The 443,311-nt window shown below is 39.9% G+C and overlaps 18 protein-coding genes, 1 long non-coding RNA gene and 28 other non-coding genes across 65 annotated transcripts; 38 read left to right on the forward strand and 9 right to left on the reverse strand.

Moving 5' to 3' along the window:
• Positions 1-12,371: 12,371 nt before the first annotated feature.
• Positions 12,372-13,442, reverse strand: hoxb5b (homeobox B5b). The gene is made up of 2 exons (XM_057826886.1): positions 12,851-13,442; positions 12,372-12,778 (listed from the first exon to the last, which is right to left on the reverse strand). The coding sequence occupies exons 1-2, from the start codon at positions 13,440-13,442 to the stop codon at positions 12,531-12,533; spliced, it is 840 nt and encodes a 279-aa protein (XP_057682869.1). The 3' UTR covers positions 12,372-12,530.
• An 827-nt stretch (positions 13,443-14,269) lies between these two features.
• Positions 14,270-15,889, reverse strand: hoxb6b (homeobox B6b). Its single transcript, XM_057826887.1, has 2 exons — positions 15,442-15,889; positions 14,270-14,532 (listed from the first exon to the last, which is right to left on the reverse strand). Exons 1-2 carry the CDS (start codon positions 15,887-15,889, stop codon positions 14,270-14,272), a joined length of 711 nt encoding a protein of 236 aa, XP_057682870.1.
• Positions 15,890-18,688: 2,799 nt separating this feature from the next.
• On the reverse strand, positions 18,689-65,971 carry ttll6 (tubulin tyrosine ligase-like family, member 6). 3 transcript variants are annotated; one of them, XM_057825984.1, is made up of 20 exons: positions 65,555-65,971; positions 56,743-57,013; positions 56,296-56,428; positions 50,533-50,668; positions 50,240-50,446; positions 47,076-47,222; positions 40,587-40,624; positions 40,404-40,522; positions 39,072-39,202; positions 38,842-38,998; positions 36,065-36,118; positions 35,828-35,913; positions 35,532-35,757; positions 29,226-29,404; positions 28,966-29,154; positions 23,407-23,542; positions 22,248-22,451; positions 22,114-22,179; positions 19,241-19,355; positions 18,689-19,124 (listed from the first exon to the last, which is right to left on the reverse strand). In XM_057825984.1, the coding sequence occupies exons 5-20, from the start codon at positions 50,377-50,379 to the stop codon at positions 18,931-18,933; spliced, it is 2,181 nt and encodes a 726-aa protein (XP_057681967.1). In that variant the 5' UTR covers positions 50,380-50,446; positions 50,533-50,668; positions 56,296-56,428; positions 56,743-57,013; positions 65,555-65,971; the 3' UTR covers positions 18,689-18,930. The 3 variants fall into 3 exon arrangements, with proteins under 3 accessions (XP_057681967.1, XP_057681965.1, XP_057681968.1); XM_057825982.1 differs by having other exon boundaries at positions 36,065-36,208; XM_057825985.1 differs by lacking the exons at positions 50,240-50,446; positions 50,533-50,668; positions 56,296-56,428; positions 56,743-57,013; positions 65,555-65,971 and having other exon boundaries at positions 36,065-36,208; positions 40,587-40,627; positions 47,076-47,213.
• A 217-nt stretch (positions 65,972-66,188) lies between these two features.
• On the forward strand, positions 66,189-96,570 carry calcoco2 (calcium binding and coiled-coil domain 2). 3 transcript variants are annotated; one of them, XM_057825990.1, is made up of 12 exons: positions 66,189-66,270; positions 66,575-66,624; positions 66,944-67,088; positions 67,201-67,303; positions 71,849-72,018; positions 91,237-91,362; positions 91,425-91,529; positions 91,598-91,714; positions 92,439-92,555; positions 92,638-92,800; positions 94,639-94,667; positions 94,831-96,567. In XM_057825990.1, the coding sequence occupies exons 3-12, from the start codon at positions 66,945-66,947 to the stop codon at positions 94,993-94,995; spliced, it is 1,239 nt and encodes a 412-aa protein (XP_057681973.1). In that variant the 5' UTR covers positions 66,189-66,270; positions 66,575-66,624; position 66,944; the 3' UTR covers positions 94,996-96,567. The 3 variants fall into 3 exon arrangements, with proteins under 3 accessions (XP_057681973.1, XP_057681971.1, XP_057681972.1); XM_057825988.1 differs by having other exon boundaries at positions 66,218-66,270; positions 66,534-66,624; positions 66,975-67,088; positions 94,831-96,570; XM_057825989.1 differs by having other exon boundaries at positions 66,250-66,270; positions 66,534-66,624; positions 94,831-96,566.
• trnar-acg (transfer RNA arginine (anticodon ACG)) lies at positions 66,219-66,291 on the forward strand. The gene has a single exon. It is a non-coding gene; the product is annotated as a tRNA-Arg (tRNA).
• trnaw-cca (transfer RNA tryptophan (anticodon CCA)) lies at positions 75,038-75,109 on the forward strand. The gene has a single exon. It is a non-coding gene; the product is annotated as a tRNA-Trp (tRNA).
• On the forward strand, positions 77,125-77,196 carry trnaw-cca (transfer RNA tryptophan (anticodon CCA)). Its single transcript has one exon. It is a non-coding gene; the product is annotated as a tRNA-Trp (tRNA).
• trnaw-cca (transfer RNA tryptophan (anticodon CCA)) lies at positions 77,397-77,468 on the forward strand. The gene has a single exon. It is a non-coding gene; the product is annotated as a tRNA-Trp (tRNA).
• On the forward strand, positions 77,661-77,732 carry trnaw-cca (transfer RNA tryptophan (anticodon CCA)). The gene has a single exon. It is a non-coding gene; the product is annotated as a tRNA-Trp (tRNA).
• On the forward strand, positions 77,933-78,004 carry trnaw-cca (transfer RNA tryptophan (anticodon CCA)). The gene has a single exon. It is a non-coding gene; the product is annotated as a tRNA-Trp (tRNA).
• Positions 78,197-78,268, forward strand: trnaw-cca (transfer RNA tryptophan (anticodon CCA)). The gene has a single exon. It is a non-coding gene; the product is annotated as a tRNA-Trp (tRNA).
• Positions 78,469-78,540, forward strand: trnaw-cca (transfer RNA tryptophan (anticodon CCA)). The gene has a single exon. It is a non-coding gene; the product is annotated as a tRNA-Trp (tRNA).
• trnaw-cca (transfer RNA tryptophan (anticodon CCA)) lies at positions 78,733-78,804 on the forward strand. Its single transcript has one exon. It is a non-coding gene; the product is annotated as a tRNA-Trp (tRNA).
• trnaw-cca (transfer RNA tryptophan (anticodon CCA)) lies at positions 79,495-79,566 on the forward strand. The gene has a single exon. It is a non-coding gene; the product is annotated as a tRNA-Trp (tRNA).
• On the forward strand, positions 79,767-79,838 carry trnaw-cca (transfer RNA tryptophan (anticodon CCA)). The gene has a single exon. It is a non-coding gene; the product is annotated as a tRNA-Trp (tRNA).
• trnaw-cca (transfer RNA tryptophan (anticodon CCA)) lies at positions 80,031-80,102 on the forward strand. Its single transcript has one exon. It is a non-coding gene; the product is annotated as a tRNA-Trp (tRNA).
• Positions 80,303-80,374, forward strand: trnaw-cca (transfer RNA tryptophan (anticodon CCA)). The gene has a single exon. It is a non-coding gene; the product is annotated as a tRNA-Trp (tRNA).
• Positions 80,567-80,638, forward strand: trnaw-cca (transfer RNA tryptophan (anticodon CCA)). Its single transcript has one exon. It is a non-coding gene; the product is annotated as a tRNA-Trp (tRNA).
• On the forward strand, positions 80,839-80,910 carry trnaw-cca (transfer RNA tryptophan (anticodon CCA)). Its single transcript has one exon. It is a non-coding gene; the product is annotated as a tRNA-Trp (tRNA).
• Positions 81,103-81,174, forward strand: trnaw-cca (transfer RNA tryptophan (anticodon CCA)). Its single transcript has one exon. It is a non-coding gene; the product is annotated as a tRNA-Trp (tRNA).
• Positions 81,375-81,446, forward strand: trnaw-cca (transfer RNA tryptophan (anticodon CCA)). Its single transcript has one exon. It is a non-coding gene; the product is annotated as a tRNA-Trp (tRNA).
• Positions 81,639-81,710, forward strand: trnaw-cca (transfer RNA tryptophan (anticodon CCA)). Its single transcript has one exon. It is a non-coding gene; the product is annotated as a tRNA-Trp (tRNA).
• On the forward strand, positions 81,911-81,982 carry trnaw-cca (transfer RNA tryptophan (anticodon CCA)). Its single transcript has one exon. It is a non-coding gene; the product is annotated as a tRNA-Trp (tRNA).
• trnaw-cca (transfer RNA tryptophan (anticodon CCA)) lies at positions 82,182-82,253 on the forward strand. The gene has a single exon. It is a non-coding gene; the product is annotated as a tRNA-Trp (tRNA).
• Positions 82,568-82,639, forward strand: trnaw-cca (transfer RNA tryptophan (anticodon CCA)). The gene has a single exon. It is a non-coding gene; the product is annotated as a tRNA-Trp (tRNA).
• On the forward strand, positions 83,131-83,202 carry trnaw-cca (transfer RNA tryptophan (anticodon CCA)). Its single transcript has one exon. It is a non-coding gene; the product is annotated as a tRNA-Trp (tRNA).
• Positions 84,640-84,711, forward strand: trnaw-cca (transfer RNA tryptophan (anticodon CCA)). Its single transcript has one exon. It is a non-coding gene; the product is annotated as a tRNA-Trp (tRNA).
• On the forward strand, positions 86,838-86,909 carry trnaw-cca (transfer RNA tryptophan (anticodon CCA)). Its single transcript has one exon. It is a non-coding gene; the product is annotated as a tRNA-Trp (tRNA).
• Positions 87,299-87,370, forward strand: trnaw-cca (transfer RNA tryptophan (anticodon CCA)). The gene has a single exon. It is a non-coding gene; the product is annotated as a tRNA-Trp (tRNA).
• On the forward strand, positions 87,580-87,651 carry trnaw-cca (transfer RNA tryptophan (anticodon CCA)). Its single transcript has one exon. It is a non-coding gene; the product is annotated as a tRNA-Trp (tRNA).
• Positions 88,732-88,803, forward strand: trnaw-cca (transfer RNA tryptophan (anticodon CCA)). The gene has a single exon. It is a non-coding gene; the product is annotated as a tRNA-Trp (tRNA).
• Positions 95,427-100,356, reverse strand: snf8 (SNF8 subunit of ESCRT-II). The gene is made up of 8 exons (XM_057825991.1): positions 99,999-100,356; positions 98,438-98,488; positions 98,183-98,321; positions 98,009-98,113; positions 97,864-97,936; positions 97,608-97,749; positions 96,278-96,352; positions 95,427-96,203 (listed from the first exon to the last, which is right to left on the reverse strand). The coding sequence occupies exons 1-8, from the start codon at positions 100,050-100,052 to the stop codon at positions 96,066-96,068; spliced, it is 777 nt and encodes a 258-aa protein (XP_057681974.1). The 5' UTR covers positions 100,053-100,356; the 3' UTR covers positions 95,427-96,065.
• Positions 100,357-100,719: 363 nt separating this feature from the next.
• On the forward strand, positions 100,720-117,472 carry msl1b (MSL complex subunit 1b). Of its 2 annotated transcripts, none has more exons than XM_057825986.1 (10): positions 100,720-100,817; positions 101,305-101,359; positions 103,721-104,327; positions 104,403-104,602; positions 109,170-109,489; positions 109,568-109,692; positions 109,763-109,830; positions 111,299-111,423; positions 111,501-111,573; positions 117,006-117,472. In XM_057825986.1, exons 3-10 carry the CDS (start codon positions 103,758-103,760, stop codon positions 117,094-117,096), a joined length of 1,572 nt encoding a protein of 523 aa, XP_057681969.1. In that variant the 5' UTR covers positions 100,720-100,817; positions 101,305-101,359; positions 103,721-103,757; the 3' UTR covers positions 117,097-117,472. The 2 variants fall into 2 exon arrangements, with proteins under 2 accessions (XP_057681969.1, XP_057681970.1); XM_057825987.1 differs by lacking the exon at positions 100,720-100,817 and adding an exon at positions 100,824-101,070.
• A 7,673-nt stretch (positions 117,473-125,145) lies between these two features.
• chmp2a (charged multivesicular body protein 2A) lies at positions 125,146-139,153 on the reverse strand. Its single transcript, XM_057826216.1, has 6 exons — positions 139,006-139,153; positions 134,512-134,679; positions 133,431-133,610; positions 133,224-133,354; positions 129,015-129,076; positions 125,146-125,734 (listed from the first exon to the last, which is right to left on the reverse strand). The coding sequence occupies exons 2-6, from the start codon at positions 134,677-134,679 to the stop codon at positions 125,613-125,615; spliced, it is 663 nt and encodes a 220-aa protein (XP_057682199.1). The 5' UTR covers positions 139,006-139,153; the 3' UTR covers positions 125,146-125,612.
• A 293-nt stretch (positions 139,154-139,446) lies between these two features.
• Positions 139,447-141,751, forward strand: mrm1 (mitochondrial rRNA methyltransferase 1 homolog (S. cerevisiae)). Its single transcript, XM_057826490.1, has one exon. It carries the CDS (start codon positions 139,596-139,598, stop codon positions 140,655-140,657), a length of 1,062 nt encoding a protein of 353 aa, XP_057682473.1. The 5' UTR covers positions 139,447-139,595; the 3' UTR covers positions 140,658-141,751.
• An 8,353-nt stretch (positions 141,752-150,104) lies between these two features.
• fbrs (fibrosin) lies at positions 150,105-178,144 on the forward strand. 2 transcript variants are annotated; one of them, XM_057826484.1, is made up of 18 exons: positions 150,105-151,812; positions 154,648-154,824; positions 154,971-154,997; positions 157,920-157,949; positions 158,291-158,339; positions 158,735-159,074; positions 163,281-163,504; positions 163,593-163,882; positions 163,969-164,013; positions 164,594-164,695; positions 168,896-168,979; positions 169,157-169,195; positions 171,852-171,923; positions 172,012-172,165; positions 172,470-172,550; positions 172,729-172,812; positions 174,599-174,821; positions 175,073-178,144. In XM_057826484.1, the coding sequence occupies exons 1-18, from the start codon at positions 151,507-151,509 to the stop codon at positions 176,628-176,630; spliced, it is 3,885 nt and encodes a 1,294-aa protein (XP_057682467.1). In that variant the 5' UTR covers positions 150,105-151,506; the 3' UTR covers positions 176,631-178,144. The 2 variants fall into 2 exon arrangements, with proteins under 2 accessions (XP_057682467.1, XP_057682468.1); XM_057826485.1 differs by lacking the exon at positions 169,157-169,195.
• On the reverse strand, positions 153,650-168,513 carry LOC130909718 (uncharacterized). The gene is made up of 4 exons (XR_009061789.1): positions 168,418-168,513; positions 164,718-164,819; positions 154,625-154,784; positions 153,650-154,281 (listed from the first exon to the last, which is right to left on the reverse strand). It is a non-coding gene; the product is annotated as an uncharacterized LOC130909718 (long non-coding RNA).
• Positions 178,145-178,907: 763 nt separating the features above from the next.
• On the forward strand, positions 178,908-218,326 carry srcap (Snf2-related CREBBP activator protein). Of its 3 annotated transcripts, none has more exons than XM_057825912.1 (32): positions 178,908-179,162; positions 180,492-180,568; positions 182,932-185,279; positions 185,715-185,951; positions 186,281-186,607; positions 186,835-187,027; positions 189,022-189,191; positions 189,462-189,555; positions 189,857-189,946; positions 192,956-193,129; positions 193,206-193,414; positions 194,021-194,198; positions 194,286-194,422; positions 197,246-197,415; positions 200,287-200,616; positions 200,691-200,877; positions 200,966-201,135; positions 201,500-201,684; positions 201,866-202,081; positions 202,216-202,374; positions 204,767-204,886; positions 205,141-205,458; positions 205,653-205,867; positions 207,974-208,290; positions 208,420-208,622; positions 208,692-208,861; positions 209,556-209,752; positions 211,399-211,513; positions 211,590-211,715; positions 211,937-212,113; positions 213,176-213,259; positions 213,606-218,325. In XM_057825912.1, exons 3-32 carry the CDS (start codon positions 183,141-183,143, stop codon positions 217,542-217,544), a joined length of 11,346 nt encoding a protein of 3,781 aa, XP_057681895.1. In that variant the 5' UTR covers positions 178,908-179,162; positions 180,492-180,568; positions 182,932-183,140; the 3' UTR covers positions 217,545-218,325. The 3 variants fall into 3 exon arrangements, with proteins under 3 accessions (XP_057681895.1, XP_057681896.1, XP_057681898.1); XM_057825913.1 differs by lacking the exon at positions 178,908-179,162 and adding an exon at positions 179,226-179,373; XM_057825915.1 differs by lacking the exon at positions 178,908-179,162 and having other exon boundaries at positions 180,494-180,568; positions 213,606-218,326.
• Positions 218,327-220,529: 2,203 nt separating this feature from the next.
• On the reverse strand, positions 220,530-236,938 carry stx4 (syntaxin 4). The gene is made up of 10 exons (XM_057825916.1): positions 236,711-236,938; positions 233,676-233,780; positions 233,492-233,591; positions 233,342-233,416; positions 228,218-228,288; positions 228,018-228,126; positions 227,863-227,936; positions 223,831-223,968; positions 223,650-223,760; positions 220,530-223,588 (listed from the first exon to the last, which is right to left on the reverse strand). The coding sequence occupies exons 1-10, from the start codon at positions 236,738-236,740 to the stop codon at positions 223,511-223,513; spliced, it is 891 nt and encodes a 296-aa protein (XP_057681899.1). The 5' UTR covers positions 236,741-236,938; the 3' UTR covers positions 220,530-223,510.
• A 4,067-nt stretch (positions 236,939-241,005) lies between these two features.
• arhgap44b (Rho GTPase activating protein 44b) lies at positions 241,006-344,620 on the forward strand. 7 transcript variants are annotated; one of them, XM_057825435.1, is made up of 24 exons: positions 241,006-241,286; positions 297,626-297,665; positions 297,737-297,856; positions 297,976-298,052; positions 298,128-298,239; positions 301,418-301,494; positions 301,582-301,699; positions 304,230-304,298; positions 304,360-304,441; positions 304,556-304,683; positions 306,950-307,061; positions 314,291-314,372; positions 314,449-314,529; positions 320,238-320,351; positions 324,177-324,268; positions 324,341-324,521; positions 325,292-325,309; positions 325,662-325,826; positions 329,031-329,087; positions 329,196-329,657; positions 332,909-333,015; positions 333,452-333,835; positions 334,005-334,041; positions 339,808-339,954. In XM_057825435.1, exons 1-23 carry the CDS (start codon positions 241,234-241,236, stop codon positions 334,010-334,012), a joined length of 2,739 nt encoding a protein of 912 aa, XP_057681418.1. In that variant the 5' UTR covers positions 241,006-241,233; the 3' UTR covers positions 334,013-334,041; positions 339,808-339,954. The 7 variants fall into 7 exon arrangements, with proteins under 7 accessions (XP_057681418.1, XP_057681415.1, XP_057681417.1 ...); XM_057825432.1 differs by lacking the exon at positions 334,005-334,041 and having other exon boundaries at positions 339,808-344,620; XM_057825433.1 differs by lacking the exons at positions 241,006-241,286; positions 334,005-334,041 and adding an exon at positions 285,779-290,835 and having other exon boundaries at positions 339,808-344,620.
• A 4,428-nt stretch (positions 344,621-349,048) lies between these two features.
• Positions 349,049-355,795, forward strand: LOC130909459 (nuclear distribution protein nudE-like 1-A). 2 transcript variants are annotated; one of them, XM_057825976.1, is made up of 9 exons: positions 349,049-349,097; positions 350,614-350,710; positions 350,905-351,058; positions 351,152-351,300; positions 351,383-351,519; positions 351,784-351,951; positions 352,060-352,154; positions 352,228-352,373; positions 354,719-355,795. In XM_057825976.1, the coding sequence occupies exons 2-9, from the start codon at positions 350,625-350,627 to the stop codon at positions 354,801-354,803; spliced, it is 1,020 nt and encodes a 339-aa protein (XP_057681959.1). In that variant the 5' UTR covers positions 349,049-349,097; positions 350,614-350,624; the 3' UTR covers positions 354,804-355,795. The 2 variants fall into 2 exon arrangements, with proteins under 2 accessions (XP_057681959.1, XP_057681958.1); XM_057825975.1 differs by lacking the exon at positions 349,049-349,097 and adding an exon at positions 350,058-350,200.
• On the forward strand, positions 349,698-349,770 carry trnar-acg (transfer RNA arginine (anticodon ACG)). Its single transcript has one exon. It is a non-coding gene; the product is annotated as a tRNA-Arg (tRNA).
• A 57-nt stretch (positions 355,796-355,852) lies between the features above and the next one.
• ascc1 (activating signal cointegrator 1 complex subunit 1) lies at positions 355,853-374,160 on the reverse strand. Of its 2 annotated transcripts, none has more exons than XR_009061755.1 (10): positions 373,034-374,156; positions 372,770-372,869; positions 372,583-372,680; positions 372,298-372,476; positions 372,026-372,159; positions 371,825-371,944; positions 371,623-371,747; positions 362,283-362,356; positions 357,896-362,077; positions 355,853-356,068 (listed from the first exon to the last, which is right to left on the reverse strand). XR_009061755.1 is itself a non-coding variant. In XM_057825974.1 (10 exons), exons 1-9 carry the CDS (start codon positions 373,146-373,148, stop codon positions 361,961-361,963), a joined length of 1,062 nt encoding a protein of 353 aa, XP_057681957.1. In that variant the 5' UTR covers positions 373,149-374,160; the 3' UTR covers positions 355,853-356,068; position 361,960. The 2 variants fall into 2 exon arrangements, 1 of the variants encoding a protein (XP_057681957.1); XM_057825974.1 differs by having other exon boundaries at positions 361,960-362,077; positions 373,034-374,160.
• anapc16 (anaphase promoting complex subunit 16) lies at positions 373,852-377,773 on the forward strand. The gene is made up of 4 exons (XM_057825977.1): positions 373,852-373,973; positions 374,181-374,325; positions 376,677-376,751; positions 376,821-377,773. The coding sequence occupies exons 2-4, from the start codon at positions 374,184-374,186 to the stop codon at positions 376,928-376,930; spliced, it is 327 nt and encodes a 108-aa protein (XP_057681960.1). The 5' UTR covers positions 373,852-373,973; positions 374,181-374,183; the 3' UTR covers positions 376,931-377,773.
• Positions 377,774-392,878: 15,105 nt separating this feature from the next.
• Positions 392,879-394,924, forward strand: ddit4 (DNA-damage-inducible transcript 4). The gene is made up of 3 exons (XM_057826412.1): positions 392,879-392,993; positions 393,550-393,712; positions 394,173-394,924. The coding sequence occupies exons 2-3, from the start codon at positions 393,553-393,555 to the stop codon at positions 394,643-394,645; spliced, it is 633 nt and encodes a 210-aa protein (XP_057682395.1). The 5' UTR covers positions 392,879-392,993; positions 393,550-393,552; the 3' UTR covers positions 394,646-394,924.
• Positions 394,925-403,415: 8,491 nt separating this feature from the next.
• On the reverse strand, positions 403,416-423,793 carry dnajb12b (DnaJ heat shock protein family (Hsp40) member B12b). 3 transcript variants are annotated; one of them, XM_057826974.1, is made up of 9 exons: positions 423,328-423,793; positions 419,654-419,828; positions 419,346-419,491; positions 415,858-416,025; positions 415,717-415,787; positions 414,541-414,650; positions 414,297-414,469; positions 414,065-414,217; positions 403,416-406,727 (listed from the first exon to the last, which is right to left on the reverse strand). In XM_057826974.1, the coding sequence occupies exons 1-8, from the start codon at positions 423,458-423,460 to the stop codon at positions 414,096-414,098; spliced, it is 1,098 nt and encodes a 365-aa protein (XP_057682957.1). In that variant the 5' UTR covers positions 423,461-423,793; the 3' UTR covers positions 403,416-406,727; positions 414,065-414,095. The 3 variants fall into 3 exon arrangements, with proteins under 3 accessions (XP_057682957.1, XP_057682955.1, XP_057682956.1); XM_057826972.1 differs by having other exon boundaries at positions 414,541-414,653; positions 423,328-423,789; XM_057826973.1 differs by lacking the exon at positions 403,416-406,727 and having other exon boundaries at positions 408,440-414,217; positions 414,541-414,653; positions 423,328-423,791.
• A 1,777-nt stretch (positions 423,794-425,570) lies between these two features.
• Positions 425,571-438,294, forward strand: scd (stearoyl-CoA desaturase (delta-9-desaturase)). Its single transcript, XM_057826725.1, has 6 exons — positions 425,571-425,737; positions 425,915-426,180; positions 431,658-431,788; positions 431,871-432,076; positions 432,346-432,578; positions 436,820-438,294. The coding sequence occupies exons 2-6, from the start codon at positions 425,943-425,945 to the stop codon at positions 437,017-437,019; spliced, it is 1,008 nt and encodes a 335-aa protein (XP_057682708.1). The 5' UTR covers positions 425,571-425,737; positions 425,915-425,942; the 3' UTR covers positions 437,020-438,294.
• Positions 438,295-443,311: the final 5,017 nt, after the last annotated feature.

Genomic DNA, 443,311 nt, shown 5'->3' on the forward strand with positions numbered 1-443,311 from the left:
TGCCATTGACGACGAGAGATGTCCACTCCATTTGATCGCTGCCAACCAAGGGCGTATTTGCATAGGGACGGTAGGAACATAACCAGGGCCAGAGTGGGACTCATTTTCAGCCAGGGGCGTAGGTTTGCATAGGGACGGTAGGGACAAAACACTACCAACTTTTTAGGTTGCTCAAATTGTCCCCACCAACTTTCAAGCAACCTCATTTGTGTTATATAATGACTTTAGTTATATAAGTCATTTCGATTATCTTCCCATATGTTTTAAATGTTGTAATTGACCCCACCATTTCTATTTTTTTTTTCATTTTGTTCAGACTTACATGTACCTCTTTTCACTTGCTGAATGTGCCGGTCCATTTTTTCCCCTCCTAAACGCACATTTGATTGGCTGATTAATTGATCCACCACCACACATTAGATATGAGAGATATTAGGGATATTAGAAGTTTTTTTTCAGCCAGCAGCCACTGTAAGAAATAAAAACATTAGGGCTGTCAAACGATTAAAAATTTTAATCGAGTTAATTACAGCTTAAAAATTAATTAATAGTAATTAATCGCAATTAATCGCAATTCAGAACCATCTATAAAATATTCCATATTTTTCTTTAAATTATTGTTGGAATGGAAAGATAAGACACAAGATGGATATATAAATTCAACATACGGTACATAAGGACAGTATTTGTTTATTATAACAATAAATGAACAAGATGGCATTAACATTATTAACATTCTGTTAAAGCGATCCATGGATAGAAAGACTTGTAGTTCTTAAAAGAAAAATGTTAGTACAAGTTATAGAAATTTTATATTAAAACCCCACTTAATGTTTTCGTTTGAATAAAATTTGTAAAATTTTCAATCAAAAAATAAACTAGCAGCCCGCCATTGTTGATGTCAATAATTACTTACACAATGCTCATTGGACCTGAAGCCTATAAAATCAGTCGCACCCAAGCGCCAGCAGAGGGCGGCAAAACTCCATAAAACACAACAAGTGAGCGTTTCACTGTACTGTCATTTAAATCTGTCTGAGCGGGGCATCTGCGTTAATTGCGTCAAATATTTTAACGTGATTAATTTAAAAAATTAATTAACGCCCATTAACGCGATCATTTTGACAGCCCTAGTAAAAATACGTCAATGTTGTGGAAGTGGGGAACACACCACTAATTTTGCTACTGAAAGTCTGACCTGCATCCGCGTTAGCATAACGTTAAACTGTGTGAATTTGCTAATCTGCAAAACTCGAGTAGGAAGCTGCTTAGAGAGAAGTATATGTGTTTTCTACTGTTAACGTTAAATTAACTGTGAGAAATGTAGTGAACCAAGGTTTACCCGCTTCTCCCCAATTACACTTTTTATTTAATTGATGTGGTCTTAAAGCAGCTTACAAAGGAGCTCTCTTTGTTTTTTGTTGTTGTTGAGTTTGGCTGTGCTTGTGGACAAAAGCAGTAGTGTTTTACCTGAAGGACAGCTCCATTTTTATTCATTTTTGTTATTCCCTGACAAAGAAGTTTCTTTCAGTTACAGTATAATTGATTTCTTTATCTAGACATTGTTGAGGGGTCTTGAGACAAATGTTATTTTTTTTTAATACCTGGATAGTTAAGAGATGATTAACAAACTTGTATTTATTGTGTATGTTAATATAATTTAAGTTATGTTCAAATAATGCAATTTAAATTTGCTCATAAAATCCGGACATTTTTTCTGGAAGTTTTCAAAATGTTTCTTTAGTAGTTTTTGAAAACAAAAGTTTTAATTGAACTGTGTAGGCTGAACCAATACACATAAAAGTTAGTATAAGTCAATACAGATTTATTTTGCACTGATCATTATGAATGTCCCGTCCCCAGCAAAAAGTGTACATGCAGGTTATGCCATATCGTCCCTACCAATGTTGAGACTAAACCTACGCCCTTGTTTTCAGCCCGGGAGTTTCATGCCACAGACCGGCCCACTTTTTACCATGACCTACCGCATTGAAATATCGTAATAATAATTGTGCTGCCAAGCGATTAAATTTTTTAAATCGCGATTAATCGCATGCTGTCAATTGTAAACTTGCGATTAAAGATGTCCCGATCGATCGGCATCGTCCGATCACGTCATTTTCAAAGTATCGGAATCGGCAAAAAAATATCGGACATGCCTTTTTAAAAAAAATTTTTTTTTTTTTTTTTTATTAAATCGTTTTCTTATTGTATTTAATATTACAGACAAAATGTCTAACACTCATCCAGAGTCTTTAGTTTTGGCTTAAAGTACGGCTATCAAATTTATCGCATTGACGCGGTAATTAATTTTTTAAAAATTAATTACGTTAAATTATTTCACGCAATTAACGCATGCGCTGCACGACCCACTCACGCATTATCGCGTTCGATCCTTAATGGCGCCGTTTTATCTATTTATAGAGCTAAAAGGCAGCGTAAAATGAGTAGAGTGAATTTTGGTAGTCTTTGAAGCCTTTTTTTAATTGGCTAAAGCCTTAAAATCCCTCTCTCAAAAATTAGAAATATCGTGAGAAGCAATGTGGGGAAGAAAGGTAGAGATTGATCTTTTTCTTAACACCCTATGTTATTTCCCAACGCAAAGAAGATATATCAATTGGTGCCACTACGCACAGTCATGGTTGCACTTCCCATCATGCATTTGGGCAGAACAGTTAAATGGCTACAGTATCATTTACTGAAAGCTCAACAAATACACTAGATGGCAATATTTAGTCACAATATACAAAGTCACATTTATCCTTTAAGAATTACAAGTCTTTCTATCCGTGGATCCCTCTCACAGAAAGAATGTTAAGAATGTAAATGCCATCTTGAGGATTTATTGTCATGATAAACAAATACAGTACTTATGTACTGTATGTTGAATGTATATATTCGTCCAAGTTTTATTCATTTTTTTCTTAATGCATTTCCAAAATGTATATGATCGGGAAAAATTATCGGAAATGATTGGAATTGAATTGGGAGCAAAAAAAAAAGCAATCGGATCGGGAAATATCGGGATTGGCAGATACTCAAACTAAAACGATCAGGATCGGATCGGGAGCAAAAAAACATGATCGGAACAACCCTATTTGCGATTAGTGTAAAATTATATATTTTATTTTTTAAATACACCTATTAGCACAGAGGTTGACCAATGTGCTTATCTTACATTAAATTTAGGCTTCATTAGAAACAAGAAAAGAGTTTTACTTTACACTTGTAGAGTGAACATGAATTTCCCCCAAATAACTTGTAAAAAGGCCTGAAAACGTGGATTGCACCCCAATCCTCCATCTTTTTGGTCCCCAAAATAGTGAGCTTAGCGAAGCCGCGACATAAGCACAAAGCCTCTGGAGCCAAGAGGTTTTAGTGGGGCTCTCATCAAAATTCTTTCATTCTACATATTCATTCACAGTCTACTGCATTTGTGTATTGCAGTAATGAATGACAATAGTGCCACATTTTGTTCTATAAAAGACAAAATTACGTTTTGCCGGCCAAGGGGATTTCACCCCGAGCCATTGTGTGCTTTTGCCTGCCTATAGGGCGTCTCGGGCGGCCAACACGCCGGTAGGTTCATCTGTACTTCTGTACTTTCATCCAAACATGCTCGAAAACAACCATAATGGGTCACGCCAACAGCCAGACGTGTTCAGGCTCATCACGCTCCCTCAACGTGCCTCATTTTGGCCATTAAAATCCAAAATTAAGTTTTACCAGGATCAAGTCAACAGGCTGATACTCCTTCCTAGAGCTGGCCGCATCGTGGGGTCTTGAATTCCAAACTACAGGATGCTAGAAGGACCATAATTTATTGCGCAAAGGGGGGTTGCATTAATGCCAATATTAACAAGTTTAACTGACAGCTTCATTAAAATGTGTATTAGGACCGGCCCAAACATCGGGTCGGCCCACCAGAAAGTGTCCCGGTCCTCCCGGTTAGTCACTCCAGGCCTGGACATAACACTTTTCAAGATGTTCACATTGTCCCCATCGACTTTTTAGCAACCTTATTTGCATTATATAATGACTTCAGTTATTTAGGTCATTTAGATTGTCTTCCCATATGTTGTAAGGATGGAATTGACCCTATCATTATTCAGTGAATTACAGTACTTTCATTATGTTCAGACTTACATTGACCCTTTTTCACTCACTCAGATTTTTTTCCCTCAAACGCACGTTTGATTGGCTGATGACTTAACCCACCCCGGCCACACACACACGCATTCACAGCTCGACAGAAATACATGCCATCTCCTCCGCCCCCTTGGAAGAAAAGGGATATTAGAAGTTTTTTTTTCCACCAGCAGCAGCCTCTGTAAGTAATGTAAAGAGATGTCAATGTTGTGGAGGTAGAGAGCACACCACTAATTTTGTTACTGAAAGTCACACCTTCATCAGAGTTAGCATAACATTAATCTGTGCGAATTTCTCGAGGAAGAAGCTGCTTTGAGAGAAATATCCTCCTGTATGTTTTCTACAGTTAACGTTAATTAAACTGTAAGAAATGTCGTGAACCAAGGTTACCCCCTTCCCCCAGTTTTGATTTTTATTCTATTTATGTTGTCTTAAAGCAACCCAAAGGAGCTTTTGTTTTTTTTTTTTAATTTGGCTGTGCTTGTGGAACGGTAGTGTTTTACCTGAAGGAAGGCTCCATTTTTATTTATTTTACTTTTTTTATTCCCTGACTAAAAGGGGTTTTTGGGTCATATTTAGTTTATTAAGACAAAAATATTGAGTGGTATTAAGACAAATGTTGTTGTTTTTTTGCATTCCTGAATAGATAGATCATTAAAAAGTTTGTGTTTCTTGTGCATGGTAATATAATTTGTGTTCAAATATTGCAATTTAAATTTGCTAATAAAATCCAGACATTCTGGAAGTTTTCAAAATGTTTCTTTAGTAGTTTTTGAAATCAAAGGTTTGAATCGAACTGAACCAATACATATGCACCACAAAACCCACTTACTCAAAACTGGAGGGAAAAAAAACCTTAAATCCCCTTGTTTTCGTGTAAATGTACTAGAAATAAGTGAAATTATCTGCCAGTGCTTCAAGTCAATTTTACTAACTTAGATTTCTTGAAATAATAAAATTATGACGTTATATCCTCCTTACCAATATTGAGACAAAACCTACACCCTTGCTACCAACCCTCACAGTTTAAATGGACTGAACGTCTATCACCATGCATAGAATTCAACATGACATCACAGGTGCCCCCACAGCCCCTATGGGTCACGTGATTAGGTGTGGTACTGTCATTTGAGACCACACTCAAAAGTAAACAAATCATATAACACTTTTAGTCTAAGTTTGTTCTTGTTGTTATTACAAAACTAGCAGGAGAAAAAACATTTTTCAAAGTGCTGTTTGCTAAGAAACCATGTTTGGTTATACTATCAATTACTATTTAATTACATTACAACAAAAGTAAAAAGTATATATTTTTAAAAATTAATTAATTAATGTTTCAGTGTGATTCATAATTATTCTGCTATTTGAGTGCTGTAATTCACTGTGTAATTATATACAAGAACTAGCTAATCATAGTACTCATGCACAATAGAATGTGGTCCAATCTAGTCATTATACAAGGATTGGACAAAATAATGAAAACACCTTTAAAAATCAACAAAAACAAATTTAATATGGTGTAGGTCCGCCTTTTGCGGCAATTACAGTGTCAATTCTTGGAGGTTTATATTCATACAACTTGCGAATTGTTTCCAAAGGAATTTTAAGCCATTCTTCAGTTGGAATACCCTCTAAATCTTTTAGAGACGATGGCAGTGAAAATCAACGTCTTAGTTGAATCTCTAAAACTGACCATAAATGCTCAATAATGTTAAGGTCTGGGTATTGTGCAGGCCATGCGAGATGCTCAACTCCTTTAGAATTTTCATCATGCCATTCTTTAACAATTATGTTCAATGATTATGATTCCAAAATGTTAGGTGTTTCCATTATTTTGTCCAACCCCTGTATGTATCACAGAAAAATGGAAATAAATAAAAATGTTGCAACGTTTTATAAGCAAAAAAGACAATATTTTCTAATGAAGTCTTTATAACCACTTCCTGGAATAAAGGGAACCATATTAAAAACACACACATTTTGCAAAGTTGAAGTTTAACTCTTCCTGAAAAATGGCAAAATACATAGATTTTTATTGTTTATGCTGTCAGTATAGCAATCAGTGAGTTTTAATTAAATATAATGGAAGAAAAATATATTACACTGAAAACATTAAAACTAATTTTTCCAATTAGTTCAGAAAGTCCTAAAAACATAAACATTAGAACCAATAAGATCTTTTCATTAACAATAAATTACACTCATTGCTAATTTTGATTGACACATTCAGACAGCTATCAAAACAGTTCTGTATATGATTATGAGAGTATTTCTATTCTGTGTCACATTAGGAAAACCCACCGAACGTGCAGGGGCAGTGCTGTTTCCAAAGTGTCGCCTGCACACTCCAACTGCTCGTGTGGAGTGCAGACGTGAATGGAGGAGGTGACAAATGATGCGGAGAACAATGGCTTCATTCAAGACAACTTTCACACACGCCATCTTTTGCACTCGTGGACCACAGGAGGCAAGGCAGCCAAACATACACCACTCTGAATCTGAGCAAGTAGGGGTGGAATGTGCAGCAAACTCATATCAAGATTACCTAGACGTAACTGCATTTAAACCTGTTTCAAAAGTTGACTGGATGCAAACGTATTATTATCAAAGTTAAATACAACTAAATTGTTGTGGATTTGAAAAACATATGCCACTGTAACAAAATAGTTTGAACAGCATAATATTCCCATTGTAAATGGTGTTGTACTTGTATAGCGCATTTCCACCTTTCAAGGCCTTCAAAGCGCTTTACACTACATCGCCATCCACCTAATGCCGAAGTTACTTTTAACGTTTTGGAAAACAAAAAACATCTAACCTGATTCCAATTTTCTGGATTTACCTTGAGTAATTCAGTCATTCTTTCGTCTACCACTAGGGTGAGCCCACATAGCAATACAGTGATCCCTCATTTTTTTCGGTTAATGGGGACCAGAACCCGCCGCGATAAGTGAAAAACGGCGAAGTTGTACGTATGTGTGTATGTGTGTATTTATTTATATATATATATATATACATATATATTTATTTATTTATAGATATAGATATATATATAGATATATCTATATACACATATTTTAATTAGGGCTGTCAAATGATTAAAATTTTTAATCGAGTTAATCACAGCTTAAAAATTAATTAATCGTAATTAATCGCAATTCAAACCATCTATAAAATATGCCATATTTTTCTGTAAATTATTGTTGGAATGGAAAGATAAGACACAAGACGCATATCTACATTCAACATACTGTACGTAAGTACTATATTTGTTTATTATGACAATAAATCAACAAGATGGCATTAACATTATTAACATCCTGTTAAAGCGATCCATGGATAGAAAGACTTGTAGTTCTTAAAAGATAAATGTTAGTACAAGTTATAGAAATTTTATATTAAAACCCCTCTTAATGTTTTCGTTTTAATAAGATTTGTAAAATTTTCAAACAAAAAATATCAATAATTACACAATGCTCATGGTGCTGAAACCCATAAAATCCGTCGCATCTAAGCGCCAGCAGAGGGCGACAAAAAACAAAAAAACACAATTAACAAATGGACATGACACTGTGCTGTCATTTTAATCTGTTTGAGCGGGGCATGTGCGTTAAATGCGTCAATTATTTTAACGTGATTGATTTAAAAATTTAATTACCGCCCGTTAATGCGATAATTTTGACAGCCCTAATTTTAATAAATGTTTTTTAAGCACTTAAAATGTAATAATTATGATAAGTTTTAAACATGTTACTGTCCCACCGAATTATTACAATAAAGTAGTAGAAAAATGCTTGGCTTTATTCAATGCTTCATTGAGTGAGTCCACTCAAATCAGCTGAAGCACAATGAGTTGCCACAGCCACTGTTTAACAAGTTAAACGATGATTGACGCACACGGCATTTTGAAGCTTTGGCTTACAAGCATCTGTAGCAAGATCAAACCCAAACATCTGTCAACATCGTTAACTTTAATAAGCAACCCCAGTGCACGGGTTGACAAACAAAGAGCAGGGAGATGGAGGGAGGGAGCGAGAGTGAGATTACACGATCGGCTCAGGACAGCTCATCTGTATTTTTTTTTTCTTTTTATTGAAAATAAAAATCCGCAAGGGACTGTGGGCACGAAGTTGCGAGGGATCACTGTAAGCAACACGATATTCTTATAAATGAAATTTTAGCTACAGTTCCACGCCTCGCGAAAATCGAAAATCCGCGAAGTAGAGGCGGGGCCTTTTAACAGCATTGGAAAGAGATACATGTTAGACATGTCCCCCCCAACAAAGTACGGTATAATTTCTAAAAAGAAGAAAAAAAATTGTATATGTGTATTTCAATAATTTTTTTAGCACTGCAAATGTAATAATTATGATGTAAATGAGATATATCTAAAAGATACAATTATTTGTACATGTACACATACATATATCTTAACATTTTCAAATAAAACACTTTTTTTTTATGTTGGAAAAAAATTTGCGGTGGACTGAGGGTGTGAAGTAGCGAGGGATCACTCTGTAGTAAATCTCTAAACATACAAGACTGCAAGAAATGTAATGCAATGAAACGTATGTTATTAAATCTGACTTCAGTTGATAAATAGTTGAATATGTGAACACGTATGTCTGATTTTACTCTAAAATTGAAATTGTTAATTTTTTTCTTGGCAGAACATCAAGCGACTCACATTACTCTTAGCTAAAAACTCACTTTGTGTCATTCTTTGTAACAAATTTATTCTGTTTGAGTCCCCTCAAGGTTAGCTGCTTTCATCATTTGAAACCTGCTTCTAAAAAAAAAAACACATATCAGCATGACTAATTGTAGTGATGTGAACCAGACTGTATTGAATATAAAGGAAGCATACCTTGATTTGTAAAACACTTTTTTTGTAATTACATGGAATTCAATTGCTCCGTGAGCAGTTGATTAAATGAAATGACGTCCTACAGGGAGCACATTGTGAAAATGTGTGCTGCTAAGTGTACAACAGGCACTTTCAAAATGGGTGAGTCGACGCTTATGACGCTTCCCAGTTGATCCCAATTATGTGTAATGTGGGACAATTGTCATGTACCAAATCCAGTTATGTCATAAAACTGAAATTATCATTATGAAAGCACTTGTAAATGGTTGAACCGTAATTTTCTATCATCTACACAAAAGAGAAAACAAAGTCAATTGCCTAAGTTGTATCAATTCAATAATTAGTGCTGATTTATTTGGGGGAAAAAAACTTGTTTTCATTGGCAGTCTGGTTTGGATTTTTGATTTTGTTAATCTAATGTCAACAATGAAAAAAATTTTTTATTTTTATTTATTTATTTATTTTTAACAGCTTTGCTTGCTACTGTATATCAATATTCACTTTTCCGCTGTATACATATTTCAACATACAGTATAAATTCTTCTACATGTAATGCTTTTGAACACGGGGTGTCAAATTCATTTTTGTCACGAGCCACATCATAATTATGGTGTCCCAGGGAGGGGCATTATGACTGCGGACGCTTAAAAATGTACGATTGCCTATTTCATTACATCCTCAAAACAAATTGATTGGTTTCTAGCTTTGAATTCAGAAGTCAGTAAAAAAATACTTTGCTCAACAGTTATTCCGTTCATGTGAAGAGTGACTTGGTAATAAATGCCTGCAGTAGCGCAACATTTTTAGGTGACAGTCCTCAATTTTTAATATGTTAGCAGGAAACATGTAATGGACAACACACGATTTGCTTTCGCCGGCCACACAAACTGATGCGGCGAACCAAATCTGGCCCCTGGGCCTTGAATTTAACAACTGAACTTTTGCATAAAAGCCCAAATATCATGTGTGATATGCCGTCCTATTATTGTTTTATGGTAATTTGGCATATTGAAATCACGTTTCTCTCCCTAAATGCGTCCAATTCAAATGTAAGTCAATTTTCATGTTCATGCTTTTTGTTTTAATTATAACAATGTTTGTAGACAAGTAATATACTACAAAAGGAAATCACGAAAAATAAACTTGAAATTTGCATCATTTCCCTTGAATTTTCCCCTCAACGAAGCAAAAGTCCTTCAATGATTGAAGACGACTACTTCAATCAAAGTGTGTTTGAACAAGCAAGCCAATTATCTCCAAAGACATCTCAAGTGTGTGGGATTAAAGTATTTCTACAGGAGCAGAGAAAGGGAGCGAAATGTTAATACAACATAGAGCCACAGCTTCTCTAACCTTCATGCACACCACCTTCCATCCACCCCCTTTTGCTGGCCAAGATAAGAACCTCGACCTGCTAAGTGAAAACCAAAAAACATCCATCATCCTGCAGACCGGTCTGAGGCGCCCTCTGCTGCCAGCGAGACCTCATTACATCACTTTATGTCCACGTTTCTGATCAATTAAAACTTATTTACTAAAATTAACGGCGATAGACGTACAATATATTCAACTGGGATGACTGGGAATAAATGATGTACGTTTTAGTGCCATTGACGGCGATTGGCGTCCAATCTGTTTTAACTGAGAAGAGCTGGCAGTAAAGGATAATGTTTCAGCGCCATTGACGGCGATGGATGTCCAATCAGTTTTGACTGGGAGGGTAGTGAATGAGTTAACTCCGCTGCTTCCACTTTTTTCATTATTATAATGAGAAAAATGTTAATGACCTACTGGAGGCGCATTTGTTTGATTGAATTATCTTTAATGATTACATTCAAATGATCAAATAATGAGGTACTTGTAAACACGAACTGTTTTTTTTTTTAATTATTGTTTTAACATTATTTGATTTTGAATTGAGTCGTATTGTGCAATCCTTATTTTGCAAAAAAAAAAAAAAAAAACATATAAAGAAGACACATGAAATATTAAGTGCATGGATCTTACCTGCAAAAAAACGCGCTGTAATAGTGCATAATAGTGCGTAATAGTGCATAGCTCCACATGTGACACTGCAAACCATGTAGGCAGCCTCGTCTCCTGACCCTCGAATGATCCCTTCGTCATGAATAATGCATGACATCCGGCAAAGCATTAGCCCTATCAATATGCAATAGTCGTTATATAGGACGGCCAAATTGGCACTTAATATAGTTATGAATATGTGGCAAATTTCCGGGGTTGAGTTCAACACATTTTTGCCGTTTTTATCTTAAAATGGGGGAAGGATCCAAACAGGCCTTGATGGGTGCAACTCAGAATCGGCCCGTGCACCACCTTTGGCCGCTCAGTGACTCGCCTAATGGGCATCAATCACCTCACTCAAATTTTCCATCCAAAAAAAATACACAATTTCCTAAAGCACATATACGCAAAAAAAATGTTATTTTCTTTTTTTTTGTTTGTAATGAAAGAAGTATTATCAGACCTATAAGAGGCCAAATAATTGCTATTTAGGAGTGGGAAAACGTGGATGCAAGCAGGATGTAACATGAAATGAAATTAGATGCGATTAAAAGGCAATAAAAACAGAAGCTCTCTCGATATTTTTATGGAAACATTGGGAGAGGGAATATGAGCGTCCGCGCACTGAGTGCTACCCGCTCGGTCCCCTGCACGCCGTTAAGCCGTCACTCTCATTCAAGCTTGCGTGAATTATACTGAACATTGTCTACTCCCCAAAACCATAAAAGCAACTTTATGGAGCTCACGTGACTTTGCACCGAGTCTTGTATGTCATATAGGGCCTTTACAATCTTTGCAAAGAGGGATTTTTACTTCTACTCGCTAAAGACAATCTCCTTCCCTTTTGGGGATATTTTTCCACCACAGAAACTTGGGGGAAAACACGCACCGAGACGCCTTCCTACCGCAAGGGTAAGTCATTTCATTCCTTTTATATAATTCTTAAATAAAAGTATAAGCAAACTCGTGCGTGAGAGAGAGAAACTTTTATTTCCAAGCGCTATGAGTTCACGTGTACATACAAAAAGCTTATTGGCGAGAAGAAAACAAAAGTTGACATCACTGCCTAAATCTGCACACACACACGCACGCACACACACTAAACAATCCGAGTATGCACAACAAGCCTTCTCAATGGGGCCCATGTTTACATTCAAATGGCAGCAGCTTCATTTTTCTATATCTTGACCTTTTTTTTTTCCTTAAAACACTCGAAGAGCTCAAGTTGAAAGACGTCCAAGAGAAAAAGACAATTATTAATATTTACATCAATATGACATAACACCTAGGCTACCACAAGTTAAGTCAAATGAACCACAAGATACTTTTTTTGTCTTCTATCACAATAGCATGCTGCAAGGTGCTGCGCTTCAGAGCTTTACGTGTACTTTTTTTTTTTTTTCATTATTATTATAATTATTATTATTAGAACGCTTTCACCTCTATAGCAGCGGCAGCAGAGGTGGGCCGGGGTCGGAGTGGTCTTGGCTCAGTTGTGGAAGGCGCTGGCGCCCGTCACCAGGCTCATGCTTTTCAGCTTATTGTCCTTCTTCCACTTCATCCTGCGGTTCTGGAACCAGATTTTGATCTGTCTCTCGGAAAGACACAGCGCGTGCGCGATCTCTATCCGCCTCCGCCGCGTCAGGTAGCGGTTGAAGTGGAACTCCTTCTCCAGCTCCAGCGTCTGGTAGCGGGTGTAGGCGGTGCGGGCGCGCTTGCCATCCGGCCCGGTCATATCTAAAAAGATCGATCGGGTCGTGATTATTTTTGAAATTAGAGACATTTTTTGGGGGGATAGAGAATTCTTACCGTGGCTGATGTGCAGCTTCCTCATCCATGGGAAGATTTGGGGCGCGTGGCATTCGTTGGAAGCGGGGGCGGATGAAGTAGCCAGGCTGGAATCCTGCGCCCGTTGAGCGGCGCCCGAGCCCGAGCTCGAACCGCGCTCGTCGGTCTCCGAAGCGACGGCGGTTGGGTCCTCGATGTCCGTGAATCCGCCGTTGTTTGCGCTCTTGTTGGCCGACGAGGTGGCGCTCCGCTCGCACGCCGGAGAGGGGCTCTTCACCTCCCGGGGGTCGCAGGAAGGCGGCGGCGGCGGAGCTTGCACCGACTCCGGGGACGACAGCGAGCAATTGGGCGTCTGGCGGTAACCGAAGCCCCGGGCGTCCGCCCCGAAGTGTCCTCCGCCGCCACCGCCCGCTCCTCCGCCTCCGCCGCCGGATGTGGCTCGGTTCACGGTTAGGTCCATGCCATTGTAGTTGTAGCCGAAGGACCCGGAATGCATGGTGCCAGGGTCTCTGAAGGAGCCGCTCACTGCGCCGTTAGTCCCATAATTTAGTAACTGATAGTCGGAGCCATTTGGGTAGCGCCCTGAGAACGAGTTTACAAAGTACGAGCTCATTTGCTTGCTTTTTTAAAGCCTCGATTTGTAGATCTTTGTCGCTATAATCCTTGTGTGCTTGCACGATTTATGGACGCAATCATGAATTATAAGCAATGAAGCCCTACTGTACTTTGCCAGGTATGCCTCCAAATATGGGAGCGCGCTCGGGAATCACGTGCCTTTGTTGACCAGTCGTAAATCCTCACTGATGACTTCAAGAGGTAATTCATGCTCCGCGCTTACAAATGATGACGAAATAATGGTCGTTAGGCTCCAGTCAATGGTGCCTCCCCGCCGCGCGTCGAGAACATCCGCGCGGGCCGACAGCGCCATCTCGCGGCCGGATAGAGAAGCGACAAAAATTGTCATTCCGGCCTCGGGAGTCATCCGTCATTCGCGGAAACAATCCTCTCACTCGTTTTCATCGTGTCATCATTATTATTATTTTTTTTTTTTTTTTTTAAATCAAAACGCTAACAAACTTTCCAACATTCATCAAAATCATGTTTTTATTTCCTATTTACATTTTTTTGTCCTGAACAAAATATTGCATCAAACACGATACAGCAATAAATAATGACATCATCGTAATAAGAGCAACGTTGAGATTTTATATACAAGCTGGAAGATCGAGAACGAGTACAACACGTGCACGTACTTGACTACAACACGACATATAGTTCAAAAAGCACTACAAATTTCTGTACATGTTTGCATAGTCGCTAAATCAAGACAAGAGCACACAGAAAGTTCTAAAAGCAGCTCTAGCACGCGACACATGGTTCATATCTACAGTATATTTTATACACGTCAATGTCCTTTTTTATTATTATTATTATTATTGTTTAACTCTTCTTCTCCGTCTGCTCCTCCTCTTCCTCCTCGGGCGTCTTTGGTGGATTGAGCAGCTTGTTTTCCTTCTTCCACTTCATCCTGCGGTTCTGGAACCAGATTTTAATCTGTCTTTCGGTCAGGCACAGCGCGTGCGAGATCTCTATCCGGCGCCTGCGCGTCAGGTAGCGGTTGAAGTGGAACTCCTTCTCCAGTTCCAGTGTTTGGTAGCGGGTGTACGTCTGGCGGCCCCTGCGACCACTGGTTCCGAAAGGGCCTAAATGGGGGGGGACACACACACGCACATAACATTTTAGTCGTGATTTTTCTTTTTTTTTCTCTTTTTTGGGTTTAACTTTGAACTGGGAGGTTCAAATAGATCGTTCAATCGCTGCCAGCCTCCCAGTTCAAATAAATCGAACGTCTATCGCAGTCAGTGGCAGCCAATGAGTTAAAAATAAGACAATTGAAATAGTATCACTGACGTCAGTGGAAGCCAATCAGATCAAAATAAGAACATTTTAATTATTTTATCGACGTCTATTGCCGTCAATGGCCAACGATTAGTTAAAATATGAAATTCTCATTGACATACATCACCGCCAATGAGTTAAAAATAGAATATTTTAACAGTCTCATTGACTTTCATCACCGCCAATGGCAGCCAATGGGTTAAAAAATAAAATGTGAACAGTCTCATTGACGTATATTGCCGTCAATGGCTGCCAATGATGAAAAAATAAGGAAATTTAACTGTCTCGTTGACGTTTATCGCAGTCAATGGCAGCCAATGAGTTAAAGGTTTCCTTGACGTCTATCGCTGTCCATGGCAGTGAATGAGTTAAAAATAAAATTTAATAGCCTGATTGACATATATGACCGCCATTGCAGTTATGAGTTTAAAAAAATTAGAAGAAATGGTATCAACATGCAGACAATTGAAAAAAAAAAAATGGCATAACAAATGGCATACACACACGTTGTGTTGGATCATATTAAATTTTTTTGCATGCATTTTTAGAATAACAATACTGTTATGATTGCACACGTCGTTCAAACTTAGTTTTTGACGTGTTTTAGTTGCACGCTTTCAACTACTTTTTTTTTTAACTTTTCGTGCAGTGCAAAACAACTATTTGTTTGGTTCTAGGCCCGAGTGCGTGCATGCGCGTCGGTTGCCACTCACCGACCGAGCAGGCGTTCATCCTCTGCATCCAAGGGTAGATGAGCGCGGAGGATTTGTCGTCCACGCTCATGCCGGTGCTTTGCTCCCCTACGCACTCGCTTTTGCGCTGCGCGTGCTCCTGTGCGCCAAAGAGCGGCGGCGGCGGCGGTGCGTCGTCGCGGCCGGAGAAGGCGCACGAACCCTCGGCGTCCTTGTAGAACCCCCCGGCCGGGTTGAAGTCGCACGGAGCGCCGCCGGTCGCCCGGCCGTAGATGGCCGTCTGTTGATAGTACGAGGCCGGGTAGACCTTGTCTTGCACCGCGGCGGCGCCTCCATAGGTGGCCGCGCCGGAGTAGTGCCTGAGCGGGTCGCTGTATCCCGACGTGTAGAGGGGGATCTGGCCCAGGAGAGAGTCCTGTCCTCCCGGCAGAGACACGGGGAAAGTTGAGTTGACAAAATAGGAACTCATTGGGTGGACAACGGGGCGCACTCCGGAGGAAAATGATTTGTTGTCTTTTATAGTCCAAGTGCTTTTGCCATTACTTTATCGGAGATTTGCCTTTTGCTGAGAGGAGGGGGGGTGTGAGGTGCCACTGAACACAGAGGGGAAGTGGACCATCTGATCCACCTCTGGCCAATCACCGGCGTCCGCGCGTGCACGACTGCACCCGTGGGGGGAGGTGGAGGAGGAGGTGGGGGGGTCTCCTTGCGCGCACCGCGGGTCCCGGGTGCCTCCAAATCAAGTCCGTCGCGTGGAAATGATCGTTAACGCAAGACGTGCTCATCATCTCGCCGAAGCCCAAATTTTCGTCCAAATCATCGTCATTAAATCAACAATCACTCAGCACGCCAATCATCCCCAATCGCGGTTTTGCGGGCTCGCCGATCAATGACATCATTAGTGACAACATGATTGTGTTTTGTTAGTTTTTGCCCTGATCAATGAGGCCAGATTGGAGTATAACATTATCATCCATTTCATTCTCAAATGAACTATTGTCAAGTTTAATCTTGCTTTCAATTCATCGCGCACGCATACATTTTCAAGCAAAAAAATATGACGTTGAACAATAAATAAGTCAGTAAGATGTTGAGGGAAATGCCACATGCAGTCTTAATGCTGTAGTATTAATAAGTATATAGGCCTACAACACAAGACTATTATAACGACGCAGCTTATTCTAAGCAATAAGAAAAAATATGAATATTGAATTTGCAGTGCAGGCCTCAGCAACCAAGATGGCGACTGTGCAAGCATAATCAAGTTTCACCTTCATCACAACAATCTACACCTTTTTTCTTATTATATTAATTCTAATATGTACTGTTAACCCACAATATCTCGATACTCATTTAACATTATTGCTTTCAAGTTTTATGATGTTTTTACATTATTATTTGACTTTATATGTCTTAATTTTCCTCCTGAACATTTAAAGTGCAAACTCTTTTTTTTATATTTCCAGATAACAGCTGTCTCGAATGCAGACTTTTCCATCGATTTTGAGCACAACACAAATATACCAACCACTATCTACCTTTACCCTGCAAAACCTAATGTTCGAATCTCATCAACAAACTGGACCTGAGCGTGCACGCTCTGCTCTGCAGCCAATTTTATGCACAAAACACATAAAAGACAGACAAATATACATGCAGGATGCCAACATGGCGGCCTTACCTCAGTGCCACATCCATCAGCCGTGCCATCGCGTGCCCCCCACCACTCGGATCCAGCGAGAAAGTCCAGTAGAATCCCACCATGCAAAGGCCGCCATGCCAAGTGCCCAGTCCACTCCGAGGCCCGAATTCTTCCATGGTCCGATTCATTTTGTGCGGGTGCTATTGCTTGTTTCTATAAGGAGCAGCTGCACAACGAGCTGTTGGGGAACAAGAAGTTGTCATTCCCGGCCGTGCACATGATCCCCAGCAGCCAATCGCCGAGCCGCCCGAGTCGTAAAACTTGCACGGCAAAGTTGTAAATTTTCATAAAGTGCAGCCCTTTATTGTGCGCCATTCTGAGATGCCTTTTAGCCCGGAAATAATATTGAATTGCGGAATCAAGACATCATAAAAATGCACTTTGATTTTATTTCAGCGTTATGGGAGGAGATCAAATCAGTCAGCAAGATGAAGTCTTGTGTAATATAAAAAAACAAAACAAAAATAAGACAGTAGTTTAAAAAAAAAAAAATGAGGTGTAACAAATATTCAATCCATATCCCAAATCCTTTTTAATCCTATCGTCACTATAATTAAAATTCATAGGCCAGAAATACTCATTTTATCTTGTAATTGTGCTTAATAAACATTCTCCCCTTTAAAACAATTTTATTTTTAAATTATTACCCAATTTAAATCAGTTTTATCTCCTAAATAAACACGTTTCAGTCTAAAAGATCATTTTTTTCTGCTTGGAATCGCATTAAATTTCCTCTTTCTAAATAGCTGACATTTTTTCTGTTAATAATTCTTCATATTTTGGACTTCCCATTTGTGTCAAATGTCTTTCCCAGCCGTCGCCCGGCATGAAAGAGGATTTCCGGAATTTACACGCGCAATAAAACCATAAATTCCTCTCACACATTCCACCTTTGTGTTGCTTTTCGTTCTAAGGCCGCCCCCCGAAAAACTTGGATAAAATCATAATAAAACGTTAGTTAAAAGTAAATAAAAAATAAAACAACGTGTCTTAGATTCAAGAGAAATTTAATTTATTTTAAGACATTATTTTATTCATGAAAATCTATTCTATTGACAAGAAATATATATTTTTTTCGTTTCCTCTTCATAGTTGAGTTAAAACAAAAGCTCATTTTGATTCCTTTTGCAAAAGAATACATTTTTAATAGTAAAAATTTCGTTTTAAACGTGACAATTTACTAGTCTGATCATTTTCTCGCTCCAGAACTTCAATATTTTATAATATTTAAAACGCACCATTTATTGTGGAGCCTTTAAATCTCGTGTTTTTACTGTTGAGGGCAATTTGTCGCGTTTTTGTTTTTGGAGTGCCAAAAAAAAAAAAAAAAAAAAAGCAGCTGACAAATGTTGGCAACTTTTATGGCCTCTGACAAAATGCTGCCACGTGCATTTTCATTTAATAAAAAGTGTGACAGAGAGAAAAAAAAATGCAATAAAACACATGAGAAAATGTTGTTTTAAATATAAACTACATTTATTAATGTAAAAATATATAGTTTTATTGCTTTCTTATACAGTTCCTTGCATTGAAAATACTCTTGTTTGTAAGATTTAATTGTTTTCATGTGAATCAACATTAGAAACAGGTTTGCTGAAGTTTAATTCCTACAATAATGACAGTAGCATTCATTTTATTTAAATAGGAATTTATTAATGTAATCCCAGTGAGATATTTTCGCCCTGAGTTCTTTTCTTGGCACAAATATTTAGTTAAAAACAATATAGATTAGTTTAAAATAAATCAAATCATTTAAAGAGATTTGATCACAGTTTCATAGTAAGCATGTGGTTTGGTGGCCCACACTGTCAGGGTCCTTCATCCTCCAGGGGAGGCAACCGGGTGAGGCGAGGGGGGCACAAGGAGGTGATCAGGAGCCCCGGTAAGTCCACGGGGTCTTGTTGCCCACAGGGACTACGTCTTTTGGAGATCCCTTTTACAAGGGGGACGCCGTCTTGAAGGGGCCGCGGGTCGGGGATCTTGACGTTTGGCAAGCAGTGACCTGGAATACAAGCACACAAAAAAAGGGGGTCAGTCAAATAGCCAAGTTCAAATAATTCATTCAAAGTATTTTGTTTCTGTGATGTCATCAGAGGAAAACAAAGTTAATATCCTCACCTGGACCAGGGATCATAATAGTACCAAGCGTCCATGCTTCGTGCTGGCGGCCTTCTGTGTCGTTTTGCAGGGAGGCTAGAGGATTGAAATTCTTACTCGAAGGCCTCCGCAAGCCCTGCAAGGACAATACGCTTTAATTAGAAAACAATCAGTATCTTAACCCTTAAACTACATGCGTGACCGCGGTTGTTAGAATAAGGCGACCTCAAAGAGTTTCATTTGTTATGTAACCAAGCTCAGAAATTTCCAAAGCAAAAACTATCAGATGCAAAGAACAAAAACTAAAAATACATCATTTGCAGGTGTTATTTATTTATATAAAAAACATTATCCACGTTCAAAAACATCTGTAAAAATTATCTTCAAAATCAGTGGTGTAAATACTGTACATTCTGCACACCCACACACATGAATTCTTAATGTCTCCCTTACTCAAGGCTCAGAAGACTCTCTTTTCAAATGAAGAAAAACATTAGCGAGCTCCAAAAGCCACGCCTGAAACACATGTAGCACTAGAACCCAAATTTATGGCCACATTTGTGGGAACCAACGGCTTGTGGGCCACACACGGCTTTGACGCACCATTCAAAAAACAGAAAAAAGAACTGTTGAAAACAAAACAATATCAGATGAACACCAAATATTTTTTGAACACTGTATAAAAGTCAATGTTATGCACAGGGGCGCTGCCAGGGATTTTGGGCCCCATGAAAAGATATCACCAGTGCCGGGACACACACACACACACATTTAGAGTATCAACTACGTAATTTCCTGCATTCTAGTGAATCTTTACACACTTATTTGTGCATTTTCTGCATTAATTTAAGATAAAAATATATTTATGTTAACATACAGCCTATAGAGCAGAGGTCCCCAAACTTTTTCCTATGAGGGCCACATAACTTTTCCCTTCTCTGATGAGGGGCCGGGGTCAGTTTGTAACAGAAAAAGTGTGACGATTGCAGGAGTGCCTAAATGTAAAAAAATATTGTTTTTCAGAAAGCCACAATCAAATAACCCTTTCTGGATTCTTCACGGAACAAAAGTAAATAAAATAAAAAATATATATAATAATAATAAACAATAATTATAACACTATAGATAATAACTAAATAACCTTCTCTGAGTTCTTCACAGAAAAAGGCCAGGAAATAAATAAAACTATTGAGAAAATAAAAAAAATATTCAAAATGCCCTCTGGTATTGTTCAGGGGGCCGGACCAAATGTGGAGATCCGGCCCGCGGGCCGTAGTTTGGGGACCCCTGGTATAGAGCAATAATGAATAGACTAATATCATCTAGAAGAAATGTACTGAAGGCCATCTTTTACAATCTAAATATATTTTTATTAGAAATATTCTCAAAGCAAATACCATAATGAATGACTTAGAATAATTGTTTTAACTATACTACAGTATACATTACAGTATTACAACTGTTTTAGTATGAAGAGCTTGCTAAGGGTTTGCCTGCTGTACTGATCAAATGTAAGCTAAAAGTGGAGCAAACACTAGGTAGCAAACAATTACAGTATTTCATTATGGAGTAGGCTTAGCCCCATCTGGAAACTCGCGATCTCCACTATAGGCTACAGCTCCAAAGCGAGGTCTTTGGTTAACAAACTAAATTCAATTGATGTTAAACTAAATTGAATAAATTCTTGACAAACTGGATTCAAGCCGATTTCAAAAGAGAAAATTGCCACACCAACTTTCAACATCTGTAGATACCAAAAAATGCCGTCAATATTTGGAATTCATGTTTTTGAATAGGTGAATGTTCAAATTCAAATTCACTTTATTTGTCCCCGAGGGGCAATTAAAATGTCGCTCATTGAGGCCGGAAAAATCCCGTATTTCTTACGGAGTGAGCTGGGACCTCGCTCGGAGCTTTGTAATAGACATCGCGACCAAACCATTTCATGAAAATACGGGGTTTGGGTGGCAAGTGCTCTCTGGGTGTTTACTTTTTGCCAAAAACAAAGAAAAATAACCCCTTCATTTTATTCCTATTAAAATTTTTAAATTATAATGATTAATATTTAAATTTGCAAACGATTACCTAATGTTCTAATTTTCTTTGTGGGCCCCATCACGGCATGGGCCCTTAGAATCGATATCACTTTTCACCCCTATACGGCGCCCCTGGTTATGCATATTAACATCGATCCTATGAAAGCTTTAATTCACCCAGTTTCAATTGTTTTAATTGTTTAACACATGTACATTTCATGTTTTTACTTTTACTTCCATACACAAAAGAACTGTCATTTATGTATAACAATATCTATATTAAATGTACTATACGTCAATCTGTTATACATCACTATTAACAATATACTTTCAAATTTGACCTCATGTTTAGACATATTTGATAATTATTTTACATAAAGAAACATGCAACTTAATCTTTTCATTTATTATTATTTAGATTACATTCAATGTCCTTTTAATTCATTCTCACTGCTGCTTTTGTATTTGTTTACACCTTCGTATGTACATTATTTATCTATATTAATGTCAACACACTAAATTTCATAGTCCATAATACAAATACATTTAACATGGCCTCTTTATTCAAATTGCTAAAAATGGAATCATTCTTTAAATATTTTTTAGATTAAAGGGACTTCAAACAATGTACATGTTCAAAAATGTATTCATTACAGTAAATGTTTTTGATATCAGTGACTTAAAACTATGTGTGTTGCGTTTAAGAATGCAACAATTTTTTTAAAAAAGCTTTTTTTTTTAAACCTGTATTTGTTCCATGGCTTTGAATAATAAACTGGTGATGTAAGATTGTAATTATAACGTGGGATTTATTAAGTGCCTTTTTTGTTTTTTTTGTTGTTGTTGTCAGTCACTTACCTGTCTACATGTTAGAACATAGGGCAACTCCTTGGTCTTTTCAGAAAATGGCGTCAAAGGCTCCAGCTGCAAGAAAAAGTCAAGGTTAGCCAAGGTTGCCATATTGGTGATGCGTTCGCAGTCAAGCGAGTCACCATTGAAAGTTTCCCCGCGGCCGGCAGCCCCTGCTGGCGTGGGGTCATGTCGTCACAGGCCTCCGGATGCAGCAGCTGGCGGATGTGCTGGGCGAGCCCGAGGTCCACTAGAAGCTTCTTCCTCTGGATCAGCGCATTGACCCGTGCCTCTTCTTCTTTTTCTTCATCCTCCTCTTCCAGCTCACAGATTTTTACTGAGGAAAGCTTGAGGAGCAAAACAAGTTTGAGTTGATGGGCCGAACTGTGGGCGGATGTCGTGAAATGAATGAAACGTGTGCAAAAAAAATAGAATTTGTGACCACAATACACTCATTTGTTACAAAATCTAAGCGGTAAATTGAAAATTATTCCAATGAATTTGGACATCTGGTCGAATAAATGCTCAGAATACCCATATCTAACCACAATGAATTTGTGCGGAAAATACAAATTTGCGGCCACATTATGCTAAAATGGCAATGAAAATATCTCAATTTGAGAACAAAATACCATTTGTTTTAAGTACAACAAAACATTCACATGAAATAGTCAACTATGACCACAAAATACTAAATAGTAGGTTTCTGTGCCCAGAAAATAGGCAAATAGTAAGCCCAAAATACTACTTTATGTCCACAATATTCTACTACTTAATAAGTATATATTCACAAAATACTAATTTAGAGCCAAGAAATTCTAAATTGAGGCCACAAAACCCATTTAACGTGTAAATTATGTGTCGTACATGCGCACGGAATTGATACAAAAATCACGTGAAATACGTTGACCTGCTTGGACATGAGGGTGAACAAATGGGGGCGGCAGTCGTGAGAAACTGCAAAGCACGATGTCCTCTAATTTCTCGTTTCTAGAGAAGGTGCACTCCCTTCTCTAACCCAGCCATCCAGGACTGATAATATTATTCCAAATTAAGTGTTTCACGACCTCAAATGATCTTTTTTTTTTTTTGCACGTTAGCGCTCTGGACACAATTACATTTTTTCCCCCCTTGTGTCATGCATGTCTGGGGCTCTAAACATTTGCATGCTGCGGCACTAAACGTGTGTAAGCATCATCTGGCTCATTTGAATGCAGCCAGTGGGGTCAAAGAGGGGACCAACAATCCATCCTGAGACAAAGGAGCGTCGGGACGCCCTCTCGCGGCTGCTTCGGGGCTTACCGTGTGGGTCGAGGCGGCTCCGTGGTGCGCCGTCCGTGGTTTGATGCGTTTGGAGCGCTCCCCTGCTGTTTCTCCTTGTGAGAAGCGATTCCGAGTGCCGGGATGCTGCTTTTCACGCAGTTCCTGCAGTTGCTGCCTATGCACACGTAGCAAATTGCTGAGTTTACTAACAGTATTTTTTAATGTAAAACAAGATGATAATTAGGGGTGGGAACCTCCTAATACTATACGAATTATCAAACAACAATTTCTGCCGGTAATCTTTCAAAAAAAGAACATGCCGAGTAAACACCGCTGCTATGGAACTTGCAGTAACGACTCTAGACATTACGACATATGAAGGATTAGAGGTGTGCAAAATTTCCGATTCTTAGATTATTCGCGATTCGGCCGTGGAAGATTCGAGAACGATTCACAAACATCCAAATTCCGATTATTGAAATATGCGAAGTAAAGCGGAAGTACACAACACTCAGCGCGCCGCGCCGCGTGGTCTTCGGGAGGAACGGAGCGAGAGTAGCTAAACGTCATGCTTCCCATTACCCGGCCCCTCGGGTAATGCCAATGCTCAACTCACGGCTCTAGCTCAACTCATGCAACGAGGTAAAAAAAAAAAAACACAACGACATACCTGACTGCTGCCGAAAAGCTGCTAAAAGTGTAGCTACATGATGTTACGGTAGATATCATTTATATAGGACTAGATGCACTATAGATTTGGAAGTGTTAGCAGCACATCTAAAAAAAGCTAGATGCGGGCGTTATAAACGGCCGCCATCTTAAAGCAGTACACTTCCCTGCAAGGCTGTTGTAGCGAACCTTCCAAGCAAACCAAATTAACTTTTTATCTAAAATACTCCTAAATCGGTAAAATATTGACTTGAATCTATCTTTAAAATAGTTTTAAAACTTTCACATGTCGAAAGTAGACAAAAGGGAAATTATGGAATAACGGGAGCAATTTTAACAAATTTAACGGCTGATTCACAACATTAAATTAATTGAATGTAGTTTAAAGCTGCTGATACAGAATGGGGACTGGAGTTTTTTATTTAATGTTATTTTTTAATATTTGTTTACTGCTATATGTTAACTTGATACTGAAATAGTGTGGTTTAGCCTGAGAGTATTTTTGAACAATTTTGGAACTAATGTACAAAACATTAAAAAAAAAAAAAAGGAGGGGGGTGCATCAATAATCGTTTTATAATCGAATCGAAACCTCTGATCGTAATCGAATCGTTAGGTGCCTAAAGATTCCCAGCTCTATGAAGGATGTTTTCTTCATATGTTTCCTGAAGCCAAAAAACTCAGAGAAAAAATGTGAACAATGGATTAACTTGTTCGGACGTCCAAAAGACCAGTCCAACGCCAGCAAGGTGAAAGCCATTCACCTTCATATGCAGTAAACAATTTGTTGGGGAACATGGTCCTACAGACGACAATGCTGATCCATTGCCTGCCACAGCCTGCCCCGAAGAGGTAAGCCATTTTGATATTTTTACTTATTTTTTAGCATGGCGTTTTGCCGTGCTGCTTCTGTCTGACAATACATGAAATGAAAAAAATTTAAATTGTATCTGAATGCCACTGTTGTTACCTTTTCTGTTGAAAAAAAAAAAACTTTGGTAAGGGGGACGTGTAAATAAATTATAGAAATCACTATTTGCTATTAATGAAAAAATTAAAAGTGTTCGTTGGCTGTCACTGAGTAGCATTTGCGATCACTACACAAAAATAGCAATATAAATTACCCCTAAGAACGGTCAGAGATTGCAAGACGACCAGAGGATATAATATATAAGAAAGACAGGGCATATGGTGGTAAAGGATGACAGGAGAATGTCATTGTCAGTGGCGTAAGGTAATTTACACAAGAAAAAGGTGTCGATAAAAAAGCTACCTCTGGATCAGGTCGGCTCTTTTTCCCGTCTTTTTCATCCCTTGACACTCTCAAGCCAACTCTTTAACTGAACATTTGTATGTTCTTCCACATCTTTACGAGTGAATTTGGCACCAGGGACATACTTTTCGGACACAATTGGTAAGTTTAACTCCGTAAACATCTCGTTCGTCCACTATTTACATTCATCTATCATGAGGGACAAACGCAAGCTTGACCCCCCCAAACAGCAGTTGCTAACGTCATGAATATTAATGAGCAAAGGTGACGTGTTACGCGGTACGCTATTCCTTCTACCTGGCGAGACGCCCAACACATGCGCTCATCGGTTAAAAGCAGATTTTTGTTTTTATTTAGTCTTTTATTACCTTTTCATTGCCTCAAAATACGTTTTGCATGTGTTTGCCTCTCATACTTTAAGCGTAGTGTTTTCTTGTGGTAGGTTTAGAGCAGATTGTTGATCTGTTGACCACATTAGTTATGTAACATATTTAAACTAGGGGTGTCAAACGATTAAAATTTTTAATCGAGTTAATTACAGCTTAAAAATTACTTAATCGTATTTAATCGCAATTAATCGCAATTCAAACCATCTATAAAATATGCCATATTTTTCTGTAAATTATTGTTGGAATGGAAAGATGAGACACAAGATGGATACAGTATATACATTCAACATACATAAGTACTGTATTTGTTTATTATAACAATAAATCAACAAGATGGCACATTCTGTTAAAGCGACCCATGGATAGAAAGACTTGTAGTTCTTAAAAGATAAATGTTAGTACAAGTCATAGAAAATTTATATTAAAACCCCTCTTAATGTTTTCGTTTTAATAAAATTTGTTAAAATTTCAAACAAAAAATAAACTAGTAGCCCGCCATTGTTGATGCCAATAATTACTTACACAATGCTCATGGGTGCTGAAGCCTATAAAATCAGTCGCACACAAGCGCCAGCAGAGGGCGACAAAACTCCGAAAAACACAACAAGTAGACATTTCACTGTGCTGTCATTTTAATGTTTGAGCGGGGCATGTGCGTTAATTGCGTCAAATATTTTAACGTGATTAATTTTAAAAATTAATTATCGCCCGTTAATGCGATAATTTTGACAGCCCTAATTTAAACCACTCTTATTTTATATTACTACATTTAATTATTTTCTTAAAGTGCCTGTGACACAAAAAAGCATGTTTATTTCATAATGCACGCGGTATTTTATGCTCCTGAATGGAATGGACCACTTGGATATGTGAAGAAGCGATCGATATATTTATTCAATTCTTTTAATCCCGCGCTATGACTTCCGGCTTTGGTCTTGCATTAAGTGACGTGTACGGAGGAAGGAGTCCTATTCACTATACAGCCGTACTATTGTATGAGGACTAAGGATTCAGCTGATTTTGTGGATTAATTTGTTTATTTTTCACATCACGCCAGCCAAACGGCTGCAGAAAAATCTTGCTGTACAACAGAGAGGCTTGTAATCCTTTTTGGGGTTTCAAAAGGTTCCCATTCACCGGTGGATATTGGCCAAAACAAGCCCTACGACTTTGGGACCATGGGACTTATGATGAAGTGAGTAAACATTGTGTATTGTATTACGTCAAATATTGGGATCATTTTAATATGTAGGTTGCATTTTGTGGCTGACATGCTCCTTGTCCCCTCGGCCGACGACCGGCGGCTTGTCACACATCCCCCCGCCGAGGGAGCACTATACTCGGCTTATTGCCCTCTTCATGTGCCCGGCGTTCTGTCAAACTTTTCAACCAATCAGAAATTTCAACTTTGTGTTGAAAGTAGCCACGAATACAGCGATTACAAAGTAAACACTACAAACTTTCTTTAAATAAAGGACTAATAACGTTTGATCATGGATGGGCATGTAAAAAGCTCTCCTCATACACATATTGTCATGTTAGCTGCATAACAACTGCAGTCGCCCCCCTATGAATCTTTCGCTGTTTATGACTTCGCCGTGTAGTAAAGCATTATTTTGCCATATTAGTGTTAACCATTTGGCAGCTACACGCTCGTCCGACATCAGCCGGTTTGTCCGGCGGTACTTGTCCAACTGCTTCCCCGCAAACGAGCCCGGTGCCCTCAGCAGGGGAACGACGAGCTCTAACTTGTTTGCCGCCGGGTGGGTTGCTGATCGGCGCAGACAACCAACAACCCAGTCGTCATGTGAAATGATCCGGGCTAGTTATGTGTGATTTTCCGCTTCGAAGACTTTGAAACATCACTCGGTACAGGTTAGCATGTCGGCTAGCTGTCACGCCTCTTGGTTTGTTTACATTCTCCGAAGCCAGGGAAGGGAAATGACATAAGCCCGACTTAGGTGGCATAAAATATCGTTCGGGAGGTGCGACAGTAAAGGTGAAGTCGACAGTTTTGACCATTATGGAGTAATTTTGCCATGTCATCCTGAATAAATGCAATTTTATTATTTCATATTCCATTTAGCACAAGACTGTCATTTGTCATGACCGTGCCATTTATTTAGCTATTGGGGAAAAATACTTGGATAAAAAGAATATCCTGTAAAAATATTGGAGTACAGAGACTGAAACAATGACATTTTGCGGCTCTGTTTGTCACGTTTTCCTCGTTCTGAATAATTCCCCCTCAATGGGCTGAATAGTAAAACCGATTAGCCCATTCTCCCGCTGACGTAATCCACCTATTGGGGATGCTAGAGCCCAATAATGGTAGGCGTGGCTAACCGGCAGATTAAAAGACTAATTTCTCGTCATCTGCGCTTTGCTAAATTATGGTATATAGTCGAATCGTCTCAAAATATGTTTCTAATTCATATAATAATGTTATTTAAGACTTTTTTTCTCCTGTCCTATGCACTTTAAGGCAACTTTAGTATGTTCTTTTTTTTTTTCTTTTTTTGGGTTAGGCTGGGGTCTGTATGCATCTAAAAAAAAAAAACAGCTGAAAGCGCACGGTACACACACACACACACTTTGGGTGTCGTTTTCGCTTCCTGTAGCACATCTCTCATCAGGTCTCATCCCATCTTTCCTTTTCACTTTGCTTTTGTTGCTCGTTTTGTGAAATATCTACAGTGCTGTCATGCTTATTACTGTTCCCCTCAAGTTCAAATTGAAAAGGTTAAACACATGACATGTTTATGTCGCTACAGTCATACTCTGGAACCATGTGACGTCACCGCCCTGCAACGTCAACAACAATGGCGACCTACTAGTTAAACGAATTTTACAAACTGTATAAAAACGAAAACAACAACAGGGGTTTCAATATCAAATTATTTTAACTCATAAGAACTTTTATCCCTTTCGAACTACAAGTCTTTCTATCCGTGGAACCCTTTTAAGAGAAAAACAATCATTTTCATTTTTGAATGATATTTATGATCTGAAGCTGCGAATAATTATGTTTTTTTTTTCACTTTCGGGACTAATTCAATTAACCAGATTGTTTTTTATTTTATTTTTCTGATAAAATGCAAGCCTTCGATCGAAAAACATTTAAAAGCACAAGTGTAGTAACTGCACCAATATTATGATTGAGATACTAAAGGTAAAGTTTGATTTTGTTTAAAGCAGACTGTTTCTTTTGAAAATCCCAGAAGGGATCAAAACAACGGTATTGACAATTTTTTAGGCGTTCATTACCTGGCACACTCCTGTCGAGCTCTGGAAGCTTCCGTAGCCTGCACCAGCGAGCTTTCTTGCCTGAAGAACTTGGTGTAATTGTCTCCGTCCTCTCTGGGGAAGATTTTCCTGAAGCCTCCCAGATTTTTGCTCTCGTACTTCTCCGTCTGTTTGACCGAGGCCGCTTGACTCTGGTGCAGCTCCTCGGATCTGGGGGGAGACCCCATTCGCATGACTTGACTGAAGTCAGACTTTCGGAACTAATCTTTGCCGCGTCTTACCTTGCCGCTCGCGAGCGGTTCTCCTGCAGACGTTCCTTGGCCCGCCTGCGCTCCTCCTTGGTGATTTTGCTCCTGTTGCAGGCGTTCAGGTTGATGATACCAAGCGTGTCCAGCAGGAGAGCGTCCTTGACCTCGCGATCCAGCGGCGAGTCGGTCGTAAAACTCGGCGAGTGGTTCACCTGCCGACAGTGCTCAAATTAGCATGACCATAAATTTCGGACTATAAGATGACATCTTTTTTCTCTCCTTTTGAACCCTGCAGTTTCTGCTAATTTATGTTTTTTTTTATGACTAAGAAGCTTCAAGTTTCCTTGTTGCACAGCTAGCAGATCTTTCAATCATTTTGCTTAGTGGATATCAGCGTCAGAGTGGCATTGGTAGTTTGCTTGCTAGTAACCCTGGGCGATAAAACGATAATAATAATTATACATCATATAACCTTTATCAACAGAAACAATAAAAACTTTCGATAAAAGTCGATAGATCTAAACTGTAAGTACACCACTCGAACACCGGAGAAGAGGGGCGCTGCTGAGATGTAACCTTTAAAGCAATGGCTGTCTTGAGTGTTTATTTGCCATATTTTTGAAACTGAACATTTTCTTTTGTCTATTTATTTTCTTGACATTGTCAGACACCTTAATCTTAAAACTTCATGCACTAAAGGCTTTAAAATGTTGCTGAGTATAAATTAAAATTAGTATGTCTCTTCATGGGTAAATTTTTGTGATTGCATGACTTGACTATGCCTCAGATTTTGTGCAATGTTGTGCATTTTGATTACCTCATGTGCAATGTTGTGCATCTTATTAATTTGTAATTTTATGCAATGTTCCGTATATTTGTGAAATAATGTGTAGCAGTTTGTCACCATGCAAGTATCTTTGTTCTGACATTAAAGATTGGTTAAAGCAGTCTGGTTTTGTCAACTTACGCTCAGTGGCAAAAATCAGACTTAAAATTTGAAAGAAAAAAATTTTGCTAATTTTCGATATCGACTGATAAGAACATTTTTATCGTGATTACAATTTTTGTCATATCGCCCAGGCTTACTTGCTAGTTTATTCTCCATCAACACTCTGAGTTTCCGAGTGTTGCAGCGCATGCTCAGAGTGCATTTTTGATCGAAATTGTTGTTAGGATATGGCATTCCCAAGGTGGGTTATTTACAGGTATAGTGCCTTGCAAAAGTATTCGGCCCCCTTGAATCTTGCAACCTTTCGCCACATTTCAGGCTTCAAACATAAAGATATGAAATTTAATTTTTTTGTCAAGAATCAACAACAAGTGGGACACAATCGTGAAGTGGAACAACATTTATTGGATAATTTCAACTTTTTTAACAAATAAAAAACTGAAAAGTGGGGCGTGCAATATTATTCGGCCCCTTTACTTTCAGTGCAGCAAACTCACTCCAGAAGTTCAGTGAGGATCTCTGAATGATCCAATGTTGTCCTAAATGACCGATGATGATAAATAGAATCCACCGTTGTGTAATCAAGTCTCCGTATAAATGCACCTGCTCTGTGATAGTCTCAGGGTTCTGTTTAAAGTGCAGAGAGCATTATGAAAACCAAGGAACACACCAGGCAGGTCCGAGATACTGTTGTGGAGAAGTTTAAAGCCGGATTTGGATACAAAAAGATTTCCCAAGCTTTAAACATCTCAAGGAGCACTGTGCAAGCCATCATATTGAAATGGAAGGAGCATCAGACCACTGCAAATCTACCAAGACCCGGCCGTCCTTCCAAACTTTCTTCTCAAACAAGGAGAAAACTGATCAGAGATGCAGCCAAGAGGCCCATGATCACTCTGGATGAACTGCAGAGATCTACAGCTGAGGTGGGAGAGTCTGTCCATAGGACAACAATCAGTCGTACACTGCACAAATCTGGCCTTTATGGAAGAGTGGCAAGAAGAAAGCCATTTCTCAAATATATCCATAAAAAGTCTCGTTTAAAGTTTGCCACAAGCCACCTGGGAGACACACCAAACATGTGGAAGAAGGTGCTCTGGTCAGATGAAACCAAAATTGAACTTTTTGGCCACAATACAAAACGATATGTTTGGCGTAAAAGCAACACAGCTCATCACCCTGAACACACCATCCCCACTGTCAAACATGGTGGTGGCAGCATCATGGTTTGGGCCTGCTTTTCTTCAGCAGGGACAGGGAAGATGGTTAAAATTGACGGGAAGATGGATGCAGCCAAATACAGGAACATTCTGGAAGAAAACCTGTTGGTATCTGCACAAGACCTGAGACTGGGACGGAGATTTATCTTCCAACAGGACAATGATCCAAAACATAAAGCCAAATCTACAATGGAATGGTTCAAAAATAAACGTATCCAGGTGTTAGAATGGCCAAGTCAAAGTCCAGACCTGAATCCAATCGAGAATCTGTGGAAAGAGCTGAAGACTGCTGTTCACAAACACTCTCCATCCAACCTCACTGAGCTCGAGCTGTTTTGCAAGGAAGAATGGGCAAGAATGTCAGTCTCTCGACGTGCAAAACTGATAGAAACATACCCCAAGCGACTTGCAGCTGTAATTGGAGCAAAAGGTGGCACTACAAAGTATTAACGCAAGGGGGCCGAATAATATTGCACGCCCCATTTTTCAGTTTTTTATTTGTTAAAAAAGTTTAAATTATCCAATGAATGTTGTTCCACTTCACGATTGTGTCCCACTTGTTGTTGATTCTTGACAAAAAAATTAAATTTCATATCTTTATGTTTGAAGCCTGAAATGTGGCGAAAGGTTGCAAGATTCAAGGGGGCCGAATACTTTTGCAAGGCACTGTACATGCGGTATAGTTAGCAAGAAGAGGACACTTTGTGCCACAATAGATAAACGATTAAAGGCCAACCATGGGTGGTTAGATATATTTTAAAAGAATGGATGTCTACAGCTTGGTAGTGACGTACCTCTCCGTAGCCAGTGACGATTAAGCTAGCCGCTCAGTCAGATTTTCTTTAACACTCTGGAGTTTTTCGACCAAGGATTTGTAATGAAAATACCGTTTGACAGATTTAATTAAAAAAAAAAAAAAAAAACATAAAAAAAAAGAAAAAAAGATATCCACAGTTTATTACAATTAAGCCGAGCGTATTGGTAGCAGAATTAGTTAGACAACAATTATGGGGATTTTATCACCGAAAAAGGCCCGCTCCAATTTGATTCATAATTAATGCCATTACAGAAGAACAAATTAACTCTTAAAGCGGCAAAGTCGCCAAATTGCGACAAGCAACATTGCTGACTTTAATAAGCCAGAGCTGCAAATATGGTGCCTTGTGTAGTTACTACTATGCACCAAAAGATGGCAGACATTTGCCATCTTTTGAGGCTAACGATGGCACCAAGTTCAAGTAGTAACTACTCGAGGCACCATATTTGCAGCTATGACTTTTAATGTGCATCAAAAGATGGCAGATGTCTGCCATCTTTTTGATGCAAAGTAATAATAAGTACTTGAGGCACCATATTTGCAGCTCTGGCTTGTTAGTGAGTCAGCACTGGTGCTTGTCACAATTTTTCAACTTTGGCGCTTAAAGAGTTAAGGTTCTCCATGAGTTGCTTCTTATAACCCCTTCAGACCTAAGCATGCTGCTGAAGGACATGACACGTCCGTGTCTCTAAACCAATAACTACACTGAATTTATTGCTATTTCCACTTCTGGGAGATGATTGGATAAAACTTTACCCATCAAAATCAAATCATGAGGTTTGGCACGCCCTCTTTGCAATTTTTCTGACTCTTTGAAAATGACTGACAAGCACAACACAACAAAAAGGATACCGCAAAGTGCTCATCTCTCATTAAAACACATTAACATCAACATTAGAAATATCCCTGATAAAAAAATTGCACTTTGTTCTAAAAATCAGCGCAGATTTTTTTTTTTTTACCCAGCAGAAAAAATTTGGTCTAAATGGTTTACAAGGACGTCTAAATTTTGCCATGATGTAGCTGCTATGCTAGGGCTAGCACTAACTTCAAGAATGCACTGAATTGAAGCACTATAGGGATTTAAACAGAGGTGGGGAGAGTAGCCGAACATTTTACTCAAGTAAGAGTAGCGTTACTTAAAAATAATATTACTCAAGTAAAAGTACTCATACTAAAAAATTTACTCAAGTGCAACTAAAAAAGTATTTGGTAAAAAGATTACCCAAGTAAGGAGTAACATTGTGAGTAACTGCTCACAATGTTAGATTTTTTTTTTCTTTAACAATGGTATTTTTTTCTCAGCACTAAATTATTTATATGAAGGTATGAACTTTATTATACTGTACTATAACATATTACATAATCACACTAAACCAAAGAATTACAAGAAAAGTCCTTGCATTCAGGCAAGAGAAAAAAATCTATAGAAATGAAGCACCATTCGTCCAAAGAGCATGAATGCCCTCTAAAAGGATCACATCTCCAGTTTCCATGGTCAGTCGGTGCAAAATAAAATCTGGGAGCGAGGTTGTCACATGCCGCCGTCGGGAGCGTTGATTTATGTTAGTTCACATCCTGTTTTATTTTGGTGGGTTCCTTTTGTTGCTCTATGTTCACCTTTGTCAGTCTTGTCTTGCTTTCTCCTCAATCACCTGAGCGCCCACACTTTTGTATCGTTAGCCCTAGGTTTTATATTCCCTTCTTGTTCCTTGTCTTGTGTCAGTGCGTCTTTCTTGTGAGAAAAGCTGCAGGAAGCTAATACACCGTCTTCAGTAAGTTTGTTGTTGTCACGTTTTGCCCAAGTCTACATTGCCGAAGATCTCATGTTGCTACTTTGATTTCCTTGTACTTTGAAGCTGACCTGTGTTATATGCCAGTAAAATAAAACTGTCATTGAAAACTGCATTTCTCCTGTCATCTCTTGCATTTGAGTCCAGATGTGTGTGCTCCCCTGTGACAGAGGTAAAAATATGCGCTTTCGAGTCATGTTGACGGCAGCACTCTATGTCAAACACTTATTTTTTTACGGTGCTTTAAGGATGCCACGTGATTAAACAGGCTGGCGTGATCATAGAACGAAAAGCTTAAGTCTGATTGGAATAATGGAGTTGCGTGAATATTGATGCGACGTCTCATTGATGAAACTGGTAGAGCATCTGTTTGCATCTCAGGCAAAAAAAAGTAAAATTTAATATGTAGATTAAGGAGGAAAAGTAATTACTAGTGTAGCCCAAAGTGGCGGAATAAGAGTAGCTCCTTCACAAATCTACCCAAGTAAAAAGTATGGCTTAGTAAAACTACTCTTAGAAGTACATTTTTCTCAAAAAGTTACTCGAGTAGATGTAACTCGTTACTAGCCACCTCTGGATTTAAAAGACTGTCCAATGCAAGATGGGAAGATAAAAGCGAGTTTTTTTTTTTTCACAAATCGTAGTACCCAGAGTAGCTCTACCAACTTCACCAATGAGACGTCGCAACAATAATTACATGACTCCATTATACCAATCAGACGCAAGCTTGCGGTTCTACGATCACGCCAGCCTGTTCAATCACGTGGTGTCTTTAAAGCACCATTAAAAATGATTTGACAGAGTGCCGCCCTCAACACGACTTGAAAGCGCAGATTTAAACCTCTCTACCAGTTTTTCCGCCGATTGACCACGGAAAAACGGAGATGTGATCCTTTTGATTTCATAATAGTAATTATGAAAACTTCACTATTCAAATAGAAACTATTTTGTCCACTAGAGGGCAGTCATGCTCTTGGGACGAATAATGCTTCATTTCTCATTTTTTTCTCGGTGGAATTCAATTTTTTTTGGTTTTGTTTTGTATTGTTCTTTGGCTTAGTGTGGTTATATGTAATGGGTTATAGTACAGTACAATAACAGTTCATTACTTCATATAGATAACTGTGCTGAGAAAAAATACCATTGTTGAAAAAAAAAATGAAAATAAAATGTAAGCAGTCACAATGTTACTCATTACTTGAGTATTGTTTTCAAATGCTTGAGTACATTTTTTTGGATGATAACTTCTACTTGAGTAATATTATTTTGAAGTAACACTACACTAACATTTTTGGCTACTCTACCCACCTCTGATCGTATACTTGTTTCTAAAGATAAGTGATTTTGTTGTTTCAGACTGGCAGTGAACACACCAGTAGAACCTGTGACATTGTATGGCTGCATTTATCAGCGAAATGCATATGAATCAGGAGGACACAATTCGGTTTGTTAATTTGGTTACTAACTTTTATCCATCTAATCTGTGTAACAAGCTTCAATTTTAATATCCAGTTCTAAAACGTGGACATGCAGTCTTCTGTAGTAGAGGCGTGTCTGTACCTCAAGCAGCCAAGGTCGCAAGCTATGATCCAACAGGACGTCAAACCCAAGGATCTCAAAGCAGGCACTGGCACTGGTGTGGTTAGGAAAACAAGTGCGGTAGTTGTGCTTGAGGACGGGATGCACGGCGATAAGCGTCTTGATGATCATGTCCTCGATGTCGCCCCACAGCTTGTCCGCGTCGGCGCGAACTGCTTCCAGCTGCCGAATGAGCGTTGTCAACTTCCTGGAGGAAGCGGAACTGATTATAAACTTTTCTCACTTAGTTTTGCTACGACATTACCAAGGCGACGCACCGCTTGCTGCCTGTGTTGTCATCACGAATGAAGTTCTCCTTGTTCTTGTTGATGGAGTAATTTGTCAGGTGCATGCAAATTTCATCCTAATGAAGATTACCGAGGCTGTGAATGAATATATTTCCATGCCATTGACAATGATAGAAGTCCAATCAATTTTGACAGTGAGGGCTGGCAGCAATTATCACCGTCAACGGCAGCCAACGAGTCAATCATTTCACTCTCAACTTTTCTCACCATGTTGCTCTGAGTTGGTTCCGTGTACTTGGTAGTGCAGAAACGGGCCAGCCCCTCATTGAAGAGAAAAATCCTTAGCGGGTCACATGATGTCACCAGCACGTAGATTCGCAAATCAAACTTGTAGCCGTCCAGTACCAAAGGCTGAATAAATACGGTGAAAATTTAAGTTCAATTTATAATTTCACCCAAAGGTAGTGTTGCACCCATACTAGTATCGGTACCGGGATGACACATTCTTCTTCTGTGAATTCAAATGAGTTTTATCACTAGCAGACGTCCAATCTAGGCCTGTCGTGATAACAAATTTTAGTAGGTGATATATTGTTTTATAAATTATTTCCAATATGATAGCCATTTTTTAATAATATACAGTTGTGGTCAAAAGTTTACCTACACTTGTGAAGAACATAATGTCGTGGCTCTCTTGAGTTTCCAGTTATTTCTACAACTCTGATTTTTCTCTGATAGAGTGATTGGAACAGATACTTCTTTGTCACAAAAAACATTCATGAAGTTTGGTTCTTTTATGACTTTATTATGGGTGAAAACAAAAAAGTGATTAAATCTGCTGGGTCAAAAATATACATACAGCAGCGCTAATATTTGGTAACATGTCCCTTGGCCATTTTCACTTCAATTGGGCGCTTTTGGTAGCCATCCACAAGCTTCTGGCAAGCTTCTGGTTGAATCTTTGACCACTCCTCTTGACAGAATTGGTGCAGTTCAGTTAAATTTGATGGCTTTCTGACATGGACTTGTTTCTTCAGCGTTGTCCACAAGTTCTCAATGGGGTTTAAGTCAGGACTTTGGGAAGGCCATTCGAAAACCTTAATTCTAGCCTGATTTAGCCATTCCATTACCACTTTTGATGTGTGTTTGGGGTCATTGTCCTGTTGGAACACCGAACTGCGCCATAGACCCAATCTTCCAGCTGATGACGTTAGGTTATCTTGAAGAATTTGAAGGTAATCCTCCTTCTTCATTATCCAATTTACTCTCTGTAAAGCAACAGTTCCATTGGCAGCAAAACAGCCCCACAGCATAATACTACCACCACTGTGCTTGACGGTAGGCATGGTGTACTTGGGGTTAAAGGCCTCACCTTTTCTCCCCCAAACATATTGCTGGGCATTGTGGTCAAACAGCTCGATTTTTGTTTCGTCTGACCACAGAACTTTCCTCCAGAAGGTCTTATCTTTGTCCATGTGATCAGCAGCAAACTTCAGTCGAGCCTTAAGGTGCCGCTTTTGGAGCAAGGGCTTCCTTCTTGCACGGCAGCCTCTCAGTCCATGGAGATGCAAAACACGCTTGACTGTGGACACTGACACCTGTGTTCCAGCAGGTTCTAATTCAGCTTTTTGGTGATTCTCGGTTGAATCTTCACGCTCCTGACCAATTTTCTCTCAGTAGCAGGTGATAGCTTGCGTTTTCTTCCCGATCGTGGCAGTGACAAAACAGTGCCATGCACTTTATACTTACAAACAATTGTTTGCCCTGTTGCTCTTGGGACCTGCAGCTGCTTTGAAATGGCTCCAAGTGACTTTCCTGCCTTGTTCAAGTCAATGATTGTTCAAGTCAATAATCACTCACAAGAAATTGATAATTCGTGTTGCTGTATGTATATTTTTGACCCAGCAGGTTTGATCACTTTTTCTGTTAACCCATAATAAAGTCATAAAAGAACCAAACTTCATGAATGTTTTTTGTGACAAAGAAGTATCTGTTCCAACCACTCTATCGGAGAAAAATCAGAGTTGTAGAAATAACTGGAAACTCAAGAGAGCCATGACATTATGTTCTTCACAAGTGTATGTACACTTTTGACCACAACTGTATATAAATCACCCATTCAAATGCAATGAATTGTTATTCTTAAATAAAACACAAACCATATAAAAAAAAACAAATTTTTAAAGGGAAAAAAAACAATGCATAACAAGTCAGTTGAAAGCTAGCTGCAGAATATGAAATAAGTGAGAAACCCAACACCATTTTTGTTCTCTGCCAATTAGAGCCCATCAAAAGTGTATATTTGATCCAAAATGGCTGTCATCCTGTCCTACAATGTGTGCATGTTAGCAATTTGAAGCCAAATAATGGATTGCCAATTAGATTTTTCATAATGGGTGTCATTTTAAACCTATTCTTAGTGTAGAATATGTAGTATGTGAGATTAACTCCAGAAATCTTAATTTACATGTGTAACATGACACTTTTAATCTGAAATGTTCACCGAAACTACAGGGTGTTGCAAAATGGTTGGCCCCATTTGATAGGCCAATAATTTTGACAATTTTCGTTGTAATGACCTCAAATTTTCACAGCTTGCGTAGAAATGTTTCAAGTTTTTGTGTGTAACGTTTGGCATTTCTATCTCTTCAGGTTAAGAAATGCCGTTCACTTCAAAAGAAAAGGCATTTTGCGTGTTAAGAGTATGGTCGGACTCAGTCACCGAAGACAGTGCAGCATGCGTTCTTCACAAATTTTGCAAAGAAGGCACCAACTTCAAAACAAATTAGGACTTCGGAAATTACAGCCTGAAAAATTACCACTGTCATTTACCATGCAATTAATAGACTTATTGCATATCGCGACAGGCTTAGGACTCCAATCTATTTGAAATGGGAGAGCGACAGCATCGTTCATTCGCTACCAACCCTCACACTTCAAATGGATTGGATGTCTAGCGGCGTCAATGGCAGCCAGTGAGTATGTAGTAATTTAGTAATAAAATATTTTTTTTACTTTTTTTTACTCAAAGTATAATTACCCACTTTGGAAATATAGAGCTGACAGATCATGTGTTCTCCAGGTTGAATGTCTTTACTGGACCTAGTGATGAAGATACCCCGTCCTTGAGAGCCAGTGTCAGGTTTGCAGATGAACGTGGCATGCTTTTTTATACGTGTGTACGCCTGTAAGTCGCAATAGCTTGAAAAGACAATTTGGAGTAAATACATAAAGTGCAGTTGATTTTGAGTTGTTTAGATGTTTAGAAACTTACTCTGCGGGAAGGCACCACGTCCTGGGAAAGATCTTGTAATCTTTGGGAAAAAGCTTCAGCATTCGGTTCAAGTTCCTGGCCAGGGTGTCTTTACGGCAGATCTCGATCATCCCGGGGAAGTGATTGATCTTCTGGAACACAGCAAATACGCACGTCAGGGTTCCTTTCACTGGACTACAAACATGGAGGATGTTACCAAAACTAGAAGCTACAAATCATTGGTGGTTCTGAACTGGGGTTCGATTGAAGGTTAAGAAACGCAGATTGTAAGCTGACTAAATCCAGGCAACGTGGGGTTTTGGACCAGGTTTTTGCACTGGTTTGCCCTCAATATACAGGCTTTATTCCATTTCTTTCAACTGCTAGCCCCCTATCTAATGGGAGATGAAATCGGTTTGCTCAGTGGAAGGTTGACCTACACTCGGTATGAGGACGTATAACAGACTTACAGACAGCGTGAACTGCGTAGATAATTAAAAAAACATTTGAGTCATTTTACACAAGGGCGTAGGTTTGCATAGGGATGGTAGGGACATAACACTACCAACTTTTCAGGATACTCAGATTGTCCCCATCAACTTTTAAGCAACCTTACAGTATTTGCATTATACAACGACTTCAGTTATATAGGTTTTTTAGATTGCTTCCCATATGTTATAAGGATAGAATTGTGCCTACAATGATTAAATGAATTATTTTCATTATGTTAAGACTTACAATTACCCCTTTTTACTTGCTGAATGTGCTGCTCCGTTTTTTTCCCCTCAAACGCACATTTGACTGGATGATGACTTCTGTCATTTTTTGCATACTATCCTCATTAAAATATGAAAACCTATAAATGTTTGGGTGGTTTTAGTTAAAGCAGACACTTTGTTTCATCTGTGTGATTTTGACAAAGATCCGATCACATCTGATGGTGGTTTTATGCAGAAATGTGAGAAATTACAAAAGGTTCAGATCCTTTTCATACCACTGTATGTGATGCAAGGATCCGACAATAATATGAGAATGTAGACATGAAAACAAAAGGAAAAGTGTGAAATTAAATTAAATTCATTTAATTTACCAATGTGAAAATCAACAGCAAAAGATACAATTATTTGTAGTAAATAAGAAATCTGCAAGACATTTGAACAGGAATTCTCTTAGATGTTAGCTTGGTAGGTTTTGAATTTGTAAAAAAAATGGCTTCATCAGGAAATACCGAAGGGTTTGGTTGAATGCGCCTGTGAAACTCGTGGGGTTCGGTACCTTTAGCAAGGTTAAGAACCACTGGGCTAAACCAATCGTGAACTTTAACTTTTTCACAACTTTTCTGGCCTGGATTACCTGATAGTGCTTCATGGCTTTCACCCTCTCTAACGACACGGAGCAGTCGGACCACATCAGCGTCCAGTCGTCTCCTTCCTTCGCCATTTTGAGGCCGTAGCGACGAACAGCGCGCCGCACTAATATCCAAAATGTACATGTTAGAACAAGAAAAGAAGAATGTGTTCAATTGCCTGTGCTTACCGCTTTCATACTTGCAGTTGGTCAAGTTAACCCAAATTCATCTGGAAGAGAAGAAAGGACACAAACGGACAGAACAGCCTCTCTTCCATTGCCACGATGAGTACATGTACACGGCAGCGATAAAGTATTCACACTCTTATTGGTAATCTTATTACAAAATGGATTTCATTAATTTTTCTGACTCAAAATTCAACAAAAAAATTATTTAGGTGGAGTAACATCTCTAGGATGATCCATTAACTGATTTTCTGCTAAATTCTAAGACTTTGAAAAGTTACGTGCATAAGGTCTTTCCTACAGTTTCCTGCCTAAATTTCAACATGTAAAGTTTTGACCTCTGAGCTGATGGAGAGGCACTGTTTAAGTGACTAGGTCCATTTAGCATTGAAGCTAAGAAAGTGCAAAGAAATGTAGGCTGAACTTAAGCTTCTTGTGCAGGCCATATTCAATGATACTGTCATAATTTGCCACGAGACAATAAAAACTGGGCCCCAGTTTGGATACCCTTGTTATAAATATATTATTTTGTGAGTAGGATTTGGAGCAGGAAAACAGGGTTTCTACAGGCACGAGCAAATCTCATTTAATCATAAGCAGAGTTTAAGGGGGGCGCAGGGGGAACAGCCCCCCCGGTGGTCCATGGTCATTGCATGTCATTGACTTTCCTATATATTTAAAAGTTGTAAAGCAAGAAAACAAACAACAAAAATGAATGAAATGAACATAAAATGATATTTTTATAAGGGGTCTAAATTATTTTTCGAACAGATCATGTGACTAGCACCTTAGACGGTCATTTGCTTTGCATATCATTTTCCAAAAAAATTTTTTTTAATGGGGAGGGCAATTTTATTTTTTACAAATGATTTTTTTTCTTTGATTGAAAATATTTTTTTATAATTGAAGCAACTTTTTGGGGGATTGAATAATTTAGACAGAAATGCCCTACCCATAATATGGCCCAAACACAAAAAGAATTGCTAAACTCAAAACTTTTTTCATGAAAAATGAAGCGTTGAAATGCAAATTTTTGAGTCTCAAATATTTTTTCGCATTCAAAAACTTTTTTTCTATGATTCAAATTTTTCTTTTTTTGATTGAAGTGATTTTTTAAAATATATATTTTTTGTATGAAGCAACTTATTTTTTGATTGATTAATAATGACACAAATGTCCTGGCCAAAATGTGGCCCAAACACAAAACAACATTACTTCAATCAAAAAAGCTGCTTCAATTAAAAAATAATAATTTCAATAAAAAAAAAAAAATCAAATAGAAATAGCTTTCAGATGCATTTTTTGAATTTCAAATTTATTTTTGCATTCAAACACATTTTTTTTTTTTATCGAATATTAAAGACACAAATCTACCTCCATATGGCTGCGCCCAGGGGATACAATTTTTCACTGAGGTAACTACATTGGCACGACACCGGCGGGTGTACCATATTCAATGGATGATGATCTTGGTGAAAAGTATAATTGTCTTGCCAGCAGCCTGATTCAGAATTCCCCTCAAGAATGATGGGAAACAAACAAACAAAAACAAAAAAACGCTAATTTTCAACTTACTATTATAAATATTCTTGTAAATTAACTTTATTGCTGACACTGCGTTTTGGGGTCATCAAAATGTTGTGCCCCCCCGCTCCATAAGTCAAACTCCGCCTATGCATTTAATGCTTTTTAATGCCACTTTAAATCAATTTAATGCCCATGCCCAACTGCAGGTAGTTTCACACATACAAATTGTGAGTTGTCCGATAATGACTTTTAACCGATATCACCCAACTCCAAAGATCGAATATCGACATCAAATTGATGAGTGTTGCAGCTATTGATTATTTTGATAGTCGATTAATCCATCAACAAGTTAGTTCGAGTAATCGAGTAATCGGATTAGGAACATATAATGCGTTGCAGAATCAATTTTAGGAAATGTAAAACAAAGACTTGCTAGGACTGCACTTTCAAAAGAGCATTAAATGCAAATACAAAAAAAAAATCCTTTCCTTTCTTCAAACTATGCAGAATTGCACTTTCATTTAAAAATATATCTAAGTGCTTGAGCTTAGCTTCAAACGATATTAAAAAATGAGGATCTACGTACAACAAGAGAAAAATTGGCTAACTTGCATAGCAAAAGTCAGATAGCTTAAATGCTATAAAATGCTAACTTTTTTTTTCAATGCTTTTAACAAATCTTTCAAACACATATTCCCTCAAAAAACGTCTAAATATTCTAAATGTCTAAATGAACTAAATTATGAATGAATGGTCTACAAGTTATGGCATATTCACTGTTGCCACTAGAGGGCAGTGTATCCACCCAAATCAATAAAACTAAATGCAAATACTTTCAAAACAAACGATTACAACACCCCTCTAATTAAACGAATACTCGAAGCAGCAAAATTAGATTCAAAGCTTTTTTTCTAATCGAATTATTCTAGTTAATCGATTGATCGTTACAGCACTAAAACTGATCCTGAGATATGCGGTCGTAGACTTAACATATTATGGCTAATCGTATTGTGATGCCCTCTAGATATTTTAATAATGATAAATGTAACAACTTCGAGATTTTCCAATAAAAATTCAGTGAAAAACAAGGGAACAAATTCGACTGAAATTGAGGAAAAAGTGGCGAAATTGCATTACTATATTTATTGTTGAAAACAAAATAGTGCAAACATCAGTTTTTTAGATCAAGTGCAAAGTGCAAATAAGGCACTGCCATATCACATATGACTCGCACAGTGCTTCTGGCTCAAAATAACAACAAAAGCACACAGCTTTAGTACAGTGAATGAGGTACGTAATGAATTTATAATTCATTATATTCAAATCATTTATTTTTGCTGTGACCAGCCCTTGAATGAAGGCACAGGGCTTCTACATTCACTTTGAAGGCAACATGCATGTTGGCCCAAAATCGATAATGAAAAGCCGATGTCGATATTATCCGATATCGTTTTAAAATGTACCGTATTGGCCCTGATTATAAGACGAACCCCTGTTTTTCAAGACTCAAGTTTGGAAAAAAGACGTTTTGAACACCAAATTAATTTTTACAACGAAAATAATTACAGTACATCTGAAAGAAATGATTATAACAATATATTTGACAGAAAAAGCATGTTATTTTCCCTCATCCAAATCTTAATATATGAACATTTAAATATATTAACAGAAGTGCAATCACATTCGTAAATGAATGGATTCTGGTTTTGGAAATGTAAATAGACCAATCTATTGTGATAAAACAACAAAATTGCAATAACTGCATTAACCATCAAAGTGAAGTCTAACTGTAACTGTAGTCTTGAAACAAATCTGAATAAGGAAAAACATTGCAATAAAATAATGCAAACCATTTAAACTTGAGAGCAGCGGAGATCTGTCATGACAGAACATCGCTTCAATGATATCTGGCGCCATCTAGCGTCGCGAATGGATATATTGTCTAGACCGCGAATATAAGACGACCCTCACTTTTTCAATCTCATTTCTATGCAAAAAACACCGTCTTATATTCGGGCCAATAGAGCCTACCCACCAACGTCATAAAACCACGTGCTCGCTGTATGGTTCCGCCCACTTGTCCGTCATTTTGTCTCTGTATTAGCATTGGTTTCAATTGATCGAGGAATTTAAAATGCATTTCATGGAAGACCCGGTGCTTTCTGATGCCGTAAACTCACTGGATGTGTTGCATAAAAGGCGTTTTGTAGAAAAGCTTCGTTCTATACAGTGGCCAGATCCATATTTGATGCCTAAATCGATGATTTTTGACTGGCTGCCTTCACCGTCTCTGCCTGACCCTGATATTTACAACTATCTTGTCCACACAAAATCAGCCTATTCTCACGAAAGTTTGAAAAACTTTAAGAGCTTGGAGGCTTATAAATGCTACGTTGCTGGTTGGGTGAAACAGGTCCTCGTACACGAAAATTCGGCAGGAATCTTGTGCTCGGAAGGTGAGTTACGAAATTTTCAATTCAAAATCTTTTGTTCTTGCTAACATCCACTGTCAAGTCTAATGTATTTCATGTCATTTGTCAATGGAGCTAGGGCTTTTAATGTTTATATGGTTTAGCGATAGCACTCACTACATACATACGTGTATGTTGTCGGCGATTAGCCTAGCAATGATCTTAATTGTGGTTGTCAGCCCAAAACCCTCTAAATATATATTAAATGCATCTTACCAGATATAAAATGACTACTACATAATCTGTGGTAATCGTTTGGAGCCCAGTTTTCTTGTCGAATTGCAGCAGCCCATCTCACTCTCTCCTCTCCGTGTCTCTCGGAATCCGGTAGAACTTCAAGTCTCTCCGTCTATCTTCTCTGTTATTGCAACCGACCGCCACACACGCCTTCACCATTTTGATTATTAATGTTAACGAGCAGAAAAACACGTCGTAAATAGGAGGAATGTACGTAGCCGTAACAGGTCAACACGATGTGTTGCCGGACAAGTGGGCGGCACCAGTCAGGAGAGCGGAGTTGTGACGTCACGTGGGTAGGGTCTATACGGTATTTATCGGCCGATATTATCGGACAACTCTAATAAATTAGGTTTTAAAACAAGTTTCTTTAAACGTCAAGTTTACATCATTTTTAATAACTCGAATTTTTAGTTCAATGCTCTTTAAAGTGCTTGTGACACGAAAAAGCATGTTTATTTCATAATACACGTGGTATTTTATGCTCCTGAATGATATGGACCGCTTGGATGTGTGTGGAAGCGATCGCTATATTTATTTAGTTTTTTGAATCCCGCGCCAGGAAAATGAGTGACTTCCGGCTTCGGTCTCGCATTGAGGAGGAGGGCGCTGTGACGTGTACGGTAGAAGACGTCCTCTTCACGCTACAGTGTACTGTTGTGTATGAGGACGAAGGATTCAGCTGATTATGCGGATTAATATTTTTATTTTTTGCATCACGCCAGCCAAACGGCTGCAGAAAAATCATTCTGTATGCGGGAGAGGCGTATGCGCCTTTTTGGAGTTTCAAAAGGTTCCCATTCACCGTGGATATTTACTGTGGGACCATTGGACTTACAAGGAAGTGAGTAAACATCTTGTTTTGTATTATGTCAAATACGAATACAGTGATTACAAAGTAAACACTATAAAATTCCTTTAAATAAAGGACTACTTGCGTTTGATCATTGATAGGCATGTAAAAAGCTATCCTCACGCTCATTAGCAGTTAGCTGTTAGCACGTTAGCTACACAACAATTCCAGCCACCCTCCTCCAGGGAACGAACTGTAAATTGCTCTCCGCCGGGCGGTTTGCCGATCCGCAAAGAAACTCGACAACCGGGTCGTCATGTCAAATAATCCAGGCTAGTTATGTGTGATTTTCCACTTCGAAGACTTTGAAACATCCCTCGGTTCGGGTTAGCATGTCGGCTAGCTGTCACTCCTTCTGGTCTGTTTACATTCTCCGAAGCCGGGGAAGGGAAATGACATATGTCCGATTTAGGTGTCATAAAATATCGTTCGGCAGGTGTGACAGTAAAGGTAAAGTCGACTGTTTTGACCATTATGGAGTAATTTTGCCATGTCGTCTTGAATAAATGGATTTTTATTATTTTATATTCCATTTAGCACAAGTTATTTGTCTTGACCATGCCATTTATTTAGCAATTGGGGAAAGTACTTGGGTAAAAAGAATATCCTGTAAAAATATTGAAGTAAAGAGACAGAAACAATGACATTTTGCCGCTCTCTTCGTCGCGTTTTCCTCATTGTGAATAGTTCCCCCTCGACGGGCTGACTGGTCCTTCTCAAGCCATTTATATAGCTATTGGGGAAAAATACTTGGATAAAAAGAATATCCTGTAAAAATATTGAAGTAAAGAGACAGAAACAATGACATTTTGCCGCTCTCTTCGTCGCGTTTTCCTCATTGTGAATAGTTCCCCCTCGACGGGCTGACTGGTCCTTCTCAAGCCATTTATATAGCTATTGGGGAAAATACTTGGATAAAAAGAATATCCTGTAAAAATATTGGGAGTAGAGAGACTGAAACAATGACATTTTGCAGCTCTCTTCGTCTCGTTTTCCTCGTTCTGATCAATTCCCCCTCAATGGGCTGAATAGTAAAACCGATGAGCCTAGTCTACCGCTGACGTCATCCACCTGTTGGGGACGCTAAAGCCCTATAATTGTAGGCGTGGCTAACCGGCAGATTAAAAGACTAATTTCTCGTCATCTGCGCTTTGCTAAATTGTTGTATATGGTCGAATCGTCTCAAAATATGATTCTAATTCACATAATAATGCCATTTAAGACTTTTTTTCTGGTGTCGTATGCTCTTTAAGGCCTGAATTTGGACAAATCCATTTAATGACTTCTAATGCTTTTTAATGACTCGCATAAACCCTGGAACAAGAGAATACTGTATAATGTAATCCAAGTAAAGCATTCTGAGCTGTGTAGAGCATAATAGTCTCTATTAAGGAAGTATAATACCTCCTTTTGTGCCGCTTCTTCCTCTTGTGGATATTCATTGGTGTGTACTCTGTCGTGCTTTGGGTTTTGGTGATGCCTTGTGCCTGTCCTTCTTTCTCTTCTTCTTCATCATCATCTTCATCTTCTCCTCCATGTGACTGACTCATCCTCAACACACAAATGTGACAAATTTGATTTTACAAGCCCTGCAATGAGTTTGATATGTTTCCAATCTGACAGTGTCGGATGAGTATTCATTTAAGTAATTTGTTTATTTGTAGCCCCAAAAATTTCCCTTAAAGGGAACCTCGGACTTAAAGACTTGTAGGATCTAATAAGCCACAATTGTTCTCTTTTACCAAAACATTTACTAAAACACATAAAATACTACTTTTGATTTAAAAATCTATTTAGTACATGTTTTGACCTACGAAGGGCGGCATTTTTTATGCGCGTAATGGACGTTCGGGGTGATGACGTAGTTTGTCACTCACTAGACCAAGGGTCTAGTTGGCAAAACAAAATGTTGAAAGAGCCACATTGGACCAAAAAAACAACAACAACAAAATGTCTGGAGCCGCAAAAAATTAAAAGCCTTAAATAAGCCTAATAATGAAGGCAACACATGCAATATGTATCTGCATTAGCTATATTACCCTGCTATCAAGTCGGCTAAAAATACATAATGAGCCTTCATAATTTAATGTTTATTTTCCCTGCAGTGCATCCAACACACCACGTGACTACTCTGTTGTATGATGCCATCTCAAGTTTGACTTCATGACAATATTAATGAATTGTTTCATTGCTTTCATGAAATTATAGAAACGCAATGAAGAAATCTGATTTTTGATGTCGTTTATATTTTTGAGGTTTTGAAAAACAACAAAATGGAACGTGCATAACATGCCTCTTATCTGGGCATGTCTTTGATTTTCTTTATTATCTCGGTTTTGTTTTGGAAGTCTGCAAATTGGTGTTCTGATATGTTGATGAATGTCTCCTTCATGTACTCACCATCTGTGAACGGTTTTCCATGCTTTACTATCTACCGGGTTGCAACAAAACATGCAGCAGTAGTGGAGTTTAGAGATGCAATCCACTTCCTAAATCTATTTTTGCGCTCCTCTAAGTTCTTCAGAAGTAATGGAATCACACTTTTTCTCTCATTCCCAACTGGGTACTCGGCTGCTGGTTTGTTTACAATAGCCACCTGCCTGGTAACGCGCCCTGCAGATCAGGCGTTGCAAGCTATGACACAAATCTTCCTTGACAGAAATGTTCAAATATAATATTTATTCTACACATTTTTACAGCAATGGAAAACATTAAGAATGTTTGTGTCATTTTTGTCCTCCTACAGTAACCATATCAAAACACAAAATATATTTCCCTTAACCATTTTTTTCAATTTTCAAACACTTGACAAAATGCTCCAGGGAGCCACTAGGGCAGCGCTAAAAAAAACGCATGCGGCTCTCAAAACACGGGTTGCCGACCCCCGCACTGGACGAACACATTCGGTCTGCAATTCCTTCTACGGGGCCAGACGTCCAACGCATGCGCTCACCGATTGAAAGCAGGGAGTACTTACTATTTGTGTTTTCATTGAGTCTTTTATTACCTTTTTATTGCGTCAAAATAATTTTTGCATGTGTTTCCCTCTAATACTTTTAAGCATTGTATTTTCTTGTGGCAGCTTTGAAGCAGATTGTTGTTCTGTTGACCACATTAGTCACGTAGCATATCTAAACCACCCTTATTTGATATTAAAATGTTTAAGTATTTTCTTCAGACATCTTTAGTATGTTCTGTCTGTATGCATCCAAACAAAACAATCTGAAACCGCACGGTAGTACTTTGGGTGTCAAATTCACCTCTTGTAGGACGTTTCGCCAATGTAACACATTTTGGTATTTTTTCCCCCTACTCTCGTCTCGTCTCATCCTGTCTTTCCTGTTCATTTTGCTTTTGCTGCTCGTTTTTTGAAATATCGACAGTGCTGTCATGTTCATTAATGTTCCTCTCAGGTTCAAATTGAAAGGGCTGTACAGATGACATATTTATGTCCATACACGGAGATTGGGGGGGGGGGGGGGGGCTAACCCCCAACCCCCTCCCGGTGGACGATAATGTCACTGCATGTAATTAACTTTCCTTTAGATTAATTTTAAAATGAACACTTTGCCGGTAAAGCAGTTTCTATAAAGGTTTTAAAGCAATAAAACAAACAACAAAAATGAATGAAATGAACAAAAAAATATTTTCATAATGGATCAAAATTATTTTTCAAATACATCATGTGAATACCATCTTTAAGACAGCCATTTGCTTTGCTTAGCCAAAACCACCTGATGACAAATTCTGGCTGGAATATTCAGTCAAAAAGGATGCGGCGTCTACTTCTTTACTAGGTAATACAGAAAAACGCGCGTGCGCACACACACAGCAAGGATGCCAGTATGTACGAGCATTGGACTAAGCTACTTTTCGAGCATATATCTTGTAAGTTAATTTTATTGCTAACACTGCGTTTCGGGGTCATCGTCAAACTCCGCCTATGTTTATGTTTATAGTCATAATCTGGAAGCCTGGCAGCGTAACCATGTGATGTCAACGCCCTGCAACGTCAACAACAATGGCGACCTAGTGGTTAATTTTACAAATTGCATAAAAACGAAAACATTAAGAGGGTTTCAATATCAAATTATTTTAAATCATAATGATGTTTATTTTTTAAGAACTACAAGTCTATCTATCCATTGATTCCTTTAAAATGTAGAGGAGGAGATAAGCAGCAAAACAATAACTGGAATAAGTGGAAAGGCCCATGTACACCAGATGCATGATCGTTGCGGTTCCGGTCCGGTTCAGTGTTGACTGCGTGCTCGGGTTCAAATTGAAAGGGTTGTATAAACGACATGTTTATGTCGCTACAGTCATACTTTGGAAGCCCGCTAGAGTAACCATGTGACTTCACCGCCTTGTGACGTCAACAACTATGGCGACCTACAAGTTAAACTAATTTTACAAATTGTATAAAAACGAAAACATCAAGAGGGGTTTTCATATCAAATTATTTTGACTCGTAATAACTTTGATCTTTTAAGAACTACAAGTCTTTCAACCCGTGGATCCCTTTAACAATGAATAAATTTACTTTAAAGAGAAATTTGTTTTCTTACATTGAATCATTAATGGAGGCTAGGCGGGACGTTAGGGGGGATTGCAGGTGCATGGTCAGCCATGTAGGCGTGCAGGGTGTCTGTGTCGGTATCCGATGTGGATAATCCTCAGCGTCGTTCTGGCCCGGATCAGCCAGCATGATGACATTTGCTGGCTTTAGTTACAAGGCAGGATTTGTGTTACCGCTTCACCTTCAAGACTTACAGCTGTTTGGGAGGGGAAAAAAAAAACAAGATTTCAGCATCCAAGTGACTTTAATTCAGCATCCTGCATGTGTTTCTCAGTGGCTCACCTTTGTCTGCATGGCCGACGCCAGAGAGGATGCCAAAATTGCACAAGATAAACCCATGAGCCACAGTCTCCAGGAGAAATTGAAGCAAACGTCATGTTGTCATGGGGAGCGTGGTCTAGACGGCCATCTCTGCCATCTGGGGAGCAATTACAAGGTGTCAGAAAACATCACGTGACAGGGGATACACCTGATGATTCCTCACTCAAAATGAAGCTGATTCTTTACTGATGAAGTTATTAAGCGTGGATTGTCACATGAATGACTAAACCAAAATTCTATTTCCCCCATCTAATTGGATTTTGACTTGTCAGTTTATTTTGTCTCGCCAGAATAAGTTACCAAAGTTTTTAGTATTTCAGCATTTGCTAACATGCCAAACAATAATAAAATTCATGCTCTTTATGAAACTTTGAAACCGTTATAAATGGCTGCATTAATCTAATTCCATTTGTTTTTGAGTTAGCCAGTCTTCCCTGAAACAACTCCAGTTGGTTTAAAATGCTGCAACTGACAACTTAACTGGAACACATAAAAAGGAGCCTGTGTACTTGAAACAAGGGAGTAGGTTTGCATAGGGACGGTAGGAACATAACCCTACCAACTTTACAGGATACTGAAATTGTCCCCACCAGTGTTGTTAATAACGGCGTTAGAATATAACGGCGTTACTAACGCCGTTATTTTCTTCAGTAGTGAGTAATCTAATTAATTACTTTTCTCAACGCCGTTACCGTTACTGAGGCGGGAAAGGCGTGCGTTACTATACAGTGCCTTGCAAAAGTATTCGGCCCCCTTGAATCTTGCAACCTCTCGCCACATTTCAGGCTTCAAACATAAAGATATGAAATTTAATTTTTTTGTCAAGAATCAACAACAAGTGGGACACAATCATGAAGTGGAACAACATTTATTGGATAATTTAAACTTCTTTAACAAATAAAAAACTGAAAAGTGGGGCGTGCAATATTATTCGGCCCCTTTACTTTCAGTTCAGCAAACTCACTCCAGAAGTTCAGTGAGGATCTCTGAATGATCCAATGTTGTCCTAAATGATGATATAAATAGAATCCACCTGTGTGTAATCAAGTCTCCGTATAAATGCACCTGCTCTGTGATAGTCTCAGGGTTCTGTTTAAAGTGCAGCGAGCATTATGAAAACCAAGGAACACACCAGGCAGGTCCGAGATACTGTTGTGGAGAAGTTTAAAGCCGGATTTGGATACAAAAAGATTTCCCAAGCTTTAAACATCTCAAGGAGCACTGTGCAAGCCATCATATTGAAATGGAAGGAGCATCAGACCACTGCAAATCTACCAAGACCAGGCCGTCCTTCCAAACTTTCTTCTCAAACAAGGAGAAAACTGATCAGAGATGCAGCCAAGAGGCCCATGATCACTCTGGAAGAACTGCAGAGATCTACAGCTGAGGTGGGAGAGTCTGTCCATAGGACAACAATCAGTCGTACACTGCACAAATCTGGCCTTAATGGAAGAGTGGCAAGAAGAAAGCCATTTCTCAAAGATATCCATAAAAAGTCTCGTTTAAAGTTTGCCACAAGCCACCTGGGAGACACACCAAACATGTGGAAGAAGGTGCTCTGGTCAGATGAAACCAAAATTGAACTTTTTGGCCACAATGCAAAACGATATGTTTGGCGTAAACGCAACACAGCTCATCACCCTGAACACACCATCCCCACTGTCAAACATGGTGGTGGCAGCATCATGGTTTGGGCCTGCTTTTCTTCAGCAGGGACAGGGAAGATGGTTAAAATTGACGGGAAGATGGATGCAGCCAAATACAGGAACATTCTGGAAGAAAACCTGTTGGTATCTGCACAAGACCTGAGACTGGGACGGAGATTTATCTTCCAACAGGACAATGATCAAAACATAAAGCCAAATCTACAATGGAATGGTTCAAAAATAAACTTATCCAGGTGCTAGAATGGCCAAGTCAAAGTCCAGACCTGAATCCAATCGAGAATCTGTGGAAAGAGCTGAAGACTGCTGTTCACAAACACTCTCCATCCAACCTCACTGAGCTCGAGCTGTTTTGCAAGGAAGAATGGGCAAGAATGTCAGTCTCTCGATGTGCAAAACTGATAGAAACATACCCCAAGCGACTTACAGCTGTAATTGGAGCAAAAGGTGGCGCTACAAAGTATTAACGCAAGTGGGCCGAATAATATTGCACGCCCCACTTTTCAGTTTTTTATCTGTTAAAAAAGTATAAATTATCCAGTAAATTTTGTTCCACTTCACGATTGTGTCCCACTTGTTGTTGATTCTTGACAAAAAATTAAAATTTTATATCTTTATGTTTGAAGCCTGAAATGTGGCAAAAGGTTGCAAGGTTCAAGGGGGCCAAATACTTTTCCAAGGCACTGTACGTTGCGATGTTTGTTGACTGACGCGAGAAAAGTCTGAAAAAGACGGACGCACGGAGACAAGAGAGCAGAGCAGGAGTGGGGAGGAAGCAAGGGAGTGTGACGCCGTTGCAAACGCGATGCTACTATGCTAGGTGGCTCCAATAATACCTGACTGTAGCCGATAGTATGGAGATAGAATAGTGCCAAAAGAAGTGAGGTTGTTAAATGAAAATTATCCCTGTAAAATGACCAATTTTAACTAAGAAACACTTGTATTTCCAAATTTTGCGTTGTAAAATAAACATGAAAAAACTCGAAGGAATAAATTGTTCTACAAGTTGTTTTTTTCTGTTTGCAAGTATTTTTTTCTTTGTTCTACAGGTGTTTTTTCTTCACTACGGGTTAAAAATTACCAATTACAAGTGCACAGGTTTTGTCACATTCTTGTCGAGTTTTATGAGCCAAAAAAGATACTCGTAACCTAGTTTTAAAATAAAAAAATAAAAAAAACGGTAAAATGACAAATTTTAACTTGTAGAACAAAAAAACAACAACTTGTATTTCCAAATTTTGCGTTGTGAAATAAACATGAAAAAAACAATGTAAAAAAAACATTCTACAAGTGTTTTTTTTTTTCGTTTACAAGTGATTTTTTTGTTCTACGGGTGTTTTTTCTTTGCTACAGGTTAAAAACCACCAATTACAATCTCACGAGTTTTGTCTCCCCCTTGTTGCGTTTTCAGAGACAAAAGTCACTTGTAACCACAGACGAAAAAAACTATTTGTACATCGAAATAATCTGTTGTAAAACACAAACACAAAAATATCATTCAAAGTCGTGGTCAAAAAAAGACGTTAAGAACACAATCTAGTGAATAGTTCTTCACGACCAGGTGTGAGCAACCATCAGCAAGCATAGACAAAACTCGTGAGGTTGTAATTGGTGGTTTTTAACCTGTAGTAAAGAAAAAACACCCGTAGAACAAAAAAATCACTTGTAAATGGAAAAAAAACACTTGTAGAAAATTTTTTTACATTGTGTTTTTTTCATGTTTATTTCACAACGCAAAATTTGGAAATACATGTTGTTTTGTTTTACAAGTTAAAATTAGTAATTTTACAGGTATAGGTTACGAGTATCTTTTTTGACTCATAAAACTCGACAATAGTGTGACAAAACTTGTGCACTTGTAATTGGTAATTTTTAACGCGTAGTGAAGAAAAAACACCTGTAGAACAAAAAAAATACTTGCAAACAGAAAAAAACAACTTGTAGAACAATTTATTCCTTTGAGTTTTTTTCATGTTTATTTTACAACGCAAATTTTGGAAATACAAGTGTTTTTTTAGTTAAAATTGGTCACTTTCAGGGATAATTTTCATTTTACAACCTCACTTCTTTTGGCACTATTCTATCTCCATAGATAGCTTACAAACTACGCCTACATGATGCTTCGGTAGATATCACATATACACAGAACTAAATGCAAATGACAGACACGGCGACATTAGCAACATATATAATAAAGAACTAGATGCATTGGTAAACAGCCGCCATCTTAAAGCAGTGGACTTCTCATGAAGGCTCTGTTGTAGAGAACCTTCCTGGCGAACGTAAGTCACTTTTTATCTAAAATGCTCCTAAACCGGCAAAACTTAAATCTATCTTTAAATGATGAAACAGTTTTGAAACTTACACATGTCAAAGATAGACGGAAGTGAACTAATGCAATAACAGGAGCAATTTTAACAACTTTAACGATTGATTCACAACATTAAATGACTTCCACACATAGCAAAGGTTATTATCTAGTTATCGCAATATCCGCAACACCCCTGTGTCTAGTTAAGATTAGGGTAAAGAATTGGGCTAGGGCCAATTGTCCCAAAAACCCTTTAACATTTAGATTGTGTGACCAGTTTTTTTTTTTTTTTTTTTTTTTTTGGGGGGGGGGGGGGGGGGGACATGAAAATTATCCCCCGTTACTTTGTCAAGTAACTAATTACTTTTACATTCAGGTAACTGAGTTACTAACACAATTACTTTTTTGGAGAAGTAGTTTGTAACTGTAATTAATTACTTTTTTAAACTAAGATTAACAACACTGGTCCCCACCAACTTTTAAGCAACCTTATTTGCATTATACTGTATAATGGCTTCAGTTATACAGGTCATTCAGATTGTCTTCCCATATGTTGTAAGGACAGAGTTGACCCGACCGATATTAAGTGAGTTAAAGTATATTAAGTGAATTACAGTACTTTCATTATGTTCAGATTTACATTTACCCCTTTTCACTTGCTGAATGTGCCAGTCCATTTTTTCCCCCAAACGTGCGTTTGATTGGCTGATGACTTGACCCCCTCCCCCCCACACACACCTATTCACAGCCCAACAGAAAGTTGAAAAGTAATGTAAAAAGACGTCAATGTTGTGGAGGTGAGGAACATACCAATAGTTTTACTACTGAAAGTTCGACCTGCATCAGAGTTAGCATAACATTAATCTGTGTAAATTTTTCAAACTCGAGGAGGAAGCTGCGTTGATAGAAATATCCTCCTTTATGTTTTCTACCGTTAATGTTAATTAAACTGTGAGATATGTAGTGAACTAAGGATTACCCCTTTGTAGATAGTTAATTGATGATTAAAAAGGTTGTATTTATTGTGTATGTTAATATAATTTGTGTTCAAATATTGCAATTTCAATTTGCTAATAAAATCAAGACATTTATGCTGGGAGAGTTATCTGAATGTTTCTTTTGCAGTCTTTGAAAACAAAGGTTTGAATCTAACGGTGTATCGCCTGAACCAATACAAATGAAAGTTAGTATAAGTCAATAGATTTATTTTGCATTGATTATTTAGCCTATCAATTAATTAGATTCCTTTTGGTGAAAAATGTAGCTCTGACACCCGTTCCCCAGTCTGTTTGGTTTTATAAATGTCGCGTCCCAGGCTAAAAGTGTACGTGCAGGTTATGCTGTTATATCGTCCCCACCAATGTTGAGTCCAAACCTATGCTCTTGACTTGAAATGCCATATTAATGTTATGATTTATAATCAATGCCATTACAGAATAAATTAATTCTTTAAGGGGCCAAGTTGCAAAATTACTACAAGCAGCATTGCTGACTTTATTAAAACAGAGCCACGAATAATCTCCAAATAGTCCAACCCCCACTTTTTACAGTGCTCTATAAATAAAAGTTTTTTTTTATTTAAACATCTTTTTGGAGGGAACGTGTTTTTGCATCATTTTTCAAAATATAACATTTGTTGCTAAGTGTTTGGTAGTGGGAAAATACAGTAGTACTCTAAAAAATGGTAAATCCTAGCAAGAAAAGTGTTCAATAAGCAGGTTTGTCAGTAACCTCAGACAGAACACTCACCAGAGATATAGGTAAGGGGAACTCCAAACTTCAGTCACTTCTTTTCAACATTTGAAGCTTATCTTCATGCAATTTAATTTCAATGCACGTCCCCACTCGATGTAGTTTTAAGAAAAGTCCAATGTTGGCTTGGCTGTGTTTCAAAAACACGTTATAATCAGCATTACCATCCTGTAAAAATGCATGAAAATGTGCATCCCTTGCAAAATGCACCTGTTGGATTATCAGAAATAGAAAGTGTAGCTAAAATCACCACAAAGTTAAAAACAATTTCGCACATACGTCCTATAATGAAGTTGTAAGCTTTTTTTTCGAGTGAAAAGGTTGACGCTGCAGTTTACGACTTCCTTTCATGTTGTCATGGAAACCAAACGCTACCCCGTCACCGAGGCGACAACAAAATTTGTTGCTAACTAGTTAGCTCTAATGTCAGCAAACGTCACGAACCTGTTCTTGCAGAGTGTGCTTCCGGAAGAACCGCTGCTTCGTCGTGGGTTTTTTTTTTTTTTTTTTTTTCCGGCTTCGGCGTCTCTGTTCTTGACTTATGAGAGTCAAACACCAATGCGTTGACAGTCAAATCAAATGGGAGTTTCACACTCATGGCCGCTTCTGCCCTTAGCCAATCAGCAACACGGAAGTGCTGGCCTTCTCAACTCTGATTGGATGTTGGCTTGCTCCTTGCTGATTGGTAGTTGCCTCCTCTCGTTGGTCTCGTTAACTGATGGGCGGAGACGCTGTTGAAACTAATGTGAATATGATCACAGTATGTGTAGACCCATTTGTGAATCCAAAATAAAAATATATTATCCAATTTCTTTTTTAATATTAAATGTTATTACTCTGCTCCTATTATTTTTTTCATGTCTAAGGAAACTTTTTTAAAAAATTTTATCGTAAACGTATCATAGTTTTACTGTTTTATTTAATTAGTAGTTTAATTAGTAGTAATAAGTTATTCACTTAATTAAACAAAATGAACAGTAACTTAAATTGGATTACACTAAGTTGACCATACAAAAGTAAATGAACATAATAAGTAATTTAGGTAAAATATTCCAAAGTAAAACAATATAGTGATCCTTCGTTTTTCGTGGTTAATGACCCACTTACTTACTTATTTACATGAATTTATTCATTTTTGTGTGTGTGTTCAATGTATTTATTCAGATTTAACAGCATTGGAAAAACAGATATGACTTGATTAACTGAGCAGATCATCACTGGGGGCCATTTTCATGATGTACTCTTGGAGGGATATAGTTTCCTCCTGGATAGTGGCTCCGAAGCTCACTAGTCCACCCCCCTCCCCCTTTCCGCTTTGTGTCGAGCCTCAGGATGCTGGATTTAGGGTGAAACCCTCCGTGCATTGTAAGGAGCTTCCTTATCTTGATGTCGGCATCTTTTCCAGTGACCAGGATATGAAGCCAGCAGGCTATCTGATTACTGGTAGGGCATAGCTGTTAATGGCCTGGATCTTATTCTTGCCATTCAGCTGACTCTTGAAGACCTGCCTCACCCTCAAGTCCTCAAGAGTCAGGACCTGCCTCACGCTCAGGTCCTCAAAGAGGCCCCTGAGACAGTCCAGCAAATCACAGCAGGGGGTAAGATGCTGGCAGGCAAGGCATACATGGAACGACATAACCAGGTAGTAGGCATACAGGAACATCTGTGCCGAGTACGGACTGGAGACCCCAGAGTCAAGGTGGGCAACACCTCCAAAGGTGGTCGAGAACAACTGAGCCAAGATCCTGTGGGAGTTCCAGATTCAGGCAGACAAACCTGTAATGGCCAACCAGCCTGACTTGGTGGTGGATAAACATCAGAAGACTGCAGTAGTGATACAGTGCCTTGCAAAAGTATTCGGCCCCCTTGAATCTTGCAACCTTTCGCCACATTTCAGGCTTCAAACATAAAGATATGACATTTAATTTTTTTGTCAAGAATCAACAACAAGTGGGACACAATCGTGAAGTGGAACAACATTTATTGGATAATTTAAACTTTTTTAACAAATAAAAAACTGAAAAGTGGGGCGTGCAATATTATTCGGCCCCTTTACTTTCAGTGCAGCAAACTCACTCCAGAAGTTCAGTGAGGATCTCTGAATGATCCAATGTTGTCCTAAATGACCGATGATGATAAATAGAATCCACCTGTGTGTAATCAAGTCTCCGTATAAATGCACCTGCTCTGTGATAGTCTCAGGGTTCTGCTTAAAGTGCAGAGAGCATTATGAAAACCAAGGAACACACCAGGCAGGTCCGAGATACTGTTGTGGAGAAGTTTAAAGCCGGATTTGGATACATAAAGATTTCCCAAGCTTCAAACATCTCAAGGAGCACTGTGCAAGCCATCATATTGAAATGGAAGGAGCATCAGACCACTGCAAATCTACCAAGACCAGGCCATCCTTCCAAACTTTCTTCTCAAACAAGGAGAAAACTGATCAGAGATGCAGCCAAGAGGCCCATGATCACTCTGGATGAACTGCAGAGATCTACAGCTGAGGTGGGAGAGTCTGTCCATAGGACAACAATCAGTCGTACACTGCACAAATCTGGCCTTTATGGAAGAGTGGCAAGAAGAAAGCCAACAATGCAAAACGATATGTTTGGCGTAAACGCAACACAGCTCATCACCCTGAACACACCATCCCCACTGTCAAACATGGTGGTAGCAGCATCATGGTTTGGGCCTGCTTTTCTTCAGCAGGGACAGGGAAGATGGTTAAAATTGACGGGAAGATGGATGCAGCCAAATACAGGAACATTCTGGAAGAAAACCTGTTGGTATCTGCACAAGACCTGAGACTGGGACGGAGATTTATCTTCCAACAGGACAATGATCAAAACATAAAGCCAAATCTACAATGGAATGGTTCAAAAATAAACTTATCCAGGTGCTAGAATGGCCAAGTCAAAGTCCAGACCTGAATCCAATCGAGAATCTGTGGAAAGAGCTGAAGACTGCTGTTCACAAACACTCTCCATCCAACCTCACTGAGCTCGAGCTGTTTTGCAGGGAAGAATGGGCAAGAATGTCAGTCTCTTCATGTGCAAAACTGATAGAAACATACTCCAAGCGACTTGCAGCTGTAATTGGAGCAAAAGGTGGCACTACAAAGTATTAACGCAAGGGGGCCGAATAATATTGCACGCCCCACTTTTCAGTTTTTTATTTGTTAAAAAAGTTTAAATTATCCAATAAATTTTGTTCCACTTCACGATTGTGTCCCACTTGTTGTTGATTCTCGACAAAAAATTAAAATTTTATATCTTTATGTTTGAAGCCTGAAATGTGGCGAAAGGTTGCAAGGTTCAAGGGGGCCGAATACTTTTGCAAGGCACTGTAGATGTAGCAAACCCGAACGATAGCAACATCAGGAAAAAAAAGAACACGAAAAGCTGGAGAAATATCAAGGGTTGAAGGAAGAGTTGGAGAAAATGTGGGGAGGGAAGGCAACAGTGGGGCCAGTAGTGATCGGGACACTAGGGGCAATAGCCCCCAAGCAAGGAAATACATATAAACATATGCTTGTAAATATTTATACATATATACAGGTATATATAAATGGCAGAAAACACTCAGGTGGCTTGAAGTTCTGCCGCTATGAGGCCCCCAATTTGGCCAAATTTCAAAATGTGTGCTATATGCATGTGTGATGCATCACTGGAAAGCTTAAAATCTCCATTTTCTGGTGGAAGGAAAATTTGAGCAGGAGGGCATTTTCTGACACCTGAAAAGTAGTTCAAATCAGGTGAGTTAAAAATACACATTTTTGAGATCTTTGAAATTTTCTTCAAGTTTCTCACTTAAAAAAGGTTTTGAACACCCATCCTGGTACATAGTAAATAACAAACACTTCAAGAAACATTTTGTAACAGAAACTTTATTTTATCTATTTGTGTGCGGCCGTGGCGTAGTTGGTAGCTCGAGTTGTCCTTGGACCGAAGGGTCAGCGGTTCAATTCCTGGCTACAACTGCCCACTGTCAAGGTGCCCTTGGGCAAGGCACTGAACCCAATGGGTTGGCAGCGCCTTGCACGGCAGCAGCACCACTGGTGTGTAAATGTGTGCGTGAAAGGGTAAATGTGTGCTAATGTAAAGTAATCATGTAGATAAATGTGCTATATGAGTACTGTCCATTTACCATTATATCTTAAAGATGTTTTCTCCACTCATTGTCATTTCATAGTGGTTGGGTGAAAGGACACATCGACTTGTATGAAAAAGAGATGTAACCGTTACCACAGGGCCGTGCCATGCTTCTTTGACAGAACAAATTCTGTGCAAAAAATATTTCCAGTGGAATTACGGGGGTTAAATTCCAACACCATAATATTTTAATTTTTGCAAGTGGGCTTTTTAAATAATTTTCAATTAAGAATGTGAATGCATTGTTGCACCTCTAATTCATTGAGAAGTTATTTGTGTTGCTTAAAATGAAGGCTTTGTAGGTTAAAAACGTTCTGCAGTTATTTCTGCTAACCGCTAGATGTCAGTGGATGCCTGTTGAACTTTTGATTTTACCAATTCTATTCTGCCCCAAAAAAGCAGTGTTGTAAAAGACAAATACTGTAGTGATATTATGGTAAACTAATGAGTGTGCTACATCGCAATCCTGTTGTAAGATGCTCCATTTAAAGTAAATTAAACCCCAAGAATGATGTCCGGCCATTCTTTTTAGAAGGTACAGCTAAGTTCCCGTGATTGCTTTGACTGAGGAAAACAAGTCTACATAATTCACACAAATCAACATACAGTATTCAGGTGAGTACATAACACATAATATAACACATAATTGTGTTTAACCTCGAAGCTTACGACCTTGGGGTTTACAATTTAACCATCTAATGTATCTAATACAGCGATATAATCCTATAATAAGCAACCCAAACAGCAAAACAGGTCGAAAAGATAATGGATAGCACGCTAGTAATTCAGGTTAGGGTTTGTCAGTCCGGATCCTGACTCCGCTAAATCGAGGCACGAGCATGAGCGAACATAATGAATGATGCCCCGATTTTAACGACATAACATTTATTTAACATTTTTAAATAAAATACTGTATTATATATTCTTATAATTGAAAAAAATCTGAGATGGCCGGAGGGCGCGAAGTTTGAAGCGCAAAGTAGCGGGGGATCACTGTACTGCTATTTTCATTTTGTCATGTTTTTTTTTTTTTTCGAATGAGATAATACGTGAAAAAAACTAAAAATGTTTTACCTTAATGAAATATTTTTTAAAAAACACCAAAAAACTTTCAAACAGGTCGCGAGATACTGCTGTAAATTGATTTAGAATAATTCCACAGAGCAGTACGAACAAAAAGAGTTTGTCTCCCCCTAAAGGCAGTTGTTGCGATACAGGCAAAATACATTGCATTGGGCTCGCGGCGCAAATAGCTCTCAAAAGTTGGTTCGATTCCCAGTCATGGTAAAGGCAAATACAGTACATTTTACATACATCTAATGAATAATAGTAAATAAATAAAAGGGATTAATTTGGAAAAAAGTCACTGACCACTGTGCTTTTAAAACAACAGCCTAACTCAGGCAAGTAGATATACTGTATGTATATTAACTAGGCTAAACTATGGTCATTGGTCTTATAAAATACAAGGACACTGAGTATTTTTTAATAACAGGTTAGTAGCCTTAAATTTTAAATAATCTCACCATTTTCAATGTTTTCGTTCCGTCTGAAAATTTCAAATATCTGTCTGGTTGTTGCTGTTTTTGTGAAGCAATCTGAGGAACATGGAACGCTGTTGGCTGCCACTTCATTGAGAAACTCGGAACATCATCAGCTGTTTTTTCAAAAAATGGTCCAGCTTTCCCTGAGGAGTTACTGCACATATGAACGTAAATGTTGGTTGCCACTTTAGCATTCATGAAAGAACTCTGATTCTCCAATAATACATGACTGCAACCGACAACCACTACAAACAATGCCCATTTGTTACAAACTACACCCACGTTGCTACAAACGACACCCACATGTTGCTACAGTAGATATCACATCGATATAGACCTAGATGCGAAATGACAGACTCGGCGGCGTTAGCACATATATAGACCCTACTCACGTGATGTCACAGCCACGCCCCTGCGCCATGTTGTCCGGATACTAGTCATGTTAATGCATTAGCGCTTCGTAAATTCCTCCTATTATGGCGTGTTTTTCTGCTCGTTAACATTAATAATCAAAATGGTGAAGTCGTGTGTGGCGGTCAGTTGCAAAAACAGAGAAGATAGACGGAGAGACTTGAATTTTTACCGTATTCCGAGAGACCCGAAGAGGAGACCGAGATTGACTGCTGCAATTCGACGAGAAAACTGGGCTCCAAACAACTACCACAGATTATGTAGTAGTCATTTTATATCTGGTAAGATGCATTTAATATATATTTAGAGGGTTTTGGGCTGACAACCACAATTAAGATCATTGCTAGGCTTATCGCCGACAACATACACTCAGACGTTGTGAATGAACTACCTGAAAATATATAATTATAAGGGGATAATCAGACAGTTGTCATACAATTAATTTACAATTTAACTATTGAGGTCAAAAGCCAAAAAATAAATTCAACTAGGGACAATCTGGAGTAGTGCTATCGCACTTCATATTTATTACGTATTATATATGTATATAGTGAGAGTGCTATCGCTAAACCATATAAACATTAAAAGCCCTAGCTACATTGACAAATGATATGAAATACATTAGACTTGACAGTGGATGTTAGCAAGAACAAAAGATTTTGAATTGAAAATTTCGTAACTCACCTTCCGAGCACAAGATTCCTGCCGAATTTTCGTGTACGAGGACATGTTTCACCCAACCAGCAACGTAGCATTTATAAGCCTCCAAGCTCTTAAAGTTTTTCAAACTTTCGTGAGAATAGGCTGATTTTGTGTGGACAAGATAGTTGTAAATATCAGGATATCAGATGTCAGGCGAAGCCAGCGGGTCGAAAAACATCGATTTAGGCATCAAATACGGATCTGGCGAATGGATAAACTGAAGCTTTTCCACGTAACGCCTTTTATGCAACGGATCCAATGAGTTTACAGCGTCAGATAACACCGGGGCTTCCATGAATTGCTCTATAACTTGCTCGACTAATTGAAAACAATGAGAATAGGTCTGAAAAAGAGGTACAATATGGCGGCCGGAAACAGCAACACGCCCATTTTGTGACGTAGGTGAGTAGGGTCTATAGAGAACTAGATGCGATATGACAGACTTGCTGGAATTAGTAAACAGCCGTCATCTTAAAGCAGTAGACTTCTCTGAAGGCTCTGTTGTAGTGAACTTTCCTAACGAATCTAATTACCTTTTTAATCTAAAATACTGCTAAATTGGCAAAATCTTGACTTGAATCTATCTTTAAACGATAAAACAGTTTTAAAACTTTCACATGTCGAAAGTTGACAGAACAAAAGGAAAATTATGGAATAAGGGAATGGAATGGAATTTTAACAACGTTTGATTCACAACATTCAAAGGTTAAAATCGAGTTATCACAATATCCACAATACTCCTGTGTCTAGTTAAGTTTAGGGTAAAGAATTGGGCTAGGGCCTATTGTCCCAGTAAACAGTAAACGAATTCTTCGCGCCACCATACCAATAGCAGGCGTGGTTTGGAGGGGCGTAGAGGCTGCGAGCGAGTAATAGACCCTACCAACGTGACGTCACAACTCCGCCCTCCTGACTGGTGCCGCCCAATTGTCCGTCAACACATCGTGTTTACCTGTTACGGCTACGTACATTCCTCCTATTTACGGCGTGTTTTTCTGCTCGTTAACATTATTAATCAAAATGGTGAAGGCGTGTGTGGCGGTCGTTTGCAATAACAGAGAAGATAGACGGAGAGACTTGAAGTTCTACCGGATTCCGAGAGAACCGGAGAGGAGAGAGCGAGATGGGATGCTGCAATTCGACGAGAAAACTGGGCTCCAAATGATTACCACAGATTATGTAGTAGTCATTTTATATCTGGTAAGATGCATTTAATACATATTTAGAGGGTTTTGGGCTGACTACCACAATTAAGATCATTGCTAGGCTAATCGCCGACAACATACACGTATGTATGTAGTGAGAGTGCTATCGCTAACCCATATAAACATTAAAAGCCCTAGCTCCATTGACAAATGACATGAAATACATTAGACTTGACAGTGGATGTTAGCAAGAACAAAAGATTTTGAATTGAAAATTTCGTAACTCACCTTTCAAAGCACAAGATAGATTCCTGCCGAATTTTCGTGGACGAGGACCTGTTTCACCCAACCAGCAACAAAGTATTTATAAGCCTCCAAGCTCTTAAAGTTTTTCAAACTTTCGTGAGAATAGGCTGATTTTGTGTGGACAAGATAGTTGTACATATCAGGGTAGCTAGCAGATGTCAGGCAAATACGGCGAAGACAGCGGGTCGAAAAACATCGATTTAGGCATGAAATATGGATCTGGCAAATGGATAAACTGAAGCTTTTCCACATAACGCCTTTTATGCAACGCATTAAGTGAGTTTACGGCATCCGAAAGCACCGGGTCTTCCATGAAATGCATTATAAATTGCTCGATCAATTGAGACCATTGATAATACAGACACAAAATGACGGACAAGGGGGCGGAACAATACAGCGATCACGTGATTTTGTGACGTCGGTGGGTAGGGTCTATAGACCCTACCCACGTGACGTCACAACTCCGCTCTCCTGAATGGTACCGCCCAATTGTCCGTCAAAACATAGTGTTAACCTGTTACGGCTACGTACATTCCTCCTATTTACGGCGTGTTTTTCTGCTCCTTAACATTAATAATCAAAATGGTGAAGGCGTGTGTGGCTGTTGGTTGCACTAACAGAGAAGATGGAAGGAGAGACTTGAAGTTTTACCGTATTCCGAGGGATCCAAAGAGGAGAGCGAAATGGACGGCTGCAATTCGACGTGAAAACTGGGCACCAAAAAATCACCACAGACTATGTAGTAGTCATTTTATATCCGGTAAGATGTATTTAAGATATACTTAGAGGGTTTTGGGCTGACAAATAACCACAATTAAGATCATTGCTAGGCTAATCGCCGACAACATACACGTATGTATGTAGTGAGAGTGCTATCGCTAAACCATATAAACATTAAAAGCCTTAACTCCATTGACAAACGACATGAAATACATTAGACTTGACAGTGGATGTTAGCAATAACAAAAGATTTTGAATTGAAAATTTCGTAACTCACCTTTCCAAGCACAAGATAGATTCCTGCCGAATTTTCGTGGACGAGGACCTGTTTCACCCAACCAGCAACGAAGTATTTATAAGCCTCCAAGCGCTTGAAGTTTTTCAAATTTTCGTGAGAATAGGCTGATTTTGTGTGGACAAGATAATTGTAAATATCAGCGTAGCAGATGTCAGGCAGACAGGGCGAAGACAGTGGGTCGAAAAACATCGATTTGGGCATCAAATATGGATCTGGCGACTGTATAGAACGAAGCTTTTCCTCATAACGCCTTTTATGCAACAGATCCAGTGAGTTTGCGGCATCAGAAAGCACCGGGTCTTCCATGAAATGCATTTTAAATTCCGCCATCAATTGAAAACAATGCTAATACAGAGTCAAAATGACGGACAAGTGGGCGGAACCATACAGCGAGCACGTGGTTTTGTGACGTAGGTGGGTAGGGTCTATAGTCGAGGTTCATTCTTTGAAATGCCAGCCAATAGCGTCAATAGCGTTCTCCCATTTCTTTGGCATGACAGCCAATAGCGTTCTTGGTTGTAAAATGGCCGCCAATAGCGGCTCCCGATCTGATTGGCTGTCATTCCCAAAAGTTCCCGACCTGATCATGTGATCGGAAAACTGTAGTGCTTTCGCTTCGGATGCGCCAAACCCAGTTTCCAACGGGCTAGTGGCGCAATGGATAACGCGTCTGACTACGGATCAGAAGATTCTAGGTTCGACTCCTGGCTAGCTCGACTATTTTTATATTTTAACCGGATAATCTACGTAGTGGACTTCGCGCGGTGTTATCTGTCGAGAGGATAAAGTTCACGTTTTCCTTCCCACTAGACTACCCACTCAATTTTGTCTTTCTGACCATAATATTTAAGCACAGTAGATGTTAAAATACTGTTCGTGTAAACAAAACTACAAGACACTACTTATCCACTTTCTCTTTTTTTATTGTGGCTATTTTTCTCTCAATGATACGTGATAGCACAAGTCACGCATCTCTTGTTGTCCTTGAATGCACCACAGTGGTTGAGTTTCACTTTACTCGTCGAGCGAAGTGGCAACAAAGAAAACATGTAAGTTACCCCCTCACACAAGCATTACGTTATTATTTTAAGTCTTGTTGTGATTCTTATCCGGTTTTTATTGTCGCCGTGAAGCTAAGTGACAAGCCAGACCATTTTCTTAAAGCTGACTGAATGGTGGAAGTAGTTTAAAGAGGGCAGCTCGTTGAACGCAGGCGTTTATTTTGTAAACAAGCACAGACTAAACTCCAAAAAGCAGAAGACGACGGGGGAAAAGTTTGAAAAACAGAAGTGACATGCACGGTGACACCTGTTGTCTTCACTCACCCAAGGCTGATACTGTATTATATATATTTTCGTTTATTTTCAGCATGAACAACTCCACTCCCGCCTTCTCCCAGGTGGCGTTCAGGGACGTCCCGCACTCGTACCTGCCAGCAACCTCCATTAGCTGCTGCTACACTCTGGCTGCTCACTTTCTGCCCAGACCACGTGATTGGGTGGGCATCTTTAAGGTAGAAATGTAACATTTCTTAAAAGCATATAGAACGACACCATAGGAATATGTTTTCAAGCATTTGAGGGCGCCCTCCATTTAAAATTTTATTTTCACTTTTATTTATCCAGGTGGGGTGGAGCACAACCAAGGACTATCACACCTTTGTATGGGTGGAGTCTTGCGGGAACTCTAGCCAAGAACAGTCATCGATTAGATATGCCTATTTTAAGGGTGAGACACCTTGTTTTGATTTGATTGTTAACTCTTCGGGCCCAAGTACACCGCATGCGTGATCATTGTGTTTCCGGTCCGACTTCGGTAAAAAATAGCGCCGGAGCCAATCCGTTCCCATTATATCCTATTGTTCAACGCATACCGGCTGCGTCATATTAGGCTCGAGCGTATGACGTGGCACTCGCAAGGTTTCCGCCGCTATCGCCATTGTGGAAGCGAGAAACATAAACAGTGAGGCATTTCAACACAGGTCGCTCTTTAAAAATGGTTGGAAATTATTGTGCGATAAAGAATTGCAACAACCGATCGAATAGAAAGGAGAATGTACAGCTCGACGGAACACCATTGAGTTTCTTCCGGATCCGTACATGGAGAAAATGCGAGGGAAAGGTCATATCTGAACTTACCAAACGTCGAAGAATGGCATGGGTGGCCTCGATCAGAAGGAAGGGCATAACGTTTGATTCTCCAGTTACACACTGAGTTTGCTCTATGCACTTCCACTCCGGTATGTTAATTTCGTTTTTTTACGCAAATTTCAGTAACTTTACGCCCTAACTCGGCCTGTTGTTAGCTATAGCTACAGCTAAACAACTAGCATGCATACATGTGTAACCCCTGTGTCAGCGCCGCCCCGCGTTCCTCTCCCACCTCTGACTAGGCCGGGACGCGAACCCGCACGGCAGGGAAGATCGGTAACCACTGCGCCAATAAGCTTGAGCCAACGGCACAGCCGCTAGCGTCCTTACATGAAGGAATCGGCAGGGAGGTTTCCACGCTCTACATGGACTTGCGTGTACCCGTTACACTCACCCCCCGAAACCTTCGCTGCCGATCCGGGTTCACGGCACCATTGTAACCCCTGTGTCAGCGCCGCCCTGCGTTCCGCTCCTACCTCTGACTAGGCCGGGACACGGACCTGCGCGCCACGACGCTTCCACACAGCAGGCAAGATCGGTAACCACTGCGCCAATAAGCTCGAGCCAACGGCACAGCCACTAGCGTCCTTACATGAAGGAATCGGCAGGGAGGTTTCCACGCGCCACATGGACTTGTACCCGTTACACATGCGCATTGTCTTCATAAGATATAATTACTGTCGTTGCTTAAATGAAAAAGCTGTAATATTTTGACGTGAGAGAGTGGCAAAGAATTTGTACACAGGCTACATTTTATGCAACAAAAAATTTGTACATCCGTGGTCACAGACTAATGTAAACACACATTGCCTACCTTTGCTAGAAACATGGTGTTGCCGTTTGCTATGGTCATAATGTGAAGATCCTGCACCCATCCGCAGCAAAACTGTTCGTAGCTTTGTAGCGATTTGTAGTTTCGGAATTGCTGATGAGTGTAGTAACATACACCAAACACTAAATACAGCATGATGTCCATTTCGCGTAGTGGTGGAAGCTTGTCGACATCTTTATTCTTGCTCGTGAGGGTCAACATTGTTCACATCCTTAAAATTGCTCACATATCTGTCCTTCGCCGTGGTAACAAGTTTGTCTCTGTATCGAACTGGCAAGTTTTCCCTATATTTTTCCATCTTTGGCACTCGTAGTTCAATTATATTTGCCGTTAAGTTTAAATGTCCCGTGATGCAGACGTGCTTCCGCAATGGCTGCGTTGTCGCAAATCTCGCACGATCCCGTGCTGCTGTGACATAAACGCTCGAGCCTAATAGGCTATTTTCTATTTCTGCCGGACATGCATCCGACAAAATGGGCGGAGCTGGGCCTGGACGTAACAGCCCAGGTGCCTAATCACGGTTTAAACATGAGCGAAGATGGATGATGAGCGCTTCATCATGGAGGTGGAAACCCACAAAATCATTTATGATGCAGCAGATCCTTTCTATGAGGACAATATAAAAAAGGAAGCTGCAAGGTGTCCTATTATGTGTTTTTCTGGCAATGATATCAAACGCACGAGGTGCTGACAACTTTGAGCGGGAAAAAAAAAAAAAAAGCAGCGTATCTGGAAGTGGTTCCACCGTAGAAATTCTTGTGCCCGGCGCACACACAATGTCGGTTTGTATAGAGTCGAGGGGGAAAAGTACGAAAGAGAATAAAGAGACACCCACAAGTTTCGACCTGGTGGTCTATTCAAGACGTTTCTCTTTCTTTCCTACATTTCACTTGACTTTTCATAGAAAAACCAAGTTTGCGCTGGGCACAGGAATCTGCAGTGTTGAGACACCAATTCCAAGTACGCTGTTTTTTTAGTTAGTGTAGTATATAATTCGCTATCCATTTTATAAATATTACATATTATTTAACAGTTGTTTATAACAGCTCTATGAGATGTTATGTGCCATAATTTTTAAATGTGCACAAAGAGATAAACCCACCGACACAACCAAGGGCATAATAGAGCCCCGCCCCCCTTCCCCCCCACACACGGAGCCCTGATCTCATCATGATGCAGTCAATCTGGAATTAAAAGACAGATATAACTAAAATATCAATATGCAAAGAAAATATGTGCTCTCTCTCTGCTTCTCTGACTCCGTGTGTTTATCGTTGTTTTAAATGGTACATTATCGCGCGCGATCACGCGAGAGCTCAAGGGGGGACGCAGTTGGCGGACCACAGCCGTGCGCAGCCAGTATGATTTGCCTGTTTTTGACGTACTGCGTGGCACGCAGTCAACACTGAACCGGACCGGAACCGCAACGATCATGCATCTGGTGTCCATGGGCCTTTCCACTTATTCCAGTTATTGTTTTGCTGCTTATCTCCTCCTCTACATTTTAAAGGAATCAATGGATAGATAGACTTGTAGTTCTTAAAAAATAAACATCATTATGATTTAAAATAATTTGATATTGAAACCCTCTTGATGTTTTCGTTTTTATGCAATTTGTAAAATTAACCACTAGGTCGCCATTGTTGTTGACGTTGCAGGGCGTTGACATCACATGGTTACGCTGCCAGGCTTCCAGACTATGACTATAAACATAAACATAGGCGGAGTTTGACGATGACCCCGAAATGCAGTCTTAGCAATAAAATTAACTTACAAGATATATGCTCGAAAAGTAGCTTAGTCCAATGCTCATACATACTGGCATCCTTGCTGTGTGTGTGCGCGTGTGTGCACGCGCGTTTTTCTGTATTACCTAGTAAAGAAGTAGACGCCGCATCCTTTTTGACTGAATATTCCAGCCAGAGTTTGTCATCAGGTGGTTTTGGCTAAGCAAAGCAAATGGCTGTCTTAAAGATGGTATTCACATGATGTATTTGAAAAATAATTTTGATCCATTATGAAAATATTTTTTTGTTCATTTCATTCATTTTTGTTGTTTGTTTTATTGCTTTAAAACCTTTATAGAAACTGCTTTACCGGCAAAGTGTTCATTTTAAAATTAATCTAAAGGAAAGTTAATTACATGCAGTGACATTTTCGTCCACCGGGAGGGGGTTGGGGGTTAGCCCCCCCCCCCCCCCCCCCAATCTCCGTGTATGGACATAAATATGTCATCTGTACAGCCCTTTCAATTTGAACCTGAGAGGAACATTAATGAACATGACAGCACTGTCGATATTTCAAAAAACGAGCAGCAAAAGCAAAATGAACAGGAAAGACAGGATGAGACGGGACGAGAGTAGGAAAAAAAAACTGTGTTCTGCTGAAATGTGCTACATCGGCGAAACGTCCTACAAGAGGCAAATTTAACACCCAAAGTACTACCGTGCACTTTCAGCTTGTTTTGTTTAGATGTATACAGACAGAAAATACCAAAGATGCCTTAAGAAAATACTTAAACGTAGTAATATCAAATAAGGGTGGTTTAAACATGCTACGTGACTAATGTGGTCAACAGAACAACAATCTGCTTCAAAGCTACCTCAAGAAAACACAATGCTTAAAAGTATGAGAGGGAAACACATGCAAAAATTATTTTGAGGCAATGAAAAAGTAACAAATGACTCAATAAAAACACAAATAGTAAGTCCAAGCCGCTTTTAACCAATGAGCACATGTGTTGGACGACTCGCCGCATAGAAGGAATTGCAGTAACACGGTAGAATTCGTCGAGTGACTGAAAATCTACGTCATCACCCCGAGCATGCATTGCACGCTTAAAACATGGCGCCCTCCATAGGTCAAAACATGTACTAAATATAATAGATTTTCAATTCAATGGCAATATTTTATGTGTTTCTAATAACATATTTTAGTAAAACAGAACAATTGTGGCTTATTAGAGCCTACAAGTCTTCTGTGGTTCCCTTTACGTTCAAGTTCTTTAAATTCTCCAAAGTGATTACAAATAGTTCTCCTATCAAAACATGTTTTTCCAGGAGTTAGAAATATAAAGGGAATGTGGTCTACATGAATCTATACTAGTACTGTTTTAAGTAAGTCTCACTGACACAGCCTTAAAAATAATTTTGTATCTCCCAACAAAAAATGTTGATCGCCCTTTACTGTTAGAATAAGCAATTGACAACCTCCTATTATAGGCCCATAACAGTTTAAAAAAAACATTAAAAGCTTGTTTTATTGCTCAATGGTTGATGCTCTTCATGTTAGATTACTACCTGCCAAAGGACGAATTGGACTTTTACCAGTTCTGCTACGTGGACAGCTCAGGTCAAGTTTGCGGTGCAAGCACACCGTTTTGCTTCAAAGCGCCAGACAACGAAGACGGGCAAAGTGCAGCAAACGGCTGTGACAACGACCTGCTGTACATTACTACACAGGTAAATAAACACACACACAGTAGATCAGCTTCAACAATATGATCCAAAGTTTTCAGACACAAAATGTGGATACAGCTTCCACTCTTCTGGACTTTCATGGAAAAACTGTATTTGTGCTATGTGAATTTGACTTTGAATTCCATACTGTATATTTTGTTTTGCAATGAAAATGTTATGGCATCAAGAAATCGAAGTGTAAATGTAATAAATTCTTGTCCATCATCCATTTCCAATACCGCTTATCCTTTAGGACAGGGGTGTCCAAACTTTTTGCAAAGGGGGCTAGATTTGGTGTGGTAAAAATGTGGGGCGCCGACCTTAGCTGACATCCTTTAAGTAGAACAATATATTTAATCAAATTTTAGCAAGCCATTCTTTGTCTCACATTTGCTTTATTTATTTTTTTTTATTAATAATTTCAAAAATCTCGCAACTAGCTTTTGTGGCGTTCTCTTTCGACTCTCGGGCTCTTGTGAAATACTGCAGCTGTAAAATTAAACTAGCTTCAAGTTGCTTGAATTTCTCGCTACGAATCTTCTCTGTAATCTTGTCGTACATGTCAGCGTGTCTTGTTTGGTAATATCGCCTCACATTGAACTCTTTAAAAACAGCGACAGTCTCTTTGCGAATGAGGCAGACACAGTTGATGCGTATTTTAGTGAAGAAATATTCCAATTTCCACCTATCCTTGAAGCGTTGGCCATCGCAGTCAACTTTCTTTTTTTTGTTGTTGTTGTTGATTGTCGTTATTTTAGAAAATTGGGAATAAAGGGTCACCCGGGGTGATGTTGTTTAGAGTGGTGCTGCCTTTTAGTGGGTAAATGAGGAGCAGCATTTTGTGTGTAAGCTACTTCATATGCTGGTAGCAGTACTGCTGACCAATTTTTTAAGCCTGTATGCGGGCCACACGTTATTGATTTTATGACAGAGGCTGGGGGCCGGATGACATTTGACAAAGGGCCGCATTTGGCCCCCGGGCCAGACTTTGGACATGTCTGCTTAGGGTCATGCGGCGCTGTAGCTTACCCCAGCTGACTTTGGGCAAAAGGTAGACTACACCCTAAAGTGGTTGCCAGTCAGTTGTAGGGCACTTGTGGAGATATCTAATCATTCCTGCCCATCTTATTTCATCTGATCTCTTTTTGCCTCTCATTTTTAGCTTAGAATATAGCCTTTTTTGTTACAAAATGTGCCTAGCTGAGTCCAAACACATTGTGGAACAATGATAACACATCAGACTCCATATCAGACGATTGTGTGTTCAAATTACATTGGGGTCCAGGTGTCCTTCAGATTCATCTCTTGCCCATAAAGTCAATGCTAATGGTTCTCCCCTAAGGTGACTAGGAGCATGCTTGGTGAGATGGAGCTATTTAGATTGATTGAGGATCTGTGTCTAACCTCCAAGATTTTTGTGATATGCTCATCTTTTATGATGCTTAAATTTTAGATAGTATTTATTTTTTTAAGTAGAATGACTGATACCAGTACCTTGTGGTGCAATGATAGCGCATCTGACTCCAGATCAAAAGGCCGCGTGTTCAAATCACATCATGGTCAAAGGATCCTTCAGGTGCATTTGCTCCCTCAATAGTGCATGGCTCTGGGTATTCCATGAGATGAGTAGGAGCTTTCTTGGTAACATGGGGCTATTGTGGATCCTTCTCTGACCTCTGAATCCAGATCAGAAGTTTAGGTTTTCAAATCAAATCAGTGTCATTGAGTACCTTGGTTACATTCCCTACCCATACAGTAAGTCGTCAGGATTCTCCCCGAGGGTGATTAGGAACTTTCTTATCTTAGTGAGATGGAGCTATTGCACATCCTTTTCTTACCTCTTAAGATTTCTTTTGTTATGGTAATCTTTTATAGTACTTAAATTTCAGATAGTATTTGTTGTGTTTTTTAAAAGCAGAAGTACTGGTAACAGGACCTTGTGGCACAACGGTAGCGTGTCTGACTCTAGATCAGAAGATTATGTGTTCAAATCACATCAGGGTCAAGGTGTCCTTCAGGTTCATTTCCTGCCAATAATGTGAATGGTCATTTTTTAATAGGTAAACCTGAATAGTAGTACGTCTGACTCCAGATCAGAAGGCTGTGTTTTCAAATGACGTCAGGGTCATCGAGTGCCTTGGTGCCATTTCCTTACCAGAAATTGAATAGATATTGTTCTTCAGAAGGGAAAGTAGGAGCTTTCCTAAAATTAGCGCTCTTTGGATGTATATTTTTTATGAAAATCTCATGGAAAGATGGACCTCTTTACATCGATAGAACGCTTATAGAAAGAAGCTTATGTTTCTTGTCTATTGTCTAATTAAGAATTCTTTCTCTTTTAGCTTCTCATTTGCATCTTAAAATTAATAATTTTGTGTAAAATGTGCTGTTTACTGTATCAAGAACTTGTGGCGCAAAGGTAGGGCGTCTGACTCAAGATCAGAAGGTTATCTGTTCAAATCACATCAGGCTCAAGGTGTCCTTCAGGTGAATCTCCTCCCCATGCAGGTCATTGTTCTCCCCTTGGGTGACTAGAAACTTTCTTGGTGCAATGGCAGCATTGAGGCACCTTATCTGACCTCTTAAAATTAATTATTTTATTGTAAGCTTTTGTGGTACTTAAATTTCAGATGGTGTTTGTTTTGTTTTTTAAAATTAGAGCCACATTTCTTGGTGCAATGTTAGCATACTGAGGAGCCTTCTCCCACATTGTAAGATTTATTTTCTGATGCTAATCCTTTGTGGGACTTAAATTTCAGATCTTACTTGTTTTGTTTTTTAAAAGTAGAGATAAGGGTAATTTCGTCAGTGGCAAGGTGTCCTTTAGGTGCAATTCCTGCCCATACAGTGAATGGTTGTGGTTCTCCCCTAGGGTGACTATGAACTTTCTTGGTGAGATGGCACTATTGAGAAGTCTTCTCTGCCCTCTTAGGATTTCTTCTGTTATGTGAATGTTTTGTGGTACTTAAATTTCAGATAGAATTTGTTTTGTTTTTTTAAAAGTAGAAATGCTGGGTGACAGGACCTTGTGGCGCAATGGTAGCGTGTCTGACTCCAAATCAGAAGGTTATGTGTTCAAATCATGTCAGGGTCAAGGTGAATTTTCTGCTCATAGAGTGAGTGGTAATTTTTTAAATTAGAAAACCTCAACCCAAAACCTTGTGATGCAACGGTAGTGCGTCTGACTCCAGACCAGAAGGTTGTGTTTTCAAATCTTATCAGGGTCATTGAGTGCCTCGGTTACATTTCCTGATCAGAAAGTGAATGAATATTGTTCTTCAGAAGTGAGAGTAGGAGCTTTCCCAAAGTTATCGCTCTTTGGATCCATATTTTTCATTAAAATGTCTTGGTTAGATTGACCTCTTTACATAGATAGAAAGCTAATGTTTCTTGTCTATCATCTAATTAAGAATTCTTTCTCTGTTAGCTTTTCATTTGTATCCTAAAATTAAGCAAATTGTAAAATGTGCTGTCATCTATGTCAAGACCTTGTGACGCAATGGTACCGCGCGTGACTCCAGATCAGAAGGTTACGTGTTCAAATCACGTCAGGGTCAAGGTGTCCTACAGATGCATTTCCTGCTCAAAACGTGAATGGGCATCTTTCTCCCCCTCGCTTGCCTAGGAAATTCTTGTTGACATAAACCTACTGAGGAACCTTCTCTCCTATCTAAAGATTTCTTTTTTGGTGCTGCAAGGTGTCCTTCAGGTGAAACTCCTGCCCATACAGGTCATGATTCTTCCCTAGGGTGACTAGAAACTTTCTTGGTGCAATGGCAAAATTGAGGCTTCTTCTCTGACCTCTTAAAATTACTTTTTATGGTAATCTTTTGTGATACTTAAATTTCAGATGGTGTTTGTTTTATTTTTTTTTTAAATTAGAGGCACTGGTAACAGGACCTTGTGGCGCACTGGTAGCGCCTCTGACTCCAGATCAGAAGGTGATGTGTTCCAGTCACATCATGGTCAAGGTGAATTTTCTGCTCATAGAGTGAATGGGAATTTTTTAAAAAGGAAAACCTCAACCCAAGACCTTGTGACTCCAGATCAGAAGGTTGTGTTTTCAAATCACATCAGGGTCATTGAGTGCCTTGGATACATTTCCTAATAAGAAAGTGAATGAATATTGTTCTTCAGAAGGGAGAGAAGGAGCTTTGCCAAAGTTATCGCTCTTTGGATCCAAATTTTTCATTTTTCATTCAAATGTCTTGGTAAGATGGACGTCTTTACATAGATAGAAAGGTAATGTTTCTTGTCTATCATCTAATTAATAATTCTTTCTCTGTTAGCTTCTCATTTGTATCTTAAAATTAAGTAAATTGTAAAATGTGCTGTCATCAGTAGCAAGACCTTGTGGTGCAAAGGTGGCGTGTCTGACTCCAGATGAGAAGGCTACGTGTTCAAATCACGTCAGGGTCAAGGTGTCCTACAGGTAAGTTTCCTGCCCAAACAGTGAATGGCCATGTTTCTCCCCTTGGATGCCTGCTCTTGGTGACATAAACCTACTGAGGAGCCTTCTCTCACATCTTAAGATCTCTTTTCTGATGCTAATCTTTTGTGGGACTTAAATTTCAGATGGTGTTTGTTTTGTTTTTTAAAATTAGAGCCATTACAGACAGGACCTTGTGGCGCAATGGTAGCGTGTCTGACCCCAGATCAGAATCTCGTGCCCAGGCAGGTTTTGGTTCTCCCCAAGGATGACTAGGAACTTTTTTGGTGCAATGGCAGTATTGATGAGCCTTCTCTGACCTCTAAAAAATTCTTTTGTTATGGTCATTTTTTGTCGTGCTTTAATTTCTGATCGTATTCATTTGTTTTTTTTTAAGTAGAAGTGCAGGTAACAGGACCTTGTGGTGCAACGGTAGCGCGCTTGACTCCAGATCGGAAGGGTATGTGTTCAAATCACATCAGGGTCAAGGTGTTCAGGAGAATTTCCTCCCCATGCAGGTCATGGTTCCCTCCATGGGTATGTAAGAAATTTCCTGGTGTGATAACAGTATTGAGGAGCCTCAGCTCTGAAAATTTCTTTACTTATGGTAATCTCTTGTGGTGCCTAAATTTCAGATGGTGTTTGTTTTGTTTTTTTAAAATTAGAGGTAGTGGTAACAGGACCTTGTGGCACAATGGTAGCGCGTCTGACTCCAGATCAGAAGGTTATGTGTTCAAATCACATCAGGGTCAAGGTGTCCTTCAGCTGTTTCTCCTGCCCATGCAGGATTTGGTTCTCCCCGAGGACGACTAGGGACTTTGTTGGTGCAATGACAGTATTGAGGAGCCTTCTCTGACCTCTTAAAACTTCTTTTGTTATGGTCATCTTTTGTAGTACATTAATTTCTGATCGTATTCGTTTGGTTTTTTAAAAGTAGAGGTGCAGGTAACAGGACCTTGTGGTGCAACGGTAGCGCGTCTGACTCCAGATCGGAAGGGTATGTGTTCAAATCACATCAGGGTCAAGGTGTTCAGGAGAATTTCCTGCCCATGCAGGTCATGGTTCCCTCCATGGGTATGTAAGAAATTTCCTGGTGTGATAACAGTATTGAGGAGCCTCAGCTCTGAACATTTCTTTACTTATGGTAATCTTTTGTGGTGCCTAAATTTCAGATGGTGTTTGTTTTGTTTTTTAAAATTAGAGGTAGCGGTAACAGGACCTTGTGGCGCAACGGTAGCGCGTCTGACTCCAGATCAGAAGGTTATGTGTTCAAATCACATCAGGGTCAAGGTGTCCTTCAGCTGTTTCTCCTGCCCATGCAGGATTTGGTTCTCCCCGAGGACGACTAGGGACTTTGTTGGTGCAATGACAGTATTGAGGAGCCTTCTCTGACCTCTTAAAACTTCTTTTGTTATGGTCATCTTTTGTAGTACATTAATTTCTGATCGTATTCGTTTGGTTTTTTAAAAGTAGAGGTGCAGGTAACAGGACCTTGTGGTGCAACGGTAGCGCGTCTGACTCCAGATCGGAAGGGTATGTGTTCAAATCACATCAGGGTCAAGGTGTTCAGGAGAATTTCCTGCCCATGCAGGTCATGGTTCCCTCCATGGGTATGTAAGAAATTTCCTGGTGTGATAACAGTATTGAGGAGCCTCAGCTCTGAACATTTCTTTACTTATGGTAATCTTTTGTGGTGCCTAAATTTCAGATGGTGTTTGTTTTGTTTTTTAAAATTAGAGGTAGCGGTAACAGGACCTTGTGGCACAATGGTAGCGCGTCTGACTCCAGATCAGAAGGTTATGTGTTCAAATCACATCAGGGTCAAGGTGTCCTTCAGCTGTTTCTCCTGCCCATGCAGGATTTGGTTCTCCCCGAGGACGACTAGGGACTTTGTTGGTGCAATGACAGTATTGAGGAGCCTTCTCTGACCTCTTAAAACTTCTTTTGTTATGGTCATCTTTTGTAGTACATTAATTTCTGATCGTATTCGTTTGGTTTTTTAAAAGTAGAGGTGCAGGTAACAGGACCTTGTGGTGCAACGGTAGCGCGTCTGACTCCAGATCGGAAGGGTATGTGTTCAAATCACATCAGGGTCAAGGTGTTCAGGAGAATTTCCTGCCCATGCAGGTCATGGTTCCCTCCATGGGTATGTAAGAAATTTCCTGGTGTGATAACAGTATTGAGGAGCCTCAGCTCTGAACATTTCTTTACTTATGGTAATCTTTTGTGGTGCCTAAATTTCAGATGGTGTTTGTTTTGTTTTTTAAAATTAGAGGTAGCGGTAACAGGACCTTGTGGCGCAACGGTAGCGCGTCTGACTCCAGATCAGAAGGTTATGTGTTCAAATCACATCAGGGTCAAGGTGTCCTTCAGCTGTTTCTCCTGCCCATGCAGGATTTGGTTCTCCCCGAGGACGACTAGGGACTTTGTTGGTGCAATGACAGTATTGAGGAGCCTTCTCTGACCTCTTAAAACTTCTTTTGTTATGGTCATCTTTTGTAGTACATTAATTTCTGATCGTATTCGTTTGGTTTTTTAAAAGTAGAGGTGCAGGTAACAGGACCTTGTGGTGCAACGGTAGCGTGTCTGACCCCAGATCAGAATCTCGTGCCCAGGCAGGTTTTGGTTCTCCCCAAGGATGACTAGGAACTTTTTTGGTGCAATGGCAGTATTGATGAGCCTTCTCTGACCTCTAAAAAATTCTTTTGTTATGGTCATTTTTTGTCGTGCTTTAATTTCTGATCGTATTCATTTGTTTTTTTTTAAGTAGAAGTGCAGGTAACAGGACCTTGTGGTGCAACGGTAGCGCGCTTGACTCCAGATCGGAAGGGTATGTGTTCAAATCACATCAGGGTCAAGGTGTTCAGGAGAATTTCCTCCCCATGCAGGTCATGGTTCCCTCCATGGGTATGTAAGAAATTTCCTGGTGTGATAACAGTATTGAGGAGCCTCAGCTCTGAAAATTTCTTTACTTATGGTAATCTCTTGTGGTGCCTAAATTTCAGATGGTGTTTGTTTTGTTTTTTTAAAATTAGAGGTAGCGGTAACAGGACCTTGTGGCACAATGGTAGCGCGTCTGACTCCAGATCAGAAGGTTATGTGTTCAAATCACATCAGGGTCAAGGTGTCCTTCAGCTGTTTCTCCTGCCCATGCAGGATTTGGTTCTCCCCGAGGACGACTAGGGACTTTGTTGGTGCAATGACAGTATTGAGGAGCCTTCTCTGACCTCTTAAAACTTCTTTTGTTATGGTCATCTTTTGTAGTACATTAATTTCTGATCGTATTCGTTTGGTTTTTTAAAAGTAGAGGTGCAGGTAACAGGACCTTGTGGTGCAACGGTAGCGCGTCTGACTCCAGATCGGAAGGGTATGTGTTCAAATCACATCAGGGTCAAGGTGTTCAGGAGAATTTCCTGCCCATGCAGGTCATGGTTCCCTCCATGGGTATGTAAGAAATTTCCTGGTGTGATAACAGTATTGAGGAGCCTCAGCTCTGAACATTTCTTTACTTATGGTAATCTTTTGTGGTGCCTAAATTTCAGATGGTGTTTGTTTTGTTTTTTAAAATTAGAGGTAGCGGTAACAGGACCTTGTGGCGCAACGGTAGCGCGTCTGACTCCAGATCAGAAGGTTATGTGTTCAAATCACATCAGGGTCAAGGTGTCCTTCAGCTGTTTCTCCTGCCCATGCAGGATTTGGTTCTCCCCGAGGACGACTAGGGACTTTGTTGGTGCAATGACAGTATTGAGGAGCCTTCTCTGACCTCTTAAAACTTCTTTTGTTATGGTCATCTTTTGTAGTACATTAATTTCTGATCGTATTCGTTTGGTTTTTTAAAAGTAGAGGTGCAGGTAACAGGACCTTGTGGTGCAACGGTAGCGCGTCTGACTCCAGATCGGAAGGGTATGTGTTCAAATCACATCAGGGTCAAGGTGTTCAGGAGAATTTCCTGCCCATGCAGGTCATGGTTCCCTCCATGGGTATGTAAGAAATTTCCTGGTGTGATAACAGTATTGAGGAGCCTCAGCTCTGAACATTTCTTTACTTATGGTAATCTTTTGTGGTGCCTAAATTTCAGATGGTGTTTGTTTTGTTTTTTAAAATTAGAGGTAGCGGTAACAGGACCTTGTGGCACAATGGTAGCGCGTCTGACTCCAGATCAGAAGGTTATGTGTTCAAATCACATCAGGGTCAAGGTGTCCTTCAGCTGTTTCTCCTGCCCATGCAGGATTTGGTTCTCCCCGAGGACGACTAGGGACTTTGTTGGTGCAATGACAGTATTGAGGAGCCTTCTCTGACCTCTTAAAACTTCTTTTGTTATGGTCATCTTTTGTAGTACATTAATTTCTGATCGTATTCGTTTGGTTTTTTAAAAGTAGAGGTGCAGGTAACAGGACCTTGTGGTGCAACGGTAGCGCGTCTGACTCCAGATCGGAAGGGTATGTGTTCAAATCACATCAGGGTCAAGGTGTTCAGGAGAATTTCCTGCCCATGCAGGTCATGGTTCCCTCCATGGGTATGTAAGAAATTTCCTGGTGTGATAACAGTATTGAGGAGCCTCAGCTCTGAACATTTCTTTACTTATGGTAATCTTTTGTGGTGCCTAAATTTCAGATGGTGTTTGTTTTGTTTTTTAAAATTAGAGGTAGCGGTAACAGGACCTTGTGGCGCAACGGTAGCGCGTCTGACTCCAGATCAGAAGGTTATGTGTTCAAATCACATCAGGGTCAAGGTGTCCTTCAGCTGTTTCTCCTGCCCATGCAGGATTTGGTTCTCCCCGAGGACGACTAGGGACTTTGTTGGTGCAATGACAGTATTGAGGAGCCTTCTCTGACCTCTTAAAACTTCTTTTGTTATGGTCATCTTTTGTAGTACATTAATTTCTGATCGTATTCGTTTGGTTTTTTAAAAGTAGAGGTGCAGGTAACAGGACCTTGTGGTGCAACGGTAGCGCGTCTGACTCCAGATCGGAAGGGTATGTGTTCAAATCACATCAGGGTCAAGGTGTTCAGGAGAATTTCCTGCCCATGCAGGTCATGGTTCCCTCCATGGGTATGTAAGAAATTTCCTGGTGTGATAACAGTATTGAGGAGCCTCAGCTCTGAACATTTCTTTACTTATGGTAATCTTTTGTGGTGCCTAAATTTCAGATGGTGTTTGTTTTGTTTTTTAAAATTAGAGGTAGCGGTAACAGGACCTTGTGGCGCAACGGTAGCGCGCCTGACTCCAGATCAGAAGGTTATGTGTTCAAATCACATCAGGGTCAAGGTGTCCTTCAGCTGTTTCTCCTGCCCATGCAGGATTTAGTTCTCCCCGAGGACGACTAGGAACTTTGTTGGTGCAATGGCAGTATTGAGGAGCCTTCTCTGACCTCTTAAAATTTCTTTTGTTATGGTCATCTTTTGTAGTACTTTAATTTCTGATCGTATTCGTTTGGTTTTTTAAAAGTAGAGGTGCAGGTAACAGGACCTTGTGGTGCAATGGTAGCGTGTCTGACTCCAGATCGGAAGGTTATGTGTTCAAATCACATCAGAGTCAAGGAGTCCTTCAGCTGTTTCTCCTGCCCATGTAGGATTTGGTTCTCCCCGAGGACGGCTAGGAACTTTGTTGGTGCAATGGCAGTATTGAGGAGCCTTCTCTGACCTCTTAAAATTTCTTTTGTTATGGTCATCTTTTGTAGTACTTTAATTTCTGATCGTATTCGTTTGCTTTTTAAAAGTAGAGCTGCAGCTAACAGGACCTTGTGGCGCAATGGTAGCGCGTCTGACTCCAGATCAGAAGGTTATGTGTTCAAATCACATCAGGGTCAAGGTCTCCTTTACCTGAATCTCCTGCCCATACAGGTTATGTTTCTCCCCTAAGGTGACTAGGAATTTTATTTCCTTATGGTAATCTTTTGTGGTACTTACATTTCAGATGGTGTTTGTTTTGTTTTTTAAAATTAGAGGCAGTGGTAATAGGACCTTGTGGTCCAATGGTAGCGCATCTGACTCCAGATCAGAAGGTTATGTGTTCAAATCACACATTCATAAGACATCTGCCCCTTAATGACTGCTTTTTTTCGGCTACTTAAAATTCAGATTGCATTTTTGTTTTTTTTTTTAAGAGAGAAGGTGATACCAAGACCTTGTGGCGCAATGGTAGCGTGTCTGACTCCAGATCAGAAGGTTGCGTGTTAAAGTCACGTCAGGATCAATGAGTCTTCCATTTGCAATTCCTAGGTGGAAAGTAGATACTTCTGCACCAAATAGTGGGACTTCATTGTTAATATGTATTGTTTTAGGTTGATAGAAACATAATGATCCTGGTCTCACATCTGATTAAGACTTCTGCCCCTTCGCGACTACTGTTTCATGCTTACTTAAAATTCAGATTGTCTTTTTTGTTGTTGCAAAAGCCTTACCAAGACCTTGTGGCGCAACAGTAGCGCGTCTGACTTCAGATCAGAAGATTGCGTCTTCAAATCACGTCAGGGTGAATGAGTCTGTGAAATGCACTTGCTTGTTGGAAATCAGATGTACCCATTACTTCCAAAGAACAGAAAGGGACTTTCTTGTGTAGGTGATCATTTTAGGTTTGTTGAAATGCAATAATCCTTGTCTGATGGCGAATTGTTTCCTATTATCCTTACCTTTTAGCGTACTTAAAGTTCTGCTATATTTTTAAATGGGAAACTGTTAGAAAAAGACCTTGTGGCGCAATGGTAGCGCGTCTGACTCCAGATCAGATGGTTGAGTGTTCAAGTCATGTCAGGGTCAATGAGTCTTCCATTTGCGATTCCCAGGTGAAAAGTAGGTACTTCTGCACCAAATAGTAGTACTTCTTCGTTAATATGCATTGTTTTAGGTTGACAGAATAATAATCCTGTTCTCACATCGGATTAAGACTTCTGCTCCTTTATGCCTATCTTTTTTTTTGGGGGGGGGGGGTACTTAAAATTCAGATTGTCTTTTTCGTTGTTGCAAAACCCTTGCCAAAACCTTGTGGGGCAACAGCAGCGGGTCTGACTCCCGATCTGAAGGTTGGGCGTTCAAATCATGTCAGGGTCAATGACTCTGTCAGATGCAGTTCCTTTTTGGAAAGTAGATGCGTCCAGTACTTCTGAAAAACAGATAGGGACTTTCTTGTGTAGGTGCATTACTTTAGGTTTGTTGAAACGTAATAATCCTTCTCTGATGGCAAATTCTTTCCCATTATGCTTACCTTTTGGCGTACTGAAAGTTCTGCTATATTTTTAAATAGGAAACTGTTAAAAAAAAGACCTTGTGGAGCAACAGTAGTGTGTCTGACTCCAGATCAGAATGTTGCGTGTTCAAGTCACACCAGGGTCAATGAGTCTACCATTTGCAATTCCTTGGTGGAAAGTAGATACCAAATAGCAGGACTTTTTTGTTAAGATACATCGTTTTAGTTTGATAGGAATGTAAAGATTCTGGTCTCGAATCTGATTAAGAATTCTGTCCCTTTACGGAGTTTACGCTTACCTTTTTTGGCTTCTTAAAATTTAGATTGCCCTTTTTTCTAAATAGAGAAACTAAAGCAATGACCTTGTGGCGTAATGGTAGCGTGTCTGACTCCAGATCAGAGGGTTGCGTGTTCAGATCATGTCAGGGTCAATGAGTCTGTCAGATGCAGTTCCTTTTTGGAAAGTAGATGCATCCAGTACTTCTGAAGAACAGATAGGGACGTTCTTGTGTAGGTGCATTACTTTAGGTTTGTTGAATCGTAATAATCCTTGTATGATGGCAATTTCTATCCCATTATGCTTACCTTTTAACATACTTACTTTGAAGATACACCATGTCAGGTTGATAGAAAACATAATGACCCTGGTCTCACATCTGATTAAGAATTCTGTCACTTTACGCTTATCTTTTTTGGCTTCTTAAAATTCAAATAGATTTTTTTTTTTTTTCCCCAAATAAAGAAGTTAACACCAAGACTTCGTGGCGAAGTTTGCGTGTTCAAATCACGTCAGTGTCAATGAGTCTGACAGGTGCCGGTCCTTTTTGGCAAGTAGATGCGTCCAGTACTTCTGAAGAACAGATAGGGACTTTCTTGTGTAGGTGCATTACTTTAGGTTTGTTGAAACGAAATAATCCTTCTCTGATGGCCAGTTCTTTCCCATTATGCTTACCTTTTAGCATACTGAAAGTTATGCTATATTTTTAAATAGGAAATTGTGAAAAACAAAAGACCTTGTGGCGTAATGGTAGCGTGTCTGACTCCAGATCAGAAGGTTGCGTGTTCAAGTCACGTCAGGGTCAATGAGTCTACCTTTTGCAATTCCTAGGTGGAAAGTAGATACTTCTACACCAAATAGTGGGACTTATATTTTATGATTCATCGTTTTAGGTTGATAGAAACATAATAACCCTGGTCTCACATCTGATTAAGACTTCTGCCCCTTAATGACTGCTTTTTTTTTTTTGGTCACTTAAAATTCAGATTGTCTTTTTTGTTGTTGCAAAAGCCTTACCAAGACCTTGGCCGCAACAGTAGTGCGTCTGACTCCTGATCTGAAGGTTGCGTGTTCAAATCACGTCAGGGTCAATGAGTCCGTCATTTGCATTTTCTAGGTGAAAAGTAGATACTTCTGCACCAAATTGTGGATCTTTTTTGTTAAGATACGTCGTTTTAGTTTGATAGGAATGTAAAGATTCTGGTCTCGAATCTGATTAAGAATTCTGTCCCTTTACCTTTTTTTTTTGGCTTCTTAAAATTCAGGTTGACCTTTCTTTTTGTTTTTCTTTGCTTTTTTTCATTTTGTGGCACAATGATAGCGCATCTGACTCCAGATCAGACGGTTGCGTGTTCAAATCACGTCAGGATCAGTTGCCACGTTTACATGGAGCCAAATATTCCAATTACAATCGGAATATTTGTTCAAACCGAATAAATGTGTTCCATATAAACACCTCATTCGGAATGAACAGGCCCAAACCGAATGGAATTTCATTCCGATTCACAGGGGTGGAATATTCCTTTTCCCAAACCGATTAGAAGTAAAATTATATCATGTAAACAGGGAAGCGGACTGGTGTCTAGTTGCGTTCTTTCTGCACATGCTCCGTACTGACGTGGTGACGTCACTTTGTGACGTAAGTAACGTCACTTGCAACATGGCTTCCAAGCACAGCGCACCTAATTGGAGTCCGGCGGAAAGATTGTATTTAATTCAAACTTTAAAAGAATTGCTCGCTTAAACGGGCGTAAAACGAGGAACAGTGAACTATTTAAAAAAGTTCACGAGAGGTTACCGAAGCCGGAATAGACCGGAGCGTTGACCAGATTAGAAACCGGTGGAAAACCGGCTACTACAAGGCAAAAGAGCAAAACAGCGGAAGCGGATACAACCCCACAAACACAACAAGTGGGTCAAAGTTAAAACAGCAGCACTCCGACGATCGATCTCCATGTTTTGCAACGTGACGCTTTGTTTTGATTAATCTGCGCATGTCACACGGCAGTTGTCAAACGTCCTTTCGGAATAAAGGCAGTCACATGTAAACACTGGATCGGAATAGATGAAGTGACATGTAAACAGCTGATCTGAAATTTCCATTCCGAATGATTTGAATCGGTATGAATAAAAGTCAGCATGTAAACGTGGCTAATGAGTCTGTCGGATGCTGTTCCCTGTTGGAAAGTAGATGCATCCAGTACTTCCGAAGAAGAGTTAGGGAGTTTCTTGTGTAGGCGCATCGTTTTAGGTTTGTTGAAACGTAATAATACTTGTCTGATGGCGAATTATTTCCGATTATGCTTACCTTTTAGGGTACTTAAAGTTCTGCTATATTTTTAAATAGGAAACTGCTAGAGAAAGACCTTGTGTCGCAATGGTAGCGTGTCTGACCCCACATCAGAAAGTTACGTGTTCAAGTCACGTCAGGGTCAAAGAGTCTTCCATTTGCTGGAAAGCAGATACTTCTGCACCGAATAGTGGGTCTTCTTTGTTAAGATGCATCAATTTAGGTTGATAGAAACATAATGATCCTGGTCTCGCATCTGATTAAAACTTCTGTCTCTTTATGAATACCTTTGTTTGGTTACTTAAAATTCAGATTGTCTTTTTTGTTGTTGCAAAAGCCTTACCAAGACCTTGTGGTGCAACAGTAGCGCGTCTGACTCCCGATCTGGAAGTTGCGTTTTCAAATCTCGTTAGGGTCAATGAGTCCCTCATTTGCATTTCCTAGGTGGAAAGTAGATACATCTGCACCAAATTGAAGGACTTTTTCGTTAGGATACATCGTTTTAGTTTGATAGGAATGTAAAGATTCTGGTCTCGCATCTGATTAAGAATTCTATCCTTTTACACTTACCTTTTTTGGCTTCTTAAAATTCAGATTGCCCTTTTTTTTAAATATATATATATAAAGGAAGGCGATTCCAAGACCTTGTGGCGCAATGGTAGCGCGTCTGACTCCAGATCAGAAGATTGCGTATTCAAATCACGCCAGGGTCAATGAGTGATAAAGCATCTGGTCTTGTGACTGATTAAGAGTTCTGCCGCCACACTTACCTTTTTGTCTACTTAAAATTCAGATTGTCTTTTTTTTTTTTTTTTTTTTTTCAAATAGTAAAACTGATACCAAGACCTTTTGGCCCAATGCCAACGCGTCTGACTCCATATGCAAAGGATGCCTGTTCGCATTTCCTGGGTGGAAAGTAAATACTTATCCACCAAATAGCAGGACCTTTTTATTAAGATACATTGTTTTAGGGTGATAGGTATGTAAAGATTCTGGTCTCGCATCTGATTTCGAATTCTGTCCCTTTACGCTTAACTTTACCTTTTCTGGCGTCTTAAAATTCAGACTGCCCTTTATTTTTAAATAGGAAAGCCAATACCAAGACCTTGTGGCGCAATGGTAGCGCATCTGACTCCAGATCAGAAGGTTGCGTGTTCAAATCACGTCAGGGTCAATGAGTCTGTCAGATGCAGTTCTTTGTTGGCAAGTAGATGTGTTTGTTGCTTCCAAAGAACAGATAGGGACTTTCTTGTGTAAGTGCATCATTCTAGGTTTGTTGAAACGGAATAATCCTCGTCTGAAGGCGAATTCTTTCCAATTATTCTTACCTTTTAACGTACTTAAAATTCTGCTATAATTTTAAATAGGAAATGGCTAAGAAAAGGCCTTGTGGCGCAATGGTAGCGTGTCTGACTCCAGATCAGAAGGTTGCGTGTTCAAGTCACGTCAGGGTCATTGAGTCTTCCTTTTGCAATTCCTAGGTGGAAAGTAGATACTTCTGCCCCAAGTAGTGGGACTTCTTTGTTAAGATACATGGTTTTAGGTTAATAGAAACATAATAATCCTGGTCTCACATCTGATTAAGACTTCTGCCCCTTTCCGACTACCCCTTTTTTTGGTTATTTAAAACTCAGATTGTCTTTTTTGTTGTGGCAAAAGCCTTACCAAAACCTTGTGGGGCAACAGTAGCGCGTCTGACTCCCGGTCAGAAGGTCGTGTCTTCATGTCACGTCAGGGTCATTGAGTCCCTCATTTGCATTTCCTAGGTGGAAAGTAAATACTTATCCACCAAATAGCGAGACTTTTTTGTTAAGATTAATTGTGTTAGGTTGATAGATATGTAAAGATTCTGGTCTCGCTTCTGATTAAGAATTCTGTCCCTTTATGCTTACCTTTTTTGGCTTCCTAAAATTCAGATTGCCTTTTTTATTTATTTTTTATTTTTATTCTAAATAGAAAAGCTGATACCAAGATCTTGTGGTACAACCGTAGCACGTCTGACTCCCGCTCAGAAGGGTGTGTGTTCAAATCACGTCAGGGTCAATGAGTGTCCTTCAGGGTCAATGAGTGTACTTGGTGGAATGTAGATGCATCCAATCCTTCCCTACAACAAATACGGACTTGATTGTTGCTGGATTGTTGCTTTTTTGAAACGTAATAATAATCCTTGTCTGATTATGAATTCTCTCCCATTATGCTTACCTTTTAGCGCACTTCATTTAAAAAAAAAAAAAATTCGTTTTAGAATTACGATTTGCCATATGCGAAGGATGCGTCTTCAAATCATCTCAGGGTCAATGAGTCCTTCATTTGCATTTCCTGGGTGGAAAGTAAATACTTATCCACCAAATAGCGGGACTTTTTCGTTAAGATACATTGTTTTAGGTTGATAGGTATGTAAAGATTCTGGTCTCGCATCTGATTTAGAATTCTGTCCCTTTACGCTTATCTTTTTTGGCTTCTTAAAATTCAGATTGCCTTTTTTTGTTGTTTTTATTTTGTTTTGTTTTTTTTAAATAGAGAAGCTGATACAAAGACCTTGTGGCGCAACGGTAGCGCGTCTGACTCCAGATCAGAAGGTTGCGTGTTCAAATCACGTCAGGGTCAATGAGTCCTTGGGGCACATATCCTTGGTAGAGAGTAGGTTCATCTAGTCTTTCCCTAGAACAAATTGGCTCTGTCTTGTTAAGGTGCTTCATTTTAAGTTTTTTGAAACGTAATAATCCTTGTCTGATTATGAATTCTTTCCTATTTTGCTTACCTTTTAGTAGTTTGCATTTTCTGCCTAGAACATGCATACTTTCAGTTGATCCATTGGAAAACTCGGAACTTTCCCAAATTCTTTCCACCTCCTTGGAACTCTACTACCAACTAAACATCGTAGTAAGGTGGCACTCTTTAGCTTCATAAAAAGCTAAGGATTCGTGTCCATCTTCTGATGACGAATTTAATCTGGTTTTCTGCTTATCGTTCAGGATACTTAAAAATAGATTTTTTGAAGAAAGAGGAGGATAATCAACCAAAACCTTGTGTTGCAAAGGTAGCGTATCTGACTACTGATCTGAGAGTTGTGTGTTCAAATGACATCGGGGTCAAAGGGTCCTACGGGTAGTGTTCCTGACCAGAAGATGGATTTTTATTCCCAAGAAGACTGTTTTTGTTTTCTTTACTTCAAACTTGTATGGTAATTACGTCTCAGACCTGTTTTTCTCTTTACTGATAGTAGGGGTTATAGATCCCAGGACAGTATAAAAAAAGTCTTAAATAGCATTATTATGTGATTTAGAATCATATTTTGAGACAATTCGACTATATACAACAATTTGGCAAAGCGCAGATGACGAGAAATTAGTCTCTTAATCTGCCGTTTAGCCACGCCTACCATTATAAGGCTCTAGCGTCCCCAACAGGAGGATGACGTCAGCAGGGTTATGGTTTCATCTGATTTAGAATTCAGCCCATTGAGGTGGAATTATTCAGAACGAGGAAAATGCGACTAAGAGAGCCGCAAAATGTCATTGTTTCAGTCTCTCGACTCCATATATTTTTACAGGATATTCTTTTTATTGAAGCTTTTTTCCCCAATTGCTAAATAAATGCGATGCTCATGACAAATAACAGTCCTGTGCTAAATGGAATATGAAATATTAAAAATGCATTTATTCAGTCCGACATGGCAAAATTACTCCATAATGGTCAAAACTGTCCACTTCTTGCACCTCCCAAACTATATTTTATGCCACCGGAGTTAGTCCGGCATTTGTCATTTCCCTGCCCCAGCTTCGGAGAGCGTAAACAAACCAGGAGGCGTGACAGCTACCGACATGCTAACCCGAACCTAGTGATGTTTCAAAGTCTATTCTTGGCTTTCGAAGCGAAAAATCACTCAAAACTACCTGGGATCATGTCACACGGCGGCAGGGTTGTTGATTGTCTTTGCCGATCTGCAACCAGCCTGGCGGCAAGCAAGTTACAGCTCGTCGGACTCGTTCCCCTGCTGCGGGAAGGAGAGCTTGTTTGCCGTGGAAACAACAGGAAAATGACTGCCGAACAAACCGGCAGACGTCGGAGTTGCACGTAGCTGCCACATAGTCAACACGAATATGGCGTAAATTCATGCTTAAAAACTCGGCAAACACGTAAACAGTGAGAGAGCGGCGTACAGTTGTTGTGTGTAGCTAACAAAGAAGGATGTGTCTGAGGAGAACTTTTCTACATGTCCGTCCATGATCAAACTCAAGTAAATATTCCTTCATTTAAAGAAAGTTTGTAGTGTTTGCTTTGTAATTGCTGTGTTCGCGGCCATTTTTAACACAAAGTTGCAATTTCTGATGGGGTGGAAAATTTGACAGAACACCGGGCACACGAAAAGGCGAGGGGGTGTCCGACAAGCCGCCGGTCGTCAGCTGAATGGCATTCTCGGTGGACAAGGAGCATGTCAGCCACAAAATCCAAGCCACCTCAGTATTAAAACGTGTACCATGATCCCAGTATTTGACATCATATAAAACACGATGTTTACTCACTTCCTCGTAAGTCCAATGGTCCCACAGTTGTCGCACACTTTTTTTGATCCCGGGGTGAGCGGGAACTTTCTGAAACCCAAAAAGGCTCACACGCCTCTCCCTGGTGCAGCTACAAAAGCCTGTAGCTGTTTGGCTGGCGTGATGCGAAAAATAAATGAATTAATCTGTGAAATCAGCTGATTCCGCAGTCCATCTGCATGCTATTAAGGAATGCAGAATTGTGAGATGCTGACCTGGGTGAGGTCACATTCGCATTCGTCCTAAAGCCGAGACTGGAGCTGGAAGTCACTCATTTTCACGGCGCAGGATTCAAAAATTGAATATATAAAATGATCGCTTCCACACACATCCAAGCGGTCCATTTCATTCAGGAGCATAAAACACAGCGTTGAAATATGAAATAAACATGCTTTTAGGTGTCATACGCACTTTAAGTGCAGCATAGCATATTAAGTATTCTCTCAGTGCTCTATATTTCTTGATCTGTTCCACATGTGAATATTTTGTGACCTAGGAACAAGTGGAGGAAAGTGATCGAGAGAAAGCAACGCTGAGGGAGGAGGTGTCTCGCATCCGACAGCAAAATGAAGAGTTGGAAAAAAACTTGCTGGAAGAGAGACGTGAAATTGGTTTCTTGAAGGTTTTTTTAACACGACCTGTATGGTGATGTTTAAGTTCATGAGTTGACTCTGAGCTTTACAGGAAAAACAAGATGAACTCGTGTCAGAACTTCGTCAGATGAAGGAGAAGAACGAGAGTCTTCTGCGCACTATGCAGGAGCAACAAGAAGAAATCCAGCGCTTGAAAGTTAGATTTGCCGTCATGTTTGTAGAAGCTTGTGGCAATGTTAACATTGTACTTCTTCTCCTGTCTAGGAAGAGATGTTGATCCACATGACCAATCAGGTGGAACTCCAGGAACAGAATCTTGCTGAGAGCACACCGTCTATCCCAAATTCAAGCGATGAGAACGGACTACTCCTACCTTCTGAGGTACAAAAGAGAGAAAAAAAAAGTGTCTGCATGTGCCTAGACATTAACTGGGGATCACGCAACTTCATAGGAATTGGTGTCTGTATTAGTGCTGCAACGACTAATGGATTAACTCGAGTAATTCGATTAGAAAAAAGCTTCGAATCAAATTTTGCTGCTTCGAGTAATCGTTTAATTAGTGGGGTTGTAATGGTTTGTTTTGAAAGTGTTTGCATTTAGTTGTATTGATTTGGTTGCATACACTGCCCTCCAGCGGAAACAATGAATATGACATCACTCATTTAGCATGGCTGAATCCAGCTGCTCCCTGTTTAGATCAACATGAGGTAAGTTTTTGTTTGAGCTAATCTGTTTTTTTTTAATCATTCGTAATTTTGTAAGTATTTTTTTGTGGGAATATGTGTTTGAACGATTTGTTTAGAGCGTTGCAAAAAAATGTTAGCATTTTATAGCATTTAAGCTAGTGGACTATTGCTATGCAAGTTAGCCAATTGTTCTTTTGTTGTACTGTACTTTGATTCCATCATTTAAATTTGTATACTATTTGTGTATAAGCTTAGGTATTTAAATTTTTTTATGTTCCTAATCCGAATACTCGATTATTCGAACCAAGTAGTTCATAGAATAATCGACTACTAAAATAATCGGTAGCTGCAGCCCTAGTCTGTATAGTGTTGTATAATCATGATTCATGATATTCCTAAGTTTCTTATCGGTCTTCCAGCTGCAACTTAGGGAAGCTCACTTTGTGATCGCCAACAAAGATGCCATCATCGAGGAGAATAAGAACTATACATCTATGCTGAAACGCCACAATGAGGAGCTTGTTCACGAGAACCAAGTAAACAATATCACTAGTATGATGCATTTAGAGTGATATGGCGTTTTTTAAATACCAACATTGGCATCCATTTTATCTCTAGGAGCTCTCATATAAGATTGAGGAGCTATGCCAAACTTTGCATGACTTTGAAACATCTACGGCCACCCACCCAGAGCACCAAGAGGCCACTGCGACACACAACAGTGGCACAACCCAGCCGGACACACTAGTAGAGACACATGACTCGTCGTATGACAGCACAGGTCAGTGTACGGATACGTTTAGCCATAGACTTCATAATGGGACACACGGGGCTCGGGGCCGATTCATAGGAGGCCTATCTCCGTCAAAGCTTACCGAGTGGAAACACAGCGAGCTTTTTATGTTAAAAATTCTTGTGAATAAATGCTTAAATCCCTGAATTCTTTATAGATATGGACGTAAGACAGTCTCGATTCTTGGTTAAAAGCAAAAAGAAACAGGCATTTAGCATTTATTTTACGTAAATATGTTGAATGTGCTGCGAGTCTTTAAGCCACTGTGACGCCGCCTTATCACCACAAAGAGCTTTTTACGTTGAAAATTCTTGTGAATAAATGCTTAAATCCCTGAATCCTTTATAGATATGGACGTGAACCAGTCTTGATTCTTGGTTTAAAGCAACAACAAAAAAACGGGCAGTTAGCATTTATTTTACGTAAATATGTCGAATGTGCTGCTAGTCTTTAAGCCACTGTGGCGCCGCCCTATCACCACAAAGAGCTTTTTACGTTGAAATTGTTGTGAATACATGCTTAAAGTGCATGTGACATGAAAAAGCATGTTTATTTCAAAATACACGTGGTATTTTATGCTCCTGAATGATATGGACCGCTTGGATGTGTGTGGAAGCGATCACTATATTTATTTAGTTTTTTGAATCCCGCACCATGAAAATGAGTGACTTCCGGCTTCGGTCTTGCATTGAGGAGGAGGGCGCTGTGACGTGAACGGGTGAAGGCGTCCTCTTCACTAAACAGCCGTACTGTTTTGTATGAGGACTAAGGATTCAGCTGATTTTGCGGATTAATACGTTTATATTTCGCATCACGCCAGCCGAACGGCTGCAGAAAAATCTTGCTTTATGAGGGAGAGGCGTGTGTGCCTTTTTGGAGTTTCAAAAGGTTCCCATTCACCGTGGATATTGGCCAAAACAAGCCCTACTACTGTGGGACCATTGGACTTACGAGGAAGTGAGTAAACAATTGTTTTGTATTATGTCAAATACGAATACAGCGATTACAAAGTAAACACTACAAACTTTCTTTAAATAAAGGACTACTTACGTTTGATCATTGATAGGCATATAAAAAGCTCTCCTCATGCACATTAGCTGCACGTTAGCTGCACAACAACTGCAGCCGCCCTCCTCCGGGGAACGAACTGTAAATTGCTCTCCGCCGGGCGGTTTGCCGATCTGCAAAGACAATCGACAACCCAGTCGTCATGTCAAATAATCCGGGCTAGTTATGTGTGATTTTCCGCTTCGAAGACTTTGAAACATCACTCGGTTCGGGTTAGCATGTCGGCTAGCTGTCACGCCTCTTGGTTTGTTTACATTCTCCGAAGCCGGGGAATGGAAATGACATATGTCCGATTTAGGTGTCATAAAATATCGTTCGGGAGGTGCGACAGTAAAGGTGAAGTCGACAGTTTTGACCATTATGGAGTAATTTTGCCATGTCGTCCTGAATAAGTGCATTTTTATTATTTCATATTCCATTTAGCACAAGACTGTTATTTGTCATGACCATGCCATTTATTTAGCAATTGGGGAAAATACTTGGATAAAAAGAATATCCTATAAAAAATATTGAAGTAAAGAGACAGAAACAATGACATTTTGCAGCTTTCTTCATCGCGTTTTCCTCGTTGTGAATAGTTAGAGCTAGTGCTAGAGCCCTATAATGGTAGGCGCGGCTAACCGACAGATTAAAAGAAGGTGTGGAACGTGGGTGGGGAATCTGTCCTGTCAATGTAGTTATGAAGTCTATGGTTTCGCTTTAGCATTGTTGTTGTAATTAATATTGTTTGTCGTCTGATTTTGTCTTGCTTTTTACAGTGAACATTGAAGAAGAAGAGGATGATCAGGTACAGAAATAAGCTTGAAATTAGTAGAATAATTGACTATCAAGTAAGATGGAGGCAAAGCATGTTTTATCAGACTCAGCTCTGATCTGACATGGTCAGCTGTGGGCCAATGAGGTGGTTTTTGCCCATATGTCTGACAGCACTGCATGTACTTTCACCCCAGCCGGTACTTATGTGCTGCTACTGCCTTGAGCGCTTCCCGGGAAGTACGCGGGCGGAGGTGGAACATCACGAGCGCAATCACCAAGTGTGTCCCTTCTGCACGCTCATCTGCGACGACATGGAGCAGCCCATCTTCGAAGACCATGTCTACAGTCACGAGATGTGACAGTGTAAAAAAAACAAAAAAAAACGCAAGTGCCCTTAATGAGCGGTTTAAATGTCAAAAAGAGAGGCTGGTTCATTTTAAGCCAGTATTCCTTATACTTGCAAATTAGCTATCTGCAAACAATTTCACTTTTCCCCAGAGGTTTTGACATTAATGGTTATTTTTGGAAGCGGCTGTAAATTTACAATTACACAAGCCACTGATTACTTCACATGGTAGCGAAGCGTCCTTATGTGAAAATGTTTCCCAAAAATGTGAGTGGTGTATATATTTTTGTGATATACTGTCCTAGAATGTAGAAAGTAAGGACTCGGTACAGTATGAAGGCTTACTAAGTGTATGTCACCTCACACAAATTGTTATTTTCCCCAATAAATGGCATACAGCAGCTGGGCTTGGTGAAGACTTCAAGAAATCACACTCACAAGTCAAGTCTTAGTTTTATTGATACAAGGTATCATGTCAAAATTTTGGAATTAAGAAAAAAGGCTCAACTGTTCTTAATGAAGTTGACATTTATATAAAGACAATAAAGTGTTCCACTATTGGAGTGTGATTAAGCTTTTTTGTTGAAAATGTGGTTTTACAGTATACAAGCAGAGAGACGCAGTAATATGTGCAAGAAGAGGCAAAGGTTTCCAGCTAAACGCCATTATTAGCTATTGTTCCAGTTGAGGAGAGAATGTATGCCTGTGACTGTGTATTCCATTTCATGTGCTAAGTAAATGTTTGTGGAAGTTTTACAATTATAACATTAATGCTTCTGGTAGGCCACTTATGGTGTTTCACAATGTTTGCAATAAACTAGCCATCTTTTATTAGTCAAAGTCACATGGTTGGTTTAAATATTGAGTGTTTAAATAAGACAGAGACCAAATATTTTTTTTGTATCTGGTCTCTTTCTAGACCATATAACATATTTTGGGTGTTCGCACTTGATTGCATATTTTCACTACTAGCAGATATGTCTGAAACAGACATGTTTTGTTCAGTCACAATTGTCCTTAAACCAAAACACGCCACCTGGCGATGGCACAATCTGGACTAAGGTCTCCCCGTCCAAGTTCAGGTCACGGGCTCATCTGATTGGCCTCCTCAGGTGTGACGTCCCGGGACGTGAGCTCGGAGAAGAGGGCGGGAAGCCAGTACTGCGGCTCGCCTGACGCCTGAGAGTCCAGCCATGCCAGGCCCTCTTTCAGCAGGTGGTCCTGACAATGACAATACACATTTATCATCTTAATTTTAGCCTTTTTCTGGCTTGAACGTTATTTAATAAACTCACCAGGACGTGACTTGCTCTTTCCTTTTCCCACTTGAGACTGTCCTTTATTTCGCTCACTGTTACGTAGCCCTTCTTCTACAAATCAATGAGTCAGAAATGTTTTTTTCCCTTTAAAGGGAACCTTGGACTTAAAGACTTGTAGGCTCTAATAAGTCTTGTAGTGCATTTAGCTGGTGTAACACATTTTGCCAGATTACAGTTTTTTTTTCATCCCGTTTTTCCTGTTAATTTTGCTTTTGCTGCTCGTTTTGTGAAATATAGAGGTGCACGATAATTATCGGTCCAATAATAGGAATTATGACGTCATCCCAATAATTTTGGCACGGTGTTGAATTGGGATGTGTGTGTTTGTTTCCACTCCTCTTTTACCAGTATGCAAAGTTTTGTTACTTTTCTAGAGGCCCTATTTTTCCATTACTGAGTGATGAACCTTACTATGGCAATTCCAATTAGCATATGTTTGCATTTTACAGTGTTATGTTTACAAGTTCCTGAGAGGCCTTTTCGTTATTGATAGGCGGCTGTTCTATAATTGCCAGGTTAAGAAAGTTTCATGGACCAAGACGACAAAAGTCTCCTGCTGCACCAAATGTTTTATCTGCTGACAAAGCACAATATCTGTTGGGTTTATGTTTGTTTTAGATCAGTAGTCATTGTTCAGGGGGACACATCCTCAATGATATTGACTGATTGATTGTGATCGACTCAAATTATATTTATTTGAAAAAATTAATATGGGCACTTTATTTGAAGTCAAAACTGTGCTAGTCTTTGTTTTGTTCATTATAATAATGTTCATGTCATCATGGAAATTCTGGTTCTGTCAAAGGCAAATATATGCTGAATCAACCTCTAGTATTTTTTACCTACAGGTGTTCAAAAACTCAAGTGAATATACATTGAAAAATTAGATATTTATATTATCGGTTATCGTATCGGTATCGGCTTTGAGGAGCAAGAAGTTACCGATATCGGTTTTAAAAAATGGATATCGTGCACCCCTAATTAAATATGAACAGTGCTGTCATGCTCATTAATGTTCCTCCTGGGTTCAAATTGAAAGGCTTGAACAGATGACATGTTTATGTCGCTAGACTCATACTCTGGAAGCCTGGCAGCGTAACCACGTGACGTCACCAACAATGGCGAGCTACTAGTTAAACTAATTTTACAAATTCTATAAAAACGAAATCATCAAAAGGGGTTTCAATATCAAATTATTTTAACTCATAATAACGTTTATCTTTTAAGAGCTACCAGTCTTTCTATCTGTGGATCCCTTTAAAGTTAATGACAAAAAGCTTTTGTTATATTATTGTTGTTGGCTTACCTCCGCAAGCTGCAGGACCACCGTGTGGTCCATGTTAAGCTCTGCTGGGACAGACTGAACCAAATAGGAGCCGCCCACTGGAATCATTCCAAAACCATTGCCCATGACTTTGAGTTTCTTGATCGCGCGCACCAAGTCATCCCTGCGGAAACACGTGACACACCCAAGCGCTTTAATCATGCAAGTTGGTAGATATGGAAGGATTTTTTAAGTAATTCCAGGCATTCATTTTTTAATTTTTATCTTAAAAACTTACTGGCTGACATCTTGAGCATATTTACCACGTCCCTTCAGCACCCTATGATGGAGTTCATCCAAAGTGATGAGTCCTGTCGAAAAACAGCTAAAGTCTGTCACTCCGGGGTCGATAAATGGGGATTCTTAATTCTTATATCACCAACCTCCATTTCTGTGTTTGAGAGCCAAGCAAACCTCGATAATCTGCACACCAAGCTCATAGTAGAAATCACCCACGCCCAGCATCTCTGACCAAAAACCTTTGCCAGCTGTCGACAAAACAAACTTGTATTACGAAACCCGAGATTGTTTTAAACATTTTTTTTAACGGCTCTCACAAGCAAGTGGGTCAACTCCAATGGTGGCACACATCTCCTGAAACTGTACCCTGAAGTGGGAGCTTTTACGGATTTCCTGTTTGTGTTTGCTGGCAAACTCCTCCAAATTGGACTTGAAGGTGTCCAACTGCTTGGACATCTAAAATGGAAAATAACCAACATTAAGCTTTTTAAAACAAAAAAAAAGGCAAAAACGTCATGACACAAGTGTGACAAAGTTAGGGGAAAAAAAATAAAGCCAGTTAGTGAGCTTGCCTGAACTATCTGATCTTCAGCAAGAAGAGTTCCTCTCTCTTTATATTTGGCCTGAAAACAATACAAACATAAAATTAGTTTAAAATCTATTACCAAATGTGTCCTTTAAACAATATTAAACTATCTGAACTCATTCGGCCCCTATTTTTTCAAAAGGTGGGTGGGGTGTAGGCTTATCTGATGTAAATTCCAAGCATAATTTATTGGCTGCCATTAACGGCGATAGATGTCCAATTTATTTTGACTGGGAAAGGTTGACAGCGATTGAACTCTGCAAGCCCTCACAGTCAAAGTGGATTGAACATGAATCTTTGTTAGTAGCAGGTTATGTACCACTAATGGCACTCGCTCAGATAAGACGCGACTGAATCAAAAACTAGTTTAGTTGTATTTAACATTCATTCTTGCGGTTTAATTTTTTTTAGCTTAAGAGTGATCCCTTGCTACTTCACGCTTCAAACTTTGCGCATTCAGTCCATCGCGGATTTTTTTTTCCAATAAAAAATGCACGAGTTGTCCCGAATCTATCGCGTAGTCTCACTCTCCCTCCCTCCCTCTCTCTCTCTCTGCTCTTTGTTTGTCAGGCAGTGAGTGCACTGGAGTTCCTTATTACGGTAAACGATGATTGACAAACGTTTAATGTTTAAAGTTCGGTTCTCTGGCAAGATCAAAGCACTGCATGTACCAATCATCATTTAACTGGTTTAACAGTTGCTGCGGCAACTCAGTGTGTTTGAGCAGCTTCAGCAGATTTGAGTGGACTCACTCAATGAAGCATTTAATAAAGCAAAGCATTTTTCTGCTTTATTGTTGTTGAAAAATAATTAACATAAAAAAATAACAGTAACATGTTTAAAACTTATAATTATTACATTTGAAGTGCTTAAAAACAATTTGTTGATATATATATATATATATGTGTGTGTATTTATTTATTTATTTTATTTTATTTTATTTTAATTATACTTTGGGGAAAAACATGAAAGTTTTTTTTTATTATACTTTGACTAAAAACTGAGAAAACCCATGTCTGTCTATATATATGTTGTTGCTAATGCTAAATATGAATACATTAAACACACACACACACACTGACATGACCTCATGCTGCTGTTGAATCTTTGCTGTACATATGTCCAAAACTGTGTCAATGTTTACACTTGGTACTGATGGGTATTTATTTTATGGGGTTGCACTTTGCACTTTACCAACTTAGCTGTATGAGCTGGATGGATGCTCCAAACAAAGTTTCGTTGTGCTTTTTTGTAACAATGATAATAAATATTCTGAATCTGAATTTTACAGACACACAAAAAAGCGCTACTTCGCAGTTTTTCCACTTATCGCGGCGGGTTCTGGTCCCCATTAACTGCGAAAAACGAGGGATCACTGTAATGTGGTTAATATTCTATTTGAACGTTGGTTACGTTTATTTTTAAGTTGACTACAACGCACATGCAGTTTGCTTTTTAGTTTATTTTTGTAGTTTATATCTTACTTAAACATATTTTTCCTATCAGTAAATATTCATATAACGCAATGAAATTGAGTTATTTCTTACCTCTGTTAGCTTCTTTTTAGCGATGGCACCAGCACCGACGCCTCTCCGGGGCATTCTAAGTTTAAGTAACAAAGTGATAACGATGAAAATGATAAGTGACAATTAATTTGAACAAAAATACAGCTTTTGGCGTTACGAAGGAAGCTAAACCGCATAAACTACGTTTACATCAATGTAACCGAGCTGTTTTCTCACTTTTCACCGAGCTACGCAATAATTTAAAAACGTTAGCTCTCACGGAATATTCTAACCGATGTATTTCAATTTAAAGTGCGATTAAAATCGATATTTTTCAGAAAAATAGCTTCGAGTTGAAGACCGACGCGCTACTTCCGTGTAAGCGCTTCCATTTTGATTGTTTGTGGACTAAAAGGCGCCATTTTCGTGAGACTGCATCCTAGAGGCTCGGCGAATATTGCAACTCCATTTTCATGAGTCATTGTAGGTAAGTTCAAATGAAAATGTGAATTATTGAGGGAAAAACAAATTACACGCGTTTGTCAATTTTTTTTTTATTCCTTTAATGATGAAATATGTGGGGTTTTGAAAAGGAAAGTGGAACTAAAATATAAATAGTGGCACTTCAAATGTGTTCACAGTCGAACCGTCCTGTATAAAGTACCCGAGTAATGCATATTAAATGTAAGTCAATTTTCAACCTTATTCTAGATAAACAAAGCTTTTCTGCGATATGTCCTCACGGAAACCTCAAAGCAAGACATGGCCATCTTACTCATCGCGCATGCGCACAATTGAACACTTTAAAACGACTTGAGGAGGGAACATGACGAGCGTTGTTGGACTTCAAATATAGCCCGCGTAAGCTCAAAATCACACGTAGTGGGGTTTTAAAGAAATGTCAGCGGTAATTTTTGACGTTAAAACGTGCTCGGTGCGGCGAAATCGCTTTAGGCGCGCGTTTTTGTGTTCGCGGCTAAGCTAACAGGCTAGCCACAGGAGCTAGGTAGCTGTTATTGTTTTTTTTTTCACGGCGAGCTAAAATGGAGGTTGCTTTACTGCCACTCCCGGGTCCTTGAACGTCTCCTCGTACTTGGGGTTAATCGTCGCTAAAGTGAGTAGGTAGTCTCTGAAGTACTGTAGTTTCTGCGTGTTTGTGTGTCGTGTGTACGCTTGTGTCGCTTGGCTTGGAATTTCAAACCCCGGCGTGTGACTCGTATGAAAAGTAAAGAATTGCACAGGCTTGACGTGAAGTAACAATATGAAGGCGAGCGTATTTGTTCACACAAGACACGACATTGTGTCTGTCACAAACGATTCCGTGACTTCACGTGTTTTGTGTTTGCAGGATTTGTCTTGGCTCCAATTGAAACGGGGTGGTACAATTCTGACCAGTCGCACAGGTGCGTATGACCCACACTTTTAGACACTTAGAATTGACATGTGTTTTACAGATTTTAACACTTTAATTTTCTCTTTTAAAAAACTTATTTTACGGGAATATCTGCCCCCCCCCCCCCCCCCCATAAAAAAATAGAAATGTTGATGGTGATTCTCCATTCAATTGGTGTGAAAATACAACTCTCCCACCCTAAAACGTTTGTAACTAACTATCAGTGATGCAAAAATGGTGGCAAAGCAGTTATTTTCCAATTAGATAAAGCTAAATGATGCTTCTTGGCTCACTTCAATCTAGTTCAGACTTTTTTTTAAAGCATATCCTGAAAGACAGGACATTCTCATGGATAATTTAAAGTCTTTGTTAAACTTAAAAGCATAATTAATGACATTTGAAAGCCTTGCAAGCACAGAGAACGGAGGAACTCGACACGGTAAGGTTGAGACAATATTTTTATGTTAGATGCAATACTTCTGGTTATGGCCTCCAGGGTTTCCCCTAGGATTTATTGAAGCTGTGGTGGTGGTGGGCTGCATCATAGTCGGACACCGTTCCGCGGGGAAATTGTTTCATTTCATGACAAATAACATTTTCCCAAGAAGAACCATAACAGAGACCTATTTGCAAAGTTTGCATCCTTTCTGCACTTGATTTTCCTGGATTTAAAAAAAATTAAGGGCTGTTTCATGAAGGAAATCAGCAATTGATGGTCACATTTATAGTCAATGTGAGGCATGCTTCCAGTCCCCCTGCAGCCGGTTCCTCAGGTCTGTCTTCACCTGCACAGAAATACATTTAAAAAAGCGATCTAGGAAATGAACACATACAAGCATCTCAAATTGACATTGTACAGTAGACTAAATGTATTACTCTGTTCATTGCAGAGAAATCTCACTCACAGTTCACTGTTGAGATGGGCACTGTCAACGCAATGGCCGACTGTTGGCTCAAGCAAGGGTACAGCCCTCCCCATTCATCAGTCAGGGATGCCATCATGCTAACCTGGTCCATATTCTGAAACACATTCAATTGATTAGCCATTAAGTCTACACTGTTTCAATCCCATGTTTTCACAGATTACATTAGTTCTAATTTAAATTGATTTGACCTAGTGTCTTTGTGGGAGTTACTTTTTTTCAAAGTTACTCCCTAGTGCAAACTCATATTAAAATAATAATGATTTGTTTCAATGAGATGAAAAATACTTACGTATTTCGCCATCTGTTTTGTAATTTTTTTTGTAATTTTATGCCAATTTCCAAGCAATGAACCTTTTTCAACACTAACCTAAGTTAAAACAATACAATTATCATTGAGAAAAATAATAATTGCACAATTCTTAATACTCACCTTGATTTGTGTGGTACAGCCAGGACTGTTTGCTTAGTTCTCCTCCTCTGGATTTAGTGGGCCTTCCTGATCTCTCATCTCCAGCTGTGATCTTTCCTCATTCAGTTTTTGAAAACGTTATCTCAACATTAAAATACAACGCTTGCCATACCCATACTACCCATACTATTTATACTCCTCGGAACGTGAGAGCTAAATACCATCGGAACCTGGGAGTGTGAGCCTCATGCTCCAAAATATTTAATTAGCACCCTAATTAGATATTTCAGAACGGGACGGTCAACAACATCACAACAATGTCTTTTTTTTTTTAACCTGTAAACTGACCCTCCTCTTCAGGAACTTTTCTCTTTCCAAATACTCATCTGAAATTACGAGTGACGTCAGTAACGAACAAATGCTAGGCTAGGACACGACAATTCAGGTCAAAGGCTTAAACCAGAATTACATGAATTAAATTGAAATACCTTTCTGAGGATTTTTTCCTTAACTCCGCACCGACGAACACAGGCGCACGTCGACAACCGGAGAACGATGCGATTTTCAAAATAAGGTGTGTAAAGGAACAATTTGTATTTGACGTGCTTGGTTTCAGACTACCTATGGCAAATAGTGCGTAAATAATAAGATGTATATATACTTTTAGATGTCATTTTGAATTATACAAATTAAAAATTAGAATATCTTTAAATCTTAAAAAAAAAAAAAAAAAAAAAAATCATTTGTAATGCGTGGCGGCTTTTATTTTTGTGTGGCGGGGCACCACAATAATTTCTGTATAGGGGAAACCCTTGCCTCCAATAACACTCCCTAAGTTGAATGTTATTTTTTTCCTTTATCCATTTTTAAACACATAGTATGTAAATGAGTGTCTTATGCAGGGTAGATGTGGGTCAGATCGTGTGTTTTTTTTTTTTTTTTTTTATTGCGACGTTAGAGCCCGCTGGGTCATGAAATTAGGCAAAAATGACAGCAATTTTTAAGAAGAATAAACATTTGTTTGTTTAATCTTTAGGGGGCAGCCAGCCACGGTCACATCATGATCAGTTGCCATGAGCATGAGAGCCTCCCCGGGTCCGCATTTGGGATCAAAGCCCAACGCTGACGCCATAGGCGGGACATTCACTTTGCTTCCCTTGAGCCTCAGGAGGGAGTCCCGTGACTCGCCCTCGGATGCTCCAGACAAGTTCCGCTGGGCCGAAAAGATCCCGAGCAGGTCCGAGCGCTCGGAGCAGACTTACATGAGCGGCGACGTCTCGGAAGTCGTCGAAGCAGACCGGGCCGCCGCCGCCGTGGGGGTTCTGCCCCCTGTCGGACCAATGGGGGGTGAGGGAACACCGGTGAAAGGCAAATCCTTCTCCGTGGACAGCATGGAAAACCCTCAAATGGCGCCGAACAACAATACCCCCAAGGATGCCGACGGCGTCCTCGGCGCCGCATCCATCGAAGTGTCGTCCGAGGGCAAGTGGAAGAATCTCCGCAAGAGCCCCGCCAACCCGCACACGCAGGCAAACTGTCTACGGCAGATCCTGCTGTTGCAGCTGGACCTGATTGAGCAGCAACAGCAGCAGCTCCAGTCAAAGGACAAGGAGATCGATGACCTCAAAGCAGACAAGGAGACGGTATGGACAACAAATTTTGCTTTTTACAAGCGTCCCTCTCAGGTTGTAAGTAGTTTTTTTACTCTGATTGTGAAGCTTCTGGCACGTATCGAGCGCATGGAGCGGCGCCTGCAGCTTACCAAAAAGGACCCACCGCGTGACAAACGCCTCTTCCAGCCCCTGGAGCCGTGGACCCCAGACAAGGACGACATGTGGGACCTGGAAGTGGAGGAGAGCCCGCAGCCCAACCCAGTCGCCATGATGCCCTTAAATCGAGGGAGCAAAGGGCAAAAGAGGTAAAAGATTGGGATGTCTCGATCACATATATTTTTGGCATGTCAGTCTTGAGTCACCTGGTTATGAAGATCCAATGTAACATTGAGGAAAAAAAACACATCCAAATGCTCCCCTTCCCCAAATTGAACGAAGCCATCCACACATTATGGCCACATAAAAGGGTTATTTGTACAGGAAAGCAAAAAATCAACAAAATTCCCTTTTCGGGAAATAAGTTGTGTAACACAAAGTAACGTTACTTGCAATCAAATTACATTAATATTTATGTTTACGTAAACTGAAAGTTTAAAAAAAAAAAAAGGTCAATGTTTGTTTCAGTAGAGTTAATATATTATTTTTGCAATATCATGATACCTCTGGATTATTGAAGCCCTTTCCTCATTCACAACTATTAACAGACATCAATAAATTTTAACCTGGAAGGTTGTTTGGTTGCAGTTTTATCGATTAAGTAATCGATGAATCTATCAATTAGATAGTTCGACTAATCTGTTTTGGAACATTTAATGCGTTGCTGAATAAATTTTAGGAGATGTAAAACAAAGGGTTGCTAAGATTGCACTTCCAAAAGAGCATTCAGTGCAAATACAAAATAAATTCCCGAGTGTTTCTTCAAACTATGCAGAATTGCACTTTCATTTCACAAAAGCAATAAATGCATTTAGAAATAAATAAAAATGCCTTAGCTTGGCCTCAAACGGTATTTAAAAAAAAATAATAATAATAATTCAAGAGAACAATTGGCTAACTTGCTTAAAGCTTAAATTTTATAAAATGCTAACTTTTTTATTGTACAATGCTCTTAAAAATCATTCAAACACATATATCCACAAAAATGTGCTAAATATACCTATAAGCTAACTTATGAATGCACAGAAAAACAATATTGCAAATAAAACCCTACACTGGTTAAAGAGAGCAGCTAAATGAGTTATGTCATATTCACTGTTGCCACTAGAGGGCAGTGTATCTACTTAAAGAAGTAAAACTAAATGTAAACACTTTCAAAACAATCCTTTACAACACAACTCTAATTAAACGAATCCTTGAAACCGCAAAATTTGATTTTAAGCTTTTTTTCTAATCGAAGTAATCGAGTTAATCGTTGCAGCAGTAGAAGGTCTGCGTTGAGTGATCATGTTTCACTGCCATTGACGCCAATACACGTCCAATCCAATTTGACTCTGCTCTACACAACATAATCCATTGAACGTATAGTACGGTCAATGGCAGCCAATGAATTAGTACTCTATTCCAATCCTTAGAAAATGACCTCATCGATACAGACTTGGATCATGTGATCCGATCGGGGGCATCCCTAGTTAAAATCATGCTTTGCTTTTTCTGTTAAAATTGCATTTGACTCTAGACTACTTTGAGCTGAATTTAAACACTGTTTAACTCATTCACTCCCAGCCATTTTCACCGGAGCAACCCCCTTGGCTCCTGGCCATTTTACTGGATTTTGACTGATTTTGCAAGGCCCGCAGATAATTCTGTTCTATTGCTATATAACCATGGAACCCACCAAAAGAAATATTACTCTCTTCTTTCGGCAGAGAAAAAAAAGTTAATATCTTTTTCCATTCTTTAGAAATCAGCATTAGAAAATGGCTTAGTTTGAGCAATTTTCCAATTTCTGATGACAACAGAAATTGAGCTTTTTGTAAAAGCATACACTTCAAACATTACTTTGACTTTAACACAGCTATTTTTTGCTTTCGTGACATCCCAAACATCTGAATAATGTTTTCCTTCTACAAAATAACATAAAAAAAACAAGACAAATGGAGCTTTTGATAGCAAAGTAACAATTTACAATTTGAACTGAGAGATGACGCTGTTGTGGCCGCGGCTGTATCTGCAGACGGGTGACTTTTTCCCTCATCACCGCCTGATAGATCATCAAGATATAAAAAGTGTTTCTTTTGTAGTGACTAGACATGTGCCGGTTACCGGTTTCACGGTTTACCGTGGTGTGAAAACGTCGCGGTTTCAAAACCACTAAAATTTTCCGTCATACTTTAGTACGGTATTGGCTATTTTTCATGTGCTAAAATGCAGCCGAAGTGGCTTGGTGCGGCAGCGCTCACCCTTCCCCTGTTTGTTGCCGTGAGTGTCAGTGACGCTATTCTGCTAAACAGCCAGCAAACCCAAAAACACACCCTCCAAACACAAGGCGTACTTTTCTTCAATTTATTGAGCTCTCAAATCGTGGTGAAATATACAAATGAATACATTTAAAACGTTGTACAATTCGATTTTTCCACGTGTGATTAGGTTCAACAGGATAGCAGTAGCACCATTAAAAAGTTCGCGAAAAACAAAACACACATTTTCCTTTCAAATTCAATATACAAACTAACTAAAACTTACAAAGACGAATGTTAGGCTAGGCTAAGCTGGGAGAGCAGCTTCGTCGAGGTTTTATGTCTCACAGCCGCTGAGTGAGAAACAAGCTTGAATGAAGGGAAAAAGAAAAGGATCGCGTCAAAGATCGCTAATTGAGAAAGGTCTCACGCCTCACTTTTTTTTTTTTTTTTTTTTTTTTTTCTTTTTTTTTTTTTTTAGATGAAACCTTTCCTCAACAATATTTACATTTTAACTAATTTATAAAACTTATACATTTTTAACTAACTTAACTTTAATTAACGTATGAATTCTTTGTTCTTTTTAACACAAAGGCATGGCATCATGTACACCAGAGTTGACACAGTGGCTGAAAATGGCGAAACTTCATTTGAGCTTCCCCCCCCTCAAAAAAAGTCATACAGTATATATTTTTATTTAGAAGTGTTTTTACTTTTTTATAGCAATTATCTTGTTCTTACTCTAATATTGAGCAACTTGAGCTGTGGCTGTGGGTATAGACCCTACCCACGTGACGTCACAACTCCTTCCTCCTGACTGGTGCCGCCCAATTGTCCGTCAACACATCATGTTTCCCTGTTACGGCTACGTACATTCCTCCTATTTACGACGTGTTTTTCTGCTCGTTAACATTAATAATCAAAATGGTGAAGGCGTGTGTGGCGGTCGGTTGCAATAACAGAGAAGATAAACGGAGAAGACGGAGAGACTTGAAGTTCTACCGGATTCCGAGAGACCCGGAGAGAAGAGAGCGAGATGGGCTGCTGCAATTCGACGAGAAAACTGGGCTCCAAACGATTACCACAGATTATGTAGTAGTCATTTTATATCTGGTAAGATGCATTTAATATATATTTAGAGGGTTTTGGGCTGACAACCACAATTAAGATCATTGCTAGGCTAATCGCCGACAACATACACGTATGTATGTAGTGAGAGTGCTATCGCTAAACCATATAAACATTAAAAGCCCTAACTCCATTGACAAACGACATGAAATACATTAGACTTGACAGTGAATGTTAGCAATAACAAAAGATTTTGAATTGAAAATTTCGTAACTCACCTTTCCAAGCACAAGATAGATTCCTGCCGAATTTTCGTGGACGAGGACCTGTTTCACCCAACCAGCAACGAAGTATTTATAAGCCTCCAAGCTCTTAAAGTTTTTCAAACTTTCGTGAGAATAGGCTGATTTTGTGTGGACAAGATAGTTGTACAGTTCAGGGTAGCTAGCAGATGTCAGGCAAATACGGCGGAGACAGCGGGTCGAAAAACATCGATTTAGGCATCAAATATGGATCTGGCGAATGGATAAACTGAAGCTTTTCCACATAACGCCTTTTATGCAACGCATCAAGTGAGTTTACGGCATCCGAAAGCACCGGGTCTTCCATGAAATGCATTATAAATTGCTCGATCAATTGAGACCATTGATAATACAGACACAAAATGACGGACAAGTGGGCGGAACCATACAGCGAGCACGTGATTTTGTGACGTCGGTGGGTAGGGTCTATAGTCTAGGTTCTATTTATTTTAATTTTATATAAAATATTTGTTATTTTTTGTTTATCTATTTTCACATTATATTCATGTTCCAATTTGCAAATATGTTTTGAAAAAAAATCCTGTTCAATGGAAAAAAAAAATTTTTTTTCTATTTTTTTTTTAAAACCCATACATCTCAAAATTTTGGAGCTATAATTGCAATACCGTGATACCGTGAAACCACGGTATTTTTGCTCATGGTTATCGTACTGTCAAAATCTCATACCAGCACATGCCTAGTAGTGACCACTACCTCATAACAGAATTCACCTAGGGAACTTGTGTGGGACATGTCCCTTGTGTTTTTACATCGTTCTCCACATTTTTCTCACGCTTCTTACTTTTTCCAACTTTTGTTTCTTGACTATTTGTCTTCATTCATTTCCTTTCGTGGTCCGATATGAGTTCTTACCAAATGTGCTATTGCCTTCCAGTGGCCACTTTTATTGCTTCAAAATGGATTTTGAGCGTTGTGCTTTGGAGCAAAGTTGCATCAGAACCTAGAGTTGTCTCTTGGGGGGGGGGGACGGAAGACGTATAAATACGTTTTTGGGACACTGAAACAATTAAAAATAGAACTTATTTATACGTTTTGGGGAGCAAATGAGTTTATCAATTTCTCCAATTTTTTTAACCACGCCACAGGAAGTCCTGCTTCGGAGAATCCAAACTTCAGAAGTCACGTGGCAAAACCTCAAAGTTGAGTCCTCACAAGCCAGAAAGTCGGCCGGCGTCCCCGTCTCAACGAGAACTGCGCAGCAAGGAAGCGCCGGAGAAGAGCGCCCCCACCAGGCCGCCCTTCAAAGAGGAAGCGACGGAACTGAGCTGCCAGATGGATGACCTCCCCTTCCTGTCAACCACGGAGATGTACCTGTGCTGCTGGAACCAACCGCCCGTGTCGCCGCTGCGCGAGTCTTCTCCCAAAAAGAAGAACGAGGACGACGATGAAGAGGAGGAAGCGGCCAGTGAGTGGACATGTAGTTGACGATGAGAATCCGATTTGCGTTTTGGAAGTCTTAACCTTTTGCCGTTACGTCCTTCAGATGCAGCCAACACGCACTCCATGATCAACTTCCCTTTCCCATCTTCGTGCCGCCTCTCCGTTCCGTCGTGGCGGGAAAATGCCATTGAGCCGTTGACTGAAGATTTAAATTTTGACGCACAAGAGGTAAGAGGGCGGAAAGTTTGAACGCGAGTCTAAAAAATGACTAAACTCGATGTGCGTCTCATCCATCCAGCCGTTGGATGACAGCGTCTTCCTCAAGCGACACGCAAAGTTGGAACTGGATGAGAAGAGGAGGAAGAGGTGACAATTTATTTTTGTATTAGTCCAATCAATTTTGACTGGGTGGGATGGAAGCGATCATTTGCCTATTGGTGTTGGTGGTGTTCACCAAATCTTGCAAGAAAACTATTTGTTCATATGTCAAAAATATATTTGTTTCACTGAAAAAAGATTTATCATTTAATGAAGACATAAAGGTCAAACTTTGGCAAGACAAAAGTTTTGTCGCCTACAGAAAGTAGTGTGAAAATTGAACAAAAAATATACTTCAAATACAAAAATGTTACATAACATAAGCGAATTAAGTAGTGGTGCTGTGAGATCCAAATTTAATATTTTGTGTAACTTCCATGGGCTTGAAGGACTGCGTCCATGCGGTTCGGCATGGATTCATACAATTTATTGATGAAGTCATCAGGAACATCAAAGAAAGCAGTCTTGCATGCCTCCCAGAGTTCATCAACATTCTTGGGTTTCGTCTTCCATGCTTCCTCTTTCACCCTACCCCAGACATGCTCAATGATGTTCTTTCTGGTGACTTGGCCGGCCAGTCCTGGAGGAGATTGATCTTCTTTGCCTTGAGGACCTTTGAGGGAGAGATTGAATTTTGTGATGGAGCACCATCGTGCTGCAGAATTTGTCCCTTTTTATGGTTAGGAATGTAAGAGGCAGCTAAGATTTGTTGATATTTCAGACTATTTATGTTGCCTTCCACCCTGCAGATCTCTCGCACACCCCCATACTGGGTGTAACCCCAGCCCATGATCTTGCCACCACCAAACTTCTGTTTTCTGAGTGAATCTCGGATCCATGCAGGCTCCAGTAGGTCTTCTGCAATATTTGCGACGACTGGTGAAATTCAATGGAAGATTTATCTGAAAAATTCACCTTTTGCCACTTTTCCAGCATCCATCCTTTTGACAGGCTGTGGGCCTTTGCAAATGCCACGTGGTTTTTTAATTGTCTTTTGTTTAATGTTGGTTTCTGGGCACTGATTCAACCATGGAGGCCATTTCTAGACAGAATTCGACAGACTGTTCTGGTTGACACAGGGACTTCAGGTGACCAGGTCTCGTGGAGCTCATCTGCAGTGGAAAAGGGGCTGGCTTTGGATTTTTCAGCCAACAGCCGGTCCTCCTGAGCAGTTGTCTTGCCGAGCAGTTGTCTTGCGGGGTCCTGACCTGGGCTTGTCAAAACTGTTTTTACCTCCAAAATGTTTAATTTTCATTGAAATGCACCATATGTTTGTGTTGTGTGGTGATTTATCACGCCCCTGGTTCACTGGTGTTGGAAAAACTAGTTGCCATTCCACATCATCGATTTAAGAAATATCAGAGCCATAGAGTGATGAAGTGTATTTTCATAATGTATGACAATTCACAGAAGGAATTATATTTTTGGCAATATATCGTTATAAACTACAAGACGTTGGTACAACTCTTATTTTAAAGGTTCGTATTTCTCCCATGGTTGTTGTTTCCACAATCAGGTGGGACATCCAACGGATCAGAGAGCAACGCATGTTTCAGCGCTTGCAGCAACGCATGAACAGGAAGAAAGTCATACCAGAGTCTGAGCCTGAGCTGTCGTCGTTCTACCCAGAAACTGAAGACGGTAACAACATTTTCCATTATAATAACCTATGATACTTTTGTAAATATCAACTGAATTATTTTTTTTTCACCTTCTAGTGGAAGCGATCATGATCACGCCCTTCTTGCCAGTGGTCGCATTTGGTCGCCCGTTGCCCAAACTCTCACAAGAGTAAGTTTTGAACTTGAAAAAATGCGGGATAAATTTAAATGAGTATATCACTAGGAGACGTCCATCTACTGGAACTGGGAGGCCTCCCAGTTCCAGTAGATGGACGTCTAGGTCGTCAATGGTAGCCAATGAGTTCAGCAGTCGCTAACCAATATTTTCTAACAAAATAGTCAGCTACTATCATTGACTAAGCTTTCTAAAGATTGGCTGAGTCTTTATAAATTACCAAAATCAGAATTATCGATCTACATCAATGTATCATTATAAGCTTTTTATTTTTTTTTATAATAAAGTACTTATAGAACATGCTTTCAAGGGTTACAGCTATCGATTATTTAAGTAATCGATTAATCTATCAATTAGTTCGAATAATCGAGTAATCGGATTAGGAACATTTTAATGCGTTGCAGAATAAATTTTAGAAGATGTAAAACAAAGGCTTGCTAGGGTTGCACTTTTAAAAGTGCCCTAAATGCGAATACAAAATAAAATTGCCTGCTGTTTTTTTCCCAAACGATGGGGGATTGCACTTTCACAAGAGCAATAAATACATTTAAAAATAAAATACCTGATTTTAGCCTCAAACGGTATAAAAGGTTTAATGAGAATTGAAGTACAACAAAAGAACAATTGGCTAACTCGCTTAGCTAGAGTCCGCTAGCCTAAGTGCTTTAAAATGCTAACGCATAGACTTCATAACATATCGACGGGGCCGATTAATAGGGGGCCTATCTCGTTCAAAGCTGACCGAGTGGAAACACAAAGTGCTTTTTACGTTGAAAATTATTGTGAATAAATGCTTAAATCCCGGAGTTCTTTATAGATATGGACGTAAAAGTCACGATTCTTGGTTAAAAGCAAAAACAAAAAACTGGCAGTTAGCATTTATTTTACATAAATATGTCGAATTTGCTGCTTGTCTCTAAGCCACTGTGGTGCCGCTTTATCACCACAAAGAGCTTTTTACGTTGAAAATTATTGTGAATAAATGCATAAATCCCTGAATTCTTTATAGATATGAATGTGAAAGTCTCGATTCTTAGGATTTATTTCACGAAAATATTGCGAATTATGACGCCAATGCCGTAGCGGTTCATATCTCCCATTGATTTTTTTTCACAACGTTTCAAAATGCCTGTGTGGTCCGAAAAATATAATTTCCGTGAATCCTCGAACAAATCACTCCCGAGACATTCCTTCCTGTTTGTATGCGGTACAGCTTTCCTACTTTTGCAAAATAAATCTGGCGTTGGATTGCTGCATGTGTTTGAGAATAACTGCGACCGACTGAAGCGGAGTGTTGGGCTGCCCCCTACTTGAAGGCATGAAGCAGTGTCTGTGGAATGTGTCCCATCGATATCATTATGAATTCTATGGCTTAGGTTTTTTTTTTTTTTTTTTTTTTTTTTTTTTTTTTTTTTTTGCAATGCTATTAACAAATCGTTCATATATTCCCACAAAAAGCTGCTAAATATGCTCCTAAATTAAATAATTAATGCCTAAACAAACAAAAAACAAAAACTTATGTTGTTCTCAACAGGGGAGCAGCTAGATTCAGCCATTTTAGAAAAGTTATGGCATATTCACTGTTGCCACTGGAGGGCAGTGAATCCACCCAAATCAATAATACTAAATCCAAACACTTTCAAAACCAACCATTACAATAAACGAATCCTCAAAGCAGCAAAGTTTGAGTCTTATCAAATTACTCAAGGTAATTAATCGTTGCAGCACTAATGCTTTCCAAGATGCCTACAACACAAAACTTGTATTGCAGTGAGCGATATGAAAAGTGTTGGCTAAAATGGCCACCATACAACTTCCAATCAATGTCAAAATAAAAGTATGAATAAAATCAATGTCAAAATAAAAGGGAATTAAAAAATAGCTTAAAGTGCCTATGACAGCATAAAAAAATCTTCAATAGCATTCGTATGTGAATTAGAATCATATTTTGAGACGGTTCGACTATACACAACAATTTACTGAAGCGCAGATGACGATAAATTTGTCTTTTAATCTGCCGTTTAGCCCCGCCTGTCATTATAGCGCTCTAGCGTCACCAGCTGGATGATGATGTCAGCTGGGTCACGATTACATCTGATTTAGAATTTAGGTTATTGAGGGTGGAGATTCAGAACGAGGAAAATGTGACACAGAGCAGCAAAATGTCAGGATTGTTTCCATCTCTCCAATATTTTTTTACAGGATATTCTTTTTATCGAAGTATTTTTTCCCCCATTTGCTAAATAAATGGCATGGTCATGACAAATAAAGAGTCCTGTGCTAAATAGAATATGAAATATTAAAAATGCATTTATTCAGTGTGACTGGGCAAAATTACTGCATAATGGTCAAAATTGACTTCTTCCTCTCCCGAATGGTATTTTATTCCACCGGAGTTAGTCCGGCTTTTGTCATTTCCCTGCCCCCGCTTCGGAGACGGAGAAAAGAGCGTAAACAAAACAGGAGTCGTGACAGCTAGCCGACATGCTAACCCGAACTGAGCAGCTTTTCCAAGTCTTATTCTCGCCCAGTGTTGTTAATTTTGCTTTAAAAAAGTAATTAATTACAGTTACAAATTACTTCTCCCAAAAAGTAATTGAGTTAGTAATTCAGTTACCTGAATGTAAGAGTAAGTACTCACTTGACAAAGTAACTGGTGTTACTTTTCAGGGTTTTTTTTTTCTCATTCAAAAAAAGAAATAGGTCACACAATGTGAAGTTTAAAGGGTTTTTGGGACAATTGGCCCTAGCCCAATTCTTAACCCTAAACTTAACTAGACACAGGGGTATTGCGGATATTGCGATAACTAGATAGTAACCTTGGCTATGTTTGGATGTCCTTTAATGTTGTGAATCAAACGTTGTTAAAATTGCTCCCGTTATTGCATTAGTTCCCTTCTACTTTGGACATGTCATTATAAAACTGTCAAGTCAAGATTTTGCCAATTTAGCAGTATTTTAGACAAAAAGTTGCTTAGGTTCGCTAGGAAGTAGGGCTGGGCGATATGGCCTTAAGTACGTATCACGGTAAATTGAACAGATTTACCTCAATAACTCTAAGTGACGATAAATTCGCCCAAGCGGACTGTTATATAACTTGAAAATCTGAATCATCGCATGAAATACAAATGAACCATTTCTCTTTGATTTATTTACCAGCTTTCAATTTAATATATTTAACAATTGTACATGCAGGCTAAACATTAACTATATAAAAAATTCTTGTTAACAATAATTCAAGTATGAACATTTATAATGGCTTGTATGACTTGAACAATATACTTAATAAAAATCAAAACGACAACTGGGCAAACATGTCATTGTAACACAAATGACTTACAGCTTGAGCAGTACACTTCAAACAGACAACTTATTGTTAATGGCTCTGTGACATAATTACTCATTTTCCTTCAAGGTTTCAGGGTGAGCATTTTTTTCATACATGTAGCCCCCCCACACACACACACAAACATTAAAAAATATATTGCTCTTATTCCAATGAAACATTTCAGAATTTATGATGGCAATAATGCCACGGAATACAGCAAGCACATACAGAAAAATAGCTGTGGCCAATAAACGGTCATATTATAGGTTTCACTGTTGGATTGTACTTTATGCTGAATGCTTTACCATCATAAAAGCCATTAGAAAAATCACACACATACAAAATAACGCAACATACTAACTGCGAGATGCAGTTCGTGCCCAATCCACTCATTAAGTTCAGCCGTTTCGGCAGGGTTAGAGCCACTATCCGACTCAATCATGGTCATTTGTAGCGTTAGCCGCTAGCGTTAGCCTGCGGCCTGGCGACCAGTAGACAGTGGGTGCCCGAGCCCAAGCTGAGGATAGTGGGCTATTGGCAGCCACACTGAGAGGACCGAGGGGGTGGAAGTGACATGGTGTGTGACAAGCTGCCAGTCGTCGGCCGAGTGGCCTTCTCAGACAAGGAGCATTGTCACCTACAAAATGCAAGCCACCTCCTTTTTAAAACGTGTGCCATGATCCCAGTATTTGACATAGTACAAACCACGTAGTTTACTCACTTCCTCGTCGGTCCAATGGTCCCACAGTCGTCGGACTCGATTTGGCCATTCTCCGCGGTGAACTTTCTAAAACCCAAAAAGGCTCAAAAGACTCCCTGGTGCAGCAACAAATTCCTGCAGCACATTGTGCTGGCGTGATGCAAAAAATAAAAGAATTAATCCGCAAAATCAGCTGAATTCGCAGTCCATCTGCATGCTATAAATCAATGGCTATATTGTGAGACGGTGACCCGGGTGACGTCACATTCGCATTCTTCCTCAATCTAGGAAGTCACAAATTTAAATGGCGGGATTCAAAAAATTGAATAAATAAATCGATCGTTACCACACACATCCAAGCGGTCCATTTTATTCAGGAGCATAAAATGCTAGAGGTGTGCAAAATTTCCGATTCTTAGATTATTCGCGATTCGGCCGTGGAAGATTCGAGAACGATTCACAAACATCCAAATTCCGATTATTGAAATATGCCAAGTAAAGCAGAAGTACGACACACTCAGCGCGCCGCGCGGTCTTCGGTACGCAATTAGGGACGGAGCGAGAGTAGCTAAACATCATGCTTCTCATTACCCGGCCCGTCGGGTAACGCCAAAGCTCAACTCATGCCACGAGATAAAAAAAAAAAGCAACAACAACTTACCTGACTGCTGCCGAAAAGCTGCTACAAGCCACATTATGTTACGGTAGATATCATTTATATAGGGCTAGATGCTTTATAGCTTCGGTATCGTTGCCAGCACAGCTACAAAAAACTAGATGCGGGCGTTAGTAACGGCCGCCATCTTAAAGCAGTACACTTCCCTACAAGGCTGCTGTTGCGAACCTTCCAAGCGAACCTAATTAACTTTTTATCTAAAATACTCCTAAATCGGTAAAATATTGACTTGAATCTATCTTTAAAATAGTTTTAAAACTTTCACATGTTGAAAGTAGACAAAAGAGAAATTATGGAATAACAGGAGCAATTTTAACAACTTTAACGGTTGATTCACAACATTAAATTAATTGAAAGTAGTTTAAAGCTGCTGATATAGAATGGGGACTGGAGTTTTTTATTTACTGTTATTTTTGTATATTTGTTTACTGCGATATGTTAACTTGATACTGAAATAGTAGTTTGGTTTAGCCTGAGAGGATTTTTGAACAATTTTGGAACTAATATACAAACAAAATTTAAAAAAATAAATAAATAAATAAAAAAGGAGTGGGGTGCATCAATAATCGTTTTATAATCAAATCGGAGCCTCTGAATCGTAATCGAATCGTTAGGTGCCCAAAGATTCCCAGCTCTATAAAATACCGCGTGAAATACAAAATAAACATGCTTTTTGCTGTCATGGGCACTTTAATGCCACATTATTTTTTTCACCCCTTCAGGAATTTTGAGCTGCCCTGGCTGGACGAGCGCAGCCGCTGTCGCATCGAGGTGCCCAAGAAACACACTCCGCACCGGACGTGTCGCAAGTGAACGTCACTCCCGCTCGGCTCTACGCGGTCCGGTCGCGTGCGCGCGTCTGTTGCTTTCTGCGTGGAAGGAAACTAAAAGCGTCTTCCCGGCCGGCCGCGGAACACACATATCACTCGTTGTCGTGCGGTGTGAAACGGTAACTCTGTTCCCATCTTCAAATAACTGTTTAACTGCACTCAGCGGACACCATCAATAAACTCCTCACGTCGGACAACTTGAAACCTCCCGACTCTGCTTTGGTGAAGAAATGTCCAAACATAACTGTAGTGCTGTGTTTGTCGCGCAACCATCCACGAATGGATCAATGTGCTGTCTTTGCACTCGGTGAAAGCATGTCGGGGGGCCTTGATAAATAGGTTTTATTTTGCAAAAAGTCGGGGGGGGGGGGGGGGGGGGGGAGAATAAGACTGGTCCTGTTGTTTCTGTTCCTTCGGTTTAATTTGTTGGCTTTTATAGCACTCGCAAAGGTCTGTGCGAAACAAAATATCGGGCAGTTCTAAGAAGTGCACATCAAAAGGTTCATCGTAAAATTTCACAGAGTCCTATTTTTTTGTGAGTAGTTGCATGGGTTAAAAGACATTGGAAACGATGGTAGCATGGCTTAAACCCTCGATGGAGGATTTTCCTCTTATTTGGTGATAAGAGGGAATATTGACAACTAGTGAATGTGTATACATTGACGTCCTCTGAGCCGTTAGTTGATATCAGGGGTTTGTTTTTAGGAGCAAAAGTTCTTAGCTTGTATTTCTAACATGCTGCCATGCTCTTCCTCCGCAGTTATTTTAGTTTTCACGATGCAACAGCTTCAAGCGCTATACTGTAAAAGTGCGTAGATGTTGGCTGGAAACTTTCTCTCCTCTGTACATAGCGGTCACAAACAAATGTACATAAAACATGGCTGTTATTTTTTTATTATTTAATGTTGAACGTGTTCATACATTCAAAATTCAGAATGATTGTATGTTGACAAATTGAAAGTTGCATTTTCTTTTTGGAATAAAAGACCTTCTCTCTGCTTTGTTACTTTTAATTATCATTTTTATGTACTTGTATATTTCCGACTGCGAAGGGTGGATATGTTTGAACCGAGAAGTGTTGCCATGGCAACACGCCAAACCTGGTCGTCTCAGAGTTTGATCTTGCTTAACCCCAGAATTCTAATTAACCACGCTATATTTAAACAGCACTCCTCCACGGACGTGTCCTCCTGAAAATGACAGCGTACCTGGACGACCCATACGACATTGGCGCGCGGATTGTGAGGGGCTCTCTTTGGAGGGCACGGGTTTTTGGAGACCGCCAGAATCCGCTGGCGTACCTGGAAAATGTTCTCCATGAAAGATAGATTTTCAGCTGTGGGAATTCTTTACCTGTGCCAACTGATTGAGGCGGACGTCACTAATGTAACCCGCCGAAGTCAGGCCCTCACAACCGCGCAGATTGTGTGCCTGTCCGTGCGCTCTTTCGCCAGGGACAATATATGCATTCCATCGGTGATGCTGAATATCTGCGTGAGAACACTGTATGCCGCGCGATTCGGAGTGGGGTGTGGAAACGCTTCAAATTGATTGTTGAAATCGCTGAATGTAAACGAATGCAGAGCTTTGCTCTCATACAAGAAATATAACTAACTTTTCCAGCGTTATTTTGTTGTGTAAATGCATTCATAATAATCATAGAAATATGTAGACTATTTAAACATTGAGAAAACTTGCGTTTTTTTCTGCCAACTCGAAGAGATTAAATGTCAAATCCACTAATAGGACAGACGCACAAATATAAAAGATATGTTTATTGAATATGCATCTTAGTCTTGTTCAACTGAAAATTCGTTACAAAAGACGGGCTTTAGTTTACGCAACAACGCATGGCATCCCCGCATTTCCTTCTTTTCCTGAGTCCTCACAAATATAAAAAAAATTTTGGGGGCGTTCAGGCTCAGGCCTGCAAATCAGGTTAATTGATCGGGGTCGGGTCGGGCTGGATTTTTTAGGCCCAAACTAAAAAAAAAAGGACATACGTATTGATACAGTCAATGGGACTAAACATACAATCATCCTACTTCATGTGGTGATGCGCGATGAATTATTTTTTACTGTTAACGTGCCAAATCGTATTTTATTGTCCTGACAGCAGGCTTTATTTCTTTGTGTTGAGGTGATTATCGAGGTTTGATTGATTAAAAATTTGCTTGATTGATTGATTGAATATTTGCTTGTGCTCATATATACCATAAATAATACATATTGCCATATTTTTCTTACTAATATAACCAGTAAATGATTATTGCTTGCTATACCAGGTTGTAGTATAATGCTTAAGTGTTACAAAGAGTAAAATAGGGTCGGGATGACAACTGCCTTGCTTCATGGCCGCATCATTGCGTAACTAGACCTTCCGAGGCATCTTCAGCACCTGGCGTCTGGACTTTCGTCTAGACCTTCGAGGACATCCGAGGACATCTTCCATGGCCGCAGCGTTACATAACTGAAGTGTCTGGGTCATTTTGACTGTTTACATGATTGTTTACATGAGCCCTTGCTTACACAAGTGTATTTACTTAGTTCCACCTACATGCACACACATATCCAAAGTGTATTTACTTAGTTCCACCTACATGCATACACATATCCAATCGAAAACCACATGGGTGTCTCCAGCTTGCTCTCCCCTCCCTCAGGGCGACATCCAATTTTTAGGACAAACTCCTAAATAAAATACCAAGGAGGAGTTTTTTTCTTTAGATCAATTTTGGTGACTGCCACGAGTCACTCTTTTTGGTCTCCTTGGCCAAGAAAACTGAGTGTCTTCTCTCCTTATTTTTGGGTAATTACAATGTCTACCTAAGGATCTATTTTTGAACTTGACACTTTGCATGGACATAAGTAAACTGGCATATTGACGCATTCACAAATCACACGATCTGTAAATTTGCTGTCAACAGACCCGTCGCGCTATACTTTCCGAAGCGGTGTTGGATTTCGCGGTGAGGGTAGATTTTAATTCCTCATAACTCCGCATGATCATCGCGCATTCCTCCTCTGTGAAGTAAGGTGCCCGTGCCATCGTCACAAGTAGTGTTTGACTCTGGTCTCGGCCCCCTTTTATGTGAACGTGCAGTAACCCTGACTGGGTTGACACAGGTTCGACTAATCAACCTCATAATCAGAGGTGTAGCAAGTGTCCCCGGGGGCAACAAGCAACATGGGGCCCTTCGAGCGTGTGCAAGTCAGTTGGACAGTTGGAATTGGAGCACCATTTCTTGAAGTAGTCACATGAATAATGAGGTGGCGTGTGAAAATCAACATTAAACAACTCGGCAAGGACTTTCCAGAGAGTACTTGGTGAGTCACTCGTTAAATAATCATGTGGTGTTAATAGCTGATTGGACTTTCTTTAAAATGTATAATCTACATGACATGGATATTGCTGATTGGGAATTGATAACAGAATTGTAAATATTCTGCCAAATGATTCCATGGTATTGATACATGCCCTACACTTGTCGCTGCGACAGTGCAGTAAAGCTGCGTGTGCTAAATCTGTTGGCCCCTGCTGGATGGGGGCCCTAGGCAATTGCCTGGTTTGTCTTATTGGATGCGACGCCTCTGCTCATAATCAGCGTCGTAGCATTGATTGACCACAAACTAGACAACCAGGTTTTGTCCACTCCGATTACCCGCAGGTAAACTGGATTACTTCTGGGGAAGTTGAACTCCGTTCGTAGTATTGACCACTGGACCTTGAAATGCTTCTTACGAAGCCACTCCTTTGTCGCCCTAGCTGTGTGTTTGGGATAATTGTCATGCTGAAAGACCCAGCCACGTCTCATCTTCAATTTCATTTTCACTCAAAATCTCTCGATACATGGCCCCATTCATTCTTTCCTTTACACAGATCAGTCGTCCTGGTCCCTTTGCAGAAAAACAGCCCCAAAGCATGATGTTTCTATCCCCATGCTTCACAGTGTGTATGGTGTTTTTCGGATGCAATTCAATATTCTTTCTCCTCCAAATACGAGAACCTGTGTTTCTACCAAAAAAGTTCTATTTTGGTTTCATCTGACCATAACACACTCTCCCAGTCCTCTTCTGGATCATCCACATGTTCTCTAGCGAACCGCAGACGGGCCTGGACGTGTACTTTCTTCAGCAGGGGGACACGTCTGGCAGTGCAGGATTTTAGTCCCTGGCGGCGCATTGTGTTACTGATAGTAGCCTTTGTTACTGTGGTCCCAGCTCTCTGTAGGTCGTTCACTAGGTCTCCCCGTGTGGTTCTGGGATTTTTGCTCACCGTTCTTATCATTTTGATGCCACGGGGTGAGATCTTGCATGGAGCCCCAGATCGAGCGAGATTATCAGTGGTCTTGTATGTCTTCCATTTTCTAATAATTGCTCCCACAGTTGATTTCTTTAGTGTTTCACCTATTGTAGATTCAGTCTTCCCAGCCTGGCGCAGGTCTACAATTTTCTCTGGTGTCCTTCGACAGCTCTTTGGTCTTGGCCATAGTGGAGTTTGGAGTGTGACTGACTGAGGTTGTGGACAGGTGTCTTTTATACCGATGAGTTAAAACAGGTGCCATTAATAGAGAGGTAGAGCCTTGTTAGAAGAAGTTAGACCTCTTTGACAGCCAGAAATCTTGCTTGTTTGTAGGTGACCAAATACTTATTTTCCACTCTGATTTGGAATTAAATTCTTTAAAAATCAAACAATGTGATTGTCTTTTTTTTTTTTTTTTTCCCACGTTCGTGAGGTTTACTCATGTTGACAATTACAAGCCTCTCTAATCTTTTCAAGTAGGAGAACTTGCACAATTGGTGGTTGACTAAATACATATTTGCCCCATTGTATTAGGGATGTCCCGATCGCATATGTTTGCATCTGGGTCACCCAATGGTGAGAATCTGCCGATCCAGAGTCACGATAAGTTTTTTTATTTAGTTTATTTGAACTAAAGTTCCAAATAAGTTTTTTTTTTTAATGTGTTTGAACTAAAGTTCCAAACATGTGACAATACTGTACTTTCTCTTCCCCTTTTTCCGGGAGTGTTGGAGTATAAAACGTATATATTTCTGGATCTTTTGGTAATGTCATTGTATTTCTCAACTATTCGGTTACTTTTTAGCCCTTAAAAAGTTTCTAAAAAAAAAAAATTCGCCTGAACGATACTGAAAAAAATTGCTATATATATATTGCCAGGGCTCCACACTTTTTGCATTGGTGCCTAAATTTTCTTAAGGTGCACCAGCACAAAATATAGGTGCACCCACATTTTCTATCTTTCACGCCATACTTTTAATCATCTAAACCGCTTACAAGGGTCGTTGGTAGAGATGCCGATCGATCGGGTCCGATCACGTCATTTTCAAAGTATCGGAATCGGCAAAAAATATCGGCCATGCCTTTTTTTAATATATATTTTAATTAAATCGTTTTCTAATTGTTTTTAACGTCACAGACATAATATGTTACACTCATCCAGAGTCTTTAGTTTAGGCTGAAGGTAGGGTTATCAAATTTATCCCCATAACGGCGTCAGTTAGTTTTTTTAATAAATGTGTCACGTTGAAATATTTAACGCAATTAATGCATGCGCTGCATGACCCTCTCACTCATTGTCGCGCTCAATCTGTATTGACACCGTTTTACCTATACAGAGAGATAAAAGGCAGCGCAAAATGAGTTGAGTGAACTTTGGCAGCCTTTGTAGCCTTTTATTAATTGGCTAAAGCCTTGCAATCCTTCTCCCTATGATTAGAAATATCATGGGAACTAATGTGGGGAAGCAAAGTGGCAATTGATCATTGTCTTAACACATTGTTATTTCTCAACGCAGAGAAGATATAGCAATTGGTAGCACGTTGCACAGTCATGGTTCCACTTCCCATCATGCATTTGGGATGGCCACAGTATCATTTACTGAAAGCTCAACAAATACACTAGATGGCAATATTTAGTCACAATATACAAAGTCACAAGTCTTTCTATCCGTGGATCCCTCTCACAGAAAGAATGTTAATAATGTAAATGCCATCTTGAGGATTTATTGTTATAAAAAAACAAATACAGTACTTACAGTTGTGGTCAAAAGTTTACATACACTAGTGAAGAACATAATGTCATGGCTCTCTTGAGTTTCCAGTTATTTCTACAACTCTGGCAAGCTTCTGGTTGAATCTTTGACCACTCCTCTTGACAGAATTGGTGCAGTTTATTTAAATTTGATGGCTTTCTGACATGGACTTTTTTCTTCAGCATTGTCCACAAGTTCTCAATGGGGTTTCAGTCAGGATTTTGGGAAGGCCATTTGAAAACCTTAAATCTAGCCTGATTTAGCCATTCCATTACCACTTTTGATGTGTGTTTGGGGTCATTGTCCTGTTGGAACACCCAACTGAGCCCAAGATCCAATCTTCGGGCTTGAAGAATTTGAAGGTAATCCTCCTTCTTCATTATTCCATTTACTCTCTGTAAAGCACCAGTTCCATTGGCAGCAAAACAGCCCCACAGCATAATACTACCACCACCGTGCTTGACGGTAGGCATGGTGTACTTGGGGTTAAAGGCCTCACCTTTTCTCCTCCAAACATATTACTGGGCATTGTGGCCAAACAGCTCGATTTTTGTTTCGTCTGACCACAGAACTTTCCTCCAGAAGGTCTTATCTTTGTCCATGTGATCAGCAGCAAACTTCAGTCAAGCCTTAAGGTGCCACTTTTGGAGCAAGGGCTTCCTTCTTGCACGGCAGCCTCTCATTCCATGGAGATGCAAAACATGCTTGACTGTGGACACTGACACCTGTGTTCCAGCAGCTTCTAATTCTTGGCAGATCTGCTTTTTGGTGATTCTCGGTTGAATCTTCACCCTCCTGAGCAATTTTCTCTCAGCAGCAGGTGATAGCTTGCGTTTTCTTCCTGATTGTGGCAGTGACAAAACAGTGCCATGCACTTTACAAACAATTGTTTGCACTGTTGGCGCTTGGGAACTGCAGCTGCTTTGAAATGGCTCCAAGTGACTTTCCTGACTTGTTCAAGTCAATGATTCGCTTTTTCAGATCCATGCTGAGCTCCTTTGACTTTCCCATTGTAGCGTTTGTGGGCGTTTGCATCCAATGAGCCCTATTTAAATGGCCTCAGAGAAGTCAAAATTGCTAATTCGTGTTGCTGTTTGTATATTTTTTACCCAGCAGATTTGATCACTTTTTCTGTTAACCCATAATAAAGTCATAAAAGAACCAAACTTCATGAATGTTTTTTGTGACAAAGAAGTATCTGTTCCAATCACTCTATCAGAGAAAAATCAGAGTTGTAGTAATAACTGGAAACTCAAGAGAGCCATGACATTATGTTCTTCACAAGTGTATGTAAACTTTTGACCACAACTGTATGTACTGTATGTTGAATGTATATATTCGTCCGAGTTTTATTCATTTTTTTTCTTAATGCATTGCCAAAATGTATATGATCAGGAAAAATTATCGGGAATGATTGAAATTGAATCGGGAGCAAAAAAAAGCAATCACTAAAACGATCGGGATCGGATCGGGAGCAAAAAAACATGATCGGAACAACCCTAATTCAGACACATATTCCCACAAAAAAACAGCTAAATATATTTATAAACTACATTACGAATGCATTAAAAAAACATAAGCTCAAACAAAAGCTTATGTTGGTCTTAACAGGGAGCAACTGGATTGTCCCATGCGAAATGAGGCAGACAAGCGGGCAGTGTATCCACCCAAATCAATAAAAATGCAAACACTTTCAAAATAAACCATTACTATGCCACTTTAAACGAATACTCGAAGCAGCAAAATTTAATTCGAATATTTTTTTCTAATCGATTACTCGAGTTTATCGATTAATCGTTGCAGCACTACTTGAATGTCCATCTTTAAGTGCTATTGACGGCGCTAACCCAGTCAAAATAGATTGGATGTTTAGCGCCGTCAATGAGTTAAGACTGCCTTATAATTATATAAAAAATGTGCATGAAAGTGTTCTTGGTTTATTTTCTACTACATTAACGACCTACCACATTTGTTAATTGTGGAAAAAAAAGTTTTATTATGCAACAAAAACACCATTCATCTCGAGGCGTATAAATGACTTCTTCATGGACAACTTTGCTGAAAATGGAACACAAATGAGTGACAGTATAATATATTTTGGTTGCTTTACTAAAATAAGCGACCTTTTCTGTGAACCATGTAAACAGCATGTTAAGCCACAAATTCAATGATGTGCAGAGCTCATATCATTTATAAAAATCTTTTCGATAACTTACACGGGTTATTAGTCATTAGTGTTAGTTGAAACTGTAACAAAATGCGAGGGATGGACACAATGTGTCTCAGCATTGTCAAAAAGGGGACAGGACTTCAGGTCCTACCGAGGATATTTAATTTTGATAACATACCCATATCAAATGAAACACCGCAGAAAGAAAAACCCATACACCGTCAAGGCTGACGTTCCTTCGAGAAAAGACGTGAAGTCAGCGCGTATTTGCGTTCAGTCTTTGCGCAGGTTATTGAGTCGTTCCTCCAGGTCGGCGTCTGCGTCAGCCAGAGCCGCTTGAGGTTCGTTTTGCTTCTTGCCCGCCACCGAGAGGCTTCCACCAGTTGATGGGAGATCTGGAAGCAACACAGTGGATTCTCAGAGGTAGTCGTGACTCTTAAGTGGACGCTTGCAGGCTAACAGATTCAGTTTTGCTGGCCCAAGAACTCAAACCAAGCCAGACACTTGACTGTCTGAAATGAACAAACGTTTATTCGCTGCTACCCACCCACTTCAAATGGATTGGACGTCTACTGCCATCAATGGCAGACAAATACCGTATTGGCCCAAATATAAGACGGTGTTTTTTTGCATTGAAATAAGACCGAAATAGTGGGAGTCGTCTTATATTCGGGGTCTAGACATTATACCCATTCACGACGCTAGATGGCGCCAGATATCATCGAAGCGAATGCTGAACTTGAGGAGTAATGTTCTGTCATGACAGATCTACGGTGGCCGAGAGGTGTCTGGCAAAATGCAAAGTCCAAACACTTTGCAAACAGAAAAAGCACGAACCCCAATTGCAAACGCTTTGCAAAAGAAAAAAAGCACGACTGCAAACTGCCACAACACGATCCCCAATTCCTAAAGCGCGATTGCAAATTGGCAAAAGCACGAACGCCAATTGCCACAACACGACAGCAAATGGCTCGCAGCACGACCGCAAAAGGCTCGCAAGACAATTGCAAAGATGATGACCCAGAAGTTAAAAAAATAATAATAAAAAAGACGTCATTTTGTATATTGCTATATGTGCTTTGTGACCATCTCTACGGGCCTCCGTAAAATTGCCCCACCACCCATCAGATGCAAATTTATATAAAAATGATGTTAATCGTTTGTGCTGCAACGGTTTTGTAGATACAGTATTATGCTTTTATTGAGATATTTATTACGGGTGGGGATGTCACTCATAGCTTTTTCTTAGCTTAGCTCCCGCAGCTAATGGAGCGTACCAACTCTCTCAATAACAGAGGGGTGTCTTTACAACTAGCACGAACAGACCACAAAAAAATTCAGGTCCATTTTGCGGTAAATTGGGGGGCTTGAGATATTAATGTCGAGTGATGACGTCCCTCTAAGCCCCTCATTTACTGCAAAATGGTTCCAAATTGTTGCCATTCGTTTGTGCTAGTTGTTAGGACACCCCACTGTTATTGAGAGAGTTGGTACGCTTCATTAAAATAATAACATAACAATGACATCCCCACTCGAAATTAATAACTCAAGAAAAGCATAATACTGTATCTACAAAACCGTTGCAGCACAAACGATTAACATCATTTTTATATAAATTTGCGTCTGATGGGGGGCAACTTTACGGAGGCCCGTAGAGATGGTCACAAAGCACATATAGCAATATACAAAGTGACGTCTTTTTTATTTATTTTTTTTAACTTCTGGGTCATCGTCTTTGCAATAGTCTTGCGAGCCTTTTGCGGTCGTGCTGCGAGCTATTTGCTGTCGTGTTGTGGCAATTGGGGTTCGTGCTTTTGCCAATTTGCGATCGCGCTTTAGGAATTGGGGATCGTGTTGTGGCAGTTTGCATTCGTGCTTTTTTTCTTTTGCAAAGGGTTTGCAATTGGGGTTCGTGCTTTTTCTATTTGTAAAGTGTTTGGACTTTGCATATCGCCTGACACCTCTCGGCCACCGTACAGATCTCAGCTGCTCTCAAGTTTAACCAGTTTGCATTATTTTATTGCAATGTTTTTCCTTCTTCAGATTTGTTTCAAGACTAATCAAAGTTAGACCTCACTTTGATGGTTAATGCATTTATTGCAATTTTGTTGTTTTATCACAATCGATTGTTTATTTTAGGGCTGTCAAACGATTAAAATTTCTAATCGAGTTAATTACAGCTTAAAAATTAATTAATCGTAATTAATCGCAATTCAAACCATCTATAAAATATGCCATACTTTTCTGTAAATTATTGTTGGAATGGAAAGATAAGAAACAAGACGGATATATACATTCAACATACGGTACATAAGTACAGTATGTGTTTATTATAACAATAAATCAACAAGATGGCATTAACATTATTAACACTCTGTTAAAGCGACTTGTAAAAGAAAGACTTGTAGTTCTAGATAAATGTTAGAACAAGTTATAGACATTTTATATTAAAACCCCTCTTAATGTTTTCGTTTTAATAAAATTTGTAAAATTTTCAATCAAAAAATAAACTAATAGCTCGCCATTGTTGATGTCAATAATTACACAATGCTCATGGTGCTGAAACCCATAAAATCAGTTGCACCCAAGCGCCAGCAGAGGGCGACAAAACACCAAAAATCACAAGTAACAAGTGGACATTACACTGTGCTGTCATTTTAATCTGTTTGAGCGAGGCATGTGCCTTAAATGTGTCAAATATTTTAACATGATTAATCACAAAAATTAATTACCGCCCGTTAATGCGATAATTTTGACAGCCCTAGCTTATTTAGATTTCAAAAAAAGAGGCCTAATTTACGAATGTGATTGCACTTTAGTTTACAGATATTAAGATTTGAATGAGGCAAAATAACATGCTTTTTCTCTCAAATATATTGTTATAATCATTTGTTTTGGATGTACTGTAATTATTTTCTGTATAAAAATTAATTTGGTGTTCAAAAAGTCTTTTTTCAAACTTGAGTCTTGAAAAAGAGGGGGTCGTCTTATAATCAGGGCCGTCTTATATTCGGGCCAATACGGTAATTGAGTATTGATACTTTTGCAATCAAATAACGTATCCGGATAATACATTTCAGCATAGATACTACAAAATACTGAAATGGTGATATATCGTGATACTTTGTATCCCAAAAGGTTATCGATATGCTCCTGTCAAGAATCGAGATATCGTTATAAAAAGGTGTAATTTAAAAAAATTAAAATAAAAAGGCTGCCATTGAAAATGGGTCGTGACTGGGTCTTCCAACATGGCAATGGCCCAGAATAACCAAGGAGTGGCTTCGTAAAAAGCATATCAAGGTTCTAAAGGGGCCTAGCCTGTCTCCAGACCTAAACCCAATACAAAATCTTTGGAGGAAGCTCAAACTCAGTGTTTCTCAGTGACAGTCCGGAAAACTGATGGAAAAAGGGAAGATCTGTGTGGAGCAGTGGTGCAAAATCCCTGCTGCAGTCCGTGCAAACCTGGTGAAAAGTTACCGCAAACGTTTGATCTCATACGCTGCGATTTCTAGGTTTATTTTTTTTAAGATAATCGCTCAATGCGGACAAGCACCTACCACGAAAACTTCATTTTTAAGTGGGAGAACTTGCAAAATCGCAAGGTGTTCAAATACTTATTTGCCTCACCGTAGTATTAATTTTATTTTTTTCATAAATCGTGGCAACACTTACTTGATAGTTCGTCGCTGAGGTTGAGACCCAGTTCATCCAGGACTTGGGAAACGATGGAGTCGCTGTGGGAAACATGACACAAAAAATGTCAGGAAACAAGGTTATGCCGTTTATAGAAATTAAATATAACTGGCATGTAAATAAATGTAAACGTCACCACCATGTTGAATGTCTCAAAATTGAGCGAAGTGTTATTTTATTAGTCACATCTTTTTTAATAGTTTGGCTGGTCCTGTGACTTATACAATTACATATTTTAAAATATGCAATTTCACAAGTTTTTAAATGTTATTTTTAGGGCTGTCAAACGATTAAAATTTTCAATCGAGTTAATCACAGCTTAAAAATTAATTAATCGTAATGAATCGCAATTCATACTATCTATAAAATATGCCATATTTGTAAATTATTGTTGGAATGGAAAGATAAGACAAGACGGATATATACATTCAACATACTGTACATAAGTATTGTATTTGTTTATTATAACAATAAATCAACAAGATGGCATTAAAATTATTAACATTCTGTTAAAGCGACCCATGGATAGAAAGACTTGTGATTCTTAAAAGATAAATGTTAGTACAAGTTATAGAAATTTTATATTAAAACCCCTCTTAATGTTTTCGTTTTAATAAAATTTGTCAGATTTTCAAACTAAAAATAAACTATTAGCTCGCCATTGTTGATGTCAATAATTACACAATGCTCATGGTGCTGAAACCCATAAAATCAGTCGCACCCAAGCGCCAGCAGAGGGCGACAAAACACCAAAAAACACCAGTAACAAATGGACATGACACTGTGCTGTCATTTTAATCTGTTAGAGCGGGGCATGTGCGTTAAATGCGTCAAATATTTTAACGTGATTGCTGTAATTTTCCAAATATAACGCTCACTCCCCCCCCCCCCCCCCCCCAAATCGACTTGTAAAATCATGGTGTGCATTATAAACGGGTACATGGATGGAGACAGAAATATATATATAAACTAGGGGTGTCAAACGATTAAAAATTTTTATCGAGTTAATTACAGCTTAAACATTAATTAATCGTAATTAATCGCAATTCAAACCATCTATAAAATATGCCATATTGTTATGTAAATTATTGTTGGAATGGAAAGATGAGACACAAGATGGATATATACATTCAACATACGGTACATAAGTATTGTATTTGTTTATTATAACAATAAATCAACAAGATGGCATTACCATTATTAACATTCTGTTAAAGCGATCCATGGATAAAAAAACTTGTAGTTCTTAAAAGATAAATGTTAGTACAAGTTATAGAAATTTTACATTAAAACCCCTCTTATTGTTTTCGTTTTAATAAAATTGTAAAATTTTCAATAAAAAAAATAAACTAGTAGCCCGCCATTGTTGATGCCAATAATTACTTACACAATGCTCATGGGTGCTGAAGCCTATAAAATCAGTCGAACCCAAGCGCTAGCAGAGGGCGACAAAACTCCGAAAAACACAACAAGTACACATTTCACTGTGGTGTCATTTTAATGTTTGAGCGGGGCATGTGCGTTAATTGCGTCAAGTATTTTAACGATTAATTAAAAAAAATATAATTACCGCCCGTTAACGCGATAATTTTGACAGCCCTAATATAAACCGATTTTTTTAATTGACACGGCCACGTTGTGTTGAAGAAACGTATGCGGCGATCCGTTGCCGACCATTACGGTACGTGACGTTACCATTAGGGATGGGAATTGATACGATTTTTACGATTTCGATTCCATTATCGATATTGCTTAACAATTCGATTCTTTATCGATTCTCTTATCGATTCTAATTTCGGGAAAAAGAAGAACAAACATTTTGATTGGCATCAAGCTTACAAACTCACAACGAGGTCAAAAGAGGCCCAAAGCCTCAATGTTAACTGTGGCAATAAGTGGCAAATGCACAAGAATGTATAACATTTTACTGAAACATTTTTCTAATAGAAATAAAAAATATTGGTATATTTTGGCATATAGGTCGTTGTTCTGCCTTTGGCAATGTCCCCAAACTTTTTCTTTACTTTTCCCTTCTCTGATGAGAGGCCGGGGTCAGTTTGTAACAGAAAAAGTGTGACGATTGCAGGAGTGCGGAAATGTCAAAAAATTATTGTTTTTCAGAAAGCCACAATCAAATAACCCTCTGTGGATTCTTCAAGGAACAAAAGTAAATAAAATTGAAATAATAATACAATATAATAATAATAAAAAAACTATTAATTAAATAGATAATAACCAAATAACCCTCTCTTGAGTTATTCGCTGAAAAAGGCCAGGAAATAAATAACACTACTGAGGGAGAAAAAAACAAAAAAAATTCAAAATGCTCTCTGGAATTGTTTAGGGGGCCGGACCAAATATGGAGCCGCGGGCCGTAGTTTGGGGACCCCTGTTTTTATTTACCAGTATATTGAAATGCATGCCTTTTAGTTTTTATGGCGCTTTCACGCTCAAGTGGTGGCGCCCTTGCGTTTCCTCACGCGAAGAAGAGGGCACTTACACGCGAAGAAGAAGAAATGCCGCATCCAAGCGAGTGAGCGAGTTAGTGAGAAAGGGAAACACTGCCACGAGCCTACGTTCTTTGTTAATGTTTGTAAAACATCTACAGAGCCAACGCCTGTATGTATCATCTTCTGTGTTGTTGTTGTGCGTTTCCACTCGCGATCGGACACTTAAATCCAGTTATGTAGTGGTTTAAACGATGTGCTAATGCTAGCGAACGCATGCTAACTGTTTGTTATTACTGTGTTAGCAGCTAATCATCGCTGATTTACGTTGATGCAAACTTGATTGTTATTGGGGACGAAATTGATTTGTTTAATTTCTATTTTTAATTTCAAGTGATGGTTGAATAAAGTGAGCAAATTATTATACCAACGTCTTCTGCATCGTCATTTGGGAGTTTAGCTAGCTGTATAGCCAGGACTGAGCCTTAGCGTCTCGGTGAGGACAGTGCAGTCTATTCCCTCCCGATGCAGTTATTTCCATCTCGCAATGACTGCAAGTCGCTTTGTTGTAATTTTTCCTCGTGAAGTGAAGACACACTCTCGAGCGTTCGAACCTACGTGCTGTCATTGTTATGTTTACGGCGGCAATGCTCGTGCTAAACTATCGTAACCTTTCATTTTCACCTCTTTCCTGGTGAAGTGTAGCCAAACTTTGAAGCGAGTGGTTCTTGGCGCCATGCTAGTTTGATGCGTCTGGACAACAAGACACGTCACGACGCAATATGCGTCTTTAGGGATCGTTAAGGCTTTTTTATTGTGATGTCGAGGCCTCGAAACACTCGGAACCGGTTCCGAATTGGAATCGGATTTCGATTCCCATCCCTAGTCACCATTTTGTTTCGGTAATACTTCACTCTGATCGGCCGAATGATTTCGTCTGTGTTAAATTCTGCTTTTTTCACTTTTCATAAAGCACATAATTTAGTTTCTTGAACTCATTTGAGTCAACGTTTATTGCAGCTCCGCAACTTGGACCATAACAAACGTAACAACACAGACTTCCTGTGTCCGTCAACTATATCTGTCCCTCGGGAAACTCAAACCCAAATAACAATAGTTCCTATTGTTACTGTCGTGTCGACAGCGATGAGCTCTCTCGGATTTCCGACTTACGTTCTTTAATTTTACCGTATCAATCCATGGAAGAAACATTTGTTCATCATGATGAAACGAGCAAGTTACTGTATATAGCAGCCTTTAAAAGAAAAGTCACATCTGTTTTATTTTCTCCTAGATTCTGGTAAGTTGGAGAAGTTGTCAAATCATATTATTACCGTAAATATTGTCAGTTTATGGTAATGTTTTGAACTACCAATGTGCTATGCTTGTGCTGTGTTTCACCAGTCAGTAAAATGACATTTCTGTATCCGTACACGAGCTCTGTTTTCTTGTATTCTTTTATTTATTGGTGCTAAAATTAGGGTGCGCGTTATAAACGGGTACAATAATTATCCCTAGATTTTACAAGTAAATTTGGGGTGCGTATTATACACGGGTGCGCCTTATATTCGGGAAATTACGGTAATTTTGAAAATCCATTACCGCCCGTTAACGCGATAATTTTGACAGCCCTAGTTATTTTACTCAAGTACGGTAATATAGGAGATGTCCACTTGAATGGTAATGATTCCAACAAGACTACATTTTCCACAATGCAACTCTAAACGTTGCGGCGCCCCACCTCTCTTCCTCATCATCCTCATCCCCCATGGCGTCATCGATAGCGTCGTTCATCATCTCCTCCTTCATGTCCATGATCTCACTCTGTCGTTCAAACTCCATCATGATCTTCTGGATTTGAGGCAGTTTGAGCTGTCGACAAATGTGCACACGTATTCCGTTGAAGCTAACTTTTAGCAAGAAATAGAGCCCGAGAACGGAAGCGAACCTGTCTGTTCATGGTGGCCATGGCTTTGGTAACGCCCTTCATGGCCTGCGCCATGCTGTTGTTGGATTTGAGGGTTTGTATCTTCAGACTGACGGCTTGAATGTTGGCCTTCATCATGATGAACTTCTTCACGTAGCGTCTCGTGCGCACCAAGTCTTTGGCCATGATCTTGACGGCGTCCTGCACGCATTGTGATCACATGCTCAGGATTTGTTTTGTTTTCTTCCCCGAGTAGATTTTACTTGGGGTGTGACAAAATATCGAAATGGTGATATATCATGATACTTTGTATTCCAAAAGGTTATCGATATGCTACTGCCAAGAATCGAGATATCGTTTTAAAAAAGTGTCATTGTCTAAAAAATAAATAAATAAAAATGAAGCAACAAGTTGCTACCAAAATCTTCCACCATAATAGTGTCTCAGTTAACTCTAAGGCTGCATTGACGGTGCTTGACGCCCAATCCATTTAGACTGGGAGCGTTCGTTTATTCCAAACCAGAGCATTCACAGTCATTCTGTCCGATTTTCAGGTCATTTACAGGTCATTTGCTGCTCATTTTAGAGCATTTACAGGTCATTTTCTGTTGAGTTTGAGTCACTGCCTATTTATTTGGGTGATTCCCAGGTCACTTCCTGTTCTGTGACTCAAATTAAACTGGTAAAGACCCATAAAATACCCCAAAATCAACAGGAAGTAACTGAAAATCAACAGGTAAATGACCTCAAATGGCCCAAAAATACCTCATTGCCTGGCATTGGCTGCCACTACCGGCCATAGACGTTCAATCCGTTTGAAGTGGGAGGGATGGCAGCGAATGAACGACTGTTCATTCGCTGCCACCCTCCCAGTTCAAATGGATTGGACGTCTACTAGTCATAAACTCATTCCAATTCACAGTAGAAGCTTGGTTTTCTGTTTATTAGTAGTTTGCGGAATATCATAGAATGATTTCCTGACAAATGTATCGATAATCGTTGTCTCGCCATATCGTCAGATCGTCATTATCGTGAACTTTGTATCTCAAATCGTATTGTATCGTGAGGTACCAAGAGGTTCCCACTTCTAGACTTTACGCACCATTTGTCCCTGTTTGGCCATTTTCTTGATGTCAGCGATGATCTTCTTCTCTTGCTGCTCCAGTTTATTTCGCTCTCTGTCCAGCTCTCTCATGGCTCGGTTTAGCGCTCTCTGGTTCTGCCTCAGCATCTCCTCCGGGGTCTTTCTCTTCCCAAATAGGAAATCCATCTATTTGGAGGAAAAACGGGGAAATCCATTCATTTTTAACAACATTTATTCTCATTAGAGCAGTCCTTCTCAAATAGCAAAGCAATACTGGGGGGGGGGCGCATGTGATCTCGGGGAACATACGTTTTTGCCATACTAAAATAAAGTGTAATTGCACATGCACTCAGTGGGTGGCAGTGGCGCTCTCATTTTCATAGTGCGCACAGTATTTTTTCACCAAACAAAAGCAAACAGTAAAGAGCAGGAGATATGAAGCGCTTAGAACAAAGCGACACAATGAAAAAATATTTGACAGGGATGTCAGAGATGTCTCCCAAAAGCTAAGACAAGGAAATATGACAAAGCGTATGGCTACTGTGGGAGACGAGGAAAAACTACCATGTTTACTGTGTCTAAAAATGTTGGCAGCGGACAGCATGAAGCCAAATCAAATAAGACGCCACTTAAAGGTATTAGACCCAAATCACATTGATAAGCCGCTTTATTTTTTTTTCAGCGATAATGTGCCGAATATTGGTAACAATCGTCCAGCTTGTGTTACATCAAAAAACAGCTAGCGAGCACTGTTTACATCATATAAGGTGGCATACCAAGTTGTTCAGTGCAAAAAAAATACCACAGTGTAGCAAAGGAGCTGATACTGCCTGCAGCAAAAATAAAAACTGTCCCTCTGTCCAATGACATTGTCGTTTTTGTTTATCTATTTTTATTTTTTTTCGGTCAAATTGTTTGGAATATTGTGCACTGAGTTAATGATGCTAATCAATTTTGTATTTATTTCTATTGATTTTATTACATTTTATTTATAAGTATGAAATGATTAAAAAATGTACCTTGAGTGTACGTTTAGAGTTTGGATGTGACTTTTTTTTTTAATTCAGGCAAGTCTCTAAGTCTTTTCTGTTACAAACAAAACAATGTTAATACATTTTATTTTATTTTATTTATTTTTTTTTTTTTTAAACCTGTCCTGTTCAGCTGTTTGACACAGAGAATGGAAGTCTAAGTGCCCGGATTCTGAACAGTTTTAATGTTTCACATGGAGAGTCTGACATACTCCCATTGTGATCATTCAAAATACCTTTTTATTATGACAAAGCAGCGAACAGGAAGGGATTATGGGGGGACAGAAGAAAAGAAATACAAGATAAGAAAGAAAAGAAACACATACACAAACAACAACAAGAAATACATTGAACATCTAAACTAGTTACTAATATGCTGGTGCTATCGTCAGCGAGATGTATTTCCGGTTTACACCATGTGGGGGCCAATTGGCCAGTGAAAGAGGAGAATGGGGGTGGGGGTGTCTATAAGACTATCAGCTAAGTGATTGAAAGGGGTAGAGTGTACACAAATCAGTTCTGTGATCTAGAACCCAGTAATCGTGTGAATCTCTTATGAGTGTAAGCCCGTTGGCGACCAACCCTACGCCGCCGCATCGCCAATCCCGGCACCGGAACCCCCAACCCGAGCATGCCCTACCACATCCAGCAGCACGCAAGCCCCACCGGGCACGCGACAGCCACGCAGACGGGCGGAGAAACCGCGCAGGCGCCAACCCAGGGCCACGGCCCCCACCCAGCCAGCCCGGGGGGGTGGGGGGGCCATGCGCAGCCCATCCCTCCTCCCGCGTGCCCATCAACCGGCCTTCAGGGATGTTAATACATTTTAATTAAGTTAATAAACTTTATTGTAAGTCGATCTATATCAGTTTTTTTCTTTAAGGTTAATGTAGATATAGCTTTCCTTTCATTCACATAAATATTTATCTGTTCATTTCACATCGTCACAATCACAAACATAATTATTTGTAGTCTCATAGCATTGTGTCTGTCTATGATGTGAATACCGGAGACGAGTATTGTTTTGGTTGCGAGGGTTGTCGTGTCGAAGATTACTGATTAGTCTGCATTCTTTTGAGTAGTGTTTTCCCACTGTTTGTGTAATGACAAATATCAACTGTAACATCCTAAAGGTTCACGGCAGATCTACATGGGGGCACCTGCGTGGTGCTCTCGGGGACATTTGTCCTGGCCGGCCAGTTTTTAACTACTTTTTCCTTAATAAGTGTATATATCTTAAATGATTATTGCTTTCTTTTTGTTCCTGAAATGTGTGTCGTCATCTCCTGTTTGTTAAGAGAATAAAAGAAACAGTAAAAGGAGAAAATCAACTCTTTGTCCTTTATTAACAAGGACATAATGTTATGCAGAGGTGTACTTTTAATAATTTTATAGACTAATGATATACTATTTACATAGCGGCAGAGTTGAGGGGGCGAAATGTTTACGTCTTTCTGGGGGCCGTGTGGGGGGTGGGGGGTATAACAGATAATAATTGAGACACACTGCATTAGAGTGAAACTAAGGGTACACGTGCGCATATTTATTTTTGGTAACAACGTTTCGTGATAGGAAGGAGGCCCATACTAGGGCTGAACGATATTGGAAAAAACACATTTGTGGTGGTATGAAAAAATATCTTAATCTTTTGGAATTTCCCACATTTCTGCATAAAATCCCCATCAAATGTGATCGGATCTTTGTCAAAATCACACAGATGTAAAAAAAAAAAAAAAAAAGTGTGCGATTTAACTAAAACCACCCAGACATTCATAGGTTTTCATATTTTAATGAGGATAGCATGCAAACTATGACAGAAGGGGGAAAATCCCTCCACCTAAAGAGACTTAAAGGGCAATTAAAACCAATTTTTACCAAACAATTTAAGTCAGGTCTGTGCCCAATCACTGTGGTTCAAAGCTGCTCTGCCCATTATAAAACACACACCTGGTAATAATTGTCTTGATGAGAAGCATTGTCTTGGCTCGATCAAGAGAGATGTCTGAACACCTGCGATCAAGGATTGTTGATTTGTATAAAGCTGGGAAAGGATACAAAAGCATCTCTAAAAGTCTCTCAATCCAGAGTCAGAGAAGTTGTCTACGTATGGAGAAAGTTTGGCACTGTTGCTTTTCTCCCTGGGAGTGGCCGGAAAAAAATGTTGGTCATTTAATGTTCGCAAAAAGGCACTTGGATACTCCACAGAAGTTTTGGCAAAATCTCTTGTGGACTGGTGAAATCAAAGTCGATTGGTTTGGGAGTAACACACAACGTCATGTGTGGAGGAAAAATGGAACAGCTCACCAACATCAACACCTAATCCCCACCGTGAAGCATGGTGGAGGGAGCATCATGATTTGAGGCCGTTTTACTACCTCAGGGCCTGGACAATTTGCAATCATTCATGGAAAAATAATTCAAAAGTTTATCAGGATGTTTTGCAGGAAAACCTAAGGTTGTCTGTCAGACAGTTGAAGCTAAAAAGAGGATTGATGCTGCAACAAGACAATGACCCAAAACACAGAAGTAAATAAACTTCAGAATGGTTTCAGAAAAACAAAATACACATTCTGGAATGGCCAAGTCAAAGTCCAGACTTGAACCCCATTGAGATGCTGTGGCAAGATTCATCCCAGGAATCTGACTGAACTACAGCAGTTTTGTAGAGAAGAATGGGCCAAGATTAGTCCTAATCGATGTGCTAGACTGATCCGCAGCTACAGGAAGCATCTGGTTGAAGTTATTGCTGCCAAGCATATTAAATGTGATGGTTCACTTACTTATTTTTCCCCCCTTCTGACATTGTTTGCATACTATCCTCATTAAAATAGGAAAACCTATTAATGTTTGGGTGGTTTTAGTTAAAGCAGACACTGTTTTTTCATCTGTGTGATTTTGACAATGATCAGATCACATTTGATGGTGGTTTTATGCGGAAATGTGACAAATTCCACAAGGTTCAGATACTTTTTCATACCACTGTACATAATCTCTGTATCCACTTCTTGTGACATTATTGTTCACTGGTGTGGCGACAGATTATATGGTAAATATGTGACTTAAAAATATTAACATTAGTTTTATATTTCATTGTTAGTTGCCTGTTAACATGATCTTATTGTCTTATGAGAGGGAATTTTAAGCCAATTTTAACCATGAAAAAACCCTCCGTAACTCATTGGCTGCCAATGGCAGCGATAGACGTCCAATCTATTTTGACAGTTATCGAATAATCGGTGCCAAGCGCCTCCCCAGTCAAAATAGATTGAACGTCTATCGCTGTGAATGGTATTGAAAGATGATCATTCACTGTCAATTCCTTCCTAGTTCAAATGGATTGGACGTATACCGACGTCTTTGAATTAAAAGTTCACTTTAGTTTTAATTTAATGGACGTGTTTTTGTGTCCGTCATTGCTTCTCTGACACATCAAATCCACCTCCACGGCTTGCATTAGCCGTCATAAAGTTTCTCAACTCACCTTGATCCGCGCTCGTTGAACCAGCACTAAAATCCAGACGACAAACGACGTTTATTGGGATTGCCTCTCAGATAAACCTCTCAAACGACGATTTTTGTTTTCCTGTCGACACTTCCGCGTTAGGACGGTTTCACTTCCGGGAAGTGATTTAATCGATTACGTCACAGCGTGACACCATCCGTATCGGCCAGAAATACCGAACGTGACGTAAAGAGTCAATGGTATGCTTCAAAATAAAGGCTGTATGAATTATTAGAGGTAGTCAAAGTAGCATTATTTTTGTATTGCAGACAGCGCTAATTTACTGTAAATTGTAATAGAAAATGTTTTATTCATCAAAATTCCCAAATTACGTGTTCGAGGCGCCATTTTGAAATTTTTGTTTATTATTTTGTAGTCCAAACCGCTTGTGATCCTTTCATCGTTTCAGCAACTCGACCTTCCAGATAAACGTGGGGGTAAATGGTATTGTCTTTGTTTTGTTGTTTTATGGCAATAATAATTCTTGAAGATAATGTTTCGGTATTTGACTAAATCGTCGTGGCTTAAAGGACTTAATTAAAACTTCAGTATAAGTTGCCTCGTACAATATGAGTTTTCTCAATCATGCTTCTAAGCACAAGATGCTATTTATTAGGTTGTTGCGATTTCCAAAGAGTATAAACTCACAATTTGCCCACAATTATCACAAAAGAGTGAATAACATCAAATGGTCCAGCAAATCTAAAGTGTCAGGAGGAAGGAACCCAGATGAGGAAACATCACTGTACAAAACTCAGAATTCAAGAAGGGTATCAACAGAACTTCAGAAGTTGGCTCACGATGACTTTTCGTCCAAGTGGGACAGGCCTGCAAGACTTAAGCCATCCTCGGAGGCTTCGGACAAATATGAGATAGTGTTTGGTGTCTCTCCATGTCTCCTTGCTCTCACCCAAGCTCGCAGGAAGGCACTGAAGCTGTTTGTGAAAGATGGTGAGCCCTCACACAGGTCCTCGCTTATCAGAGTATGCGAGGAAGCGCACAAGCGACAAGTTCCAATCCAGCGGGTTGGTAAAAAAGACCTGGACAGGATGTCTTCAGGTCGGGTTCATCAAGGGGTTTGCCTAGAAGCCACACCACTAAGCTACCTGACAGAAGACTCGACCCCGAGTTTAAACTCTACACCTCTCTGGCTTGTTCTGGACGGGATTCAAGACCCAATGAATCTCGGAGCCGTCTTACGCTCGGCGTATTTCCTCGGCGTGGACCGAGTGGCCAGCAGCGTCCATAACAGCTGCCCTTTGACCCCGGTGGTTAGCAAGGCCAGCGCTGGCATCATGGAGGTGATGGGTGTGTACGGGTACAAAGACCTGGAAAACATGGTCCGGGTCAAGGCAAGCCAAGGTTGGCGGGTGGTCGGTACAGTGGGGGCCGAGGCGCGGGAATCCAGCGTTCCTGTCACGCCGTGTTCAAATTTGCGGCTGACTGCACCCACGCTGTTGCTTATTGGAGGAGAGGGTGACGGATTGTCTCAGAAGCTTCTGGAGTTGTGTCAGATGCTTGTGACTATTCCACCAGGGAGACAACTGCTACTTGGCGTGGAGTCGCTTAACGTGTCCGTGGCTACAGGAATCTTGCTTCACTCGCTGTTGGCCTCATCCAGACCTGCATGACACGCCAACATTTTCAGCTGTGTGGAAATGTAAACTGTACAACAGGTTTTGGCAAACCTTTTGTGCTCAATTGCCTCATTTGAAAGGGACGGACGGATAGGCCAGATCAGGTATTGATTTGTGCCTTTTGAAAGGTGATGGTCTGATGATCGACATCATGCGCGCCGACTCGAGCTAATGTTTGCCATTTTCAGCGATTATACAATGCTCCTCGCATGCGTTTTCATTTTGTTTTTATTTAATAAACACCTAAAAATGTACAGTATGTTATAAAGGGATTTTTTTCCCTGCGTCAAATCAATTGGCGGCTATCATGAGCACTCGATGATGCTCTCGACTCGGATAATCATAATAGAAAATCACATTTTCAATATTTTTTAAAAACTAAGAAAATGTTACATGTGTGAAAATTAAGTGAAATTGGTTATTTTGATAAGAACAAAAAAAAATTTTTTTTTTCATTTTTATTTTCATTAACTCTTGTCAAAATGTGTTTTTTTATAGGGTATTATAATAAAGGCTAAAAAATGCGGATATGCAATATGAATGTTTTATCCTGTTGTACTGTGTTTTTATTCTCACACAACAGTTGATGTATTATTTATGTGTGTTTAGTGCCTTGTGGTCGATTATGTGCATATGTACAGTACATTCTAAGTGTGTATTATTCATATCGACTTGAATAGTACACAAGAAGGTATCTATCATGACCCAGTTAATTTCAGAGTAAATCAGCGTGTGGCAAATTCGCCTTCGATGAACATTTCTTTTTATGCATAAGTCCAAAAATGTAAGTGACTGCAGAATAGCCCTTCTATGTTTTTTTTAATAGATTACATTTTATTGATTGTGATCCAACAACAAAAAATACCCCCATACATTGTTATGACTTGCTTATGTCGCCCGACTGACCAAATTCAGGATTTAAAAATGTTAGTGTTTAAGGAGAAATCTAACATTTTTATTCTGGCTTGAATGTAAATTTCGTAATTTTTCGTACCGTAATTTTCGGACTATAAGCTGCTACTTTTTTACCTCATTTTGAATCTTGTGTCATTTAGTCCAGTGCGGCTTATTTGTTGATTTATATGTTTTGATAGGGAACACTTTATTTGACAGCAATGTCAAAGGACTGTCATAAGAGTGTCATAATTAAGACATGACACTATCATGGGCATTAATGAATGCTTATGACCGATGTCATTAAGTGTTATCCGGCAAATTATGTCACTAACTCCATATATGTCTTTTCGGTTCTTTTACATCAATTCTTAAGTGAGATAATATGCCTGATGACACAAAATGACATGCGTTATAAGCATTTATTAATGCTCATAGCAGGGTCATTTCATAATTATGATGGTCTAATGACACAACTGTCAAATAAAGTTACCGAGTATCATAACTAACAATTGATGAAACTACTGAAACAGTAACTCTCCAAGGGGACGGTCATGGCCAAATGAAGCTTCTTGAAGCAATTAAGCTTTACATTTAATCAGTTCAAAACTTCATGGTGGTTCATTTGGTCTTTAGCTTATGATGCCCTTGTCAAATAAAATATTACCGGTTAATATCTTTTGGTGTAAATATCCCATAATACAGGGAAGACAGCTACGGCTTATAGTCCAGTGCGGCTTATCTATGAACAAATGCCGTTTTCGTGTCAAATTGGTGGGTGGCGGCTTATTGTCAGGTGTGCCTTATAATCCGAAAATTATGGTAATTGAAATTGTATACACTGTAAAAAATTGCTGTAAATTTACGGCCGATTTTGAACACTAAAATACCGTTTTTGTGTTAAACAGTTAATTACTGTAGTTAGCAATGCATTGTGGGTAATTAGCAATGCATTGTGGGTTACCAACATTAAAGCAACAAGACAAATGCTGTAAACGGTATGTTAATGTTTCAATTACATAACACTACCGTATTTTTGGGAAACTGAGTTTTGACTGGAAATTTGGAGCATGGTCAGTAATCTGACATCTTTTACATTGTGACAATATAGACTGTTTTTTTTTTTGCCAATTTAAATCCTGGAGGACCTAATTACCCATAATTTGGATGTCGGAGACTCTTCAGAGGATGACTTTAGATGGCATATGCTGCTATTCAGTGCTTGTTTTTCAACTTATATTCGGATTTATGTGTACTAATTTATAAACGGTAAGTTAATTAAGTCTTACTCATATTACCTAAAATATTTTATATTAAACTAAAGTTCTGAGGATTGCTGGATAGCGATATATAATATTGATGTTTATCCATCTGAAGTGCAAGTAGAGGGCAGTTTTGTATTATTTTGCAAAAGATGCAGATGAGTGAATTTTTTGGGGAAATAAATAAAAGGTGTCTGCCAGTGAGCGGTTAAAAAGGCAAAATCCGAGTGTCTCATATGTATCCAACAGTGGAGTTACAATATGATAAAATTTATTTTTAATTATTTCTCTATTTATATTATTATTTATTTAATAAATTTAGTATGTTTATGTTTTGATAATGTTAGTAGTTTTAAATTTTGATGTTGCAAATGTTAGCTAAATGCATTAGCGTTAGCTGTAGCGAATGATGTATGGGAGTTGAGCGTCAGACTACAACACAATCACATCGACGCAAACACCAGACTGGATGTTTTGTTGGCCTATAGCAAGAGTGGCCAACCCTGGTCCTCGAGAGCCGCAATCCAGCATGTTTTCCATGCCTCCCTCCTTTAAAACACCTGACTCAAATAATCAGGATTGTTATCAGGCAACTGCAGAGCTTGCTGATGAGCTGATCATTTGATTCAGGTGTGTTGAAGCTGGACTGAAGCTCTCTAAGACCAGGGTTGGCCACCCCTGGCCTATAGGTTATATTATTATATTATTTGGCGTCGCCTCCATTCTATTCTTCTCATATATGTTTCTTGTTGTATCCCCACTCTGATCTAAACTGGCCCCTCTCCAAAAATTGTAGTATTCCATCACCCTGAAGGCTGATTTATGCTTCTGTGTAGCGGTGACGGCGGACCTATGCCATAGCCTGACGTGCACCTCCAAAAAGTCCTGACTACACACATCACGTCAACGCGCTTGACGTAAACGTCGAAGGACTGTGATTGGTCCGCTCAGAACATTGTTTCTGGTTCAGCACAACAACAACAACATTTTCAAACATTCGCAAATGACTTCTGTGTCGCCTACGCTTCAACATTTGTATTGACAACATTTGTTGTTTAATATTATTCAGCTGCAGCTGCAAATGCACACGTTCCATCTTCATTGCCATTGCTGTCAGTAGCCACGTTTACATGCTGACTTTTATTCATACCGATTCAAATCATTCCGAATGGAAATTTCACATCATGTCACTTCATCTATTCCGATCCAGCGTTTACATGTGACTGCCTTTATTCCGAAAGGACGTTTGACAACTGCCGTCTGACATGCGCAGATTAATCAAAACAAAGCGTCACGTTGCAAAACATGGAGATCGATCGTCAGATCAGCTGCTGTTTTAATTTTTCGAGTGGAAACAAAACTTCAGAATGATACGCCGTTCATTTCAAAAGTTGTGTGAGTGCGCTGTGTGTGTGCTTGGAAGCCATGTTGCAAGTGACGTTACTTACGTCACCAAGTGACGTCAGTACGGAGCATGCGCAGAAAGAACGCAACCAGACACCATTCCGCTTCCCTCTTTACATGATATAATTTTACTTCTAATCGGTTTGGGAAAAGGAATATTCCACCCCTGTGAATCGGAATGAAATTCCATTCGGTTTGGGCCTGTTCATTCCGAATGAGGTGTTTATATGGAACACATTTATTCGGTTTGAACAAATATTCCGATTGTAATTGGAATATTTGGCTCCATGTAAACGTGGCAAATGACCGGTGGAAAATTAAAGGAATTCGACAAGAGTCCCCCAAAACCACACAAAGACAAAGCCACACCAATCTAGTGGTATGGCGGTGAATTACTGTGGAAATGGCACTGGCTGTGACAAACTTCACACATCACACATGAGACCAATGTTTACATTTGTAGTAAATAAGACAGGTGCTTTTTTTATTTTATTTTATTTTATTATTATTTTTTTTTTTTACAAACTCTTACTTCTTCATATTGAAGAACCCATGCGAAGAATGGGAGTATTATGGACAATGATTTTTCACACATTGTAAAGTCGAACCCTGATAAACATCAACAAATAAGCATTGAGCAGACAACTAGGGCGTGAACTGGAAAATCACCGGCATGCAAGCACTATGGAAACGATGCACAGCTGGAAGAGATTGGCCAATCAACCCATGAGCAACCCAGAGCTATAAAAGCATGAAAGGAAGTTGGCAGCCTGGTTTGGCTATTGACACTTGCAGTCCTGTGCAGCTGGAGACGTTGGCAAAAGATAACCAGAGAGGCAGCCGATAAGCAGCAGAATTAAAAGATGAAATGTGCCAGCAGCAGCCATTAGCACATGGCTTGACTCACCGGTGGAAATGTTTGGAGAATTGTAGTATATTGTTTAGGGGTAATTTGGGATTTGTCCTTGACCGATCACCACTTCCTACCCAGCCTGCCCTGCTTGACCCGACTACGCCAGAGTTCCAGCTCAATCAACTTGCTCAGCCTGTCCTGCTTGACCAGACTATGCCAGCACTCCATTGAGCTCAACCTGTCCTGCTTGACCCGATTACGGCAGATCTTCAGCCTGACCTACACGACCCGACTGCACCATCTCTCTGGTTCCTGTCCGTTTTCACTGCCTGCCAACAGGATGAAATAAAACCTGTTCTGTTTCGCACCTGACATCAGCATTTTTTTCTGTACTAGACTGAAATTTATGCATTAATAGACTGTAGTCATTTTCCCAAATACCGTTAAAACACAGTATATAGTTAAAAATGCAGCATACTGCAGCTCCTCAGCTGCCTGCTGTTTACTGTGAATTCTGGTAATACAGGAATACTACTACTGTTAAATATTTTTACATTACCAAGACAGTAAAATAAGTCTGGTAATAGCAACCCTGCTAACGGACGTATACTGTATTTTCTATAAATACAGGAATCAACCGTTTTTCTGGATTACGAACTTTTACTGTGAAACATTTATACATTACCAAGACTGTAAAATAACAGTCTAGTAATGGCAATCCTGCCGACAGACTTTTACTGTATTTTCTATAAATACAGGAATCAACAGTTTTTCTGGATAACGGACTTTTACTGTGAAACATTTATACATTACCAAGACTGTAAAATAACAGTATATAAATGGCAACCCTGCTGCCAGCTCTTTACCGTTATTTTACACTGAAATTTTTTACAGTGTACGTATCATAGAGCAGGGGTGTCAGACTCACTCTCATTGGCGGCCCATGTTTATGGCAATTAGATTTCATTTTGGCCGGGGCAGTTTTTGTTAAATAGTTAAAGTCACAGGCACTGAAAGATCAACATTCAGAGCTAATCCTTCCTGAAGGGAATTGTACATATGTCGTTGTCAATGGCAGGCAATGAGTTAATTTTGCTTCACTTCCTTGTAATTTTAAGATACTTTCGGGTCACTACCTGTTCATTTTGGATAATTTCCTGGTTATTGTTCGGGCATTTCCGGACTGCTGCCTCTTGATTTGGGGCATTTCCAGGTTACTTCCTGTTGATTTGGTGTCACTTCCTTGTTAACTAATTCCTTGCCATTGACAGCACTGGACATCCAATTCATTTTGACCGGTAGGGGGCGAATGAATGAATGTAACTGCGGACACGAAAGTGAGCCAAGTTAAGTGGTGTACGCACTCGATCAAACAAATCGACATTATTTTATGGTGCCAATGTCAAAATATAAGCTTGTTATTTTTCTATGTACAGTATAAATGAGCTACAACATACCTACCAGGCCGAACCCAATGGGCTAGATTGGACCCCCTGGCGGACTGCTTTCGTTCCACGGTCCTTACATTTGACACCATTTTAGAGTACTGATTTTGCGAACTAAATGTAATGCAAATTAAGTTTATATTTTTTCAAGAGGCTGGAACCAATTAATGGTCTTTAAATCAGTTGTAATTGTGAAATGATTTGGGATTTGAGTGTTTGAATTAAAAATGAGGTCAGGAAACAAAGTGAACTCATTTCTCAAAGTATCAATCAATTTGGAATCACTTACCACAGCCACAACATGTCTCAGTACTACTACATCCTCACGGTAACTTCTATATCGACTTAGTTTCCTATATAGTAGAAAGTTAGAAACTATTGATAGTGAGTTTATACAGTGGTATGGAAAAGTATCTGAACCTTTTTGAATTCCTCATATTTCTGCATAAAATCACCATCAAATGTGATCTGATCTTAGTCAAAATCACACAGATTTAAAAACAGTGTCTGCTTTAATTAAAACTACCCAGACATTTATAGGTTTTCATATTTTAATGAGGATAGTATGCAAACAATGACAGAAGGGGGGAAGACAAGTAAGTGAACCCTCTGCCGAGTAAGGAGACTTAAAGAGCAATTGAAACCAATTTTTACCAAACAAAAGTCAGGCGTGTGCCTAATCCCTGATGAGTGGTTTAAAGCTGCCCTGCCCACTATAAAACACACGCCTGGTAAGAATTGTTTTGATGAGAAGCATTGTCTGATATGCATCATGGGTTGATTAAAAAGAGCTGTCTGAAGACCTGCGATCAAGGATTGTTGATTTGTATAAAGCTGGGAAAGGACAAAACCATCTCTAAAAGTCTGGATGTTCATCAATCAACAGTCAGAGAAGTTGTCTACAAATGGGTAGAGTTTGGCACTGTTGCTTCCCTCCCAAGGAGTGGCCGTCCACCAAAGATGACGCCAAGAGTTCAGCGCAGAATACTCAGAGAGGTAAAAAAAAAAAAGAACCCCACAGTGTCTGCTAAAGACTTACAGAAATCACTGGCACAGTCCAATATCTGTGCACACATCAACTATGTGTAAAACTATGGCTAAGAATGGTGTTCATGGGAGGACTCCACGGAGGAAGCCACTGTTGCCTAAAAAAAAAAAATATTGTTGCTGGTTTAATGTTCGCAAAAAGGCACTTGGGCACTCCACAGAACTTTGGAAGGAGCATCATGATTTGGGGCTGTTTTGCTGCTTTAGGGCCTGGACAACTTGCAATCATTAATAGAAAAATAAAAGTTTATCAGGATGTTTTGCAGGAAAACCTGAGGCCGCCTGTCAGATAGTTGGAGCCATAAAAAAAAAAAAAAAAAGGATGGATGCTCCAACAAGACAATGATCCAAAACACAGAAGTAAATCAACTTCAGAATTGTTTCAGAAGAACAAAATGCACGTACTGGAGTGACCAAGTCAAAATCCAGACTTGAACCCCATTGAGATGCTGTGGCATGACCTAAAGGCAGCGATTCATGCCAGACATCCCAGGAATCGGACTGAACTACAGCAGTTTTGTAGAGAAGAATGGGCCAAGATTAGTCCTGATCGATGTGCCAGACCAGCTGCAGCTACAGGAAGTGTCTGGTTGAAGTTATTGCTGCTAAGGGGGGGGCACAAAATATTAAATGTGATGGTTCAGTTACTTATTTTTCCCCCTTCTGTCATTGTTTGCATACTATCCTCATTAAAATACGAAAACTATTAATATTTGGGTGGTTTTAGTTAAAGCAGACAGTTTTTTCATCTGTGTGATTTTCACAAAGATCAGATCACATTTGATTGTGTTTTTATGCAGAAATGTGAGAAATTCCAAAAGGTTCAGATACTTTTTCATATTACTGTATATCGCCTTATCACCTGATATTTAAAATGGTCAATGATTTTGTTTTTCAGAACATGATGTGACAAACATGAGTTTGCTCTGTCTTGTTTTCACTCTCTGCAAGGACACTAGTAACCTGCACACAGTGTGGAGACTGGAGAATAACATTGTTTGATACTGCATACTTTGGCATCAATTTGGTCCAAGTAACTGCAGAGCGAGTATTGCTAATACAGAGACTCTTAATTATTTACTGTAGATGACTGAACAAATTGCTGAATTAATTTTTCATGACCTTCAGTGTTTCTATGATGCTAAATATACAGTACAGTACATGTTGTGGCAGGATGGAAGAAGATCAAAGATGAGCAAATGTTCATTCTAACCCACTAGGAAGTGACCCGAAAATGCCCATATATGGTAAATGACTGAAAATCTATGGGAAGCGACTTGGAAGTGGGAAGTGACCAACGCCCTTTGACAAGGGCGTAGGTTTGGTCTTAATATTAGTAGGAAAGATATAACATCATAACCTGCATGTACACTTTTTGCTGGGGACGAGACATTAATAAGGCCAAACATATTTGGTGAATGGGGGTCAGGGCCACATTTCTCACCAATATGAACCTAATTAATTGATTGGCTAAATGATTAATGCAAAATAAATCTGTACTGACCTATACTAACTTTCACACTGCAAATTTATAACGTCTTAATCTGATATATTTTTTTAAAAACCAAGTCAAATAATTTTCTCCCAACTTTTTTTGAGTGTTAAAAGCTAATTAACAGATTAATGCGTCAGATTCTTCCACTTTAAGTAAATATTACTATTTGTTCGTATTGAGCCCATACAGCTAAAAGTTGGTCATCTTTCACCAAAATCAAAAAAAAAAAAAAAAAAAAAATTCAAATAATGTTTTGAACAATATTCTTGAATTAAGAACATTTCTGATAAACAAGTTTTTCTTTTAAGATGAAATATACGAACTTTTTGCTTAAAATAAGTCTAAACCCTAACCCTAAGCTTATTTTCAACTAGCTGTTAATTAATTATTTCAAGAAATCTCAGTGAGTAAATTCGACTTAAAGCACTGTAGTAGTAGCAAAATTAGTGGGGAAAATTAGTGGAGTGTTCCCCACCTCCACAACATTGACGGCTTTTTACATTACTTACACTGGCTGCTGCTGGCGGGAAAAAATTCCAATATCCCTGGTCTTTGAAGGGAGCAGGGGAGGCGACATGTATTTCTGTCCGGTTGTGAATGGGTGTGTGTGTGTGTGGGGGGGGGGGGGGGTTCAAGTCATCAGCCAATCAAACGTGCGTTTCATGGGAAAAATTGACTGGCACATTCAACAAGTGAAAAGGGGTCAGTGTAAGTGAACATAATGAAAGTACTGAAATTGATTTAATAATGGTAGGATCAATTATATCCTTACAACATATAGGAAGACAATCTAAATGACCTATATAACTTGAGTCATTATATAATGCAAATAAGATTGCTTAAAAGTCGGTGGGGATAATTTGAGCATCCTGAAAAGTTGGTAGTGTTATGTCCCTACCGTCCCAATGCAAACCTACGCCCTTGCCCTTTGACATGGGAGAGCAAAGCATCTCCGCGCAGTTTCTCCAGAAATTGAATTTTCTAGTTGATAGAATGTTTTCGTCCACACGATGGCAGTGTCCACGAACACAGGCGGCATCAGGCACCCATCGCACGGAGGAAGAAGATTTGCGCACACAATGCACCGCACGACTGACAAGGATTGCGTGTCCCCGATGTCCACGATACATTTACAATTTCGTGGAAAAGCGTAAAAAAAGGAAGCGCCGGGGGACGCGGCGTATACCCCCCACGTGTTTATCGCACTCTGGATTGGGCCAGGACACGGAATCGTGAGCAGGGGGCGCCGGTGACCGGCTCAACTTGTGCTAAACAGTGGATCTAAACAGTGAAGGCTGCACGGAGGAGCTGCCCAGCCCGACGGGGTTTGGCCTGGTCGACACCCTCGTTTATGGAAATCGACACCGGGGCTTTCACTAATGGGCCTTGACAATTTTCTTCCAAGCGATGGAGGGGCCGCAGAAGCGTTTTTGTGCGTGAAGGACTAATATGACATTATTACACGAGTGATTGTCAGGAGTGATTTCACTTCCTTGCAGTTTCTTATGGAAGAAAAAAACAGCTGGATCAGCTAACGCTAACTTAGCTGTGGTGCTAACGTTACGTCTTTCTTTTGATAGGATACCGACACCTTCACTTTCTCCCACTAACATTTCGACTTTTGAGGGGAGAAATAATTCGTGGAACATTACTGGTCCGCACTATTAATCGACCGGGTGTTAGTAAAAATGCGGTTTTATTCTCATGTTGAATATATTGTGATGTTTTCGAGTTAGCCCCGTTCTTGCTATCTGATTTAGCAAATGCTAATTAGCTGGAGTCAACCCGAACCAAGTGCTTGGCGAGCGGTCGAGATAAACGCGTGAATTGAAGCACACTTGGCTCCTTATATTTGAAATTTGCGAGCGAAAAGTGTCGTTTTGACATAGAAGACGATGTCACGACAGCCATTGAGCTAGCGGTCCACTATTTGGCGTCTGGGCCTTAACTAGCTTACCGTGACATTTTGGGTTCGGACGCTCAAATAAATTGTCAGCAATTTGTTGACGGTCATGTTAAATGTTGATGGCCGGCTTTTTAGCACTAAACCCACGTGAGAGCATTTAACTGTTTTTTATCAATCTGAGCAAGCGCTGTTGTCCTTTTCTGTTGACATGCTTTTGTTGACGAGCTAATATTAGCCGTAGAGAAGATGTCCTGATCGCGGCAGTGTTTTTGACTTCCATCGTGGCTTGTTACAAAATACTGAAATGACACTCAAATTCCGACGAAAGAAGGGCCCTGACGCCAATAGACTCTTGTCAAAGGAAGGAAAATAGTACAAGAGGTTGGTTCAATTAACGCCATTTTAAGTGGGGCTCCGAGCGAGGGCCCGGGCGGGGGGGCTGGTGTCATCTCTTTGCGGTTAGGTGCCACCTTCCACCGGACCGTGGCTTGAACTAAGTGCCTTTTGGCGACAGAAAAGAATAAAAACTTGGAGGACATGGAGGGCCCGAGCCGAAACACTGGGTCCAGGCAGAGCCGCCGCTCCCGTTCCCAGCGCAACAGGGAGCGGCGGCGGAGGAGAGTCAACCTGGCAGCCGAGGAACGGGCCACGTCCCTCTCGTCGGGCTCCGACCGGGAACATCACGGGAACAACAGCGTCCTCGGTCCGGGGGAGAAAGAGGGTCGGCCTAGTTTCGGCCGACATAGACCCCCTCGTCGGAGGAAGAGGGAGTCAGTGTCCTGCGAGGAAGACATCATTGATGGCTTTGCAATTGCCAGCTTTGTCAGCGTGGAGGCTTTGGAGGTAAATTGTATTTCCAAAACTATGTACTAAGCAAGGGTTTGGTCTTAAAATTGGTCGGGACGATCGAACAGCATTACCTACATATATAATTTTTGCTGGGGACGGGATATTAATACGACCAAACGGACTGGGTGATCGGGGGTCACGGCTACATTTCTCACGAATATGAACCTAATTAATTGATAGGCTAAATCAGGGGTCCCCAAACTTTTTCCTGTGAGGGCCACATTTCCCTTCTCTGATTAGGGGCCGGGTCAGTTTGTAACGGAAAAAGTGTGACGATTGCAGGAGTGCCTAAATGTAAATATATTGTTTTTCAGAAAGCCACAATCAAATAACCCTTTCTGGATTCTTCACGGAACAAAAGTAAATAAAATAATAATAATATAATAATAATAACACTATTAATTAAATAGATAATAACCAAAAACCCTCTCTGGGTTCTTCACAGAAAAAAGCCAGGAAATAACACTATTGAACAAAATAAAAGATTGTTCAGGGGGCCGGACCAAATGTGGAGGTGGGCCGTATCCGGCCCGCGGGCCGTAGTTTGGGGACCCCTGGGCTCACTGATCAATGCAAAATCTACATTGATTTATACTAACTTTCAAGTGTATTGTTTCAGGTGATACACCATTTGATTAAAACTTTTCAAAAACTGCTAAAGATACATTTTGAAAACTTCCAGAATAAATGTCTAGATTTTATTAGCAAATTGAAATTGCAATATCTGAACATAAATTATATTTAGACACACACACACAATAGATACAAACTTGTTAATAATCTCAACTATCCCCCCCCCAAAAAAAATTCTTAAGACCACTCAACATTGTCTAAATAAATAAGTTAAATATAACTGAAAATAACTTCTTGAGTATAACAAATAAAAATGGAGCCTTTCCTCAGGTAAAACACTACTGCTTTTGTCCACAAGCACCACCAAACTCAACAAAAACTGAAAACTTTTTTAACCCATAAGGACCCGCGCACAGTGTCGTAAAATCATGATCTCCCGGTTGCCTGCAGTTGGAATAAATGACATTTCTGTGAAGAAAAAATTGCAAGAAGGTAATGAATCCAGTTGCGACTAAACAATAGCATATGACTAAGCCGTGTGGCTTAGTCTTGGGGGGGGGGGGGGGGCGTCATGCCAGTGAGAGAATGCCGGGCCAATGTTCTTTATATCCTGGTAGCCTCCCTTTTTTTTTCCTCCTCGGACAAAACACGAAAGCGTTAGCATAGACTTCTGTATCATATATGGGGAAAGGAGGAAGTAACGTATGCCATAAAGAAGTAAGCACATTTGTAGTTTTTTTTTGTGTGGCAGGGTTCCTGCCACCCTCCTCATAGTTATTTAGTGCCGGTGAAAGCGATAGACCCCCTCAAACTATAAAAGAGGTGTCATTCAACTAGTTGCCAGTCAACATGTCATAAATGTTATGAAAATATTTTAAAAAGGTTGAAAAGTTACCTAGCGTTGCTTTAACTCATTGTTTTCCATTGTCAACGATAGACGTCCGATTCAATTAAACTGGGAGGACTGGCTGGGAATATTCATGTTTCAGTGCCATTAACAGGGTTAGACGTCCAATCCATTTTGACTAGGATAGGCTGACAGCGACCAAAAGACTGGAACACTGGATGAATAACAGTCACAAAAGAGGACATTCTTGACAATATGAATGGCTCAAACACTTTTTATGGATTTAGATTTTTATCTCTTATTTTGGGACCAAGGAGTTGTACAAAAATACTAATATATTTAACAATTGGAACTAGGATATGTACATTCCCATGTTTAGAGAAGGTGAAATCGATCACCTGTATTAGTGTATTCTAGGTTTTTTGAAATTTTTGCCTGAAAGTTCATTCCTCTTAACTTCTTAAGAGTAATGGATGTGTGCGTGCGAGTGTGTTCATCTCTTCTCATCACACCCATCATTCCTGAACTCCTCAACTCTGACACCCTAACTTGCTTGGAAACGGCAATCCACTTTGTCAGGCCACTGATGGCTTGTGGAGAGGCCTCAATTATTCATGCACTCATTCCGGGAGGTGTTGATAAGCTGCCAAACGGCTTCGTAAGAAGAAGAATGCTTGTGAAATGATCCGCACCAGTTTGTGTATTTGTGTGTTGAAGTGGGAGTGTCACTTTCAGGGGACTTAAGCTAATCACTTTTTGATTTTATGTGTCAAAAGTCTCTTAATTGTTTTGTTCCCATTTGACTGCTTAGACGTAGTGGTCGTTATCATTAGCCTGAAACCACAAGTACTTTATTGACCAATACATAAAGAAGAGCGCTGTAAAAAGTTGATTGATTTGGACAGATTGGTGGGCGGAGAAGGGTTACTGCCTGTCACTCTTGATGCTAATTATGGCCAATCAGTGTTACCGTGGAGACCGGTTCAAACACAGGCTGGGCTGAGGCTTCATCAGCTGCTGTTCCACTAGTCAGTGGGATGTTTCTGAGCACAACCAAATCCATAACAAATGATCAGTCTAAACTAAAATGCTTCTCAATGTAGGACTTCATTTATATTGAAGGAAAAAAATGACCTGAAGCTGAAGTTTTTTTTTTTTCACTTGCATATTTTGGACAATTTTTCATCAAGCGCCTAAGTGTTTTTTTTAATTTCAGTTGCAACAGCAAGTTAAAAATGAAAGACTATTATGCTATTAGGCTCACGACAGCTACGCTATTGTACATCATGATGATGGTTTTTCTTGTCATTGTTCGTTGTAGCAACATCATAATGGAAAAGATAATGATTCAGCCTCTACTTTGTCTTTATTTCTCCTTGAGCTTACCCCAGTGAATTTGTTCCCCTCAGATGGACTGCTCTATGAAGCCCAGCCAGCACAACGACATGCTGGGAAGAAGGAACAAGGGCAAGAGGGGTCCAGAGGAGAATGGCAGGGGGCCGCTGTCCGAGCCGGAGGAAGGCGTTCCGCACAGCTACTCCAGCAGCTGTTGGAACAAGAGTAGGAACAAGAGTAGGAGGATAGAGGTGAGACACATCTTTTGGGCTTTGGTGTCTTGTCAGCTGAGTTCACGGTATCCACTTTGACTTTAGACTGTTTTAAAAGGTTACTCAGCAATTAAAACTACACTCTTAACTATTGTAACTGACATAATCTCTATTTTCTGGTCTAGGGACATCCATTGGAGACTGGCTATATTGTAAGTAGCATTTTTAAGCTGCGTTCAGACCGGACACGTTTTTTCCCCTCATCGCGCAAGGTTTTCCCATATAAAGTCAATGTTATCACGCGTTGATGCGCGACCAGTAGTTCGACCAGAAAGGCCGTGCCACCGCGATGTTGCGCGTTCAAATCGTGAGCCGCAGGAAAGATGTCCGAACTGATCTGTCTGCGACGGCATTGAAGCAGCCAATCAAGTATGTTTTCTCATTCACGTGACTTCAGTTGCTGAAGCGGTCCCAGAACCTTCGTCAACATCCAGTTAAAAAAAGTCCAAAGAAAGAAAGAAAAAGAAGAAATTAGACTACGATATTAGTAAAAAATATTAGGAGATAAAAATCGCAATACTACGATAATGAAGTCATACATTGTAATATTACGAGAGAAAGGTCAAAATATTATGAGCAAGGGCGTAGATTTGCATAGGGATGGAAGGCACATAACACACCAACTTTTCAGGATGCTCAAATTGTCCCCACCAACTTTTAAGAAACCTGATTTGCATTATACCTAATAACTCCAGTTTTATAGATAATTTCGATTGTCTTCCCATGTGTTGTAGGGATAGAAATAACCCTACCATTATCAAGTGAATTATTTCATTATGTTCAGACTTAGATGTACCCCTTTTGCTGAATGTGCCAGTCCATTTTTTTCCCTCAAACACACGTTTGATTGGCAGATGACTTGACCCCCCCACCCCATACACGCACGCACACACACGCAGCCCCGATAGAAATGCATCATGTCAAAAACATGCCACCTCCGCTGCCCCCTTCGGAGGAGGGATATTAGATTGTTGTTTTTTTTTTCTGGCCAGCAGCAGCCACATCAATTTTATAGAGTTGGGGAACACACCACTAATTTTCCTATTGAAAGTCCAACCTGCATACAGAGTCATAGCATAACATTAAAAGTGTGTGAATTTCTTAACATGCAAAACTCCTTATTTTCTTCTATTTTCTCTATTTTCTTTTCTTATTTATGTGCCGTCCCAAGCAAAAAGTGTACATGCAGGTTATGCTGTTATATCATCCCTACCAATGTTGAGACCAAACCTACTTCCTTGATTATGAGATTGAAGTCGTAATATTACAAGAATTACCTCACATATTGTAAAAATAAAGGATTAAAATTGTAATATTACGATGTTACAGTCACCTTGTTGCATATTTTAACATTATGTGAACCGGAAGTTGTTTTGTTTCACGAGCTGTGTCTTTTACCAACGTAAGGTTTTTATCAAGACAAAACTAATTTTGGCGTAATAATAGGAGATTGAAGCACCCAAAAAAGTATCAAAATTATGAGATTCAAGACAGAATATCACTAGGCATGTGCCGGTATGAGATTTTGACGGTATGATAACCTTAAGCAAAAATACCGCGGTATCACAGTATTGCAATTACAGCTCTAAAATGTGTTATTTTGGTATGTATCGGCTCAGAATTTTTTTTTCCCATTGAACAGGATTTTTTTCCACAACATATTTGCAAATTGGCAGATGTTTACAATGGCGGAAGACTATAGACTTTTAGTCAAGTTGGCTAATGGTAGAGGGGAAACTAGTTAGCCGTCTTGGCATGCTAACTAGCCACGTTGTCTGCCTCGTTAACAGGCTTGCATTATAGTATTTTACCATCGCTAGACACCAAACCAGGTGGTGGGAAACGTACATGACAGCATTTACTTACCTTACATTTCGTGAAAGTGACCAATGATGGTCACATAGATGCGAAATCATGTTGGAGGTGTTGCCTGCACGTCGGCGGACCTTCCGACTCTAAGCCGTAACCGTCTTTTTCTTTTCGGTAGCCGAAGTAGTCCCATACGAGCGACTTTTGTCTATTTTTGTGTGGGGAAAAAAGCTCAGGTGTACTAGTAGTGTCTGACAGACATAGGACAGAGCAACAACTGGAAGGGATGGGGAGCACTACAGCTCCAAGCCACAGATTTATCGCTACACTTTTGGGACCTCAAAAATAGCTAATACCGTATCTACGGTATGACAGAAAATTTTAGTGGTTTTGAAACTGTGACGTTTTCATACCATGGTAAACCTTGAAACCGCTAACTGGCACATGCCTAAATATTACTTATATTTACCGTATTGGCCCGAATGTAAGACGGTGTTTTTTTGCATTGAAATAAGACTGACAAAGTGGGGGTCGTCTTATATTAGCGGTCTAGACATTATACCCATTCACAACACTAGATGGCGCCAGATATCATTGAAGCGATGTTATGTCATGACAGATCTCCGCTACTCTCATGTTTAACCAGTTTGCATTATTTTATTGCAATGTTTTTCCTTATTCAGATTTGTTTCAAGACTACAGTTACAGTTAGACTTCACTTTGATGGTTAATGCTGTTATTGCAATTTTGTTGTTTTATCATAATAGATTGGTTTATACACATTTCAAAAATCAGAAGCCATTCATTTACGAATGTGATTGCACTTTAGTTTACATATTTAATTGTTCAGAACTTCAGATATTAAGATTTGAATGAGGCAAAATAACATGCTTTTTCTCTCAAATATATTGTTACAATCATTTGTGTGGATGTACTGTAATTATTTCTGTATAAAAATTAATTTGGTGTTCAAAAATTCTTTTTTTCAAATTTGAGTCTTAAAAAATAGGGGGTCGTCTTATAGTCAGGGCCGTCTTATATTCGGGCCAATACGGTACATTATGTGAACCGGAAGTTGTTCGATGTACGCGAAATTCCAACTTTTGGCAACGTAAAGGTCGGCGTGAACACAAAACAGCATTTGGCGACGGGTGTAGGGTGAGCAAACGATATGGCGCGATAAAACATGTCCGGTCTGAGTGCAGCTTTAGACAATCTGATCTGTGTATTGCATCTGACATATTCCCCTTCTTTTTTTGTTTCAGTGTGACACTGAGAGTGATGCTGGAGACAAGGTATGCACTGCAATTCTTCACCTGTTTTCTAAGCTAACATACTGCGGTTAATTTACAAGTTGAATTCGTTCCCTGACCAAACGCAGAATTCAATTTGCGTGTACATCGAATCAGTTTTCTCAAATGAAATTTCATTAAACCACTCCACATCCTAAAAAGCACCACCATTTTGTTTGGTTTTAATCAAGGAAAATTGTAATGTGCTTACAAATTTTTTTGGGGTAATTGTGTTGAGTCCTTTGGAAGTTTTGTATTGGAACATTCTTTAATATTTGAGTAATTCAGTTATTCCTAGTGTTTTCGGCATTCAGTTTAATATATTTTGTCTTTTTCTCTGCCAGGCCTCTGACCATGACATGGATCCAGTATTCACAGTCAGCACTAGAAAAGGTAAGTGTATCATTAAATTCTACACCCACGCCACCTGACTGAAATCAACACCAAAACCATTACCTGATTAGTGAGGTTAAATTTAGATCTGACAAAGACATTTGTAGCATAGCAGGGACTTTTTTCTAAAACAGGAAACTGCCATGTATTTCCATGACTAGATTCTTATCATCTGATAAACTGGTTTGCCTAATAATGTATTTGATGATTTGTCCAGTATAACCTTTACTCTATTTTTAAAGTGTACCTTTGTGTAAGTTTTGTGTCCTGTGTGCTGTAAATGAGTTGTACGACAGTTTAGTTAACTGTTTTTAAAAAATGTGCTTGATGAATTTTGGTTCGATTTGGAAAAGACGTTTGATGCTCGTAGTCATTTAAAAATTTGTTTTCAATAGCTATTGAGCCTCCACCCTCCACCATGGGCAAGAGCTGCCCGGGCATGCCGGTGCGGAGTGGCATCCAGCGCTTGATGGTGACGCCCAGAGTCTCTGGCCTGGAGCGAAGTCAGGAGAAAAGCCTGGAGTCGCATTTCCCAGAGGCCGTTTCGTCTTCTACCTCTTCCCCCTCGTTCCCGCGCCTGCCTTCCTGCTCCCCGGCCTCAGCGGCAGGGCCGGTCCCCAGGCCAGCTGCCATCAACGGTAATGGCGGCCGCCACCAAAACGGCAGTCCCCCGCTGTCCAAACCGAAGCCCTTCCTCAGCTTGCCAGGACGGCCGTCACACTCCCTTTACAACAGGTTTGTCATTTTTATTGTCAAAAGCAGGGTTTCCATCCACCTATTTTGATTTGTATTTTTAAATATATATGGCGGAAAACCCTCAGGTGACTTGAAGTTCCGCTCTGAGACCCCCAATTTGGGATTTTATGGGTGAAACTTGGTAATATAACAAGGGTCGCAATGCAGAAATCAGGGAGTGGTCGAGATTTTCTTTTTCAAATACTTACCCTTTTAAACTTTTTAAAAAAAAATTTCTTTGTTTGGATCAATTATTTATCATCTAAAATATCGGGGAAAATGCGACAGTAACAAAAAAATACTGTTCAGCGATAGTTATGAGTAGAGCTGGGAATCTTTGGGCACCTAACGATTCGATTACGATTACGATTCAGAGGCTCCGATTCGATTATAAAACGATTATTGATGCACCCCCCTCCTTTTTTTTTTTTTTTTTTAAATAAAGTTTTGTACATTAGTTCCAAAATTGTTCAAAAATACTCTCAGGCTAAACCAAACTACTATTTCAGTATCAAGTTAACATATAGCAGTAAACAAATATACAAAAATAACATTAAATAAAAAAACTCCAGTCCCCATTCTGTATCAGCAGCTTTAAACTACATTCAATTAATTTAATGTTGTGAATCAACCGTTAAAGTTGTTAAAATTGCTCCTGTTATTCCATAATTTCCCTTTTGTCTACTTTTGACATGTGAAAGTTTTAAAACTATTTTAAAGATAGATTCAAGTCAATATTTTACCGATTTAGGAGTATTTTAGATAAAAAGTTAATTAGGTTTGCTTGGAAGGTTCGCTACAACAGCATTGCAGGGAAGTTTACTGCTTTAAGATGGCGGCCGTTTACTAACGCCCGCATCTAGCTTTTTGCAGATGTGCTGCTACCGCTACCGAGTCTCTAATCCATCTAGTCCTATATGAATGATATCTACCGTAACATTATGTAGCTTAGCTGTACTTGTAGCAGCTTTTCGGCAGCAGTCAGGTATGTTGTTGTGTTTTTTTATCTCGTGGCATGAGTTGAGCTAGAGCCGTGAGTTGAGCGTTGGCATTACCCGAGGGGCCGGTTAATGAGAAGCATAATGTTTAGCTACTCCCGCTCCGTTCCGTCCCGAAGTCCGCGCGGCGCGCTGAGTGTGTTGTACTTCCGCTTTACTTGGCATATTTCAATAATCGGAATTTGGATGTTTGTGAATCGTTCTCGAATCTTCCACGGCCGAATCGCGAATAATCTAAGAATCGGAAATTTTGCACACCTCAAGTTATGAGGTAGATATCCGTGACCAATTTACCGACGCTATTTTTTCCATTTGTTTAAAAGTTTAAAATATGCGAGTAAATACTTTTATAAAGTTTTTTTTTAAAAATAAATATTAGACATATAAACATTTTGAATATAATTACTTACCTTCCTTTATGGCTGGGTTGAAACAAAAACGGTTGCATGGTGTCTGTAAACGGGGGTCTTCAGGGTAAAACGGATACATTAAAAATAGTTTGGGGGGTTAATGCGCCATGAAACTGCCATAGCAGCATATAGACATATAGTTCTATCAAACACAACAGTTCTTTTGGCTTAAAATACAGCAGTTTATTTTAAAGAGGGGTGCAAGAGAAGAAACTGCTTTTTCAGCCTTCTCTGTATTTTCCGCCATATATATTAGTGTTGTTTTTGGCAGCCCTTTTAATTTTTGTCTTAGTCTGTTGAACGAAAATACTTATTAGTCTTAGTCATATTTAGTCATTTCACAATGTGTTTGTCTAGTTCTAGTCGACGAAATCATGACAATTTTGTCTACTTTTAGTCAAGTTACTCGAAGTTTTGTCTGTAAAATTCAAAAGTTTTAGTCCATAAACAAATGTTTCCAACAACTTCAAATAAACGTAGACAGAGGAGCACATAATTTAGCATCTCCAAGAACAACACAAACTTGGTGATGATAATGCACACTCAACAGGACAAGCATTACATTCTTTTTCATTTAAGCCATGAACTTTATGTACAAAAAAAAAAAAAAAAAGGGGTCTGGGCCTCTAAGAGGATTCTCGCCATGCTAAATGTAATGCTAACGCGACGAGTTACATTTAGTGTGTGATGATTACTCAGCACAGACCTTTAAAAGCTAAAGCAACATTGCAAGAGAAACAAATTTTACTATGTGTTTCCAAATTAGAAAGATGGAGCTCAGCCTAGCTTAGAAGCACATCCTAACACCAGTGAGAATGACCGGTGGGGTGGCGCACCACATGTCACATGAGTGACATGAACCAAACACTGCTACGATGCAAGCTGATGTACTCCATTTACAATATGAGCATTTTTGTCTCGTCAGACGAAAACTGAGAAGGGTCTCCTTCTCTCCTTATGTTCTCGTCTCCCTAGCCACATTTTTAGCTCGTCATCATCATGTTCATCGACGAAATATTTTTGTTATCGTCATTGTTGATGAAAATAACACTGATATCTATATCTATATCTCTCTATATATATATATATATTTACATATTTAAAAAAAAAAGATGGGAACTAGTTCAAGAATTTTGAAAAGGAAAAAAAAAATGCTGAGTATGAGTTTAGCGCCGATTGTGCTAGTAGAAGAAAAAAATGGTGGCGGATAAGGAAATATGATACACACAGGTCATAAACTGTAGTATTTTAAATGCTGAAATGTTTCAGCCAGAGTTTGAAATGAAATGCTGTTGGCCAACCTCCTCAAAGTCCTTGCATACGCTCATAGAAAAAATGGAGAACGATGCGGTGGTCTACTCTTAATGACATTCTCTTATGACATCTTTCGATGGCACACATATCACACAAAAGATGATAAATGGAAACAGGTGTGAATCAACATTTCTTTAGAACATTTTGACTAAATTTGCTGAAAAACTATAAACTTTTGAATGGAAACACAACTCATGTTCACGTAGTGTATAAGTAAATTTTGTAAAAGTCGAGTTGTGGCAAAAAACAAGTTGCGTCTCCTTGAGATTTCAAGCATGTATAGTCAAGCCATGACCTTGACTAAGCTAATCATAAGTCATGTCCCACAGTCTTGCCCAGTCACAGCATATTTGTACACATTAGTCTCTTAGCTCTAAATATCTGTGCCCATGTGTAGTCGTCTAACACAGTCACATCATTTCCAAAGTCTTATACAGGGTCCTTTAGTATCTGTTATTCTTCTTTAACACAAAACCAACGTCAAGCTAAGTTAATGTTTGAGCAGCTAGGTTTGAGCTCAACTGTGAAATTAACATAGCTCACATGTCAAAGTTTCATCTCTTCCAGTTATGGTCAAATGAGTTCAAATTCAAAAAGTAACTAGTTGTACTAATTACTTTTCCACCAAAAATAATTCAATTGGCACCCAGATTACTTTTTCATAAATGGAAACAGTTGCTTGGTAAAATAGTTCAATTTCCAGTTTTTGAGCGAATTTTACTTTGTATTAAGTAGAACTGCAATAATAACTGGTACAGATTGTTGACTAATTGAATTTACTTGATTACTCTTCAGTATGTGCTTTTAAATTAAAGAGGCGGACATCATGTGGCTGGCTGAGCAAGTAAGCTGTCTGTAAAAAACAAAACAAAACAAAAAGGGCGGTTGGCACGGGTTTATAACTCTGACATCACGTCATTTTTGATCCGCATCGGCTGGCACATTCTTTTGGTCAGATCGTGTTTTGTTTCAGAGCCGGTTGTATGAGTGTTTCCGACGTCGTACCTGCAGCCAATTCAAGTTCATCAAAACTGTACAGTATTTAAGCGATCCAAGAGAAGAGTGCCGAGATATTAACTTGCTGGGCGCCATTCGACACCTTTAATTTTGCCATTTCCAGTTTGCCATGTTGATAATTGTGATGTTTTGGTCTTACTGCAAAGAAAGAGGAAATGACGATCGGCCCGCCATGATATTTAAGTCTTCAGTCTCCTTGGTGTGACCTGGGAATCAAACGCGTGCTTTCACACATGCCTCGTTCCGGGAAAGTCCCGGACATAATACTAAGACGCGACCCATTAAATATCCGCATAATCATCCGGGTCAGTCGACCCGGGAAATCTCTTTCACACACAAGGCTACCCATTTAAATCCAGGATTTTACGGTGTTCAGGAAAATGTGAAAAGGGCTTCAGTCATGTCAATGATGGGTAAAGTAATTGTGACTGGAGCCTCTGTAAAAATTTTTTTTTTTTTGCTTCCAGGAGCAGCACTCCAGTTAAGCCAACATCTGTTGCATCGTCTTCATCTTCCATGCGCCCCCCAACGCCCTCCTCCAGTGTCTCTATGTCCTTCATTCGGGGCGCAGGGTCCTCTGGGCCCCTCCGACCTCCTTCTCGGGCCAACGCGGGTGCTTTGTTCACTTCTTCACCAGGCCTGCCTCCCCCTCCACCTTTACTACAAGGCCCTTCCCACTCATCGGCTGCAGGTACAGTGAACAAAGCTATCTTACTTTGAAAACAAAAATCAGGAGCTTACTTGACATATTTTCCACAATGTAATGCAATCCACCATAGATCAGGAAATGCTGCGGCAGAATTTAAACTTCCTGAACTCGCAAGAGCGCGAAGGCAGGCGTAGCGCTCCGGGAGCCGAAGGTAGTAACGCCACCGTGGGTCGCTCCACGCCTGGCGGGGCGTCTGCGTCAAGTTCCACGCCAGGATCGACGGGCAGGACGTCGCAGAACCAGCCCAGTGTCCAGCCGCTGGCTTACCAGTTCCATCAGCACAACCACCAGCACCAACATACGCACACGCACCAACATTTCACGCCCTTCTTACACCCACCCGCTGCTGCACCGCCCCTGGTAAGGAGTATCCGTTGCCGTATGTTAAATGTTAGTCAGTCTGGAATAATGACTGAATCCCAAATTTGTGTTGTTTAAATCTTTAGTTCGATAAGTACCCAGGCAAAATGGAAGGGCTGTACCGGCATCCTGTAAGTATCCCCGATGATCATGATGTCATGCAAAAGTATTTGCCTGCATCCTGATTGGTTATTTTATTGGATATTTATCACTTATAAGTGGTACTGATCTTGAAGCTTATTTTAATATACAGGTCTTAATGCACAAATTATTTTTTTGGGTCATATCTGATCTTTTTGTGTGACCATTGAGACTTTTTTTTTTCTATAGCACCCGGAAAAGTAGTGTTGCACCGATACCAATCGGAAACCCGGCCGATGCCAATACAGTATCGATACCACGCTTTAAATTTTTTTTTCATACTAAATTACTGTATACTCACTTGACTAAAGTAAATCCGCTGCCACTGTCCCAGTTGTCATGGATTGGCCGTCTAATAGTGATAAACTACCGTAAGTGGTGGCAGGATGCATCTTGGACAGAGGAAGAAAACCTGTCAAGACTGTTAATTAATAAGTAGTAAATGCCTATCTGGTATTAAAAGTCTATTTGATGATACAAACAGACAAAAGTGGCACATACTTTTTATGGCCCAATATATTCTGGTGCTGCTTGGTTGAATCTTCCATTTGTCTGTGTCTGTCATGACAGTTCTTCCCACAATACCCGCCACCACCCTCAGTGCCCAATATCCAACCTGTGATTCCTCCCACCGGGCCATTTAGCTCGCTGCAAGGAGCATTCCAGCCAAAGGTGAGAAGAACGTTGTTCATACCTGCTGTGAATCTGTTCTGAGTGATGTGATCCGTAGTGGGCGGTTACTCCTTTAGCTCTCATGAATGCACTGGAGGAATCCGGATGATTGTTCATATCCGGTCTAGAAGAAAACATACGGTATCGGTTTGGGATTTTTCAGCTTGTTGAACATTTTGTTTCTGTTCGTTTGGTCGGTTTGAGTAGGTTTCGGTCACGTGTTTTAGCTCTTCTCATTTAGTTTTGCTCAGATCTTGGCAAAATAATTTTGTCTTGTAAGCACATACCTTGGATAAAGTTTCCTTCATTTCCATAAATCAGTGATTCTGTACCATGTAAATGTAAATAGTAGGGCTGTCAAACGATTAAAATTTTTAATCGAGTCAATCACAGCTTAAAAATTATTCATTCATTCATTTTCCATGCCGCTTCATCCTCACGAGGGTCGCAGAGTTGCTGGAGCCTATCCCAGCTAACTACGGGCAGTAGGCAGGGGACACCCTGAACTGGTTGCCAGCCAATCGCAGGGCACAAGGACACATACAACCATTCACGCACACACCCATACCTACGGACAATTTAGAGTATTCAATCAGCCTACCATGCATGTTTTTGGGATGTGGGAGGAAATCGGAGTTCCCAGAGGAAACCCACGCAGGCACTGGGAGAACATGCAAACTCCACACAGGAAGGCCGAAGCCCGGGATTGAACCCTTGATCTCAGAACTGTGAGGCAGACATGCTAACCACTCAGCCACCGTGCCGCCCAGCTTAAAAATTAATTAATCGTAATTAATCACAATTCAAACCATCTCTAAAATATGCCATATTTTTCTGTAAATTATTGATGGAATGGAAAGATAAGACTGATATATACATTCAACATACTGTACATAAGTGCTGTATGTGTTTATTATAACAATAAATCCACAAGATAGCATTAACATTATTAACATTCTTTCTATGAAAGGGACTCACGGATAGAGAGACTTGTGTTTCTTAAAAGATAAATGTGAGTACAAGTTAATAGTAATTTTATATTAAAACCCCTCTGTATGTTTTCGTTTTAATAAAATTTGTATGATTTTCAATCAAAAAATAAATAGCTCGCCAGTGTTGACTTCACAACGTAAGAGACCTCTGATAGTTTTTATATTGTGACAAAATATTGCCATCTAGTGTATTTGTTGAGCTAAACGAAATGTTTGAATAGAGTTTGACCAAAGTCTTGGGTATTATTTTGCATAGCTATTTTGATTGGGAAGGTTAGTTCTCTTTGCATTGAGCGCTTTTCTTTTTGTGAACATTAATTTTTTTGAGAGATGGGACTATCATTTTTGTTGTGCTTTCAGTAAATGATACTGTAGCGACTTAACTGTTCTGCCCAAATGCATGATGGGAAGTTGGGCAACCATGACTGTCAGTGGTAGCTGCAAATGGTATATCTTCTCTGCGTTGTGTTCAAAACAGGGTGTTAAGAAAAACTTTATCTCCTGTTGTCCTTCCCCATGTCACTCGCCACAATAGATATAGTTGTTGTGGAAGAGATGCCAAAGCGTATGCCAATAAATAGCGTGGCCCCAATGAATGCCTGTGTCCACTCCACTCGCTTGTCTCTGCCTCTTAGCCCTCAATATACAAAAAACGGCGCCATTGTAGTCTGTTTGCGGCAATGCATGAGTGGGTCGTTCCGCACATGCGTTAAATGCGTTAAATATTTTAACGTGATTAATTAAAAAAAATAATTACCGCCCGTTAACGCGATAAATTTGACAGCCCTAGTAAATGGACAACCCTGTCTTTGGTAATGTTTTCGAACAATTGAGTGTCTGATTGCTTTTCACTGGGTTCTTTTGTGATAGAAAAAGCAATGTGAAATTAATCTGCTGTTTTTGCGGTTAAAAATATATAAATATATTAGGGATGTACCGAAAGCAAAATTCTTGGCTGAAACAGAAAACCGAATATTAGAAAACACATGGCCAAAAACAAAACAAAAACAGAAAGGCCGAAAAATACACATGTACTGTATATAATCCATTTTTAATTTCATTAAAAAATACATATTTTATTTAATTATTTTCGGATTGGTGCCCTTTGTCTTGGTATTGGTTCTACAACTCAGGAGGCTCTAGGATTTTTTTGCACCCCATCAGAAATCGGAACTCAGGGCAGGTTTGGTACACTCGAAAAATGGGTCTCACGCCTCAAATTGCTAAGCTAAATGAGATCTCGATGTATGTTTGTGTGGAACCGTAGTTCAAAACAACAAAAAGCTATTCCCTTTACCCCAAAAATAGTAAAGCTCTCCTACTCCTTAAAAAAAGACTCAGAGTTTTCTTGTGCAACAAGTGGAATCAATCGAGAGCCAGGCGAGTGGGCAAAGTTCTAGCGGTGACGAAGCTGAGCGAAGTCGCTCCCGGCCGGATTAAACGGCGACTGGCAGAGAGAGTGTGGAAGTCGTAGGGAAAAAAGTGACAAAAAGAGGAAGTGGTCGTGCTATAAACGTATTGTACTAAACCACAGTAAATGCACATGTATGCATTTAAATACAACTTGTATACTCCAAACGACTCACACACAGGCTCAAATGCACTGTACTCAATGTGATGAGTGACATCAATTAAAGGCAATTTCAGAATGAGTGTGTAGCAGCGATGAAGCAAATTTTATTTTCCTTCATTTAATAATTTATGTATTTTTTTGATTCCTCAAAACACTTCCATTGCGGACAATTTTGGCTATGGGCCAATAGTGTTAGCTCGCCATGTTTTGATTACGTCATCACAAGAGGACTCAGGCTCTTAACACTTTTTGGTGGTAAACTTTCGGCCTTTTAACCGAAAATGCAATTTTAGCTATTTTCGGTCGAAAGTTTTTGCGCCAAAATTTTTGGTCACATTTTTAATATATACATATAAGTTGACACCACTTGCACTGATTTTTTTGTGTAGGTGACCTATGTTTACTGCCATGCTGTAGTATAAGCACTGTGTGTTAACTGGGATTTTTAAAAATTATTATTACAGTTTTTATAAACATTTTCTGCTCAAGTTTGTTAGAATATAGAATATGCTTTAGTGTGTGTTTTAATAGGTTTACGTGTGTTTCAAGTTTTGTTGTGTTACTTTAAAGCTTTGATTGTAATAAAGACATTTTAAAGGGATCCACGGATAGAAAGACTTGTAGTTCTTAAAAGATAAATGTTATTATAAGTTCAAATAATTTAATATTGAAACCCCTCTTGATGTTTTCGGTTTTATACAATTTGCAAAATTAGTTTAACTAGTAGGTTGCCATTGTTGTTGACATCGCATGGTTACGCTGCCGGGCTTCCAGAGTTTGACTCTAGCGACATAAACATGTCATCTGATCAACCCTTTCAATTTGAACCCGAGAGGAACATTAATGAGCATGATAACCCTGTCGATATTTCACAAAACGAGCAGCAAAAGCAAAATGAACAGGAAAGACGAGGCGAGAGTAGGAAACAAAAAAGTAAAGACGCCTTAAGAAAATACTCAAACATAGTAATATCAAATAAGGTTGGTTTGAATGTACTACATGACTAATGTGGTCATCAGATCAACAATCTGCTTTAAAGTTACCGCAAGAAAACACAATGCTTAAAAGTATGAGAAGGAAACCCATGCAAAAAGTATTTTTGAAGCAATGAAAAGGTAATAAAAGACTCAATAAAAACACAAATAGTAAGTAGTCACCACTTTTAACCGATGAGCGCATGTGTTGGACGTCTTGCTGTGTAGAAGGAACTGCAGTAACCCGGTAGTATTCGTCGACTGACAGTGACAATCTACGTTATCACCCCGAGCATCCGTTGCGTGCTTAAAACATGGCTCCCTCCATAGGTCAAAACATGTACTAAATCGTATAGATTTTTAAATCAATCGCAATATTTTATGTGTTTCTAATAACATATTTTAGTAAAAGAGCAAAATTGTGGCTTATTAGAGCCTACAAGTCTTTAAGTCCGAGGTTCCCTTTAAAAAAATCTTTTTTTATTTATTTTTTTTTTTATTTTTTTTTTAATATGGCTTGTGTGGTCATATTTAAAGATTTGTGGGTGGTCTGGAATGTAATCTACCAGCCCTGCTATTAGTTTTAGTGCAAGCGTAGAAGTGAAAGGTTTGCATTATCCTCGTCTACATTTAGTGTCTGACAGCTTGTCTTTTGCGACAGCCTCTTGTCCCTCAGGGAACCGGTCCGGATCTGAGCACTCGCCTCGGGGTTGTGCCTCACCACCTGCAGCCCAAAGATCACCGGGTAAGAAGGCCTTGTTTTCAAGTCAGTCCCGTCGCTTCTAGAGTGACTTTTCAACATTTTGAATAAAACGCCATTATTTATCAAGCCAGGTTTTGGTTCAATGAAGTCAAAAAGTCTTTTCTATTTAGAGTGACAGATGTGGATTAAAAATGGATTTACAACTGTTTTCTCTCGTAGCTAACTGATCCATTTGGGACTTCGTTGAAAATCAGTAATGTAAGCACAAACAGATGTTTTGAATGCACTGGCTCAGTTGATCTTTCTCACTGCTTCATTTACACCGCACTAACCCCACGTTGGCTCACTAATGCTCGTTCAGTGGCCTTGCACACCACTTAGATATTCATATTTCATTATGCTTTGTCTTCTTCTGTCTCCACTTTGGCCGCTTTCACTTGTAGTAGAAAACACAATTTTGCGAGATCACTTATAAATGTGTATTGAGTTCTAGTGAGTTGGCCAGGGGTGGGCAAAGTATGGCTTTGTGCCACATGCGGCCTACACTGTTTTCATCTGCCCCACTGAGCATTTACTTAATATTTGTTGCATTAATTTAGCAGTTTAGCAGAAGTTGATTAAAATGCTTATATGTACAGTGGGGAGAACAAGTATTTGATACACTGCCGATTTTGCTGGTTTTCCCACTTGCAAAGCATGTGGAGGTCTGTAATTTGTATCATAAGTTCTCTTCAACTGTGAGGGACGGAATCTAATACAAAAAAACAGAAAATCACGTTGTATGATTTTTTAATAATAAATTTGCATTTAATTGCATGAAATAAGTATTTGATACATCACAAAAATCAAACTTAAAATTTGGTACAGAAACCTTTGTTTGCTATTACAGATACCAAACGTTTCCTTGTTTTCCTTGACAAGGTTTGCACACACTGCAGCAGGGATTTTGGCCCACTCCTCCATGCAGATCATCTCCAGAGCCTTCAGGTTTCGGGGCTGCTGCCGGGCAACACGGACTTTCAGCTCCCTCCATAGATTTTCTATCGGATTCAGATCTGGTGACTGGCTAGGCCACTCCAGGACCTTAAGATGCTTCTTACGGATTCACTCTTTAGTTGCCTTGGCTGCGTGTTTTGGGTCGTTGTCATGTTGGAAGACCCAGCCACGACCCATCTTCAGGGCTCTCACTGAAGGAAGGAGGTTGTCAGCCAAGATCTGGCGATACATAGCCCCATCCATCCTCCCCTCAATACGGTGCAGTCGTCCTGTACCCTTGGCAGAGAAGCAGCCCCAAAAAATGATGTTTCCTCCATGTTTCACAGTTGGGATGGTGTTCTTGGGGTTGTACTCATCCTTCTTTTTCCTCCAAACACGACGAGCCGAGTTAAGACCAAAAAGTTCCATTTTGGTGTCATCCGACCACATGACCTTCTCCCATTGCTCCTCTGGAACCTCCAGATGGTCAGTGGCAAACTTCAGACATGTCTGGACATGCACTGGCTTCAGCAGCGGGACCTTGCGTGCACTGTAGGATTTTAATCCATGACGGCGTAATGTGTTTCCGATGGTTTTCTTAGAGACTGTGGTTCCAGCTCTCTTCAGGTCATTGACCAGGTCCTGCTGTGTAGTTCTGGGCTGATCCCTTACCTTCCCCAGAACGAGGCAGATTGACCGTCAACTTGAACTTCTTCCATTTTCTAATAATCGCTCCAACAGTTGTTACCTTCTCACCAAGCTGCTAGCTTATTTTCCTGTAGCCCATCCCAGCCTTGTGCAGGTCTATTATTTTATCCCTGATGTCCTTACACAGCTCTTTAGTCTTGGCCATTGTGGAGAGGTTGGAGTTTGTTTGTTTTGAGCATGTGAACAGGTGTCTTTTATACAGGTAACAAGTTCAAACAGGTGCAGTTACTTCCGGAAATGAGTGGAGAGCAGGAGGGGTTCTTAAAAAAGAACTAAGAGCAGAAATATTTACTAGTTGGTCATGTATCAAATAGTTATTTCATGCAGTTAAATACAAATTTATTATTTAAAAATTATACAATGTGATTTTCTGGATTTTTGTATTAGATTCCGTCCCTCACAGTTGAAGAGAACTTATGATACAAATTACAGACCTCTACATGGCTTGCAAGTGGGAAAACCAGCAAAATCGGCAGTGTATCAAATACTTGTTCTCCCCACTGTATGTGCTAGTGATGTTTTAAATGCGCAAATTTACTTTGATTATATGTTTGATTTATTGTTAATTAATTTAGTCACTGCTAATGAATCATGCTTCAGTGCGGCAATAGACACCAAATCCATTCTGAGTGGCAATGTTAGAATCCCTAGATTAATTGCAAAATTAGATTAATAGCAAAAATTAGTCAAAAGATTAAGCTTTCAAATTCAACAATTAGTCACAAAATACTTCCTTAACTCATTCACTCCTAATTATGTTTCAGTGCCATTCATGCCGATGGATGTCCAATCCAATCCAATTGGATCTGGACGTCTATCGCCATGAAGGGCTGCCAGTGAGTCATTTCATGCAATATGCTACTCATATATAATTTTACTGAGACTAGCATTAATAATGTGTTTTTTTAAATAAACTTAATTTACTTAAAATGTATGTAATATTACTAATAAATCATGTTAATTATCATGGTCTTCGGAAAAGACCAGGTAGCGTATTTAATTATAAATTACACAAAAAATCATGTATTTTACATAAATATTCAAATTTAATTGTTATGATATATATTTGTTTGACCTGGCCCACCATTTTAAAAATAAGTGTAGCCATCGGGAGCTATAGCTTGCCCACCCCTGTCCTGAATAGGCTGACCATAACGCAAAAAGTAATGTCTTGGCTAATTTGGTTTAGTCATTGAGTAACACATCAAACATGTATTTTTGTGGTGTGCAGAAACCTGGAAAGTGGTGTGCTATGCATGTATATGTGGCCTGGATGATCCTGAGCCATCAGAAGAAAGTAAAGGTAGGCATCTTTACAGGAGAAACACTTGTATATCGCCTCCAAAACAGATTTTTGATTTGTGTTTTATGCTCCTGTTTTTTTGAATTAGCTGATGCAGGCTGATCCTCATAAGTTGGACTTCCGCAGTGACCTGCTGGCCCGTCTTCCTGGAGCAGGTGGACTCGGCCCCATGGGGCCAATTGGAGGGCCCTTACCTCCAAGTCACGACCTGACCAGACCTCCCAGTCTTTTCTCAGCGACAGGTGCAACCAGTCAAACAGCATTTGTATTTTTTATACACAGACGTTGACCAACAACTGAGCGAGTTAACATGCAAGAAGGTTGTTTTTGTATCGTGAATTGACCACGAGTGGATAGTTTAAAAAAAAAAAAAAAAAGATTTCGTGTTATTTGACCAACACAGATTGGTTTAGAAAAGAGTCTATATACTTGAGTTTAGCTTTCTTACCGACAATGAAAGTTGGAATTTGTGACACATCAGTTGAAAAATATTTTCATAAGCGCTGTGAATGTTGCCGTCATTAGACTCATGTTACCTCCCTGCAGGTGGAGTCAATCCGTCCTCAGCGCCTTTCATCGCCCCTTCAGCACCACACTCGTCTTTCCTCGGCCCAGCTGCACATTTGGGTGAGAGAGGTTCCTCAATTCGACACCGTTTCTCTGAGTTGCTCATTATAAACATTCTCGGGCTATTTGGTTTGCATTGCAGGCTAAATAAGTGAAATCGAGTTAGCTTCAGCATAGAAAGACTGCAGAGAGGAATTCTACAAAGTAGTTTTAATGAAAATGGTTGTATATATTTCAGGTCCATATGGTCGATCTCCACCCTTTACCCCTCTGGGACCCCTCGATTCTGGTGCCTTTGGGGGACTCGGAAGCCCAACACTGGGTCAGTCTCAATGTGTCCCTATTGTTTCTAATATTTGGCTTCTGCTTGACTCTAATAAACAAATCACACCGGGCTCAATTTGACAAACATTAAGCATTAGGAGTTGCATCACATAATTGCTGTTTTGTATTGGCTCACTCGTAAGTTGTGACACATATCAATGTCATATACAACATGCTCACGTTTAAGTCATTCGCATTTCTTCAAAGAAGAGACCTAGCGTCTAGTCTAGGCTAGGTTCATATCGCAGGTCTTCATGCACAATTCCGATTTTTTTGTCATATGTTTTTTAGGCGTGCCCGCTTAGACTGCCTATGTCTATTCTGCCCGTTCAAGTAGCACGCATTCGCACTAATTCGCAGTCCAAGACGCGCTGAGCAACTGACCCGCATGCGCAGGAACATCATAACAAATGACTAAGCATGACGCACACACAGACATACAGTATGCCCAAACTCCCGGCCGTGTAAGCAATCTTGAAATATTGCTAATTTGGAGCACAGAGAAAATGGAGCATTCTCGGGCTTCTCCTTCCCCAAAAGCCATGTTCAAACTAGAAGCTAACTACGGCTGCAGCTATCGAATATTTTAGCAATCGACTAATCGACTGAAAATTCTATCGATTAATCGAGTAATCGGATAAAACATTTTTTTTTTAGGTAAAGAGCAATTATAAATATACATGAGAAAAAAAGACATTTAATCCGATATTGAACCATTTTCAGTCAATCAATGTCTTCATTTCCGATGTACATTGTTGAAAACAGCCAAAAATTGCATCTCAGATGGAACTAGAAAAAAAATCACTTTCACTCAAAAAAGTTAAAATCTTATTTAAAAAAAAACATATTTCTTACCTTAAAATGTAATTACGCTTGATAACACTCACACACTTGAAAGCTATGTGTTTTCCCCACGTGTTTCAATTGAATTTCCATTTGTGTCAAGCCATTTTTAAGTTCTAGTTAAGTTTTAAGTTAGTCTAAACTGTAAGTAGTGATAGGATTTTGAGTTTTTGCAGTGTTCAAAATAAATGTATAATACCTGCCGGCAAAACGTGATGCTTGGAACTGGCAAAATTAAACGATTCCTCAAAGTGAATAAAATTACTCGGATCAGTTTTTAAACTCGAGTTGCTCGAGTATTCGTTTCAGCTCCAGAGCTAACGCTAGCTGCACCGCTACTGTAGTGCCCTGTCTCTGTCGCTCTTTTCTGTCGTAATTGCTGCATAAATTCGGATTCGGGAGACTTGAGAGTTCAGACCGCTTCTACATTCTGGAAAAATGTGGCCCGGATTGGATTTAAACCACATACGAAAGTGACCCAGACCGGATTTGAAATGGTCCACTTCTATGCGACTTGTCACGTTCAGACCTTCAAGTTAATGCCTCACTCGAGTCGGAAAAACACGAAAAATTCGGATTCGTGCATTAAGATCTGCAGTATGAACCTAGCCTAAGTCTCTACGTCTATGTAAGAGCTACGTCGCTCCCAACTGTAATTAACTGTAAAACCAAAATGAACCTGCTGTTATATCTAAACTCCAAAATCTTGAACCAAACTATTTCTTTAATTTTTTTTTACTTTGTCACGATTTAATGAAAACACCATAGATGGGCAAATAAAAATGAATATGGATGTTTCAGTAATTATGAGCTGTCAAACATCTGCTAGTTTGCTAACAATAAATGCTGTCTAGCTGGAATGTGAACGATGAAATGTGATATAATCGCGAAAACTATCAAAATGATGTGAATAAAAGTAACAAAGAAACTTTGGTTGGCAGCGGGCTCCATGTTTGGTCCTAAGGACTCACCCGCCAGCGTCGTGGGAAGCTTGTCCAATGCTCCCAACCACCACGATTCGTGGAACCGCCTCCACGGCACAACGTCGTCAAGCTTCCCAGCGGGGCCTAGCTGGGCCAAAGGAGGCGACAAGCGGGATGAGCGGGATCGTTCCAAGGATGGAGAGCGAAGAGATGTACCCCACATTAAAGATGAAAAGGACAGGTAAGATTTAACAATCTCAACACAGTAGTTGAATGCTATTACCTCACGATTTTCGTGGTATTTTTTAGCCAATTAGGTTTCAAAATGGAGTGCTGTAGTAAATTTGCAATTTATTATAAAGTCCTGAGGGGCTTGGGCGATTTTAAGATCAAGATTGTAGATAGGTAAATATTGAGGCTGATTACAGTTGTCAGCTGTATATAGTGTGGTCCCAAAATTATGGTATTAAGTGTGAACTTCATGTTTTGCAGAGACAACATACTGTATGGCCGTCCTCCTGTGCGGATGTCTCCTGTGGCGCCCTCCTTCAAGCCCCGTAGTAGCACACCTATTTCCCACATCAACGGCCACAGCAGCGCCCTCGGGGGTAGTGGAGGGCCTGTCGAGGACTTGACTCGCAGTCTGAACAGAGACAGAGAACGCGAGCGTGACCGAGATGGGGACAAGAGGCCACCGCCGACAGTATCTTCTCGGGGGCTTCCCATCGGCTCTTCCTCTTTGGCAGACAGGGACAGACCAAGATCTTCCTCGTCCTCTGTGCTCAATACCCCCCCGCCAACCGGCCGCTCGGCCCAATCACCTCTGGACCTTTATTCCCGCCCACTCGGACCGGCGGCACATGCCCATCACAACGAACACTCCCAAAGAGACGGCAGCCTTCCCACATCTTCAGCGGGTTCCGCCTCGGTCACTTCTTTATCTCAGGCTAAGAAGTCTGATCGGACCACCACACCAGTCTCCAAGCCCTCCTTGCTCCTGGCGCCGGTTAAAGTGAAGGAGGAGCGCAAAGAGGAGCCAGAGCACATCCCTATCTCACTCCCGCCACCACCCCCCAACAACACCTTCGATCGACCTAACAGCCACCCACATAACCACAGTTCTGGAACCCCCTCATCCTCTCTCTCACTGACTCCTACCCCGGGGGGTGCCCTCCCTCCACCCACTCCCAATCCACCTTCCCACCTTTCCTTGCTGGATCGTACCCGGGCTATCGAAGCCTACCTTGGTACTGCAGCAAGCTCCGGCTTGGTAGTGGGTCCGGGGGCGGAACGTTTCCCCCACGGGACCCCACAGGGACCCTCGCAAGGTCCACACAGCTTCACTTGGGATCCCTGGCGGGAGCAACATCGAAGGGAGGCTATGGCGCTCCGGTCGGACCCGCACCTCACCCTGCGTTCTGATCCCCACCTGGCGCGAATCCTTCAGCACCAGCGCCTCCTGGAGGCGGAAAGGGCAGCGGCCGTTGCGGCGGCCGCGGCTGCACCTCACCACCCTTCCACGTCCACCGCCTCCAACCAGGCGGTCCGCCAGGAGCTCGCCCTCATGGCCCACCACTTTGACCGATCTCACCAGCTAGGACCCCCAGGAGGGGGCCTGATGGACGAGGAGCAGCGTGCACAAATCCTACGTGAAGACTTTGAGCGGGCGCGCTTCTTTGGCATGCACCCCCACCTCCCACACAGCTCCCACCTTTCTAGCCCCTCTCATGCTGCTACCGCTGCTCACCTGGAACAGTTGCACTCTGGCCTTCTGTCCCACCACCTGCCTCCGGGGGCCGCCGCCGCAGCCGCCTCCCAGCATCACGCCTCTCTGTACTCGCGTCTGGGCCCACTTAACGCACATCACGTGCCCAACGGCATCTTGGCAAAAACACCCGCCGGTTTAGTGGGCGCTCTGTCAATGGGGGCGCCGCCCCCTCTCATTCCGTCCATTACCAGTCAGGCGTCTACGCCGCCCCGTGGATCCAGACTGTTGGGCCCGGGGGAGTTGACGCTCTTCGGCGCGCATAAAGATGGAGATTCCAGATAGTACAGGTTGAAGGAGATGAAATGTCAGGATCACTGTGCTGCTCGCTAATGAAGTCGCTCACACAAAGTAGTCCCAGCAAGCGCTGCCAAGCTGCTGGGGAAGATGCAAGACTCACCGAGGTGTTGCCAGTGCAATTTAGACGAAATTATGGAAAGTCAGTTGAGCATGTATCCTCAAAATCCAGGTTAAGATCCATGTACTAATACACTTTTACACTCACTAGTTAGACAGTTTAGCCCACTCTTAGGCTATCAAATAAATGTTCAAATGGAAGCATTTATTCAATATTCTACCAGTGTTGTCTAACTAGTGAGGAGAAAGTGTACTAATAGTACTTAACCCATAAGATGGATATTGAATAAACGCGCTAACTGCAATCCATGCTACATTGTTTGCATTTTACTGGTTTTAATTTTATGTGGGCAGTAGGTTACTGCAGTGCCGTCAGTGTTGGCGCACTTTTTGTTGACTTAAAAAAAAAAAAAAAAAAAAAAAAAAAAAAAAAAGGCTTTTTTGGGGGGGGATCGGCAATGACTTCCAGAGGCATGTGCACCTGAAAACGTGTTGAGAATTGAGATTCTCGTTGGGTCGAGTTGCATCGTCCGAGGATGTGTAGACATGCAAATGTTCAAGTGACGCCATGTGTTTGTGTGTCCGTTTGTCATCGTGAAAGGACAGTATTACAATGAGACCAATTCATGAGTTAGTAAGCATTGTACCTCAGTTTCTTGCTTTATCCAAAAATCCGAAAACCCCAAAGCTTCAGCATCACGGAACATGACATTCATCCTTTTTCAGTTTTTGGCCTTGTTTTGTTCCCTGAGGATGGAAGGCGAAATGAACTGTGCAACGCCGTGTTCACTCACAGCGCTTTTAGAGCTTCCTCTGTTTCCCACTCTCCTCTGGACTATACGAGCAGGACCAGATTATAGTAGTCTAGACAAAATGCCTTTGTAATTATTATTCTTAACATTATCTTCTATAATAATAAATATATTCACTGTTATGTTATTTGTCATTGTTTCAGGTATGCACCAGTACTCTCCGCCCAGGTAGGTGCCCATCATACAAAAGGCTTGCTTCAGTTCACATTAAAGGTTAAAATGCTGGTGAAGAACAGCCTTTGGACTCTTCAAGGAGCTCATCTATGCCTTTACTACGCTGACAGGGAGATTTGACTGTGCCCTTGCTTTCTCTGTGCTATCCATTTGGGACAGTGTAAGACCTTGTACAGTAAGATTTGGAAACTTGCTTACAAAAATAAGTTATATACATGGATGAGCAGGACATCTGAACTGAAAAAGGCATACATGGACATCCGCAGTGGACATACTGAGAGGGAAAGACTGGGTCGATTATTTTAATATGACCATTTTATACCTTTCCAATCCCTCCCCTAGAGACCACAAAGATTAATTATTAAATGAACTGTTGTCTACTCTCGTGTGGGTGTTTTGTTGTGCTTTTGTAAATGGGATTCTTTAACTGATTGGCTGCCATTGATGGTGCTAGACGTCCAATCCTTTTTGAATGGGAGGGTGGCAGTGCTCTTTCCCTGCCATTTTGAGTGGGAGGGTTGGCAGTGATATCTCCCTGCCACTCAAAATGAATTAGACGTCTAGCGCCATCAATGGCAATGTAACTGGAGCATTCACAACCAGGCCTGCCTTTCAATGAACTCTGCGTCTCCAATCGTCAATAGCAGCCAATGAGTTAATGAATAAATCGGGGATGTAGGTTGAAGGTTTATGTCAAATTTAATATATTACATATACACATTTATTCCTCCATTTGATATGGAAGTGTATTTTTAAGAAATATGAACAATTTGGAAGGTTTAATACATAGGTATATATATGTGGCTAGAATATGATGCGATTAAAAAAATATATTGGAATGGGGAAATAAGGTAATTCCAGGATTTTTTTTTTTTTTTTTTTTTTTTGTCAAAGTGAAAGTATAAGTCCTATTTTTAAGCAATTCCGGGACAGTTTTTCTTTTTTCTGTCTTTTTTTTTTTTTTTTTTTTGGTCAAAAAAGTGTAAGTCCTATTTTTAAGTAATGAGAACGCATGGTGACAATGACATGGCCGGTCGTATGGTGCTATTTCACATCCTTAGTAGAATTAAAAACAAGCCATATTTATTTAAATAATCGCGTTGGTTAAATTAGTGCACATACTATCTGATATTTGTCTTTTATAGGCGGTAATTCGGTAGCAAACTGGCCGACATTTAAAACGTCGCGCCGGTGGAGTTATCGCGAGAGTTGCCGTGTGTTGTGTACTTTGCGAGGAGCCGCTGTGCTCCACCATTTCGCTGCGCTAAGTCTCCTCCCCGCGACCGCTACATTCTGCGACGAAAGACACTCTCTCCCGGTCCGTAATTTAACTTCTTCATCGAGGCCGAGCGCTACCTCGTTGGGTACCGGGAGGGAGTTTGGACCGCCAGCATCACGGATTGAGTGCGATTTTACACGGATGACGACTCCTTCAACGAGAATTTAGTAAAAGAAAACTGGTCGGAAAATTCAGGTAGGTGGGAACTTAAGATGGCGGCTTTTGAAAGGGTGGGGGCCAAGAGGAAGTCATGGGAGACATGAGGGGGGCTCTGACTTACGACACAACACTAGCACACTGCACATTGTTTGGTTTCGTTCTCGTGAATGGTAGTCCGCATTTATATGCAACTACGACCGGACATAATTTGATACGGCGTGGTTTGAATCGGATCTCCAATTGAACGGTAGTTATTTAATTAAATAACATTTGAAGTGCCATGTCTTTGCGGTCGCTGTTTAAGAACTAACAGTGGAATTGCGCGATCCCCCCTAATCGCCCCGTACAAAATTATAAAATGTGTATGAACATTTGTAACACAATTTTTATTTTTCATAATAACTTAATATAAATATTTGGCATGTATATTCATACGGGAAAAAAATTAAGTTTTGTTTTTGATAAAACCATTTCACTCCCCGCGTACTGACGTCACGAACGATTGTTCCCCATCTGTGGTACATGCACAAGCGGCTTTTAATGGCACTTTTTCAGCAACCGTGGCCCACTTCAAAGCTACTTGTCACGTTTGAAAGCAATAAATGAAAAGCATTACATAATCTGGGTGGGATTGCGGCGCCTGCGCGTCTCACGAATTTAGCGGACTAACTCCTGGTAGCTTGCTCGTTTAGCTGCCTAGTGCCACCCTAGCACTGTTGTCGTACGACGCTTGCTAGCTAACCAGCTAGTCGCGTTAGCAAAACCGGCTTTGCGAAAACACAAATTTCATGTTCTCTTTTATGACGGCGAAATGGGCTTTTCTTTGAATGGGTTTTCTTTCAGATACGAAAATACTGTCGCGACGTGTCTGTTCTTTTCATTTAAGCTAGCAGTGATCGCGTAACCACCGAGCATAGATGGAACTGGCTAAATGCAGATTCCACAGGAGATGTCTTTGTAATTAAGATATGGCTAGTGGTCGATGGTCCTTTTTTTATTTAAAAGGAACTCATATGAATGAGTGGAGGCCAACACACTGGCTAGCCGGCTTGTGGCGTGAGAGAGCGCGTGCTGCGGACGTCTTCCTGTGGGCGAATGCAGCAAACACAAGTTCACTCTTTTTTTCCCTTCTTTTTTATTTATTTTTTTTACTGCTGCTGCAGGATGCACTCCATACACAAGCTCAGCATACTGGAGCAGCAGCGGCTAGCTAGCCTGCTCATCACCTCGCACCTTGTGACATTCATGAGATGACTTTACCGATCTGTTCACTCAGTAACTTTTCACATCGTGTCCATGTAGCGAACACCAGTCAACAGCTTCTGCTTTGCATTAATAAAGTTCCTTGTTTATTTGCTTTACAAGAACATGTGGAGGGGACCCTAATTTCAGCATCCTGGAAGTAGAAAGCACAGAGGATCTGTGTCTCACTCCACAGACAGGTGAGAAGCTAAGTATTGTGGCACAAATGTGATCATATGTAACTACAGTCTACTCCTACTATAGTCTGCCATTGTAAGCGTTCCTGACATATTACAGATTTTAAGTGAGACTATGCAGACACATGAAGTTCATCCCAGTCATGTTGGAACAAGAAACTGGCTCTTCGGTCCGTGTACCTTTTTGACCATTCGTTCTTGCTTCTAATTTTGGAAACCAAAAACTGAAAAAAAAGTCCAATTTTGTTTTTTGTTTTTATGTATGTTGACACAAAAAATGAGAAATGAATCGTCTCCCGTTTCCCAATTAAAAACTGCTAATTCACTAACGGAAAACAAGCCTTAATCCGTTTTCCCAATGTCAGTTTATTGGACTGAAGTCGAAAACAAAATACAGTGGTACCTCGACATACGATCACTTCGACACACAATCTTTTCAACATCCGACGTAAAATTTGATTCGCCGTTTGTTTCTACATCTAACGACATGCTCAAAATACGATTAATGCCAGCGCTGCAGTTTCTTTGTTGTCCCCTAAGACGGGCGCACGGTGGATTTTCTTGTGAGCGAAATCAACATGAGTTCCAAGAATGTTGAAAAATATGAACGTGGTGTGCGCGTCTGTGAACTGGCTGGACAATACGACCGTAGAATGAAACTGTTCGCCAGTCTTTATAAATTAAGGTGACAATAAATAAGATTCAAACATCGCCAAAAAATTGCCAGGTTCATCAGGTTTTTAAGCATTTATTTCAGAACTAGTGCAACACGCCTACTGTCCGCTGCAGCTGAACATGAAAAGTGAAAGTCAAAAGTCACCACGCAAAACATTTTCGCCTCATTAGAATCATTTTCCCTATTATTACGGTATTGCTATTATTATATTATTCCTATTTTTATTCATAATTTATTTGTTCTGCTCTGTGTAATTGCTATTTGCAATAGTACCAGCAGTATAAATTAAGGATTTAGTGTAGGTTTTAGGGCTGTGGAACGAATTAATGGAATGATAATGTATTCTTATGAGAAAAATCCTGCTCGAAATACGACCATTTTGACGCGCAAACAAGGTCCTGGATTGGATTAACTTCGTATGTAGAGGTACCACTGTATATCCAATATTTGTGTTTTACATGACGTGACCCAGAAGACGATTTTGTTCTTTAAATATTATGCAACCGCAGCAGGGTCTTGTTTGTCTTGTTGACAAAAAAACAGCGTCTTCCGGGTCAAGGCTAATTGTAAAAGCATACTTGGTGGAAAACAAATATTATTAAAGCATTTTGTTTTTTGACTTCAACGAACATTGGAAAAACGGATTAAGGCTCGTTTTCCGTTATTGAAATACAAGTTTTTAATCAGGAAATGGGAGACTATTCATTTCTCTTTTTTTGCTAAAACAAAACAAAAAAAAGAATTGGGCTCATTTGCCGTTTTGTGTTTTCCAAAATTAGAAGGAAAACGGACCAAAAGGTACACGGACCGTATCCTCAAACTCTTCCCACAAAGTTGGAAACATAGAATTGGCCAAAATATTGTCCCAGTGAAAATAATACTGAACACATTAGCATTTTGGAAAATTCCATGCTTGTACCTAGTTGTAACAGCTCGGAATGAAAATGTGCTACAACTTTTAGCAATACTGTATCTGTTAGCATTGGCGTACTGATTTTATTTTGATCATTTGGTGGTTACTCCCAGATCAAATTGATTGGCTGTCTATCGCTGTCAATGCAGTGATTGAATTCATATATAATGTCCAGTACAGCTGTTTTATTTGTCAGTTCAAGATTGACTTAGTACCTGCCCCCCTTCTACCAAGCTCACCAATCACAAGCTACATGCTACTTCTGGATAAGTCGTGCCAAGCTGACCAATCAATAGCAGCCTGCTTCTAGTCTTCCGTAATGTTAACGTGTTTTGAAACGGCTTTAGAAGAACTAGAGGCGAAGTTAGTGGTTTTAATACCCCCCAAAAAACAGCACGTCTGTCATTTGGTAGTTTAGCCGATTTAAGGCTTCAGCCGTCAGAGATGCCAAGTGTTCTGGTTACACTGTATTTTGTTGCAAGCAGTGCCTATATATTCTGCTGGAACAGATAAGCTGGAAATGATCTGGAGAAAATGTTTTGCTCGTAATGTTATAATATAGCAGTATGTATTGTCATCTAGATAAAAAGTCACTCTTAAAGTATAAAGGTAGATTATTTTTGTCCTTATTGATTGTGATTGAGTGAGCTCTGTCGTTTAACTAATTTTAACCGATTTTGCGGGTGGGTTTGGAATTTATCCCTTGCGTAAAATGGTTCACATGGGAAGTCCTGCGTTTTCCTCACTGAGTCATCACTTTGTTCTTGGGGCCTCCAGGTGCAACGTGTGGAAACAGCGAGGAAGGAGGCTGTGGGGAGGCGGCGCTGCGGCAGCGAGCCTCTCCGGCTGTGGATGTGCTGGGTGGCAAGCCCCAGGCCGCACACAATGTGTCTGGGGAGTCACCTCGGCATGTCCCGCAGCCGGCCGCCGCTGCCCCCCGCCCGCTCCGTCCCTTGCCAGAGAGTGTCCACTCGGCATTCCCGGTCATGGAGACTGCTTCTTCCCTGCAAATTAGCAGCAATGCTAACATCTGTGTCTCGCATGGTGAGCGCATTCCTAGGATCGATGGCGTCAACTCGTCCAACACTGAGGACTTTAGACAGCCACAAAACGCCAGCGAGTTCCGAGGATTGCAACGTGGCTCTCTTATTGTTTCTAAAGAGACAAACCTCTCCAATAGCGAAAAGTGTCATATTCAGTCCCCGCAAGGAGGCGCTGTACTTGTGGTTGGTCGGCAACAGAGTTTGGAGTGCAACTCTGGAACTGAAACAAACTTGGAATTCACCGGTGATACAGTTGCACCACAAACTGGGATTGACTTCACCGCATCATCCGTCTCAAACTCAACAGAACACGGAGCTCCGCAAAAGTCCGATCGAGCGTTGTCTGCATCCGCGACAAGGAACTGCAGTGAACAAATTAACCTGCCGCGAGCCCTCAAAGAGGTCCGACAGGATGCTGTGGACGTTAATGAGATTGAGGACGCCTCAAACGAAACGATTCCTCTCTCGGCTGAAACACTTGAGATTTCAAACGCAGGAGGGCCTGGATCCGGTTCTTCACATACACCGGTGTTGTTGAACAGCACCGCGCACGCACAGACCGGCTGCATAGTTGAGGATTCTAGTAACGCTTCCCCCAAGTCCTCCACTCCTTTCTCTGTGCTCGATTCGGGCCTACTTGTGTCCTTGCAGGCAGAGTCAGAACCATCTCAACCATTAACGGAGACTCCCGTGATTTCTGAACTGGTGCATTCTGCTGACTCACAGGAAATCGTAGTGGTCAGCGAGGCTGCGCATCTCGGGGGCGGTTGGTCAAATGTGCACCTTAAGCAGAGTTACCTCCTTCAGCGCGCCGACGGTAGTGTGTGCGAGGCCGCCATCGTAACAGAGCACACGCAGGGCGAGGCCAAGTTATACGAGGAGAGCGTGCAGGCCGATATGGATTTGGACACGCAAAACGTGGAAGTGTACCAATTCTGCAGCCTGGTAGAGGAGGTGGCTGAGGAAACTGTGTGCGTCAGTACCAGCGTACAGATACCTCACTCTCCGGGATATGAGGTCAACCTGTTCAATGCTTTGTTGGACTCCTCTGAGGACCTTGAATCCCACCTAGAACCTACTATCCACACTATTACTGACACTGACACGGTCATCATTTCCCAGCAGGAACATGATGAAGTTCAAGAACAGGTTTGTTCCAACAACAATGTCCACAGTCTCTCCGTAGCTACAGTAGGACAACATCTGCTACTTGACACCAGCTCCAATCAGGTTTGTTTGCTGGAGGTAGACTCGTTCCCCCTGGAGCAGACTTCGACACAAGTCTTGAGCGCTTGTCAGCAGGTAAGCGAAGACAGACTTGTAGTGGAGGGACACGCTGCTCTTTCCTCGCTCGTATCGCCGGTAGATACTGCTAAATGCCAGCAGGCGGAAGTTTCCAACACCACGCTGGAGGCCTGTGTTTCCCCTTCTGAAGGAACCAAAGAACCTCCTTCTGAAGGTCCATCCCAGCGTGCCTCTGTTTCCACAGGAGCCCATCAGGAGGCTTTTATCGCTCACACTGTTGGAGGTAATAATCCAAAGTTGCTGCTCATCCAACCAGGAACAGCATCCCTCTTGAAGCAAGCAACCTCATTGCTCAAGCAGAACGCGGACTCAAAACCTGTCGTCAATCAGAGCGCTCCGACGTCGGGCGAGTGCCTTGCTGTCGATCCTTCACTCACAGCCAAGAGTGGTAGCTCAAATGGGACTACGCCTACTGCTGGGCAGATTGTGGCAGCTTCGCGTTGTAACCAATCAGAGGCCTTAAACGTCGTTAGGACTTCAAACTCGACGCCTCGCACCTTTGATGAAGAAAGCGCCGTCACGGGGTCTTCCTCCAGCGCCGTGGACTTGGCAGCACAGCACGACTCCCCCTTTGAGGAAGAAGACGAGGAGGAAGAGGAGGGGGAAGAAGATGAACCGGAGGAGGAAGAAGAAGAGGAGGAGGAAGAAGATGAACCCATGGGGGACGCGGACCCCGCTTCAGGACAGGCCAGTGAAGAAGATAACAGTGAAGAAGACGGCAGTGAAGACGATGCAGAAACACCAGGAAAAATGACAACTCCAAGCTCGTCACGCAAGGTAAACTTTCTTGACAAAATGTAAATTTTCCTACTGTAAGTTGTACAAAAAAATGATTAGACTCTTTTTGAGTGCTTGATTTTTGGTACGAGACAAATTCATGATTTGTGTTTAAAAAATAGTTAAATATTTGATATAATGATTTCCTCAAACAAACGTGGAAAAACCTAGATAAACACAAGTACAACATGCAAACTTAACATAGAAAGATTTGAACCTCAAACCTACTTGCACACTGTGGAGGCACGCAGAAAAAATGAAATTCAGTATTGCAATATTCAGTATTAATCATAACAGGCCTTGAAATATACGGTATGTTACAAAAATCCACAACTTAAATTTAAAAAAAGAACAAATTTTGGAAAAGAATGTCAAGAAGAACGTTTGCCAAAACTCTCGTCCAACTGCTTCACCCGTCTTCTTGATCTCTGGCAGTGGCTAACAGATGGGGTGTCACCCTCCACCTCTTCCTCCTTCCTCGAACCATCACCCGGTGGTGACTGGGCCGGCTCCCGCCTCGACAAGTCATCACCTCTGCGGGGGTCTCATGGCAAGTTTGTGTCCCCAACCTCGTTCGGGGGCTCCACTTCTTTGTCGTCGCCATCCGATCACTCTACGCCACAGCGGCAGCGTGGCGAGCGGCGTTCCGACATGGCTGAGTTGGCCAAACACGTGAGTGGATTAGACCATTATACTGCACCGCACATTTGCCACTTTATTATGATTATATGTAGATAGTGTGTGTGTGTGTATATATATATATACACAGTAATAAATAACCAACAGGACATATAGAGGGATGATGGGAAAGATTAGGGTATGACAGGGTGAAGTGAGTGCCCTAATTATAAGAAGTGTGAATATGAAATCTTTTTTGTCTGCCATGTGAAATGAAAACGAGGCTTTCAAGTAAGTTTGTTTACTGATCAAATTAAATTTGTAAGTCAAGGTTGTGCTTAATGTCACTGCTCTTTGGCTGAATGATTGCGGTTGTATCGTAGGAAGCCGATATAGAGAACCGAAGCCAAGCGCTGAAGCGAGAGGGATTTTGGTCTACCAAGCGCCTCAACCGACTGACTGAGCCCCCGCGACCCAAAGTGCACTGGGACTACCTGTGCGAGGAGATGCAGTGGCTTTCTGCCGACTTTGCCCAGGAGAGGCGTTGGAAGAGGGGAGTAGCCAGGAAGGTGGTTCGGATGGTGATGCGTCACCATGAGGAAGTGAGACAAAAAGAGGAAAAGGCCAAGAGAGACGAACAGGCAAAAATCAGGAGAGTCGCGTCATCTATTGCCAAGGAAGTCCGAGCTTTTTGGAGCAGCGTGGAGAAGGTACGAGATGGTCAAACATTTATTTATTTAGAAACAAGCTGCACAGTTTGTTTTGAATCAGTGAGACTGTTTTTATTAGTATTTTTTTTAAACTAACAGGTTCTGCAAAATTTAATGTCACGAACTTGAACACAGGAAAATGGGATACACAGACATAGGAAATAATAAAAAATGTACAATAATCTGAAAAGGGTTAAAAAGGCTTGCGTCTTGATTGTCTCCTGAAGGTGGTGCAGTACAAACAGCAGTCTCGGCTGGAAGAAAAGAGGAAAAAGGCTTTGGACCTCCAGCTGGATTTTATTGTCGGTCAGACGGAGAAATACTCGGACCTTCTAAGCAAATCTTTGGCGCCCGCTAGCCGGCCTGAATTAGTCCCATCTCCCTCCAAGACATCTGGACCCTCCACAGCGGATGAAGAAGGTGAGAAATGTTTTTCTTGTAAAACAAGGGCTGAACGATTATTACATTTTAGTTCCTTTTTTGTGCTTTATGTTAAAAAAACAAACAAACAAACACATCCATCGCTTAGCCAGAGATAAAAACTCCCAGTGTCTGTTGACATTGTGAGCTGGTCTCCCACATGGATATTGTCATAGTTAAACATCACTGATACTTGAAAATAGATGTTATAGCCATTTATTGTAATGTACTTTTTAGTTCATTGTCTGAACTCTAGTAAAGTATATTGAGCTGACAGACAAAAGTGGCACAACAGGCCCAGCACCAGTTCCCGGCACATCTTGGCATAGACTCAAAACCCATCAAACCTGTTTGACTGTGCCTCTGCCACTACACTGTTACTCACACGTCACAAGGCTCTACATTAACTTTTCTACTGGTTGCCCTAACTAGGCCTACATCAAATAATTACCCCCCCCCCCTTTTTTTTTTTTTTTTTGTAAAGGAAAGCGCACGCTGCCAAATAGTTGTCTTATGGGCCTGTCTCACTGGCAGAGATGTTGCTGCGAGTTAAACTAGGAAGACCAAAAATTGCTTGCACTCTCACAGATTTGAAGCTCATACAACTTTTTTTTAAAAACAATTTTTGGCAACCAATTCACCAAAAAGCTACTAACATAGGTCTATATACAGTACAGGTAGTCCCCGGGTTATGAACGAGTTCCGTTCCTATGCTTACGACGTAACCCGAATTTCGACATAAATCGGAACGAGCCCTTTTATTACCCCTAAACACACCCTGAATCTCAAAATAGCTAATAAAAATATGCATTATATTAAGGCTGCAACTATTGATTATATTTTAGTCGTCGATTAATCGATGAACTAGTTAGTTTGAATAATCAAGTAATCGGATAAAGAACATAAAAAATTAAAATACCTGAACTGAGCCTCAAACAGTATAAATAAATGAGGATTTAAGTACAACAAAACAATAATTGGCTAACTTATACAGCAAAAGTCCGCTAGCTTAAATGCTATAAAATGCTAGCCGTTTTTTTTTTTTTTTTTTTTTTTTTTTTTTTACAATGCTCTTAACCAATGGTTCAAACACATATTCCCACAAAACACTGGTAAATATAACTATAAGCTAAAGTACGAATGCATTAAAAAAACATGAGCTCAAACAAAAACTTAGCTTATGTTGGTCTTAACAAAGAGCAGCTGGATTCAGCCGTGTGAAATGGGTTGGATCATATTCACTGTCGCCACTAGAGGGTAATTTATACACCCAAATCAATAAAACTAAATGCAAACACTTTCAAAACAAACCATTACAACGCCACTTTAATTAAAAAAATACTCAAAGCAGCAAAATTTAATTTGAATCTTTTTTCTGATTGAATTACTGGAGTTAATCGATCAATCGTTGCAGCACTACATTATACGTCATCGTACTGTCATCCCCAAGACATTTGAGTTAAATCCTAGTTAGACAGTGAGCTAAGCTGTAATCTTTCCCCTCTCTCGATCTCTCTCTCGGCTGTGCAACTTCTTTGTGTGCGCAAATACGTTCTTCTTTGTGTGTACATGCGCTCTTACTCGCGTGCAGAAGTACCACCTGGTTTACGCTTCCTGCACCAAAATAAAAGCATGTATCACAAAATAAAAGGCAACATTATAATCAAATACACATTCCGCCAAAGGGCAGGACAGTCATATTAATAAAATAAAGTACAAAATAAGATACTGTGAGGTACAATAAGGTACTGTTTGCGCGACTTAAAAAAAAATAAAAAATACTGGAGTCGAAATAGCAGATAAGACTCCGGCGTCGTAAAGTTGAAATCGCGTAAGTCGTCTACGTCGTAACCTGGGGACTACCTGTATATCCATACCATACCTGTTTTAAACCAGTCAAACACTACTGTGCTGCTGATCCAATATACTATAAAAGGGAAATTGTGTGTTTTTTTGCCTGGAGGACATGATAGATATTAGGTGTCTTCATGCAGATAGAGACTTTGAGCCTCCATGTGAGGAGGAGGATGATGAAGAGACCATCGAGGTGGAAGAGCAGCAGGACGGCAATGATGCTGAGAGCCACCGAAGGGAGATTGAACTGCTGAAGGAAGAGAGCATGCTTCCCCTGGACCAGCTGCTCAGCACGCTACAACAGACGCAGGTACAATGCCCATCAGTGACCACCATTTTTCACATGTTTGAGCCCCCCGTCTCTGTAAAGTATTGATTTATTCAAATGTTGTTCTAAAACTCTGTGGCAGTCTGTTATAAGGAGATACCCTTGATTATTTAAAGTTGGGCAGAATTAAAGAACACAATATGGTTTAATGTGGCCTGGGGTTATCCATTGACCGCTCCTGCTTTAAAATGAATCACTTATTGTCTGAGTGCTTTAGTGTATCCTTAATGACTGAATGATGGGGTTGCACAGGAGTCAGTCCCAGATGATGAATGTGCCCATGAATCGTCATCATCAGAGGAGCAAGAAGAGGAAGATGGAGAGTTTGCTGCCAATGAAGAAGATGGTGAGATTACGTGCAATATTAATTGTGTCACATTGTGGAAAATGTGTCAAGTAAAAAGAGCATAACTTTCAATCCAGTCCAATAGCTTCAACCACAGTGCCAGGATTGGTAGTCATTTGCACCCAGGGAAATAACCACATTCACCATTTACCATGTCCTTGATCAGATTTTTTAAATTGCACCTTTTAATCGTATAGTTAAAATTTTTGTGATTGAAGGTTTTATATATGCCATATACGCACTGCTTGCACATGAGAACATCATAATCAGCAGTATAAAATTTTCTTGTTTTGGGTTTCAGCTGAAGATGAAGAGGACACCATCGCAGCCCAGGAGAAGGTGGAAGGAGATGTGGATCATGCAGAAGAATTGGATGATTTAGCCAAAGAGGGTGTGTTCACTTTTCTATTTACTTATGCGCCTATTCTGATTGCATCAAATTACACTAGGGATTTGGTTTGGGTGATTTGATTCAAATGGCTACCAGTGTTGTCAGTATTGCGCTACTAGTAACTAGAGCTGAAACGAATACTTGAGCAACTCGAGTAACTCGAGTTTAAAAACTGATCCGAGTAATTTTATTCACTTCGAGGAATCGTTTAATTTTGCCAGCTCCAAGCATCACGTTTTGCCCGGAGTACTTTTAATGCGGGACAATGCGCTGACATCACGTCCGTAGAGGAAGAAGCACAAATTAAAAAAAAAAAAAACCTTACTGCAGCCAACAGCTGCTACAAACTACGCCGACGTTGCTAAAAACTACGCCCGCATGATGCTAGTGTGGTAGCAGGTAGTGTCTGATGCGTCTCATAGATATCGCATGCATTTAGGACTAGATGCGAAATGGCAGACTCGGCTGCGTCTGGGCAGCGTTAGTAAACAGCCGCCATCTTTAAGCAGTAGACTTCTCATCGCTAATAAATATAACGTTACTGTCACTCGCTCACGTAGACGTAACGTTAGCCCTTCGGAGGGCTAGGTTTCTATTGATTATGACCACTGTCGATGCGTGGCTAACGTGTCTTAAATACAGGCTTTATTTAAACTGTAAAAACACAGCGCTGTAGAGTGATGAGGGTGTAAGATTAAAACATAATAAAGCTAACTGTCAGTTTTAGCTCAGTAGTCATTGCTGAATAAAACACCAAGTAGCACTGGTCCCTAATGTGCTCCAATACAGCAGGTATCATACATTTATTTTGAACACTGCTAAAACTCAAAATCCTATCAGTACTTACAGTTTAGACTAACTTAAAACTTAACTAGAAGTAGAACACGTAGCTTTCAAGTGATGTGTGTTATATCAAGCGTAATTACATTTTTAGGTAAGAAATATGTTTTTTTTTTTTTTTTTTTTTTTTTTTTTTTTTTTTTTTAAATAAGATCTAGAAGTTTTTTGAGTGAAAGCAGTGATTTTTTTTTTTCTAGTCACATCTGAGATGCAATTGTTGGCTCTTTTCAACAATGTACATCGAAAATAAAGACATTGATTGACTGAAAATGGTTCAATATTGGATTAAATATCGTTTTTTCCTCATGTATATTTATAATTGCTCTTTACCTAAAAAAAAAAGTTTTATCCGATTACTCGATCAATCGATAGAATTTTCAGTCGATTACTCGATTACTAAAATATTCGATAGCTGCAGCCCTACTAGTAACGCATTACTGTAATCTAATACTTTCTTTCACTAATGAGGAATCTAACGCGTTTTTCAGAACCAGTAATCTGATTAGTTTCCTTAGTGTCTGCGTTACTATTTTGTTATTGCCTCATAATGTATGTAAAATTAAGAATTTTGTAGTCCTGTTCGAAGCGCATTTTTAATACAAAATGCTAGAAATGTTCCCGGTAGTTTGTTTCCATGGCAACTGCTCACAGCTACTTCCTGTTTTGGTGTTGAGTCACACGCGCTAAGTGTGTTGGGACTGAGAAATGCGTGGGCCAGGCTGCCAGCGCGGGGGCATGCTTGAGCCAAGTATTGAGATGTGCGAGGGAATGTTGATCTGTCTACATCCATGAATGAACATTTTTTTTCTGTCATTCTGGACGGTATCAGCGATAGGTTGGACCCTCTATATGCGCGGCCGTTTCGTAGCTTTGCCGTTACAACGACGGGCAGTCATCGCAACATCAGTTGGTCAGCATTGTTTACATCAGATTCGTGTTTATTTACATTTAGATTTATGCCTTGAGGTGATGTGTTCGTTTAGCATCTTTGGGATGTGTTGCAAGTCCGATTGAGTGTAAAGTGCTAAGTTGCAGCCACGTTTTGTGGCCAAATTGACCACATGTGCGTACGGGTTGTGCGTACGGGTTGTGTGCACGCATCCACACCCGCCCCCACCTTTGTGTTTATTGCACTGCAATTCATTTGTGTGTTGTTGATTATTATGCAGTCAATTTGCATTGTTTTACATTGGCACTGATATGCTGTTAATCCTAACCCGAAATTCAGAATTTTTGACTTTAGGCTAAATCTTCGAGTTAGCGGGTTTAATTAGTCGATGGAGTTGATTTCAACAAATTCCATGCAGTTTGTCAGTTATTTGGTAGTTTCAGGGCTCTGGAGTGGCTGAGCTAGCACGGGTCAATGGTGGTTGAAATCAAATCCATCGACTAATTAAACCTCCGCTAACTCGAAGATTAAGCCTTGTTTAGCACTGCATATCCATAACTGTCTATATATTTCAATCCATTTGCTTTCCATTCCTCTTGTGCATTATTATTATTATTTTTAATTTTTTAATTTACGTAATTTTTTTTATTCTATTCATGATTAAATGCGATTTTTATGTATAATTTTATTTCCTATTTCGATTGTATTTGTTTTTACGTCCTATTGATTTTAATGTGATTTTTATGATCTTCATGTGATGTAAAGCACTTTGAATTGCCTTGTGTTGAATTGTGCTATATAAATAAATTTGCCTTGCCTTGCCTTACGTAAAAAAATATGATCTTCCCCTTTAAATTATCGGAAAGTTACATGCAATGATATTATTCCGTTGTCATTCTTATGTTGAGGCGGCAAACGGAGAAGAACTGATAAAAAGTAACTGATTACTTTTAAAGTAACTGTTACTTTGATAATAAATTAATCAGTATCTAGATTACTTTTTTGAGGCGCAATCAGTAATAAAAATTTTCACGTAATCTGTGACAACACTGATGGCCACTTAACAGAAAGAAGGGGAACAAAAGCCATATTATAAAAGAATGTCAGATTTATGATGCATCACAAACATATCAAAGCTTTAATTTAGACAAAATTGTTTCACGTTTTTAGAATGTTTTTTTTTTTATTATATAAATATGTACTTTAATTTAATTACTACTTCGTTGACTATCAAAACACTCTATTTAGTGTCTGACTTTACATGTTGACTCCCTCTGTAGGAGATATGACCATGGAGGAGCTCCTGGAAAAGTATAAAGGCGCGTACGCCTCTGACGCCGAGGAGCCCTCTGCCCCCGGCTCCAAGGTGAGCTCGGAATGGGAGGCGTCCGGCGATGAAGAGGATGACAGTGACGAAGAGGACAGTGATTTGGAAAGCAATACTTCCTCCTCAGGTATTGGCAAGGTTCTTGGCGTGAATCGGCTAACAGCATTGTGGCTCGCTGATGCTAACCAAGTGCATTTTGTTAGCCTCTCCAAGGGAAAGTGATGAAGAGGAGAACAGTGAGAAGGATGCGAGTGAAGAGGATGACGGCGCAGATGAAGGGATGGAGGTGTTGCTCAAAGAGGGAGACCACAGTCCGTCCTCGTCCGGCTCGCGGCCAAAGAAAGAAATCAGCCACATTGCAGCCACTGCAGAGAGCCTGCAACCCAAAGGCTACACATTGGCCACCACTAAGGTGAAACCTGCTTTCCTGAACTTTGCTGCACCACTCCCTCTGTTACTCATCTGAACGGAACCCAGGAAATGCAAGTTAGGTCACACCCATGCCTTGCGATTGAGCTGGCCAATCACGAAACAAGGCGGTTCTTATCAGGGGGAAAAAAGGGAACAAGGTTTTTAAGCCACCTACAGTTCAGTAAACTGATGTGAGGGGAACGGGATAAAGTATTGCATTACCTATTTTAATGCAAAGTGTCACCTAGGTTTATGTACATACAATCAAGTTTACAAACATGGAAAATGAATTTGAATGAGAGACCACTTTAAGTGAAGCTAAAACTTCCCCGTGAGTTGTTCCTCAATCTTTAACTGAAACAAGACACATATTTTGCATCATGTCTTGCCGACAATACATATAACAAAAAGTACATTAACTCAAATAATGATTTTTGTGCCAGTTTACTCACAAAATTTACTCACCTCCGTGTAAAATTATGGATGTTGTGAAAGCTATTGAAAAAGCACTGACATGGAGTTCTTATATATAGATAAATCAAACACTGCTGTACTTTATCAGTGAAAGTGCAGATAATTATTTGAAGACCTCTTGTCTGTCATCAAGGTCAAAACACCCATCCCGTTTCTGCTTCACGGCACCCTCCGAGAGTACCAGCACATCGGGCTGGACTGGTTGGTCACCATGTTTGAGAAAAAGCTCAACGGAATCCTGGCTGACGAAATGGGTTTGGGCAAGACCATCCAAACAATTGCGCTGCTAGCTCACCTTGCTTGCGAAAAAAGTAATGTTGACCTAGTCTCACACATGCTTAATATTTATTCTTTAATCCTTCTTGATGATGTTCTGATGGTTGACATGTGGAATGCAGATAACTGGGGTCCTCATCTGATCATCGTCCCTACCAGTGTGATGTTAAACTGGGAGATGGAGCTGAAGCGCTGGTGTCCTGGCTTTAAAATCCTTACCTACTTTGGCAGCCAAAAGGAGAGGAAGCTGAAGAGACAGGTAACGTCTTTCACAGTTGGCAAGGGAAAAATATTGGTATTAGGTACATAGTAGTAATTGATTTTCCCATATGTGGTTATGCACCCTTAAGTGAACAGTCCTCTCAGTTCAAATGGACTGGACATCTATGTCAATAGCAATGAAACATTATCATTCACTACCAGCTCACCCAGTTCAAATGGATTAAACGTATTTCACAATCAATGGTAGCCAATTAGTAAACTGTTTTTTGTATATATATATATATATACTTAGCATATGATTGTGTTTCATGGTGATTAGATGTGGCCCCTTCACATCACTGAAGTGTCAACAAGAAGTACCAGTGATTTAGAGTTTAGTGGATTTTTATAATGTACCGTATTGGCCCGAATATAAAACGGCCCTGATTATAAGACAACTCTTTTTCATCAAAACTCAAGTTTGAAAAGACTTTTTGAACACCAAATTAATTTTTATACAGAAAATAATTACAGTACATCTAGACATGTGCCGGTTACCGGTTTCACGGTTTACTGTGGTGTGAAAACGTCGCAGTTTCAAAACCACTAAAATTTTCCGTCAGACCGTCGTACGGTATTCGCCATTTTTCATGTGTCAAAAATGCAGCCAGAAGTGGCGTGGCGCGGAAGCGCTCACCCCCTCCCGTTTGTTGCTGTGTGTGAAAGTGACTATCGGCTAAACAGCCAGCAAACCCTAAACAAATACTCCAAACATAAGGCATTCTTTTCTTCAATTTATTGAGCTCTCAAATCGTGTTAAGTGGAATATACAAAATGAATACATTTAAAACGTACAATTGTATTTTTCCATGTGTGAGTAGCTAAACACATTAGCACTATGAAAAAGTTCGCCAAAAACAAAACACATATTTTCCTTTGAAATTCGATATACAAACTAACTAAAAGCTTATAAAAGACGAATGTTAGCCTAGGCTTAGCTGGGAGAGGAACTTCGTCGAGTGTGACAGCCGCAGAGTGAGAAAACAAGCTTGATTCACTTGAATGAAGGGGGGGGCATAGCATCAAAGATCGTTAATTGAGGAAAGATGATCTTGCCCTAAGCACAAATCCACGTTCGCTGGATCAAGCAGAGGTCTCACTCCCAATGATTTTTTTTTTTTTAGATGAAACCTTTCCACAACAATATTTACATTCTAACTAATTTATACATTTTTAACTAACTTATTAACTTTTGAATTCTTTGTTCTTTCTAACACAAAGGCATTACATGTAGACTAGAGTTGACACAGTGGCTGAAAATGGCAAAACTTCACTTGAGCTTTTCAATCCTCAAAAAAAATTATGCAGTATAAATTTTAAAAAATTTTAATCAGAAGTTTTTACTTTTTTTATAGAAATTATTTTGTTCTTGCTCTAAACTTGAGCAACTTGAGCTGTGGCTGTGAGTATAGTCTACGTTATATTTTAATTTTATTTAAAATATATTTTGTTTTTTATTGATAATTTATTTATTTGAACAATACATTCATATTCCAATTTGCAACTATGTTCTGAAAAAAAATCCTGTTCAAAGGAAAAAAGTTTGTTTTTTTTAACTCATACATCTCAAAATAACACATTTTGGAGCTATAATTGCAATACCGTGATACCGTGAAACCGCGGTATTTTTGCTCACAGTTATCGTACCGTCAATATCTCATATCGGCACATGCCTAAGTACATCTGAAACAAATGATTATAACAATATATTTGCCTCATTCAAATCTTAATATCTGAACATTTAAATATGTAAACTATAATGCAATCACATTCGTAAATGAATGGCTTCTGGTTTTTGAAATGTAAATAAACCAATCTATTGTGATAAAACAACAAAATTGTAATAACTGCATTAACCATCAAAGTGAAGTCTAACTAACTTGAAACAAATTTGAATAAGAAAAAACATTGCAATAAAATAATGCAAACTGGTTAAACTTGACAGTTGCTGAGATCTGTCATGACAGAACATGACTTCAATGATATCTGGCGCCATCTAACGTCGTGAATAGGGAGAGTAGCTGAGATCTGTCATTGCAGAACATCGCTTCAATGATATCTGGTGCCATCTAGCGTCGTGAATGGGTATAACGTCTAGACCGCGATTATAAGACTACCCCCTCTTTTTCAGTCTTATTTCAATGCAAAAAAACACCATCTTATATTCGGGCCAATACGGTATTAATAGCATTGACAATAATTACGATAAAAGTATTTTATGATGATACATAATTTACTCTCATTTTGGTAATATATACAGGTAGTCCCCGGATTACAACGTACACGTCTTACGCGATTTCGACTTTACGACGCTGGAGTTTCGTCCGCCATTTTGTCTCTGTTGGTGTTTTATTTTTATTTTTTTAATAAATACAAATGCTAACGTATTTACAATTCTCATTGCAAAGTTGCTCACAGATAACGGCACAAACTGTGGCTCTAAACTTAACTGCAAATGCATACACAAGCATATATGAGCTGAAACAACTTACAGCTTGATGTGGGCCAAACCAGAGCGCTGATATCCTTTATGGATGTCAGACGTCTGAGTCTGCTCTTCTGTCGTACAAGGCGACAGTCCAGCCAGACCCAATGCTGCTACCAGAGGGCAGTTTATCATCCATAATTAAACAAAATACAATACTTTTGGACTTTTTGGATAGTTACTCTGAGATTTAGGGTTACGTCGCCAGCGTAGGTACTGAACTCGTTCGTGACCCTGGGATTACCTGTATAGCGTAGAACCACTTATAACCCCAAACAAAGAGGCGGGAAGCCCAGTTTGACAACCCCTGTTCAAACCACTTTTCTTATTTGTCAGGGTTGGACCAAGCCCAACGCTTTCCACGTTTGCATTACTTCCTACAAGCTGGTGCTGCAGGATCACCAAGCCTTCCGGCGCAAGTCTTGGCGTTACCTGATCCTGGACGAGGCTCAGAACATTAAGAACTTCAAGTCGCAACGTTGGCAGAGTCTGCTGAACTTCAACAGGTCTCTAAAGCTGTCTAAGTGTGCGCGTTTACTAGAGAAAGCGCATTAGTCATGGGGTGTTCAATAGTTTCCTCCCTGTTCATGGTGTCTTATGACAAGGAGGCCTATTTTCCCTGCTGTTGTTGAATTTCCATGTTGACCAATTGAGATCGTCTTTTAAAATCTAGTATAAACTTGAACCCAAGTTAGCAACTTCTTATCTGAATGCTTAGAATTTCGATGTTCTGTCCCCCGTCATGCAAATGTCTAGAGGTCTTTGTCAAACATGTTAGATATAGCCATGATTTTTATATTCATGAAAAAGTACTGTATGTATATTAGTAATGCCAACATTGAACATATCATTTTAATTTTATGATTCTGCAAAGTTGTCGTTGAATGACTGATCAGATGATCTAGATGCTGAGACTTATGTGTACTTTTTATTAGTAGCAGAAATTCAATTTTAGACACTGCTCTGATTCTTTGAAGGTTGCAATTTAAGATTTTTTTTGGGCAACTTAACATATCAGAAAGAATAGCATAATTGTATTGTCACCTAATTTTTAGGGCTGTCAAACGATTAAATTTTTTTAATCGAGTTAATTACAGCTTAAAAATTAATGAATCGTAATTAATCGCAAATCAAACCATCTATAAAATATGCCAAATTTTTCTGTAAATTATTGTTGGAATGGAAAGATAAGACACAAGATGGATATATACATTCAACATACGGTACATAAGAACTATTTGTTTATTATAACAATAAATCAAAAAGATGGCATTAACATTATTAACATTCTGTTAAAGCGATCCATGGATAGAAAGACTTGTAGTTCTTAAAAGAAAAATGTTAGTACAAGTTAGAGAAATTTTATTTCAAAACCCCTCTTAATGTTTTCGTTTTAATAAAATTTGTAAAATTTTCAATCAAAAAATAAACTAGTAGCCCGCCATTGTTGATGTCAATAATTACTTACACAATGCTCATGGATGCTGAAGCCTATAAAATCAGTCGCACCCAAGCGCCAGCAGAGGGCGGCAAAACTCCATAAAACACAACCTGTCATTTAAATCTCTGAGTGGGGCATCTGCGTTAATTGGGTCAAATATTTTAACGTGATTAATTTAAAACATTAATTAACCCTATAAGGTCTGGGCCTATTTTGTCTGATTTTGCATGCCTTTGAAGTTGCCTTTATATTTCAAAGAAAGAATTGTTTACGATGGCCTGGTTTGGTCCCTTTTTTTGTGACACCTTGAACTTCGTCCAAACTATTGTTTCCTTCACTGACCAATTATAAATCATCATTTTGGGCCCAAAAAGACCAAAAATTCCAAAATCGTTTTGTCAAAATTTTTAATACTAATGTCCAATTGACAACCAAACATGCGTAACGAACCGTTTTGAAACTTTGTAATATTTATTCAACATGTTAGGATGAACATTCAACCAAAAAAAAAGAGAATAAATAGTCTTATATTTGACAATTCAACATAAACAACAGGTATAGCCATAGGCGTTTTTTGCCTTTATACATGCTCTAGTCAAAAGAGGTTATATACAGCAGACCAAACAGTGAAGAACAGTGAAAAAATATATACCATCTAACACAAAAAGTGTTTAGAGGCCATCTCTTTATGAGTTTAGATATTGCGGCCCATCACCTGATGAAAACTATGTACACACTTTCATTGTCACTATAAATGTACATGAAAAAAAGTCAGTATTTATGAAAATAATAAAGTATAAAATAAAAATATATACAGCAATAAATAATAATGGAAATCTATATGTATGACAATAGAAAGAATACCATAGCTGAATATGTGCTACATCCCTAATCTTCATATAGAAAGAAGAACACCACAAATTATAAATTCCTGCCTGGGATACCCGCAGTGCACGTACGACTTTGATCTGATATGCACATTTTATTATTATATACACAAACACACTTATATTGCATTAAAATTAACTTTGTCTTGCAATATCAAAAACTTTTTCAGCATAAAAAAAAAAGAGTGAGTTGGCTTACCTCTGCTCGTCGATGGCGTCACCCACGTGTTCAAATCCGTCACTATCTTCACTCGAGGACTCTTCCGAAGAAGACGATGATGACGAATTTGGATCATCCTCTTCCACAAGTTGATCAAAAAGCACAATTGCTTGCGCTAAATTTAGTTTTCCGTTCATTGTCAAAGTCACACAGTCGCTGCTCGATCCAAACGGCCGTCGCTCGCCACCTCGCTGCTTCAGAACACTCCTCCTCGTTCGGTAGAACCTCGCACGGCAGTTATATTTATAAAAAAAGGCGCATTTTGTGCTTCCACTGTGACTTCGAAAGGGTTCGTTTGATTTGTGGTTTTTTTCATGGAGGTTCCGTTTTGAAAAATGACAAGAAATTATGGAAATATAAACATAAACAAATGATCCATGCAGCGTTTTAATGTTTTTTTGAGAGGAAAATAAAACTATAAAACTTAAATGACAATATCTCACGTTCTAGTTGGTCGATTGACTTCAAATAATAACGAGAGTAAACCGCAACTTCCGCACTTTAAAACGAGACCAACCAACGGCATGTGGGTGACGCAATTAAAACGTGAGGGCGCTTCAAAGACGACGTGCGCTGAGGACGCGCCGGCGCGTCCTTCGACTCTCAAGGTTTAACGCCCGTTAACGCGATAATTTTGACAGCCCTACTAATTTTACTTTTTTTAAAAGCCTTTACATCACGTTCTTTTACATACTGTTTAGAAAACACTTGTAAGTTGTATACAGTATTTCTTTAGTTCATTTTAACTATGCCTATTTTGTGAACCTTAATTTGGATATTAAGAATTGAATGTGTGTACCTGATGATTGTCTTTTCGTCTGGATTGCAGCCACCGGCGTCTGCTGTTAACCGGAACCCCTCTGCAGAACAGCCTTATGGAGCTGTGGTCACTGATGCACTTTTTGATGCCGCACGTCTTCCAGTCACATCGAGAGTTCAAAGAATGGTTCTCCAATCCACTGACGGGCATGATTGAGGGCAGCCAGGAGTATAACGAAGGCCTGGTCAAAAGGCTCCACAAGGTTCTCAGGCCCTTCCTACTCAGGAGGATCAAGGCCGATGTGGAGAAGCAGATGCCCAAAAAATACGAGCATGTGGTGCGCTGTCGCCTCTCCAAGAGGCAGCGCTACCTCTACGATGACTTCATGGCGCAGGCCTCGTGAGTGAAGTACACTTTGACAACTTTTTCCATTTCTACGTCCTCTCACGTCCATACCATCTCTTTGCTCTCAGGACCAAAGAGACACTGGCCAGTGGGCACTTCATGTCAGTCATCAACATCCTGATGCAGCTTCGGAAAGTGTGCAACCACCCTAACCTGTTTGACCCTCGACCCATCCAGTCACCATTCATCACAAAGCCAATTGTTTTTCATACTGCCTCCCTGGTGCTGGACGCCCTGGAGGTGTCTCCTATGAAGGTTGGCATCCTTCACATTAAAAAAAATGATAGATACTCGACATTTACAGCTGTGCTGGAATCATTTTTTTCACCCTTTTTCTCCACAGCGCTGTGACCTTTCAATGTTCGACCTTGTTGGTTTGGAAGGGCGCGTCACACGCTACCAGGCGGACGTCTTCATACCAAACCGCAAGATCAGCCGGCAGCTCATTCAGGAGATTGTTGAGTCTCCTGAACCGCTGCCAAGACCTCGAGCGATCCGCATGAAGGTCAACAGGTACATATTCATGTTACGAAGAAAAGCAGGGTTTTTCCTGCGTTGTATAATTTTGGAGGCAGCAGCGTCTGCCTAATTTTAGGTCACTCTTGATTCTTACTGGCGTCATGAAAAATCGTTTTCTGGCCAGTGTTGCACTAATTGTTATTTTTCACTGCAATTGTGGTTTTCGAGGTTGCACTGTATCGAAAACAGTTGGAACTTACTCTAAAAACAATCCAAGATTTCAAAAAGTTTTCCCCACATTCTCCTAACAGATTGTCTTATAGTGTATCGGACATTGAATGTTATTTTGTTACTTCTGTGAATCGGCAAATCTGTTTGATCAAAAATAAAGATGAAATCTTTGTATTTAATGTTTCAGGATGATGCACCCGCCTCCTAAAGGTGACAACCGCTCAGTGGTTAACAAACCCACTTGCTCAGTGCCACCTGCCACTCAGACGTCCAAACCTCCGAGCCCAGAGGCCACAACGACGTCTGTGCCTACGCCCGTGCCTGCACATGCACCCACACCTTCACCTGCACCCTCGCCTGCTGTTCAACAAGGTATTTTTATACATGGAATGACTTGCCATTTTGTTTTCCTAGCTCATGATGGGAGCAACTCACTTGGTCACAACCTTTGGGAGAACCTTTTTTTTTAAAGGCTGATAATAGATGTATTTTTATGCCTGCAAGTTACGTAGAAATTGCTTTCAGTTGATTGAATTTTATTTTCCTGTTATAGTTGTGTGTTCAGTGACAACCACACCCCCTCCTCGCACCGCTTTACCCCCTGGTGCTCAAACAGCCGTGAGATCCAGCGTACCAAAGCAAGTACTGACTGTGCGCCCTCCCCCTGCTCCGTGCACCACTGGCATTCCCGCTCATCCACCCCCCAACCCCGGAAGCATCATGCCCCAAAGGGTTCTGCTGAGTCCAGACATGCAAGCGAGACTCCCCTGTAAGTCTTTGAATTTGTACTTTAAAATCTTAAACTTTTAAGCATTTAGCTACAGTGTGTCCTATGAACAAAACATATTCAACTCTCATTTTACACCGCTATTTTATGAGATAATTTTCTTACTTCTGTCCAAGCTGGTGAGGTGGTGAGCATAGCTCAGCTCGCCTCATTGGCGGGGCGGCCGATTTCATCATGTCAGGGGAGTAAACCAGTCACCTTCCAGCTGCAGGGTAACAAACTGACCCTCTCGGGAGCACCTATACGCCCAGCACCGCCTCAACGTGCTGTTCAAGGTATGTTATTTGGTGTTGTAATATTGATAAATAGTTGCTCATTTTTAGTGATTTAATACGGTTTTCCACTTTGTCCACATTGGGACCTGTAGTTTACGATTGACAATTTGACAAATACTTATATGTTCAAATTAATGAGTTAACATTTACGGTAATTATTCCAATGGTATTATAACCATAAATTTTGCACTGTAGAGCACACCTGACGAAAGCTGTGCCACCCAAATTTCATATGCAGCCGTCTTAAGGGCAGCCAAATAGTGCCACGGATGTGTTTAGAGCCAGGCTGAAACCACTCATCTTTTGGAGTGCTTGATGAAAATGGCTAGCCGTGTGAATGCGCTAACATAGTACAAGTAACATAGTAGCTTTTTGTTGCAAACTGTAGCTATACTACTACTAAAAAAAAAAAAAGGCCAATCGCGCCATTTTTCAGAGCATCAGAATCAGGTGAAAAGGATCAGGTTTTTAATTAAAAAAAAAAAAAAGAAAAAAGTTTATATTTTTAAAGGCTAAAAACTAACAACGTAATCCAGAAATAATGGTCAAAAGAAACAAAAAATATAGAAGGGGGACTACTGTAAAAATTAAAGTACTGTAACAATTTTGAAACTTTTGTTCCCAAAAAAATCTGTCGGATGGGGATTCTCAAAATCAGGGGACTCATGTGCAAAAATATGCGTTTGGGACATCCCCACTCACCACCCATGGTTAGCCTTAAATTGTCCTTTTGTACTACTACCAGCAGTAGTCACTTTTATAACTCCTGTCAGCGACATGCTTTTGCCAATTAGTTTAAAAATTCTATGCAGGTAGTCCCTGGGTTACGACGTACTCAATTTACGTGATTTCGACGTTATGACGCCGGGGTCTCACCCACCATTTTGTGTGCAGTCTTTTTTTAAAGTCTCGTAAACAGTACTTTATTATACCTCACAGTATGATTTTTTTACTTCTTCAAAACGACACGTTTAAATAAAACACTTAGCACAAAACAGTGTGTTTAAACATCCATCTAGTCTGATCAATTTGTTAACTTTAGTAGATTAAATTAGCCTAATTTTCCGAACAAAAGTTTGCCATCTTAATTGTTACGAATGCTAACTTACCGTAATTTCCCGAATATAAGGCACACCCGTGTATAATGGGCACCCCAAATTTACTTGTAAAATCTAGGGAAAATTATTGTACCCGTTTATAACGCGCATCCTAATTTTAGCACCAATAAATAGAAGAATGCAAAAAAACAGAGCTCGTGTACAGATACAGAAATGTCATTTTACTGACTGGTGAAACACAGCACAAGCATAGCAAATTGGTAGTTCAAAACATTACCATAAACTGACAAAATTTACGGTAATAATATAATTTGACAACTTCTCCAATTTACCAGAATCTAGGAGAAAACAAAACAGATGTGACTTTTCTTTTAAAGGCTGCTGTATAACTTGCTCGTTTCATCATGATGAATAAATGTTTCTTCCATGGATTAATACGGTAAAATGAAAGTGAGAACGGAAGTCGGAAATCCGTGAGAGCTCATCGCTGTCAACACGACAGTAACAATAGGAACTATTGTTATTTAGGTTTGAGTTTCCCGAGGGACAGATATAGTTGACAGACACAGGGAGTCTGTGTGCTTACGTTTGGTATGGTCCGAGTTGCGGAGCTGCAATAAACGTTGACTCAAATGAGTTCAAGGAACTAAATTCTGTGCTTTATGAAGAGTAAAAAAAGCAGAATTCAACACAGTCGAAATCATTCGGCCGATTAGAGTGAAGTATTACCGAAACAAAATGGTGACGTCACGTACTGTAATGGTCGGCAACGGGTCGCCGCATACATTTCTTCAACACAACGTGGCCGTGTCAATAAAAAAAAAATCGGTTTGTATATATATTTCTGTCTCCATCCATGTACCCGTTTATAATGCGCACCATGATTTTACAAGTTGAAAAAGTGCGCGTTATATTCGGGAAATTACGGTAATTTACCATTCTAATAGCAAATCGCTCACACACAACTCCACAAATGGTAGCTCCACACCTAATTACAGATGCATACACAAACATATTAGCTGAAACAACTTACAGCTTGCTGTGGGCCAAACCTGAGCGCAGTTGTCCTTTATCCATGTCAGACGAGAGTCTGCATCTGTCTTACAAGGTGACAGTCCAGCAAGACCCAACACTGCCACCAGAGGGCAGTGTATCCTCTATCATTTAATAAAATACAATACTTTTGGACTTTTTGAATAGTTATTTTGAGATATACAAGTATTTAAAGGGTTAGTTCTTACTTACGCGGAAATTCGGGTTATGTCGCTAGTGTAGGAACAGAAGTCGTTTGTAACCCAGGGACAACCTGTACTAACCGATTTTGCACCCTGCAGGTAACGTGATGCACCTGTTGTCCACCGGGGGGCAGCATCATATCATCAGTCAGGCAGCCCAGGTGACAGTTCAGAGCCCGGCAGCAGGTCACAGACTACCTCCTGGTGCTTCAACTCAAGGTGTCAGCCTCATCCCGTTTGTCCAAAGCAGGGTTTCTCAAACTTTTTTATGCCCAATGATCACTTACAGGGGAGAAATTTGTCCAAAGTTGCTTAGTTATATGAAGCTACATCACAATCCATTCGGATTGAACAACTCATGCACTCTAGTTTGAGAAGCACTGGTTTACTTTTACGTGTACTTACATTTGTTGACTTATAAAAATACTTACATTTTTTGACTTATACAAACACTTAATATCATTTCTCCTCAGTGGCACCCTCCTCCGTGGTGAGCACTCCCGGGGTGGTGAAGATCGTCGTGCGTCAGGCAGCAGGCAAGGAGGGGGGCCCTGTGCCCACCCTGGCCGTGGCCCCGTCCCCTCGTGTGGCGTCCTCGCACCCTCACCCAAATGCTACCCCTGTCCGAAATGTGGCCACGCAGCAGGTCGCCCAGCGCACCCCCGGTCCTGCCACTGCCCACTATACTCTAGCCCCTCCTAGAACACCCAGCTCCACCCCCAACCAAGCCCAGCCCCCGGTCCCAATCCTCAAAATAGTGCAGCCTCCTCCGCCTTGCACTGAGCAGCCAGGTGAGACAACTGGAGTTCTTGTCTCCTAGATTGGCATGAGCAGAAGTGGGTCAGAACCAGAAGTAGCTGTCTGGGTGAAACGTGAAGGCAGCTTATCTTTATTCCTCTTACCCCCATCCTCATTTTCCCAATCCCAATAATTTGAATATGAAGGTCTCCAGTCCTGCTTATTCTTCTCCTTCTGTCCTCTTCAGCTCCAGCAGAGGCAACGACGTCATGTTCTACTTCCAAGCCGGCAGCCCATGAAAGCACCAGCAAAGACACTAGCATCACAACCACTACTGTCACACCAACTGCCAGCACCAGTCAGACTCCAGTTGTAACAAAGGGAAAACCCAGTGCTGCTCCGAAAGCCCAGCCTCCTCCAAAGATGAAGCCTCGTCCAGTTCCCCGCTCTCCTTTTTACATGGTGAGTTCAGTCAAATTTAAACATATCCCCACTATTGATATCCCGATCTGATTATCAGTATCGCCGCCCAATTTAGCCATTCTTGGCAAATCGGACAGTAATCGCGTTTGGTCACAAATGGGATCTGATCCAGAGGTGTTCTGAGTACCATCGTGGTTTTTGGCTGCTATGATTCAAACCACTCGGCAAATATGTCCACTGAGTGAGGGCCAAGTGGGTGCAGGTTTTCTTTCCAAACCAATGAAGAGGACATCTTTTGACCAATCTGATCTCTTACATGGGTAGTCAGTTAAACTTTGTCAGGTGCTGCTTGTTTCAACAGAAAATTAATTGGTTAAACTGTTTGCGCGGTATCGATTGGAACAAAATCCAGCACCCACTTGGCCCTTTGTTGAACTGGTTTGTCACCTATGATCTAAACAAAACAAGCTGAAAGCACACCGTAGTACTTTGGGTGTCAAATTTGCCCTTTTGTAGGACGTTTTGTAGGTTTAGCACATTTTGGCAGGACACCGGTTTTGTCATACTCTTGTCTCATCCTGCCTTGCCTGTTCATTTTGCTTTTGCTGCTCGTTTTGTGAAATATCGACTGTGCCGTCATGCTCATTAATGTTCCTCTCGGGTTCAAATTAAAAGGGTTGACCAGATGACATGTTTATGTCGCTAGAGTCAAACTCTGGAAGCCCGGCAGCTTAACCTTGTGACGTCACCGCTCTGCGACATCAACAACAATGGTGACCTACTATTTAAATTAATTTTACAAGTTTTATAAAAACTAGGGCTGTCAAAATTATCGCGTTAACGGGCGGTCATTAATTTTTTTAATTAATCACATTAAAATATTTGATGCAATTAACGCACATGCCCCACTCAAACAGATTAAAATGACAGCACAGTGTCATGTCCATTTGTTACTGGTGTTTTTTTTGTCGTCCTCTGCTGGTGCTTGGGTGAGACTGATTTTATAGGCTTCAGCACACATGAGCATTGTGTAATTATTGACATCAACAATGGCGGGCTACTAGTTTATTTTTTGATTGAAAATGTTACAGATTTTATTAAAACTAAAACATTGAGAGGGGTTTTAATATAAAATTTCTATAACTTGTACTAACATTTATCTTTTAAGAACAAGTCTTTCTATCCATGGATCGCTTTAACAGAATGTTAATAATGTTAATGCCATCTTGTTGATTTATTGTTATAATAAACAAATACAGTACTTATGTACCGTATGTTGAATGTATATATCCATCTTGTGTCTTATCTTTCCATTCCAACAATAATTTACAGAAAAATATGGCATATTTTATAGATGGTTTGAATTGCGATTAATTTTTAAGCTGTAATTAACGCGATTAAAAATTTTAATCGTTTGACAGCCCTGTAGTGGACCGACATACACGCGGACACTGGTGTTTCAACTTAGTTAAAAATTCCATTTAATAAAGTCACAAAACAACAGTTTAACACAAACCTTGGGCCCAACATAAAAGAGGCCAACATAACAAAAGGCTTCAACCAAACCTGACCTGACCTCTAGACACATCTGTGTGGCTGTTTAAATCAGGGCGGACTCTACTAACGACCACCTGAAGGAGGTATGACAAATTAACCAAACATTTTCAACTTAATACAACAACAACAGATGGAAAATATACATATATTCAAACAATAACTAATGTACATTTAAACGAACAGTGAAAACTTTACTCCAAACAATCATAATTAAATCAACTTAACTCCTTCAGAATGGTAGGTGCCAGATCTTCCACAGCTGTGGTCATTAACTCAAATTGGCAAATAAAATCTAATCGGCATTCAGACAAATATTAACTAAAGTGTGCACCCATTAGAAAATACATGTCCAAAAAAATATTACATAAATAATTAAATCTTGAAACACTAAATTGTGGTGGTAGTGGTAGCCACCACAAGCCCTAATAAAAACTAAAACATCAAGAGGGTTTCTATACCAAATTATTTTCACTCATAATAACGTTTATCTTTTAAGAAGTACAAGTCTTTCTATCCGGGGAGCCTTTTAAAAAGGGTCGTCCATATCCTGTCCTGACGCTTCCTTTTTATCTATTTCTCGTCTTTTAGCCATCACTGGCAGAAGCCCTCAAGAAGCAGCGTGAGAACAAACTGGATTTCATTTTCCGGGTCAACGAGCGTCACTCTGCCGCAAAGCCAGTGTTCGGCAAGGAGGTTTTGAATTTCTTGACGTTCTTGCCTGGGCCCCGGCCTTCGCCTGCCTCCCCACGTGCCACAGTGGCCGAGTGGGGACGCTCAGGCCACGGCAGCTGTCTTGTGTCACAGTGGCGACACAGGCTCGACTTGTGGTGTCACAGTCATTCGGTGGGAAACGCTATTCACAGCATTGAAGAAAGGTTGATGCTGCTATCTGACATCGTGGATCGGTGAGTTTGATTCCACTTGTGTGGCTTCTTATATAAACATCGCTCCAAGCGGACTACTTTAACTTGGACGACTTGTTTCATAAAGGCATCAGTAAAATAGTAAAAATAAAAATTCGTCTTTACCATCAGGTTTACATTTGCCATCCCGCCAGTGGAGGCCTCTCGCGTCACCATGCACTGCTGCCATCCTCCTCCCTCTCAGAGCCACAAGGAGGCGTTGTTCTCCTCTGCCTTGTCAACCCACATAGCACCGCTTACTCGCAGCCTCCATCGCATCCAGTGCAATATGAGGACCCAGTTCCCAGATCTCAGGCTAATCCAGTATGATTGTGGTAAGGAGTTGGTACAGCAGGGAGGAATTGCGTTGTGGAAAATGGAATACTCACACAATCTTTCTTCAGGGAAGTTGCAAACCTTGCACCTGCTTTTACGAAACCTGAAGACTGGCGGCCATCGAGTGCTTATCTTCACACAGATGACACGCATGTTGGATGTCTTGGAACAATTCCTTAATTATCACGGGCACATCTACCTGCGGCTGGATGGAAGCACCCGGGTAGAGCAAAGACAGGTCAGTGCTGGTGTCTCTCAGACAAGTCTTGCCCATTTTTTTTAAACAAGTACAGTATCTGCCCCAATATAAGACGGCCCTGATTATAAGAAGACACCCTCTTTTTCAAGACTCAAGTTTGAAAAGACGTTTTGAACACCAAATTAATTTTTATACAGAAAATAATTACAGTACATCCAAAACAAATGATTATAACAATATATTTGAGAGAAAAAGCATATTATTTTGCCTCATTCAAATCTTAATATTTTAACATTTAAATATGTAAACTAAAGTGCAATCACATTCGTAAATGAATGGCTTCTGGTTTTTGTAATGTAAATAAACCAATCTATTGTGATAAAACAACAAAATTGCAATAACTGCATTAACCATCAAAGTGAAGTCTAACTGTGGCTGTAGTCTTGAAACAAATCTGAATAAGGAAAAACATTGCAATAAAACGATGCAAACTGGTTAAAATTGAGAGTAGCTGAGATCTGTCATGACAGAACATCGCTTCAATGATATCGGTGCCATCTAGCGTCGTGAATGGTTATAATGTCTAGACCGCAAATATAAGACTACCCCCTCTTTTTCAGTCGTATTTCAATGCAAAAAACATATATATAAATATATACAACTTATATTCGGGCCAATACGGTAACTTGAAAGAAACACGTTTCTTAACATAAACATTCTTCTTCTCTTCCAGGCCCTGATGGAGCGCTTCAATGCCGATCGGAGAATATTCTGCTTCATTTTGTCAACTCGAAGCGGCGGAGTGGGAGTGAACTTGACGGGTGCCGATACAGTGGTGTTTTATGACAGCGACTGGAACCCTACCATGGACGCTCAAGCCCAGGACCGGTGCCACCGAATCGGACAGACCAGAGACGTTCATATCTACAGGTACACCAACTGTTGCCCTCACTTACAGTATGGTCAGGCTTGAATCATAGCTGGAGTTTGACTTCTGGGGCAGGGTGGGCACCACATGCTGATGACCCTGAAACGCAGTGTCAGCAATAAAATTAACTTACAAAAATATTTATAATAATCCGTTGAAAATGAGCGTTTATTTGTTTCATTCTTGAGAGGAATTCTAAATCAGGCTTCTTAGGAAAGATATACCAAGATGCCAAGATTGTTATCCATTGAATATGGTATGCCCGGTGTTGTGCCAATGTAGTTACCCCTGTCAAAAATTGCATCCTCTGGGCGGAGTCACTGCGCTGCACCGATTTGCTTGATTTCTGTGTTTTGGTGATGTAGTTATCTACGAGGTTTTAAAACATGGCCAATCCATCAAAAAAAAACTTTTTTTCTGTCGTATATCATAACAGACGTACTGAACGTAAAACAATGTTTTACTGTTTTACTCGTAGGATGACCTAAAGTTTTTAATACTGTAATTCAAGTGTTGTATGGAGTTTGTCCAGTTTAATAACAGTCAATGTCCAAAATGTATAACTGTGGTTCTTTTCTGCGTTCAGTTAATAACTCGTAACTAATGTGTGTGTGTGCTCCCGCGGCCGGGGAATACAATTTTTTACGGGGGCAACTACATTGGCAAGACACCACCAGTGGTGGCTCCGTTGTACAATTAGCGTCTTTAGTGGGGCAAATTGAAACACCGCTCACAATTTTGGCTGTGCTCTGTGGCATTTCATGGTCCTCATTTTCCAATCCTTAGTTCTTGCTCAGTAGTTGTTGTCGCGTTTGAAAGCTTAGGTTTGAAAAAATTTCGTATATCCATCTGGCCTCTTCGGTCCTTGGGTGGTTTTGGCTAAGCAAAGCAAATGACCGTCTAAGATGCTAGTCACGATTTGTTTGAAAAATAATTTTGACCCATTATAGAAAATATCTTTTTTTGTTCTTTTCATTTTTTTTTTGTTTTGTTTTGTTTTATTGCTTTTAAACTTTAATAAACAATGTTTTACCTGAAAACTTAATTTTAAAAATCATATATAGAAAAGTCAATGACATGAAATGACACTTTTCAGCCACCGGGAGGGGGGCATTCCCTGCACCCCTTTAAACTCTGCGAATGGCTTGAATCTCAAATTGCATGTTCTTGCAAGGTTCTATTTCATCCCTACTCCCTTTGTTGTAATTAGGTTTTTTTTTCCCCTCTCAATTTTAGTTCATTTTTAGAGTGGATTTGCTAGTTTTTATTTTCATGTATCTTGAAATGCATTTTAGTTGTACTGCTCTTATTAGTTTTAGTTTTGCTTTTAGTTTTTCATACTTTAGGTTATTTACTAGGACTAGTGCAGGATTCACCTAAATGAAATAGAATGTGATCAACGAAAATGTTAAAAACATGCATTCATTTGTTTTGAATGTTGTCATTTTAAGTGTGTATCTGGAGATAAAACACGAAAACAAGGAGATTAATGTATTTATTTCAATACATTTTTAGTTATCTCAATATACAACATGTTTTCAGGTATCTTTTTTTTGTTTTTGTTTATGTATTTCTGTAATAACCTTTTTCGTAAATGACAATAACCTTGGTAAACACACGTAAACCCTTTTTTAAATCTCATTTTCAGGCTAATCAGCGAACGCACCGTGGAGGAGAACATTCTGAAGAAAGCCAACCAGAAGAGGATGCTGGGAGATATGGCCATTGAAGGAGGAAATTTTACTACTGCCTTCTTCAAGGAGGTACACATTTCTGCCCACGCAGCTGATTGATGTCCAACCTGAGACCCTTTTAAATTTCACCTTTGTCGTTCCTCAGCAAACTATCCGTGAGCTTTTTGATGTCAACGATAGCGAAAAGAGGGAGCCGGCCGTGGAGGTGTCAATGCCTCACACTGAGGATGAGGAAGCCAGCAATAAGCAAAGCACCACTATTCTGGAGCAGGTTAGCTTAGAGATTCTTAAAAATAGGAGCGCCACCTTGAGGATTGTGGGGGGAAATTATATCATGAGGGCCACATAATACACCATATGTTTAAGGGATTAAATCAGAACTGTTTGAATTTGCTTTCCCTTTTATGCAAAACCTTCCTATAAGACAAAATTCTTGCATTAATACAGTCACTTAGTAATTTTGCTTACAAAGAAGTTCTGTCTGCCTTGCAGGCCCTTTGTCGTGCAGAGGACGAGGAAGACATCGTGGCTGCCTCTCAGGCTAAAGCCGAGCAAGTCGCAGAGCTGGCAGAGTTCAATGAGAACATTCCATTGGATGATGCAGGCGAGCAGGAAGAAGTGGAGGAGCTTTCAAAGGCAGAGCAGGAAATAGCTGCTCTGGTGGAACAGGTAAGTTATAACGCAACACGGATTTATTTCACTTCTGCTGCCTTCCATTGAATTACACCAGTGTGTAATCTAAGCCACGGCCATCTGTAATTTTTCTGGAGCAGAAGTATTCTCATACCAGAAATTTTCTTCGATCGGGGGGGGGGGGGGGGGGGGTCATGAGTTTTACCTCCGCCAGCCATCGTGTAGCACAGCTGACTTACTGACACTGAGCAACAAACGGGGGAGGGTTTTGCCTCGCAGCTGCAAGCCAGGGATTTTTCCATGCATTTTTGGTACATAAAAAAAGCTAATACCGTAGGGATGGTACGATGAAATTTTTTTTTGCTGTCTTGAAATGGTGACGTTTTCATACCATAGTAAACCTTGAAACCGGTAATCGGCACATGTCTAATCACAATTAGGGCTGTCAAACAATTAAAATTTTTAATCGAGTTAATTACAGCTTAAAAATAAATTAATCGTAATTAATCGCAATTCAAACCATCTATAAAATATGCCAAATTTTTCTGTAAATTATTGTTGGAATGGAAAGATAAGACACAAAATGAATATATACATTCAACATACGGTACATAAGGACTGTATTTGTTTATTATAACAATAAATCAACAAGATGGCATTAACATTATTAACATTCTGTTAAAGCGATCCATGGATAGAAAGACTTGTAGTTCTTAAAAGATAAATGTTAGTACAAGTTATAGAATTTTTATATTAAAACCCCTCTTAATGTTTTCGTTTTAATAAAATTTGTAAAATTTTCAATCAAAAAATAAACTAGTAGCCCGCCATTGTTGATGTCATTACTTACACAATGCTCATGGGTGCTGAAGCCTATAAAATCAGTCGCACCCAAGCGCCAGTAGAGGGCAGCAAAACTCCATAAAACACAATTAACAAGTGGGCATTTCACTGTACTGTCATTTAAATCTGTCTGAACGGGGCATGTGCGTTAATTGCGTCAAATATTTTAACGTGATCAATTTAAAAAATTAATTACCGCCCGTTAACGCGATAATTTTGACAGCCCAATCACAACATTAACTTTTGTGCCTTCAGCTCACTCCTATTGAACGCTATGCCATGAACTTCCTGGAAGCCTCCTTAGAAGACGTCTGCAAAGAAGAACTGAAACAAGCTGAGGTAAGTAACCTATGAGCAGATGTATAGGACCTTAAAAATACTTAACGTGAGCACTCGTCAAACTCAAGGTGGGCCAGATCTGGACCAATTTTCACAAATTTGCCACAATTTTCCCCAAATGGCCATGAAAGAGCAACTGTAACTATGGTGCGGCCTCCGATAAAAACAAGTTGTAAACTGAATTTTGTCACTGGCCGCACTGTAGGTATATTTTCACTTAAGACATGTACCAAGTAGTTGCCTCTGCCACTTATAGTGACATTGCTGGCCACATCTTGCCCTGGGGCCTTGAGTTTAGCAGCCCTAAACATGAGCTAACTACATGTGATTATTTCTTTGTGTTCAGGAACAAGTGGAGGCTGCCAGAAAGGGTCTCGACCAGGCCAAAGAGGGAGGCCTCAGGCTGCACGCGTCATCTGACGAAGATGAAGTTACATCTGCTCGAGCTTCCGCAGAGCCCGCTCAGCCTGCTCCCGCACGACGTGGACGTAAACCCAAGCCTAAAGACAAGGTGAAGGTTGTCACCTCGACAAGGATAAGTGGTCGGTTGCGTGGGGCCTCGCCTGAAATGGAGCCCGAGCCCACAACACACAGAGAAGTGCCTGAAAGAGCCCGTGCTGGTCTTAGAGGGCGCGCCGCCGCCAAAGACTCTAGTACCCCTTCTCGTACAGACCCTCCAAAGATCCCAACAACCAGGGTTCCGGATTCCTCCAATTGTTCGAAAGCCTCGTTGTCTCCTGCCAGAGACCAGCAGGCCAACATAATCAAGCCTCAGGCTGCCAGTCCAGTGGCTTCTTCTCCATTAACGTTACCCACTGGAGGGAAGCAGCAGAGCGTGGCTGAGATGGAGAGCAAAACCCCCAAGAGAGGCAAAGAGGACAGCAGGATGCCAGAGTCCTCGCGAGAATCTGTCTGTCCAGCGGACCATGAAGTAAAAGATGATGAGGCTAAAGACCAAAGTGCCATGTCTCCACCCTCCACCAGCTGTCGCTCACCTCGCAAGCGCCAATCAGCCGACGGAGAAGTCCTGAAAGGTCTGGTTGACGATTCGCCTTTAGCAAAAGTCTTGCGAAAACTTCCGGGTCGGCTCGTCACTGTAGTGGAAGAGAAGGAGCCAAGGAAGAAAAGGAGTCGAAGTAGTGGAGCAGGAGCTACTTCAGAGGAGGTGTCCGTGGAGGAGAACTCAAGCGAGGAGCTAAATAAAGATGCTCAGTCTTCGGTTGCTGACAGCAGCTCTACGGACCCATTGACCAAATCTTCTCAAGACCAAGACTCCATCCAGAGTCCACCTGTGAACTTTCAGCCAGTCAGAGCTTATCCTCCATATTCCCCTCCCCATCTATCTCCCGACATGCCCGTACTGAGAAATCTTCCTGTCCGCCGCAGACTTGAAACTGAATCTCGTATGGCAGCTCAGCTTGGAGAGCAGCTGCAGCTTCGAGGGAAGAATCAGCACAAGAAAACAGACACGCCAGTGGGCAAAGAGACCTCTGCGGCTTCTTCTGAGGGCAATGCCAATTCCCCCGAGACGCCCACGAAAAGAAAAAGGGGCCGGCCCCCTAAGTGTCCACTCAAGGTCCCTGATCTCAACGCGGCGTCTCCTCCTCCCACGCAACCTATCTCACCATGTGAGGACGGAAGCCTTTCCCCAAAACGCAAGCGGGGTCGTCCACGTAAAGACTCTACGTCGTCTCCAGACTTTGTTTTTGATGGACTCAAATCTAAAAAAGAAAGTCCTGCTTTGGATGTATCCAGTGAATCCAATCCTGATGTTCGTGAAGATACACTGAAATCAGAGGAAACAGTTCAGAACATCCTGCCTACCAAAGCCGAAGGAACTAACTCAAAGACCGCAGACTCTGAAGCGCCGACAACTAACACTAATAAAACATCCTATTCTGTATCAACTTCAGCAGTCCAAGCAGATGATAAAGCAGAGCCTCCAGGGGCCTCCCCTAGTTCTATCTTTGTCCCATCCTCTGACCAAGACACCACGTTGGAAACGCAACACCAGATACCTACTGTGCAAAACCCTGAAAGTGTGACAAGTCTATCTCAATCTGTCATCGACACCTTGTCACCTCCTCTAGCACCAGATCTTTCTAGACCATCTGATTCTCTATCTGAGGCATCAACAGAGCAGGACTCTACCAAAACGAATTCTAGTGCCCCAATAGCTGCTTGCTCGCCATCTCCACCAACATCAGAACAGGACAGAACAATCCCATCAGCAGTGGAGATCATAGAGTCGCCCGTAGAACTTCCTGCTGAACCAAGTGCTGTTTCTCCTCTGTCAACCGACACTACGCAACCCTCCAACCACGATTCAGTCAACTCCTCAAGTTCAGTGGAAGCGCCTTCTAAAAAGACTGAGCCAGTCCAATCTGAGCCACTGGTGAACGCAATATCTCCGACACCTTCTCCCACCTTAACACCCACCTTAGCGTCAACACTCAGCAAACCAGTCACAGCCACAGAATCCAGTGCCGCCTCCGATGAACCCACCTCTGTTGCTTCACCCAACAAAGTTTCTGAACTAATCACTCCATCTTCTACCACAAGTAGCACAACAACCACGGAAGTACCAACGAGCTGGCCCCAAACGGAAGTATCGACTGCATCAGCCATGACTGCACGTGTTCCCATAACGCTAACAGAAAACTCAAGTGCGGATGAATCCTCCTTGAAAGAGTCCATAAAGATCCCCTCAAATACAGTGTCAAACCCACCGGCATCTGAAAAGGGTCTGAGCCAGACAAACCAGATGGAAGTAGACTGTGTTCAAGTTAATGAGGACATGCACCTGGACACCAAACGAAGAAAGGTGGAGATTTCCGCTGAGGGCCAGCCTGTCGTGAATGAAAACCAAGTGGCAAAGGGGGACAAAAGTGACTCTCATCCTGAGCAGGAAATCAAACCACCGAGAGAGGAGACTCTCGTGCAGAAAAGAGCTCTCAGTCGTCAGAGCAGCCAAGAGTCTGCTCGCTCATCGTCGCCCTCGTCCGGTTGCTCCACGTCCACCCTTACTCGTCACGCCCACCATAAGAAGACGTACGAAAACAGGCATCCTACTAAAAAACGGCGCGTGGACGTCACCTTGGACGAGGCAATAGCGGACAAACCGGAAGAGGATGGAAGCCAGAAGGACAGCAGTGCCAAGTTGTCTCAACAGAGTTCTGCTTCAGGGTCTTCCTCGTCCTCTTGCGACTCAGACAATGATAAGAGGGGGATGTTGCATGGTTTGATTCAGCAGCTGCAAGACCATGACCAAAACCAAGATGAAGTTAGGGAGCAGAGTAACAGACGTCGGGGAAGAACGCATGCTCTCAGCTCCGAAAGTAACACCAATACATCAACCGGTGGCGACTCTGGCAGCGACACGTCGTCTGTGAGAATCACCAGGCGAGTAGCAGGCTCTTCCAAAGACAAGAGAGCTCCTGCTAACCGCACACCCCCAAGGCCACCCGAGCCCGAAGTCCTGGGGAAGCGGTGTTCAGCACTAAATGCGGCCGCTAAGCTTCTCGCCATGAAAGGAAGGGTGGACACCCCTGGTCATACGCCCCGCAAGGACCACGCTTCTAAAACCGGAGGGAACGCTGCTGCATCGTCAGCGTCCCTTGACCAAAAATCTAAAAATAAAAATGAGCCGGTTTCTCCTCAGAACAATTCTGTTACCAAAAATAAAAGTGAGTGCAAACCCTTGACGCCCATTACGGCGAGTCGCCCAGTGTCTCGTTCTACCAGGCAGTGCCCGGGGTCCCTCGCGCCTCCCCTGGAGGGACCTGAGTACAGACGGTCCAAAGCTGAGGAAAAGAATAAGGCGGCAAATATGAGCGACAAGGAGGCGACGCAGGGCCTGAGCACCTGCAGCAGTGACGGTGACATAGATGGCGGAAAGTCTGACGGTGGGGTGGACTACAGTGCCGGAGGGACGGACAGTGGGCGTCCCCACAGTAGCCGGAGTCGAAGCAGCAGCGACAGCAGCCGGCGGGCCCGCAGTGTCAGCTCACAGAACACTGACCGCAAAGGGGCCAGCTCTCGTGCGGCTTCCTCGGGCAGCGACCAAGACCGCAGTGCCGAGCGGGGCGCCGAGGACCAGCAGGACTCCCGAAAAGGCGCCCGCAGGTCTCGAAAGCTGATTCAGGAAGCGGCGGGTACTCCGGGGGCAGAGGGCACACCGGACCGCATCCTGAGGAGCGTGGCGGCAGCGGCGGCCGTTCAGGCCCGGTCCCCGGCGGCCAGCACGCGTTCCTCAGCCAACCAACAACGCCACAACAAGACATGAGCGCCAAACCATTGAAGCGTGAGGTGTCGTAACATAGCGCTCCGGACCTTCGGGGTTACCGCACGAGCCCAGGGACCTCCCGGCATCTTGGGCCCCCTCCCCCTCCTTAACACACGCAGCTGGCCGGGGGGCGGCTCAGGGGGGCCGGACTGGGTAGAAGAGATCCACGTGAGAGCAGGCTGAGGCTGGGCGGCCGAGTGGAGGTAAAGCAGATACGTGGTGGACTGACATCCTTTCAGGACTCAAGAGGAGTCTTGCAAAGATCGCTGCTAGCTGGAGCTTCTTTGCTTTCTCTTGGTTCTTCTTATTTGCACATCTCACTTCTTTTTTCTTTCTTCCATCATCGGTTCATCACATCACAACAACGATGCGATGCGGTCCCAGCGGCCCCCGAGACGAAGTTACTGTAGTGTTTCTAGTGTATCAGTGCCTCTTGAAAGGGTTCGGACCTGACCTTGCCTTGTGAAGCACTTGATTCTGGAGTGTTGAGCTTCTCTTCAGTGCTGTGAAGAAAAGTGCGCCCCCCGTTACTACCACCAAAAAAGAAAAAATGAACGATCAAGGAACTCTGATTTTGTGCTACCAAATTGTTTTACGTATTACGTCTTTGTTCTGTAAAATATTAACGGGGACAGAATATCTGTATGGTCCACCGAAGTTGACCAGCATTGAATTTAATTTAGGTGCGGGATTGAAGGTGGTTGGGGCAGCTGGTGGCTCTTCCGATTCTGGTGATGGTCTTTTTTTTTTTTTGTTTTTTTTTTTTTTTTTTTTTTTTTTTTTTTTGTTCCTGGTCTATTTGTTGCATTCCTTCAATCCCTTGTAATAATTCCACATTGTTTTACTTGAACAATTAAGACAATTGCTATTGAATAAAAAGACCAAAAAATGATTGGACTTGTGTATGTACTAAGAATTTAAACAGGGTAGGATTTAGATGAGTTTAACATATTCCCAACGTGATTTCAGGCAATTTTAACAGTATTTAGAAATAAAAGTTAATGTGCTTTTATAAAAAATAAAAAAATCAATAGTTAAGCAATTTCAAAATGTCAAATATACTAGTTAAGTTGTTTTACCAGATTTTATATGAGCCCTTTTATTGTTTTATAACCCATACAGGATACTCATTTAACTCATTGGCTGCCATTGACGTCACTATATGTCCAATCAATTTTGACTGGAAGGGGAATGTTCATTTGTCCCTCCCAGTCAAAATAGATTGGACGTCTTGTGGCGTCAATAGCACTGAAAAATGCGTCAGTCCTCCCAGTTTAAATGAATTGGATGTCTCTCATTGTAAAATACATACAAAAAACAGATAAGGAAAAGTATCCAGTGAAAAGAATACTCAAGTAATGAGTAACATTTTGAGTAACTGCCCTTTTTTTTTTTTTTTTTCCAAACAATGGTATTTTTTTTTGCTCTCAGCACAAACTTATCTATATATACCGTTGTTATAATGATACTGTACAATAACCCATTACATAATCACAATAAGCCAAAGAAAAAAAATCATTAAATGGAAGAGAAAAAATTGGTAATGAAGCATTAGTCCAAAGAGCATGAGTGCCCTGCCCTCTAGTGGAGAAAATGGTTCCTAGTTTGAATAGTGAATACTGTAGGTCCTTCATAGTTACTATTATGAAATTAAAAGGATCATATATCCGGTTTCCGTGGTCTTTCGGTGCCAAATAAAAACTGGGAAAGTTTTAAATCCGTGCTTTCAATTCACGTTAAGAGCAGCGCTCTACAGTTGTGGTCAAAAATTTACATACACTTGTGAAGAACATAATGTCATGGCTGTCTTGAGTTTCCAGTTATTTCTACAACTCTGATTTTTCTCTGATAGTGATTGGAACATATACTTCTTTGTCACAAAAAACATTCATGAAGTTTGATTCTTTTATGACTTTATTATGGGTTAACAGAAAAAGTGATCAAATCTGCTGGGTCAAAAATATACATACAGCAACACGAATTAGTAATTTCTTGTGAGTGATTATTGACTTGAACAATCATTGACTTGAACAAGTCAGGAAAGTCACTTGGAGCCATTTCAAAGCAGCTGCAGGTCCCAAGAGCAACAGTGCAAACAATTGTAATTATAAAGTGCATGGCACTGTTTTGTCACTGCCACGATCAGGAAGAAAACGCAAGCTATCACCTGCTGCTGAGAGAAAATTGGTCAGGAGGGTGAAGATTCAACCGAGAATCACCAAAAAGCAGATCTGCCAAGAATTAGAAGCTGTTGGAACACAGGTGTCCGTGTCCACAGTCAAGCGTGTTTTGCATCTCCATGGACTGAGAGGCTGCTGTGCAAGAAGGAAGCCCTTGCTCCAAAAGCGGCACCTTAATGCTCGACTGAAGTTTGCTGCTGATCACATGGACAAAGATAAGACCTTCTGGAGGAAAGTTCTGTGGTCAGCCGGAACAAAAATCGAGCTGTTTGGCCACAATGCCCAGCAATATGTTTGGAGGAGAAAAGGTGAGGCCTTTAACCCAAAGTACACCATGCCTCCGTCAAGCACGGTGGTGGTAGTATTATGCTGTGGGGCTGTTTTGCTACCAATGGAACTGGTGCTTTACAGAGAGTAAATGGGATAGTGAAGAAGGAGGATTACCTTAAAATTCTTCAAGATAACCTAACGTCATCAGCCCGAAGGTTGGGTCTTGGGCGCAGTTGGGTGTCTCACTAAGATCATTTCTCTTAAATCTAGCCGAATAATTTTTCTCCATCTTATTTTGAATGTTAAAGACTAGTTCAAAGATTAATACGTCAGATTACTCTACTTACTTGGAGTAAATATAATTATTTGTTCTTATTAGCTCAATACATCTAAAAGTTGGTAATTTTTTTTACCTGAATTCAGAAGAATTTACTTTCAAATAATATTATGAACCATATCTATTCTTGAATAAAGAACATTTCTAACAATCTGATTTTCTTTTTATCAAACGTACTAGCTCTTTGCTTAAAATAAATCTTTTAAGTTTGTTTTCAAATAGCTAATTATCAACAGTTGATCTTTTTCAAAACATTAACTATTTTCTTTTAGCCATTCTCTTATTTTCTTTTAAGAGCGTTCTACAAGTTTCAATTTAGCTCAATAATCTATTTTTTATCTCTAATGAGATTCCATTTTAAAATTCATATCCTAAATAGTACAAGGGAAAGGCTGGAATATTCCCAGCTGCAATTACAACCTTCCCTTATAATTTGGGCAAAAACCCAGCGGATGCCGTCGAGGACCCCATGTTGCAAATAGGGGCCACCGAAGGGCCGCACTCCTCATGTTGAAAAACTTCCATTTTTTTCCGATTTTGCACAATAAACTGTAAGCTCTTTACAAACAGTTCCCTCGCTTATCGAATCTCGTCTCACACGCCCAAAACTTTCTCAACCCTACTTTCTCAGATCCTTCTTGTCACTCCGGACGTCCACCAAACAACCAAACACATTCGCCACCCATCTTTACTTAGACTTACGGTTACCTCTGTCCTCAATACAACTTACTCAAACCTTCAACATCACAATTCACCAATTATCACTATGGACATGACAAGTGCACTTCCTCTTTCTTTTTGTGCTTGCTTTCTCTTCGCCTTCTCGTTCACTTTGCTCAGACCTTCTTTTTCTTTGAGTTTCCCACACTGAGAGGACTTTGAGCTTGTCCTCTATTCTTTCTCTGCACTTATTTTGAGTTTTCAATCGTTATTCTGTCTGCGCCGAACGTTTAATTATTTGTTGCCGTGCACGGACTTTGCAAGTTCGATTTTGTTAATTTTTCGTTTACGCGTGTTTTTATCTCCGGTTCTAGGCTGAATTTTTGTCACTTTTGATCTTTTAACAGTTCCACGACCCGCTTTCGGACGATATTTTGTCTTTGTCACACAAAATACCGTGCGTGTGTTAACCCTTTGTACGTCAAGAGTTAATATTACGCAACACTTTTTAGACCTTTAAAACGTACGTAATTTATCGCACAATAGTTCCCGGAACTATCAGTGGGTTGATTTCAACTGTTTACTTTGCGCCGTTCTTCCCTCGAACTAATCTTATAAGTCCCTGACTTATAACTAAATGTTATCAACACCGAAAGCGTCAACTCTGGACAAAAATATGGTCCAACCTTAATCCGTCCCTCCCTGGTTCGGTTGGGACCTGTCACCGGCGATCCGGGTCGTCGCAGGAACAAACTGACGGCCGGTCCAGTCACGTAAAGGTGTCGTTGTCCGGAGACGGCCCGTTGGTCCCGCTACGACACGGATGTGAGGTCCCGGGCTTCGGCACCAGAGAAAAATGTTAGGTCTAAACTTAATACTTGAACTAAGAAAACAACAAAGACCTAGGAAGGGACGGAGGAAGAATCAGACTTGAGACGGAGATACGTTTTTACGCTGACGGCCGTCAGGAGGAAGGTTGATGCGGAGCGAGTGGCTCACAACAAGCTTCTCTCCCTTCCCCCTGAGGAGCGCAGCCTTTTATTGACAGAGTTTCAACATACATGTGTGAGTTTCACATCTTAAGAAATAGTTATCTTGAGAGATTGGTGCGGGCAGTTATTTGTCTTGTCTCATTGTGTTGAAACTTTATGGTCAGCAATAGAAACCTAAAACAGGAAATGTGCCCCTCTGGGTCATGCTGGCATCTGTCCTTCAGTTGAATGCGACCTTCCGCGACACATTCTTTCTTTTGTAAGGCTTTAAGACTGTTAAATAAGACTGTAGTTATAACTATTAGTTTTAAACACACATTATTAACCTTAGCGTGCAAAAGCATTAAAGCACATCTTACAGAAAACAGCTGTGAATGGCCACAGCCGGATTTTTTAGGGATTTTATGGGTGAAACATGGTCATATAACAAGGGTCGTGATTTTCTTTTTCATGTTTTTACCCTTTTAAAAGTTTTTTTTTTTTCAATTTTTCTTTGTTTGGATCGATTCTTTTATTATCTATAATATTGGGGAAAATGCGACGGTAACAAAAAATACAATTAAGCGATCGTTATGAGGTAGATATCCGTGACCTTTTTACAGACATTTTTTTCCATTGTGACGTAATTTGTTTAAAATATGTGAATGTTTTTTAAAACCAAATATTAGAATCAATGATTCTAAACTAAAAATGACAGACATTTCAAATAATTTCTGAACTTTTTGAGGCTGGGTTGAAACCGAAGCGGTTGCACGGCGTCTGTAAATGGGGGTCTCCAGGGTAAAACGGACAAATTCAAAATAGTTCGGGGGCTTAATGCGCCATGAATCTGCTATTGCAGCATATAGACATATTGTTCTATCAAACACAACAGTTCTTTTGGCTTAAAATGCAAGAGCAGAAACTGCTTTTTCAGCCTTGTCTGTGTTTTCCGCCATATATATTTTTTCAGGAAGTTGGCAACCCTTTTTTAAATACCTTAAACTACATTTTTTTCAAATGAATTAAAAATGTGAATGGCATTAAAAATTTTTTGAAGAATTTTAAGAGCCCACACATGAGGAAAGAAAGTTTCCATTATAGTGCATGAAACAATTTAAGAAGACTTTAATGTGCTTAAGCATCTCACAAGTTCCGAGTTTTCAAATGATAAATACAAAAACTGGTCCGTGGTGCTGTTAAAATCCAAAGGATAGGTGAAGGGGGTACAAACATTTGTATTTATTTACACTGCATAGTTACACAAAGGCAGCTTGCTTTAAAACGTCATGTTTGTGAAAGCACCATATATTATGTACAAAGAGTTATAAAAGAACCCCCTTTTGTCCTATTAATACGGGACAAATTTTTCCCGAGTACTGAACAATATGGCTCCAGTCTTAAGGGGGCGCTGCTGCAACAGTCTTCTTGAATAATCGGACATTTTTACAGGATGGCGCAACACCAGGAAGGCCGACTAAAGTGTTAGCGAGGCAAAAGTGAGACGCCGGGCACATTCCCAACTGGCCCGGATTTACATGAGATGCGTCAGGAGAAGGTGGCGGCCAGCGAGATGGCGAGAATGATGATAACCACTGCTAAACAGATTGCGATCCAGATCTTTTTCTGCGTGAGAAGATCAGAAAATCAGGCGAGCGTGGCCACAAATGACAACTTAAAACGTTACCTTGCGTGCTTTTTGCTGATACGTAACAGCTTTCTCCGTGTTCTCCTTGGCTCGTTCCACGTAGTTGGACGACTGCTTGATGTTGTGTTCAATCTGGTCAACCATCTCTCCCTGTGAGATTGTAGTTAAATGTTCTTCTGTACGCCATTTTAAATGCGTCGCTGAATTACGATTGTAATACCTGAGCTTCCACCTCCATGGCCAAGTACTGAAACATATCGTGAAGATCTTTAATACTGCGTTCCAGCTTGAGGATCTCGTCGTGCCGCGACTCGATCTCGTTCAGCGCTTGTTTGGTGGCTTTGGCGTCACTGAGGATCTGCCGACACAAGTACACATCTTCAGGTTAGGAGTACAGATAAAAATCGGAATGTTTGCCATTAACAGGGTTCCCCCAGGATTGATAAATCTAAATTCAAGACTTTTAAGACTCTTTTTAATGCCATTTCAACTGAAAATTAATACTTTTCTCGCAGCCATTATTTAGATCATATTGAATCATATTAAATAAAGCACTGAACATCAAATTTAACCTCAATTACTATGTGTGTTTAACAAAAGAATGCACATGTATTGAAGATATTATTAAAACACATTTAAAGTAACATAATGAAGCCTGTCAGAATTTTTTTTAAACACACACGCACACAACAATTATGGACAAAAAGAGGAGGACGACAGGACTCCCACCAGCCATCTTCTGTAACAGGCTCTCATCTTCTGTAACAGGCTAGCCGCTAGTGCACCTGCCAAGACCCCAGTGAACATGGCTAACTCGAGTTAAAACGGCGAAAGTCACATTTATTCGAAAGGCAAAGCGAAATGTTTAAGCAGGTCCACTGCCTTCGCATGACCCATAAACTGCAACCTAAAGTATCTGGATGTAACTTGAGCCCCTATCATATACGCCAAAACAACGGGAATATCTCGGGACTTAACCGTGCAGCAGTTGTGTGTGAAAACAATTTCCCGTGTCGATTGACATGGGAAGCAGTGTGCGTGAAAGCAGGCGTTAAATTCCCAGGTCACAGCAGATGGCTGATGACTTAAATATCATAGTGGCGGCCGATGTAACTTCCTCCCTCCCTCTTCGCAGTAAGACGAAAATCAGTAAACAAACATCGCAATTATAAACATAGCAAGCTGGAAACAGCTAAATTAAACTGAAAACATGACCAAAATTAAAATGTCAATTGTTACGTCGGGTCGGGCCAGGGTACTTTCTCGCTAACTTTTTGAAATAACTATATATTAACGGGTGTATGAATGATAAACTAAGGAATACTTGTTATAAAATAAATAATTTGGATAAAAAAAAGAAGGCGCTGTATATGGTCATTGCAGAGCCAGAGCGTGCCTATAGCTACGCCCTTTAAAATCTTCCCCTCTGCGAGTCCGCAAAACCGCATCAGTTTATTTATATTTAACAAACTTTTCCAGCGTTATTTCGTTGTGTAAATAAATTAATAATGATCATAAAAATATGTAGTCTATTTAAACATTAAGTAAATGTGCGTTTTTTTTCTGCCGACTGAGAATTCGTTACAAAAGACAGGCTTTTATGCAGACATCGTCACAAATGTTATCACACAAAACGCGGGTCGGGCTTTAATACCCGCGGACCAGGTTGGGTCGGGCTGGATTTTTAGGCCTGATTTTACCTCTAAAAGTTTTGATGAGCTTAAATTGTCTGCAGTTACAAAGTCGGGAATGCTCCCTCCGGGAAAAAAAAAGTACGATTTGACCAACATTATGTTTAACAAACTTTTCCAGCGGTATTTCATTGTGTAAATGCATTTATAATGATCATAAAAATATGTAGTCTATTTAAACATTAAGAAAATGTGCGGGTTTTTTTCTGCCAACTGAAAATTTGTTACAAAAGACAGTTACGACATCGGGAACGCTCCCTCTGGAACAAAACGCAATATGACCAACATTGTGGCAGCGGATGCCGACCAAAAATGATGTAATATCTGAAACAGATCACCAATGGACTCATTTGAAGTATATGAATGGTGGTCTGTTTTGGTGTTCAGAATCCACAATACTACTGCCTGCAGGGTTTTCGTTCCACCGACAAACGGACGCATTCCCGATGCAGAGGTGGATGGATTCTCCGTTTTGAGTTGCATTTCGATTTGTAGTGCAGTGCATCGTAAAAATTCTATGCGTCATATTCGTTATTTGAAAAAAAAAAAAAAAAAAAAAAAAAACTTTGTCACGGATATAATTTAGGTTGCACTGAAATGTTCTTGAAAATTAAGACCACGGTGAAAAAATTCCAGACTTACAACAGCTAATTTAATACTTTTAATACCTTTAATAATGGAAAACTAAATTCAACGCTTTTTTGATACTTTTAATAACCCGCGGGTACCATGGTTAACGATGCTCGACGTCCATTTGAAGTGGATCCTCTTACTTCAAATGAATTGGACATCCACTGCTGAAACTCATTAAAGTGCCTATGGCACCAAAAAGCATTTTTATTTCATATTTCACGTGGTATTTTATGCTCCTGAATGAAATGGACCGCTTGGATAAGTGTGGAAGCGATCGTTTCATTTATTCAATTTTTGAATCCCACGCCATGAAAATGAGGGACTTCCAGTTCCAGTCTCGGGTTGAGGACGAATGCGAACGTGACTTTATAGCATGCAGATGGACTGCGGAGTCAGCTGAGTTTGTGGATTAATTTGTTTATTTTTTCGCATCATGCCAGCCAAATGTGCTGCAGGGTTTTGTTGCTGCACCAGGGAGAGGCGTGTGAGCCTTTATGGGTTTCTAAAAGTTCCCCTTCACCCTCAGAGAATGACCAAAACAAGTCCGACAACTGTGGGACCACTGCACTTACGAGGAAGTGAGTAAACACCGTATTTTGTATTATGTCAAACACTGGGATCATGGCACACGTTTTAATACGCCGGTGGCTTGCATTTTGTGGCTGACAATGCTCTTGGTCCACAGAGAATGCCACTCGGCCGACGACCGGCGGCTTGTCGCACACCCCCCTCGGTCCTTCGCGTGCCCGCCGGGAGAGCGCTATACTCCGGTTATTGCCCTCTTCGTGTGCCCGGTGTTCAGTCAAGTTTTCCACCCCATCAGAAATTGCAACTGTGTTAAAAATGGCCATGAATACAGCGATTACTAAATAAACACTACAAATTTTCTTTAAATAAAGGAGTATTTACTAGTGTTTGATCATGGACAGACATGTAGAAAAGTTCTCCTCAGACACATTCCGCAATGTTAGCTGCACAACAACTGCACGCCGCTCTCTCACTGTTTACGTCTTTGCTGTGTAGTTAAGCATTATGTAACGCCAAAAGCATGTTGACCAAGTAGCAGCTACGCGCTCCTCAGCCGGTTTGTACGACTGTCATTCTCCAGCTGTTTCCCTGGCAAATGAGCTCTTCTGTCCGCAGCTGGGGAATGACGAGCTGTAACTTGCTCACCGCCGGGCGGTTTGCAGATCGGCAAAGACTATCGACAACCCCGCCACCGTGTGACATGATCCGAGGTAGTTTTTGTGTGATTTTTCGCTTCGAAAGGCAAGAATAAGACTTTGAAACATCACTCGCTTCGGGTTAGCATGTCAGATAGCTGTCACGCCTCCTGGTTTGCTTACGCTCCCCGATGCCGGGGCAGGGTAATGACAAAAGCCGGACCAACTCCGGTGGCATAAAATATAGTTCGGGAGGTGCAAAGGTTGAGAGTTTTGACCTTATGGAGTAATTTTGCCCTGTCGTACTGAAAAAATACTTTTTAATATTTCGTATTCCATTTAGCACAAGACTGTTACTTGTCATGACCATACCATTTATTTAGCAATTGGGGAAAAATACTTCGATAAAAATATCTTGTAAGAATATTGGAGTAAAGAGACTGAAACAATGACATTTTGCAGCTCTCTTCGGCGAATTTCCTTGTTTTGAATAATTCTAAATCATATGAAACCATGACCCTGCTGACATCATCCTCCTGTTGGGGACGCTAGAGCGCTATAATGACAGGCAGGGGCTAAACAGCAGAATAAAAGACTAATTTCTCATCATCTGCGGTTTGCCAAATTGCTGTATAAAGTCGAATCGTCTCAAAATATGATTCTAATTCACATAATAATGCTATTTAAGACTTTTTATCCTGTCGTAGGCACTTTAAAATTCACAAGAATATCGCAAATTTTATCATAATGTACTCAAATGCTCACATTTTGCGTGAAAACGTCTGTCTGGCCGCTTTCCAGCATTGAATCCAGCTCCTCGTCGGTCACCGTTGTTCCAGCTAGCAAAAAAAAAATAAAAAAATAACTTGATCGGTACATCCGGTCGCCATTTTTCTTCCTGCAACTGCGATGCCACTCACTTATCTTGAGTTGTCTCTTTATTCTATCCACGTTGATTTCTCTGTACTGCACCTGGATGGTGTTGCAGTGGCCCATCAGCTCTACAAACCCTCGGGAGAGGACGGCGTGCTGTCACGGGCACAAAAATAAGGGCGTTCAGGTCGAGAAGCAAGTCAAGAAACTTGAGATTTCTAAAAAAAAAAAAAAAAAAAAACTCCACCTGAGTGCGCTGCATTCGAGCGTTGACGGATATGTATTTACCGTCATCTTCTCCCTTCTTGGGCTCGATGCCTGTGTTGGATTGACAAACGGTCAAACTCACAAAAATGTGTTCAAGTATCGTTAAAGGAGCTTTCGCGAACTCCGCATGTCAGGCGGCAATTGACCAAGCGCATGTCGTAGCAATCAGAGGTGGGTGGTAACGTCTTAAATTTACTTGTGTAACTTTTTGAGAAAAAAAAAAAGAGCCCTGTAATTTTCGGATTATAAACTGATATTTTTTTCCCTCATTATTATTTATTTGTTGATTTATTTGGGTTAATAGGTAACACTTTATTTGATGCCGGCAACATAAGACTGCCATAAAATTGTTATTATGACATGACCCTGTCATGGGGATTAACAAATTATTATGACAGATGTCATTAAGTATCATCCGGCAAATTATGTCAATAACTCCATTTATGTCCGGCTCGGATCTTTTACATCCATTCTAAAGTGAGATAATTTGCTGGATGACACAAAATGACCTCTGTCATAAGCATTCATTAATGTGCATGGCAGTGTCATGTCATAATTATGATGGTCTTATGACAGTTTTATGGTGCCATTGTCAAATAAAGTGTTACCAAATACCATAGCTAGCTAATAATGAAAGAACTGGAACAGTAACTGAAGTAATTAGTACAGACCATGAATTTTGATTGGTATTTAAATCTGTAGTGCTGCAATCAGGCTAGGAGGCATGTTGGACGACAACAGTGTTGACAGCAGGTGGCAGTATTGGTTGACTGTCTCCCTAAGGGAGCAGTGATGACCAAATGAAGCTGTTTGAAGCAACGAAGCTTTGCAGCCAACAGCGTACCGCACGAATGCTATTTTTAGACCGCAAGGCTGCGTGACGTCACCATCCTAAGGGGGTCAACATAGAAGCGCCCTCGCATACAACCCATGTTAGTACTGCTTGTTTTCTGCCGGTAATCTTTCATAAAAGAACATGCCGAGTAAACACTGCTGCTATGGAATTTGTAGAAACGACTCTAGACATTATGAAATATGAAGAATGTTTTTTTCATACGTTTCCCAAAGCCCCAAAAAATGTGAACAATGGATCAAAAAATGCGGATGTCCAAAAGACCAGCTTAACGCTAGCAAGGTGAAGCTATTCACCTTCATATGCAGTAAAAAATTTGTTGGGGGCCTACAGATGACAATGTTGATCCATTGCCTGCCACAGCCTGCCCCGAAGAGGTCAGCCATTTTGATATTTTTACTTATTTTTTAGCGTGGCGTTTTGCAGTGCTGCTTCTGTCTGACAATGAATGCCCTGAAAAAAATTGATATATCTTACTGCCACTGTTGTTACCTTTTCTGTTGTAAAAAAAAGCAACTTTAGTAAGGGGGAGGGTGTAAATAAATTATAGAATTAAGATTTGTTATCAATAAAAAAAAATGTGTTTGTTGGCTGTCACCGAGTAGCATTTGCGATCGCTCCGCAAAAAACGCAAATTATATATTACCCCCAAGAACGGTCATAGACGTAAGACAACCAGAGGATATAAAATATAAGAAAGAAAGGGCATATGATGGTAAAGGATAGATTGTTGAAACAGGAGAATGTCATTGTCATTGGCGTAAGGCAATGCACACAAGAAAAAGGTGTCGATAAAAAAGCTCTGGATCAGGTCGGCTCTTTTCCAGCGCCTTGACACTCAAGCCATCTCTTTAACTGAACATTTGTATGTCCTTCCACATGTTTACTAGTGAATTTGGCATCATGGACATCATTTTCGGAGAGAACTGGTAGGTTTAGCTGAGTGAATATCTCGTTCGTACACTATTTACATACATCTAGCATGAGGGACAAACGCAAGCTTGACCCCCCCCTACCCCCCAGCAACAGTTGCTAACGTCATGAATATTAATGAGCAAAGGTAACGTGTTCTGTGCGGTATGCTATTGGTTCAAAGCTTCATGGTGGTTCATTTGGTTTTAGTCTTATGATGCAGTTGTCAAATAAGGTTTTACTGGTCAATATATTTTAGTGTAAATATCCCATAATATAGTGAGGACAGCTGCAGCTTGTAGTCCAGTATGGCTAATCTACGAACAAATGTCATTTTTGTGTCAAATTTGGTGGGTGGCGGCTTATAGTTAGGTGCGCCTGATAGTCTGAAAATGACAGTAGTTTTACTAAGCCATACATTTTACTTGAGTAGATTTGTGAAGAAGAAATGCTACTCTTACTCCACTACTTTATGCTACACAAGTCGTTACATTTTTCCCCTTATTCTACTTTTTTTGGCTAGCGATGCCAACATAAGCTCTACCAGTTTCACCAATGAGACGTCGCAACAATAATCACATGACTCCATTATAACAATCAGACTCAAGCTTGCTATTCTATGATCACGCCGGCCTGTTCAATCACGTGGCGTCTTTAAAGCACTGAAAAAAATGAAGCATTTGACATGGATTGTTGCCCTCAACATGTCTCAGAAGCGCTGATTTTCACCTCCCTCAGTTGTTATTTGGCACCGACTGACCACAGAAAATTTCATAATAAGAACTATGTAGGAACTATTCACTATTCAAACTAGGAACTATTTTCTCCACTAGAGGGCAGGGCACTCATGGTCTTTGACAAATGACGCTTCAGTTCTGATTTTTCTCTTGCTGGGATTAAATTGTTTTTTTTTGTTTGCTTTTTTGTGTGTGTGTGGGGGGGGGGCTTAATGTGTTTTTTAAATAGGTTAGAGTAAATTTAATGATAACAGTTCAAATAGATAACTTTCGGCTGAGGAAAAAAAAATACCAATTAAAAAAAAAAAAAAGTCAAACATAAGCAGCTACTTACAATGTTACTCATTACTAGAGTATTATTTTCACCAAATATTTTTTTCTAACACTTGAGTACATTTTTTGGATGACTGCTTTTACTCTTACTTGAGTCAGATTTTTGGCTACTCTACCCATCTCTGCTCATGACCATTGTCACTGTAACTACTGAAACAGACTTTGCAGAACAAAGAAAAAATGTCCAGCGACAGCAAAAAAGTCAAGACAATCACAACCAAGATAGCTCAATTTATCATATTGGATTATTTATGATACAGGGTCGCCCCAAAAAAACTTAATCCAATAAAACCAAGAGTGAGGGAAGAAAAATAATATATTGATAGTAATTTTAACCTTAAGACATGCAATTTAAGGAACGATTAATGAATTTTCATCTAAAAATGATGTCCTTTAAATGGCGTCCTCCTGCATGAATACATTCTTGGAATCTGCTGTTGAAAACAAAAAAAAGGAAAGTTTTTGTATTGGCTGTAGCGTTATCGGCTACCTGATAAAATCGGGCGATAAAAGCATTTCAAAATTATATTTGACAATATCAATATCCGTTTTTCATTATCGGCCAATATGAATGTTGCCTTCAAAGAATGTAGAAGCCTTCTGCCTTTGTACAAGGGCTGGTCACAGCTTATCACAGCAGTTACGCTTATTGACCATTAGATGTCTCTAAACTAAGATGCTTGCGATTTGTTATGTGAGCAGACGATTTGACCTGGCATCAAAATACAATTAGCCATAATATGTTAAATCCACGATCAGTATCAGATTTGGAGTTAGACAATATCGAGTTATCAGTTGAAAAGCCATTATTGGACAACTCTAATTGGCAGACATGACCAAGTGGGCAGCACTGCGAGACAGTGATCTTGAGCAAGTAAAAAATCTGCCATTTTAGTAACCATGGGTGAATTCGGGATGAAATTCACAGTATCCCAGCTCAGATGAGGAATCAACCAGAAATCTCAACAGCAAATTCCTAGAATGCATTCGGCTCTATTTAAAGATCATTTCTGAAAAATCTAAATTGCACCATTTTTTTAAATGCCATGTTTTAGATTTGAATTAAATAAATTTTTTTCTTCCATCCCTATTGGGTTTATTGGATTGTTAAAAAAATCCCGTTTTTTTTGGGGTTTTTTTTGGGGGGTGGGGGGGTCTCCCTGTACAAGTTTATGTAAAAGTGGTGCAACAGTGAATATGACATAACTCAGTTAACATGGCTGAATCCAGTTGCTCCCTGTTAAGACCAACATATGGTAAGTTTTTATTTGAGCTACTGTTTTTTATGTATTCATAATTTACATTATAGGTATATTTTGCAGTTAATTCTGGGAATATGTGTTTGAAGGATTTGTTAAGTGCATTTTATAGCATTTAAGCTAGTGGACTTTTGTTTTGCAAATTAGCCAATTGTTCTTTCGTTGTACTTAGATCTTCATTTGTCTTTTATACCCTTTTTTTTTTAAATGAAATTGCAATTCTGCATAGTTTGAACAAACTCAGGAATTTTATTTTGCATTTAATGCTCTTTTGAAAGTGCAATCTTAGCAAGCCTTTGTTTTACAACGCCTAAAATTTAGTCTGCAACACATTGTTCCTAATCAGATTATTCGAACTAACTAGTTGATTAATCGATTACTAAAATAATCTATAGTTAAAGCCCTAAAAAACAAAATACTGAAATTCTACACAGCTTCATAACTAAAGTTCAACTTGTTAGGTTTTTGATTCCTGAGCTAATGGGAAGTGACTACCTCCATCTAGTGTTAAAGTTAAGATGTGCAAAAGAATATAGGCTGAACTCAAGCTTCTTGTGCAGGCCATATTCAACCATAGTTGGCCTGCAGACCGTTGTTCTGACACCCCTGTATCCCAACCTTGTGCTTGCTGTACATGTGTTGAAATTGTATGCTTTTGCCTAGATAGTTGTCGTTTCCCTTTTGCTGCAAATCTTTATATTTTGAATAACCCTCCGCTTCATATTGTAAATTCTTATTGCTCCATAATAAATCACTAACACACTTCGGTAAACGTCTCCCTGACATGGCTTGTGCCGTTAGAATCACGAAGCTTGACAGACTAACAACAGTACTAACTGAGGGATGGGGGGTGTTGGAAAAGGTCCTATCAGTGACCGAATTGCTCAAACTGACTGCTTTTTGCCAACTGTCAAGCCGCGAGTTGAACTGAATCATCCGTGAATGTTTTGAAAAAATGTCTGACATATCAACTCGACATTAATCTCCAAGACTTCAAGTGCAACATTTACTCTTTAGCTTCCTCTGGATTTGACCGGCCAGCGTCTTGATTTCGTCTCGGAGCGTCTGCAGCTCCTTCTTCATGGCTGCAAAGACGACGATGACGTCACGCAGTGTTCATTTGACACATGTCGCACAAAAACAAAACAAGCTGGTCTCACCTTCCTCGGGTAAAGCCACGCCCAGGACCGTTTTTTGCTTGTTCTCAAGGTCACTAACCATTCTCTTGAGGCTGTATAAACCCTCGTGGATTTCTTGAACCTGTGTGGTGAGGTGATACATTTTTATCCAATCGTCACATTAACGTTCTTCCCATTTTGTTAAATTAGCAAAAGTCATTTTCACCTTTTTAAAGAAGCTCTCATTGTCCTTCTCCTCCTTGGCTGAAGAGCTTCCAGGTCTGATCATCAGAGATTTGCCCTCATCGTCCTCGTCCGAAACGTCGCCTTTCTGCACATGTAGAAATTCAAAAGACAGCCAATGAGTTGATTTTGAAACTGTTGAATGGAGATCAACACATGCATGTATGCTGTTTGGCATAATTACTCTTAAAAACAACTTTATTTACATGGTTTGTGTTATTTTTTTTGTAATTTCCTTTTTAACTATGGTGCCATCTTTTAGAACACAAAAATAGTGGTGCTTTTTTAGGGATTTGTGTATGTTTGAGTCCCTCCTTGTCTTGTTGTGGTGCATTCTTGGTTAACATTACACGAAAAACAGTACACAGCACAGGTGCCACTGTTTTCCTTCCCACATACAGTGCTGGCCAAAAGTATTGGCACCCCTGCAATTCTGTCTGATAATGCTCAATTTCTCCCAGAAAATGATTGCAATTACAAATGCTTTGGTAGTAATATTTTCATTTATTTTGCTTGCAACGAAAAAACACACAAGAGAATGAAAAATACATTAAATAATTATCATTTTACACAAAACTCCAAAAATGGCCAGGACAAAAGTATTGGCACCCTCAGCCTAATACTTGGTAGCACAACCTTTAGACAAAACAACTATGAACAACCGCTTCCAGTATCTATCAATGAGTTTCTTACAATGCTCTGCTGGAATTTTAGACCATTCTTCTTTGGCCCACTGCTCCAGGCCTCTGAGATTTGAATGGTACTTTCTCCAAACTGCATTTTTCAGATCTCTCCACAGGTATTCTATGGGATTCAGGTCTGGACTCACTGCTGGCCACTTTAGAAGTCTCCAGTGCTTTCTCTCAAACCATTTTCTAGTGATTTTTGAAGTGTGTTTTGGGTAATTGTCCTGCTGGAAGACCTCTGAGGGAGACCCAGCTTTCTCACACTGTGCCCTACATTATGCTGCAAAAATTGTTTGGAGTCTTCAGACTTCATAATGCCATGCACCCGGTCAAGCAGTCCAGTGCCAGAGGCAGCAAAGCAACCCCAAAACATCAGGGAACCTCTGCCAGGTTTGACTGTAGAGACAGTGTTCTTTTCTTTGAAGGCCTCGCCCCCCCCCCCCCCCCCCCCATGTTGATACCTTTTCCCAAAAAGCTGTACTTTTGTCTCATCTGACCAGAGAATATTCTTCCAAAACGTTTTTGGCTTTCTCAAGTAAGTTTTGACAAACTCCAGTCTGGCTTTTTTATGTCTCGGGGTCAGAAGTGGGGTCTTCCTGGGTATCCTACCATAGAGTCCTTTTTCTTTCAGACACTGACGGATAGTACAGGTGGACACTGTTGTACCCTCGGAATGCAGGACACCTTGAACTTCTTTGGATGTTAGTCGAGGTTCTTTATCCACCATCCGCACAATCTTTTGGTGAAATCTCTCGTCAGTTTTTCTTTTCCGTCCACATCTAGGGAGTTTAGCCACAGTGCCATGGGCTTTACACTATTTGATGATACTGCGCACAGTAGATACAGGAACATTCAGGTCTTTGGCGATGGACTTGTAGCCTTGACATTGCCCATGCTTCCTCACAATTTTGCTTCTCAAGTCCTCAGACAGTTCGTTAGTCTTCTTTCTTTTCTCCATGCTCAATGTGGTACACACAAGAAAACAGGACCGAGGTTGAGTCAACTTAAATCCATTTTAACTGTCTGCAAGTGTGATTCAGTTATTGCCACCACCTGCTATGTACCACAGGTAAGTAACAGGCGCTGTTAATTACACAAATTAGAGAAGAATCACATGATTTTTCAAAGGGTGCCAATACTTTTGTCCGGCCCATTTTTAGAGTTTTGTGTAAAATGATAATGATTTAATATTTTTTAACATTCTCTTTTTTTGTTTTTTCATTGCAAGCAAAATAAATGAAAATATTAATACCAAAGCTAATTGAGCATTATCTGACAGAATTGCAGGGTTGCCAATACTTTTGGCTCGCACTGTAGCACACAAATGTGATTATTTAACCCCTTCATGTATGAATTGTTTTATTTTTCTTCCATTAAATGTTTATTACATTCATATAGGTTGGGGTATAAACCTGCGGCCCACGGGACAGTATTTTGAGGCCTCCATTTGACCTCCAATTGTAGTATTAGCGTTGCCCGCACGCACTTTGCGACGGGCAAACAAATATCGATAAATCCAAATAAAATTAATTAATTGAAGTATGAATTTTTGGGAGGGAAAGTAATTATTTAAATGGTAACTTACAAGCCATGTGTAAGAAAAAAAAATCATTCATATTAAAATAACTTTTAAAAATTAAAACTCAAAAAAATAAAACTGTAACAAATTGAATAAATGGAGAAATTCAAATAAGTGGCATTTTTGTATTTTGGTCCGGGAGTTTTATTTTATTTCATTTTATTTTTTGATAAATCTCTTGTGACTTCACATAGCTTAACTCTGACTGCCATTGACGGCAATAGACGCCCAATCTATTTTAAGTGGGAGGGTAATTTTGAATATCAATTTTTATCATTTAAAAACTACCAAAACACATTTTATGCCTCCAATGATTAAAGTCGATGCTTTGCTGTAAATAACATATATGCACATTTACTATGCAAGCAATATATATGTACATATATATATATATATATAATATCGTGACAGGCAGTACAAAAGCAGGAGTTAACAATTATGCAAACAACCACATTTTGTGACATTTGTGTTTAGTGGTACACGTTTTTTCCTGAATAGTAGAAGAGGCTCGACTGCCCCCTTACTTGCACATCCTCCAGCGGAAGTCGCCGACACAACAACGCCCAAATCGAGCGTGGAGACCCCCAACCAAGTGTCAAGTTATCTCACAGACATTTTCAACACAATTACATTCACTTTCTACAGAAAGTTTCCACAGATGACAAGTGCCATTTACGTCCGTTACTAGTCAGGATGCTAAAAAGCAGGCTAACATGCTAAAGCTACATGCTACAACATAATCTTGACACTTACGTTCCCCAATTCTTTCGTTCGATCCCGCATTGTTTTCGGCTCCTAACGGAAAACAGTCAAGCCGGAGACACCGCAGTCGCCCACCAAAGTGTGTCGACTTGTCAACGGGCTGCGAAGACGTCAGCGCTGAAAAGGTGAAAAGTTTGTGTTTTACTTTAGTTGTCATTCAGCAAGTTAACTTGCTGGGATCGTGTTGCTTCTTCTTCTTTCTCTCTGTCTTCTCCAGAGGGGCAGAGGCGGAATTTTTACTCATAAGCGCCCTCTAGCATGCATTTGCAGATTGCAAATGAAATACAGCTCATTGACATGCAGGTCAAAATACTGTATATATCACAAAAGAAGAACATTTATTTTACTGTCTGACATAAAGTGGAAGAACATTTATACACCTCAGTGTGCAAATGAATAAAGATACTTTATGTCTAAATATATTAATTTTTGAAGAGTAGCAATTTAATTTAATATAATTTCTGGAGGTGGGTAGAAATGTGTTAATTTACTTCTTAGAGTAGTAATACTTTTTACTTTTGCTTGAGTAGATTCATGAAAAAGCAACACTACTCTTACTCAGCTACTTTGGACTACGCTAGTGTTTACATTTTTCTTCTTTAGTCTACATATCGACTTTATTTTTGCCAGAGATGCCTACAGTGGCTGTCTCAGTTTCACCAATGAGACGTAGCAACAAAAACCACATGACTCCATTATACCAATCAGAGGTAACAATGTTTTTTCTCCACTAGAGGGCACTCGTGCTCTTTGGACCGGTGATGTTGCATAGTGTTGTTCTGGTCTGAATTTGATGAGTTTTGTGTCGTCCTTTGGCCTAATATGGTCATGTGATAGGTTATAGTACAGTATAAGAATAACAGTTCATATTGATGAAGTTGAAGTGAGAAAAAAATACAGTAATCGCTCGTTTTTCATGGTTAATGGGGACCAGAACCCGCCGCGATAAGTGGAAAAAATGCGAAGTAGCGCCCTCCCCCCCAATTTTTTTTTTTTGGGGGGGGGGGGTTTATGTGTGTTCAATGTATTTACTGTATTCAGATCTAGCAAGTATAATAAAATAAAAACGTTTATGGATATGTATATTTTAAAATGTTTTGTCAGCACTTCAAACGTAACAAATATGATAAGTTTTAAACATGTTACTGTCCCACCGAATTATTTTTAAACAAAAATAAAGTAGAAAAATGCTTGTCTTTATTAAATGCTTCATTGAGTCCACTCAAATCCGCTCAAGCTGCTAACTTACACACATTGAGTTGCCACAGCAACTGTTTAAAGGGCCCACGGATAGAAAGCAAAATGAACAGGAAAGACGGGATGAGACGTTGTCTGGCTGGACAGCGCTTTTACGTGACAAAAATAAGGTAAGCCGTCATTAAACATCTCAGTAGAGGCAAACTGCATCTATGTTTTCGTGTGATGCAACAAATAATCAAACTGCGGTGTGTCACTGAATACCCGAATCATATGTAAAGCACACAACAGCTCTAGATGCTAACTATCTCCTTAATAATATTGGAATAAGTTGGATCACACAATAGTTTATCTTGAAGATCTGCAAATATTTTTTGACATCACTCTCCTGCTCTGTCACTAGAGCAGGACAGTGCTAGCTGCCACTAGCGAACCTGACACATTTACGCTACTCGTTTCATCCCGTCTTTCTTGTTCCTTTTGCTTTTGCTGCTCGTTTTGTGAAATATCGACAGGGCTGTCTTTCTCATTAATATTCTGCTCGGGTTCAAATTGGAAGGGCAGAACTGACGACATGTTTATGGAGTTAAAGAGTGACACTGCGTGGCCATGTGACGTCACCGCCCTGCGACGTCAACAACGATGGCGACCTACTAGTTAAAATGATTTTACAAATTTTATTAAAACCAAAACATTAAGAGGGTTTCTAATTAGGGCCTTCGAACGATTAAAATTTTTAATCGAGTTAATTACAGCTTAAAAATTAATTAATCGTAATTAATCGCAATTCAAACATATATAAAATATGCCATATTTTTCTGTAAATTATTGTTGGAATGGAAAGATAAGACACAAGACAGATATATACATTCATACGGTACATAAGTACTGTATTAGTTTATTATAACAATAAATCAACAAGATGGCATTAACATTATAAACATTCTCTTAAAGCGATCCATGGATAGAAAGACTTGTAGTTCTTAAAAGATAAATGTTAGTGCAAGTTATAGAAATTTTATATTAAAACTCCTCTTAATGTTTCCGTTTTATTAAAATTTGTCAAAATTTTCAATCAAAAAATAAACTAATAGCTCGCCATTGTTGATGTCAATAATTACACCATGCTCACTCATGGTGCTGAAAGCAATAAAATCAGTTGGACCCAAGCGCCAGCAGAGGGCGCCAAACACCAAAAAACAAGTACCAAGCGGACATTACACTCTGCTGTCATTTTAATCTGTTTGAGCGCGGCATGTGCGTTAATTGTGTCAAACATTTTAACGTGATTAATTAAAAAAAAACTACCGCCCATTAACGCGATAGTTTTGACACCCCTAGTTTTAATATCAAATTATTATAACTTGTACTAACATTTATCTTTTAAGAATTACATGTCTTTCTATCCGTGGTACCCTTTAACAAGTTAAACGATGATTGACGCATGCAGTGCTTTGAAGTTTATGCTGTCAAGTGTCTCTAGCAAGATCAAACCTTAATGTCTGTCAATCATCGTTAACGTTAATAAGCAAATAAACAGCACAAACAGACATTGTAAGCAGTAACTCACAATGTCACTCACTACTTTAGTATTCTTTTCAACAAATACTTTTTTAAACTTTTACTTCAGTAAATTTTTGGATGACTACTTTTACTTTAATATTATTTAGAAGTAAAGATACTCTTCTTGAGTAAAATGTTTATGGCAGAAAAAGCAGTTTCTGCTCTTGCAACCCTCTTTAAAATAAACTGCTGTATTTTAAGCCAAAAGAACTGTTGTGTTTGATAAAACAATATTTCTATATATGCAGATTCATGGGGCCTTAAGCCCCAAAACTATTTTTAATTTGTCCGTTTTACCCTGGAAACCCCTGTACACAGACGTCGCATATCCGCTTTTGTTTCAACGCAGCCATAAAAAGAAGCTCAGTAATTATATTTATTATTCGAAATGTCTGTCATTTTTAGCTTTGAATCATTAATTGAGGTCTAATATTTAGTTTAAAAAAAAAACTACTTTGAAATATTATTCACTTGCATATTTTAAACTTTTAAACAAATTACATAACAATGAAAAATATGGTGTCTGTAAAAAGGTCACGGATATCTACCTCATAACTATTGCTTAATTGTATTTTTTTGTTACCGTCACATTTCCCCCAATATTTTAAATGATAAATAATTGATCCAAACAAAGACAAATTGGGGGGAAAAAAACGTTTAAAAGGGTAAATACATGAAAAAGAAAATCTCGACCACTCCTCGATGTCTGCGATTTCTGCATTGCGACCCTTGTTATATGACCGTGGTTCACCCATAAAATCCCCCAGAAATCCGGCTGTGGCCATGTACAGCTGTGTCTTCACACTCGGTGATCCATGCTACATGGAGCTTTTGGATCGAAAAAAGGTAAGTGCACGATAATATCTCGTTAAAATCGTGGCGTCTTTAATTATGCTCTCTCATGCTCTCACGTCTAGTTAGGGTTTTGCTGTTTAAAAAAACGTTGTTGTTGTTTTTTTTTTTTTAAATGCCCTTCGTTCAAATATTTTCTTCCCCTAGAAAATTGAGATTTTAAGCTTTCCAATGATGTATCACACATGCATATATGACAATTTTGAGTTTGGCCAAATTGGGGGTCTCAGAGCGGATCTTCAAGTTACCCGAGTGTTTGCCGCCTTATTTACTCTAGACACCTCTGTTTATTTGTTTGTTCATTTTCTTTAAAAAAAAAACCTAAGAAGTAAAGTTCATTCTTTCACTATATTTTTTTGTCAGAGCAGTTTTTAATTAGCTGCCATTCAAGGCGAAAGCCGTCCAACTGATATCAACTGGGAGAGGATGGCAGGATGAAAAATGCTATTGTATACACACTTACGTAGTTTCTTAACAGATCTTTTAGGACACGTTTTATATTCTAAATAACGATTTATTAAGATCAATTTTAAATATTTTATTTGTGTTATGTAAAGCAAAAGTGGATTTTTTTCGGTTTTCGGAGAATAAGATGAAACGAACGTATGTATTTGATAGACTACATTTCCCACAATGCAGCGGGGCGTTAGCGTCACGCGAGTGAGAGAGGGAGAAAGAGAGCTGTCAGTGGCCGAGCACGGACGCGCAAATTCGGTCGACAAGCTCCACCGACACCAAGTTCGGGAGCAGCGAGCGAGCGTGCGAGGCGGGCCACGGATACACGCTGGCCGGCCGGCGTCGTCGCCATGAAGGCAGCACCGCTCGCCCGGCGTGGATGTTCCGGCGGCCGACGTCATCCATGAGACCCGCGGAGCTCTTGTGGCGTACGAGAAGACGACAAGATGAAGAAGCAGTTCAACCGAATGAGACAGCTGGCCAACCAAACTGTGGGCAGGTAAGGGGAGGAATGGAATGGCTGGATGGAGGTCACGCTCGCTGGTGATTGATGGCGTGGACGCGCACGCACAGGCGCGGACATGATGCCCGTGGAGCATTGGGCGCCACCCCCTTAAACCCCCGCCCCGCCCCCCAGGCACCCTGCAGTGATGAGGCGGGGGTGGGGTGGTGGTGTTGGTGGTGGTCTATGGCATGGCTGTCACGTATTGATTTGACAATCATCATCTAGCAATCTGTCAATCTAAACAACATTCCTAATTAATCTCCCTTTCATAGACTGTCATTCAAAAGTAGGCATGTCTGTTTTCTGGACTGAATGAATGTATTTCATATTGTCATGAAGGCTTTTCCAGATTGTCATACTGTTGATTCTGTATCATCGTGGTGCATATTGTTTATTTAAGCCGTGTTTATTTTGTGTTTTTGTAAGCATCTGCAGACAAAATGCCTTTTTTCTTCTAATGACTTCCAGAAAAGCTTTTTTAATCCTGGACTTGAACTAGGCGTCCAAGTATTTAGCGGCCATACCGGTTAAACGCAAAGACATGTGAGACATCTCAGATGTGATTAATCCTGCTTAAATCCTCAAAGTATGCCAACTCTTTCCATTTTTTGCTCTTCTTCATCTTGCCTTTTCTTCTCGTTCCTGGATCACGAGATAGATAATCGGTTATAAACGCTGTACACTATGTTGAGCATGTGGTCATCTATCTGGGTTGGATTTGAGAGTAATTGAGCATTCTTCCTATTTGTTACATTATGCTTTTCTGCCATACTTCTTGGAGATATGCAAAATTAGCTCATTTGGCGTGTACTTGGTAGGAGTGTGACAAAATATCGAAATGGTGAGATATTGTGATACTTTGTATCCCAAAAGGTTATCGATATGCTCCTGCCAAGAATCGAGATATCGCTTTGAAAAGGTTTCAATGTCTAAAAAAAAAAAAGTAAATAAAAATGAACCAACAAGTTGCTACCAAAATTTTCCACTATAATAGTGTAGGGCTGCAGCTATCGATTATTTTAGTAGTCGATTAATCGATGAACCATTAGTTCGAATAATCAATGTAATCGGATAAGGAACATGAAAAATAAATTACCTGAGCTGAGCATCAAACAGTATAATCAATAAATAAATGAGGATCTATGTACAACAAAAGAACAATCAGCTAACTTACATAGCAAAAGTCCGCTAGTTTAAATGCTATAAAATGCTAACTTTTTTACAATGCTCCTATCAAATGGTTCAGACACGGATTCCCACAAAAAAAGGCTAAATATACCTATAAACCAAATTACAAATGCATTCAAAAAAACATTAGCTCAAACAAAAACTTAGCTTATGTTGGTCTTAACAGGGAGCACCTGGATTCAGCCATGTGAAATGAGGCAGACTAGAAGGCAGTGTATCCACCCAAATCAATAAAACTAAATGCAAACACTTTCAAAATTATGGGGCGCCGTTTGTAAAGCAGCACATGCTGAAAATGACGACAACATTTTCTCACATTTTGCGCCACACAGTGTTTGAAATGTGGTGTGAAAATTTTAGAGTCACCTTTTTTGCACATTTAAAACATTATTTAGCAACTTAAATATTTATTTTTAAATAAGAAGTTTTGGACCTGATTTTTTAAATCCAGAACTAAATATTTAATTTATATCTTAAATTTATGTCCTATATCCTAAATGTTAAATCAGGAAACGGTTGGATTTAAATATTTAGCTTAATATGCAAATTCACATGACTGGAGACCGGAAGTAACAAAATAAAAGCTGGAGCACACAAAATACTCTTTAAATAGTTTCTCCTAAATGTGTATTTTACCTTTATATTGTTATTATCACAATGACTCATGTCCAACAGCCGACCGACTGCCACCGTTTAGTAGGTTTTATTCATTTTCAATAACGTAAACAGTCTGAGCTGCTCTAGCTTTTATTTTATTACTTCCGGTCTCCAGTGAATTTGCATATTAAGCTAAATATTTAGTTCCAACTGTTTCCTGATTTAACATTTAGGATATAGGATATAAATTTAAATCAGGTCTAAAACCTCTTATTGAAAAATAAACATTTAAGTTGCTAAATAACGTTTTAAATGTGCAAAAAAAATTTAATTTTCAGCATCTGCTCCTTTACAAACGGCGCCCCATACAAAATAAACCATTACAATGTCATTCAAATTAAACGAATACTCGAAGCAGCAAAATGGAATTCAAATCTTTTTTTCTAATCGAATACTCGAGTTAATCGATAAATCATTGCAGCACTATAATAGTGTCTCAGTTAATTCTAATGCTGAATTGACGGTGCTCGATGCCCAATCCATTTAGACTGGGAACGTTCATTCATTCGAAACCAGAGCATTCACAGTCATTCTGTCCGATTTTCAGGGCATTTACAGGTCACTTGCTGTTCATTTTAGGGAATTTACAGGTCATTTTCTGTTGAGTTTGAGTCACTGCCTATTCATTTGGGTGATTCCCAGGTCATTTCCTGTTCTGTAACTCAAAATGAACAGGAAGTGACCCATACAATACCCCAAAATCAACAGGAAGTAACTGAAAATCAACAGGTAAATGACCTTAAAAGGCCCAAAATTACCTCATTGCCTGGCATTGGCTGCCACAGACGGCCATAGATGTTCAATCCGTTTGAAGTGGGAGGGATGGCAGCGAATGAACATTTTCATTCGCTGTCACCCTCCCAGTTCAAATGGATTGGATGTCTACTAATGATAAACTCATTCCAATTCACAGCAGAAGCTTGTTTTTCTGTTTATTAGTTGTTTGTGGAATATCCTAGAATGATTTCCTGACCAGTGTATCGATAATCGTTGTATCGTCAGATCATCGTTATCGTGAGCTTTGTATTGCGTATCGTATCGTGAGGTACCAAGAGGTTCCCACTCCTAGTACTTGTTCATAGGACCTTTTGGTGCTGAAGTGGTTAGTAGTTGATATTTACATGGTTTGTGTATATAGGAGCTTTGAAATACCGCAACATTAACGTGTAGTGTGACCCGCAACCTCAAGTTACACAGAATGTGTCTTTTCAGAGATAGGGCTGTGTGCTGTATCATTACTGCTTAGCTGTTTCCAGACATGCAGAGTGACCTGGCGCACTTGTTAGGTGTGGACCACAAGTGGGTTTTTGTGGTTTTGCGTTACAGACGTCAATGTCAAACGTCAAATTCAGACATTTAACAATCTCAGGATGTTTGACATTAGGCTTAATCTTCAAGTTCAGAGGCGTAGCAAGGGTCCCCAGGCAACAAGCAACATGGGGCCCTTCGAGCGTGTGCAAGTAAGGGGGACAGTTGGACTTGGAGCAATAGCATATTTATTAAAAGTCTAATAAAGCCTCACTCTCTTTTTAGGACACTCAAAGTGCCCCCCCCCCAATTGCATTATTATTCATTCACTCCACACTCAGTGGATGTAAGCTTATATTGTAACCACAGCTGCCCGGGGGGAGACTGACACCTGAAAACATTCCCAGATGAAAATGTGTGCGTATGTTGATTCTAAACACTGATTTTATGTTGTAGATAACATCTTTATGTATGAAGAAACGCTAGCATACTGCAATGCTGTTAGCAAACGCTAACAAGCTAGTTACAAAGAGTCAAGGCAGTTAATTGGTTTAGGACATAAAAATACTACAACTACAACTAGTCTGCAGTGCTTCTACTACATTAGGACATAAAACTACAGTAACATAGTACATTCACCGCTGTCTTGCTTCCTTTTTTCCTCTTCTGCTTTTTTTTCTTTCTTTTTTCGCTTCCAGAAGGATAACTTTTCTTCATTTTGCCAATTAAGAAATGGGCAGATCCCCGCCCATTCTCACTCTGAGTCACGTGACACACATACATACTCGCGCAGTATAATGAACGCAAAGGTGGTGGTGGTGGTGGTGGGGGGGGTGCGCGCTGCGTGCACGTGCGGTCATCTTGGCCATAAAAGTGGCGAAAACTAAGCACTTTACACACTGACTCATATGTATGTACTTACATTCGTTCATGGACACACTCAGATTACTCTCTGCTTGAAATGCGCACTTTACGCCTATTCTCGCTCCCAGAATACAAAGTGCTTGTGACATAGGACAATAACAGGACTGGTTGCTATGGGAACGTACGCATATCCAAGGAACCTTGCGAAAAGGAGTATTAAAATTGCTAATAAAATCGTTTAGGATTATTTTAGATGCATATATATCATATATTTCTTATAGAGTATTCGATGAGGAATATGATAGACCCATTAATAGACTTTTTTTTAGAAAAATCACCATTTCTTTAAGTAGTCACATGAATAATGAGGTGGTCTGTGAAAATCGACGTAACACAATTCGGCAGGGACCTACCAGAGAGTGCTTGGTGAGTCACTCTTTAAACAGTCATGTGGTATTTATCGCTGATTGGTCTCACTTTAATATGTGTAATATAAGTGACATGGTTAGTGCTGACTGGGATTGATAACAGAATTGTTCGATAATCTGCTAAATGATTTCATGGTATTGAAACACTCTCTACACTTGACGGTGTGACAGTGCAGCAAAGCTGTGTGTGCTAAATCTGTCGGCCCTCTGGGGGCCCCTGCTGGCTGGGGGCCCTAGGCAATTGCCTGGTTTGCCTAATGGGACACGATGCCTCTGTTCAAGTTAGCAGGAGTTTAGTTAGTTGGTGGAGTTAATTTCAACAAATACCGTTTAATTTGGAAGTTATTTCTTAGTGTCAGGGCTCCAGAGTGGCTAAGCTAGCGCGAGTCAATGGCACCATTACAGCATGCCAATAAAAAAAATGATACAGCTCTATGAACAGATCCAACATAGTCAAATAAATTCAAAACACAGATCGTTGTTTCAAAACACCCATGCATCCAAAACAATGTCACACCAAACTGCCGTAATTTATTTCATTCTGCAGGAATATTTTTTTAAGATGGGTAATACGACCCATATAAAGTGGAGTGCTTCAGTCACTCGTTCTCACGCTGCATTCAAGGAAGCTGGGAAGTTGGATTTATCCCCCTCGGAGGGGACCAGATGCAAGCTTAAAGCATTCCAAGTGAACGTAAGCAGCAAAGATGGGTTGCTACAAGTTGCTTTTTATTTTGGTCTTCAAAAGACATTTTGACCTCCAGCAAACCTGACTTCTCATAAGCGATCAAATAGTGGAGGCGTACTAATGATTTTTTTCCAGATCAGAAATTCGAAACTCTGACTTCCCACCTTCTTCGAATGCAGCATTAGTCTGCTGAGTAAACTGACGGCTGCAACATGGCAAAATGTGGATTTTGAAGCTGTGGAAACCTACAGAAGAAACGGGCAAAGGAAAGTTTCCACTAATTACCTATGAAGGAAAAATATAAACTCGTCACTTGCTGCTGGCTATGACATAAAAAATCAGCGGTGAAAAAAAAAACGATGTGATATCACTCCGCCCTGCTCCTCTGCAGAGCTTCTGGATTACAAATGTTGGTGTTCATACTGCAATTATTGACATGCAATGGTAAATTTTAATTACTTTATCATGAAAACATAGCCAACACTATTGATTGCATGGGTCATCGATGATTTTTATGTGTGCATATGTTGTTTTTTTATTGGCATGCTATAATGGTGCCATGAATCGCACTAGCTTAGCCACTCCGGAGCCCTGAAACCAATAAATAACTTGCAAAAGAAACAGAATTTGTTGAAATCAACCCCACCAACTAACTAAACCCCCGCTAACTCGAAGATTAAGCCTAATGTCAAAAATCCTGGACTTCAACTTTAAGATCGAGCAGCTGTCAGATTGCTGTCTTTCCAGTTTATCTTACTAGATGTTTTTTACTTACTGCTTGTCCAAACTTAACACTACAGTGAAGAACAAGGAAATAATGTCAATTACTTTGGCGTGCACTGTAGTCATATGATAGATGGCGACATCATCTACAGTGGGGCAAATAAGTATTTGGTCAGCCACTAATTATGCAAGTTCTCCCACTTGAAAATATTAGAGAGGCCTGTAATTGTCAACATGGATAAACCTCAACCATGAGAGACAGAATGTGGACCCCCCCAGAAAATTACATTGTTTGATTTTTAAATTAATTATTTGCAAACCATGGTGGAAAACAAGTATTTGGACTATACCAAAAGTTCATCTCAATGCTTTGTTATGTATCCTTTGTTGGCGATAACGAAAGCCAAACGTTTTCTGTAACTCTTCACAAGCTTTTCACACACTGTTGCTGGTATTTTGGCCCATTCTTCCATGCAGATCTCCTCTAGAGCAGTGATGTTTTGGGGCTGTCGTTGGGCAACACTGACTTTCAACTCCCTCTTCACCAAGTGGCGTCAAAATAATAACAAGAACGATGAGCAAAAATCCCAGAACCACACGGGGGGGCCTCGTGAATGACCTACAGAGAGCTGGGACCACAGTAACAAAGGCTACTATCAGTAACACAATGCGCAGCCAGGGACTCAAATCCTGCACTGCCAGACGTGTCCCCCTGATGAAGAAAGTACACGTCCAGGCCCGTCTGCGGTTTGCTAGAGAGCATTTGGATGATCCAGAAGAGGACTGGGAGAATGTGTTATGGTCAGATGAAACCAAAATAGAACTTTTTGGTAGAAACACAGGTTCTCTTGTTTGGAGGAAAAAGAATACTGAATTGCACCATACCCACTGTGAAGTATGGGAGTGGAAAGATCATGCTTTGGGGCTGTTTTTCTGCAAAGGGACCAGGATGACTGATCTGTGTAAAGGAAAGCATGAATGGGGCCATGTATCGAGAGATTTTGAGTGAAAATCTCCTTCCATCAGCAAGGACATTGAAGATGAGACGTGGCTGGGTCTTTCAGCATGACAATGATCCCAAACACACAGTCAGGGCAACAAAGGAGTGGCTTCGTAAGAAGCATTTCAAGGTCCTGGAGTGGCCTGGCCAGTTTCCAGGTCTCAACCCCATAGAAAATCTGCGGAGGGAGTTGAAAGTCCGTGTTGCCAAACGACAGCCCCAAAACATCACTGCTCTAGAGGAGATCTGCATAGAAGAATGGGCCAAAATACCAGCAACAGTGTGTGAAAAGCTTGTGAAGAGTTACAGAAAACCTCCGTTATTGCCAACAAAGGGTACATAACAAAGTATTGAGATGAACTTTTGGTACTGACCAAATACTTATTTTCCACCATGATTTGCAAATAAATTATTCAAAAATCAAACAATGAAATTTTCTGTTTTTTTTTTTCCACATTGTGTCTCTCATGGTTGAGGTTTAACCATGTTGACAATTACAGGCCTCTGTAATATTTTCAAGTGGGAGAACTTGCACAATTAGTGGTTGACTAAATACTTCTTTGCCCCACTGTGTCTGCGCCTCTGAAGCGCTTGTATTCAGACGTCTACTGTCAATGATCATTTTTACCAGGTCGCTAGGTGATAATCTCGGAGTTAAGTGAGCTGGCAGATTCTGTTCACATGTCAGCGGAGATATTAATGGATTTTCGTAAGACATAGAGAACCATATTCTTCACTGCCACCTGCAGGGCTGGAGAGGAACATTATCAACTATACCTCAGATTTTACTCAACATCATGTATTTCCTGCTACCCGGGTAGGCCTGCACAATATATCGTTTTAACATTGCCATCGCCATGTGTGCATAAGCAAGAGTCACATCGCAGGACGTGCAATTGTTTTTTATTTTTTTAACATGTAAATTTATGTTTTACTTCATAAAAGCAGTAAGTGTGCAGATCCTGGATTCCTTTTATATGCAGCAAGCCTGGATTAAGTGGCATTATATAATCTAAGAATCCGAATGACGTGATGGTAAATCGGGCCGATTGTGTCATTTTTCAGAGGAAACTGATTGGATTTTTAATGAAAAAAATATATTCATGTTTTTCTGCTTCATGCTCATACAGCGCCACAGCCTCTCATCCTCCCTCCTGCTAAGGCAGTGCGACCAAACAGTTTTTCTTGGTCACCAGTGCAGCCGGCGTTTGGTACCTAATGTTAACGATGATTGACAGGCTTGTAGCTTTGATCTGGCCTGAGAAGCCTCGGTAGCTCTATGGTCAAATGTGTTAATCATCGTTAAACTTGCAGCCCAGTCGAAAGTGTGCTGTGCCAATTCATTCATTCAGTCATTCATTGTGTAAGTGAGAGGCTGTTGTCGGCAGCATGAGCGTCAAAGCGTGGGTGAAATTGAGTGGACTCCCTCATATGAATATTCTGAAGTGATTAAGGGTGTGATTAAAAGTATGGCGTTAAAGGTGATGCAATGAAAAAAAAAATGTTCTGGTGCACCTTAAGAAAAAAGTTAGGTGAAACCAATGTAAAAAGTATGTGTGGAGCTTTGGCAATATACTGTATATTGCAATGTTAATTTTTTCTAACATCATTTAGGCCAGTGCTTCTCAATTATTTTCTGTTACGCCCCCCCAAGGAAGACGTAAATGTTTCGCGCCCCCCCCCAACTCTCTGCCGCCACTGTAAATAGTATCATTCGTCTATATTACTATTATAAGTACGCCTCAGCCTAACATTGTGTCCTTTTTTTTCTATTAAAGAAAAAAAGTAACAGATCAACTTATAATAAAGTATAACTTTTTTTAACATTGTGTTGCTTGTAACAGAAAAGACTTAACGCGCATCAATTTGCCTGAAGTTAAAAAAAAAAAAAAAAAAAGTCACATCCAAACTGTAAAAATACACTCAAGGTACATTTTTGACCATTTGATGCTGAAAAATAAAATGTTAATAAAATCAGTAAATAATAACAAATTCAAATTGATTAGAAACATTTACTCTTCAGGACAACATGCCAAAAAAATTGACCGAAAAAAAACAAGACTGAATAGAAGGGGGGAAAAAAGTCTTTGGACAGAAGGAAAGTTTTTATTTTCGCTGATTCACCACAGTGCTCACTGGTTTACTGATATAACACTGACAAAGCGGGACGATTGTGACAATTGGCAATATTCGGCACATTTTCGCTGAAAAACAATCAAGCGGCTTATCAATGAGATTGAGGTCTAATGTCTTTAAGTGGCGTCTTAACTGATTTGGCTTCTCCGCTATAATCATTTTTAGACTCAGTAAACAGTGGTCTTTCCTCATTTCCCACTATATTAAAAGTCAAAGGCAAACGGCCCGAAAAAAGCGCATTCTCGGCGGCCGAGGGAGAACCGTAGGTGAGGGCGGTGGTCGTGACGATCCCAAGCCGAAAACGGCACTTCTCGGCCGGACACGTGAGAACCGAAGAAGACAGTGGGTCGCTGCGTGAATCCAGCTCTGCATGAGTCTCTTCCGTGTGCTCTTGCTTACTTCAAAAATACTGCACGCACTTTGAAAATGAGAGCGCCACTGCCACCCACGGAGTGGATGTGCAAGTACACTTTATTCTAGTACGGCAAAAAAAAAAAAAAAGCATGTTCCCCGAGGTCACTCGCGCCCCCCCTGGCATCGCTCTGCGCCCCCCTGGGGGGGCGCGCCCCACCATTTGAGAAGTACTGATTTAGGCCTATCCCAAACAGAGCTATTAGAGTTATCTGGTGAAAATTCTTCTATTTTTAATATCACAATATATCGCAAACCCCCCCAAAGATTGCAGTAATAGTTTTTTTCCAATATCGTTCAGGCCTATTCCCGGGTTATGCACTATCTAAGGACACGATTTGGCCCGCTTGTTGTTGGCACACGCGTCCCCCACAGAGTAAGAAAGTGGGTCGACTTGTCGCCTCTCATCGACCGACGAGTTCCGTGTTTGTTCAAACGTGAGCTGGGACCGCCGGCCTGCAGACAGTCTCACAGGCGCTGATTCAAGGCATGAGAAACGATATTAGCGAGACACACTGGCTGAATGAAAATGAAAATGGATGTAATCTTAACTTGAAAGCTAAGTGTTTTCTCTAATTGTGAGCCTAATACATGATAATGGATGGGACTCTTTTAGCTGTATATGCAATGACAAGCCTTTTTTTAAAGGTTGTCTCAGATCCGGTCACGTGATAGGAAATGTCATCATTCAAAATCATATCATTTTCATAGGATCGGAACTGGGTAAAAAAGATTGCTGCCAATCCCCCTGTCAAATTGGATTGGACATCTATTGCGCCAATGGCTAGTGAAATATGATCACTCAGTACCAGCCTTACCAGTTGAAATGGATATAATGTCAATAGCAGTGAATAGTTAAGGGCTACAAGCAACATAATAATCAAGAGGTTTAATGATATTGCAAAAAAACAAACAAAAAATATATAGTACTTTTTATACTCTATAAATACTTGTATTTACAGTACTGAAGTCCAGTGGCGACAAAAATACTCGGACCACTTTTCCATTTATAGAAATGTTTTATTTATATTTTATTCTTGTTGTTGCACAAATGGCACTGCTAAGACAGCATTGCACTATTTCAGTGTTGCAAATATTTCAGTCTAAGCAAGCTATAATTACTCACTTATAGCCCTAGACTATATAGTTTCCTATTTATTAATTTTTATTTCATGTTAATTAAATACAAATGTTTATACTGGAGCGCCGCATCAAATTTCGTTGTTCAAAATGTTCGTTTTGTTGCTGACAATGACAATAAAGACCTATTCTATTCTTAAAAAAAAAAAAAAAAAAAAACACCAACCAAGATAGCTCAGTTTATCACAATGGATTATTTTTATGTATGTTTATTCATGTAAAACTAAATATTTATACATGATTTGTTTACAGCCTTTTTTGTACTTCTCACTGCTTTCCAAAAAAACCCCACAAAACGACATTCAGGCTAGGTTCATACCGCAGGTCTTAACGCAAAAATCAAATTTTTTTCGTGTTTTTCCGACTCAAGTGAGGCATTAACTTGGCTGTCTGAATGGTACAAGTCGCATAGAAGTGGACCATTTCAAATCCGATCTAGGTCAGTTTCATATTTGTTTTTAAATCCGATCTACATTTTTCGAGAATGTGGCTGCAGTCTGAACTCTCGAGTTTCCGAAATCGGAATTCTGGCAGCCACTGATGACGTTGATTTGTTTTGCTTAGCAGCGGGTTAATTCACGCGAACAAGTAGTGCGGGAAATATAAACAAACATAGCTCAAGAGTTTCAACATTAATCCATGGATAGCCACGTCACAATTTAGGGTAGCATCAGAGGTCGGTACTAACACGTTACATTTACTCCGCTCCATTTACTTGAGTAACTTTTTGAGAAAAATTTACTTCTAAGAGTAGTTTTATTAAGCCATACTTTTTACTTTTACTTGAGTAGATTTTTGAAGAAGAAACTCTTCTCTTACTCCGCTACTACTAGTCGTTACATGTTTTCACTTTATTCTTCATAATAGATTTTACTTTTTTTTTTTTTTTTTTTTTTGCCAGAGATGCCAACAGTGGCGCTACCAGTTTCACCAATGAGACGTCGCACCATAATCACATGTCTCCATTATACCAATCAGACTCAAGCTTGCCATTCTGTGATCACGCCGGCCTGTTCAATCCCGTGGAATCTGTAAAGCACTGTAAAAAAATTAGGTATTTGACATTGAGTGCTGCCGTCAACATGACTCGAAAGCATGGACTTCAACCTCTCTCCCACCGATTGATCATGGAAAAACGGATATATGATCCTTTTAGTTTCATCATAGACATATTCATTATTGACGTGTCACTTCGTCATTCTTTGCGCGGCGCCTTATCAGAGGGGGCCGAGTTTCATTTGGTAATAGCCGAAGACGGCACATGCTCATGTCGGATTTAAGCTTGGAATTACTTACGATTGGATTTAACTACGAAAGTTGCAACGCATACAAATAGGAGGGATTGTCTCAGGAGTGATTTGTTGGAGGATTCATGGTAAATATTTTTCGTACCATGCATGCGTGATTGAACCATTTATTCGCAGGAATTTTCTTTGTACACACATGGAGGCGGCAAATTTTCATAACTGACTAGCCTCATAGTTTACTTTTGACCAAGAATCGAGACTGTTTCACGTCCATATCTATGAAGAACTTGGTGATTTAACCATTTATTCACAAGAATTTTCGCCAGAAAAGCTCCTTTTACACCGGGCAGCCGCTCGCGTCATTCGTTAACATAGTAGCATGGTACTTCGTAGATATACGTAAAATAAACCCTAACTGTACGGTTTCTTTGCTTTTAACCAAGAATCGAGACTGTTTTACATCCATATCAATGAAGAATTCGGGGATTTAAGCATTTAATCACAAGAATTTTCGCCAGAAAAGCTCCTTTTTTGCCAGGCGGCCGCTAGCCTCATTCGCTAACATACTGTAGTAGCATGTTACTTTATCAATATACGTAAAATAAACGCTAACTGTACGGTTTCTTTGCTTTTAACCAAGAATCGAGACTGTTTTAGGTCCATATCTATGAAGAATTTGGGGGCTTAAGCATTTATTCACAAGAATTTTCGCCAGAAAAGCTCCTTTTACGCCAGGCGCCAGCTAGCCTCATTCACTAACAGTATATAGTGTACAATGATAATAAAGGGATATTCTATTCTACAATAAGTTGTGATTGTATATAGAATTGATTGTTTATTCATTTATTTATTTATATATTATTTATGATTGATTCTGCATGTTTTCCTCAAGTATTAAGTTTATGATGTTAAATTGAGTGATTTATTAGCTGTTGAAAACTTGCAGTAAATAAAGAAAAATTAAATTACTATTTTGGTCAAAAACTTATTTGATATTGTAGCGTCGCCGGGACTGTCATCAATGGGTTAATTTATGCACCAGCACGGGACTGTCGTTGGTGTGCTGGTGCACCGGCGCGACGCTCGGATTGGTGGACTGGATTACGTCAGTGTATATAGTTGTTGTTGTTTTTGGCATTGGTAGGGTGGCGGGAAGTGAATAAAAAGAGGAAAAAGGCGCTGAGGCTCGTGTGCTGTTTTTCGCGACCAAACTTCCGCTAAGCAAACGCTACATTTGGTGTCAGAAGTGGGATTGCAGGATGGCGACCACAATTGAGGAGATTGAAGATTTCATTTCACGCTTGCAAGTGGAGTACGGGAGTTTGGCGAATCGGAGCAAACCGAAAGCACAACGCCACCCTGACGGAGCGAGCGAGCGTCGCTCCCCAGAACGACGAGCTGAAGCAAGTAATGAGAGGGGGCGGCTTTACGAGACGGCGTGCACCCCCCTCCCTTATCAGAGCAAGCCAAAGCAACTACGCTACTCTGAGGGAACAAGCGAGTGCCGCGCTCAAGATCAGCGAGTGGAGGCGAGTAACGAGGGGGAGGGCTTTGATGGGATGAGGATCGATCCCCGTCCTTGCCATGGAGGGCGCCATTATGCGACATCAAGCATTCCCAAATGCCATGAATATAACATGGGAAGCAGTGTGCAAGCAGCAAGTGGAACTGTGGAGATGCCGAGGCAAAAAGTGATGACCAAACTGCCACGTTACAATGGTGAGGGACCGCTGGAGACTTACCTCATCCAAGTTCAAATGGCGGCACAATTTAATGGTTGGTCAAATGAAGAGACGGCGGTCCAAGTTGCCCTTGCATTGGAAGGAAATGCCCTGCAGATCCTCACTGATCTTCGGCCACAAGAACGGCTTTGTTGGCAAGCACTAGAGGGAGCTCTGCGTCAACGTTTTGGACACCGCAACTACGCTGATGATTCAAGGGACAAGCTGTTCAACCGTCATCGAAAAGGAAATGAGTGTTTGGGCGCTTATGCAGCAGACCTCCAGCTTCATGCAAGACAAGGTTACAGCACTTTCAGTTCCATGGCGCAGGAAGAACTGGCCCTGCAAGCCTTCATTCGGGGTCTTCGTCCACAGCAGCTTCAACAACATGTTCGTTTGTGCGCACCAAAGACATTGGCCAGTGCGCTCGGTGAGGCTGAGCGTGTCGAACACATACTGTGTGACAGCAGGGCAGACTGTGGGCCAAGGCACAGAGCTCACCGTGTTGATCTAGGAGACTACGAAGCTGGCCACGACGACGAAGTGGTTTGCCAAGCCGCCACCGCACCCCAGCACCGGCCGAAGTGGCGTCGCAACAAAGACAAAGAGAAGTGCTTCCGGTGCGGTGAACCCGGGCACGTCGCACGCCATTGTCCAGCTCCGGCACCGAAAACACTCGCTGACCAGCAGTTAAACTAAAGAGAGGTGGCACAGCGGGAGAACTGCCACCGATCTCGTCCTCCCACACGAATTTGCTACGACTGGGTCGCCTCGGGCAAGCACATGGATTATACTTGGACTGCTGCATAAATGGGACCCTGTGTAAGGCTTTGGTGGACACAGGGTCCACCATCTCCCTCATCTGCCCTGGTACCCTGCCTGGTACCACGGCCCAAAAACCCCAAGGATGGAAACGCACCAAACTGCACATAATGACTGTCACAGGAGAACGAGCCAAGATGTGGGGCGTTAAGACTCTCACTGTGACCGTGGCTGGACAACGGGTGGACCACCAGTTCTGGTTGGCCCAAATACAAGATCCCTGCATCATTGGGCTAGACTTGCTCTCAAAATGGAAAGCAGTGGTGGACGTAGCCAGTACTGCACTAAAATTGGACTCGGAGGTGATTCCCCTGCAAACGGCTGGCGGAAAAGGACTGCGACACACGTCCATGCCATCGGCGATGAGAAGGCACGATGGACCACAAGCCACGAGACCGAATCCACAACCACCATCCGCTGAGACCAAGCAAGCCATCGAGGAGCTGTACCGACGGAGCAGTGATGGTTTAGAAAGCGGCCAGCGTCATCAGTTGAAGGAGCTGTTGGACTGTTTTGCTGACATCTTTGCCGCCAAAGACAAAGACTGCACGCACACCGGCTTGGTTCAGCACGAGATAGATACCGGGGATGCAAGCCCCATTCGCCTTCGGCCTCGGCGCCTTCCCTTCGCCAAGCGTGCTACAGCCGAAAAACAAATTCAAGAGATGTTGGAGGCGGGAGTAATCGAGGCATCGTCCAGCCCATGGGCAGCCCCAGTAGTTCTGGTCAAGAAAAAAGATGGCACTTGGCGATTCTGTGTAGACTATCGGCGGCTCAATAAAGTTACACGCAAGGACTCTTACCCCCTGCCGCGTATTGACGATGCCCTTGACTACATCGCCGGCTCCTGCTGGTTCAGCTCTCTTGACCTGCGGAGCGGATATTGGCAGGTGGAACTAGCCCCAGAGGCACGACCAAAGACTGCATTCTCCCTGGGACAAGGATTATGGCAGTTCAGAGTTATGCCATTTGGACTTTGCAATGCTCCAGCCACCTTTGAGCGTCTGATGGAGAAAGTGCTCGTTGACATTCCACGCAGCCGCTGTGTTGTCTACTTGGATGACCTTCTAGTCCATGCAGCTAACTTCCAGAGCGCGCTGAGCCACCTACGGGAGGTGTTCGACGCCATCAGACAAGCTGGGCTTCGTCTCCACCCCAAGAAGTGCAACCTGTTTAGACGAGAGACGTCATTCTTGGGCCACGTCATCAATGCGGCGGGGGTGGCCACCGACCCAGCTAAGACAGCGGCCGTGAAAGACTGGCCGGTGCCGGGGAATGTCAGTGAGCTGCGCAGTTTTTTTGGGCCTGGCGTCCTACTACCGTCGATTCATTCGGGACTTCGCCTCCATTGCCAGCCCTCTGCACAAATTGACGCAAAAGGGGCAAGTGTTTCAGTGGACTGAGGACTGTGGCCGGGCCTTCACCAGACTCAAGAGAGCCTTAATTGAAGCTCCAGTGTTGGCCTACCCCGACCTCCAGCGACCATTTATAGTGGACACTGATGCTAGTAACGTTGGCATAGGGGCGGTGTTGTCACAAGAAGGCGAGCACGGTGAGCAAGTCGTCGCATACTATAGTCGTGCCCTCAGCCGGCCTGAACGAAATTACTGTGTCACACGGAGGGAACTGCTGGCTGTGATCTTGGCACTGCGCCGGTTCCGGCCATATTTGTATGGGCAAAAATTCCTCCTGCGCACTGACCACGCCTCGCTCACCTGGCTTCTCACTTTCCGGGAGCCCGAGGGACAGCTCGCTCGGTGGATGGAGACGCTGCAGGACTACGACTACGAAATCCATCATCGTCCAGGGCGTCAACACACCAACGCTGATGCCCTGTCACGGCGGCCCTGCAATGACTGCCGACACTGCCAACGCCAGGAGGAACGAGAACCGGTGGCCACAGTGGCAGCGGCACATCCAGAAGCAGCCGCGGCCGAAGAGAATACTCTCGGCCGGGGTGGGGCAAACGACCGAGCGACAGCGACGGCTCCCAACATGGTTGAAGTTGACCTGGTGGCGTTACGACACGCCCAAGAAGGGGACTCCGTTCTTAGCCGTGTTCGAGGATGGCTGGAGGCCGACCAGCGTCCAGCATGGGCAGCCATCGCTATGCTCGACCAAGAGACTAAGGCACTCCACTCGCAGTGGGCTGGCCTTGTCATCCGTGACAACCTTCTCTACCGTCGCTGGAAGAATCCTGCTGGCACCCGTGATATCCTCCAACTCCTGGTGCCTCGTAACCTGAGGATGCAAGTCCTCCAGCTCGTCCATGGCTCGGCCGGAACGGGTCACTTCGGCGTCACCAAGACCCTGCTGCGCCTCCGTTCCCGATTCTACTGGCCAGGATGTCGGCAAGATGTTGAACTCCATGTGCACCGCTGTGACACTTGCACAGCACAGAAGGGGCCAGGCCAACGCTCGCATGCCCCCCTGCAACAGTACCAGGTGGGGGCACCCATGGAGCGTGTGGCCGTTGACATCCTGGGCCCCTTTCCAGTCACCGAACGAGGAAATCGATATGTCTTGGTGGCCATGGACTATTTTACCAAATGGCCTGAAGCCTATGCTGTCCCTGACCAGAGCGCCATCACTACAGCCGAACATCTGGTCAATGAGATGTTCTGCAGATTTGGTGCCCCAGAGGAATTGCATAGTGACCAGGGGCGGAACTTCGAGGCTAAGGTCTTCAGTGAGGTCTGCAAGCGACTCGGAATCAAGAAGACCCGTACTACGCCACTGCACCCCCAGAGTGATGGTTTGGTGGAACGTTTTAACCGCACTCTGGCCACTCAACTTGCCATCTTGACCAGCCGTCAGCAACGTGATTGGGACTTACATCTACCTCTGGTCCTATGGGCATATCGCTCGGCGGTTCAGGAGTCCACTAAATGCACTCCCGCGGCTCTCATGTTCGGGCGAGAGCTCCGCACTCCTGTTGACCTGGTGTTTGGATCCCCTCCTGAGCCAGAGGTGGTGGGCGAGGCCGGAATGGATTACTATGGCCATCTGCGAGACAGACTACGAGAGGTTCACGACGTAGCCCGACAGACCCTCAGCCAGGCTGGCGTTCGCCAGAAGAGGGCATATGACGTCCGCTGTAGAGGGGAAGACTTCGCTGTTGGCGCACAGGTTTGGATCTACAGCCCAGAGCGAAAGCGGGGATTGTCCCCAAAACTCATGAGCCACTGGGTGGGACCGTGCACTGTTCTGGAGAAACTGTCGGACGTGGTGTATCGAGTACAGACATTGAGGAGGAACCGGGTGGTCGTCCTCCATCGGGACCGGCTCGCCCCTTATCAACCCCGGGCAACTCCAGAGACGGAGGCCAGTCTGGAGGAACGGGCTGAGAACTCTCGGGCACCTCCAACGCCGGCTGGAGTAGAGACGGGGCGTCCTCGGCGGCACCGCAGACTTCCTTTCCGGTTACAGGATTACATTCTGGACGCTACGGTTGCTGGGGACAACTAACCGGCTAGGTGGGGGCTGTGTAGCGTCGCCGGGACTGTCATCAATGGGTTAATTTATGCACCAGCACGGGACTGTCGTTGGTGTGCTGGTGCACCGGCGCGACGCTCGGATTGGTGGACTGGATTACGTCAGTGTATATAGTTGTTGTTGTTTTTGGCATTGGTAGGGTGGCGGGAAGTGAATAAAAAGAGGAAAAAGGCGCTGAGGCTCGTGTGCTGTTTTTCGCGACCAAACTTCCGCTAAGCAAACGCTACAATATGTTAAATATTGCTATTGATCCTGAAAACATAGATGATTACCTCTGCATTTGGTGATTTTTGTGCATCTAGTGTAAACTCTGAGACTTTTATAGCCATTTTAAGTTGTGTTATACTTATATACAGAAAATAATGAATCGGGATTTTATAAGGGAACGACTTTGAATTTTTTGATGCCGCTGCTCATGGAGACTCATATATGGCTAAGATAGGTGCCAGTTTTGGTTTTAGGTCAGTAGCAGCTTTGGTTTTGTAAATATTTGAATTTGAAGTTTTTCAAAATAGGCCCCCTACGAACTGGCCCAGTTTCCCGTGTCATGTCAATAGGTTATGAAGTCTATGGTTTCATAATAGCAAATGTTTTCTCCACTAGAGGGCACTCATGCTCTTTGGACGAACGCCGCTTCAGTTCTGTATTTTTTCTCTCTCTCGCTGAACAATGATTTATTTGGCTTAATGCGGTTATGTAGTAAGTCATAGTCTTCTTTGTCTTCATTTTCAAAGTATAATAATAACAGTTCATATCGATAACAGAAAAAAACATAGTTAAAAATTAAAATCAAACATCATATGCAGTTGCTCACAATGTTACTCATTACTTGAGTACTGTCATGTTTGCGCGTGTTCTCAGTTCCTTTTTCTTCATTCCGCACCTGATTGAGCCGGATGGGCGGGCCATGGGACACACCTGTGCCGCATTAAGAACGCTCAATATTTAAGGAAGCCTGTCACTATATGCAAGTGTCAGACTATTACTTGCTTACTTGCTTGCTTATCGATGTGTGCGTCATCTCGAGATCTCTTGCATTTTACGGTTGTATTCTTGGCTATCACGTTGTTGTGCTGGTATTTTTGTTGGACTTTGCTATTAATTGTTTTAGCCTTTTTCTGGCCACTGTTGCCTTCCACTTGGTTCTCTTGCCGACTCGTTTCGTGACATTTTCTGTTTTGTATTTTTTCTTGCGTGTTCTGACATGCTCCCTTAGTTCTCGTTTTGTAATTATAAATACTACAAACTTCCACGTCTCTATTTGGATCCCTATTTAACAGCTCACTGTTTCATAACAAGTACAGGTAGTCCCCAGGTTACAACTGGACCGACTTACGCGATTTCGACTTTACGACGCCTGTGTCTCGTCATTTTTTGTTGTTGTGTTGCATACTTTTATTTTAGCGCAAGAAGCGTAGAACAGGAAGCGAGTGAATGTACAGACGTGCCCGCCAACCCCACACACGGACACACAGGGCAGCCGAGTGACAGAGGAAACAGCCTGCGCGCACATTTGTTGCTTGTGAAGCATCCAGAGGCGACGGCTGTATACAACCCCTTTTGCACTGTTTATTGTGTGTTTTCAATTTTGGTCGAATACTTGGAGCCAGTTTATGTGATTGTTTTTGATGATGTGCGGACGCTAACTGATTCATGCTACTCGTTTGCCATTTCATTTTGTTTTAGTTTCATTCTGCAACTGTTGATGTCATGAGCAGTTGAATAAAGTCAGCGAACCACACGGACATCTGACATCATCATTTCGGAGCTTAGCTCACTGTCTAGCTTGGACTGCGCTCCAACGTCTTGGCGAGCACAGTACAATGACGTATAATATATGTTTTTGGATAGTTATTTTGGGATTTAGAGTTTTTTTTTTAGGTATTTAAAGGGTTAATTCTGATTTATGCGGAAATCCGGGTTACATCGCCAGTGCAGGAATGGAACTCGTCCGTAAACTGGGGACTACTTGTATTCTTTTCTCCAAGTGCTTTTTTACTTTTACTTGAGTACATTTTTTGGATGACTACTTTTACTTGAGTAATATTCTTTTGAAGTAACACTACTCTAACTTGAGTAAACGTTTGGCTACTCTACCCACATCTGGGTAACATCATTAACATGGAGGTAATTAAGCTAGCATATATTGGCGCTTCTTTCTTTTGACGTATTTTTCTACATCTGCGCGTGTGGGTCACTTTACTCTGGGCCATAGACACCACCATCAGTTGACAAGACAGCCCCCACAGACTTTGCGCCACGCCTTCCCGTAAGGGGCCGACCCAGGCAGAAAGTTGAGTTGCCTTCACTGTGATAAACTCAAACGCATGCTGCGTTCTAACGCTGGATTTAGAGGCAAATAGGACGAAGGTTTTACTGCATACAAGCAGGCAGGAGTGTCTCAAGAGTGATTTGGTCGAGGATTCAAGGTAATTGTTATGTTAAATAGCACCGTACATGCACTTTGAAACGTTGTAAAATTTGTGTAACTTTGGCTTTAAATATTTGCGTAAAATGAATGATAACTGCCCGTTTTTTATGTTAAACCAAGAATCTAGACTGTTTTACGTACATATCTATAGAAATTCAGCAATACAAGCATTTATTTACAGGAAATTTCAATTTAAGAAGCTCTTTGTTTCTTGACGGCCGCCATGTTGGATTACACAATACCGTAACTTTTATTTGAAATATTTACGTAAAATGAACGATAACTGCCCGTTTTTTTTTTTTTTTGCTTTTAACCAAGAATCACGACTGTCTTACGTTCATATCTATAGAAATTCTGCAATATAAGCATTTATTTACAAAAATTTTCAACCTAAAAAGCTCTTTGTTTCGTGACGTCCGCCATGTTGGATTACACAATACCGAAACTTTTGCTTGAAATAGTTACGTAGAATGATCTATAATTGCCCGTTTTTTGCTTTAACCATGAATCTCGACTGTTTTATGTTCATATTTATAGAAATTCCGCAAAATAAGCATTTATTTACAAGGATTTTCAACTTAAAAAGCTCTTTGTTTCATGACGGCCGCCATGTTGGATTACACAAGACCGTAACTTTTGCTTGAAATATTTACGTAAAATGAACGAAAACTGCCCGTTTTTTGCTTTTAACGAAGAATCTAGACTGTTTTACGTGCATATCTATAGAAATTCCCTGATTGAAGAATTTATTTACAAGAATTTTTTACTTAAAAAGCTCTTTGTTTCGTGACGGCCGCCATGTTGGATTAAACAATCCCGTAACTTTTGCTTGAAAAAGTTACATTAAATGAACGATAACTGCTCGTTTTTTTGCTTTTAACCAAGAATCTAGACTGTTTTACATTCATATCTATAGAAATTCGCGATTTAGGCATTTATTTACAAGAATTTTTGGCTTTCAAAGTTCTTTGTTTTGTGACGGCCGCCATGTTGGATTTTGTATCTGTACACAATAGCGGAATTGAACCTAAACAATTTTGATTGTTAATAGAAAAATGCAAATTTTGCTTTTGTTTAGTAAAATTAAGATGATTCCGCATGCTTTCCTTAAGTATTAAGTTTCTGATGTGAAAATTGAGTGATTTATTAGCTGTTGAAAACAAAAAAAAAACAAAAAAATTAAGTTGCTATTTTGGGCAAAAACTTATATGATACGTTAAATATTGCTATTGATCCTGAAAATATGGTGATTATCTCTGCGTTTTGTGATTTTTGTGCATTTAGTGTAAAATTTGAGAATTTTATAGCCATTTTAAGTTTTGTTATACTTGTTTAAAAAAATAATCTGCACTTTATTGGGGAATGACTTGGAATTTTTTGATGCCGCTGCTCATGGAGACTCATATATGCCTAAGGGAGGTGCCTGTTTTGGTTTTAGGTTGCTAGCCGCTTTGGTTTTTTGAAAATATTTGAATTTTAAGTTTTTGAAAATAGGCCTCCTACGGATCAGCCCTGAACCCCGTGTCCCGGCAACTCATAATGAAGTCTATGTCTGGGCAATTTTTTGACGTATCTATTAAAGGTCTTCTACGCATGTGCAGCACTTTTTGGACAGCGATTGAAAATGATAGTCTGAACAGGCATGCAAAAAGACCAGATATGACCAAAAAAAAAAAAAAAAAAAAAATCTGATTTGTCCATTAACACCCTTGGTATGAACTTAGCCGTAGTTTAGTCCTCCTTTTTGTCCTTCTTAATACATTTCTGAGGTATAGGATTGGAATTTGGTATCGGCAGATCCTCAAAATCAGGTGACTCGGACTTGCTTTCAAAAATATGTGACTCCCCCCCCCCCGTCATCCATGTGGTGTCACTCCCACCCAGATGTGGGTCGCTAGAGGTTCAGATGCAGTTCAGCTCATCTCCAAAACAGCCAGCGTGCAGCATTAATCCCGCCTAAACTCTGTGACTGAACGGCAAAGTGTAAAGCTCAAGCGTGGATGTAGAATGTCAGAGCGGGGGGACGACTCGCAGACTTCTGCTTCATTCACCGTTTCCATGGCGACAACACTGTAAAAAGGAGCTTCAAGGTGGGGCATGTAAAGATGATGCGCTGGTTTAACTGTAGATGAAGGAAGATAGTCGGCCGCCCTGAACATGATGTGGGCGACATCTGGGTTTGCGTTTGTGCTTGCGTGGGATTTTCCTTACACATTCCTAAAATAAGATGTTGCTATGTCAGGTTCATTACCAATGTTACATACTCATTGGGAGTCGTGACTACTTTGGCCTTATTGGACTTGGCCACAAAAGCAAGAGGATGGAGTATTATGGGATGCTCCCCGTGCGGCCGCGTCTCTCGGCCGGCGTCCCAGCCTTGAGAGGCAAACTTTAATCTACTCAGTGGTTCCACTCACGACATGAGGAAAAAAAATCCTCGTCCTGGATTTTATTCATCAGTCAAACTGGTCGTGACTGTTTCTTGTGCATTATGAACTTCATTTGTCAAAGTGTGGTGTACCTCATGGTCCGATTCACAGTCCGTTGCTCTTTTCCTGGTTAGGGTTAGTGTTAGTCTTGTTCAGAAATGACTCTTACTCGTGGAAAAGCTGATTGACATTCATTTGAAGCATCATTAGCATTCGTGGAAGTATGTTCTTTAAGCCATCCAGGAGAATTTACATGATTAAGAATCCTGTAATATTTGCTTCATTCATTTACTGCAGCTGTTTTCCCAAAGTGTGATTTTTTAAATGTATTTTGTTTTTATGCAATGATATGAATGAATAGTTTATTTAATGATTGAATGATGATAATGATTTATCTTAAGCGGTATGAAAAATTATGATAATAATGTTAAATTATTTGTATCAAATTTAATGGTGGATAATCACACAGTGTGTAAATTAATTATAAACCGACTTTTAATCATTTTCATTGATTGTTAAGTAAACTATAGCCAAAATCAACTATTCAAAAATGTTAGTCCAATGGACAGGTTTTTTTTTTTTTTTTTTTAAATCCATTAAATAATTGATCAAATATTTGTTAGACTATTCATTGTAATAATTATTTAAAAAATCACACAAATTCTGATTTACATGACAAAATAACTATCATCAAGAATTTGAGATTTTCTGATTTTCTGAAGTAATATCAAATAATTAGTGTTTCTTTTTTGAAATAAGAAATTAGGGTGAATTAAGACTTACAGTAAAACATTATTAATTGTTTTGTTATTATGCTAGTATATTAACATTATATATGGCGGAAAACACTCAGGTGACTTGAAGTTCCGCTCTGAGACCCCCAATTTGGCCAAATTTCAAAATTGTGCTTTATGCATGTGTGATACATCATTGGAAAGCATAAATCCTCAATTTTATAGGGGAAGCAAAATTTTGAATAGGAGGGCATTTAAAAAAAAAAAAATTTAAACCCCTAAACCCTAACTCGAGGTGAGAGCATGAGAGAGCATAATTAAAGACCTTGATTTTATCGAGATCGCGCACTTACCTCTTTTTGATCCCAAAACTCCATGTAGCATGTCTCACCGAGTCTCAAGACACAGCTGTGAATGGCCACAGCCGGACTTATTGGGGATTTTATGGGTGAAACACGGTAATATAACAAGGCTCGCGATGCAGAAATTGCAGACATCAAGGAGTGGTCGAGATTTTTTTTTTCAAATATTTAACCTTTTAAACGTTTTTTTTTTTTTTTCCCTTTGTTTTGATTGATTAATTATCATTTAAAATACAGGCGAAAAAGCGACAGTAACAAAAAAAATACAATTAAGCGATAGTTATGACGTAGATATCCGTGACCCATTTACAGACAATTTTTTTCATTGTGACGTAATTTGTTTAAAAGTTTAAAATATGCGAGTGAATAATATTTTAAAGTCGTTTTTTTTTTTTTTTTTTTAAACTAAATATTAGACATCAATTAATGATTTAAAGCTAAAAATGATAGACATTTCAAATAATAAATATAATTACTAAGGTTTTTATGGCTGGGTTGAAACAAAAGCGGTTGCGCGACGTCTGTAAACGGGGGTTTCCAGGATAAAAGGGACAAATTGAAAACAGTTTGGGGGCTTAATGGGCCATGAATCTGCTATTGCAGCATATAGACATATTGTTCTATCCAACACAACAGTTCTTTTGGCTTAAAATAAAGCAGTTTATTTTAAACAGGGGTGCAAGAGCAGAAACTGCTTTTTCAGCCTTGTCAGTGTTTTCTGCCATATATACAGTGGGGAGAACAAGTATTTGATACACTGCCAATGGGTTTTCCCATTGACTGTGTATCAAATACTTGTTCTCCCCACTGTATGTATATACCGTATTGGCCCGAATATAAGACGATGTTTTTTGCACTGAAATAAGATTGAAAAAGAGGAGGTCGTCTTATAACTGCGGCCTAAAAAAAAAAAAAAAAAAAAAAAAAAAAAAACTGCGGCCTAGACATATACCCATTCACGACGCTTGATGGCGCCAGTCATCAATGAATCGAATGCTGAACGCGACTCGGGCGGCCAAAGCGAACCCCTGACACGAAGAAGAAAGTGGTAAGAAGGAAAAGAGAAGAAAATACCGGTAATAGAAGAGATAACCGAAAATGGAGAAACTTCGCGACAATTTGGAGAAAAGTGGGTCGAAGATTGGCCAGGTTAACCGGTGTTTGGCCATTCCTTACTACGCGGCGAAACGTCCTACACAATGCTCAGGGCGCTTGCATATGCATTCACACGCATGCGCACATCGGTTGGAAGCGGCGAGTACTCACTATTTTTGTTTTTATTTAGTTATTTAGAACCTTTTCACAGCCTCAAAGATACTTTTTGCATGTATTACCCTCTCATACTTTTAACCATTGTGTTTTTTTGTGTTAGCTTTGAAGCAGTTGACCACATTAGTCACGTAGCGTATTTAAACCGTCCTTATTTGACATAACTACATTTAAGTATTTTCTGCAGGCATTTCTTTAGTACGTTATTCCTGTATGCATCTAAACAAAACAAGTTTAGAGCACACGGTAGTAATTTAGGTGTCAAATTCGACTAATGTAGGACGTTTCGCCGATGTAGGACATTTTGGCAGAACACCGGCAGCTGAGGAGAAGTTATGACGCAAACTTCAAGTTGATGGTGATAAATGAGGCGGTGTCTTCAAACAACTGCAAAGCGGCTGTGAAATATGGTGTCACAGAGTGTAATGTACGGAGATGTAGAGCTCAAAAAGATCGCCTAAAAAATGCTCACAGTCAGAGAAAAGCTTTCCGTGGTCGTTTCTGTATAAAAATTAATTTGGTGTTCAAAAAGTCTTTTTTCAAACTTGAGTCTTGAAAAAGAGGGGGTCGTCTTATAATCGGGGTCGTCTTATATTCGGGCCAATACGGTATATATATATATATATATATATATATATATATATATATATATATATATATATATATATATATATATATATATATATATATATTCTTGTGAGGTGAATAAGGGAGTCAATGTCACGCTCGTTCTTGGCATACAGCTTGACATCATCCATGTAGAGGAGGTGACTGATGGTTGTTCCACATCGGAACTGGTACCTGAAACCACTCTTGATGATGATCTGGCTGAGGGGGTTTAGGCCTATGCAGAACAGCAGGGGTGACAGAGCATCTCCATGGTAGATACCACATTTGATGCTCACATGTGCAACTGGCTTGATTGGTTATCTCAACTGATGGGGCTGAACTACCTGAAGGCAACATAACTGATGTGCAGGACAGCTACAAATACCTGGGGATCCCACAGACAAATGGGAACCATGAGGAAGCAACTAGGAGGTCTGCCACAACCAAATACTTCCAGAGGGTGAGGCAGGTCCTCTAGAGTCAGCTGAATGGCAAGAATAAGATCCAGGCCATTAACAGCTATGCCCTACCAGTAATCAGATACCCTGCCAGCATCGTATCCTGGCCGCTGGAAGAGATGCAGGCGACCGACATCAAGACAAGGAAGCTCCTTACAATGCGCGGAGGGTTTCACTCTAAGTCCAGCATCCTGAGGCTCTACACAAAGCGGAAAGAGGGAGGCCAAGGACTAGTGAGCTTCAGAGCCACTATCCAGGAGGAAACTACATCCCTCCAAGAGTACATCATGAAAATGGCCCCCAGTGATGACCTGCTCGGTGAGTGCCGCAGGCAACAGAAGCTCAGTAAGGGTGAGGACCCTGAGGAGATATCATGGCATGACAAGCCCCTGCATGGTATGTACCAACGACAAATTGAGAGGGTAGCTGACATGGGGAAAACATACCAGTGGCTGGAAAAGGCCCGACTGAAGGACAGCACGAAGGCACTGATCATGGCAGCACAAGAACAGGCCCTAAAGACAAGATCAATAGAGGCTGGGGTCTATCATACCAGACAGGACCCCAGGTGCAGGCTATGCAAAGAGGCCCCTGAGACAGTCCAGCACATCACAGCAGGGTGTAAGATTCTGGCAGGCAAGGCATACATGGAATGACATAACCAGGTAGCAGGCATAGTGTACAGGAACATCTGTGCCGAGTACGGACTGGAGACCCCGGAGTCAAGGTGGGCGACACCTCCAAAGGTGGTCGAGAACAACCGAGCCAAGATCCTGTGGGACTTCCAGATCCAGACAGGCAAACTAGTGATAGCCAACCAGCCTGACATAGTGGTGGTGGATAAACATCAGAAGACAGCAGTAGTGATAGATGTAGCAATCCCGAGCGATAGCAACATCAGGAAAAAAGAACACGAAAAGCTGGAGAAATATCAGGGGTTGAAGGAAGAGTTGTAGAAAATGTGGGGAGTGAAGGCCACAGTGGTGCCAGTAGTGATCGGGACACTAGGGGCAGTAACCCCCAAGCTGTGTTCATGGCTCCAACAGATACCACGAACAACGACCGACATCTCCGTTCAGAAGAGCGCAATCCCAGGGACAGCTAAGATCCTGCGCAGAACCCTCAAGCTCCCAGGCCTCTGGTAGAGGACCCGAGCTTGAGAGGAGAGACCACGGGGCGAGACAACGATTTTATATACCTGTATATATACAGTGGGGAGAACAAGTATTTGATACACAGTCAATGGGAAAACCCACTGGCAGTGTATGAAATACTTGTTCTCCCCACTGTGTATATATATATATATATATATATATATATATATACAGTGCCCTCCATAATTATTGGCACCCCTGGTTAAGATGAGTTTTTTAGCTTCTAATAATTAAAAAAAAAAAAAATCAAATAATATGGGACCTTAATGGGAAAAAAGAGAAAAATCCAACCTTCAATACAAGTGCATTTATTCAGTGGGGAAAAAATTCCACATAAAGAAATAATTATTTGACATCAAATAATTTGTGTCACAATTATTAGCACCCCTGGTGTTAATACTTTGTACAACCCCCTTTTGCCAACAAAACAAGGTCTGGGGACTGAGATGGCCATGGGAGGAGCTTGATTTTGTGTCTGGTGAACCATTTCTGTGTAGATTTGGCCATATGTTTTGGGTCATTGTCTTGCTGAAAGACCCAGTGACGACCCATCTTCAGCTTTCGGGCAGAGGGCAACAAAGTTTGATTTAAAATGTCCTGGTATTTCAAAGCATTCGTGATGCCATGCACCCTAACAAGGTTCCCAGGGCCTTTGGAATAGAAACAGCCCCACAGCATCACTGACCCACCCCCATACTTCACAGTGGGTATGAGGTGCTTTTCAGCATGCGCATCTTTCGTGGCACGCCAGACCCACTTAGAGTGTTTGTTGCCAAAAAGCTCAATCTTGATCTCATCTGACCAAAGCACACGGTCCCAGGCTTCAACTGGGACCCAGGCTTCAACTGGGACCGTTGGTCCCAAATTATTTGAATTTAAAAAAAAAAATTAAATTAAATTAAATTTTAAAAAAAAATTGAATTAATTAGAATTAATATTAGAATTAATTAAAATTATTAGAAGCTAAAAAACACATCTTAACCAGGGGGGCTAATAATTATGGAAGGCACTGTATACATATATACATATATATATATATGTGTGTGTGTGTGTGTGTATAAATATTTAATATATAATTTATATATATTTTTTTATTATACCAGATATTATTCATGAATTTCAGATACATGTTATTAAATTAGTTATCTAGATAAAAAATAGAAAAAGCATTATTTTTTTACTAAAAACAGTATAATAAACATTCACATTAAAAATATATTCTTAAGTAATTATAGTGTAAATGCTAACTTTAGAAAAAAATGCATGAAAATGAATTCAACAAAACAACATTTTGTTGAATTACTTTTTCAAATGAACGACCTGATATCCTCCCAGTTGTACGCTGGCGAGAAACATTCATACTGACATATTGACTTCTGACCCGCAGAAGCGAGCTTAGTGGTCTCTGTTTGTCCTGCTTATTCAGGAGGAGGATGAGAAGCTTTTCCTCTGATTAGATGGACATACCACAAAGAGATGTAGAGTGCTCCCACTGTTTGTAATCCCAACACAGACATCCATCTACATCTCTGACAGGTTTTAAGTGTATTCTCTTCCACCAAAAAAAGCACAAGAACGATGACTCTCAGCTGTTTTCCTGTGTTACCGCGCCAGTCGAGTACCGGCTGTCTCGAGGTGACGTTACCCGCCCAGCTGTGGTCACGCTCCAAGCTCGGCAGCCGGCGGGACTGTTAAACACCATCAGTTAAGAGATGAGAACACAAATGGGACAAGACAGGAAATGACATCAGAGGCAGGGTGTGGCGATTTAGTACCTTGGAGAGACTCAGAACTGCTTCTGGAACGTTCTTTTTCCATTGAGGAAGGCTGAAAAACAGCACTTGGCTAGTGGCCATCCATTGTTTCTGTTCTGACAATGACTGGCAACTAGGCCATTGTTTGTCTATATGTATATGCCCAACCATTGACCGGCAATCAATAGTTGACTTTTCTATATGTCCCGTGTAATTGCTTAGCAACTCATTGGTTGTTTTGTGTCATGTAAACAGCACGTATTCAAGTGTACCCCATGAAAAAATGCTCTAGGAAACAAACGGATGGTTGAAATTGAACAGGAAGTGATTCACAGCGAGGACATGCTGGGTGGTCCGCCGTCGTAAAGCGAGGGCAGCGTTTGCGGAATGACACGCGCTACGTGACCTCGTTCCGACGTTTCCACGGTAACGGTCGTGGCCTCTCGTAACCATGGCAACGGCTATTACAGCGATTCCAATCCGGGATTCATTGTGTGACCTTTATACTGAAATGTCCAGGCATGGTTGATGAAGGTCGAACAAGGACAATTAAAACGACATTCGCTCAAATACTATTAACTCATTCACCACCATTGAGATAATAATTTTGTATTATTATTTCTATTATTATTTCTTTCTTCTAAAATCATCACTTTGGTATAAAATACTCACTTTTTTTGTCAAACGCAATGAATTATGATCTTTTTTTCTACTGTTACAGGGCTCTCCTTTAACTCATTGGGAGCCATTGACGGGGCTAGACGTCCAATCCATTTTGACTGGGAGGGGGCGAATGAACATGAGCTGATAGTCAAAACGGACTGGACGTCTCGCACCGTTAACGGCACTGAAACATGATCATGCACACCCATTTTTTCTGCTAGTAGTGTATCCCCTTGATGCTTGAATTTACATTTAGCAATAATACATTAAGCATTGTAGGAATACAGAAGTACATAAAAATAGTATGAATACAAATAATACAAACTAGAGAATTAAAATTGAAAAAATACTGCTAAAAGTCTGGAAATCTTTTAAGAAAAAAATCATTAAAATAGAAAGAAATTGTATATATAGAACATAGGGGTGTTAAAAAAATCGATTCTAAGATATATCATGATATTACGTCACGCAATTCTCGTATTGATTCAAAATCCGTCTGTATCGATCCTTACACTTGTGTTTTAGGTGGAAATAAACAATTCAGTGGCTGCACCTCTACTCCCGTCCAGTAGTTGGCAGTGCGCAGGGGCATTGCCTTGCAGTCTGCTGACGTAACAACAACATTAGACTAATCTGAGTAGAGATTTGTGTACGTCGCCCTCTAGTGGTTGCTCGGATCCGTCCTTTATAAATCCGAAATTTGGGCTCATTTTGGCATTGACTGCAAAAACGGAGACATGGAGTATTTAGAATCCTGCATTTAAGCGGGTTTGGACTAAAGCAGGTTTGCAGTAAAAAAGAGAAAATGTCATAATAAAAGCCATATGTTGTTCAAACATAAACTAAAACATTTTTACTTGAGTGCTGGATGAGGTTTCAGGGATAAATTGCTATAAATATACTTATTAGGGATGTCCTGAGTCTGAGTCACGTGATTTTGACAAAAATATATAAATTTGAACATATGTTCCAAACATTTTACTGTTCCACCGTGCCGCCTTCATAATGTGAATTATTTTTAAACAAGAATAACCTAGAAAAATGCTTGTCTTTATGAAATGCTTCATTGAGTGAGTCCACTCAGATCCACTCATGCTTTGATGTTCACACTGCTGAGAACACCTTCTCACTTTCACAATCAGTTGCCACAGCACACTTATGACTGAGCTTCAAGTTTAACGACACATTTGTGCCTTTGATCGCAGAACTACTAAGGGGCAGTTTACATGGTGACTCTGAGACACGAAGACGCAATGACTGTGTTGCGGAGTGGCGTGCATAAGGTGTCGGCGAAGACGGAAGGCAAAGACGAAAAATTCTGAATCCTGGCTCCAAAATGGAAGAATGCGATTGCGGGGGATTGAGGAGGGCTAGCTCCGCATGCATATCAAAGGCTACCGCGGCGCGAGACCGCGCCGATATCGTCAGCACTCATACACATCACATTGGGTGTGCGCAGCGGTGCTACTAAACATTATAAACAGCTTCAATCAGCTTCAATTTACTGTTTTAATTAGGGTTGTTCCGATTATGTTTTTTTGCTCCCGATCCGATCCCAATCGTTTTAGTTTGAGTATCTGCCGATCCCGATATTTCCTGATCCGATTGCTTTTTTTTTTTTGCTCCCGATTCAATTCCAATCATTCCCGATAATTTTTCCCGATCATATACATTTTGGCAATACATTAAGAAAAAAAAAGAATAAAACTCGGACGAATATATACATTCAACATACAGTACATAAGTACTGTATTTGTTTAATATGACAATAAATCCTCAAGATGGCATTTACATTATTAACATTCTTTCTGTGAGAAGGATCCACGGATAGAAAGACTTGTAATTCTTAAAGGATAATGTGACTTTGTATATTGTGACTAAATATTGCCATCTAGTGGATTTTTATGAGCTTTCAGTAAATGATACTGAGGCCATTTAACTTCTGCCCAAATGCATGATGGGAAGTGCAACCATGACTGTGCGTAATGGTACCAATTGGTATATCTTCTCAGCGTTGGGAAATAAAATAAGGTGTTAAGAAAAATATCAACTACTACCTTACTTCCCCACATTGCTTCCCACGATAGTTTTAATCGCTGAGAGAGGGACTGTAAGGCTTTAACCAATTAAAAAAAGGCTTCAAGGGCTGCCAAAACTCTCTCTACTCATTTTATGTTTCCTTTTAGGTCTCTCTATACGTAATCCGGTGCCATTATAGATTGAACGCGACAATGCGTGAGTGGGTAGTGCAGCGCACGCGTTAATTGCGTTAAATATTCTAATGTTATTTCTGCCGTTGACGCGATAAATTTGACAGCCCTAATTTTAGCCAAAACAAAAGACTCTGGATGAGTGTAAGACATTTTGTCTGTAACGTTAAATACAATTAGAAAACGATTTAGTTAAAAAAAAAAAAAATTAAAAAGGCATGTCCGATATTTTTTTGCCGATTCCAATACTTTGAAAATGACGTGATTGGACCCGATCGATCGGCATCGACATCTGTAGTTTTAATAATATTTTTCAAATATAATATATTTCAAATATGTTGAATGTTTCCGTTTTTGTGCCTCTTTGAACAAAAGAAAAATGCCATTGCTTCGAGTGGGCGGGCATATTTTTTTCCGGGCTGAAGAACTTTGGTGGGGTCAAAGTGCATAATTCGCTGTCGCCTTGTAAATCTGCACTGCCCCCTAGGGCCTGGCATGAATACTACATCGTTTTGATGCCGAATTGCGACATTGTTCGCAAATTTGAAATTTTTCGTATTCTCGGAGAGTCACCATGTAAACGGCCCCTGAGCTTCTTTGGCAAGATCAAAGTTACAAGCCTGTCAATCATCGTTAACTTTAAGTACCAAACGCAAGCTTAACTGGACAGTTTGCCCGCATTGCTTAGCAGGAGGGAGAGTGTGGCGCTGTACAAGCATGAAGCAGAAAAACATAAATATATAAATATTTTTTAATAAAAATCCGATCAATTTTACATAATTCAGATCCTCTGAAAAATAGCGCGATCGGCCTGATTTCTGATCAGGCGATCAGTTCGGGACATGCCTAGTACTTATGTCCGATTTTTTCTAAAGTGATATACAAATATCGCAATAATCATCTTTAAGTGTACTATCGGGATTAATCGGGATCGAATCAAATCGTGACCTGTGAATCGAGATACGAATCATATTGCCAGATATGAGGCAATACACGCCCCTCTAGATATGTATGTGTGTGTATATATACTGTATGGAAAATGAAATTAAAGTAAAACATTTTATTTACTAGACATCCAATCCATTTTGACTTGTAGGGGCGAATGAACGCCGTTCAATCAGTTCATCACAAATCAAAACAAATTTGCGTTTGTCAGAACATAATTATTCAAAAGAAAAATCGAAGCGTTATTCTTATATTAGTATATATTCTTTTTCAAATGATAGAATTATGACTATTGACAGTCAAGTCCACCGTTAGTGTACTTTATGTAGCATCTGTGTTCACTGTTCAGGTTGTATTCCATGACTCATCACTCATTTAGATTACATGACCTGTAAAAAGTAAGTCTAGAACGTCGCCTTGGCACCCGACTGCGTGAGTCAGGTGATGAGTCAGCCGTGTTCCGTGGGCTTTCCCTTCCCAGGAGAGATGAGTCCATCTCACGGTGTTCTGTCTGGGAACAACAGTGGGCATGTTGACATTATTTACGCCTCTTACTAAACAGCCACTTGCTCAAAATTAAAAAGGGGCAATATTTACTGCCAATGATTTGTGCTTTTGCACTTTCATAGGCCCAATTGGAAGTTAGTACCGGGACATGGCTGTTAGGTAATGGATTGGGAGGTTGGGCTCAATCAGTAAATATGTAATAGATAGTGAATTGTATTAATGAAATAATAATATAATCTCATTTGGTCATGTTTATTTCATGTTACATAATAGCATTTTTGTACTGTTACGTCAATATCTATGCTAAACTGTCATTTGCACTATCATATCAATCAGCCGTCTGCCTCCTAGTCCGAGCACTATAAATTGTCACATACACAGTTTTATTCTTACCACTACATTACATCACCACTTGCTGCCAGCCACAGATTCACTTTATTCCCAATCTGTCTACACTGTGATTTGTATTTTTTTAAATAGCCTTATTGTACTTTTGCTCTGTGTGGTGTAGGTTATGGCGAAGCTTTAAATCTAGTTGTACTGTGTACAATGACAATAAAGACTTTCTATTCTATTCTATTCTATTCTATTCTATTCTATTCTATTCTATTCACGTTTGATTAAATTCTAACTCATTCACTAAGCATTGGAAAGAAAATAAAACATTCCTGTTATTGATTATGTACAATATATAAATGAACCCATTTTTAATTAGAATTATGAAATATTGACAATTTCATTAATTGTAAAAAAAATTACCAATTTATAGTTTAACAGCTCCTTTAGGCATTAGCGCAGGGGTCAGGATCCAATGGCTCGCGAGCCATATCTGGCTCTATTGAGGAGTGCATCTGGCTCTTAGCCAACACGTAATCTTAAATGTGGAACCGGCTGGCTCACTTTACAAACAAGCTGTGATGAGCTGATTCACATTCACACATTGATCTTAGACATACGAAACATACTTCGCAATGATATGCTCCAATTCAGTGCCCATTGGTGGTCCTCCCGTCGCAGATTGCACGGAGATAGGCATTACAAAGCTCGCCTCAGGGGTCAAGTCTCCACTTAGCCACCAGCGTGGCTATAAAGTATAGGAGTATATAAAAATGCGTAGGGGAAAATAAAACCAAAAGTAAAGTACCCCAAGTCACACAGGTGGACGATCAGTTTCACTTTCATTACTTTTTCGCCAGTCAAATTGTCGGCTCTTCCAGGAGAGTGAGACTCACGAAATGGCTTTCATGAGAGACTCCACCTGTCTTGGCCACTGTGATGCACACACCCACCTGGTATGGTTTCCACTTCCAGGAAATGTACGCAGCACGAATCCATGTTTCTATTGTTTTTTTTCTAAGTGGTGAGTGCGCAACTGAGGAACGATTGTAGCATCTCAAGAGACAATATTAGGCTTTCGTTGTTGTTTTCTCAAGATTTTTATCAATCACAACTTGACGACTTTATAATATACAGTGGGGTAAATAAGTATTTAGTCATCCACTAATTGTGCAAGTTCTCCTACTTGAAAATATTACAGTGGCCTGTAATTGTCAATATGGGTAAACCTCAACCATGAGAGACAGAATGTGGAAAAAAAAAACAGAAAATAACATTGTTAGATTTTTAAAGAATTTATTTGCAAATCATGGTGAAAAATAAGTATTTGGTTAATACCAAAAGTTGATCTCAATTAGGCCTGTCGCGATAACAAATTTTAGTGTGCGATAATTTATTTCATAAATTATTGCGATATGCGATATTATTGCACCCTTCCAATTTAAAAAACAAAACAAAAAACAATTTACAATAACACTGTGAGAATATAGTATATATTAATAGATCACGTACACCATTTAAACACAGTAAATGTTTACTCTTAATTCAAAAATACTTTTTAAGAAATCACAACTAAAAACAATAATAGACCATGCCCCTTTTAAGTAAAAAGACAACAATATTAATACTGTACAGAAACACAGAATAAATAAAATGTGTTTTTTAAGAAAAAAATAAAATTCCACTTAATCATTTAAGCATCGAGGCAAATGAAAACTTTTCCCCTCATAGCTTCCGCTATGGCGTTCCATGTGTAATACAGTGGTACCTCTACACACGAAGTTAATTTGTTCCAGGAGCTTGTTTGTAAGTCGAAATGGTCGTATGTCGAGCAGGATTTTCCCATAAGAATACATTATAATTCCAATAATTCGTTCCACAGCCCAAAAACCCACACTACATCCTTAATAAATACTGCTGTTACTATTGCAAATAGCAATTACAAAGAGTAAAACAAATAAAAATATTAATTAAATCAGAATAACTATAATATAATAATAGCAATAATAATTATAATACAGTACAGTACCTGTAATAATGTAACGAATCGGGTTCTAATGTGGCTGACTTTTTTTGCTGTACCTGGACGCACCGCGCGGTAGTGACGGGATCTGTCGTTCACTTGAGGAAACGAATCCATTCCAGTTCGTTCAGTAAAAAGACTCGTTCAAACAAATCGTTCAACGAATCGTTCGCCCCCCTCATCTCCCTCCCCGCCCAAATGAATCGTTCGGTTAGTGAACGGGAAGTGACGTTGCCGAACGAATCACCAAAGACCGCTTCGCAGTATAACTGAACGGGAAGTGACATTGCTTGGTCCCTCCCTCTCTTGCACACAGGCTCCTCATTGACCGCTCGTCGTAGTTTCAGAAATGAGTGACAGGCGATATCATTCTGCTTTGACAGACAGCCTCGTCTCCCTCCCGCTGCTGCAAAAGTAAGGGAGAACTTCCGCGTCGTCTGTCCTATTTCTATGGGATCAAAGTCATGACTCGTGCTTGCATTTCGATTTAGGACACGGTTAAACATTTTCCTTTTGTGGGGGGAGTGGGGGTTTGGGCTCGGGGGCGCACGGACTTTCTTTAGCATGATCTTGATCACATATACGATGCTGCTACTACCAGCTAACGCAGCATGCTTGCTCTCACGAAAATAAAAATAAATCGAAAGTTTAATTTCTAAATATGTAACGACCAACAATACTACATTTTGATATTTGACAGTTTAATTGTAAATCAGTATTAAGATGATCGTATTGAATTTTTGCACTGGTATTAACAAATAAAATCCGGTCAGCTCCCCTGTCTTCCTCTCATCTCAGATCGTCAAATGCTGACGAGAAATAATTGTTTGCTCTTTACAATGTCGCCTTTCTACTCCCATTAGTCTGTTAAGAAAAATGTAGACATATTGCGACATCTCCCGTGTACGTGTGCGTTGTTTTTGAGTCGCACATGATGGACGGATGGACATAATTTGTCATACCAACTAACACCCGCCACGCTCTGACACGAAAAAAAATAAAACACTCGGAAAAAACTGACATGTATATACAGTTTCATTGCAAATCAGTATTATGGTGATCATACTAAATACTCTTTTTTTCTGTGCACTTATGAGGTAAATGAGTGACAGTTCTCTGCCCCCTTCACTGCCGTCACGCGACCGCAGCTCAGCTTTTGCTTGCCTCGTAGCTACCCGTGTTGTAAACTACTGTAGATTTGATAGTAGACGTCATAGGTAGTCCCGAGTCTGTTGAGAAAAGTAGTACACCAAACCATGCTCGCTAGGTTTGTGTGGTGTTTTTGTCTGTTTGAGTAGCATATGATAGGCTCCACATTAACAAATATGTGACAAAGTCATTTCCTTTCATTTTTTGACTCGTTCACCGCATTTCTGGAAAGTCAAGTTAGCAGCAAGCTAGGTCAGGAACCGGAGGACCGAGTCACTGAACGGGAAGTGACATAACTCAGTCTTGCCCCCCTGCCTGCACGCTGGCTGCTTATTGGCAACACGTGGAAGTGAGTGACAGACGCCCTGATTCTGTTTCCGCTCCCTCCCCTGCCCGCGATGAGGCTGGCGTCTGATTGGTCGTGTGCGATGTCAGAAGACTCTGCCGCTTGCTCGACGCCCTCCCACCTAGCAATCCCGACTTCATAGAACGAATCAGTGCAGATGGTGATTAGTTCGGTCTCGTTCATCCAAACAATTCGTTCAAAAAGAACGAATCGTTCGGGACTGATACAACACTACCGCGCGGCAGATACTCAAACTAAAACGATCGGGATCGGATCGGGAGCAAAAAAACATGATCGGAACAACCCTAGTACCAACAGGTTCCCGCCTCTAATTGGCAGTTAATGGATCAGTGAACAATCACACCCAAACTAGCATAAAACACATCGCTAAAATAAAGCCCTTATTGTTGGTTTGGTCTTGAGTCGCTAACAGTGTCCTCATATGCCGTGCTCATCTTCAAACTACAGCGAGACATTTCCGCTTGTAGTGTTTGTGCTTGGCCACGTAGCAGCTGCAGCAGGTCCTGAGGCGTCATCTTCACAAGAGGGGGATGCGGTCTGGAGTATGTTTCTCCTCAGAAGGCTTCAGGCGTCCCTCTGGACATGATGCTTGATGAATGCGCAGCTGACATTTTCAAAACAGATAAGCCCCCCGCTGTGCAAAAAGCCTCCCGACAGTCTGCGCTTAACTTTTACCTTCTCCTCTAAAATTATTTTTGCTGTCTTGAAAACGCACATTCAAATGCAAGGTTCGTCAAAGTCTTGTTATTCAAGTCAAATCGAGCCTTCAAGAATTTGAGTCTGAGTCCTGACCTGCTCAAATCAAGTCACATTACAGGAGTCTCCCACCTATGTTGTCCTGTCCCTGATAACATCGAGGAATGAGGAATGTGGGTCGCAACGAGAAGAAGAGGCCTTGCGGGGAGCGCCATAAATATCTCCCTGCTTTAAATGGCGCTGGCTGTTTTATTGGGAGTCGGCAGTAAGGAGTCCGCATAGACCCAGAGGAGCTGAGCGGAGCCCGAGGCCAGTTGCCGCTTTGAAAAACGCACAGGATCCTCCTCTCTCTTTATTTCATCAAACATGCTGAGCTGCCTTCAGACAAAGAAAGTGTGAGAAAGAGAGTGAGACTACTTCGAGATGTTCTTCACTGCTGGTACAACACACCTGCTTAATGCGGTGAACATCGGGATACGTCAATCGTCCAAGTATTTAAAGCAGTGTTGGGCAAAATTGTCAAACTAACAAAAGCGCCAAGTCATTTGAGATAAAACAAAAATATGTTAACGTTGATTAGATATATTTTATACAGTGTATCACAAAAGTGAGTACACCCCTCGCATTTCTGCAGATATTTAAGTATATCTTTTCATGGGACAACACTGGCAAAATGACACTTTGATACAATGAAAAGTAGTCTTTGTGCAGCTTATATAATAGAGTGAATTTATTTTCCCCTCAAAATAACTCAAAATCTAGCCATTAATATCTCAACCTTGCCTGGTATACCGGACTCACGGCTGTTCCAGTGATTGAGTCTGGCGACCGTCCGGCGGATCAAATTCTGAGGGCGGAGCAAGCCACAGCAAACAGACAGCGGAGTTGACCAATCAGCGACGGGCAGACGTGACGTTGTTAAAGTGACAAGTAATTAGCGTGAGCGGAGAATGGAGAAGTTTATTCAACATGGCTAACGTGAGCCATGTTGACTGTTGTCAATGACTTGTTTCGATGTGTTTTTGGTCATTTAAAACTGGTTTTACCGCGGATTGGAACATATTCTCGGCTCTCCCGTTTGCCATCTGTGTTGTTGTAGAGACGATTTTCGGCGCGCAAGAGTGATGTTACTTGTTAAAGCGTCACGCAAATAAACAAATCCGATTGGACGATTGATTTCGTACCTTGCTCGAAAGGCCGTTAATGGGCTGTGTCCCAGACTTTCTCACAGGGTTTGAAAAATACAGGGAGAATAGTCTGGCTGTGCCAGGCAAATCTATACCCCTGGCAACAAAAGTGAGTACACCCCTATGAAAAAAACGTACATCCCTAAATGTCCAAATTGAGTACTGCTTGTCATTTTCCCTCCAAAATGGCATGTGACTCGTTACAGGAGTGCTGTCAGCATTGCTGCAGAGATTGAAGAGGTGGGGGGGCAGCCTGTTAGTGATCAGACCATACACCGCACTCTACATCAAATTATTGCACATGGCTGTCACCCCAGGAGGAAGCCTCTTCTGAAGACGGTACACAACAAAGCCCGCGAACAGTTTGCTGATGACATGTCAACAAAGCACATGGATTACTGGAACCATGTTCTATGGTTTGATGAGACGGGCGGGCTTAGTTGTGTACCGTTTTCAGAAGAGGCTTCCTCCTGGGATGACAACCATGCACACCAGTTTGATGTAGAGTATGGCGTATGGTCTGAGCACTAACAGGCTGACCCACCCACCTCTTCAATCTCTGCAGCAATGCTGACAGCACTCCTGTAACGAGTCACATGACATTTTGGAGGGAAAATGACAAGCAGTACTCAATATGGACATTTTCGGGATGTACGTGTTTTTCATAGGGGTGTACTCACTTTTGTTGCCAGGGGTTTAGATATTAATGGCTATATTTTGAGGGGAAAATAAATTAACTCTATTATATAAGCTGCACACAGACTACTTTTCATTGTGTCAGTGTCATTTTGTCAGCGCTGTTCCATGAAAAGATATACTTAAATATCTGCAGAAATGCGAGGGGCGTACTCACATTTTTTGAAACTCTGTAGACTGTATTTATAGTTTATTCATAGACTTCACCGTCAGTTGACTAGACAGCTCCTACAGACATTGCGGCACGCCTTCCCGGAGGGGGCCAACCCAGGCAGAGTGTTGAGGTGACTTTCGTTGTGATAAACTCAAACACTATCTGCGTTCAAACGCCGGATTTAGGTGGAAAAGGACAAAAGTTTTACTGCATACAAGCAGACAGGAGCGTCTCAAGAGTGATTTGGTTGAGGAGTCAAGGTAATAATTAAATAAAATAGCATCATGCATGCACTTTGAAACGTGAAAAAAATGAATGGGAAAAATTTGCGTAACTGTAGCTTGAAGTATTTATGTAAAATGAATGACAAATGCTTGTTTTTTTGCTTTTAACCAGGAATCTAGACCAGACATGTCCAAAGTGCGGCCCGGGGGCCAAATGCGGCCCCTGGTCAAATTTTATCCGGCCCCCAGCCTCTGTCATAAGATCAATAACATCTGGCCCGCACACAGACTTGATAAATTGGTCAGCAGTACTGCTACCAGCATATGAAGTAGCTCACTGCTCCTCATTTACCCACTAAAAGGAAGCAGCTCTTTAAGCAACACTACCCAGTGTGACCCTTGACTTCCAATTTTCTAAAATGGCAACAATCAACAACAACAACAACAAAAAAGTTCAATGTGAGGCGATATTACTAAACAAGACACAATGACATGTACGACAAGATTACAGGGAAGATACGCATCAAGAAATTGAAGCAACTTGAAGTTAGTTTAATTTCACAGTAGCAGTATTTCGCAAGATCCCGAGAGTCTGAAGAGAACGCCACAAAGGCTAGTTGCAAGATTGTTGAAATTATTAATTAAAAAATTATAATAAAGCAAATGTGACACACAGAATTGCTTGCTAAAATTTGCTCAAATATATTGTTAAATATATTGTTCTATGTAAAGGACATCAGCCAAGGTCGGCCCCCCACATTTTTACCACACCAAATCTGGCCCCCTTTGCAAAAAGTTTGGACACCCCTGATCTAGACTGTTTTATGTTCATATCTATAGGAATTCCTGGATGTTGTCATTTATTTACCAGATCTTTCAACTTGAAAAGCTCTTTGTTTTGTGACGGCCGCCACGTTGGATTTTGTATCCATACACAATTGTGTAACTGTAGCTTGAAATATTTATGTAAAATGAATGATAACTGCCCTTTTTTTTTTTTGCTTTTAACAAAGAATCTAGACTATTTTATGTTCATATCTATAGAAATTCCGGGATGAACGCATTTATTTACAAAAAAATTCAATTTAAAAATTATTTTTATTTTGTTTTATTGATTTTATTTTATTTATTTATTTATTTTTTATGTCACTGCTAATGGAGACTCACATATGCTTAAGAGAGGTGCCTGTTTTGATTTTAGGTTGCTAGCGGCTTTGGTTTTGAAAATATTTTGAGTTTTAAGTTTTTGAAAATAGGCCCCCTACGGATCGGCTCCGAGCTGCGTGTCCCGTCAACTTATCGGGAAGTCTATGGTTTATTAACCAAATATTTCATTAAAATGCTAAACAAGATTACAGTTATTTTGAATTTTTATATTTTATATTGATATCCTTTTGCATTCATTGTTGTTTACAGTTATTCAATTGATCTGTTATTCACTGAGATAAATCATGATTAATCACTTATTTTATTACAATTAATTTGACGCATGGTTTTGTGTAAAATCGTTTATGTTAAAGAACAAATCATAATTCATTTACACAAATAGTATTTTCTTTTTTTTTGTAAATATGGTTATTCAACAAATTTCAACTGTTTCTCTATAAGTTAATGAACAACTATTAACTTACTTCAGTCAGTAAATGCTAAGCAGATTTTCTTATTAGTTTTGTTAATGTCATTTTGAAAAACACAATTTATAGTTTTCAAACAATTATTAATTTAATAAAAAATTTAAAAATGTTCTTGAAAAATTACCAATATTTTTCTATTCTGTGCTTCACAATTAGTTTATTAAAGCAACAATAGGTAACTTCTCAACTTTTATAAAATATTTTCATAACATTTGTGATATGTCGATTGAAAACTAGTTGAATGACGCCTCTTTTATACAGTACCTTGAGAGGGTCTGTATCACTTTCGCCGGCACTAAATAACTTTGAGGAGGTTGGCAAGAACCCTGCCACACACAAAAAACTACAAATGCGCTGACTGATTTATGGCATACGTCACTTTTCCCTTTCCCGATTCATTACAAAGACGGAAGTCGATGCGAACGTTTTCGCTCGAATTCCGCAAAGATGGCAGAGCAACAGAGAAAAAGAAAGGGCAGCTACCAGGATATACAGAATAAATATTAGCCCGTGACAACCCCTATACCCCCAACCGAACTCGTCAGCGCTGACGATTTCAGGTGGGGTTGATGGATTTAGCCACACTAAGCCACACGATTGCTAACTGTCATATGCTATTGTTTAGCCACAACTAGATTCATTACCTTATTACTTTTCATCCTTCACACAGCCGCTGTAAACAGAAATGTTATTTAATCCATCTGCAGGCTACATCATGATTTTACAACACTTTGTGGGTGTGTGCTGGTTCTCATGGGAAACGTAGTCTTCCTTAAGGCAAAACACTACCGCTTTTGTCTAAAATCGACGAAAAATGAAGAGCTGCAAAGTGTTGCTTTAACTAATTACACATTGATATGAATCAATTTTTAGAAGAATAAATACATTTTACCCAACGAATTTTTGAAATTTACCTCAAATAAACACATGTCCAGGACTCTTGATATGAAAACTCTCGTTGGCCCGGATGAATGAACAATGCAGGCCTCACATGTGCCCCTTGGCCATACTTTGACCACCCTGATTAAACAGCGTTAACATCAGCAGCGCCACTCCAAACCACTAGTGGACAGTAGATGTCAACCTTTGCAGAGTTCCTTTGCTTTGCAAAAACTGGAACTCACAATGATATTGCACCAAATATTATGAATGCCAGCACTCATTTATTTTCATGATTAGCTTTCCATTGATTTACATTTTTTAAGAAAAAACAGTAACTAATATGCATCACTAGTAAGCTCCATCCAAGTGTTGTGGTTGTTGTAAACATCGAATGTCAGGCTGAGTTTAAATAAACATGTGTATTGTTGCTCCATCATCATTATTTGTGAACAACATTCCGCACTTGGGAACGTTGCCCTTCTTGTCTTGCAGCGCACTGACGCCCACAAAGCAGCCGCCGCTCTACATGTCTGCTTCGTGGTTTTAAAGCAACTTCATGTCACAGTGCCGTTAAGCACCACAATTACACCTATCATTATTGCTCTACAGATTGAACAAACGTGTTTGACTGTCAATTATGAATGAATGCTATTCATTCTTTCATTCATTCATAAAACATAAACAGGAGGTTTTTTACCCCTCTTTAACCCTTAAAATTATAAATTGCATGAAAAAAGCCACTCCATTCTATACCTCCCCTACTTCCGGTATTCAAATAGAAGCATGGAAGTGTTGTTATTTTTATCCTGAGTGAATTATTGATACCGTCAGCAAGAGAAACATTAATGTTTGACGTTGGAATTGCCGTAGCCATTTCTGGACGGATCTTCTGGTCAGTTCAAATTAGGGATGCCCCGATCGCGTATTTTTGCATGGAGTCACCTAATTTGGTCGCAATTCCGATACTTTGGAAATGTGTTCAAAGGGGGAAATAAGCACATCCAAATGTCTTTTTACCCAATTTGAATATATTTACATTATGTTTTAGTCTCCCAAAAAGTCCTTAAAAAAAAAAAAAAAAAAAATAATTATATGTACAGTATATATACAGTATATATATGTGTGTGTGTATATATATATATATATATATATATATATATATATATATATATATATATATATATATATATATATATATATATATATATATATATATATTAGGGCTGTAAAAAGATTAAAGTTTTTAATCGAGTTAATCACAGCTTATAAATTAATTAATCGTACTTACTCGCAATTCAAACCATCTATAAAATATGCCATATTTTTCTGTGAATTATTGTTGGAATAGAAAGATAAGACACGAGACGGATATATACATTCAACATACTGTACATAAGTACTGTATTTGTTTATTATAACAATAAATCAGCAAGATGGCATTAACATTATTAACATTCTGTTAAAGCGATCCATGGATAGAAAGACTTGGAGTTCTTAAAAGATAAATGTTAGTACAAGTTATAGAAATTTTATATTAAAACCCCTCTTAATGTTTTCGTTTTAATAAAATTTGTAAAACTTTCAATCAAAAAATAAACTGGTAGCTCACCATTGTTGATGTCAATTATTACACAGTGGTGCTGAAACCCATAAAATCAGTCGCACCCAAGTGCCAGCAGAGGGCAACAAAACACCAAAAAACACAAGTAACAAGTGATCATGACACTGTGCTGTCATTTTAATCTGTTTGAGCGGGGCATGTGCGTTAAATGCGTCAAATATTTTAACGTCATTAATTTAAAAAATTAATTACCGCTCGTTAACACGATAATTTTGACAGCCCTAATACATATATATATTTATTTATTTATTTATTTATTTATTTTAAATTAAAAACACGATCCTTTTCACCCGATTCCGATTCTCTTGAAAAATGGTGCGTGCGATTGGCCTGTTTTCTGACCAGCTGATTGGATCGGGGACATCCCTAAGTAAAACAGGTTTCAACAAAGCTAACAAATGTTTTATTTTATATAAATAAAAAATGAAGTTGGTCATCCATTGTGACTATGAACTATATTGGTTGTGGTTTTCTAGACTTTTTTGCTGTCGCTTGACAATATCTCTTTATTCTGTGAAGTTTGTTTCAGTAGTATAAATATGAATATATGTTGTGGAAAGTACATACTGTATATACTACATACTTACTACATAGATACTTCATATATTATTATTTTTTTAATTTTTGCAATACCCTTTTACTTATTTTGTTACTTGTAGCCTTTAACTAATTCACTGCTATTGAGACATCTAATCCATTTCAAATGGGAAGGCTGGCATTGAGTGATCACATTTCACTGCCATTGACAGCAATAGAGGTCCAATCCAATTTGACTGGCTCCCAGTCGAAATGGATTGGGCGTCTACCGCTGTCAGTGGTAGCCAATGAGTTAAATTTGAAAGAATTAAAAAAATAAAAAAATGTAAAAACCCGAATGTCTGATCCTCACATTCAAACCTAAACATCATCATATAAATCTGTAGTTCCTCCGTTCTGTGTTGACACCGAATTAGTTTAAGGTACCATGTTGGAATTTGGAGCGCAACCCTCTTTGTCTTTGTGCAGAGAAAGAGAGAGTTTTGGGGCCGGCGGGCTGAACTCCCTGCCGGACACTTTTGCAACTTCGGGCTTTGTGCAGCATTTTAATGAGCTTCTCTTTCTGGGCCAGCTCCAGCTTTGGCCAAGGTTTTGTTGTCATGTGACCCCAATGTTTGTCATGCAACACCAGTACTGCACCACCAGCAACAGTACAGTGTGATGATGGGTCATAGTGGGCAGATGCGATAGACGTCCAATATATTTTGACATGTCTGCTGGCAATGATTTTGCTTGATTTATTGAATGTTGCTTGATTTACTGGGATGGGGGGAGTTCAGGAAAATGCAATTTCTTAAGTCATTGGCTCACATTGATGTCAATAGTCGTTAGTTTTTAACATTTTTTTGCGCCTTTTTTAAATTAATAATAAAAAAAAAGATACATGTTTGCAATCTTTTTTTAAGATAAAAATGGTCTTAAAAAATGTAAGTAGATAAATAATACAATGAAGATATATTTTTCTCACTTTTAAAAAAATACTATACACTATACCATACTATATTAATACTCTACGTTACGCTCCTCTACTCTACGCGACTCTACTCTACAGGGTGACCCAAAAAAAAGTTTACACTGCCATAATACAACTTAAATGCCATGTTTATTCAGCTTAGAATTAGAATTTAATCACAAATTATACATTATTGTAAAGAACATGTACAGTACACTCTATTTTTCAATGTGTCCTCCCTTAAGTGTCACAACAGCCTCCAGGCGCCTGCGGAACGCTTGACAGGTCTTCTTTATGTAGGATGCTGTCATCTTTTCCCAAGATCTAACAATGGACCTCTCCAAGGCTGCCACAGAAATTTGTGGCTTCTTACAGGCACTGTCCTCCACAGTTGCCCATATGCTATAATCCAGGGGATTGATATCTGGGCTCTGGGGTGGCCACATATCACCTTGTCAATCAACTTTTTGGTCCGCACAGATCGGCACTTCCAGACCCAAGTTTTCGTGAGGCTGTTCCAGTATCTTTCAGCTTCTTTTTAACTTTGTAGACTGCACATCTGGATATTCTCAGATTTGCTGCAATCTCAGTAGGTGTCAGACCGGCACGCAGCAATTCAGGTACAGCTAAAGTTTTCTTCATTTTCAGCAGAAGCACAGGAATTGTAGAGATGAGAGATTACCAGCTGCATTGAGTGACCTTAATGAATCACTTAAGCATGACAACCTATTTAGATATGTTTCAATGGCTTTTAAACAAGCAGTCAACTGAGTGTAAACTTTTTTTTGGGTCACCCTGTAAACCCTTGGCAACAAAAGTGAGTACACCCCTTAGTAAATACGTACATCCCTAAATGTCCAAAATGAGTACTGCAACATTTGTAACACAACAGCTCTGTAGGTAACAGGCTGCAGAGAGGAGTGATATTTTTCCCATCGGTGTGTTTATGTCGTAGCCAGCAGCAAGTATCCACAGTTTTTATTGTTCCTCGTTCTTCATAGGGAATTTGTGGAAACTCTCATTTGCCCATTTCTTCTGTCTGTTTTTTCAGCCTCTAAATGCACTATGTTGCCGTTCTTCAGTCAACTCTATAGACTGATGCTGATTTGAGTAAGGTGGGAAGTCGGAGTTTTTCGACCTCCGACCAGGAAAAATATGATTGGAACACCATTGGAATTGGGAGGTCCTAGTCACGAAGTCAGGAAAAAAAGTAGCTCAACTTCACGAGTTGCTTTAATCAGACTTGACTCGACAAAATGCGCTGCCCAACGAAAAGCAGACCGTCAGTAGTTAAACTAATGAAGGTAGTTTACAGTGTGGTATATTTACCTTAGCCGTCGTTTTTCCTCTACTATTTGATTGCTTACGAGAAGACAGGTTTGCTGGAGGTCAACATGTCTTTCGATGGTCAAAATAAAAAACGCTTGGCACGCTTTAAGGTCACAACTGGTACCATCCGAGTGCGATAAGTCAGACTTTCCACGTTCCTCGAATGCAGCTTGAGCACGAGTGGCTGAAGCACTCCTCCCGATTGTTGATCGCATTACGAATCTAAAGAAAGAATCCCGCAGAAATAAATGAATTACGGCAGTTTGGTGTGACATTGTTTTGGACGCATGGGTATTTTGAACAACGATCTGCATTTTGAATTTATTTGACTATGTTAGATCTGGTAATATCGTTTTTTTATTGCTCTGCTAGGAAGGCACCATTGACTCGCGCTAGCTTAGCCACTCCGGAGCCCTGAAATTAATTAAAAAACTAAAAAAAAATATGGAATTTATTGAAATCAACTCCGCCGACTAATTAAACTCAAAGGTTAAGCCTAATGTCAAAAATTCTGAAGTTCCCCTTTAACAAATTTCGTTCATATAGCTTTTCCCCATAAATAGTCATATACTGCATATTAACAGCAGATATATAGATAAAAATGTAAAATACTTACAGACATATAGTTTCCAAAACGGAAATGTAACAGAAAGCTCTCAACAGCGTCAATGTGACCGACAGGCTGTTTACTGTGAAAGTTAATGAGCATGGGTTCCAAACGGCATCACACAATGGATGCAGTGAGTTATTATGACCATAAGGTGGCAGTAACGTACTGTAAAATGTTAACTGGCTCTAAACACTGGTGACTCTAGCCAGCACAGTGTTTTTTCAAAATTATACATAGTAGGGCTGACAAACGATTACAATTTTTAATCGAGTTAATTACAGCTTAAAAATTAATTAATCGTAATTAATCACAATTCAAACTATCTATAAAATATGCCATATTTTTCTGTAAATTATTGTTGAAATGGAAAGATAAGACAAAAGACGGATTTATACATACAACATACGGTACATAGGTACTGTATTTGTTTATTATAATAATAAATCAACAAGATGGCATTAACATTATTAACATTCTCTTAAAGTGATCCATGGATAGAAAGACTTGTAGTTCTTAAAAGATAAATGTTAGTACAAGATATAGAAATATTATATTAAAACCCCTCCTAATGTTTTCGTTTCATTGAAATTTGTAAAATTTCCAATCAAAAAATAAACTAGTAGCTCGCCATTGTTGATGTCAATACTTACACCATGCTCACTAATCGTGCTGAAACCCATAAAATCAGTTGGACCCAAGCGCCAGCAGAGGGCGACAAAACGCCAAAAACAAGTAACAAGCGGACGTTACACTGTGCTGTCAATTTAATCTGTTTGAGCGGGGCATGTGCATTAATTGTGTCAAATATTTTAACGTGACTAATTTTAAAAAATAATTACCGCCCGTCAACGCGATCATTTTGACAGCCCTAATATATAGCATATATTAAAAATTTGATACTTTTCACCCGATTCGGATCCTCTAAAAAATCGTCTGATCGGCCCGATTTCCGATCACGTGATCGGATCGGTACATCCCTAGGTATGACTATTACTGGTGTGTATACTATTTTTCAGTGTACTCTAATACAGTATTAAATCTCATGCTAAATTGCAATTAAAAATTTTACTCTGTAATGAAGGTGACAAATTGTGCACAAGTACAGCACGTTAGGCCGTCAGCTCGTTATCTCTGTGCTAATTAACATACATGCAAGCGAGCTTACATGATGTTGTCACGCCATAACTATGCGTATTTATGCGTGTGAGTCACAAGTGGAATTCCTACCTCGGAGCAGCTGTCAATCAAATCGCAACTTGTTTACACAACAGTACATCCCAACACGTAAAGTGCACTCATTCAGCATTAAAAATGCGACTATTCTGCTGGTCCCTGGATGACATCATCCTAGAAAGTATTTCCTCCTGCTCTGTGGTTGCCACGGAGACCACTGGCTGGTTAACAATGGGCGCAGACTGAAAGACCTATTAGTCACATCGTTGCTAATCCTGACATTGAGGCTGTCTGTAAGGAGATCTTTATCCTGTCGTGTATGCAAGTGAAAAAATATGAGTCAATATTTACGTGAGCAAAATAAGAGTTGTGGGAGTTCATCCTGAACGATATCCCAGATTGACCCCCGCTAATGAGACCGCGAACATGCATCGGGGCTTGTTGTCACGGTGACAATTAACAGGGAGATTGATGGCCAATGAGGTAAAGAAGTGAGAGGACCAGATAGTCAGGTCTCATTCTTGTTTCCTTTATACTCCCTCTTCCTCCGCCTCCTCTTCTTCTTCCTCCTCTTCCTCACTCGCTGCCTCGGCGGGCCCGAAAGCAGGCGCCGTCCCGCCTGCTTGCGAGGGGATGTGGAAGAAAAAGCTGCGGATCAGCAGGGCTCGAGCTGCGGTTCTGTGAGTTTTGTTTTTAAGAATATGTCAGACAGGAAGTGAGGGAGGACCGGTTAAATCTGGAATTTAAATGAGTTTGTCACTAGTAGACATTTGTTCATTCGCCGCCATCCCTCTCACTTCAAATGGATTGGACGTCTATCACTGTCATTGGCAGCCAGTTAGAGGAGATATCATTCAAATGAGTGGAAATAAAGAATAAGCTTAATTTTTTTTTTTTTTTAAATGTGTTTTTCACATAATGGGTACATTTTAATGTTCTTTTAGTATACTATTTTGAATGCTAAAAAACTTGTTAAAACATGCTTTTTTCACATATTGTATGACAGTAAAATAATTTCTTTTGTATACATATTCGGGCTGGACGATTTGTAGCTCAAGATCGACGTTAAGAAAAATAATTGAAGTTGATCGTATGGCTATACAAACTGGCTAGTTTGGCACAATTTGAACAATCCTTCTAATATTGATGAATTTCAAGCTGTTTAGCCAAACACACATAACCCACATAATGAAAAAAATTACACATATTGCTCATTAAAATGACAAAATTCGTTTAAATTTTCGAGCGCCCGCTAGCTTAGTGCTCATATAAAATCATAGACGTCATTGTTTAAAGAGGAACAGTTAAAAAACAACATTGAAACCAAGATTTGGAAAGATCATGAAAAGAACATGATGAAAAAAAATCTTGATAATTTTATAGGGCTAGATCAATGCTCTAAGCTCCCTGAGCACCCTGCGGACTACTGTGAGCAACATCAGATGTGTACGCTGTGGCCACACGCCAGTATCACACCTTTTCAAAACTTTGGATGATAATGTTATATGGCTTATTAAAAGAATGAAATTACACAAGCAATTTTTATTAGTTTACTTTCACAGTTTTAATCAATAGCTTTAGTACGTTTCTCAGATCAGAACTGAAATTCTCAAAACAGTTTGTGCATTTCTCAAAACATGTCAGACATGTAGCAAAACAACATGGATTACCTGTTTCTAAAATTCTTAGTCTTTCGCTCAAAATTAAATTTCTTTGTCAATGAACATGTCAGTGCTGTAAGAATGACAAGTCCTTGTTTCATTGTGTGAAAAGTCAAATTGCTTTCTCATGCTCTCAATATACAGTGCCCTCCATAATTATTGGCACCCCTGAAAAAGATGTGTTTTTTAGCTTTTAATATTTTTTTTTATTCAAATAATATGGGACCCTAATAGAAAAAAAGAGAAAAATCCAACCTTCAATACAAGTGCATTCATTCAGTGGGGAAAAATCCCACATAAAGAAAAAAATATTTGACATCAAATAATGTGTGTCACAATTATTAGCACCCGTGGTGTTAATACTTTGTACAACCCCCTTTTGCCAACAAAACAAGGTCTGAGGACTGAGATGGCCATGGGAGGAGCTTGATTTTGTGTCTGGTGAACCATTTCTGTGTAGATTTGGCCATATGTTTAGGGTCATTGTCTTGCTGAAACACCCAGTGACGACCCATCTTCAGCTTTCGAGCAGGGGGCAACAGATTTTGATTTAAAATGTCCTGGTATTTCAAAGCATTCATGATGCCATGCACCCTAACAAGGTTCCCAGGGCCTTTGGAATAGAAACAGCCCCACAGCATCACTGACCCACCTCCATACTTCACAGTGGGTATGAGGTGCTTTTCAGCATGCAAATCTTTCGTGGCACGTCAGACCCACTTAGAGTGTTTGTTGCCAAAAAGCTCAGTCTTAGTCTCATCTGACCAAAGCACACGGTCCCAGTTGAAGCCTGGGACCGTGTGTATTTTTGTGCGAGACCGAGATTGAGCTTGACACAAAATCAAGCTCCTCCCATGGCCATCTCAGTCCCCAGACCTTGTTTTGTTGGCAAAAGGGGATTGTACAAAGTACTAACACCAGGGGTGGAAGTGAGCGGGAACGGTCAGGAACGCAGTTCCGGTATAAGATTCAGGGCTGGAACGCAGTTCTGGTATAAGATTCAGGGCAGGAACACTGTTCCGATATACGGTGCTTTGAGTCTGAAAATATGACGGCAACTGTCAAAACGCTATGTAAAAAAAGAAAAATACAAAGCTGCCACACATGCATTTCATCTCCAAGAAGAAAACAATCTACCAACATTAGATTTACATACACAACAAGCATAATAAAGTGCTGTGTAGGGTAATCCGTTTCCACCGATATTTATTATTTATTTTATTCCATAGACGGCATGGAGTGCAGTTATCTGAGTCTGACGAATCCATGCAGCAAAGCCAAACGCCTGGACTCATTTATCGGTTCAATTGGCTGACATACTGACATGTGATCACCAGAGATACTTAGCTCTGATTGGTTCAGATGTGCAATTTTTCTGAAACAGCAAATAAATAAGTAAATAAATAAAATAGGGCAATGCAACAGAAAATGGATTAAATCTTTAAGAGCAAGGAAAGAGCTAAGGTGGCTTATTTATCATATTTTGTTTTATTTGCTCTGATGGGGAGGTTCAGAACATCTTGGCTGTCAATGTGCACTTTGGACTTCTATTTGTTAATTTGACCCCCCCCCCCAAAAAAAAAAAAAAAAAAATTGTGGCTCCGTGGTGACCTTCACTTCAGGGAGTTCCGGCAAGAAATTCTAACCACTTTCACCCCTGACCCCCGACCAGGGGTGCTAATAATTGTGACACACATTATTTGATGTCAAATATTTTTTTCTTTATGTGGGATTTTTTTCCCCACTGAATGAATGCACTTGTATTGAAGGTTGGATTTTTCTCTTTTTTTCCATTAAGGTCCCATATTATTTGAATTTTTAAAAAATTATTAGAAGCTAAAAAACACATCTTTTTCAGGAGTGCCAATAATTATGGAGGGCACTGTAACAGTTACTTTGGTGGAAGGCTCTGATGCTAAAGATGGTTTACGTAAGTTTTTATGAAAATTGTAAGTTACACCGTTGTGTGTGGGAGACTGATTGCAAGGGACTGGACAAGATTCAGTTTACACTTTTACTGTTTTTACTATGTCTTGACAGACCATGTTATTGTGATACAGAGAGCAAAAGACATAACTGAGTATCAAAAAGAAAAAAAAACATAAAAGCAAAATTAGAAATGTGGACATAAATCGGCACAACTAAACTTCGAGTGCTGTTGGAATTTTTCCCCCCATTCTTCCTCCACATTTTGACGTTCCTCTCGGTTGGGCCACAAATTTTCATCCACATCACAACAGATCCTCTCTTGCTATACAGCGTAGAGGTGAATCTTCTTGAATGCCTTACCGAGCCTCTGCGGGCATCTGCTGTGATGTCACTGCATGCTGCATTCATGGCATCCTGGAGAGTCATCTTAGTGTGAAGCTGGCGATCATACACTTGCCATCTCTGTATAAAGAAAAATTCTTCTATGGGATTGAGGAATGGGAAGTATGGTGGGAGGAACTCCTTTACCATTCTGTTGCGGGTTGCTGATTATGTTGGCGTGGTGGAAACTCACATTGTCCCAAACTATTACAAATTTTGGCAGGTTAAAAAAGGTTACGTAAAATAAGTAACAAAATGTTTAGCGCACAGATGTTAACATATTCTGACAACATGTTAATCCATTTTGCATGTAAAGACTTATGCAATGAACTAATGACTAAACCTTGTGGGTGGTGACTCGTGAGACTATTCAACAGAGACCCATGATAATCCATTTCGACCATCATGACAGATGCAGCTGATAATGTAGGAAACAACAGAGAATTGTACAAATCCTTTGCATGGATGTACGAAAACAACTTGTTCAAAGAAATGGGAAAATGATTTTTGATGTGCACTCGGGATACAATGTTGTGAGGATTGAACAAGTGGTTTTGAGAATTTCAAGTCTGAGCAGAGAAACGTACTACAGCAATTGAGAAAAACTGTAATATAATTGATTTGGCCAACTTAAAATGAAAAAGACAAAAATCTTGTTGTTCATGAGATGTGTACTTCAGAGTCCTGCTTTAACCGTAGGAAACGTCCTGCTTTGGCCTGGGTAAGTTCCACTTGTGGTGAGTTAATAAATAAAACATAATGAACAACCATAATGGGAGTATATAAAACTCCCACATTAAAATTGTTCAGACAATAAGGACACTCAAGATTCCTTTTCTCCGTGTCTAAGGAGCTATACAGGACAGGTTTAAAAAAAAAAAAAAACACACACATAAAAACTCTCACTCAGTTTCACCAATTTTTCTTCTGTTTCCACATACAGTGGGGCAAATAAGTATTTAGTCAACCACCAATTGTGCAAGTTCTCCTACTTAAAAAGATTAGAGAGGCCTGTAATTGTCAACATGGGTAAACCTCAACCATGAGAGACAGAATGTGGAAAAAAAAAACAGAAAATCACATTGTTTGATTTTTAAAGAATTTATTTCCAAATTACAGTGGAAAAAAAGTATTTGGTCACCTACAAACAAGCAAGATTTCTGGCTGTCAAAGTTGTCTAACTTCCTCTAACGAGGCTCCACTCGTTACCTGTATTAATGGCACCTGTTTTAACTCATTATCGGTATAAAAGACACCTGTCCACAACATCAGTCAGTCACACTCCAAACTCCACTATGGCCAAGACCAAAGAGCTGTCGAAGGACACCAGAGACAAAATTGTAGACCTGCACCAGGCTGGGAAGACTGAATCTGCAATAGGTAAAACGCTTGGTGTAAAGAAATTAACTGTGGGAGCAATTATTAGAAAATGGAAGACATACAAGACTACTGATAATCTCCCTCGATCTGGGGCTCCATGCAAGATCTCACCCCGTGGCGTCAAAACGATAACAAGAATGGTGAGCAAAAATCCCAGAACCACACGGGGGGACCTAGTGAATGACCTACAGAGAGCTGGGACCACGGTAACAAATGCTACTATCAGTAACACAATGCGCCGCCAGGGAAACACAGCCAGGGCAACAAAGGAGTGGCTCTGTAAGAAGCATTTCAAGGTCCTGGAGTGGCCTAGCCAGTCTCCAGATCTCAACCCCATAGAAAATCTGTGGAGGGAGTTGAAAGTCCGTGTTGCCCAACGACAGCCCCAAAACATCAATGGCCTAGGCCTAAATGATATTGGAAAAAACTATTGTTGCGATTTTTTTGGGGTTTGCGATATAGTGCGATATTAAAAAAAAATTATATATATATTTTTTTAAAAGACATTTTCACTAGATGACTTGAATAGCTGTTTGGAAAGACTTTGGATGACTCACCATCACCACAGTGTACAGTAATCCCCCGTTTTTAGCGGTTAATGCAGACCAGAACCCGCCGCAATAAGTGAAAAACCGCAAAGTAGCACCCCAACCCCTCCAATTTTTTTTTTGTGTGTTTTTTGTGCTCAATGTATTTATTCAGATTTAGCATTGGAAAGAGATACATATAAGACATGTTTTTTTTCTCACTTTTTCCCCGAAGTGATTTAAAAAATGTATATAAATAAATGGTTTTTAAGCACTTCAAATGTCATAATTATGATCAGTTTTAAACATAACTGTCCAACCAAATAATTTTTTAACATGAATAAAGTACTGTAGTAGATAAATGATTGGCTTTATTAAATGTTTCTGTTTATCTCCCTTAGCTGTGACCGTTGGAGTGACATGTAGAAATTTCAAACTCCTCATGATCACTTCTGGCATTTATATGTCTCCAACGTCTCCACACACACGCACATTCATTCCAGTGCCGCTTCCTTGCAGAAACTGTTTAACAAGTTAAACGATGATTGACAGGTTGCTGCCCGGCTTCTTTGGCCAGATCAAAGCCATCGTTAGCTTTAATAAGCAAGTGCCGCAGTGACTGAGAGGAACAAAGTGTTGGGAGAGGGAGGGTGTGAGGCTCTGCGCAGAGCAGAAAGCCAGGCATATGTGGATTAAAAAAAAACAAAAAACTATCGCACGTGCTTGCAATGGGACTATCACGCACGCGGACATCGCGATGGCGATGTTTAAACGATTTATCGTTCAGGCTTAATCACTGCTCTAGAGGAGATCTGCATGGAGGAATGCGCCAAAATACCAGCAACAGTGTGTGAAGAGCTTGTGAAGAGTTACAGAAAACGTTTGGCCTCCGTTATTGCCAACAAAGGGTACATATTGCCAACAAAGGGTACATAACAAAGCACTGAGATGAACTTTTGGTATTGACCAAATACTTATTTTCCACCATGATTTGCAAATAAATTATTTAAAAATCAAACAATGTGATTTTCTGTTTTTTTTCCACATTCTGTCTCTCATGGTCGAGGTTTACCCATGTTGACAATTACAGGCCTCTCTGATATTTTCAAGTTGGAGAACTTGCACAATTAGTGGTTGACTAAATACTTATTTCCCCCACTGTATAAAAAGCAATAAGTTGAATTGTCCCAAAAAGTTCAAATATGAAATAATACAAGAAACTACAATGTCTCCTTATCCTACAACTCCCAGAATGCCCTGGCATGCACCCCATATCAGAAATGTCCCTTTTTGCGCTTACATTTTTTTTCACAAAAGCTCTTGTAAATTTAAATATCTTTATTTTTATTTCACCATCTTCTTTCATTGTTTATGGAACGTTGGCGAGAAGCTTCCCACAATCCTTTGCGTGGGAACAAGCAATGAATCATTTTCTCCACACTCTTCCTGCAATGTTCCTACGAAATGCAGGCAATGGCGTTGTGACGATGCATGTAATCCGTGTGTGTGTATTTCCCAGTTGCTATGGCGACCATACCCTTCAAAGTTGAGCCTGACTCACAATGAGGCTTCTTTTCTCTATTTCCTCGCAGGGCTGAGAAGACCGAAGTGTTGAGCGATGACCTCCTGCAGGTAACTAATAATGGACACGCACTCTCATATACAAATAATTGATTCATTTTTGGGTTGTTATGGTGTGTTAGGCGGAGAAGCGTCTGGAGCTGGTCAAGCAGGTGTCGCACAGCACCCACAAAAAGTTGACGGCGTGTCTGCAGAGCCAGCAAGGGGTGGAGGTGGACAAGAAGTCTGTCAGATCTCCCCTGGTGAGAAGACACATGAAGTGAAAAAGGAGCCTCCTGTTTATTCACGTGTCTCGTGTGTGATGATTGACATGTCTGCTGTCGCTACATCATCCGTCATAGTGACTCTCTTGTGTTTGTAGAAGAAGCTTCCTCTCGCAATGCTCGCGCAATGTATGGAAGAAGGTGCAGCCGTGCTGGGGGACGAGACCATGTTAGGGTGAGATGCACACAGATTGAGGAGTTAGCGGTTGGTACGCGGAAAGTAGTGAACTGAACTTGTGTCGTGTTGCAGGAAGATGCTGAAGCTGTGCGGCGAGACGCAGGACAAACTTTCCCAGGAACTCATTTTGTTCGAAGTCACTATCGAGAAGGACGTCATGGACCCGTTGTATGATCTCTCTGAGGTATTAGGACCACTAGTTTGGGATCCTAATGAGTTCGATGAATGAAGGTTCATGAGCTAGTTCATTTTTTGAGCGGATGTGAATTAGCAGTTGGGGTTTTTGCTTTGTGAACACTTTTGGGGAATGAGTTCATATTGGCGCCAATGAGCAAAATTTGGATGGCAGTACATTTTCATTCAAGAGTACCAGTCAGAAGAAGCAAGCCCACTGAATACACTGTAAACAAACCTTAATTTGTAGGTGGACAAATGCCAGTAATTTGCAACCAACAGTTTCTTTGGGCGAACAAGTCAGAAAATAACATTTGCAAAAATTGCAAAGTAACGTCGTAACTATGAACTACTTCATTTTTGGAGCAATGAGCTTAGTTTGCACTTTTCAAATATGTACTATCAACTAAGCTAGTTCATTTAAAAATTGTGAACTAAACTTTGAACTACTGTACATGGACAATGAATTTTCCCAACACAATCGACCACCTTTGGAGAAATTGCAGATACAGTGAGGAGCAAAATATCTGCACCCCTTGTGATTTTGCAAGTTCACCCACTTAGAAAATAGGTAGAGGTCTGAAATTTCAAATCATCGATGCATTTCCACTTATAGGGACATACCGTAATTTCCCGAATATAAGGCGCACCTGTGTATAATGCGCACCCCCAGGGCCGGCCCAGGCCATTTGGGGGCCCTAAGCAAAATAATGCCAAGGGGCCCATATTTTTGCCTCACCATTTCGTCACAGTGTACTGTGAAACCCATACATGCAACCCAACCTATATGTCCATATTTTGTACATTAATCAGATTTTGTTGCACTGCATTCTTCAAACTACTCACCCCAAATGATTATCAGTACTAACAGTAGATAACGCCAAACCTTTTTCTAAAAGAGGAAAGAAAGAAGTTAAGGAAGAACTTTTATTTTTTTAAGCTTGTAATCAAGTATCAAAACTCACAAAAGTCAAATAAAACAAACTGTAGTAAACAAAATATAATATAAATTAAACAATTGCCAGATTGCCCCCTATCTGGGCCCCCTAGTGGTCAGGGGCCCTAAGCAGCTGCATAGTCTGTGTATAGGCTGGGCCGGCCCTGCGCACCCCAAATTTACTTGTACAATCTAGGGTAAATTATTGTACCCGTTTATAACGCGCACCCTAATTTTAGAACCAATAAATAGAAGAATACAAGAAAACAGCTCGTGTACAGATACAGAAATGTCATTTTACTGTCTGGTGAAACACAGCACAAGCGTAGCACATTGGTAGTTCAAAACATTACCATAAACTGACAATATTTACGGTAAAAATATGATTTGACAACTTCTCCAACTTACCAGAATCTAGGAGAAAACAAAACAGATGTGACTTTTCTTTTAAAGGCTGCTGTATAAATTGCTTGTTTCATCATGATGAATAAATGTTTCTTCCATGGATTGATACCGTAAAATGAAAGTGAGAACGTAAGTCGGAAACCCGTGAGAGCTCATCGCTGTCAACACGACAGTAACAATAGGAACTATTGTTATTTGGGTTTGAATTTCCCGAGGGACAGATATAGTTGAGGGACACAGGAAGTCTGTGTGCTTATGTTTGTTATGGTCGGAGTTGCGGAGCTGCAATAAACGTTGACTCAAATGAGTTCAAGTAACTAAATTCTGTGCTTTATGAAGAGTGAAAAAAGCAGAGTTTAACACAGGCGAAATCATTCGGCCGATTAGAGTGAAGTATTACCGAAACAAAACGGTGACGTTACGTACCGTAATGGTCGGCAACGGGTCGCCGCATACGTTTCTTCAACACAACGTGGCCGTGTCAATAAAAAAAAAATCGGTTTGTATATATATGTAATATATACATATTTCTGTCTCCATCCATGTACCCGTTTATAATGCGCACCATGATTTTACAAGTTGATTTTGGGGGAAAAAAGTGTGCGTTATATTCGGGAAATTACGGTAATGTAAAAAAAAAAATCGGAATTTAGATTGTATGATTTGTTAAATAACTCATTTGTAATTTACAGGGATTCTTAAGTATTTGTACCCCTGAGAATCAGCAAAAATTATGACAGAGTTGTCAGTCTACCTTAAAAAAAAAAGTCCACCTTTACCCCATGAGTAACCACCGACCCATCACCCGTTTGAGCTCATAATTTTCACTTGTGGACCCCACAGTCAGTCATAATCCAACTGCTATCATGGGCAAGACTAGAGAGCTTTCGAAAGACACCAGAGAAAAAAATATTGAACTCCACAAAGCTGGAAAAGGCTATGGGACAATTGGAAAGCAGCATAGTGAGAATAAATCAACAGTTGCAGCAATTGTTAGAAAATGGAAATGGCTAAACATGACTGATAATCTACCTCGGACTGGGGCTTCATGTAAAATCTCTCCTCGTCGGGCATCACTCATGATGTGAAAAGTGAGGGCTCAGTCTAGAACTACACAGCAGGATCTGGTCAATGACCTGGAGTGAGCTGGATACACAGTTTCAAAGGCTACTGTTAGTAGAACACTACAGTGCAATGGTTTAAAATGATGCATTGCTCAGAAGGTTCCCCTGTTGAAGCCACTACATGTGAAAGCCCGTTTGCCAGGGTCCATCTGAATACTGCAGAGGGGTCATGGGAGAAAGTCATGTGGTCAGATGAGACCAGAGTAGATTTTTTCGGTGTAAACTTTACTCGTCGTGTTTGGAGGAAAAAAAGTATGAGTTCAATCACAAGAACACCATCCCCACTGTGAAGTATGGGGGTGGTAACCTCATGCTTTGAAGCTGCTTTTCGGCAAAGGGGACAGGATAACTGTGCTGTATAAAGCGGAGGATGAATAGTGAGATCTATCGTCAGATTTTGAGCCACAACCTCCTTCCCTCAGTCAGAGACTTGAAGATGAGTCATGGCTGGATCTTCCAACATGACAATGATCCCAAGCAGAAATCCATAAATCATGCATGTAGGTGTTCACTGAATCTAAAAACAAGCTACATATTGACAGTAAATTTGTTGGTGGAAGTAATAGTAATGACCGCATCTTGTAACCTTGCGTTTGCCGCTGTTCTCAAGCTAACACCTGCATGCTTGTAATTGAATCAGCATGAGAGCAGAATGCATCTGTGTGTTCGTGTATATCACCTTGTTTCACAGAACAAAAGTCAACTCTGCTTGTTCTCCACAGGTGGAAATCCCAAACATCCAGAAACAAAGGAAACATTTAGCCAAACTGGTCCTGGACATGGACTCTGCGCGTACAAGGTCAGTATGTTGTGTGTGCATATGTGTGAAATGTTTTAGCTGCGTGGGAAACAGACCTGAGATCTGATTCCTTACCTCACGTTGCAGGTATTATCAGTCCAGCAAGTCGTCGGGCCTGTCTAGCAACTTGCAGTCCAGCGGTGCTAAGGCAGACCACCTTAGAGAGGAAATGGAGGAGGCCGCCAACAGAATGGAGATCTGTCGGGTCAGAAGTTTGCCTTTGTGTGTTACTTTCAAGGCATAGATTTTTCCCCATTGGCTAACGTTGACGGTGATCGACTTCCACGCCATTTTGAAATGGGAGGGGCTGACAACAATCATTTGCAGTCAGCCAGTGACTTAACCTCATCTCTTACATTCATCTTCCATACTACTTATCCTCATAAGGGTCAAGGGAGCCTATCCCATCCGACTATGGGCAATATGACCTGGTTGCCAGACAATCGTAGGGCACAAGGAGACAAACAACCAATCATGCACACACTCAAAGAATTTGCGGCGTCCAATCAGCCTATCATGCATGTTTTAGGGATAATGCCACGCAAGCACGGGGAGAACATTCAAGCCCCAACATGGGAAGGCCATCTTAAACCCTTAATCTCAGAACTGTGAGGCTAAGGTGCTAACAGCTCAATCACTGTGCTGCTGTTCTTTCACACCACCTTGTGAAAAATTTAAAAGATGAAAAATCCTAATTTTGGCACTGAATGAGTTACAAACGACAGACAGCAATGAGTAAATTCCATTTTTACAACCAGATGTGGAGAATCTGCATGGAAAAACTTGGTGGTTGATAAACTCCAATGGATGCAAGTCTAGATCACTTTCTGTTCATTATGGGGCAATTCTAGTTCACTTCCTGTTGATTCGAGGTCAATTAGGCTAGCTTCATACCACAGGTCTTAATGCAAAATTACGATTTTTTTGTGATGTCTGATAATCTGGAGTGCACGTTCAGACTACCTTTGTCCATTGAGCCCGTTCAAGTATTACGCGTGCGCACTAATTTGCAGTCCGACACGCGCTGAGCAAACTGACCCACATGTGCAGAAGCTTCAAAACAAATGACATTCTAGGGTGATTATAAATTATAAAATAATCCCAGTTTAGTCAGATATTAATGTTTATATGTGTCAGGGAAGCTCAAGTTTGAACTCCAAGACAAGTGTTTCTTCGATAGCTTGATTAGAGAAATGAATACGACTCCAACCATGGATTGCTTTGCTTCGAAGGCTTTATGAACAAGAGCTCTTAGGTACAAAATGATGTGATTCAGCCAGGAGCTGTGATCAGCAGCTTCTTACTTGAGTTTTGCAGGTTAGCAAATTCACACAATTGAATGTTATGCTAATTCTGATGCATGACGGACTTTCAGTAGCAAAATTATTCCACAACACTGGCATCTTTTTAAATTACTTACAGGGGCAGCTGGTTGAAAAAAACATCTAATATCCCCTCTCTTCGAAGGAGGTGGCATGTTGTCGACATGTATTTCTGTCGTGGCTGTGTGAGTGTGAGCGTGCAGAGGTTGGTCAAGTCATTAATTGAACTCATTATATCATGCATATAAGGTTGCTTAAAAGTTGGTGGGGACAATTGGAGCATCCTGAAAAGTTGGTCGTGTTACAGCCCGCCCTTCTCTTCAGACCATAGGACATGGTTCCAGTAATCCATGTGCTTTGTTGACATGTCTTCAGCAAACTGTTTGTGGGCTACTTGTGTACCGTCTTTAGAAGAGGCTTCCTCCTGGGGTGACAGCCATGCACACCAATTTGATGTAGAGTGTGGCATATGGTCTGAGCACTAACAGGCTGACCCCCCACCTCTTCAATCTCTGCAGCAATGCTGACAGCACTCCTGTAACGAGTCACATGCCATTTTGGAGGGAAAATGACAAGCAGTACTCAATTTGGACATTTAGGGATGTACGTAGTTTCTAAGGTGTGCTCACTTTTGTTGCCAGGACTTTAGATATTAATGGCTATATTTTGAGTTATTTTGAGGGCCAAATAAATTAACTCTATTATATAAGAGTATACATATATACAGACTACTTTTCATTGTGTCAAAGTGTCATTTTGTCAGTCTTGTCCCATGAAAAGATATACTTAAATATCTGCAGAAATGCGAGCGGTCTACTCACTTTTGTGATACACTGTATGTTCCTACCAACCCTATGCAAACCTACACCCCTTGCCTAGATCGGATTTGAAATGGTCCACTTCTATGCGACTTGTCCTGTTCAGACCGTCAAGTTAATGCCTCACTCGAGTCAGTAAAAACACGAAAAATTCGGATCGGTGCATTAAGACTTATGGTCTGAACCTAGCCTATCTGTTGTGTTAGTCCTGAGGATTTTGGGTCATTTGCTGTTGGTTTTAGGGTGAAAAAATATTCATTTGTAATGAGTGCATCAGTGGAGATTTTTTTGTTCGTCAGACTAGAAAGAAAGTCAGTAGGAGTGAATGGGGATTTTCTTTGTTGGTGTTAATCAGTGAAGAGAATCGAATTAGTGAATATGCTATTGGAAATAAAGGGTCCTTTTATGAGGCGGGATTGGGGGGGGTCAGAAAACATTAATTATGGAGCGTACGCGAACTATTGAGCTAAAACAAAAACAAAAAAATATACAATCCTACATCGTGCCAGAATTTTGCCCACAAAAAAGACCCATTCATGTGTTTTGCACAATTATAAAACCTCATGATGACACAGTTTATGTTTGCGACCATCAGGACCAGTTGTCCGCAGACATGTACAGCTCCATAGCCCGAGAACTCGACTATGCAAGCTACTTCCAGACGGTACGTACACACACGCGTACGCACATGAACGCGCAACACTAATGTATCGTGTGTCCTCCAGCTAATTGAAGTCCAGGCTGAGTACCACAGGAAGTCACTGGAGCTGCTACAGAACATTCTGCCTCAGATTAAAGCTCATCAGGGTGAGTAGTTTTCTTACTGAATATTATATTCTTGTAAACTATGATAACATTATGCGCAGGAGAAACACTTGTACTTGAAAAATGATTTCTGTGTATTTACTGTGTTTTTGTCAGAGTCGTGGGCAGAAAAGCCTTGCTACGGGAAGCCACTGGAAGAGCACTTAGAGCTCAGTGGGAGAGATATTGCTTTCCCCATCGAAGCTTGTGTCACCATGCTGCTGGAGTGCGGCATGCAAGAGGAGGTCAGACAAACGCACACACACCAACTGGATGACGTCATGTGCACTTGCACACAAACTGTTTTTTTTTCACATGACCTCGTTGACTACACCCAACAGACCTTGTAGGTCACCTAGTCTGAATCCTATGAATTTTTCAATTCTCTGCTTTCAGTTATGAAGCTGATTTCAATACCGATAATCTTTGAGTAAGATCCGAGGATTGCGATCATAGCTACTTTTTTTTTTTTTTTTTTAATGTGTGTGCTGTTAGCAGACCTAAAAAAAAACATCACCTTACCTGTCATTGACAACGATAGCTGTCCATTTCATTTAAACTGCCTTTGAACGCTCATGAGTGCCATTGATGGCGCTATACGTCCAATTCGTTCATTTACCCTCTTCCAGTCAAAATTAATTGGACGTCTAGCGCCGTCAAAATCAACCGATGAGTTAACATAGACGCTATTTTAAGTGAAAAATTTTGGTCTAGTGGTAATTTTTAGTAGCAAGCTGCTGGTTTCTTTATTAAAACCATATATCGATTCTTAGCGGGAGCATATTGATGACCTCTTATCACCGTATTGATACAGTGGTATGAAAAAGTATCTGACCCTTTTGGAATTTCTCACATTTCTGCATAAAATCACCATCGAATGTGATCTGATCTTTGTCAAAATCACACTGATGGAAAAACAGTGTCTGCTTTAGCTAAAACCACCCAAACACTTATAGGTTTTCCTATTTTAATGATGATAGCATGCAAACAATGACAGAGGGGAGAAAAATAAGTAAGTGAACACTCTGCCGAAGGGGACTTAGAGAGCAATTAAAACCAATTTTAACCAAACAATTTAAGTCAAATGTGTGCCCAATCACTGATGAGTGGTTTAAAGCTGCCCTGCCCACTATAAAACACACACCTGGTAAGAATTGTCTTGATGAGAAGTTTTGTTTGATGTGCATCATGGTTCGGTCAAAACAGCTGTCTGAAGACCTGCAGTCAAGGATTGTTGATTTGTATAAAGCTGGGAAAGGATACAAATCATCTCAAAAAGTCTGGATGTTCATCAATCGACAGTCAGAGAAGTTGTCTACAAATGGAGAGTTTGGCTATGTTGCTTCTCTCCCAAGGAGTGGCCGTCCACCAAAGATGACGCCAAGAGTTCAGTGCAGAATACTCAGAGAGGTAAAAAAGAACCCTAGAGTGTCTGCTAAAGACTTACAGAAATCACTGGTACAGTCCAATATCTCTGTGCACACATCAACTACAGTATACGTAAAACTATGGCCAAGAATGGTGTTCATGGGAGGACTCCACCGAAGAAGCCACTGCTGTCTAAAAAAAAACAACATTTTTGCTCGTTTAATGTTCGCAAAAAGGCACTTGGACACTCCACAGAAGTTTTGGCAAAACATTTTGTGGACTGCTGAAACCAAAGTTGAATTGTTTGGGAGTAACACACAACATCATGTGTGAAGGAAAAATGGAACAGCTCACCAACATCAACACCTCATCCCCACCGTGAAGCATGGTGGAGGGAGCATCATGATTTGGGGCTGTTTTGCTGCCTCAGTGCCTGGATAACTTGCAATCATTAATGGAAGAATGAATTCAAAAGTTTATCAGGATGTTTTGCAGGAAAACCTGAGGCCGTCCGTCAGACAGTTGAAGCTAAAAAGAGGATGGATGATGCAACAAAACAATGATCCAAAACACAGACGTATAATCAACTTCAAAATGGTTTCAGAAGAACAAAATACACGTTCTGGAGTGGCCAAGTCAAAGTCCAGACTTAAACCCTTTTGAGATGCTGTAGCATGACCTTAAGACAGTGATTCATGCCAGACATCCCAGAAATCTGACTGAACTATAGCAGTTTTGTAGAAAAGAATGGGCCAAGATTAGTCCTGATCGATGTGTCAGACTGATCTGCAACTACAGGAAGCATTTGGTTGAAGTTATTGCTGCCACAAAATATAATAAAATGTGATTGTTCACTTACTTATTTTCCCCCTTCTGTCATTGTTTGCATACTATCCTCATTAAAATATGAAAACCTATAAATGTTTGGGTGGTTTTAGTTAAGGCAGACACTGATTTTTCATCTTTGTGATTTTGACAAAGATCAGATCACATTTGATGGTGATTTTATGCAGGAATGTGAGAAATTCCTAAAGGTTCATATACTTTTTCATATCACTGATATTGTTACACTCCTACTGTCAGTGGCATCGTATATGATAAGAGCGCTACAAGTGACATGTGTTGTTTTTTTCGGGCTTTCAGGGTTTGTTCCGAGTGGCTCCGTCTGCCTCGAAGCTGAAGAAACTCAAGGCGTCTTTAGACTGCGGCGTGCTGGACGTTCAGGAGTACTCTGCCGACCCACACGCCATCGCGGGTGAGCTCATCAGTTGCCGTGACAAACGAGGATTCACTAAAAAAGTGTTTTTCAACCTTTTTTGAGGTACACCACACTTTGTTCATTCAAAAAATCCTAAGGCACGCCACCAGCAAAAAATGTAAACATTTCCATAGACTATATTAACAATATAAAGCCGATCGATCGGGTCCGATCACGTCATTTTCAAAGTATCGGAATCGGCAAAAAAATATCGGCCATGCCTTTTTTTAATATATATATATTTTTTAATTAAATAGTTTTCTAATTGTATTTAACGTTACAGACATAATATGTTACACTCATCCAGAGTCTTTAGTTTTGGCTTAAGGTAGGGTTATCAAATTTATCCAGATAACGGCGGTAATTAATTCTTTTTATAAATGTATCACGTTAAAATATTTAACGCAATTAATGCATGCCCTGCACGCCCCACTCACGCATTGTCGCGCTCAATCTGTAATGGCGCCGTATTACCTATATAGAGAGCGTAAAGGCAGTGTATAGTAAGTAGAGTGAATTTTGGCAGCCTTTGGAGCCTTGGCTAAAGCTTTACAATCCCTCTCCCTACGATTAGAAATATCATGGGAAGCAATGTGGGGAAGCAAGGTAGCAATTGATCTTTTTCTTAACACCTTATGTTATTTCCAACACAGAGAAAATATTTCAATTGGTAGCACTACGCACAGTCATGGTTTCACTTCCCATCATGCATTTGGGCATGGCTATAGTATCATTTACTGAAAGCTCAACAAATACACTAGATGGCAATATTTAGTCACAATATACAAAGTCACAAATCTTTCTATCCGTGGATCCCTCTCACAGAAAGAATGTTAATAATGTAAATGCCATCTTGAGGATTTATTGTCATAATAAACAAATACAGTACTTATGTACAGTATGTTGAATGTATATATTCGTCCGAGTTTTATTCATTTTTTTCTTAATGCATTGCCAAAATGTATATAATCGGGAAAAATTGGTTGGAATTGAATCGGGAGCAAAAAAAAGCAATCAGATCGGGAAATATAGGGATCGGCAGATACTCAAACTAAAACGATCGGGATTGGATCGGGAGCAAAAAAACATGATCGGAACAACCCTAATAGAAAGTCATGATTTGAATAGGAATCAAACAAACACAAAGAAAAACATATTTTCTAATCGTATTTTTACTCACTCATTGTGATTCCTGGGCTTTTGTATTGGAGTAGGTATCACTGCATCCTAGTTGAAATGTTCAGTTCTTCTTTACGTTCTAGCGTAAATCCCAATGAAAGAGAGCTTTTGCTTAATGCCTTACACCAGAGACTCTCTGAGAGGAAATGGCCTTTGTTTCATTTTGACTTCAATTCAATGATTTTTTTTTCCAGTTCTTTGTTCAGGTCTGTCCTTTTTTAAAAAACTTTTACAATCACTGTCTCCGTTATAGTTTCGCTAACTAGCCGCTACTGCTAGCCCCAACAATGCCACTCTTACCTCTTACGCATCACGAAACAAAGTGATTAGCTACCTATTGATACTTACTGATATGAAAGAGTATTGCATGATTACCGACCATTAGACAGTACAGACAACAGATTTTGCGCATTTGCAGATTCATTTTCCAAAAACATTTTTACATGAATTAGGTGAAATTGGATGATTTTCCATGGCATACCAGATACTAAATCACAGCATTGTAGTGAGCCGCGGTTGAAAAACACTACGCTAAATTTTTCTTCATTATGGAACCGTTTAGCTAAAGCAAAACTTGATTTGGTAGTAATTAGATAGAGATTTGACTTAGGCATTATAATAATATGATGCACAGACTGTTTTGGGAATATTCAAAACAATGTGGTTGTTAATTCAAATTCATTTATGTAGCTTTTTACAAAAACCTGGGAGGTCCTCAAAGTGCTTTACAACAAACAAGGCAGGAAAGTACTACAATGATCCCTCATTTATCGCCATTAATGGGGAACCAGGTGTTCTGATGAATGGGCATCCTGGTCGAATTGATATCCAAAGCGCTATTGAGCATGCGCACGACAACCACGCCCCTCCATTTTATAGTGCCTGTTGACCATTAAACTATGTAAGCAATTACGTATATGTACGAAAGACTACAATAGAATATTGATGATATTGCGAGATAATAGTGTTAGAACTTTGAAGTTGTCTGATAAGCAGTAAACATGTGGGTTGCCTGGGTTTAAATAGTGTTTATTGTTCAAGATTGAATTTTGACATTGTAGCGGGAGTATCTACGCTGTAAATATTTTCATTATATCTATAATATATCTAAATAAACATTTCAAAACGTAAAGTAAATTTGTTCAACATTAAGCTGCTATCAACAGCGGGAATACTACTTCGACAAGGAATACCCATTCGTCAGAACACCGGCGAAAATCGAAACTCCGCAAAGTAGAGGCGAAGCTTAATTGCATTTGGGTTTTTTTTTTTTTTTTTTTGAGTGTTCAATGTATTTATTCAGATTTAAGAGCATTGGAAAGAGATACTTTAAGACATGTGTTTTCCATTTTTTTTCAAAGTATAATTTAATAAAACAAAAACAAAAAAAAACAACTCTTATATCATACGTATATCTATATTTTTATAAGTGTTTTTTTAAACACTGCAAATGTACTAATTATGATATAATTTACATATATATAGCGGAAAACACTCAGTTGACTTGAAGTTCTGCTCTGAGACCCCCAATTTGGCCAACTTTCAAATTGTTCCGTTATGCACGTGTGATACATTATTGGAAAGCTTAAAATCTCAATTTTCTGGGGGACGGAAAATGTTCATCTATGGGCATCTAAAAATTAAAAATAAAATAAAAATTAAACAGCAAAACCCTAACTGGAGGTGAGAGCACGCGAGAGCAGAATTAAAGACGCCATGATTTTAATGAGATATTATGTCGTACTTACCTTGTTTCGATCCAAAAACTCCATGTAGCATGTATCATCGAGTGTCAAGACACAGATGTGAATGGCCACAGCCGGATTTTTGGGGGATTTTATGGGTGAAACATGGTCATATAACAAGGGTCGTGATGCAGAAATCACAGACATCAAGGAGTGGTCGAGATGTTCTTTTTCACATATTTACCCTATTAAATGTTTTTTTTTTCAATTTTTCTTTGTGTGGATCGAATATTTATCATCTAACATATCGGGGAAAAAACGACAGTAACAAAAAATACAATTTAGCTAGTTATGAGATAGATATCTGTGACTTTTTTACAGACGCCATTTTTTTCATTGTGACGTAATTTGTTTAGAAGTTTAAAATATATGAGTGAATAATTTTTTAAAGTCGTTTTTTTTAAACAAAATATTAGACATCAATTAATGATTCTAAGCTAAAAATTACAGACAATTTCAACAATAAATATAATTACTTACCTTGTTTTCATGTCTAGGTTGAAACAAAAACGGTTGTGCGACGTCTGTAAACGGGGGTTTCCAGGGTAAAACGGGCAAATTAAAAATAGTTCGGGGGCTTAATGCACCATGAATCTGCTTGCCTGGCATGGCTAGACTGTTCTCCCTGTATTTTTCAAACACTGAGAGAATAGTCTGGGACCCAGCCCATTAACGGCCTCTCGAGCAAGTACAAAATCAATCGTCAAATCAGATTCGTTTATTTGCGTGACGTGTTCTTAACGAGCAACGTCACTCTTCCGAGTCGGAAGTCGTCTCCACAACAACAGAGATGGCGAACAGGAGAGCCGAGAATATGTTCCAATCCACGGTAAAATCAGTTTTAAATGACCAAAAACACATCGACACAAGTCATTAACAACAGTCTGTCTCGCGCTAGCCATGTTGAATGAACTCCGCTCTCCTCGTATGTTTACTTCCGCACGCAAGTCCCTCGTCGCGTTTCTAACGTCACATCCGCCCGTCGCTGATTGGTCCACTCCGCTGTCTGTTTGCTGTGGCTTGCTCCGCCCTGGAAATTTTATCCGCTTAATGGTGGCCAGACTCAATAGCTGGAACAGCGGTGAGTCTGGAGTACCAGGCTATGAATCTGCTATGGCAGCATATAGACATATTGTTCTATCAAACACAACAGTTCTTTTGGCTTAAAATACAGCAGTATTCTTTAAAGACGGGTGCAAGAGCAGAAACTGATTTTTCAGTCTTGTCTGTGTTTTTCGCCATATAAATATATATATATATATATATATATATATATATATATATATATACATTAGGGCTGTCAAAATTATCGCGTTAACGGGCGTTAATTAATTTTTTAAATTAATCACGTTAAAATATTTGACGCAATTAACGCAGATGCCCCGCTCGGACAGATTTAAATGACAGTACAATGAAACGCTCACTTGTTGTGTTTTATGGAGTTTTGCCGCCCTCTGCTGGCGCTTGGGCGCGACTGATTATATAGGCTTCAGCACCCATGAGCATTGTGTAAGTAATTATTGACATCAACAATGGCGGGCTACTAGTTTATTTTTTGAGTTTATTTTTTTAATTGTAAATTTTACAAATTTTATTAAAACGAAAACATTAAGAGGGGTTTTAATGTAAAATTTCTATAACTTGTACTAACATTTTTCTTTTAAGAACTACAAGTCTTTCTACCTATGGATCGCTTTAACAGAATGTTTATATTGTTAATGCCATCTTGGTGATTTATTGTTATAATAAACAAATACAGTCCTTATGTACCATATGTTGAATGTATATATCCAGCTTGTGTCTTATCTTTCCATTCCAACAATAATTTACAGAAAAATATGGCATATTTTATAGATGGTTTGAATTGCGATTAATTACGATTAATTAATTTTTAAGCTGTAATTAACTCGATTAAAAATTTTAATCGTTTGACAGCCCTAATATATATATGTATATATATTTACAAGAAAACCATGATTTGTACATGTGTAAATGCATATATTTTAACATTTTTAAATCAAATACTGTATTCATTTTGTTTTTCTTAATTGAAAAAAATCTGCGATGGACTGAGGGCATGAAGTTTAAAGCGCTTAGTAGTGAAGGATCACTGTGTACAATAAAATTGAAAAAATAACAAAACAATGCATTGAGCTAAAAGTCGTTACAACAAAATAAAACAGATCAAACCCAGACACATGAAAAAAAGGAAACGATAGTCTAAAAAAGTGGGTCTTTATTGATGGTGAGGATGTCAGAAGGAAGACTATTCCACAACTTGAGGGCAGCAACCACAAAATACCAATCACCCCACTGTTTAAGTCTCGACCTAGGAACTTGCAAAAGAAGCTGGCCGGAAGAACAAAGAGCCCTACCAGGGTTACGGAAGGTTAAAATCTGAGACAAGTATGAAGGAGCCCAGCCATTAATACTAGGGATGTCCCGGGCTGATCACGTGTTCTGAAATCGGGCCGATCAACCCTCGTTGAGCTTGTTATAAACACTAGCGGTAGTGTGCTGTGGCAACTCATTGTGTAAGTGAGAGGCTGTTCTCAGCAGTGTGAGCATCAAAGCGATTTGAGTGGACTCACTCAATGAAGCATTTAATAAAGACAAGTATTTTTCTATGTGATTCTTGTTTTAAAATAATTCACTTTATGAAGGCAGCATGGTGGGACCTAGGAGTGGGAACTTCTTGGTACCTCATGATACGATACGATATGTGATACATAGCTCACGATAACGATGATCTGACAATATGGCGATACACTGATTATCGATACATTGGTCAGGAAATCTTTCTAGAATATTCTACAAACTAATAAACAGAAAAACAAGCTTCTGCTGTGAACTGGAATGAGTTTATCACTAGTAGACGTCCAATCCATTTGAACTGGGAGGGTGGCAGCGAATGCACATTCGTCCATTCGCTGCCATCCCTCCCACTTCAAACGGATTGAACGTCTATGGCCCTCAGTGGAAGCCAATGCCAGGCAATGGGGTCATTTGGGGCTATTTAAGGTCATTTACCTGTTAATTTTCAGTTACTTCCTGTTGATTTTGGGGTGTTTTACGGGTCACCTTCTGTTTATTTTGATTACAGAACAGGAAGTGACCTGGGAATCACCCAAATGAATAGGCAGTGACTAAAACTCAACAGGAAATGACCTGTAAATGCCCTGAAAATCGGACAGAATGACTGTGAATGCTCTGGTTTCGAATGAACGAATGTTCCCAGTCTAAATGGATTCGGCGTCGTGCACCGTCAATGCAGCCTTAGAGTTAACTGAAACACTATTATGGTGGAGGATTTTGGTAGCAACTTGTTGGTTTCCTTTTTATTTTATTTTTTTTAGACATTGACACCTTTTTAAAACGATATCTCGATTCTTGGCAGGAGTATATCGATAACCTTTTGTGATACAAAGTATCACGATATATCACCATTTCGATACTTTGTCACACCCCTAGTGGGACAGTAACATGTTTAAAAAAATGTTTGTTTTTTTATGAACAACACTTTTTTTTCGGTATCGGATCGGATCAGGACTCTGTATTGGCAGATTCTCAAAATCAGGTGACTCGGACTAGGGTGTAAAAATATGCGATCGGGACATCCCTATTTAATACAATTAAAAACAAACAGTAAAAGTTTAAAATCCATTCTAAAATGAACTGGAAGCAACTGGAGTGACAAAAGCACGAGCGTAATGTGTTCACGTCTGGAAGTACCAGTTAAAAATTGAGCAGCAGCATTCTGAACAAGTTGCAGACGCAAAATAGAGGACTTGGAAGGACCAACATAAAGTGCATTGCAGTAGTCTAGCCTTGAGCTAATAAAGGCATGAATCGCTTTTTCAAGATCATGGCTGCTAAGAAACGGCTTTACTTTGGCCAAAAGGCGGAGTTGGTAAAAATTTCCGTGTAATGTGTTAACAACACGAATATGTTACCCACTTGTGGTTTTTGTGCTGCTGTTACAAGTGGGCGACTGCTCACCTGATAGAAATAGAGATTGCATCATGAATACATATGGCAAGAATATGCAGTATAAAGTGCAAAGCTTTGGCGTTCCCCTGCGCACAACGGAGGAGAATTATTCATGAGAGCGAGCGCGCAACGCCTCGTTAAATACGGAGTCAAATCCAATGTCACATGCTTGTTCAGCCGAGAAGGCTAGACGACGCTGGGTCGAGGATGAATATCTCTCTTCAAATGCTAAATCCAAGAGTGTGATTTTGTGATCTGGTCTTTTCACTCGTACACGTGCGAAAAAAATCACCCATAATGATTGTTTTCTAGGAGCTTTGAAATCTTACCTGCGCGAGCTCCCCGAGCCCCTCATGACATATGAGCTTTATAACGACTGGATTCAGGCCTCAAAGTAAGTCATTTTCAATGTTTTGGCAAACTGCAGGTTGGAGAGGTTTTGTTTTTCATGCCGTTTCTTCTTTTCTCAGCATCCCGGACCAGGACAAGAGGCTTCAGGCTCTCCGTGGCGCTTGTGACAAATTGCCGCCGGCCAACAACAACAATTTCAGGTGAGATTTTGTCTTCTTCTGCATCTCGTTCACGTCGCCTTTCTTTACTTTGTTTCTAGGATGACTCAAAATGGATACTGTGATTGCTGTTGTTGCGATATCATTTTTTGGCACACAATACTGATTATGCGGTATTGACTGATGCCGATACTGTGTGCATACCTTGCCATTGGAAAAAAATGGCAGAGTCAGGCAATGCTTTTAAAACTTTATGAAACGGAGAAAAACTGTTTCAATTATGGATTTAAAATTAAGACTTTGCCGGTAAAATGTTGTCTAAAGTTGTAAAGCCATAAATCAAACAACAAAAATGAATGAAAAGAACAACAAATATTTTTATAATTGTCATTATTATTTTTCGAACAGATAATGTGACTAGCTCCTTAGAGACGATCATTTGCTTTGCTTAGCCAAAACCACCTGAGGACATAAGATGCAAGATGGATATTCATACCTGTCAAGTTGTACGGTTTTGGCGTAATTTGTACAAGTGAGCACTGATTTTTAAATGTGTACGCCGTACGTTCAAAATCTGTACGTTTAACGGGCATTACGTTCTCTTTCTCTGTTCGGATTTCGTCACCGTTTCGGCAACGAGACAATGTGCGTTACTATGCGTTACTATGTTGGTTGAATGATGTGAGCAAAGTCAGAGACACGGAGAGAGAAGAGCGGGTGTGGGAAGGAGGGAAGAGTTGTGACGCTGTTGCAAATGCGATGCTAGGCTAGGTGGCTCCAATATTTCCGAGAGGAAAGGGAGATGATATTTCCTGACTGTAGCCGACAGCCTACAATCTACGCTCACTATCTATGCTACACTAGATATCATGTGCATATAGAACTAGATGCGAAATGACAGACTCGGCGGCAGTAGTAAAGAACCGCCATCTTAAAGCAGTAGACTTCTCAGAAAGGTGTTGTAATGAACCTTCCTAGCGAACGTAAGTAACTTTTTATCTAAAATACTCCTAAATCGGCAACATATTGACTTGAATCTATCTTTAAATGATGAAACAGTTTTAAAACTTTCACATGTCGAAAATATACAGAAGTGAACTAATGCAAAAACGGGAGCAATTTTAACAACTTTAACGGTTGATTCACAACATTAAATGACTTCCAAACATAGCAAACGTCACTATGTTTTTTCTTTTTTTTTTCTTTTGAAAAAATGAAAAAAAATACATTAAAAAAATTTAAAGGTAACACCAGTTACTTTGCCAAGTAACTAATTACACTTACATTCAGGTAACTAAGTTACTAAATTATTTTTTGGGAGAAGTAATTTGTAACTGTAATTACTTCTTTTAAAGTAAGATTAACAACACTGGTCATAATGATGCAGTCTGCAGAATGAGAAGTGACAAAAGCGGAGATGTTATTCTGCCAATTTGTTGCCGAACACAATTTGCCTGCAACTATTCCTGATCACTTCTCAGAATTAGCAAAAGAAATGTTCCCTGACTCAAAGATTGCATAGGTAAGTTAATTTTATCAATTGACCTTTTTAATTTATAATTGGACACACTAACAAACTATCTTCAAGTCAAACTGAATTGAAGTTCAGCCATCAAAAGACATGATAGAAATCGCCAAAAGTGCTACATACAATTATAACAAAAGTCACTTTAAAATTTTAGTAATCATGATGCAGCTGAAGATATTGATTGTTCTTTGATTACACCAGGTTATATGTGACAATATTACCAATAAATTCATATTATTTTAAAAACTGAGTTTTATTTTTGTTTCATATTGCACGCTATATAAAATATTGTAAGATTAGTCATCAATTTGTAAGGGCGTCACTATTTGTAAGATTGCCAACGGCCTCGGATTGACATGTATGGATATTCGTAATTTTTTCAAACCACAGCTTTCAAAAGCGATACCAACTACTGAGCTAGAACCAAGGACTGAAAATGTGTACCATGAAATGCCGGCAAGCTCCGCCAAAATGTTTAGCGGCGTTTCAATTTGCCCCACTAAAGACATTAATTGTACAACAGAGCCAACACCGGGCGTACCATATTCAATGGGCGACGATATTGGCCAAACATAGCATTCCTAAGCAGCCTGATTTAGAATTCCCCTCATAAATGAGGGAAACAAAAAAAAAAAATCTCACATTTTCAACGTATTATCATAAATATTCATGGCTGGAATATTTAGTCAAAAAGGATGCGGGATCTACTTCTCCACTAGGTAAGACAGAAAAATGCTTGCGCGCACACACACATTTGGGATGTCATGTATGTACGAGCATTGGCTAAGCTACTATCCGAGCATATATCTTGTTATATATCTTGTTCATTTTATTGCTGACACTGCGTTTCGGGGTCATCAACATGTTTTAACAATATTAACATTCTTTCTGTGAAATGGATCCACGGATAGAGACTTGTAATTCTTAAAAGATAAATGTGAGTACAAATTATAGTAATTTTATATTAAAACCCCTCTGTATGTTTTCATTTTAATAAAATTTGTAAAATTTTCAATCAAAAAATAAACTAATAGTTCGCCATTGTGGAAGGTGGTAATTGAAATACATCACAAGGTGTCAAGGGCGAGTTTTAAATTAATTAGAGATCCAGCCAAGTTTTTCTAGTGCATGTTGCCCCTCGACTGACGCCGTAGTTTCCGGGTTCATTGTACCTTATGTTCATTTGAGTGTTGACTTCACATCGTACGAGACCTCTGATAGTTTGTATATTGTGACTAAATATTGCCATCTAATGTATTTGTTGAGCTAAATGAAATATTTGAATAGAGTTTGACCAATGTCTGAGGACTATTTTGCATAGCTATTTTGATTGGGAATGCCAGTTCTCTTTGCATTGAGCGCTTTTCTTTTTGTGAACATTATTTTTTTTGAGAGATAGGAATATTATTTTTGTTGTGCTTTCAGTAAATGATACTGTAGCGACTTAACTGTTCCGTCCAAATGCATGATGGGAAGTTGGGCAACCATGACTGTCAGTGGTGCCTGCAAATGGTATATCTTCTCTGCGTTGTGTCCAATACACGGTGTTAAGAAAAAGATTATCTACTGTCACTCTACCCCACGTCGCTCGCCACAATTGTTATAATTGTTGTGGAAGAAATGCCAAATCTTATGCCAATTAATAGCGCGGCCCCAATGAATGCCTGAGTCCACTCCTCTCGATTGTCTCTGCCCCTTAGCTCTCAATAAACATAAAACGGCGCCATTGTTGTGTGTTTGCGGCAACGCATGAGTGGGTCGTCCCGCGCATGCGTTAAATGTGTTGAATATTTTAACGTGATTAATTTTAAAAATGAATTACCGCGCGTTAACGCGATAAATTTGACAGCCCTAGTAGTTACGTAACTCTTTCGTAACCAGGGGACCTGTATTTTATTTATATGCGACATTATTTTGGCACTTTTTCTATAACTTCAGTTTAAGTTGTTCTCATATTTTACACAGAATATTTATTTTATTTGGAAAACCTTGAAGTCGTTACATTTGTCATTATTCCAGTATAGCATCCAGTGGGACATCTCAATACAATTGGCAATTATACAGTGGGGCAAATAAGTATTTAGTCAACCACTATTTGTGCAAGTTCTCCCACTTGAAAATATTAGAGAGGCCTGTAATTATCAACATGGGTAAACCTCAACCATGAGAGACAGAATGTGGGGGAAAAAACAAAATCACATTGTTTGATTTTTAAAGAATTAATTTGCAAATCATGGTGGAAAATAAGTATTTGGTCAATACCAAAAGTTCATCTCAATACTTTGTTATGTACCCTTTGTTGGCAATAACGGAGGCCAAACGATTTCTGTAACTCTTCACAAGCTTTTCACACACTGTTGCTGGTATTTTGGCCCATTCCTCCATGCAGATCTCCTCTAGAGCAGTGAGGTTTTGGGGCTGTCGTTGGGCAACAGTGACTTTCAACTCCCTCCACAGATTTTCTATGGGGTTGAGATCTGGAGATGGGCTAGGCCACTCCAGGACCTTGAAATGCTTCTTACGAAGGCACTCCTTTGTTGCCCTGACTGCGTGTTTGGGATCATTGTCATGCTGAAAGACCCAGCCACGTCTCATCTTCAATGCCCTTGCTGATGGAAGGAGATTTTCACTCAGAATCTCTCGATACATGGCCCCATTCATTCTTTCCTTTACACAGATTAGTCGTCCTGGTCCCTTTGCAGAAAAACAGCCCCAAAGCATGTTTTCCACCTCCATGCTTCACAGTAAGTATGGTGTTCTTCGGCTGCAATTTAGTATTCTTCCTCCTACAAACACGAGAACCTGTGTTTCTACCCAAAATGTTCATTTTGGTTTCATCTGACCATAACACATTCTCCCAGTCCTCTTCTGGATCATCCAAATGTTCTCTAGCGAACCGCAGACAGGCCTGGACCTGTACTGGCTTCAGCAGGGGGACACGTCTAGCAGTGCAGGACTTGAGTCCCTGGCCGCGCATTGTGTTACTGATTGTAGCCTTTGTTACTGTGGTCCCAGCTCTCTGTAGGTCATTCACTAGTTCCTCCTGTGTGGTTCTGGGATTTTTGCTCACCGATCTTGTTATCATTTTGACGCCATGGGGTGAGATCTTGCATGGAGCCCCGGATCGAGGGAGATTATCAGTGGTGTTGTATGTCTTCCATTTTCTAATAATTGCGCCCACATTTGATTTCTTTACAACAAGCGTTTTACCTATTGCAGATTCAGTCTTCACAGCCTGGTGCAGGTCTACAATTTTGTCTCTGGTGCCCTTCGACAGCTCTTTGTTCTTGGCCATAGTGGAGTTTGGAGTGTGACTGAGGTTGTGGACAGGTGCCTTTTATACAGATGAGTTAAAACAGGTGCCATTAATACAGGTAACGAGTGGAGCTTCGTTATACCTCATTAGAAGAAGTTAGACCTCTATGACAGCCATGAATCTTGCTTGTTTGTAGGTGAACAAATACTTATTTTCAACTCTAATTTGGAAATAAATTCTTTAAAAATCAAACAATGGGATTTTGTGCTTTTTTTTCCCCCCACATTCGGTCTCTCATGGTTGAGGTTTACCAATGTTGACAATTACAGGCCTCTCTAATCTTTTCAAGTAGGAGAACTTGCACAATTGGTGGTTGACTAAATACTTATTTGCCCCACTGTATGTTAAGTCCATGACCGCATGTATCGGTATCGGTTTGATATCGGTATTGGATTTTTTTATTTGACAACATCATTACAGGACAACTCTGATTTTGATTTTTCCTCTTCTACCTCTCCTTACTTGGTTCCTTTGTATCTTTGTTGTATGCCTGTGATAAAAGCGATGGGATGGAGTGCTAACTGCATGCGTCAATGTGTCTGTCGCATTTTACAAATTGGGTATATTTTTAGCCCGTCTCCTCGGCGGAGATGTCAGACACAACCAAACAAGCGTCGCTCACCATAACGAGCCGCCTGTTCACGACACACACACTCATTCGGCCCACTAGCCCAATTCTTTGTCCTCATGGGACTTCTCAAATGGGAGTTGTGTTTAGCTTCGGGAAGCTTTTATGGAAGTTTATCACATTCTGCTTTACTTTATTGTCGGGAAACTTGCACCGCTCAGTAATCTCCTATTTTTCCTCTTGCGAGTCTGTTGGGAAAAGAGGAAGAATTAATGGAGAAGTAGGTTATGCAAATATATGTTACGACCTTGCGCTCACTTGGTGCGACATGTTTGCAGATATCTGATTAAGTTTCTGTCCAAGCTGACGGAATACCAGGACGTGAACAAGATGACTCCTGGGAATATTGCCATTGTGCTGGGGCCCAACCTGTTGTGGACGCATAGCGACGGGTAAGAATGTTCAAATTTTTTTGCTAATGAATCCACGATTGTTTGTCATTAGTAGACGTCCAATCCATTCGAACCAGAAGGGCATCCATCCCGGTTTGAATGGATTGGACGTCTATCGCCGTCAGTGGATGCCAGTGAGTTAAAATCAACATCTGTGGTGACGTCAGGCGACATTCACGCCGCTTTCTGAGTCTTCATTGTCCTTTTGAGCTGATAAAAACCTCCAGACAACCATTTCGGAGAGGGGCTATGTTTACGATGGTGACGCAGCAGTTTGGAAAGAAGTTGCCCTCGCTGGCGTCTTTCTGAATGTGTTGGCCATCAATCTATCAAGCTCTTAATTAGTCTCTAACAGCTATCGCTTTGCCCTCTGCAGAGGTAGTAAAAGTACTCTTTGCTTTAAGCAGAGGTACTAACGTTCATTTAGAGAAGAACCAGGGGTGAAAGTGGGCCAGAATGGTCAGGAACACAGTTCAGGTATAAGATTCAGGGCTGGAATGCTGTTCCGGTAAAAGATTCAGGGCTGGAATCATGTTCCAGTACACGGTGCTTTGATTCCAAAACTATGATGGCAACTCGTCAAACCCTTTCTTTTATCCCAGGCAATAGTAGGTGGTTTTATTTACCTGACATGTTTCGGCGGGGTCTTCCGCCTTCGTCAGAGGGTCACTGATGTTGGTGTGACGCGTCTTTATCAGCTGATGGATGAAGGCACAACTCAATATATGAAATTCCATGCAAATCATGCAATAAATCATACATCGGGGGAGACATGGAGGAGCTTCATTACAAGAAAAACAGAACACAAGAAGGAATGTGAAAAGGAGACAACAATGAGACAAACAAGGGCAATAAAAGAACAATCACAACAAGAACATCACAAATCAGCCATCACCGATCACTGTAAAAGGGAAAACCACATCATGGACTGGGAAAAGGCCAGAGTCATCCGCACCGAAGAAAACAAACATCACCGCTGGATCAGGGAGGCCATTGAGATCCGCAAGCGGGGCCCGAGGACCCTCAACAGGGACGAGGGGGCATACATGCTCTCTACGACCTGGAACAGCATCTTGGTAGAGTGAATGGGCAGCAGAGGGCGTGACAGGCGAGTCACGCCTTCATCCATCAGCTGATAAAGACGCGTCACACCAACATCAGTGACCCTCTGACGAAGGCGGAAGTGCCCGCCGAAACATGTCAGGTAAATAAAACCACCTACTATTGCCTGGGATAAAAGAAAGGGTTTGACCAATATATAAGTGTAGGCAAAATGAACTCTATACAACTATGATGGAAACTGTCAAAATGCTATGTAAAGAAAAAAAAAATGCTAAGCTGCCACACATGCATTTCATCTCCAAGAAGAAAAGAATCTACCAACATCAGATTTACATACACAAGTGTTAACAGAAAGCATAATAAAGTGCTTGTGTAGCGTAATCCGTTTCCACCAATATTTATTATTTATTTTATTCCACTGACGGCATGGAGTTTTCCCCAGCTGCTGCAGTTATCTGAGTCTGACGATGATGAGTCACGTCAATGTGTGAATTCACGCAGCAAAGCAAAATGCCTGGACTAATTTATCCGTTCAATTGGCTGACACCTGACATGTGATCAGCAGAGATAGTTAGCTTTGATTGGTTTAAATGTACATGTTTTCTGGAAAAGCAAACAAAAAAAAACAAACAAAAAAAAAAAAAAGGTTGTTGAATTGATGCGACAAAAAAAGGGCAATGCAACATTAAATGGATCAAATATTTAAAAGCAAGGAAAGAGTTGAGGAGGCTTATTTATCATATTTAGTTTTATTTGCTCTGATGGGGGGGTTCAGAACATCTTAGCTGTCAATGTGCACTTTGGACTTGTATTTGTTCATTTATGTTAGGCTACTTACAGTGGGGAGAACAAGTATTTGATACACTGCCGATTTTGCTGGTTTTCCCACATGCAAGCCATGTAGGGGTCTGTAATTTGTATCATAAGTTCTCTTCAACTGTGAGGGACGGAATCTAATACAAAAATCCAGAAAATCAGTATTTAACTGCATGAAATAAGTATTTGATACATTACCAACTAGTAAATATTTCGGCTCTTAGTTCTTTTTTAAGAACCCCTCTTGTTCTCCACTCATTAGCGGAAGTAACTGCACCTGTTTGAACTTGTTACCTGTATAAAAGACACCTGTTCACATGCTCAAACAAACAAACTCCAACCTCTCCACAATGGCCAAGACCAAAGAGCTGTGCAAGGACATCAGGGATAAAATAATAGACCTGCACAAGGCTGGGATGGGCTACAGGAAAATAAGCAAGCAGCTTGGTGAGAAGGTAACAACTGTTGGAGCGATTATTAGAAAATGGAAGAAGTTCAAGTTGACGGTCAATCTGCCTCATTCTGGGGCTCCATGCAAGATCTCACCTCGTGGGGCATCACTGATCATGAGGAAGGTGAGGGATCAGCCCAGAACTACACAGCAGGACCTGGTCAATGACCTGAAGAGAGCTGGAACCACAGTCTCGAAGAAAACCATCGGAGACACATTACGCCGTCATGGATTAAAATCCTACAGCGCACGCAAGGTCCCGCTGCTGAAGCCAGTGCATGTCCAGACACGTCTGGAGTTTGCCACTGACCATCTGGATGATCCAGAGGAGCAATGGGAGAAGGTCATGTGGTCGGATGAGACCAAAATGGAACTTTTTGGTCTAAAATCGGCTCGTCGTGTTTGGAGGAAAAAGAAGGATGAGTACAACCCCAAGAACACCATTCTAACCGTGAAAGATGGAGGAGGAAACATCATTTTTTGGGGCTGCTTCTCTGCCAAGGGTACAGGACGACTGCACCATATTGAGGGGAGGATGGATGGGGCTATGTATCGCCAGATCTTGGCTGACAACCTCCTTCCTTCAGTGAGAGCCCTGAAGATGGGTCGTGGCTGGGTCTTCCAGCATGACAACGACCTAAAGCACACAGCCAAGGCAACTAAAGAGTGGCTCAGTAAGAAGCATCTTAAGGTCCTGGAGTGGCCTAGCCAGTTACCAGATCTGAACCCGATAGAAAATCTATGGAGGGAGCTGAAAGTCCGTGTTGCCCGTCAGCAGCCCCGAAACCTGAAGGCTCTGGAGAAGATCTGCATGGAGGAGTGGGCCAAAATCCCTGCTGCAGTGTGTGAAAACCTTGTCAAGGACTACAGGAAATGTTTGGTATCTGTAATAGCAAACCAAGGTTTCTGTACCAAATATTAAGTTCGATTTTTGTGATGTATCAAATACTTATTTCATGCAATTAAACGCAAATTTATCATTTAAAAATCATACGTGATTTTCTGTTTTTTTGTATTAGATTCCGTCCCTCACAGTTGAAGAGAACTTATGATACAAATTACAGACCTCTACATGCTTTGCAAGTGGGAAAACCAGCAAAATCGGTAGTGTATCCAATACTTGTTCTCCCCACTGTATGTTCTTAAGTAGTTAAAATTGAGATTTGGCATTTAGTATGTGAGGAAATGAGGGAAAATAAAAATTAGGAGATGGAGGTTGGGGTTATTGCTGTTTTTGTTAACTTGTATTTTGCATATCATTGAAAAAATCCAATTTTGAATAAAAATCAGTTTTTATATGTGTTATACAAATAAATGTGTTAAACCAGTTTTATTTGCATTTCAGTAGTTTAAGAGGTTTGACCCCCCCCAACCCCCCTCCCATGGCGACCTTCACGTCGGGGAGTTCCGGCAAGAAATTCTAGCCACTTTCACCCCTGAGAAGAACACAACTACTGTGCTGATCCAGTCATTGGAGATCCTTCTGTCATTCACAGGAACATCACAGAGATGATGACCACAGTGTCCCTGCAGATCGTCGGTATTATCGAGCCGATCATCCAGCATGCCGACTGGTTCTTCCCTGGAGGTGAGGTGAACACGAGATAAAAATATGCAAGTGGTTTTTCATCAATTCGATTTCTTACTCGCCTTCTCTCAGAAATCGAGTTCAACGTGACGGGCAACTACGGCAGTCCCGTGCACGCCAACCATAACGCCAACTACAGTTCCATGCCATCTCCCGACATGGAGCAGATGGAGAGGCGGCAGAACGAGCAGAGTCGAAGGCCGCTCAGCGTCGCCACCGACAACATGATGCTGGAGTTTTACAAGAAAGACGGGTTGGTGGCTTTGTTTTTGGCACGATTCTTTTTATCGAGTGATTCCGACACCCGGCTGCACTGCAAAAACACAAATTAAAACGAGTTAAATTCCTTTGTTTTCAGTGTAAATTTATGGTATTAAAGATTTTTAAATAAATGGCAATAATTTATGTGTTTCTAATTACATACTTTAGTGAAAGAGAACAATTGTGGCTTATTAGAGCGTACAAGTCTTCAAATCAGAGGTTCCCTTTAAAGTTTTGCATTAAAAAAAATCAAGAATCGGTGAAACAACCTATGAATTAGTGAAAAACGAACCTCAACTCTGTAGCTTATGCTCCTACTACTCCTGTAATTGTTCATCTATCCACCCTTAGGATTATGTTAAGACATTCTCTCACTCTTTCTTTCTTATCTTTCTGCTTTTCTTTCAAACCCTCATTGGCCTCATCGTGCCCAGCGCGGCGTCTCAGCGCAGCTTAGCTAATTAAACCCGGACCCAGCCATGATCCGTAGAACTCATCCTTCCGCGAGGCTGCTATCAGCTGTGACGGAGTCAAGATTTGAACATGAAACTTGATAGTCATATTCTATTTTATTTCCAATAAAATATAATTAAATCCTAGAGAACGTGACAAAATTTATTTGGCCATAGTTCTGGGCAGTGCCAATTAAGGTCCTCTTGAAATAATTGTTTTGATGATTGCCTAAAGTGAACTGATAGAAACATTGACATGTCTAAGTGTTGACTTTTCACCCAGCATTTCTTTCTTCTTTAAACCATGCAGCATCAGGAAGATACAGAGGTACCGTATTAACCTTTTCACCCCTTTTATCACGCAGTAATTTGCGTGTTTTGCTTGTTTTCACTGGATGTGAACAAAGCAGCCTTGTTCTGTGTGTGTAAATTGCATTATTGTTATGTTTGGCACCGGATGGACTCGTTTGACAGTACCAACTTGAGCACAAGTTCATTTGAGAGTTTGAGCTGTTTTCTGTTCTCACAAGGCATTAGTCAGCAAAGTATGGCAGGTGGATGATATTTGGTCTAGAACTCATTCGCTACCATTGGTGGTGAAGGGCGGCCGATTCATTTGGACCGGGAGGGCTGACAGCGAATGATCATTCGACTGGCTGTGCGTCTTTCTCCCACTACAGCATGGGTGTCAGGGTGATGGACACTTCATGGGTGTCCCGCAGGGGCTCATCGTCCTCACGTAAAACCTCCACACCGCCCGCAGACGCGGTTGTCCCCGAGCAGTCCGGGGACCCTTTGGGGTCCCCCTCCCCCACCCCTTCTTCCACTAACAGCGAGCGAGCCAGGTAAGGCTGTTGTGCGCCCCCTGTTTAAGCCCCTTACCTGCCCCATGTCCCAAAGCTGACTCCAGACCAGTGCCCTGTAATCGTCCCCGTAGAAGGACATTCCTTCAACTTTTACCTTTGACCCCAGACATGCTTGAATATGTTGATTATTTTTTTTTAGACATCTGTAGCCCCTTTCACGCTGTCTTCATGGTGAATTAGCACATCGGAGCTGTTATGGGACAACCGATATTTATGTTTGTACGCACATTTTTGCAGTTTCCCACATTTAGATGACGAACTGGTTGATGTAGCACCGAAACTGTGAAAGAAACATTTCCATTCATTTACTTTAACAGCTCATTTGTGCATCACAGTGATCCCACGTTTTTGCAGTTATTGGGGACCAGAAGCCGTCGCGATAAATGAAAAACCACAAGGTAGCCCCCCCCCCACCCCCCCCAAAAAACTTTTTGTGTTTACTTTGTGTTTAGTGTATTCAGATTTAGTATTGGAAAGAGATACATTTAAGACATGAGACATTTTCACTTTTTTCCCAAAGTATCATTAAAAAAACAACTTTAATGTATTTGGCGGAAAACAGAGACAAGGCTGAAAAAGCAGTTTCTGCTCTTGCTCCCCTCTTTAAAATAAACTGCTGTATTTTAAGCCAAAAGAACTGTTGTGTTTAATAAAACAATATGTCTATATTCTGCCATAGCAGTTTCATGGCGCATTATGCCCCCGGACTACTTTTCTTTTGTCCGTTTTACCCTGAATCCCTCGTGTACAGACACTGCGCAACCGCTTTTAACAGATTTAAACCGCATTTAACCGCTAAAATTCCCCTGGAAATGTTTTTTCTTTTCACAGATTAAAATTGAGCCAAATCAAAAACTTTATGCAGTAAAGTAAATTAACCAACATTAACTATACAGCTAACTCCCCGTTTAGCCATGTTTATTCACGAAATAAAACACAGGGCTAAATTGAATCTACTTTAACTAAAACACCAATTTCCTTTATTATTGTACATCCACCCACATGTCTTAGTGCATGCATATTGATTATCAAAGTTTGGGTAGACAAAGGGGGATCATATTGAAACGTTTGTTATTAATTATATACCAGGATGGGTGTCCAAAACCTTTTTTTAAATGAGAAAAAATTTCAAAGGTTTCAAAAATGTCTATTTTTTTACTCACCTGATTTGATCTACTTTTAAGGTGTCAAAAAATTCCCTCCTGTTCAAAAATTTTCTCCCCCCAGAAAATAGAGATTTTAAGCCAGACATGTCCAAAGTCCGGCCCGGGGGCCAAAAGCAGCCCGTGGTCAAATTTCATCCGGCCCCCAGCCTCAGTCATAAAATCAATAACGTCTGGCCCGCACACAGACTTAATAAATTGGTCAGCAGTACTGCTACCAGCGTATGAGGTAACTTACACACTAAATGCTGCTCCTCATTTACCCACTATAAGGCAGCAGCACTCTAAGCAACATTACCCCGTGTGACGCTTTACTCCCAATTTTCTAAAATGGCGACAAAAAAAAAAAGTTGACTGCGACGGCCGACTTTTCAAGGATAGGTGGAAATGTGAGGCGATATTACCAAAGAAGACACGCTGACATGTACAACAAGATTACAGGGAAGATTTGTAGTGAGAAATTGAACCAACTTGAAGGTATGTAGTTTAAATTTACAGCAGCAGTATTTCACAAGAGCCCGAGAGTCTAAAGAAAATCCCACAAAGGCTAATTGCGAGATTGTTGAAATTATTGATTTTAAAAAAATAATTAAGCAAATGTGACACACAGAGTGGCTTGCTAAAATTTGCTTATATATATTGGTCTACGTAAAAGACGTCAGCCAAGGTCGGCCCCCCACATTTTTACCACACCAAATCTGGCCCCATTTGCAAAAAGTTTGGACACCCCTGTTTTAAGCTTTCCAATGATGTATCACACATACATAGAGGACAATTTCAAAATTTGGCCAAATTAGGGGTCTCAGAGCAGAACTTCAAGTCACCTGAGTGTTTTCCGCCATATATATATATTTTAATAAATGGTTTTTAAGCACTTCAAATGTACTGTCCCACCAGAGTTGAAAAATGCTTGTCTTTATTAAGTCCTTTATTGAGTGAGTCTACTCAAATCTGCTCACCTACACACAATGAGTTGCCACAGCAACTGTTTAACAAGTTAAACGATGATTGACGCATGCGGCGCTTTAAAGTTTCCGCTTCCAGATATCTCTGGCAAGATCAAACCTTAACGTCTGTCAATCATCTCACTTTAATAAGCAACTCCAGTACATTGCCTGACCACGAAAAGCGGCAGGAGTGAGAGTGAGAGACTTCGTGATCGGATTGGGACAGCTCTATAAAATACTGTATTTATCTTTTTTTTTCTTTTCTTTTTTTGTAATTGATTGTACAGCATACAATTGGGCTTTGATAGGTGGATAGAAGTTTGTCAGCAACAACAACAACAACAAAATCAAGAAAAAAAAATGGCTTAAATTTTTTTAAAAATTATAATAAATTACTAGTCGCGCAGGTGTGAGTACATGAAGATTTTACTTGCACTGTCTAAAATGTGTGTGTGTGTGTGGGGGGGGGGGTCCTGTATTTAGGGGCAATCTGAAGACCTAATACCTATTTAATTTTTTTCTTGAACTAATTTATAAATTACTTTAATTTTCATTACTTGTCCTGACAACTGGATTTGAAATCAGAAGGCATGTTGTCCTCAATGACTATTTATTTTAAAAGGAAGATTGATTAGTTTTTAAAAAAAAATTTTTTTAATGCATATCTCGATGATGAAGACGATCTATTTTTTTTTTTTTTAGTTTCTTTTAAGCGAGAAACATGACTTTGATGCAAATGATTTGCTTTTTTTGCGCAAAATCATGCAGCGGTCCAGATCTGGCTCGCAGGCCTTGCGTTTGGCATCCCATTACTTTTGGTCACTTCAAAATGCAGTATCAGAAGCTACAAAATAGTGTAATACAGTCTCTGTTTACCTGATTTGGATGTCAATACCCTCAAATAAAATCAATGACCTGAGCAAGAAAACCCCTTTTTAAAAATAAGCTAAAAGGTGAAATCACAAATATTGACGAGGCGAGGAACGCTACTCCGATGACGTGCCAATTTTGTCAGCGTGAAAGGGGCTCCCCGCTGCACGTGCGGCGCTCTCATGTTGTCTTCTGGCCGTCAGCCCCCGCATGTTTCACAGCTTCACCTTCCATTGTCGCAAGGCTCTGCAGTGGACGAGGTGATGCTTCTTCTTTTTTCTTCTTCCACATCACGAGATGTTTTCCACCCCTTACTCCTCACGGACGGCTTCCCGGCTCGCCGTAAAACCTTTCTTTTATCGTTCCAGCTCGGATGACCCGTCGGACTCCTGTAACACCCGCCCCTCCCCCGAGGAGGAGAGGCCGCCCCCCCCTTACCCCTCTTCCTCACCCTTCTCGCTCCCTCCCCGACACTTCCACACCCGAGCACCACCCGGTATGCGCCCGCTCTCCCGCAGTCCCGAATGCGTGCCCACCGGGCCAGTGGTCGTCCCTCGCCGCACGGGTTACAGCCCCCCTCCGTTCCTCCACTCCCTATGTCCATCCCCTCAGCCCCTCGACATCAATTCCAACCCCCGAGCCCAAAATTCCTCACTCTCAACCAAGCAAGCCTCCCCGTCCGAGCCCCCGCATGCCGACACCAACGGCTCTTCCCTTTACATAAAACCCCCACTCGTTCTTACTCGCCACGATCTTTTCCCGGGCACCCCACTATCCGTCCCCCCTTCTTGGGCCACCTGTAGCCGAGAGAGAGGACGCAAGGCCGCTAGGTAAATGCGAGAAGAATGTTTTTTTTTTTTTTTTTTTTTTTTTTTAACAGGCCCCTCCAGCGAGAGGTGGGTGAAGGGGGAGCGGCAGTCTTTTTTGTTGGTTGCCAGGAAATGCACGAGTCAGTTGCTAGGCAACAAAGAAGCGTCAAAGCCTTCAGTGATGAAAGTGGTATGACGTGTGGGCACGTCCCCCACGGGTGTGATGCCCCTGACAACGATGTCTCATAAATTAGTTTTATAAAGAGCTTTTCAAGATATGCAAAGGCACTAAAAGAAAATTTGTTACACTACAGCCCTTGAACTCATTGGCTGCCATTGACGGCACTAGACGTCCAATCCATTTTGAATGGGAAGGGCAAATGAACATGAGCTCACTGATTCACAGCCATTTTTTCTACTTTAACCCCTTGATGTCTGAGTTTACATTTAACAGAAAACAAAACAAAACATTTATTCCGTATTTTCTGGACTTTAAGTGCACTTTGTTCATAGTTTTGCTGGGCCTGTGACTTATACTCAGGAGCTACTTACAGTTGTATGAAAAAGTATCTGAACCTTTTGGAATTTCTCACATTTCAGCAAAAAAATCATCAAATTTGATCTGATATTTGTCAAAATCACACAGATGAAAAAACTGTTTTCTCTAAAATCACCCAAACATTTATAGGGTTTTATATTTTAATTAGGATAGCATGCTAACAATGACAGAAGGGGGAAAAATAAGTAAGTGAACCCTCTGCCTAAGGAGACTTAAAGAGCAACTGAAACCAATTTTTAGGTTTTAGGGTTTAAGTCAGGTGTGTGCTCTGCCCAATCACTAATGACTGGTTTAAAGCTGCCCTGCCCACTATACTACACACACCTGGTAAGAATTGTCTTGATGAGAAGCATTGTCTGATGTGCATCATGAATGGCTCGGTCAAAAGAGCTGTCTTAAGACCTGCGATGAAGGATTGTTGATATGCATAAAGCTGGGAAAGGATACAAAACCATCTCTAAAAGTCTAGCTGTTCATCAATCGACAGTCAGAGAAGTTGTCTACAAATGGAGAGTTTGGCACTGTTGCTTCCCTCCCAAGGCGTGGCCGTCCACCAAAGAGAACGCCAAGAGTTCAGCGCAGAATAATCAGAGAGGTCAAAAAGAGCCCTAGTGTGTCTGCTAAAGACTTACAAAAATCACTGGCACAGTCCAATATCTACGTGCACACATCAACTATATGTAAAACTATGGCCAAGAATGGTGTTCATGGGAGGACTCCACTGCTGTCTAAAAAAAAAACATTTTTGCTCGTTTAATGTTCGCAAAAAGGCACTTGGACACTCCAAAGAACTTTTGTTAAAATATTTTGTGGACTGATGAAACCAAAGTTGAATTGTTTGGGAGTAACACACGTCATGTGGAGGAAAAATGGAACAGCTCACCAACGTCAACACCTCATCCCCTCCGTGAAGCATGGTGGGGCTGTTTGGCTGCCTCAGGGCCTGGACAACTTGCAATCATTAGTTAAAGAATGAATTCAAAAGTTTATCAGGATGGTTTGGAGGAAAACCTGAGGCTGTCTGTCAGACACTTGAAGCTTAAAAGAGGATCGATGCTTCAACAGGATAATGATAAAAAATAAAGAAGTAAATCAACTTCAGAATGTTTTAAGAAGAACAAAATACACGTTCTGGAGTGGCCAAGTCAAAGTCCAGACTTGAACCCTTTTGAGATGCTGTGGCATGACCTAAAGACAGCGATTCATGCAAAACATCCCAGGAATCTGACTGAGCTACAGCAGTTTTGTAGAAAAGAATGGGCCAAAATTACCGTAGTCCTGATCGATGTGCAAGATTGATTTGCAGCTACAGGAAGTGTCTGGTTGAAGTTATTGCTGCCAAATGGGGTCGAGGGGCATAAAATATTAAATGTAATGGTTCACTTACTTATTTCCCCCCTTCTGTCATTGTTTTGCAGACTAAGTTTTTTCAAACATTTTTTTGAGTTTCAAATTTATTTTTGCATTAAAACCCATTTTATTTTGATTGAAGTGGGTTTTTTTTTATTGAAAATATATATTTTTATTGTAGCAACTTTTTTTTGATTGAAGCAACTATTGTTTTAATTGAATAATTAAGACACAAATATACCTCTATACAGATTGACCTATGAAAGAATTCCTACGATAGCAGTACAAAAAAGGGAAAAAAAAAAAAAAATCAGCACAAATTAATGACAATATATTAGCGTCTAATGAGGGGGCCAACTTCACAGAGGTACAGGTCACTCTTTGTTCATATTAGGGCATTTACGGGTCAGTTCCTGTTGATTTGGGGTTACTGAACAGGAAGTGACCTGTAAATGCCCCAAAATCTACAGGAAGTGACCTGTAAATGCCCACAAATCAACAGGAAGTTACAGAAAATCTACAGGAAAGGACCTGAGATGCTCCAAAATGAACTGAATGGCTTCCATTAGGTGTCCAATCCGTTTTAAGTGGGAGGGATGGCAACGGATGAACAAACCTCAAATCGATTGGACGTCTACTAGTCATACACGTTCCAATTCACGGCAGAGGGAGGAAAAGAGCTTGTTTTACTGTTTATTGTAGAATATTATGTATGTATGTATTGACAATTGTTGCATCATTGTTATATTGTGAGATAATCGTTATCGTGAGCCTTGCATCATAAATCGTTTCGTGAGATACCCACAGGTTCACATTCCTAAGACATACTGTATACACAAAATATGTATGTGTATATATATATATATATATGTATATATATATTCTATGTATATTTGTTAAATGTAAATTCAGGCATCAAGTTAAATGAATAGGATGTCTGACATTGTCAATGGCAGACAATGATTTAAAGCTCTTTTCTTTTTCATCGGTGTAATATAAAGAATGAAAATCAGCACTCAAAGCTGGTTGTTGTGGTACTTTGGCCTTTTGGCTCCATCCTGTCAGGTAAGAATAATAAACAATAGAATAAAATAATAGCGTGACCTTGGCTCAAGACAAGTGGAAGGTGATGAGTCACATTAGGAGAAAGGAGCAGTATGGTTGTTGTCATATCATAGGAATGCGCTAAGGCTCATTTGCATGGCTGTGCCCCTGACTTTCAGTTTTCCTCATTTGCTGCAACAATCCTCATTGTGGCTCTCCTGTCAAATAAATAAGCTGTTAAGCTTTTTTTCCCCCCCTCAAAATGATAAGAGGAGTAAGTTTGCTGGCGGCGCCTAATATTGTTTTTCTCTCACCTCAGCACTCTGAAGAACAAGGAACTGTCTCCAGTGATCGGGCAGAAAGGATTCCAGGCGACGCTGACTTGCGGCAGCCCGTCAGAGCACAGCCCGCATACACTGAGGAGAGGTAGTAAAACTCTTTTCATTGTATCAGAGTTAAGTTGTATCCTGCCATTGATGGTAGTAGGTGTCCAGTTGACTGGAAGGGGCGAGCAATGATTGATTAATTATTTGCTGCCCTCTGTATTTGGCAGCCAATGAGTTAACTGTTAGGATGACAAATAATACCTTATGTTACAGAAAAGAAAAATTGTTCCTGGCGTTTAATCATTTTATTTGTGTTGCTTGGGTCCAAACTCAATGAAAAAGTGCCACTAAAAAGTTAAAAGTTTGGTTTTGCTCAAATTAGAGGCTATATTCAAAATTTCCGATTCTATATCAAAGAAATCTAGATTTTTAACTCGGGTTGAATAGAATTTTAAAATCTCTTTTGGTATGCACTACTTTGGGTCGTTTTATGTGTTAGGCTACTCTATAAAAATCTTTTACGTTGCCCCCCCCAGCAAAGAAGCTGGCTCCAATCCCACCTAAAGTTCCCTACAGCCAGACGGGGGCCGTGTCGGAGCCGTCCACGGGGCAGCCGTCTCCGGTCAGCCTGTCGCCAACGCCCCCCAGCACGCCGTCGCCGTACGGTTTCGGTTACCCGCAGGGTTACGCCACCGTTGGTTCGATGGGACACGTCCAGACGGCCGGCGCGCCGTCTCTGTCCTCGCCGCCCTCGCTGGGAGGGACACTCACAAAGGCGCGGCCCACTCCCAAGCCACCCCGGCAGAGGCCCAGCTTGCCTCCCCCGCAGCCGCCCTCCACCCCCGGTACCAGCCCTCAGCCGCTGGAGAACTCGTCCGGCTTGCTGGATGGGTTGTCACCTGGAGAGAGCATGTCCACAGGTATTTGCTGTCATTTTCTGAAATATAATGAACATACATGTAGTTAGATGAAAACTAACATCCTAAAAGGTCTGAGAGGTCTGAATTGGTGTGTACATAAAGTGTGTTAAATGACCACCAAGAATATTCTTGACTGTTCTGATGTATAATTGTTGTTGATCACCTGCAGCCGTTTGAGCCATCGTTGTGTTTGAGGGACATTTAGGGTAAGCAGGACAGCACACCACCCAACCACCCCACCTCGTCCCTCTGACCCCATCTCGGTTACAACATGGTGCCTCTCCCCACCCACCCATAAATCCGACCCCTACGTTTCATTGCGCCCATTTCGCATGGCTCGTGTGGGTGTGGCTTAGCCAGAAATGCACTAAATGAAGCTCAGCTAAGCCTGGCAAGCTCATGCCTTGCTTCCACTGCCCGCTTTGAACGTCAGCGCCACTTTTGTTCCCACCCTCTTCCTCCCTTCTCACTCCTCCATGTGTGAATTTACAGAATATTATTTCAACTTTGATACGGTGTTAATTGCTGATAATGCTTTAACACCATGTTTGCCTTCACTTTGTTGTCACACACAAAATAAGCCCAACATAATTCCCCTCATGTTAATTATTTTTTTTACAAGAGTTGATGTTTTTATAAAATAATCACTTGAGAGCTAATAATCACTACATTTAACAAAAAATTAGCACAGCTATGTTCACAAACATATTTTGTCAGCTGGAATGCACTTTCATTTATGGAAATTTTGAGTTCTCTGATAATGACTTCTTAAAGGGAACCATGGATAGAAAGACTTGTAGCTCTTAAAATATAAATGTTAGTATGAGTTATAATAATTTGATATTAAAACCCCTCTTGATGTTTTCGTTTTTATAAAATTTGTAAAATTAGTTTAACTAATAGGTCGCCATTGTTCTTGACGCCGCAATGCACTGTAGGCAGTGACGTCAACAGAGTATGACTTTCAGAGTAGGACTCTAGTGACATAAACATGTCGACTGTTCAGCCCTTTCAATTTGAACCCGAGAGGAACATTAATGAGCAGGACAGCACTGTTGATATTTCACAAAACGAGCAGAAAAAGCAAAATGAACAGAAAAGACGGGATGAGACGAGACTACGACAAAACAGGTGTTCTGCCAAAATGTCCTACACCGGTGAAACGTTCTACAAGAGGCAAATTTGACACCCAAAGTAGTACCGTGCGATTTCAGCTTGTTTTGTTTAGATGCATACAGACAGAACATACTAAAAATGCATTAAGAAAAAAATACTTAAACGCAGTAATATCAAACAAGGGTGGTTTAAATACGCTTCATGACTAATGTGGTCAACAGATCAACAGTTTGCTTTAAAGCTACCACAAGAAAACAATGCTTAAAAGTAGGGTTGTTCCGATCATGTTTTTTTTGCTCCCCATCCCATCCCGATCGTTTTAGTTTGAGTATCTGCCGATCCCGATACTTCCCGATCCGATTGCTTTTTTTTGCTCCCGATTCAATTCCAATCATTCCCGATAATTTTTCCCGATCATAAATATTTTGGCAATGCATTAAGAAAAAAATGAATAAAACTCGGACGAATATATACATTCAACATACAGTACATAAGTACTGTATTTGTTTATTATGACAATACATCCTCAAGATGGCATTTACATTCTTAACATTCTTTCTGTGAGAGGGATCCACGGATAGAAAGACTTGTGACTTTGTATATTGTGACTAAATATTGCCATCTAGTGTATTTGTTGAGCTTTCAGTAAATGATACTGTAGCCATGCCCCAATGCATGATGGTAAGTGGAACCATGACTGTGCGTAGTGCTACCAATTGATATATCTTTTCTGCGTTGGGGAATAACTTAAGGTGTTAAGAAAAAGATCAATTGCTACCTTGCTTCCCCACATTGCTTCCCATGATATTTCTAATCGTAGGGAGAGGGATTGTAAGGCTTTAACCAATTAAAAAAGGCTCCAAAGGCTGCCAAAATTCACTCTACTCATTTTATGCTGCCTTTTGTCTCTCTATATAGATAAAACGGCACCACTACAGATTGAGCGCGACAATGCGTGAGTGGGCATGGCCGATATTTTTTTGCCGATTCCGATACTTTGAAAATGACGTGATCGGACCCGATCAATCGGGATGACACCTCTACTTAAAAGTATGAGAGGGAAATACATGCAAGAAATATTTTGAGGTAATCAAAAGGTCATAAAAGATTCAATAAAAACACAAACAGTACGTACTCGCTGCTTTTAACCAAAGTGCGCATGTATATGATGTCTCGCCGTGTAGAAGGAATTGCAGAACACTAGTGTATTCATGTGGTAGTTCGTCAAGTGACAATGACAGCTGTGGACTCCGCACTGTCACTCCATGCAGACCAGTTCAAGACCACACTGTTTAACTAACACCACAAGGACCATGTTTTTTTTCTACATCGATCGTACGTGTATTGTTTACCGATTTATTAGCTGCAATCAGTAACAAAATCTCAGATGAAAAACAACAAATGTGTCCGCGAATGCGGAAGCAAGGTAGGACCCCAAAGTAGACAACAATAACAGAGGGTTTACGTGAAAGGGTTTATTGAACACACAAAAAACACGCGTTTGCGAAAAGGGAGACAGAAAAGGGTCCGTTATAGTTGATTGGAATCAATTAAAAGAAAAAAAAACGCGTGGCAAAATCCGGTGAAGGGCAGGCGAACGAAAAACGAAAGTAAGGATGCAAGCAATAACTCTCAAATGGCAGAAAGTCAATATCTCGGCAGCCTGCCTATGATCGGTTTAAAGACACTGCTGATGAGTTGGAATTGGATGCAGGTACGACGTCAGGAACTCATCCCACAGCTCTGTAACAAAACAATCTGACTAACAGCACAATACAAAATCATGCCAGTCGTCATACTAGCTTCGCTAGTATAGAGCACAGCTCTTCTCCCAGTCCAGCCCAACTGTGTCATCAACTCGAGTGTGTATTGCACGTGTAAAACATGGCGCCCTCCGTAGGTCAAAACATGTACTAAATATTATAGATTTTTAAATCAACGGCAATATTTTATGTGTTTCAACCAAAATATTTTTGTAAAAGAGAACAATTGTGGCTTACTCGAGCCTACAAGTCCGTGGTTCCCTTTAACCGATATCATCCAACTCAAAAAATCCGATACCGATATATGTGGTTGTGGATCTAACATATTATGGCTAATTGTATTGTGATGCCCCTCTGGATGCTTTAACATTGATAATTCTTAAGCCTGAGTTATACTCCCGCGTTGCTGTGACGGCGCAGCGACTACGGCGTCATTCGACATTCGATAGTTCTGCGGTGAGGGAACGTGTTGCTTTGTAATTCACCGCCAAGCCACTAGAGGGATGTGGCGTTATGTTCGTACAGTTTTGGGGCATGCTTGTTGACTTCTGCTAGTCTAGTTTAAGGGAGAAAAAATAAACTCTTGAAAGTAAATATTCTGCTCATCAACATTGAATAAATATTGAACATACAAATGTTGAGGGGCAGGCGACGCAGAAGACGGTTTCGAGACGGTCTGGCCGACTTTTGATGCCGCACAGAGAGTTTTAGAATCGGGTGAAGAGAGCTAGCTGTGGCGGCTAGCTTCAAACTGGCGTCGAGCACTGCGTTCAAAGTCTGCAAAGCCCTCCAGCCCGATTTGTTTGCCGTGTCCTACAACCAGCCAGTGGGAAGCCATAGCAGATTTCTGGCGTCTATGGAACTTCCCAAACTGCGTTGGGAGCCTTGATTTTAATGTTATCATAAAACGCACCGAGGCACTCTCAATCAGTGATGATGTATCGTGTGTAAACTGTCTGTTATTGAAAATTAAAGATCAAAACAACTCTTTTGACACCAAATCTGTGCTTTATTCTTCATATACTTGAAGAGTGACACGTAAATAAGTCACAGACTCACAGCAAACATAAGTACCCAATAAATGATGAAGTGCACCAACCAAAAATAAGACAAAGTGATAAAAAGTTGACAGTTTTTGGCCGACTCGGTCACCGCTTCGTGTGGCCACTCGATTCCGAACGCACACTTCTCGGTGGCTCTTCCATTTTTTTTTTTCCCCAATCGCCGACCTTGCCATTTGGCAATCACACTAATGTCTTGACGAGACTTGCTCTTCGATGATACTTGCGTTGGCTTGGTCCATTTTTGCGTGTAGAAAATAATGTTTGATTCTATTCTACAATGGCGGTGATTTCGCGCTGAACTGGAAACAACAGTCTGAGCGGACCAATCACAGTCCGTTTCTGCCACGTCATACGCGTCTACGCGACGCAAAGGTTAGAAAATTCAAGAGGAGCGCGTCAGGCTACGGCGCAGGGTCGTAACTCGGGTCTTCCTTGACGGCGCAGGTCTGACACGGAAGTATAACTCAGCCTTTACATAACAAATCCCAAGCATCTTAGTTTGGAGACATCTAAAGGTCAATAAGCATAACTGCTGTGCTAAGCTGTGACTAGCCCTTCTACAAAAGCAGGAGGCTTTTACATTCACTTTGAAGGAAACCTGTATAATGGCCCAAAACCAATAATGAAAAACCGATGTTGATGTTATCCGATATCATTTTAAAATGCTTTTATCGGCTGATATCGGCCACCCGATAATATCGGACAACTCATAAACATCTTTTTTTTTTAAATCAAAGAAATCATTAAATAAAATAACTGATAAATATCACCATTACAATATACAAATATTGCTCAGCCCAAATACATACTAAATGTATGTTGATGTGATCTTCAATAGATAGCACCAAATATGTTGCTTCGTTACCTAGTGTAGATACAAAGTTGACACACCCCTGCCCTGTTCAAATGTAGTATAGGCTCAAAATGCTTGACGGAATGACCCATATCCATAGGTAATACCTCACAATTGTGGGAACATCACTGCCATTTTTGTACATACTGTATTTTTAAATCTCATTTAACTCATTGGCTGCCACTGACAGTGAACTGTCACCGCCAGCCTGCCCTAGTTCAAAGGGGTTGGTAATCTATCACCATCATCGGCAACCAATTAGTTAACAGGACAACACTGAAGAAATTACACTTTACTCCAATGTGAAGTACTTAATGTAAAGTTTGTATAGTAACGTGTGATAATCATAAAGATGAAGTGCAACCAGAGGTGGGTAGAGTAGCCAAAAATGTTACTCAAGTAAGGGTAGGGTTACTTCTAAGTAATATTATTCAAGTAAAAGTAGTCGTCCTAATATTTACTCAAGTACAAGTAAATAAGTATTCGTTGAAAAGAATAGTCAAGTAATGAGTAACATTGTAACTGCTTAAAATGTCTGATTTTTTAAATAATGACTTTTTTTTTTCTCAGCACAACTTCATCTATATGAACTGTTATTATTATACTATACTATAGCGAGACTGTTACATGACTGTATTATGGCAAAAAGACAACACAAAAATAATCAAATTTAGACCACAACACAATGGGCATGAATGCCCTCTAGTGGGTAAGAAACATTGTTATCTCTGAATGGTATAATCGAGTCATGTGTTAATTGTTGTAACGTCTCATTGGTGAAACTGGTAGAGCTACTGTTGGCATCTCTGGCAAAAATAAGGTCAATATGTAGAATAAAGAGGAAAAATGTAACGACTCTAGTGTAACCAAAGTAACGGTTACTCAGGTAAAATGTAACTACCCACCTCTGAGTGCAAAAATGAATTCCTTGGCCTAATTTGGACTTTTCACCAAAGGGTATACTCAATTTTATATTCATTGTTTTTTTTAACTTTGACTGGCTTTTGAGTAATTTAGAAGGAACAAATTATACAAGCTGTACACAAACTGAACTTCACATTGTAGCTGCACACTCCATCACCCAGCATGGCCAACTCACCCCACCCAGAATCTTCTTCCCATCCATCCAAAACAAACACAGCTCGATAAATAAATGCTCTGGTTTTCCTCCCACAGATTCCTTCTGCAACCTCGACATTCCCATCATCAACATGGAGCTGGACGGCCTTCTGGATTTGGCGCACATCTCCCACCTCAGGCACTCGGTGGCACTGCTGGACTCGAGCCGCCTCAGAGCCGCCGAGTCGGAGAAGGGGGAGGATTCGGAGAGCACGGTGCTATGACGCCCCCTCAGCCCCCATCCCGCCACCCCACTGATGCATTTATGCATTCGGATTGTTCCATTTTTAGTTTGCGTTTGCCTTATTTGATGCCTTGAACGCCACACGCCAGACAGAAAAACACACAAGCGGAGGCAGGATTCAGTGCCGCCACCTCTTTCAAAAGTAATAACCACAATCTTTGCATGGACAGTGTGCACTTTGTGTATGACTGTGTGTGTTTGGTCCGTGTATCATCAACCAACATACACGTTGTACATACTTTGCTGAATAACTAACAAAAAAAAAAAAACACAAAAGAAATTCTCAATGGTAGACATTAATTTACTGAAAACTATTTATTGTCTATACTGTACATTTGCAGATTTTATGATTCCCAATCCAACATCAGATCGTATTTTATATGAACAGGAGAGAAAACAACGCATCCATGATAGAGCCGGGGTGGGCAAACTCCAGAAGCATTTTTTAAAAATTGACTTTATTTATTAGTTTATTCTCTTTTGGAAAATTTACTGTACGTAATTTATTTTGTTAAACAATCACTATAAATTCCACACTGTAGTGCGTACCTCCCAAATTTACAAAAATAAAAGGGTCAAAATACACGTGTATATACCGCGCGAGTGTCCACATTTTGATATGGTTTATTTCTATATACTGAATTTTTTGATTCATCAAAAATGTTTTAACCAAATTAACATGAACACGTCAAGTTTCATCCTCCCTATTTATGCAGCTACCCATCACAGGCGGTCTGAAAGCACAAAAGCAACAAAATGTAATCCATTTTACCTTGACGTCTTAGCTTGCAGCAGACTGAGTCCCCTTTAAATCACTTTAACGCTTGATGAAGTGGACTAATATTGTCATCACTAGCATAACAGTTCCATCGTATCACACTGTTGCTATCTCTTTTAAAATCTGTCTAACCATCCATGGCCTGCTTTAAAGTGTTCTTCTGTAATGGCACCAAACATGAGATGGAGCCTTTGCCGCCAGTTAAACACCCCTCAATGCTATATAAAAATGGCTAGCCATCTGTTGATGCTAACATAGCAGCTTCTCATAGCAGACAGTGGCTATTTGTCCTTTTAACTCTTTCACCACCCACGGTTAGCCTTAAATCTTTCATCGATAAACTTGCGAGAGTCTTTGATGAAGTGCGAGAAAGCGGCTGGCTAGCTTTATCGTCACTAGGAAGCAAGAGCAATGACGTGGTAAACTGTGGGTATGAATATGTACTGTACAGCCATCCTTTGTCAACCTTAAATTGTTCTTCCGTAGTGGCACCAGAGGTGGGTAGTAACTCCATCTACTCTGTTAGTTTTTGAGAAAAATGTACTTTTAACAGCAGTTTTACCAAGCCACATTTTTTTACTTGAGTACATTTGTGAAGATGAAACCCTACTCTTACTCTGCTACCTTGGGCTACACTAGAGTCGTTACATTTTTCATCATTATTCTACATATTGACTTTATTTTTGCCTGAGATGCCGAGAGTGGCTCGAACAGTTTCACCAATGAGATGTCACAGCAATAATCACATGACTTCATTATACAAATCAGACATAACAATTCAGTCGCATGGCCAGACGCAGGTTTGCAGTCAGAAGTCATACAATCATGCCGGCCTGTTCAATCATGTGGCGTCTTTAAAGTGCCATAAACTATTTGACATAGATCAACATTACACGAAAGTGCGGATTTGTTTAAAACTTTCTCCAGGTTTTTATTTGGCAGCGATTTATTTGACACCGATGGATTCGTTTTCAAATCATGGTAGGAAATTTTTTCTCCACTAGAGGGCACGCTTGCTCTTTAAACTGGGTAATGTTTCTTTTTCTAGTTTGAATCTGATTTTTTTTTTTTTTTTTTCCATTTTTGGGGGCCTAATAAGGTCATGAAATAGGTTATTATAAAGTATAATAATAACAGTTCATATAGATAATGTTGTGCTGAAGAAAAAATACCATTGCTTATAAAAATATCACGCTGTAAGAAGAGTTACTCACAAAGTTACTCATTACTTGAGTATTCTTTTCACCAGATACTTTTTTACTTGTACTGAAATACTTTTTTTGGAAGACTACTTTATTTGAATAATATTTTTTAAAGTAAAGCTACTCTTACTCGAGTAAAAAGTTTGGCTACTCTACCCACCTCAGAGTCGCACCAAGGGTCTGGTCTTGACAACAAATCGGCATGTACAGTGATCCCTCGCTACTTTGCGCCCTCAGTGGATCGCAGATTTTTTAGAAGAAATAAATAATTATAATAATACAGATAAGATGTCCACAGCCGATCGAGCCGTCTCCCTCTCGCTCCCTCCCACTCCCTGCTCTTGGTTCATTAGGCGGGCAGTGCACGTGCACTGGAGTTGTTTATTAAAGTTAACGATGATGAATGTGTTTGATCTTTCCAGAGTCACGAACTTCTGAAGCGCCGGATGTGTCAATCATCGTTTGTTAAACAGTTGCTGTGGCAACTCATTGTGTGTAAGTGAGTGGATTTGAGTAGACTCACTCAGTGAAGCATTTAATAAAGCCAAGCATTTTTCTACTACTTTTTTTCTTGTTTAAAAATAATTCAGTGGGTTAACATGTTTAAAACTTATCATAATTACTGTATTAGATTTGAAGTGCTTAATTTTTTAAAAATTAAAATACATATACATTTTTATATTGTACGTACTTTGGGAAAAAAGTGAAAAACTTGTCTTATATGTATCTCTTTCCAATGCTAAAGCTGAATAAATACATTGAACACAAAAAAATTAATTTGGGGGGGGGGGCTACTTCGCGGTTTTTCACTTATTGCAGCGAGTTCTGGTCTTTATTAACCGCGAAAAACGAGGGATCACTGTACCTGTAAATAACTTGACTTTAAAAAACTCTCTGGAATGCTCAACAATGTTTTCTTGATAACAACTTTTGTTGGACAATGGAATGCTAGCAGCTGGAGACTGAATGGAACTCCAATATGACACTCCGGGACGGCAATTAAAATCAGATGAATGAAAATGTTCACTTTTCAAAGGAGAAAAAAAAAAAATGACGCTCGATTACCAGCAAATTTCAGTAAATGATCTGCTTTGTCATAAAAGCCGCAGGGGGAGACAAAAAAAGTAGCTACAAGCGCCGAAAAATACTGTATTGAATAATATAAATACAAGTTGAATGTACGGTTTATGTGCAATTGTGGTTTTGATAAATTAAGTAACCTATTATTTATTTTTAGAATTTCTTGTGAAAAAAAAAAAAAAATAATAATAATAATAATAATACAACGAATATAACAGGACAATTGAATGTCCCCTCTGAGAGTCAGGATTATCTTTGGAATCTTGAGAATGTAAATGCTCAGTGGTCCTGATATAATAATACATAATTGGTCATATTTAGTCCACCGGCCATACTTTGCCCACCCCTGTTGTTCTATAGTCATGACTGATGACCTTCAAGGTCATTATTGAGGTCGTTTAGGTGACTATGAACGCCATTCTCTTATCACTAAGAATATGCCTGCTATTTTCATGCCAGTTACAAAGGATGCACTTTTATTTTTCCCACATGGAGGCTGGCCACGTGTATGTGTGAATAGACGCGCATGCATCCAGTTTATTTTGAGCAGAGTATTTATGATACAGATACATTTCTTGCCAACACTTTTTACTTGACACTGGTGGGTGAGGAAAAGCTTTCAAACATGGGACCAGACATTCCTCTCGCTTGTCACGTGCAAAAATGACTCGTGTAAATACATTTGTGTACATAACATGTTATGTATATAGTGACTTAAATATAAATATATATGTAGATGTAGAGGTATAGGAATAATGGCTGGGTTGGAATGATGAACACAAAGATAGCTCTCATGGTTGTCTCCATTTTTATGATTACAGCACTTATATCTCACATGTCTTTTGCTTTACACATTTAATCCCTTGGACTGATTTTCATATTTAATAATAGCGAATACACAAACGACACTGAAAAAAATGCAATGGACAAGATGTGACTGGATTTTTCTTATTCTACAAATAAAAGGGACTGAATAGCCTGAAGTGATATCTAATCGGCAATGTTTACAATTTGAACATTAAATTAAACCTAATGTGCAACAATTCAATGAATCATCTGTTATGTTGTTTGTGCTTTTGTAAAAGCTTTGCGTTTTTTTGTCATTACGCCAAAAATGGCATTTTTCTACATGATTCATTGGAATGTAAATTTAGCAGGTCGTGTGTGTGTTGTGTAAAAGGAGGCGGTAATAGCAGTGTGTATGTGTCCTGTGTGAAAGTGTGCCAGCATGCTTTTTGACCACACTCTTTAAATGTTCTCATCTGTGCTGTGTGTGGATTCAATTGAAGATGCTTATATTCTTAAGGATATTTTTTAAAATGTTCATTTCTCCCTCAGCGCCTCTCTGAAAGATGAGCATGAAGGCTAAAATCAGTAAGGAATCAGCTTTGTGTTGTTGCTCATGTTTACTTTGCTGGAGATGAGGGCCAAATGAGTCAAAATAATCAGTTGATGCTGTTGAATTTGGACACGAAAAGAAATGTGAACATCTTGTCTCAAAGTGTGGAGGGGGACGGGAAAGGATTCATTGGAATGTGGCAAAAAAAAATAAAACGTTTTATATGACTTATTGTGTTTTTATTACAAAATTGGGGAAAACAATAAAGCTCAATTAGACCAATGCATTTGACAGGTGAACGAATAATTACTGTAATTTTCGGTGTCTAAGCCGCTTTTTTCCCCCTCATTTAACATCCTGCGGTTTATATTCCAGTGTGGCTTATTTGTTGATTTGTTGGGTTAACAGGTAACACTTTATTTGACAGTGGCATCATAAAACTGCCATAAGGCCGTGATAATTATGACATGAAAAGCCGAAAGAAAAAGAAGAAGAGACTATCATGGGCGTTAATGAATGCTTATGACAGATGTCATTAAGTGTCATCCGGCAAATTATGTCACTAACTCCATTTATGTCCAGCTCAGATATTTTACATCCATTCAAAAGTGAGATAATTTGCCGGATGGCACAAAATGACCTCTGTCATAAGGATTTATCAATGCTCATGGCAGTGTAATTTCTTAATTATGATGGTCTTATCTTACGGTCTTATAGTGTTACCAAATACCATAACTATCATTTAATGAAACAACTGCAACAGTTACTGAAGAAATAATTAGCACGGAACATGAATTCTGATTGTTATTTAAATCTGTAGCGCTGCAATGCATAATAGGAGGACTGTTGGACAACAACCGTGTTGACAGCAGGTGGCGGCAGAGGTTGACTGTCTCCTCCAAGAGAGCAGTGATGAAGCTTCTTGAAGCTCTGAAGCTTTGCAGCCAATTGGTTCAAAGCTTCATTGGAGTTCATTTGGTCTTATGACAGTCTTATGATGCCGCTGTCAGATAAAGTGTTATTGGTTAATACCCTTTGATGTAAATATCCCATAATACCGTTGCGGCTTATAGTCCATTGCGGCTTATCTACAAACAAATTCTGTTTCCATGTCAAATTTGGTAGGTGGCGGCTTATAGTCAGGTGCGGCTTATAGTCCAAGAATTACGGTAATTTTATTCAACGCAACAAACTGTTGAAATGTGACATAACAATTATTTGGCCCATTCAAATGAAGATTAATCAAATAATGTCGTTTCAATCATATAGTAATTTACAAACTTACTATTTTTAGACATTACCTGTTAACGCGAAAATGTTTGATTTTGAAATAGTTATCCCTCATTTTTCGTGGTTAAGAAGGACCAGAATCCGCTGTGATAAGTTAAAAACCGTGAAGTAGCAACCCCCCCAAAACACTTTTTTGTGTGTGTGTGTTCAATGCACAGTATTTATTCAGATTTATCATTGGAAAGAGATACATATAAAACATGTTTTTCGCTTTTTCCCAGCTATTGTCCTACCGAATTATTTTCAGACAAGAATAAAGTAGACGCCCGATCCATTTTTTAAAAAGTCAAAAAATGCTTCATTGAGTGAGTCCACTCAAATCCGCTCACTTACACACAATGAGTTGCAACTGCAAGTGTTTAACAAGTTAAACGATGTTGACGCAGGTGGCGCTTTGAAGTTTCGGCTTATAAGCGTCTCAGGCAAGATCAAACCTTACCTGTCTGTCGATCATCGTTGACTTTAATAAGCAACTCCAGTGCACTGCCTGACCAAGAAAAGCAGCAGCGACAGCTCTATAAAATACTGCGTTTATTTTTTATTTTTTTTAATTGGAAAAAAACATCTGGGATGGACTGAGGGCACGAAGTTTGAAACTCGAAGTAGCAATGGATCACTGCATCCTACTTTACACAAGCACGTTTATATTTACCTGACTGAACTACCATAATCAATGTAATAACTTGAGTTATATTTACACTAAATGTGTTTACAAATAAATGTATTTGTATGCGGTATTTATACCGATCACATCAATTTATTTCCCGCATCCTTGCGCAGTACAAATGCAGACGTTATTGCGCATTTGTCGTGCTTGCGCCTCATAATTAATTTTAAAAATTGCGCACAAAAAGTGGGTTTGATTATCAGTCATGTGGCTCTTTTTAATTAAGTATCTGTAACCAATGGAAAATTATATAATGGTAGGTAAATAATGACAAAACTGTTTGTGTTTTATAACCTAATAAGCTAGTTTTAAACTCGCATTGACTCTGTTTCCATGCATTAATTATGAGTAATGTTTGTATTTCATTGTATCATTTATCTATTTTGTTATTTGTTTTTAAAAAAAAAATTCTTTTTGAGGCGTGGAGAACCTCAAAGGTGTACAGGACCAGTCTGTAGAGCATCAGGGTGGATGATACCTTGTTGCAGCACAAGTTCTTTTTCCGCTAGTTGTACCTAATGAACAGAATGTGCATAGATTTTGGTATTAGGTATTTGGTATTATGGTAGAACGGGCCCAAGGTCTACCTTTATTTTCCCTCTTGAACTGTGCCGCCACTTGGGAGTCATTCAAATTATGCACCCAACAGGTTTTTTTGAATACTGGATCCATCTCGAAGAGGTAAACAACAACAACGCGTTAAAAACACATTATAAATTAGCAAACAAATAAAAACGTTCTGATAATGAAAACACATGGTTAATAATGACCATGTTTGTAACAATTAAGTACTTACACATTACCTTTGGGGTAAACTACATTTAAAAAAGGACTGATTACAAAAACTATTGATCATTGTTCTATTTAAAACAACAGGCCAGTAGCCAGACTCAAGCAAGTAAAAGAAAAACATTTTTCAATGAGGCTACACAAAACATCAACATAGATTTTTGTTAGTCTCACTACGTTTGCAGACTTAAAGAAATACACCAAAAAGCACGGAGTACTTTTTAAAACAACAGGCTAGTAGCCTTACTCATTCAAGTACATTTACTTGTTGGAACATAAAAAACATTGAATTGGGTTTATCTTACGACGTTTACCTTCTTAAAAAGTACAAAAACGCGGATTATATTTAAAGCTAACAATGTGAATATGTAATTGCCTTAACTTTTAAATAAACTCACCGTTTTGAATTATTTGGTGTAACTTGCAACACTATTGGGTGCCATTTCACAACATGGAACGCTTTTAGCTGCCATTTCACTAAATGGGAACGCTATTTACGTTGCAACTCACCCTATGATTAATTAAAAAAAAATAGCGTACAAAGCTGGGGTTCGATTCCCGGTCGTGTCGCTCCGTTTAATTGAGAGTTTGTAACAAATAATACTTACACATTACCTCTGGGGTAAACTACATCTAAAAAAGGACTGATTACAAAAACTATTGATCATTGTGCTATTTTGAACAACAGTGGCCTATGCTACGAAGCCGGTTTTCTGGCTTAGCAGGGTAACTTCGAGAGTAACTTCATCACGTACAGCCTATCTTCCCAGCTAAACGAGACTACAAAAGGTGGATATGTTGGAACCGGGGAGTGTTGCCATGGCAACACACGCCAGACGTCAAAACTGGTCATCTCAGAATGAGATCTTGCTCAACCCCAGGATTCCGATTAACCACGCTCTATTTAAACAGCGCTCCTCCACGGACTGTCCTCTTGACAATGACATTGTCGCACGGATTGTGAGGGGCTCTCTTCGGAGGGCACGGGTTTTTGGAGACCGCCAGAATCCGCTGGCATACCCGGACGATGTTCTCCATGAAAGATATAGATTTTCACCTGAGGGACTTCGTTACCTGTGACAGCTGATCGAGGCGGTATCAATCTATACCTCACGTCAACACAGGCTGACAGGTTGTTATAGTTTTGTCCACTAATGATCAACAAAGTGATAAGAACAATCATACAATCTCATCTACGTCTCATCAACGTCGTGCTGAATCCATCTATGAAGATTCTGTGAGTTCCTCTGCTTTAATTTTGCAGTTTTAACTTATATAAAACGCTGCTTACTTCAACCGTAATTCATGTAGTTTTTTCTGAACCGAAAGTTCGCGGCAGACATTGTCCAAGAATAGCCGCCAATAGCGTTGCGTGTTACTCAAATTGGCAGCCAATGGCGATACGAGTTGCGTCGTAAGTCATCCGAGCGCTTCGGACTGCTTGGACGGCCTCGAGTCGAAAGAGAACAGAATTAACTAGACAAGGATGGATTGCAATTTTCAGAAGGACGGTGTTCTGCCAAAATCAACTACATCGGCGAAACATTCTACATTAGTCGAATTTGACACCCTAATTACTACCGTGCGCTCTTATTTTGTTTGCACGCATACAGGAATAACTATAAAAATGCCTGCAGAAAACACTTAAATGTAGTTACATCAAATAAGGACGGTTTAAATACGCTACGTGACTTATGTGGTCAACTGCTTCAAAGCTAACACATAAAAAACACAATAGTTTAAAGTATGAGAGGTTAATACATGCAAAAAATATTTTTGAGGCAATGAAAAGATGTTAAAAAACTAAATAAAAACAAAACTCGTGCTCGCCGCTTCTAAGTTACCGATATGCGCGTGCGTGCGGATGCTTGCGCAAGCGCGCTGGGCATTGTGTACTACATTTCGCCACGTAGTAACGTATAGCCGAACAACGGACTACAACGAAATAATTGAAAACGGTGAGTTTATTTCCAAGTTAAGGCTATTACCCGGTACCGCTATTAAATATTACCCGCGTTTTTGTACTATTTAAGAAGGTAAACTTAGTAAGATAAACCCAAATCAATGTTTTTGATGTTCCAACAAGTGAATGTTCTTTATTCACCTGAGGGGGCTGCTATGTCAAGAAAGGAGAACGTTATTGGCTGCCATTCCAAGAAATGGGGCTACCATGGCAGGGCCGTGTACCATGCCAAGAAATGAGAGAACGCTATTGGCTGGCATTTCAAAGAATGAACCTCGACTATTCTGCGAGCGGGGCTGCCGTTTCAAGAAATGGGGCTATCATGCCAGAACGCTATTGGCTGGCATTCCAAAGAATGAACCTCGACTATTGCTCGCTCGCAGAGAGCGCCACGATTCCACAACATGGTGACTTTGTAACAGTACGTGAAAATAACGTAAGTGCGATTAAAGGCTTGTCAAACACAAAAACGTCAAACATTTAGCGAGGTACTTAATCTTTGTGGCGACAAGGAATCGAACACCTTTTTGACTCCTCGCGTACAGTTGCTGGGATATATTACCACCTAATATTGTATGACCACTAGGTGTCGCAAGGGCTAGTGGCGCAATGGATAACGCGTCTGACTACGGATCAGAAGATTCTAGGTTCGACTCCTGGCTAGCTCGATATTTTCTTCCTCCTATAATAAATTCCTATCTAATTTTCGGTACGTTCACTATGATCTTAATCACGTTTCTTTTTGCTGTCACCCGGCAACACATGACATACTAAGTATAGATGTTATCTAACGTTACAATTGGCGTACTCAAAGAAATCACTAAAGATCCCGTTATGTTTCATTTTGTATTAAAGCATAAAAACGGCACACGAACTCGATCTAAAATATTTGTATTGTCATCTGCCTGAACTTCCAGTCCGCGAGTAGCGCGTTTGCACAAAACGACCAGCAGAAGGCGCCTTTGCTGCTTTGTGTGACCTCATCAGTCGCCGTGTAACACAACGAGCAAGAAGCATCAATACACAGCCTCACGTTAAATGGACCGATAAACATCGCCTTTAGATGATAAATGTCTCTTATGAGGTGATGTTCAGCAGGTAAACCTTTCGACTTATTTCTTTGTCTTGCTTTATATCTAAACAGACGGGCTATTGTTAACAATATACACGGCTGAGTGGTTTAGAAATAGCTTAGCCATGTTTGATAGCTCGACCTCGTCCGTTTAGTCGATGATTTATCTTCATGCCATTGCACTCATTTTGTGATTTTACTTAACATTAGCTTGATTTTCAATAATTTCTTATCATATGTGTCGAGTCTTTCTAGTGAACGAGACAATCGTCTTGAAAAAAATGTAGTTATGATTTTATCACTAAAACTGGCATTGTCATCATTACCTTGTTGTTATTATCATACCTAAATTAGCTTACCGTGTACGACTAACTATATACTAGGTGATATGATCAACTAATGTTATGCATCTTAAAAAATGAACTTCCTTTCTGCTTAGATGTGACTGTCATGGAAGCGGACAAGATACCTAAATTCTCCTCCAAGGATGAGGAAATCAACTTTTGGAAAACACTATACGTCAAATATAAGACAAAGTATGTGATGTGTTGTTGTGTGTTTTACATATTAAATTTTTCCCTGTTTCTAAGAGCTCAGCTGTGACGTAGTTTTTGCTGGCCCTCCTTTGTAATTTGTAGCTTCCCTTTTCAACTGCGCCTTATTGCATCATTAAGGCTTCCTGTTTTGTATGATGTCTTTGTCCATGTCGTTTCTGCACACTGGCTCGCAGCTACCAAGAGGCTCATGAGGAACTGCTAGAGTTCCAGGAGGGCAGCAGGGAACTGGAGGCCGAACTCGAAGCTCAGCTGGGTCAGGCCGAACATCGCTTGAAGGACCTAAAGTCGGACAACGTCAGGCTGAAGAATGACGTGGAAACCCTCAAAGTAAATAACATCAACAAACGAACATACAAACTGAAACAAAGTGATGATCTTTTTTTTTTTGTTTTTTTTTTTTGCATGCGTGTGTTTTTACAGGAGCGATTGGAGCAGCAGTCTTCTCAGAGCTATAAGCAGATTTCCGTGCTGGAGGACGATCTCCTGCAGACGCGCAGCATTAAAGAGCAGCTCCACAAATACGTCCGAGAACTGGAACAGTCCAATGACGACTTGGAGCGAGCCAAAAGGTCTGGACACATTTTGGTGGCGAGTTTTAAACAGTCTTTTGTTTTTTTCTCATCACCGAGTTGTTTCGTTTGGGGCTCCCAGAGCGACTATTGTGTCTCTGGAGAACTTTGAGCAGCGTCTGAACCAGGCCATCGAGAGGAATGCCTTCCTCGAGAGCGAGCTGGACGAGAAGGAATCACTACTCGAGTCTGTTCAGCGACTCAAAGATGAAGCCAGAGGTGACTGCTGACAAAAAAAAAAAAACAATTAGCTCACTGGCTTGGAATTGAAACATCATTATTAACAGTAAATGAATTAGTTATCGATTCATTTGATGGATTAATGTAGCGCTTACTTTTGCAGTTAACCTAATTTGCAATTGATAAATGAATTCAAACCCCAGAATAGCATTCAAATCATGGGCATTGGATGAGTTAACCTGAAGTTTTATAAGCCACGTTATCATGTAGACTTCTAGCTAATGACGGTTCCACTTTTGCCAGACTTGCGTCAGGAGTTGGCCGTGCGCGAGCGTCAGGCGGACGTCAGCCGAACATCGGCGCCTGGCTCGCCTGTGCACGATGATGTCAAGATGGACTCACTGTCTCTCTCCACGCCTGCTACACCGCTGAGCAAAGGTCTGGACAATGCCCTCCTTGCCAGCGTCGCGGGTTAGTGCTCATGTTTCAGTGCCATTGATGGCTCTAGACGTCCAATCCATTTTAGCTGAGAGGTGTGATTTTATCGGGTTGAAAGTGGATGATCTCATTTTTTTGCAGGCGTCCCCACAAGCTACCCCAGTAACTCTCCGCTGACTCCTTCGGCGCGGATATCAGCTCTCAACATTGTCAGCGATCTACTGAGGAAAGTCGGGGTAAGTCCTTTAAACCCTCAAACTATTTTGGTTTTTTTGGGGGGTCCATATCACAAGCTTCACATCTTGGCAGGTTTTAGAGGCCAAACTGGCCGCCTGCAGGAACCTGGCCAAGGAGCAGCAGGCAAGGAAGACTTGTGCTCTGGACAACGGCAACATCCTCAACGCTAATACGAGCACGTACTCACAGTCACTCCACATCACCTATTTGGACAAGGCGTGAGTCTCTTTTGAACTCTTGTGTGTGGAGGGATGATGACTGTTTTGTTGATCATAGCATAATTTCCACAAAAGAGAAAATCTCGAGTCAGCAATAACAAAAGCAGTGGACTGTTAATGGAACCTTGAGGGACTCTGCACTTTGATAAATGAAGTAAAGTGGTACTTCGACATACAACGTAAAATTTGACTACTCATATGTCTCGACATATGACATGTTTGAAATCCGACGATTTAAGACGGTGGAATTTCATTGTTTTCCCACGAGACGGTTGGATTTTCTTGTGAGAGAAACCATCATGCCTTCTAAGAAGGTTAGTGCAGGTGGTAGTGGTGGTGAAAAAAGGAAGGTGACGCTCACCAATGAAATGAAGAAAGAAATCATAGAAAAATAGTGAGTGTGGTGTGAGTGAATTGGAATTAGAACATGCCGCACCGTAACCTCTACCTATACACCCGTCGTCTCCTACCAACCTCCATTTGCCAGTCTTTAAGTTAAAGTGACAATAAAAAATTAGTTTTTATTTCTGATGTATTTCAAATTTATTTGTTTTGCTATATGTAATTGTACCTGCAGTATTTGTTAAGGATTTATCATAGGTTTTTGGGCTGTGAAATGAATTAATCAAATTATAAGGTATTCTTATAGGGAACTCCGTCTAGTTTATCTCATAAATTATTGCGATATGCGATATTATTGTGCCACTATATATTAATAGATCAAGTACACCCATTTAAATGCAATAAATGTTTACTCCTATATTCAAAAATACTTTTTAGGAGATCACAACTAAAAACAATAGACCATGTCTCCTTTAAGTAAAAGACAACAATATTAGTACCGCACAGAAACACAGAATAAATAAGATGACTTTTTCAAGAAAAAAAAAATTGCACGTAATAACTTAAGCATTTAGGCAGATGAAAACGTTTCCCCTCATAGCTTCTGCTATGGCGTTCCATGTGTAATATTCTGATTGGATGTTTTCCGAGGCACCCTGAAGCGCACGCAACGGTGATGTTGTTTTGTTCATATGACGCGGCAGTGAGAGACAGACACAGCCTGCCTAGAGCCACAGGTTGAGGAAGTGTTGTTAGCGTCGTGTGTTAATAAAAAACAAAGTTGTCAGCAAGATGCATCTTCGTTCCGGGTCTGGCACAGTACATCAAAAATAGGCAAAATATACCGGCTGCGCACAGCTGCGATGCCAATTCCTTCGGGTCATAATGTGGCATTCGAAACAAAGACAAAACACGGTCTATACTCATCAGAGAAGCAGCGAGAGAGAGAGGTGGACTTGATTTGATTGAACATTTTTTCCCCCCGATTTTTTTTTTTTTTTTTTTTTTGCTTTTACTATGAGTTTACGATACTATTTAATTACTGTTTAACATTACACGACTTCGTCCATCCTCATATCTTCTGCCATGGCGTTCCATGTGTAAAATTCTGATTGGATGTTTTCCAAGGCACCCTGAAGTGCACGCTACGGTGATGTTGTTTTGTTCATGTGATGCGGGAGTGAGAAATAAACAGCCTATCGAGAGCCACAGGTTGAGGAAGTGTTGTTAACGCCATGTGTTAATAAAAACAAGTTTGTCAGCACGTCGTGCGTTTGATCTCATTGCCAGAAAAACACACATAATGGGACACCTTGCAGCTTCCATTTTAATGATGTCCTTACAATAATGATCTGCTGCATTATAAATCACTTTGTGACTTTCCACCTCCATGATGAAACGTTCTTCGTCCATGTTCGCTGGTGTTTAAACCGCGAATAAGACACTGGACTTTTGACTCTAGGCCTGGATCCGCCCATTTTGACGGATGAGTCTCCGGCAAAAATAGAAAATAGCCTATACCTGGTCCGCAGTCAATCCGGAGCACTGACGCGACCGGTACACGTTGAACAATAGGAAATAATGCGAACGGATTGGCTCCGGCGCTATTTTTTGCCGCAGCCGGACCGAACCCCGAACGATGATGCATCTGGTGTATTTGCGCCCTGAGTCCTCGTCGCAGCATATTGCATAGTTGGTTACAAGGAAGCGAGGCGATAAATCGCAGCGGGAAAATTGCCCCCTTCATTTTTGCGATAAATGGAATTATTGCATATCGCGACAAGCTTAGTTGTCACAACAAAAAAAGAACTTATTTTTTAAACTGAATATTTTTATTATTTTTTTCGTACAATTTTACCTTTTTTGTACTGTTAGAACAATGTGAAAGCTTATCTATTTGGTTCCATTAAAAATAAAAGTTCCATCTTTCAAAATTATTATTATTTTTTGGTCAACTCTGACGCTGAAAAATTGCTCATTATTCTCCGCCATTTTGTATGCAGCAGAGGGTCTGGCAACCTGGATCCAGGGACCCTCGCGGCCATCACGGTCCCTCCCACTGCCTCTTCCGCGCCCGTCACGGTATGAACAACACATTTACCACCCTTCCAGGAAAGGATGTCATGTGACTAAGTGGCGCTGACCTCACAGTGAACACCAAGAAGACAGTCAAGTGATATGCAAACACTTTCAATCACTCATCACGCAGCAATAAGAAGTTAAAGATTCAAAGCGAGTATTGGCGTGCACGCACAAGTGTTCCCTGAATAATTGTCTCTGTTATTTATTGATGTTAAATGTTGAAAATGTCGTGAAGGAAAGAAGATAAATCTTTTGCAGTTAATTAGCTTTCCGTCACGCGTGTGACCAAAGATGAAAAGGGCACCATTCAGATGTCTCAATTTTGGTCACATTGATCGTTTACATTCCAGTTTCAGGCAGCAAAAACACATTTGATGGTTATTTCAGTGACCGAAAACAGTTCAATATTACAGAGGACAAAAAACAAAAATATATGAATGTGTCGTTAATCAGAATTACAATGATAAAAAGGCTGGATGTTCGTGGAGAAAGGTAAAAATAGTTTTTCATGATGTCAATTTTCACATGAAATTGTTTTTTGTTTTTTTAACTTACCTAAATTTAATAATTTAAACGTTGCCAACTGTTCCTAAATACAGTAGTTATTGTAGTCTTTAAATGGTTTACAAATCACATAAAAAATACATTTTTCTCTTTAAAAAACAAAAAACAAAAAACGATTTATATGACTAAAATTGAACATTTTTGTCATTTTTTTCAGTCCGAATGTGATTTTTGTTAGTGGAATAATTGTGTAATTTGCCGAGTTACAAAATATTTTTCTTTTGCAAAGTTATGTTTTGATCATTTGGCATATGTATTTAATTCCAACGTTGATTAATGATACATTAATATATACTTTTAATCTGGGCTGTTTTAGTCCTCCTTTGGGAAAGCCGAGCACTTTTCAGTTGATTTTAATTTATTATTTCATGTGCAATATCACCTCTGTGTCAATGTTTGTACATTTAATTTATTTCAATAAAATAAGACTCGAGCGGTCTTGCCTCATCATTTCAGCAACAAAAACTAATTCGCACAATAATAGTCTGATGTTGAAATGACAAATGTATTACATATAGAAGCATTTAATGTGTAGTGTCCACATGAAGTTTTCCATTTCAAGGCCATTGTATGCTTGTTCAGGTACTTCTTTTTTCGGCCAACTCCTCCAGTTGTTGTGCCTCCTTTCCAAGATCTCTATCTTCTTGGCGTTGTTCCTTGCTCTCTCCTGCGCTCGCATATCCTCTACGTCTTCAAAGAACTTGTGCCTGCATGAGAGATGCAAATGTAAAACCTGTACAACCTCAACAAGACAATTTCACGTGCTGAAAGCCTGTCTCGTCACCACTCAAGTATTTGTTGTTCTTGTGGACACTAACCTTGAGTCCTAGTACTGTCATTATTGAACCGGTTAATTTTTTTTCTATCAGGGACAGTGTCGGGCACGTTACTTTAAAAAAAGTAATGACTTAAGACTTCTTCCAGAAAGTAACAGTAACTGAATTACTCATAGTAAAAGTAACTAGTTACCAGGGAAAGTAATTATTTCCATTACTTTAAAAAGAAGTTGTTGTATGTCAAAGAATTTGAAATTTTCTGAGCAGTATTCGAGTCAGTTGAATAGACAAGAACAGACAGGTAGTTAGAACCTTGTAATATTTATTGCACCTCACCAGCAACAGATTTATCCTACACTTGAAGTGCAACAAAAAACAGTAAAATTATAATAAAATAACAGCAGTAAACAATATTGAGTGAGTTTAATCAATTAAATCCAACTCTCACCTGATACAACTGGTCAAGTAGACATAGCCTACTGTACTTCAAGTATTTTGACTTGAAATAGTGTTTAGACCTCCACCTCGTAAAGGACAAATTTTCCTCTGAATGCTCTGCCATCATATCCCTCTGCATCTGTTTTGCGTGTGTGTTTGCCGTACGCACTGTTCCGGTTTGTGTGTGCGGTTTGATTGGCTTACCTTGGCACATGACCAACCCTCAGCCAACAGGTGTGCATTCAGGTAGCCACGTCCCCCTACTCCTCCCGTCACCCTTAAAGCGTCTGCGTCCTCAATATGGAAGCAGCATTCTTGCTGGCTGACAGTGGGGAATGGGAACGAGGCTAGCATTCAGGTGTAGCAAAAACAGTAACGTTAGCAAGCTTTGGAAGGCATTGTCTAATTGAATGAGCAGGGACAAACAGCCTGGAGTCATAAGAAGTACGTGCTGTAATATTCTGATACAGAATTATCCGAGGCACCCTAAAGTGCACACGGCGCCAGTATTGTTTTGCTTTCATGAAGCGGGAGTGAGTTCGAGACACGACCTGCCGAGAGCCGTACGTTTGTGTTAATGTTGAAGTTATATGTGCTATTAAAGAAACAGTGTGCCAGCACGTCCTGTGTGGTATATCTTTGCTAAGAAAAAGCACAAAACAAAACACGTGAGCTCTTCTCGTACCTGAACGCACCCAAAGTCCCAAGACAAATAAACAGAGCAGAGTAGACACACTACGGCTGGTAGTTTCTTCAATTTATTCAGAGTAAGTAACGCACCGCTTTTGACCTTCAGTAAAGGTAACGGCGGGAAAAAAAATTAGATTACCCCGTAACTGAAAAAAAATAACGCCGTTATGTAACAGCGTTATTTATAACGGCGTTATTCCCAACACTGATCAGGGATAATTAAATGGTGGACTTATTGATGCCTGTAGGTTGCGAGTTAGTCAGTAGAGGGTATGCGTGCACATCTTTTAGCCTGTAGTGATGTAGCAGATTTGTGCTTCATCTTTTTATCAGGCATTAAAATATTTTGACAAGTCAACATCACTTTACGATGTCCATTACCTACATAAATACGTTTAATTTAAAGGTGTTAGGTCATGTGTCATTGATTTTGAGAGAAGAATCCTGATTAAGTTGATCACAATTGTGCATGAAAGTGTTAAATTAGGATTTCAGAAATTATATTTTCTGCACAAAACTATTGAGGTTGCACGTACACCTTTAGAGGAAACGACACAAAACCATTTTAGATTAACTTAAATCAGCCTGAAGATAATTATGAAGAGTAATGCAATCTAAAGTGAATGTTACCTGTTTAGGAAGGCAGCGGCCAGTCCAACAATGAGTGTCCCGAAGAGAATAGGCTTGGCGTGACGCTTCCCAGCGGACAATTGATGTGGCTTCATCTTAAGACACTTTTGGTCAAAAACTGAGATGTTTTAAATGACATTCAAGTGACCATTAGGTAACTAGCTACGACTCGGACATTTATCCACGCTGTAATAACTTCTGTTCGGTCATAGGAATTTTTTGTAACGTTATTCCACTTGGCCCAACTTCCCATAATCATTTAATTGTATATTTCATTACACATTTTAATATTCGAAAAAATATTGTAGTGTGTTTTAATATTAGTTATATTTATAGAGGGAAAATGCGAAGAGTTGGTCAACCATCAGACTCATTTAAGTGACGGACGGCTTACAACCGACCATCTTTTATCGTCTTACTGGCTGTTGGTAGCCAACTTTTTATATGAATATTTAACATTATATTTAGGCTACTAGTTGAAGCGAAATGTGTTTGTTAATGTGGTGGTCAACTGTCGAACTCATTTAAGTGACGGACCGGTTAAACGCTAGCATCGCTGTGTTGCGTTGTAAACTTACTTACAGGCAAGTGTTTGGTTGCAAAACATTAAAATAATCATCTAATCGAAAAATCTGAATTCACAATGTAGACCATAGTGTGTTTTGGAAAAACACTGAACCGGAAATGTATTTCAAGGACGGACCTTAAAAATTTTTTAGAAATTAAAATTAATAAAAAATAAAATAAATAATAATAAATAAATAAAATAAAATTTTGTTAATATTTTCGCTAATGTTGTACCGATAACCTCCCCCCCCCCAAAACCGATTCCGACACCTGGGTTTGTGGTATCGGCTGATACAGATACTGTACCGATACCATGTTTTCTGGGAATTTTTTTTTTTTATCTTCCAATATTAAATTACTGCTTACTCATTTGAATGTAAAGAAATTGCTACCATGGCTTGGTCAGGCACTGCTAAACTCATTGTCTGTCATTGACGGTGCTAAACGTCCAATCCATTTCCACCCACTTAAATATATTGGACACCGACAAGTAATAAAATTCACAGCAGAGGAATGATTGGACCCCACACAATTGGAGTTGGCGGTTCGAAACTAGATTTCGATTTTATTGCCGTATTGGTACCGATGGACATTGATTTAAGCACAATCAATGTAAACAAAGGTTGATCTCATTAATGTGACTGGCCGTTTGGATTCAGTCACCCAGATGTTTGTTTTTTTATTTGCCATTGTGTATGATGATTTTCATTTCAATAAGTTGAACATATGCATTTGAAACCACAGTTGGTGTTGCAAATGAGGGTTAGGAATAAGTTTTTAAGCTTTGGTTCGGGTTTTTAACAAGAAATGTGGTTTCAAATCAGGTTTTCAAGCCACTCTTATGGTTTCTTAATGGAGAAACCTGTAAGCGCCGCTTTACTTGCCAGCTATCATGTTTAGAATTTCCCCCTTTCCCTATCATGTTGAAGCCACACATTTTCTCTACCAGCGGTGAATGCTCTAGGACTGCAAGGGACGGACAGCTTCCCCCAAAATGTCAAAAAATAAGTAATCAAATGGTGATCTGTTGTGTGTACATATAATTGATCAAACATGCACTACAACACACTCAGCTTTTGTAGCTTCTTATCAGTGGTTACGATGCAGCTTGCTTTTCATTCATTCACGTAGCTTCACAGTCTTTTAAACAGTGTGGATGCTAGTGTGTCTCCAGAGTTGAGAGTGCATTGTTCCACTACAGCGAAAGAGACAAGTCATTGCCTAAAAGCTGGGTTTATCTCTGTGTCTCTGGGCAGTGGACGGGGGTTGGCTGGCGGCTCCGCATAATGATTGGATGATCTGTCTGGAGCTGAATCCCATTTTGATTGACAGCAAAATGAGCAAATCAGTGAGCTTGTCGTATTAACATCCACAGGAGGCATTTTTCAATTTCCATTCCGTTGTTCTGAGTTGAACCGAAAACTTTCATAATCATCCTAGGGACGCTTCCTTTGTTAAAAACAACAGGCGAAAAATTGAGCTTATATATATACTTTTTAATATAATAGATGCTTGTGTTTGGAGACTTGACTTCCGACACTCTAGTTTCTTTCCCAACCAAGCAGCGGATGCTGCTGAGGACCTCCACCATCACAAAGCACTCACAGGCAGACACACTTTTAGCTTCCCCTCATTGAAAAGCCAGCATTCGCCACAGTTCTCAACACTCTCCGTTTTCATTTTTGGGAAGACTATGAACGCAAACCAGCGGCCTACTTGGCTCCAAACAACCTCTGTTTAAGGTTACCAGCCCTGGAGGCGGCTGGCCAAGAGGTTCAGGATCACGTTCCTAAGAAGCTGCAGAGCTGGCTGACTTAACATTGGCATCAAAACAGGAAATGCGACAAAGACACATGATGAGCTCCTGGGTCCAGAAGCCAAAGTCATACCAGGAGAAACACCCTGACAACGATGCCGTACACCGGATCCGGTGACTGATATCGTCCATCAGTCATAAGGCGCCCGCCGAGATACATCCAAAACTGGACACCATAAGATTCAGCCATAGCATTGGGGCAGCTGACGTGGATAAATGTGAGCATGATGCCAAGAAAGGCATCTGGAATAAAACGGGTGCTAATAACTCACGTTCATTGAAACGTGCTTTTATTTGAATCGCCTCTGAGACACCAACGGGATAAAAGATCTGTCTGGGATGTACAAACTGGCAGAGACTCCAAATCCCATGAAAAAATGTACTGCATGGATCCATCTTTGGAGGTACAATAAAGGCTCTCAGGGTTGGTACCGTTAAGGAATCATACTGTACTTGAACATTGTTGGTACAACCTAGCATCTAAGAAGTTGTCTTTACCCTTTTAAACTTAACTGATCATAGGACAAACAGGGACAGAGAAGTATATGAGGTATTTCCATATGTGACAGTGTGGCTTAACCCTGTCACGCACAAATTATCAGTACACCCATTGATGGCAATACACGTCCAAAACGGATGATCATTCGCTGCCAATCCTCCCAATTAAAAAGAATTGGACGTCAGTTAAATACTATGTTTTCTATTAAAAAAAAAAATCAACTCTTGAGTGTTACTTGGGGCCATAACCAGTCTGTTTGTGTTTTTATTCATTTTAACTTAATTAATTTAGCTTTTTTAAACATTGTATTAATAGAAAGATAATATAAAAATATACAAAATAAAATAGGGTATAAAGCAGGGCTAAAATCTGTTGCTATACTTCAAGGTCTTGCACTTTTCAAGTAGTTACTGATTAATTTGGAACGACCAGTCCTCATTGAAGTTTCTTGATCTCTTCTGCAGCATTTGGCAGAAACTTAAGTTTGGTGTCATCTCAAGTTTCCAAGAGAAAAAGCTTCATTTGACAGCACTCTTTGAACAAATTCCATACATGGAGTTCCCAAAGACGCCGATTTAATATGCCGTGTGACATTAGGTACTAGGGCGATACACACCAACTAAAGTATGTTTTTTTTTCCCCAGATGACAAAATTCCAACTCCAAAAAATGCATTTGACGATTTATTTAGCTCAAACTGAGACCCCGTTCCCGATACAGGCAACATCTTCTGCACGTGTCCTTTCACTGCATTGACATTTTCTGGCGAGGTGTTAATGAAAATACTCATCCCTGACAGCTGTACGCTAAAGTTGGGACGCAAACTGGGTCACACGGCCTTTCCAAGTGGCACATCAGGTGAAGGGAATGCAGCGATCAAAATAGTTCGTATTAGGTCGACTCAACCTCACAAATCGCAGAGTTATTCATTACATCTGCCAAGGAATAGATGTTGATATAGGCATGTTTTTTCTGTTTGTTTGGTGTGAATTCCATGTTGTTATTCAGTGGTGTGTCTCTCTTTTGCTTCAAGACCATTATAAGAGGGGAAGCATGAAGCCTTTTCTGCTCCCGATTTGACAGAATACATTAGGACACCAGTCTAGTCTGGTAGCCAAGTGTCCCAAATGTAAAAAAAAAAAAAAATATTCCAAGCTCCAAGGGACTGCGCGGGCAGGGTTACCTCAGGAAAAGCTGACACTTCCTGCAGAGGCGTAGTACCCTGTGCAGTCGGCTGAGTATCGCTGAGAGAGTGATACTGTGTTCAGATCCAGTTCTCCGAAACGATAAGCTCCAAATGCCTGCAATAAAAAATAACACTTTGAAAGCGAAAATGCGAGATTTAGATTGAGTATCATGTGACGCATAACTATAGCTATTTTGCGTCGTTGTTTTAAAACAAAATTAATACTGGATATTGATACGACAAATTTATCTGGCTGCGTCATTAACTTGAGGCCAATTCCAAATGAAATTTATGATGGCGTATTCCTCTGACAGCCTAACCTTTAATATGTTTCTCGCATCAAACGCCTCTCGTTCATTTGTCCCTCGTCTTCCTGACCCACTGGTTTCTTCCACTGGTGGGGAAAAAAGCAGAAATATGAAAAAATAAACTATACTGTAACTGTATGTACAATGGGGCAAATAAGTATTTAGTCAACCACTAATTGTGCAAGTTCTCCCACTTGAAAATATTCGAGAGGCCTGTAATTGTCAACATGGGTAAACCTCAACCACGAGAGACAGAATGTGGAAAAAAAAAAAAAAAAAAAAAAAACAGAAAATCACATTGTTTGATTTTTAAAGAATTTATTTGCAAATCATGGCGGAAAATAACTATTTGGTCAATACCAAAAAATTATCTCAATACTTTGTTATGTACCCTTTGTTGGCAATAACGGTGGCCAAACGTTTTCTGTAGCTCTTTCACAAGCTTTTCACACACTGTTGCTGGTATTTTGGCCCATTCCTCCATGCAGATCTCCTCTAGAGCAGTGATGTTTTGGGGCTGTCGTTGGGCAACATGGACTTTCAACTCCCTCCACAGATTTCCTATGGGGTTGAGATCTGGAGACTGGCTAGGCCACTCCAGGACCTTGAAATGCTTCTTACGAAGCCACTCCTTTGTTGCCCTGGCTGTGTGTTTAGGATCATTGTCATGCTGAAAGACCCAGCCACGTCTCATCTTCAATGCCCTTGCTGATGGAATGAGATTTTCACTCAAAATCTCTCGATACATGGCCCCATTCATTCTTTCCTTTACACAGATCAGTCGTCCTGGTCCCTTTGTAGAAAAACAGCCCCAAAGCATGATGTTCCCACCCCCATGCTTCACAGTGGGTATGGTGTCCTTCAGATACAATTCAGTATTCTTTATCCTCCAAACACGAGAACCTGTGTTTCTACCCAAAAAGTTTATTTTGGTTTCATCTGACCATAACACATTCTCCCAGTCCTCTTCTGGATCATCCAAATGCTCTCTAGCGAACCGCAGACGGGGCTGGACGTGTACTGGCTTCAACAGGGGGACACGTCTGGCAGTGCAGGATTTGAGTCCCTGGCGGCGCATTGTGTTAGTGATAGTAGCCTTTGCTACTGTGGTCCCAGCTCTCTTTAGGTCATTCACTAGGTCCCCCCGTGTGGTTCTGGGATTTATGCTCACAGTTCTTGTTATCATTTTGACGCCACGGGGTGAGATCTTGCATGGAGCCCCAGATCGAGGAAGATTATCAGTGGTCTTGTATGTTTTCCATTTTCTAATAATTGCTCCCACAGAGGATTTCTTTACACCAAGCGTTTTACCTATTGCAGATTAAGTCTTCCCAGCCTGGTGCAGGTCAACAATATTGTCTCTGGTGTCCTTCGACAGCTCTTTGGTCTTGGCCATAGTGAAGTTTGGAGTGTGACTGACTGAGCTTGTGGACAGGTGTCTTTTATACCAATAATGCGTTAAAACAGGTGCCATTAAAACAGGTAACAAGTGAAGCCTCGTTAGACTTCGTTAGAAGAAGTTAGACCTCTTTGACAGCCAGAAATCTTGCTTGTTTGTAGGTGACCAAATACTTATTTTCCACTAATTTGGAAATCAATTCTTTAAAAATCAAACTATGTGATTTTCTGTTTTTCTTTTTTTCCACATTCTGTCTCTCATGGTTGAGGGTTACCCATATTGATAATTACAGGCCTCTCTAATCTTTTCAAGTAGGAGAACTTGCACAATTGGTGGTTGACTAAATACTTATTTGCCCCACTGTATATTAGGCATCTGACAATATATGCTACAGAACAACTAATGAACTGAAAAACAAGCTATTTTCATCCTTCTGCTGTGAATTAGAATGAGTTTGTCACTAGTAGACGTCCTGCTACACTAGTGGACGTCTATGGCTGTCAGTGGCAGCCAATGCCAAGCAATGAGTTCACTTTGGGGCATTTTACGTAATTTCCTGTTGATTTTCAGTCACTTCCTTTTCCTTTTGAGGATTTACAGGTTGCTTCCTGTTGATTTGGGGTTACTGAAAAGGAAGTGACTTATGAATGTTCCCAAATGAATAAGAAGTGACTCAAAAATCAACAGGAAGTAATGTGTCAATGTCCTAAAATGAACTGGAAGTGACCTGTAAATGCCCACAAGACTGGCTGTGAATGTTCTGGTTTCAGTGCCTTCGACGGCGCTAGATGCCGAATCCAGTCAAAATGAATTGGATGTCTAGCGCTGTCAATGCCAGCTAGTGAGTTAACGTAGAAGTTACCGTAATTTTCGGATTATAAACCTCTACTTTTTTCCCACCTCATTTCAAATCCTGCGGTTTATAATCCAATGCGGATTATTTGTTGATTTATTTGGGTTAATATGTAACACTTTATTTGGCAGCGGCGTCATAAGACTGGTATAAGACAGTCATGATTATGACACCATCTTGGGCATTAATATATGCTTATGACAGACGCCGTTAAGTGTCAGCTGGCAAATTATGTCACTAACTCCATTGACGTCCAGCTGGGGTCTTTTACATCCATTCAAAAGTGAGATAATACACTAACTGAAGAAATAATTAGCACAGAACATATGATTGTTGTTTACATCTGCAGTGCTGCAATGCATAACAGGGGGCATGTTGGACAACAACAGTGGTGGCAGCAGAGGTTGACTGTCTCCTCCAAGGGAGCAGTGATGGCCAAATGAAGCTTCTTGAAGCAATGAAGCTTTGCAGCCAATTGGTTCAAAGCTTCATGGTGGTTCATTTGGTCTGATGACAGTCTTATGATGCCGCTGTCAAATAAAGTGTTACCGGTTAATATCTTTTGGTGTAAACATCCCTTATCTATGAACAAATGCCGTTTCCGTGTCAAATTTGGTGGGTGGCAGCTTATAGTCAGGTGCGGCTTATGGTCCGAAAATTACAGTATTCTAACAGAAAATTTTGGTAGCAACCTGTTGGTTCCTTTATTTTTTTAAACAGTAACACCTTTTTAAAACGATGTATCGACCCTTAGTGTTCGCGTATTGATAGTTCATTGATCGTTTTAGGATACAAATCACGATTTTTCACATTTTAGATATATTGTCACACCTCTAATATGCTCCCACCAAGAATTGACATATCGTTTTAAAAAGGTTTCGCTGTTTAAAACAAAAAATAAAAAGAACCAACAGGTTGCTATCTAAATCTTCCATTAGAATAGCGTCTACTTTGGCTCAATCGCTGCCATTGACGGCACTAGACATCCAATTCATTTTGACTGGACTGGACGTCTAGCTCCGTCAATGGCACAGAAACCAGAGCATTCACAGCCAGTCTTTTGTGGCCATTTCCTGTTCATTTTAGGGCATTTACTGATTACTTCCTGATGATATTGTGTCACTTTCTATTCATTTGGGTTAATTATTCAGTCACTTCCTTTTCAGTAACCCAAAATCCCAAAAGGAAGTGACCTGTAAATGCCCCAAAATCAACGGAAAGAAATACCCCCAAAAAACATTCGTTCATTCGCTGCCACCCTTCCACTTCAAATGGTTTGGATGTCTACTAGCAATAAACTCATTCCAATTCACGGCAGAAAGATGAAAATAGTTTTTTTTTTATGTTTATTAGTTATTTTGTCGAATATCCTAGAATGATTTCCTGACCCATGTATTGACAATTGTTATATCGGCATATCGTGAGCCATAGACTTCATAAAGGTATTGACGGGTCAGATCGGTCACACACTGCGCCTCGTGTTCAAGTAGGGGCCGCCCACATCAAGAGGAGCTATTCACAAACACTCACGCAGCGATCTATCGCCGGATTTCTGTTGAAAAAGTACGTAAGCTGTACCGCATACCAACAGGAAGGATTGTCGCAGGAGTTATTCAAGGATTCATTATTATATTTTTCGCACCATGCAAGCATTTTGAAACGTGTGAAAAAAAAATCGATGGGAGAAATTAGCCACTACAGCATTCGCATCATAATTCGCAATGTTTACGTAAAATTAATGCTAACTGCACGTTTTTTTTTTTTGCTATCAACCAAGAATCGAGACTGTTTTACGTCCATATCTATAAAGAATTCGGGATTTCAGCATTTGTTCACAAGTATTTTCACCGGAAAAGCTCTGTTTACATAAGGCGGCCGCTAGCTACATTCACTCACAGAATAGCAGACTAGCTAACAGACTAGCATTGTACTTAGACATATTTACGTAAAATAAATGCTAACTGCAAGGTTTTTTTTTTGTTTTTTTGCTTTTAACTAAGAATCAAGAGTTTTACGTCCATATCTACAAAGAATTTGGTGATTTAAGCATTTATTCACAAGAATTTTCACCTGAAAAGCTCTGTTTACATAAGGCGGCCGCTAGCTACATTCACTAACAGAATAGCATTGTACTTCAACATATTTACGTAAGATAAATGCTAACTGCACAATTTTGCTTTTAACCAACAATCGAGACTATTTTACGTCCATATTTACAAAGAATTCGGAGATTTAAGCATTTTTTCACAAGAATTTTCAACAAAAAAAGGTCTTTATCTGTGATTCCACTCGGTCGGCTTTGACGGCCCCGCCAACAACGCAGGCCCCCTATTTATCAGCCCCGCGCCCCATGTCCCATCAATACATTATGAAGTCTATGCGTGAGCCTTGTATCGTAAATCGTATCGTAACGTGAGGTACTCAGAGGTTCCCACTTAATCTACATCTATTAAAACAGAAAATATAGTGACTTGGGATCAAATTGTCTCGCTCACATGGCGATGTAGCGGGCACAAAATCAAGGTTATTTCAAGTCCTGAAATTCAGGACATAATTGATGTCGACCACATGCTGGTAAACATGCTGTGTTGGGAGATGTTTGGAAATTTTGGACTGTGGTGAGGGCTTGATCCTAGGCCAAAAAGAATGAGGCCTTTGTCAGTACTTGGAAAACATTCTGTGGCTGCATGTAAACAGAGATGTGTCTCTTGAGGAATTTGTTGTTGAACATCCATCCGTGTCGACATTGCCGTTGTAATTGGGTACATTGGAAAATACCGTCAAGAACTTAATTTTTTTAACCTAAGTGCAATGCAAAAACAAGGCGGGGAAGATATATGAATACAACTTGGTGATGATTTGTTTAGTTGTTTAAGTGGTTGGTTTGCTTAGCTTATACTGTATATATTATTGTTTATGTTATCATTGGCTGCTTGTTTGACTGGTTCAATGCAATGTAGGGCTGCAGCTATCGAATATTTTAGTAATCGAGTAATCGACTGAAAATTCTATCGATTAATCGAGTAATCGGATAAAGCTTTTTTTTTTTAGGTAAAGAACAATTATAAATATACTTGAGAAAAAAGACATTCAATCCAACATTGAACCATTTTCAGTCAATCAATGTCTTGATTTTCGATGTACATTGTTGAAAATAGCCAACAATTGCATCTAAGATGTGACTAGGAAAAAAAAATCACTGCTTTCACTCAAAAAACGTCTAGATCTTGTAAAAAAAACATATTTCTTACCTAAAAATGTAATTACGCTTGATAACACACATCACTTGAAAGCTACGTGTTTTTCCCACGTGTTTCAATTTAATTTCCATTTGTGTCAAGCTATTTTTAAGTTCTAGTTAACTTTTAAGTTAGTCTAAACTGTAAGTACTGATAGGATTTTGAGTTTTTGCAGTGTTCAAAAAAATGTATGATACCTGCTGTATTGGAGCACATTAGGGACCAGTGCTACTTGGTGTTTTATTCAGCAATGACTACTGAGCTAAAACTGACAGTTAGCTTTATTATGTTTTAATTTTACACTCTCATCACTCTACAGCCCAGTGTTTTTACAAATTAAATAAAGCCTGTATGTAAGATACGTTAGCCACGCATCGACAGTGGTCATAATCAATACAAACCTAGCACTCCGAAGGGCTTACGTTATGTGAGCGAGTGACAGTAACGTTATATTTATTAGCCATGAGAAGTCTACTGCTCAAAGATAGCGGCTGTTTACTAACGCTGCCCAGACGTGGCCGAGTCTGTAATTTTGCATCTAGTCCTAAATGCATGCGATATCTATGAGACGCATCGGACACTACCTGCTACCACACTAGCATTCTGCGGGCGTAGTTTTTAGCAACGTCGGCGTATTTTGTAGCGGCTGTCAGCTGCGGTGAGTTTTTTTTTTTTTAATTGCTTCTTCCTCTACGCACGTGACGTCGCGTTGCGTTGTCCCGCATTAAAAGTAGTCTGGGCAAAACGTGATGCTAAGAGCTGGCAAAATTAAACGATTCCTCGAGGTGGATAAAATTACTCGGATCAGTTTTTAAACTCGAGTTACTCGAGTATTCGTTTCAGCTCTAATGCAATGGTTGGTTTGGTTTAAAGAAAAAAAAAAGATTAACCCTAACCCTACTTAAAAGTAAGCCAAATGTAAAATATTACACACGGATTTTTTATAGACAAGATAGAAATATAATATACTGCTTTTTTTTCTCTCTCTTTTGCTTCTTCGCTTTTTTTTTTTTTCTTTTCCTATACAAGTTTGAACTCTTGACCAGCTGTCCTTCATCTTAACCTTATCAAATGTGGCCCACTGTTGTTTTGCTAAATTAAGTTTATTTTCTTTGACTCTTTCAGTACTTAGTTGGTTTACATCACAGTTTTGAATGGTTTGATTGTTTCAGTTGGTTAGGTTTTTTTTTCGCTTGGTTAGTTTGTTTCTTTAGTTGATTAGATTTATAAAATGTCCTGTTTAGTGTAATAGGCTTTATTAATTAGGTTTCCTTGTTTGAAGTATTTTAACCGTTCTTTTATTTCAGTAATACTAGCAGTTAGCAGTGCTATTACCCCCACCTCAAGAAATATACAACATTTAAAAAAAAAAAAGTGTAAGATGCTACAATCAAAATGTGGTAGTGAAAAAAATTAAATTTTTACCAAAAACACGCTTCCGTGCACACAAAACACATTCTTGTGCACACAGAACGCATACTTACGCGCTTAAAACTTGTTTTTTGCTTGCTATTTAATATTACATACAGTGAGGAGAATAAGTATTTGAACACCCTGCTATTTTCCGAGTTCTCCAAATTAGAAATCATGAAGCAGCCTGAAATTTTCATTGTAGGTGCATGTCCACTGTGAGAGAGATAATTTTTTAAAAAATCCAGAAATAACAATGCATGATTTTTTAAAATAATCTATTTGTGTGATATAGCAGCAAATAAGTGCTTGAACACCTGTCTATCAGCTAAAATTCTGACCCTGTATGACCTGTTAGTCTGCCTATTAAAAGTCCACCTCCACCTGTGCACCTGTTTGAGGTCGATAGCTGTATAAAAAGACACCTGTGACAATCAGTAAGAATCAAACTTATAACATGGTCAAGACCAAAGAGCTGTCCAAAGACACCAGAGACAAAACTGTACACCTCCACAAGGCTGGAGGGGGCTATGGAGCAATTGCCAAGCAGCTGGTGAAAAAAGGTCCACTGTTGGAGCAATCATTAGAAAATGGAAAAAGCTAAACATGACACCATCCCTACTGTGAAGCATGGGGGTGGTAGCATCATGCTTTGGGGGCGTTTTTCTCCGCTTGTGACAGGACGAGTGCACTGTATTAAAGAAAGGATGACTGGGGCCCTGTATTGCGCGATTTTGGGGAACATTGTGTGCAAATCTGGTGAAAAACTACCCGTGTTTTCTCTCCGTAATTGCAAACAAAGGCTACTGTACCAAATATTAACATTCATTTTCACAGGTGTTCAAATACTTATTTGCAGCTGTATCACACAAATAAATCGTTTAAAAAAAAAATCATACATTGTGATTTCTGGATTTTTCTTTTTAAATTATCTCACAGTGGACATGCATCTACGGTGAAAATTTCAGACCCCTCCATGATTTCGAAGTGGGAGAACTTGCAGAATAGCAGGGTGTTCAAATAGTTATTTTTTTCACTGTACATATATGGACATAAATACAACAGCGTTGATTTTGTGTGATGCACTGCTAATAACTCATCATTGGTATGTGTGGTTTGCCTATATAATATATTATTCAGGACAGTGGGGTTGTGGGCGGGGTGGTTTGTTTTGTATTTCCTTTATGCTGTTGTTTCTGATTTTTATTATTATTTTGTTAGTAATTTTCTGTTATCTATGTACATTAAAAATTGAATAAAAATATAAGAAGAAAAAAAAATTACATACCGTAATTTCTTGACTATAAGACGCACCTGACTATAAGACGCCACCCTCCAAATTTGACACGAAAACGGCATTTGTTCATAGATAAGTCGCACTGGACAATAAGCTGGAGCTGTCCTCACTGTATTGTGGGATATTTACACCAAAAGATATTAACTGGTAACACTTTATTCGACAGCGGCATCATAAGACTGTCATAGGACCAAATGAACCACTGTGAAGCTTTGTACCAATCGGCTGCAAAGTTTCATTGCTTCGAAGCTTCATTTGGCAATCACTGCTCCTTTGGGGGAGACAGTCAACCTCTGCTGCCACCTGCTGTCAACACTGTTGTCGTCCAACATGCCTCCTAGCATGCATTGCAGCAGTACAGATGTAAATAACAATCAAAATTCATGTTCTGTGCTAATTATTTCTTCAGTTACTCTTCCAGTTGTTTCATTAATTGGTATTTGGTAACACTTTATTTGACAGTGGCGCCATAAAACTGTCATAAGACCATCATAATTATGACATGAAACTGCCATGAACATTAATGAATTCTTATGACAGATGTCATTTTTGAATAGACGTAAAAGAACCGAGCTGGACATAAGTGGGGTGTTAGTGACAACATTTTCGGGATGATACCTAATGACATTCATTCATTCATCAATGCCCACGATAGTATCATGATCATGATCATGTCATAATTATGACAGTCTTATGGTAGTTTTATGACGCTGCTGTCAATTAAAGCGTTACCTATTAACCCAAATAAATCAATATATAAGCCGCAGGATTCAAAATGAGGGAAAAAATTAGCGGTTTATAGTCTGAAAATTACGGTACATGTATTTCCCATTACGGACATGGAACTGTGGCATAAATGTAACAACAAAGGTTCCACGTTAACCAGTAAAGTGAGACGGAAGGTCGTAGTTCATTTTTAACTTGTATCATAAATTGTTATCAACATTTTTTCCTTGCTTTCAATAAGCACTCATTTATGTCAGTTAAACAAATGTATGTAACGTATTAAGTAATAAGTAAAAAGTGTCATTAAAATCTAACCATTCCACAAACCATTGTAGCAGCAATGAAATACACTGCCACGGCAACTTACAAACGAACAAAAATAGATACAACTATTGTTAAAAGTTGTGTGATACGCCGTCATTAAATACCTGTAGTGCCTTTTCTGAACAGGGTGTTCATCACAGTCCCGTGTAGTTTGACTCTATCCCACTCTTTTGTCATCTGTCCCACAGAGACAAAATACTCCACCAGGCGATCGGCAATCACCTGCAACCTATAGTGCAACCACACTAGGTGAATGGTGTCCAGTAAACCACAACACAAATAATTTTTTTTTTTTACTCCTATTACTTATCAGAGCCGTCTTTCATGTTGACTTTGGCGTACAGGACGTCCACCATGGCGGGGTCATCGTTCATATATTCAATTCCCACCACTTGTAAAGGCAGAGGATTCCCTCCAGTGATGTCTCTGACAGAAAAATGGAACGACCAAAGACTTAAAATGTATCTTTTTAAGCACAATGTAACTCTATAGGGCTCGATATCAAACCTGATGAAGTTTTGACATTCCCGGAGGTGCTCGCATGCTTTTCTCACTTCCGACTCGTCCAATAGAGTGAGGGTGCCGACTGTCATGTGAAGTTTTGCTGGGTTCTGAAAGATGCTTTCATCTAAGCCGTTGTTCTGTGCATTATAAAAAAAAAGATCACTCAAGCCGTAGAAATCAAGTGCCAATTTTAAAACAAGGTTGTAACAGAGCAAAAGGTGGGAAAAAAATCAATGTTGTGAATACTTTCTAGATGTTCAATATCCTTATTGTACCTGTGAATATTGCTCAAGGACTTCATCTTTAAACCTCAGGAATCCCTCTTGGATTTTTGGGTCATTGAGAGGAAACGAAAGGAAGTGCGTGAAAGGCTGCTTCTTCCGAAAGTTGTCAACAAGCACCTCGATTCTTGTGATGGCGGAGGAGACTGCAGCTTTGTGCGGCCCAGTGACGACTGCCACAAGTGAAAAGAACTTGGAAATTAATCTTGGCCATCATATAACTCTCCTGAAGTATTTTACTTTGAATGTCATTGATTCTAGCTACCATACGAGTTGTACCTATCTGTCCTTCCACTCCTTGCTTGGGGATGTTAATGGATGTCTTTGTGTCGGACTCGAGGCGTTTACGCGTTTCTCCCTTTTTTCCAATGATGTATCTGTCATTAGAAGACAGACAGAAGCAAATGGGGGGTTGGGGGGGTCCAAATATCAACAACTGTCATTTTTGTACTTTTGGATGACTCACTTGTAAAGGACAGTTGGCACGTCGATGGCACAACGGAATCCTTTGTCAGTCTGTTCAATGCAGTGAATATCACAGGTCTCTGCCTCCAGCTCCTCGCTCTCTATAACACAAATAATGACCAGGCAGTATAGACACTTTTTCCAATCACAAACATTCAGCTATAGTATCACTTTCATTTCTAGAGTAAGAAATGTGTATAACTAATTCACTTACTCCACCAGTTAGCTTAGAGGGGAATGCCAATATTGATAGTAGTCCACTTACCTGGTGGTCCCATGTAGGAGAAATCTTCTTCCTCCTCATACTGTTCTTCTTGAATGACATTTCTTCGGTATATTCTTCCATTTATATTAATGAGAGGAGGACGTAAAACGTCCATGGTGTTAAGTTAAATTAAAGCTGAGATAGACAATGAATTAAAACCCAAAGTTTTTTTTTTAATTCATGCTAAGCTAGCCAGATACAGACGTTAAAATGTGTCAAACCGTAGATATCACATAAATAAGGCTAGATGTACGATACGCGCTGTGAGCCAACGACGACGCACGTCGTCACTCGTCGTCCATTTTGCGTCAGTCCCATTAAGTAAAAACATTAGTCAAAGCAGCATGAAGTTTTTGACTGTTTTTTTTTTAATAACTTGGTTTGTCCTACATTTAAAAGAGTAATAATTTTACTACATTCTTAAGAATATTTATAAAATTTGTGAAAGTCCAGCTTGAATCATAGTCACTTATAAACCAAAAGGATTTTTAAAAATTTAAAACATAAAATATAGATAAAATCTCCGCGAGTTGTACGTAATTGTCTCTTTCATATTGAATGTGTCAAAGTGGAGCGACAAACAACTTCATTTGCATTTCTATTTTAACGAAAGTAATAGGATGGCCACATTTATTTAACATTTGTGGTATACCAGAAACAACGGGCTCATTCGTACATGTAAGGTAGTAACAGCTACAAATGATATATGTCGTTTCCAGGGCCTGATTATATAATAAATATTTCTTAAAAGGAAAGTTGTAGCTAATGACACCTTCCACACTGCTGTGCGATTTACGGTAAATATTTGCTTTCAGGCATTTGCCGCCAAACGTTCGTCTCTGTCGCAAATTGCTGCGAAAGTGTTCTCGGGTGTGAAAAACACCAGCATCAGCTGATCGCATTCAGCATCAAAGTTAGAAGTATTTTACGCGCATTGGCGGTAAGTTGCATTGAGAAGTGGTCAAAAAGCAACATTTAGTGAGGTGACACCGTAGCGTACATTTACGCGTCTTCGATCGGCTGCTTTGCTTTTTTTTGTCAATTATGGCTAGCGTGAGCTAATGTTATGTTTGCGCAGTTGTTTCACTAGAAGCGACAGTGAATTGGTTTAAGTGACAAGTGAAGTGCGTGTTTCAAAAAATCACAGGTAATGGCGGCGTCTTCTTCGTCGTCTTCTGCTGGAGGCGTCAGTGGCAGCTCGGTGACGGGTTCGGGCTTCAGCGCCTCTGAGCTCATACCCCCCAGGAAGGTCCTGTACACTTATCCCAAGGGAGCCGGTGAAATGATGGAAGGCATGTATCTACATATTGTTCACTGACTGGCTGCCATAGACTGCACTAAACATGTAATCCATTTGAACTGTGAGAGGCTGAGAGTGGCAGCTAATGATCGCTTTCAGCCATCCCAGTTTAAGCCTATCTTTAATGGGACAACACTGACAAAATGACACTTTGACACAACGAAAAGGAGTCAGTGTGCAGCTTATATGATAGTTAATTTATTTTCCCCTCAAAGTATAGCCATTTATCTATAAACCCCTGGCAACAAAAGTGAGTATACCCCTTAGAAACAACATCCCTAAATGTCCAAATTGAGTACTGCTTGTCATTTTCCCTCCAAAATGACTCGTTAGTGTTACTAGGTCCAGGTGTGCATAGGGAGCAGGTGTGTTTAAATTTGTAGTGCAGCTCTCACACTCTCTCATACTGGTCACTGAAAGTTCCAACATGGCAAAGAACTCTTGGAGGATCTTAAAAGATGTATTGTTGCGCTACCTGAAGATGGTCAAGGCTACAAGAAAATTGCCAACACCCTGAAACTGAGCTGCAGCACAGTGGCTAAGATCATCCAGCGTTTTAAAAGAGCAGGGTCCAATCAGAACAGGCCTCAGGTTGGTCGTCCAAAGAAGCTGAGCGCACGTGCTGAGCGTCACATCCAAATGCTTTCTTTGAAAAATCGTCGCAGGAGTGCTGTCAGCATTGCTGCAGAGATTGAAGAGGTGGGGGGTCAGCCTGTTAGTGCTCAGACATACGCCACACTCTACATCAAATTGGTGTGCATATCTGTACACAAGAAAGCCCGCAAACAGTTTGTTGAAGACATGTCAACAAGCACATCGATTACTGGAACCATGTCCTATGGTCTGATGAGACGAAGATTAATTTGTTTGGTTCCGATGGTCTCAAGCATGTGTGGCGGCGACCAGGTGAGGAGTACAAAGATAAGTGTGTCATGCCTACAGTCAAGCATGGTAGTGGGAATGTCATGGTCTGGGGCTGCATGAGCGCTGCAGGTGTTGGAGAGTTACATTCCATTGAGGGAAACATGAACTCCAACATGTACTGTGAAATACTGCAGCAGAGCATGATCCCCTCCCTCCAGAAACTGGGTCGCAGGGCAGTGTTCCAGCATGATAATGACCTCAAACACACCTCTAAGATGACCACTGCTTTACTGAAGAGGCTGAGGGTAAAGGTGTTGGACGGGCCAAGCATGTCTCCAGACTTGAACCCAATAGAACATCTTCGGAGGATCCTCAAGCGGAAGGTGTAGGTGCGTAGTCTCAAATATCCGGCAGCTCCGCATCGTCGTCATGGAGGAGTGGAAGAGCATTCCAGTGGCAACCTGTGAAGCTCTGGTCAACTCCATGCCCAGGAGAGTGAAGGCAGTTCTGGATAATAGTGGTGGCCACACAAAATATTGACAGTTGACATGTTGTATGTTTATATTGACAACTTTCACCAAGGGGTGTACTCACTTTTGTTTGTGCTTTAATACCACTCAAAATTGTCGAAATATCACCAAAAAAAGTCTTAGTCAGGGAATAACAAAAATAAATATTAAAATGGAGCCTTCTTTCAGGTAAAACACTACTGCTTTTGTCCACAAGAAAGCATAGCCAAGCGCAACAAAAAATGAAAGCTCCTTTGGGCTGCTTTAAGGCTACATAAATAAAATAAAAATGAAAACTGGGAAGAAGGGGGTTAACCTGTGTCACTACATTTCTTCGTTTAATTATCGTTAACAGTAGAAAAGATACAAGAGGATATTTCTCACAAAGCAGCTTCCTCTTAGAGTTCGAGAAATTCACACAGATTAACGTTATGCTAACTCTGATGCAGGTTGGACTTTCAGAAGCAAAATTAGTGGTATGTTGCCCACAATCACAACATTGACGTCTTTTTACATTTTACTTTTTGCTTATAGTTTCTGCTGCTGGCTGAAAAAACTTCTAATATCCCCTGTCTTCGAGGGAGTAGAGGAGGCGGCATATTGTATTTGGGAAGGAGGTGAAGTCATCAGCCAATCAAATGTTTGAGGGAAAAAAATAAACTGGTATATTCAGCAAGAGTAAAGGGATCAATGTAAATCTCGAACCAAATGAAAATATTTCACTTAATAATGGTAAGGTCTATTCTATCCTTGCAATATATGGGAAGACGATCTAAAATACCTTCCTTACAGTATATAACTGAAGTCATTATATAATGCAAATAAGGTTGCTTAAAAGTTGGTGGGGACAATTTATGCATCCTGAAAATTTGGTAGTGTTATGTCCCTACCGTCCCTATGCAAAGCTACGCCCTTGTTTAGAATTAATGTCAGTCCCAGTTTGCTTACGCCCTTTTATTCCCTTTCACAGACGGCTCAGACAGATTTCTATGCGAGTCTGTATTCAGCTACCAAGTGGCATCAGCTCTCAAGCAGGTTAAACACGGTACGTGACCAAAAACATGACTGAATGTATTATGTTTATGCTGATTGCTGAATATTGATCTCCTGACAGATCAACAAGTTTCACGCATGGAGAAGTTGGCGAGCCTAGTGGAGGAGCTGGAAGCAGACGAGTGGCGGTACAAGCCCATCGAAAAACTCCTAGGATTCACGCCATCATAATCAACAGCATATACTGAAATGCCTTTTTTGAGCGGAAAATAGGGATTTTAAAAAAAATGTATATATATTTCTGCTTATAAACAGAGGTGCCAAACTACTTCTGGAATATTATGTTAGTCAAAGAAGTACTGATTCAACTGCTAAATAAGTAAAAGTACAGAAAAAAAGTTTTCTTTTTAAATGTCAGTTTTGTTAAATAAGCAAAAACATGCACCCCATTTTTTAACCACCACAACTTCAATAATGTTCTTACTAAAAAGATGTAATAAGCCTATTTAACAACTTAAAAATGCAGATAATACAAGTAAAAGTTTTTTACATGGAAAAAATTTACAGTTGTGGCTCGACTTACGAGTTTTTAAGATGAAATTATTTTTACATGTTCAGCCTTTGCGTGTGAAAAAAAATCAAAATATAAGGGTCATTTAGTTGTGAAACTCTTCTTCATTTTTGTCTGCAAGACTCTTTTGCTGCGCCCCTAGTGGCCAATTTGTACACACCTAAGCCATAATTCATTTATCATGATGCACAAACTGATGCTGTACATTCAATTCATTTTTTTGCTAATATATGGCATAATAGATTACAATGTTGCCTATCAAAATACATGTTACATTTTCTTTTAATAAGTTGAGTGAGGCTGCTATTTATTGATGTGATGTTGTACATGCATTTTAATGGATAATAATAATTTGAGCTCGTGTTACAAGCAATGTGAGAAACAAAATCTCTAAGCATCACTCTTTGTACTTTGTTATGTTCCACCATAAAATATGTAAGGGGGTGACATAGAAGCAGTCACAAACAATCCATTCATGCGTGTAAATAAAAAGTCGTACATTCCTTTGTGTCAGCTGTTGTTATTTGCATCTAGCTGCGCTCGTTCACACACAAACATGTTCTAGTTGAAAAAAGAGTGATGTCACTCCATCAGTGGACGTGCTGTGTTGACAGAAGGCAAACACGATGTTTTGTTCCATCTAATGAATGAGAGTGTGTGTGGATGTTGTTGTTTTTTTTTTTATTTGCTGCGAGGAGGGTGGGGAGCGTACAGAATGTACTGTTGGACTTGGGAAGGACGGTCCAGGCGCTTGGCAAAGTCACGCCTCTGGACGCAGAGGGAATTCAATCCGAGGGAGGGAGTTCAAAAGTTTGGCGTGCTAAACAACACTTTCCAAGAACTCGGGCGTCAGGAACTTAAAGCTTTGGAGTCTCAGTAGAATTGTTTGTGAAGTACAGACAAAAACACACGCAAACGTTTTTACATGAAGTATATTTCAAATTTAGACTATACATCAGGGATCCCCAAACTACGGCCCGCGGGCCGGATACGGCCCGCCGCCACATTTGGTCTGGCCCCCTTAACAAAAAACAAAATTTGTAAAAAAAAAAAAAAATTTTTTTTTTTCAATAGTGTTATTTATTTCCTGGCTTTTTTTCTGTGAAAAACCCAGAGAGGGTTATTTGGTTATTATTTATTTAATTAATAGTGTTATTATTATATTATTTTTATTGTATTTACTTTTGTTCCGTGAAGAATCCAGAAAGGGTTACTTGATTGTGGCTTTCTGAAAAACAATACATTTTTATATTTAGGCATTCCTGCAATCGTCACACTTTCTCTGTTACAAACTGACCCCGGCCCCTCATCAGAGAAGGGACGGGTTATGTGGCCCTCACAGGAAAAAGTATGGGGACCCCTGCTATACATGATATTTTATGAGTATAAAAAGTAGGTAGTAAATCACCACTTTTGTGTTTATTGATTCTTTAGACAACAATACGGTGATATTACATAATCTATCATGATTCGATTAAACGGCCTTTGGACGATTCAATACAGAACACGGTAAGTCCACAATTGCCGCAGTTAGATATCATCAAAAGCAAAAATACATAGTATTTTTTATGCTTTTGTTGCTGATATATTTCAGAAAGAAAACCATTCTTTTTAACAAAACAGATTAAACAATGTCAGTCGATGTTTTGCATTTAAAGTAGGGTTGTTCCGATCATGTTTTTTGCTCCCGATCCGATCCCGATCGTTTTAGTTTGAGTATCTGCCGATCCCGATATTTCCCGATCCGATTGCTTCATCATTCAATTCCAGTCATTCCCGATAATTTTTCCCGATCATATACATTTTGGCAATGCATTAAGAAAAAAATGAATACAACTCGGACGAATATATACATTCAACATACAGTACATACGTACTGTATTTGTTTATTATGACAATAAATCCTCAAGATGGCATTTACATTATTAACATTCTTTCTGTGAGAGGGATCCACGGATAGAAAGACTTGTGACTTTGTATATTGTGACTAAATATTGCCATCTAGTGTATTTGTTGAGCTTTCAGTAAATGATACTGAAGGACATGCCCAAATGCATGATGGGAAGTGGAACCATGACTGTGCGTAGTGCTACAAATTGATATATCTTCTCTGCGTTGAGAAATAACATAAGGTATTAAGAAAAAGATCAATTGCTACCTTGCTTCCCCACTTTGCTTCCCATGATATTTCTAGTCGTAGAGAGAGGGATTGTAAGGCTTTAGCCAATTAAAATAAGGCTCCAAAGGCTGCCAAAATTCACTCAACTCATTTTACACTGCCTTTTAGCTCTATATATAGGCAAAACGGCACCATTACAGATGGAGTGCGACAATGCGTGAGTGGGTCGTGCAGCGCATGCATTAATTGCATTAAATATTTTAACGTGATACATTTTTTAAAAAATGAATTACCGCCATTATTGGGATACATTTGATAACCCTACCTTAAGCCTAAACTAAAGACTCTGGATAAGTGTAACATATTATGTCTGTAACATTAAATACAATTAAAAACGATTTAATTAAAAAAAAAATATATATATATATATTAAAAAAAGGCATGGCCGATATTTTTCTGCCGATTCCGATACTTTGAAAATGACGTGATCGGACATCTCTAATTTTAAGGGAACCACGGATAGAAAGAGTAGTAGAACGTTAATTCGGCCCTCCCAGTCAAAATGGTTTGGACATCTAGCCCTGTCAATGGCACTGAAAGATGAGCATTCTTCCCAGTTTAAATGAATTGGACGACCTCATAACTCAGACATATGAAGAAGTCACATGTTCGATATAACCAGTACTAGCTAGAAATTCCTGCCGCTCATTTCATCCTGGCCTCCTTGCAGATCACTGGCTAGTTTTCTTCTCCCTCTCTCTCTTTTTAATCTATTTTGGAGGGACATCCAGTTCTTGGTAATGTCACTCTTGTGCCAGATTTTCTCCACTTAATGATGATATCCTCACTGTGTTGCATTTATTGCCATGGAAGTTCTTAGAAAAAGGGTGTGTAGACTTTCTATATCTACTGTGAGTAGCAAATTAGTATGAATGACCATGAAATATTCAAAAGTAATATATTTGAAAATATAAATATACTATGTGTGTCCTCATGCCAGTCAAGATATAAATGCTTTGGAAACTTAAAAGCAGACGTAATAGAAAATACAAATGTAGATGTGGTAATTAAAAAGCTACACATGATTAAAATATGTAAATGCTGATGCAGTGGTATGAAATAGTATCTGAACCTTTTGGAATTTCTCACATTTCTGCTTAAAATCACCATCAAATGTGATCTGATCTTTGTCAAAATCACACAGATAGAAAAACAGTGCTTTAACGAAAACCACCCATACATTTATAGGTTTTCATATTTTAATGAGGATAGTATGCAAACAATGGCAGGAGGGGGAAAATAAGTACGTGAACCATCACATTTAGTATTTTGTTGGCTCCCCCATTGGCAGCAATTACTCCAACTGTAGCCGCAGATCAGTCTGGCACATCGATCAGGACTAATCTTGGCCCATTGTTCTCTACAAAACTGCTGTAGTTCAGTCAGATTCCTGGGACGTCTGGCATGAATCGCTGTTTTCAGGCCATGCCACAGCATCTCAATGAGGTTCAAGTCCGGATTTTGACTTCGCCACTCCAGAATGTGTATTTTGGTCTTCTGAAACCATTCTGAAGTTTATTATACTTCTGTGTTTTGGATCATTTCTTGTTGCAGCATCCATCCTCTTTTTAGCTTCAACTGTCTGACAGACGGCCTCAGGTTTTCCTGCAAAACAGCCTGATAAATCTTCTGAATTCATTAATGATTGCAAGTTGTCCAGGCCCCGAGGCAGTAAAACAGCCCCAAATCATGATGCTCCCTCCATCGTGCTTCACGGTGGGGATGAGGTGTTGATGTTGGTGAGCTGTTCCATTTTTCCTCCACACATGAAGTTGTGTCTTACTCCCAAACAATTTAATTTTGGTTTCATCAGTCCACAAAATCTTTCGCCAAAAAGTCTGTAGAGTGTCCAAGTGCCTTTTTGCAAACATTAACCAAACAACCATGTTTTTTTAGACAGCAGTGGCTTCGTCTGTGGAGTCCTCCCATGAACACCATTCTTGGCCATAGTTTTACATATAGTTGATGTGTGCAATGAGATATTGGACTGTGCCAGTGATTTGTGTAAGTCTTTAGCTGACACTCTAGGGTTCTTTTTTTACCTCTCTGAGTATTCTGCGCTGAACTCTTGGTGTCATCTTTGGGGAACAGCCACTCCTCGGGAGAGAAGAAACAGTGCCAAACGCTCCATTTGTAGACAACTTGTCTGACTGTCAATTGATGAACATTCAGACTTTTAGAGATGGTTTTGTATCCTTTCCCAGCTTCATACAAATCAACAATCCTTGATCACAGGTCTTCAGACAGCTCTTTTCACCGAGCCATGATGCAGATCAGACAATGCTTCACATCAAGACAATTCCTACCAGGTGTGTGTTTTATAGTGGGCGGGGCAGCTTTAAACCACTCATCAGTGACTGGACACACACCTGACATAAAATGTTTGGTAAAAATTGGTTTCAATTGCTCTTTAAGTCTCCTTAGGCAGAGGGTTCACTTACTTATTTTTTCCCCCTTCTGTCATTGTTTGCATGCTATCCTCATTAAAATTTGAAAACGTATAAATGTTTGGGTGGTTTTAGTCAAAGCAGACACTGTATTTTCATCTGTGTGATTTTGACAAAGATCAGATCACATTTTGTATACCACTGTAAATAAAAGTTTAAAACAATTTTTTTTTCTTGATTTGATGCAAATATATTGTACTACAACATGAAGTACAACTCAGTAGTACATTAGGCAAGCCAAGGCAATTTTATTTGTATACCACAATTCAACACGAGGTAATTCGGTGAGGTAAAACAGTGTCTGTCTGCTTTAGCTAAAATCAGCCAAACACTTATAGGTTTTCATATTTTAATGTATTCATAATTCAGTTTTTAATGATAGCATGCAAACAATGACAGAAGGCAAGGCAAGGCAAATTTATTTATATAGCACAATTCAACACAAGCCAATTCAAAGTGCTTTAGGAAAATAAGTAAGTGAACCCTCTGCCTAAGGAGACTTAAAGAGCAATTGAAGTCAATTGAAGTCAATTGAAGTCAGGTGTGTGCCCAATCCCTGATGCGTGGTTTAAAGCTGTCCTGCCCACTATAAAACACACACCTGATAAGAATTGTCTTGATGTGCATCATGGCTCGGTCAAAAGAGCTGTCTGAAAACCTGCGATCAAGGATTGTTAATTTGTATGAGGCTGGGAAAGGATACAAAACCAGAACAAAAACAAGATTCTGGATGTTCATCAATCGACAGTCAGAGAGGTTGTCTACAAGTGGAGAGAGTTTGGCACTGTTGCTTTTCTCCCAAGGAGAGGCCGTCCACCAAAGATGACACCAAGAGTTTGGCGCAGAATACTCAGAGAGGTAAAAAAGAACCCTAGAGTGTCTGCTAAAGACTTGTAAAATCACTATCACAGTCCAATATCTCTGTGCACACATCAACTATATGTATAACTATGGCCAAGAATGGTGTTCATAGGGGGACTCCACAGAGGAAGCCACTTCTGTCTAAAAAACAAAACAAAACATTGATGCTCGTTTGATGTTCGCAAAAAGGCACTTGGACACGCCACAGAAGTTTTGGCAAAATATTTTGTGGACTGATGAAGCCAAAGTTGAATTGTTTGGGGAGTAACACACAACATCATGCATGGAGGAAGAATGGAACAGCTAACCAACATAAACATCTCATCCCCACCGTGACGCATGGTGGAGGGAGCATCATGATTTGAGGTTGTTTTGCTATTTCAGGGCCTGGACAACTTGCAATCATTAATGAATTCAAAAGGTATCAGACAGTTGAAGCTAAAAAGAGGATGGATGGTGCAACAAGACAATGATCCAAAACACAGAAGTAAATCAAGAATGGTTTCAGAAGAACAAAATGCACGTTCTGGAATTGCCAAGTCAAAGTCCAGACTTGAACCCCATTGAGATGCTGTGGCATGACCTAAATACAGCGATTCATGCCAGACATCCCAGGAATCTGACTGAAGCAGTTTTGTAGAGACGAATGAGCCAAGATTAGTCCTGATTGATGTGCCAGACTGATCTGCAGCTAGAGGAAGCGTCTGGTTGAAGTTATTGCTGCTAAAGGGCAGGACACAAAATATTAAATGTGATGGTTCACTTACTTATTTTTCCCGCTTCTATCATTGTTTGCATACTATCCTCATCAAAATATGAAAACCTATTAATGTTTGAGTGGTTTTAGTTAAAGCAGACACTGTTTTTTTCATCTGTGTTATTTTGACAAAGATCAGATCACATTTGATGGTGATTTTATGCAGAAATGTGAGAAATTCCAAAAGGTTCAGATACTTTTTCAAACCACTGTACAGTGGTAGGGTTTTCATACCACTGTCCGTAAGTGTGTAAAATGCAGTCACGAGGTGTCAGGATAAAAGTATTCATGCAAGAATAAAGGTTTCGAGTCAAATTCTAAAAGTAAAAACTATTTAAAAATATTCTGTCAAAATTCATGTGAAAACATTGAATAATACACGCAAACAATGTAAACATGAATAGGGACACCAAATGGTTAAAAAACAGTCAAGTAGGAAAAAAACGATAAGAAAAAAAAGCAATAAATATGATAAAAAATTCTAGTAAAAGATTGACCTACATTATCTTGGGGGGTTGCCAGTGGGCTGTCTACATCGCACTGTAAGACATAGCCCAACCTCCTCCCTCCATATTGGGACACAGTGTGCTTTGTGGTGTTTGTCTTGTTTCAACTGCCACTCCCACTCACGTGTACCCACCGAAGTACAGTTCCCAACTTCTACACACTCACGTACACCATGCAAACAACTTCCTCTTTTGCAACCTAACACCTTGCATGCACGACTTCCATCTTCATACTAGCCGACCAGTCAATCACAGGGCACACACTGACAAACAAGCACTCAGCAATGGAAAATTTTATATCTTCGATGAATGAATGACTTTTTCCACGTTAACACCGGGGTCAATTACAAACGTCACACTGAAGGGCCGCAAGGGTCGCTCGAAACTTGAACCTTAGACATCCGAGGCAGACATGCGTACCACTTGACCACCGTGCTGCGTAACACATAACAAACAAATCAGCTGCTAGTGTCATCTTTTAGAGAAGAAGCAAAACATGTTATTTGCTAGTCAGCTGGTGGCTGATGCAATACCAGTGGTACAGACTGAGATGGAGCACCCTGTCTTTTAGGATGGAAAGGCAGACAGACGGACAGACAGACAGGCATCCACATTTACAAATAGAAGCATGAGGAAAAGCTTCTACCAATGTCTAATCTAATTATTAGATAGACAATTACTGCAGATTGTAATAGTAGATAGCATTTAACTATGGCGGAAAACACAGACAAGGCTGAAAAAGCAGTTTCTGCTCTTGTATCCCTCTTTAAAATAAACTGCTGTATTTTAGAACAAAACAACTATTGTGTCTGATGGAACAATATGTCCATATGCTGCCATAGCAGATTTAAGTCCCCAAACTATATTTTATTTGTTTGTTTAACCTTGGAAACCCCTGTTTAGACGTCGCGCAACCGCTATTGTTTCAACCTAGCCATAAAAAGAAGGTAAGTAATCGGATTTATTATTCGAAATGTCTGTCATTTTTAGCTTAGAATCATTCATTGATGTCTAATATCTAGTTTAAAAAATAAAAAAAAATCACTCGCATATTTTAAACTTTTAAACAAATTACGTCACAATGAAAAAGTTGGCGTCTGTAAAAAAGTCACGGATATCTACCTCATAACTACCGCTTAATTGTATTTTTTGCGTTACCGTCGAATTTTCCCCAATATTTTAGGTGATAAATAATCGATCTAAACAAAGAAAAATTGAAAAAAAAAAAGTTTCAAAGGGTAAGTATATGAAAATGGAAATCTCGACCACCCCTTGATGTCTGCGAATTCTGCATCGCGGCCCTCGCTATATTACCATGTTTCACCCATAAAATCCCCCCCAAAATCCAGATGTAGCCATTCACATCTGTGTCTTGACACTCGATGATACATGCTACATGGAGTTTTTGGTTCGAAACGAGGTAAGTACGCGATAATATCTTGTTAAAATCATGGCGTCTTTAATTCTGCTCTCACATGCTCTCACCTCCAGTTAGGGTTTTGCTGTTTAATTAAAAAAAATTTTTTTTTAATGCCCTCCTGTTCAAAATTTTTCTTCCCCCTGAAAATTGACATTTTAAGCCTTCCAATGATGTATCACACATGCATATCGGACAATTTTAAAATTTGGACAAATTGGGGTTCTCAAAGCGGAACTTCAAGTCACCTAAGTGTTTTCCGCCCTATATTTGAATAGCATCTGACTTAGCTGCTTATACTAGCTTTCTATGGTATTAACTTTTGCACATGTGAACTTTCACATTTACAATATTAGTAGCAGTGTTGTTTTTTGCAGCCCTCATAATTGTCATCTTAGTCATCTCAAAATGTGTTTGGCGGAAAACACAGCCAAGACTGAAAAAGCAGTTTCTGGTCTTTCACTCCTCTTTAAAAGAAACTGCTGTATTTTAAGCCAAAACGACTGTTGTGTTTGATGGAACAATATGTCTATATTCTGCAATAGCAGATTCATGGCGCATTTAGCCTCCGAACTATTTTTGATTTGTCCGTTTTACCCTGGAAACCCCCGTTTACAGACATTGCACAACCGCTTTTGTTTCAACCCAGCCATAAATCGAAGGTAATTAATTATATTTATTATTCAAAATGTCTGTCATTTCTAGCTTAGAATCATTAACTGATGTCTAATATTTGGTTAAAAAAAAAAATACTTTAAAAAATTATTCACTCGCATATTTTAAACTTTTAAACAAATTACGTCACAATGAAAAAATGTCTGTAAAAAAGTCACAGCTAGCTACCTCATAACTATCGCTTAATTGTATTTTTTTTGTTACTGTCCCATTTTCTCCGATATTTTAGATGATAAATAATCGATCCAAACAAAGAAAAATTAAAAGGGTAAATATATGAAAATAAAAATCTCGACTACTCTTTGATCTCTGCGATTTCTGCATCGCGACCCTTGTTTTATTACCATATTTCACCCATAAAATCCCCCCAAAATCTCGCTGTGGCCATTCACAGTTGTGTCTTGACACTCAGTGATACATGCTACATAGAGTTTTTGGATCGAAACAAGGTAAGTACGCGATAACATCTCGTTAAAGTCATGGCGTCTATTATTCTGCTCTCGCATGCTCTCACCTCTAGATAGGGTTTTGCTGTTTAAAAATTTTTTGTTTTTTTCAAAATACCCTGCTATTCAAAATTTTTCTTCCCTCAGAAAATAGAGATTTTAAGCTTTCCAATGTAGTATCACACATGCATATCGGACAATTTTTAAAGTTGGCCAAATCGGGGGTCCCAGAGCAGAACTTCAAGTCACCTGAGTGTTTTCGACCGTTTGTTTTTATCTAGTTTTCGTTGGTGAAAACTCAAGACTAATTTCGTCTAGTTTTAGTCGACGTTCACTAAAAACGTTTTCGTCTGTAAAATAAATGAAAAAAATACTACAAAAATGAATGAATAAAGTTTTCCAACTGTTTCGAATGAACATTGACAAACTAGCACATATTGTAGCGTCTATAAAGACAATGCCAATTTGGTGATAATACACATTCAGGAGGAAAACAGTACATTTTCAATGCATTATACCCACCTGGATGCCACCAACTGCATGTAAAAAAAAAAAATTAAAAAAAATTGTGCGAGAACTTAAGAGAACGCTAGCCGTTAGCATTAGCCTAACCCTGTGCTAAAGCTACGAGTTACATTTAGTGTGTGATGATCATTTAGCACAGACCTAAGTCTGAAGATGAGGACGCTATCTAGCAAGAATGTCAGCAGCGTCTGGCAGTGTTTTGATGCTGCAGACGAAAACATGGTCGCCTGTTGGCGATTTGCATTTTACTTTTAATCAAAATGTGTATTAAATTGCGAGTTTTCTTGCTTATAGACTTGTCGACTAGTCTCAAATAAAATCTGAGACTAGTCGGCAGGAAAATTTGTCAACATTTCCATCCCTAGTTACAAGTGACACAACCAGACACTGCTAGATGCAGGCTAACTACACATAAAAAGTGACACATTGTGAACATGTGACGGAAACTATGGCGCATTTTCATCTCGTACTCGTTTCGTCAGACGAAAACTGGCATTTGTACAGGTATCTTTTGGTCTCACAAAACACATTTTTAGCTCGTTATCATCTCGTTATCGTCATGAAAAAAGTGTTCATTTATGATATATTTTCGTGATTGTCGTCGTTGACGAAAACTAAACTGATTAGTATTTATCAAGGGCGTAGGTTTGGTCTCAACATTGATAGGGACAATATAACAGCATAACCTGCATGTACACATTTACTCGGGACGGGACATTAATAAGACCAAACAGATTGGGTGAATGGGGTTCAAAGCTATATTTCTCACGAATTTGAACCTAATTAATTGATAGGCTAAATGATCAATGCAAAATATATCTGTATTGACTTGTACTAACTTTCCTGTGTATTGGTCCAGGGGATACACCGTTCAATTCAAACCCTTGTTTTCAAAAACTACACAAAAAATATTTTGAAAACTTCCAGAATAAATGTCTGGATTTTATTAGCAAATTTAAATTGCAATATTTGAACATAAATTATATTAACATACACAATAAATACACCCTTGTTAATAATCTCTTAACTATCAAGGAATGCAAAAAATAAATATTTTTCTTTAGACCACTCAACATTGTCTAAATAAATAAATATAACTGAAAAAAACCTTTTAGTCAGAGCATAACAAAAAATAAATAAAAATGGAGCGCACATGATTAATAGTCTGATTAATATTTTTTATTAAATAATGTAGAAAATAAATAAATACATTTTAACTAAATGCAAGTCATCAGTTAGTCAAACGTGCGTTTGAGGGGGAAAAAATGGACCGGTACATTCAGCAAGTGAAAAAGGGTAATTGTAAGGTCTGAACATCAGAAAAATAATTCACTTAATAATGGTAGGGTCAATTCTATCCTTTTAACATATGGGAAGACTATCTAAATGACCTATATCATTATATAATGCAAATAAGGTTGTTTAAAAGTTGGTGGGGACAATTTGAGCATCCTGAAATGTTGGTAGTGTTATGTCCCTACTGTCCCTGTGCAAAACTGCACCCTTGGATTAATGTATGATTATCTGGAAAAATGTCTGTATAGGCTGCAAATATTTTTTAAATAAATTTAAAAAAATAATAGTACTTTTCGGACTATAAGCCACTACTTTTTTCCCTCGTTTTGAATCCTGCGGCTTATAGTCCAGTGTCGCTTATTTGTAGATTTGGGTTGATTGATAATACTTTATTTGACAGCAGCGTCATAAGACTGTCATGATTAAGTCTGTCATAATTATGACATGACGCTGTCATGTGCATTAATGAATGCTTATGACACATGTCATTAAGTGTCATCCGGCAAATTATGTCACTAACTCCATTTATGCCCAGCTCGAATCTTTTTCATCCATTCAAAAGTCAGATAATTTGCCGTATAACGCAAAATGATGTCTGTCATAAGCATTCATTAATGCTCATGGCAGTGTCATGGTGTAATCATGATGGTCTTATGACAGTCTTATGGCACCACTGTCAAATAAAGTTTTACCAATTTCCATAACTAGCAGTTAATAATACAACTTGAACAGTAACTGAAGAAATAATTAGCTTAGAACATGAATTTTAACTGTTATTTACATCTGTAGCACTGCAATGCATGCACGGAGGCATGTTGGACCACAACAGTGTTGACAGCAGGTGGCAGCAGAGGTTGACCGTCTCACCCAAGAGAACAATGATGGCCAAATGAATGGTAAATGGTAAATGGTGTTATACTTATATAGCGCTTTTCCACCTTTCAAGGCGCTCAAAGCGCTTTACACTATCTCGCCATGAAGCTTCTTGAAGCTTTGCAGCTAATCGGTTCAAAACTTCATGGTGGTTCATCTGGTCTTATTAGGGCCTTTGGAGGCCGCTGTCAAATAAAGTGTTACCAGTGAATATCTTTTGGTGTAAATATCCCACAATACAGTGAGGACAGCTGCGACTTATAGTCCAGTGCGGCTTATCTATGAACAAATGCCATTTTCGTGTCACATTTGATGGGTGGCGGCTTACAGTCAGATGCGCCTCATAGTGCGAAAATTATGGTAATGTAGAAAATGAATAATATTTTTTAAATGAATGCAAGTCATCAACCAATCAAACGTGCATTTGAAGGGGAAAAATGGACCGGCACATTCAGCAGGTGAAAAGGGGTTAATGTAAGTCTGAACATAATAAAAATAATTCACTTAATAGTGGTAGGGTCAATTCTAGCCTTACAACATATGTGAAGACAATGTAAATTACCGGTAGCTACATGTATAATGGAACTCATTATATAAAACAAATAAGGTTGCTTAAAAGTTGGTTGGGATATTTTGAGCATCCTGAGAAGTTGGTAGTGTTATGTCCCTACTGTCCCTATGCGAACCTATGCCCTTGGTGGTTATTGTGTGTGGGACACAAGTGGTACATTAAAAAAAAAATTGCTTAAAATGTGATTTTCATGTCTCATTTTATTTGTGTTTTTGGATTTCCATGTGATGCAAAGCACCGAATTACCTCGTGTTGAATTGTGGTAGACAAATAAAATTGCCTTGCCTTGCCTAAAGTACTACTGAGTTGTATTTCACGTTGTAGTACAATATATTTGCAGCAAATCAAGAAAAAAAAATGTTTTAAACTTGTATTTACAGTGGTACAAATTATGAGGTGATTTTTGTCAAAATCACACAGATGAAAATACAGTGCCTGCTTTAACTAAAACCACCCAAAAATTTATAAGTTTTCATATTTTAATGAGGATAGCATGCAAACAATGAAAGAAGGGGGACAAATAAGTAAGTGAACCCTCTGCCAAAGGAGACTTAAAGAGCAATTTAAACCAATTTTTACCAGACATTTTAAGTCAGGGGTGTGCCCAATCACTGATGAGTGGTTTAAAGCTCCCCTGACCACTATAAAACACACACCTTCTAAGGATTGTCTTGATGTGAAGCATTGTCTGATGACTCGGTGAAAAGAGCTGTCTGAAGACCTGTGATCAAGGATTGTTGATTTGTATAAAGCTGGGAAAGGACACAAAACCATCTCTTAAAGTCTGGATGTTCATCATTGACAGTTAGAGAAGTTGTCTACAAATGGAGAGAGATTGGCACTGTTGCTTCTCTCCGGAGGAGTGGCTGTTCCCCAAAGATGACACCAAAAGTTCAGTGCAGAATACTCAGAGAGGTAAAAAAAAGAACCCTAGAGTGTCTGCTAAAGACTTACACAAATCACTGCCACAATCCAATATCTCTGTGCACACATCAACTATATGTAAAACTATGGCCAAGAATGGTGTTAATGGGAGGACTCCACAGAGGAAGCCACTGTTGTCTAAAAAACATGGTTGCTCGTTTAATGTTCGCAAAAAGGCACTTGGACACTCTACAGATGTTTTGGCAAAATATTTTGTGGAATGATGAAACCAATATTGAATTGATTGGGAGTAACATACAACTTCATTTGTTGAGGAAAAATGGAACAGCTCACCGACATCAACACCTCAGAGGGAGCATCATGATTTGGGGCTGTTTTGCTGCCTCAAGGCCTGGACAACTTGCAATCATTAACGAATTCAAAGGTTTTTCAGGATGTTTTGCAGGAAAACCTGAGGCTGTCTGTTAGACAGTTGAAGCTAAAAAGAGGATGGATACTGCAACAAAACAATGATCCAAAACACAGAAGTATAATCAACTTCAGAATGGTTTCGGAAGACCAAAATACACATTCTAGAGTGGCGAAGTCAAAGTCCGGACTTGAACCTCATTGAGATGCTGTGGCATGACCTAAAGACAGCGATTCATGCCAGACGTCCCAGGAATCTGACTGAACTACAGCAGTTTTGTAGAGAAGAATGGGCCAAGATTAGTCCTGATCGATTTGCAAAACTGATCTGCGGCTGCAGGAAGCGTGTGGTTGAAGTTATTGCTGACAAAGGGGGGGCACAAAATATTAAATGTGATGGTTCACTTACTTATTTTCCCCCTTCTGCCATTGTTCGCATGCTATCCTCATTCAAATATGAAAACCTATAAATGTTAGGGTGGTTTTAGTTAAAGCAAACACTGTTTTCTCATCTGTGTGATTTTGCCAAAGATCAGATCACATATGATGGAGATTTTATGCAGAAATGTGAGAAATTCCAAAAAGGTTCAGATACTTTTTGATACCACTGAAAGTTCAATTTTATTTAACCAAACTGTAATAAATTGTAATTCAATCATTATTCATCCTTGTTATTATAAACAGTTTTTTTTTTAATTGAAGAAGATAATGGTCAAACTGTACGTAATATAACAGTGACTTGCAATAATACTAACTATACCTAATTTAAAACTGTCTCTAAACTTTTCAGAGTCCTATTATGCTATCCTTCTTTAGTATAATGTTTTTGAGCATGGTAGTATTTGAAGAGTTGGACATTTTTAGGTGATACTTGGTGCAAAAAGATTGCAACCACTGCACTATTGCATCATTAATATTGTATTTAAAAAATCTCTCAGAATCTTTATAGTCATCTTTCATTCTCTATAGGCTAGCTTTACGATAACTGGACTGAAAGTGTGGCATATAGAGAAGAAGTGGCAAAAGTACTGTACTAAACTGTACAAAGTACAAGGACTGCCAAAGGCAGCTGCAGCAATTCAAGTCATGCATTGAGGTTACAAAAGTTACTTCCACCTTGGAGTGCAATATTAATGAGCAACTTTACACCTCTTTGGACTATACACTTATTCCTACAGTCACATTTAAACAAAGGATGCAAATAAAGGTTATAAAAATGAATAACACAAAATAAGTCTATAGCCTATAGTACATATGGTATTTGCTGAAAACAAAGAAGCTGTTATGTCGTGCGTATTTGTTAAACAGAGCGTTTTATTGTCTTTTTACAAAGCTGCTGCTGCTGCAGTGTTGTTTTCGATGCTCTGCAGCAGAAAAAATGTGATGTAATGCTTTAGGAGCAAAAACAGGTGATGTCATGCCTTTGCAGCCATACAGTATGCCCTACCAGCTTAAGCAAATAGCGTTTTACACTCATTCAATGTCCTCGCTTCTCAGTTAAAACACAAAAGATTTGCTTTAATATGTTCCCAACATGCCTAGGCAAGTCTCTGTACATTTCCACATCTGCGGGGGGTCTGCTTTTCAACACAAGCCCCCATTTTTTTTGCCTTCATTTTTTTGTTCACTGCTGGCGTTACCAGGCAGGCTAGAGCTCGGGGGCGTGTCTTGCGAGTCTCTTCTTTTTGATTGGCTGGCCACCCGGGGAAGAGGGCGTGGCTATAAAGCCGGTATATAAACATTGTTGCGAGGCAAGTCGAAGCCGCAGAATTTCGACAGCTGCTTGACGAGCACAGAAGAGCAGAAGTTGTCCGATGCTTGCTTTTTGCAGACAATAAAGCTTCAAATAACCGTCGTTTGTGACTTCTCATTTGAAGGTAAGAACTTTGATATTAAGATTTCATTGCTATGAATTTTATAAGTGCATATTCCTAATGTATTTTTTTCCAAGTATACTGTAAAACACTGTAAACGAGACAACAGCAAATTTAAAAGCTTATTTCATTTCGCTATTTATAGCCATATATTTGTTGAAACTACTGAAAACATGGATATTTAAGCAGTGATAGTTAGAAAATTAAAAAAGACAATGAAAACCGAGCACAATGCACAAAAAATACATTTGTCCCCCCAAAAAACCCTTAATTTTTCTCAATTTAAAACTTTATTCATACATACTGTGCTTTGTGTATTCTGCTACATCTTTTATAATCGATTCATATTTTGAATACATGACATACTAACTTCGCAGCCTCAAATTATGCCCATTTCAAGTCCACAATTAAGCATCTAGTTTGTCCACAATTTGTTATTTCTAACCCCAATGTCACGTCTAAGTCTGTATAGAAAATTGATGCTCTTTGTGCTTTCCTTTGTTAGCTCTTCTGCAAATTCAACAGTCCCTCATCAAGTTTTGTCTCTTTTTTCACACAGGCAATGCATTCGAGTGCCGTAACCGTGCAAACTGCTAGCTCGCCCCCGTCTCCGCTGGACAGCAGTCCCAGGAGGCTGTCTTGGGGCAATCTGGTGCAAAGGCTGACCGATAGCATGGAGTCCAGGTCCAACAATAGCAGCAGGAGCGACCTCTCGGACTCAGGTGAGGACCAGTGACTTGACAAACTTAATAGATATATTGACGGGGATAGACGTCCAATCCATTTAGACTGGGAGGGGCGAATGAACGTTCGTTCATTCGCCCCTCCCAGTCAAAATGGATTGGACGTCTATCCCCGCCAATGAGTTATTGCCACCACTATCCTGACAAAAAGGTAATATATCGACACAATACTTGCTACATACCTCAAACACAATAGTTAAGGATCAATATTTATCTAAGATGTTGGCTGTAACTAGTTAAACAGTCATAGAGGTACTTTAACTTAAGAGTTCCTGATGTTTCGAGCCATTTTTTGCTTTGTGGCGAGGCGAAATTTGATTACCAAATGAGATTCAGATACAAAAATAGCAGTGTAATGCCCACTTTCAGCCATTTACCAAAAAGTTAACCATCCAAACTGACTGTAGGTTCTAATCGCCGTTATTCTTCTACTCAACAGTGTCTGACATGTCCGAGGAGGACCTCTTCAATGACCCCACAGAGGAGGCCATCTTGAAAGAGGTGGTGGAGCTGATTGAGCGAAGCCTGCGAGAAGCTAAAGACTCGGCGTGCGCCCTACGCTGTGCCAAACTGCTGATCCCCGACCGGCTCCTGGAGCGCATCGGGGGCGAGCTGCTGCACCTGGCCACCAGCGAGCCGTGTGGCTTGCGCGGCGCGCTCGTAGACCTGTGCGTGGAGCGGGGACCGCAGTGCGAGAGTGTGGCGCAGCTCTCCGTAGACCCCTATTTGGTGCCCACCTTTCAGCTGACTCTGGTGCTGAGGCTGGAGTCCGGCGGGTTGTGGCCAAAGATCCAAGGACTTTTTAGCTCAAAATCCCCCGCGGCGAGGCAAGCTATTAAGCTTAGCACCGGGTTCCGAGTCATCAAAAAGAAACTGTACTGTTCTGAAGAGCTGCTGATTGAAGAATGCTGAAGATTGCTGAAACCTTCTAAACAAGAAGAATGTTGCACCGGTACAAACGAAATGTGTACCTCCGTTTCTATGGAAACATCCTTAATGGCAGCTAAAGCTATCTGATCATAAAAAACATCATTTGGCATAACAGCTTCAAGTCAAACGTCATTCCATACCCATGTGGACGCTTATTTATTTGATATTCAAATACTCATATGACATTGCACTTAGTTTGCACATATTTTGTTTGCTTTTTGTATTTTCACACTCGCAAAAAATAAATTATTTTTCTAACAAGTTGGGTCTTTGCTGTGTTTCGTTTAAGGCATTGATGATTTGAGAGAGAAACTTACGATGTACATAAAATTAAAAGTCATGCACTCATTTTCAATACACACTCCATATAGTATGTACAGGTCCTTCACAAAAAATTAGCATATTGTGATAAAGTTCATTATTTTCTGTAGTGTACTGATAAACATTAGACTTTCATATATTTTAGATTCATTACACACAACTGAAGTATTTCAAGCATTTTATTGTTTTACAGTGTTGTTAATCTTACTTTTAAAAAGTAATTAATTATACAGTGCCTTGCAAAAGTATTCGGCCCCCTTGAATCTTGCAACCTTTCGCCACATTTCAGGCTTCAAACATAAAGATATGAAATTTAATTTTTTTGTCAAGAATCAACAAGTGGGGCACAATCGTGAAGTGGAACAACATTTATTGGATAATATAAACTTTTTTAACAAATAAAAAACTGAAAAGTGGGGCGTGCAATATTATTCGGCCCCTTTACTTTCAGTGCAAAAAACTCACTCCAGAAGTTCAGTGAGGATCTCTGAATGATCCAATGTTGTCCTAAATGACCGATGATGATAAATAGAATCCACCTGTGTGTAATCAAGTCTCCGTATAAATGCACCTGCTCTGTGATAGTCTCAGGGTTCTGTTTAAAGTGCAGAGAGCATTATGAAAACCAAGGAACACACCAGGCAGGTCCGAGATACTGTTGTGGAGAAGTTTAAAGCCGGATTTGGATACAAAAAGATTTCCCAAGCTTTAAACATCTCAAGGAGCACTGTGCAAGCCATCATATTGAAATGGAAGGAGCATCAGACAACTGCAAATATACCAAGACCCGGCCGTCCTTCCAAACTTTCTTCTCAAACAAGGAGAAAACTGATCAGAGATGCAGCCAAGAGGCCCATGATCACTCTGGATGAACTGCAGAGATCTACAGCTGAGGTGGGAGAGTCTGTCCATAGGAAAACAATCAGTCGTACACTGCACAAATCTGGTCTTTATGGAAGAGTGGCAAGAAGAAAGCCATTTCTCAAAGATATCCATAAAAAGTCTCGTTTAAAGTTTGCCACAAGCCACCTGGGAGACACACCAAACATGTGGAAGAAGGTGCTCTGGTCAGATGAAACCAAAATTGAACTTTTTGGCCACAATGCAAAACGATATGTTTGGCGTAAAAGCAACACAGCTCATCACCCTGAACACACCATCCCCACTGTCAAACATGGTGGTGGCAGCATCATGGTTTGGGCCTGCTTTTCTTCAGCAGGGACAGGGAAGATGGTTAAAATTGACGGGAAGATGGATGCAGCCAAATACAGGAACATTCTGGAAGAAAACCTGTTGGTGTCCGCACAAGACCTGAGACTGGGACGGAGATTTATCTTCCAACAGGACAATGATCCAAAACATAAAGCCAAATCTACAATGGAATGGTTCAAAAATAAACGTATCCAGGTGTTAGAATGGCCAAGTCAAAGTCCAGACCTGAATCCAATCGAGAATCTGTGGAAAGCGCTGAATACTGCTGTTCACAAACACTCTCCATCCAACCTCACTGAGCTCGAGCTGTTTTGCAAGGAAGAATGGGCAAGAATGTCAGTCTCTCGATGTGCAAAACTGATAGAAACATACCCCAAGCGACTTGCAGCTGTAATTGGAGCAAAAGGTGGCGCTACAAAGTATTAACGCAAGGGGGCCGAATTATATTGCACGCCCCACTTTTCAGTTTTTTATTTGTTAAAAAAGTTTAAATTAGCCAATAAATTTTGTTCCACTTCACGATTGTGTCCCACTTGTTGTTGATTCTTGACAAAAAATTAAAATTTTATATCTTTATGTTTGAAGCCTGAAATGTGGCGAAAGGTTGGAAGGTTCAAGGGGGCCGAATACTTTTGCAAGGCACTGTAGTTACTAGGGGTGTAACGGTACACAAAAATCTCGGTTCGGTACGTACCTCGGTGTTGAGGTCACGGTTCGGTTCATTTTCGGTACAGTAAGAAAACAAAATGCAAAATATAAATGTGCTAGTTGTTTATTACACAGCTTTGTGCTTTCAACAATAGGAACATTAGCCGATACAATGCTAGAATTCTGCTCAAAAAGTAACGGGTATTTAAAGTTAATCCAACAACAATTTGCCTTTCAGACCCCGCGTATTGGTCAGCTTTCTTTCTGAAAGAAAAAAGAAGTACTGTGCTAAAGAGAAAAGCAATCCCAATGACAAAGATTTTAACATGTATTTTACAAATGAAATGCCTCAATGAATCATTTTTTTTCTCTTATGAACGGTTTCCTAAGCTTTATTGGTGGATTTTCTCATGTTAAAGCGCCACACAGAAATTAATACATTTAATTGTGTAAGCAGGATGTGTGTATTATTCTTATTATTTAATTACAGGTGTTTTAGCTCATTTCAATTTATTTTATTTAAATGGGCTATTATTTATTTTATTATGTGTTTATATTTTACAAATGTGATGTAGTATTCATTTATATTTTATGTTGTATAACTTTAGTTCCTTTGTGAATATTAGTTCCTACTTGTTTTGTTGTGGTAGGAGGGTTTTATATTGAACACGGGGCTGTGTTGGTTGTTATTATTATTATAGCAGAGAAGACAGCAGTAAATCAACAAAGACAAGTCAACTGTGCCCCGATCTACCACTCAAGAGATCTGATGGACTCAAAAAGTGGGTTACGATTGCATATTAGTTTGAAAATCGACCGGATCCACCGTATTTTTACACCAGTGACTTCTGGTCTGCCCGATCCTAGCTACCGGTAGTAGTATTGACGCAGGAGGGTCCCGTCTCGCGTCAAATAATAAACTCTGCCGTTCTTTTCGCGTGCTAACACGCGGCCGCACTGCGACTGGTGTGCATTGGCTGATTGACTTTAACGCCCGCGTTTCACTGCATTCTCGCGCCGTTAACGTTTCTGGGTTATACTGTCCTACCGTGTGGGTCCTCATTATAGTAGAGAAGACGGAGTAAATATAATCTACACAAACAAAACTGTTACCCGATCAACTTACAGCCTAGAAAAGTAAGGGTTACATTACGTCAGAAACTCGTTCGGTACGCCTCCGTTCCGAACCGAGCGCCACGTACCGAAACGGTTAAATACAAATACATATACCGTTACACCCTTAATAGTTACAAATTACTTCTCCCAAAAAGTAATTACGTTAGTAACTCAGTTACCTGAATGTAAGAGTAATTAGTTAGTTGGCATAGTAACTGGTGATCATTTTCATGTTTTGTTTTTTTTCCCCCTCAAAAAAAAAAAAAAAAAAAAAAAAAAAAAAAAAAAACATGTCACATTATGTGAAGTTTAAAAAGTTTTTGGGACAATTGGCCCTCACCCAGTTCTTTACCCTAATTTACCCTTTACCCTGAATCAACCACTAAAAGTTGTTAAAATTGCTCCCATTATTGCATTAGTTCATTCTGTATACTTTTGACATGTGGAAGTTTTAAAACTGTTTCATCATTTAAAGACAGATTCAAGATTTTGCCGATTTAGGATTATTTTAGATAAAAAGTTACTTAGGTTCACTAGGAAGGTTCTCTACAATGGAGCCTTCCTAAGAAGTTTACTGCTTTATGATAGCGGCTGTTCACTAACGCATCTAGTTCCTATACATGTTGCTAACGCCGCCGTTTCTGTCATTTCACATCTAGTTCTATATACTGTATATATGTGATATCTACCATGTCTAGCATATCTACCATATCATGTGGGTGTAGTTTGTAGGCTATCGGCTACAGTCAGGTATAATTGGAGCCACCTAGCATCGTGTTTGCTCGGCGTCACAAGTTTTTTGCCTCCTCCCCACTCCTGCTCTGTGGTCTCGGTGAGTCCGTCTCCCTTAGACTTTTCTCACGTCATTCAGCCAATATAGTAACGCATAGTAACGCACGCCTTTTCCATCCTCAGTAACGGTAACGGCGTTGCCAAGATGAGAAAAGTAATTAATTAGATTACTCACTACGGAAAAAAATAACGCCGTTAGTAATCCCGTTATATTCTAACGCCGTTATTAACAACACTGTTGTTTTAATATTGATGATTTGGGCAAAAAAGTCAAGAAAACCCAAAAATCCCTTGCTCAAAAAATTAGCATGTCATGAAAAGGTACTCTTAAGAAGCTACTAAACTAATCATCTCAATCAACGAATTAACTCAAAACACCTGCGAAAGATTACTGAGGCTTTTAAAAACTTCCAACCTGGTTCATTACTCAAAACCGCAATCATGGGCAAGACTGCCGACCTGACTGCTGTCCAGAATGCCATCATTGACACCCTCAAGCAAGAGGCTGAGACTGCTGTCCAGAAGGCCATCATTGACACCCTCAAGCAAGAGGCTAAGACACAGAAATAAATTTCTGAGCGAATAGGCTGTTCCCAGAGTGCTGTATCAAGGCACCTCTGTAGGAAGGAAAAAGTGTGGCAGGAAACGCTGCACAAACAGAAGAGGTGACCGCACCCTGTGAAAGATTGTGGAGAAGGGCCGATTCCAGACCTTGGGGGACCTGCAGAAACAGTGGACTGAGTCTGGAGTAGAAACATCCAGAGCCACCGTGCACAGGCGTGTGCTGGAAATGGGCTACAGGTGCGCCATTCCCCAGGTCAAGCCACTTTTGAACCTGAAACAGCGGCAGAAGCGCCTGACCTGGGCGACAGAGAAGCAGCACTGGACTGTTGCTCAGTGGTCCAAAGTACTTTTTTCAGATGAAAGCAAATTTTGCATGTCATTCGGAAATCAAGGTGCCAGAGTTTGGAGGAAGAACGGGGAGAAGGAAATGCCAAAATGCCTGAAGTCCAGTGTCAAGTACCCACAGTCAGTGATGGTCTGGGGTGCCATGTCAGCTGCTGGTGTTGGTCTACTGTGTTTTATCAAGGGCAGGGTCAATGCAGCCAGCTATCAGGAGATTTTGGAGCACTTCATGCTTCCATCTGCTGAAAACCTTTATGGACATGAAGATTTCATTTTTCAGCACGACCTGGCACTGCTCACAGTGCCAAAACCACTGGTAAATGATTTACTAACCATTGCATTACTGTGCTCAATATGCCTGTCAACTCTCCTGACCTAAACCCCATAGAGAATCAGTGGGATTTTTGTTTTTTCTTGACTTTTTTGCCAAAATCAGCAATATTAAAACAATAAAAGGCTTGAACTACTTCAGTTGTGTGTAATGAATCTAAAATATATGAAAGTCTAATGTTTATCAGTACATTACAGAAAATAATGAACTTTATCACAATATGCTAATTTTTTGAGAAGGACCTGTATACAATCCAAACTCCCAAAAAGTTGAGATGCTATGTAAATTGTGAATAAAAACTGAATGAGATTATATGGAAATGCCAGATTTAATTATGGAATTCAAAACTGAATATATAATTTGGTGATGTCGACAAATCTCAAAAAAGTTGGGACAGGTAGCCACATGAGGCTGAAAAAGTTAATTGCACACACTATAACGAACAGCCGAAAGACCAATTACCACCAATTAGCGCTATTGGCAACCTTAATGAGTATTAGAGTTTCTCAGAGTGGCACTGTCCCGCAGAAGCTAGGATGGGTAGAAGATCACCAATTCCTGCAATGTTGCGCTCCTAACCCAATATCAGAAGCGTGTTTCCCATTGAAAAATTGCAAGTATTTTGAAGTTATCGTCATCTACAGTGCATTATTGAAAATATTACCGTACATTATATGATGTAATTTTGTGGGCTTCCCCTTAAAATATCCCAAAATGTATAACGCAGATAACACAGACAAGACTCAAAAAGCAGTTTCTCCTCTTGCACCCCTCTTTAAAATAAACTGCTGTATTTTAAGCCAAAAGAACTGTTGTGTTGGATAGAACAATAGGTCTATATGCTGCCATAGCAGATTCATGGCGCATTAAGCCGCTGAATTGTTTTTAATTTCTCCGTTTTACCCTGGAGACCCCCGTGTACAGACTTTAAAAATTTATTCACTTGCATATTTTAAACTTTTGTACAAATTACGTCACTATGAAAAAAATTGTGTGTAAAAAAGTCACAGATATCTACCTCCAAACTATCGCTTGATTGTTTTTTGTTTTTTTTCGCTACTGTCACATTTTCCCCAATATTTTAGTTGATAAATATCGATCCAAACAAAGAAAAAATGAAAAAACTAAATGTTTAGAAGGGTAAATATTTCACCAAGAAAATCTCGACCACTCCTTGATGTCTGCGATTTCTGCATCGCGACCCTCGTTATATTACCGTGTTTCACCCATAAAATCTACCAAAAATCCAGCCGTGGCCATTCACAGCTGTGTCTTGACACTCGGTGATACATGCTACACGGAGTTTTTGGATTGAAAAAAGGTAAGTACACGATAATATATCATTAAAATCATGGCGTCTTTAATTATGCTCTCTCACGCCACAATTTTAACAAGATATTATCGCGTACTTACCTTGTTTCGATCCAAAAACGCCATGTAGCATGTATCACCGCGTGTTAAGACACAGCTGTGAATGGCCACAGTCGGATTTTTATTTTATTTTATGGGTAAAACATGGTGATATAGCAAGGGGCGATGCAGAAATCGCAGACAACAAGGAGTAGTTGAGATTTTCTTTTTCATATAGTTACCCTTTTAAATGTTATTTTTCAATTTTTCTTTGTTTGGATCAATTATTTATCATCTAACATGTCGGGGAAAATGCGACAGGAACAAAAAAATACAATTAAGCAATAGTTATGAGGTAGATATCCGTGACTTTTTTACAGACGCCATTTTTTTCATTGTGACATAATTTGTTTAAAGGTTTAAAATATGTGAGTGAATAATTTTTTGAAGTCGTTTTTTTTTTTTAACGAAATATGAGACATCAATTAATAATTCTAAACTAAAAACGACAGACATTTTGAATAATAAATAGAACTAATTACCTTCGTTTTACGGCTGGGTTGAAACAAAAGCGGTTGCGCGACGTCTGTAAACGGGGGTTTTCAGGGTAAAACGGACAAATCAAAAATAGTTCGGGGGCTTCATGCACCATGAATCTGCTATGGCACCATCTAGACATATTGTTCCATCAAACACAACAGTGGTTTTAGCTTAAAATACAGCACTTTCTTTTAAAGAGGAGTGCGAGAGCAGAAACTGCTTTTTCAGTCTTGTCTGTGTTTTCCGCCATATGGATCATTGGATAATTAATCATGGCATGACATTCCCTTGAGCACAGCTCCATGTAGCGGATGGTCACGCAACCCCAATCACTACTACTACTAATACTACTGCGCCTTATAATGCGGTGCGCATTATATATGAAAAGTTTTAAAATAGGCCATTCACTGAAGGTGCGGAAAATATGACAATCAATAAAGTATCCTCGTATTGACATGTCAGATATATAAGCATTTAATCCAATTTTATGGTCTACCAACTGAAATAATAATAATTTAAAAAAACACTTAAAATCATTGGCTTATGTTTAAAGGTTTTTAATGAGAGAGAAAAAAAACATTTTTCTTAGAAGTTCCTTTATACGGCACTTGAAAATACAGTATTTAGAATAAAATAAAAAACAAACACTCCATAATTTGTTTTAACGTAATAATAAATGTATCTTCTACTATATACTTACTCATTCACATATCTCATTATTTAAGGGTCAAAATATTAGAAAAAGCTCCTACTATAATGCAACGCACATCTACAGGAGTGCAAACAGATTTGTCTGTCATTAACTTGTGCGGGTGTACCTAATAAAAGTGACTACCCTCAGTATGACCACCTGCGTCACATGCATCTACAAGATGAAAAACAAGTCCAAAGTGTTATTTTGCACAATTGGATGCGTTCTGCAGCCAAAGGATGAGGTTGTAGAAATCTGCCCGGCAACACACGGGCAAGAAAAAAGGAGGAAGGCCTTTTTGAGAACATGACACTACACTTCCTGCCAAGCACATGCCGCACGTCAGCCCAATAACGTGAACGTGCAGAGAGCAGCGTTCCCAGCTGCGGCCTTGAAAAGTGCTGACACGCCACTTTACTTTAAGTCTGTTTGTTCAGCTCCCAAACACAAAGCGCCCACTTCGTTGTTGAACATTTCCAATTTTAATTTTTTTCCCCTCACCGTATCAGGCAGTAAAAACATGGCGGGTATCGCGTGACTGATAATATTGTACTGTATTATTAACCCACATAATCATTAAAACGTACTACAGTGGTATGAAAAAGTATCTGAACCTTTTGGAATTTCTCACATTTCTGCATAAAATCAACATAAAATGTGAGCTGATCTTTGACAAATTCACACAGATGAAAAAAACAGTGTCTGCTTTAGCTAAAACCACCCAAACATTTATAGGTTTTAATATTTTAATGAGAATATAATGCAAACAATGACAGAAGGGGGGAAAATTAGTAAATGAACCATCACATTTAATATTTTGTGCCCCCCCCCCCCCCCCCCCCCCTGGCAGCAATAACTTCAACCAGACGCTTCCTGTAGCTGCAGATCAGTCTGGCACATCGATCAGGACTAATCTTTTCCCATTCTTCCATTCTTCTCTACAAGACTGCTGTAGTTCAGTCAGATTTCTGGGATGTCTGGGATGAATTGCTGTCTTTAGGTCATGCCACAGCATCTCAATAGGGTTCCAGTCTGGACTTTGACTTGGCCACTCCAGAACGTGTATTTTGTTCTTCTGAAACCATTCTCAAGTTGATTCACTTCTGTGTTTTGGATTATTGCCTTGTTGCAGCATTCATCCTCTTTTTAGCTTCAACTGCCTGAGAGAGGGCCTCAGGTTTTCCAGCAAAACATCCTGATAAACTTTTGAATTCATTAATGATTGCAAGTTGTCCAGGCCCCGAGGTAACAAAACAGCCCCAAATCATGATGCTCCCTCCATCATGCTTCAAGGTGGGGATGAGCTGTTGATGTTGGTGAGCTGTTCTATTTTTGCTCCACGGATGATGTTGTATGTTTCTCTCAAACAATTCAATTTTGGTTTCATCAGTCCACAAAATATTTCGCCAAAACTTCTGTGGAGTGTGCCTTTGCCAAGTGCCTTTTTATGAACATTAAACGAGCAGCAATGTTTTTTTTAGACAGCAGTGGATTTCTGTAGGTCTTGCAGACACTCTTTACCTCTCTGAGTACTCTTTGCTGAACGTTTGGCTTCATCTTTGGTGGAAAGCCACTCCTTGGAGAGAAGCAACAGTGCCAAACTCTCTCCATTTTTAGACAACTTCTCTGACTGTTGATTGATAAACATCCAGACTTTTAGAGATGGTTTTGTATCCTTTCCCAGCTTTATACAAATCAACAATCCTTGATCACAGGTCTTCAGACAGCTCTTTTGATCGAGCCATGATGCACATCAGACAATGTTTCTCATCAAGACATTTCTTACCAGGTGTGTGTTTTATAGTGGGCAGGGCAGCTTAAAACCACTCCTCAGTGATTGGGCACACACCTGACTTAAATTGTTTGGTAAAAATTGGTTTCAATTGCTCTTTATGTCTCCTTAGGCCAGTACTTCTCAAATAGTGGGGCGCAGAGTGATGCGAGGGGTGGCGCATGTGACCTCAGGGAACATACTTTTTGACCATACTAGAATAATGTATCATTTTTAAAGTGTGCGCAGTATTTTTGAACAAAACACGAGCACACAGCAAAGAGCACTGGAGATACGACGAGCTAAGACGAGGAAATATGACTAAGCGTATGTAGCGTTCGGCTTTGACTTTTAATACAGTGGGAGACGAGAAAAGACCAGTCTGTGTCTAAAAACGTTTGCAACGGACAACAGGAAGCCACATCAAATAAGATTTAATACTAAGATAAGACTTATAAGCATTAGACCCCACTCACATTGATAAGCCATTTCTTTTCAGCCAAGACGTGCCGAATATTGCCAACAATCGTCTCACTTTGTTTCGCAGTGTTACATCAGTAAACCAGCAAGCACTGTTAGCATCCTATAAGGTGGCATACCAAGTTGCTCAGTGCAAAATACCAAAAATAAAAACTGTCCCACTGTCCAATGACACTGTTGGTTTTGTTCGATTATTTTTGGTTTTTACGGTTAAATGGTTATTTGAATTTATTAGTACTTATTGATTGATTTTATTAAAATTTATTTTTCACTGCTAGATGGTCAAAAAATGTACCGTGAATGTATTTTTTACAGATTGGATGTGACTTTTTAAAAAAAAAAAAAAATTTAATTCAGGCAAAGTGATGCACTTTAAGTCATTTAAATACTTTATTGTAAGTTGAGCGATATATTTTTTCTTTAATAATAAAAGGGGCACAATATTGTGCAGAATATACTTATATTAATAGTTTATAGGCAAATAATACAAATTACAGTGGCAGCAGAGAGTTGTGTGTGTGTGTGTGTGGGGGGGGGGGGGGCGAAACGTTGACATCTACCTGGGGGGGCGTAACAGAAAATAATTGAAAAGCACTGCCTTAAGCAGATGGTTCCCTTACTTATTTTCCCCCTTCTGTCATTGTTTGCATGCTATCCTCATTAAAATATGAAAACCTATAAATGTGTGGGTGGTTTTAGTTAAAGCAGACGCCGTTTTTTTCATCTATGTGATTTTGACAAAGATCAGATCACATTTGATGGTGATTTTATAAAGAAATGTGACAAATTCCAAAAGGTTCAGGTACTTTTTCATACCACTGTATAAGAACAAGGGAGTATTATCCGAAAGTCTCGATTAGCTTGTGATTTGAATGGCCCTTTTTGCAATAACAGTAAATAGTCACATGAAAGGCGAGACAGATTTCCACATATTGAGATTGCTCAGTGGATGTTACTCCTGATCGAGCAACTCTTTAATTCTACATTAAATGACGAGTGGCTTACGCTAAAAGTGAGTCAGGGGGAGGCGCTAGCAAAAATAGGAAGATAAACATGAGTGTGTTTGCGGTATGAGGGCTTGACACCTGATGAGTTTTTTTTACCGTCATTAACTGCTCATTTTTTTAAAACCATAAAACAGTTGCATAATTTGCAATTGAGATTTTTTTTGGGGGGGGTAAAATAATTCAACACTCTGGAGAAACACGCGTTGACTCATTTATTGCCACTGAATTGACGTCAATGGCAGTAAATTAGTTAAAACCAAAACACGTGAAAAAATGCTACGTGATTTTCTATTGGCGTCACAGCACGTAAACCATTGGCGCTCGGATGGGGAATTTGCACCCTCTCGTGGAATCGCTTTCTGTCAAACAGATGCTAGAAGAAATGGTGCGCGTGTGCATGCGGTTTGTTGGAGGTCAAAGGTTAGGGATAAAAGTATTTGTAAGGGTTAAGCTTGAGTTGGGGCTTTCAGAGTCCCCGTTCCATGATTATATGTGACCCATTTAAAATCCGCAATCCAACCCACATGACAGTCATTCTACTGTATGTACACATATGGTCAAGATGAGATTGCTAAAACACAAATCTAAGGGTGTTTCGTAACATTTGAAATGACAGCAGGTGTGAGGTAATAGGCGATACATTTGGTGTTTTTACACGATGACTGCATAGTTTCAAAGGGTTACTCAGAAGGTGCAACTGAAGCAGAATGCTTAAACTTTTCCATCGATTTCATAAGCCAAAAAAGGAGTCCCGTGGTTCAGTCCGTGAAGTCCAGTTTGATATCCTGTAGCTAATCCTTACCCTTACGCTTCGCCACTTTAAACCAGTTTAGCAGGAGCTGCTTTGTCTTGTTGCGTTCAGGAGGTAAGCTCATGACAGTATTTACAAACAGGTTAGTCTAGAAGGGACAAAAGAATATAATAAATTAAAAAAAACATAACGAATAACAAAGTTTGTTATCTTTTTGTCGGACATGAATCAATCACCAATCAGTCATGCGGATGGCATGTATTACTCCTCTCACAGCAGTGACTTGGGTTTCTAATGAAGCCTTTCCTTACGGCTTTTTTTTCATACCATCCTGGTTCCCATCTTTTCCTGGATCCTTCCTCGCTTTTTTTCACCCTTCCATCCATGATTCCTTTATTTCATCATTCATTTCACCCTTGCATAACTCATAACTTTCACTCACTTTCTGCCATTGTCAATGATATACAGTGATCCCTCGTTTTTCGTGGTTAATGGGGACCAGAATCCACCGTGATCAGTGAAAAACAGCGAAGTAGTCCGCCCAGCTCCCAAAACAAACAAAAAAAAGTTGTGTGTGTTCAATGTATTTATTCAGATTTATCATTGGAAAGAGATACATATAAGATGATGTTTTTTCACTTTTTTTTTTCCAAAGGAAAATAAAAAAATACAGTGCCCTCCATAATTATTGGCACCCCTGGTTAAGATGTGTTTTTTAGCTTCTAATATTTTTTTAAATTCAAATAATATGGAACCTTAATGGAAAAAAAGAGAAAAATCCAACCTTCAATACAAGTGCATTTATTCAGTGGGGGAAAAATCCCACATAAAGAAATAATTATTTGACATCAAATAATGTGTGTCACAATTATTAGCACCCCCGGTGTTAATACTTTGTACAATCCCATTTTGCCAACAAAACAGCACCTAATCTTCTCCTATAATGTTTCACAAGCTTGATTTTGTGTCTGGTGAACCATTTCTGTGTAGATTTGGCCATATATTTAGGGTCATTATCTTGCTGAAAGAGCCAGTGACGACCCATCTTCACCTTTCGGGCAGAGGGCAACAGATTTTGATTTAAAATGTCCTTGTATTTCAAAGCATTCATGATGCCATGCACCCTAACAAGGTTCCCAGGGCCTTTGGACGCGAAACAGCCCCACAGCATCACTGACCCACCCCCATACTTCACAGTGGGTATGAGGTGCTTTTCAGCATGCGCATCTTTAGTGGCACGCAAGACCCACTTAGAGTGTTTGGTTCCAAAAAGCTCAATTTTGGGCTCATCTGACCAAAGCACACGGTCCCAGTTGAAGCCTGGTCCCAGGACATTTTAAATCAAAATCTGTTGCCCTCTGCCCGAAAGCTGAAGATGTGTCGTCGATGGGTCTTTCAGCAAGACAATGACCCTAAACATATGGCCAAATCTACACAGAAATGGTTCACCAGACACGAAATCAAGCTCCTCCCATGGTCATCTCAGTCCCCAGACCTTGTTTTGTTGGCAAAAGGGGGTTGTACAAAGTATTAACACCAGGGGTGCTAATAATTGTGACACACATTATTTGATGTCAAATAATTCTTTCTTTATGTGCGATTTTTTCCCCACTGAATAAATGCACATGTATTAAAGGTTGGATTTTTCTCTTTTTTTCCATTAAGGTCCCATATTATTTGAATAAAAAAAAATATTAGAAACTAAAAAACACATCTTAACCAGGGGTGCCAATAATTATGGAGGGCACTATATATATATATATATATATATATATATATATATATATATATATATATATATATATATATATATATATATATATATATATATATATATATATATATATTTATACTGGTGTCAACAATAATCGATGCGGCGATGCATCCCGATGCGGGCCATGGACGATGCGATTCGATGCGGGCAACAAGTCGAATCGATTCAGCACATATTAAAATATATAAGTCCGTTCAAAAATCTTCTGGTGATGCAATGGATTTGGTTTCCCCATTTGTATTATTATTCTCATGTTTACCTGTAGAGGGAGCTACTGTACAAGCAATGCAGGGGGGACGAGGAACCCAAATCTGCTTCCTCATGGGAGTAACGTCACAGACATGCGCAATTGCGCAGTGGCAATCGAGAAAGCAGAGAGATAAGACAAAAAAGCCCTGGTTTCAAAGCACTAATTAAATGCTGTGATTTTAAAATTTTTTTTATATATATTACTTTTTTCATTTGACTACAACCACGAATGACACAAGAGCCTATAAAAAGTTGTTTAATGTCTGACCGCTTATGTTGCCTCATGATTCACGAAAAATATGCTTTGCTTTAGCATTTTAATGCATCCCAGGCTTTAATGCATCGTGATGCATTGCCGAATCGAACCGAATCAAATCGTGGCCCTCTGAATCGAATCAAATCGAATCGAATCGTGGCCCTCCGAATTGTAATCGAATCGAATCGTGAGGGCAGTGCCGATGCACACCTCTACATATTTATGTTAAATTTTTTTTTTAAACTCATTTGCTCCCAAAACCGTATAAATACGTTCTATTTTTAATTGTTTCAGTGTCCCAAAGACGTATTTATAAGTCTTTTACGTTTTTTTTCACAAGAGACATCTCTGGGTTCTGATTCAACTTAGCTCCAAAGCACAAAGCTGAAAATCCATTTTAAAGCAATAAAACTGGCCACTGGAGGGCAGTAGCGCATTTGGTAAGACCCGCAACCCGATGCAACAGAACACGGAAGACGACCGAATGGACATTCAGGATTCCAGGCGGCGGACGACCGAGCAGAACAACCGGGAAGACGCCCATGATGCCAGGCGCTGGACGACCGAGCAGAACGACCGGGACCACCAGTGCAGCGGACGATGCCGTTGAGTCTGTGTTGCTCGTTGAGCAGAGCCCGCAGAGACTCAAAAAAATCCATTTTTATGAGACAAGCGGCGATGAGGGAAAAGTTTACCCCGGCTGTCGCAGCCACAACAGCGTCATCTCTCAGTTAGTTATGTGTAAATAAATTGTTACTTTGCTATCAAAAGCTCTATTTGTCTTGTTGTTTCTGTTATTTTGCATAAAGAAAACATTATTCAGATGTTTGGTATGTCACGAAGCAAAAAATAGCTGTGTTAAAGTCAAAGTTATGTTTGAAATGTATGCTTTTACAAAAAGCTCAATTTCTCTGTTTTTTCATCAGAAATTAGAAAATTGCTGAAACTAAGCTATTTTCTAATGCTGATTTCTAAAGGATGGAAAAAGATATGAACTAACTTTTCTTTCTGCTGAAAGAAGAGAGTCTAATCTTTCTTTTGGTGGGTTCCATGTTTATATAGAAATAGAACAGAATTTTGTGTGGGCCTTGCAATCTCAGTCAAAATCCAGTAAAACGGCTGGGAACAAAGGGGGTTGCACTGGTGAAAATGACTGGGAGTGAATGAGTTAAGCACTTCAAATATAATAATTATGAGTAGTTTTAAACATGTTACTGTCCCACCGAATTATTTTCAAACAAGAATAAAGTAGAAAAATGCTTGTCTTTATTAAATGCTTCATTGAGTGAGTCCACTCAAATCCGCTCAGGCTGCTCACTTACACACAATGAGTTGCCACTGTTTAACAAGTTAAATGATGTTGATGCATGCGGCGCTTTGAAGCTTCGGCTTCCAGGCATCTGTGGCAAGAGCAAACAATAAACGTCTGTCAATCATCGTTAACTTAAATAAGAAAATCCAGTGCTCTGCCTGACCAACAAAGAGCAGCAGGGGGGAGAGTGAAGCCTGAGGGGCAGTTTACATGGCGACTCTGCGACACAAAGACGCAATGACTGAGTTGCGGACTCGCCTCGCGTGCATATGGTGTCAGCGAAGACGAAAAATTCTGAATCCTGCCTCCAAAGTGGAAGAATCTGATTGCGGGGGGGTTGAGGGGGGCTTCCTCGGCATGCATATCAAAGGCTCCTGCGGTGCGAGACCGCGTCGTTAACGTCAGCACTCGTACACGTCACATTGGGCGTGCGCAGCGGTGCTACTAAACATTAAAAACAGCAAATATGGCGGAATGTCGGCTTTAATTTATTGTTTTAATAATATTTTTAAATTAAATATGTTGAACGTTTCAATTTTTGTGCCTTTTTGAGCAAAAGAAAAATGAAATTTCTTCGAGTGGGCAGGCATATTTTTTTCCGGGCTGAGGGAGCTTGGTGGGGTCAAAGTGCATCATTCTCTGTCGCCCAGTAAATCTGCACTGCCCCCTAAGGCCTGGCATGAATACTACATCGTTTTCATGTGGAATCGCGAAATTGTTCAAATGGAGACGCAAATGCAAATGCAAATTTGACATTTTTCGTATTCTCGGAATCGCCATGTAAACGGCCCCTGAGTTGTGCTTCTGCGTTGCGGTGACGGCGTAGCGACTACGGCGTCAATGAGCATTCGATAGTTCTGCGGCAAGGGAACACGTTGCTCTGTAATTCACCGCCAAGCCACTAGAGGGGTGTGGCATTGTGTTTAAACCGTTTTGGGGGACTCTTGTCGACTTCCTCTAGTTTTGTTTCGATTACACAACAATGCCAACGGAGATGGAACACTTGAATGTGCATCTTCAGCTCCTCAACATTGAACAACAAATGTTGATCATACGAATGTTGAGGCGCAGGTGACGCAGAAGACGCTGAATTTTGTGGAGCTGCACGTCAGGCTACGGCGGAGGGTCGTAAATCGGGTCTGCCTTGATGGCGTAGGTCTGCCGCAGAAGCATAACCCACCTTTGAGACTACGTGATTGGCTCATCTGTATTTATTTATTTGTTTTTTAATTGAAAAAAAAAATCCGCGATGGACTTAGGGTGCGAAGTTTGAAGCACGACATAGCGAGGGATCACTGTACTTCCAATTCATTTAAACAGGAAGGAATGCTTATTTCTTAGTGCAATTGACGGTAAAGACGTCCAATTCATTTTGACAGGGAGGAGCGAATGAACGTTTGTTCCGGTGCTGCAACGATTAATCGAATAACTTGAGTAATTCAATTAGAAAAAAAGCTTTGAATCAAATTTTGCTGCTTTGAGGATTCGTTTAATTAGAGTGACGATGTAATGGTTTGTTTTGAAAGTGTTGCATTTAGTTTTATTGATTTGGGTGGATACATTGCCCTCTAGTGGCAACTGACAATATGACATAACCCATCTAACATGGCTAAATCCAGCTGCTCCCTGTTAGGACCAACATAAAGTATGTTTTTGTTTGAGCTAATATGCTTGTTTATGCATTCGTTATGTAGTTTAGAAGTATATTTAGAAGTTTGTTTGTGGGAATGTATGCTTGATTTGCTAAGAGCATTGTAAAAAAACTAGCATTTTATAGCATTTAAGCTAGCGGACTTTTGCTATGCAAGTTAGCCAATTGTTCTTTTGTTGTACTCAGATCATTTTTTAAAATAATGTTTGAGGCTAAATTATATATTTTAATTTAGTTTTAAATTCATTCATTGCTCTTGTGCACGTGAGTCATTTATTCAAGGTGGTGTCTTTTCCTGTCATGGTGTGGCAGCAATGTTACCCAAACGCAGGGAAAAAAGGGAGTGTGTCAGGGAACTCAAAAATGCTTCAATAACCACAGGTCCAAAAACAAAGTACAAAAAGGGCAAGGGAATGAAACATATATCGGGTATCAAAACTCACTTGGCAGAAGAACAGGACCATGAGGGCTTGGACAACAATGACGCAACAAGAACATACAGCACATGGAAATCTTAAATACAGACATGGGGTAACGACACAATGAGGCACTGGTGGGTGACACAAGAGGCAGCGGATTGGTCAACACACAAGGAGCAGGCCACAACAGGTGAAATCAATGGGGAAGAACATGGACAAGACACACGTGGGCACAGAACTAAAGTCAAACCATGACAGTCTGTCAAAATATTGTGTACCTATACAATAGAGCAGGGGTGCCCATTAAGTCGATTCCATCGCTAGTGGGGGGTAGCTCGCGGCATCAATAAAAAAAAAAAAAAATGTTGTGCGAGTAACATAACCTCATATGTTGCTCACACAATATTAATAACTATGTACTAGTGCTGCAACGATTAATCGATTTACTCGAGCATTCGATTAGAAAAAAATATTCAAATTAAATTTTATTGTTTCGAGTATTCGTTTAATTAAAGTGGCGTTGTAATGGTTTATTTTGAGTGTTTGCATTTAGTTTTATTGATTAGGGTGGATACACTGCCCTCTGGTGTGCCTCATTTTACATGGCTGAATACAACTGCTCCCTGTTAAGACCAACGTTAGCTAAGTTTCTGTTTGAGCTAATGTTTTTTACTGTATTCACAATTTAGTTTATAGGTATATTTAGCTGTTTTTTGTGGGAATATATTTCTGAACCATTTGTTAAGAGCATTGCAAAAAAAAAAAAACGTTAGCATTTTATAGCATTTAAGCTAGTGGACTTTTGCTATGCAAGTTAGCCATTTGTTCTTTTGTTGTCTATAGATCCTTTTTTTGTTTTTTATACCAATTGAGGCTAAGCTCAGGTATTTTAATTTTTCATGTTCCTTATCCGATTACTCGATTATTTGAACTAATTCGTTCATCGATTAATCGACTACTAAAATAATCAGTAGCTGCAGCCCTACTATGTGTATAAAAAATTTTTTTTAAAACCCCTCCCTTCTGGTGTTAAGGTAGATCGCAGGAGTTTGTCTCCTTTAAAAGTAGATCTTGGAGCAAAAAACAATGAGCACCCCTGCAATATACTGGTATATCTAAAATAAGGTGTTCATTGATTAGGAGTGGGAACCTCTTTGTACCTCTCGATACGACCCGATTTGCAATTCAAAGCTCACGATAACGATGATCTGACGATATAGCGATACAACGATTTTACAGAAAAACTAACTTCTGCTGTGAATTGGAACGAGTTTATCACTAGTAGACGTCCAATCCATTTGAACCACTTCAAACGGATTGAACATCTATGGCCGTCCGTGGCAGTCAGTGTCAGGCAATGAGTAATTTTGGGCCATTTAAGGTCATTTACCTGTTGATTTTCAGTTACTTCCTGTTGATTTTGGGGTATTTTATAGGTCACTTGCTGTTTATTTTTCATTACGGAACAGGAAGTGACCTGGGAATCACCCAAATAAATAGGCAGTGACACAAACGCAACAGGAAATGACCTGTAAATGCCCTAAAATGAAAAGCAAGTGACCTGTAAATGCCCCGAAAATCGGACCGAATGACTAAATGCTCTGGTTTTGAAAAAACGAACGTTCCAAGTCTAAATGGATTGGGCGTCGAGCACCATCAATGGCAGCCTTTTTTTTCTTCTTTTTTTAATTGACACCCTTTTAAAACGATATCTCAATTCGTGACAGGAGCATATCGATAACCTTTTGGGATACAAAGTATCACAATATATCAACATTTCGGTATTTTGTCACACCCCTATCATAGATACTTAAGAGTACTTGCTTGCAACAACACGAAGGAAGGCGAGGTGGCCTCAGCCGTGTACAGATGCGCTGATCTCAGACAACTTGGCGCAACTCGGCGTCCGAGCCCTCTGTGCTCTCTGGTATAGATCTGCGTCACCGAAATAGCGTGCTCGGTACAGCATGCCTTCTTCTAAAGAGGAGAGAATGCAAATTATTTAATAGAATATGTTTTTTTTTGTGAGCAGGTTTGGCAGAATATCACTAGGTACTTTGCTGTTTCTCTTTCCAGCAGTTGTTGCGCAGGTTGGAGATATAATCATCCTCCACCGTCTCCTCCAATCGCTTCAGATTCTCGTCGTTGACGTCTCTGGGGAAGTTCTCGGCCACATAATACACGACCTTCAGGTTCCCCGTCAGTCTCTTCTGCGTGTGGCCCGCTGACCTGTCACGTGATAAAGTGTGAGGAAGCTTTGACGTGACCATTTTGGCAAAGCTTTGTTGTTTTTAACTCACGGCCGATAGCTGAGGCTGTACGCTGGACTTTTGACCATAATTTGGCTGAGGGCCGAGACAATAACAAGGATGAGGATGGGCATGATCTGCACGAAGAGGGCCAGGCCCCCCTGCTGACAGACAAAAAAAAACAAAGTTTATCCCAGCTGGTGCTGCAACGATTAATCGATTACCTCGAGTAAGTTGATTATGATAAAGGTTTCGAATCAAATTTTGCTGCTTGGAGGATTTGTTTAATTAGAATGGCGTTGTAATGTTTTTTTCTAAAAGTGTTCACATTTACTTTTATCGATTTGGGTGGATACCCTGTCCTTTTGTGGCAACAGTGAATACGACATAACTCATTTAATATGGCTGACTCCAGCTGCTCCCTGTTAAGGCAAAAATAAGGTAAGTTTTTGTTTGACCTAATGTTTTTTTATGTGTAATTGAGTTTAGAGATATATTTAGCTGTTTTTTTGTGGGAATATGTGTTTGAACAATTTGTTCAGAGCATTGTAAAAACAAGTTAGCATTTTTTAGTATTTAAGCGAGCGGACTTTTGCTATGCAAGTTATCCAAGTGTTCTTTAGTACTTATATCTTCATTCATTTATTTTATACCGTTTGAGGCTCGGCTGAAAGTGCAATCTGCATAGTTTGAAAAAACCCTCGGGAATTTTATTTTGTATTCGCATTTAATGCTCTTTTGAGAGTGCAATCTTAGCAAGCCTTTGTTTTACATCTCCTAAAATTTATTCTGCAACACATTAAATGTTCCTTATCTGATTACTCGATTAATCAAATTACCTAAGTAGTTGATAGATGAATCAATTACTAAATAATCGATAGCTGAAGCCCTAATCCCAGCATTAGTCTGAGGCAAAACGAGTTATCTTGATGTTCAATAAAGGGATGTCGCTACATTTTTTGCCTTGCAAACCAAGAATACACTGCAAATGGAACTTTAGGAATACATTAATTAAGTTGTGTTTGAAAAATGTATAACATTCTAAACTATTTAAAAAATCTGGTCTCTTTATATCATAAATTTTCACCTTTCTTAGAGTGTCTGGAACAGTATCCAACACAGTGCTTAGATTTCAATTGGGGAAAATATGGCTTAATATATACATGACTCAATACCGCCTTCTAGTGGCTACTGTAGCACATTACTTGTGAAGAATACTGTACTTACATCTCGCTGTCGTTCTCTTCTTTGGGGCCTCTGGTGCCGCATCCTCCCATTTGTGTATGCATGATTGCTACCTAAATAACAATACAAGTTGAATGAACAATTGGTAAACAGCATTTGAATGGCGACAGCGATGAGACGCACTGGCTGGGTAACCTCCTCCAAAGAACATGTTGAAGAGGTCCTCGGGTGAAATATCAGCATCAAAGTTGGCATTCGCTTGACTGGTTGGATGCCGCCTCTCCTCGCCGCACGTGTCGTATTGTTGTCTTTTGTTGGCGTTGCTCAGCACACCGTACGCGTTCCCAATAGCTGCTCAATGAATTAAAAAGAAGAAGTTATATTCAATCCTGTAGCATTAGTTTATTGGTTGTTTCTCAAGAATAATGTTGTTTTTTTGTTTTTTTTATAATTCTGCCTTCCACTTTTGTATTACATACAGAACGATTATGATAGAAGAGTAGAAATACTGTCTTCAGTATTGATGTTTTTGCAAAGTAGTAGTATAATTTTTAGAAAATGGTGGGACAACACAAAGTTAATGTTGAGAAATAGACTTCACTATCAGTTGACGGGAACAAGACGGCTTATTTTCAAAAACTTAAAATTAAAATATTTTCAAATCAAAACCAAAGCCGCTAGTGACCTAAAACCAAAACAGGCCCCTACCTTAGGCATACAGTATATGAGTCTCCATGAGGAGCGGCATCAAAAAATTCAAATTCGTTCTCTGATAAAATCCCGTTTAATTATTTTTTATATAAGTATAGGAAAACTTAAAAAGGCTATTAAATCCTCAGATTTTACGCTAGCTGCACCAAATGCAGAAATGATCACCGGTATTTTCAGGGTCAATAGCAATATTTAACATATAAGTTTTTGCCTGAAATAGCGACTTAAATCCTTTTTTATTTAGTGCAATTTTGACATAAGTTTTCAACAGCTAAAAAAATCACAAATTTTCTCATCAGAAACTTAATACTTGAGGAAAGCATGCAGAATCATCTTAATTTTACTCAACAGTATGTCAACAGCAAATGTTGTATTTTTTTATGTACAATCACAACTTATTTAGGTTGAATTCCGATGCCACTTTTACCTTACCACATCTTGCCAGCTATCTGGCCCTCGTCGTTTTTAAATTGAAATGTTACATGAAATAAAACATGTAAAATCCGATTTTTTTTTTTGTATGGACACAGAAATGTCTAAATTACTGTTTTTTGGGCCAAAAATTACCTGATTATTTGAATGTAGTTAGAAGTTAGTTATTGTGTATGCATACAAAATCCAACATGGCCATCAAAAAACAAAGAGCTTTTCAAGTTGAAAATTCTTGTAAATAAATGCGTAAGTCCCAAAAACTGCTATAGATATGAACGCAAAACAGTCTAGATTCTTGGTTAAAAGCACAAAACCTGGCAGTTATCATTCATTTTACGTAAATATTTCAAGCTAAAGTTATGCTAATTTTTTCCATTCATTTAATTTTTTTCAAGTTTCAAAGTGCATGCATCGAGCTATTTTATATAATAATTACCTTGAATCCTGGACCAAATCACTCCAAGACACTCCTGCCTGCTTGTCTGCACTAAAACTTTCGTCACGTTTCCACCTCAATCAGGGGTTAGAACGCAGCGTGTGTTTGAGTTTATCGCAATGAAAGCTTCCACGACGCTCAGCCTGGCCCAGCCCCCTATGGGAAGCCGTGTCCGTAGGAGCTGTCTTGTCATTTTATAGTGAAGTCTATGATTGAGGCAAAACTATTCTTTGGCATTTTGGTGCTACTAGTGGGATCCGTGAGGCTACTAATGTGCTACATGTGCTTACAGCACTGCACTGTAGTTTACTTGTTTAATAGCATGATACAAGGCTAGAAGATGCACTTATAGTTGGGGGGAATAAAGATTTCTGGTAAGCACATTCATTCTACTAGTATGCTTATTGTTTTACTACAGTACTGAATTAAGAATCTACTGGTATTCATTCATTTATCTTCTGAACTGTTTATCCTCATGAGAGTCGCAGGGGTGCTGGAGCCTATCCCAGCTAACAGCGGGGAGGAGGCAGAGTACACCCTGAACTAGTTGCCAGCCAGTCGCAGGGCACGTAGAGACATACAACCATCCATGCACATACTCACACCTACGGACAATTTGGAATGTTCAATTAACCTACCATGCATGTTTTGGAATTGTGGGAGGAAACCGAAGTACCAGGAGAGAACCCATACATACTCTACACAGGGAGAGAGGATGTACAGTGATCCCTTGCTACTTCGCGCTTCAAACTTTGAGCCCTCAGTCCATCGCGTATTTTTTTTCATTGAAAAAAAAAAAAATACAAATGAGCTGTCCCGACTCGATCGCTTAGTCCTACTCTCGCTCCCTCTCCCTGCTCTTTGTCCCACAGGCAGTACACGTGCTATGGAATGGCTGTTAAAGTTAACAATGTTGACAGATGTTTGTGTTTGGTCTTGCCAGAGTCACAGGCTTCAAAAGCGCCCCATGCGTCAATCATCATTTAACTTGTTAAACAGTTGCAGTAACAACTTATTATGTGTAAGTGAGAAGATTTGTAGACTCACTCAATGAAGTGCTGCGTTTAAACAAACAGGCTCTATATGCGCATTGTGCGGGTGGGGGATAAGTAAGCGCGCGCTGGAATGAATGTGTGTGTGTGGCGACGTTCGAGGCAGCCGGTGGTGTTGTATTTGGGGCAATAAACGCCTCATGTTAAAAGTGATTCTGAGCAGTTTGTAATTCCCGCATGTCACTGCAAGAGTCACAGCCAAGGGAGGTATCAGAAGCATTTCATAAAGCCAGGCATTTTGTACTGCGGTACAGTACTTTATTGTTCTTTAAAAATAAATTCGGTGGGACAGTAACATGTTTAAAACTTATCATAATTATTAAATTTGAAGTGCTTAAAAACCATTTATTAAAATGTGTTAGGTTTTGAGTTGGTTACCTCCTAGTATGTCCCTGCGATTGCCCAGATTTCACCTGTTGTGCCTGCTCCTCGTGTATCCTCCAACCTGCAGCGTCCTGTGCCTCCCACCTGTTCCTCGTTGTTTCGTTAACCCTTGTCTGTGTGTGTATATAAGCTCCCACTTTCTTGTCACTCCTTGTCGTGACATTGTCAATGTTCGTGTCCACGTTCTGGTCAGCATTTTTCCTCGTCTATCCAAGCCCTTGTGTTCCAAGTAAGTTTTTTTTGAAACGCAGTCTTTTGTTAGTGACAGTTTTCTTTGCCCCTGTGCTTTCTTTGGATCACCACAGCCTTTGTTTTGTACTTTGTTTTTGTTGGCTGTAATTAAATCATTTTTGCATCGTTCATCTGCCTCGCCTCCCTGCATTTGGGTCCACCTGCCTGCCCGCGTTACCTGAGAAAAATGTATATATACATTTTTTTAAATTATACTTTGGGGGAAAAAAAGTGAAAAAGCATGTCTTATATGTATCTCTTTCCAATGCTAAATCTGAATAAATACATTGAACACACACACACACACAAAAAAAAATATATATATATATTTTTATCGCAGCGGGTTCTGGTCCCTATTAACCGCGAAAAACGAGGGATCACTGTACTGGTATAAGGATCTTAAATCAGATAGCCAAAAACGTTACCTTTAAATGCCTCTGTGGCACCAGGGGCGTGATTCTTATCCGGATGAAATTTTAATGCTAACTTCCGGTAAGATCTTTTGAGCTCATCTTCAGAAGCGTCCTTCTGCACGCCGAGGATCTCGTAGAAATCTTTGCATTGCTTGATCCTGCAATGGGAACACAGAAATTCGGAAATAAACTATTTTTATTGGCTTGCTAGTATGTAGCGGTCGGTGCACCTACTGTGTTTAAAGCTACATTCATGTATGGTTTATACAGTTTACTTTATGAATCATTCCATATTGTTCATTTTAAGATATCTCAGATACCTTCGCACAGCATCCACTTGCTCTGCCGTGTAGGACTTATCCACGGGTTTCTCTTCAGGTCTGCTTTGGTCACCACTTTGGCTCTGTCGTAATCGAGGTCCTGAATCTCCATTCAGGTCCGCATGTGTGTCTTGTCTGGGTGTGAAGCCGTTCTTGGACATGAGATCTAGCAGCACTAAGAAATCAAACACTAACAATGAAACATCTATACATTTGCGCCACGATTTTTGCCAAAATTCCAAATACAGTGGTATCTCTACTTACGACATTAATTGGTTCTGAAAGTAGTATCGTAAACTAAAAATTGGAACATGAGGGGCGAATGACGAGGACACTGGGATACACATGTACACATATAGTAGAGATCATTATTAGCCAAGTGGATGCCAGGAAGATGCTAGGAAAAAGCCAATGGCAGAGCAGCTATAATATGTTACATTCAGTAAACTTTGGGAGCTGCGAATAGCACCCATACTGCATTTTTGTTTCGTATCCTGAAATTTCATCACAAGAGGCAATATTTTCTAGTTGAGGTGTGTCGTAAGTTCATTACCTGTAAATTTTGTATGTAGAGACGGTCGTAAGTAGAGGTACCACTGTACGATCAAACTGCTACTACTCCTACAGTAATTTTCAGGCTATAAGGCGCACCTGACTATAAGCCGCCACCCACCGAATTTGACAGGAAAATGGCATTTGTTCATAGATAAGCCGCACTGGACTATAAGCCGCAGCTGTCCTCACAGTATTATGGGATATTTACACCAAAAAATATTAATCAATAAAACTTTGACAGTGGCATCATAAGACTGTCTAAGATCAAATGAATGACCATGAAATTTTTTTGTTGAGTTTAGCTGTGCTTGTGGACAAAAGCAGTAGTGTTTTTCCTGAAAGAAGGCTCTGTGTTTATTTATTTTTGTTATTCCCTGACTCAGTTTTTTTGTTGTATTTCATTTATTTAGACAGACAATTTTGAGTGTTATTAAGACAAATGTTTTTTTTTTTTTTTGCATTCCTGGATACTGAAGAAATTAATTAACAAGCTTTAATTTCTTGTGTTTGGTAATATAATTTGTGTTCAAATAATGCAATTTACATTTCCTGTTAAAATCCAGGCATTTATTCTGGAAATTTTCAAAATGTTTCTTTAGCAGTTTTTGAAAACAAAGGTTTGAATCAAACGGTGTATCACCTGAACCAACACATACGCACTGCAAAAACACAACTCCTTAAAATTGAAGAAAAAAATTTTTAATTCCCTTGTTTTCAGTGTAAATCTACTGGAAATAAGTGAAATTATCTCCTAGTGCTTCAAGTAAAATTTACTCAGATTTCTTGAAATAATATAAAATAGCTAGCTGAAAATAAGCTTAACAGACCTATTTTAAGTAAAAAAAAAAAAAGTATATTTAATCTTTAAAAAAATTGTTTGCCAGAAATGTTCTTAATTCAATAATACAACTAGCTAATGATAGCACCAACATCATATTCATAGTTTGTGTTGACGTTCAATGTATTTGTTGTTGTTGTTTGTGCTTCTTCTCTCTCTCTCTCTCTCTCTCTCTCTCTCTCTCTCTTTCTCTCTCTCTCTCTCTCTCTCCTTCTTTTCTTCTGTCCCCCTCCTGTTCGCTGCTTTTTCCAAATAAACGAGGTACGTTGTCGTTGAATGATCACAATGGGAGTATGTCACATTCCCATGTGATATATTAAAACTGTTTAGACCAATCGGACACTCAGGTCTCCATTCTCTGTGACAGGCAGCTGAACAGGACAGGTTAAAGAAAATAAAGAAAGAGAAATGTTCTTAATTCAAGACTAGATATTGTTCAAAAAATTATTTGAAAGTATTTTTTCTTGATTTAGGTAAAAAATGACCGACTTTTAGATGTATAGGCTTAATAGGAACAAATGGTAATATTTACTAAAAGTAAGCGGAAGAATCTGACGCATTAATATGTTAACTAGCCTTTAAAACTCAAAACAAAAATGAAAATTATTCGACTAGATTCAAGAAAAATTAAGAGATTAAGACGTTATACTGTAAATTTGCAGTGTGAACGTTAGGGTATAGTAGTATAGGTCAATACAGATTTATTTTGCGTCAATCATCAAGCCTATCAATTAATTATAGGGTTGTTCCGATCATGTTTTTTTGCTCCCGATCCGATCCCGATCGTTTTAGTTTGAGTATCTGCCGATCCCGATATTTCCCGATCCGATTGCTTTTTTTTCTGCTCCCGATTCAATTCCAATCATTCCCGATAATTTTTCCCGATCACATACATTTTGGCAATGCATTAAGAAAAAAATGAATAAAACTCGGACGAATATATACATTTAACATACAGTACATACTGTAAGTACTGTATTTGTTTATTATGAAAAAAAATCCTCAAGACGGCATTTACACTATTAACATTCTTTCTGTGAGAGGGATCCACGGATAGAAAGACTTGTAATTCTTAAAGGATAAATGTGACTTTGTATATTGTGACTAAATATTGCCATTTTGTGTTTTTGTTGAGCTTTCAGTAAATGATACTGCACCCATTTAACTGTTCTGCCCAAATGCATGATGGAAAGTGCAACCATGACTGTGCGTAGGGACACCAATTCATATATCTTCTCTGCGTTGGGAAAAAACATAGGGTGTTAAGAAAATGATCAACAACTACCTTTCTTCCCCACATTACCTCTCACGATATTTTTAATTGCTGAGAGAGAGATTCTAAGGCTTTAGCCAGATAAAACGAGGCTCCAAAGGCTGTCCAAATTCTCTCTGCTAATTATACGCTGCCTTTAAGCTCTATATATAGGTAAACTGCGCCTTTATAGAATGTACGCGATAATGCGTGAATGGGTCGTGCAGCGCATGCGTGATTAATTAACGTGATTAATTAAAAAATATTAATTACCGATGTTAACGCAATAAAGTTGATAGCCCTACTTTAAGCCAAAACTACTCTGGATGAGTGTAAGACATTTTGTCTGTAACGTTAAATACAATTAGAAAACGATTTCAATAAAATATATTTATATATTAAAACAAGGCATGTCTGATATTTTTTTGCCGATTCCGATACTTTGAAAATGTCGTGATCGGACCCGGGATGCCGATCGATCGGGACATCTTTAATTAATTAGGTTCTTATTGGAGAGAAATGTAGCCCTGACCGTCGTTCACCCAATCTTTTTAGTTTTATTAATGTTCCATCTCCAGCAACATGTGTACATGCAGGTTATGATTAAGGTTATGTGGTCCCTTCCAACACTGAGACCAAACCTACGCTCTTGTTAAAAACTCATTGAAAAATTCATTGGTATACCTCAGCCCTTTAGCACTATATCGTTCTCAGCATTTCACACTTATCTTAAAAAATATTTCATATACAGTATATTGAAAAATCATAAAAATGACTTAACAGGGCTTCACTCCAACTTCCCCAAACTGTAAATGAATTCATTTCAAAATATGTAATTATTTTTATTGAAGATGTCTCACTGCTTAGTGATGGCGTCTGTCCTGGGCCAGTTTGCCGTGTTCCAACTACCCCAACACCCTTGCTTACATACTGTACTACTGTACATCATACTGTATGCACACTCACTCACATGCATGCAGAAAGCAGGTGATGCGTTCAAGTGCCAATATGTGGTCAATATGGACTCACCCCTCGCCTTCTCGGTGGGGAACAGCCTCTGGGCTTTCTCCAGGAATCTCCTCGCTTTGTCCGGTTGCTCGCTGCTCAACGCCGCGGCGGCGATGTCGACGCACCGCTCCGCCTCATCCCGGTTCACCTCCATGGTGGTGGACCTCGGTTTGGTTAGCAGCAGCACCGGAAGTCGATAAAAGCGTGCGTTGACGTCATGCGGATGCTGATGCCGGTAAACGCAGCTTGCAGAGAGGACGTCTTTTTGTTAACCAGCCTCTAATATATTCATGGAGCAAGTGACTTCAAGAAATGGGCTAGCGCCGTTAGCCAAGGTTGAGTGATGGGGATGCTAGTGGAAGTTGCCCTCTAGAGGGAGACAAATAGCTTCTTTAAAAATGTAGGTCAAAGGGTGTTTTGTTATTGTATTTATTTCCAGAAATTGGTGACATTTCAGGGTGACCTTGCAACCTTTATTGAAGAAATTTATTTGATCTTATCCAGAATTGTGACTACACATTTGCAAATTTTTAACATATCAGTATTTAATGCTCAACTTGAAGTTCAAGCCTAGGGCGGTAGGTTTCTTGGAAAGAACACCAAAACTATAAAAAAGTAATACACATAATAAGAAAAAATATCAAATGAGCAAAAATTAATACTGATAATTAAAATGTGAATCCAATGAACAAAATGAGCAAAATTGAAAATGATAGGAACTGCCCTTCACTTTCAGAACAATGTGAATTATTGTTTGTCGGTTTTTGCCGTGATTGACTGGCAACAAGTTTAGGGTGTAACTCTGTCTCCTGCTCAAAGGTGAGGCTCTAGCACCCCTCAAAGATTACAAAAAATACTAATAAATATATAAATTCAAATAAAATATACAGTATTTTTATCTAAAATCTGATCACATCATGTATGTACTGTTTCCCTAACATCGCTAATGTCCACGCCGTGAACGTACAAAAAAAAAAAAAAAAAATATATATATATATATATATGTATATCTTTAAGTCCACTCATTTAACTCTTTGGCTGCCAGTGAATGCGCGAGACGTCCGATCCATTTTGACTGGGAGGGGCAACGCCTAGCACTGTCTGTGGGACTGAAAATGACCATGTACGGCAAATCCTCCCAATTTAAATGAATCGGACATCTATCACCTTCGATGGCCTGCTATGAGCATACGCGGAGTTTGAGGGGGGCAGGAGGGGCAGTGTCCCCCCAGTGGCCGAAAATATCCTTGCATGCAATTGACCGTAAAGCAATACAACAAACAACAAAAAAGAATGAAATGAATAAGAATCCTGCAAAGTATTTCATAATGGGTCGAAATTATTTTTGAAACAGATCATGTGACAAGCACCTGAGTGACGGTCCTTTGCTTTGCTTAGCCAAAACTACAGCTGAGGATGGATATTTAGAATTTCTTTTAACCTAAGCTTTCAAAAGCCTCAACAACAACTGAGTTTGAACCGAGGCTTGAATATAAACAATGTCAAGAGGTATATAATTCTAAAAAAATAATGTAAACTAAAGTAACACATAGATGAATGTGCTGACAACGAAATCACACAAAAATGATCAGTGAAAATCAAATGTATAAACCCATGGAGGTCTGGATTAGGATTTATACTCAAAATTAAGGTGGTAAAACACACTACAGGCTGATGCAACTTTGATGTAATGTCCTTTGAACAAGTCAAAATGAGGCTCAGTAGTGTGCGTGTGGCTTTCGTGTGCCTGAATGACCTCCCAACACATTCAACTATTGAAAAAACAAAGTATTAAAAAAAAAAAAAAAAAAAAATCATCTATATTTTTTTGAGCAGTGTATACTTTGTATATTTTGCAAGTTAATTATACACTGTGTTTCGGGGTTATTTAGATGTTTTGCTCGCACAAAAGTTAAATTTGAGTTATATACAGTATTATGGGGAAAAAAACAACAACTTTAGAGTGTTACTTGGGGCCGTAACCGAGAGTATTTCTGTTCTTAGTCATTTTATATTGATCAATTTACCTTTTATTCATTAATTTATAAATGTATGTATAATTATATAAATAATAATTATTAGAAAAAATATATATAATGATTGCTAATATCTTTTATAAATGACCAAAAATGGCCCTGGTTGACAAAAAAAAGGGTGTGTATGAGGGGGCAGAGCAGCTCAATCACACATCTGGATGGAGCGCGAAGAAGAGGTGGCGAACAGCAGATAGGCCGGCAGCCAATCGGAAAGCGTCAAGTGGGCGGGAGCTGCGCGCCGATTGGCCGGCGAGCCGCAAAGGCACCTCGCGCTTCCCCATCCCTTTTGGTTTTGATGCGACACACTTCTCTCTCTCTCCTCTTTTATTTCAGTTTGCAACAACGCTAACGCTGGCTAAATCACAGCCTCGAAGGCCTCTTTAATACCGCGTCTGGTGAGTTGTACAACTTTTGTTGTCCACCTCCGTTCCCGACGAACCTGTCACATAGACGTTACGCAACGCCACCGAGTGGCAGAGCATCACCGTATCAGTCGCCTCTTTTTTTCCTCCATCGGAATAGCAGCCGTTCTAACTGTTGTCTTTTTCTATCTCAACGGCGGGGCGGAAAAGCATTTATCCAGCCTAAAAACCAGACGCGATGACGGAGGCGGAGGAGATAAAAGAGAAGCAACAACCACCCGCATCCAGCAACGGATTTCCGATGGAGGCCTCCTGCAGTGAAGACGCGTTCGATCACACGTACCAGGAGAAGCAAGGCCCCAAGCCGCCCAGGATCGTCGTGTGGAGGAACGTTATCCTCATGACCCTGTTGCATATAGGCGCCATGTACGGCGTCCTCCTCATCCGCACCGCCGCGCTCGCTACGCTGCTCTGGTGTAAGTCCTGTCTCTGCCATATGGCCTTCCCGTCATGTCTGCGTCCATTCCTCACACCGGTATGACACATACAGAGAATAAAACTCGGTTTAATGGTGAAAATGTGCCTGACTGGAGACTTACATTATGTGGTACAAAGCCAGAGATCATAATATGTGTTAAAATATGAAGTGGTCACTACTGTGGACAGCTATTCAAAAGTTGACACTTAAGACCTTTAACTTTTTATAGACCAAATGACCATGTTTGGTAGTTAAATAACTTAAATATGAGCAATAATTTTATTCACTCTTCTCCAGCAAAATGAATTGGACGTTTAGCTGTCAATGGCAGCAAATAATCGAATGAGTGCATGAAAGAGTTAAAAGGCTTGTTTTAATTTTATGGCAGTTTCAACCTAATTCAAACATGAGAATTAGTAGAACTTGTAATTAAACAAACTGTAGACCATAATTACCCGTTAAAACACTTAACTGGTCTCTCAACTTTGATGTCAAACAAAGAGCCTTATTAGTTACCTCATACTTAGGAACTAATGACAGCTGGAAATTTGTCCTTAGGTTTGCTTTGATGATCAGTTTGTTGTATATTGTATATTTGGACTCCCAATATTTGTCGATACAGTGATCCCTCGTTTTTCGCGGTTAAGGTGGACCAGAACCCGTCACGATAAAAGAAAAACGGCGAAGTAGCGCCCTACGCGCCCCCCCAAAATATATATTTTTTTCTTTTTGTGTGTTCAATGTATTTATTCAGCTTTAGCATTGGAAAGACTTATAGGACATATTTTTTCACTTTTTTCTCAAAGTATAATTAAAACATAAACAACCTATGTATATTTATCTTTTAAACTGTCCCACCGAATTACTTTTAAACAAGAATAAAGTAGAAAAATGCTTCTTTATTAAACGCTTCATTGAGTGAGTCCACTCAAATCCGCTCAAGCTGCTCATTTACACACAGAGTTGCCACAGTAACTTAGAAAGACATACATATAAGACATATTTTTTTCACTTTTTTCTCAAAAGTATACTTAAAACTGAAACAACCTATGTATGTTTATTTTTTAAACTGTCCCACCAAATTATTTTTAAACAAGAATAAAGTAGAAAAATGATTGTCTTTATTAAATCCGTCATTAAGTGAGTCCACTCAAATCCGCTCCAGCTGCTCATTTACACACATTGAGTTGCCACAGCAACTGTTTAACAAGTTAAACGATGATTGCCTCACACAGCGCTTTGAAGCTTCGGCTTCCAAGCATCTGTGGCAAGATCAAACATTAAACGCCTGTCAATCATCGTTAACGTTAATAACACTTGGAGGCCTAAAATGAGCAACTCCAGTGCACTGCCTGACCAACAAAGAGCAGGAGGAGGGAACATGTGACGTAAAGTATTGCGCATTTTCATCTCGTTCTCGTCTCGTCAGACGAAAACTGACAAAAGGCTCGCTACGTTTTAGTCTCCCAAAACACGATTTTAGCTCGTCATCGTCATGAAAAAAGTGTTCGTTGACAAAATATTTTCGTTATCGTCATCGTTGACGAAAATCGTTGAAACAAAATTGGACAGGAAGCGTTGTAAACCTGAAAGAAAGATTTCCAGCCAATCACAGAGAATGATTTGGAACAAAGATGTGGAAAATGGAAAAAAATAAAAATAAAAAATAGGTTTTAGAAAATCTGATTAATAACATTTAAAAATAGCTGAGAGATTAACGAACGTTATCACGAAGTGTGTTAAAATTCATTGATTAATCAAGTAAGTAAAGTATACCGATAAATGTCGTTGAACCTGAAGCAGCCTCAGAAGTGTATATTAAACTAGTAACCCTTCAAACTTCGTAGGTGCTCTTTGTTTCAAAATGGTGAGCAAGTCATACTATTCATCTTTAAAAAAATACATTTTTTAAATAGAATCTGTTACATTTGTCATTAAGGGTCTTAATAAAAAGTTTCAAAGGTTTTCTTGACTCGCCCTTAGGATACAATGTAAACTTGAAGTCTCTTTTTGTGTGTGTGTCAACATATAGTTTAATGACAGTCAAGGCCAAAAGCTTTTAACTTTTAAGTGAGGAAGCCATAATTTGTGTTGTCCAAAGGAAATGAGGCGAACTTCAAGGTCAGACTTTGGTCTTTCTGAACCATTCTCAATGTTTGAACAAGTGAAGCTTGTTAAGATATTTCATGAATTGATGTCAAATCAGAAAGGTGTAATAAATGTTGCAGAATTCTTGGTGAATACAGGAACTTGTCCATGTATCTGGGGGCAGAACTGGTCTAAACCACCAACCTAGTGTAAATAAAAAAGTCACTCCGGGACCAACGAGGAAAGTACTAACATTTCTAAGACTTGTCTTTCATGATTTAAAAAAGGCACACTCATGTTTGAATAGATTACCCAAAGTCCAGCACAATTTCATGATGTCACAACGACATCAAAGCTATCACAGCAAGGCTTAGATCATCGTTTCACTAGTGTCTCCGATTAGTCAGCCGACTATTTTTACAATTAGTCGACTAATCTAATATATGGCGGAAAACACAGACAAGACTGAAAAAGCAGTTTCTGCTCTTGCACCCCTCTTTAAAATAAAGTGATGTATTTTAAGCCAAAAGAACTGTTGTGTTTGATAGAACAATATGTCTATATGCTGCCATAGCAGATTCATGGCACACTAAGCCTCCAAACTATTTTTAATTAGTCCGTTTTACCCTAAAAAACGCCCGTTTACAGACGTCGCACAATCGCTTTTGTTACAACCTAGCCATAAAAAGAAAGTAAGTAATTATATGTATTATTCAAAATGTCATTTTTAGCTTTGAATCATTAATTGATGTCTAAATTTTAGTTTTAAAAAAAAAAAACGTCTTAAAAAAATTATTCACTCGCATATTTTAAACCTTTAAACGAATTACGTCACAATGAAAAATTTGGCGTCTGCAAAAAAGTCACGGATATCTACCTCATAACAATCGCTTAATTGTATTTTTTTTTGTTAATGTCGCATTTCCCCCGATATGTTAGATGATAAATAATCGATCCAAACAAAAAAAAAAAAAATTGAAAAATAACGTTTAAAAGGGTAACTATATGAAAAAGAAAATCTCAACCACTCCTTGTTGTCTGCGATTTCTGCATCGCGACCCTTGTTATATAACCATGTTTCACCCATAAAAAAAAAAAAGGAAAAAAGTCCGGCTGTGGCCATCCACAGCTGTGTCTTGACACTTGGTGATACATGCTACATGGAGTTTTTGGATCGAAACAAGGTAATTGCGTGATAATATCTGGTTAAAATCGTGGCGTCTTTAATTCTGCTCTCGCATGCTCTCGCCTCCAATTGGGGTTTTGCTGTTTAAAATGTATTTTTTTTAAAAATGCCTTCCTGTTCAAAATTTTTGTTCCCCCTGAAAATTGAGATTTTAAGCTTTCCAATGATGTATCACACATGCATTTCGGACAATTTTGAAACTTGGCCAAATTGAGGGTCTCAGAGAGGAACTTCAAGTCACCTGAGTGTTTTCTGCCATATACTGTATATATTTTTTTCACTAATTTAGCAATGAAATTTTTGTTGATACTTATTAATTCACAAAAACCGTTTGGAACACTTAAATCCTTTTTAAAGTACAAATAAACACGTAAATAACCATAATAAATCACAAATAAACAATGAGGTCAAATGCTGATACCATTAATGCAAAAGAATAGAATGTAAACAGATTCAGAACACTGACTTTGCCTTTCCAACATGATTCAAAACAGTTCTTAAAAAATATATAGCATTAATATTATAGTATATTACTATAGTAGTATGATATATTTTTTATAAAGGGTGTCATTTTAAAGCTAATCTTAGTTCAGAATCTGAATTTTGAAGTATGTGGGGATTAACTCCAGAAGTCGTTATTTTATTTTATTTTGAAATGTTCACCGGAAGTACGTTCGTTAAACCGCTAACCGTAAGCTTTACACTCCGGGAAAAAAACACACTTTTTGTCATTGCAGGTAGTGTAAGATTTTTTTCCCCCATTTTTTTCATTTGCAAATTCTTTTAACCAGCAATTTTTCACGCAAGTCTGCATTTTGGAGAAGACTGACAATGTTTTATAGCAGGCTAAAGTAGGTTGTCTTTTTCCCCATTAGCCTCAATGTAGCAATGCTAACGTTTACAGTGTTTAATATAGATGTGTTTCCTTATTTTCTATGTCTGATCTTTAATAGTATGGTGTGTCGATGACTAGTAAACATCTATGAAAGAACTGGAGTTTCATATGCCATCAACACGCACGCACAAATGTATGCACGCAAGTACGCATGCGGCGATAAAACACAACCGTGAAAATTACCACCCTCATTTTTATTTACCGAGCTATAAATGGACTCATTGCATATCGTGACAGGCTTAGCAATTTCAATAAAACATGTCGTTGGTTAGTTAGATGGAGGACTTATGATCTGCCAGCTTGTTGTCTCCTGTCGTCTTCCAAAATTACAACTGGGTGACGGCGCTTTACGTGTTCATTCTCGGCCGACGTGCAGCCAAGCTTGGCATTGAAGATACAGGACACAACAGTGTACCCTCCTTTGTTTCGTTGAAATAAGTCAATGTTTTGGCCACTCTGGTGCGCTTTTTTGGCTTTATGCCACTTTCCCTGCTTGCATGCCTAGCGTCCGACATTCTCAACTTTCCACGCACATATTTTTTTTAACCCTTCATGTAATTGATGTCGACTACGTCGACTAGTCGGTACAGCTGTAGTCTCTTTATGACTGCCTTTGTTTCACTAATCTCTTTTTTGATTGCCTTCTTGCTGGATAGAAAATATAACAGCTTAGTACGTAGGTCAAAGTCTCATGTGCCCAAATGTCAATGTCATATTTTCCCCCAAAATACTGTCCGTCTGTTATTTCTACAAATTTGTGACCATTCTGAAGTGCTGAAATTGGGTTGCTGTCTTTGATGATGCCATATTAATCTCAGAACGCGAGTTGTCTGAAAAGTGACGGTAGTTACTAAGGACCTGAGGTAAAATAAAGTGACAAATTGCTAAATTGCTAACGTTATCTGTGCTTATGTGCATCATCAAGAATGCGTGTCCAACTACAGAAGGCGTTGGAAACAACAAACTCTGTATTGATAAAATAAAAATTGTCGCGCCGTAACCTGATCGTGTCCACGTGAACGTTGAATAAGCTGCGTATGAATAAACAAATGCAAAGTGGTCGGTCAGTGATCATGTGCTCGTATGACTCAGGTCACACCACTGTGCTACATGCCTTGACTCGTCGCTTATTCAGTTGCTTGTGAAACACTGTTCTAACTTTTATATAAGGTTCAAAACAGTGAATCCTTGCTACTGGAAGTAAATAGCAGAATTAAGGGAACAGTAAAACCTCCCTGCGATGTGAATATGTCCATAATTGCCTGAAGTTTTTTGATTGTGTGTTTGTGTTTTTCTTTTTCCTCAGCCGTGCTTTGCTTTTTGATAAGTGCTTTAGGAGTAACGGCAGGCGCTCACCGCCTATGGAGTCACAGGTCCTACAAGGCCACTCTACCTTTAAGGATTTTTCTGGCTGTAGCCAACTCCATGTCCTTCCAGGTAACAAGAGAAAATGGACTCTTATCTTTAACACAGTCACATTTAGACGACTAATCCCAAATAATCTTTTCTGACCTGGCAGAATGATATTTACGAGTGGGCCCGCGACCACAGAGTCCACCACAAGTACTCTGAGACGGACGCTGACCCGCACAACGCCGTGCGCGGCTTCTTTTTCGCCCACATCGGCTGGCTGCTGGTGCGCAAACACCCTGACGTCATCGAAAAGGGACGCAAGCTAGAGCTTCATGACCTGCTGGCTGACAAGGTGGTCATGTTTCAGAGGAAGTGAGTAAAACTTTGGTGGGACTTTTTATTGCCACTTGGCTAAGAACAACATGTTTAAGAATTTTAGGACATACTGCTTCAAAGTGCCTGAAGCCAATGTTTGTAATTGTACTTTTTTTTTGCAATGTGCTCCATTTTTCTAAACTGCTTAAGTAAAGAAGTTTATTAACAATACAAATAAAGCCATGGCTTCATGCTGCCGTTCCGGTTTAACAAGGTAATGCAAGCATCCTGGCATTGTTTTTACGATTCACTGCCCTCCATCCCAGGCACTACAAGCTGTCGGTGCTGCTCATGTGCTTCTTCGTGCCCATGTTCGTGCCTTGGTACTTCTGGGGCGAGTCCCTGTGGGTGGCCTACTTTGTGCCAGCGCTTCTGCGCTACACACTGGTGCTCAACGCCACCTGGCTGGTCAACAGTGCCGCTCACATGTGGGGCAACCGGCCGTACGACCAGAGCATCAACCCTCGCGAGAACAAGTTTGTCACATTCAGCGCTATAGGTATGGCATAACCAAGCTAACAGGAGCTAAACCACACAAGCTAACAGCAGAGGTGGGTATAGAGTAGCCCAGGGGTTTTCAACCCAGTCCTCAAGGCACACTGTGGGTCCTGGTTTTTGTTCCAGCCGATCCAGCAGAGACAGTTGAACCAATGAGGCTTCTGCTAAAACAAGCCACACCTGACTGCAATCAACTGATTGCACTTGTAAAACACCAGATTGGGGAAAAAGTGTTGTCATCTTGTTTGGTAAGAATGAAATCCTGCACCCACAGTGTGCCTTAGTGGAATAGGTTGGGGACCCCTGGAGTAGCCAAAGGTTTTACTCAAGTATGACTGGCGTTACTTCAAAATAATAATACAAAAGTAAAAGTAGTCACCAAAAAAATGTACTCTTGTTCAAATAAAAAGAGAAATGAATACTCAAGTAATTGAGTAACATTGTGAGTAACATCTTAAAATGTTTGATTTTTTTTTAAACAATGGTATTTTTTTGCTCAGCACAAAGTTATCGATATAAGCTGTTATTATTATACTGTACAGAAGTATATTCGTCCAGAATATGAGTGAAGAAAACATATTTCTTATTAAAAAACTAAAAGAATTACATCTCCGGTTTTCCGTGGTCAATCGGTGCAAAATAAAAATTAGGAAAGATTAAAATCTCTTTCTTTAAACAATGGTATTTTTTTTCTCAGCACAAAGTTATCGATATAAACTGTTATTATTATACTGTACTATAACAAATTACAGAACCACATAAAACTAAAATGCAAAAAAAAAGAGACAAAAAAAAAAACAAATATCAAGCATTATTCATCCAGAGCAGGGGTCCCCAAACTACGGCCCCCGGGCCGAATACGGCCTGCCTCCACATCTGGTCCGGCCCCCTGAACAATACCAGAGAGCATTTTGAATTTTTTTTTCTCATTAGTGTTATTTATTTCCTGGCCTTTTCTGTGGAGAAATCAGAGAGGGTTATTTGGATATTATCTATTTTATTATTATTATTATATTATAATTTTTATTTTATTCACTTTTGTTCCGTGAAGAATCCAGAAAGGGTTATTTGATTTTGGCTTTCTTAAAAACAATACATTTTTACATTTAGGCACTCCTGCAATTGTCACACTTTTTCTATTACAAACTGACCCCGGCCCCTCATCAGAGAAGGGAAAAGTTATGTGGCCCTCACAGGAAAAAGTTTGGGGACCCCTGGTCCAGAGCATGAGTGGAGAAAACAATATTTCTTATTAAGGAACTAAAAGAATTACATCTCCGGTTTTCCGTGGTCAATCGGTGCAAAATAAAAACGAGGAAAGATTAAAATCCGCGCTTTCCAGTCATGATGACAGCAGCGCTCTATGCAAAATACATTTTTTTACTGTGCTTTAAAGACGGCAGGTGATTGAACAGGCCGGCGTGATCATAGAACGGAAAGCTTGAGTCTGACTGGTATAATGGAGTCATGTGATTATTGTTGCGACGTCTCATTGGTGAAACTGGTGGAGCTACTGTTGGCATCACTGGGGGGAAAAAAGTAAACTCGACTATGTAGAATAAAGAGGAAAAATGTAATGACTAGTGTAGCCCAAAGTACTGGAGTAAGAGTAGTGTTTCTTTTTTACAAATCTACTCAGGTAAAAGTAAAAAGTATGGCTTTGTAAAACTAGTCTTAGAAATACATTTTTCTGTTAATGTAATGGGGTAAATGTAACGCGTTACTCCCCACCTCTGGCACACAATTACTGTATAATTTTAGGTGTACTCGAGTAAATGTAACGCACTACCACCAGTGTTGTGAATAACTGTGTTATTTTTTTCAGTAGTGCGTAATCTAATGAATTACTTTTTCCATCTTTGCAATGCCGTTACCGAGGATTTGAAGGGGCGCATGAATACAATTTGGTTGAATGAAGCGCGTGTTGTCTGATTTCGTCATAGCTTCCTGGGAGAGAGCAGAGCGGGAGGAGGGAAGGGGGTGGTGACACCGTTGCAAAGAGCATTCACGTTCTCATTAGCATTTAGCGTGCAAACGTCATCTTAAACACTCGAGCATCTTCTTTTTTTTCACGTACGTTTACAAATGTACAATTAATTAAAAATTATGTACCGTAATTCTTGCAAGGTACACCTGACTATAAGCCGCCAACCAACAAATTTGACATGAAAACAGAATTTGTTCACAGCTAACCCACACTGGACTATAAGCCGCAGCTGTCCTCACTGTATTATGGATATTTACACCAAAAGATATTAACCGGTAACACTTTACTTCCCAGCGGCATCATAAAACTGTCATAAGACCAAATGAACCACCATAAAGCTTTGAACAAATTGGCTGCAAAGCTTTGGCCATCACTGCTTCCCATGGGGAGACAGTCAACCTTTGCTGCCACTTGCTGTCAACACGTGTTGACAGCATGCCTCTTAGCATGCATTGCAGAGCTCCAGATGTAACAATCAAAATTCGTATTCTGTGCTAACTATTTCTTCAGTTACCGTTCTAGTTGTTTCATTAATTGCTAGTTTTGGTATTTGGTAACACTTTGACAGTGGCATCATTAGACTGTCATTAGACGATCAACATTATGACATAACACTGTCATGGGCATTAATGAATGCTTATAACATATGTCATTTAGTGTTATCCAGCAAATTATCTCACCAAGCTGGACATAAATGGAGTTATCGACATAATTTGCTGGGTGACACTTAATGACATCTGTCATAAGCATTCAGTAATGCCCATGATAGTGTCATAATTATGACGGTCTTATGACGCCGCTGTCAATTAAAGTGTTACCTATTAACACAAATAAATCAACAAATTTGGACTATTAAGCTGCAGGATTTGAAATGAAGGAAAAAAGTAGCGGCTCATAGTGCGAAAATTACGGTACTATTTTCCTGCTGAGTGTGCATTATCATCAAGTTGGCGTTGTCATTGTTGCTAAAATTTTTTTTTTATTACCAAAAAGTCACTTGCCCTAAACTTTTCTTGAATGGCGTATCCATGAAGCTTGTGTGATATAAAAAAAAAAACTAGAGAAAATATAGAAAAGGCAGGATATCAGAGCCTCACCTGCATATTGAAAAATATATCAATATTTACAGTATTAGGGGTGTGACGATACACACAAGTCATGGTTCAGTACAACAGGAAAAACAAAAAAGTTTTTTTTCCTCACAGCATTTGAAAGTTAGTTTAACGCTACACTCTTATTTAGGTGAAATTTGGGGCTGTCAAACGATTCAAATTTTTTATCGAGTTAATTACAGCTTAAAAATTAATTAATCGTAATTAATCGCAATTAATCATCTATAAAATATGCCATATTTTTCTGTAAATTGTTGGAATGGAAAGATAAGACACAAGATGGATATATACATTCAATTTATTATTTATATTTAATATATTTATTATTATAGTATTTGTTTATTATAACAAGATGGCATTAACATTATTAACATTCTGTTAAAGCGATCCATGGATAGAAAGACTTGTAGTTCTTAAAAGATAAATGTTAGTACAAGTTATAGAAATTTTAAAACCCCTGTTTTCGTTTATATAAAATTTGTAAAATTTTCAATCAAAAAATAAACTAGTAGCCCGCCATTGTTGATGTCAATAATTACTTACACAATGCTCATGGGTGCTGAAGCCTATAAAATCAGTCGCACCCAAGCGCCAGCAGAGGGCGGCAAAACTCCATAAAACACAATTAACAAGTGGGCATTTCACTGTACTGTCATTTAAATCTGTCTGAGCGGGGCATGTGCGTTAATTGCGTCAAATATTTTAACGTGATTAATCAAAAAAATTAATTACCGCACGTTAACGCGATAATTTTGACAGCCCTAGTGAAATTTAAAAAAAACATTACGAAAAAGTTTGACCTACTTTTTTTTTTTTGAAGGAAAAAAATCAGTTCAATCAGTTTATATAAACATTTTTGATGTGAAAGATGTTATAGAATGTGTAATAACGTGCAAAACATGAAAAGCAACGTCAGTTACTTTGCTGAGTAACAAATTACTTTTACAATCAGGCAACTGGGTTATTAATCCAATTACTTTTTGGGATAAGTAATTTGTAAGTAATTACTTTTTTAAAGTAAGATTATCAACACTGGTCACTCACTACCCACCTCTGGCTAACAGTAGCTAAACTACGCAAGCTAACAGTAGCTAATTGCGTGAATCGTGAGAAGTTAATAGATGTTACTTTAATTTGATTCAGGTGAAGGATTCCACAACTACCACCACACATTCCCATTTGACTACGCTACAAGCGAGTTCGGCTGCAAGTTAAACCTGACCACCTGCTTCATCGACTTCATGTGCTTCCTGGGGCTCGCCAAGGACCGCAAGCGAGTATCTCACGAGATGGTGCTAGCGCGAGCACAGCGCACAGGAGACGGCAGCTACCGCAGTGGCTAGTGGTAAAAGAAAAAGAACACCCAGACCTCGCCGAGCTTGAAACGGAAAATAAAAACCTCCACGAGTCCTTTTTTTGACGGCGTTTCATCTTTTCATCCACAAAATGGAGGCTATAACGGCTTCACGGTGGGCCTCAACCACATTTTTGCTTGTTTTTGTGGTTTTCGTAGCTGTAACTAAAATTTGTGAAGCTGATCAAAAAGAACAAAATACACGATTTAGCTAAGCTCTCAGCCTTTTAACACGCAGTCAGGCTTCGGTCTACGGTAAAAGTGTGTTGGATTCGATGTGAATTCATTTGGAAAAAAGTCAATCTTTGCTGTGTGTAGTCAAAGGTTGCTCATGTAGCCAATTTGGTTTATATTTTCTTACGCAGTTAATAATCCTGTAAAAAAGTCATTTGGTTAAAACAACCCAAACATTTGAGCTGACTGGTTGGTCTCATGACGACAACCAAAGCAAACGTTATGAAATTTAAAGATCAAGCCGTTTATCTAGTGCCATTTTTTTTTAGTGCGCTTTGTGGACGTTTTGGATATTCTCGTGGCGTACGTGGCTTCGCTTCCTCTCTCGCGACGTTTTTATGCAACATCTCTTCACCGGTCGATGTAGCAGCCGGGTCATATGACCATCTGGCCATTCATGCATGATGAGGATGATGATACACTACGTGTTGTCTGTGAGCGGCGTAAACCTCAACCCCCTTTCGAGCGTCGGGTTTTACAGAATGCTTCTATGATCTTATTTATGTATTTATTATTGCGTTCTTTTTGGTACCGGTTAAGCGTTGCTCTGATCAGAACCGTTAGCCTTGGAAAACTCTTTTGTAAATTGTATCTGGAATTGGAGCGCCTGTTTATTTTGTCCCCCTCTACCATCTTCTAGAGTCAGGAAACTACCAAATGCCTTATGACTTGCATCCATTCCTGATCGTCAAACCCGTTCTGTCCCGACAACTATCGGATTAGATCAATTGAAACTAAAGTCCATGTTTACAGAAGCATAGTTGGTGTTGCAATTAAAGGTAGCACTTAACACTGGAGAAAAAAATGTCTTCTACCAAATGCTCACATACGAAATTGTCCCCGACCCCAATGTCTTTCTTCCAACGAATGTGCCAATTTATTAACGATGCCACACGCCGTTCAAGCCGCCCCACCCCCGAAATTAATGATGTTGCTCCTATAGTGACGAGAAGGATTTCAAAAAGGTTGGAAGTTTTGAATTGTTTTGTCAACTGCTCAGTTCAGAAATAAAAGTTCACAATATTTTCAAGACGTGTCCTTCTTGCCTGTTTTTCTTAATAGGAATTGCGTCAACACTGGCAGTAAAATAAAAAAAATACTTAGCATATATATCACTGGAGGGTTAAATAAGTACACGTACCTTAAAAAAAAAAAAAAAAAAAATATGACGGAAAACACGGACAAGACTGAAAAAGCAGTTTCTGCTCTTGCACTCTTTAAAAGAAACTGCTGTATTTTAAGCCAAAAGAACTGTTGTGTTTGATAGAACAATATGTCTATATGCTGCCATAGCAGATTCATGGCGCATTAAGCCCCCAAACTATTTATAATTTGTCCGTTTTACCCTGGAAACCCCCGTTTACAGATGTCGCGCAACCGCTTTTGTTTCAACCCAGCCATAAAACAAAGGTAATTCATTATATTTATTTATTCAAAATGTCTGTCATTTTTAGTTAAGAATCATTAATTGATGTCTAATATTTCATTTTAAAAAAAAACTTGAAAAAATTATTCACTCGCATATTTTAAACTTTTAAACAAATGACATCACAATGAAAAAAATGGTATCTGTAAAAACGGCATGGATTTCTACCTCATAACTATCGCTTAATTGTATTTTATTTGTTACTGTCACATTTTCTCCGATATGTTACATGACAATCGATCCAAACAAAGAAAAAATGAAAAAAAAAAAAAAACATTTAAAAGGGTAAATAAATGAAAAAATCTCAACCACTCCTTGATGTCTGCGATTTCTGCATTGTGACCCTTGTTATATTACCATGTTTCACCCATAAAATCCCCCCCAAAATCTAGCTGTGGTCATTCACAGCTGTGTCTTGACACTTGGTTATACATGCTACATGGAGTTTTGGGATTGAAACAAGGCAAGTACGCGATATCTCGTTGAAGTCATGGCGTCTGTAATTCCTTTCTCGCGTGCTCTCACCTCCAGATAGGGTTTTTTGGTTTAAAAAAAGCCCTCCTGTTCAAAAATTTTCTTCCCCCAGAAAATTGAGATTTTAAGCTTTCCAGTGATGTATCACACATGCATTTCGGACGATTTTGAAACTTGGGAAAATTGGGGGTCTCAGAGCAGAACTTCAAGTCACCTGAGTGTTTTCCGCCATATATATATATATAAAGAAAATGTAAAATCCTAAATTTAAAAAAAATGGAGAAAATTTTAAAAATTAAAAATATATACAATAAAGAGGGATTTTTTTTTATAACTAGTTCTGTTTTCTGGAGAAATTGCGATGGTAGATTTTCTTACGCAGGTAAACCCCTTGGAGTCACTTCCCATTGATTTGGAGACATATGATCCCTTCCTGTTGATATCAGGTCATTTCCTGTTGATATTTTGACATGCATGGCCATCAATGACATCGACTTAGAAATTGGTCAATGGAATCCAAGTACATTGGCACCAATTGAATCGAGATACATGGCTGTCAAAGGCATTGACTTACTTGGGCGCCAGTTGAATGTCAATGGGCTGTAATGGTAAGTTTTTTTGTGAAAAATCACAACCACCCATGTTTTTTGCCATTGAAAATAAAGGGGAAATTTTGACCATTAGAAATGAATGGAAATATGCACATTAAGGAAAATAAGTATTTGAACACCCTTCGATTTTGCAGTTCTTACACTTTTAAATGATGGGTTTGAAATTTTTGTAGTAGGTGCTTGTCCACTGTGAGAATCTGAAATAAAATCTAGAAATCACAGTGTATGTTTTTTTAAAAACTATTTATTTGTATTATACTGCTACAAATAAGTATTTGAACACCAAAGAAAATCTATGTCAATATTTGGCACAGTAGCCTTTGTTTTCAAGTACATAGGTCAAACGTTTCCTGTAATTTATCACTAGGTTTGCACAGACTGCAGCAGGGATTTTGCACCACTGCTCCACACAGATCTTCTCTGGATTAATGAGCTTTCTGGACTGTCACTGAGAAAAGTTTGAGCTTACTCCAAAGATTTTGTATTGGGTTTCTGGATACTTCTGGAGACTGGCTAGGCCCCTTCAGAACCTTGATATGCTTTTCACGAAGCCACTCCTTGGTTACGCTGGCTGTCTGCTTCGGGCCACTGTCATGTTGGAAGACCCAGTCACGATCGATTTTCAATGTTGTAACAGAGGGAAGGAGGTTATTCCCCAAAATCTCACAATACATGTCACTGGTCATCAACAGTGCAGTCGTCCAGTCCAATATGCCAAAAAACACCACCCCCATGTTTCACTTTGGGGACTTGGGAATACTCATTCCTCTTCCTCCAAACCAAAAAGTTCAATTTTGATCTCATATGACCACATGACTTTCTCCCATAACTCCTATGGATCATCCAAATGGTCACTGGAAAATTTCAAACGTGCCGGTTTAAGCAGGGGAACCTTCCAATCCATGCATGATTTTAGCCATGACCTCTTAGTGTATTTCCAATAGTAACCTTGGAAATGATGGTCCCAGCTCCTTTCAGGTCATTGACCAGCTCCTCATGTGTTGTTCTTGGCTGATTCCTCACCATTCTTAGGATCGTTGAGACCTTACGAGGTAGATCTTGCATGGATCCCGAGTCCGAGGGAGAATGACAGTCATGTTTAGCTTCTTCTATTTTCTCATAATGGCTGCAACAGTGGATCTTATATCATCAAGCTGCTTGGCAATTGCCCCGTAACTCTTTCCAGTCTTGTAGAGGTCTATAATTCTGTTTCTGGTGTCTTTGGACAGCTCTTTGAGGTGTGTAGGGTGGACAGGCGTTTATAGACCCTACTCACCTACGTCACAAAATGACGTGTCGCTGTATCCGGCCGCCATATTGTCCGTATTTTTTAGACCTATTCTCATTGTCGTGCAAGTTATAGAGCAATTCATGGAAGCCCCGGTGTTATCTGACGCTGTAAACTCATTGGATGAGTTGCATAAAAGGCGTTATGTGGAAAAGCTTCAGTTTATCTTCAGTTTTTTCGCCAGATCCATATTTGATGCCTAAATCGATGTTTTTCGACCCACTGTCTTCGCCGTCTTTGCCTGACATCTGCTACCCTGATATTTACAACTATCTTGTCCACACAAAATCAGCCTATTCTCACGAAAGTTTGAAAAACTTTAAGAGCTTGGAGGCTTATAAATACTTCGTTGCTGGTTGGGTGAAACAGGTCCTCGTCCACGAAAATTCGGCAGGAATCTATCTTGTGCTCGGGAAGGTGAGTTACGAAATTTTCAGTTCAAAATCTTTTGTTCTTGCTAACATCCACTGTCAAGTCTAATGTATTTCATATCATTTGTCAATGGAGCTAGGGCTTTTAATGTTTATATGGTTTAGCGATAGCACTCTCACTACATACATATATAATATGTAATAAATATGAAGTGCGATAGCACTACTCCAGATTGTCCCTAGTTGAATTTATTTTTTGGCTTTTGACCTCAATAGTGAAATTGTAAATTAATTGTATGACAACTGTCTTATTATCCCCTTATAATTATATATTTTCAGGTAGTTAATTCACAACGTCTGAGTGTATGTTGTCGGTGATTAGCCTAGCAATGATCTTAATTGTGGTTGTCAGCCCAAAACCCTCTAAATATATATTAAATGCATCTTACCAGATATAAAATGACTACTACATAATCTGTGGTAGTCGTTTGGAGCCCAGCTTTCTCGTCGAATTGCAGCAGTCCATCTCGCTCTCCTCTCCGGGTCTCTCGGAATACGGTAAAACTTCAAGTCTCTGTCTATCTTCTCTGTTTTTGCAACCGACCGCCACACACGACTTCACCATTTTGATTATTAATGTTAACGAGCAGAAAAACACGCCATAATAGGAGGAATTTACGAAGCGCTAATGCATTAACATGACGAGTAGACGGACAACATGGCGCGGGGGCGTGGCTGTGACGCCAGCTACCATTAGTTTAAAGAAAGAAAATGAAATGAACATTCGTTTATTCTCCCATCCAAAATGGACGTCGAGGGCAGTCAATGGCACTGAAACATGGGCCAGTGTGTCTTATTGTCAATGGCAGGCAATATGTTAATTTTGTATTTTTACTTTTATTTTTTTTAATTTTGGCTAATCCATGAAGGGAGGTTGGCTCTTTGGTGTAATATATATATATACTGTATATGTGGGCATAACACTAGCAATTTTTCAGGATGCTCAAATTGTCCCCACCAACTTTTAAGCAACCTCATTGCATCATGAGATCAACTGTATAGGTAATTTAGATTGTTTCCCCATATGTTGTAAGGATAGAATTGACCCCACCTTTATTAAGGGAATTATTTTCATTGTGTTCAGACTTTACCCCTTTTCGCTTGATGAATCTGCCGGTCCATTTTCCCCCCTCAAATGCATGTTTGATTGACTGATGACTTGTATTTATTTTCAACATTTTATTTTCAACATTCTTAATTTAAAAACATTTTTATTTGCAGCTTATGCTGACATTTTTCCAGATAATCATACATTAATCATAGTCGAGGGAATTTTTTTCCCCCTTTTTTGTTGAGTTTAGCTGTTGCTTGTGGACAAAAACACTAGTGTTTTACCTTAGGGAAAGCTCCATTTTTATTTATTTTTGTAATACCCTGACTAAGTTTTTTCAGTTATATTTATTTATTTAGACAATGATAAGTTGTCTTAAGACAAATGTTTATTTTTTGCATTCCTGGATAGTTAAGAGATTATAAACAAATTTGTAATTTGTGTATGTTAATATAATTTCAATTGTGTTCAAATATTGCAATTTAAATGTGCTAATAAAATCCAGACAATTATATACAAAATGTTTTAGTAGTTTTTGAAAACAAAAGATTTGAATTAAACAGTGTATCACCTGAACCAATACATGTGAAAGTTAGTACAAGTCAATTTAGACTTATTTTTGCATTGATTATTTAGCCTATCAATAAACTAGGTTCATATTGGTTAGAAATGTTGTCCTGACCCCCGTTCAACTAATCTCTTATTAATGTCTGGTCCCCAGCAAAAAGTGTACATGCAGGTTATGCTTGTTATATTGTCCCTACCA

The sequence above is a fragment of the Corythoichthys intestinalis genome, chromosome 21 (genome assembly GCF_030265065.1).
Source record: "Corythoichthys intestinalis isolate RoL2023-P3 chromosome 21, ASM3026506v1, whole genome shotgun sequence".
Lineage (NCBI taxonomy): Eukaryota > Metazoa > Chordata > Actinopteri > Syngnathiformes > Syngnathidae > Corythoichthys > Corythoichthys intestinalis.

Coding starts and splice junctions, on each gene's coding strand:
- hoxb5b (XM_057826886.1), bottom strand. CDS start 13,442: ATGAGCTCGTACTTTGTAAACTCGTTCTCAGGGCGCTACCCAAATGGC. Junction 12,779..12,850: donor GAAGCTGCACATCAGCCACG/GTAAGAATTCTC, acceptor CGATCTTTTTAG/ATATGACCGGGCCGGATGGC.
- hoxb6b (XM_057826887.1), bottom strand. CDS start 15,889: ATGAGTTCCTATTTTGTCAACTCAACTTTCCCCGTGTCTCTGCCGGGA. Junction 14,533..15,441: donor GATGAACGCCTGCTCGGTCG/GTGAGTGGCAAC, acceptor CCCCCCATTTAG/GCCCTTTCGGAACCAGTGGT.
- ttll6 (XM_057825982.1), bottom strand. CDS start 50,379: ATGCTGGCTGATCCGGGCCAGAACGACGCTGAGGATTATCCACATCGG. Junction 47,223..50,239: donor GCCTCCATTAATGATTCAAT/GTAAGAAAACAA, acceptor TTGTGTGTTGAG/GATGAGTCAGTCACATGGAG. Junction 29,405..35,531: donor TGCGACCTTGGCTGCTTGAG/GTACAGACACGC, acceptor CACTGTCGGCAG/GTGAACCACTCGCCGAGTTT.
- calcoco2 (XM_057825988.1), top strand. CDS start 66,233: ATGGATAACGCGTCTGACTACGGATCAGAAGATTCTAG. Junction 91,715..92,438: donor GACTACTCCTACCTTCTGAG/GTACAAAAGAGA, acceptor TCGGTCTTCCAG/CTGCAACTTAGGGAAGCTCA. Junction 92,801..94,638: donor CTCGTCGTATGACAGCACAG/GTCAGTGTACGG, acceptor TGCTTTTTACAG/TGAACATTGAAGAAGAAGAG.
- snf8 (XM_057825991.1), bottom strand. CDS start 100,052: ATGCCCCGGAGAGGCGTCGGTGCTGGTGCCATCGCTAAAAAGAAGCTA. Junction 97,750..97,863: donor TATGCTCAAGATGTCAGCCA/GTAAGTTTTTAA, acceptor GTGTTTCCGCAG/GGATGACTTGGTGCGCGCGA. Junction 96,204..96,277: donor AAAGAGCAAGTCACGTCCTG/GTGAGTTTATTA, acceptor TGTCATTGTCAG/GACCACCTGCTGAAAGAGGG.
- msl1b (XM_057825986.1), top strand. CDS start 103,758: ATGAGCATGAGAGCCTCCCCGGGTCCGCATTTGGGATCAAAGCCCAAC. Junction 109,831..111,298: donor GATGAGAAGAGGAGGAAGAG/GTGACAATTTAT, acceptor TTCCACAATCAG/GTGGGACATCCAACGGATCA. Junction 111,424..111,500: donor CTACCCAGAAACTGAAGACG/GTAACAACATTT, acceptor TTCACCTTCTAG/TGGAAGCGATCATGATCACG.
- chmp2a (XM_057826216.1), bottom strand. CDS start 134,679: ATGGATTTCCTATTTGGGAAGAGAAAGACCCCGGAGGAGATGCTGAGG. Junction 133,355..133,430: donor TGGCCACCATGAACAGACAG/GTTCGCTTCCGT, acceptor ATTTGTCGACAG/CTCAAACTGCCTCAAATCCA. Junction 129,077..133,223: donor GAGGATGATGAGGAAGAGAG/GTGGGGCGCCGC, acceptor TGTTTCCCACAG/CGACTCCATCGTTTCCCAAG.
- mrm1 (XM_057826490.1), top strand. CDS start 139,596: ATGAGTTTTCTCAATCATGCTTCTAAGCACAAGATGCTATTTATTAGG.
- fbrs (XM_057826484.1), top strand. CDS start 151,507: ATGGAGGGCCCGAGCCGAAACACTGGGTCCAGGCAGAGCCGCCGCTCC. Junction 158,340..158,734: donor CACAGTCAGCACTAGAAAAG/GTAAGTGTATCA, acceptor TGTTTTCAATAG/CTATTGAGCCTCCACCCTCC. Junction 174,822..175,072: donor ATTAAAGATGAAAAGGACAG/GTAAGATTTAAC, acceptor CATGTTTTGCAG/AGACAACATACTGTATGGCC.
- srcap (XM_057825912.1), top strand. CDS start 183,141: ATGGAGACTGCTTCTTCCCTGCAAATTAGCAGCAATGCTAACATCTGT. Junction 208,291..208,419: donor CTATCTGACATCGTGGATCG/GTGAGTTTGATT, acceptor CTTTACCATCAG/GTTTACATTTGCCATCCCGC. Junction 208,623..208,691: donor GCTAATCCAGTATGATTGTG/GTAAGGAGTTGG, acceptor ATCTTTCTTCAG/GGAAGTTGCAAACCTTGCAC.
- stx4 (XM_057825916.1), bottom strand. CDS start 236,740: ATGCGGGATCGAACGAAAGAATTGGGGAAC. Junction 233,592..233,675: donor ATGAGAGCTTCTTTAAAAAG/GTGAAAATGACT, acceptor CTCACCACACAG/GTTCAAGAAATCCACGAGGG. Junction 223,761..223,830: donor CCATGGAGGTGGAAGCTCAG/GTATTACAATCG, acceptor ACAATCTCACAG/GGAGAGATGGTTGACCAGAT.
- arhgap44b (XM_057825432.1), top strand. CDS start 241,234: ATGAAGAAGCAGTTCAACCGAATGAGACAGCTGGCCAACCAAACTGTG. Junction 314,530..320,237: donor GCCAACAACAACAATTTCAG/GTGAGATTTTGT, acceptor ACATGTTTGCAG/ATATCTGATTAAGTTTCTGT. Junction 325,827..329,030: donor ACTAACAGCGAGCGAGCCAG/GTAAGGCTGTTG, acceptor TCTGGCCGTCAG/CCCCCGCATGTTTCACAGCT.
- LOC130909459 (XM_057825976.1), top strand. CDS start 350,625: ATGGAAGCGGACAAGATACCTAAATTCTCCTCCAAGGATGAGGAAATC. Junction 351,520..351,783: donor ACTCAAAGATGAAGCCAGAG/GTGACTGCTGAC, acceptor CACTTTTGCCAG/ACTTGCGTCAGGAGTTGGCC. Junction 352,374..354,718: donor ATCACCTATTTGGACAAGGC/GTGAGTCTCTTT, acceptor TTTTGTATGCAG/CAGAGGGTCTGGCAACCTGG.
- ascc1 (XM_057825974.1), bottom strand. CDS start 373,148: ATGGACGTTTTACGTCCTCCTCTCATTAATATAAATGGAAGAATATAC. Junction 372,870..373,033: donor CTCCTACATGGGACCACCAG/GTAAGTGGACTA, acceptor TTTGTGTTATAG/AGAGCGAGGAGCTGGAGGCA. Junction 372,681..372,769: donor GTGCCAACTGTCCTTTACAA/GTGAGTCATCCA, acceptor TTCTAATGACAG/ATACATCATTGGAAAAAAGG.
- anapc16 (XM_057825977.1), top strand. CDS start 374,184: ATGGCGGCGTCTTCTTCGTCGTCTTCTGCTGGAGGCGTCAGTGGCAGC. Junction 374,326..376,676: donor AGCCGGTGAAATGATGGAAG/GCATGTATCTAC, acceptor TCCCTTTCACAG/ACGGCTCAGACAGATTTCTA. Junction 376,752..376,820: donor TCTCAAGCAGGTTAAACACG/GTACGTGACCAA, acceptor ATCTCCTGACAG/ATCAACAAGTTTCACGCATG.
- ddit4 (XM_057826412.1), top strand. CDS start 393,553: ATGCATTCGAGTGCCGTAACCGTGCAAACTGCTAGCTCGCCCCCGTCT. Junction 393,713..394,172: donor GAGCGACCTCTCGGACTCAG/GTGAGGACCAGT, acceptor TCTACTCAACAG/TGTCTGACATGTCCGAGGAG.
- dnajb12b (XM_057826972.1), bottom strand. CDS start 423,460: ATGGAGGTGAACCGGGATGAGGCGGAGCGGTGCGTCGACATCGCCGCC. Junction 414,470..414,540: donor TACAGCCTCAGCTATCGGCC/GTGAGTTAAAAA, acceptor ATCACGTGACAG/GTCAGCGGGCCACACGCAGA. Junction 414,218..414,296: donor CTGGAAAGAGAAACAGCAAA/GTACCTAGTGAT, acceptor TCTCCTCTTTAG/AAGAAGGCATGCTGTACCGA.
- scd (XM_057826725.1), top strand. CDS start 425,943: ATGACGGAGGCGGAGGAGATAAAAGAGAAGCAACAACCACCCGCATCC. Junction 426,181..431,657: donor GCTCGCTACGCTGCTCTGGT/GTAAGTCCTGTC, acceptor CTTTTTCCTCAG/CCGTGCTTTGCTTTTTGATA. Junction 432,077..432,345: donor GTGGTCATGTTTCAGAGGAA/GTGAGTAAAACT, acceptor CCTCCATCCCAG/GCACTACAAGCTGTCGGTGC.